The sequence below is a fragment of the Phacochoerus africanus genome, chromosome 9, assembly GCF_016906955.1.
Source record: "Phacochoerus africanus isolate WHEZ1 chromosome 9, ROS_Pafr_v1, whole genome shotgun sequence".
NCBI classification, from domain to species: Eukaryota; Metazoa; Chordata; class Mammalia; order Artiodactyla; family Suidae; genus Phacochoerus; species Phacochoerus africanus.
Window position 1 is genome coordinate 35,917,095 of NC_062552.1, and position 436,945 is coordinate 36,354,039.

General features: G+C 44.6%; 3 protein-coding genes across 3 annotated transcripts; all 3 read right to left on the reverse strand.

Moving 5' to 3' along the window:
• Positions 1–21,975: 21,975 nt before the first annotated feature.
• On the reverse strand, positions 21,976–36,288 carry KCNK17 (potassium two pore domain channel subfamily K member 17). Its single transcript, XM_047797152.1, has 5 exons — positions 35,876–36,288; positions 32,763–32,877; positions 28,406–28,566; positions 27,727–27,901; positions 21,976–22,703 (listed from the first exon to the last, which is right to left on the reverse strand). The coding sequence occupies exons 1-5, from the start codon at positions 36,146–36,148 to the stop codon at positions 22,396–22,398; spliced, it is 1,032 nt and encodes a 343-aa protein (XP_047653108.1). The 5' UTR covers positions 36,149–36,288; the 3' UTR covers positions 21,976–22,395.
• Positions 36,289–37,777: 1,489 nt separating this feature from the next.
• Positions 37,778–44,956, reverse strand: KCNK16 (potassium two pore domain channel subfamily K member 16). The gene is made up of 5 exons (XM_047796146.1): positions 44,701–44,956; positions 41,387–41,501; positions 39,663–39,829; positions 38,797–38,962; positions 37,778–38,480 (listed from the first exon to the last, which is right to left on the reverse strand). The coding sequence occupies exons 1-5, from the start codon at positions 44,911–44,913 to the stop codon at positions 38,257–38,259; spliced, it is 885 nt and encodes a 294-aa protein (XP_047652102.1). The 5' UTR covers positions 44,914–44,956; the 3' UTR covers positions 37,778–38,256.
• Positions 44,957–50,527: 5,571 nt separating this feature from the next.
• Positions 50,528–407,466, reverse strand: KIF6 (kinesin family member 6). Its single transcript, XM_047796598.1, has 22 exons — positions 407,318–407,466; positions 403,184–403,293; positions 397,501–397,575; positions 327,403–327,550; positions 321,846–321,955; positions 303,344–303,473; positions 282,041–282,247; positions 272,466–272,609; positions 271,459–271,545; positions 264,082–264,185; positions 229,200–229,305; positions 227,973–228,111; positions 223,191–223,409; positions 132,770–132,878; positions 122,956–123,011; positions 90,891–90,941; positions 73,199–73,283; positions 71,909–72,044; positions 69,003–69,100; positions 61,859–61,948; positions 60,039–60,145; positions 50,528–51,510 (listed from the first exon to the last, which is right to left on the reverse strand). Exons 1-22 carry the CDS (start codon positions 407,381–407,383, stop codon positions 51,458–51,460), a joined length of 2,430 nt encoding a protein of 809 aa, XP_047652554.1. The 5' UTR covers positions 407,384–407,466; the 3' UTR covers positions 50,528–51,457.
• Between the last annotated feature and the right edge of the window lie 29,479 nt (positions 407,467–436,945).

Genomic DNA, 436,945 nt, shown 5'->3' on the forward strand with positions numbered 1-436,945 from the left:
GAGTTCTGTGAAAACTTTTACCTAAAGGGAATCGGTTTGACGGGGCAGGGAGATGGGAGACGGGCAGGCCAGAGAATGTTAGCACCAGGGGACCGGGGGACAGAGAGGAGGGTGGTCCAGGTGAGGACAGAGGCCGTGGGGACAGGAAAGAGCAGGACCCATGGAGTCTTCTAAAGCAGACTGGGGAGTTCTCACTGTGGCTCCGTGAAAACGAACTTGATTAGTATCCATGAGGACATGGGTTTGATCCCCGGCCTGGCTGAGTGGGTTAAGGATCCAGCATTGCCGTGAGCTGTGGTGTAGGTCGCAGACACGGCGCTGATCTGGTGTGGCTGTGGCTGTGGCAAAGGCCGGCAGCTACAGCTCTGATTTGACCCCTAGCCTGGGAACTTCCATATGCTGCAGGTGCAGCCCTAAAAAAACAAAAACAGTTTAAAAAAGTAAAGCAGACTGATCTTGGGGACCGAGGACAGAGGGGTGAAGGAGAGAGAAGAGCCTGCAAGACGCGCAGATTTCTGGACTGGACACGGACTCAGTTTGGGGAGGGGGAGGCCTGGGGTCATTATGTAAATGTTATACAAATGTTATTCCTGCTTCTTATTATCCAAATGAACCGTTTGCACGTGGGGGAGGGGGAGGCTTGGGTCATTATGTAAAAACATTATGCAAATGTTATTCCCGCTTCTTATTATCCAAATGCACCATTTGCACGAGGCTCCCTGTCAGATAACTGATCAAAGGGGCCAGTCGGGGGCTCAGGCTCCCCTGCCCTGACCTCCCCTCCCTTCCCCTCGCCAGCCTCCTCCTTCCCTCTGAAGGCCTCTCCTGCTTCGTCGTGGTCTGTGAATTTTCCTGCACAGTCCTTTCTCCTCCCTCCCTCGCTCTCAAGGAAGCAGAAAATTTTCCATCCTGGCCCCGAGCCCAGCTGTCAGGGTTGCGTGAGTCCCCCTCACTATCACCTGCTTCTTACTCATTCCTGCAGGGAAATGCCGCACCAGACATGGGCTGGGCCCCGACTCAACTCGGTTTCTCTTTCTCCCACCTGGGGTTTCTGGCTCACCTGTCCGGCCACTCACTGCCCCTCCCCACCCCCAGCCCTTTCCTTCCTCTCTGCTTCTCTCGTCTTTCAGCTGCGGTTTCTTTGACCATCTGGGTGTGTGCACCTCTCATGTGCTGAGCTGTAGGTCTGCTCCGACACAGGCAGGACCTGACTGCCCCCATGAGATTCTAGATACACCCAGGTATTACAGGGAGAGTGGAAGGTACCCAGGGCAGAGCCTGGACGGATTTGCTCGTTGCCCAAAGCCAGGCACCCAGGAGGTGCTCAGTAAATACTTCTTGCGAGAAAGATGTCAGACACAGTGGTGTGCCCTGTAGATCTCCCTTCAAGAAAGAACTTGCTGGGGAGTTCCTATTGTGGCTCAGTGGGTTAAGAACCCAACTAGTATCCACGAGGATGTAGGTTTGATCAATCCCTGGTCTCGTTCAGTGGGGTTAAGGATCCAGCCTTGCTGCAAGCTGCGGTGTAGTTTGCAGATATGGCTCGGATCTGGCATTGCTGTGGCTGTGGTGTAGGAGGGAGCTATAGCTCTGATTTGAACACTAGCCTGGGAAATTCCATATACTGCAGGTGCAGCTCTAAAAAAAAAAAAAAAAAAAGACTTGCTGCTCATGGCAAGGAGTGTGGTGAGCTAATGTTTCCAGCTCTTAGCCTCTTCCTTGTCCCTGGGGCTAGGAGGAGGGTGAGGAGAGCTAGGCACCTAGGACACAAAATGTAAGGAAGGGCTGTGGCTCACAAGGTCATGCAAACAGCCTCTTTCATATTGTGCCTGTGGCACCTCTCTCACTCTCTCTAGTCTTGGCCTTCAGGGCCACCAGTTGCTGAGTACAGCATAAGTCCTGGTCAGCTCTGCCCAGCTGAGTCTGGGCTAGAGTCCCGGAGGTGACTCCTCAGGGTGTGACTCCATGCCTATCTTCATCTCAGCAGTGGCTTCCTGGAGGCCCTGACCTGAGAAGCAGATGCATCCAGATCACAAAGAAAAGCACCCACATTCCCACAAAGACCTCACGCCCAGTCCTGGACCTAGTGCCTGGTGTACAGAGATGCTCAGCCAATCACCAGTGACGGACTGAAGCAGGGGACATCCCCATGTGTCGGAACCCCTGGCGGGAGTCCAGCGACTGAAGAGGCTGATCTTGCTAGATGTCCCCAAACTGGGGTTCCCAAGGCACCTTTGTAGGCAGTAATGGCAGTGACAGAGCTGTTGCCACAGTTGAAAGGGTCTCGTGGAACATAAGCATTTAGGTGAGATAAGGCCAATCAAGTTAAAAACAACAACAAAAAACCCCTTGATCTTTTGCTTTTGGTGGAAACAATATCACGGATGAGCAGTCATTCCCACTGGCACCTGTATATAAGCATGATTTTCACTGGGTGTAATGGGGGCAGAGGAGAACTGGGGAAGGCGAACCGCTTTGCACGTTCGTGCCAGGTATCCTCAGGCAAATCACCCCACATTCTCTGAGCCTCCATTCCCCCATTCCTAAAGTGGGGTCTAGGAATGTCCTGTTATGGGCTGCAAGGACTAGATGAGACCATAATGAGCCCGATAGAGTGTTCAGCCTGGTATAGAGTGGCCGCGCCTCTCATCATCACCTGACGCCCACAGTTTGCCCAGCAGAATCTTTTAAAAGGTGGAGTCCACGAGTGTGCGTGTCATGAGGCGTGCCTGGCGGTAACGGGCCTAACTGCGTTGCTTGGACCAGGTCTGGACAGAGACGGTTCATTCGGAGAAGAGAGGACCCGACTTTGAGGTCACAGCCAACACGGGCTGGGCCAAGCTCCTTGGGAGCCAGGGGTGCGCTGGGCAAGTGAAGTACACGGCGAATCCTCGAGTTTCTAGCCCCAGGTGGAGCTTGGTGAGGAGCGTGGGACAAGGAAAGACCCCTGTATCCACAGGATTAGGGTTCGGTCAATGTCCCAGGGATGTCATGTAAATCAGCCTAAAGGACCGATGTATGCAAACGATGTGGTACCTGCATCCACTAGGAAGATCCACAGACCTGCCTTTGTGTGGGTGTCTTCGGGCTTTTTAAAGAAGACTGTTTCTTTCTCTCCCAGTCGGGGCAGGAGGTTGCATGTAAAGTAAGTCTTTCCACGGTCTGGTGCACTGTGGACCCCACACGCGTACACATGGAATAAAGCCTGGAAGGAAATATGTCCAAAGGTTAACCATCGTTTTTTCATTTAAGATGTGGGATAATGAACAATTTTTTTTTTTCTTTTTAGGGCCGCACCTGTGACATATGGAGATTCCCAAGAGAGGGGTAAAATCGGAGCTACAGCTGCCGGCCTACACCAGAGCCACAGCAACACCAGATCCCAGGCACATCTGCGACCTACACCACAGCTTGTGGCAACACCGGATCCTTAACCTACTGATCGAGGCTAGGGATCAAACCTGTATTCTCATGGATACTTGTCTGGTCCATTACTGCTGAGCCACAATGGGAACTCCAATGAACAATTTTTATTTTTTTAACTTAATTTAATTTAATTTTCTCAGCATTGGTTCTCCATGGCTTGATGATGTAGGTGGATGGAGGGTGGAGTGGAAAAAAAATCAATAAAGTTTTTTTTTTAAATGTAGTATCCTCAGAGTCCATTTAACTTGAGGATGAGGTTCTAGACTCAGCTTTTTTTTGTTTGTTTGTTTTGTTTTTTGTTAATGTAACAAAGAAGAATCCATTGCCAGCTGAGGGTTTCCAGCAAACAGGTGAAAGAAATCCAGCAACGCTCCTGTGTTACCATTCATGAAACAAGATACTAGGAGTTCCCTGGCAGTTTAGTGGCTAGGACCCAGCGTTTTCACTGCTGTGGCAAGGGTTCAATGCCTGGTCTGGGAAATGAGATCCCACATCAAGCCTCTGCCTGCCACAACCAAAAATAAACCAAAAAACCCAAGATATTAATTACAATGGAATTCACTCTGTGGAGAAGTCAGTGTAGAGGACCCAAAGTGCTAGAGTCAGAAGGTCTGGGTTTAAGTCTTGTGTTTGCCTCTAAATCACTGGCTGAGTTTGGGCCCCTCTCTGAGCATCCGTTTCCTCACCTGTGGGAGCAACAGGACCTTGCAAATTAAAAAAAAAATTTTCTCCCTCCATTGTCTCCTTTGATTTTCACATGAATCCTGCGGTGATCTGGGCAGGAAGCCCTATCATGCTGATCTGCCTTTCAAAGCCCAGTTGACCTAGTTCCCTCCCCAGGAAACCTTTCTCCCCACCCCCACCCCAGGTGAATCCTCTGTCCTGGGGGCGGGGCCGCCTCTGCCTCCAGCATTGGTTCCCGGGGTTCCACTCATCCTGCATCAAGGGCAAGGACCCCTCCTTGTCCCTTTGGTTCCCTAGGGCCTGGCACACAGTAGGGGCTGCCTGGCCTTCTCTAGAAACTCAGTAAGGGGGCGGTCCCTTCATCCAGGTCTCTACAGGCAGTACTAGGCGGGAAAGCGCTCAGGGCAGAGCCCTGGGCCCCCTCACTAGAGGCTGTCAGGCTCAGGGCACCATTTCTACAAAGACTGCTGGTTCCAGCACCAAAGAATTTTGAAATTACCTGCCCTGCCTTGGGCATCCTACAAGTGCCCACCCCCTGAAGTAGATGCTTCTCTGGGGTCAAATGCTAGTTCCTGCCCCCTCCCGCCCCCAGCAGGTGAAGGTGGGTACAGGGGAGAGTCTAAATGGGTTTCCAGTATACAGTTTGATGGCAAAGTGAAGGGGTCTCCCCACCAGCCAGTTCTCAGCTCCTGCAGCCACTTTGTCATTTTTCCAGGAAGCCTATTTCCTGCTCTCAGGTGCCAGCTGCCCTTCTCCTGGGGGGTGGTTTGAGAGGTTGGGAGGGCGCTGTAGGAGTGGGGTCACTACCAGTGCAGGGATAAAGGGCAAGGATTTGGAGCCAGGCTGTCCCACCACTTACCAGCTGTGTCACCAGGACAAGTCACTGTGTCTCTTGGGGTCCCAATGTCCTCATCCTGTAAAAGGGAGGTGGGTAATAATAGTACTACCTCACTGAGTTGGTAAGAGACCTAGGGGAAGTTAGAATAGTAAATTTTTTCCTTATTTTTCTTCTTTCAGTTTTATTGAGATACAATTGACACACAGCCGTTAAGTTTAAGGTGTACTGTATAGTGATTTGACTTACATACTTAGCACAGTAAGTTTAGTGAACATCCATCATCTCATGTAGATGCAAAATTAAAGAAATGGAAAAAAGATTTTTCCTTGTGATGAGAATTCTTAAGATTTACTCTCCTAAATCTTAAGGAGATACACATACAACTGTGACAATAACATCATGTGTGTTATACCCCTAGTTCTTGTTTACCTTTTTTTTTAAATAAAAACTCTCCATTTTGCACAACACCTTGGAGTGCCTTTGATTTAATTTAATTTAATTATTTATTTTACAGCTGCACATGGGGCTATGGAAGTTCCTGGGCTGGGCTTGAATCGGAGCCGCAGCTGCTGGTCTACACCACAGCCACAGCAACACTGGATCTGAGCTGAAACTGTGATCTTTGCCGCAGCTTGGGATACTTAACCCACTGAGCGGATGGCACCAGCATCCTCATAGGCACATTGAGTCTTTAACCTGCTGAGCCACAATGGGAACTCTTCTTGTTTATCTTATAGCTGAAAGTTTGTACTTTTTTTGGGGGTGGGGGCACACCTTAACGGCTAAGCCACCAGGGAACTCCTGGAAGTTTGTGCCTTTAGACTGCCCTTATCCAATCCCCCCTCCCCTCACTCCCTGCCTCACTCAGGTAGCCACAAATCTGATCTCTTTTTCTCCGAGTTTGTTTTTGCAGTAGAATTAACCAACAACACTATGTTAGTTCCTATTACACAACGTAGTGATTCAATATTAGAAGAGTAACTTTTATGAACTTCTCCAAACACTGCTGCCATTGCAGGGCGGCGGCGGCGGGGGTGGGGGGGGGCAGTAGGAAGAACTGGGCAGGACCCCTCCAGAGCAGCCTACGTCAGCACTCTCCCAGCCTAGGGTGAGCCCAGGAGCTGCCCTGGCAGGAAAGCCCAGGAGCCCTGCCCTGGCTGCCTGCCGGGCTGGAATGTCCTGGGTGCTTGCATAAAACTTGGGATGGGGACCAGGTGGCTTGATGTTTGCAAAGCACAGCTTTCCCTGGGCCTCGGAAGCTGCAAGCCTTGGCCAGGCTTTCTAGGTGATGAAATGTGCCTCCCCTGGGTGGGGCCGGCCAGCCACTGCCACCGCCACGCTGCCCCACCCCCTGGAATGAGAACAGAACAGTGTGTATCCCTCTGGGTGTCAGCCTGGCCCAGAGCGCAGAGTCCAGGACAAGGCTGGAGAGTCAGGCAAAAGACAGTGCACCCTGATGCAGGGCCCTTTCCCCAGCTAGACCTCCCCTTCAGGAAATTTCTAAGGCCCCTTCAGCTCAGGGATTTGTCTCTCTCCCACCTTCCCAAGCAAAGACAGGGGGCTGGGTGTCCCCTGATCTCTTGATCCAAGAAAATCGTCTGGATTCTAGTATTTTCACCCATTCATTCATTCACTCATTCATTCGTGTTTTCCTAAGAACTGTGCCTATTCTGCTGCAGTTAAAACACCTGTCGAGGGTCTTGTGGGTCTAAGATTAGAAGAAAAGACACCCACTCTTACCTACCCCCAATCAGCCACTGACAGCACGGAGGTTCAGATAGCAGGTGTGGTGGCAGCTCTGAGGGCGCAGACAGGCCTGAAGGAGAGCAGGATGTGGCATCCTGGCGGGAAAGCGAGGGCGTCCCGGCTACGGGGACATGGAGTGTATTGGAAAGGGCAGAAGTCAGAAGCTCCGGGCAGCGGTGGCCCCTCAGACCACCCAGACCTCTCGCACTTCCACTGCTGTGTGATCTAAGGTCCAGTCCAGCCACGGGGGCTCCTGTGTCTGTGGGGGCTCCCTCCCACCCCATTGACCATGTCGCTGGCTTCAGTGGCTGCCAGTGGCTGGTGAGGGCAGCCACTGGTGCGGAGGAGGTGGGCAGCTGTGGGAGTTGAGCCTAGTGCAGCCTCTCTCGTCGCTCTCGCTTCTGGATTTCATTCCCCGTTCACTCGGCTGAGTCACCCTGGGAAGGGCCGTGCAGGACAGCGATTGAACGGGTTGCAGTGCCTGGGATTTCTCAATTCTGTGTACAGGAAAAGAATGCCACAGAAGTACCTGTGGTGAGATGGGTAAGGGCTCCAGTGGGGCCCTGAGATGCCCCATCCTTCCAGGGGCTCCCTGAGGGCAGAGCCAGGGTCGCCCTGCCAGACCCAGGCTTCCTGGGGAGAAGGCTTCCTGGGAGATCCCTTCAGACTGCGGCTTCCAGAGGCCAAGGCTGTGTCTCCCCTCAGACGGGGGTCCCTGAGGGTGGGGCTGTGTCTCCCCTTCCTGTCAGGGGCTTCCTGAGAGGAGTGTTCAGCTCTCAGTTTCCTGTACCAAGCCAGCTGGAGCCACAGGTCACAGAGGGCCTCTTCAGAGGTGTTGTTGGACCCACTGTCAAGAACAGATAGGTGGCCTGCCGCTTCCTCCTGGGGCTCTTCTTACATGAGAGTAAGATGCCCAGACATACAGTCTCTCACTTCTCTCTTGCGTCCCTTCCTCCTCTCCCCGCTCCCCCTCCTGTCAGACCACGTCACCCCTGCTGATCCCACAACACATCCACCCTTGCCCTGCCCTTCGGTCTCCTGTTCTATCCCAGAGCCACTCTGCTGCTCATCGACCAGGAGGCAAAGGTGGCAGGACTGGGCACCGCAAGGAAACCAGAGTCCAGGCACACAGGGCAAGGTCTGGCCACCCCCCTCTTGCCTCTCCTGAGGATACGCGGACCCAAGTCCGGCTGGGCTCCCCTGGCCCTGTCCTCAGTGCAGCCTCGGGCCAGAGAGAACCAGCTTGTGCTGCATCCAGGGGGAGAGAGAACAAGAATGGTTTCTCGGTCACTGGCTGGCTCAGGGCAGGCCAACCTTAGCCGACACTTCCATCATCCGAGACAATGTCGGTCCCCGAAGTGGCATGTTAAGGTGACGCCTGAGGGCCTGGTGGTCCTTCTCCCCACACAGCTTCTGGATGCGGCCAGAGCTCTGTCCTCAGGACCACGGGTATCAGACAAAGTTGATCTTTCTCAAGCTTGTCCACCAAAATGGCACCCAAAGGGGCCAGATCGCTTTTCCCCCAGTGGCTCAAAATAGCCAACTCACTGTCCTGGTAGGATCTTAAGTCTTCTCTCTAAAACCCACACGTGAATTTTGCATTCTAGTCCATTGATTTAATACAAAAATAATACAATTTTCCTCACATTCTTTGAGTCAAATGGGTGTTGCGGGAAGCTGGGTCACACTTACCCTTAGGCTTTGCAGCCCTAGGCCCCGTGGTGCCAGCGGGCGAGCAAGGGGCCCAGGGCCCAGGGGCCCTCAGACATAGCCCCAGTGCAGACTCACCACCCGGCCTCAGCTGTGCAGAAAGGCTCTTCTTCCTGTCCTCCCGAACCCGGGCATTCCGGTGGGAGGTCAGTGGTCTCTCGGCCACCTGAGTCTGGGGGCTGGATGATAAAGGGCCGCCGATAGGCTCCCCCATGTCCAGGGCGTTGTGGCTCTTCCTCCTGTAAAACTACTTGGCTCTGCTCCCAGGCAGAGATCGGAGAGGGCTCTTGCTCAGGGATTAAAGCTTCTCAGGTCCAGAAGCTTCATTTTCCCAGTTTCGAGACGTAACTGACATACAGCCCTGTGTAAGTTTGAGTGAGGCATACAGAATAACGACTTGACTTACCTGTATTGTGAAATGATTAACACCATAGGTGTAGTTACCATCCATCATCTTATATAGATACTTCTCCATCCAAAAACAAGAAAAAAAAAAAAGGTTTTTTTCTCTTGTGATGAAAATTCTTAAGATCCACTCTGTTAATGACTTTCATACAACCGGGTTATTGCTAGTCATCTCCTTGTGCCCATATTCCCAGAACTTCTTCCTCTCTCTCTCTCTCTCTTTTTTTTTTTTTTAAGGGCTGCCCCTGCAGCATATGGAAGATCCCAGGCTAGGGGTTGAATTGGAACTGCAGCTGCCGGCCTACACCACAGCCACAGCAACGTGGATCCTTAACCCACTGAGCGAGGCCAGAGATGGAACCTGCATCCTCACGGATCCTAGTCGGGTTCGTTAACCGCTGAGCCACGAAGGAAACTCCCAGAATTTCTTTCTTATGACTGAAAGTTTGTGACAATCTTCATCCAGTTCTCCCGACCTCTAACCCCTGCCTCTGGAAATCACAAATCTGATCTCTCTTTTTATGAGCTGTTTTGTTTGTGTATTTGTTTTTTAAGATCACACACATCTAACTAAGACTGTACCGGAATTGTCTTTCTACCTAACTTATCTCACCTAGCATGGTGCCCTCTGGTTTTATCTGTTTTCATAAATGGCAGGATCTTTTTACGGCTGAATCATAGTCCATTGTGTATTCCACATTTTCTTTATCCACTCATCCGTTGGACCTTTAAGTTGTTTTCCTGTCTTGGCTGTTGTAAATAATGTTGCTAGGAACATGGGGAGGCATGCATCTTTTTGAGAGTGTTTTTGTTTCCTTCGGATATATTGCCAGGAGTGGAATTGCTGGATCATACGGCTGTTCCATTTTTAATTTTTTTGAGAAACTATCCTGTTTCACATAGTGGTTGTACCAGTTTACCATCCTACCAACAGTGCAGGAGGGTTCCCTTTTCTCTACATTTTCACCCACTTGCTATCTCTTGTCTTTTTGATAATAGCCGTTCTGATGTGTGAGAGGATATCTCATTGCATTTCCCTGATGATTAGTGATACTGAGCATCTGTCATGTATCTGTTGGGCATTTGTACGTCTTCTTTGGAAAAAATTCCTTTGCCCATTTTTAAATTGGATTTTTTTTTTTTTTTGCTAGTTGTACAAGTTCTTTATTTTGGATATTAACTCCTTATCAGACATATGGTTTGCAAATATTTTTCCTATCCCATAGTTTGTATTTTCATTTTGTTGATACTCTCTTCAAAGTAATCTTTGATGCCTATGTCAAAATCTTACTTCATTCTTTTGCTGAAAACCCTATGAAGACTTCTCACTGGATTCCAGATACTGTCCCACCACTTTGGCTGTCTCTCCACCCTCTTCTCTTTCCTGTCTTTTTCAACTGACATTTCTTTTCTCTCTTCCTTCAGAGGCTTTGCACATGCTATTCCTTCTCAGTGTAGAACACTTATTCCCTCAGCCCCAATCCTGGGCCCCACACTCCTCCCCCACCCCATCTGAATCTTTCTCAGGCTGCACATTGCTGCTTCCTCTGCTCAGCATCTCCATGTCCCAGGGCTGGTGAGATGCTATTTTCCTCACAGCTGCTGGATAATATTTGGGAGATCTGAACTGGTGTCCTATTTCCTCAGGGGTGGACCATGGCCAAGCTGAAGGCAGAAAAGTCCCCGGCTTTTTGCCCATACCCCAAGCTCTTAGGGGAACTGCAATAATGAGGACATTGGAGTTCCTGTTGTGGCTCAGCAGGTTAAGAACCCAACATAGTATCCTTGAGGATGCAGGTTCGATCCCTGGCCTTGCTCAGTGGGTTAAGGACTCAGTGTTGCCTCAAGCTGTGGCATAGGTCACAGATGTGGCTTGGATCTGGTGTTGCTGGGGCTATGGTGTAGGCCAGCAGCTGCAGGTCTGATTCGACCCCGACTGGAACTTCCATATACCACAGGTATCGCCCTAAAATGGAAAAAAAAAAAAAGAGAGCATTAAAAAAACGTGAGAAACACATGATTAAAAAAAAGTAACCACTTGGAAAAGATGTTCAACATCACTAGTCATTAAGGACATTCAAGTCAAAACGACAATGAGGTACCGCCTCACACCCGCTGGGATGACTACTTCCAAAACCCCAGAAAAAAAACAGTGCTGATGAGGATGTGGACAAACTGGAATCCTAGTGTCCTGCTAGTGGGAATATAAAATAGTGCAGTCCCCGTGGAAAACAGTATGATGGTCCCTTTAAAAATTACAGATAGAATTACATGTGACCCAACAATTCCACTTCCGGATACGCATCCCGAATAATCGAGAGCAAGGTCTCAAACAGATTTTGTTACACCCGTGTTCATAACAGCATTGCTCACAACAGCTAAAAGGGGGAAGTAACCCAAGCGTCCACTGGCCCATGAGGGGCTACAGGACACAGCACATACATGCAATGCAATATGGTTCGGCCCTAAAAAGGAAGGAAATTCTGCACTATTGCTATAACAGGGATGGAACATGAGGACATTATGCTAAGTGACAGAAAACAAATACTATATGGTTCCACTTATATGGAGTCATCAAATCATGGAGACAGAAGGTAGAATGGAAGTTTCCAGGAGCTGGGCAGAAGAGAATAGCTATTGTTTAATGGATATAAAGTCTCAGATCTACAGATGGCCATGGGGTGGCAGATATGACTCCAGTTAAAGGCCTTCATCTCAGAGTTCCCGTGGTGGCTCAGTGGTTAACGAAATGGACTAGGAACTATGAGGTTGCGGGTTCGATCCCTGGCCTCACTCAGTGGATTAAGGATCCGACGCTGCCATGAGCTGTGGTGTAGGTCGCAGACGCGGCTCGGATCCTGTGTTGCTGTGGCTGTGGTGTAGGCCGGCAGCTACAGTTCAGATTCAGCCCCTATCCTGAGAACTTCCGTATGCCACCGGTGCAGCCCCCAAAAGACAAAAGACCAAAGACAAAAAAAAAAAAAAAAAAGGCTTCCATCTCTACCGGCCCTATTTCTGGAGCAGCTGTTTGCCTCTGGAACACACTCCTCTAGAGCTGGTAGGATTCTCAGGGGTTTACAAGGTCCCAAATGGGCTAAGTCCGGAGTCTGGGCACTGCAGGGGAGAGAACTGGAAACTTTTAGTCCAATCTGCCTGCAAATCTCATGGCCACAGGCCACTGTTGTAAACTGCTGCAACACATTCCTTTCCCTGACTTATCTCGAAGAATCTACACAAATTGATCCACTTCCTCCCCCGAGCTCAGAACAATGGATGTCCAGTTGCTCTACTTTTGGCCTCTGTAGAAGTGACAGGGAGAAGGTCCCTTATCCTCCAGTTCAGAAAAGAAGAAAGGAAAGAAGAAGGAAAAGAAGAAAAGAATAAAAGAAGGAAAAAATAAGGACAGACTATCCTGCTACACCTGAAAGGTGTGGCCAGGTGGGCAGGTGGCGTGCAGGTTCACAGATGCTGAGCTGCTGAGAGGTGCAAATACGATGAGGCTGGAGGAGTTCCCATTGTGGCTCAGCAGGTTAAGAACCCAGCTAGTATCCATGAGGATGCAGGTTCCATCCCTGGCCTCGCTTGGTGGGTTAAGGATCCGGCAATGCCATGAGCTGTGGTGTAAGTCACAGAGGTGGCTCAGATCTGGAGTTGCTGTGGCTGTGGTGTAGGCTGGCAGCTGCAGCTCTGATTCGACCCCTAGCCTGGGAACCTCCAAATGCTGCAGGTGTGGCCCTAAAAAGCAAAAAAAGAAAAGCAAGTTGTCCTCAAGGTCACACACTCTGGAGGTGGGGGACCAGCAGCCTATGTTTGAACAAGCCGTGCAGGGAATACGGACGCCCACTCAAGACTGAGAGGTTTCTGGGTTTCAGGGTACCCCAGGGCAAACCTGAAAATGGAGCCCATGGGCCCTCACCTCTTCTCTCCCCAGGCAAACCCATCCACCAAAAGAGATTTAATCCCACTCAGATCCAAGCTTTAGTTTGCCTGCCAGCCCCAGCCCTGGAAGCTGGCTTCCCTGGTGCAAGGCAGAGTCAGCTTGGGAGGGGGGATACCTCTGTCTTCTCCCCAGGAGGCTCCTAAAAAGGGTGGAGAGAGGGATTGTAGTTTTGGAATGAAGAGGGGAGGTTTACACATCTTGGAACCAAGCCTTTGGGCATCTAATGTCGACTGTTTTTGTTTTTGTTTTTTTTTCCTTTTCTTTTCATGGCTGCACCCGTGGCACATGGAAATTCCTGGAGCTAGAAGTCAAATTGGGGCTGCAGCTGCCAGCCTATGCCACAGCCACAGCAACACAGATCAGAGCCGCATCTGTGACCTACGCCACAGCTTGTGGCAATACCTGATCCTTAACCCACTGAGCAAGGCCAGGGATGGCACCGCATCCTCATGAATACTAGTCAGGTTCTTAACCTGCTGAGACACAACGGGAACTCCTGATGTTTCCCATTGCGTGCTCAAGGTCACATGTTTTTTCTCTCTGTCTCTGTCTCTCTCCTTGGTTACTTTGTCCAAGGTGTCATTGCTTTTCAGCACAGGGAAGGGTCTATGGCACAGGCTTTGGAGACGTTGGGCATTTCTGGTTCCCCGTGGGCAGCATTTCTACCCTGAGCCAGGACATCTTCTAAGCTCTTTCTATGCATGACCTCCTTTAATCCTCACAACACTGCAGGGGAGGCACTGCAGTGAATGCTATGGTGAAGAGAGCGTATGTGCGGACATGTGTAACCGAATCACTTTGTTGTACAGCAGAAATTATTACAACATTGTAAATTATCTCTACTTCAATAAAACTTTAAAAAATGAAAAAAAAATCCTGTGTAGATAGGAGAAACTGGAAGTTCCTGTTGTGGCTCAGTAGGTTAAAAACTCGACTAGAATCCGTGAGGATGTGGGTTTGATCCCTGGCCTCGCTCAGTGGGTTAAGGATCCAGCATTGCTGTGGCTGTGGTGTAGGCCAGCACCTGCAACTCTGATTTGACCCCTAGCCTGGGAACTTCCATATGCCCCGGGTGTGACCCTAAAATAATAATAATAATAAAGATAGGAGAAGCAGAAACACAGAAAAGTTAAGCATGTTGCTTACCATCACACAGCCTGTAAGCAGTGGAGCTGACCTCTGAACACAGAGGCCGTGGCTGTGGTGTTTGTGCTCTTAGCTGCTGAGCTATTTAGCCTCCAAATAACAGTGAAGACATGTACGGAGTTTTTTATATTCCAGGCACTGTTATAAGTGCTTTGCATATTTCAAAAAGTGCAATGCGCTTACCATGGTATCAAAGGAGATATTTCCATCGGACCTGTGGTGTTGGTGGATAACACATTTGTGGTTTGGGTTCTGTTTTGGGACAGGGTGTGTGTGTGTGTGTGCGCGCGCGTATGTGCGTGTCTCATCAGGAAAAGTGGGAAAGTCCAGAGATTGCTGAACAAGCCATGGTGTCATGTTCTAAAATGAACCTGCTCATCACACGTGTGGTTCCCGGGGGAAAAGAAACTAATCCCCACTACCAGTCAAAACAACAATATTTGTGCAGCTCCGGTAATAACCAGTGGAACCACCCGTCCTCCTGGCCTGGGGCAGCGCCTTGGCCTCAGCTCACTCACTCTCAGGGCCCCTGCAGCTTTCTTTCCTCGAAGTGAAGCACCTGTTCTTGGGCTGACAGCAGCCCCTGGCTGGTTTAGGGCTCACCTCCTCTGGGAAGCCTTCCCAGATGGCTCTTTCTGGGAAGGACTGGCTCTAAGGACTGGCGGCTCCCGTGTTCTCTTTCTCTTCCGTTGGCCTGTGTGACGAAACCTCCCTGGTCGCCCCTCCACCTCTGTGATGAGACTTGGTCTGTCGCTTCCTCCTCTGCCAGGTTTGACGCTTCCCTTCTCTTCCTTCCCCTTTGTGATCCCCCTTCCTGTTCCTTTCCTGCCTTCCCACTCCTTCTCTTCTCGTGTCCTCCCCTCCTCTCCGCCGCCCTCCCTTTCTTTGACACTCTTTTCTGCCCTTGACCCTTCCTGCTTCTCTGCCTTAGCTCTTCCACCTGGTCTACTTTCCCTCCATTTCACCTGTCCGCCAGGGGCCAGCTCAGGGCCTCATGCCTTGATCTAGCCTTTCCTGATGCCCACAGGCCTGACTGTATCACCTCCCCCGCTGCCTGCCCACCGCTCTCCAGCATCTAGTCAGCCCCACGAGTTTAAGCGTTTGAACCACTCTTGACTTACTTGGCATCATTTCGACATTTACTGTGCACTCACCATGTGCAAGGCCTGCTCCTCCTTCGCCTGGAAAACTCCTATTCATACTTCAAAGCTCTCCCCAGCACTGTCTCCTTTTGTCTGGGCCCCCTTTCCCACAGTTGGGCAGGGTCGCCCCTGCTCCTATGTCTCCTGCACATCCTAAGGGTGCTTGAGGTCCAGGGGACAATACGGCAGTGCCCTGGAGCTTCCCACGTCCACTTCAGGCTTCTGCACCATGGGGGGTAGGGAGCTGGCACCTCTAGACTTGGGGAGCGGCCCTCAAGCAGTGAGGATGGGCTTGGGAGATTACACACCCCAGCTCCCTTGCCCCTGGGGGGAGGCGCACCTCGGAGGCCCACTCCCCCAGGCTTTGGGAGTTCTGCATGGGGTGGGGCCACCCACAGCAGCCCCCTGCTCGTGAATACTCTTCCTTTTCCTACCTGGTCTTACTCCCTTACAGGTGCTTTTTGAAGGTACTTCCCGAACAAATTACTTGCAGCCAAGTCTTGTCCGGTGAGCCACTTCTATGGGGAACTCAAAGAAGGCGAGTCACATAGCACTTACTCTGTGCCAGATACTTCTCAATTCTGGATGGGCAGGAACTCACTTCGTCTATACAACAGCCTTCCCCGTGAGGCAGACATTGCTCTTATCGTGGCTGTTTCCCTTACGAGGAAATTGAGGCCCAGGGAGGTTAGGCAGAGCGGACAACTATCCCATTTTTCCAGGGACTAAGGGGTTTCCTGGGAGGGTCTCAGGTGTGGGATGTAGGACTTTCTCAGGAGAGTCACAGAATAAGTGGGACCATCTGGTCACCCCAAGGAGAAATGATTCATCTAAGGACACAGGGGTGAGCAGGAAGGTGGGTCCAGAGCCAGGCAGGTGCTCTGGGGTTGGGCTCTGATCCCACACAGGGCTAGGCACACGGCTTTTTAGATGAGTCCGCTTCCCCGCATGTGGTGGGGTCGTGTTTTGCATATTCCCTTTTCTGGAAGTTTTGCACAGAGGAGATGTTCGTTGGCCATTGAGCTGCATGTTGGGGATGATGAAAGACGCGCGAGTGAGGTGCAGCCCCTGACCTCGGGGCACCGGGCCAGTGCGGGAGCCCTGGTTTCTGCTGCCTGTCTCCGTCTGAGGGAGGGACTTCCTGTCCGGGGAGAGGGTCTGTCCCTTCCTCCTCATCTTCTCTGCAGGGCCCAGAACATGGTTTTGGGAGCCTTTTCTCCCTTCCCTCATGCGTCCGGCCCCAGGCAGGCCATGGCAGACACAGGCGATGGAGTCAGCGGACAGTAGGTCTGGGTTTCTACCCGGAGCAAGAGCTGGAGCCTCCGGGGACCAGGGCGGCTGGATTGGTTCCTCCATGGTGTGAATTTGGTGGTTTGGGCCTGCATCCCCCAGCTGCGCTGCTCAGGGAGAAGTGGGCAGATTGATGAGCCGGGTGCTTGGATGGGTCAAGCCTTTGTGGGGCGCAGACAACTCTTTCCAGGAGTTTATGGCAAAGAATGGAAGGAAGGGGCTTTGAACCGTGTGGGCAGGTCTCAGGGACTTGCAACAGTGTGGAGCTGTTTCCTCCCCTAGGACGGAAGGGGCAAAGAAGGACACGCTCATTAGAACCCAGCCAACCTGCAGTGGAGGCCAGCAGCTGCAGCTCAGGTTCGGCCCCAAGCCCCAGAACCTCCCTGTGCTGTAGGTGTGGCCCTAAAGAGAAAAAAAAGAGAGAAAAGAAAAAAGAAGAAAAAAGATAAAAGAGAGGAAAAAAGGAAGAAAAAAAGGAAAAAAGAAAAGAAAAAAAGAACCTAGACATTGTTGCCACCCTGGGAAAGGGGCCACTGGACGACGTGTTTTTAGGCAAGGAACACAGCCACTGACCGAACTGGGACCCGTAGGGAGAGGGGAGCAAATATCCTGACATGTCTCCCCACTTCCTCTGCCCCCACATCCCTTTCTTTCTTGGACCTAATCACGTCAGAAGCCAAAGATCAAAGGTGACACAGACCTTGGGGGTCAGCCCCTGCCCCCCCACCTTGGAAGGTTCTCGGGTTCAGAGAAAGTCAGAGGGTGGATGGGGAGAGGAAACCCAGAGAGATGAACAAGCAGAGAGCAGCAGAAGGCTCCCCCTCCTCCCCGCCCCACCCCAGCAGCAATCTGACCAGGGAGGCCCCAGTTGGTGGGCGGACCGGCGCTGCCCCTCCAAGACTCACACCAACCCTCTCATTTTACAGTCTGGGTCCTGGCTTCCCAGAACTTTGGTGAGTTGATTCCCTCTGTCCCTCCCCATTTCCTCATTTCCTGCCCCTCCCAAGCCCACTGGAGGCCAAAGGGCAGGCAGGTCCAAGAGGTCTTCTTGGCATTAGGAGCTCGTGAACTCCCTGCTGAAAGAGGGAGGAGGGTGAGAGGCTTCGGTCCAAAAAGAAGGGGTGGGGGTGGGGGGGCAAATAGTTCTGAGCCTGATACTGTGCTTGATACAACACGGGTGCTTCCCTCCCCCACATGGTTCAAAACATTCCTGACCTTGGTATCAGGAGTTCCATTTTAAGGATAGGAAGGAGTTCCCACTGTGGCTCAGTGGATTAAGAACACCACATAGTGTCTGCGAGGACACAGGTTCGATCCCTGGCCTTTTTCAGTGGTTTGAAGATCCAGTGCTACTGCAAGCTGCAGCGTAGGTCACAGATGCAGCTCTGATCCCTCGTTGCTGTGGCTGTGGTGTAGGCCAGCAGCTACAGCTTAGATTTGACCCCTAGCCTGGGAACTTCCATATGCCACAGGTGTGACCCTAAAAAAAAAAAAAAAAAAAGATGGGAAGAGAGAGGCTCAGAGAAGTTAAGTGACTTCTCAGATACTGCACAGTGAGTGATAGAGTCAGGATATGGACTCACATCTGCCTGAATCCAGAGAAGAATAAATGAGGTGAAAGTTGGTCTGAAAAGATGTGAAAACGTTGGAAAGTGGGCAAAAGCTGAACAGGATCCCACCCCAAGGCCAGGTAGGGGGCAGGGGGCAGGGGGCTGGGTCAGTGACTAGAGGGGAGCCAGTCTGCACAACTTTGCTTTGACCTTTCTGGAGAAAGTGCTGCTGGGGGGGAGCATCGCTGGTGCCCCTCAAGAGCCATTTCCGCCTCTAGCTGGCCTTTCCTGCCTTCAGGCTGCAGGCTGCCATGGATCCTGCAGGGCCTGGGAGAGATATTTGTGATTGGAGTGGAGGTGGGTGCTGGGAAGCTTGGGCAAAGACCCTGGGGATGGGCTGAGAAGGCCTTGGGGGAGGGAGGGTGGCTGTCCCCTTGGCTCTGAGGGACAATTTTAACTGAGATGAGTTTCGCCCAGCAAAGGGTAAAGGAGAGATAAGGGAGCCCAGGCTGTGTATCGAGTGGAGAAGGGAGAAGGCGGGTCAGTGGGGGCAGAGGCCCAGGGACCAGCACTGTATGTATGTGGGGGTGGGGGTGTGGGGGGGATGGCTGGGGCTGCGAGGCTGGGGACCAGCTGTGTGGGTGGGTGGATCTGTGGGCTGGGAGGTCCTGCAGTGTGTGTGGTTTGGGGAGGGTGGAGGGTGACGGTCAGCAGGGCTGACTTCAGGGCAGTGCTCTCTGGGCCTGGAGCCCAGGGGTGGGGACCGGGTGAGGTAAGGGCCCCAGGGAACTGGGAATGAGGGAGTCTCAGCATAGCTGTTGCCCCGGACTGAGGCATCCTCCAGCTGCCACTGAGTCAAGTCCTTTTCTGGCTGGCCCCTAAAATGAATGGACATCCTTCCCCAACAGGCCATCAGCATTGGATGGGCTATGACAGAAGGGGCAGGAGCTGTGGGAACACTGTGTGTGTGTGTGTGTGTGTGTGTGTGTGTGTGTTGGAGAGAGAGACAGAGAAAGAAAGAGAGACAGAGACAGTCAGAGATGGAGACAGAATGAGAATGAGAAGAGAGATCCCTTGGATCCAAATTCTTTTTTTTTTTTTAATAATAATCCCCTTTATTTATTAAAAAAATTTTATTATAGTTGATTTCTGCTGTACAGCAACGTGACCCAGTCATACACCTGTACACATTTTCTTTCTCATATTATCTTTCAATCATGTTCCATCACAAGTGACTGGATGTAGTTCCCTGTGCTGTTCAGCAGGACCTCACTGTCTGTGGGATCCAAACTCTTATGGCAGCCCCTGGAGTTGACGGGTGGGGCCAGGAACTGCCCTCCCAGAAACATGGTCAATTAGAACAATCCAGACAAAATTTGAAGGAGTAGAAGTAGTAAGACTCAGACTTCCTGAAGCCAGCCTCTTTTACAGGTGAGGAAACTGAGGCACAGAAAGGCGAGTGGCTTGTCAAGATCATGCTGGGCTTAAGGGAAGAGTCTCCCTACCCCTAAGCCACGCCCTCATCCCTCATCATCTACCAGAGGACTGGCAGCTTCTGTCATTATCCCCCCCCCTCCCCCCCGCCAAGGGGACCAGTGTTTACCTTTGGTCTTAACATCCATAGAAAATCTCATTTCCCCCCTTTTAAAGCAGCATTAAAACAACAGCGCCTTTCTCTCAGAGTTGATGGGAGAGGTAAATGACCAAGCACAAGTCAAGAGCTTAGAACAGTGTCTGATGTGTAAATAATAATGATGAGGACAATGATGGTAATTAAAGATGCTACTGTTTTAGGAGTTCCTCTCATGGCTCAGTGGTTAACAAATCAGACTAGGAACCATGAGGTTGCAGGTTCGATCCCCAGACTTGCTCGGTGGGTTAAGGATCCGGCATTGCCATGAGCCGTGGTGTAGGTCGCAGACGCGGCTTGGATCTGGCATTGCTGTGGCTATGGTGTGTGGTGTGGTGAAGCCATAGAGCTGGGTGGCCCGCCCAGGATGGAAGGCAGAGGCAGTGGCTGGCGGGTGTGAGTGGTCGGCCTGTCCCTCCTTCGTGGTCCCCTGGCCCTGAGGTTGCACACTCAGCTCGCACCTCCTGATCTCTGCTAGGAGGTTCCCTGTGTGGGGTCCAGACGCCTCATGCTGGCCAGCAGCATCACGGCTCAGTCCTGCATCACCACTTGCTCAGCCCAGCCTGCCTGGCCAGGCCCCAGCTCGGAGAGGGGTCAGCAGAGGCGCTGCTGGCCACGTGGCTGCTGGCCTGCACAGCGCCGCCTCCCACCTTGGTCACCCGGCCTGCTGTGGACCGCCAGCAGCTGGCACGCACCCCATGCTTCCTCTGGGCTGACGCAGTCTTCTGGAACTTTGCAGTCACTCACTGAATCCCAGGAGATCACCTCTGCTCTTATCTCCATTTTGCAGAAGAGAAACCTGATGCAAAGAAACTTTTGAGTGATCTGCCCAGGATCAAAGAACGGGTGGGTGAGCCAGGCAGGCTGGCTCCAAACTCCGCAGGCTGAACAATCACGGTCTACTGGTCTGAGCGGCCCCTTTCCCTCCTCCAGGCCGTAGGGGCCAAGGTTGTGTGAGTGAACCAAGAATGTGGTTCCTCACCCGCACACTGCGGCCAGCTCCCTGGCATCCGCACTCACACTTCCCCTCCCTCTTGTCCGCGAGGGGAGGACCTCACTGCCCCATCTGCTCTACGATTCTGTCCCAAGGTTGGCTTTTTTCTGTTCTCCTGCCTTTCCCAGATCGAGACCTCTCAAGATGGTTCCCGACACAGCTCCTTAGCAGCCCTCGGGCTACTCTGCAATCCCTGACTCTTCAGCTGTGTTTCTGCCCCCCCTTACCCCTCCCCAGTTCCCGATTTGTGCTAAGTTCCAGTGACTCTTCTCATTGGCGGTGGAGCAGACATCTGTAAGGAACTGGCCAATCAGAAACCTCCTTCTGCCCCGACTCCGCCCCCCGACAGCACCACCGGCCAATAAGTTCCCAAAGGGCTGGCATTCTGAGCCACAGGGTGTGCACGGGTGAGGGGTTTGGTCCGGGAGAGAGGGTCTCTAGAGAGACAGGGCATGAGGAGAAAGGGGCTCAAGGCAAGACAGAGTTGGGCCCACAGAGGCCCTCTGGCCTTTCCCTCCCTCCCAGGTTTGAATTGCAAGGTCCTCCTGGATTCTGCTCAGTGTAAGGGATGACCCTCCCAGACCTCCAGCAATCTCTTCCTCACCTCCACTTCTGGTCTGGGGGCCTTAAGAAGTGGGCACGGGCCCTGCCGTTTTCTTGGTGGTCGTTGCTCCTGGGTCTGGCCTTGGTCCACTCAGCACCAGGCCAGATGGTGCAAGCTGGATGGTGTAACAGCCCTCCTTCTTCCTTGGCCAAGAGACTGCCCCTGATCCAGTTCCAGGAGATCCCTGAGGCTGAGAGGTTCATCTGTAGGGAGGGGCCGCATAGAATCCCCCAGGTCCCCTGCGATGCTACCTGGAGAATAGTGGAGGGGAGCGGAGTTGCAGGGCCCCCTGGGGCCAAGGATCCAGCTGCCCCAGGTGACCCACAGGTGCTGGCTGGTACCGGCAGGGGCTCCTGGCTGTGCTTGGGGACCTGGGTGTTGTGGGGACTGCATGGCTGTGTGCTGACTTGTAGCAACCTGAGTGAGAGACAGAAATGCTTAGGGTGAGATGCCCTGCAAGCAGAAGTGACCTCTGCAAACCCTACCTGGCTTTGCAAACTGTGGTTGAAGCCTTTGAAGGCAGTGGGGCAGGCTGAGGCCAGAGGAGCCCACTGGCCCGACTTGGGCTTTTCTGTGGTATAAGTGAGTGACAGCAAGACGATTTACCAGCCAAAGTGCCTGCGGGCTGTATCAGCCCCATGAGTTAGCAGATCTTCAGTGAGTTTATCTGGAAGATCTCTGGAGGTGTATCAGGCCTGCACTGCAGCCCTCGATCCATTCCCTCTACCAGTCCTGGGTGAACTTACCTCAGGAGGGACTGATTTCTTTCCCTGTGCGCTCCAGGCTCCGTTGCTGCCTTTGTCTCTGGGTGCGTGTATCACACAGAATTAGAATTAGATTAATTTAAAAATGACAAAAAAGCACAATTAATAGTGTTTTAAATAAGACTGATATTTATTTCTCTCTTATAAAAATGAAATTGGGTGATATTCAGTCCAAGTTTGTTATGGCGGCAAAACATCAGCAATCCAGACTTTCCATCTAATTGTGTCACCAGTTTCAAGCATGGTCTCTACCTCATGGTGCAGTATGGCTGCCAGAGCGCCAGCCACCAATCAGCATTGCAGCCAGCTGGAAGATGAAAGTGATAAAGAGGAGCTATCCTCACACATTGAAAGTCACACAGAATACTTCTCTGTGTATCCTGTTGGGTGAAATTTAAACATGTAGCTGCACCTAGCTTCAAGGGAAGACAGATGATGTAGACTTTAGTCTGGGTGGTCAAATGACAAACTTAAAATCAGGGATCTTATTGCTGGGGAAGAAGGTGGAACAAATACTGGAATATAACTAGCTCTCCTTTCCGCAGCCTGAGACCTGTGTAGAGGGTTCTGGATGCTGCATGATGATAGGCCCCTCTGGACAGCAGCCTGGCTGCGTGGAGTGGGGCTCTGTCTCCCCATCAGGGCTCTGCCTCCAGCTTTGGGCCTTGAAGTTCCCCTTGGAGCTGTGGCGGTAGCAGGAATACGATCCTCGTGGGGCCTCCAGCAGGGAGAGCATCAGTTTGATGATCAAGGCCAGCCACGCCATCCCAAAGAGGATCCACAGAGACACTGTGTTCTTGTACCACAGTGGGTAATTCCGTGAGGGGTCCATCCCTGGGGGAGAAGCAAGGTCAGAGGATAGAGAGCTGGGAAATAGGACCAAACCGAAACAGATGCACATGGCTTGATGTGTGTGAGCAGAATGTGGGAAGACCAAACTGGTCCAAGATTGCTGGTCTTGTCACCTCCCTAGGATTTTAGGAAGCCTTCCTGGATTGACTTCTAAGGTTTAGAAGTTGAGTTAAAATTAAAAAAAAAAAAAAAAAGAGTTCTTCCCATGGCACAGTGGGTTAAGAATCTGACTGCAGCAGATTGGGTCAGTTCAGTGCCTGGCTCAGTGCAGTGGGTTAAAAGATCTGGCATTGTCATAGCTCGGATTCAGTCCCTGGCCCAGAAACTTTCATATGCCTCGGGTGCAGCATTAAAAAAAAAAAAAAAAGTTAAAATTCCTCTTTGTCTTTCTGAGGGACTCTGTGCTCTATCTCAGTGGTTCTCAAAGTAGGTTCCCTGGACCAGCAGCATCAGCATCACCTGAGAATTTGTGAGAAATTGGTTTGGGTTCCACTCCACACTGTATCAGAAACTCTGGAGGTGGCCCCAGCAATATGTGTTTTAACAAGCCCTCCAAGAGATTCTAATGCCTGCTCTGTGGCTTGCCGATTTCTGTGTTTTGTTTTCTCATGTCTGATGGAAAGTCAGGAACTTTAGGGAGAACAAGTGGAACTGGTGGAGTCTGTATCCTGCCTCAGTTACGTGACCTTCATCTGCGTGAACATCCTTCACTTGTGAAATGGGGATAGGAATATCTCCCCTTGGCTTTTAGGAAGAAATCCTACATTCTCATCCCATTGCCCTCCATCTAGGTCTGCAGCCTTGATGTGCACACTTCTTCCCCTGGAGGGCTGTGCTTTAGACACTCTGACCTTTTCCCCATTTCTTCCTTTATCAGCCTTCCTGCCCCAGGGCCTTTGCACTCGCTGTCCTCTCAGCTCCGAATGCTCATTTCCTCACCTTTCGGATCTCGGCTCAGATTTCATCCCCCAGAGACTAGACTGGGCCCCTGTGTTACACTCCCTCACAGCCCATGTGCTTTTGCAGGGTTAAGTCCCTTCCTCTCTTTGGGCCTCAGCTTCCTCATCTGTCAAATGGAGACAAGAACGTCCACCTTCCAGGACTGTTGTGACGATCACATGGGTTCATGCCTCTCAAGTGCTCCGAATGGACTGGCATGTGAGACCTGTTGTCAGGGGGTTGTTGTCTCCACCACTGGGTCCCCACACTGTGCCCCAACTCAGGACTGGATAGGTCATGACCAAGGGAGGGGACAGATGGAGGTCGCTGGAGGCTTAGATGAGTTATGTCAAGAACCTGCTCCATAATTTGGTTCTTCCCTCGGTTCTGCGGTCTATCTTCCTCATTGAATCAGAATTATTCAAAGGGCAGAGATCTGGCCTCTTGTTTCCTTGACAATTTCTTCCATCTTAGTTCCCACCCCGCTGTGCCCCCTCTATCCTGATCTGCTGTCCCCAAGGCCACTTCTCTTCCCTGGGCCCCGGCTTGGGGATGAGCCTACAGCCCTGGACCCGACATCACCACCTGGCAGGAGCCAGGATTGGATTAGGCTGATTGGGTTACGGGCCACCATTCCGCTGGCGGTCCCAAATGAGATCAGCCGTGAGCCACTCTCTGCCCCAGCCATCCGTCAGCTCGGCTCACTCCTGGCAATGGAGGGGAGGAGGCATTCTTTTCCCCTCTTATTTCATTTTTTTTTTAAGCCAAAATCATAAGCGACAGGAGACCTGGCAGCTGGCAAGGCGCACAACTAAGCTGCAAATGCAATTCAGGGAAGCAGAGGCTGTGAGATCCACTGTGGGAGGAGCCTGCACCTGGGACCTGGGGGTGGCTTTGGCCTTGGCGTTTGGACCAAGAGGAGCAGCTATGAAGACAACAGCTCTTGTGGCTGCTGACATGGGACAGTGGATGGCCAGAGTCTGGGGGTGGACCTCAGCCTTCCCATCCAAGAAAGAGATCAAAGAAGGCTGAGAGACATGGGGAAGAAGTGAGGGTGGGTTGTCTCCTCTTAGCTGTGGAAGATTCTAGAACATATATGTAGGAGGATCCCTGGTTTGGGAGTCTCTCCTAGATCTGTCCTTGGCTTGCCTGCTCTATGACCTTAATCAACTGCTTTCCCTCCCTGGGTCTGTGGATGAGGCAGTGGAGGGCTGGTTGTGCAGGCTGGGCACTGCACAACCCTGAGGCGTTGTTATTCACATAAGCAAATGAATACGGCACCCATGGATTGGTACAGCTGCAGTCCTTATCTCCCCTTGCATTACATGTGCTATCATGTCACCTGCCAGCTCCTCTGAAAACCTTCAGTGTTTTCCTCCTGTCTTAGGACAGAGTCCAAAAATCCATGACTCAGTCTGCGAGGGCCCTCTCTGTGACCGGCCCTGCCTCCCTCCCCACTCTGAGCTCCCCACTTGCACACTGGACACGGGCTGCCGTGAAACACTCTTCCAACCAGCCCAGCCGTAGCAGCCCCAACCCAGGGCTGTGTGATCTGACAGGTCCTGCAGCAGCTGTCCCTGCCACAAAGCACTGTTCTCTGTGCCCGGTGCAAGGAGAGGGGAGAAGAAGTGGGAACGGGACCCCCAACTATAGCCTCTCAGTGTCCACTGAGCACGAGGGCTCCCAGTTTGGTCCTGGATGGGAAGAGCTGAGAGCAGGGTTCCCTAGAAGCTGCCTGGAGAAGACTCTACAGGGTCACAGGACACTCTGGGAGGATGTCCTGAGGCTCCCAAGCAGGGCAGGGGGTTGGAGGGGCAGCCCTCTCTAGACACAGGCACCCTGGAAGTGGGAGGCCAGGCCTCTGCCACCATCAAGGGCAGGGCAGTGACATCCAGCCAGTCATCTCTGCAGAAGTGAGGAAGGCTGATCAGGATCCCTGCTACCCTGTGAGCCACTCTGTGGCTGGGCCATGGGGGCACGGGCCTCCCAGAGCCCTTTCCACCAGACACTGACTCAGACCCACGAGAACCCGCTAAGTCCAGAGGGACTGGCAGGCAGAACACTCCCACCGAGCGGCCTCAGTGCCTCGTGGCAAGTGACCACATGTGCCCTCACTTGCCTGCATCAGATCACACAACCCTGGGGTGGGGCTGCTACAGCTGCGCTTGTCGGAAGAGTATTCAGGGCAGCCTGTGTCCAGTGTGCAGGTGGGGAGGGAGGCAGGGCTGGTCACAGAGAGGGCCCTCTCAGACTTAGTCATGGGCTTTTAGACTCTGTCCTAAGACAGGAGGAAAACACTGAAGGTTTTCAGAGGAGCTGGCAGGTGACATGATAGCACTTGTAGATTTTTTTTTTTTTTTTTTTTTGTGGCCATGGCATGCAGTGCCTGATGTGGGATCTCAGTTCCCAGGTCAGGGCTTGAACCTGGGCTGCAGCACTGAAAGCACCAAATCCTAACCACTAGACCACCGGGGAACCCCCACCCCTCCCTTTAGCATTTTAATTTTCACAAGTCATAAGAAACAAGGGGGACAAGGACAGAGGCTGTACAAACCCAAGGGTGCCATCCTCACTGTGCTCAGGGGGAATGGCAACCCCTTAGATTTGTGCAGTGCCCATCCTGCACATCCAGCCTTACCCAACAGCCTTGACTGGATTAGGGAAGTGGCAGTGGGAACAGAGAGGACAGATCCCAAACACATTCTCTGAGCTGTGAGGGGGGCAGCTGTGGTCCCTGGGGATGCTGGGTTCAGCTGTCCTCAGACACACCATTCATCTCCAAGGGCAGGAGTGGAAGCATGGCCCACGGGGAGGAAACTGCCCCAAAGATTTCCTTCCGGAGCAACAGCCTCCCTTCCAGGATGGAGGATATCAGGAAGGAGCCCTTGACACTAGAGCCTTGTTCCTGGGCAAGAACACAGGCCAGGAGCACTGAGGGGGTCTCAGCCATCACCCAGGCCAACCCCTCATTTTACAGACAGGAACACTGAGGCCCAGAGAGGGGATATGTGAGGTGGTCTGGAAAGGGTAAGAGTTTGGGGGTCAAACAGATCAGAATCCTACTAGCTGTGCAATTGCAGGCAAGTGGCTTGGCCTCTCTGAGCTTCATCTGTCTGCTCAGTTAAAATGTGGTGGCAGTCATCACACTTGATTGCTTAATGCGCTAGCTGTTGGTTACTTTGGACCTCACTTCAATATTCCAGGCTGGGTTCTGCCCCTGATGGAGAGAAGGGCAGGGCTTCCTCCCAGATTTAGGGCCAGGGATCCGAGGGAGGGCACAGAACCCCTTGAGGCCAGCATGTGGCAGTGCCAGTGGTCACTAATCATTGGGTGACCCTTTGGGGCCCGATGGGAGCGGTTGGGATGAAGCTGAGCTGAGGAGCAGCCACAGAATGTCCCTCTGCTGCCACCTGCTGGGCATCAGCCTCAGCTTTATTTTGCAAGGACAAACGTTTCTGGGGCCCTTGTCTTGCCTGCGTTAGGTGGTGACCACAGATTAAACCTCACCCTGGACCCTCTGGACCACGCAGCCCTTTCTTACTGACAGAGTTTGGGGGCCAACTTTTCCAATGGGGGTTGCGGGGGGGGCTGGGATTTTCTGATTCTCCCAGACTCTTCTGCCTGACTTCCTGGGTGGTGATGTGGGCTATGTGGCCCTCAGCCCAGGGACAGTAAGAATTTGGCATTTTGTGAGGGTGGGGTGAAGTGGGGAGGGGACATCCTCGGGAAAAGAATGGATGGGGGGACAGGGCGCCCTTTTATCTGGTGAGCTCTAAGAACAATAGGTGCCTGTGGAATTCTCGGGTTTGGCAGAATGACCAGAAGTGTGGCTTACAGTCTGAAACGCTGGGTTCAAACTCCAGTTGTCATTTTGCAGCTGGGTGGCCTTAGCCCTATCACACCACAAAGACAGGCTGAATCTGCTGAAGCCCGTGTCCTCTGGACTTTGGGCCCTGGGGGCCCCCCAAGGAAGCTGGCACACAGTAGGTGCCAAGGGGACACAGGCCAGGAGCAGATGAGTGGGGGGTCTCCTGCCGGGGGGCGGGGGGGGGGTTGTTTTTCTCACCAATCACGTAGTCGCCGAAGCCCACGGTGCTGAGGGTGATAAAGGCGAAGTAGAAGCCTTCCAGGTAGCTCCAGCCCTCCACGTGGGCGAAGAGCAGCGGGGGCAGCAGCAGGAAGAGCAGGAGGCCAGACAGGAGGGTGATGGAGCCTGCCAGCCATCGGGCCTTGGCTGGGTCCTATGGGTGCACGTGGGGCCTCTACTCAGGGCTGGGGGTGGGGTGGGGTGGGGTGGGGCCTGGGGAGTAGAGGGCCTGGGGGATGCCCAGCCGGAGGCGGGGTGAGCACTCCCCCCAGTAGGAAGGGGGTGCCCTGGGGCCTCTCCACCTGGCACCTGTGCTCCAGGCTCCGGGCCCAGTCCTTGGCTGCCTTGTGCCTTTCCTACCCATCAGGTCCCACTGTGTCTCCCCCACTGATGCTCCTTTATTACGAAGACCCCCACTCGGGGCAGATCCCAATGCCTCCACACTCCCGCCAATAGCCCCAGTGCCCAGAAGTACTCCCTGCTCCCACTAGTGACCCCTCCCCGGCCCCTTTATCCCACCCCATCCATCCTTTTCTACCAGAGACCCCCTTCTCCCCCCTGCCCCCCATCCAGGCAATGACTGCCTGACCACCATCAGACCACCGCCTCATTCTAGAAGGGACTCATCCTTCGCCCCTGCTCCCCTGGGCCCCCTCACCTTCCAGACGCCCCCCAGCCTGCGGGCACAGCGGTGCACCCCCTGCTGCATGAGATGCCCCAGTCGGTTGAGCACCACGAGGTTGAGCGGGATCCCCACCAGTGCAAAGCTGATGCAGAAGAGGCGGGCGGCCATCGTGCGGGGGCTCAGGTTGCCGTAGCCTGAGGCGAGATGGGGACGATTCAGGAGGTCTTTCCATCTTCAGGGGTCCCGGTTCCCAAGCTGCGCCAGACCAGGCCGCGGGGCTGCATCACCGTCTTCCTTTGGGGGGGGGGGCGGGGCCCTACACGTGCATCCCTCGGTTTCACCTCAGCCACCCCTCGGAAGGGAGAGGAGGCCCTGCACTTCAGACCGGAAGCCCGAAGCTCTAGGAGGCAGCGTGCATGAGCTCACACCCTAAAGTGAGAGAAGCCCGTCTGTCTGTTCCGGCTTCACTCGCTCCCTCCCTGGGTGCTGGGTGCGCGCACAGGGGGGTGGGGGCGGGGCACGCGAGGGCGCGGAGCCTCCAGTGCCACTGCGCCCCTGGGATCCACTGCACCATTTAAGCCCAGGGCCTGCCGTCTCCAGTCACGTGGCTCTGGTGTGGCGGGGGCACCCAAGCGGGGCCATCCCCGCCAGACGCAGGACCCCTCTAACAGGACATGCTGCTCGGGGGCTCCCATTGCCTGGCCCAGCCTTTACAGGAGCCGCGCAGCAGCCTGGGCTCTTCCCGTTCAAGGCCTTTCTTCTCTCCTGTTAAAGGTGCCAGACCTGCCTCGCCGCCTGAGGCTCCCGCCCTCTCTCCGCTCCCTCTTTATCCGTCAAAGGCTTCTCCCAGGCCTCCCCAATACAACTCTTCCACATCTGATTTCTCGAAGGCCGCAGCTGACACACCTGGGCTTCCTCCCAAACCCTTGGGGGGGAGGGGCAGGTGATGGACTCTCAGGTGACCCAGGACCATCAGGTGACCCCGGGGAGGTGGAGGCGGGGGCCTCTGTCATGAAGGTGAGGAAGGGAGAGGCTAGGGGAGAGCGAGGTGTTGCTAAGAGGCTTCGATCAGCCTGGACGGTCCTTCTTCCTTCACTCCACCTCCCCCGCCCTGGTGGTGGTGGTGGTTATGATGTGGGATGATGACACCTACCTCGCAGAGTCTCGAGGGGATGAAAGGAGGCAAGAGAGGTGTGCTGTAGAACTTGCAAGCGTCTAGTATACAGAAGGTACTGAAAAAGTGTTTGTTGAATGAATGAAAGATCAAGCCCCACGGAACCAGCTTTTGGTGCGAGGCCATCAGAGGCCTCTTCTAGAGCCCATCCACCTTCTCCCTTCTGTTGGCATCCAGGAAAGGGCAACTCTCTTGGTAAATCTCCTCACCCCCCCCCCCCCCCCCCCCCCCGCCCCAGCCGTGGCTCCCACATCTCATCGTCTGTCCAGGGCATCTTTTCAGTCAGTTCTAGCCCAGAAGATGGTGGCAGTTAGAGTCAAGGTCTGAAAGGACCCCGTGGAGGCCGTGCCTTTCAAAGGCTGACATGAAATGGGCTTTTCTCCTCAGCCAGCCCTCGGTCAGCAGAATCAGGAGACGTCAGCGAAACCCCTCGCCTGCCGGTTGTATGCTTGGGGCCTCGGCTACTTCTCACTTGTCAACTCTCACGTTCCCAGCCCAGACTTAGGACACACAGAGCGCCTTAGAAGGTCCTCTGGGCCTGGCTCCCCTGCACCTTCTCTGGAGTCAGCCCTCATTTCCAACTTCTAGCCACTCCGTCCCCCTTTTCGCTCTGCAAGCATACCAGTCACGCTCCTACCTCGGGACCTTTGCACTTGCTGTGGAAGGTTCTTTCCTCACTTGACTTATGACTAATGACTCACTTCCTTATTTTGTTTATGTCTGCTTCAATGTTACAGTTAGAGCGACACCTTCAATGGCCACCCCATCAATAACAGCACTCCCCACCACTATTAGACCTCTTACCCAGCTTTATTTTGCTCTAAACACCTCCCACAGCTGAGTATTGTCTACGGATGTGTCAGCCCATCATGAGTTCCCTCACAGTAGGAAGTTAACCCCCCCCCCATGGGCATAGACTTGCCAGCTTTGCCCACTACTACTGCATTTCCAGCATCTGAAATTATCTGGCCCCCACTAGGTCCTTGGTCTTTTCATCAGTCCAGTGGATAGATGGATAGCTGAGTGAATAAACACACAAGTCATGGATGGAGTTCACAGATGATGAATGACTTCCAGGCTCTGGCCTGTCCACCTGCCTGTCAGACCCAGTTTTACTCTAGTGCTTGGAAAGTACCACCCTTCCTGGGCGCTGGTCCCAGGGTAACAGGGGTGCAAGGAGGCCGCCTCTGCAATGTGTGCCTCTCGGAACCCCTTTCCTTCCCTTGTGGAGTTTCCCACATGGACCATTTCCCCTCTCCCTTCCTCTCTCTGCATGTCCTCTGTGTGTGTGTGGCCAGAATCGCAGAGTCCTAAGTTTCCCTCTTGTCCACCCTGGAATGGCCATCTCTTTCCTCCTGTTGTTTAGAATTCCCGCCCGGCCTTGGAGACCTCTGAGGGCAGGTGCTGCTGGAAAAGGCAAGGCTGGCCCCTGGCTGAGTTTCAAATTCCGACCCTACCGCCTACTCGTTATGTGATCCTGGAGACATTGTTCACCGTCTCTGCCTCAGTTTCCCCATCTGTGCCATGAAAAGAAGAAGCCTTATTCTTGGAGATTGGACCATATGGACAGGATGGGCTCTCAAGTGTGAAAGTACTCCTGACTGTGCCTGGTGCAGGAGACCGGGCATGTGGGGGAAGGTGGGGACCCCTTCCTGGGCCCTCCTCACCCTCTGAGCTGGCCCAGACTGAGTGAAGAGAGGGACAGGGACAAAGTCCACGCTAGGAATGGTAGAGCTGAGAAGAGAGAGGCTGCAAAACTCCGAATTTAATGGGCCGAAGTCACGACCCTGGGGTGGAATGTGTTGGAGTTGTGGGGTTCAGAGACAAAAGACCCCCACATATCTGGGAGGCGTGGTCCACAGCCATCAGGTATTAGTGTCTGCTGCTGCCTTGGAGCTCGATAAATGCTGATGGACTGGGTATTTGGGAATTCATTGATGTGCCAGCATTTGTTGAGCATCCACTGTATGCTAGGCTTAGTACTAGGCCCCCGGGGGTGTACAGATAAATAAACACCTCCCGCCCTATCCTTCTGGGGCACAGGGTCAGTGGAGTTGTGGGACGTCCCAAGCATGCTTGCCTCAAGGTGGAGTTCTGCCCAAGACCCCAGGAAGCCTGAGACTTTCCAAAAAGTATCGTCAGATTTAAAGCCAGATGGAGAGTCCTCTGGGTGCCTCTGCCTGGCTCCACTCTGGGGAGGACAGCGGCTGGGGCACTGCTTTCCTGGGGAGAGCATCCTGGCTCCTGCAGGGAGCGGTGGCCACTGGTGGTGTCGGCCTGCCACCTGGTGGTGAATAGCGTGAAATGCAGGCTCTGAGGCCAGGCGCCGGGCAGGGGGATGGGGCCGCGCCACTAGAGTTGCTTCCTGGGTTTCAGAGCTGGAAGGATCTGGGCCACTCTTCCTCCTCTCACAACAGCCCCCAGGCAGCCTCCCAGGGCAAGTTCCACCTCTGTTCTCCTGAGCACGGGGCTAGAGAAACTGGAGGGAGAACTGGCCCAGATATCCCTGTGTGTGAGGGAGGAAGGAGGCAGGGGGAGGATGGTGGTGGGGGCCCCTGAGGGGGGCCTTAGAGAGCTGAGGAGAAGCCTCTGGAGATGGCCTCTACCCAAGGCTGATTTTAAGGGTTGTACCTGTGGCACATGGAAGTTCCCCAGCTAGGGTTCAAATCAGAGCTGCACCTGCTGGCCTGCACCACAGCCACAGTAACATCGGATCCTTAACCCACTGAGCGAGACCAGGGATCGAACCCAAATCCTCATGGACACTAATCTGGTTTGTAACCCGCTGAGCCACAAGGAGAACTCCCAAAGGCTTTTTTTGAACTTCTGCCCTACCTTCCTTCCCAACTTCCCTTACTCCCTCCCCCACCCCCGGCCCCCATCCCAGGCTCCGGACTGAGTGGGCTTGGCTTCGGAGAGCAGGCCACATATAGTGTCCAGAAGTGTCTCTACTACTGCATGAGGACCCTCTGCTTCCTGAAAGGCTGTGTGAGGCAGCCCCACACACACCAGAGCAGCCCCACAAACCTCCTGCAGCCCTGAAGGAATGCAGATCCAGCACATCTGTGGGGAGCCCGAGGTTCGGCTCCCGGGTGGTGCCCATGTTGCCAGGCCTGACCACACTCCCAATAACCCCTCCGAAAGCAGCAGGTCTCCTGTCCCTCAGGGGAGGCCACCCTTCCCAGCCTACCCTCCCCAGCCCCACCCCGCTCTTACCAATGGTGGTGATGGTGGACACGGAGAAGAAGAAGGAACCCACAATCTCCCAGCGCCCCATGCTGGTGGTGTTGCCAAGGACGATGTCCCCATTTTGGTAGGCTTCGACAATGCCCTGGGGGAGAGGCTATGGTGATCACCAGGCTCTGTGGGGCAATGGGGCACCCAAACACATACACCTGCCCTCATGCGCACACACACTCGTAACCACGCTGATCCCAGCCTGTGCGGGACAAGGAAGCTCTTCCCCTCTGACCAAGGACTCCCCAGGGTCAGCGTCTAGTGGGACAGCTCCTTCCCCTGTCTTTACCCTGGAGTCCAGGCCTGCCCAGGATGTCTCACTGGCTGGAAAAACCAGGATGCTTACAGTGTCCAGAAGTGTGTTTACTGCTACAAGTAAAGTGCTTCCCCTGCTCACTCCTATTTTTGCAACAAGGTGCCGGTCAGGCTCTGCACATGGGGTATTAGGGGACCTGAAGATATTCCCAGTGGGACAGTGACACTTAATTGACTCCGATCCAGTGCAACTTTAGGCATGAAGGCAGTGCAGCTGCAGGGTCATGGGCAAGATACCCAACTTCTCTGTGCCTCTGTCTCCTTCTCTGTAAAATGGAAATACTAAGGGCACCCACTTCTTAGGTTATTGAGGGTTTAACGACGTGTGAGGTGTGAAGACTTAGAATAGTACCTGGAACATGGGAAGGGTTAGCAGTTGCCATCAGCATCATGATTACGACTATAATGCTGTAGGAATGGAGAGAAGTACTCGCTCTGACGGGGGTAGGGGCAGAAGGCTTCATGGAGGGGGTGATGTTTTAGTGGTACTTCCAGGAAGTGCAGAGAGGACCATTCCTGGTGGAGGACATTTAGGTAAGTGCGGCCTGAGGAGCAAAAGCTGGGAGGAAGGACTGTGCCTGGGAGGTAGAATAAGGGCGTCTGAAAGGTAGCCATGCTTGGCTCTGCCATGCCAGGGATGGAGGGGCAGGCCTCGCCCAAGGTCTCTGAGAAAAGGGAAGGCAAGCTCAGGTTGGTGGGCTCTGGGGCAGCTGGCAGCATAGAAGATGTTGGCAGACCACACAGGGAGAGAGTCCTGCAGGGATGAGTGATGGAGAGGGCCTGGCCTGCATCCTGGCACAGCATGGTCCTGTAGGCACAGAGAGGAGATATTGAGAACCCAGGCCTCTGGCCCTATTTGGTGTGGGTAGTGAGGGAAGCAGCGAAGCTCACCATAAAGCTGTGTGGACGTGAGGCCAATGACAGAGACTGAGAACAGGTGAACGAGCAGGGCTGGGTGGAGGAGGCTGCATGCTCTAGACCCTGGCAGAATTTGAGGGCTGCCTTGTGAGGGGAGATCTGGGTTGGAGACCTCACATCCTTATTCCTGGGGATGGTTGAAGCCCCAGGGGGTTGAGGAAGGAGGTGAGGTGGAGGCAGAGCAGGAGGGGGTGGAGGGGATGTGTGCAGAGATGAGGGCCCTGTGGGGAACCTTGGGAAACATCCACATACGCAGATCTGCACTGAGACAGCGCTAGTGGTGGTTGACAGTCTCAGCGCCCTGGCCTTGCATTTGTATTGAACCTCTGAGCCTCCATTTTCCCAGCTCTAAAATGGGGGTGATAATAATGGCACCCACCTGTGAGGTAGGTCGCGATGAAATGAGTGAATGCGCTAGGAACAGTGCCTGACACAGTGCTGCACGGAAGCATTTGCCATTATTCCCATTCCCATTGCCATTGCCATGTTCCTGGGGCCCAGGGACTGGTCACTGAAGTTCACCACCTTTTTCAGGGGAGTGTGACACAGCCCTCAGGGCTAGGCGGTCGGGCTGTACTTGCAGAAGTTTAGAGGCGGGGGTGGAGGTATCACTTTCGGTTCTTAGCTGAGACTGTCCTAACCACAGGGCCCGGTTCCAGGGGTTCAATGCTCCACCTCGGCTCCAGTGTCCCATCTCTTCCCACCCAACATTCTGTGCCACCTTCTGGGGACTGGCTTTGGGCTGGTGATTCTGGGACATAGGCCTGGCCCTTGCCAGAGGAGGCATGGGGACTGCAGAACAGGGACGTTGGGCTGGGGCACAGCTGTCTGCGCCCGTGGGCCACATGAGGGCCCTGGAAGCTGATGCTTCTGTCACATCTCCCAGTCTGGTGTCGCCTGCCCAGAGGTGAAGGAGACCTCCATCCCTTGTGAGAACCAGCTGGAAAGAACCCCCCAGCCTGCCCTCCTTCCCATTCCTTCCCCTGGTCCACCCTCCAGCACCAGCAGCCTCCGTCCTCTTGGCCTCTGCATTCTCCCACCAGCTGCCCCCTTCAGCTCTTCCAGGTCAGCTGGGGCAGTGCGTCCAGCCTCCATGCCCTAAGACTCGGAGAAAACCGGGTTCAGCCACAAACGTCCCTGTGTCCGCTGCCCTCTTTCTCTCAGACCTGGGTCTGCGTGCTTCGAGGCCCCAGACCCTGGCACATGCACCTCTGTCCCATTCCACTCAGCCGGTGGGGGATGAGGGGCCCACCGCCTTGCTCATCCTCAGACAACGCCCAGCGCCCTCTGCTGTCCTCGCCCCCAATTCGCAAACTTGCACCTGCGTCTCGTGTGGAAGGGACCAGGGCTGCCCTTTCGCCCTTCGTCCGCGGTCCGACCCCAACGCTGTGCCGTGCGGTTCCAGGTCGACCCCCTCTCGCCACCCACCTCCCAAGCCGGCCAGCGCCCGCTGCCCCTACGCTGCCCGGACCGCGTCGGCCCTGCCAGCTCTGGACCAGGTTAGCGCGCCCTCTGTCGTCCTCATCCCACATTCGGATGCGGTAGCCACGCAACTCTCTGGCCGGGTCATGCCCTTTCGTCCCCTAACCCTTGACTCCCCCGGCCGGCCGTGCTGCGCATTCCGCTCGAGGGAGCCGGGCTCTTTCCTTCGCGGTCCGTCCCAATTCTTTGGTCCCCACATGGCAACGCGCGCCCCCGCTCGTCCCCGTGTCTATCCCCTCCACTTTCTGTTGGAGAACTGCTCCCGGTGTTGCCCTGACCGGAGCCACGCGTGCCCTCTCGCCCCCTGCCCGGGCGTCCTGTGCTCCCCTGCGCCAGCCCCTTCCCCCCGCCCCCCGCGCGCCCAGGCCGCCCCTGACCCGGATCAGCGAGTCCAGCGCCGGGCCATCCAGACACGTGAAGTTCTGCAGCAGTGCCCACTTGTCGCGCCAGAATCTCCTGCTGGAGTCATGGGCCACGGGGCTCTCCAGAAGCCAGAACACGACGGTGCCCAGGGCCAGGTAAGTCAGGTAGGCGAGCAGCAGGAGCAATGTGCCAGGCACTGCACACCCCTGGCCCCTGCCCTCAGGCGCCTCGCGGGCTCTCTGTCTGCACACAGCGGGAGAGGCGGGGAGGCTGGAGCCCAGAGCCATGGACCAGACCTGCGGTGGACAGGAAGGGCTAGGAAGGAGCTCGGCTGGTCCCTTCTCTAGACAATGCCTGTCGGTGCCCAGTTTTCTCAGTAGGGCAGGCAGTGCCAGGGAATGTGACAGCCGTTCCAATCCCAGGGACAAAAAGGGGCCCCAACGGAGGGTATCTGGCTCCGCCTCACATGTGCAGAGTGTCCCGCCCCCAGGCCCATCTAGGGAGAAGGGAAGGGCTGCTGGGTGCCTGCAGGCACTGGAAGAGAAGGGGCCCAGAGGGTCAGAGCTTCCTGTGGGAAGAGTGGGAGGGACTTCTGCAGACCACACTCAGGGGGAAGAGAAAGTAGAAGGCACTCTTTATTGTCCTGGGGCTCCCCAGCCTAAGTCCTTGGACCCTGGGACTATGGCCCAGGACTTGCTGCCTGTCGAGCCCTCCCTGGATCTCTCCCATCACCTTCCTTTCTTTTATGTACCAAAGATGAGGGGCTCCAGCAGATCAGCACTTGCCCATGAACTTGGGAGGCAAGAGGAGCCTTGCCCAGTGGTCCTGTCCATTCTTTGCTTCTGAAGAGGCCTCCTTACTCTCTCCACCCAGAATGGAGGAAGGGTGCAGGGTATGTAACGAGTCCTGGGGGAGTTCCTTGGTGGTCTAGTGGTTAAGGACTTGGCGTTGTCACTTCTGTGGCTCGGGTTATATCCCAGGCCCAGGAACTTCGGCATGCTGTGGGTGAGATGCCCCAAAAAAGAGTCCTGGGGGTCCTCAGCTTCTCAGGCCTCTCCTCCATATCAGAAAATCCTGGGTGTAACCTGAGTCTTTTGCTGCCCTAGATCCTTCCCTGGAGAGTTCCACCTGGAGCCTCCTGGGCTTCACGGCCTTGCCTTAGTCCTGTCCAGTGGTCCCCGATCCCTTATGGGCCTGTCTTGTTGAGAGAGGTAGGGCCCAGGGTCTGCGGTCCTTGGTGAGGCTGGGCCTCAGGATGCACTGCTGTTAAGTCTCTCCTCTCCTTCTGGCCAGAGATGTCACCTGGCAGATGAGAGGCCAGGCTGCAGGGGGCATTCCTAAGGGAGGCTGGGCTTTCACGCAGCTTGTTTCCCGGAAATCTCCTGGGATCACTGGCTGCCCGTTTCCCCAGGGAGTGTTTGGAAAGGCTCTCCAGAGCCCAGAGGGGTGATGAGGTCAAGGGGTGCCCTGAGGAGGTCAAGGGAGGCCATACCTGGGGACACTCAAGAGTGCCTCAGCCTCGTTCACAGGCAGTGCTAGACCTCTTAGGCAAGGGGGCGGGGTTGGGAGCCTCCTGCGGGCAGACATCCTACTTGCTTCAAAATCCCTGCTGGCTGGTCCCCTGGGTGCTCTTCATACCCTGGTCTGACCCCATCATGGGTTTTTGGCTGCTGGGTCCCAGCTGCCTCTCTGCTTGTCTAGCGATTCCACTCGACTAGATGCTCACGGCGGCAGGGACGTTCCCTGCTGTCTTCCTGGAGTCTGGTGCACAGCGGGGGCTGGTAACACACTGTGCATGTATCAAATGAAGCAGAAGTAAAGCTGCCTTTTGCTGTCCTGTGTAAGGTCTCCTGGGAGCAGGAGGTGGGGAGGCAATGGACGCTATTTGGCCACCATGATCCGCATCTGGATTCAGCTTTTCCAGGTCACTTTTTTTTGCTTTTTATTTAGAGCTGTAGGTGCAGCATATGGAAGTTCCCAGGCTAGGGGTCAAATTGGAGCTGCAGCTGCCGGCCTACACCACAGCCACAGCAATGCAAGATCTCAGCCACGTCTGGAAACTACACCACAGCTCAGGGTAACACCAGATCCTTAACCCACTAAGCGAGGCCAGGATACTGGTCAGGTTTGTTACCACCAAGTCAACACAGGAACTCTGAGCTTTTCCAGGTCACTTTTGAGGGAGGGGCCCTGGGACAACATCTTGCTCCACACATATCTGTCTCCCATTCTGCCTCTGCATCTCCTTTCTCGTACTTTCTTGGACACGCTTGTCTCCTTGCTCTGTGCTGGGAAGTGAGTAGGTTGCAAAGAAAGAGCTGTGCCAGGATGTCCAGAGGGCACATGGGATGGGCTGGGGATGCTGGGAGGGGCTCCTGAGGCCACTGGGGGGTCCTCATGCAGAGATGGGAATCTTCTGAGGTCTGGGGAGCCCATCGGTTTTGGGGGCTCCCCCTTCCTTGATGCCAAGGCCTCTGCTGAGCAGCCAGAGCTGGGAGCACCTGTGAAGAAGCAGGGGGCCCAGTGGAAGGACCAGTGCCAGCCACGCCAGGCCCATGAGGATCCAGATGGCCGCCAAGGTCCTGTACACCGAGATGTAATGCTTGCTGGGGTCTGTGCCTGGCAGGGAAGGGGGGTGTGATGAATGTTGGAGGGCTGAGGGCACAGCCACCCCTGCATTCTGTGGGAGCTCCCACCAGCCTCCCCATAGCAAGGATCAGCAGTGGAGGTCCCTGGGGGGGAAGGGCGATGGGTTCCAGACCAGCAGCTTCCCAGGATGCTGTGAGACGTCACAGCCGTCTCACAACGTATTTGTCTCCCTGAATAAGCAGGGGCTCTCTGGTCCTCAACAGTTACCCCTGCTGACATCCCCCCCCAGCCCCCGAATCCCAGTGGCCCCCACCTCGAGGTCTGTGACCACCTCCTTCTCACTCACCGACGACATAGTCTCCGAAGCCGATGGTGCTGAGAGTGATGAAGGCAAAGTAGAAGCCCTCGCCGAAGCTCCAGCCCTCCACGTGGCTGAAGACCATGGGCGGGAAGATGAGAACAAGCATCGTCCCCAGGGCCAGGAACAGGGCCAGGCCCAGGGTCTGCAGTAGCTGGAAAGGGAGGAGTCTCTGAGGCCCCTTGGGAGCGTAAGGGGGAGGGGCTGGGCAGCTGAGGAAGTGGGCTGGGCCAGATCCCGCCCTGCCCACCCTGCCCTGCGGCCCTGGCGGGAAGGTGGGTGTCGCATCTGTGTGTGTGACCTTGCCTGGGCCGGGGAAGCTGTGGTCAGAGGGACTGTGTTGGTGGGTCAAGTTGGAATTTGGAGGCTCTTTCTGGCTTGGGGTCCACACGGACAGTCCCCCTTCCCCCAGGGACTCTGACTGTCATTGAACAGGCTCTGATTGCTCTGTACCTGTGCCCTCCTATTGTGCCCAGTTTCACCAGGGGCCAGATGACAGGTGGGCACTGGAGTTTGCTTTTGACCTCAGGAAGGGCTGCTGGAGTTCTGTGGTGACCACAGAGGTGTAGATCCCCCTTCGAGGAAGCCCCTGACAAGCTGCCTCCAGCTGTCAGCTCCCTTGGGGTGTATTTCAGCGAGGGAACTGCCTGGCCCGAGGGCAAACCTTCCCAGCAGCTGACTGGGGTAGAGGCAGAGTCCAGGGGCGGGCCAGGTCTTTGTCCAGCCGGCACCACAGTCCAGCTTCTCCCTCTGTCCGGTCCTTTTCTTACACGGGGTCAACCCCTCACAGCCACCTGGTCAGACTGTCTCAGCATCAACTTCTGAGGGGAGCTGTGGGGAGGGAGGGGCCCTACCTGGGAGCGTCTGGGCTGGTCCTCCCACCTCTCCAGGGCGGTCAGGTGGGCACGCAGCCCTGTGCCTAGGTGGTTGAGGAAGACCACGTTGAGCGGGATGCCCACCAGGGCATAGAAGACACAGAAGACCTGGCCCGCCTCTGTGCTGGGCGCCAGGTTCCCGTATCCTGCAGAGGGAGGAGGGTAGGCAAACAGGGGGAAGGGAGGGGTTAGAACTGCCTCCCTGACAGACTCCAGCAGAGGTTGATTTTTGCATCAGGAGGAGGAGGAGAGGAGCGGAGGGGAAGCGCCTCTGTTTCCAGACACTCTCTTTTTCTTCCTTTTTCTTTTTAGGGCCGCACCTGCAGCATGTGGAGGCTTCCAGGCTGGGGGTCTAATCGGAGCTGTAGACGCCGGCCTACGCCACAGCCACAGCCATGCCAGGTCCGAGCTGCGTCTGTGACCTACACCACAGCTCAAGGCAATGCTGGATCCTTAACCCACTGAGTGAGGCCAGGATCGAACCTACGTCCTCATGGATACCAGTCAGATTTGTTTCCGCTGAGCCACGATGGGAACTCCATCCAGAACACTCTTCACGACCTTTTCTAGGATGATTGCTATATGTAAGAATCCTGCTTCGAAGGCTCATCTCCCAAAAATTGCCTCCTGGAAGCCCTCCTGATTGCCGCCCTCTTCCTCCTGAGCAGGTGTGATTCCCCACAGTGCCCCGTGTCATTCCTATCTAGTTATCTACTTCACCTTGTGCTCTCGTTTCGAGTGTGCTCATCTCATCCCTCTTTACTAGGTTGGAAGCTCCCTGAGAGTCAAGCTTGGGTCTGGTCGGAGTTCATACTCCCCCGCCCCCACGCCATCTGCTTTGAATGTCACCTGAGCTCAAGGATGGTTTATGGAATTAGACTTGATTGGAAGGAGGGGGAGAGTGGGGTTAGCCGGGGTGGGTCTGGAGGTGGTGTGGAGGTACAGCAGATGTGGTTGGTGCCCAGAACACCCAGGACAGCCCTGCAGCTTGGTGGACAGTTCCTGTCACACAGATGACTTCCCTCCCCAGTCCCTGCCTCTCTCCACCTGAGAGATTCTTCTGGCCAGGAGTGCACTTGGTCTGTTGCCGGGTCCAAGATACTGGAGAATTACCACATCAGGGATCAGCCCTCAACTAGTGGGGGCAGGAGTTGGTAGATAAATACACCTGCTTCCTTACCCCTGGCAGGGCTCTCCTTAGCTGCTGCTGCTTCTTCTTTTTTTTTTTTTCTTGCTTTTTAGGGCCACACCCATGGCATATGAAAGTTCCCAAGCTAGAGGTCCAATCAGAGCTACAGCTGCTGGCCTACACCACAGCCATAGCAACACGGGACTGAGCCGCATCCGCAACCTACACTACAACTTGCAGCAACGCTGGATCCTTAACCCACTGAGTGAGGCCAGGGATCAAACCAGCAACCTCATGGTTCCTAGTCAAATTTGTTTCTGCTGTGCCACAATGGGAACTTCTCTCCTTAGCTTCTTAGAGGGTCCTCAACACTGGTGAACCCAGTCACCCCAACCAGTCCCCCTGCTCATTACTGCAAACTTTATTGCCTTTTCTCTTTTTACTTCTTGTACTTCCTGGAATCGCCTCCTAGATAAACCACATCCTTGTCTCAGCATCTGCTTTGGTGACCATAAGGAAGTCATGGGGTGTCAGCAGGTGCATTGGGCCTCCCTTCTCCACCCTGACCCTTTACCTATGGTGGTGACGACCGTGCCTGCAAAGAAGAAACTGCTGCCGAAGTCCCAGTTGCTGGGGTTGGTGGAGTTGCCTTTGGGGTTCACGCCCTTCACCCAGGCTTCCATGATGACCTGTGGCATGGGGTGGGAGGAAGAGGGAGCTTGGCTGGTGGCCAAGCTCTCTGCCCAGTGCTTTCCTGTCTCACCTCATGATATTCTTACAAAGTCACATTCCCATTTCACAGAAGAGGAAACTCAGGCTCAGAGTGTCTGACCTGCCCAAGGTCACTGGATTCCAAATCCACTGCCTGCTCCACTGGCCGGGGTTGACTGAGGTGCGTGTGGGCTCGAAGTGTGGCTGATGGATGGGAAATGGGCCTAAAGAGGGAGAGGGTGCTTGTGGAGTGGTCCGGGGGGGAGATGCTGCCTACAGCCAAGAGGGCGAGACCACATGGGTGGGCAGGATGATGGGTAGATTTCAGGCTGGATGTTCCTGGAAGGGTTTACTTGGGAACAATGGGGTTTGGGGACCACAGAAAAACCATGCGGCTGCTCTCCCATGGGGTTGATGGTGGGGGACAGAACCCTGTGTTCTCTGAGCTTCAGGTGAGCTGTCAGTCTTGCTCTTTGTTGCCCCCTAGTGAGTCCCACCCCAGGTCTAGCAGAGAAATTCCATCAGAGACCAGGGCAAAGGTCCGGGGTGTGTGTGTGCGTGTGTGTGTGTGTGTGTGTTGTATATGCGTGGTGTGTTGCACACATGTGGTGTATGCATGGGTGCTGTATGTCGCATGTGTGTGCTTCTGCTGAATGTGTGTTTACAGAACCCGACCCACCTCAGGCTCAAGCCTAAGCCCCTCTTTCCCCTGGCACAGCTTAGAGGTGGGCAGGACTCCCTCCCTCATCTGCTCCCCACCCTCCTCCCGTGTTGCTGTGACCTGTTCCAGGGCAGCAGTGCAGCCTTGCCACCTGGTAGAGCCCCAAAGGCAGGAAAGGGAAGCATTGGAGGAGGGGAAGCTCCAGCCCCAGGTCCTGTGGGAAATGTTTCCCCACTGGTTGGGTGAGCAAGCCCTGCGGGGGATGGGGGGGCAGGGGGGTAAAGGTGGAGTGGGGGTGGCCCCAGACATCTGGATGTCTTGACACAGGATGTCTGCTTCTCCTCACTTTGGCAGAACTGGCCTCTTGACATGTGAACTCTGGTTTCCCTCTCATTCCCACACAGCCAGAGAGGCCAGGACCGAACGTTCCAGAACACTCCCGCTCCCCAGAGACCCTCGCCTATGGGAGCAGTGTTCGTTCTAGACCCAGCTGTCCCCCACGCCAGTCTGAGGCTCTCCATCCACTGAGGGGGGCCCGTGCCGTGGGCGAGGGCGCCCAAGGCGGACCTTCCGTTCTTCTCTAGGAATCCGCAGGTCCGCCGCGAGTCCCGGGACCCTGGGCAAGGCCCTGTTTCCTCGCAGAGTCAGTCTTCGGTACGGTGTTTAGTACCGTCTCTAGGTCTTTTTCTTCTTGTGATTTGAACAGTACAGTAAGCGCTCCATATCCGCAGGGTCTACACCCGCGGGTTCACATTCGCGGAGGCGGAGGGCTGCGCTAAGGAGCCTGCGCATGCTTGGAGGCTCTGGGCCCCAATCCCAAGCGGATACGGAGGGAAGAGTGGCATCTGTGTTCTCTGGGAATCTCATCCCGGCATTCTTCTGCCTCTCAGCTAGACGTCCTTTGGCAAGTGAGGGTCCCTCCCTAGAAGGCTCAGGACCCCCGGGGAGGCCCGTGGGTGTTCATCAGTGTTACCGCCCAGGGTCAAGCCTGAGGCCACTGATTAGATCCCAGCTACAAACCATCCCCCTACCCTCTGGCTCCTGGGTTTTGCCTGAAACCCGGGGCTGAGGGAGAATGTGGTTCCAGGGCCTCCAGGGCCTCCAGGAACTCCACCCCCGTCTTGAGAGTCTCCTGAACCTTCCCAGCCTTGAAAAGGGTGCTACAGTCCCAGCGTGGTGCTGCTGGGGGGGAAGGAAGTGAAGCCTGAGCCCGGAAGCCTCCTTTCTTGGGAGAAAGGGCCTGGACAGTCTCTCACAGCTCCGGAAAGTTCTCTGACCAGCCAGCCCACCGGTCATCCCCTAGGCCAGATGTTCTCCATCTTGAGGGAGCATCACGTCCTCTGGAAGGCGTGTTCACACAAGGCGTGTTGGCTCTGCCCCCGGAGTTGCTGATTCAGTTGGGACTGAGGGGGTGGGCCTTTCTAACTGGCTCCCCGGTGGTGCCGACGCTGCTGGTCCAGGGATCACACTTTGAGAACTGCTGCTCTAGGCTGTATCCTTCCCCCTGCACTGATGCTAATTTGTGTGGTGCTGAGCAGATGGCTTGGGTGTTGAGTTCTGCCTCTACCACTAACTGTGCAACTTTGGCCAACATGCTTGACCTCTCTGTTGCCCCAGTTCTCACCTACCAACTGGAGATAGTGGTAGCGGTAGTAGGAATGAGGAGATCCATGTAAAACATTCGGACCCAGACAATGGTCAGAACTGGTCTGACCCCATCATGCTGCTTGAGGCACCTTGTAAATACCCAATAAATGCCAATCATCATTGTGATGATTCTGCACCTGGCTCATTCCTTTATGGCGCATTTTGTCACCCACTCGACCTCCTGGTCTTGAATGCCTTCAACTCCACCCCCCCCCCCCCCCCGCCTTGCAACACTCTGGTTTTGTCTGGTTCCTGGGAGGGAGGGTGCTGGGGTCCCAGAGTTTGTGCAGGGCAGCAGAAGGGGCCCAAGCAGGGCTGAGCTGCTTCGCCATCAGGGAGAGCCGCCCCCTCTCACGGGCACAGTATCAGTGGCAGTCAGCCACCCTGATCACTGCTCACCAAGCCCAGCTCTGCTGCCGGCATGGCAGCTGCTCTTGACCTTTATCCGTGTCTCCCACCCATAGCCCTCAAGTGTGGTCAGCAGCCCGGGAGTTGGGAAGGGGAAGTGCGTGAGTGTGGGGGGAGGAACTGTGTGCAGTGTTGATAACACTGATATACACGGTTCATGTTTATGAAGCAAGGGGCCGCTTGGCGTTAAAGCGCTTTTACTCAGCTGTCAAATGTCTGCAGCACATACAAGATGATTCTCCTCACCTAGAAGAGGACCAACCAAATAGGTTAAGTGACTTGCCCAATGTCACACCATGATCCAGTCATAGACCTGGGGCCAGAATCCAGCACTAGGTCTCATCTAGCTCTTTGTTCCCACCACACTCACTTCCAAACAGGGCCTCAGCCCCAGGGTGATGGCTCTGGACGAGCTCTGAGACCCCCGTTCTGCCCACCATCCACCACCATCTCCCCTTCACCTGCACAAACTGCTCCAGGGCCTGCTGGTCCAGGCAGGTGTAGTTCTCCAGGAAACGCAGCTTCTCAAACTGAAACTGGTCCCTGGACTGAGCCTCCGCCTGCTTCTCCAACAGTTGGAAGATGGTGGCTCCGAGCAGCAGGTAGCAGACGTAGGCCAGCAGCAGGGGCAGCACCCGGCCACCCCAGCAGGGGCAGAGCCCAGCGTGGGGCATGGTGTGCCCAGGACTCTGCCAGGGCCCTGGGGCTGGCTGTGGGAGGAGAGGCGGGAAGCGCCCAGCCTCCTGCTTGCCTCGCCCTCCTCAGCACAGGTGTCTGGAGGCCAGGGAGTCTGTTTGAACAGTGCGGCTCAGCTTGGCTGCACTAAGTGCCGTGAGTGCAAACAGGCCTGTCACCCCCCGCCCAGCCTTTTTTTTTTTTTTTTTCCCATGGAGAGCAGCAATTCTGGGGCAGGGACCCCTCAAAGAGACCTGCTGTGGCTGTTCGTGTCTCACCTTCTGCCTCCAAGTTGGATGGGCTTTTCGGGGCCACATCGGACCCACTTCACTCTGCATGGGCCAGAGTGGGCCCCCTGGGCAGCCCCCAGCCCCTTACCCATGACGGCTTCAAGCCCCAAGCGCAGGAACTGGGAAGAAATCAGAATGGGTGTGAATACACCTTGTAGTCAGTTGCCATGGCTACCAAGCGGCCCGAATAATGGACCCACCTATCGGGGGAACCGGAGGATGAGGGAACTGGGTGACAAATCAGGGCAAAGCAAATAGACAAATGATAATCTGGGTCAGGAACAGCATCAGGGGTGGAGCTCCTAATAAATCGGCTGCATTTGCTTCAGAGCTTTTGCTGATAATTTTCCTTGTTTGAAGCCCTTTAGCAGGAGGATGTGTTGATGAGATGTATGTGTGAATAAAAAGAAGCTAAAAGGACCCCCTGGCCCTGGCTGGGTGCCAATGAGGGTGTTTTCCTCTCTTTCTCTTCTTTGCTGGTGCTTGTGAGTATTTGTACCAGCTTTTTTTGGGATATAATTCACATACTACTTTTCACAAGTAGACAGTTGAATGATTTTTATTTTTAAGTATATTCAGTCTTGCAACCATCCCCACAATCAATTTCAGAACATTTTCATTATCTGAAAGAGAAACCCCACACCCTCTAACTATCACCCCCATTCAACAAGCCTGACCCCTTTGCTTCTGGCAACTTTTAATTTGCTGTCTCTGAATTTCCCTAAACTGGACATTTCATGTGAATGTAGTCATACAGTATGTGGCTTTTTGTGTCCGGCTTCTTCAATTAGCATACCGTTTTTTTTTTCTTTTTTCTTTTTTTCTTTTTACTGCTGCCTGTGTGGCATATGGAAATTCCCAGGCTAGGGGTCAAGCTGGAACTGCAGCTGCCAGCCTGCACCACAGCCACAGCAATGCCAGATCCCAGGCGCATCTGTGACCTGCATCACAGCTCATGGCAATGCTGGATCCTTAACCCACTGAGCCAGGCCAGGGACCAAACCCACATCCTCATGTATACGAGTCAGGTTCTTAACCTGCTGAGCCATAATGGGAACTCCCAGCATACTGTTTTTTAAGGTTCATCCATATAAGTATCAGCCCTTCATTCTTTATGGCTGAATAATACTTCGTTGCATGGAAACACTGACATTTCATTTATCCATTTATCGGTTGATAGACATTTGGGTTCTTTTGACTTTCTGGCCATTGTGAAAAATTCTGCTATGCATATTCACGTACAAGTTTTTTTTTTGTGGGCTGTTTGTTTTCATTTCTCTCGTGTATGCACTTAGACGTGGAGTTGCTGAGTCATGTGGTCAGTCTATGCTGAACTTTTTTGAGGAACCGCTAGACTGTTTTCCAAAAGTGGCCGCACCATCTTACAGTCCCACGAGCAGCGTGTCAGGGTTGTGAGTTCTCTGCTCGCATGTTCTGGTGTTTTCTCTAATGAGCTGCGAGTTGCTGGCCTCAGATCCTTTTTCTCCTCCCTAGCTAACGGAACCCCGCGTTTGTGCTCTGCAGCCCTGGGCAACGGAGCTTGACTGGCCTCACGCATCATGATAATCCCGCTCCCCACTGTCTTGAGAGCAGCCCTGATGGGGGGGATTTGTGTATGAGCAGCAGAGTAAGTGCAGACACATAGAGACAAGCGGGCTCAAACGGGGCTCCGTAGTGCTGGCCTTTTCCTGGTTCCTGGGGAGCCCTGGTGAGGCAGTTGTGCCCCAGGAAGTGGGGAGCTGGGCTTTTGTATTCCCGGCCCAGTCACTGCACGCAGGAGGCAGTGGGCATCTCTGGCTCTGCACACAGGAGGCAAAACGGCTCCAGGAGCCTGTGGACCGTTCCCCAAGGAGCCCCCGGTGCAGCCAGGCCATGGAAAGCACACTCACGAAGAAACAGAAGAGAGGGGCCCAGAAATGGGGAGGGAATCAGCCTGACTGCCCTTTGCCCTCTCTTTCTGAGCTCCATGGAGCTGGGGTGGCTGTGACCCGGTTCTGGCCAGTGGGTCTGGGCAGAGGTGGCTGGGGATTTGTGGGCAAAGATGTTCTGTCCAGGCAGGGTGCTGGCCGTCATCTCGTCGCCGCAGACTCACTCATTTCTGGCTCTAAGCTGGGGTTGTATTTACACCTGTCAGGCCGTGTGATAATCAAATCCCATTTTATTGCCCTGGGGAAGCTCAATATGTGAAGGGTTCTCTCTCTACCGTTTAGAAAGCATGTCCGCTGCTGTCTGCGGGACTCAGGCAGGTCTTAGCAACCTCTCTATCCTGAGTTGTTCTCAGGTGGAAGGAAAGAAAGGGGGGGAGGTGGGGAAGGCAGTGTGGGGGGCATCCGTGATGGGCTGGGGGAGGGGGCCGGGGCAGCCAGCTCCTGAGCAGGGAGGGTGCCGGGTTCACTGGGGGCCAAGCGATCTGCTTTTTGCAGGCCAGGTATGAAGACCCTCCTGTGGGCTTGCCTCCTCCTGCCTCTCCCCGACTGGGGCCGCTCCCCCTCAGCTCTCTTTCCTCCTCTCACACCCGAAGACCGGCGGGGCGTCACCTGGCTGGAGTTTAGGACAGTCTTTCCCAGGAGCTATTCTGGTTTTTAACAGGGGCCTCCTGACACCCTCAGGGCCTCAGAGTCAAAGAATGGTACCCTGATGGTGGACTGGGTGGGCGGTCACCTGAAGCACTCAGAAGCCCCCCTGCACCCCCTTCTTCCCTCACTAGTAATGCTGGTTGAGAGCCTTCTGTGTGCAGGCACCTGCTTTAGATCAGGTTTGGGAGGGAACCTGCTGGGCTGCAGATGCCCATCAGATGCTCCCCTGCTCATCAGACACTCCATCTCCCTGCCCGACACCTCCCCACGTGGGTCCCGCTCCGCCCAGAGCGATGGACGGACGCGGGGCATGATTTATAATCCCTTTCAGGGAATTATTGCTGCTAATGGGCAGAGCCAATGTGTGCTTCCCAAGGCGGGGGGAGGAGGGCAAAATCAATTAATGGAGAGTCTAACCTGGCCAGGCCTGATGGCAGAGTGTGGCCTGACATCCGGCAGTGATAAGGGACCCTCTGAAGCTGAACTAATAAGGAGATTGGACAAAAAAGAAGAAAAACAACCCCCCCGATCAATGTCATGTACGATGCGCAGAGCCTGCAGAGCAAACAGAGCAGCTGGACACGGGCCTCTTTCCATCCGAGTGAGCCTGGAGGGGGGGGGAAGCACCGGCCACCCACCGCCGTCCAACATCGGTATTCACTACGGAGCCGCTTGATAGCACGTGGCCGCACACATGAAAAGGGGCACGTTCTGAACCAGAAGTAAGGGGAGAAGACAAGGCCCACTGGCCCCAGGTATGTCCCCTGCAGGGGACGGGGAGGTGGAGAGCAGGAGCTGTGTGTTCAGATGCTGCTCTGAGCCCCCGGGGACCAGGGCCACACGCTCTATGTGGGTGTCACTGCCCCACAGCGAAAGGTGTAGGACGGCCTCCTAGGTGGGGGCGGGGGTGCGGGTGTATGTGTATGTGTGTGTGTGTGGGGGGGCGCTTTGTCTGCCCTCCTGACCAGACATTCAGATTCAGGGGACATCCAGCCTGACTATGTGACCAGCAGAGGGAGGGAAAGCTGAGGGCTGGTTAAAGGACAGGCCCAGGACAGTCACACACACATCCCACTGACCAATCCAAGTCACAGAGCCAAGTCCAAATTTAAGGGGTTGCAAAGTGTACTTTGTCCCTGTGAGGCTGTGGCAGAGCTTTGGCAAATAATTATTACGTGGGAGGAGGGTGAAGAATTAAGGCTAATTATTCAATCCACCACAGTTTATCTGCTTTCTAAAAATCCCCTTTTTTCAAGATCCGAGAAGGCCACATTCTAAACCTCCCTCCTCTTAACACTTCCTGTCCAGGGAGTGGTGGAGCCAGTTCTGTTCTAGCAGGGCCCGGGCTGGAGTCACCGGCCAGGCTGCTCTCCAGAAGGCATTTTTGGAAAGCTCCACGCATTTCGGCCTGGAGGGAATGCAGGTGCTCTGACCTGCCGTGGCTCCGCTGAGCCCAGGTGGGGGGCTGGCGAGTCTTCTCAGAACATTTCATCCATTTCCCGCACGTGCAGGGGTCAGAGAGCTCCGGGGAGGATGCATGTGTGGAGCAAGTGTCCACGTCAAGGGCTGGCTTCCACTGGGCGGGGACTCTGGAGCCATCTCTGCCTCCCTCTCCTGCATCTCCTCTCCGGCCTTAGTGATGGCTGTAGGGGCTGAGTCCACACACGGCGTGGGACTGCACCACACAACCTTGTCAGTAAGGCCTTTGCATCCAGGAGATAATGTCTCTGCAGGAGAGCTACAGGCCGTGGACTCTGGCCAGTGCCAGAGGGGAGGCACTAAGGTGTGCAGGTACCCTGAGGCCACCTCGGAGGCACTCTGGCCAACTCCACAGGGCTCCTCAGGGGGAGAGGGAGAGAGAGAGAGGGAGAGGGAGTGAATGTGTGTGTGTCTATGTATGTGTGTGCCCTGTGGACTCCTGGGGAGGCTTCTAGAATCAGGCCTCCCCCTGGTCCTGTGGACTTTACTGAGGCCTCACCACATGCCACAGACCTGTGAGGGCCAGAATGCCCAGGGGAGCCTGAGAAGGAGAGCTGTTCTGACTTTGCCCCTCATGAACTGATGGGTGATGAGCTGGACAGACAGGTCCCTGTTGTCACAGAGTTTTAGTCTTGGTGATGGGGGAAGTTGCAGGCCATTAAAAAAATAAGCAAATAAAGAAAGATATGTCAGGAGTTCCTGCTGCGGCTCAGTGGTAAGGAACATGACTAGTATCCATGAAGATGCAAGTTCAATCCCTGGCCTTGCTCAGTGGGTTAAGGATCTGGTGTTACCGTGAGCTGCAGTGTAGGTTGCAGGTGTAGCTCAGACCTGGCGATGCTGTGGCTGTGGCGTAGGCCGGCAGCTGTGCTCCAATTTGACCCCTAGCCTGGGAACTTCTATATGCTGCCAATGCCGGTTGGGCCCTAAAAAGAGGGGGGAAAAATCAGTGATGAGGAAAATACAACAGAACGATGAGCTAGAAAGTGACCAGAGGGTCACTTGGGTACATATGCCACTAACTGGCTGTCTATTAGCAACCAGGTCCACCCCTTGGCTTCACTTTCCTGTGAGATAACCCTGGGTGTGGGTTAAAGGAGCAGTTTGAGCCTGTGTAGCTTTGAAACGTAACAGTCCAGCTTCTCCAGCGGGACCCTTTTCCCCAGACCTGAGAAGGGGGCGGTGGGGGAGCCAGTTTTGCCGTGTCCTCTCTCATGCTCTCTCCAGGGTGATGAGGTCCTGTACTCAGGGGACAGAGATAACAGGAGCAGCAGACAAGCACTTTTATTCAGGTGGCTTCATTTCCAGGGCTATTCCCTGCTCCCACCTTCCCCTCCCCTGCTGCAGCTGGCTGGGAACCTTGCTGCCAGTGCCCTGAGGCAGGTGGCAGTGCCCGGGGCCTCCTGGGGGCTCCCACCTTCCACTGCCTAGAATGCTGAGGCAGCTCTCTGAGTCAAGACCCAGGCAGCTACCTTCCCACTGTGGGACTGGGGAGAAGTGGCCCGAATCTTGTAGAGCTCCAAGGTTGGGGTGAGGGTGAAGCCAAGGCACACACACGGCTCCACTCAGCGCCCTGCTGGGCCCCTGGAAGCTGTCCAATGCTCTCTGGGTGCTGCCAGGACCTTAGACCCTGCAGTGGGGGTGGCTCCTTGAAAATAGAGCTGATTTAGGCACTGCCTATGGGTCATCCGGCCATGAGAGTTGGTGGAGGGTCTGGGCCGGGGGAAGGGGACTGGCCGTCAAGATGCCCTGCACTCCACCACCTTTGTCTTGGGCTCCAAGCTGCTGCCTGACCTGCTCCAGCCATTCCTGGGTTCCAAACCAGGGGCTGGGGCAGGGGGCTGGGCTGGTAAATAGCTAAAAAGACCCGTTATTATTTCCTCCTCGTCCTACCAGCATGAGTTTCCTGACACTCACTGTGATGGCGCTATTTCAAAATCTCAAAGGTTTAAGATCAGCTACATGAAACACCACAAGAGTGAGCTTGTCCCGCCCCCAGCACCCTGGCACTGCCCGGCTGCCTGCAGCTCCGACACCCACAGCAAGGATGGCACGGAAACCCGGCCCCAGCCCCCTTGGCAGCTTCCAGGACACCACCCTCAAAGGAACACGTCCCCTCCACTGGAATCAAAGTCATGAGTTGCTCCCCGTAGCCCACAGATCACTTTGGAAGCCCGGGCGAGGCAGAGGAGGCGCCTTCATCTGTCCTCTGTCCTTGCTGCTGCAATGCTTGGCGGACGATCATTGGAACCTGAAAGGAGACAGGTGTTGTTGGTCAGGCTGTGTGTGGGGCGGGGACCTCTCCCTGTGGATGTCGGGCAGGGCATCTCTCAGGGTCTGACTCCTGGGAGCTGCATTTACTCCCCAAGAGCTGAAGGAAATGCCTCCTTTGCTGTTTTGCAAAAGTTTCAAGTCCCTGAGTCAGGACCTGCACTTATTCTCCAACCCCATGGTTTTCAGTGACACTCTGACTTAATTCTTTCAGAGAGTCTCTCCTTGCTTTTTGCCCCAGATACTCATGATATTCCACGATGGTTCCTCCTGACCATGCAGCCACCTTCCTGGAGCCTCCCATGGTGGCACAGGGAGAAGGGTTCTCTGGACCGAGAAGCAGGACCCCTGAGTTCTAGCCAGGATGGTCCCCAACTCATGATGTGACTTTGGGCAAACCACGGTCGTTCTCTGGGCTTCACTTTCATCATCCAAATCACTGGTGCAAAGGAGGTACCTGGAAAAATCGAGGTAGCTAGCATGGCTCCTGGCTTTTGCTCCGTGGACCAGCAGCACTGCATCCCCTGGGAGCTTGTTAAGAAATGCAGAATCTGGAGTTCCTGTTGTGGCTCAGTGGGTTAAGAACCCAATATAGTGCCCATGAGGATGTGGGCTCAATCTCTGGCCTTGCCCTGTGGGTTAAGGATCCTGTGAGCTGTGGTGTAGATCGCAGGCGTGGCTTGGATCTAGTGTTGCTGTGGCTTTGGGTGTGGGCTGGCCATTGTGACTCTGATTCTACCCCTAGTCTGGCAACTTCCATATGCTGCAGGTGCGGCCATAAAACAAACAAACAACCCCCCCAAACAAACAAACAAAAACAACCCACACGAAGCCCCAAACCAATACAAAACAAAGAAATTTAGAATCTAGAGCCCCACCTAGACTTACTGGGGCAGAAAAGTGTAAGATGAACTGACATGGGGTTAATTTGTTTAACATTTGGCTGAAACTTTAAGCAAATTAGAATTTCTGAAGATTCTTGGGTAAAGAACAGTGTTTAAAAAAAATTGCAGTGGGCAGAGAGATGGAGGGGTGCAGGTGCAGCCACCTGGGACCTGGCCGCTGGGGCCTTTGGGCGTGGTCTGCCCGCTGTTCCTGAGGAAGAAGCCTAATTCTCTGTGACACGTTGAATGTGGGAGGTAATGGCGAGGAAGAGGGTGAAAACAGTTCAAGGCTAGAAGCCCTTGGTCCTTCAGACCTAGTTCTGTGTGCCAGATCCTAGGCTGACCTCACTGTTGAATTAAATGGAGATGGTCCTGGAGTTCCCGCTGTGGTGTAGTGGGTTAAGGATCCGACTGCAGCAGCTTGGTTCGCAGCAGAGGTGCAGGTTCAATTCCCGGCCCGGCATAGTGGATTAAGAATCCGGCATTACTGCAGCTGTGGCATAGGGCAAAACTGAGGCTTGGATTTGGTGCCTGGCCCAGGGACATCCACATGCTGTAGCTGTGGCCATACCAAACCAAACCAAACCAAACCAAAGACCCAATAAACAAAAATGGTTAATTCCCTGGTGGCTCAGTAGGTTAAGGATCTGGCCTTGTCACTGCTGTGGCTTGGTTTTGGGCCCTGGCCCAGGAACTTCCACGTGCCTCTGGCAAGGCCAAAAAAGAAAAGAAAAAGAAAAAAAGAGAGAAAGAAATCACTCACTGATGAGCTAAACATTTGCCATCAGAAATCGTCTGAAATGGATTATTTGAAAAGTAGTGGTGGAGTTCCCATTGTGGCACCACAGAAACAAATCTGACTAGTATCCATGCGGATGCGGGTTTGATCCCAGGCGTCGCTCAGGGGCTTAAGGATCCAGTGTTGCCGTGAGCTGTGGTGTAGGTTGCAGATGCGGCTCAGATCTCGCGTTGCTGTGGCTGTGGTGTAGGCTGGCAGCTGTAACTCCCATTTGACCCCTAGCCTGGGACCTTCCATATGCTGTAGGTATGGCCCTAAAAAGCAAAAAAAAAAAAGGTACTGGTAACTCCTCAAAAAGTTAAAATTGAGCTACAATACAATCCAGTAATCCCACTTCTGGGTCTACACCTAAAATAATTCAAAATAGGATCTTTTTTTTTTTTTTTAAATTTTTTGTCCTTTCGCCTTTTCTAGGGCTGCTCCCTCGGCACATGGAGGTTCCTAGGCTAGGGGTCGAGTCGGAGCTGTAGCCACCAGCCTATGCCAGAGCCACAGCAACGCGAGATCCGAGCTGCATCTGCAATCCACACCACAGCTCACGGCAATGCCGGATCCTTAACCCACTGAGTGAGGCCAGGGATCGAACCCGCAACCTCATGGTTCCTAGTCGGATTCGTTAACCACTGTGCCACGACGGGAACTCCCAAAATAGGATCTTGAAGAGATAGTTGCACACCCATGTTCACTGCAACATGATTCATAAAAGCCAAGATGTGGAGGCAACCAAAATGTACATCAATGGATGAGTGGATAAAGGAAAAATACATATATAATGCATATAAGGACACATATGATGAACTATTCAGCCCTAAAAGAAAGGGCGATGGTCCTTATTTCTAAGCCATTCCTAGCCCAGCCCAGAGCTGTGTCTTCTCACCCCGCCCCCAGTCATCACCGAAGGCAAGCGGGGGCGGAGGCAGTGACAGTCCTGGGTGGGAGCTGGCTCAGCCTCCTTGCTCCTCACCGCTCACCCTGGCCCAGGAGGCTTGTCCAAAGTGCATGGGAAGCATCAGACCCCCAACTTGGTCAGCAGCCACACACCTGGCGGCCCCAGCCCCTGCCCTCGCCAGTCCTCAGGATTGAGAGATGCAGGCAGTGGGTCTCGGCCCACCCCAGAGATTCTGATTTAATCCGTCCTGGGAGTGGCCTGGGTAGGAGGATTCCTAAGGGCCCTGGGGTTCCCCATGTGCAGCAGAGCCGGGAGCCGTGGTCCAGAGGGACCTGAGACACATCACCTTCTCACGCCCTGGTGTGTCTGATGCTCTCCCTTCCTGTCCTCAGCGCGTCGGACTCCACGCCACAGTTCCTCACGGACACAGACCTCAACCCACAGCAGAAGGCGCCGTATCCAGTTCAGTTCTGATTTTATGAACCTTAGTTAAGTGATGGAGCGGTCAGGCTCTATCGGGATCGTGTGACTGTAGATTCGCGGAGTGGAGGCTACGGCTACAGCATTTAAAAAACAATCCCACTGATGAGGAGGGATAAATTAGGAGGGTTGGGATGAGCACTTACACTCTGCTATATAGAAAACAGACTGGTAGCAAGCACCTACTGCACAGCATAGGGAAATCCGCTCAGTACTCAGCAATAGCCTACATAAGAAAAGAATCTGAAAAGAATGGGTACATGGATACATACATATATATATAAACTGCTTCACTTTGCTGCACACCTGAAACTAACACAATATTGTCAGTCAACTCAACTTCGATAAAATTAAAAAAAAGAAAACAAACAAAAATCGCCTTGGAATTCCCATCATGGCTCAGTGGTTAACGAATCCGACTAGGAACCATGAGGTTGCAGGTTCAATTCCTGGCCTTGCTCAGTGGGTTAAGGATCCGGTGTTGCCATGAGCTGTGGTGTAGGTTGCAGATGCGGCTTGGATCCCGCGTTACTGTGGCTCTGGCATAGGCCGGTGGCTACAGCTCCGATTCGACCCCTAGCCTGGGAACCTCCATATGCCATGGGAGCAGCCCTAGAAAAGGCAAAAAGACAAAACGAACAAAAAACCAAAATGCCTCCCAAAACCCAGTCACCCCTCACTGCCTTGGACCAGTCCTTACCGCAGAGGCCAGCATTCCTGCTGACGGCTCCGGGGGCTTGGCAGTTTAAGAGGGATTTGATGGGCGTTATCTCAGGAGAGGCTGACCACCCAGGCAAAGGTGGAATCTGAACTTGACAGATCTGATGGGGAGGCTGGAGGAGGTGACCTGCCTAAGGTCACCCAGGGCGGAGACGGCCCCTGTGTTTGGGTCTCTTCCTTCCCAGATCTGGGTTCTTCAGTTGTACTGGGAGGGATCCTGGAGGGAGCGGGGACGGGAGGTCTTAGAGCAGAGGTGGGGGGTTGGGGGGAGCGGGGGGCTTTGGGGCACCAGGTAGAGCCTCCTCCCGGCACTAGCTAGAGAGGAGGGTGTCGTGGTCCCGGGGGTCACACCAAGGTTCCTGTCCGGATGAAATACTTCCAAACTCAGGGATCGAGGGAATTTTTTGTTTTTTGGTTTTTTTCCTAAAGGGCCCTCTAGAAAGGGGTTAATCTCATTTTCTCAGCTCTTAGATACCCTTGGCAGTTAGAAAGAGCAGATTTGACACTGTGGATGACTAACACACCTTCTGGGGGAGATATACCTGTCCGCGTGTGCCCCTGGCAGGGATTTAAACGTTCCGCAGCTTTTCCATGAATCCTAAATCAAGTGGCTTCAACCTGGCCCTCGGTGAAGTCTAAGAGCTGGCAGGCGAGGCTCATGTTAAATTACCCTTTCGGGCTCCTGCTTGCAGGCTGACAGTCACAAATTCCCCTTAATGAGCACTTCGGAAGAAGCCCAGCCTGACAGCCACTGAATTGAGAGCGGAGGGGCCCAGGGCGGGGGGGAGGGGGGCCCAGGGCAGAGGAGGGGCCAGGGCAGGGGGGAGGGAGTGTTTGCTTTGGCTGGGAAGGTGCCTGGCCCCAGCCTGTGTGTTTGCCTGACAGGGACACCTGGAAAGTGGGCCGTGTATGTGTGTCAGGAGGGGCTGCACCTGCCAGCCCCTTGGCCTCCACCTGGCCAGAGAGGGAACCTTTGTCCCCCTGTCTTCAGCTTCCTCTATGGCCCCATGGTCACTAAGAACCCAGGATTCTCCTTTTTCGCTTAAGAATAAAGACTGAGGGAGTTCCTGTTGTGGCTCAGTGGGTTAAGAACCAGACTAGTATCCACAAGGATTCAGGTTCGGTCCCTGGCCCTACTCAGTGGGTTAAGGATCCAGTGTTACCATGAGCTGTGATGTAGGTCGCAGATGCAGCTCTGATTAGCCTGGGAACTTCCATATGCCACGGGTGTGGCCCTAAAAAGGAAAAAAAAAAAAATCCCAAACACACAAAAAACAAACCAAACCCTCAAAACTAAAAAAACCCCAAACCCCAAAAAACACAACAAACCAAAAAGGATAAACATGAAAGCCTTGAACTCATGTTTGCTTTGATGAATTGCTTCCAGGCTGCTGTCTGTTTGGAAAACAGAGGTCCTGGCTGAAGGGAGGGCAGAGGCCGAGAGACAAGTTCCCGGCAGCGGGTGGCTCTTCCACGCAGTGTGGCCCCGTGGAGAGGGCGCAGGAGGCCTGGGTTATCCTGGCTCTGCCTTTGGGGAGCCATCAACAGGGGGGTCATATACCCTTGGCTCTGGGTACCTGACAGCAGTGTCGAGAGTATCACATGGTATAATAGAAATGAAAACAATGCAGAAATGGTAACATGCCATACATGGCATAACAAGAGCGCCCCGCTTTCTGCCCCAGCTGGGCCTGGACTCAGCAGGAATACGTCAACCAGACCTACACCCTGGGTTTCTGCCTCTTCTCCTCTGGAGGGTTGGATGGTAACATGTCTGTTATGTGTTCAAAAGCTGAGTAAACAGAACTTGAAAATATTGCTTATTTGTAGACTTCTTGACAGATGGGACAAATGGTGGTTGACATTTATGGGTTTGTTGGCTGGGGGGCTGTCTCCTGGCTCCCAAAGCCAGCACGCCCTCCGCTTATGACCTGGGCATTCTCCCCTCTACTTCCGCAAAGAATTTTCTCCCCTGCCAATTTGGTCCTCTTTCCCACGTCATAGACCCCCTCCCCCCTCCCCCCACCCCCACTGGACCATTCCTTTCAGTATATAAACAAGTAAACGAGTCTCCGTGACCCTCACGTGTCCGGTCCAGGAGGATGACAAGTCCAGGCCACCCTCGCCCTGGACCTTCCCGGGAGCATCCCATGGAATAATAGAAACGAACCGTGCTGCCCAGCCCCGCACCTCCCACACCGCACACAACGGCCACATGAGCTTGGAAAATACCAATCAGACCTCATCATGCGATGGTTTAAGTGCTCCACAGGGTTCCCAGCACACTCAGAATGGAAGCCCTGCCCCCGAGCTTGGCTCCCCGGCCATGCTGGCCTTCTCCCCACCCTGCAACAAAGCCAAGCTTCTCTTCCCCTGCCGCCCCCCCCCACCCCGGGGCTGGTCACTTTCTGCTTCTCCCAGAGGGAGTGGAGGCTCACGGCCAGAACTGCACAGGTGTGCCACTCTTACAAGTCAGTCATCAGGCTCAAGCTCTCCCCCTCCAGCCAGAAGCAGACGTCCCGGGGGTCTAGCTATTCCAGAGCACTCGCTGGTACCTCTGACCCCGTGTCTTAGTGGATGTGTTTACTGACTGCTTCTCTCGCTGCAGAATGTCCGGGGTTGAGTCTGCCTTGTTCACTGGTATGGCTCCAGTTTGGGTACACTGCCCGGCACATAGAAGATGCCTAATAAGTACAGTGTCCATTCACTGTGCAGTATTACAGCATCACTCTGAGGCCGATACACACCATTAGAATGTTGTGGAGATAGTTGGGGCCTTGGAGAGGACTGAATCCAAATTCAATTTCTTTCTTTTTTTTTTTAAGGGCTGAACCTATGGCATATGGTAGTTCCCAGGCCAGGAGTCGAATTGGAGCTGCAGCTGCCAGCCTACACCATAGTCACAGCAACACCAGATCTGAGCCACATCTGTGACCTACACCACAGCTTGTGGCAACACCGGATCCTTAACCCAATGAGTGAGGCCAGGGATCAAACCTGCATCCTCACAGAGACAAAGTTAGGTCCTTAACCCGCTGATCCACATGGGAACTCATTTTTTTTTTTCTATTTTAGACAAGGCAACTGAGGACGAGAGAAGGCAAGTTATGTAGCCAAGATGTCATAGCAGGTTGGTGGCAGAGCCAGCCTGTTTCAGTCTCAGAAAATGCCTGACAATGGTGGTGGTGGCTGATCCTAGTGGCAAAGGGAGAACGGTAAGTGGGCAGGCATTGCAGTGAGGGAGAGGATGCTCTGACAAAGGCCATGCTTTACCCGGGGTGCTCTATCCCTGTGCAAACCTCCCACCGTCTAAACTGCAGGCAGTTGGTGGTGAAGCTGAGTGTGGGCCTCTCAGGGCAGGTGGCAGCCATCACAGGTCTGAGTCTGCCGTCTCACCCAGCTGGGGGCCTTGCTGACATGTGGAACCAGGGTTAAGCCTGACAAGGAGCCTTTGGATCACTGGGATGAGGCTGAGGCTTAAGGCAGGGCTGGGAACTTTCATTCAAAAAGATACACGCACCCATATGTTCACTGCAGCACCATTTACAATAGCCAAGACAGGAAAACAACCTAAATGTCCATTGACAGATGAATGGATTAAGAAGAGGTGGTACAGATACACAATGGAATATTACTCAGCCATAAAAAAGAGCAAAATAATGCCATTTGCAGCAACATGGATGTAACTAGAGACTCTCATGCTAAGTGAAGTAAGTCAGAAAGAGAAAGCCAAATACCATATGATATCACTTATATGTGGAATCTAAAATGTGGCACAAATGAACCTACCCACAAAACAGAAACAGACTCACAGACATGGAGAACAGACTTGTGCTTGTTGCCAAGGGGGAGGGGGAGGGAGTGGGATGGACAGGGAGCTTGGGGATGCAAACTATTACATTTAGAATAGATAAGAACAGGGAACTGTATTCAGTCTCTTGGGATAGAACATGATGGGAGATAATGTGAGAAGAGTGTGTATATATACGTATGACTGTTGCTGACAGTAGAAATTGATGGAACATTGTAAATCAACCATAATAAAAAATTTTAAAAATAAAATAAAATAAAAAAATCAGTTGATGGAAAAAAAAAGTAAAGGCAGGGCTGGGTAAGGGGCCCAGCGGCTTGTCCCTGCGAGTCTCTGGGCAGAAGGAAGGCAGAAGAAAAGGCCCGTTCAGGGCGGTTGGGCAGGTGCAGAGAGGAAGAGGGGAGGCCACAGACGAAGGCCAGGAGGGGCCTTCTCTTTCTCTTCCTGGTCCTGCCGCGCCACCTGTTTCTCCTGTAACTGCTACCGTGTCCTCGGGCCTGAGCCTTCAGGTGCTGTTACACCTCATTGGCGAGAGCCTCGCTCCAACAGGAAAGTGAGATTTCGCCCGGGTTCTGCAACTTTCCAAACCATCCCTTGGCCCCTTCCTGCTTGGAGAGGGCTGAGCAGAGGGGAGCCGGCTCTGGGGACAGGCAGCAGAAGGAGCCAATCTGGAATGGGGGCAAGGCCATCTGGGCCGCCACCCCTTTGCCTGACTGGAGGTTTCCCATGCTGCCTCCTGGCGCTTTCTCTGGGGGAAGGTGGGGGCAGGCACACGTGGGTGACTGCAAGGCCAGTCTTGTGGCTTTGGGGATGTGCAGGAGGCTTCCTGCTGCTTCCTTCAGCTGCCTGCTGTTCTGGCATCTACCTCCCCCACCCCGACTCAGGAGTGCGGGCGCAGGGCGGGCGCCTGGGGACGCTCCCTTACCTGTCCTCTGCAGAATGCTCTGTCTGGCCTTGATGAAGGCCAGGATGTCGGAATCCGTCTGGCTGTCCCCTGTGAGAGGGACGGACGACACCGGCCTCTCTGGGATGCTGGAAACAACCACAAGTCACCCTTTACTACGCCTTATGTTTGGCCCCAGCGTGTACCTTTCCAAACCCCTTTGGGAATTTGGTGGTTGGATCTCACCTGAGGCCCTGCCGCCTCCTGGCCCCTCCCTCTCTGCAGCCCCCACAGCCGTCCTTCTACACCCAGCCTGGCCTGTGTCCCCTGGTCCTTTGGCTCAAAGCCTTAGGGGCTCCTCCCCCTTGGAATGAGATTCAGGCTTGTTCCTGGGTGATTGGGGCCCATTTGCTGCGTCCTGGACACCCTGTTACTCTGATGGACACACCAAGTTCCTCCGGCCTCAGGCCCTTGGCCAGCTGCCTCCTCGTCCTGGGCTGCTTGCCCATTAGATGTGGCTAAATGTGCTTCCTCTTGGCACCTTCTCCAACCCCTCACCCTACTGTCCTGTCCCCTGCCCCTAACTTACCCAAACCAAGCCTGTTCTACCTGTGCCTGTCTCCTTCCGCACCTAACTTAGATGTCACATCCTTTCAGATGTGTCCCCACAGTCTGTGCCCCACTGTGGCTAAGCTAGTTGCTCCTGAGACAGAGATAACTCTTCTCTCATCTCTTCTTAAAAACAGAACCATAATATTCAGCTGATTATGTTGCAGCGGCTGAAAAACTACATTTCCCAGTCTTCTTTGCAGCTATGTGTGACCAGGTGATCAGGTTCTGGCCAATGAGATTTGTCAGAAGTGAAATCCCCTTAAAAAGGGAGGGATGGCGAATTCCTGTTGTGGCTCAGCAGATTAAGAACCTGACCAGTATCCCTGAGGATGCGGGTTCGAGTGACCTGAACTGTAGCATAAGTCACACAGATGTGGCTCGGATCTAGCGTTGCTGTGGCTGTGGTGTAGGACGGAAGCTGTAGGTAGCTCCAATTCCACCCCTACCCTGGGAACCTCCATATCCCACAGGTGCAGTCCTAAAAAGACAAAAAAAGGGGGGGATGCATGTCCCCTTTGTCTTCTTCTTTCCCCACACAACTCCTATGCAAAAATCCCCCTAATGAAAATGCAAAGCAAGGTGCTTCCCTGGCTTGGCCATGTCCATCCTCACACCCATCACTCCACACAGCAGGCGTGGTGTCTGCTCTCTTGGAGGTAGCGAGGGTGTAAATCACAAAGGCTGTTCGGCATCACATGCAATTTTTGGCTTTCTAGCAACTCAGCCAGAAGAGCCAAAGCAGGGAGGCCAGGGGCTGCATTGGAGCTGTGCATTCTCCCTGGGCTGGGGAGGGACGGAGGGTGGAATGAGCCCTTGGACGGCCCCAGGGAGAAGAGCAGGGCCCGCAGGCATGCTGGTCAGAGGGCGCAGAGAGCCCGCGCTGGGAAGAGGCCTTATCAGTTTTGCTTGGTCTGGTGCCAAAGGCTCACAGGCCCGAGACCAGGCTTGTCAACTCCGCATCTGTCACCGTCTGGGGTGGGGATTCAGCGTGCGAGGCTGGTGGGCTATGGTGGGACCACCCCTGGGCTGTTTCCTGTTCCTTTAAAGGCCCCAGGGATGTCTATTTACAAGGATTCAGGAAGCAGCCCTGGCTCTGGGGGTGGGCATCCATAAGAGGTTCCCGGGAATTCCTGGGGTACCAGGCAGAGGCCTGCCCTGGGCTCTGTCTGCGAGGCCCCTGCACACGGGGTTCCTGGGTGTGGGATTTCCTCCCACTGCACCCACTGCCTCAGAGGGAGAAGAGCACAGACCTGTCTTCCGGGGGGTTGCTGGGGCCGCTCTGCTCCCAGCTGGGCAGGAGGGGGCTGGGCGAGGGCAGGATCTTCCTGGTGTACACATCACTGCAAAAGAAAAATGGACAAGAGGAAAAGGTGTGGGAGGAGGTTTACAGAAGAGGAAATTCAGGGTTTATGCTTAGCAGCTGTATGGACTGTAGGTTTTGCCTCTGCCCAGATTCCTATGTTGAAGTCTAATCCCCAGTGGGATGGTGTTTGGAGATGGGGCCTTTGGAAGGTGATGCGTTATGATGAGGTCATGAGGGTGGGGCCCCCATAACAGGACTGATGTCTTTATAAGGAGAGGAAGAGAAATCAGCACTGTCCCTCGACCATGTGAGGACACAGCCAGGAGACAGCCACCTGCAGACCAGACACTGAACCTGCTGGGCCTTGATCTGGAACTTCCTGGCCTCCAGAACCGTGAGAAATAGATTCCTGTTGTTTAAGCTGCTTAATCTATGCTTAGTTGATGGTGTTCTGCTGACTCTGACGGAATCCTCTGTTGTGGGTGATTGGGAGTCATTCCAGCTGCTGTAACAGAATGTCACAGATTGGGTGTCCTCCCACCTCCCTGTTCTAGAGGCTGAAGTCTGAGACCAGGGTGTCGGCATGGGCAACACTGCCAAATGCTCCTTGTGTGCTCACATGGTAGAAAGAGAGGTAGCTCGCCCTCTGGCCTCTTCTGTATCATGGCACTAACCCCATTCACAGGGGCCGCACCCCCATGACCTAAAGGCCCACTTCCAAATACTCTCACCCTGGAGGGTAGATTTCAACCTACGAACTTCTGGAGGACACATTCAGTGTAATACCTTCTGCCCCTGATGCCCCACTGCCCCTTCCTCTGCTAGATTCATGTCCTGCTCATGTAGAATACATTCATTCCATGCCACCAGCCCCCAACTGGTGCCAGCATCAACTCTGAAGTCTAAAGTCTAAAATCTCATCTACATCTCATCTAAATAAGATATGGGTGAGACCTGAGGTATGAGCCATCCTAAGGCAAAAATACCTTGCCAGCTGCGAACATGTAAAACCAGGCAAGTTATGTGCTTCCAAAATACATCATAGGATAGACCTTTCTGTTCCAAAAGGGAAAAGTAGGAAAGCAGGATGGAGTGACAGGTCCCAAGTAAGACCAGACCTAGCAGTGCAAAGTCCATGAGACCTTAAGTCTTGAGAAGACAATCCTCTTTGGCTCAATGCTTTGTCCTCGGACCCACGGGGCTGGAGGCCCTGCCGTCTGGACCTATGGGCTGGAGGTCCTGCTAGGGTCCACTGGGCAAGGGCCATGCCCTCATGGTTCTGCCAAGCAGCCCTGCCCCCACAGCTTTGGGTAGAGGCTGTCTGGCCTGTTGAAAGTCTCCCCCACTTTTTTTTAATGTGTTCTTTTTTTATGGAAGGATATTGGCTTATGGTATTATATTACTTTCAGTCGTACAGCATATTCATTGGATAATTTTATGCATTACAACATGATCACCACAAATCCATGACAACATGATAATGTCCCCCCTTTGGAAATGGAAATGGAAAAGGCAGATGTGATCATCCCTGAGCTGTTACTCTTCCCTCGTCTTGAAGAACAGCACACGTTCACAGCCGGCCAGTTCTCTCGTCCTGGCCTGTGAAATCCAAGAAGTCCACCGGCCTGCCTTTGCCCCTTCCCATCTCCCTCCCCTTTGGTTCAGTCTGGCGGTTTTTCTGCTTGGGGACTTGATGAAGTCCGGAAGCAGTGAGAATGCTGATCTTCCAGCATTCTCATCTCAAGAGGTTTTCTCTCTCTCTCTTTCTGTCTTTTTAGAGCCTCACCCACAGCGTATGGAAGTTCAGGCTAGAGGTCCAATTGGAGCTGTAGCTGCCTGCCCACATCACAGCCATAGCAACACAAAATCCAAGCCACATGCTGGATCTGAGCCACGTGTGTGGCCTACACCACAGCTCACGGCAATGCCAGATCCTTAACCCACTGAGCAAGGCCAGGGATTGAACCCGTATCCTCATGGATCCTAGTTGGGCTCTTAACCTGAGCCACAACGGGAACTCCACTACTCCCATTCTTGAGGTCCTCACTCTCAAGACCAAATTACCTCCCAAAGGCCCCACTTTTTACCATCACACTGGGGATTCGATTTCAACATATGAATGTGGGGGACACAAACATTCCATCTATGACATGGTTCGTGCACTAATTTTCATTATTAGAACATCGCATGTACCGGCCATGGAACCTGCACAAAACAATCAGGATCACAACTGTCGTTTTTAGACACTGTCCACCCCCCAGGTCCCGGGAAGGTGCTCTGTCAACATCGTGCCATTTAATCCTCTCAATAGCCTCATCATCCCCTTTATATAGATGAGCAAGCTGAGGCTTAGCGAAGCTAAAGAAATTCTAAAAGTGACCTGGTAAGTGGCAGAATCTGGATCTAGTCACAACTCTGTGAGGCTTCAGAACTCAAGCCTTCTTAATTGGACTTGGCTCGGGAGTTCTGAGGACGCACATGCCAGAGACCCATGGCTTATCCCTGACCCCATGGACTGACCCTGCGTGGCCCTGGCTGGCCAGCTAGCTCTGTGCTCTCTGAGTGAAAAGTCAGTGCCAACAGCTCACGCAGGTGCAATGTGACCCATTTAACTCTCTGCCTGATGTCGGCTTCTTGCCTTGGGTTCCCGATTGAAACAGTGAAGCCCAGCAGTACCCCACTGGAAGCTGAGGTCAGCTGACCAGGATGCCAATGACACTGCTTTGCAATGGCCCTTCCTAGACACAATGACAGAGTAGCAAGAGGCCTAAAAAGGTTCTGGTTCACCTGGCCAGACCCCTCCTTTTACAGATGGGGACTCTTGCTGATTGATAGGGCAGGCTTAGAGACAGGTTCTCTGGCCATGTCACCAACCCCATGCCCTCCCCAGGCCTCACAACCTGCTGTTCCAGCCAAGAGCACAGCTTCCTCCCCAGATCCAGGCTCCATTCTCTCCCATCTCAGCCAGCAGCAGGGCCTCTTACCCTGGGCCTGCCTCCACAGGTTTGGGACTGTAGATGATACAAATAGGAAAGGAAATCAGAGCCTGGGATTCCCATGTCTGTTTCTCAGCATCTCAGCATCTCTTATGGGAGAGAATTGAGCATCTGCGCTGAATGGTAAGGACTGCTGTAGGACCAGAGGCAGCCACAAGGTGGCAGCCTCTGCACACCTTTCTTTGGAGCACAGCAGCCAGTTCCCAGGCTCCCTCTGAAGGGATTCTGGTGCCAGGGAAGGAGAAAGGGCTGTCCCTTCTGCAGGTGCATCGATGATGCCAGGTCAAGGTCAGTGTGCAGCTATAGTAAGTCTTTCAAGATCAAGTCATTGGCACACAAATGGCTCATGAACTCAGTGGTTTCCCAGCTGAGCCTTTTCTAGGAGTCCAGGGAACACTCACAGGTGCCCAGTGTTGCCGTTTGGGGGTGGGTGGAAGGGGGCAGAGCTGGACATGACAGAGCAGAAGGGCATGATCCAGTACCCTCTGCAAAACCCAGCTGTCCAGCCTGTGGCCTCATGCAGGAGGGCTCGCGTGGGCTCACATGATGCCCTGTGAAGGCTTGGGGCTCCGGAGAGGTATGACTCCCCAGCCCTGAAGCTTCCATCCCCGGATGCCTCAGCTCGGCTCTGAGCCCTCAGGGTCACGCCACCACTACCTTCCTCCGCTCTCCTGACCCACCAGTTCCTGACAGTGAATTCATTTCTCATATTGACATTCCTTCTGGAGAGAGTATGCCAGCCATCAGAATTAATTATCTCTTTCTCAACAAGGATTAATAAGCAATATTAATGACAATTAGGCCCCCTGGGTTGCCCATCAGAGTGTTGTGAATTTAGTGTGATTGGCCCACAGGCCCTGAGCATCCCTGGGGAAGTGTGCAATCAGAGTCCTGTCAAAACCCCGGGGGGGGGGGGTGGGAGCAGGGGACCAGCCCCTGTGGCGGGGGGGTGTCCAGCAGGAGCAGCCTCGAGCAGGGACAGCCAGCTGAACACATGCTCTCCTACTCCAGCAGCTCTTCAGTGGTCTCTGGACACTGGCCTGCTCTTTGAAGAAGACTCTCAGAGGGATTTTGATGTGTGTTACAGAGGAGACAAGGGGATCCCAAGGGGTGGGGGGTGGGGCCTCTGATTTCAGGATTTCTCCACCCAGATGGGGGGACCCACAGGAGGAGCTCTGGTTTTCCAGCCAGAGGCAGGCTAAGGAGCCACAGCTTTGCTCTTGGAAAATCCCAGCCTCTTGGGAAAATCGGGGCCTGGACACACTGAGAGAATGGGACCTCCAAGCAGGTGAAGAGTATGAAGAAAACAGGTCTATGTGAAATAGGGCGGAATAAGAGTGGGAAAAAGCCACCTGCTGCTCAACAACGGGATATGCACAGGCCCCTAAGGGACCCACAGGGAGGCTAAAGGAGGAGTGAGGGGGAGGGGCGGCCTGGCTGCCAGTCCTGGTCTCATCCCTTCTTAGCTGGGTGACCCTGGTGAGTTAATTGATCTCGAGGAGCCTCAGTGTTTGTTCACATCTGTAAAATGGGCACAATGCTGGTATATATGTCCCACGTTTGTTCAGCACCGGGCCCTGAGGAACCCTCTATAAAGGACAGGAGATGTAATCACGGGAAGAGGAGAAAGACTTGGGCTTCTCTGCGGACAACTGAAGGTGGTCAGTCACTAACCCTGGCCATTCGAAGGGAAGGTCTGTGACGCCGCGATGGCGGGGGACAGGGTCTCCTCCCCGCCTCCCCCGCGCAGCTCTGTTCAGGGCAGCCGCAGGGGGCCTCCGTCCTAGACCGCGCCCTTTCCCTCTCACCTGCCTTTGCGCCCACAGGGTTTGGTATCTGAGTTACTGTGCGGGAGGGAATTTGGGGGGTGCTGACCGCTCACAGAGAGGCTGTCCTAACAGATATTTTTCAGGACACTTGGTTAGAGATCCCACCAGGGGACGGCTACCACCGCAGATGACAGGGTCTGAACACGTTTCAGGGCCGCCCAAAAGCCCTCTCCCCAAAGACCCCCTACCCCCGTTTCCAGCATCACCAGAGGGGTTGAGGGTGGAGCTCTGGGGGCCGGATTTGGGGAGAAGCTCCCACAGGTAATGTGAGCAGACCTTTGCAATCCAAGGTCCTGAATGTCACCTGGCAGTGGACACACAATGTACACACACACACACACACACGCATACACACACATACTTCACTGTCTTGAAGCAAAAGGAAAATTAGAGATGGAGCTTCCTATTTGCTGGGTAGGCTGTTCCCACCAGCAGGAGCTATGGAAGAGGTCAGAGAAAAATCTGGAGAAATAACCAGAAGCCTCACGATTGGGAGGTGGGCTTGTTCTCTGTGTGGCAGACCCACAGGTGGTTAAGAAGACAGCCAGAGTGACGCCGGGGGAAGCCCTGTCCTCTGGGCTGGCTCAAACATGCTCTGTGGGGTCCTCGAGTTTCAGGGGGTGCTGGTGTGGGGTTTAGGAGGGAGTTTACAGGGGCTGCAAACTCAGGTACCCCAGAGGTAGGCAGCGACTCACGTGAACCCACAGAGAGGGCCGGCGTAGACACTATTGCCAAGCTGCCTGTAGCAGTGCGTCTGCCTACTTAGGCTGCCTTTCTTTTCCTTCCTTCCTTCCTTCTTTTCTTCTTTCTTTCTTTTTAATGGACTATTTTTAAGAAAAGTTTTAAGTTTACAGAAAATTAGGCAGAGCATGTAGCCTCTCTCTCCTGGCTCGTAGTTTCCCTATTACTAACATCCTGCATTAGTGCTGTGCTGTTGTTACACCTGATGAACAAATACCCACGTGTTATTATCAGCCAATGTCCATAGCTTACAAGGGGGGTTCACTGTTTCTGCTATACCATTCTCTGGATTTTGACAAATGCAGACTATTGTCTATCCATCTTTATAGCATCCTACTGCATCGTTTCACTGCCTTACCCCCACCCCGTGTTTCCCCTGTTTATTCTTTCCACTCCTCTCCTATCCCCCAGGCAACTGCTGATCTTTCTACCTGTGTCCACAGTTTTGCCTTTCCCAGAATGTCGTAGTTGGAATCATACAGCATGTAGCCTTTTTGGACTGGCTTCATCACTAAGTGACATGCATTTGAGGCTCCTCCATGTACTTCCACGGCCCAATAGCTCACTCCTTTTTTATCACTGAATAATAGTCCACAGCACGGATGGACCACAGTTTGTTTATTCATTTCACCTTTTGAAGGACATCTTGGTTGCTTCTGGTTTTAGGTGGTTAGGAACACAGCTGCTATTAACAACCAGATGCAGGATTTTGTGTGGAGGTAAGTTTTCAACTCACTTGGGTAATCGCAAGGGAGCCTGATTGCTGACTGGCACGGTAAGCGTGTGCTTAGATTAAAGACACCGCCACACGGTCTCCCCAAGAGGCTGTGCCCTTTTGCATCCCCACAAGCACTGACATTGCTGCTGCTCCGCATCCCCACCCGCATTTGGTGGTGTCGGTTGTATTTTATTTTAGTCACTCTTATAGGTGCATCGTGGTCTCTCACTGCTGCTTTAATTTGCAGTTCTGTGATAACACAGGACACTGGGCATCTTGTCATACACGTATCTGCCATCTGTATACCTTTTTTGCTGAGGTAGCTGCTCAGATCTTTTGCCCATTTTTAAAGTGGGTTGTTTTTTATTGCTGAATTTTTTTCATTTTTCAAAGTTTGATTGAAGTATAGTTGATTTATAATGGGATAATTTCTGTTATGCAACAAAGTGATTCAGTTATACTCTTGTTACTGAATCTTGAGAGTCTTTTTATATTGTGGATATAATTCTTTAATATAGATATGGTTTTCAAATATTTTCTCCTACTCTGTGGCTTATCTTTTCATTCTCTTAACAGTATCTTTCTCTGAGCAGTGTTTTTCATATCAAAACTCAAGTTTATCGCTTTTTGATTTTGTGGGTCTACACTGCCTTCTATTTTAATTTATTTTTGGCTGTGACATGCAGTGGCTTGATATGGGATCTCCGTTTCAATACCAGGGATTGAACCTGGACCGCAGGGGTGCAAGTGCTGAATCCTAACCAATTTTTCTGGGCACCCCCACCTTGTCTCAAGGTTCCCCCTTACCTTTTGTTAGAGAGAAGCTGGGGCCTTTCGCGCTGGGCTTCTGGTGTCTGGGGAAAGGGCTTCAGGTGATTCAGTGAATTCACTGCTGGGGAGGTGACCTGTCGGTCCAAGAAAAAGTTTCACAGCGTTAGCATGAATCTCGTGACACAGGAAAGTGTCCTTGATGTATTTCTTAACGGGAGGCGGGGGGAAAGCTAGCTATACAAGTTGGTACATCCAACACGTGTGGGGAAGAAAGAAATCTAGCTGTGGTCATGTTGCTAAGGATGGCCTCCAAATGTGGTCTTCGAATGGCAGGATAATGGGTAATGTCTGATTTCTTCTTTGTGCTTCTGTGTTTTCTAAGTTCTCCAAATGGAGCCTGTATTACCTTTTGTAGTTAGAAAAAGAAGTTTAAATGTGGGGTCTGACAGTTCCCCAGAAGTCCCTTCTGGCTTTGCTGTCCCTCATCCCAAAGAGATGCTGCAGAGGCGGTGTGAGCGACGTGTTCTGGGAGCGGCAGCCCCGCCACGGCGCTGCAGGCCTTGCTGTCGCCACACTGGTCTCCTGAGCAGGGATGAAACTGCAGCTGATCTGAGTCCTGGCAGAATGCCCTGCAATTCTCCCAGCACAGGAGAGCATGTGGGAACGGGGAGGGGGGGGGCTGCTGCCACGTGCCTCCCTCGGAGGCCAGAGTGGGACAGCGTCTCATCATCCCCTTGTTCTCAAGGGGGTAAGGCTTTCCGCCTCGCCCCGCTCAGGGTACATCTGCAGGCTACAAAACAGCTTGGTGGCAGCATAGAACTGGCTCCTCAGCTCCAGGGCACCCCTTCACGCCTTCTGCTGTCACCTGGTCCCTTCTGTTTCAATGACAGCCTGTGGGGCTGAGGACACGTGGACCGGACACCTCGGCTACTCTGGCTTTCACTGTCTACGAGAGTCATAAACTGTGTGATCCCTTCAGCCTCGACTGGACTCTTCCTGAATCGGGCGGGCTGACCCTCTTCTCTGTCCAGTGGCTGGTGGCCTCCCTCACCCATGACCTCATGGGGCAGGGTTCTTAACTGGAGAACAGACAGGACCTGGGGGCGCTGTGAGCACGACCGGGAACCGACCACACCTTTGCTTCTCCTGACTTCTGTCTGAAATCTAACATTTCTTTCAATGGCTAAACAACAAACCACAGTTGTAGGGGTGGTTACCAGTGACTCCGTCACCAGTAGAAATTACAGCTCTTTCCAGGTCACATTACAAATGTTGCAGAATTTTTTTTTTCTTTTAGGGCCGCACCCACGGCATATGGAGGTTCCCAGGCTAGGGGCTGAATCTGAGCTGCAGCTGCCGGCCTACACCACAGCCACAGCAATGCCAGGTCTCAGCCGCATCTTCGACCTGTACCACAGCTCACGGCAATGCTGGATCCTTAACCCACTGAGTGAGGCCAGGGCTGGAACCCAAATCCTCATGGAAACTAGTTGGGTTCTTAACCTGCTGAGCCGCAATAGGAACTCCTGTATTTCCTTCTTATTGGTTTTGTCATCTGTGTTTTAAATTTTATCCAAATATGCTCCCCATGGCCTGGTCCCAAGCCCGCTTGGTAACTATGGGTTACTGTTTGGTTGTGCCCTTGGAAAAATATCTTCTATGGCTTCCAGTTTCCTTGTCTTTAGAATGAAGTGGTCAGACTGTTACATACCTCTAAGGGTTCTGGCAGCCACCCATGTGACAGGATTATGAGTATGTCATCTTCACTGTACATAGCTGAAGGGTCACGTGAGGGCAGTTGGAACTGGGGGGTTTGTACTAACATTTCTTTCTTCTTTTTTTTTTGTCTTTTGTGTTTTTAGGGCCACACCCACGGCATATGGAGGTTCCCAGGTTAGGGGTCCAATTGGAACTGTTGCCGCTGGCTTATGCCAGAGCCATAGCAACACCAGATCTGAGCCGTGTCTGCGACCTACACCACAGCTCATGGCAACGCTAGATCCTTAACCCACTGATTGAGGCCAGGGATTGAACCCGCAATCTCATGGTTCCTAGTCGGATTCATTTCTGCTGCTCCACGATGGGAACTCCTGTACTAACATTTCTTAACAGGTTATTTTAGCCCTGAGAATGGGGTAGAGAATTTCTAGGAATTTGTCTAGGAAACATGCAATAGTGCATCTTCAAATATGTTTCCAGTGAAACAACCCCTAAACAACCTAAACATTAAGCCATAGGAGACTGAATATCTTAAAACAAATCCACATGCTTTAGCAGCAACAGCACGGGGCTGATGTCAGGGAATAATGACATGGAAGAGCTGACACACCGGACCATGAGGCAAAAACAAAAGCCACCTGAGGACTATATGATTCTACCTTCATAAAAGCACAGGGATGTCTATGTATGAAAATATAAAATCATATATCCCAACATGTTAATATTGGTTACCCTTAAGTGGTGGGATTATGGTGATTTTCCTTTGTGTTTTTCTGTATTTACTAAAATTTCTATCATATATATACTATACCATATATATTATACTATATGTGTATGTACGTGTGTATATATATGTGGCTGTAATAAAGAACAATCAGTGTCGTCACTAGATCACAGGAAGCAAAGGTGGCAAATTCATCGGCTCGGGGAGCTGGTCCTCCGATCCGCCGCCTTTCCACGTGTCAGGCTTTAGCAATGAAACAGCGAGCCTTGACCACTCACGTTCCTCGTTACTACAAGCGGCCCTTGCTTCATGAGACAGGGACTGAGAGCACGTGTGCCTGAGGGTCGAAGCCCCCATTTGTCTGCCTCTACACAACCCCCATCCCCCGCCCCACGTGCCATGGGGGCTGCATGTCTGGCCCCTCCCCGGCCACCCTGATGTTCCCCAGGCCACAGAAGCAGGGTGGCTCTGGGGCAGTGAGGGGCATGGCTGCCTGTACCTGCAGGCTGGTGGCCTCCTCGGCCCACCAGGCTTCAAACTCTTTCTGCAGCTTCACCTTGGCTTTGTCCATGAGTAACTGCAAGTGCTCAATCTCCACCTTCAGGGCCTTCAGGCGTGTGAACATGGTTTTATAGCTGCAGCGGAAGCAGAGAAGAGCCGGGAGAGTCACTGGCAGGGCAGGTGGGCTCTGGATAGGCTGTTGGCTGCAGGGCCTGAGCCTTGAGGCCTCGTGGGGCAGGTTTGGTGTTGGGGACAGGGGCCTTTAGAGTCGTCCACGGAGCCCAGAGCCAGGGGTTCCCATCCAGTGGGCTCAAGGGGCTGTGGGAGAGGAAGAACCCCTCCCCAAGAATGAGAACTACTGTTACTGAGCACCGAAGGGGCAGGCCCTGCTCTGGGCACTTGCTGTATGGAAGCTCATTTAATCCTCTTCATAACTCTGTGGGGAAGATGCTGGTATCATCAACTCCCTTTTACAGATTTGGAGCCTGATGCATGGCGAGGTTAAGGAACTTACTCTACGGTACAGAGCTAATAAACAGAGGAGCCGGGATTGGGACCCAGGCCATCAGAGGCGCTGGGGGCAAGGTGACAGGGTCTGCTCAGGGCACACGCCTAGGCAGCCCAGGGGTGGTGTGTGTTGCAATGACACCATCAGCAGCTGGAGAGTAAGGAAGGTTTCTTGTTTGGTCTCCCCAAAACTTCTCCACGGCGGAGGAGACCGCTGACCTTTATTGAATGCCTCAAATGAATGAAGCTTGTGTCAGTAATGACGACATGTCTGTTTATGCTTGAGGCTCCTCCTCTGCAGGTGCAGTCATAGTTGGGCTCTAAATGGCTGCGGGAGGCTCTGATGTTCTCAGGAGCCTTGCAGATAAGGAGCCCCAAGAGGGAAGTGGGGCGAAGCCGCTGTGAGATGCCCTCCGTGGTGATACCTCTGGCCTCCCCTAGGTGGCAGCAGCAGACAATTCCAGCTGCCCCCTGAGCTGCAGCGTGGGCCCCTGGCTGGGGAGGCTGCAACCAGCTCTCTGCCTGAGTCACTGACCCTGGCTCCGGAGGCGGGCTGGGCCTTCTGCTCCCCATCCCACCCTCACCCTGCCTCAGCTTCCTGCCCTTCACATCTTCCTGCTCACAGGTAGCACCTCCTCCAACTATTTTCAGACCCACTTCCCAGAGGAGCTGCAGGCCTGGGTAGGGGCCTGACCACCCCGCTCTGACCAGGAAGCTCCTGGTTGTCCCAAGGGCCCTCTGGGGCTGGGGTCCAGGTGTGTGCAGAAAAAAGAAAGGCCACCTTCTCTTTTCCTCCTCCAGCTGTGACCGAAGCTTCTCTTCCAGCAGGTCTGGCATTGAGGGCACGGGGATGTTTTCTGAGATACCTGGAGAAGGGAGATGCTGATGACTTAGACGAGGAAGAAAGGGAAAGGGAAAAGTGTAATGCTGGAGTTCCCTTGTGGTGCGGCAGGTTAAGGATCTGTCATTGTCACTGCAGTGGCTCCGGTTGCTGCTGTGGTCTGAGTTTGACTCCTGGCCCAGGAACTTTCATGTGTTGCAGGTGTGGCCAAAACAAAAAACAAAAGAAGTGCAATGTTTAGAGCAGATGATAGAGTTTCTGTGTGTCCCCCATGAAAGGGGACCCTGTGAGTCCTTCTGGGGCCTTTGCATAGAGCCTGCTTCACCCATCTCCTCTGGGTGGCAACCTCCGCTCAGCCATGACTATGCTCCGACCACTGTCCAGCATTTATCACTGGAAGGGAATTCTTCCCTTATGGCTACTAATCCCTTTACCACAGCGTTCACTCTTTTCCTCTCTGAGTCCCCAGGGAGAATGCAAACTGGCATTCCCCTTCCTCTGATACAGAGCCCTTCATAAACCCAGAAGACATCACCAAGCCAGCTCACACCTTCCTTTCCACCAGCCGAGGGGCAGAATTCTCCAGCCTCAAATCACGTCTCCCATTTTTTATTTTTATTTATTTACTTATTTACTCTACTTTTTAGGGCCGTGCCCGTGGCATATGGAGGTTCCCAGGCTAGGGGTTGAATTGGATCTGCAGACGCCAGCCTACGCCACAGCCACAGCCACACAGGATCTGAGCTGTGTCTGCGACCAACACCACAGCTCACAGCGCCAGATCCTTAACCCACTGAGAGAAGCAGGGATCAAACCCAAAACCTTATGGTTCCTAGTCAGATTTCTTTCTGCTGCACCACCTCCATGTCTCCCATTTTTGACTTCCCTCCGAAGCCGTGGTTCCAAGCCCAATGAACCCAGTAGGCATCCAGGGCTGATGACCAGGCTCAGGTGCCCTGCCCGCAAGATGGGACCCTGGCAAGTCCTAGGTGAGGGCTGTGTCCCCAGACAGGCCAGCCACCTCTGCCGGTTGCCAGGCTGCCTGCTCAGGGTGCTAGTGTGCTTGTCTGGGGCCTGTCCTTTCTTAGCCTGGTGGGTGGGGTCTGTTTAATCCTCCTGGGAGGCTCTCTGTGATTGGACTGCATTTCTAGGAAGTCACGCAGCCCTGCCTGTCACCCCTTGGAGGAGAGAGACTCTACTGGGGGACAGGTGCTTTCTGGACATGATCAGACTTAATCCTTCTGGGACTCATAGGAGGTAGTATTGCTCCCATTTTGCAGATAAGGGCATGGAGGTTCAAAGAGGTTAACCTGCCCAAGCCCACATGGCTAACTTCAGGAACCTGGCTCCAAATCCACGTTGGTTTGGTTGCAAGGGCTCTGGATTCAGAAATGCCTGCTAAAATATTTCTGAGGATGGGTATCCGCTTTCGGCCCTAACACGGCCAGGGGTGGGGCTCACTGCTTTATGATGGCTCACTTGAGGTGGGCAGCTCTGTCTCCTCTGCCTGCAGCTGAGACCTGCCCCACTAACTTCTTTTCACCTCTACTTTGGGTCTTTGGAGCAGCACAGTATGTCCTTCTTAATTTGAGGATTCTTTAAATATTTTAACAATAACAGCGAAATACCACATGTACCTGGAGTTCTGATCTCAAGCTACTTTGCCCAATTCCCTCACCTAAGGGCTTGGTAACATGATGACGTGCTAAGTAATCTTGGGTACGGAGCCTAAATCTGGACACCATGCTCCAGATGAGCCCGAGAGGTGCAGGGTAGGGAAAAGTTCTCCTCGCTTTGGAAAGGGAACCCTCCTAAACTGCTGGTGGCAATGTGAGTTGGTGCAGCTACTAAAGAAAACAGGATGGAGGTCCCTCAGAAAACTAAGGATAGAGTTACCCAGCAATCTCACTCCTGCGTATCTATCCAGACAAAACTATAATTCAAAAAATTACATGTACCCCTATGTTCATTGCAATATTATTTATAATAGTCAAGACATGGAAACAACCTAAATGTCCATCAACAGAGGAATGGATACAGAAGATGTGGTACATATACACCATGGAATATTACTCAGCCATAAAAAAGAATGAAATAATGCTGTTTGCAGCAACATGGATGCAATTAGAGATTATCACACTAACCAAAGACAGAAAGAGAAAGACAAATATCACTTCTATGTGGAATCTAAAATACGACATGAATAAACATATCCTACAAAACAGAAACAGACTCATAGATATAGAGAAGAGATTCATGGTTGCCAAGAGAGAGGGGGTTGAGAGAAGGATGGAGTGGAGGGTTGGGCTTAGCAGATGTAAGCACTGGAAGCAGAGGGGATAAAACAACAAGGTCCCTACAGCACAGGGACCTCTATTCAATGTCCTATGATAACCCACCATGGAAAAGAATGTAAAAAGAGAGGAATGTATGTACATATACAACCGAATCACTTTGCTGTACAGCAGAACTCAGCACAACATTGTAAATCAACTGCACGTCAATAAAAAGAGGTCTAGCTCTGAAAAATTTACCTCTGTATTTCTACCACAGGCGAATTACTAGCAACAACCACTTACTGAGTGCTTTCTATATTTCGGGTTCTGCAAAGTTCTACAAGACACCGGGTTAGGTGTTCTCCTTACTTTATTGCTAATTCTCAAAATCACCACCGGGGAAGGCATTACCGTCTCGTTTCAGTCAGATTCTGAGGCTCAGAGAGGTTAGTGATTAACCCAAGGTCACAGAGCTAATCAATGGTAGGGCTGGAATTTGAACATATTTTTTTTTTTTTCTGGTTCCAAAGAGCTAAATGTTTATACTAAGCAGCTTCCTTATCTCTGTTTTTGTTTTCAGCAGCCTTGTCATTGTCATGGCCATGTCGGTTTGTCATTGCCATCCATTAAGCTGGTCGTCAGTTTACACATGGTCCTATTTTTATGAGTGGTTGTCAAAACGCATCCTATTTCAGCATGATTCTCCTTTTGATACTAAATACATTTCCCATTTATTGGGGGTTTTTCCTGCTGAGAGGTAATCTTTAGCTTTTGGTTGCTTTTTGTGTTGTCACCTAATTCATTGATAAATATGCTGAGTGCACCAGGATTCTGTTCTTTATCTTCCAGGCACCTGTTAATCTCTGTCCCTTGTGTCAAGTGTCAGCTGTCACTTATAAACTGACTGAGCACACAGGAGGTGCGGACGCCGCAGACTTCCCAGCCAAGGACGACACCGTCCCTATGCCGGTACATCTTAGTGGCCCCAATGAGCCAGACTCCCTGTCCTCGTCACCCATGGTCCCCCAGGCCGAGGCACCAGAAGCCCCTCGAGGGCAGGGACTGGTCCCTTCGTTCTTTCTATCTCCCCTGTGCTTTGTTCAGACTCCGCATACAGGGTGCATGTGACGCGGCCTGTGTTCACTGGCCCTTTGTCCTCTCGGGAAACGTCAGACCTGATACATGGAAGGAAGTGTCTAATCAAAATGATAACCCTGGGACTTGAACTAGGGTGCCTCCTTTCCTAACGGTTTCAGAAATGGGCAACTGTAGCTCCTAATCTGTTAAAAAAGAAAAGCCGTGAATCTCTTTCTTCCTTTTAAGGCGTTTGGAGCCCATGCCGAGGAAGCCCCTGAGAGATGAGTGAAGACCCTGCTTTGGGGTGGGGGGTGGGGGGTGGAGGGTGGGCCCCCTGCAAGGGAGGCAGCGGGAGGTGGGCGAAGGCAGGGCTGTATCTCAGTCCGCCAAGCGGAGGCGTCTCTCTGAGGCCTCAGGAAGGTGGGATGGCCTGGTCTTTGGTGGAGAAGCTGTGCCGCCCCAGGGTGAGGGCAGAGCCCTTTGTAGTTGGCCTCCCACCATCGCTGGCTGGCTTTCCTGGGGCATCTTGTGGTTCCCCTGGCAGGTCACAGAGCTACCTTGGGAGTGTGCTGCTGTGTGTGGGACAGGCCTGGATCCTATTCACTGTGCTCCATTTATTCCTGCCACGCTGCCCAGCAGTTATGGTCACCTCTATTTTCCAGGCCAGGAGCCCGAGGCTCGACTGGTGGCTTGCTCAGTGCCAGAGAGCCACCAAACAGTAGAGCCAGGCTTTGAACCAGGGCTTGTCATCCATTCACCTAGGTGACAGAGTTTGTGTGTGTGGACTCTGGCCATCACTTCCAGGGACAGTCTGCTGGGGAAGGTGGACCTTAAGCCAAGAGAAAGGTGAGTCTAGGGTATAATGCCAGGGGTGAGGGGGAGGTGGGGAAAGAGAAAGCGGGGTAGAAGTCTGCCGTGTTAGGTGGGTGGCTGGCGGGCCTCTCCGATGAGGGGCCGTTTGAGCAAAGACCTGGAGGAAGGGAGAGACCAAGTGTGGGGACTCAGGAGCAGCAAGTGCCACGGGCCGGAGGAGTGTTTGCTTGTCGTCGGGGGAACAGTGAGGAAGCCAGTGTGCCTGGAGTGGTTGGTAAGGGACAGAGTGGTGGGGGCTGAGGCCGGAGGGGAAACTGAGGCCAGATCATATAGGGCCTGTAAGGACCTTGACCCTGAGAGAGCAGAGAGGCCGGAGGATCTCAAGGGGAGGAATGGTGATCTATTCCTTTGATGGCAAAGCCAAGCAGTTTTGCTGGTTGAGACAAAGCTGCTCCAGACTGAAGAATGGTTTGTGTATGGTGGCGCCAGGGTGGTGGAAGCCTGTTGAAAGGACCAGGAGAGAAAGCTGGGGCAGGGGACCGAGGCAGCCAGAGTGAGGGCACAGCACTCTCCCAAGGCAGCAAACTTTCCGTGTTGCCATGACAACCAAAGGGGCCTGTGGCCCAAGTGATGTTTGTTCTGTGAAAGGCATTGTAACCCCACCAGGAGACAGCCCCCGGCTGCTTTGGCTGCTTCCTGGGGCCTGGCTTATCAGCCCTCTCTCAAGAGAAAGGGGCTGGGAATGAAAAAGGAACCAGACAAAAGCGGCTGGGCAGGAACAGGGGAAGCGGGACTAACTAAAGGGCATCTGGCCTTTGTAGGTCTCTGTGCCCACTGGGACCGGGGCCAGGGACAGAAGCTCCAGTCACCTGACAGGAGGCACGGGGAGCCCTCTTTTCAAGCACAGGATCCTGGCTGGGCTGGGGGCACAGGAGGTCACAGGCCCGAGTGGCCTATGAGGTCGCAGCGTGATTCTTTGCAGGTTGCCAGCTCCGAGACAATATGCAGAAAATAAGAACGGCTTCATTCCAGCAGCTGTAGCTCTGAATGTCACTCAGAGAGGAAGCTCTGAGCAGTCAAATAGCAACTGAAACTTCAAGCAGGCCACGTGAAGTCTCAGGCTGACCCTGCCTCTGACATGGCAAGTGTGTGGGCACCAGCAGCACAAGGACGAGCGGCCAGCCTCCTGAGGGTCCCCTTACACCTAGTGTGATTTCAAGGGTATTGGAGAGATCGCTAAAACTCCTCTCCCCATACCACACACACACACACACACACACACACACACACACACCCCTCTCCTAGAGTCAGTCAGTGTCAGAAACATGCAGAACTGTAGATGTAAACTATTGCATCTGGAGTGGCCAAGCAATGAGGTTCTGCTGTACAGCACAGGGAACTGTATCCAGTCACTTGTGATGGAACATGATGGAAGATACCATGAGAAAAAGAATGTCTGTATACGTATGTCTGGGTCACTTTGCTGTACAAGCAGAAATGGACAGAATAGCATCTATCCAGAGAAAACCACAACTCGCAAAGACACATGTACTCCGATGTTCACTGCAGCACTATTTTCAATAGCCAAGACATGGAAACAACCTAAATATCCATCGACAGAGGAGTGGATCAAGAAGATGTGGTACATATACACAATGGAATATTACTCAGCCATTAAAAGGGACGAAATACCGGCATTTTTAGCAACATGGATGGACCTAGAAATTATCGTGCTAAGTGAAGTCAACCATACATTGAGACACCAACATCAAATACTTTCACTGACATGTGGAATCTGAAAAAAGCACAGACTGAACTTCTTTGCAGAACAGGTGCTGACTCACAGACATTGAAAAACTTACGGTCTCTGGAGGAGACACTTTGGGGGGTGGGGGGATGTGCTTGGGTTATGGGATGGAAATCCTGTGAAACTGAATTGTTATGATCATTATACAACTACAGATGTGATAAATTCATTTGAGCAATAAAAAAAGAGGAAAAAAACAATAATAAAAAATTAGAGAAAATTTAAAAAAAGAAATGTGCAGGACCTCATTTCTTTTGTTTGGCAGCTCTCTACTAGGGCACATGAGCATCACCTGAGGGGCTTGTGAAAGCACAGAGACGCCTGGGCCCTACCCCAGAAGGATGGAGTTAGGACTTGATGGTAGGTTCCTCACTGATTCCGATGCTCGCCCCTTGCTCACGGCTCTGCGCCCAGTACAGGTCCCTCATGAGGGAGGCACTGAGGATGCAGGACCTGTGGGGGTCTAGGTGGGGGGCTACATGGGGCCTGCACTGCCCTTTGCCCCCGCCCACCTTCCAGACCTTTGGAAGCCACTGTGGGGAAAGGGGCTCGGGCTTGCAGCAAGGAGGAGCTGCTCTCTGCAGGGCTGGAGCTGTCTGCACTTGGCCCTTGCAGGTGGTGGATAAAATCTGAGTAAGGATGTCCACCTGGAGTTCCCTGGTGGGTCAGGGGGTTATGGGTCCAATGTCGTCACTGCTGTGGCTCGGGTTCGATCCCTGGATCCCTGGCTGGGGAACTTCTGCATGCTGTAGGCTTGGCCAAAAAAATGATACCCACTGTGTGGTTGCTCCATGGCTCTTATATAATCTGTACACCTCCCACTACGGATGGGGAAACTGAGTTCTGACAGGGGACATAATCTGCCTGGGGTATAACACCACGGGTAAAAAGGGCTGGAGTCAGGGTGCAGTGCTGTCGGACTCCAGAGCTAGTGCCTTCTCCTCTGCTGGGGATTCCACCGTGAAGGAAGCTACAGGGCAGGTGACCCAAGTCGGTATTATTGACGTGTCCGTGTTATTTGAAGGTGATGCTCTTTGCCATGAATGCTTTTCAGATGTGAGGCCCGGGCTGAGAGAAAGCCTCGCTCTCTCCCCTGATGCTGGCCTGTGTGGACCGCCCTTCACTAACCCCCACGCCTGCACCCCGATCCCCCTTGGCATTTGCAGCTCGCCTGCTGGGTGTGTGGGGCTGACGTCATGCCCCTCGCCGAGGTCGGCCCTCAGAACTCCTGGGGCCAGGCTGCGTGTCGCCTCCGCTGTGTGGGTGGGTGTCCTAAGGAAGGCAGCGTGGAAATTTCCAACTGGGCACCAGCAGAGGCCAGTGCCCCGCGTGGGAGTAAAGGCCATGAGTTACGTGGCGCTACCATGGCAGGCGACGTGTCAGAGCCACAGAGCCGTCCCTGTGGGTGGCCTCAGCTCTCTGGCTCAGCAGTCACTTCCTGAAAACCCACTCCGGGCCGCCTGGGGCTCAACGCTCTCACAGAACCCGGATCTCTGAGCCTCACCTTATCTCAGCAAGTCAGAATGTATTCTTCCCGAGGTGGATGATGTCAGAAGCTCAATGACCATGATGGTCGCAGCTCAGAGGCACTGATTCTGGCTTCCTAATTAGACCATTTCCTGTTTAATGGCTCTGATTTATCACTGGCTGGAGTAATCAAATGCTGACAGGCTCTCAGGGCTACCACCCGTCCTGGCGTTGATGTTGTGTAACCATCAGTGCCCATGGCGGGCTTGGACCCAGGAACTGACACATACCCTATGGACGCACGGCCATGGCCACTAACTCCTCCGGCTGCACTCACTGCCACTGTCCTCCCTGCCCGGGGAAGGGGCATTGCCGAGAGCATGGATGGCCACACCTTAGTGCCATCCAAGACCTCCCGTATGTCTGTTGGGAGCAGAACACAGGCCTGGAATCTGCTCAGAGAAGGCCAGCTGGGCCTCTTCCCGCCTGAAGCACCTCCTCTGCCTCCACTGGGGCCTCCCTCCCCCCGCATTTGCTTCTCGCTATTGCATCCCCGGTGTAGGACAACACTCTGCGTGGACTTGCAATCAGTACAAGGGGGACCCCAGGGGCATGCCGCATTCGCTGCAGAGATGCTTCTAGTCTCACTTGCTTCAGCTTGGCAAGCTTGGCCTTGGTCACTGCTGCTCAAGGGCAGCTCCCCCGTTCTGCCCCCCATTGCTCCATAGTCTTTTCTGCTGGATCCCCAGCTCCATCCCTCCTTCCCAGCCAGCACTCTCTGGGTGCAGCCTCCTTCCTGGTGTATGTTCCTAGGCCTGGAATTGCCAGTTTGAGGGGCTGGCCTATCTCCCAGCTATGGACCCATCAGACATTGCCAGAACCATCCCCGGAACACAGCTCTCTGTGCAACAGCTCCCTCACGGTTTCCTGAACAGACATCAGTATTTTTAAGGCACCACTTAGCGCCTTGTGTTGGTTGTTTGGACCGCACAGGACCTGCCGTCTGTATCTGAGCACAGACAGCCCTGGTTTCCTGTTGGTTGGTCTTCCCCAAACTCACCCTTCCTCAGGGAAATGGGAAGGTCCTACCCCGGCTCCACCACGCTCAGAACAGAATAGGTCCTGTGAGACACGGAGACCCTTGCTGGGCTGAGACTGACCAAGCACAAGTGGTACAAGGGAGAGGAGGACAGATGGAGGAGGCGGCCATGATGCGTTTTAGACTAGCAGATGCAGCCAAGATGCTAAAATTTTGTCTTCTATGTTTGATTGCTATGGACTGAATGTGTCTGTTCCCCCTACCTCCCCAAGATCATATGCTGAAATTGAATCCCTAATGTGATGGCATCTGCAGGTGGGGCCTTGAGGGGGGATAATTCAGTCACGACGGTGGAGCCCTCGTGAATGAGATTCGTGCCTTTATAAGAAGAGGCCAGACAGCCAGCTCCATCTTTCCACCCTGAGAAGGCGGCAGCCGGCAGCCTGCAGCCCAGGGGCGGGCCCTTACCAGAACCTGTTCATGCTGGCACCCCCCACCCCCATCTCAGGCTTCCAGCCTTTAGAACGTGAGAAAACAAATTCTGTTGTTGGTCAGCCACCTAGTCTATGGCAATTTGTTAGAAGCAGCCCCAAACTGACTTAGACGTTGGTCAAATGCCCAATTCACTCAAAGTAGCACATACGGTTTCTGCACATTTGCACAAAGAAAAAAATAAAGGCTCAAGCAACTGGTAACAGGATCAAGTGCTCAAAGGAATAGACAGCCCCTTTCTAGGGACTGGCTGTATTTTTGCCAGGAAGAGTGATTTATAGAGCCTGTGCGCAAAGATGGCTAGAGAGACGTGGTGACGATGGGACCAGGGTGACCTCCACCAGTTATGCCAACTGTGGCTAGTAGCCCAGAACTGTGGTAGCTCTGTGGCCAGGGGCTGTGCCCAGGGGCTGTGCCCAGAGTCACAGTGACAACTCCCTGAGCGTATCCTTGTTCCTTGGCTCCATCACATACACACCTCTCTCGGCCCATGGATCAGCCGTAGGGAGCTGGTGTTCTTCTCTTACGGATGAGGAAAGGGAAATGCAGGAAGGTTAATGGGCCAAGGTCACATAGCTGTCAAATGGTAGAGGCCCCACCAAGCAGGGTTCTCCTGACTCTAGAGCGAGCGCTCTTTTTACTAAACCATGGTTGCCACTCAAGTCTGACCCCAGGGCTGATGCCCACGGCCTTCCGTTCTCCAAAATGGCTGAGGGAGTCTGGAACCACCACGGGGTCTGGAGCCTCGGTAACCTGGAACTGGGCAGGGCAACGGGGTGGGGACTCGCTATTAGTCCCAGCTTCCACTTGAGCCTGGTCCTCCTACCACCGAAGCTGACCCTACGTTCACAAGCACTGTGGGTTAGAATGGACTCCTGGGGTCAGACTTCGTCACTGGTCTTACAAAGCCACCTGAGTCCCTCTGGAACCAACTGAGATGCCACCTCAGCCTCTGGGGCAGCTGCTTCTGTTACTTTCTCCCTTCCTTCAAAGGGTCAGCATTTGATCACTCATTTGCGGTAGGATGAAAACATCTCTAACCCTCAGGTGTCTCCTCACCAATGCCATGTGTGTTTTCCGCCTTTTAAGGAATGCTGCAGTCACAAAGGTGGAAAGGCTGAGGAGCCTTCGATTCCTTTGTTCAGTCAAGGGATCCGGAGATGCCAGCTAGGTCTCAGCGACTGTGCTGGGCAGAGGCTATCACACCATTTTCCAGCTGTGGGAACCTGGCCACAGGACCCTTAGCTGGGGAATCTTTAAGGCAAAAAATTTGATCCCTTAGATATCACCGATTCATTCAACAAACATTGATGGAGGACCTCCTGTGTGCCAATCACTGTGCTCAGGGTTGGGGGAGAAGGATAAAAGACTGAAAAACTACCATACAGTGTGGTAAGTTCTATCTAGAGGCACAGGCAGAGTCCGTGTGAGCCCAGGGGAAACTGAGATAGCTCTGGGGAAGGGCAGCTTGGACTGCCTGCCTTCAGAGATGTTGTAAAAGGATGGAGTTCCCATTGTGGTTCAGCAGTAATGAACTTGACTAGTACCATGAGAATGTGGGTTCAATCCTTTGCCTTGCTCCGTGGGTTAAGGATCCAGTGTTGCCATGAGCTGTGGTGTAGGTCACAGACATGGCTTGGATCTGGCACTGCTGTGGCTGTGGTGGAGGCCAGCGGCTATAGTTCCAATTTGACTCCTAGCCTAGAAACTTCCATATGCCATGGGTGCGGCCCTAAAAAAAGACCAAAAAAAAAAAAAAAAAGAAAAAAGAAATGTTATAAAAGGAGCTGCAAGTTCTGGAGGGAGGAAGATGTGTAAAAAGCTGCAGAACATTTTCTTCAGAGGCTTATGTCAAAGAGCAACAGAAGTTGCTTTGATTGAATCAGGTGAAAATCCTGAGGTCCTGCCAGTTGCGCACAGGCTCTCCTCACCCTCACGTCATGGTCCCCAAGGGGTGACCACGAACACTGGGGTCCCCCAGCACGTGTTTTGAGAACTACTGGGCTAGCTAATGCTGCGGGGGGGGGGGGTGTCCCCCTCCAGTTCAAACAGTGGTTGTCCCCCCGACGTCCTGGAATTCCTGGTCGCAGAGGCTGTCTGGGTCATTCTAGGCCGCTCGGTGAGGCCTGCTGAGTAAACTGAGGATGGCCTTTTGCTGTCTTTCGAGTGTGTGGCCGGGTGCAGAATTCCAGAAGGTATTTCAAGACTCAGTCTTAAAGCAGTCTTACACCACGTGGGAGAGGGTGGCCATGGCTGTGGCCTCTCTTTGGAGAACAGCAGGAAGGCCACCAGAGGTCACTGCAGGAATTCTATTTGGGAGACAAGAGCCACCTGGCACCCTCTAAGCTGGAACAATGAGGTGAAATGGGGAGCCTTCAGGCCCAGGGCCTCTGCCCACCCTCCTTAAGGGCCTGATTTTCAGGTCAGGTGGAGCACGTGCCTGTGGTAATCTGAGGGCCCGACATGGCCTTGCCACCATGGCTCTCAGGCGCTGCTTCTGTTCAAGGGATCTTTGCTCCTGGGGTGGTCAGAGGGGTGAGGGAGGGGACGGGGGACGAATATTCAAGAGGCTATTCCTGGGGGAATCTCAGAGGCCATGTGGAACCTGCCAATGTCATGCATGTGGATCTTTTCTTTTTATTTACTAATCATCATTATTATTGCCATCTTCTGGGACAGGGTCTGAAAAACATGCCTACAAGTAGGGGCAAAGGAATGGTTATGGTTTCACAGAAGTTGAGAAAGCAGAGAAATCCAGAGTGGACAGCTTGGTTGGGCACATCTGTGAGCTCCTCAAGGGCAGCGACCCCCCACTTCCAGCCACCAGAGCACATATACCCCCTCAAGGGGGGCCAGGCCAGGTCTGCGGGGCATGTGGTCAGCGTGGGACTCCCGGGCAGCCCCAGATCTCGCTGGGCAGCGTCTGCAGCAGGTTTCCTGTGCTGGCCAGGAGTCCTTGAGGCCCTCTCTGCCTGGGCACCGGAGGGATAGCCCGGCAGGGCAGGGGAAGGCCTGGGTCAGGGCGGGGTCCCCAGCCCGGGGCTGAGCATTTACTGTCAGTCAGTCAGCAAATGCTGAGGACTCCAGTTACTGCTTTGGGGGCTTTCTTTCCCTGAAAGGCCTCTGGGACCAGGACTTTCTTGCTTGAAAATGCTCAGCGGCTCAACTGCCTGGGAGATAAATGTCCAGATTCAAGGCTCTTCACAAACTGGCCCATCTCGCCATTTCAACCTTTTTTCTGGAATACGTCAAATCGGCTCCCCGAGAAAGTCATCCTCTCCCCGCCCCTCCACACCGAAACTACCACACACCACACACCACATGCATACACCCCCCGACACACACCCCACACTCTCCACACAACACATAGCCCACACACACTACACACACACACACGTACATATACATATATATCACCCTCCACATATGCACACACCACACACACTCACACACACAACACATACCACACACACACTACACATACATCCTCTCAATACATATATACACATAGATACAAATACATCTGACATACACACACACACACACACACTGTACACACACACACAACACCCTCCCCACAACACGCGTATACCCCCACACACACTCCACACTCTCCACACAACACATACCACACACACATATATACACACACCCACACACCCCCCCACATACCACACACACACAGCCACGCACACCACACACGTGTACACATACACCCCACACACTCTCCACACACAACACACACCACACACTACACATGCATCCCTCACACATACACACACGAACACAGTATATACACCCCCACATACATACACACACGTTGTACATGCACACACACACCAGAGACACAGTATACACACAGTACATACACACATTCCCCCCACATACATATACCTACATACCTCACGCGTACACACACACACACACACACACACCCATACCCCCTCCCCCTGGACAACAACTGCCCCCACCCCCACCCTCTTCTCCGAGGTTCTGTCTTGTCTGTCCTTTAAGGCTCGGCTCAGGCCCATGGCCTTGGTGACGATCGGCAGAGGCCACTCTCTGGCAAGCTCCGAGGCTCTGATGGCCTGTCCCTCTCACCGGCCACACTTCACGGGTGGCTTGGTAGTGCCATGGGCCTTTGGTAGCATTTTGACTGTGAGCTGAGGGAGAGCCCGGCCCTGATCTAATCCTGCTCCGAAGAGACATCCGAGGGAGGGCACAGCCCGCCTTCGGGGGTGGCTCCCCTGGCTTCAGTCCTGGCCCGTGCGGCCTTCAGAGCACACGGCACCTGGAGCCCAGCACCTCGGCTGCTCACAGAGACACTTGGAGTGAGTTATGCTTGAACATCAGGCCGCTCACTTTTACAGAGGGTCGATACGAAAGCCGTCTTGTCGAACAATGTGGCAGCATCTTTTGTACAAATGGCTGGGGAGGACATGGTTCACTATGTCACTCAGTGTCCTTTACACGAAGTTCCTCATGACAAATTCTTGTTTGTGGTTAGTTCCAGAAGAAATTCTATTTCTGCAGATAAATTAGTCAACATGCTTCCTGTTGTCAGAGAATGAGAACAATGTCGCCTCGGGCGCTCCTCCTCGGGTGTCGCGGCTGGACAAGAGAACATCGGATTGATGGTCCATGTGCTGGTGTCTGCGTGGCCGTGGGGTCCGAGAGCACGTACTCCTTCTACTTCGTTTAAACGGACTTATTTTATGTTCAGATGCAGCATTACACTTCTGCAAGATGTGTGAGTCTGGGAGTGAGTCGTCTGGGGAAGCGCTGACTTGGCCTGTTTACTGCCTTGCCGGCTGCGGGGGTACAGAGATTAATTTGCCGGCACCCAGCTTTCCAGGAGCTCACATTTTAGCCGAGGGAATAAATAATTACACAATAAGGTTGGTGCTTCAACAGAAGTGCGTGAGGCTGGAGGCTAAAGCAGACTAGGAGGAAAGGGGTGGGAGAAGTTTCCTGGAGAAGGTCAAGCTTGACTTGGTTTGGGGCTACAGGGGGGCAGTGAATAGAATAATATATGTGTTTAAACCTGGGATTAGATAAAGAGTTACATCGTTTTATTTATTTATTTATTTATTTATTTATTTATTTATTTATCTTTTTGCCTTTTCTAGGGCCACTCCTGTGGCATATGGAGGTTCCCAGGCTAGGGGTCCAATCGGAGCTGCAGCTACCGGCCTACGCCAAAGCCACAGCAACGTGGGATCTGATCCGCGTCTGCGACCTACACCACAGCTCACGGCAACGCTGGATCCTTAACCCACTGAGCAAGGCCAGGGATCGAACCCACAAGAACCAACTTATGGTTCTTAGTCGGATTTGTTAATCACTGAGCCACGATGGGAACTCCCTATTTATTTATTTTTAATTTATTTTTTGCTGTGCCCATGGCATGTGGAAGTTCCCCGGGCAGGGATTGAACCTGAGCCACGGGAGCAGCAATGCTGGATCCTTAATCCACTGAGCCACAGGGAATGCCCAAGAGTTACCTTTTTAATGTGTATGTCCCCTTGTGCTGGCTATGTCCTCTCTGAGGTCAGACATTGACTCCCTGTTCCTCCGAGGACTCCACGACACTCAGCCCAGGGCTGAGGGCAGTGCAGGGTGGTGGTTACCCCCTGGGCTCTGGAGCTGCATCTGCATTTGCATCCTTAGCTGAGCAAACTCAGGCAGGTTCACGTTAACCCCTTGGGGCCTTAAGTAAAGTGAGGATAATACGCGTCTTTCCTATATTTAGGAGCATTAGGGATTTTAGGAGCATTAAAGAAGGAAATACATGAAAAGAGCTTAGAATCATGGCATACGGTGAAGGACTCCAGAGACATTTGTTGACTCATCTCAGTGGTGTTACTGACACCACTTCACCTCGCAAGGGAGCTAGTACACTTAGACTGGGAAAACACACACAGCCGAGGTCAGCGAAGCACTCTCAACTCAGCGAGCCCCGAATGTAGTATCATCTCCAAAGGATGCTTAATCGAAAAACCATACTGTCTGACTGTCTCCTGAAATAGTGTGTAGACTCTACCCTGATATTCTTAAACCCGTGTTGACTGTTTTCTTCACACCCCCGCCCAGCTCCAGCTGTCGAGCGGAGGGGAGCCACTGGGCTGGATGCTTCTCCTGCCCCACTCGGGCTCCACTGGTTTCTCTGCTCACTGACTTACAAAAGGACCAGGGTTCCTTGGGTAGGCAGTGAATGAACAGAGGGCCATAACATGGATTTTCAGCTGGGAAGGGGGGTGGAAGTCTTCACAGACACACAGGCACGGAACTGGCCTTTCCCTGGGGTGCTTGTCTGTGTGCCCTCGGCGTGATGGGAAACGCTGGATGACCGACTCTTTGGGAAATGAAGCCCCAGTTATAACATTTGCCAATTTCCTTGGTGTAAATACTCCCGCTGTGGCTGATTTCAAGCTACCAGTGTGATCACTGAGCATGGAATTGGGGAGCGAGGCACAGGAGAACGGCATTAGACAGTGTTTCCATGATCCAGACACAGTAGTTATAAACAACCTCATGAGCCACAATAACAGTTAAATGTAGCACATTCTTAGGAGGTGATAAACTTTGAGTATTTGTTACCTTTTAAAATATAATGGCAACCTTTTAAAATATCATGAATTGCGAGCTTATCTAACTTACTTTTGAGCAACAGCTGTGTTTAGCCTTGGCCCCCCAGATTCCTGAAATGGAGACGCTCGCTCCCCTGATGTGGGCCCAGCCGGCTCCAGCGCGTCCCTGGATCTGGTCTCCCTCATCAATCTACAACCTCTTCCACACGGCGCCTCTCACCTCACCGTTAAATCTTTGCTTTACGAGATTACCTTTCTGCAGATTTTCTTGGGAGTATGTCTACTCGCACAAACCGAGACATAGTCTTATGCAAAATACATGAGAAAACCTCTCCTGCTCAGACCTGCTTCTTACTCCTGCCCTTCCCTCCCTCCAAAACCCCAAACCCAACCAACCAACCCCACCTACATGTCCGTGGAAACTTAGGAACATGGAGGCAAAAGAAACAGATAACAGCAAAGGGAACACCTGGCTGGAGGGTGAGGGAAAGCAGAGAGAAGCAGACAAAGAAGCAGACAAAGAAGCAGGACAGAAGAGGGGAAGGAACCACAGAACCTTCCACAGAAGTGGAAGGGCCAAAGCAGACGTAGCCACTGCCTCGTCCCTCCACGGAGGCCCAAACAATGGGGCATCAGGGAGCCAAATACACTGGGGAGCTGTTCTTGGTCTTACAGGAGCCGTGGGTCCTGCCCTTCGGCCCCAGTGCTAGTCTGAGGGCGGGGGTTAAGGCAGGAAACAGCTCTGTAAACAGGTGCTGCACTGAGAACTTTCTTTTAATGAGAAGATGTCCTCTCTGAGAGGGGGTCACCTGGGACACACGGACACTGGTGGGGCCACGTCCCCGTCAGACAAGCTCCCAGGAGGCTGGGCAGCAATGTGGCGTTTGATCTCAAAGGGGCAGCTGGGAGATGGTGGCACATTTCTAGTTGGGATAGTAGCTTTTAGAATAAACAGGAAATGTACACTCTCCTAATTAGCCTTCAGCCAAGGCGCGCTCCGTTTGAAGTTTGCCCACTACTTCCAGTGAAGCTGGGGCCTGCTGTGTCCGACACCCTCTGTACTTCAGAAGAAGGCCCCCCGAGGGGTGAGCAGAGGGAATTGAGGAGGAGCCTATGGTTGAAGACACACAGAGCAGGGCTGGGACCGGGGGTCAGAGAACATGGAGCTTCTTGCCCCGAAAGCAGTGGAAATGGCTCTCCCGGCCCAGAGCAGAGCTGCCCTTGGGATGATTTGAGGGGTATTTTCCACATCATTGTCTTTGTTCAACAGCATCATGAAGACTGGAGAGGAGGCAAGACGGTAGCCCTTATTTTTTTAAATCTTTGTTTAAAATGCTTTTTAGGGCTGTACCTGCGGCATATGGAGGTTCCCAGGCTAGGGGTCGAATTAGAACTATAGCTGCTGGCCTATGCCACAGTCACAGTAATGCCAGATCTGAGCCACATCTGTGACCTAGGCCACAGCTTGTGTCAATGCCAGATCCTTAATCCACTGAGTGAGGCCAGGGATCAAACCCTCATGCTCACAGAGACAATGTTGGGTCCTTAACCCGCTGAGCCACAATGGGAACTCCCTGACAGCAGTTGATAGATCCAGGGCTGGCAGCAGCCCTTAGGGGTGACTCCCCATCCAGGGACCTACACCATGGTACAGTGTCCCAACAGAGGTCATGGGGCCCTTCCCAACCGTGGCCCTATGAGTTAGGGCCGTGGGGAGCCCTAGCTGCCTGCTGGAGCAGGAACTCCGCAGGATCTCAGCTCCCAGGCCCTACAGGCCTCTGGCAAGGGGAGGGCGGGCCTAGCACTTTTGCCTGACCCCTCAGTCCTGGTGCCAAGAGGGAAGCGCTCTGGAGGATGAGGCAGCAGCTGGGAGGGCAGGGTGCCAGGTGCTGAGAGCCAGAAGCCAGCACACAGGTTGGGGAGACCAGTCCCGGGGGAGGGGAGCCAAGGAGACCTGGGAACCTTCCCTCCCTCAAGCTGCCCGAGGATTCTGGATGGCTCATGGCTCAGCTGGCCGTGGACCTGCCTGCATTGCCCTTGCTGGGCCCCTGCAGGGCCCCCCTGCACCCACCTAGAGCTACTTGCTGCACGTGCCGCTGGGTGATCTCTTCCTTCAGGCGACCTGTCAAAGACACAGAGGAAACCAGTCATGAGTCTCCAGTAGGCTGGAGCAGCAGGTGGCAAGCTGAAAAATTTAGGCAGAGCAGGAAAGATGAAGGCCAGCCCAGCTTCTGGGAAGTGGCTTTCCAAGCTGCAGATGTGAGGAGGACCTGAGGCTGGGCCCCGTCCGGTCGCCGCGAGTTCATGGTTCACCTTTGGGTTCAGGGTCTGTGCATTCCATTATCTTAGTCTGTCCCTCATTCCTTTGCTAAGCCTACAGTCTCTTACATAGTTCTGTCTGTCCATGATTAAAGGGAGAGGCAGGATTCGATCTTTTAATAATTGAGAGGGCTGCTTCTAAATCCACTTCTTTCTTTTAAGCTATAAGAAACACTGTCAAATAAAAATGATGGTGGTTTTGGTTGACGATAACCTTAACGTGAACACAACAGCCGATCCTCTGAAACACATGCAATTCCGCGGTGCATTAACAAAGGTATGGTGGGTAGATCGAGGGAGGTGAGCACACTGCTGTACTTTGCAGTGGCCAGACCACAGGTGCTACTTGTTCTGGGAGCTACTTTTCGTAAAGAGCATGAGTCAAATAAAAAACATGTGGAACTGGGAAGGCGAGGGGGCTGAAACCATGGCACGTGGGGAATAGTGACTGGAGACGGTCAGACGGGGGAAGAAATACTTGCAGATGTGGAAACAGTGGCTGTCTTTAAAAATCTGAAGACTTGGGGAGTTCCCATCGTGGCTCAGTGGTTAACGAATCCGACTAGGAACCATGAGGTTGAGGGTTCGGTCCCTGCCCTTGCTCAGTGGGTTAACGATCCGGCGTTGCCCTGAGCTGTGGTGTAGGTTGCAGAGACGCGGTTCGGATCCCGCTTTGCTGTGGCTCTGGCGTAGGCTGGTGGCTACAGCTCCGATTCAACCCCTAGCCTGGGAACCTCCATATGCCGCGGGAGCGGCCCCAAGAAATAGCAACAACAACAACAACAACAAGACAAAAGACAAAAAAAAAAATCTGAACACTGTCACATGGGTGAGAGAACAGACTTAGCTTTTTTTTTTTTTTAATTTTTAACTTATAGTTGATTTATATTGTTCTGTGAATTTCTGCCGTAGAGCAAAGTGACCCAGTCACACATCTATACACGCTCACAGTTTCTTCCATCATGTTCCTTCACAAGTGATTGGGTGTAGTTCCCTTTGCTGTACAGCAGGACCTCATTGTCTATTTATTTATCTACTCACTTGTCTTTTTTTTTTTTTTGTCTTTTTGCCTTTTTTCTAGGGCCGCTCCTGCGGCATATGGAAGTTCCCAAGCTAGGGGTCTAATCGGAGCTGTAGCTGCCCACCTACACCAGAGGCACAGCAATGAGGGATCCGAGCCGCGTCTGCGACCTACACCACAGCTCATGGCAACGCTGGATCCTTAACCCACTGAGCAAGGCCACGGATGGAACCTGAAACCTCATGGTTCCTAGTCGGATTCGTTAACCACTGCGCCATGGCAGGAACTCCCTACTCACTTGTCTTTTTAGGGCCATACCCGCAGCATATGGAAGTTCTCAGGCTAGGGGTCAAATCGGAGCTACAGATACAGGCCTACCCCACAGCAACAGTAATGCTGGATCATTAACCCACTGGTCAGTTATCCAGGGGTCAGGGATTAAACCCACGTCCTCATGGATACTAGTTGGGTTCTTTACCTCTGAGCCACAATGGGAACTCTGCCTATCCATCTAAATGTAACGTTTTGCATTTTTTAACCCCAAACTCCCTGTCCATCCCACTCCCTCCCCCTCCCCCTGTCTGTGAGGTGAGGACAGACAGAGTTGTCCTACTGCTGAGAGTAAAAGTCCAGTCGAATGGAGGTAGACTTGGGGCTCAAGACGAGGCAGAAACACCTCACCACAAGGACCGTCTCACTGAGGATTAAGTTGTCTCAAAATGGACTAAGTCTCCTGGCAGGGTCCCTTCCTGAAAGTACCCAGGCAGGGGCTGGACAGCCATCTGGTGGGTTGTTAGACAGAGGTGGGAGCTGGGACCACACGATCTCCAGGTTTCCTCCGTCTCTGAAGCTCCATGAGCTCGTGTTTGGGGGCTGGATGAAACAGCAGCCCTGGGGTTTGTTTCTGTCTGAGGGCTCCGCACACTTGTTAAAATGTCAGCGCTGTCTGTACTGCACGTCCCATGTGGGAGATGTGATCGGGTCACCGGGGGATCTGAGAAAGCCTGGGAACGCCATTGCTCCCTTGTTTAATGTAGTTCTTTCTTCAGATAAAGCACATTTGATGCCCCCTGGGCTATAGCTGAACTGAATTTTCAATGAAGCAGTCACGGGAGACTGTGTCACTCCCTGAAAGTTCCAGGGCACTCTTGTGCTTGGGAGGGATGGCAGAGGTCATTTGGTTTAATTTCCGACCCAATTTAGGAGTCCTTTCTACAGAATGAAATGGTCATCTCACCTCTGACTTGTACGTACCCAGGCTGTTCCCTTGACTAAACTGTATATAAGGAATTACTGATGGGTGTTGTACCTTGTTCCCCGTCATTTTCCGATTTGGACCTGTCTGTTCTCTGGAACTACATAGAAAAAGGATCCTCTCTTGATGGCAGTGAGGTCCCTTCATACATCTGAGGATGCTCTGGCTTCTCTACTTAGCTGTGTCCTCTGTGGGTTAAACATCACCAGTTCTTCCAGCTCCCTGTCGGAGGCCACTGTCCCCAGGTGTGTCACAGTTCAAGTCTGCCTTGGCTTCCATGTGTCCCCCCTGGAGAGGACTGTGCACAGAGAGGAAGCCTACGTTGGGCAGAAGCAACCATTGCTCCTTAACTCCAAGCTGGGGAGGGTGAGAACTTAGGGAATGTGCTTGGAGGGGGTGGGGAGGTGACACCTGGTCCAGGATGAGTACCGGACGAGCATGGAGCCAACAGGAACGTGACCTGAAACCCGGGCCAGCCACGGCCAGAGATGGGCTCTCTCCCCTTCTCTGAGCCACAGGATGGTCCTGTCTGTGCCAGCAGAGTAAAGAAGCTAGGGGCACAGGGCTGGGGCTGGGCTGAGGCTCCAGACTGCCTCCAGCACTGCTGGCTTGGTTTTTAAAGAAGCACGGCACACACCCCCTTCAGCAAAAGGAGATGGCGCTGTGACGACTGCAGCACACCATTTAGGTACACCTCCTGATTTCCGGGAGGTCATCAAGGGCTTTCTCATGCCCACTGGTGGGAGATCTAATGCTGCCTTGGTGCCTGGCTGGCTTTCTGGTAGCTGGCATAGGTGCCTCTTACATGCCTGGGTACCTCATTACAGCTGAGCCTGGACAGTGACCTGCTCCTTTAGAGCTCACACGGGGCTGCCTCCCTGACCACAAGCCTGCCCGCCAAGGAGCCTCCCTGACAGCTCAGTCTCCCCCACCATGTGCCTCCCCAGCCACACGGCTCCCAGTAGGTGCTCAGCCTAGCAGGTCACGGCGTCCCCTGCTCCTATAGGAACAGCTAGGCTCCCTGTCCCAAACCCTGAGGAAGCTGCTTTGGGAAGACAGGGTTAAGGATGCTCCACAGCCCTAGCCTGGGAAACAGTGCTCTCATAAATAATAGGGGGCTCTTCTACCAGGCCTGAGAGTTCTATAAGGTCCACAAATGCAGACACCTACTGCCAGAACAATGAGCCACCCCTGGGGATGGGAGGTGGTCATTACAATGCTGCCTATTGACAAAGGAAGGTTAAAAATGTGTTTAGTGATGCTCAGTTTTTGCCAGTTGGCTAACATCTCCCACCACATGGCAATTTTTGTGTTTGAGATCTTCCCAAATAAGCTAAAAATAGCCTCATGGCGGATGCCTAATTGCATTTTCCAACAGAGCCATTCTTCATGTGCAGATAACAGTCTCTGTAATCTGCTGGATCTTGCAGCTCCACAGGTTTTGGCGAAAGGAGGAGCTGAGGAGGACGGCAGAATTCACGCAGCATGAGGCTTGCTGTCATGAGCATGGTGATAAATTGGCTGCTTTTGGCCTGGGTTCCTGGACATGTCCCCGTCCTGAGGTATGGAAAAGAGATGAAACGGCAGCAGAGAACTCCCAGCCAGAGGCCGGCGATGGTTGGTGGCCGGGTGACGCCGGGCGGGGGGGGGGGGGGGCACTGCTGGAAGGAGAATGGCGGTACTTAGTAACTTTGTCTCCAGTCATTCACCATAGTGCCTGCTAGAAACGCCTTCCCCCGCTTTCAGATGCATCCATTGACAGAGTGGGGCTGGTGGCAAGTGGTGCGGGGGCACACTGGCTCTGTGACCAGCCCTGGAGAGAAGAGACACGAGACCCTAAAAACAACCATGTGCAGGGTACATGGCAGCAGTGCCCGGGTGTACTTTCTCTGTACCAAGTGGTAGTTCACATGAAAGGTGTTATCATGCAGAAGCAAAAGTCATCCTTCCATTCTATTCCGTTTTCTGGATCAAACAGTGTTCCTTAAGCTTTGCACTTTATTTTGCATGCATTTTAGTTCAAAATCATTCTCCAAGTGAAAGCTGTGGAGTTGGTCTGAGCAGAGCCCTTCACAGACCGAAGCTGCCTGTGCCACCTCCGTGATGTGGAGTCTTACTGAGGACACTTACGTAGCCATCGAGCAAGAGCTACTGATGCTCCTCCACCGTATGTCAGCATTATGTTCTAAGTGCTATGGAACCTACGAAGTAAGGAAGACTCCATCCTAGTTAGCATGGTAGGGGGGATGGCCCGCGTGCTCTTCCTTCTAAAAGCCAAACCCATGGCTGGCCTTGCTCCTCCATCACAGATGGTTTGCTTTCCTGCTGAGCCTAAGTTTGGCTCTTCAGCCCAGCACTTTGGGCAGCCATAACCAGTCACATAGAGCTGGACTTGAGATGAAGCGAACCTCTTTGCCATCTTGGTCATACCGGAAAGTAATGACGAGTATGTAGGTAGAGTTAAGTTGAAAAAAGGGAATTATAATATACCTGTGATTAACATCTGCTTTACTATATCTCAAGACTCTCGGGTGGATCAAGAGGTAACATACCAGCATCTTTGACACATGGCACTGGCTTTAGGCATCAAGGCACTTGCAGACATGTTGGAAGGATACTGTGGTTATAAGACGACAGGGCAAGTGGCTACATGTCAATCAAAGGTGGAGGGAAGGTGAGAGGAGGAAAAGGTAGGTGAGCGGCATTAGGAAAGGTACCATTACTAAAGGTGAGACTTGAGTGGATTCTGAGACAAGCAGAAGGGTTAAGGTGGGGTTGGGAAAGGCATTCTAATCAAAGGGAAAAATTGGGGCAAGAGGGTGGAGAAGGCCGGGCATATACTGGTTTGGGGCAGAGGCTGGAAGGGAGGGCTTGGATGGAAGAGTAGGGCTAGAGGTTTGGGAGACTGTTTATGCTGGAGTCCAGGGTCCTTGGTAATGACCAAGGGCTTTGGACCCGGGTAAAATCTCTTCTATTTGACGGTACCACTATTGGGTCCCAGGATAATCAAATTAAAGGAGACTTCATTAGCAGGGTTGGGGTGTGGGGAGAACAAACGGATTATCTCCTACCTGAGGGGCCTCTTTGAAAGGGAAGGTCTAGTTAATGGTTCTGAATTTGGAGCCTTGATTTCGGCTGTGACGTGGAAGCCTGTTTTCTGCACTCTAAACGGAGGGCTGTGATTACCGAAGTCTGGATTCCCTGAGCTGTTTGTAAGGCTCTTTGTGAAAAGAAAGGGCCCAGCATAAATTAAGTGTGCAGTCCTTAGATGAATTTCCGATAGATGAGTGTGTCAATCACTTGAAAACCTAAAATCAGGCACATTCATCTCCTCCTTGGTAATAAGTATTTCCTCAGGCTTTATCTAAACTTGTGTGTGTAATTTGAGACTCTACAGAGGCAAGAAACACCTCTTCCCACCAAAAAAAGTGAGAATAGCAAGAAGACGCTGCTGTGAGATTACCAGGCATGCTTCTGAGGACTGGAAGTGGGGCAGAGCTGCCAGATGGTAAGTGGGGCTTAAGCCTTCAGCCTCAGGGCTGTGGTCTGGAAGCAGGAAGGAGACTGAAAGTGCCCCGGAGCTGCCGGTGGAGGAGAGACTGCCCAGCACACAGCCTGTGAGTGAAAGGGGACTGAGAAAACCAGGTGCCGCCTGATGTCACCCCGGGCCGTGGCTCACTCCTGCTGCGAGCCCAAGATAGAAGAAAGGCTCAGCTTCTGTGCTTGTTAAGCCCAGCTGCTCACTGACGCTCCGACCCTCTGACTCTCTGACCAGACCAGCTGCATCCCCATTCCCATCCTGCCAGAGAGCAGCTGCTCCCAATTGCCCTTCTCAGCACTGCTTCTGGACCAGGGGCCTGGAGGGTTTGTCAGACAGAGAGGGATGAGCACAAAGGGATGGGGAGAAAGAGAAAGCAATAAAATGCTTTTCATTAAAAATGGACCTGCCCACTCCAACACCCAAATGAATAAATAAATCAATCTAATGCTAAAAAAGAGCGAAAATCAAGAGATGGGACATGAATTTGTTACAGATGAGAGTAATTTTCTGGACAGACAGAAAAAGGCCTTTAATGATGCAGAAGCACAGAAGCCTGAATTAGTCTTACTCTTCAGTTTACTGCATGCCATCCTTGTCAGTCTAGCAAAGCCGTGCGTGTGTGGACGTGTGTGTGTGTGCGTGTGTGTGTGTGTGTGTGTGTGTATGTGTGCACGCGTGCGCATTTCTATCCCCCAGCCTCATTCCGGTTCCCCTCTTCCTCAAATAGGCGGGAATATATGATTTGCTGCATATCCTTTTATTGTACGTGTTCTTACAATTTTCATGGTAAGTTTTCTGTGCAATTTTTAAGCTATGGAAGTAACATTGTGTTACAGATCTCATTCTGTTTCCTACTTATTTCTCACTACTGCGTTTTTGACATCTACCTACTTTGCTAGGTGTACCTCGTTCTCAGTTTATAACTGCTACATACCGCCTACACCAGGGATCCCCACATTTTACATCCCTTTCCTGAGGTGGGAACAACTAGACTGCCCTGCACTCCCGTTCCCATTAGTAGACGTCGCGCTGTGACGATCATCCTTGAACGTGCAGTTTAGTAAGTCTGCGAGAAAAGGCCTTTGCTGGGCCTCGGCAGATCTGTGTGTTTAATTCAAGGCGTGCCCTGTTCATCATGTCTGTGCCAGACTGCTCTCCCAAGACAGCCTTCAAAACAAGTATGTTGAGAATAAGCAAAGAGATTAATGAAGGCCTAAGTTTTCTTTGGAAGGACGAGGAGACCATGCAGCAAACAGGTATAAATGAAATAAAAATAGGTGGATAGGAAAGAATATCTTTTTTTTTTCTTCTTTTTAGGGCCATACCTGTGGCATATGGAGTTCCCAGGCTAGGGGTCAAATTGGAGCTGCAGCCGCCACCATATGCCACAGACACAGCCACAGCCACAGCAACGCCAGATCTGAGCCACATCTGTGACCTACCTACGTGGCCGCTTGCAGCAATGCCAGGTCCTTAACCCGATGAGTGAGGCCAGGGATCAAACCTACCTTCTCATGGGGACAATGTTGGGTTCTTAACTCACTGAGCCACAATGGGAACTCCAGGAAAGAAAATTTGAAATGAAAAATAGAGTCATGGCAATAAAAATATAATAGAAGCAATAATGGATGAAACCCCAGACTGGACATATTTTAAAGGCGATTTATTGAATTGGAAGTTAGGATAGAAAAACTCATCCCAACACAGAAAGCAAAAGAGATAAAAATGGAAAGAGTAGTTAAGAGTCACAGAGAAGAGACTGAGAGCCTTCAGCACTTGTCTGATAAGAGTCCTAGAAGCAGGGAGTGGAGGCCATGGGGAAGAGGTGGCATTCGAAAGGGAACAGTTGAGATTTTCCAGGATTGGAGGACATAAGCCCGTGGGTTGAGAGTGCACTCTGGGCACTGAGTAGGATCAATAAAAACAAACCAACCCCTGGACTATCCACGTGAAACTGTGGAACATTAGGGGGAAAGAGTTGCCGCTCTTACCATTGTCCAGGGGACCTGCAAAGAACAACTCAGACCACAGCCCCCAGCTCAGGGACAACACCAGGTCCAGGAGACAATGGGGGGAAGGGACCATCAACCTGAACTTTACACGCAGCCCAACGATCGCCCCAAGGCAAGGACACAATAAAGTCATGTTCCGTCATAAGAGGGCTTGGAGTTTTTGCCACCCCCAGTCTCTTCTCGCCAGAAGGACTCACTGAGAGGCAGCTGAGCGTGAGAGCCTGGACTCTGGAGCCAGGCTCCCTGGTTTGCAGACCAGCTGGGCCACTTGCCGAGCAATTTCGGGTAAGTTATGAATGCTCGTGTGCCTCAGTCTCCTCATCTGCAAAATGGGGTAGTAATAGTATCTGTGGTGCCGTCTGAGTCAGGTCACACACATAAAGTGTGCTTGGAAGAGAGCCCGGCATATAATAAGAACTACTTATTATAAGTGTAATAAAGTATAAACAACTATTATGATCAGCAAAAAGGAAAACCAATACAGAGAAATATGGAGGGTAAAACAAACAGTGAGCGATGAGCATCAAAAGAGAACAGAGTATTTAAGTAAAAGTATTTAACTAGTTACCATAAAAACCCTGTATGTGTGTCTGTGTGTGCACACGTGCGTGCGTGTGTGTGTGTGTGTGTGTGTGTGTATGAGAGAGAGAGAGAGTGAAAACTTTAGGAGATAAGGTGTGAGGATGCCTAATGGGGAGTTAAAACAAGCTACGGCCTGGATGTGGGTGGAGGAGGACGGATCTGGAACAACTACAGACATTGCTACAGTTACTTTTTAATTCCAGAAGAATAAAAATATGTACTACAGCAGCCAAATCAATAGAGAATCAGAAAAAAAGCCAGGGGAGAGGGCTCCATGGAAGGAATGCCAAAATTTTAACAATTCGACAGAGCAGGAAAGGAGAAGTAAAGGGAGCAAAGAAGACGATGGGGAAAAAATACAAATGATCCCGTGTCGGGTCAAACAATGGCAAGAGCCTTCCACACATGTGCACGCATATAAGTGGGTGCGTGCACGCGCACTTAAACATGATCGTATGCGCATGAGGTGAATGGAAATTCACGAAGCTGTTATGATGGGTTACCTAGGAGTGGAAGTGGGGTGGAGGAAGAATTGGGTAAGGAGGTGAGAGCCAAGCCAGAGGCAAACAAAATCATACATCAGTTGGGTAAGGAGGTGAGAGCCAAGCCAGAGGCAAACAAAATCATACATCAATTGGGGAAGGAGGTGAGAGCCAAGCCAGAGGCAAACAAAATCATACATCAATATTTTTGCATAATTAGAAGAAGACATTAAGATGTGAAGACCCACTGCAATACGGTTCCTGGAGGGAGAAATGAGATGCTATCACAGGAGGCTCAAAATTGCGCTTGGGCAACTGCCATGCACATGAGGACTGAACATACAAACTGAGTTCCAGCGATAGGGCTAGGGGGGTGCTGAACACCTCCGCCTCCTTGTCGGAGCCCTGGTACTGCTCAGGGACCTGTGTGAGGAGGGGTGAGGATGGAGGAAGGGGAGTTGGAGAGAGCCCAGCAGCACCAAGTACCAAGTACCAAGTACCAATACCAAGGCTTCCCTTGGCCTGGGCTGGGGGAGGCCTCTGAGAAACCTTCAGGCCTCCCTCCCTGGGAGCAGAAGAAGACAGTTCTTCCCTGGGTTCCCTAAAGACAAAGGTCCAGTGATGGAGCCCAGAGCCAGAGGCCAGCAGTGGCTCCAATGTTGGGCAAATGTGTTTTAAGGCCTTCTCCTTCCAAAATGACATGTCCCGTCTCCAGAATTCAAGATTCTTCTTCCATTTAATATCATATTTGGTAACACTGTGAAGTCACAGAGCGGGGGGAAGGCAGCTCATTCTTAAAACTATCAATAATTTTCAGAAAAACACGTTGTGACTTGCCTTGCTTCCCCCCAGGGATTTTCTCCAGGGCACCCGTCACCTTGGCGCTCTCACGTAGAGGAGGACGTGCCCCAGAAGTGATGAGCTTTTCAGTTCAGGGTGAAAATGCCAGGCAGCAGTCTGAGCTCCTTTCTTATCACCAGGATGGTACATGGTGGTCACATTTTGGGGACCATCTCATTTATTAAAAAAATGACAAAATTATACCATGTCTGGGAGATCCGTTTTTTTTTTTTTTTTTCCTATGGGACGTTCATTCTAGTTGCCCAAGTAATCACAATAATCATGCAAGATTAGCACCTTCTGTCTGCAGCTCAGGCATTTGGCCATTGTATATACTTAATTAGGCTAAGGAGCTTATTAATATCATCATTCCAGTAGGTGATAATATTCCACGAACATATTCAGAGAATTAAGTAAGTGCATTTGTTAAAAGCTCAAACAAATGTGGCAAGTAGGTAAGCACAAAGAAAATTTTCAGCTCTGCAACCAGCATGAATTGTTAAATACTAAACATCTCAGGGAGCTGAGGGTTCATGATTGTGTTGGCATCCATTCAAAGGATGTTACTTCAGATGCTTGGAAGTTCTTATCTCAGCAAGGGAGGAGCAGAGCCAGCTTTCAAGACCTGCCCTGGAGGGGTAGCTGCAGATCATAATCCTTTCCATCTAAAGACCCGGCTCTGGTTGCCAGGGATACTATTTGGGGAGGGGGTGGGGGGTTGTGCAGCACGACCTCTGACCTCCACCCCTGTAGCACCAGAAGTAGCACAGGACACTCTCAGAGGTTCCTGGGCTCATTCAAGTCTCCGCTGCTCCAGGATTGGGGGGGGGGTACATTCTACCTGTTTCCAGCATCCCTGACTCACACTGGAGGCGAGCTTGCACGGGCCCCTCAGTGACTGAGGACCTAGAGGGCAGGGTTCACTTAAAGGGTAGCAAATAACCCCCAAGCACCAAGATGTTCGATTTGGCAATGCATACAGTTTTTAGATGGATTAAAACTTGAAAGCAGCAAGTTTTATCATTTGATATGAATGGCAGACTCTCTCACTCCAACGTTAAGCTTGGTTCTATTCACTTAATGTTAAATCAGCTAGTGCTTAAAAAAAGTCAGTGACCATAGTACATCCTGTCAACTTCCCAGAAAGCCTGGCGGTAGACTCCATCCTGGCTAAAAGATGAGCACACGCGCACACAGGGGAGGGCCCTGAGTCAGGCCAAATGTGGGCTTAAGGCCAGACGAAGCAGGATGATTGGCTGGAGGAAGCCTCGGAGGACTGCCCCATACAAGAGAGTTAAAGCACGAGTCACTCTCTTCCTCTTTTTCTTTTTTAGCCCTCTTTCTCTCTTGCTTTTTCCCCCTGGTTCTCTCTGTCTCCATCACCTCCAGTGGAACCTGCCTGTGCTTTCTCCACACCTATCCTCTCTCTCTTCTCTCCTAATAAACACTTATTCGCCTCCCTAAAAAAAAAAGTCAGTGGGAGGAAACAGGCCCGCGATAAGGCGCACTGCTGGGCAGACACCATCCGGCCTGTGAAATGACCGCCCTACACAGTCATTCTTGATGTGGGGCTTGTTCTCCATCTGAAGAGGCTGGAGATCAGGGGCAACGTGGCAATGAGTTTGGACATAAAAGATAAAATCAAACGGAAATGGCTCCAGCTTCCAGGTTCAAAAGTCACTTTTTTTAACCTGTTGTATATACCCGTGGCCTCTTTCTCATGCAGCAGGCCAGGCCCTCCATCTCGGCAGTCAGCTACTGAGGGCAGGGGGCAGGGGGCAGGGGGCAGGGATGTACTAGTGCAACGCGGGAGGCTCATTCAGGGCATCCCAAGGGAGCTGAGCTTAATGGAAGGAGCTGCTGGGAAGACTAGGAAGTCGTGGTGCAAGTGGGAAGCCAAACAAGGGCAGTTGGCCTTCCGAGACCACTGACAGCAGGGGAGGCTCACTGTGCTCACTGACAGGAGGGCGACGCACAGTGGCAGGAGGAATGGCAGCCGGAATCACGGGCCTGGAACAGTGGAAAGAACGTGGGCTTTGGGAGCTGGCGGGTTGGGATTACCAATGACTACTTGTGACCTTGGGCCACTCGATGCCTTTGGGCTTCCTCATTAAAATAGGGTGATAACACCACGGTGGTGAGGTTGCTGCAAGAATTAGCCAAAACATACACCAACCTGGAACCCTGTGGGGGCACAAAGTGGGGTAGCAATGCTGGTGGTAAGAGCAATTATGGGGGCGGGCATTGAATTACAAACAATACCGCCTGGAGGACAGCAAACCCACTGCAATTGACTCTGTTCACCTATGATACAACAGCTGCATCTCCCCTGCTCCCTTTCCTGACAGCCGCCTTTAAGGTCTGAATCAACACGTTATCTTGGGTGCAGTGGACTGAACAGAAGGTGCTCGATCCCCCAGCGGGCACAAAGTCCTCGCAAGAGTCCCAGCTCAGGACTTCAAAGCAGAGCCATCCCCCCTAGCACTTACTGGGTTCAATTCCAACGTCTCACAAATGTGGGGCCCCACGTACTAATGTAGGGCCCTGGGAGCTATACTCACCCTCGCTCACTTTCATTGGCAATGGGGTCTTTTCTATTCCTTTACTTCCAGAAGTGGAAGTAAATGACTTTAATAAGCTTGCTTGAAATACTGGTCATAATGGCCCTGTTTTCAGAGTCTGGGATGATTCCTACCCTCATCCTTTTATTTTTTTCCCCAGGAAACAGCACTGGAGCTCTTCATCCTGATGTTTCTGTTGTGGCTAAATGTTAGCAGAGAGGAGAGGCGGAGGAGGAGAGAGGCAGAGATGGACTCCAGTTTCTTTGCAGAGGCTGCTTCTCAGGAAGGAATGCAGTTTCCTCTCTTTGAACCTGAGCTCTGCCTTCATCAAGTTCTAGCACACATGGCTCCATGTCCACACGGATTTCAGTCCCAGTGGCTATAAGCTGGTCATTTGGGGGATAAATGCAATGCAGGAAGTTCAGGCTCTAAACAGGAGGCAAAGCAGATGATGAAACCAGCGTGGAGGCTTGTGCGGTGAAGCTTTGGGAGAGGTGAGGGAAGCTGCAGGAGGAGGTCCTTGCAGCCAGAGAACTACCCTTCCTCATTCACCAGGAGGGGTGAGGAGCGGGGGCGGCGATTGGAACATGGGTAGGTCGGGCTGATGGCCCTGGCTTTGGTGCTGCATCTCAACAGCTCCCAGCGATCACATCAGAGAGGTGGTGAACACTCAGAGATCAGGAAAATAGACCCAGAGAAGGGATGGCCATTGTGCACAAAAATAGAAATAATAATTTACAAGCTTCATGCTGAAATGCTAGGGGGAGAGGGATCTTGACATTTTGTTCCGGTGTATAAGGCATGATGAGTGCAAGACAAATGAACCTATGATGATGACCGAAGATGAGTTAGGTGTCTGATAGGCTCTTTGGTGTACTGGCTTTAGTGTCGTGCTTCGGTGAATATAAAAATACTGGCAGGGTCTTTCATGAGTTTACTTGCAACCTCAATCTTGTTTTTCATAAAAAGGCTCACTCCTTAATTACGACTTCCCATCACAGGATATCAGATCCCTCGTGGTGGGGGAGCGATGGACATCCGTTCTCCGTAAATTAGAAGACAGCAAAGCGTACATTTTCGGGCACAGCAATTGTTGAGAATCATCATTTCAGCAGGAGCTACTTTCCTTTAGCATAGAGGATGCTGGTAGTCAGCTGCTTCAAGAGCCCCACAGGTACCAGGAGAAGAGCAGACCCTCCCATTCTTTGAACTGGGGAAGGTGAAACATTGCAGGAGTAGGAGCAGGGAGAATCTGGATATTATCTTTGAAGCAAATGCACCTCTGTTTGAGGTAATCGAATCATTTCATCGACCATTTGAATCTCTATGTGTAAGGTTATCGCCACCATTCTTGGGGGAGACTCTACAAATGAAATAACCCAGATACAGGTGCTTCGGGGTAACACTCTTTAGCAGATCTAGGTGTCTATACAGCTAGAGAAATTTTCCGCCTAAATCTTCATGTAGATTGTCCTATGCCCAGAAAGTAGTGTTTGGGCTTGGACAGTGGGATGGTTAATTTTCTGGGTTGACTCGGCAAGGGCTTGCTGCCCAGATGTTTGGCCAAACAAGCAGATGTTGCTTTTAGATATGATTAACAGTCACATCAGCTGACTTTGAGTAGAGCAGACTATTCTTCAGAATGTGGGTGAACCTCACCCAATCAGTTGAAGACTTTAAGAGAGAAAAGATGGAGGTTCCCCGAGGAAGAAGGAATCCCACACTGCCCTGAGACTCCAGCTGCAACATCAACACCTCCCTGGGCCTCCAGCCCACAGATAGGTCCTGCAGAATTTGAACTTGCCAGCCTCCATAAGCATACAGGTAAATTCCTTAAAATAAACCAAAATCTCTCCTCTGTCTCTATCTCTCTCTGTTTCTATGTATCTATGTATCTATCTGTGTATCTATGTATCTATGTATCTATCCATCTACACACACACACACACACACACACACACACACACACACACACGTCTTGTTGGTTCTGTTTCCGGGGAGAACTCTGACTAATACAGACTTTGTGGGTGTGTGTTCTTGTTCAAGCGCTTCCTCTATCCAGCACAGACCACAGTGGGATGGAGACACAGGCTTTAATCTTCCCTCATCTTGTACGTGAATGGAGGTGCTTATCCAAGTACTGACTAGTGACTGTAATTACGAGAAAGACACCACTGGTATTTAGTGAGCTGGGCTTGGTCCTGCACCATGAAGAACCGCCCGACTCAACAGGCCAATGGCAACCCCACTGGGAAACACTGCTCTTGAGGAAAGATGTGACAAGGGGCTGGTTGCTGGGTGCAGCCCACCTGGACCAGTAACACGCTTGTGTCATTTAAGCCCGAATAGCTCTGTTTGGGGAAACAAACCGCTGTGGGCCATTTGTCATGGCTCTGATCCAGACATTGGCCTGGAGAGAGTGATTATGCTGAGGGGCAGTTGGGCCTGGAGTCCAAAGCAGGTTGCTCCTGGGAACACCTGGCCCAGGGGCTGTGAAGGCCTCCGTGAGCAAGGTCCAGAGCCCGTGGGCCAAGGGCCTCTGAGAGCCCCACTGCCAGATGTAGCCTGTAGGAAAGGTACTCTCAGGGGGGCATTTCCAACAGCCGCAAGCCTTTGGTAAAGTCTTGTAAAAGTCTGCCTGGCCGAGTGTGGCGCAGTAGCCAGGGGAGCAGGGTCCCTGAGGCTGGAGCTGTGGCTACCAGCACTGCCACTGTCAGAGGGCAGCAGGCCCAGCAAATGGCAGCCCCTGCAGCACAGGGGACGGTGGAGCCAGGGGAGGAGCCCTAGGCACGTCCTCCACGCATTCAGGAGGCAACCTTTGGAGACCCTCACAGGGACAGTCTCGGGACTTGTTTGGAGATGAGTGGATGAATTTCCAGCACCGAAGCCAGCAGGGACTCCAGCCACAGTCATTTGGAAATAAAAAAGGCAATGTGGAGTTGTCTGGCTTTCGCGGGCTGGAGAGGCCGGGGCTGTGTGAGACTCCTGGGGCGGTGGGGCGGGGGGGGACTTTCCTCTGAGACTGTCCCCCATCCAGGAACAGGAGTGGCAGCTTCCACAGGCGGGTGAGAGGCGAGAGGCCATGCAAACTGGAAAAGGTTGGTGTTCTCCCAGACACAGCTTGGATGATTATATTCCTAACGGATGTCAGGCCGAACGCACAAACTGCTGAAGAAATGAGATCTGGGTAGATGTGCTCTTTTTCTCTCTTAAAAATATCAAAAGCTGATGTTTTGCAGACAGCCTTGTGATGGCCACGCTGGTCCAGCCTCGTGGGGTCCAAAACAAACACACCTGATCTAGGTTTGGTCAGCATCAGGAGGCCTGAGAAGCGGCCAAGGAATTAGTGGAGGAATCTGAGGAGCGTTCCTCATCCCCAAAGGCCTCAACTTGAACTAGCTCTTGTTCTGGAGGCACTGGGTATGTGTGTGGCAAGGAGCGGGGGCAGGGCGGAGGGAGGCGCTTAGGAAGCCCGTTCAGGTTCCTCGGAAGGATCTTGGTGCTGACTCCTTCTTCCTGGTGATGGCTATTTGTAATCCTTCTCCTTGCAGTCAAGGGAATCAGGGAAGACTGAATGTGTGTGACACGCAGCTTCTGGTGGACATTTTGCTCTGGGCCTCGGCTGTTGTCTGTTGGTGACAATATGTTCGAGGCAATGGTTTTCTGTAGCACAGAATCGCAGAAATAGGTTTTTTACGGATTACTTGTTGGCAGAACAAAGTCAGTGATCCTTCCTGGGTCGTTATTTTGGCCATGAGGGGGCATTTAGTGGGACTGGTGATTCTTATCCGGATCTTAGGAAATCACCAACTGTGTTAGTACCCTGGATGAATGGCATCAGCTTGCAGTATGTCGTAAACGATGTAAGATCTTGCATGTACAGCAGGAAAAGAACAGCTAAGTATCTGGATCCAAACAGAGCCGTCCTAATTCCTAACAGTGTGACACTACTGGTATTGACAGGGACTTCTGGGAGGCTGTCAATGGGGTCCGAGGCCAGCCTGCGGTTTCTCTCCTCACTTTACTTCTCTCTGATCCGGCCCGCATTCTCCCCCTGCTGGTTTTCTCTGTCTTCTCTTCACCATTTGAGTCATGGTGACCCCAGCCTTCGTGCGGTGTCTTCCAGCAGCAGACCCTAGGACACGTAGCTTATTTAGGAAGTGATCCCTGGGCAAACTGGTAAGAAAGTGGGGAAGCGAGACAGAGAAAGCAGGCGGTAAAGGGGGCAAGTGCAGCTCAGTCCAGCAGGGACCTCTGGGGACCAGTGCAGGACACGTACCTCCGAGGTGTCCCTCCTGGGGGGTGGCTGTCAATTCCCTGGCACTAGCCTGCACTGTGCGCCTCTCTAGGACGGTCAGATAAGGCTCTCAGGAAGACTGGAAGGTGCCAGCAGCCGAGGCGATGTTAGTGTGCACACACGTGGAATGCATGGCGATTACGGGCTAGGGTTGCGATTGGGGTTAGGGTTTGGGTCCTGACAGCATCTGCTGTAGCCTTTATTTCCTGTTCTTCATCCTTCTGGTCTAAAAATGATGACTACTACCTGTAGTTAATACAGTCTCTTACAAACAGAGCCAATTACCTGACCACCAAGCCAGCAAAGAAAGAGGCAGAGGAAATTAAATATGCCAGCCAGTCCAATGCTTGATTCCTTTATAGGCCTGGCTGGTACTGGGGGGCCAGGTTTCTTTTCTGACCTGACACCTCCTAGTTTTCTACTGACCACATTTTAAAAGACAGTGCATTTCCCAGACCCTGGTTTGCATTCTGTAGGTTGGATTGGGCTACTCTCTCTCTTGCTGCCTCCGTTTCCCTCTTTGGATGACACTTTGGAGGTGAAGCTCTGATAGCAGAAGCTGAGCATGCCTTTTGGGTCCTGTATCTCCGAGCTTTGTGGATCTGCCTCTCATCAAATTCACATCACGGAAACTCTGACAGCCTGGACTTGGGCGATGTATGGCGATACTTATCATATTCATATGTCTTTTGTCATTCTGAATGTCATCTTAAGTCATTTTTATTAAACTTGTGAACAAGAAAGGAGAGGCTGTTACTGTTACTGTTGCTAGCTATTAGTGAATCAGAGCCTCTAATGAATGTAATAAGACAAGAAAATAAAATACTAAGTGCAAATACTGGAAAAAAATTTCTTTTGTGATGAATATGATTTAATTTCTAGAAAATGCAAGAAGCTCTAGCAAGAAAAAGCTCAATAAAATTGAAGAGAATTTGGTAAGATGAGTAGGTACAAGAAAAAAAGTATATATTTTCGTCTTTTTAGGGCTGCACCCGCGGCATATGGAGGTTCCCAGGCTGGGGGTCAAATCAGAGCTACAGCTGCCGGCCTATACCACAGCCACAGCAACGCCAGATCTGAGCTGTGTCTGCGACTTACACTACTGCTTACGGCAACACCAGATCCTTAACCCACTGAGTGAGGCCAGGGATCGAACCTGCATTGTCATGGATGCTAGTTGGGTTTGTTAACTGCTGAGCCACGACAGGAACTCTGAAAAACATTTTTTAAATAGATTTTTTTCTATCCCAAGAAGTGGAACAATATACCATTCACAAAAGCAGCAAAAATTATAATACTCTCAGGAAGAAATCCTACTCCTAGGACTCTATTCCAAGGATTGGCAATTGGGGCTGGCAAGCCAATCTGTCCTGCGGTCTGTTTTTGTAAGACTTTGGACTGTGAACTAAGAATGTTTTTTATATTTCTATAGAATTGTAGAAGAAGAAGAAGGGGAAGAAGAAGAAGAAGCAACAGAGACCATTTGAAGCCCACAAAGCCTAATATTTACTATCTGGTCCTTTACAGGAAAAGTTTACATAGAAGAGAAAGCACCAGTATATGTGCATGGTGTTTATTATAGCACATTTTATATGGCAGAAAAATGGAATAAAGCAAATACCTGTCAACTGGAAAATCACAGAAAAATGTCATGATGCAACCACTCTATAGACTGTAATGCAGCTATGAAAAGAAACAAAATATAGCCTCACCAGTTGATTTGGAGGAAATACACACACACACACACACATGAAAATTCATATATATATGAAATTCAGGATGCAGCAAAAAGCACTATACAGAGAAATGCACGTAATATGATTTTTATCTCTCTTTTTTTTGGTAAGACAAGCAACCTAATCCTTCATATAAGTAAATGAATTTAATATAATTGTATCAACAAGGAGAAAGAGTTTAGAAAGGCTAAAGGGGCATGAACATTTTTGTTTGGCAATGCATAGGCTTCAGAGATTTCTGAGTGGGAGGAGAAAGACTGACTGGAGCTGTGGCTTGGGGATAGTAATCTTTAGAATGCAGTCTTTATTACTTATTATCCAGAATTCTAATTTAAAGGTGGCCAATTTCTTATTGGCAGGCTACTGCCAAATCTGCTGTTTTCCTCTCCACCAGACCCTTCTGTTCAATGGCTTTCTCTCTTTTGGAATCAGCGCCCTTGGGTTCTACTCTAGCAGCTGAACAGCTCTCTGACTTTGGCAGCAGTTTGAGTCAACCCTGACTCTGACCTCCTTCCTCTGCAGCTCATCCTCTGCACTCAGCAGTAGAGAACCACTGCCATTACTAGTTCACAGAGGGACAGACTATGGAGTCACTATCGCCCCCTAGTGGCGTTAGGCCAGAGGCCTTCCCAGATCAGTTCTACCCCTGGCCTTCTGGATGTTGGACTCCTTTCTGAAAGGGACATCACCTCCGCGACTGGAATTAAAAAAGGTTTTTTTTTTTCCTAGTTATCTCACTGGGGGTGAGGTGAAGCTAAACCCTTCATGACTCCTCTCAATGACACGGCTTTTCCTTTTTACAAGATACTTCTGCAGGAATACATGGAATACGTTGGTCCACAACCTTCAAACACAGAACTGGCCTTGCTTTGGATTTCAGGTGCAGGCAATAAATAAACTTTATGTTTTTGATGTCCCTTGTCTATTTTGTTTACTTGGCACATTATCCACTTCTGTAGTCATTCCTTAATTATCTGCTTTTGTCTTCCAACAAAAGGGAGTACCCAAAGACCCTAGCATTTGCTAATGAGCCGCTAGGTACTGCAACATTCCAATTATTTATTAGCAGGTTTTCTAGATTTCAGTATCACCTAAACAAGTGTTAATAAGTCGCTTTGCAAAACACAATTAAGTTTTTTCAATGTTCAGGCATCATAAAGATGCCTTCAATAAAGATTAAATTAAGGAAATCAGTCTTTACCTCATTACAAAGCTTCTCCTTTCAGCGGTAAAATCACCAGGCTTGTGGTCTGGTAAAAGTTTTAACTGTCTGTATGCAGGAGGCATGTTTTCATGGGGTCAAAAGACAATGACGTGCAATCACCATGTTCAGTTTTGACCCACATCTGTTTCAGTGAGATCTGTGCTGTATGACTGAGATTATCTTGGACATTTTTGGGGCAATGTTATGATGAGGCAGGGTTGATAACCCCGGCTGTGGACAACTCTAAAATAAGCAGAGCAGACAAATCAGTCTTCTCCAAGGCAATTTTTAAAAATTAGAGAGAAGTAAGTATTCTAGGGTTCTTCCAGAAATCTTAAAAGAAAATTAAAGCAAGTGAGAGACTGGAAGAAAACATCTGTTACATATTCCCATAGAGAAAGACCCAATATCCAGAGGGTACAGCGTGCGTCTACAAATCAAAAAGAGAAATTCAACCAACCAATGGGCAAAGGATATGAGACATGAAAAAGCACTCACTTCCACCAGCTGTCAGTGAAATGTAAATTAAGAAAATAAGGAAATGCCATTTTTTCCCCCTCGCTCCAAATGGCAAAACCCAAAATGACTGATAGTATGCTGTAAAAGTGAGGAAGCAGAGAAATGGGTATTGTCACACACTGATGGGAATAGAAACTAATGCAACCCTTTTGCAAGGGCAACTGGGGAGTACTTAGAAAACTGAGACTGTGAATCTACCGTTATTCTCCCCAATTCTACTTCTAGGCATCTACCTCAAAGAAGCACTCATATTTGTTTGCAAAAAATGCACACATTGTGACAGAGAAAAATTGGAGAAAAAAATGAAATGTCCGTTACAAGGGAGTAGTTAAACAGATCAAGGTTTTCTTATACTTAAAAGCAGCCCCATCAAAAAATAGTGAGCAGTAGACCCATACACACTGTGAAGGGAGAAGAGCAAGGTGCAGGATAACATGTATATTATGGCCTTATTCATACAACAAAACAATGCATCTTGTTTAGACAGTACGTCTCCTATCTATCCATCTATCATCTCTCTCTATACAAATGCATAAAAGGGGATGGAAGGACGTGCATCAAATTGTTTAGAGCAATTACTCTGCTCTGGAGAGGGGATGAAGTTGGTTCCAGGGAAGGGAAATAAAGAGGGGCTCTTGCATTTTCAAGAGTAGTGTTTGAAAGCTCTAGAGCAAAAGGCACCCATGAATCACCAGTGCAATTAAAGACAGACAAAAATAACCTCAAAAGAGGTAGAAAGGTGGTCCTCCCTTAACTAACTGACGTAGCCCTTCTCTACCTCCTGCCAACTTCTCTGCTTCCTTCCTTAATTATCTTTCTGGGAGTAACAATGGGGAAAGTCTTCTTCACTAACTCCTTTTCCTTCTTTTTATCATCACCTTGAACTCAGAGAGGATATGGCCTCCTGGGCACCTATACAGCAGGGGGCTAACACCTCCTTCTTAGCTGGGTTGTGAATTTTCCTGCCACCAAGAGGCATTGACTTTGGAGCCCAACAGAAACCAGGTTGCAATCCCAGCGCACCCCCTTACTGGCTGTGGATTCCTGGGCATGATTATTAGCCCCCCTAGACCTCAGTTTCTTCTTCTATACTAAGGGGATACCAATGGTCCCTCTATCAAAGTCAGCTATTATGAAGGTGGCAGGGACTCAATGTCTTTGACTCTTAGTGGCCCAAAGTCTGTGCCTACACACACCACAGACTGCAGACACCTCTGTTCCCTCCCAGTCCCTTCCGGCAACCTCCACTCTGACCAGGCATGGAGACCAGGCTCTGGGGAGTCCCTGTGGCACTCCCTCTGGTTGCCCTGCCCCTGGGGCTCCTTTCAGATGTGCGCAGGCAGCTGCCTGGGGTCCTGCTGGTACAGTTTTTCCCACATAAACTGCCTGGGCTGGGCTCTACTTCTTGAGATGCCTGATTAGTGATGCAGCCTGGGTGTGCCCGAGACCTACCCTGCTTTTTACAAGTGGCCTAACCTCGGACATCTACCTGCCGAAGAGGAGCGCAGAGTGTGGGGGACGCACGGTGGTTTCTGCGTGGGGTGTCACTGCCGCTTCAGAAGGCCTGTGCTTTAACTAGCTCGCTTGCTGAGGAGCCACCAGTGAAAGTTTTAGGCTTAAGTACTGTGCGGTAGAGAGCGGCTGGTCCAGGGGGTCATGTTACCACATGAAGCCAACACCAAACTGTGGCCATCTCCACCCCGAGCAGACTGGCCACCGTGGGAGGAAATATTTCCACTCTCAGGTGTTCTGCTTTTAGGTTCTAAAAGTGCTTGGTGGTTTTCAGCAGGGGACTCAGTAGTGATTTCAGGCTGGTCGACAGTGGATGCAGCAACTTCCTATTTCTACTCTTTGCTGTTGAGCATCACTGACAAAGCCCTTACCCCCCCACTTCCACTTCAGTTACCATTATTCGCCCTTTTTAATTAGTGCAAGGAAATGAAATATGCTTTTTCTCCTTGGAAATGAAAAGACACGGTGCCAACTCTCTTCCCTGGCGAATGGTACAGTGAGCCCAGCTCGTGCTGCTGTATTCCAAGACAGTCTCGGGAGTTCCCGTTGTGGCACAGCAGAAATGAATCTGACTAGTGTCCATGAGGATGCGGGTTCAATCCCTGGCCTCACTCACTGGGTTAAGGATCTGGCGTTGCCATGAGCTGAGACGTAGGTAACAGGTGTGGCTTGAATCCTGCGTTGCTGTAGCTCTGGTGTAGGCCGGCAGCTGTAGCTACGATTCTACCCCTAGCCTGGGAACTACCATATGCCTTGGGTGAGGCCCTAAAAAGAAAAAAAAAAGTCTCCAATCATTTAGAGATGCTGACAGGGCCCTAGCCCCGAGGGACCGCCCACTCTTGGACATATGCCTGCCTTTCCCATCCATGAACCGTCTGGTTTACATGAAAGTTGGCACTTTTCTGCAGGGTTATTCTGATATCTAGATAACAGGATCTGCTGGCAAGGTTATTTTTGAAATACTTGTACAGAAATTATCATGTCAAGGATGTGCATTACTGCTACAGTGAGATTAGAATGCACCAGCTGCCTTCTGAAAATCTGAAATGACTCTCCGATGAGGAGGAGAAATTTTATTTTAAGGCATTTCATTAAATGAAATAGGTATTGGGAAATTGGTTATTTGAAAAAGATTCAACTTAGAGCCTCGGCTTATACCATATTCCACAATAAATTCCAAATGAGTTGAGTGGGAAAAAACAGAACAATAAAAAAACTATAAGAAAATTTAGGATAGCAGTAAGCAAATACCCACGTATGAACAAACCATCATTATCACTCTTACGATGACACTTTTTAAGTACAAAAGCCATGGAGGAAGTCACAAAAGAGAAGATCAATACATGTGACTAGATACAAATCAATTCCCTATATATTATAATGCATTTGACAAAGACTAGAAGCTACTGGTAAAACTATTGTTGGTAAAACAGAGACAAGGGTGAGGGGCTTCCTGGGAACCTGGAAATGAAGGAACAGATGTCCCCTTACAAGAATAGCACGTTTTTTCACCTCCAAGGACAAAAAGTGTATTTTGCTTTCTTACACTAATTAAAATGAGGGGAGAAATGGTCAAATCTTCACAGCCATGAGACAGACCCGATACGGGATGTCCATCATGCTGCTTGCTCTCCCTTCTGTTTATAAAACACAAATCTCCCCCATCACAGCCCCTTTTGCCTGGGTGGACACTTTCTGAAACACAAGACCGCTCCTCCTCCTTGGCCACAGCTGCCTGGACCAGAGGTGTGTTTCTGACCCCTAGGCAGCCCATTCTTGAGCTGGTGAGTGGCTGCTGTCCTGAAGGCTTGGAAAAGAGAAACTGGGCCAGTCAAGCTCTCTTTCTCATACTGTGAATTGAGAAACAGGCAAATCATTAGCTCATTATCCTGGGAACAGGATGTTGAAGAATGCTTTCCACTGGGGCTGGAGCAGACCAAAGCTGCGAGCAAGTGGGACCCCTGGTCCTGTAGGAGGCTGCAAGAGTAGACATGCACAGAGCTAACAAGAGGCCCCCAGGAAGGCACGGGGAGTGGGCTGGGTTCTGGAGCCGCCCTGGGTCCTGATCCCCCCCTCCCCCACCAGGTCCTAATTCTGGCTCCCCCTGTTCCAGGGGGGAGGGATCTTGGATCTTGTTGCTGCATCTTGGTGGGATTCTTGTCACTACCACATGTGCATCCTAAGCCTGAGCTGGCTCAACTGGGTTTCTAGGTTTTTTTTTTTTTGCTTTTTAGGGCCATACTGTAGCATATGGAGGTTCTAGTTGGGAGCTACAGCTGCCAGCCTATGCCACAGCCATAGCAACGCCAGATCCAAGCCGCATCTGCGACCTACACCACATTTCACGGCAATGCTGGATCCATAACCCTCTGAGCAAGGCCAGGGATCGAACCCACAACCTCAAGGTTGCTAGTCAGAGTCGTTTCTGCTGCACAACAGGAACTCCTCAACTGGGTTTCTAGTTCTGAACATCAAGAGAGCCAAACGAAAACTGATTTTTCCTATGCCCCAAAACAAAGGGACTTGGGGTTCATCTTTGAGAGGCAGGAGGGGGATATGATTACAGTTCAGTGAGTAGAAACCTAACAAATGGTGTTCTATCTTTTCAGGAGAAAAGTCTATTGTGCCCAGAGAGCGGTGGTCAGGCTGGAGACCGACTGTCATTGCTGCGGGGATTTTCGCTCCCGTGGGCAGCGGATGCCTGGTGGGGCGTGGCAGTGAGCCCCTCTCTCAAAACTCTTCTGTTTTGATTCCCTTTGTGCCTATTTCCTAAGCTTCCAGTAACTCATCTGCTTTGTTCCCTGGGAGAAGAGGCCCTGCAGGGAGGCTGTTTAGGACTTCCTGTCTATGAAAGAACATCCTCCACAGTAAATTGAAACCTTGCCCCTCTGGTTTATAGTGAGCTTGACTGGCAGGGGGGCAGACGGCCTGAATCCACCCAGTGCATCCTGGACTTTGTTTCATTCACTGAGGTAAGACCCTCCCCACCCCCCACCCCTGTTAGGACCGTCAGGAGGCAGTCATCTGTCTTTATTTATTTTGCGAATATTCCAACCAAACCATTGCTTCCTTCTTTCTGTGTGACAGTGATTAGTGTTACCCCTTGTCAGTTGATGTACGCTACAGCCCTCCAGCTTGCTCGGGTCATTTTTTGGTTGTTGTCTGATCTCCAAACCATGACAGCCAACAGTCCATCAATTCTATGAAGACATCGGTCATGCTGCTTGTGGGCTTTCGCCCAGACAACGGCATGGCTGGGGATTTCAACCTTCATCTGCTCTGTTCTTTTCCTCTCTAGATACACCGAGTCGGCCCGGAAAGATGCCCGTCTCGCCGGCTTGTCGCGACTCCACAATCTATAGCCATTCGATGACCTTTCCTGACAAAACGTCTTTTTCACATTGTCAACTACAGAGTCAATTGAAAATCAGTCCTTCCTTTTTGAGCCTCTTTAAAGAGGAACTACAGTTTATGGGTCCCGCTGTAGAACGTCAAGCAATACACAGTTGGTTCTCATACAACCACGTTTCCTCAACAGGAATGGCTCACACGCGATTGGTTAGCAGGGGGCCAGTGTCAGTGTCATACAGCAGACCCATCTGTTCTCATTGGGTTTTTTTTTTTTTCCTAGTAAACTCAACTTGAGTTTGGTGACACAGAGGTCGGCAGATACAAAGGGAGCCAGAAGAGCTGAGCCCCGAAGCTTGTGGGGACGCTCAGGATGGTCCACAGGCTCCTCCTCCCCGCCCTCTTCTTCCTGGTCCAGGTGGCCAGTGCTCTTTCTTAGAAGAAAATGCTCCTTTGCTGTCGGGGCCCTTGCCCATCTTTGTACGTGCTGTTCACGTCTCTGTCACTCAGCCCTCAGCCCTCAGCCCGCCCTTATACATTCTTCTATCATGAGAGTCTCATTTGGGAAGAAAGGGTGTTTTACACAGTGTTTCCTTATGCATTAGGATTTAACACATTTTTTTATTTATATTACTACTTTTTATTAGGATTGTAATCAGTTTTGTTAGAGTACTAGTTACAAAATTGCGTGGGTTTGGGGAGGTCTTCCCAATCTTCATGTGCCTACAATCCCTGCTAATTTTTTTTTAGTATATTTAATTTTGCATTTATTCTATTACAGCAGAAGCACTGGTACTTAAAACCAGTTTTTATTTTCAATTCCTCACTCACAGCATTCTTTTTTTCTGGGATAAATATTCTGTTATAGTCTCTCTATGAACTACTATCCATTCCTTTATAGATGTATCTTGTTTCAAGGCACAGATCAATTTCTGAAAGGTCTGTAGTGAATAGGATTGTTGTCTGCCCAGCATTTCTTCCTCTGGAGAAAGAAACCTCTTTGATCCCCTGAAAATCTTGTTCGGCTTATGGGGAGCAGATGGGCTGAAGCCCAAGGAGAGGGCACTGGCTCTAGGACCCGTCAATCAGTGTTTCATTCCCCTGGATGCAGGGGCTGTCTCAGAGATGTGCACGCAGCTTAAGCCAGGCCAGTCATTCCTCCCTCCCTCCAGGGACTTTGGCCAATATCGTTGGAAAACAATCCTGTTTACTGGGATTATGAATTCTATAGACCATGGAAACTTACGGCTCTCAGAGGCGCCTTCCACTCAGCGGGGACAGGCTATTAGAGAACCTAGTCAAGTGGCCCTGAGAGATGGGAGGGGGAGGAGAGGAGAGGGGAGAAGGGAAAGGACAGGAGAGGGAGGGGAGGGGAGAGGAAAGGGGGGGGGGAAGAGGGTGCAATTGAACACAGCTGTATTCCTGGGGTTTCCTGGTTACATGAGACAATAAATTTCCTTTCAAGCTTATAGCCAAACATCCTGGCCAATACAAACTGAATACAAATTAATTGAACTTTTTCATAAGTATAAATAAAAAAAAATAAAACTAAATACTCTTAAGGGGCAAGCGGAGCTTATTATTTAAAATCAATGTGGTGAATCAGTTAATAAACAAAAAGTCTGCTTTGTAACTTTTTTTTTTTTTTTTTAGGGCCATACCCGTGGCACAAGGAGGTTCCCAGGCGAGGGGTCGAATCAGAGCTACAGCTGCTGGCCTATACCACAGGCACAGCAGCACCAGATCCGAGCTGTGTCTGCGACCTACACCACAGCTCATGGCAACACGGGATCCTTAACCTGATGAGCGAGGCCAGGGATCGAACCTGTGTCCTCATGGATGCTGGTCAGATTCACTTTTGCTGAGACACGACAGGAACTCCCTGCCTTGTAACTTTTTCATCCTAACTTTTCTGCTTTTCTCTGAACCATCTCTTCCTGCAGAGAGGTAGTTACCGGGGAAATGTAAGGCACAAGTGGAAATGCTGGGCAGAGTGAAAGGGTCATGTCCGGACCTCTGCATTTCTTACTTTTGAGAACATAGCAGTTTTTCACTTTATGGTGACATATTTTTATTTTGTGGTCCCTGATGATTTCTGTACCTGCCCTTAACTGGGCTTTCTCTAATCCAGTGTATGGGTACTGGCCTTGGCACTCAAGCATAAGTACTTCAGTATACCCATTCCTACTATCCTTCCTATAAGTTTATGCTTTGAACTCTCTCATGCTTTCTGAGCATCAGTAAACCCACTCAGGCGGAATTGTATGGGGCCTGAACATATAACCCCTTCTCCTCTACTTCCTAAGCCACTGAAAATGATAGTTGAAACCCATGTGGGACACTACCTTCTACCAGGGCTGCTGTGAGCCCACAGCGCACCTTTCCGCAAATTAGAAAAAGGTGCACCTCACCTGATGCAGCCCTGGGCCAGCGCACGTGGAAGAGAAAGCGAGGGCAGGCTGGGCGTCAGACCCCACCCACCTCCGCAACTGAGTCCCTTGTGCAAAAGGTGACCCATCATTAGTCACGCGATAAAAACGCTTTTCATCTTCTTGGGCTGTGAATGTATAAGCCAGGGTCTAGTCTGAGCCTTGTGCTGGGAATATCAGGTGAAAGGCAAAGATTCGGGAAAACTGAGTAACAGCTTAGTGAGGTGTTAAATTCAGAAAAAAATTTCAGAGTCAGATAAATCTGAACTTATGGAGCTAGTGTACTATATTTAAACATTTCGAAGGACAGAAATTGATCTGGATTCCAATTCGGCCACTTAGTAGGCCACCTCCTGGAAACTTCATTTTAAAAAAATCTGCAAAATGACGATAATACTGTATTTCTAAATCTAGACTCTGTCGATTTTACGACCCTTTCTCATTACAGAGGTTTTTAAAACGTGGAAAAATGGCCAAGTGGGTGGTCATATGCTTCCTGATTTCAGCAGTATTAAGACTGTAAACACTGTATCTCGGGATCTGTGACATCTGGCAATTCCCCCTTACAGGTGATGGCTCTTCCGTGAGGATTAAGTGAGGTGTCACGCTTGTCAAGCTCTTGCCACCGCACAGTCAGCGCTCGATGAAGCTGCTGTGGGTGTGGTGGTTATTTGGAGCTGGTGACAAAGAAGAACAAACGAAGAGACTTGACTGAGGTTGCCACAGCCTAGCGCGATGATCTGGATGTAGTCTTTCCCTTACGCCAGGATGAGAGACTAGAAGTCATCATTCACTAGAAGGCTGAGCAGTTAAACCTCAGAAGAACACGGAAGTACAGAAAATGCACAAAACTGAAAACCAGTCCCATGAATTCGAGAGCCAGATCTGAGGAATGATTTTCCTCAATTGTAAATGTGCAGAAGAAACAGTTTTTAAAAGGGTATCTGTTCAGATGGTGGGTTGGGGGGGATCCTTCTTTGAATATGGAGTAGGAGACAGAAAACTTCCAGAATGTTCTATTAGCTTTTTCAGCGTTTGGGTTTTTTCTTCATTGCTTGCTAATGACTACTTCTCTTACATTTCTTGTGATTTCTGGAGTGATCTCAGATTGGTTTTCATTGACTGAAAACCCTTCTGGGTGGCATCCTGGACGGGCGTCTCCATGGAGGCCTGTGGAGGATGAAGTCAGAGGCTTTCACCTGCCTCCACAGCAGCTGGTTCCTGGACTGGCCGAGGGTGGGCCGGACGCCAGAGTAGCCATTCATTGTCCTTGTTCCCAAAGACACTGCTGCCGGCGATAGAGCACGGATGGGGAAAAACCGACGCCAGGTTTGAAAAGTGGCCTGGTTTATGCCACTGCTTCTGAAGTAGCCTATTTCTTTCCCCACGGTGTGGGCCTTAATGGCATCTCTCAGAGACAGGATGAAGGGAGGCAGGGTGTATGCGAACGCGTTCGAAATCCAGCCCATACGAGGCAAAGCAGCCTAGATGCTGCTGGGTGGGGACAGGCAACTGCCCTGACAATGGGTCTCCTTCCTGAAACAAAGACTTTACTTTCCAGAAAGATTCTAAATTGGTTATTCTCTTTCTTCTGTCAACTTGTTTCAGCATCAGGACTGATGTAAAGGGTGTACAGAAGAGGACTGCGAGGGAGTCTGCGGCAAGGATTTAATCTCCCTGGTTCAGGCTGGCTTGTTGTAAGACCAGGCAATTACATGGACGTCTTGGTTCACTGATTATGCCACGTAGATATTATAGAGTCGATCCTGAATTAATAGCCTGAGGGATTTTTAAGAAAGACACTCACTTGGCAGCTCTGGGTCACAATGTCAGTGAAACACCAAAAGGCCTGAGAAGCCAGTGGCAACCTGAACTCTAAACATAGGCTCTGGCTGATGTGTGATTCACAAAGACAGCTTTCATTTCCCCTCCGCAGGCCAGTGACACGTGCGCCCTACAGCGTCTCACTCCGGCCCCCCGGGGCCCAGAGGCAGGATGTGGCTTCCTGGGGGAGGGGAGCTGAGTCATCCCACGAGCATCACGGTGCGTCTGTGCCCTGCTCCCACCTCCTGACTCTCAGGTTCACTGAAGGCCTTGTAGGGGAATGAAAATTCCACTTGATTTAATTTCTCCCGAGGAAAAAATGTACTCAGCTACGTCACAAATCTTTGACATTAGGTTGCCTTGGAAATTGTAAATATGTGTATCGATTCTGTCTTGTACTTCCTCAATCTTAACCTTGAGTCTGAGATGCAGGGATGGGGGGCTTCTCCCTGTGGCCAGGCAGGCACTGTGAGGGGCTTGCTGAGTAACAGGCTGAGCCTCTGCCAGCCACTCACCTGGCTGCCTCCCACCTGCCCCCCGCCGGGATCAAGGGCACATTTAAAAGATGAGTGGCCAGGAGATGGGTCTTAGTCTGTTATTTGCTTAGAATGAAGTAAGAGTACCATCGGTTTTATTAGCAGGCACTTTCGTGTTAGCAGTACTTGCTCAAATCTCAACCTTGGTATGAAGCCTACTTATTACCAGAAAAAACAAAGGTCTCCTCGCCTAGGGTTGCTTCTAGTATTTCTGGACCTTCTGGGTGTGAATTACAGACATCCTTTCTGGAGGATCCATCACAGCCTCACACCCCCGGCCCCTGACTCTTGGGGCAGGGCACAGCCTGAGCAGCTGGAGGGCCTCATCTCCAGGGCGTGGCCATCTGGGTCCAACAATGCACGTTGTTGCACCAAAATTACGGTAACTTAGAATTACTTGTGATGACAGCTCACTGCGTTCAGAGTGAAAAACTAAGTATATTAGTTTAGACCACTGCTACCTTCCCTCATTAGTCTATTTCATTAGTGTTGGGACAGTTTTATTTTGGTTTAGAGAGTTAGATATTTTTCTTTTTTTTGGCTTTTTGCCATTTCTTGGGCCGCTCCCTCGGCATATGGAGGTTCCCAGGCTAGGGGTCGAATCGGAGCTGTAGCCGCTGGCCTATGCCAGAGCCACAGCAACGTGGGATCCGAGCCGCATCTGCAACCTACACCACAGCTCACGGCAACGCCGGATCGTTAACCCACTGAGCAAGGGTAGGGATCGAACCCGCAACCTCATGGTTCCTAGTCGGATTCGTTAACCACTGCACCACGAAGGGAACTCCAGATATTTTTCAAGAGCAAAACTTTATATCACTTTTTGGGGGAGGCACAGTTTGTAAAAGGTCTTTCCCTCTTTTCTCCCCAGGGGTGAGAACAGGCCATAATGTCCTTTCAGTCAGATGGTGACCCCCTGAAGCCTGCTCCCTCTTCCCTCCCTACTGGTTTGGATCCCTGACCCCTTTGAGAATCAGATAAACTATGGATATTATCTCTAGAAAAATGCTCCTGACCCCCAGCTTTTGTTGTTTTTCCATGCAGTTTTAGGGGGTTTGAGAATTCAGGCCACGAAAGGAGTTTTACAGAAGACTTGAAGACAGACCAATTATATTGAAATAGTTATCAACATTTTAAAACTTTTTTTTGATATGGAAATACCTATCTGCTTTTATATAAATGCATTAAATAACAAGATCTACTGGTGAGTCTAATAACTACTGTAATTTTGAAGTACTGATGAGCATAAAAGGTATTTTACGATGTCTGCCAACTGGGCTGTGAAATGAAAATACCTGTAATTTCCACTGGTGGCAGGTGCTGCTACTTCCACTGTGGCCTGCTGCTGACATTCATCACTGGAGGGAGTGTTTGTAGTTAGAGGTCAGTGAAAATAAAGGGGCATTTTTTCCTCCATCCAAGATCCTGGCCCTTGGGTCCAGAACCTTGGAGACTCTAGCACAGAGACGAAGCCACAAGGGATCCCTCCCGCACAGCTGCCCTGGCCTGGGGGATGGGTCTGTGTGTGTCTTCCAGCCTGGGGTGAAAGAAACATTTTGCTCTCACTTTGACCAAGATCTGAGGCATCACACCATTCTCAAGTTTGCCTCTTGCCTTAACCTCACCTTTCCAGGGATGCTCACCTACTGGGCAGCCTGCGCCCTGGGAAGGCACACTGACTCACTTTTCTGCTTCTCATCCTCCCAACGGCGTATGGAAATGGAGCTGAATAATGTGCACCTGGGCCCAGAATGTGAAGGATGCGCTCTGGGAGGTGGGAAAGTGTTTCACAGCCCTTGAAAATGTGATGCATCGCTGTCATTGTATGGTTAGGAGCAGTCAGTAAGCTACTGCTGGCAAACACCAGGGGAAAGCAAGACTTTCGCATTGGGATGCTAGAGCTGAGGCCTGCAGGAGGACAAAAAGTTCGAGTTCTGGACAAAAGAAAGTGCTTTTCCTGATGGATGGGAAGGGAGAAGACCAACTTCCAAGGAGAGGCGCAGCCTCTTTGGCAGGGCACTCCTCAAACTCGTTCCCACTACTTGGAGGCACATCATGACCTGGTTTTCACCAGGAACACAGCTTGTGAAAGAAGCTCACAGAATATCAGCGGCTTACCGATTTTACGTCTTGCTTCATTGATACTTTCTCCCAAGGCCTTTGCTTCAGAAAATCTGGAGGAGGGGAGAAGAAATGAGAGTTTAACTTTTCCTGTTCCTCCTAAATTATGTTTTAAAAATAAGATATTTCTGAGAGGTCTCTAAAATATGATAAAACTTGGTTGAAAGATATAAAAGATAGTTTAAATACATGAAATCTATTAAACAGAGAGATGAAATTTGTATTCATTCCTGGTATGGTGACTTTTTAGTCCCCTCTCCAGCGTAGAATTTCATTCTCATGTTCTCTAAGTTACAACTTTCCATTTCTAGTGTTTTATGATACAAGGGAACCAGAAGGGAGCACGGCTGTAAGGCTTCTGCACGGGGCTCTGTTAGTCACAGTACCAAGATCTTATAGTCAAAGAATACTTGGGGAACATTTTGTTTTTTCTGATCCCCCCCTCCCTTTTTTTCTGACTGGCAAACTATGGCTGGACGTGAGACAGATGCGGCCCATCACCAGTTTCTGAAAATAAAGTCATGCTGGGGCCCAGTCACACCCATGGCTTACTGTCTATGGCTGCTGTTGTGCTGCAAAGGCAGAGTCCAGTGGCTGGGACACAGACACCAGAGCCTGGAGAGCTGAAAATATTTACCATCTGGCTTATTTCCAGAACATACCTGCTTACTCCTGTTATATATGATGTTAAACCACATTGTACAAATATAAAAACAAGAAAAAAAAATCCCCTAATTATCCTCTACCCAGAAATAAACTCTTTCTGAGATCCATCCAGTCTTCTTTCCAGCCAGTTTTTACAGTGATCAGCTCATACCATATGGTTTATTCCTTGATTTTTTTTTTCCATTTTGCATTATGAGTCCTTCTCTCTGTTAGAAACTTCTCCATGATCTTAGGTGGCTACCTGTAGTCCACCAGGTGTTGTGCTGATGTTTACCTAATGAGGCCTCTCTGTTTTTCGACAGGTGTTCCTGAGACGCCCCCGAGAGCCCGCCCTTGGGCTGGAGAAGCAGCGTGGTAATGGTCCCTAGGAAAAACTTGCCCCTTACACGCAGTGGGCTCTCAGGCAATGTTAATTGCCCCACTCCTCAAATCTTTCCGGATCCCAGATATCATACTGTCTCATCCGTAAATGCTTTAGCCAGGTAGGATTTTGTTAGAGGCCATGAGGGGAAGAGGGCCCTCCAGGCAGAGGAACAAAGGCCAGAGCACCCCCAGTGGGCCTGGTGGAAAAGAAGCTTGAATTACGTCACTGCTATTTTCCGAAGGCGTCTCTGCTTGGCTGGGGGCTGCAGAGAGAAGTTTCCAGGGGAGGGGACTACATTTTCTCTCAGTGCTGGGTTTACCGGAACGCCATCCCTGGCTCTTCACTGAGGGTGTTCATGCTCATGGCAGGATACGCACGTTCCCTCTTCAGCTAGGGCCTGTCACCTTCTGGAGAGCTCAGCACTCTGAATCGCATCATGCGCAGGTCGCTGAGCTGGCCTCTGTCCACTGGGCGGACGGGATCCGAGGTTTGGTCCGGGCCACTCGATGAGAACTCTCTCCCCACTTTACACCCTCCGAGTCGGGGGCTCTAACTGGGTGGTGGTTGCCGTGTCCATCCCCAGGACCCAGAATTTCATGGGGTTGGATAGTCCTTCACTGCTCAAGAAGGACCCCTCTTCTGGCCTGGAAGCTTTCGATTCCAGGGCATGAGGGAAATACAAGAACGCAGCTACAAAGCTGCTGAAATTCCCGTCAATGCTGGAGGAAACCAGGGTGGAGCTGAAGAGAGAAGTTCCTGCAGGCGATCTGCGCGGCAGCCCTGCTCAGAGAAGCCCCTACAGGCCTGGCAGGGAGCCCCTCCTTGGCGGTGCCCGGATGTGTCTGGAGCTGCTGAGTGCTGTGGTCACCCTCTGCAAAGAGCCGCCCTGCACCAGGGCTGGCAGACACCGCCGGGAGGCCACGTGCAGTTCCAGGCGCTCCTCTGCAGCCCAGCACCGAGCTAAAAAGGGCCTTCCCACTGAAGAGGTGTGGGCTGAGGGCTGTCCCGTCTCGGGAGACCATTTTCCCTTTACTCTGCAGTTGTCACCACTCCAGGCCACCCCACCCACATGTTTTCCTGATTGCCCGTTGTCAAGACAAACTCTTGCCCGAGGAAGCCCAGCCCTGGGGGAGAAGGGGGCGAGTAAAGGGAGCAGGAGAGATGAGAAAGAAGGTGGCCCCCGCCTTCCTGCCTTCTTCTTCCTTGCCCACCCTGCATCTCCACACCTCCCAGCCCCGTCGTCATCCGCTCCACTCTCCCCCACCTTCTTCCTGCCCCAGGCTTGTTCTGGGCTTCTGGAGGGCGAGCCTGCAGACTCCTGAGCTTCCAACATCGTCTAAAAGCACATCTGTTAGGGACTCGGTCCAGGGAGCCAACCCCGTGTTCCCAGTGGTTGAACCCGAGCTGCCATTCCCCATTTCGAGCGAGCTGCCCTCCTGCACAATATCCCAGGCTGCTGCTCCTGTCGAGGAGGCGTGGCCTACGTTGGGGCGGGGGCGGGGGGCGGGGGGCGGGAGTGGGGCTGCACCTGGAGGCGGGCGGGGCCAGGGGGAGGCTCCGAGAGACTCAACCAAGACCACCTGGGCGCCCCCGCGGTCTTCTACGCCCCGTACCAAGTATTTCTACCAGGGAGTCGTGTGCTGTGTGGCTCAACGTGGGGAGCAGCGGTGCCGGGGGCAATGCCAGCCTGGGGCCTGGTAGGCTGCTCTGTCGCCCCACAGAGAAATCTCCTCGTGGGGACAAGGCCTGGGTCTGGAAAGGAGGAGGGATGCGGTGCTCTGGCTGCTCCTTCACAAGCCTGGCTGCCCGGGACATCCAGCCTTCAGGGATCCAACAGCACCCACTGAGCGCCAGGCACCGTGTGGGGCCCTGTCCGAAGAGCGAAACCGATTCTATTCTCTGACTTTCAGGTTACATCCTCCACCTCCCTGTTTTCCCCACCCCCTTAGTTGCTGCTCCTCAGTCTCCTTTTCGGGCCTTTCCTCTGCAGCCTGCTCCTCAGTGGGTGGTAACGGTCAGGGCTGGCTCTTAGATCCTCTCCTCTCGATACCTGTTCTCTGCAGGCATTCCATTCGGTGCCTTCATGGGCCGTCTCTGCGGACAGCTCCCAGATCTCCGGCTCAGCCCCGCTTTATTTCCTGGCCCACTGTCCCACTGTGCATTTGATGCCCTGCAGAAACTAAAATCCACCGCACCCAGAGCAGAAGTGATGAGTCCTCTGCAGCCTCCCCGCCTTCTCCCCGTCCTCCCCTTCCCTGCGCAGCACGGATGCTGACCCGCGTGCGGCTGGCCTGCACACCATCCCCTCAGCTCTCGCCGTCCATCAGCTCTGCGCGCTCCAGGAGTCTCACCCACTCCTCATCCTCAGTGCTTGCCCTGGCGTCGCACGGAGCTTCCCTCCCACTCCCTCTGCCCTCTCTCCCCCAGACCACAGGGATGGCTCGCTTGCCTCCCACCCCCATGCTGCTTGCTCTGGGCTCTTTCCCACGGTTCAGTCTTTCTAGTTTTCTTGTCGAGGGCAATTAACTCAATATCTTGATTATTCATGGAGTGAACAGCCAATATTGCCCCCCGGCAGAAAGGAAGCCTGGGCCTGTGCCTACTATGCCTTTTCCTTCCTCTGTAGATTTGACCCTGACATGGGACCTTGGCTGCCTCTGTTATATTGGGATCAAGATCCACCCGATTCCTTTACACATTATGTATTTATTTATTTATTGTGTGTGAAGGTATTTTTTTTTCTTTTCATTGTTTAAAGTCTTATTGAAGTACAGTTGATAACAATGTTGTGATGTTTTCTGCTGTATCCTTTATACTTTTAGGTATTTATGTATTTATTTATTTTCTGTTTAGGGCTGCACCTGCAGCATACAGAAGTTTCTGGGCTAGGAATTGAAGTGGAGCCACAGCAACGCGGGATCTGAGCCACATCTGTGACCTACACTGCAGCTTGTGGCAATGCTAGATCCCTAACCTCCTGAGCGAGGCCAGGGACTGAACCTGAATCCTCAGGGATACAAGCCAGGTTCTTAACTCACGGAGCCACAGTGGGAACTCCCTCCTTTACACTTTTAAAAACTACCACTATGCCTCTCCTAACTTGTCCCATTTTCCCATCACCGTGGCTGTCCTCTGTCTTTCGTGGAACAGTTCCCTCTCTGGCTCTCAGGAAGCTGGCTGCTGTATTTGCCTACTTCTGGGAAGCCGTTCTCACATAGTTTTCTTGGCGTTAAGGTTTCTCCAAGTCAGTTTCAGATTGTCATTCTCAAGCAAAAAAAAAAAAAGTGTTTTTGAGTACCATTTGTGTGGCCAGCACTGTTTTAAAAATTGTGGGGAGGCTGAGAAGATTCTAATCTAATCTCTGCTCTCAGGTTGATAATTCTAGTTCAGGAGACAAGGTGTGAATACAAAAAAGAAATGGAAAAATAATAAAGGTTAAAACTGAAGTCAAATAGGAACCAGGGAACTCCTATTTGTCATGGATATTACTTCCAGATGGTGCCACAAGATTCCTTGCCGCTCCTGGTCCAGTTTTCATGCTGGCCTTAGATTGTTCTTCTCGTCTCTGTCTGAAGGATCCGACTGAGTGAAGGAGTGCTTTTCTTGGTTTAGTTCACATTATTAACACCCTCCTTGCCAACTGCAGCTAATCTCCCCATTTATTCACTCTTTTGTTATGTAATGGGTCCTGTGACAGGGGACTCAGTTTGTATGAAAGCTCTGCCACAAAAGAAAGTTAGCTGTGCTGTGCCCGGGCACTGGGATTTGCCAAGGCTGGGGTTTCCAGCCTCTCTTCAGGTTATTATATACCACAAGGATGAGTCATGCCTGAAAAATGCAGTGATTCTGAATTGCCCTGCGACTTGAATTGTCTTCTCTCAAAAAATCCGGCTTAAGAATTGGGCTCACCTGCTCTCACTCACTGAAGAGCAAATATCCTAGTAATGTGCCCACGTCTTGTTTCTGTTGTCACAGGCGGGCAGCATGACTTTCCCCAGATGGGTGGGGGGTGGGGCAGAGCTGAGACGTGCTAGAAATTCCCTGTGGGGTGGCAAAGGGTGCGGGCAGGGGCGAGGGGGAAGAAACCCCTTCTATTAAGTCACACGGGTGTGTGACCTGCTGATGATCCCCTCTTGCAACTTTAAGTCAACTCACACTCCCTGGGGGAGGCTGAGGGAATTGGCAGGGATCTGTACGTGGGCTTAGAACCCACTTGCCCCGGGCTAATGAAGCTGAGCTGGACCAGGGCTCAGGGGTGGGGGTAGTTAGTCCTAAGTCCCTCTTCCATGGATTGTCCAGCATGACGGCTCAACACCAGAGCTGTCGGAAGGCAGAGTTACTTGATGCGAGAAGACGGGAATGAGACAGGAGGCCAGGCCCCTGGGTCCTGGTGGCTGAGGGCCTGGGGAGAGTAGGACTTTTGAAGAAGTCTACTGGAAGTAGAGTTAGGAAATAGCCCTTTAATGCCGACCCGTGCAACACGCCTCTGGGGCATGTCTATATTCTTAGGACTGGCCTGTCCTCCCACAGATGGGCCACACGGTGCTCTGGTCACTGCAGGGGATGGGAGCACAGGTGTGGCAAGGTGTGGCATTATGACTGCAGACCGTTTCCTAAAGCGATGGAAGCAGGGAAGTCATGCTTTATTTCGATGTCTGTTCTATGGGCACTGGTGGTAGCTATCTGTTCTCATATAAAAACATTGCTCTTTGTCCTCTGCCATAGGCAGTTGGGAGCATGCAATATCTGATAAATGAAGGCTCTCCATGACTGCAGACAAAGGTCCCAGTCCCAAGAAAGGAACAGGTCCTGGCTTATCTTCCCCAGTACCAAATATTCCTTTAATGAGTGGTAACACTAAACCAGATGTAGACATTTTAAATATGTGGGCTGGTCTCTTGACTTTTCATTCGATTGGAAAAGACTGATTTACTGCTGTGAAAACCTCTTTTCAGAGGAGTGTTTTGTGTGAGTTTCATTAATGCCCTTGCTTCATAGCCGCAAGGAAGATGGGGTCTCCACTAGTGCCAGCCCATCCCGCATGACTGAGACGGATTCCCTAAACCCCAAAGCTCATTTGTCTCGCGGGCTGTCAGAACACTCCTGTTCAGAGTTGAGTGACTCTGTATCAGAAGCCTTCTAAAGACCATAACATCGTCACTTCTGCCGTCGCCCGACTATCCCAGGCTGGAAGGAGACCCAAACTCAAGGGTACAGACCTGATCCAGGAGCCCTGCTCCTTCCAGAACAAGGAAGACCAAGCATCCCGTTCTCCATAAGCCAGTGGTTCCTAAGCCTGTGTGGAAGAGCCACCTGGCGATTGGGCTCAGCTGTGGAGTCTTCAGGCTCCTCCTCAGAGGCTCTGGGGTTCCAGGACTATGGACAAGGCCTCTGTCTGGCCAGTGTTTTTCAAACCTTGTGGCAGGTTGGAATCTTGAAACAAAAGGATGCTCAGGCTCTGCCTAATTCAGTTCTCCTATCGGGGGACTCAGGCCCAGGCTTTGGTAGCTTTCACAGGCTCCACGGGCCATTAGACTATGAAGCCCCGTGGCGAGGCGCTGGCATAAGCTCAGGCGCAGACACAGTGGAAGGGCCTTTGGACGTGATGGCGCGAGGTAGCAGGTGTCCAGCTCCATGTGCTTGTCTCTGGATAAACAAGATGTCCTGCTGCAGCACGTCCACCTGACCCGACTGAGAGTGCACGGCCCACACCACTGAGAAGTGCTGGGAGGTTTGCAGAACCCCTGGACTCAAAGGCTGAATGAATTCTGTGGAGGGGCGTGTTCCATCTTCCTAGAGGCAGGGTCCTCAGCCTTCACTAGATTTACTCTATTTTCTCCCCACTCTTTGTTTTATTCTTTTATTCACTCGTGCTTCGTGTCTTGTTCCTCTTCTGCTGCCCACAGAGGCAGACATTCTTACAGTTAAAGTAGGCTAAAGTATACCTTTTGTTTTCTTTTTCGGCTGCCCCTTGGCATATGCAGTTCCTGGGCCAGGGATCAAATCCGAGCTGCAGTTGTGGCCATGCTGGATCCTTTAACCCACTGTGCCGGGCCAGGGATGGAACCCACATCCTGACACTGCAGAGACACTGCTGATCCTGTTGCACCACAGCAGGATATCCCAAAGACCTTTCTTTTGGGCCGTTTTTGCTTGTTTTGTGTGCATCTGTTTATAATTTACATAAATGGTGTGTTCTTACTTGGTGTTATCCTTGCTGGTATGTGTGCACGAATCCGTCTCCCGCCTGTCATGTCCAACTCCCCAACAGGTCACATGTACGGAGAGGAGAGCTTCTCCTACATTCTACCTGACCACCTCCCCAGGAGTGGACGCCCAGGAGGTTTCCCACCCTCCCTGGGCACAAGCAGAGCTGCTACGAACATTGTATACACCACCCCCCCACACCGGCCCCAAGAACTCAGGAGAGACAGTCGGCCCTTGTATTCATAGACGGAACCCGTGGATTTGGAGGCCAACTGTATTGCCTGTTTGATTTATTTTTCATTTTTTAATATTTTGGCTTTTTAGGGCTACACCCAGGGCATATGGAAGTTCCCAGACTAGGAGTCCAGTTGGAGTTACAGCTGCTGGCCTACACCACAGCCATAGCAACACAGGATCTGAGCTGCATCTGTGACCTATGCCATAGCTCACAGCAACGCCCAGGTCCCCAACCCACTGAGTGAGGTCAGGTATTGAACCCATGTCCTCATGGATGCTAGTTGGGTTTGTTACCCCTGAGCCACAATGGGAACTCCCTGTCCATGTTATACATGGGGCTTGAGCACACATGCACTTTGGTATATGCCGTGGGTCCTGAAACCAAATCCCAGATACTGAGGCACGATGACTATAAACTCAGGTGGGGAACTGAATCTTGGGGGGTGCGGACACCTCTTTGATGGAAGAGGACTGTGCGGAGCTCCAGAAGGGCTGCTCCTGCCCTCACTGGATTCCTGAAGTGATCCGGGATCCACTCCCCCACCACGTGGGAATGCCATTGGCTCACTGCCTGGGCCATGCCCTCAGTGCTGCCTGCTTTTCCTGTCTCTTTTTCCAGCTCTACCATCTTTCCTGCTGCCTGCAGGAGCTAATGAACCTTCACCTCCAGCCTCAATCTCTTATCCTATTTCCACTTCTTTCTCACAGAGCAAACAGAGGTCAGCTTTCATACTCTCCTTCCACTTCTACACGCATCTGCCTCAGCCCATCTTTTTTTTTGTCTTTTTGTTGTTGTTGTTGTTGTTGCTATTTCTTGGGCCGCTCCCGCGGCATATGGAGGTTCCCAGGCTAGGGGTCGAATTGGAGCTGTAGCCACCGGCCTACACCAGAGCCACAGCAATGCGGGATCTGAGCCATGTCTGTAACCTACACCACAGCTCATGGCAACACCGGATCCTTAACCCACAGAGTGAGGCCAGGGATCGAACCCGCGTCCTTCTGGATACTCGTCGGGTTCATTACCGCTGCGCCATAATGGTTTGTTACGCTGCATCCTACAATCTTGACTGACCCTCCCCCATTCTGAAACAGGCTTCCCTTCTCCTCAGGCTACTTCTCTTTTTTCTTTTAAAAGTGCACATGCTTCCGGGCGCAAGCTCCCCTCTGGGCTCTCGGAGGGATGGTCTTTCTCACCTCCCTCGCTGCTCCCTCACGGGCGGCCGCCCCCTTTCCTTTAAAGCTTTCCCTGTGGATCTACCCGCCAGGCCCTGGCACTTCCACGTGTTTTCCTGAGAGGGCTTGTCCTCGTCTCGTGTGGCCGTGAAGCATTTATAAACCTATGATCCTTAAAACCTGGGTCTCCTTTTAATTCAACAAACAGGTTTTGAAAATGTACTGTGTGCTGAGACCCCGAGTGACATGTGACATACAAATTCACGGTCTCGAACTTGCTCTTTGGGTCTCTAGACCCACACATCCAGCAGTCTGTCTGTTGGCTGCAGTTGAAAGAGTGCGGTGAATTCACAGATGAGATGAAACGAATGATGCACCTCTGAGTTTTTTCTAAAGGGTCCAGAGCACGGGCTTGCCTGACAACTTGTCAGCAGATGGTGCTGCCTGCTCTGCTTCCAGCCTGAGGGCACAGCGGGGGCCTCTGGGCCGCAGGATGTGCGTGTGTATTACTTTCCTGGACCAGGAAGTGCAGGACTGCTCGCTAAGCAGCCAGAGGGCAGAGATTCTCAGATTCATCATTTGGTCTATGGACTTTTCCCCCCTTGCCTTTAGAGCAGTGAAACAGCGATAGTGTCGCAGGCTGATGAGAATTAAGAATTAAGAGTAGTTCCAGTTGTGGCCCAGAGGTGACAAACCCAACTAGGATCCATGAGGATGCAGGTTCCATCCCTGGCCTCGCTCAGTGGGTTAAGGATCTGGTGTTGCTGTGAGCTGTGGTGTAGGTCACAGATGCGGCTCAGATCCCACATTGCTGTGGCTGTGGTGTAGGCCGGCAGCTGCAGCTCCGATGTGACCCCTAGCCTGGGAACTTCCATATGCTGCGGGTGTGGCCCTAAAAAGAAAAAAAAGAATTAAGACGTGAGGATTGTACACAGAGTGTGTCAGTAACAGCCCTGCCCTGACGTTGCTGACCCAGCCGTGCTTAGCATACAGAGGAGGAAGAGGTGCCCCAGGCTGGATGTCACGCAATGTGAAACTGCACACACGCTGTGCCCTTCTTGCAGGTGTCAGGCTGGGCAGGTGAGGGAGGACAGAGCAGCAGGTGCGGTGGAGGCTGGCCCAGCTCAGCCTTGGAGAACCAGCTGCTCTCGGAGGCAGCCTTACCTCTGTTTCAGCATCTGTTTGTTGTCTTCGATGGTAACGCTGTCAGCGTGGTCCCTCTTGAAAATTTCAAAAGCCTCCTGGCGTCCCAGGGACATTTCCTCTCTCATTCCTGTTTGGAGACACAGAGAAATGGCTTCAGTCAGTCACAGCATCAGGAGCCCATTAATTTCACTGTCACTCGAGCTAGACCGCAAAGCCAGCCCTGGCTCCAGAGGCCCACAGCAGAGAGGCTCCTGACCAGACAGGCGGCCCTGGGCTCCTCCAGCTGGCTTCGGGCTCCTCCAGCTGGCTGCCCACCCTGAGGAGGACCTGCCCGGGCCGCCAGCTGCACCCTGCAGGCCTGGGCCTGGGCATCCGCGTGACGTGTGGGGGACAGGGTTGGGACGTCTGGTCAGAGGAAATGAAAACCAGGGCACCAAGCCCCGGATTGCCGGGAACATCTGCAAAAGCGCTTTCTGTCATCATTCAGTGCCACATTTCCCCCTGTTTTCCTGTGATGCCCCGTTTGGGTTTTCTGTTCTGTTTCACTCAGAGTTGCCAGGCATTGAGTTGAAAGAAGTGTAATCCTGACTGAAAGAGTTAGAATCTAGAAAATTCTGCTCTTAGTCTCCATATAACGATGCATCCTTGTCTCCCATCTAGTGAGGGGCCCCAGTTCTTGGTTAGGCTCTTAGTCATGGGAGCCACATATGGGCTGTGGTGAAGGTTCCTAGTTCATGGCCTGCATTGCCGGAGCTGCTACAGGCCACCCCTCGCTGCTGGGCCCTGTACAGGGGCCAGGCTCTGAAACCAGAGTCCGAAGGACTAGAGCCCCTGGGAGCAGGTGGCATTCCTGCCCCAGGCCCTCTTCCTTGCAGTCTCCCAGGGTGAGGCTCATGCTGGTGTGGGCCTGGGGCTCCCGTGGTGAGAGCTGAATGCACGGCTGGATTCTGGAGGAATCTATGAGTCCTTTTTATGCCTCTGCCCTTGGTTCCCTTTCTCCTGCTTTTATCCAGTGAACTTTATCTCTGAGGCCCTGGCTCAGTGCTGCCACCTCCATGGAGCTTTCCGTGAGGCCCAGACTAAACAAGCCCTTCCTCCCCTCTGTTTCTAGCAATTCATCCATGACCTGCACCGCCCAGTAGACACTGCCACTTCATGTGGCAACCCCTTCTCGTGAAATGAATGTCTCTTAGGAGGTGGAGATAATAGGTTTTGTGAGTCCCCAGTGTCCTGTTCAAAGCCTGGCCTTTAGAAGGTGCAGCACACATCTTAAATGCATCAGGTCAGGAATGAACCAGGATTGATAAGGAGCCTTGTTCTCATTGCCATAGGAACACGGTCCAGGGCTAGAGGGGTTGCCAGGAGGCCTAGGTTCCATTGCTATGGGCCACACACCACAGCTCTTTTTGGCCGGACAAAGCCCACCGCGTCCCATCACCCAGCCCTGGGCTGAAGAAGTGGACCGGTCCATCTGACACCAATTTAGTGATTACTGTGGATAAAAATAGCGCCATGAAGAATGCCTGAATGGTGAGGCACACAGGGACACTCCACCCTTTTCCAATCAGAAGCAAATGGGCACGCGCCTCAGTTCTGCCTCCACATCTGCCCTGCACACTCTCGAGCCGGGTGGGCCTGGGGACAGGTTTGGGGGATGCTCAAAAAGATGAGCCCTGACATATGAGAGACATTAAGCAGAGGGTACTTATGCCCAGCAGAGCCCGCCAGGAGCCAAAGGGCCTATTCCACAGCTTCCCCCACCCTGGTCTGTACCAGCTCTGACAGCATATGCTTCATTGTCAGGATTTGTCATTTTGATGATTAATCTTATCTTTTTTGTTTTCCTTTTTCAGGGCCATGCCCGCGGCATATGGAAGTTCCCAGGCCAGGGGTCAAATCAGAGCTGCAGCTACCAGCCTACGCCAGAGCCACAGCAACTCGGGATCCAAGCTGTGTCTGCAACCTACACCATAGCTCACGGCAGCACCATGTCCTTAACCCACTGAACGAGGCCAGGGATCAAACTTGCATTGTCATGGATCCTAGTCGGGTTCTTAACCCACTGAGCCATGACAGGAATTCCTGCAGAGAATTTTGAAGGTCTCAGTGAGAAATCTGGGGCCAGTGACATGACATATTATACACAAATCACCCATTTTCAAAGGCTTAAAATCTAGTAAAGTAGTCCTTATGTGATAGTTATACAGGAAGCCCTGAATGCTTTTGGTGATTTAAAAGGCCCCTGGGGCCCTTCAGTGCCATGGGCATATCGTCAGGAATGTAGGATTGGCTTTCCTGCTGCTACAATGGAGAAAGATTCTGGAATTGGCGTTCTTTGATGGTGATGGTCTCAAGTGACTGGACACGAGTGTTATGGCTGCAATCCTGGCAGCTCTTGTCCTAAGCGTCTGCTCAGGGAGGCCAAGGTCAGGGGTTCAGGATGCCTGTAGACTGAAGTCCAGGCCTGGAAGCCTGCTGGGGCTTCATGGCTGCCACACAGAGGCTGAGCTGAGCCTACAGAGAGAGCATGTGGAAAGGGCCCCACAGGCAGCTATGATGTGTGATCCCAGTTCCATCTCCACCCTACTCTTTTTTTTTTTTTGGCTATACCCATGGCATGTGGAAGTTCCCAGGTCAGGCCTGTACCATAGCAGTGACCTGAGCCCCTGCAGTGACAATGCTGGGTCCCTAACCTGCTGAGCCACGAGGAAACTCCAATTACTTTTTTTTCTTTTTTTTTTTAAGGGCCACATTTGCGGAAGTTACCAGGCTAGGGGTCAAATCAGAGCTGCAGTTGCCAGCCTACACAACAGCCACAGCCACGTGGGATTGGAGCCGAGTCTGATACCTGTATATCACAGTTCACTGCAATGCTGGATCCTTACCTCGTAGAGAAAGGCCAGGGATCAAACACGCATCCTCCTCATAGATGCCAGTCGCGTTCTTAATCCCCCGAGACACTGCAGGAACTCCGGCTCTATTTTTTTTTCTTTTTAGGGCCCTCGGTGTGGCATATGGTAGTTCCCAGGCTACAGGTCGAATTGGAGCTGCAGCAACTGGCCTATGCCACAGCCACAGCCATGCAGGCTCCAAGCCAAATCTGACTTACACCGTAGCTCATAGCACCTCTGGATCCTTAACCCACTGAGTGAGGCCAGGGATCGAACCCGCGTCCTCATAGATACTGGTTGGGTTCTTAACTCCCTGAGCCACTGCACGAACTCCTGCTACTTTTTAAAAAATCGCGCCACTCTCGTCCATCCCCATTTGTTGGCTCCCAGTCTAAATCCAGCCCCTTTCGGACTGTGCTAATAAACCAGTCCTCACCCCAACTTGGCGTCAGCCACACAATTAATAAGCAGGTTTTTATTTAGAGAAGAGGTATCTCTACCTCGTTTCCCCGCTCAGGATTTAGAAAGCGGCTCTTTCTAGGACGACGAGCCCTTGTCCCTAAGTGCACATCGTGTGCGCTGAAAAGAGCAGGAGCCGAGGAGCTGGAGGGGCTGAGCACTCAGCCCGCTGATGAGCTTGTCATGGATTTATTGGTGGACAAGTATTTACTGATCTTAGGGTCCGTGCTATGCATGCAACAGTGAGTTGATGACAGCGCTGACCCTTGCCCCTAAGGAGTTCAAAGTTAGGAAAGGAGAAAGCCAAGTGAACAGATAATTACAGAGAAGTTGCTGTTTGCTGTAAGGGGGGCATGTGTCCAGTGCTGGGAAACCGGGGTGCGGGGAACGGGGAGGGCTCTCTCCTCAGGGAGAGTGGGGAGGTTCCTGGAGAAGGGGCACTGACTGGCCAGGTGGCGATGAGGTGGAGGAGGACCCAGGAGGAGGGGCCAGAGGCACGCGGATTAAAAGGGCAACTGCATTAACACGCATGATCCTGCCGCCTGAGAAGAATGACTTTTGTGTGACCAAAAAATGAACCTCTTGCATGCCTAATGCTAAATAAACACTGCTACCAAGCGCTTTTTTGTGTATTATTTCAGTGAAACTTCTCCGCATCCCTGGTGATGATTTCATTTTAGAGAGGAGGAAACTGAGGCTCAGTTAAAGCAATGGTTATAAAGGGGTCAAAACTGCCCAGCTTTCAGAGGAAGGTAGACCTGCTTGCGGAGCAGTTTTTCCAAGGAAAAGCGTGCCTGAGAGAAGAGGCAGGTGGTAGGCCTCCAAGTGACCTCGGAGGACTAGCTTTGCCACGAGACTGTGCTCTCATTAGTGCCTATCTTCTCTAAAACCTTGATTGTTGTTTTTTACAGTATCATAGAAAAAAAGAGAATCATGAGTTTTGTTTACTATTTGCATAGCTTACTTCATATGTTAATACATTCTATTATTATTTCTAGAATTTGTAGGCTCCGCGAGGCAGGGATTTTTGTCAGTTTGGTTTGCTGCCGCATCCCTAGCACTTGGGTAGTACCTGCACACAGGGGGAACGCAATCACATATCCTTTGAATGAATGAATGAGTGGATGCTTTAGGTGCTTAATGTTGCTCCTTTTGGTACAACCCCCTGAGATGCGAGGGGGGAGGAGAAGCTCACATGCTGCTCTCTCCGCCTCCAGCATCACGCTAGTGAGTGGGTCCCTCCACTGTACGGTGTGACTTTAGAAACTCATCACCATCTTCTCCCCACTATGTGCTATGATCAGAGATGAATTCCAACTCAAGGAAGCTTTTGTAAAAATGCAAATACTCTTGAAGGCATCTATTTTAGCGCTGGCAGAGAAAAGCTCTGAAATTTGGTGGCAATTAGCCAACTGGACCCTCAAAGATGAGATATAAGATGGGTCTCAAGCTGGTGCCAGAATCGGGGGCCGGGGGTGGATGGCGGGGGCGGGGGGGATCTGAGCTTGAAAGGGAAGATCAGCTGTGCCTTCCTCCCAATTTTGTTTAGTCTGTCAGACTCAGCACCCCATCAGCTTCCACCCTCAGGGGTTCTGACTTGCCATGCCTGTTTCTAGCTCTTAGTTGTTTCCTTTTAGTGAATCTCAATCATAGGTCCCAGGGTTGAATCCCAGAAAATAAGGATGACTCAGAGAACTCTGCTGGGCTTGCTGAATCACAGGACTGTTTAAAACCTGGAGGAGAGCACATAAAGTATCACGGGGTAGGATAACATTTCAAACAAAACAAAGCAAAAAACAAAAACCAAACCCCCCCCCCCAAACCCTAAACGAGAGGAGTTTGTCAATCTCAGTCCAAAACAGGACATGGCAATTCTGGGTTGTGAGCTGGATGGAAAACAGTTCCAAGTCCTGAGGGGACAACTCTTCCCGATTTGGGTACTTACTCCAGAGCACACAGGAAGAAATACCAGTCAGTGAGGAGCCCTCAAAATTAGCCTTGGAGCTGGGTTTCTGAAAATGATAGGTGTTCGAAGTTCTTAGGTACAGGTCCCTTATGCATTTCTTAATGCTCTCTCTCTCTCTTTTTGCATCCTGATATTTGGTTCCTTATTTTTCCTACAGAATACAAACTGGTACTTTGGAAGCCTTCCCCATCTCCAAACAGGGTCCCATGGAAACCAGATGGAAAGGAAAAACATCGGAAGTGGAGAGTCTGTGCTGCTGCTTTGGGCCTGCTGTCTGATTTCCTTCAGTCTGGGGCTCGTGGGCCGGGGCTCATTTTCCTGGCTGCCCCCAAACAAGCTACTGCTACTTAAGCTATTGCTGAAAAATTGACAGGAGTGAAATGATGGAGAGTTGCATTATTCATGCTGAAAAATGATTTCCCAGTCAGAGCCCAAAATATATTTTCTTTGGGAATGACATTTATTCATGGGGAGACTTGGTTCCCTCTGACGGAAGGAGGAAGGGTGGGGGAAAGGAGGACCCGCTGAGAATGAGGGAAAGTGAAAGGTGGGGTCGATCCCCCTGGGAGGGGGCTCACCGTTTGGGACTAAAAACACTAAAAAATGTGCAGGGGCTCCAGGCCGGGCAGGGACACTGGGGCTGAGGCAGGGAGGAAGCTGGATGTGCGGTGATTACACTGTCTGTTGCTTGCTGGCAGAAGCTTGAGAAACTGAAGGTAAGAGACCAGCTTTGATACAGTGACTGGATGAATGCCTACAACACGGGCCACTTGGAAGGGCATAGAGTCATAAGAAGCGCCAGGTGGGGATACAGTATCTATCTAAGTTTTTTTTTTTTTTTTTCTTTTTCATTTGGTTGTGCCAACAGCATGCAGAGGTTCCTGGGCCAGGGATCAAATCATGCCACAGAAGTGACCTGAGCCACAGCAGTGACAATGCCTGATCCTTAACCCACTGAGCCACCAGGGCACTCCTGGTATAAGTTTTATATGCCCTGAAACGTCTCAGTAAACATCGACGTAGGTGAAATATACAAACATATCCTCACATGAATAACCAGAAGGGAATTTCATCTTTTAGTGGGTGAAGAAGTTAGATTGAATGGACCGACAGGAGGGAAGGGAATGAAGAATTTCAATGAGAAGAAGGGATAATCTATCTACCCAGCTAGGAGGGATAGGAGCACCAAGGGGAAGGCCACAGGGGTCCAGCATGCTTGGAGATGGTGCCTGGAGCAAGGATGTCCCAGGGGCCGTAGAGAGGAAACAATGGCTTCAGCTAGAAGGACAAGCAACAGCTTCTAAGAGGATGGACAGCAAAGGGTCCTTTGATGCTGCCTGAATGAATTCATGAGATGGGGAGATGCTGAAAAGGATGGACCCTCTCCCAGGAAGATTAGAAAGGACATCTGAGGTACTGTCTTTACTGCCCATCCCCCACTGCGGAGAGGATGCTGTCACCTGGGGAGGAGGCGGTTTCTGAAAGTTGCCTGAAAGAGAGGGATGCCACACATGCAGCCCCCGTGTTCCCACTTTCCTTCCTCACACCCGTGGAAGACCTTGTGAACCAATCACAGCATCCTTTGCTGGGGAAACTAACTGCAGCACTAGGGGTTTCAGCATCTTCAGGCAGCCTCTCCCCAGCAATCATTCCTGGCCTAGAAGCTCTGCCTGTAATAGAGGGCTCCCAGATAACTACCCAATTAAATGGCAACTGCTGTTACTTTCATCGTTCCTGTGCTCTTAGGGGAAGACAGCTGTCTACTCCCATTGCCTTAGGAGCTGACAGGAAGGTGACCAGGGGGCAGCATCAATGCCGAGTCACTGAGAGTGACCGCCTGGGAGGAGATGCTAAGGAGCCCTCTGCCTGTGTCTCTCCACTGGCAGGGTGACGGAGGTCACCACAGGAAGCAGTGCCATGTGCCATGGCTCTGTTTACTTTAAGGGCCAGGAGCAGCCGCTCATCTACAATTTGAGGGGTTGCTGGGTGGGTACAGCAGGGTATGGAATCAGAGGATGAGGGGAGAGAGAAGCACTTAGCCACAGCCAAAGTGGCTGCAGATGTGAGGACCAAAGTGGAGATCTTCGGGGTGACTAGGGACACTCGCCCGCCCTACTTCTCCCCTTTGACTGACAACTTTTGGAATGGGGTTGTTGTCCCAGAGGCTTTGGGGGCAAAAGCCCATGTTCAAACCAGATGATACCACCTGGGCGAAAGGCCTCAGATTAGGACTTGCCTTGGCGTTTCCGAAACTGCCACATGAAAGATGTCAAAGGAGAACCTTTAATTAGTCGGCTCTTCAGGCTGGCTTGGATCGGGCTGAGGCGCGGCGGGCTTGGCAGGGGCTCTGGGGAGTGGAGTGAAGGGAAAATCTGAAGTGGAAAGCCACAGAAATCTTAGGAGACCCACCCAATGGTGGCACCGCATCTAAATAAATCAAATGGGTTCCTGACTCCTGGTGCCAGAAATCACACATCCCACTGGGAACCCCACCAGGCCCAGAAGCACAGACCACGCGGGCTGGATGGAATGAAGGGGGCAGCGCTCGAGGCAGGCCGTGTTTCCTTTCTGTCTTGGTAACTGGCTCAGATTCACCCTCCTGACGCAGATGTGAGCCTGAGCAGGTGAAGAAAGGTCCCATTCGCCAACCCAGCGGACAGGCTTGGAGCCTCTGCGCGGATGGCAGCTCCTGGAGCATGCTCACCCATTTCCAGCAGTCACATAAAACCTTCAAACGGTGGTCCCGAAGATCATCTGCAGAAAATCACCCTTTTCCTAAACTGGCATCTCTGGGGTTTTTATTTTGTGAGTGTTCCTTCCGAGGACAAAGTGCCCATGTGGTTGCTTAGAGAAACCTGTGGATAGACGCAGGCACGGAGCTTGGAGAGCAGCCCGGGTCACGCTGGCATTTCTGCGTTTTGGAGTCCACTCAGGGATCCGGAGGCCAGCAACGTTTCCATTAACTGAGACAGCACCCGAAGCTCCTGCTGCCAGGCTACCCTGGACCTCCGCGGTCTTTTCCATCCATGTCAGTCCATGGATGTGGCAGCTCTAAAAGGGCCTTGGTGTCTAATTCCATGCCCAATATTTGGACCAACCCTGGGAATTTGGGTGGAAGGACACATATGTTCTAGTCCTTTGCAGGTTAAAGGGCAGGTGATCACTTGCCAGGTAGAAATGATCTCATAAATACCAGCAAGCCCCTGAGGTCAGACCTGCAGGGTCAGGAGTCACAGGGGGTAAAGAGGAAAAGGGCTGTGTTTGCGGGGTTGTGAGTTGGAGTGTGGCCTGAACACCATGCCTGCCTAGGGCGGCTCAGAGGAGCTGGAGGTCTCTGTGAAGAGGAAATGGGGAAGGCAGCAGCTGGCCAGGGGGAGCTGCTTCACCTGGGAACCTGGGGGTGGGTAAGGACCAGAGGTTAGGGGGAGCTGGCTGCCTCTGGCCTGAGGACTCTGTTAGTTAGCCCCCTGTTAGTTAGGCAGGCCCCATTAAGTAGTCATCTTTCCCTCATCTGTAGGGAGCTTGTGCTCAGAAGGGTCTCCACGAGAAAAGAGTTTACGCACTTAAGACAGTTCTTTTGGAACAAAGCAGGGATAACGCTACAGGGAAGAGAAGTGGGGGGCCAACTCTTCAGCATGTAGACTCTGGCCCAGAATAACCTCCCAACTTGAAGAAAAAGAGGTGAAAAGGATACAGGAGGCCATCATTCCCCCTCTGACCTTTCTGTAGCCTAACTGCTTCTTCCCTGGAAAGGGTTTCACTGTTTAAATGAAACATCTGTTCACTTAGACGTTGAGTCAGTGATGAAGCCGACCATCTGTTAGCAAGTACTGAGTATCTACTCTGTTGCCCACCCTCTGCCATGGCCAGTTACAGATAAATAAAGGGACCACTGTCCTTGGCCTTATGATATAAAGCCTGGGGACACGGGAAGGTCAAACTTACATTGTAAAGCAGGGAGCACTAGTGCACTGATGGTGGGGATGGCTGTGCATCTTCTGAAGCAGAAGAAGGGGCGTGGCCAGACTGCAGAGGGGTTGTCAAGGAACGGTCCTCCTGGGACAGGTGTTAGAGGAGCTGGAGCTGGAGGGGAGGAGGGAGCGATGGCAGAGCTGCAGGGGTGGGGAGGAGCCCGCAGTGAGCAGGGCCTGGAGCAGAGACCAACTGGGAAGGCCTTTGGTTGTGGGGGAACCTGGGCCCAAGTGACCTCTAGGGGCAGACACCACACGTCTAGTTCCCTGCTGGCCCAGGGCATCCCCAGGCAGGCCACTGCCGTCGACAGCTCCCCAGGCAGTTCTCCCTCCCTCAAATGACTGAGGAAGAGTATATGCTTTAGGGTGTAGCCCCTCAGGGCCCCTCTTGTCAGTGGTTGGAAAAAGAAAATGGGATTTGGAGTCAGAAGACCTGGGTTTGAGTGCTCCACTCTCTGGCTGCAGGACCTATAGGGTCTGCCATTTAAGTGGCTCCATCTCAGCACCCTTGTCTAGGGAATGAAGCCAATAGAACTCTCTTCTCTTCACGTAATCGTGGAAGGTTAATAAGAGGGGGTAGCACTTGGTGCATGTCTCCCTTGAAAACTACTGAAGACCTTGGGCAGCAATGCATTTCCATGGCTGTTTTACCTGCCACCCCCACCCCGATCCCTCAGACCATGAGCTCAAACAGGCAAGTGAAATTGCCTCATGTTACAGCCCCAGCTCCAAGCGCAGTGCCTGGAACAGAGTAAATGCTCCAAACAAGGTTTGTTTGTCGGTTTTTTTGTTTGTTTTTGGCTGCACCCATGGCATATAAAAGTTCCTGGGGCCAGGGATCGAATCTGAGCCACAGCTGCAGCAATGCCGGATCCTTAACCCACTGTGCCAGGCCAGGGATTGAACCCTCACTGCCACAGAGAAAATGCCTGATCCTTTAACCTGCTGCAGTGGGAAATCCCAAACAAGGTTTTTTGATTGAAGAAGGATGAGATATCACTTGTTAATTTGTTTTCTTTTTCCTTCCTTCCTTCCTTCCTTTCTTTCTTTCTTTCCTTCTTTCTTTGTTTTTTTGTTTTTTAGGGCTGCACCCATGGCATATGGAGGTTCCCAGTCTAGGAGTCAAATTGGAACTACAGCTGCTAGCTTACACCACAGCTGCAGCAACAAGGGATCCGAGCTGCATCTTCGATCTACACCACAGCTCATGGCAACGCCAGATCCTTAACCCACTGAGCAAGGCCAGGGATCGAACCCTCAACTTCATGGTTCCTAGTCGGATTCATTTCCACTGCACCACGATGGGAACTCCAAGCTTGTTTTTCTGAAAAGCATTATTTGTTAAACTGCACATATATTGCCAATGCAGTTCTCTGTGTATATATTTTGCAATAAAAGTAAAGAGAACTGAAGATGGCAGCTATGAATCATTTATTTAAGTCTGACAGAATGAAGGAATAAATATGGATTACCCTATAAAAAGTTAAAGTGTAAAAATGAGTTATTATTATGATAAGTAATAATGAGTCATCTAAAAACCTACCCACAGCAAGCTGTTAAGAGTGCAAGAACTACTTCATGCAGTAGGAGAATTCTTAGGTGGTTGCAATTTATGGTTTAGCAAAGTAGGGAGAGAGAGTGGTTTAAGTTGTCAGGCTGGCTCCACTCCTGTGTTCTCTGCCTCTGGACCACACCAGCCAGGCTCATGCCACAGCAACAACCTCCCCTCACTGGGAAAATAGATGAAGTAGGACAGGGGCTTCCTCGCCTTCCCTGACCTCATGTCTCCTGGGGGACTCGCCCGTGGTCCAGGCTTTTCCGCTGGTAATAAGGGAACAAGCATTCACCATCCTCCACCTAGACTGAGCCTCCCAAACTCCTCTCCTGGCTTTCTGTACTTTTTTCCTTCTTTCTTTTCCTCTCTTCTTTGGATTATTTCCATTAGCCAAAAAAAAAAAAAAAAGATCATAATTGAAAATCTATATTGAATTGGTTACAGTTGGATGTAGATATATTTGAATTTGTAGGTACAAAATGGAAGGTGAAAATATTCATGGTCAGAGGCCTTGATTTCACTGGTGAGATAGGACAAGGTCATCTCTTTGTGGTGGGATGGCAGAGGGGAGACTCAAGGACATTCAGATACCCAAAGAAGAAAAAAAAATACCATCTTAACAATATCCTCCCTTTAGCCCATGACCCCTCCAGTTTTCTTCCTGTTTCTCGGGTCCCTTTCCGTAGGCAGTGCCTCGACAGGGCTGTCTATACCCACCATCTCCACTCCCTCACCTCCCAGTTTCTCCTCCATCAGTTCAATGGCCTGTTATTCCCTCTACTCCATCAAAACAGTGCTTTCAACAGCCCCAGTGATCTCAGGGTCGCCAAAACCAGTGGTCAGTTTTCTGCTCTTGTTTTAGTGGACCTTCCAGGCAATGGTAGAGCAGTGAAGTCATCAGGCCCCATCCATGTCCCAGGTCCTAGCTCTGCCCAGCAGGCTGTGAATGGCAGGGATGCATATTACCCCCTGGCTAAAGCATCAGAGCACCACCATGCAATCTCCAAGCCCCCTCTTCCCTCATCTGGTGACTAGTGTCAATTCCAAGTGTGGATCTGTGTCAGCCTAAGTCCCCTGTGACTAGACCAGAGCACCAAGTCCTCTGATCCAAGTGGTTCACGCGGTGTTAACAGGAACAGATTTTGCTATGCTAGGCTACTGAGATTCAGTGTTCATTTACTACCAGGGCATGGCCTGGTCTATGCTGACAGATGCACAGCGGCATCTGACACAGCTGGCCCCTCCTCCCTTCGCTGGAAGCCCTGCCTTTCTTGGTATTCGGTGACCTCACTCCCTCCCGATTCTTCTCCTACTTTCCTGGCTTCTTCCTGCCTCCAGATGCTGTGGTATTGTGGGACTCAGCTCTGGGTGCCCTTATCTTTCAACACATCATTTCATTTAGTCTCATGGTTTTAATATGCATGATAAACCCATGGCTCCAAAATGTTTATCTTCAGCTCTGACCACTCCATTGAGGGTCAGATTGGAACCACTTGAAATCTCTACCTGAATCTCTGGTTGAACATGCCCCAGGCAGAACTCTAGGTTTCATACCCCACACCCAACTCTACTCCTGACTGGTTCCACTAATTATTTCCATATCAGTAACCGGCACCATTTGCTCAAACAAAAAATCCTAGGACTCTTCCATGATTCCTCAATTGCCACATTTTGCAATTGCTCCACCAGCACATTTTGTCAGCAATCCTTTAAAAATATGCCTTTCATCTCTTTGCTTCTCCTTGTCTCTCTCTCTCTTTTTTGGCCGCACCCATGGCCTGTGGAAGTTCCCCAGTCAGGGACTGGACCTTCACCACAGCAGCGACCTGAGCCACATCTGTGACAATGCTGGATCCTTAACCTGCTGAGCCACCAGGGAACTCCTCCTTGTCTCTCTTTATCCACCACCTTTGCTCACATAGACTGTCTCCTAATTCCTCTGTCTTGCTCCTCTTACAACATTCCCCGTATAACAACCTGAGTGATTTTCTTTCTTTCTATTTTTATTTTTTATTTTTTTGGTTTTTAGGGCACCCGCGGCATATGGAAGTTCCCAGGCTAGGGTCGAATCTGAGCTGTAGCCACTGGCCTATGCAGCAACTACAACAATGTAGGATCTGAGCTGTGTCTGTGACCTACACCACAGCTCACCGCAAAAACAGATTCCTGACCCACTGAGTGAGGCCAGGGATCGAACCTGCATCCTTATGGATACAAGTTGGATTCGTTTCCACTGAGCCACAACGGAACTCTGCTGAGTGATTTTTCTAAGAACACAATCATGTCACTCCCCCACTTTAAATTTTCTAGGGGCTTCCCATTGTCCTGAGCAGACCCCAGACTTCTCAGCCTGGCCAGCCTCACACCATCAGGCCTCTGCCTGCAGGTCTCCTTCCCCAGGCCCCACTCACATCTCCTTTGCTCACACCTTCCTGGCTCTCAGGCCTTCTTTCAGCTCCTAAAATATGTCTACAGTGTCCCTACCTCTGGGCCTTTATACTTGCCTTTGTTCCTTTTGTCTGGAATATTCTTTACCTGAATCTTTATGACTATCAACTCCTGATTCTGTTCTTAGCTCACAGGTCACCTCCTTTGGTCCCCACCCCACCCCACTGTTTCCTACCCTATTCATCTGTTTCATATCTTTCCTAGAATTCTGTCACCATCTGAAACTACATGGCTTGTATAAAATGAAAACTCCATGTGGTCACATGAGTCTTGTTCCCTGCCCCTTCTCTGGTGCTGGGAAGGAAGGGAGGGAGGGAGGGAAGGAGGGATGGAGGGAGGAAGGGAGGGAGATATGGAGGGGTGGAGGGAGGGAGGGAGGGGAGGAAAAAGAGACAGTCACAGTCCTATGAGAAATAGGTTCCCCAGCAGGTACCAGATTTGCACCCTAACCTTGCCATCCGCATCAAGTCCAAGCTGCCTCCTCTGAAGGCTCCAGGTCCAAGGCCCCTCCTGTCTGCACCCACAATCAGAACACTTGCAACGACTCTTCTTTCCCAGGGACCTGCCTGGGCGGACGCCTGCAGGCCCTTACTCACCTCTCCCCAGAGTAAACTCATTATCTCACTCTTCTGCCATCACTCTCTCACCTAGTTTTTACTTTTGTGGTTGACTGTTCTGTTTTCATTTTTATTTTCTGAACATTAAACCTAGAACTAATTATTCCTAAAGGGAGCCAAACTACACTCCACATGTAAGTGGTGAAGGAGGGCTGTGGGAACAGCTCCCATTCCCTTTTCTGGCAAGACCTTCCATTTCTAAGACAGAGGAAATGAGCATCTCTGGGGATATCTAGCATCATTTCAGAGTGCTGCAGGGTCGTCCAAGTTAATACATGTGCCTGATTTCATACAGCCTCAACAGGGAGACATAATGTGTCATTATGAACTATTTGTATTACACTAGTCAAGAAATTTCCTGAAGGATTTTTCTTTCCTAGGTACATTATCCTATAGGAATTTAGAGAGGAATATGGTTGATGTGGAAGGTGAGTCCTGAAGATTTAAGCTCCCATATCTTTGCCTAATGAGCTGAGAACATGTAAGAGGTATTATTTCACTTTTCCTAATTATCTAGGTATCCTTGCCCATTGCCAAAAATTTAAGAAATAAAGAATCATACAAAGGGGCAGGAAAAAAAATCACTTACAATCCCTCCACTTCTGTTTTTCCTATGCTCTGTTTAACTACTTAGTGAAGATGATAATGTATATACAATTTTGTAGCCTATTATTTCACTTAAAATTATCTCATAATTCTTTTTCCTAAGTCAGTAAATTCTTCATGAATATGACCTTTTATGGATGTATAATATTTCATCATTATAGTCCATTCCCTAGCGTTAAACTTACACATAATTTTATACATGCTCTGTAAATAATGCTGCAGTGAGCATCCTGGAGTATAAACTTTGCTCCACATTTAATCACTTATTTACTTAATTAACATAACAAGTATTTACTGAGTACCTGCTATATAACAAAGGCCTGTTGTCTACCTTCTCCTGAGGGGGAACAGACAAGAAGGGCAAATAAATCCATAGCACTAATTAGCTCCATGAAGACAGATGATGCAATGGAAGGGGGCAGAGAGAGATAAGGGACAGGGAGGCTGTTTCCTTACGGGGGTTAGAGGAGTGGTGTTTGCACAAAGGCATTTGATTTCTGTAGGCATGATTTTTGCAGGCTATAGATTCCTAGAGGAGGTTTCGGAATTAAACTTCTTACTTTCCAGGATGCCGGGTTATTCCCTGACAACAGTTCTCAGCAGTGCCTGGAAGAAATAACAGTTGTAAAAATGCACCCTACTAGGGTCTGATCTTGATGAGTAAGTTACTGATTCCTCTATTCCTTAGTTTTGCTGTGTGAAGTGGAAATAATCATACCTGTATGTGTACTGCATGTGCACGTGCGTGTGCGTGTGTGATGGAGGTGAGAGGGCTGCCTGTGGCTGCAGGGATGGGAAGTTAAGGCTCTTGCATCCCGGAAGAACTTGGTCAGGGAGGACATGCACATCTATGGAAAGGGAGCGATGAGGCTGTTAAATGTGTGCAGGGCACTCCAGCAGCTGAGAGCATAATAGAAGGAGGGTTCTAGAAGGTGTGGAGTGGACACTCACAGTGTCTGCTGCATATCAGGTGGTCAGCGATGTACTCTGAAGGAAAGGAACCCAGCCTCTTGAGAAGAGCTGAATGACATTGGGTAGCTGAGAGGCAAAGGTCTTAAATGACTGGGTGCGGAGCAGTGTTCTGTGGCTAGTGATTTGTCGAGAAGATAATAAAGTAAGCCTCTTCATACGGACGGCCAGTGGGCACACAAAAAAAATGTCAACGTCACTAATTATTACAGAAATGCAAATCAAAATTACAAGGAGGTACCATCTCATATCAATCAGAATGGCCATCATTAATAAATCTACAAATAACAAATGCTGGAGAGGGTGTAGAGAAAAGGGTACCCTCTGCTGCTGGTGGGAATGTAAGTTGGTACAATTGCTATGGAAAACAGTATGGAGGGTCCTCAGAAAACTAAATATAGAGCTACCATTTCCACCAATCCCACTCCTAGACATATATCCAGATGAAACTTTCATTCGAAAAGATACATGCACTCGTAAGTTCATTGCAGCACTATTCACAATAGTCAAGACATGGAAACAACCTAAATGTCCATCAACAGCTGAATGAATTAAGAAGACGTGGTACAGATACACAATGGAATACTACTCAGCCATAAAAAAGAACAAAATAATGCCACTGGCAGCAACATGGATGCAACTAGAGATTCTCATACTAAGTGAAACAAATCAGAAAGAGAAAGACAAATACCATATGATATCACTTATGGGTGGAATCTAAAGTATGGCACAAATGATCCTATTTGCAGAACAGAAACAAACTCACGGACATGGAGAACAGACTTGTGGTTGCCAAGGGGAAGGGCGGGAGGAAGTGGGATGGACGGGGAGTTTGGGATTAGTAGATGCAACCTATTACATTTAGAAAGGATAAGCAATGAAGTCCTTCTGTTCAGCACAGGGAACTCTACCCAGTCTCTTGGGGTAGAACATGGTGGAAGACAGTATGAGAAAGAGAAGGTACATGTGTGTATGACTTGGTCACTGTGCTGTGCGGCAGAAATGGACACAACACTGTCAATCAACTATAATAAAAATTTAAAAAAAGGAAAGCCTCTTCATTCATGAACCTGCAAATAGGTGGTATCCTCAGTTTCCTCACTCACCAAATGGGGCTAGTAACATCTACTTCATAGGCTTGTTTGGGGGGATAAAATGGGATTGAAACATGGAAAGAACACAACACTGTGACTCGCTCATAGAAGGCCTTTTATAAAAGCTTGTTTCTCTGCCTCCATATGTATAATTAGGTGGGGAAGGATCTGGGACAGTAAGAGGTGGGATGATGGAACGAAGCACTCAGGGGGCTCTAAGTCAGCCCCAGCCCCTAGAACGGGATAGTTTATTTGCTTATGTATCAGCATTTGGGTTGTATCCTTTTGAGTTCTCAGATCTGAAGTAATAAAAACATTTTGTTGCACGTCAGATAATTAATATGTGCTAATGCGGACCAAAAAAAAATCCAGGGAAGGAGTTTCAAGGCCTTGGTTGATAGCTGATGGTAAGCAAAATTATCAAAGGCATGTATTTTAGCAGCAGCCTTGCATACTCTCCTCATTTAAAATGATTACCCCAATTAACCTAATTTGGAAAGCAGCTCAAATCACATCCCCTTATTTCCTTTGGGTCTTTCCAGCAGAGTTTCTCCTTAGATGGAGGCTCCTTCAGCTCCATGGGTCCTGCTGTAATCTCTCTGACTTGTCATGCTCTCCTCCACTGTTCTTTTCAGATCCAGGCAGAGGCTCTTTGTAAGATGGGACAGGGTGGACCCGGCTTTGGGTCATGCACATTTGGATGTGGTGGGACACACGCAAGCACACACACACATGCACATGAGACGTGCCCACTAGTACCATTCTCTCCTTTCCCAAACTCCACGGATGTCCGGGGGCTCCTTGCTCTTGGGGCATCCTGGGAAGCCACAGATGGGCTCCACCTACTGCTGGCCTCGTGACTCTTACCATTGTTTATCATCTACTTTCTTTGCCGCATCTCTTCACGTGGGAGCAGCACATGAGCTTCTTCTCTCAGTATTTCCGGTAATAGCTTTTATCCGACCTCTTCCCTCACTGTTTAGTTTTTTTTTCTTTTTTTTAAAATCCTTAAGCCAGAAGCAGAACTGGCTTGTGGAAAACAATGCCAAGGGCATGGGGCCCTGATTGCTGCCATCTGCTACAATGGCAGGAAGAGGAGGGGGAAGGAGAGGGTGCTAAAAGGTAGGTAGCATGAGGAAGAAGAATCTAAACCCTGATTTGCTCCAAAGCTCCTTGGATTGGCATTCAGCTGTGGTGGAAAACGTTCACTGGCAGATGCTCGAGGACCTGGTTAACTGTTTTTAGTTCACATCACTGGGGAGAAACCATCCCCTCTGCCCGAGACCAAGAAGCTGCCTTTCACTTCACTGGGTCCACTAATGAGCTTTGGGTTGCCCTGGGCAGTAATCTGCTCTCTGGATATAAAGAATGCAAAGAAAGCCCCTCTGGCCGGGCTTCCTCTTGTTAGAAACAGCCAGTCTTTGAACTTGTAATTATGAGTCATGAGGCTCCCAGTCTAGTGCGAAAGTGACTCATTTTAAGCAAATTATCAGTGTTTTCCCTGTTACCAAATGCTGTGATCAGCCATTCTGTATATAAAAAAGGGAACCATTTTATTAAAAGAGCAGGATGTGTGGGGGGAGAACGAGCTGCAGTATGCTTTCCAGACGTATGGACCAAAGTCAAGCACAGGCCCAGTGTGAGCCAAGCAACTAAATAAATAGCAAAAATGGCCCAGAAAGCAAACAATCAGGAACATTCATTTCAAAACAGATGAGAAACCAACTCTTTCAGCCAGCAGCATGCAATCCCTACAATGCTAGTATTCCTGGACATTCTCCCCTGCCCCCCTTCCAATTCTCTTGGACCTACTGGAATTGAGGTCAAGGAAGATATTCTTTGGGTGAATTTAACCCACAATGTTGTTAAAGAGTCAATGATGATAGATGCCTCTGAGTTGCCCAAGGCTAGCTTCAAAGACAGAAGGACTGACAGACACGGCGATCACAGTAAATAGATGTGATCCGGTGATGAGTCTGTGGTGGAAGGAGAATCCCAAGGCTTCCATTAGAGAGCTCTCTCCTGAGGATACCTACTATGGCAGTGGTCTTTGGCTGAGGAAACACTTGAAATGAGCATGAGCACTGCCCCTTTGTCAGCTGCAAGAGTAGTAGCCGATGTGAAAAGACAATTTTGTTTCTCTGATGACTTGGGTGTGATTAACACTTCCCAGGACCACAATAAAGGGAAATGGGCCCAGATTGAATTGGGGCATGTGCTTTTTTTCCCCTTGAAAAATGGTTTGAAATTTCTAATTAATCCCTTTAAATGGCTTTTCATTCACCTACACCACTGTAGGAAGATTTCCTAAGCTACATGGGGGGGAAACTTGGCTTGGAGTTAAATTGCCTGACTTACAAAATTTTACATCCTTTCCAAATTACTTTCAATTTACAACTACCTTTCTTATTTTTTGAAAACATTATTTCTCATTCCTTCCACTGAAACCATATACCAAAAGGCTATTTTTGCATGTTCCCAAATCCCTTAAATAAAATTCATTAATCAGTCACTCAATATTTTTGGAATATCCATCTTCTATGCTTTCTGTGAGTCACAGTGATTGATAAAGAACCAGTAAAAGTCATAAAAAGTAAAGGCGGAATATAACAGTCAGCGGTCATCTCCTAATTGGCAATTCCAGTACATATTTCAATATTCATTCCTCTTGGCCTCTCTGCAGTATTTAAGTATTCCTAAATTATGAAAATTAAGGCAATGTTGGTTTTGGAAACTCTTTGATACAAAGACTCAAAAAGCAAAAGAGAAAAGACTGATCTGAGGAAGTTACTCAAAAAACATTACAAACATCCAAAGAGATGGAAAAGATGAACAAGTGATTGAGATGCGAACAACAGAAGAATAAGATCGAATGATGTCTAGTAGGAGTTTCCAAGAAGAGAAGAGAGAGAATTGGGGAGAGTCAGTATTAAAAGAGATAATGGCTCTGTATTTTCCAGAAGTAATAATATATGAGTTTTGATATTCAGGAAGCACAAGTCTGGGCAGGAAAAATAAAAACAAAGTTTATTCCTAAACATACTATTGATACTGAGAGCACCAAAGACAAGAATCTTAAGAGCAGCCAGGGGTTTTAAAAGGCATAATACTTACTGAAGAATGACAATCACATTTACTGCAAACTTCCCCATGATAACAATGGAAACAAAAAGATAATAAGATAGTAGCTTTAAAGTATTGAGAGAAAATGTGTATCAACCTAGAATTCCATACTCAGTTAAACTGTCATTCAAATGCTCACTCTCCTTTTCACCCTTATATATAAAGTCCAAACTTTAGCATCATTTCCATCTTTATCCCAGCTATACAAAATTTTCACCAGTATCCAAACACACTGTATCTTCTCATGACTTTGAGCTTTTGAAGTACTGCCTCTTTGGCTTGTAATACCCTTTTACACATGGCAGACTCCAACATAATTTTCTATTTTACTTCATGAAGAAAATGTTGAATGCAAGAGTTCCTCTCCTGGCTCAGTGGTTAATGAACATAACTAGTATCCATAAGAATGCGGGTTTGATCCCTGGCCTCGCTCAGTGGGTTAGGGATTCAGTGTTGCCATGAGCTGTGGTATAGGTTGCAGACATGGCTCAGATCCCACGTTGTTGTGGCTGTGGCGTGGGTCAGCAGTTGTAGCTCCGATTTGACCCCTAGCCTGGGAACCTCCATATGATGCAGGTGTGGCCCTAAAAGAAAATAGACAAAAAAAAAGACAAAAATAAGAAAACTGTTGAATGCAAAAGAAAGAAGACGTAAGAAGGAACAGTAAAAGCAAGTAAAGTGAAACAAACAAATAAATAAATAAGGAGGATAAATCTAAATAAGTTGTGCCTGTTTATATAACAATATTAATACTATTTACAATTTGGAATAAAGGAAGAATAAAAATAAATCTGTAACATATTAGACAACAATTATGTTTAAGATAGAGAGTGCTCTGAATTAAAATGTTCTAAAGTTCTTTTGTTTAGGAAGGGGTAGAACTATTAACTAGCTTTTGATTTCATAAAATAAAAATTGATTGTTAAATTTGATAATAATAGAAACAGGATATAAAATGTCTAAACCAATATAGAAAAAAATAAAGGAAAAAATTTCAAAAAATTTACTGAAAGTAGGAAAGAAAAAAAGAAGCAGGAGCAAATTATAGTGAATGGAAAAGATAAATTAAATAAAACCATGGTATATAAGATATTAGTAATCACAATAAATTGAAATAGATAAAATTCACTATTATAACAATAAATATTTGTCATAATTGGATTTTAAAAATTCGACTATATGCTATTTATAAGAAGCACATCTAAAATATAATGACCTAGAAAGGTTGGAAGTAATAGGATTGAAAAAAATATTAAAAGCAAATGATAACCAAAAGAAATCTAATGTAGCAAAATTAATATCGGGCAAAATAACTTTTAAGCAAAATGAATTGTTGGGGCTGTGTGTTGATAAAAAGAAACCACAAAGCAGATACAATAATTCATAAGTTGAAAGCACCGATAGCATAGTACCAAGATGGATACAATCAAAATAAACAAATTATTTTAAAAAGTGGCCAAATCCATTACTACATGGAACATTTAAATGTAACTTCTCAATAACTGAAAGATCAACTAGACAGAATGAGTGAAACTGTTGAGGATTTGAAACAATATGGTTAATGAGTTTAATCCAAAGAATACACAAAAATTCTATATCCCCACAGGGGAAAATATACACTCTATTTAAGCATACATGGATGATTGACAAAAACCAAACATGTACTAGGTCCCAAATCAGGTCTCAATAAGTACAAAGATTTAGTTGTAAAACCATGTTTACTGATGATAGTACAAAGAAATCGGTCATTTATAGACCATCCCAAAATTATTTATGGGTAAAAGAAAAACTGAAAAGGAAAGTTTGATGACATTTATAATGATGTCAATGTTTTGATATCAAATCTTGTGGACTGATGCTAAATAAGTCATTAATGGCAAACTTATAGCTTCAGGTCTCTATTAGAAAGTACGGAATACCGGAAGTTAATGAGATAAGTGTACACCTTGAGAAGGTAGAGAAAGAATATCAGAATAAATCCATCATAAGAAGGAAAGATAAAAGAGGAGCATATCTGTTACTATCATTCCCCTGCTTAGAGAAATATCCTGCTTACTCCCCACTCTGCCCTTAAAGAAAGCCCAAATTCTACCTTCGATTCCAAGCAAACTTTACTGCAGCTAAATTTTCACCAGTATTTAAATCCACTATGTCTTTTCATGCTTTTGCAATACTGCCTTGTTGTCCTTTCCCACATGGCAGGCTCCAATTCACTCTTCTAATTTCAGTTCAAGTGCTACCTCTTTTGGGAAACCCTTCAGGGCTCCTCCTGGCAGAATGATTAGCTTCCTTATTGCATTTCTTTACATTCATTTCAATATCAAATGAATTTTTTATAGGAAAGTGAGCACGCATGCATGCATGAATAAAAGTGCTAAACTAGGCAGACAAAGGAGAGTTTTTGGAAGACATTAGCCTTAAGCTAGAATGTGCTTAAAGCTCAGCTAGATCTTGGTTAAGGGCAAACTTAATAGCAACAGCAGTAACTTCAACAAAAATCATAGTTAAGACTTATTGAATGAACTCTGCTCTGTACCAGTTAATAATGAGGAGAGAAGTATTCTTCAAGAGCAGATGACACAGACAATATGAGGGAGGCCAACCTTACTGGCTGGCTAGCTTTTAAGCAGCATCCCTAATCTGCTTCACCTCTGCCTTTCTCTTCACCCACGCAAGCAGTAATAATGCAAATCATATATATATAACTTTAAATTTTCTAGTAGAGACATTAATAATGAGGTAAATTAATTTTAATAATAAACTTTAATCCATTAGATCCAAAATATTATACTTTCAATATGTAATCAATATTTTATAAACTCAAGATACTTACATTTGCTATTTATAATAAACCTTTTGGACTCCTTTGCATATTTTATACTTATGGTACATCTCAGTTCAGACACTGGATTGACACTGGAAACATCATCCATATTTATGTTTCATAAAATTTACAATTTTCCCAAACTTCCTTAAAGGCTTTTCAACAACCAAAACGAGTGCTAAAAAAGTACTGTCCTTTAATATTTGCATCCATAGTGACAAAACTAGCCAATGACATGTTTATGTGTAATACTGGAAACAGTGTACATGTGCACGTGTACTACAACACAATTTTAAAATCTTGTGCCATGCAATGATTAAAATGCATGACTAAGGTGAAATGTAGTCCAACTGAAACAATAAAAGTTTTAGCTAATGGAGATGTGTTTTTAATTGCTTCCATTTTTTATATTTAAATTAAATATAAAATTATTATAAATTAATAATATAGAAATTAAAATGAAATAAATTTAGAAATTCAGAGCCTCAGTTGCACTAATCTCATTTTAGGTACTCAATAATCAAGGAAGGCAGTGGCTATCACACCGGACAGTGCAGCTCTAGAGACTGGAAAAGCCACATATCCATGTTTCCAGCTTTCCTGGCATCTTAGGGTGGCTGTGTAATATATTTTTGAGCAAAGAAAGCATATGATGAAGTTTGGAGTGTTCTTCTGGGAAGTCTTTTGCTTTCCTGATAAAGGGTCCACTCAAGAAGAGAATTTGCTAGCATCATTCCGTCCTCCTCCTTCTTTTGAATGTGAACATCATGTGATACCTGGAGCTATAGCAGACATCTTTTCACCATGAGGCAACTCACACAGGATGAAAAATCAATACACTAGAATGATGAAGCAGTAACTTGAGACCCTGAGGAAAATCACTGAGCTGCTGGACAAGCTCAGAGACTGCCTACCTTTGAACTTCTTGATAAGAAAATAGAGTCCATCCCTATAACTTAGGTCATTAATAGACAAATTATACTTGAAGCTAAAAGCATCCTAATTGATGAGCATGGCATTCTGGGAAAAGAGAAAATGGGCAGCCTGAATAGGGTAGGGGTACATGTTGAAGAGTAGTAACAAGTTGGCAAAGATGAGGCAGAGGCAGATAATAATGGGGGGTCCACAAGATATCTCATCTGAGAAGTCTAGAGTAGTGTAACTGTCTCTGTCTTATGGACTTGTCATGTTCTGTCTTTTCTATAGGAGATATATAGATATAGACATAGATATGGATATGGATATAGCTATAGCTATAGATATAGATACAGATACATTGTTCTTTGTTACTAGATTATAAGGGCTGGGAACTTTCACAGAGAAGGTATTCGGTAAATATTCATTAGCTGAATGATTAGCTATAGAGCTTGAGGGATCAAAACTGTCTCTTCAGCACAGATCAGATGTTTAACATTAAAGAAAACCCAGCAAACTAAAGCCCTCAGTGAGAAACCCTATTAAGGGTTCCTGTATTAACATGTCAAATAGGAAGTCCTTGGCCTAACTTTTCTATCCCATAAACACCTAAAATAAAAAGGACAACATTGAATTGAATTTTGCCTAACCTTCTCCACTTTCAATTTAATTACTAGGTAACACCTTTATCCTTCCTCTGACATTTGGCTTCTATTTTCATCTCTTTGAACCTGTAATGCCTAACCTCATGGTGTCCTTTCTGTCCTTATTCCTCTAAACTAAGCTCCCCTACTTTCTCTCCTTTACCTCATTCTTATATCCCATTCCCAGTGTGAGATCAAGCCTCCAGCTCAGAGATCAAATACCCTGCAAACCTTTATTGGCCAATTCACCTCCAGTCTCATCAACCGCAACCTATGATCCAATCAAATTCCTCTGATATTATAATTTTAAACAACATTTAGTTTTTTTTTCAGACTTTAAAACAATATGTTATTTTTTGTTTGTTTGTTTGCTTTTTAGGGCTGCACTCACGGCATATGGAGGTTCCCAGGCTAGGGGTCCAATCGGAGCTACAGCTGCTGGCCTATGCCACAGCCACAACGCCAGATCTGAGCCGTGTCTGTGACCTACATACACCACAGCTCACGGCAATGCCAGATCCTTAACCCACTGAGCAAGTCCAGGGATCGAACCTGCAGCCTCATGATTCCTAGTCAGATTTGTTTCCTCTGCACCACAACGGGAACTCCCAACAATATATTCTTTGTAGAATATTTGAGATAAACTTTTTTAAAAAAAGAAATAAATAATCTCTAATCTACCAAGAGATAACTATATTTCAGTGTCTCTTCCTTCAGGCATTTTTCTATACATGTTTAGATCAATGTAACATCATTAAAATTGTGTGATAAACAACACTTGCATTCATCCTTTTCATTTCTCATCACATCATGAAACATTTCCTATGTAATCTGAAATTCTTCAAAAACATTAAAAAAATAACTTCATGATATCCTATCAGATGGCCATTTTTTTAACTTACTTAACCATATTTTTATGTCATCATTTCTCTTTTCTGATTTCCAACAGTGACTGCCAATTGTCTTTTGTATTAAATAAAAACTCCAACTCTTGGACCCTGTCAGGGGCTGTCATCCTACATCTGCCTCTCCCCTCCAGCTGGTGTTTCACATTTGAGCCAAATATATCAGCCCACTCCTTCCCCAAAGGCCTGCCTCTCTCCCTCTCAGCCATCATTCATTTCCTTCCTCTTGCATCTCTGTCAAATCATGGCTCCCCTTAAAATTTAGCTCAGGTGTCAGTCTAGGAATCTCCCACTATTCCCTTCTTTATAGTTCACATAACCCAGTTTGTCTAACATACATGTTTATGACCTTGCCAGTTTGTAGCTGATCATCTTTATGTTTCTGCCCTGTGAGTTATGGTCTGATAGGGTGGCAGGGGCCAGCATGATGGGCCGAGAGCAGAGCTAGAGGGTTGGGGGCTGCTTCTTCCTGACTCCTGTTGCACTTTATGAGGTCTGGTCAGCTTTGGAAGGGAGACGAGACCTCAGATTCTCAAGCCTGGGGCTGAGCGCAGGGAGTGGTGCGTGTTGGCCCAGCTTTGATTAACAAGATAGACTATCAGGCATTTGGAGACCATCTGCATTTCCAGGCTAAATGGAAACATATTTATTTTGGCTGCTGAGTATCTGGAGGATGAGGGAACCTCTGTGCATATGGGAGGCTTACCCTCCTTTTGGAAAAAATGATCTCAATTAAATCTAATATCTGCTTTGGATTAGTCAGTGTGTTAAGTATAAACGTGTGGGCTAACTTCAGGGTTCCAGTGAACTGACCCTACTTTTGCACCCAATGCTTCTTTTTCTCACACAGCTATTCTTTTATAAGTGAAAATGGTGAGTATCTAGTTAAAAATTGAGTCTGGAGTACAAACCAGCCACTAGCCTCCTCCTCAGCCTGGTCAGGTCACGGCTTGGCAGCCCTGACATGGCCTGGATGCCAGCAGGCTGAGGTGGCCCCTCAGTACAGCAGGACTTGTGCTAACAAGACCCCGAAGGACCGACTGATCGCCTGACTGCGGGAGACAGCTTTCTGAGTTCAGGGTGGTGACACATCTATGACGGATTAAAGGCCTTTCAAGAACAGCCTTTTCAATTGATCACTTTTACTCACAAACGTTGGGTTACTGAAAGCACAGCTGTCCCAGTTTATGGTGAGAAAGAGAGAGCTGCTTGCCAATCAGGTTTGTGCTTGTTAGCCACTTGAGCCCAGAGTTGGATGGGAGTTAGCAGCTTTAAGATATACCTGTAAATTTTAATTGGTCAGGACTTTGTTCTGTAGCCCACTTTCCCAAACATTTCTGGCATCACCAGATAGCAGTGTATTCCTTTTCTCCAGAACAGGCCACGGACTAACTCTGCTGCTTCCACAGGTGAACTGGAATGCCACCCGGTCAGTACTCACAAGCCTCGAAGGCAGCAGCCCTTCATCACTGGCCGGGAAGGTATCAAGGAGGGCAAGGAGGAAGGGCAGGGGTTACCATAGAGTGTGACAAACACATCTTTGGTAAACCAAGACCTTTGAATGAGTAACTCTGTCTCTTCAAAATTCAAAGCAATGACACTGTCACCAAGAGACAACAGTAGGCAATTGAAAAACTGCTGCCAAATGTGAACCCTTTTGAGTCCTCCTTGACTCCTCCATCCCTTACAGAGGACATTTAATTGGTCACAAAGACCTTTTGATTTCCTCTCCTACAAATCTCTCCTACTCATCTCTTCTTCATCTTCAACACTACTGCCTTCGTTCAAAACCTCATCATCTCATGCCTAAGCAACTGCATCTCTCTGACTCTGTTCTAACTCCCTCCTTAGCTTGTCAGGAGAATCCTTTAACATAAATCTCATAGTTTCTCTCTGAAGCTGAAACATCTGCAGAGGTTCGCTAGTGTTTATATTTACTGCGTCATTTCTAAACCTTATGGATTCAAGAGTTGGGCCTCAACTTCAGCCTTTTCTTCTGCTGCTCCCCACCATACAGTGCATCTTGTATGAGCTCTAATGATGCTCAACCAGTGACGTCCTCTAGACATTTCATACCTACCAGGATTTTGCATATCTCTGTTCTTTTTGAGCAAGCTATTCCATATTTCTCGAATGTTCTTCTCCCTTACCTCTGTATGGTGAATTTATTTCAGAGGCAGCTGGAGTTGCTGCCCTGAAATCCACCTTAGTTCCTCCAGGACAGGATATCATTTCCTCTTCTCTCTGGCCCAGCACCTTCTATATGCCTCCCTCATCCCCCTCACTAAATGGTAAGGACCTCTTCTTTTTTTTTTTTTAATTTAAATAAGCTTTTTATTGAATCCAACATATATAAATAAAGATGATACAAATCATAAGGGTGTACCTCAGTGATTTTTCACAAAGTGAACACAGCCATAAAACCAGTATGAAGATCAAAGAGGACTAGGAATTCCCCTGTGGCACAGTGGGTTAAGGATCAGGCACTGTCACTGCAGTGGCCTGGGTTGCTGCTGTGACACAGGTATGATCCTTCCTTCTTTTCTTCCCTCTTTCTTTCCTTCCTTCCTTCCTCCTTCCCTCCTTCTTTCCTTTTTCCTTCCTACAAACACTGGGTACCATAACTCTTTCACACTTTCTGGAAGAGCATAACAATGGTTCCTCCGTTAAAAATCAAAGATAAGAGAGTTGGTATTTCCAAAATGGTATTGTGAGGAGTTCAGAGGGCCTTCTCATCAGCAAAACAACCATAGCTAGTGAAGAACTTTTTAAAAATTCTGGAAATTATCCTAAGGGGACATAGCAAGTAGAGAAATATTTAGTCAGGAAAATCTACTAATCTATTACCATCTTGGTAACAACAGTAAGAGTTTGTGGCACTTGAGCCAGGACTCATTCCCTTCACACTTCCCACCCCAGGTGATTGCAGCTCTGCTTGGGATGAGTGCAGATTGGAACACAGGGCTCACTCTCCCCTTAGATCCCAGTCTAGAATCATGGTGTCTCTCTAGGAGTGGCAGGCTGCCAACATTTCTTGTGATCACCAACTTGCAGAAGTTTTATTCTAAGAAGGACAAGATGAGAGATCTGGGGCTCCCTACCTTCATCCAACCCTCACTCTGAAACCAGAATCTCTTCCCCAGGTGTAGAAGGTCAAGAGAGCTGGGTCTTTATTGCCTTTGCCCCAGTTTGCTAAAAAAGTGATGGTTCTATGCTAGAAGAGGTAAGGTGAGAAGGCAAAAGGTTACTGCACCTGGCCAGCACTTTAGTGATAAAGCAGGAGTGTCACTTCAAGAGAAGCAGATCACTGTCCCAACTCTCAGATCGAGAGCAATGGTTCAGAGGAAGAAGCATGCAAAACAACAGAGAGTGTTATTGTTCTCCCCGAGGGGGCTACATCAGAACCCCCAGCCCTGTGGATCCTGCTCTGGGAAGATGAGCCCCAGGACGTTTGGCTTTGAAGCCAGCATGGCTTGCTCTTGGGAGAGCCAGAGGGCTATGGGGAACAGAGATTCCATTCTCTCTCTCTTTTTATTTATTTATTTATTTATTTATTTATTTTTAGGGCTGCACCTGTGGCATATGGAAGTTCTTAGGCTAGGGGTCAAATTGGAGCTGTAGCACTAGCGTACCCCACAGACACAACAGAGTGGGATCCAAGCCATGTCTGTGACCTACACCACAGCTCCCAGCAACACTGGATCCTTAACCCACTGAGCGAGGCCAGGGATCTAACCTGTGTCCTTATGGATGCTAGTCAGATTCGTTTCTGCTGAGCCACGACAGGAACTCTGGAGATTCCATTCTTAAAGGGCGCACACAAAATCTCACATGCTCTGAGATCCAGGATAGCAGCAATTAGAAAAGAGCCTGTGTCAGACATAATTTCTGACCTTGAAGAGCCTCTCAGAGAGTGAAGAGGCAACTGGGACTCATTGAGGGGACATAGATGTTGGTGGAAGCCACTTTTGGAGCCCATTCTGCCATGAGGACACTGGTGCTGGCAAGTGCCATTTTGGAGTCCTCCCTCTAACTCAGTAGTGCCAGGGCCTGGTTGGTACCAGCCCTATGAACATTCCCCTGCACCAGGCTAAGCAGCTAGCTGCTTGGGGCACAGCCCCATTCACCAGCAGATCAGCCGCCATGCCCCCCACCCCCCAAGAACCTCAGGTGCCTCCAGGAACTGACTCCACCAACCAAAGTGCTGGCATTGGCTCCAACCCCCTGCCAGCCCCAACAGGACTGCTCTCTAGAAGCCAGCAACCTATGCACCAGGCAAGGCCTGGCAACTAACTGGAAGTGGGGGGAAGGGGCACCCTAACCTATGAGCATGCCCACTGTAGTCAGCCCTTCCACAACAAATGGGCCCATGCAGTCCATATAGAAGGTGCCCCAGAGCATATAGCTCTGATGATCCAAAGGAACTGTAGGACTGGGATGTATAGGATATTTCCTATAAAGGGCTACTTCTCCAAGATTAGAAAATGTTAACAGCCTAACTAATACAGAGAAATAAAAACAGAGAGTTAATGAAATGTGACAACAGAGGATTACGTGTTACATCAAGGAAAAAGATAAAATTCCAGAAGAATTCAGTCAAGCGGAGGTAAGAGTTCAAGGTAGTGATCATAAAGATGCTCAAAGAACTCAGGAGGAAAATGAACAAATGCGGTAAGAAGTTCAACAAAGAGTTAGAAAATATAAAGAAGAGGAGTTCCCGTCATGGCTCAGCGGAAATGAATCTGACTAGTATCCATGAGGACGCAGGTTCGATTGCTGGCCTCACTCAGTGGGTTAAGGATCCAGCGTTGCTGTGAGCTGTGGTGTAGGTTGCAGATGCGGCTTAGATTTGGCATTGCTGTGGCTGTGGCATATGCTGGCAGCTACCGCTATGATTCAACCCTTAGCCTGGGAACCTCCATATGCTGAAGGTGCAGCCCTAGAAAGACAAAAAAAAAAAAAAAAAAAAAAAGAAGAACAAAATGGAGCTGAGCAATACAGTAACTGAAATTAAAAATACACAGAATGAGAACAAAGAATTCTGAAATTTGTATGGAAACATGAAAGACCCTGAATAGCCAAAATGATCTTGAGAAAGAAGACCAAAGCTGGAGGTGTCACATTCCCTGATTTCAAACTACACTAAAAGCTACAGTAATCAAAATAGTATGGTACTGGCACAAAAAATAGACACATAGATCAATGGAAAAGAATAGAGAGCCCAGAAAAGAACACACATTTATATGAGGAATTAATCTGTGACAAATGAGGACAGAATATACAATGTGGGAAAGAACACAGCCTCTTCAATAAATGGTGTTGAGAAAACTGGAAAGCTACATGCAAAAGAATCAAACTTTCTCATCCCACTTACAAAAATAAACTCAAAATGGATTAAAGACAAATATAAGACCTGGAATCACAAAAATTCTAGAATAAAACAGGCAGTAAGTTCTCTGACATTGGTTTTAACAACTTTTTGGGGGGATATGTCTCTGCAGGCAAGGGAAGCAGCAAAAATAAACAAGTGGAACTATATCAAACCAAAAGCTTTTGCATAGTGAAATGATCCACAAAACAAAAAGGCCATCCACTGAATGAGAGAAGATATTTGCAAATGATATACCCAATAAGGGGTTAACATTCAACATATTCAAAAAAAATCATATAACTCAGAATCAAAAACTCCAAAAGAGCCCAATTTAAAACTGGGCAAATGGTCTGAATAGACATTTTTTTTTCAAGAAGACATAAGGACACATGAAAAGAAGCTCAATATCACTAATCATCAGGGAAATGCAAATCAAAACCATATGAGAGATCACCTCACACCTGGTAGAATGGCTACTATCAAAAGGATGACAAATCATGAGTACTGGCAAGGATGTGGAGAGAAGGAAACACTTGTGCACTGTTAGCAGGAACGTAAATTGGTGCAGCTACAATGGAAAATGGCATGGAGGTTCCTCAAAAAAATTAAAAACAGAACTACCATATTATCCAACAATTCTACTCTTGGTATGTATCTAGAGAAAGTGAAAATATTAATTTGAAAAGATACCTGCACCCGAATGGTCACTGCAGTGCTATTTACAATAGCCAAGGCTGGTAGCAACCCAAGTGTCCATGAACTGATGATTGGATAAAGCAGATACACACACACACACACACACACACACACACACACACACACACACACAGAGGAATATCATTTCGCCACAAACAAATGGAATCTTGCCATCTGCAACAAGGGAATGAACCTGGAGGGTATCATGCTAAGTGAAATAAGTCAGAGAAAGACAAATACTGTATGACCTCACTTATATGTGGAATCTAAATAACAAAACAAATGAACAAACATAATCAAGCCGAAAAGGAGTCCTAGAAACAGAAAACAGACAGGTGGTAGCCCAAGGGGAGGGGGATTTGGGGGGATGAGAGAAATAGGTGAGGGAGATTAAGAAGCACAATCTTCCATTTACAAAATAAACAAGTCATGGGTATGAAATGTACAGTGTGGGAAATACAGTCAATAACTGTAACTATGTAATATCTTTGTGTGACAACTAGTGACCAAACTTATCATGGTGATCATTTTGAAAAGTACAGAGGTATTAAATAACTATATTGTACACAAGGAACTAACATAGCATTATAGGTCAAGTATATTTCAAAAACAATGAACTCATAGAAAAGGAGATCAGATTTGTGGTTACCAGAAGTGGGGGGTGGGGGGGAGGCATAATTGATTGAAGGCAGTCGAAAGGTACAAAATTCCAGTTATAAGAGAAATAGGTACTAGGGATGTAATGTGAAACATGACAAACAAAATTAGCACTGTCATATAATATATGTGAAAGTTGTTAAAAGAGTAAATTCTGAGAGTTCTCATCACAAAGAAAAAATTTGTATCTATAGGAGATGACGGATATTCACTGAACCTATTGTACTAATCATTACATGATGTATGTAAGTCAAATCATTATGCTTCATACCTTAAACTTATACAGTGCTGCATGTCAATTATATCTCAATAAACCCAGAAGGAAAAAGTCTACAGGAGAAAACAAGGAGCACCTGTAAAGGAAATTATGTAAGTAATTATAAAAGATAGTATATTCATATTTCCTCTTTTAACTGACTTCAACAACAATTGTATAAAACAACATGTATGTAATTGTATTGTGTGGCTTATACCATATAGAAATTTAATGTAGTTGACAATAACAACACAAAGGAGGTGAGTGGGAGCAAACCTGCATAGGCATAAGGCAATTACCAAATTACACCAGATGGCCACTTGGATCAGAAATGGTGAGTCAGAAATACAACAAACTCTAGAAATATATAATTGCTCTCCTTTCTTCTCTCAGCTTCTTTAAAAGACATATAATTATATAAAGGAATAATTGTAATTGTTGTAATACATAACATAATTATGTAATAATTCATAATGTTGTATTTGTAACATAAAGATGTAAAATGTATATCAATAGTAGCACAAAAAAGGGAAGATAAAAAGTGCATATAGGGTTAACATTTTTATACCTCACTGGAATTAATTAGTATAAATATGAAGTAGATTCTAACAAAATTAAGATGTATACTTAAGCCCAAGCAACTAGTAAGAAAATAACTCAGAAACATAGTTAGAAAAAAATGAAAGGAATTAAAATGCTGCACTACAAGATATTTGCTTAATGCAAAATAAAGAAGTTAGTGAGGAAGGCAAAAACAAAAAAGAAAAAAATAAAATAGATATAAATTCAGCTATGGCAATAATAACATTAAATGTGAGTGGATTAAACAATCCAGTCAAAAAGCAGAGATTTCCAGATGGAATTAAAAAAACAAGACAAGATCTAACTATATGCTGTAGGATACATGCTTTACATTCAAAGAAATGTGCAAACAGCAAACTAAACAGCAAAGCTAAAGAGGCTATACTAATACAAGATGAAATAGACTTTACAAACAAAAACTATTACTAGCAATAAGGAGGGGTATTTTATAATGATAAAAGGGTTAATTCATCAGGAAGACATGACAGTTACACATATACAGCTAATGACAGAGCTAGAAGAATTGAAGAAAGAAATAGGCAATTCAACAATAGTATTTGAAGAAGTCAATACCCCACAATCAATCGTGTTTAGAACATAAGGAGAAGATCAACAGGAAAAGACTTGAACTACACTATCAACCAACTAGACCTAACAAACATCTCTAGAACACTCTTGCCAACGACAGCAAAATACACATTCTTTTCAGGTGCAATGTTTTCCAGGAGAGACTATATTCCAGGCCATAAGACAAGCTTCAATACATTTAAAAGGACTAAAATCATACAAAGTATGTTCTCTGACCACAGAATGGTGGCAGGGAAGGCCAAAGGGGATCACAGAGCAAAGGAAGGGCCAGGAGCTGGGGTATCAAGGCCAAGAAAGGAGCAGTTAAGGAGGAAGAGGAAGGGACTTCATGGTCTGAGGTTCAAAGTTCAGATGTCTCCGAGAAATTTTACACGGGCGAAAGATGGATTCAGTGACAATAGCTTACAGTGTGACAGGTGGCTGAGGTGTACAATGTGGCTGAGCATGGCCCAAACACCCACCTGGAAGCTCCTGCTCATGACATAAGAGGTCACAGACTTCTCTGTAGGAGCATCTGGACTGGTCACAGAAGGACATCCAACGGGGTGTCCCAGTGAGCCTGCCTCTAATCACTTCATACTGGAATCCACCCGATGGCTGTCCTGGAGATAACCCGAGGATGATGTCTGTGACACCCAGGAGTATGACCGGGAGGCCATCCAGGTGATGTAGAAGATGTGCACGTTCACAGGGTGTCAGGTTTAGATAACATATTTGGGGAAGGGAAGAGGAATAATATGTCACTTTTTTCACTTATATGGATAACCATCTACTGACAGATGTTCCTACTACTTACTCCCTGAGAGTGAAATATTTGGAGAGAAGCATTAGCTTCATCCGTGAATACCCTTCCCAGCATGCACATGTGCTTCCCATATTCCTTTATATGCGGCCCTTTTTCACGTGGGGTTCTTTACGATACGATCGCTTTAAGATGATCAGATTTTTCCTTCAGTGGAACACCACCGAGCTGTTCTCCCTTGACCTTTTAATTCATGTTGAATAATGAAACTTAACATTGAGACGTGATCTGATAGTATAATGCCAGAGATGCCAAAGGGAAGGCCTTGAGTGTGCCACAGGTTTGCAATTCTTGGTCCAGCAAGTTTTAAGGATGTAATCTGGAAGTGTTTTCAATGCCGACAGAGGTGTGATACCTCTCTCTTCTGTTTTCATTTCCTTTTATCCTGTTCTTTTTTCTCCCTAGCATCTTTTACAGCCTCCACGCTTCCTCCTTGGAAACGCTCCTTTTTGCTCCTTTCCTTGATGAGGCAGTCTCTCCAGCATGTGGACCCACCTGTGGCCCTGCTGTGTGTAGAAGGGCTGCTTCTGCTGTATTTTTGCTTCCTCCTCCCTGACTCCCTGACCTTTCTTTCCGTTATACCTCTGTGGTTCATACTCAACCTTTTTACTGCCTTCTTGCCTGGCCATGAGATTGAGCACTTCCTTTCTTCCGTGCCAGCTGTGCACATGGATCTAACATACTCTTTATGGGTGAGGACACTAGTCAGATGGCCAGGCCTGGTCACTCCACATGCTGAGTTTTACTTTTCTGTGGTCATTTTATAGGCAGGCCTTCCATTCACAAAGCCACACGTGTTCAGCAAATGTGTACCCGTGATGTCTGCAGGCTATTCGGAGGCCCTCAGGTGTCCTGATCCTGCATGTCACCAGGAGAGGGTGAGAGAGTAGTAAATATCCTTTCCCAGCACATCTGGGGGAGGAGCTCGGGTCAGAAAAGGTCAAAGTAATTTATGTCCTTGTATTCCTCCCAAAGGAAATACTTTAGCTCTAGGAAAGGGTGGTTCTTCCTGCAGACTTGCTGAGCATCTAAATTGCTGGGATACAAGTATGGCTTTTCTGCATAAACATTAACAACATCATAGAGAGTGGAACAAATTGCAAATACAGGGCTTTTTACTTCTTTCATTTTTAAGTGAAGCCATTGATACTGCTGACAATTAAGGCAGCCTGGGTCTAGGAAACCTCGTACGAGTGGCCCTTAGAATCTATGTCTTAGAGAACTACATCCTAATATAAGTGGCATGAAATCTCTCCCTGTACCCTATCTTCCAATCCTCTACTAATGTGCATCTTCTTTACCTTCACAAGAAAATGCCTAGAAATGCCGTCAGTATTCCCTGGCTCCATCTCCTCAACTGCTTTTCACACTTCATTTCACTGTGGTCTGGTATCTATGCTCAGCATTTCATTGACGCTATTCTTCTGAGGTCTCCTACCACTTCCTTGCTGGCACACTCAATAGTTGAAAAGCAGTGGTGAGAGAGGATATCCTTGCCTGTGGTGGAGGTCACAGACATGGCTTGGATCCTGCCTTGCAGCGCCTGTGATGTAGGCCAGCAGCTGCAGCTCCGATTCGACCCCTAGCCTGGGAACTTTAGGGCCTGCTATGGGTGCGGCCCTAAAAAGACAAAAACCAAAAACAAAAACCAACAATAAGAAAGCAAAAAACCCAGTTAAAAAGTAGAGCAAAGGCCTTAATAGATGCCTCACTGAAGAAGATGCTCGACCTCATAGGTCATCAGGGAAATACAAATTAAAACAATAATGAGATACCACCATACACTTACCAAAATGCCAAAATTCACAACACTAACACCAAATGCCAGGGAGGATGTGGAGCGACAGGAATCTCATTCATTGCTTGTGGGAATGCAAAACAATAGAGCCTCTATGCAAGACAGTTTGCCGTGCATCTGATCTTAGGGGGAAGGTGTTAAGTTTCTCACCATTAAACATGATGTTAGCTGAAAGTTTTTGGAGATAGTCTATAGTAAGTTGATAAATTTTCCCTCTATTCCTAGTCTACTGAGAAGTTTTTTTTTTTTTTTAATAGTTATTTCCCCAATACAATTTTTTTCTTCTACCGTACAGCATGGTGACCCAGTTACACATACATGTACACTTGCTATTTGGTTGGGGAGAAGTTTTTTTTTTAATCATGAATGAGAATTGGATTTTAACAAATGCTTTTCCTGCATCTATTGATATGATCATATACTTTTACTTTTTAAACTTATTGATGTGATGGATTACATTAGCTGATTTTTGAATCCTAAACCAATGTGCATACCTGGGATAAATGCCACTTGACTGCAGTATATTCTTCTTCTTCTTTTTTTTTTGTCTTTTTGCCATTTTCTTGAGCCACTCCCACGGCATATGGAGGTTCCCAGGCTAGGGGTCCAATTGGAGCTGTAGCCACCGGCCTACGCAGAGCCACAGCAACGCGGAACCCGAGCCGCGTCTGCGACCTACACCACAGCGCACGGCAATGCTGGATCCTTAACCCACTGAGCAAGGGCAGGGACCGAACCCGCAACCTCATGGTTCCTAGTTGGATTCATTAACCACTGAGCCACGATGGGAACTCCAGTATATTATTTTTAGAGATTGTTGGATTCAATTTGCTAATATTTTTCTGATTTCAGATATTTTGGATATATATCCAGGAGTGAGATTACTTGATTACATAATAGTCCTATTTTTAATTTTTTGAGAACTTTCCATATTGTTTTTAATGGTGGAGGTGCCATTTCACATTCCCACCAACAGTGTATGGAGAGTTCCAATTTCTCACGCCCTTGTCAACATTTGCCATCATTTTTTTTTTTCTTTTTACAGTCACACCTGCAGCATACGGAAGTTCCTGGGTCAGAGGTTGAATCAGAGCTGCAGCTGTGGCCTATGCCACAGCTATAGCAACACCAGATCCCAGTTACAACTGTGATCTCTGTCATAGCTTGCATCAATGCTGGATCTTTAACCTACTGAGGGAGGCCAGGAGTCAGATCCACATCCTCACAAAGACAATTTTGGGTCCTTCACCTGCTGAGCCACAATGAGAACTCCTGACATCTTTTTTTTTTTTTTTTTTAATAATAGCCATCCTAACAGATGTGAGGTGATATTACATTGTGGTTCTGATTTGCATTTCTATGATGATTAGTGATGTTGAATGCCTTTTCATATACCTATTGGCCATCGGTATGTCTTTCTTGGAGAAACATCTATTCAAGTCCTCTGCCATTTTAAAATCAGGTTATTTTTTTTTCTTGCCATTGAGTTGTAGGAGTTCTTTGTATACTTTGGAAATTAATCCCTTGTTATATACATGACTTGCAAGTATTCCCTTCTATTCCATAAGTCACTTTTTCACTCTGTTGATTGTTTGGTATTCTGGGAAGATGTTTGATAAAAGGGAACACTGTCAAACTCATTTTATGAGGTCAGGGACAGCCATTTATCCTGATGCCAAAGACAGACAAAGACACTATAAGAAAAGAAAATTGCAGGCCAATATATCTGGTGAACACAGATGTAAAAAGCCTCATCAAAATTCTAGCAAATCAGGGAGTTCCGTCGTGGCTCAGTGGTTAACGAATCCGACTAGGAACCATGAGGTTGCGGGTTCGGTCCCTGCCCTTGCTCAGTGGGTTGACGATCTGGCGTTGCCGTGAGCTGTGGTGTAGGTCGCAGACGTGGCTCGGATCCTGCGTTGCTGTGGCTCTGGCATAGGCCAGCGGCTACAGCTCTGATTCAACCCCTAGCCTGGGAACCTCCATATGCCGCAGAAGCGGCCCAAAGAAATAGCAAAAAAAAAAAAAAAAAAAAAAAAATTCTAGCAAATCAAATTCAATAGCACATTAAAAAGATCATACTTCCTGATCAAGTAGGATTTATTCCTGGATGCAAGGATGGTTCAGCATATGCAAATAAATAAATGTGATATACCACACCAACAGGATGAAGGACACAAATCATATGATCATTTCTATAGGTAAAGAAAAAGTGTTTAACAAAATTCGATACCATTTTACAATAAAAATGATCAGCAAGTTGGGTATAGAAGAAATGTACCTCAGCATAATAAATGCCATATATGACAAGCTCACAGCTAATATTAAATTCAGTGGTAAAAACTGAATCTTTTCTTTGAAGGTCAGGAAGAAAAGGACACCCACCCTTGCCACTTCTACTCAACTTAGTACTGGAAGTCCTAGCCAGAGTAATTAGCCGATAAGTAGAAATTAAAGAAATCCAAGTCAGTAAGGAAGAAGTAAAATTTTCTCTGTTTTCAGATTACGTGGTGTAGAAAATCCTAAAGACTGCACCAAAAAATCTATTCGAACTAATATACAAATTCAGTAAAGTTTCAGGATAAAAAATATACCTATAAAAATCAGTTGCATTTCTACACACTAAAAAAAAAAAAAACTATCAACAAAGGAAATTTAGAAGTATCATTATAAGTAGCATCAAAAAGAATAAAATACTCAGGAATAAACTTAACAAGGAGATGAGGAATTCCCGTTGTGGCTCAGCAGGTTAAGAACCCAACACTAGTATCCATGAGGATGCCAGTTTGATTCCTGCCCTCGCTCAGTGGGTTAAGGATCTGGGGTTGCCATAAGCTGTGGTGTAGGTCACTGATGCAGCTCAAATCCCCTGTTACTATGGCTGCGACTGGCAGCTGCAGCTCCAATTTGACCCTAGCCTGGGAACTTCCACAGGTGAGGCCCTAAAAAGACAAACAAACAAAGAAAAACAACAAAAAAACTTTAACAAGGAGATGAAATATTTTTACACTGAAAACTACAAACATTTATGAAAGAAAATGAAGACAAATAAATGAAAGACACCATGTGTTCATGGATTAGATTTAATACTGTTAAAATATTATGTTATGCAAAGTTATTTATAGATTCATTGCAATGCCTATCAACATTCCAAAGGTATTTTTTAAATAGAAATAGAAAAAAAAATCCTAAAATTCATGTAAAACCACATACACAGAATACCTAAGGCATCTCGAAAAAAAAGGGGAAAAAAAACCTGGACACATCACATTTCCTGATTTCAAAAGGTTACAATAAAACAGCATGGTACTGGCATAAAGATAGACATATAGACCAATGGAACATAATAGAAAGCCCAGAAACAAACCCATGTATATACAACTGCAAATGATCTTTGACAAGTGTGCAAGAACACATGATGGTGAAAGAATAGTCTTTTCAATAAATGGTATTGGGAAAACTGGATATCCACATGCAGAAAAGGAATCTGGACCTTATCCTACACCACACACCAAAGTCAACTTAAAATGCTTTAAAAACTTATGACTGAAAACTATAAAATCTTAGAAGAAACTAGGAGAAAAGTTTCATGGCATTGATCTTGGCACTGCTTCCTGGATATGACACTAAAAGCATAGACCACAAAAGCAATAACAGACAAATGTTGAGGATTTTTGCACCTATGTTCATGAGAGATTGGGCCTGTAGTTTTCTTTTCTTTTAATGTCTTCATTTGGTTTTGGTATTAGGGTAACTCTGGCCTCATAGGATGAGTTAGGAGGTCTTCCCTCAGCTTCCATCTTCTGAAGGAGATTAGAGAGAATTGGTAAAATTTCTTCCCTAAATGTTTTTTTTTTTTGTCTTTTTTTGCTGTTGTTGTTGTTGTTGTTGCTATTTCTTGGGCCGCTCCCGCGGCATATGGAGGTTCCCAGGCTAGGGGTTGAATCGGAGCTGTAGCCACCGGCCTATGCCAGAGCCACAGCAACGCAGGATCCCAGCCGCGTCTGCAACCTACACCACAGCTCAGGGCAACGCCGGATCGTTAACCCACTGAGCAAGGGCAGGGACCGAACCCGCAACCTCATGGTTCCTAGTCGGATTCGTTAACCACTGCGCCACGACGGGAACTCCTTTTCTTTTCTTTTCTTTTTTTTTTTTTTAGACACTCCTTTTCTAATACATGCATTTAATACTATGCATTTTTTCCTAAACTCTGCATTTACTGTGTCCCACAGAATTTGATATCATGTTTTCACTTTCATTTAGTTCACAGTATTTTAAAATTTCTCTTGAGAGTTCTTCTTCGATCCATGTGTTATTTAGAAGTATCTGTTTAATCTCCAAGTATTTTGGGATTTTCCAGCTGTCTTTCTGTTATTTATTTCTAGTTTAATTCCACTGTGGTCTGAAATCAGATATTCTGTGATTTCTATTCTTTGAAGTTTGTGAAGGTATGCTTTACGGCACAGAATGTATCTATCTATCTTGGTGAACATTCTATGTGAGCTAAAGAAGAATGTGTATCCTGCCATTTTTGGATGAAGTACTTTATAGATTTCTAGTATGTCTAGTTGAATAATGGTGTTATTAAGTTCAACTCTGTCCTTACTCATTTTCTGCCTGTTGGATCTGTCCATTTCTGACAGAGGGGTATCAAAATCTTCAAACATAATAGTGGATTAATCTATTTCTTCTTACAGTTCTATCAATTTTTGCCTCATACAGTTTGATGTTCTGCTGCTTTGTGCATACACATTGAAGACCGTTAATGTCTTCTTGGAGAACTGACCACTTTATCATTTGATGCTCTTCTTTATCCATGATAAATTTCCTTTCCATGAAAGCTGCCCCGTCTGAAATTAATACTCCATCTGAAATTAATCCACTTTTCCTTAGATTAATGTTAGCATGAAATCATATATTTTGCCATGATTTTACTTTTGATTTATGTGACTTTATACCTAGAGTGGGTTTCCTGTAGACAACACATACGTGGGTCTTGTTTTTTGATGCCCTCTGACAATCTCTGTCTTTTAATTTGAGCATTTAGACTGTGACATCTAAAGTGGTTATTGATAAAGTTAGATTAATATCTACCATGATTGTTATTTTTTTCCTGTTTGTTGCCCTAGTTTTTTCCTATGTTTGTCTTTTACTCTTTTTTCAGCCTTACTATTTTACATGATTCCATTCTCTCACCTTTCTTAAGAATGTCAATTGTACTTTTTTCACACTTTTTTTTAGTGGTTACCCTAGAGTCGTAATATACTTTTACAACTAATCTGAATCTACTTTCAAATAACACTATCTTATTGCATTGGTAGTGTGAATAATTTATAACAAAATGATCCTAACTCTTCTTTCCCTTGTATCATTGCTATTTTTTTTTAGTTATACATAAGAATATATACAGTTGGCCTTCCATATCCCCGAGTTCTGCATCTGCAGATATGGATGACTAAGTGTACTACACTATTTGACATAAAAGACTTGAGCATCTGAGGATTTTGGTATCCAGAGGGAGTCCTAGAACCAATCCCCTACGTGGATGAGGGGATACACATGTGCACATGCACATGCACACACGTGTGCATGCACACAGCATACATATATACCTTAGTATATGTATATAATACATGCCTTAATTTAAAATATTTTATTACTAAAAATGCTAACCATCATCTGGGCCTTCAGCAAATAGTAATCATTTTGCTGGTGGAGGATCTTGCCTACAATTTGATGTCTGCTGAGTGACCCAGGTGATGGTTGCTAAAGGCTGGGTTGACTGTAGCAATTTCTTAAAATAAGACAACAATGAAGTTTGCTGCATAGATTGACTGTTCCATTCACAAATGACTTCTCTGTAGCTTGCAATGCTGTTTGATAGCATTTTACCCACAGTAGAACTTCTTTCAAAATTAAAGTCAATCCTCTCCAACCCTGCCACTGGTTTATCAAATAAGTTCATATCACATTCTAAATCCTTTGTTTTCATTTCAACAATTGTCACAGAATTTTCACCAGTAGTAGATTCCATCACAAGAAACCACTCTCTTTGCCATTCATAAGAAGTAGCTCCTCATTTGACAAAGATTTACCCTGAGGTTGCTGCAACTCAAGCACATCTTCTAGTTCTTTTGTTACACGTATCACATTTATTATTACTTCCTCCTGTGAAGTCTTTTAACCCCTTCAGGTCATCCATGAGAATGAGGGTTGCAAGCAATTCCTTTCAGACTTCTGCTAATGTTGATATTTGACCTCCTCCCATGAATTACGAATGTTCTTAGTGGCATCTAGAATTGTGAATCCTTTCCAGAAAGTTTTCAATTTACTTTCCCAGATTCATCAGAGGAATAACTATGGCGGCTACAGTCTTACAAAATGCATTTTATTTTTTATTCTTATGTTTTTCCTCTTTAAATTAAAAATTATTTTTGAAATAAATTTTGGAGTTCCCATTGTGGTGCAGCAGAAACGAATCTGACTAGGAACCATGAGGTTGCAGGTTTGATCCCTGGCCTCACTCAGTGGGTTAAGGATCCAGCATTGCCGTGCGCTGTGGTGTAGGTCGCAGATACAGCTTGGATCTGGTGTTGATGTGGCAGTGGTGTAGGCTGGCAGCAACAGCTCGGATTAGACCCCTAGCCTGGGAAACTCCATATGCCGAGGGTGTGGCCCTAAAAAGACAAAAAGATAAAAAATAAATAAATAAATAAATAAATAAATAAAATTTTATTAAAATATATTGACTTATGTTGTATTAGTATAATAAAGTGAACAGTCGCACAAATAAATTAAATCTATTTTTAGATTTAATATAATATTTTAAAATATCATCTATTATTTTTATTATTTATTATTTTAATTTTTGGATCCTTAAGCCACTGAGTGAGGCCAGGGATGAACCTGTGTCCTCATGGATACTAGTCAGATTCGTTTCTGCTGAGCCATGAGGGGAACTCCTAAAATCTATTTTTTAGAGAATAAGTCTTGAAAGTCAAAATTACTCCTTGATCTATTGGCTACAGAATGGATGTTGTATTAGCAGGCATGAAAACAACATGAATGCCATCGTATATCTTCATCAGATCAGATATCTTTGATTACCAGGTACCTTGATAATGCACTGATATTTTGAAAAGAATCCTTTTTTTTTTTTTTCCCCCCGAGCAGAAGGTTTCAACAGTGGGCTTAAAATAGTCAGTAAACCATGTTGTAAACAGAGGTGCTGTCATCCAGGCTTTGTTGTTCCATTTACAGAGGGCAGGCAGAGTAGATTTGGCATAATTCTTGAGGTTCTAAAACTTTCAGAATGGGAAATGAGCATTGGCTTCAACTTAAAGTCACCAGCCATATTAATCCCTCACAAGAGAATCAGCCTCTCTTCTGAAGCTCTGACGCCAGGCAGTGACTTCTCTCTAGTGATGAAAGTCCTAGATGGTATCTTTTCCCAATATAAGGCTGTTTTGGCTACATGGAAAATCTGTCGCTCAGTGTAGCCACCTTCATTAACTATCTTAGCTAGATCTTTTGGAACTTGCTGCAACACTCCATCAGCACGTGCTGCTTCACCTTGCCATGGAGACAGCATCGTTCCTTATACATCACAAACCAACTCCTGCCAACATCACACTTTTCTTCAGTAGCTTCCTCACTTTGCTCAGCTTCTAGAATTGAAGTTAGGGCCTTGTTCTAGATTAGGCTTTGGCTTGAGGGAATATTGTGGCTGGTGTGATCTACTCTGATCACCAGAAGTTTCTCCATATCAACAATAAGGCTGTTTTGCTTCCTGATTATTCATGTGTCACCGGAGTAGCACTTTTCATTTCCTTCACAACTTGGCTAACTGTCTGGGGTGAGAGGACTAGCTTTTGGTCTGTTTTGGCTTTCGATGTGCCTTCCTTGCTGAGCTTTATCGTTTCTAGCTTTTTATTTAAAGCAAGAGTTATGGGACTCTTCCTTTCATTTGAACACTCAGAGGCCATTGTAGGGTTGTCAATTGGCCTCATTTCAATATTGCTGTGTCTCAGGGAATAGGAAAAGGAGACTCAGAGAGACAGGGGAATGGCTGGTGAAGCAATCAAAACACACATAATGTTGATCAGTTGAGTTCGATGTCTTATACGGGCATGGTTCATGAAGCCCCCAAATAATTACGATGCTAACATCAAAGATCACTGGTTACAGATCACCATTAAGTTTTCTTTTCTTTCTTTTTTTTTTTTGTCTTTTTAAGGCAGCATCTATGGCAAATAGACGTTCCCAGGCTAGGGGTCCAATCAGAGCCATAAGCTGTGGCCTAGGCCACAGCCATCAGTACCATGTCTGTGACCTACACTGCCCACTTGTGGCAACACCAGATCCTTAACCCACTGAGTGAGGTCAGGGATCTAACCCGCATCCTCACGGACACTATGTTGGGTTCTTAACCCTCTGAGTCACAACAGGAATTCCAATAAGTGTTTGCTTACTGTCATGGATTCTTCTCTGATGCTCTTCCTTTCTTTATGTACATGTGAGTTTCTGACCTAGGAAATTTTCCTTTTCTCTAAAGAACTTCTTTTAACATTTCGTGCAAGGCACATTAACTGACAACTAATTCCTTCAATTTTTGTTTATCTGAGAAAGTCTTTGTTTCTCCTTCACTTTTGAAGGATAATTTCACAGGACACAGAATTCTAGGTTGGAGTTTTTTTTCTCGTAACATCTTAAGTAATTCACTCTATTCTTTTCCTGTTTGCAAGGTTTCTGAATAGAAACTGGATGTAATTCTTACCTTTGCTCCTTCTATACATAAAGTGTTTTTCTTCCCTCCTTTGGATTCTTCCGGGATTTTTTTTTTTTTAATCTCTGACTTTTTGCAGTTTGAAAATAATAAGCCTAGGTGTAGTTTTTTTTTCTGGAATTTATCTTACTTCCAGTGTCTTTTGGGCTTCCTAGACCCATGGTTTGGTGTTTGGCATTAATTTGGGGGATTATCACTCATTATTATTTCAAATGTTTCTTCCGTTTCTCTCTCCTTCTAGTAGTCTCATTACATTTATGTTACACTTTTGTAGTTGTGCCGCACTTCCTGGGTATTATATTTTTTTGGTCTTTTTTCTTTTCATTTTTAGAAGTTTCTATTGAGGAAAACCACAAGCTTAGAGATTCTTCAGCCATAACCAGTTTACTAGTGAGCCCATTAAAGGCATTCTTCATTTCTGTTGCAGTCTCTTAAAATCTCCAGCATTTCTTTTTATTTCTTTCTTTACTCATGTCTTTTTTTTTTTTTTTCTTTTTAAAACTGCACCGGTGGCATATGGAAGTTCTCAGGCTAGGGGTTGAATTGGAGCTGCAGCTGCCAGCCTACACCACAGCCACAATTCTGGATCTGAGCTGTGTCTGTGACCTACATCACAGCTCACAGCAATGCCAAGTCCTTAACCCACTGAGCAAGGCCAGGGATTGAAACCCACATTCTCATGGCTCTCATAATCTGCTGAGCCACAATGGGAACTCATCAATTCTTTCTTAGAATGTCCATCTATCTGCTTACATTTCCCCTCTGTTCTTGTATATTATCTCTTTCATCCAATAGAGAGCTTAGGATCCCTAATTAGGATATTAATCAAGGTTGTTTTAAATTTCTGGCTTGATAATTCCATCATTCCAGCCTATATCTGAGTCTAATTTTGATGTTTGCTCTGTCTCTTCAACCTGTTTTTGTCTTTGTCTTTGTGGTGTAATTTTTTCTTGACTGCCAGACATGATGTACTGGGCAAAAGGAACTGGAAGAAAAAGGCCTTTGGTAATGTGGTGGTTCTGTGTGGGGAGGAAGGGGAAGCATTCTACAGTCCTATGACCAGGTCACAGCCTATTAGTGAGCCTGTGCCTCTGAACCATGATGTTCACACATGGTTCTCTGTCACCACCTCTCCCCTACACTCCCTTAGATGGGACAGAATAGCTGTAGTGGGCTGGAGTTGGTTATTTCCCTTCTCCCACATGGAAGGTGAGAGTCAGCTGGAGTTGGCTATTTTCCTCCCCCAGGTCAGGGAGGCTCTGATAAACCCCAGCAGATTAGCTCTGGTTAAGAATTTCTCTGGAGTGCAGATCTTGCTAAGAAGGGCAGAGTGCTGAGGCAGATTTCAAAATGTTCCTTTTCCTTCCTCCCTCGCTAGAAGTAAGAGGAGATTTTCCTCTGAAATTCACATTGAGGATGTGGCAGAGATCTTGGAGGTAAAACTTACTAATGTGTGGCAGCCCCCACCCCTACAACCAGGTCCCCTGCAGTTTTCAACTGTCAAGAGTTGTACATATGGAGCCTCCAGCGGTTTGCCAATTACAGTTCAGGTTTCCCTGCCTCAGCACCTTCTGCTCTAGTAAGTTATGATTCTCTGTGTTTGCCCAACAGTCTCCCCAATTTTAGAAGCAGTGTTTACCTGTAATCTTACTTCTCTTATGGATCTCAGAAGAGTGGTGAATTTTTTAGTTTGTTCAGATTTTTACCTGTTGCTAGGACAAGTGGCAACTTACAACCTTCATATATGGCCGACCGGAAACCCCGATAGTCTCTCTGCAGTCCTTATATTACCAACTAATCCTGATTCCACTCTCTTGGTGACCCAGAGACCACACCGCTGGTTGTCCTCCCGTATCCCTGTCTATTCCTGCTCAGTTTTCATGACAGTCTCCTTCTCTCTTTATATCCTGGCCTTTCTCTCTTTCTTCCTCTGTATCTAGAAACTTGTATGTCCCTGGGTGAAAATGTAGTTAAGAAATTGTGACCCTTAAAATGGCAAATGATAAATCATCCCAAAAGATTATTGGGAGATAAACATAGCTCCATGTTGTAAGCACAATCTGTGGTTGGTCCCAATCGCAGCAGAAAATCAAACAGGAGTTCCTTTTATGGCACAGTGGGTTAAGGACCTGACATTGCTGCAGCTGTGGCATAGGTCGCAGCTGCAGCTCGGTTTCAGTCCTTGGTCTAGGAACTTCCATATGCCATGGGTGCAGAAAAAAGAAAAGGAAAGGAAGAAAGGAAGAAAGGAAGAAAGGAAGAAAGGAAGGAAGAAAGAAAGTAAGAAAGAAAGAAAGAAAGAAAGAAAGAAAGAAAGAAAGAAAGAAAGAAAGAAAGATGAAACAGATTTGTAGGGCTTTTTCATAATTAAAAAAACAAAATTACTACTAATAATAGCAACACACACACACTAATGTGACGCTTTAGTTTTTCTTAAAAAGTAGCTCTGTGGGCTTTCTTGGCCTCATTGAGAAATCAAACACTACAGCTGAGTCCTGGCTAAGGAGGCCAGGCAAGTCACTCTGTCCCTGATAAATCTATCATATTCCTTTTGTTTTGATACAATGCCTCCAGATTCTCCAGTAATAAAAGTGTTGCACATTTTCCAATCACTTACTAAGCAAAAAAATTTCTACTTTCTAGGCATTCATGAAAAAGAAGAAAGAAAATGTATGGTACAAAATCGACTTGTGTAGAAAAGGAAGATTTTGCTAATTTTTCTGCATATGGGACAAAATCTTTTAAGGACACTTAAGTTCACAGTTCCTCCCTCACATTGTCCATTATAACTGATGATCCAGAAAGGCTTGTTCTGTGTTTATTTAGTGGCCTTGAGTCCTCTAGACCCACTGCTGTTTCCCCAGGGACATGAAGTTTAAGAAGCAGGGCCTTGCATATCAGGAAGAGACTAAATGGTGCATAATATCATAGTCTCCCTATACTGACAGACAGTATGCAATTGATTTTTAGAATGATGATTATCAAAAAATGGTTAAAATGAAAGAGAAAAGCTCCTTCCCCCCACCCCCAAATTTCTCCTATCTGAAGAACCTCATTCAGCACCAGTACAGGGTGAGTGACTCCATGTGACGGACAGGTCAAAAGTGGAAGAGAAATCAGGGTTACAACACACGGCACACTTGGTTCTAACTTGACATCTAGATTGATTTTCCCCTCTGCTGAAGAGCTTCACTGATTAATTTGGTAACCTTAGTGTGGTAGGAAAAACTACCATAAAACTAACAGACAGTCAAACATGCTTTGCTTGTGGCTTGCGGTATCCTGATGTACGAACACATAGAAACAAAAGAGAAACGAAGACATCTAAGCTTGAAACTCTAGAACTCCAGCAAATGACAACCTTCACGGCCACAGGAGCTGAGTTCTAGGTGGTTCTGAGGAAAAATGAGGCTGGAAGTAGCCTGAGGAATCCACAGGCTGAGGCCTTATTTTGTCTCTCCTGATTTGTTAGTTAGTTCTATGAAAGCCACTTAATCATACCAGCTCCAGACCACTCTTTAAATGAACCAGAGCCCATGGCAAAAAGCTGTGGGATTCCTTTTTCCCCTGGTCCCTCATCTTTCTGATGGTGAACGAGGTATTTCATGTAAGGGTCTCCCGAGGTAAGTAATTATTCATGCTGAGAATTCCGCATGTAAGCTCGGAACATATACATGTTGCTTTTATGTCTGCTCCGTGAGCTTATCAGATCTGCTTGAGGGAAGAACCTACCTAATTGAAGATTTATAACTCCAATAGCACGAGCATTTATGCAATCACTTATCTACTCACTCATGCAAACATTTATTGGATTTACAAATCTTGACTGAAAACCTACTTTGTAGCTAGGCACATGGGAAAGCTCTGGGAAGGATACAGAAACAATCAAGACAGTCCCTTAAGAAGAAGCTTAAAATCCATCGGGCCCATGAACATGAGAAAAGACGCTCAACTTCACTCATAATAAGAGAAAAGCAAATTAGAGCGGCACAAAGATCTCACCCAACAGACTAGAAAGGCCCCCAGAGTGATAACCCACTGTACTGGCAAGGCTGCGGGGAAGCAGGCAACCCCAGATATCGCTGGCAAGAATGCAAAATAGTACAACTCCCCAAAGAGGAATTCTCAAATCTCTATTAAAATTATAAATGTATGTAGACTTTGAAGCAGTGAGCCCTTTTGTAGAAATTTATTCTATGGATATACATGCACATGTACAAAATGATACAAGGGCAAGTTTCTTTTTCTTATTTTTGCAGTGTCATCTACAACAGCAAGAGATTATTAAAAAAAAACACATCCATCAAATGTCTGGTTCTACATATAATGGAATGCCACACAGCTGACAAGAAGAACAATGTGGAAAAATCTTCAACATCTGTATAAAGTGAGAAAAGCAAGATCCAGAGACGTGTATAGCATGTTACCTTTTTTTTTTTTGTAAAAAAGAAAGAAGATGAGAATGTACATTAATTTTGCTTGAGTTTGCACAAGGCAACTCTGGAATATGCAAGGAGATCATGAAAGTAGCTTAGAATGGCACTGCTGTGGCGGGGAGAGGGGGGAGACATAGCACCTGGTGGGATTGAGACAGATGGGGACAGAGGTGGGGGCAAAAGCCTTCACTGTACACCTTGTTTGGATTTAAGAGCTACATGGCTGTATTACCTCTTCAACAAACGAAAATAGGTGTTTAACAAATATTTTCAGGGAAGACACACGCATGTTCCAATATGCGTATGATGCATGTGGCTGTCCTATTTGCTTATTAAATTTAAAACTTCTTCAGGGGTAAATCACATAAGGGCCTTTTAAACGAACCTCTTAGACAGTTTCTCCAACTTCTCTTATAAACCCTCGCCAGATATGTTTTCCCAAATACCCCTTTAGACAGATTGCTAGCAATGTTTCTATATGGCCTCGGTATCCAATTCAAACATCGCTGTTTGACTTTTAGGTCTCTCTGCACTCACCCCACCCAGCTGATGCAATCCAATGTCCACTGTTGAGATCCCCAGTGAGCATCTCGTGTTCCTAGCTGGGTTCAACACTCTTCTTCAACGTTTCCATCCCTGTGCTGTTGCTGGGGCGATTTCCCGTCTCTGGGGACACCTCCCACTTTGCCCTCCATTTATCCTGAGCCTCACTCTCTTCCAAGGCCCCTCCCTTCCCTAAAGACTGTGCTGGGAGCCCATACTGATCTATCCCATATGTGACCTCCGTGCTACTCACCATCCCTACTCCATGCTTAACTTCGATTCCCTGTGAGTTAGTTAAGTCCTTAGAGATAAGGCCAACAAGATTTGTGTGTGCATGCACACACACACACACACACACACACACACACACACACACACACCAATGGGACCCTTGGGAGGCAGAAATATCAACTGTGCATGTTTACAGCTTTCTAGGTCCTACGAAGAAGAGTCTCTCCAGTCAAAATTGTAAGGACTGGCTAGATCCCAAGGCATCCCCGACTTGCTGTTCTAAGTGGGGTTTTTGGGACCCTGAGCCAAGTTCTCCAGATTCCTGTTAACTATTCCTTATGTAATAGGCACTCTACCTTGAGACCAAACCAAAATGGAAACTTTCCTGGTTGTGTCTGGTGAACTGGCGGGTGGTCCCACGTGGGAGCTTGTTTGCACGTACCCAGCCCCAACCCCCAATTACCAACAGTGAAGGAAGAGGCGAGAAGATGTCATATCTGAACACTATGGAGAAAGAAACTGTAGGTCAAACCCCAGGGCCCATCTCCATGAGGGATGCCAGGAACCACACGGTAAGACTGAGCCTGTGTGAAAGTCACTGCTCCTGCCAGTGTGGCTCTGGGACAGTGAGAAACACAGAGGAGGCAAGGCAGCTTAGACATTTTTTGAATTTTGCTACTTGCAGTAGAAGCAAAGTGGCCTGACAACAGCAGGACAAGTGACTTCTTGAGCCCCAGATGTCAGGGAGGGGACTGCTACGGAATTACAAGAAATTGAACAATGTAGGAGACTAGGGCCAGTCAGAAACCCCTGGGTGGTGACGATGGAAAAGGACAGTGGCAATAACCAGAGACAGGGGATTTCTGCTGGTGTGACCTCACCCATGTCCCCAAGGAGATGACACCTGGAGAAAGTCAGCTCACACCTGACATTCACCATGAGCTCCTCCTGCAGTGTGGGGCCCATGATCTCCCTCATGAGAAGCATGTGGTTTGAGGGACAGAGTTTCTGAGCTGGTGTTAGGAATGGCCAGCAGGTTGCAGCCTGAGCGCTGACACCCCCCCCCCCCCCGCCCCCGCTGCCCCCCTGCCAACAGGAGTGGCTCCCTGGAGTCCTGTAGGGAAGAATTTGGAAGCCCAGCCCAGCTCATGGGGAGGGAGGCACGGCTCAGAGGGGGAGGCACACTTTCAGTGGATTTGTCATCTTTGATCCTATGTTACAGAGGGGAAACCGATCCCTAGAGAAGGGAGTGGCTTCTTCAAGGTTGCCTTACCTAAAGGTAGAGCCAGAACCTATGGCTTCTCCATTGCCTTGTAATGTTTGTTTTTGTTTTGATTTACCTGTGGGATTTTTTTTTTTTTTAAGATAAAGGGAAAAGGAGGGATAATCAAAATGACAAACGATCAAAACCTTTGATTTAGGGAGTTCCTGGCACAGCAGAAACGAATCCGACTAGGAACCAAGAGGTTGCAGGTTTGATCCCTGGCCTTGCTCAGTGGGTTAAGGATCCGGCGTTGCCATGAGCTGTGGTGTAGGTTGCAGACGTGGCTTGGATCCCACGTTGCTGTGGCTCTGGCGTAGGCCGGTGGCTACAGCTCCGATTCGACCCCTAGCCTGGGAACCTCCATATGCCGTGGGTGTGGCCCTAAAAAAAAAAAAGACAAAAACAAAACAAAACAAAACAAAAAAAACAAAAAACAACTTTGATTTAGTTTTACTCTTCCATCCCTTCTCTCTGCCTCCCTCCCCACCCCCAGCTATGATCTCCTCATAAAATAATCAACAGATTTGAGATATTTTTCTGCCTACCCTTCAGAGGCATGGGCTGGGCAAGGGAGAAAGGAAAGGGGACTAAATAGAATAGAGACAGGCTGAAAGCAAAGTAAATAGGAAAATAGTTGGCGAGTGCACAAACTAAGTGAATAACCCAGAATCATTGGTGCCTGCCATCCTTCCCATGTGCCCTCGGATCCTTCCCCCTCTGCAAGTGCTGTTTTCCTGAAGCTTCTTCCTCCATCTCTACCACCTACCACCCCACCCAGCTCCACATCTGATTTCTGCAGCTGGGTTTCTGAGGAAACCGTGATCTTTGAAGATTTCCCACCTGCCACATCACATCATGAGTCATCACGCTGGGGTGTAACTTTGACACGCGGGGTTTTCTCGGCTAGCCTTTTAAAAGGCGGTCTTTCACTCATGATAACAATTTGAAATCCACTGATAGAGAGCAGATTTTAAACTCGTGCACTGAAAGCATCTGAAAGCCATCTAAGTTTTGACCCTAACAGTAAGGGTGAGGGCGCTTAAATGTTTTGCTATTCTTCCAGGCCTTTATCCAGGCTTCAAAGGGAAAACATGAGCACTCTGACTGTAATATTCAGGATATTAGAAAAGGGAAATGGAGAAAAGCCTACCGGCCTTTCAGGAGCCATAAATGAAATGAGACAGCCTCTGATGGAAGGCAAGGTATCTAAGAGTGACATTTCTCAGTGACGAGCTGCTCTATTCATTCCAAAAACATCTATTGAATTCTGACTGAGGCCCAGGAACCAGGGAGAAAAAAATGAATCCGTCATGGTCCATGCTCTGCAGTTCACTGTGTGGGGAGATGCACATGTGTGTAAACAGGTGATTTTTGGCACCAGGTGACAAACAATAATGGAGATGAGGGCGCGGAGCTATGGGAAGACTGGCAAAAGTGACCAAAGGGGACTTACTGTCGTTAACATTTATTTTGTGCTTATTGTACGTGCACCTGTGCATTTTCATCTCCTCTCTGCTGTCATACTGTAGTGGCCACATGTTCAACACACTCCTTTTGTGTCTGGAGTCTATATCCTATAGCAGATGCTTACTAAATCATCTGATCTACAAATATTTATCCAGCAGCTGGTACCTGGTGTAACACAAAAAGCAGAGGAGGCTTACTGTGATGAACACATTCATTCCCGTTTAAGATTATAGTTCAGTGCAAATGAAAGGCATCATATGATCAAGGGTCAGAAAGCAACACACACCAAAGGGCTGGAACGCAGGGCCAGGAGTGATGGTCCCACGCGATGAAGAGGGAGGTGGGGTGGAGGGGGGGAAAGAGTCCCAGGGAAGACCACGCGTGGGTGGGGAGGTAGAAGAGGCAGGAAACCAAGACAGGCCAACATGTTGGCAACCTGGAACTTTCTTGTCCAGGCAACCAAAAGCCTACTGAAGTGACTGACTGATGGGAGTGATGAATTTCAGCCGTCCCAGAGGTGGGGGAATCTGGCAGTTTGACTGGAGTTAAGCAATTGTGACAGCCACCTGGACTGTGAATCCTGGAGCCATTTTTCTCAGCATTAAGCCGCACTCCCTCTGCTAAGGGGGCCTTTATATGTAAAGGCAGCACTAGTCCCTCACTTACAGGCCAAGACGCAGGGCAGTGGAGACACCCATGTGGTCAGCTTGTGACTGCTGCCACCCCTGCCCAGCCTCACCTGCTGCTTCCCCTCCCCAGGAGGCCTATCTCACCACGTCTCCCCTCTGAGCCCCCTTGTCCACCCTCCTCTCTCCACTCCTTTATCAGGCTCCCCCTCCCCAGCATTTCACTGTCACATCCCCGGCCCCACCCCTGGGCTCTACCACTGCAGGAAGGGATCTGCACCATGCCACAGCGGGCACTCCTGGGCCTAGCTTCTACGAAGAATTTCCATTTCTTTCCTTTGGAGCCTTGAACTTCCACTGCCCTGCTGGGAAGGCCAAGAGGAAAGGCCTGGAGGCTACATGGAGAGAGCAGAGCTTTCCTGCTGTCCCCTTTGGGACTCCAGGTATATGGACGAGCCATCCTGGAGCCCCAGCCCTGCCTAGCTGACCACTGCTGGATAACTCCATTCAGTGTCATGTGGAGCTGGTCAGCACTCAGCTGACTCCGCCTGAGGTCCCAAGTCATAAAACCATGAGCTCTAATAAAATGGTTGTTGCTCTATACCACTGAGTTTTGGGGGAGTTTGTTATGCCATTATATTATGTTCACCAGAACGATGTCTTCAAACTTTCTGACTGAGACTCACAGAAAGAATTACATTTTCCAGAAAACACACATTCGCACCACAGAGACTCTGAATTTAAGCTCTGCCTTCAGACTTGGAAAGTCCAAGCAGCCGAGGGTCTCATACAACATCATTTCTGGATTCTGTGAACTTGTGAGTGATCAGTAACAATGTGAGCACATGGGCTGCAGGAACCCAGCCACATCAGCAATAAAACAAGGCAAGTTCAGATTTATTGTTAATAACTAGCCATCCACCCACCTGAAATAAAATCTCGCAAAACAACACTTGTCTTTATTATGTGTAATGCACACTGATAGTCTCTGTTCTAGTTGATTTTTAAAACACTCTTTGTGACCCTGAGTTACTTTCCTGACCCACCAATGAGTCAACACCGCGGTCTGAGGAAGGATGGGCACTGAGGAGCTTGTTGGAGCGCGGGCATCGTCTACAAGAGGCAGCGCTTAAAATCAGCCAGTGCCTGACATTCAGTTTACTCGGCAGACAGAGTGAGGATGGAGGACCCCCCTCCCCGCCCCCGCACTGTCCCAGCTTCGTGACGCTTGTGTTAGGTCTCCCATTGGGGAGTTCCCACTGTAGCACAACGGCATCAGTGGTGTCTCTGTAACACCAGGAAGGAGGTTCAATCCCCAGCATGGCATGGTGGGTTAAAGGATCCTGTGTTGCCACAGCTGCAGCGTGGCTTGGATCTGATCCCCATGGGTGCCCCCTTCTCCTGGAAGCCTTCCTGGACTCTCCCAGGCTGGGTTCGGCTCCCCTCTAGGTATTCTAAGCTGATTGTATTACTACTGCTTGTTTACTAGGTAGTGGACTCGAACTACCTAGTGACTGTGACTCCCCAGAGCGTGGCCCTGCATAGGTACTCGATAAATACCGGTTGAATGAGCAAATATCTGTCTAACCATGTACACACTCCTACTAGAGAAAGCTTGTCCTGACCAGCCATTTCCCAACCAAACATTAGAAGTCCAGCTTGCTTGGCAAACGTAAATAATATTGTAAACTCTTGTTGATTGACATTTTGTGATTTACAGCTCTGTCTTCTGTGGGTTTACTTTGCTTGAGTCAGTCCCCATTAATTTCATAAACTCTGGGAGGAATCACAAGATTAAATTTCTAGAATGGCAGAGCTGACTACCAGACCTTTATGATTTCACTGAAATAATGTTACATTCCAAAGTCTTGACAGAGGCCATTTCACGTCTGACTTAGCCCTACCTTGCTCCCTGACATCAATTATAAATGCAGGGTCAATATCTGAAATCAGAGGCTCTTTAAAATAGAGCTATTTTTCTATATCTTCATCTGAATTAAAGTGATGACAGTCTTAGAAATAGGCTTAAGGTATTTTCTACTTTTTAAAATTTCATACAAAATTCTTGTTTTATAAATTGCCTTTATTTGGATGTCTTTGTGGGATTTATTTATTTTTATCCTTTTTGAGGCTCAATTTTAAAAATTTATTTATTTGTTTATTTTGGCCGCACCTGCAGCATGTGGAAGTTCCTGGGCCAGGGATGGAACCTGCGCCACAGCAGCGACCTGAGTTGCTGAAGTGACAATGCCAGAGCCTTGATTCTCTGAGCTGTAAGAGAACTCCTTTATTTATTTATTTATTATGCTGACTTTTTTTTTTTTTTGGTCTTTTTAGGGCGGCACCTGCAGCATATGGAAGTTCCTAGGCTAGGGATTGAATCGGACTGTAGTCACTGGCCTACATCACAGGCATAGCAATGAGGGATCCTTAAATCACTAAGCAGGGCCAGGGACTGAACCCATGTCCTCATGGATAGCAGTCAGGTTTGTTACCACTGAGCCATGAGGGAACTCCAGGGCTCATTTTTTTTTTTTTTAAAGGAAAGCTATTAGCAATTTCCCAAATTGTTTTTTCTCAAATCATGTGAATTGGTGCACATTACATGTATCTGTTAGTTTAAAAAATCAGGAATGGTCACAGCAATGGACTTGAGACATCTCTCAGCTGGAACTGAGTTCGGCAAGGACCCATGTAATGAATGATGTTAACATAATCTTGGATTATTTATTTCCTACTTGTTGCTGGGTTAGAAAATGAAGGATAACAGCATTTGAGCAAAAATCTCAGGCAGCATATCTGAAGAACAGAAAGGGATAATACCTGTGACAAGAGAAGCAGTAGCTCAGTGCCTTCAAACAGCAGCGTTGTTCTGGGATGGAGTGCTTCCCCCAGGGGCTGGCTTAACAGAGCCAAGAAAAGAGCTGCCAGGGAGAGTCACATGAGAAGAGGATGGGAGGATAAAGGTCTTATCAATGGGCAAACCGAAGCTTACAAATCTACTTGATACAAACCTAGAGGCACTATGACTTTATATTATTAGCAGTTGTTTCAAAAAGAAAAATTAAGGTCTTTTTAGAACAGGGCACAGAGCTGAGGGAATGATCCAAAAAGCAGAGAGCAGAAAACACGTTCAGAAATGAACTGCTGGTGCTACATCTGACCCGTGAAATTTGTGTTCTCCTTATCCTCTGGCCCAATTTCACCCTTGGATATATGTAAAAGTTCTTACTGAATTAAATGGAAGTTAAATGTGCATGCTCAAAGGACAAATTTAGCCTGTAGGATCTTTCCGAAGATATTAATAGAGTAATAGAAGTGAAAATGATTGTTGGGGCATCCAAGTTCTTGTTTCAGAGGAGAAATGCCGGGAGACACGGGAGGCACTGCCTTACTCTCTCCTTTGGAGATGCTCCACCTTTGACATCCCTGATGTCAGTGCATCCTCACGAAAGCTTAACTGTCCCCAGAAGCCTGGTCCCTTCCAAGGAAACCATCCCCTTACCCTGTCCCCCTGCAGCAGGCACTTAGACAACGTGAGAGCAGAATGGATTGTCAAGACATCAGGTAAGGGAAGATATCATACATTTTTATCCCAAAGGAGAAAAAGTTATCACACCTTTATTGATGAGAGATGTGGGAATGCTATGGGGGGTGGGAGGGAAGCACAGGTTTGGGAATCCCAACAAGAGGAGTCTGATGTCTGATACCAATAGATTGCCTGCCTGGGGAAGCAACAATTGACTTTGCTGCACTAAGCTTTGGGTTCTTCATCTGTAAAAGAAAATGGTTGGTTGACAGACTAAATAAGACTATTCTGTGAGTTTGTGAGATATAAAATTATCGATAAAAGTACTCTACCAGAAATTAAAGGCAATGATGAAAGTTATAAAGGGGCAAGAAAGAAAGTTAAAACAACATTTCCTCTCAGAGGATTCTGACAACCCTCAGGAAATACCAGACTAAATCACAAAGATAATAGTAATGACATGAATAATAGCAGTGGTTTATTTAGCAGCTACTACACAACTGTCTGGCTGTGTGCCAGGCTCAACCCTTATTGCCGTCTGCCCACTAGGTGTTGTAGATGGTATTTCCCAAGATGGCTACAATGATATCTTCCATCCCCCACACTCTTCCAAAATTTTGTCCCTTCATCATTGAGAAACAGAGTCTAAATTCCTTCTCCTTGAATCTGGGTGAACTTGGGACTCATTTGTAATGGACAGAATATGGCAGAAGTAATTCTGGATGGCTCCCAGGACTACATCATAAAAGGCAATGCAGCTTCTGGCTTGTTAGCTGGAATACTCGCTCCTGAAGACTTTAATTATTAAATAAGCAATCTGGCTGCTTATATGTTGGGAGTGGCTATATTGTGAGAAACCCCACAGAGAAACCACATGGAAAGGTCCTGAGACAATGTGGAAAGAGATGCCTAGGTAGCTCCCAGTATCTCCAGCATCTGCTCTCCCTACTGTTTAAGCTAAAGCTACCATCTGACTGCAACTGAATGAGAAGCCCTAAACTGGAACTACCCAGTCAAGCCTCCCCAAAGCCCCAATCCAAAGAGACTGTGAGAGATAATGAGATGGTTGCTGTTTTAATCCACCAAGTTTGGAATGACTGTTACTTAGCAATAGCTAACCAGCAGGTCTGGATACTTTTGGTACCTAAAATTGGGGTATTGCTATGAAAAAAACCTGTAACATGTGACATTGGCTTTGGGACCAGGAAGCAGTAGGAAGCCAGAAGAGACTTGAAGAGTCTGTTGTGAAAGCCTAAACAATTTGAAAGAGACTGTTAGCAGAAACCTTAAGAAAGCTTCATGGAAAGTGGTGGAAATATTATTTGAGCTGGAGGGAAGAATATTCTTGCTATGTAGTAGCAGGAAGTTTAGCAATATTGTCACCGGCAATATATGGAAAATAGAAACTCTTATAATTAGAGTCTGCTTCTTGATAGTAAAGGGACAAAATTCTGAAAGAATGTGGAGGATGGGAGGTATCACTGTAGCCGTATTTGGAAAACACCATCTACCACACCTAGTGTGCAGACGTGGGGATAGTGAATGTACGGAGCCTGGCACACAGCCTGATATTTGTATAGTAGCTTCTAAATAAACCATTGCTATCATTACTCATGTCATTTTTATTATCCTTATTATTCAGTGTGGTTTTTTCCTGAGTACCTTATGAATGTAAGGATTTAGCTAGGGAGATTTCCAAGAAGAGTCTTAAGGGTGCTGCCTGGTTTCTTCTAGCTGTCTACAGTAGAATGGGAGAGGAGAGAAATGAATTAAGGAACAAGCTATTCAGTTTTTGAGTAGAGGTTGGAAGAAGTTTAAAGGGTCCAGAAGAGTCTTTTCAGCCAGCAAAAGGTTCTTGAGTTAAGGAGCAGTTTCTTGGAAAAGATGACATCCAGGGTGGGATGGTAAAAATCCTTTGTTAGGACCTCATAAAGATCTAGAGAGGTATCTCTTTGACCCTTTTAGATAGATAAAAGTTCTCCTAAGGATATTAAGGGCATGCCTCACAGGTCCTTACAGTCCAACAATAAGGATTCTAATAATTTCAAGGCCATTGTCCCATAGCAGTCTCACAGGGAGCCCAAGGTAGAAAAGGATTTACCTTGGAGAGATTCATGGGTGAGGGTTTAGTCTAATGGAGGGGATTATACATTGATATGCAGGCAGCCCATAAAGTTTTAAAGGAAAAGGTATCAGTTTAGGCCAAAAGGGACAGAGATGATGCAAAATGTAAAGAAGTCTTTGGATACCCAATCTTTTGAGGGTAGGAAGTCAGCAGAGAAGCTACTCAGTTGCAATGCCCAAGGCACAAGCCAATTCTTATGGGGAAAAAAAAAGGATGATCCAGAGATGGGAACAAAGAGCAGAGCCAAAAGCCATGGAAAACATTTGAAAAACATTAGAACTTCCTGGGAAGTCATACTGGGACTAATGTGAAGGACCTGGAACTATGTGCCTGGTGATTTTGTAATTGCCATGACCCAGAGCCTGCTGTGTGCCTCCCAGTCTTCCTTTTTTGGAATGAGAGTGTCTACTGCAGGTATTGAAGTGTGGCACTAAATTCAATATACCCACTTCATGTTATACATAAGGGGGAAGGTAACCTCTGTCTACTGGCCTTCAGCTGGAGAAGTATGGTACTACAAAGAGGTGTCCTAGGAGACACCCCAGGACCTGATTTACAGCCTAGACCTTGAACTTAACACGTTCTTCAGGCTCTTGATTTTTACAGGAAAAATTATAGCCCAATGCACAGAAACTGTCATGTTTAATGTCTTGATTTCCTTTTCTCCTTGACAACTAAACCATTAACTTAGGTCATACTTCCTGTACGAAGCTGACAGCTTCATGACTGAGAATAAGATCCTTTAGAGCAGGAATGGGGCTTAAATTTGCCTAGCATGCAGCTCAGGGTCTTGCATTTATGAAGCCTACATTAAATGCTTGATGATAATGAAAATGTTGATAAAAACCTCATGCCCTTCCTTTTCCTTTTCCAGGGAGATATGCTGTTCCTTGCTGTAGACTTCCCAGTTATGCCAATCCTGAATGACTCAGATATCTTATATATTCTGGAATTTAGAGCTGGAAGGGATCTTAGAGGTCAAAAAGTTCAACCCCTTCATTTCATAGATGAGGACACTGAGGTTTTATTGGTCAGTGGAATGATTTACCATATAGTGGTTAAGTGACCTGTCCAAGATCAGGTAATTAATGACAGAGCCAAGACAAGACATTTTTCCTATCATTCCATTCCTATGTTCAACAAGACTTTCTGAGAGCGTGCTATGCCCAACGCACAAGTTAGAGTCTTTCCTTCCCTGTTTCCCTTTGATATTCACCAGATGATGTTCACCAGAATCAGGAAGCCAGTCTACTGATGCTCTTTTTAGAAGTTCTAAAAAAGGTTTCATGGGTGGAGATGTTAAAACTATTGCCTTTGGCATGGTATTGTCTGTCATTTGGATTATTTATGCCAGATAGCTTGTGTACCACTTTACCACAGATAGGAAGGAACTAAAAAACAAATCAGTTGTTGTCCAAAAAGAATTTATTTCTTGCTCATATGGCCACCTTCAAATTAAACAAACTCCATTTAATTAAAAAATTTGCAGCAATCTTTCTTACCAGCTACTTTGGCCTATTTCCTGGCCTTTTCCCAAACTGCCTCTCAGTAAGGTGGAGCTCAACCAGGAGTTCCTCCTGGCTTGAAGAACCTTCTTTTGGTCTCTTTCTACATATAGCTTGGTGAGGCCCTGGAATCTTTCATCAAAAGCTTCCCCACTCCTGGCACCAAACCCCTCATTGCGTTAAGTCCCTATATGAAGAATATCATCCATTTTGCAAGAACACTTAAGAACACTTTTGATAGTCTTGGGAAAATCTCACTAAAGAACCCTCTTCTTCTTTAATCCTTTAAGTGGGGAATGTGAATTCTCCCATCCTTACCATTTTCTTTCTTGTTAGTGTTTTTTTTTTTTTAAATTTATTTTATTGAAGTATTACTGACTTGATACATAATGAGTGACTCTGGGTAGTCTCTGGTAATCCTTATACTCAAGAAAATTAAATATTACCTTTCGAGTTTGATATTGCACACTTACTCAACTAAGTCCTGGGAACACTGCTCAGTTTTAGTCACTTGGATGTTTATGTGTTAAGAAACAGATACAGCCTCTTTCTTAAGTTTCTAAAATAAAAGGTTTACAGTGAAATAAATGATAAATTAACAGAAATGAATACTCATTACCTAATAAGAAAATATTGGTTTAAAAGATTAAATAATCACAGGTGTTTTTTGTAGTGCTAGAGAAATGTAGACACTTGAAATAGTATTTTTTTAAAAGAAATATGAACTATATCCTTCAAACAAAAGCATACGTTAAATTTGATAACAAACAAGTCAATGTTTTAGAATTCTAAATTTCCAAAAGAAGGATTAATATTCAGATGTAAAATAATGGGGTATTTTATTCATGGAGAGAAAAAAACATGCTGATATATGCTTGTTCTCAATTTTTGGTCCTTTTTATAGGAAAAAAAATCAAGGTGGATGAATGGTGAGGTTTATACCCAAGGGCAAATAGCTAAAATCTGCAAGGAATCCCTCTTATGACTTCACAGACAAAAAAAAACAAGATTGAGAAACCTATATGAACATGGTAAATCCACAGAAACTTTCTACATAGATGGGGGAACTGAAAGGATCAACTCTACCAGCTTCCAAACCTACTTTTCACATCAGGAGAGCTTCTCAGAGCAAGTGGAGATGGGGACACACAGAGGCCTCAGAACTGCCAAATTTATTTCGAGAAAGGAAATAAAGGTGGAAAAAAACCTGCATCTGCAGCTCCCACACCCCATGTTGGTGGTCGCTCCAAGATGAAGGAGTCACCAGCAACATATTTGACCGATGAGATAACTGCATTCCCAAACAGCCACAACATGGACAAATGACTGTAATTAAAATGGTTTCCAGAGTCCCGGTGCTTTTAAGGCACTTGTAAAGGGACAGCTGAGAGGGCGCGGTCTGGGCTCTGCTCGCCATGCCTCGGTACTGGAGTGAAACTAGGGTGTGGAGAGGGCACATGATGTGGCAGTTTGCAGCAGGAATAGAGAGTCGGGGGGTGCAAACAGGGAAGCGGGAGCCTCCCTGGGTGCAAAGCACTTCAGAGTGGCAGCCTGTTCTCCCAGCCCTGCCAGAGATGGAGAGGGAAGCTCCTGGAGGAAAGGTCGGGGAACTGTCATCTTTGCACTTTGTGTGGCCACCCTGGCTCCTTATACCAATGCTGCCTGCCCGTGCACTCTCTTAAAGGTTTTCTGCATGTAAAACAGCCAGGGCAGTGCGGTGGTCAAACAAGGCTGAAAAATGATGGGTTAAACAAAACAAACAGTTGTACAGGGGGATTTTCTAGATCTTTAGCAAATTAATGCAGAGTGTGATTCTTTAAGTGAAGGGTGGACTATTTAGCATGAATGAGAACCCCTTTATGGATCTTCCCCGGGGCTATGCTTGATGGAAGACTGCCTCCCATGAGGTAGATACTCCACATTTAAAAAAAATGATTTTTATTTTTTCCATTATAGCTGGCTTACAGTGTTCTGTCAGTTTTCTACTGTACAGCAAAGTGACCCAGTCACACATACATATATACACATTCTTTTTCTCACATGATCCTCCATCATGTTCCATCACAAGTGACTAGACATAGCTCCCAGTGCTATACAGCCGGATCTCATTGCTTTTCCATTCCAAAGGCAATAGTTTGCATCTATTAAGCCCATATTCCCAGTCCATCCTCCTCCCTCCCCCTCCCCCTTGGCAACCACAAGTCTGTCCTCCATGTCCCTGAGTTTCTTTTCTGGATACTCTGCATTTTTTGAACTGCACTGACATGGAATAAGTCTTACCCCTTCACTTGGTATCTCGTCATAGCCTTGAGAACAGTATATTTCTCTTTGGTTTTTCTGTACTGTGTTAAACACACTCTTAGACCTCTTCCCCTGGAATGATCACCGTACTTATTATTCATTCCCTTTTAAAGTCTGTCTGCTTCCACACTGTAAGAGCTGGGAAGTCAGGTTCTTTGCTGCACATCCCCACGGGCTCCCTCTTCTGGGATGATCATTAACCACCTTCAAGAATAGGGTGCCCAGAATGGATCCGCCATTTGCCAGGTGATCCAGCCAACTAAGGCAACCTCACTGAGGATGCTGTTACTACTGCTGTGCTTTGGATGCTGACTCCCTCCATCTGCCTAGGACCACATCAGCTTTGTGAGCAGGTGTCGTGCAAAGTTAGCAGCCAACTGAGATCCCTAGTTCTTCTATGCAGGGAACTGCTTCTCCTGAGACCCTTCTTTTGCCATTTTCTTTTTGTTTTGTTTGATAGTTGGTTTGAAATAGATTTATTGAGATATATTCACATAGCATAAAATTCAACTACTTAGAGTATACAATCATATATATATATTATATATGATTATAATATATATAGTATATTATATATTATTATATACGATCATAATATATATAGTATATTCACAAACTTATGCAAAGTTATGCCACAAACAATCTTGGAACATTTCCATTATGCTAAAAAGAAGCCCTATACCCTTCAGTTATTACCTCCCAACCCCCCTCCCCCACGACCTCCGGCCCTAGGCAACCACTAAGCTACTCTCTGTCTCCATAGACTTGCCTGGTTTGGACATGTCATTTAAACAGGATCATATGTGGTCTTTCGTGACTGGCATCTTTCACTGGGCATGTTTTCAAGTTTCATCCGTGTTACAGAATGTGCCAGTACTTCCTTCCTTTTTGAAGCTGAATTGCATGAATATACCACATTTGTTTGGACATTCATCAATTGCTGGACATTTGGGTTGTTTCCAGCTTCTAGTTGTTTGAAGAATACTACTGTGAACATTCCAGGACAAGCTTTTGTGTGAACATGTTTTCAATTTCTTTGGGTATGAACCTGGGAATGGAATTGATGGGTCATAGGGTAACTCTATGTTTAACTTTTTGAGGAACTGCCAGACTGTTTTCCAAGTGACTGTGCCATTTTACATTTCTACCAGCAGTATATGAGAGTTCCGATTCTTCTATATCCTCTCCAACACTTAACTGTTCTAGCTACCACAGTGGGTGAAGTGGTAATCTCATTATGGTTTTGATTTACTTTTCCCCAATGGCTAAAGATGACTATCTTTTCATCTGCCTATTACTCATTTGCATATATCTTCTTTGGACAATTGTCTATTCAAATCTATTGCCTGGGTTTTTTTGTTAGTTTGTTTTTGTCTTTTTATGGCCGCACCTGCAGCATATGGAAGTTCCCAGGCTACGGGTCCAATTGGAGCTGCATCTGCTGGCCTACACCACAGCCACAGCAATGCAGGATCCCAGCTGCTTCTACAACCTATACCACAACTCATACCAGATCCTGAACCCACCAAGTGAGGCCAGGGATTGAACCTGAATCCTCATGGATCCTAACTGGGTTCATTACCATTGAGCCACAATGGGAACTCCTCTATTGCCTGTTTTTTAATTAGGTTATCTATCTTTTTATTGTTGAGTTATTTGTATCATTTATATATTCTGGATACTAGATCCTTATCAGATAAATCAATTACAAATATTTTCTCCCATCTCATAGGTGTCTTTTCATTTTCTTGACGGTATCCTTGAAGTACAAAAGCTTTGAATTCTAGTGAAGTCCAATTTACTGATTTTCTCTTTTGCTGCCTATGTTTTTACTGTGTATCCAGAAAACCACTGCCAAAACCAAGGTTACAGAGATTTATCCCTAAGTTTTCTTCTAAGCATTTTATAATTTTAGCTCTTTTATTCATTTTGAGAAATTTTTGCTTATGATGTGAGATAGGAGTTCGACTTCATTTTTTTTTTATGTGGGTATAGACTTATTAAAAAGACCATTCTTTCCCCATTAAATGGTCTCAGCATCCTTGTTGAAAATCAACTGACCATAGATATATGGGTTTATTTATGGACTCTCAATTGTATTCCATTGGTCTATATTTCTCTCTTTATCCCAATACCATACTGTCTTGATTACTGTTGTTTTGTAGTAAATTCTGAAATTAGGAAAGATAACTTTGTTTTATCTTTGCTATTCTGGGTCCCTTGCATTTCCACATGAATTTTAGGATGAGCCTGTCATTTCCACAAAGAAATGAATTGGGATTCTGATAGACATTGCATTGTCTCTGTAGATCAATTAAGAAAACTTAATATTAAATCTTCTGATCCATGAACATGGGCTACCTTTCCCTTTATTTAAAACTTTAATTTCTTTCAATAATGTTTTGTAGTCCTTAAAGCATAACTCTGACCTTACTTTATTAAATTCATTCATAAGCATTTTATTCTTTCTGATACTATTATAAATGAAATTGTTTTCTTAATTTTATTTTCAGATTGTTCAGAGCAAAATGTACAGAAATACAGTAGGTTTTTACATATTAATCTTGTGCCTGTAACCTGGCTGAGCTCTTTGATTCATTCTAATAGTTTTTTTAGTGGGTTTCTTAGAATTTTCTATAGATAAGATCATGTCATCCATGAAGATAGACAGTTCTAATTCTCCTTTTCCAATCCGAATACCTTTTGTGATGTTGACTTTTTAATACTAAGAGCAAAACTTTACATGTATTTCTATCCCATTTAATTTTAACCCAAAGTTCAGTTCTTTTAATTTGTGTATTTTGTTTGCAATTCATCTTTTTATCTCCAGCAGTTGTCACAGTGTCTGGTGTTTTGCATTCAAGAAATGTTTGTAAAATTAAAAAATTGTAGTATGAATCTGCACTTTTGATAAGCTAGTTTTATTCTGTGTAATTTAATTGATATAGATGTTAAATAACATGGGCAGTGGTGGCAGTGGTGCCCAGAATCTGCCCTGTGGCATAGGCTGGTGGCTACAGCTCCGATTTGACCCCTAGCCTGGGAACTTCCATATACCATGGGTGCGGCCCTAAAAAGACAAAAAAAAAAAAAAAAAAGAAGAAGAAGAAGCAATAGATGTACAACCATTATGAAAAAGAGTTCTTCAAAGGTACTTCGAAAAATTAAAAATAGAACCATATATAATCCAGCAATCCCACTCTTGGGTATATCGCCAAAGGAAATAAAATTAGATAAAGTTAGTATTTTAAGGAGATAACTGTACTCCTGCATTCATTGCAACATTATTCATGATAGCTAAGATATATGTACAAAGGAAGTGTCCATCATGGATGAATGGATAGAGTAAATGTGATTACATAAAACAATGGAATATTAAGGGAAGTCTTATCACTTGCCACAACATTCATGAACTTGGTGGATATTATACTAAGTGATAGAATGCAGGCACAGGAAGACAAATACATCATGATCTCACTCATCTGAGAATCTAAAAAAAATCAAACTCACAGAATCAGAGAGTAGATTGGTGGTTGCCAGGAGCTAGGGAGTGGGGGAGATGTTGGTCAAAGGGTTCAAAATTTCAGTTATGCAGAATGAATAAGTTCTGGAGATCTATTGTACAGCATGGTGACTACAGATAATACTACTATATCACATTCTTGAAATCTGCTAAGAGAGTAGATCTTAAATGTTCTCACCACACACACACACACACACACACACACACACACACACAGTAACTATGTAAGGTGATGGATATGTTCATTTGTTTGACTGTGCTAATCCTTTCACAAGGTATACATATATCAAATATCACATTATATATATACAATTTTTGTCAATTATACTTCAATGAGGCTTGAGGAAAAAAATTTTAAAAACTAAAATAACATGAAAAAAAAAAAAAAAGAAGCTATGGAGACCCCACTGGCACAGACACTGGCACTGACATTGTGGACAAGGACAAGAGGAAGGTGAGGCAGCCTCACCTGGCTTGGGCAGCAGATGGCACCAAAGAGGCTGAGCAGGAGACAGAAGAGCTGCCATGACCTGGGGGGAGAGACTGTGGTCCTGTGCAAACATGAAATGCCCTCCATGGACTCCTACACTTAATGGAGGGGGGGATGCTCTCAGGGGGTGGGGGACCCCAAAATAGGAGCTGGGAGTGAGAGCCAGATGTGAGTGCCTTTGCACCGCAGGCTGCAGGGGTCTGGAAAAACGGAAGCCGGACATGCAGAAGTCTCCCTCACAAATGATTTCTTCAATTTTACCTTCCCCTCAAGATGCCAGTCCATTTTTCTCCTTCCCTTTAATTTTAAACCCCTAAGCTGTCTCCTCTCCTTCTTCAAATCCCACACAACCCACAACCCATAAGGTTTTGGCTTCGCTACCCATCATCTACTGAAGGAGATCTACCTAAAGTCCCTCAGATTTCACTGTCACATCACACTTCATTTGCCTCATGACCACAGAAGGACTGGAAGTCAAAGGGGAGGCAGAGCCTTCTGCATCCAGACTCTGTGCTCCAAGAGCTTAATTGCCTCCTGTAATAATGGTGACACTGATGTATTGCTAACATTTCTTGAGAGGTTAGTTAGCTCAGCCACAACTTTATGCACACACACACACGCCTATATAAACATATTTAAGACTCAAAGTAACCCTCTTAGGGTTCAGAAACTTCCTCTTTCCTTGTAAATGGCAGAATCCAGGCCCCCTACACCATTCTTCTTCCTGCTCACAGTCATTTGAGGGAATCAAGTTGAGAAAAAAGTGAGCCCCCTATTTTTCAAGCCTGAGACGGTTATAGGAGAAGTTAATCCATTTTTAGATGAACATCTTATTTATGGAGAAACTCCCCATTATGCTCAATGGCTAGGGTCAACAGAAGCCACTTAACAATGGTAAATTATTAACATTTTCACACTGAGCCCAGAATGATGAGTGGAAATTTAGTTAAATTATTACATGACTAAAATGAGTCAGAGCCCTGGTGAATACAGGTTTATGCTTCAGGAACTCTATTTTTTTGAGACCTTTCTGAAAAATAGCAAATTTCAGAATTCTTTTTGATGTATAGTGTTAATAAAATTATTTAGAAAATATCATTTTGTACCAGATTTACAAAACCATCACCATGCTAAAATAATTGCCAGGGTCACAGCATCAAGACCTCAAACTGGAGTTGTAACTGCCTTGTCTGCTTCAAAGGGGCAGGCTTCACTGCCGAGGCCACGTGGCCACGTCCAGCTCCTCCAAGGGGAGCAGATGGACTACACTAAAAATGGAAAACTGCTCCTTCTGCATCGACTCCCTTTTGCAATCTCGGGAAGTTCCTCAGTGACAGGAGCCAGGCTGCCAAAATGTCAGCCTCAGGATCCGGTCCAATGTAAACACCAGCATTGCATGGCTAATGCACTGGGCCGGAGTTATGCTGCTACCCGCCACTCCTTACTCAAAGGCCACTGTCCAGATCCAAGAAAAACAGATTTGTCAGCAGGAAAATTGGTGTAGTTGTCAAGTAGAGAAGTCAATGCTGTTCAAGTCCATTGTCATTAGCCAAGCCTGAGGGAGACCTTAAGAATGGCAGGCTTCTGACAGACCCCTCACTTGAGCACACCAGACCTTATTTTTAACCTCCCAATATCAGATGGGTCTGTGTGGAGACAGAGGGATTCTTTGATCTATTGAGCCAGGCAATTCTAGCACAAAGCACCATTCAGGGTTCATAGCTCCTGACCACCAGTCTAAGGTAGGCTGAAAACCAAACCTGTCCTAAATATTAAAACAATGAGAAATTTCAACTACGGAACTGCTTCCATGTGGTCCTGTGCGGCCAGCCCTCCAGACAAAGCCACACTGAAATTGATTTGACAACCTTCTACTCTCTTGTCATTCCCCTTCTCCTCCTGGCCCTGCCCCACGCCAAACTCATGTTTCCTAACCTTTCTTCGTGTTCTCACACACTCCCTCCCACTGTCCTCTTTACCACGTGGCCCACCTCACTGTGCTGTTCCTTTCCTCATTTCTGTAGGTGAACACCTAACGAACAGATTATAAAGGATCAGGGTCTAGAGAGTCAACATGGTTATTTTGAAAATGCATTCTTCTTCTTTTTTTTTTTTTGCCTTTTTGGGGTTGCACTTGCAGCATATGGAAGTTCCCCCGAGGCTAGGGGTCGAATCAGAGCTGTAGCTGCTGGCCTACGCCACAGCCACAGCAACTCGGAATCTGAGCCGTGTCTGTGACCTACACCACAGCTCATGGCAACACCGGATCCTTCACCAACTGAGCAAGGCGAGGGATCGAACTCATGTCCTTATGGATTCTAGTTGAGCTCGTTACTACTGAGCCATGACAGGAACTCCCAAGAAACTTATGCTTGGTTGCTCATATTTAAAGGAAAATTCTATCCTATAGACTAGGAATTCAGGATGTCTTACAGAGAGAAGAATTTTGTGATTCTCAAACTTTAGGGTACATCAGAATCATGTAAAAGACTTGTAAAAAATGTAGTCTGCCCACAGGGAGGCCCACAGTCACCAGCTGCCCACATGGAGGTCAGGATTTGCATTTTGAGAAACACTGTTCTAGACACAAGACCTTCCCTTCTTCCCAGTTCCTGGGCTCTGCATGGTGTACATTTTCAAAAGCCCCTCAGATGATTCTGCTGCAGCTGAGCCACCGACCTCACTTTGAAAACCTAGGGAGAGATGGGGTGATGTGTGGATGTGTGTTCGGGATGGGGCGTTGCCATCTGGGGTGGCTCTAGCCAGGGAAAGGCAGGCTGGGAGGCACGCGGAAAAGGAGGCTGGAAAGTGGGCTCGGGGCCTTGCTGTGCTCCCAGTGTGGTTCTCATGGGTCAGGGATGGGAAGACCATGAGGGTAGCTGGGCAGGTGAGAGAGACCCAGGCAGTCCTGTGGGCAGTGCACCGGGTGGTGGCATGACAGTGACTGGAGAGTCAGAGTGGAGAAAAAGACACCAGCTTTAATAATACAGGTGAGCAAGGATTAAATGAAGAAGAAAGGGCAGTCACCCAAGTTCAGGGGGAGAACTGGCCAGAATGAACACCCACTTTGATGTGGGGAACTGGGGAATGAAGGAATCTGAAATCACATGAAGTTTTCCTACCAGGACAGCTGCTGGTATTATCAATGCGGTAGGAAACCACAGGAGGAGGAGCTAGGGAATTATAACGAAGTGAGACTGGGAGCGCATTTCCCTAAGGCTGTTAATTTAGGCATCCTGGAGGCTTGGGCTCTGGTAATTTTTTTTTTTTTTATCACACCCATGGCTTAAGGAAGTTCCTGGGCCAGGGATGGAACCTGCGCCACAGTGGTGACCAGAGCCATGCAGTGGAAACGCTGGATCCTTAACCTGCTGAGCCTCAAGGGAACTCTGACCAGCCCTATGGTTTGGGGCAACTTAACCTCTCGCCTCCTCATTTCTCTCATCTATAGAATGAGGACAACACTACTTGCCTTAGAAGGTTCTTTGAGGATTAAATGATGATGCGAGCAAGGAGTCAGCACAGAGCCTGGCATGTAAAAGTGCTTGATAAATGCTGTCACTGTCCTCCAAGGGTCATCTCAGGGGACATGGGAGTCTGGAGTGGAAGAGAGAGGCAGAGAGAGGCTATAAACGGGGGAGTGTCCCCAGAGAGGAGGTGGGCGGGCTCTGAGAAGGGCTGAAATCCTTTAGGGAGATGGAGGAGAGGGAGATGAACAAAGGCCTGAGGCTGAGGATCTGTGGATCAACAAGGTCCTGACCTTCCCAATAGGCCTCATCTGGTCATTCTTCCAGGGGCCCTTGGTGGGCTGTTCTTCTCTCTCTCTGGTATTGTGCAACCAGGAAGCTAGTGACATACACACGCACACACATAAATATATATGTATACACATATATAATAAAAATATTATATTTGTAATAATAATAAAAAATATATTTTTCCCTACAAGTCCACATGCTACCACTTGATTCTTCCATGTATTTTTTGCTTTTTAGGGCTGCACCTGTGGTATATGGAGGTTCCCAGGCTAGGGGTCTAATCTGAGCTACAGCTGCCAGCCTACACCACAGCCACAGCAACGTCAGATCTGAGTCACGTCTATGACCTACACTACAGCTCATGGAAACACCAGATCCTTAGGCCACTGAGCAAGGCCAGGGATTGAACCCGCAACCTCACGGTTCCTAGTTGGATTCCTTTCCACTGCGCCATGACGGGAACTCCAATTCTTCCATTTCTTTATAAAACATTTTCTTTCTCGGTGTGCAGGCAGGCGCCATAAAAATCCTGATTTTTTTTTCTTTCTTTTTTAGCCACACCCGAGGCATAGAGAAGTTCCTGGGCCAGGGACTGAATTTGAACCAGAGCTGCGACCTCCATTACAGCTGCAGCAACACCGGATCCTTAAACCACTGTGCTACAGTGGGAACTCTGAAATCCTTATGTTTTTGAGAAGAATATTTTGGTCCCCTTTTGCAGGTGTGAAACAGCATTTTGTCTAACACCTTAGTACCTAGTAGCCTGGACTTAGAGATGATCAGAAACAAATCCCTGGAAGAAAGGTGAGTACTGGGGTTGTAAGAATTCTAGAATAATTTGAAACAGAGTCTTGCAAAGTGTGGGCAATGTCCTAGCAATATAGTTCCCAGGGTCCACCCACAAAGATCCTAACAAGTGACTCCTATGTCCATTAAAGTTTGATAACCACTGGACAAGAAGGATGGGTTCCAGAGGCTACTACCACTAACAAAGCAGCCAGCATAGAGAATCAGGAATAAGGGGATGAGCCTTTCGTCTCTACAGAGAGACTAAACAGGTGGTAATGGTTAGAAACGATATTATTTTTTACACTGTATTCTTTTCCTCTTTTTTTTCTTTTCTCTTATTCTCTCCTCCCTTCCCCTCTCCTCTCTTCTCTCTCTCTCTCTCTCTCTCTCTCTCTCTTGCTTTCTTTCTGCTTTTTTAGGGCATATCTGAAGCAAATGGAAGTTCCCAGGCTAGGGGCCGAATCAGAGCTATAGCTGCCAGCCTATACCACAGCCACAGCTCACTTGAGATCCAAACATCTGTGATCTATACCACAGTTCATGGCAATGCTGGATCTTTGACCCACTGAGCGAGGCCAGGGATCAAACCCATATCCTACAGATATTAGTCGGGTTCGTTACCGCTGAGCCACAATGAGAACTCCCTACACTGCATTTTCTTTTGTCCAGTCTAATATAGGATTTTCTGCATGTTTTAATTGCTATCCTTTGCTCATCTGCTTGTGATGCTGGTGGGCCATAAAGAAGGGGGTGTTTCCAGGTTTTCTGGAAGGTACAGGCTTGCTCTTTCCCAGCCCCGTCGCAATCTTGCCCTTCCTCCCTTTGCGCAGGAACAGGTTATGGGAACGTGTTCCTCCCCAGCTTCTCTGCCTGCTACTTTAGTTTCCTGCTGAGACGTAGGCCCATCCTGGGCTCATTCACCTTGACTGGGACCTGATATCCACTGGGGCCCCTGCAGATCCTCTCAGCCAGTGGACTAGCTTCTCTTTCTTGTACCTCTAACCACAGGGTAGGATATTGTATACATTGACTGATTCTGAAGAGCTACAGGAATGTTTCCGCCCTGTTCTTGTGTTTTTCCTGCCTTCTGGAAGGAAGTCCACTAAAATTTGGTTCTTTGGGCCAGGCACATCTATATGATTTTTGGTTTTGTTTTCCAATTAGTTCCTCAATAACCTAAAGAAGTAGGTACCATCCTCAGTTTTATAGAGATAAGGGAAATGAAGCCAGAGAAGTTAAGCAACTTGCCCAAAGTCACACAGCTCTTGAAGGCATATGAGTGAAGATTCTGTTCAGATCTTCATGACTCCAGAACTCATGTTCTCTCTTCCACAGGGTCGTGGCTGGCCTCCTGCTTGTTCCCATCAGATTTACCATGACGTCTGAGATCCTAGAGCAAGTGATCTGGCTGCTTTTTTGGGGCTCAGTCAACCTGATGCTAGGTGTGTTTCCCTCAATGGCCGAGGCATTTGCATCAGGCTTCCTGCTCTGCCTCCCTACGCAACTCCTGCTTCCCAAGTCCTGTGAGTAGCAGGCACTGGCAGGCTGATTACTCTACACTCTCAGTCCCTGCTCGCCACCATCTGCAACATGTTGAGGCATCATGGCCGTGAAGTTTCAGAGCCCTTCACTTGCACTAGCCCCTGCGAGGGACGGTATGGGGATGTGGTTGTGAGGGGTTGTAAAGCGTTCGAAAGTAAGCTATTTTATTGGCCATCCATCAAGTGGATATTCTCACTCGGATTTCCCTCCGTGACACTTCCCTTCCAGTCTGGAAGTGACCACTGGTGCTTGAGGACCTAAGGTGAACATTCAATCTGGGTTTAGAGTAATATAGGGGTGTGGTTTTTGGTTGCTGCTGTTTATGCTTAAGTTATTGCTAGTGGTCCTGGTACAGGAAGAGCCTCCAGCAACACGTTTTTCCACTCACTGCCATCTCACCTGGCATGGGGGCACGAAAGGGCAGGTTTGATATGAACATGGCCCGTGGCACCCAGCAAGAGATTTTGGTATTGGAATAGAAACAGGGTTTGAATGGGTGAACACAGACATGGGTCTGCGGAGGTGGAAAACTTCCTCCAAATCTGATGGCACACGTGAAAAAGAAACACGATGGAGTGTCCCCGACTTTGACAATTCTAACAATTTACATGACATTAACAATGACAAGGGCCAAAGCTGAATCTTTTCTAAACTATCAATAAGATAAACAAGTTTCAGACAATTATACTTAGAAGAAACATTGAGTAATCTTTCTATTCTCTCTATGGAAAATATTACCGAGTGGTTATATGGAGTGGTGATCAAAGATTACGCAGTGAAAACTGTGGAGAAAAAGTATTATAGAGGTGTGTCAAGAAGTTAATGAATTGAAATACTGCATTTTTCAATATTTGTTGTTGACGCTTGTTTTTTGTGAGCGTTTTAAAATTTTCTTGCGCTGTGATTAAGTTCTTTTATCATTATTTCATCAATATTCAATTTCATATCTACCTTTAAATTAATAATTTTTTATTCTTTTTCTCAGAGATGATTCCCCCAAATTGCATAAGCTTCAGGCCTCATAAAATCTGGATTCTCCCCTAATAGTGGCATTTACAAAAGGGCTGTCTAGCTCTAAGGGTGAAACGTAAAATGTTGGTACGTTTTTTTCCTTTAAAAATGTTGGTTTTTTTTCTTTCCTTTGGGAAGTTAAAAATGCTGCAGTGAGGAGTCAATCCCTGTCCCTCATCTTCCTGGCTCCACCTGCCCATGGGCATCTCCATCCCAGCATCAGCATTTAAGCAGCGGGGATGACCCGAGAGATGGAAAGAGTCAGAAAAACCTCATCCACGTAGGGCACAACGTGAATGAGGGCAGGCATGTTCTCTAAGTACCCATTTATTTCGTACATACATAAACACATAATACATACAATACAACTCCTTAGACTAACCCTGAAATATAAAGAAATGAAATTATTCAAATTTCAATTAAGTTCACCAATATTTCCTTCACCCATATAGAATTCACGTAGAATTACTCACATAGAGGAGTACCCCCAGTGGCACAGCAGGTTAAGGATCTGGCGTTGTCACTGCTGTGGCTCAGGTTGCTGCTGTGGCATGGATCGACCCCAGCCTGGGAACTTCCACATGCCTCAGGCATGGCAAAAAAAGGAAAGAAATATTCACGTAGAAGAAAAAAAGATGTAATGAAACACAGTTAATTATTTTACTTATGGAAACTACTTGGATGAAGTTTTCAAAAATAATCATTCAAACTCAAAGCCTGTTTTTTGTTTTTTTTGTTTTTTTTTCTGGAGATTTCCCCTACTACTTGGTTTAATCATTTTCAGGTTAAATGAATGGATGGACAAATGGAAAATAATACAATACTAATTTGAACTTCAAAACTTGATTAATGAGAGAAAAGTCAGCCTTGTTTTCAGTGATGATTAAAGTGAACAAACCAACGAAAAGCTTAAATAACGTTTTTACATTAAATTGTAATGAAGTTCTATAATAAAATAAATCGCTCTGAATTCTCAACTGGAAAGAGGAAACTATGAAACCTGCTGATTTTTCTTAACTCTATGAAAAAAGCCTCTACCTATAATGCATATTAAATTCACGTGGGTCGCAATGAGGTAAGGACGATATTTCGATTATGTGGATGGGATTTCACTCTCTACTCCAGCCGCTTCTTGTAAGCCTCGTTCTCTTTGTTCAGACAGAAGGGCTGTTCCACATCTTTATCAAACCTGAACGTCTAGAAACAGGAATGCAGGCTCTCAGAGTTCAGGAGGATTTAAAAAGAGAACCAGGGGATGTCATGAATGGGAACCACACTGGAAGATGAAAAGCAGAAGATTTACACCCAAACAGACCCTCCTGCAGTGTGTGATTAGACTCAGATAAAGCTGGCCCATGCTCCCCTCTGTGGCCACAATTGTGCTCCCTTGCTGCTGTGGTCCAGGCGAATCCTCCCCTCTTTCCAGTTTTCTCCCACTGGCCATCTGGGCGCAAGCTCCCTACCCATGATGCTCTTCCCTTCCTCCTCGCCTGGTCACCATTCTGATTTTGATTCTTACCATTAAACCTTGGATGCAGGATCCTAAGTAGGAAAGGAGACTTTTCCTCACCAGATCTCTCAAAATCCTCTCTCACATTGGACTTCTGGTCTGACAGCCCAGAATGCACCTGATAGAAGCATAGCAAAGTGACATAGGAGATGTTGTCACTTCGTCTCTCCCACCACAGAAAGGGAAGGGAAAGCTGCCAGGGGGCCCTCTCCCCGGCCAGCCAACCATAAGCAAGTATCCAGCAGACTGGATTGCTAGGTCGAGAGTTCACGACACTGATTCCATCAGTAAGGGGATGTCTAAATCACCTCTGACACCGCCACATGTATGTAAAATGACTGGAGTGGATCTAGGCGAGAAAATGGATAGGCCTCCAAGACACAATGGAGTGGAAAATGAAGTTTCAGAACCATAGCATTTACTACAATGTAAGTTTCATGAGGGCAACGATCTTTGTTTTGTGCAGAATTCAATTGCCGGCACTTAGAACGGTTCCAGTACAGAGGAAGTATGTAACATTGGCTGGCTATTGAATGCATGAATTTAAGAAGATATACATAAATATATTCATTAAATAATGCTATACATTTCTACGGATTTATTATGTAAAAATATGTTTGTATTAAATAAATATATAAATAATACATATAAACATTTCATTTATATATTTTTAAATTATATGTTACTTATGTATAAATATACTCAAATATACATATGTGTATGTGTATATTTATGTATTTAAAGTAAAAGTAAAGTAAACATATACATGGTTTTAACTAGGGAGGTGGGATTAGGAGATTGGCATGGTTGTCAAAGGAAACAGTGTTATTTGTAAAGTTTTAATTTTTTTTGGCTGTGCCCGTGGCGTGTGGAAGTTTCCAGCCAGGGACTGAACCTGCACCACAGCAGCAGTGATTTGAGCCACAGCAGTGACAACACTGGATCCTTAACCCACTGCACCACCAGGGAATTCCAGGTTTTAATTTTTTAAAAGGAAAATATGCGCAAGTATTCCTTGTAGATTTAAAATTACGAGGTTTGTGGTATCATTCTTGCTAAGCCATGTGGATGTGTGGCCACAGGGGACACAGAATAAGCTTACAAAATCCTCCCACAGGATGCACATAACAAATGCTGGGTCTGTCTTTCCTCCATACACTTTCCCGATTTCTGTATCAGTTACCAGAAGGCCAGCTAACTGGTTCTCCCACCCCTTTCCTGCTTTCCCCTGACCTCTGTGATCCCAGGGGTTAACTCCCAGAGAAAAGATGCTGAACCTGACCTGGAGTGAGCCTGGGGAGGACAGGAAGTTAAGGGCAGCACCCCTCACTCTCCTCGCTCCCTCACTGTGCCCCTTCCTTCTCCCTTTGGCTGGTGCACCTGCTCTCCAGGCCTCTAGAAATCAGGCCTCCATCGCCATGGTACCCCACCACGTGTATCACCTCTGCTTATCTTAGCTAAGGAAGGAGAGGACCGAAAGAAACACACTAAAGTAGGATACTGGATGTTCCCAGCTTGCCCTTTCTAAGGTTGCTATTCATTTGCCTAAATGACACTGAAACTGAGGCAATTTCAAGTTTAGGGGAGAAAGGTATTTGGGGCAGAGCATCCCTAATCCCCACCAGAAGCCTTTACTGTCAGGGATTCAGGAAAGGATGCAAAGGAGGGAGTCACATTGTGAAACCAGCTGCAGTGGCTTTTCACCTTCTTCCCCTTTGGCAGATGGGGGAGGGACAGTGAAGGACAGAGACTGAAGGGCGTTCCTCCCCTGGACACATGAGACACCATCCGCACCACCGCCACCTGCCTGAGCTTAGTGAAAAATGGGGTTTTTAAGCCCCAGGGTCAATCTTCTATCAAACAAAACCATTCCACAAAAATGGAACACTGAATACCAAAGCAATGCGTCTGGGGATGATGAGGTTCTGTGGGTTCTGTTTGTTAACGGCAAGAATTGATGTTTTCACACAGAGTATGTAATGAAAATGGAAGGGGTAATGAGCAAAGAAGTTATGAAATGAATACAGTAACCAATTAAGTTTTTCTGGCTACTTCAAGTTTGGTTTTTTTTTTTTTTTTTTTTGGCTGTGCCTGTGGCATACAGAAGTTCCCATGGAGCCACAGCAGTGGCAATGCCAGATCCTTTAACTGCTAGGCACTGGGGAACTCCAATGCTTTGCTTTTAAAAATAGGCTATCTGTTTTATATCTCAGCTAACATAATCCATTTAACAAACCTTGATAGGTTCCAAGAGCACAACAGACCGGCTAACTCCTGGGGGACAGTATCAAAAAAGCACCCTGGGCCTTGGTGAGAAAAATCACCCAAAACCCCCAGATGAGGCACAACATCGCTTTTCCATTATCTCATACATACCAAATGTTATTCTGATCCTGCTGGTGTTTACAGAATAAAGTGGGTCAAAGGAATTCACTGAGATCATAAAGGGCAAGAGAAATGCTGGAGGAGAGTGACCCAGTAGCTGTTGGACTTAATGGAATGGAAAAAGATGGAAATTTAACCTATGAGTCAGTAAATTAACCATTTAGACAGTTCTGGACTAGTAAGTATGGCAGGACATTTGTTTAATTTAGTACAGACCAAGAGGACTAGAACAGGATGTACTAGAAAAGCCCCAGAGACGATGGTCAGTGTGTACGCATGTGTGCAGTGTGCATGTGTGCAGTGTGTGTCTACGTGTGCTGCATGTTCTGGGTGTGTTGTGTGCATTGCGTGACGGCTGGTGTGCATGCAATGACGGCTGGTGTGCATTGCGTGACGGCTGGTGTGGCTTGACGGGAATGACTTCAAGGCACTCTGTGTTCTCTAAATGATGAGCATCGTGGACTAACAATTAGAAAAAAACTCAATTTTATCCCTCATGTCATATCCATGGACTGTAAAATACGGAGGTTACATATCTCCCTGAGAGCTTTACTGTAATATAGGAGAAGGAGTGAGTCACACGGGGCTTGAAATATGAAGTATTAAACTCTAGTCCTCTAAAAAGAATATGCCAAGCATTACCTTGTGATCACTAATATAAATTTCTACTGAAAGAAAAAGATACCATGCGTACATTCAAAGCCCAGGTGGTGTTCACACCTCGATTAGATCACAGTTTGGTAATAAGTCTTGAAGGGGACAGTGCCTTAAAGGCCACCTATGATCCTCATACCAAAGAAACATCACAGCAAAGAAAAGAGCCAGAGGTAGTATTGTCAGATAAGGTACAGGACTGGCCAGTTAGATTCGAATTGAGATAAACAATGAATAACTTTCAATATAAGTCTGTCCCAAGCATTGAATGGGGCCGACTTACACTGAAAATAAAATTTGTTGTTTACCTACAATTCAAATTTAACTAATTGTCCTCTATTTTACTTTTATTTCCCCAGTGAGAAGGTAGGTCTCTCTCTTTGGTCACTTGTAGAATGCTGCTCAATACAACACAACTTTATGAGGCTTGAGATGTTCAGGAAAAAGATGGCTGGAGGATTCCCAAGGAAGCTCTGTTCCCCAAAATGAAGTCTAAAATCCAAAGCAAACAATTTCAAAGATTCATGGAAACACAGCATTATTTTTCTTTTTTCTTTTTAGGGCTGTGCCTATGGCATATGGAGGTTCCCAAGCTAGAGGTCGAATTGGAGCTGCAGTTGCTGGCCTACACCACAGCCACAGCAACTCGGGATTCGAGCCATGTCCGTGACCTACACCACAGCTCAGGGCAACTCCAGATCCTTCATCCACTGAGGAGGCCAGGAATCGAACCCATGTCCTCATGGATATTAGTCACGTTCGTTACCGCTGAGCTGCAACAGGAACTTCATGGTAGGCCCACATTAATAAATGTAGCGTAATTAGAGGATGAGGAGACAGATCAGCCTGAAATGCAGCAAGAAGGGGTGAAGCAGTATTTCTGAGCAAAGATTTCTGGCTGAGGGAGGTTATGAGGCAGGGCAGCAGGTGACAAGGGGCGTTTTAAACAATGACTGAGGTTCTAATTGAAAGATAAACTTCACAGGTGGAGAAGAGCTTACTGTTTCCAAGGTGGTCTTTTCAGTCTCAGACACTCCACACTCTACATACATATTGATTGTAGCAAATATTAACAATCACAAACATGAAGACGAGCTCAACCTAACTCCAGTAGGATCAGAGTGGTAAATTCTGGCTTGGGCTGCCAGGGCGATTGATAGATGTTTTATAAAGATCATGTCTTATGCTCCAAATAAAGTCAGGGTTTATCTATCATTTTTCCAAAATACATTCCCTACTGAACACACTGACAGAAACCATTTTTGTCTGTGTTGGTATAAATCCCAGAAAATCATTTTTGAAAAAAGAACTGCTGATGGAGTTCTCAAGCTCCAGGCTGGAGGCAATGCTATAGCTCAGGGCAATTATTGTCTCGCATCGCAAGGTAAAGATTATATTATGGCCACAGGGAGTTAAAAAAAAACTGCCAAAGAGGAGCCCTAAGGATTCTCAGCTCTGAGCTTGACCCAAGTCAAACAGACCAGAAGAAAGAGGCTCTTTGACTCAATTCTACTTCTCTTGCTTTCGTGTCTCTGTGTTACCTCCAGAGGGGGCTCTGAGGAGGCCTCTGAACACTGAAGACCGATTTAGGAGCTTACAATTTTGGAAGCACACCAAATTTATAAATATCTGACTTAGGAATGACCAGTATCTACAAAGCCACAAAGCTACTACCACTGATGCAAGAACAGCCACCCAGGTCGGTGTCCCCATCCCTGGGAGAGCTGTGGAGCTGCTGCTGGTACCAAGTAGGACACCATCGAGAGTGGAGCATGTGGGAGAGAACTTTTGACTCTTTTTCCACGCGGCATCCTAACCTCCACAGGGGCCTGCGATTTCACCGAGAGTGGAACATTCTAGAAGCCAGCTGATCTTATCCCCCACCCCCATTCCAACAAATTATCCAGGGAGTGTTTGTTTCAAAGGGAATTCTCAGAAGCATATCACTGAAAAACCAATAAGGCACTGAATCTGCTGCACTTACCAGGCCTGTAGCCTCAAGGGTAATCAATCTTACTATGACCTTTATCCCTGCCATCTTCAGCCACCCCCAAAATGCAGGCCCCTCCAGCCAACTGTCATCTCACACAGGATTCTTTGATTCTTTGCTTCCTTGCTCTATCTCTGTCTCCTCCACACTGGCCTCCCAGAGAACTTGCCTTGCTCTCTGGACCCCACACTCCAGTGCTGATTAAACTTGCTCACATGTTCAGCTTTTTCATGAAACACCCTCTTCAGCTCTCTTTTCACTAAGTCAGACTCTCCCCTCAAGGATACTGCCTGCTCTGGGGCCCTCCCCAGTGGGGGGCATTCCTTCTCCTCACTGTGAATACCAGACGGGCCAGAGATGGTGCCAGCCTGATGCCCTTTCAAAATCACTGTTTTGTTGTTTGTTTTGGTTTTTGTTTGTTTGTTTCTTTTTTAGGGCTGCACCCTGGAAGTTCCCAGGCTAGGGGTTGAATTGGTGCTGCAGCTGAGGCCTACTCTGCGACCTATACTGCAGCTTTCATCAAGGCCAGATCCTTAACCTACTGAGCAAGGCCAGGGATCAAACCCACATCCTCCTGAATACTAGTTGGGTTCTTAACCTGCCAAGCCACAATGGGAAGTCCCCACCTTGGTTTTTTTCTTTTTTCTTTTTGAGATCCTTTGAGATCTGTGCCATTTGGTTCTGCTACCCAGTCTCTGTGGTGCTGTAACTTCAGGCTCCTCAGTATCTATATCTATATCTCCATATCCATATCCATATCCATACCTATATCTATCTGTATCTGTATCTTGAATAGGGAGCAAACCATCCAGCTAATTCAAGCTGAGTCAGGCTCCTGGCTCACGGTTTTCCTTTTCACCCTATTTCCTGCCAATATATGGAATGACTTCAACACCCACCAAGAAACTCGACTTAACAGCTCTTAGCCTCACTTACCCTCCAATGACCTGTGTGACCACTTCCCTGTCACTTCCTCACCTCCTATTCTCCACTCTGGGACGGGGAGCTTTCTGCCCCCACACTCTTTGAAACTGCTTAAGCAAAGGTCATGATCTTTTCCCATCCAACCCCATGGACTCTGTAGTTCTCATTTCACTCGACCACTGTGACATCCTGTGCAGTCACCCACAGCCATCTCCTTGGACCTCAGTCTCCAGCCTGGCTTCTGAGATCTCCCTCTCTCCTGACTGGCCTGCCTTTCACAGCTCTCCCTGCCTGCTTCTTCTGCCTCAGCCTACACCACTGATATTGGAGCTCCTAGGTGTCCTGCTTTTGGTCCCCTGCTACCCATCCCATTGGACAACCCCAACCACTCCAAGTGACACGAGAGGTTCACATCCTCAATTAACTGCTCACCTTGAGCACTAGCTGCGTATGTGCTGACTTAGCCACTTCCATCTCATACTGACTCTCAACATATTCAGAATGTAATACACTCTCCCTCCAAACCTGTCTCTCTTCATGTATTCACTGCCTTGGTAAATGGCACCACATCTACTCAGAAAACTGGGAGAAATCCCAGACTTTTCATCTCAAACCCATTATAACCACAAATCAATTCTCCTTCTTAGGTACAGCTTTTCTCCCTTTTCCATTCCTGCTTTGGCTGGTTTGATTCAGATCCTTTTAATGTCCTACCTCGATGGCTACTATAACATCCCACCCACTTTCCCTCCCGTTTCCAGTTTACTCTGCACGTTGCTATCAGTGATCTTTCATGAATGGAAATCTGGCCATGTTACTCATACTAAAATGCCACGATGGCTCCCCACTGCCAACAACATGAAGTCCTAACTTCGGAAGCAGGACTTTTAAGCGTCTCATGACCTGGCCCCTTTTTAGCTTTATTTCTTACTAAACACCATCCTAGCCACAAAAACCCTGAAATCCATCCAAATCAAATGCTTGTAAAGTCACAAACACACCATGTGTCCCACACCTCCATGTGTTTGCCTGAGAAGTTTCCTAGTTCTTGGTGCTCTGTCCTTCCTTCCCTCCTCTATTCAGTCTGCCAGAGAGAAATGCGATTCCTCTTTGAAGATTTTGTTCGAGTCCCACCTCTTCCATACCGGTTTTCCTAAACCCAAGCCGATCTTCCTCTTTCACGTCCTATGGCACCATACATGCATATTAAGTGCAGGTCCTCTAGAGTGGAAGCAGCACTGTGTCTCTCTCACCTCTTAATCTCCTGCACCCAGCACTGCCTGGGACATGGTTTAAGTTCAACAAACATGTCTTTTATGACTAGGAGCCATTGCTCCTGCAGCGAAGGCCTGTTCTTCATGCCTCCCAGAAGCTCTGTAGCAGAATGTCTTTTACTCTCCACGTCATCTAGAATAGCACAGCGTATTTACATGTTCTAGAGTAAATACATTACTGGAGAAAAAATAATGTTTTATTGCCAAAGTCTGGGTAAGAGTCTGCATGTGTGTGCATATATGTGCGTGTGAGCAAGAGACAGAGAGACACACAAAGAGACAGAGAAGACCCCTGCTCCCTTGCTGGCAGAGTGACAGGGCTGTGTTCTTGGCGACTCAAGCAGAATATGTTTTTTTTTTGGGAAAAGAATGATAAAAACACTAATTAGATTATATAATTCCTTTGTTTTTCAGCTTTGTGGATCATATTGCTATCGAATTACATTATGGACTACAAAGTTACATAACTCAGCTAAATTAAGGACTATAATTGGAATTTTGGATCTCCTTGAAAACTGGCTACTTATGGTGGATACTGTGCCATCCTATTGGGATACCCCTTTGATAATGAAGGACTTATTTCTCCAGCTTCTGGGAGCACCTGAGCAGAAAGCCCCCAGCTGTCGATGCTATTTGGGGATTTTCTCAGCTGAAAAACAAAACAAAACACAAAAACCTGCCTCGTTTACAGCCATGCTTCCTTCCTGGGGCAGGTCGCCATGCAATGACTGGCCACCATAGGGACAGAAAGCCCTGCTCCCTTGTCTCAGCCTGGGACAGCTCTGAAAGTCCCGCTCAGCAACAGGGCCCCTCACCAGGGCAGCCCAGGCCTTCACTGGGATCGCGTCACAGCTCAACGTCTCCCTCCACCAACTCTGCACGTCCTTCCTCAAACTTTCACAAGCAGGGTGGTCCCAAGGGCTCTTCCCAATAAATGCCTGGCTCAGACTTTGCTTCCCAGGGAGTCACACTTACCCTTCCATAGGAAAATGAAACCTGAGCTCGAAACAATCATTTGAGTGCAATGTTTCATAAAATGAAAATTAGCTGTGTTCTGATATCTTCGTAGATGGGGCTCCCGTGTCCAGGACCAGGACGATGACTTTTCTGTTGCATATGAGCACATCACTTTGGGCAGCTTGTTCTCCCACGAATGTCTGGTTAGGACACTGTGCTAGACCCGAGTGCAGTGCCTTCTCCCAGAAATTATTGAAAGGAGGTTAGAGGAACTTCCTCCTACTTGAAGAATTCATTTGCCTCCGCAGGCAATACCCAACCTACTTATGGACATAACTGAGTAGCAACACAGCTTTCCACCCCAAATTTCAGGGCAAGGTGAGGAAAATGGCATTATCCCAGAGTATGATTCATCCTACAACCAGATGGGGCAAGGGGGGTGTTGGTCTGCATTCTACCTGTCTTAACTTGATGATTCTAGAACAATACTCATTCATACTGATGAAAACACACACACACACACACACACACACACACACACACAACATGAAAAGCAAACCTTTTCACCTTTCAGATTCATTCTGTCTGGCTCTATTTTCTCCACCTTCTCCTCCTCACTGTCATTGGCAGACCTCTCTTCTAACCATTTCACTGAGCACTTGGGTAGCAGGGTCATAGTCTTCCTTCATATAGCCAACCCAGCAATTTTCATGTCCATAGGACATAGACATCCATTTTACTGAACTGCTCTCTGACTCTTGGATATCTCTAGTTTTTGACTCCTCCTTGTATTCAGAATCTGTGTTCCCCTTCCTGACCACGCTGTCTCCCTCAGAATCTGGAGTTGTTGGCTGACTGGAGGAAGGTCCAATTATCCAGGCCCTTTTCTTGAGCATTTGCCACACTGAAAGGCATCTCTATCCACCAATTTATCTTCTCCATTGGATTAAGAATGCCTGATGTGCTCATAGATGGTGACTTCTAAGATAGACAGATAGATAAGTCACATGGGTGCTCATGAGTGTCTGCTGAATCCAACTGAATGTCAGAAGCTCTGTTCCATCCAGGGCCATCTTACCTTCCTTTAGAAAACACATAGACTTTTGTTTGTTCACTTGTTAAGTTTGAAGACCTCATTGGGATTGCAAAGAGTTTAAGATAAAACAGACGTTTGGAAATGGATGTCAGCCTTGATTTTGGAGCTAAAGTAAGTGGTCTGTTCTCGCTTGCTCTTTCTCCTGTCATTTATTCATATAATCCACATATCCTTCAAATAGGAAGGATGCAAAGATGCATTCCTTGGAGATAGTACTTGGAATAAACCTTGACTAACTGGCCAGTACTGCTTTCTGCAGAAGTGAGATTGACCACAGAGCCACAGAGAAGGCAATGATCCATTTACCAACTACTTCTTTGATTGTATTTATGCAGAAATGCAAAGATAAGAATGTGGTCAGCTCCAAAGCATATGGATCATGAGAGATTTGAAAAGCAAGAGGTGGGTATTTGTGCCTGAGGTCTACAACAAAGCAGGCTGGAAAGGACCTTAAAAGTCTAATTGCTATTCTTTTCTGCTGGAATAGAGAGAATTCTTTTGTGGGTGAGTTTTGCCTCCACCAAATTCTCTTGGGACCATTTCTCTTCAACTTTGTAGAGGACTGGGTGTATTAAGCCTTTGCAGAAGTAGTTTTTAGTCTAGAGAGCAGTCCTTTGAGCCAGAGTAAAGGAAGCTCAAGGAACTGCCTCAAGGCTTGAAGCAGCATCCCAGGGAAGCACTAGTTCCCCATCCTCCCCTTGTGCCTGCAGCTGCATCCTCAGCACCAGGAGAACTTAGGAAGCTTGGGAGGGGGAGAAGAGACAGAGTTGTCCTTTATGCCATGAAGGACTGTCATAGGCTCTCTACACAAAATCTCTTCAAGTTCCTCGCCTCTTCTCGGTTTCCATCACTCCTACACCAGACTATTATGCTATTTCCCAAACCATTTACTCAAGTTTGCAGGTGGCTCATCTCCAATATACCCTAAAGATTTCTTCCATAAATACTACCCAGAGTGCAACCATCACTGTGTCCCCTCTGCTTTAGTGGTTCCCTTGCGACTAAAGCAGAAAATTCCCTGGCGAGGCATTTACGTGTTTTCATAATATGGCTCTACTTATTCAATAAAGAAATGTAAGAAAATTAAAATTATATGAAAGCACATAAAATTCAAAGGGGAAGTTCCCATCTACCCCTTCTCCCTGAAGCAATCATCCCAACAATTTCCCAATCATTTCCCTACCCTGATTTATTCTGACTTCCTAAACATCTTTGTTAAAAACAAGACGACAGGCCCCAAATGGAGTCACTTACGCTAAATCCCACATCACCAAATGGGGACTTAACTTAATTACAGTTTTGGCTCTCAGAAATGGAATCTTAAAACAGTCAATCAAGAATCTCCTGATCAGCACTGGTGAGGCAATCTGCTTGAGAGATGCCTGCTATGCCCCAGAGGAAAGTGACAGGGCCACAACCAACCTGCTTTTTTGCCAAGATAATGTCCTTGTTCCTGCTCCTGTCTGCCTGCAAGAGTCCTTCATTTTGCACAGCTCCTCAGAGCTCCTTGCTATCTGCTGGACTGAATGCTGCTCGATTAATGAATTGTTGAGTAAAGCAAATAAGATCTTTCAAGCATACCCAGTCAAAAAAAATTTTTTTAAACACTTCTCCAGGCCCCAGCTAAACAAATACCCCTGCCAACTCTACATATTTTCCCCTTGCTTTCCTGTTCTCAAGCCTTTGGTCATATTAATCTTAAAATCTGGAATGTCATACAATGCTCTCCTTCCATCTTCCAATGGCCAAACTCTAACAATCCTTTGAGACCTAATGCCCATGTTACTTGCTCTACAATGTTTTTTTCTGATCTACTTATTAAAACCCTTCCTTTTCTTTTGAGCTCCTATAGCATTTCCTGTAGCTCCTGCATATAACACTTGTTATCAGCCTCTCCCAGAATGTACCCTGGGCCCTTCCATGCATATATGGAGGAATCAACAAATTCACACTGAGTGAGTAAGAGTTCAGAGTCTGGACCCTTCAGGCTGTGGATTTGGCTTTCAGGTCACCTTTAAAATGCCAATGACATCATCTGTGGTGAGTGGGTTCCCTTAGCATCTCAGTTAAAGGATGTGGTGAGGTATGAGGGGCTTCTGGAATACTGACTGCTTCCAGGTGACTATTTGGAATGTGCAGTCAGAGAACTAAAACAGAAAAAACCCCACAACAAAATAACAAGAACAACAAAAAAATACCCCGAACTATAAAACTTCTGCTGTTTTAAAGAGGACAATATGAATGATTCTTTGAAAATTGTAGAGCTGACCAAGCACTTATTATTTCTGTGAAACTGAAAGAGGCATTTAACCTCTAAAATAATAATAAAGAGCCCGGAGCCCCTAACCTCCCTCTGTCCTGGTGGGCTGCTTGTGCAATGACTATGGGTGACTCTTTGGTAAACCATGGTGGGTGTCATTTTCAGCACAAAGTGGGGGTGAAGGGAAGAAGGGGGAAGGTTATTGAGAGGAGGCAGTTGTACCTAAGTCTCAGAGTGGGAAGTGGTCAAATTTACTTGCTTTCTGCATTAAACAGGGATGGTTAATAGAATCTCACGACACTTGCAGAAGGCAGTAATACGTTCCAAACAACACGCTTATTAATTTCTTATATTTGGTTGGCTTACATAAGCCTCTTGTATACAAAATAGTGCATGAAGAAAAGCCTAATCAGCTCCTAGGAGCTTAAACATTGCAATAAACTAACCCATTACCTGTTGTTTGGCAGCACTGATTCATTCACAGCCATTTTCATCCTATCTGTAGTTGCGCCAAAAACTAAAATCAATCCCCCATCAACCCCTCCTCCAAATACTTAGATCATTATCAACCCATTTGTGAGCCTATTCCTATTTAAAGTCATTGCTAGAACTATATGCAATGACAGTTAAAACAACTCAAAAACACTTTCAACTCTAAGGCTTTTCTCCAAAACCCTTTTACCTCATTTGTACTTGGACTTTGCAAACAATTTCCATTATTTTTTCAGTGATTTTCTATTCAAGTGAACTTAATTCAGCCTCCAAACAAAACTAGAGTCTGTCTTGATAGCAGTATCAAGGGGCAAAAACTTACTGAAAAGGTTGACTATAATTCTGAGTAATGAGAGAGGTTATGCATGAGATGTTGTGGAGAAGGAGAATTACGAGAAGGGAGATGGTGTAGGCAAGAAAAAACAGAAATAGGAAAGATCTGGCTTATAGCAAGGACCTGGATGGTGATATCTGAACCCATTTCTGCACAGGCACAAAGGTGTGTGTCTTTGGAAAAGGCCAGTCAAGAGAATTCCTTCCATCGTGAGCATGGGGTTCTAATAGGGAACTGATTGTGACCTGTCATTTCAGACGAGACACCAGTGCTGTGTTCTCTACAGCCAACGATGCCAGCTGTTGTTGGGCAGGGAAGGCATTGCTCCTTTCTCCATGAAGAGCCCCACCAGACACCCAGACACCTGGGACCAGTCCTCATCCTTCCCCCATATCCAATTAGTCCCCAAGCCCTGCTTGCACTGCCTCCTAGAGTGTTTCTGATACTCCACCTTTCTCATCATCCCCATCCTTTGGCCTGGGTACTGGACCACGTTGGCCTCCTAAAGGGTTGTCTAGCCTTTGTGTCCTCTGCCAAGTGGTTCTACACATGTCACTCGACCTGCCTTCCCAGCCCCTCACTCCCCAGATCCCACCATACCCAGCTTTTTCACTTCATAACAAGCTCCTTTCCACCACAAGGGCCTTGAAGGCTGTGCAAGTGATTCCCTCCACTTGCGACATTCCATCCAGCCACACTGCCACCCACATGTCCCTTTGGGATCTTTTTGAACTTAACTTGAGCTAGAGTCTCCCTGGTATGTGGTCCCTCAGTCATACAGAGATATACTTTTTAAAAAATTTTAATTTTTATTGGAGTATGGTTGATTTATAGTGTTGCGTCAATTTCCGCTGTATAGCATAGTGACCCAGTCATTCTTTTTCTCACACTATCTTCCACCATGGTCTATCCCAAGAGATTTGGTATAGTTCCCTATGCTGTACAGGAGGGCCTCATTGCTTTTGTAATTAGATGTTCAAGGCTCTCTTCCCTGCCAGCCTGTAAGTTCTCTGAGGTCAGGGACTGTGTCTGTCTATGCATGTCCTCGTCTGTAATACTGGAGAAAACAAGAACTTATAGAACAAGGATTAGATGAGTTCATTCCAAGTAGCAGACTCTGAATAGTACCTGGTACATATAAGGACTGTGGAAGCGTTAGTCATATGATAATAATTGGCACAGTGTCTAGAACAAAGTGTGTACCAAATACGTATATGCTGAATGAATAAAGGAACTAAAAAAATGATGGTTGAGCTAATGAATTCACCAATCCAGAGGGCCTCTTTTTTTTCCAACCATCTGTTACCCAGAAGAGAGAATAGAAATGAAAAACAATCACAGGAATGATTGCTCTTCCCCACCTATGATCAATGGCAAAAATGGCATTGTTGTGTTCTGGGGTTTTGAACGTATCCCGCTGTGCTACTAAAGAAATATTCTCAGCAAGGAGGTTTGGAATTAAGAGATGAGGGGATACAACATCACAAAATACACCTCCAGGCGTCAATCTTGTCTTTATTAACTAAACGGTGTCCTTCTCCTTTTTTTTTTTGTCTTTTTTTTTGCCATTTCTTGGGCCGCTCCTGCGGCATATGGAGGTTCCCAGGCTAGGGGTCTGATCGGAGCTGTAGCTGCCAGCCTACGCCAGAGCCACAGCAACGCGGGATCCGAGCCGCGTCTGCAACCCACACCACAGCTCATGGCAACGCCAGATCATTAACCCACTGAGCAAGGGCAGGAATCGAACCCGCAACCTCATGGTTCCTAGTCAGATTTGTTAACCACTGCGCCATGACGGGAACTCCAAGGTGTCCTTCTTAATGAGCACCATACTCTTTAATTATTCCCAAGCTAAATCCTTTAGAAAACCATCCATGTCAGCTTGCCCATCCCAATGAATGCTGACACAGAAGATATCAACCTGTGTGGCCCAAAGGGCAGTTCTTTATCCCTTTGTTGGAGTACATTCCATACCTCTGATTCCATTGTCTTCATGAGAAAGGCATCGGTCACAAAACTATACGTCATGGTCTGCTTGTTGAATAGAAAGGGAAACGTACACAAACCACGCCGGGCTTCTCTCATGGTCATGTAGCTGTGGAAGAGGGAGTGCTGACACACCAATTAAGAGCCACACAAGAGGAAGGCCTCCGGGTTAGCCCAGCCCTGCCACATCCTATTATCTGACAAAACTGCTTTTTTATTGTCCTTTAAGGCAGACTGCGATGTATTTTAAGATTATTTTGCTGCAGGTTAGCTCATTTAGATTTAGAAATAAACACAGTCTCATCACACTATTAATGCAACATCTGTCCTCATTCTTGCCCTCCTGTATCAGAGGAAGGCTTTCGTTCCTTTCTCTGTAGTTAACTGTTGCCCCGGACACATCTACTGCAGCCTCTGAACTCTGTGACAGTCCATGCTTTGTGCTTTCAGTTCAGTCATCAATTTTAGAAACTGGCATTTAAGAGACTTGATAGGTATCAAATTAATTCTAAGCAATAAATTTTTACAGGCTTCGTCCTTGCACACTTAAAACTAAAGGATGTTAACACTGAACTAATGCAACATTGTAAGTCAACTCTACTCTAATAAAATTTTAAAAAATAAATAAAGGATGCCACACTGAATTCCATTATGGAGAATTAATTCTTTGAAGGACGGATACACTTTATTGGGGTTTGTTGTTATTCCTGCTGCAGCTGCTTCTACTAAAACTTCAAAACCTTAAGAAACGTCAGTAATATTATAAATGATAAGCTTCACGATGGTGAATATGATAAAGTCGCAATCATGTTCATGTTTGTTCACTTTTCCGATGGATACCCACCCATCTAACATTTGATAGTGTTTCCTATTTACAGTTATCTAGTTTATGTGTAGAAATATAGAACTGACCTGTTTTTCGGTGGAGCCAGCCGGATCTGTACTGAGAAGGGCAGGAGTCCTGGGTGGCCTGAGTGGGGGCTGAGGGTGGCAGGGTTCTCGGACTGTCCGGGTTCCCAGGCGGGAAGGGTGAGCCCCAGGATCGCCTCAGTTCACCCCTGTCCATGCTGGAGAAGTGCAGAGCATCCTGAGCTTTCTTCTTTTCCTTCTTTAACATATTTACCAAAATATCTAAAACTTGACTTAAGGATGCTAGATTACAATTACAATCATGCTAGATTATAATGGTCAACACACTCATTTTCAAGTGGATTAACAGTCCCGATAATATTTGCTACCTGTGCAGCACACGATGACTGAAGGAAGACTTCACCCTCCTGAGGTCACGGGTGCCCTTATGGACAGTACAGGAGGCTACTGGTCTTTCAGCGGGGCGCCATTGCCATCATATGGAAAATTAGCAAATCCAAGGTCTTTCAAATCTGCTGGGGTCAGCCAATTCAGGCTTCACTTTTATGGTTTATAAAGGGTTTATAGAAAGGAAACTGAACACTGAGTGGTGGCAGATGATGGAGCTACATCTCTGTCTGGGACTAAATAAGACTTCAGTGCAGGAAGCCACCCCGGAGGCAGCAGGAGGTCACGGAGGGAGAAGGCCAGACCCTGCCCAGCTGCCAGAGCAGCCAAGTCCATGCTGGTGGCCGGAGCAGCCGCCCCCCCGCCATCTAACACATGCTTATCTAGTGTACATTCAAATGGGGCTTCAAGTCACTTTCTAAAAAAAGTCTCCCATCTTTGGTCCTTCTAATTTCACTGAAAAGAGGTGGATCATTAGTAATGATAGATCATTTTTAAAATGCAACTTTTGGAGTTCCCTGGTGGCCTAGTGGTTAGGATCCAGTGTTGTCACTGCTGTGGCTTGGGTCATTGCAGTTGGCATAGGTTTGATCTCTGGCCCAGGAACCTCTGCATGCTATGGGTGTGGTAAAAACACACGCAAATTTTGTGGGCCATTAAGATCCATCAGGAGCACTGATGATGGTGATAAAATCACTCCATTCTACCTGCTCTTCTACTGTCCTTTTGGAGTCAAGATGCCAAGAACTTTAAGGGGTTCTGCCATCATGAAGAGAAGACTATACTCCCTCTTGAGAGTCTAAGAACTCTACACGTCTACATGCATGTGCAGTCAGATGAATTCAAGACCTTCATCCCCCTCCCCCCAAAGCCCCCGAGATGGCTTCATTAAGACGGGAGCCTGAGGAAACAGGAAACAGGCAGATGACATGGGAGAGAAGTCCGCCACTCAGAAAGGAGAGGGAACACGGAGAACAGGTGCCCTCCCCAGCTTTGACCCCAACTTTTTGGTGATGTCTGGAAGAACAATTAGTTTTTCTCTCACAAGCCTTCATCGTTTGCCTCAAAAAAGCTTGTTCTTCCCACAGGCATTCACAACATAGGTGGCCTCTGGGCTTTGGCTCTGCCCCGCGCCTCCACTCCACTTCGTGTGGAGATGGCTATCAAGCCGGTCTTACACTTTGACTGTCTCCAGCTGCCATGGCAACGTCCTTCCCTCCACTCAGGCAGCGATACTGACTGGAGCTTGTACCATGTGCCAGGCAGTATGGTATTCCAGGCACAGAGACAGAAAGATGAAAAGACAGGTGGGTTTCTTACTCTCATGAAGCAGATGTCCCACTGGAGAAAGATGGACCACACACACACACACACACACACACACACACACACACATGAAAGGCTTTTTAAAAAGTGAGATTTAAGCTGAGATCTGGACGACAAGAAGAAGCAGGCACAGGGAGGGTATCTAAGCAGAGGAAGTGGTGGGTGAGGAAGCCCTAAGGAGAGATGGTCTGGGCAGTGGCTCCCAGACAGGGGTGATTTCACCACACAGGGGCACATGGCCGGGTCGGGAGATGTTTTGGGTTTTCATACTGGAGTGGCAGGCAGCTGCCTTTCCTGGCATCCAGTGGGCCAAGACCAGAGACACTGCTAAACATCCCACTCTGCGCAGGACGGCCCCCGTGTCCCAGGGCTGGCGTTGAGAAGCCGCGTGTTAGCAGGATGACAGACAGGTGGGAGACAGAGGTGGGAGACATGAGGTCAGGGACCGGGCAGGGGCAAGATCACGTGGGGCCCTCGTAAACTGGAGGAAGGATCTTGAATGTTACTCTAAGCATAACGGGAAGGCCCTGGAGGACTGTAACCAGAGGAACACCGGGCTCTGACTCCTACTGCATAAAGCCCACAATGCAGAGCTATCTTCTCTGCTGCTTTCTTTTTTCTCACCTGTCCTTTGTCTCCACCCCCCTTCCCACCCCATTTCACGTGGGCTGCCTCGCATGTCAAGTGCTGCATGACTCTTGACTAAATGACTCAATGACACCCTGTTATGTGTAGGGTGAAGGGGTGTCTGAACTTTATTCAAACTGATACTGTCACTGAAATGATACCCTTTTCTCTTCCTTTCTCAGAAGGACATGCAGTGCTGCTTGCTGTCGTTTTGTTTGCAGTACTATCTTGGGTCAAGCTCAAGCATCATCACTTTCTCTCCTAGTCTATGCCGTATCTCGCTCATTCCCCCTGTCGCTGTCTTGGTTCTACCAAAAAAGACACGAACATAGTCTCTGTTCTGGCTGTGCGATGCTCTAAAATTTTAGGAGCCTTTCTTGGTCGTGAGCCTTTGGTGAGCATCAGCTTGTGATGCGTACACCTGAGATGCCCTTTCTCCTTCTTCTAAGGCTACTCACTGTCTATGGAGTCCTGTCTTCCACTATGCAACCCTCTACAGTGCTTGGAGCACTTGCCATTTGGCATCTGACCCGCTTTGCTCGGCACTGGCAAGAACCAACTTCACTGAGCAGCTGCAGAGATAATGGCTGAAGGGCCAGGACATGAGCCTGGGTTTGAACTCTAAGTTCAGTGCTCTTTTCAACTTGCCTCCTACACACCCCCACTGCAAACGTGAGACTCAGGAGGGGGCCCTGCCGGAGTCATTCACAGTCAGTAAAGAATCTGGCGTGGCCGCGCGTGGACGGCGTACCTGGATTTCCCGGGGGAGGATGATGTATGACTCCCACTCCCTTTTAAAATAAACACATATGAACGGGCCTGGACTGTTCCCTCTCTGTCATATCTCCTTTCACCCTTCCTGTATGCACAGACACGCATAAGCCCAGAAGGGGATTAAGGAGCTGGTAGGAGTATTTGGGGGAGAAGATCCTAAACTAGGATCCAGGCCAGGAAAAGAAGCAGAGCTCAGCCTGGGGCTCGGGCCAGGACTGAGGGCGAGGCTGGGACCATCTCTGGAGATGGACAGCATAGGAGAGAGGAGAAAGAATGCAGGGGTGACAGTGCTGGGGGCAGCGCTCAGAGACAAGGGCTTGTGTGGGTATAATTTGCAGTCGGATCTACTGTTACTGGCCGGATAATAAAGCCCACTCGAATCAGACATTCAGGGTCTGCTAATACTCAACTCAAATGAGAGACTGAAGTTAATCAGGCAGAGTGCCTACCTCGTATTTGGTTTGGTTTTACCTCTTCATTACTGGATTGCCTTCATGTAGGCTATTTTTAATGTGTTTTGCACAATAGCTGAAGCTAAAATGCCTTTTAGAGATTCTTAAGAAATGAACAAAAATATTTGTTCATAAAGAACTGACCAGAATAATCCCTTGTGCATGTTTAAAGCCTGCAAATGTAATGCAAATGCCAAATCTTTTGCAATAAGCTTGAGAGATAAAATAAGAAACGATACTGAAGAAATATCGGGGACACCCATGGGCTCCTTAGAAGTTACCACCTCATCTGTAAGAGAGGCGGTGGTTTTAGCACCCAGCGGACACTGCCTTCTAGAACCCTGAGGAGTCTATCCTCAACCCTCATCCACACTCACTTCCAAATTTGGGAACATTTGCAAGTGGAACTCAAAGCAGCAGATCTGGCTTTTAAATAAAAAGTTACATTTAAATCAATCTCTGCTCTTCATAAGCTAAATACCATTTGTCATTTCTCAGCCATCATTTGCGTTTCACCCACACACCAGCCACAAATTCTGGGCCTTGGTGAGGCTGTGGTCAGCCCAGTGTCTGGTCAGCTAGCTAAAGATAACCAGCTAACTTATGGCTGGGGACTAAAACAGAACTACTCTACTACTGTAGAGTAGCTACAAAATATATTTTCAAAAAATGTAATATTAAGAGATAGTGAGAAAAGCTCGTACTTTTAAATAAACTGAAATATGCACCCCCTACCCCCAGTGATAGTAACTATATCTGGCTAAAAATAAGGTAATTCTTTTTTTCTTTTCTAGCTATTTTTACCTTTCTTTTTTTTCTTTTTATGGCCACACCCATGGTATACGGGAGTACCCAGGTTGAATCAGAGCTGCAGCTGCCATAGCAATACCAGATTTGAGCAGCATCTGTGACCTACACCACAGCAATGCAGGATCCAAGCCGCGTCTGCGACCCACACCACAGCTCATGGCAACACCGGATCCTTAACCCACTGAGTGAGGCCAGGGACTGAACCACAACCTCACGGACGCTATGTCAGGTTCTTAACCTGCTGAGCCACAGTGGGAACTCCTCTAGCTACTCTGTTTTTTATTCGTTGCTACCATGTGTTTGCTGAAGGGATATTTTACTTCTAAATGGAAAGAAGCAACAGGAGCTGGAAGCTGGGTGGGGAACTCGGTGTGGCTGGGGGAAGACACCTAAGTGTCTCCTGGTTCAGGCCAGCAGAAGATGTTTCTAACCATGTCAGAAAGGATATTGATCTCATTGTCCCTCTGCTGTAGAATATCTCGAAGCTTTTTATATTCTTCCTCTTTTAATGGTTCTCGGCAGTCTTGACCTTTGACTTTGGAGGAGGCTCTGCTCATCCCATGGATCTTCTGGTCGTTCAATAGGTTCTGTAAGAGGAAACAAGAGCTTAGCATCCACAGCTCTACGCCAAGTGTCTTTGTTGCTCTGATTCTTTTTGCCTTTGACAATTCCTTGCACAAATCAGGTGTGAGAGTCCTCCTCTGACTCGGTCTCTGCAATGAAGTTGCCTTTGCTTGCATCTATGTCCTCCTCCTCCTCCTCGTGGTCTTCTTTCCGTCCTCACTCCCCTCCCCCTTATCCTAGCTCTCCTTCCCTAAAATGGGACATTTCTGCTCAAACATTATCTCCTCTTGAACTTCTTCCCCTTTCTTCACAAGCCCATACCCCTGATTCACATTTTTTTTAAAAAACACTCGTCGTGTGTTATAATTATTCTGTACATATCTGTTTTCTCTCTGACTTACTCGTTCAACTTTGCCATCCCTGCCCCGGGCCCAGAGCAGACATAACAATTTTTTTTTTTCTTTTAGGGCCAAGCCTGCAGCATACGGAGGTTCCCAGGGTAGGGGTCCAATCGGAGCTGCAGGTGCTGGCCATGGCCACAGCCATAGCCATGCCAGATCCGAGCCACGTCTGCAAACTACACCGCAGCTCATGGCAATGCCCGATCCTTAACCCACTGAGCGAGGCCAGGGATCAAACTTGCATCCTCATGAACCTGCGTCTAGTCAGATTCATTTCCACTGCACCACAATGGGAACTCCTCCCAACAAATGTTTACTCTCTTAATGAAGTGTGCCAAATTGCAAGTCAAATAGAAGTTAATGATATTCCCTCCATGTCATCATGAAAATAAAACTTAATGCCAAAGCTGCTGGGAAACAAAGTGAAGGACATAATTCTTTTGATGGAGCTTGGAAATCAGTGGGTTTAGAACAGAGAACTACTCTGTGCAGAAGGTAGGGATTCCTGGCAAAAGGTTTAGAAGTCCATAGTCTGAGCTTATTCCTTGTCCTCTGAAGAAATTCAGTGATCCTCTCAGCATAGGTTCCAGATCATCTGCTCTGGGCCTGCGAAGCTGGGTCCTAAACCTTTCAAGGTCAACTAGGAAAGCTTTACTGCAGTTTGAACACAGCAGACAACGGCTTCTACTAGTGGAAATGTTTAAATTTACCTTTAAATAATGGAAACAGTGATGAATTTTACGCATATCAGCGCCAACCTCCAATTTACTCTCTGGATCCTGGTCTTCCAAAAAGGATGCTATTAGTTTTTCCAGCCTAAAAATACATAATGTATGAGAATCAACTGTGAGCTTGAGACTTTAGAAATTCTAATGGCATTACTTGGTTGGTTAACATTTGAAGTACAGGGTATTGTTCACATTTTCTTATAGAAAAGATGGTTACCAGAGTTCCCGACGTGGCGCAGTGGTTAACGAATCCGACTAGGAACCATGAGGTTGCGGGTTCGGTCCCCGCCCTTGCTCAGTGGGTTAACGATCCGGCGTTGCCGTGAGCTGTGGTGTAGGTTGCAGACGCGGCTCGGATCCCGTGTTGCTGTGGCTCTGGCGTAGGCCGGTGGCTATAGCTCCGATTCAACCCCTAGCCTGGGAACCTCCATATGCCGCGGGAGCGGCCCAAGAAATAGCAACAACAACAACAACAACAACAAAGACAAAAGACAAAAAAAAAAAAAAAAGAAAGGATGGTTACCTAATTTGACGACAAACATTAAGGGAGAAGAAACATCGACAAGTGAAATCTAGAAACGATGCAATTATTTGATTGATTTCCAACGGATCTTCACAAGCAGCTTTCCACGCAAGTATCATGTGATTTTTACAAAACATGCATTCCAGCCAAGCTGACTTTCTATGCCCTAGCGTCTAGCTGCAACGTTGCTAGAGAATATAATGAAAACTTTTTTTTAAAATTTGTTTCATTCCAAATTCATGCTACTCAACCTGAGCTGGGACCTGAGGTTCCCAACGCTCTTAATCATTCCTGGTTGACATCTATTCTTCACAGTGGCTATTCCAAATCCACCCACAGCCCCCGAGCCTACCAGCACTCTTTCCCTATCCATCAATAATGCAGTTCCTCACTAGACTGAGAAAGTCCAAGTTGCTACGAGGCGGGCTCCTCCGCATGCCTTTTCCTTCACCCCGCAGTGTCTCTGTCTCACCACTCAGGCCGTCTTCCTTCTTTAAGTGTTTTGGATAACATCCTTCCTCCTTTGCACAGCCAACCTCTCCCCCAGGCTCTCCTTGGGCTTCTGCCAGGGGCGCCTGATTAATTACCTCCTTATCACTTCTCCTGACTGACTATCCCCTGTGCTTACAATGATTTTCATGTTTTTATTTAAAAAAACAAAACAAAACAAAAAAACAGAGAAAAGTAGGAAACAAACGGCTCCCTTTGGAGGGAAGCCCCAGCCCTCTATGAAGTCCTGGTTCAGTGTGTGGCCTCATGTGTTGCTTCCGCTGTCCACACAGCATTCTACAGTCAGCACGCCACCTTAGGTCCCCCACGAGTTTAGGAGCCTATCAAGGCAATTCTTGATTCTTTTTCATTCTTATGGTCCCTCTCCCCCACCCTGTATCCAGAGCATCAATAGAGAATCAATGGAGTTTATTCCCTCTATGTTGAGATGGGACTCTTGGTAAGGAAGGCTGTCAGTAGCTATGATGCTAAGTATCAGCACACCGCAGCAGCATGTCTTTCTCATTCTGTCATGAAAATATTTGCACACTCTCAGCATCACTTTTTGGCCATGCCTGTGGCATTCGGAAGAACCAGGGATCAAACCTTCGCCATAGCAGTGACAACATCTGATCCTCAACCTACTGAGCCACCATGGAACTCCCCAGCATCATTATAAACAGTACATGTTTTCTTTCCATTATTACTCTCAGCCCACTCTCATAAGGTGTAATGATTTCCTTCATACAGCAGCTCTGGATTTCATTTTTCTCTCTCCCTACAATCTGTGACACGTAACAGTTGATGCTTACAAGTGTGAGACAATTTATATTGCAATTTTAAAGGAGCTTCTTCAGGTGGAGGGATTCTTATTTGCATTATTTGCTGATTGACATAATGTTTCTTTGTAGAATAGAGCTTCAAAGCATCAGACCCACAGAAGATTAGTTTCTGATACAAAAAGTTTTAATTTTTTTACATGAAATATTATAAAACAGGTGTTTATGAAAAGGATTCCAGACAACACACCTGTGACTAAAGTAAACACTCCTCTCTTCCTCCCCTGACACCATTCTCATCTTCTTTATTCATTCTCAATACTTTGGGGAATTCACTGTTAACAGCAGAAATATGTCATAATTCTTAACGAAGCAGACACCTATATTCTTATGTGAATTTGTAGATTTTGTTTGTTTATACAAAAATGAGAGCACACACTGAACAGAGTTCTGTACTATTATTTTTCTGTCTAAACAATTTATCACAAATAATCTTCCATGCTGGTACCTACATAATAGAGCTATTTCATTTTAATGGCTATGTAATATTATATAGTTTGGGTGTACTGAGCCTCTCATAATGGATATTGAGGCAAGATGGAGTTCCTATTGCAGTTCAGCAGGTTAAGAACCCGACTAGTACACAAGAGGTTTCGGGTTTGATACCTGACCTTGCTCAATGGGTTAAGGATCCACCAGCTGAGGCATAGGTTGCAGATGTGGCTCAGATGTGGCATCACTGTGGTGTAGGCCGGCAACTGCAGCTCTGATTCGAGCCCTAGCCTGGCAACTTCCATATGCCACAGGTGCGGCTGTGCAAGTAAAAAAGTTATTGAGGCAACATACTCATAGTTGCTGCATCGCTCTGCAACCCACAAGGATGCCTGGATTTATAACTGCAGTTAATGAGGTTTCAAAAACAATAATGCCCTCTCCTTGTATTTTCCCTGAGTACTTAACCAAAATTCTGGAATTTTGAGAATTATCTTTAGTTCTAGGATATACCCATTTTCTGGAGTCAAAGCAGTTTTGGTTTTCGGTGTTCATAAAATTTCAAACAGACAGTATTAGGTTAGAAGTAATGATTAATCAATTCATTTGTCTTGCTTTTTCTTTAGGAAAAAAAATTCTGTACAGTTTGATCGTAAATATTCTAGTAAATGTTCCATGAAGGAGGGCCGAAGTGGACTCCTAGTTCATCAGAAAGCATTGTAAGATAACAAGCCTGCCGAGCGGCCAGTGATTGCTCGCAGGTCACTCAGTCTCACTGGACTTTGGATGTTCCATTAAGGCTCTTGTCCTGCACAATAACAGTACAGGATACAAGGAGAACCAGGGATGTGATCCAAAGACATGGTGAAGAACTCCTGCTTAAGTGAAAGAACTGGACCGCTTTACCCCTCTGAGGCTTGGTAAGGCTGGTGTAAAAGGAAGAATGAAGATCAGGCTTTGGACATGCAATTTTTTTCTCAGTGCTTGAGGCGACGGAGCCTCTTTAGATAAGGAAAAAATGCCTGGTCTTTCCTTCATACATTAAATGATTTATTGTTGAATTTATTTTCTTATCAACCAAGGACTTGGCCTAATAATTAAAATGCAGAAAAATGCCTAATTCAGATGTTTCCGATGTGCTCCTCTGGTAGTTAAGGGTGAATGATTGACCCCAAATTCTCTGCATGTTATCTCCCAAAATAGTTCCCAAGTTCATACCTAGTCACTGCTCCCATTGAGGGGTCTCCCAGCTGCCAGAACCCTGCTGGCCAGTGAAGAACTGTTTGCAGAAAAGCCTCTCTTAGGAGGTCAAGTGAATACGATTAACGTCTGTTTTTTAGAAAAAGCCCAGGGAAACAAGAAACTTTATTCTCTACTTTGACTAAGAAGAAAAGGAGAAAGGGACTCCTACTGGGGAGGGAAAAACAAGTGTGTTCCACTCAGCTGTGGTTCACATAGACAGGGAGGATTGGTAGATCATCTATGCGTGTCTGAACACATAACGTGGCTGGTAGGAAACCGGTGGATGTCTGGTGACTACACTTTCTGTCACCAACATGACTGCTAGGGAGGTCCTTCTGACAGCCCGGAGCCCAGTTCAGCAATTCTATTGTGCCATGTACTTTGATACCTGACCACACCAGGTATGAGAATTGACTGCACTTGCTAATATGTGCCTTACCCCCTCGAGACCACTGTGCGCCTCCAGGTTTGCCCCCAGTATTTCTTGGCAAAAAGTAAAGTTTCATCTGCAGCCATATTTTTTTTTTGTGGAAATTTAGGTTTCATAGTGTGAATTAAAAGGCAAAACAAGTTAATTATCCTTAGCAATCGCTGATACTGGGCAAGCACTAAATGCTGGATATTCTTCTGTGCCCTTGGAATACATCATCTCCTTAATCTGCACTGAGATGGGCTTAGTACTATCACTGTCCTCATATCACAGGCGAAGGAATGGAGGTACAGAGAGGCCATGTATCTTGCCCAAGGTCATACAGCTAGCACACAGCAGAACTTAGATTCAAACTCCAGGAGGCTGACTTCAGAACCCATGTTTTAAGCACTATCCTGACCATACTACATCATCAGCCTCTATGGGACCCAAAATTTCTCATCTATAAAATGTGCAAAGTAATAGCATCTCTAAACTCTTTAAGTTCTGTGAAATAAGGTAGGTAATATGAGGAACAAAGAGAGAGTATTTATTCTCTGGTCCATTATTGCCTTGCTATTCAAAGTGTGAATAGCAGGTCAACCTCATAGGCTTCACCTGGGAGCCTTTTAGAACTGTGTCATTGCAGACCCCAGCCAGACCTGCTGAATCTGCATTTAAGCAACATTCCCTGGTGATCTGTGTGTGCACTCATGTTTAAGAAGCATTACAACAAGACAACCTGTTGCTGAATGTTGAGCCAATAATATTTACACATCTTTTCAGCCTTGGAAACCAAATAAAGAAGTAATCTGGGAGTTCCCATTGTGGCTCAGAGATTAACGAATCCGACTAGGAACCATGAGGTTGAGGGTTCGATCCCTGGCCTTCCTCAGTGGGTTAGGGATCTGACGTTGCTGTGGCTGTGGTGTAGGTGGGCAGCTATGGCTCCGATTAGACCCCTAGCCTGAAAACCTCCATGTGTCACGGGTGTGGCCCTAAAAAGACAAAAACAAAAAACCAACAAAATAAGAAGTAACCTGAAACCACATTATGTGAAAGAGTAAACCACATCCCTTGATGGTCAGCTATGTCCTGGCCACTGTGCTAGTGACCTTACATGATTTCTTTTTTAAGTGGGAAAAAAATTTGAAGAGAATATCATCATCTGGTTCTCTTCGTAACTGCCTTTCCCTAGTTATCTTATTATTAATTTTATTGAACATCCATTATGTGTCAGACACTCTCACATGGATTTTGTTATTTATCTCTACCATAAGCCTTAAAATTATTTTTCCTCTTTCATAGATGAGGACAAGAATGCTCACAGAAATTAAGTTACTCGCACCTTTTTACCGAGTTAGGAAACTGAAACACTGGGATGTAAAAACAGAGCTTTTTAAATCGGGAACCCCTACTATTTCCATACATATCACAAAGCTTCTCAATCAACTTGGAGAAGTGTCCCCATTTGCCATAATCCCTAATACACTAAATTTGTATTTTCAATTCAGATTTCAGACTTTTCTTTTTTTGGCTGTATTCACAGCATGTGGAAGTTCCTGGGCCAGGGACCAAATCTGCTCCACAGGAGTAACTTAAGCCATGGCAGTGACAACGTCGGATCCTTAATCCTCCAAGTTACCAGGGAGCTCCCCCTACAGATTTTAAAAACTAAGTAAAGATGCAAATAACAAGGGCAACAAGATCATCAAACAAACTTTGTGTCTTTCATTTCAAAGAAAATGATTTTTAACAAGGTGCAACAATGGGGGTTCTTGAGATCCAAAGGAGGGGGGCATAGGAAAGCCTTGTTTTGACTTTGTTAACACGACAAGCTTCTTTTACGGCGTATGACCCTTTAAAACCCAATGTTGGGAAAGCACAGCATTTATAAAAGGACAGTTCAGGTAAGAAGAATAAATTTACAATTTATGATTAACTACAATCCACAAGGGCATGAAAAACCGAAGGCTGAGATTGTGTCAAGAGGCCTACAACCAAAGGAAACTACACAGACATTTGGGGTGTCAGACATTTTGGGGGGTCATTAGTTTTCACGTTTGGTTTTTTGTTAGATTCTGCTGAAAGAAACTAGTCTCCATTGGCTTAAAGGTGGTTACCTCAAGATTTTATTTTTTTTCTTTTGGAATTCTCTGATCTACAACAAGTTTTATGCACATTTATACACTCCCCAAACCCTAACCAGTAAGTGAAAGACATGGACCCTATGTGCGAGGAACTGAGTTCAATGTCAGCCACTCTGCTGGAATGAGTCTTTTTAAGAACAGGAGGGGACCAGAAAGTTCCTGGTTTGAGTGATACAGAGGAAATTCTTAGGGAGAGTTTACATTCAAGATTTATCTCAGTAATACAAATATCCTTTACCACCCTCAAAACACAGTTACATGGCAACTCAAATGCAGAGTTGCACAACTGCTTGGTGCTTTCAGATGAGACAGGATGTGCTCAGGGTGGTATGGCCATAGGCAATACTTTCAGTGTTTTGAAATAGCAAATGCAAAAAATCCAAATCAAAATCCAGACTGGTTTGCCTCTTTAACAGTGAAAATATAGCCTATTTCTAGAAAAATACATTTGTGGCCATGTACTTCAGTTCATGGAGTTTTAAAAAACTATTTTTAAATAATTTTAAAATAACTTTTAAGACACTAAAACAACTCTTTTAAAATGCAATGATGAAGGGTTTTGAAAAATTATAAAAATTTATTTTGGTTTGTCAATCCAGATTTTCACATATCCAATTTATTAAAAGCATATATATCTTTTATTTTTTTACATGGCTGCACCCTTGGCATATGGAAGTTTCCCAACCAGGGACTGAATCCAAGCTGCAGCTGTGACCTCTGCAGCAGCTGCAGCAATGCCAGATCCTTTAACCCACTGCACTGGGCCGGGGAGCAAACCCGTACCTCTGCACTGATCCGAGCCACTGCAGTCAGGCTCTTAACCCCCCATGCCAGAGTGGGAACTCTAAGGCTTATATGTCTTGATATAGGACCAAACATTTTAACTTCAGTAAATACAGAACAGTTCAGTGGTTTAGAACAAATGTAAATAAATGTATACAAGAGATGAAAATAATATAATCAATCCCTGGATATCAATAACTGCCTCTTTAAATTCTATGTGGATATTTTGAATCCCTTGTTTGCTATAGGCAAATGCTCAGTTATTTGTGTTTAATGCAAACATGAATGCCTATCTCCATAAATCTGTAATAAACAAGGAACTGACTTATAGGAAAGAGAATGGTGGTGTGGTAGAAGGGGGCAGAGGAGATAGGGAGCAGGATAGCTGGCAGCGGGAAAATGTACAAGAAAGTCACGTCCAGGAAGGGAGTAATGACAGGAGAGAGAGGGTAGGAAAGGTTTGGGAACATCACGGCTGAGATCACAACCAAATAAACAGCTGCTATCTCTGCCTGGTGGAATTTCAAGTGATTTCTTTTCTTTTTTTTTTTTTTTTTTTTGCTCTGTGCATTATCACTTTTCCACAGTGCATATGCATTGTCCATAAAATGAAAAATTATAAAACTACTATAATTCTCAAAGCAAAATTTTAAAAAATAAAAATTCTAAAACTTAGTTTTCGACATTTCAAGTGACCTTCCTTGAGGTTGCTGCCATGAGAGAGAGAGAGAGACATTATTTGATATTAGGTCCCTGAAATGAAATCCACAGTTAAGCCCCAGAGCTTTTCCCCTGTTGCTTCCAGACGGATTTGATTTGTTGATATGATCTAATTACTTATTTTATGGTGCTGATTATAGTGGTTGGTGGCTATTCCTGCATTTGTTTATCCATCCTTTGAGCAAGCAATCGGGAACCAGGTGTTAGACATTGCTGTAATTTATTATTTCCATAAGTACACATTTTCACACTGCGGGTTTTCTGTAAGTGGCATACACCATATAAAACTGTAATTAGAACAAACATTTGTTTCAGGACATCTTTAAAAATATACAGCTCCATGTATATGCAAACGTTTCCCTGGGAAAAGGTGATGGGGGGAGTAAGAGAGAAATGCAAGTGTTAACGTTGCGAAAGCATCAAACAGCGGGAAGAATGAAACCGTGTGTGATACTTTCACACTCAAGACTTTCTAATTTAGAATCAAGTGCTCAGACTTCTGATGAAAACTCTGAGGCCAGAAGAATCCAGTGCATCCAGGGAATGGAACTCCCATTCAGGCCTCATCCTTTTTCTGTTATCTGGTTTGGATATTCATGCATTTGGTCTATTAGAACCCAAAGCACTTAAACTTGAGGAGAATAAAATAATCATTAAAGTAACAGAAACAGCCCTAAGACGGAGACAGGTCCTTTTAATCATATTAGATAACTGTGTCTGAAGAACTCAAATGCTTCCATAAACTATCCAAGGATAATTAACACAAGCTGTAGACCATGCTTTTAGTTTTGGTTTTAATATCTTCAAAATGTGGTGTCAGGACCCAAAACACTTTGTACCGAAGTGGAGAAACCTCATCTGTAGTGAATTATATCTCATGAATGATTTCAGAGATCTGATTTCTTATAAAATAAGGGGGAGAGCATTCGCCATTAATGACCCTATGGAATATTTAATCCACAAAGCTTAGGTTATCGCTTCTCGGCCAGCCGTTAGTAGACGCTGGGGAGAGGATGCCTAGATTCCAAGAGATGTGAATTCAGGACCATGTTAGCAGATAATTTTTTTTTTACCATTGCCTGATTACTTGGGCCTCTCCTCTTCAGGTGGTGTGAATGAACCATTTGGTAAAGACCGACCAAGTACAAGATGTTTCTCAATTCTTTATCCACTGAGACATTTTTAGAAAAGAACTATAATGGGGGCTTAAATTGGTCACTGTGCAAGGACAGATTCTAAGAAAATAAGGAACAAAAATCAAGCATGTGCCAACTCCTTCATTCTGACATTTACTCAGTGAGCAGAGTGTGTACTGCCTGCCACGACCCAGGTGCTGGATAATTACAGCTCCGTAAGACACACACAAGTCTATTCCCGGCAAATCCTCCTGGATGTCAATCTTAAAAAATCTTTGAGGCAGTGTTCAAAGGCGAATTTTTTTTAAAGACGAAAACGCACATATCAATTAGTTGGTTTTAAGGCAAAACTCTTTGTGGAAATTATGCAAATGAAAATAAGGACCCTGATCATACAACACAAAAGTGAAACAGGGTTACAAATATTGCATCAGACACATACGAAAAAGATTACTTGTTGTACAGATGCTATTAAATGTAGCGGGATGTTCCGCATTTTTTATTTGCTGAACCTGGCCACCCTAAGCTGGAAGCTGTAGAGCCTGCAGGCACTCCAGCTTTGAGCTGGCCTTTGGGTGTGCTCTGGGGCCCGTGGTCCCTGCCGAGGTGGGGGTGTTCGCTGACAACTGCTGTTGGTTAATAACCCGCTGCCTGGTAGGAAAGACAGAGAGGCCCAGCACCACTGCTCTTTTCCAAGAGGATGAAATGCTCTGCAAACATTGCCCACAGCACCTCTAGGTTTCCCTGCTAATAATAATAATAATACACCACATTTTCAATTGATTTTAAGGCTGAAAATTCAGAGAGCAATAAAACTGTTTAGGGCCCTTTGGGAGCCAGAATTGGTGCAGGCTGATTTTCCCAGGGAAAAAAAAAAATCCAAAGTAGTAGAAACCTTTTCTAAGTCACATCACTTCTCTGGGTCTGTTTACGAATCTATAAAATAAGAAAACCAGACTGCGGCTTTGCTCGTATCGATCTTTCCTGCCTCTGAAACATTCTCATTCGGCTCCATTTTTCTTAATTCACCGGCCTGCTAAAAGTCATCCCCTACCTTCCCACTCAAAAGTAATGTCTGCTCCTCCAATTATCCCATCACTCCTCTCGTGTTAGGTATCACTTTTTACCTTATAGACATTCATGTACGCATCCTGTCTCCCTAACAAGACCAAAGCTCTCTCAAGCCAGAATCTATCCTTCGTTCTTCTTGGTAATCCCCTCCCTGCCAGCCCAGCGCCAAGCACTTGGTTTTGCTCAGTGCCCCTGCTGTGAGCTGAGGAGTCACCTTTTTGTGCGCCTCTAACGAAGGCAGACTTTTTAGGGTCATTCTGCTGAAGTCATTGCCTGAGCATTTTCTGATTCAAGTCAGACCCTGTAAAATGCCTTTGTACAGATCTGAGCGATAGCAAACAGGAGCAGAAATCTCTAAAGCAATGAAAATCCTATAGCATGCACTTCGGACTATTGTGGTGGAAGTCTCTGCATTTTAAAAAAGGCTGATGGCACTTACGGACTGAGTAGATAAGTTGCCTTTACAACAAAAAGATGCATCAGCATTCGAACCACAAAGCATGGCCAGCGTGGGTGCAGAGGGGCAGCTCATGTGAGTCAGAAGACAAGGCAACCTGCTGTAGAGCACAGAGAACTGTATCCAATCTCTTGTGATAGATCATCATGATGGAAGATAATATGAGAAAAAAAAAAGAATGGATAAATATCTATGACTGGGTCACTTTGCTGTACAGCAGAAATTGGCACAACATCAACTATAATAATTTTTTTTTAATTTTAGAGTTTTCTTGTGGGGAGGGAGGGGATATAAGGCAGAACCAGACCTGGGAAAGAAGGGAGACTAAGCCAGAATCAGAAGGAGCCCTGCACTAGAAGAGGATGGACGGCTAAAACTAGACCTCCACAATAAGCTATTACAAACCCACATATTATCTGCACAGAATATTTATGAAAGTGAGTTTAAGTCATAGAGTTTTTTTTTTTTTTTTTTTTTTTTTTTTTAGGAAAAGAACACTGAGAAAGCTAAAACATAAATTTTGAAGTCAAACTTTTAAGAAACAAATACTGTGCAACCTTTGGTTTCCTAACTCATGAAGAAACCTGAGACTCTGGAGCTTCAAAGCCCCACTCAGCCCCGAAAAAGGAGGTGCCTAGCAGATGGGGAGGTGCCTGGGGAGGACAGGGACACGGTGGGGGTCACCCAGGGGGAACCCAGAGGGGGAGGTCGGTCATGAGGCGATCCTGGGCTTTCCCCCAGCCATCCAAGTTGGGTGGCATGTTCAATGGAGAACAGGTTTCTATGAAATCAGCCATTCTGAATCAAACAAAAAAATCTCATGCAGTTCTGCTCTTTGTCTTTGGCTGATAACAATGAAGACTAAGAAATGAAAAGTTAGTCATTTGACCCCAACGGTGGCTAATGAGGATAATTAGGATCTGTCCGTGTGTTTCTCAGTAACCACCTCATAGGTTAGTGGCCCCATGATTGCTGAACTGTGAGGAATTTAATTATTGGCATGAACTCTTGAGTTTTATCAGCTGTGGTCACTTCTACATAAACTGTCTCATATTAAAACAAGCACTGGTTAATATACTTCTAACACATGAAAAATGAGCCAACCGCAGTGGGTGGATATTTACTTTATGGCCCTGGTCTCTGTTTTACTTCAGAGGCCAATTACTTAGGTTGGAAAGGGGGACACATTTCCTACTATAGGAGACATCTAAGTCCTTCCTTGTCTCTTAGCAGACCTTCCAGATCAGACCATTTCTAGACAGCGTAGCTAGAGTGAATCAGCACCACTGAGGAAAACCCAGAATTCCAGATAGATCATCAAACAATGAAAAATACAGCAAAGTCTAGCTAATTCTACAACACTGCTTGCATTTTGCCCTGTGAACGCCTTAGAACCAGGATTCAGGTTTACGTCACCACTGCGGACCTCACCATCTTTGTGGCTCAAGGGTCACAAGAGAGCAGCTCTGGAGACAGGCAAAACAGGATTCAAATTCTGACTCTGATGCTCATCTTGCTAAGCTGAATGTTATATGCCTCAGGAAGTTATTGTGGAATTTTTATTAGACTACATACATAAAAAGTGTAATGCAATGCCTACTGGCCAATGCTCAATAAATGACACTGAAAAAACAGTCAGAATTATTACTATATGCTTGTGGAGTGATTTGATGATAACGTATGGAAAATATTATTGAGAGTACATTTTATTTTTGTATCTTGAAATATTTTTAAGTACTTTTATTTTGTCTGGTCATAGAGTGATGTGTATCTAATGCAAAAGTTGAGGAAAAAAAGAGTAACAAAGATTATTCCAATCCTGGAACCCAGAGATAACACTGAAACTTCAATGTTTATCCTTCCAGATTTGTTTGTAAGCATATGTGGGTATAAGCATATACATATAAATGCATGTTTTGGTTACAAAAGTAACAACATATAGAGTTTGGAATTGTTCTCAGGTAAATGAATGTATCTTGACCCAGCCCCCTATTGGAATAGCTGTTGTGATAAATCTTTATATATCCATCTTTGTACATTTGTCCTTAAGGACAAATTTCTAGAAGTTAAATTGCTGAGCCAAAATCCCTGCCCATTTAAAAGTTTGCACACATACTCCACAGGGGGCTGTCCAGCAAAAGGAATAAGCTAAGAATTGCCCATGGGATTTGTCCCAGGCGTCAGGACCAGTCCGCCCCACCACGCCCACACTGGTCCTGTCTCCTCTTGCAGCCATGTGGGACCCCATCCATGCCCTCACTGACACAGTACCACCTTTTCAGGCCTGGCAAAAAACTGAGTTTCCTTTTAATGTACATTTTTCTGATAATTGGCAGCTTCTTCCTTTCTTGATGATTGCTCTCTTCCACCCAACTCGGAAGACTTATAGCTACCAGACGGGGAACATAAAAGTGGGATGCAGAAAGAGGAGGAAACTTGTAGCTGCAAATTCCAATGAGGGGTTTCCGATTAAGCAGAAGAGTAAATACATGGTAATGTACTCTGCTCAGCACATGCCAATTGACTGACTCGAAGGCAAACTGAGAAAAGAAGCAGTTGAAAAGCACTAAGAGTAGGAGGTGGACTTATGAACAAGAAGGGCAAATCTGATTTCTCCAGTAAATGGAAAAAATTGTGTACCAGGCCCTAGTTACCTTGACCTTAATGGTGACCTGTTTTTGAGGCTGTGGGGAAAGTCAGGAGTGTGCTCAGCCAATGACACACACAGAGGGAAGCACTAGGGAAACTGGGCCGGGGATGGAGTGAGAATGCAGACTCCTCTGAGGAACAAACCCAGGCTTGGGTCATCACTGGGCTCAGCCCCTTCGCGTTAGGTGGCTAGAACCAGGTCAGGCTGTTTGCCAGGCCAAACGGCCTTGGTCTGTCTCAGGGGATGTTTGTCTTCTAAGGATGTGAAGGTCACAATAAAGCAGAGCCTTGGTAAGAACGCCCAGGATGCCAGGCAAGAAGGGCTCTGGTTGCTCAGGAGAGGGTCCCTTGAAGGAGGAAACAGGGAGCCGCCTGCAAGAGGCATCTTATATTTTATCTGGTGACTTTGCAGGGAGTTGGGTGTGTACTGTGAAGTTAAATTTACATGTTATTTAGGAGATAATTCTCCATCGTGTTATGCCACACTAGAATGTTCTGTCGAGCTACTGTTTTTTGATAGGTGTAAAATTAAAAAGGAGGATTTATCCTAATGTTTAGCAGAACACCAAAATAATTATAGTCTCATAGCCCCATAAATGAGACGAACTATCCTTGTTCCATTTTGGGGCATTATTAACTTTATTGGCATTAAGATGTCCAAAATGGGGTTTCCTTAAACAAAAACATTTGAGTTCTCACTGTGGCTCAGTGAGTTAAGAACCTGACACAGTATCTGAGAAGATATGGGTTTGATCCCCGGCCTCGCTCAGTGGGTTAAGGATTCAGCGTCACCATGAGCTGTGGGGTAGGTCGCAGACACACCTCAGATCCCTAGTTGCTGTGGCTGTGGTGAAGACCAGCAGCTACAGCTCTGATTCGACTCCTAGCCTGGGAACTTCCATATGCTGTACGTGTGGCCTTAAAAAGAAAAAAAAAAAAATCTTTGAAATTTCTCACCAGTTCTCAGATCTTTATTTGGATGTCAGGGGGTAGGTTTTCCATGTTTTACAAAGAAGGTAACTGAAAGATAAAAGCCAAGTGTCTATTTCTAGATTCTAGCAATTTGGTAGCAGTTCTAAGAGTCCTCAAGTTTGCTTCAATATAGCATCTGGATAATTCTTGAAGCAGGCCACTTTGGGGCATTTTATTAAAAAACAAAACAAAACGACTTGATCTACAGTTGTTCAGTACTGCCCTTGTGAACTGCCATTGGTCCTGGCCTGAGTGGGAAACTCAAGTCTTCTGAGTGCGAGTCGGGTGCTCTCTCTCTGCAGAGCTAGAAGGTCTGTGCGGGGGCCGACTGCTCTCAGGCTCCCACCAGGTACAACCTCTCCCAGTACCTGACGGTTTTTAATCTCCACATTAGAGGCGTGGAAGACTCGGTTTCACCTGAGGTATAATTTACTGACATGATTTAAATTTATATGCAAATATTAGATATCTCAATGCTTATTTACCACCCCCCCAAAAAAACCCCCCACATAATCTATACAGACAGCTATTTGGGTGATTAATTATCTTTCATTAAATCCTTTACAGGCCTGGTATTTATTACCCATTTCGCACATGATCATTGACTTGTCTTTATCTTTACGTATTTTTTCCAAAGCAGATGTCACACGTATCCTTACATGGTTCTTTCTGGCCAGGCACCCTGCTATCTGCTTCCGCTTCTGCTGCTTTGACAGCTTCTGGCACAGTGCTCTGATGTGCCTAATAATCCTCAGGGGCTGATAATTAAGACCTCGGGATAAATCTGGATCTCCAAATTTCAGTGGCAGCGAGGCCAAGGAATGAGACAGAAGGAGAAATCTTTTTTTTTTTTGTGACTTTTTTGTTTTGTCTTTTTTTTTGTTGTTGTTGTTGCTATTTCTTGGGCCGCTCCCACGGCATATGGAGGTTCCCAGGCCAGGGGTTGAATTGGAGCTGTAGCCACCGGCCTACGCCAGAGCCACAGCAACGCGGGATCCGAGCCGCGTCTGCCGCCTACACCACAGCTCACAGCAACGCCGGATCGTTCACCCACTGAGCAAGGCCAGGGACCGAACCCGCAACCTCATGGTTCCTAGTCGGATTCGTTAACCACTGCGCCACGACGGGAACTCCAGAAGGAGAAATCTTAACACCTCCTCTCCCAAGCCTCTTGGGATGAACTGAGACAAACTGTTCTCTCTGAGCTCTCTAAAGCCCACAGATCTGTAAGTGGATGAGATAAATTAGAAGATGTACCCAAAGGTTAGTTCCTAAAATCATGCAAAGAGTTAGCTTCCTTCCTTCTCCAAACAAGTAAGCAAAACAAAATACTTCTCAGTAACTGCCAAAAACAAAAACAAAAAAACCTCAACTCATCTTGCCAATTTATGAGATTTTAGAATGTTCCCTAACAATTATATCTTTGTGTATTTTTAGTACAACTATTATACAGACATTGAAAGGCTAAATTCAGAAAATGGAAAACGGAAGGTTCTGTTGACATGTCCAGCGTTTGAAAGAAAGAATGGAGAGTTCAAAATAAAAACAAGTGGGCAGTACCTGAAAGGAGAATCGAGACTAAGTACTCATGTTGAACTTCCTTCCACAGAGAGATGCAGAGAATTCCAACCGGCAGGAACCCTGAGGAACAGAGTGGAAGAGGGAATGGGGGCTTGGGTTTCACATCTTAATATTGCATGGAACGTTTCCAGGTCCTTTGCAAAGTCATCTGGGGAAAAAAGGTCCACACCAACATCATTCAAGCAAAAAGTATCCGCCTGGTTCTTGTGGTGTGTTTCTCGTGTGCTCAGATCTGGGCATTACATATATATGTGCTACTTTCCTGTCTATGTCTCCCTGTATTTTTCAGAATTTCTGAAAAATTTTAGAAATTACTCTCATATAGCAGATGAGTGCCTGAGACAGGTAGGGATGATGTATTTCTTATACACATACACATATTTTATCAGGGAAACACCCATATACATATTTACAAAGATTTTGTTTAAATTTATCTTTTAATTTTAAATACAAACGTAAACATTATGCATTGGCTCTGATTATGATTCGGGCTGCTACTTTAAATTTCTGGGTATCTTACAGGTCTCAGCACATTCTTCTCACTTGGGGAGTATGTGAAGTTCTGCTATGGTTAAGGAAGGGGACAGTAAGATGCCAAGCAAACAATTCCAATTTGGAAGCATTTTATGAACATTCCATTCTGGCAATTTATAGTTTCTGTTTTACTTAGCCATTTAGAGATACAGTCTTGTATCAACTGTATTAGAAAAGCACCACTCTGAAGTGACTGGTTAATAATACGCAGTATTATAACCCAAATATACAAAAAATGAAAACCCATACTATAAAATAAAGTTAGAATTCCAGAAGCAGATGTAATTTAGATCTCAGAAACAACTCTGTGTGTTGTGCAATAATTTGCTCTATGCCAAGAGAAAACATTTGTTTTTAATTCTGCTGTGAAATTTAGTGTAAAAGTAGAGTTAAAAAAGAAGGGCATTTTTTTCCTGCTGCTCATTAATTAAGTGAAAACAATTTTATTTTGCCACTTGGAGGTGTAAAATCAGTACGTGACACGAGTTCTTTTTAAAAATAACCTCTAATTTTCTGTAGAAATTTCAGGAAATAGAGCCAGGTAAAAAGAACTAAAACAGAAACAAAACAAAACAAAACAAAAAAAACCCCACTAGTAATTCTAAAAACATTTTCATGGTTTTTCCTTCCAGCAATACTTCTCTCTTTGTGGATGTGTGAGCATGTGTATAGTCTAGAGAGAGACATTAAAACATGGTTGGCTCCTTTGTTTCTAGTAGAGAAGCCTAACAAAACATCCAACGGAAGTGAATAGACGCCTCTGCAGCAATAATAGTTGTATCAGGACACACAGGGAAATAACCATATTATTAATAATAGTCATACTAATTGTGTTTAGTGCATAGCATGGATTGTTTCATCATTCCTCATAACAGCCCTGTGAGTGGGTACCATCACTACTCTCATATAGCAGATGAATAACTGAGACAGGTAGAGGTGATGTAATTTGCCTGAGGTCATAGAGTTAAGATGAGAGGACTGAGGTTGAGGGACCCTTTAAGATAATGAATCTCCTTAGATTAGAAAGAGTAAAGACTAGAATTCAAGTCTCTTGACTCCCAATCTGTTCAAATAAATTTTATCTGCCTTATCTTGGTACCTCTGGACAAAGTTCGGAAAGTAGTTGTGGGTGAAATTCTTAATATTTCAGATAATTCCTCTGTCATTCACCCCAGTAAGATGAAACCTATAAGGCCAAGCACAAAGGATACCAAACCAGTGTGTGTGGACTCAGAATGTGAGAAAGTGCTTTCTGTCCAAGGAGACCGGCCTGAGGACCCCCGTTCATACCAAACACCCAGGCAGCTGTGAGAAGAAGTCCTGGAGATGGAGAATGAATGGCTCATAAAGAAGCCAGAGAGGGAGCCGTGGCCCAGACAGGGTTCACCCATTCATCCAACAAATATTTAGGGAGGGTCTACCATGAGCCAGGAACGTAATGGAAAAAAACACTACAGATAAAGTCCCAGTTGTCACGAAGCTCCCTCATGAAGCAGGGAGAGAGAAAGACAACAGACAATGAAACATTAAACAGGATATTGCTGCTATGAAGAAAAATAACAGCACAAAGGGGATAAAGAGTGACAGGGGAAGGTGTATTTTTGATAACATGGCCTGGGAGGGTCTTTCTGAGATGTGACATTGGAGTAATGAAATGAGGGAGAGGTGTTGCAGGGGAGGGATGGTGAGGAGGGGAAGCTTGGGAGGGAATGAGGCTGCAGAGGCTGCCAAGGGGCCACTGGATCCTGGAAAGAGGTTCTAGACAGTCAGAGGCAGTCAATAGCACAGTCATTGGAACAATTTAATCGATAATGACAAGAAGTTAGGCACAAAATTCCTTAATATTTTTCATTTTTAAATGCTCATCTGGTGTAGGATAGTGGTTAGTCATATTTCAAACAATTTTCAAGAGATTGTTCAGACGCTGGTATAAGTCTTTCTCTCTGTCTGCAACCTCTAACCTATGTCAACCTCTACCCTATCACTACCGCTACCCCATCTCCATCTCATCTCTCTCTCTTATCCTTAGGAACGGGGTTTCCTGAAATCCACCCCTACCTGTCTCCTGCCTGGGAGATACTTTCAGAGGACAATCAGGAGAGCTCATCATGTCACAGAACTTGTATAGCACAAGCCATGATTCTGAAACATATCTTTAATAGCGTTTGACAAATAAGACCACTTGGATGTCAAGCTATACTGCAGAGTTATAGTAGTCAAATCAGTATAGTATTAGCACAAAAACAGACACACAGATCAATAGAAGGGAAGTGAAAGTCATGCATATATGAACAATTAATTTATGATAAAGGAGCAAAGAACATACAGTGGAGAAAGTCTTGTTTTTATAAATGATGTTGGGAAAATTGGATAGCCACATGCAAGAAAATGAAACTAGATCACTATTTCATACCACACACAAAAACTAACTCAAAATGGATTAAAGACTTGAATGTAAGACCTGAAACCATAAAATTCCTATAAGAAAACACAAGCAGTAACCTTATTGATATCTTAGCCATGTGTGGATCTGACTCCAAAGGAAAGGGAAACAAAAGCAAAAATAAACAAATGGGACTACATCAAACTGCACAATGAAGGAAGCCATAATCAAAATGAAAAGGCAACCATGATATTTGCAAATCATATATCCAGTAAGAGGTTAATATCCAAAATATATAAAGAACTTACAAAACTCAACAATAACAACAACAACAACACAACCTGATTAAAAAATGAGCAGAGTTCCCATTATGGAGCAGCAGAAACAAATCCCACTGGTATCCATGAGGATGCTGGTTTGATCCCTGGCCTCTCAGTGGGTTATGGATCTGGCATTGCTGTGAGCTGTGGTATAGGTCACAGACGTGGCTTAGAACCTACGTTGCTGTGGCTGTGGTATAGGCTGGGAGGTGTAGCTCCCATTAGACCCCTAGCCTGGGAACTTCCATATGCCTCGGGTACGGCCCTAAAAGGTGAAAAAAAAAAATGAGCAGAAGATCCGAATAGGTATTTTTCCAATGACGACATATAGCTGGTCAACAGGTACATGAAAAGATGTTCAACATCACTAATTATTAGGGAAATACAAATCAAAACCATAATGGCATATCACCTCACACCTATTATTAAAAAGACAAAGAATAACAAATGTTAGAGAGGGAGTGGAGAAAAGGATACATTGTTGGTGCGACTATAAACTGGGACAGCCACTGTGGAAAACAGTGTGGAGATGTCTTTAAAAAGTGAAGACTAGAATTACCACATGAGCAGCTATTCCACTCCTGGGTATTTATCTGAAGAACATGAAAACACTAGTTGGAAATGATATACACACCTCTGTGTTCATTGCAGCATTATTTACAACAGCCAAGGTATGGAATCAATCTAAGGGTCTATCAATGGATGAATGGATTAAAGAAGAGGTAAAATATTTGCACAATGCAGTACTACTGAGCCATAAAAAGGAATGGAATCCTGACATTTTTGACAACATGAATGGACCTTGAAGGTACTTTTCTAAGTAAAATAAGTCAGAGAAAGAGAAATATCATATGTTCTCACTCATATATGGAATCTTAAAAACAAACAAACAAAATAAAACCAAGGCAACTTCAGAGATCACATTAGTGAGTACCAAGGGAGAAGGATGCTGCAGGGGTGAAATGGGTGAAGGGGTCGACTGTATGTGGATGGATGGTATCTAGACATGCGGTCGTGATGACTTTGTAGTATATACAGATGTTGAACTACAATGCTGTCCACTGAAACATTTTTTTAAAGAGAAAAACTGATATTCTTAACAGTAGCTTGACAAATAAAATCATTGTGGAGGCCAGTGATGATAAACTGAATATAACAGCATTATTGATCCAGAGTTAAGTACTGACAAGAGACTCCTCTAGAAGACTAGTTTGGTATCTAATTCTCACTAGGACTATATCAACTCAAATATTGTAGGGTATCATTTTTTTTTTGCTTGCTTCTTCCCATTTTGAAAATGGTTGGAGGTCACGGGACAAAATTTATCATCATGGCGGGGTCATATCTCAAATTATATGGCATGATCTTGATTTTTATCATTCTGACCCATACTTTTGGGAACAAGTTATCAAATTTTAGGTTCAAGAGAGCCACTATACCTGTAGTTGAAATCTGCTTTATGGTTCTAACCTGGTTCAAACATACTGAGAAATTGAACCCCATTAAACTTTTATTAGACTAGTCTAATAAAAAAAATGATCGGCAGGTTAAACATGGTAGAAATGACTTCTCCTGAAGTCACCTTTAAATGGTTACTTCGAAAAGATGAAGGTGCTGTTGGGTTTTCTGTATGTTACTCCTCTATAAATCTTTCCTCCCTGTTTCTCTGCTCTTTGCAAAACAATCGCCCTCCCCATCTTGGGCTGAGTGCCTATTATAGCATCTCAGCACCATCAATAACACACATGTCTGGTCAGCTGCCGCTCTCTCGCCAATGGCCAGCCTCCTGCGGGACCCTCTGGCTTGTCTCTGAGCTGCCCGGTCCTAACACATGCCTGACATGGTATCAACAGTACTCAATCCATGTTAATTCACTAGAAAGAATGAGTAAAGGGATAAAGTAGCCTTATTTCAAAAATGGGGATTTAAGACTCTTCCTGGAGGTGTATTTATTTGCACTTAAATAGAAATTGGGACGTCAAGGAAGATTTTATTAATGTAGATATGTCCTTTTGAAACAGATTTTGTGTTTGTGGGTTTGATAATAACACAATGTGTTTGGTTTGAAGCCACATTTAAACTATATTTAGTACTAAATTATTTAATTGCACTAAAAGAAATCCCAAGAGATAACAATTTTCCAAGTATGGAGCAAAGCCTCAAGGGTGAACAGTGAAGGCCTGCCTTCTATTCTGCACATGGTTTAAGGGCCTGAGGGTCAACTCCAGCACAGCCCCCAGCTTTACTGACTCTTTCTACCTGGAAGGAGAGGGTTATTTCCCAATTTAAGTAGTCAGTAGAGCAAAGAGGAATCTGGGGGCCCTTAAAGAGCAGGCGTAGAGGCTGTCCTGGCCCGCGCCCTGGGTCATTTTCCACTTGGTAAAATGCACATCAAACAAGGGCATCATTTCCTTAAGGGAACGAACACTTGCCTGCATAGATGAATTTTTGCAGCTCAGTATCTTAAATTGTGAAGCATGTGCTCAGGGGCCAGTCATATATCTCTTCAGTTTTTCCCTTTGTGGATTTAATGTAGCTTATGCCCAATCTTTGTTGTCATAATACTCACCCCATATTCTTTGATTATGTGCCACAAAATGACACAAAGGAAGGTATTGTGTACCTTCATTTAAAGCAGACATGGCTCCTGCCCTCAAAGGCCTTGCAGTGTGGTGGGGACACAGATAACAACCAAAAAATACCGCAAGTACATGATCATAAACAGATAACTAAGCTGAAGTACAGAAAATACGAAAATGCGCACCACGCTCATGATTTAGCTGGGGCTGTGGGGTCAGAGAAGATGCCTTTGAGGAAAAACAAACTGAAGTTTGAAGGATGAGTAGAACAAACAAAACAAGATGTGTGTGTGTGTGTGTGTGTGTGTGTGTGTGTGTGTGTATGCATGTCCCCATGCACATATCACCCCAGTCAGAGGTCAGAGGCAATTGCATGTGCAATGGCCCCTGGGTGGAAGACAGGATGAAATGTTTAAGGAGCTGAAAGGTCAGTGTTGTTGAAGGAAAGGGAGCAAAGGGGAGAGGGATGTGAAATGTGACCACACAGAAAAGGGTCAGACCAGGCAGACACACGCAGGATTTTGGTGCTTTCCCAGGAACAACAGGAAGTCAGAAGTCACTGAGGAGTTTTAAGAAGGAGAGTGAAATATACTTTTAAAGAAGGAACATCCTGCTGCACAGAAAAAGGTTTAGAGGGGCGCAAAAACACTTCTTATGATATCATTTTGGAGGTAGACAAAGGTGACAGAGGTTTGGATGAGGATTGCTACAGCAGAGGTGGTGTGAAGGCGTCCAATTCAAGACAGGTTTTGAGGACAGAGTCAACAAGACTTCCAACTGGGGTGGATTTGGGGGATGAAAAAATGAATAGAATCACAGGTAGCTTCTAAGTTTCTGGCCTAGGCAACTTAGGGCTTATAGCAATATTGACTGATGGGGATATGGAGGCAGAAGGCAGGTCTGGAAAAAGGTGGAGAAGAATTCAGTTGAGTTCAGGGCCAGCTGTTAAGGAGGCAAGGTGACCCATGAGTGGGACATTCAGAGAAGAATAAATATGGACCAGGAAAATAAATTCAAGTCATCAGCATTTGGATGGCAACTAAGGTATGAGTGTTGATGAGACCATCTAGGAAAAAGAATAAAGAAAAGGAGAAGAGGAGGTCCTGGGACAATGCCTTGAGGAACGTGGACATGAAAGGAGGATAATCTGGCCCAAGAAGCTAAGGAGCAGTTGGGAGATGGGAAGAAGACAAGAGACGAGAAAATGGAATTGAGAGGGTGGTTAATCATGCTGAATGCCACTGAGGTGTCAAGGAAGATGAGGGCTGATATAGCCCATTAGCCTTTAAAAAAAAAAGCAGAATGATATTCAATTTCATGCTGACTTTTTAAAAGTTTTATTGAAGTATAGTTAATTTACCAGGCTGTGATAATTTCTGCTGTACAAGAAAGTGACCCAGTCATATACATACACATATCCATTCTCTCTCAGATTCTTTTCCCACATAGATGATTATAGACTACTGGGTAGAGTTCCCTGGGCTACATAGCAGGTCCCTATTGGCCAATCATTCCATAGACCTCAGTGTGCATATGCCAATCCCACACACCCAGTCCCTCCTTCCAACCCTCCAACTGTCCGCTTTGGTAACCATAAGTTTTTCAAAGTCTGTGAGTTTATTCCTATTATGCAAATAAGTTTATTTGTATTCCCCCCCCTTTTTTTTTAAGATTCCACATATGGGTGATATCATACGATGATTGTCTTTCACTGTCCAACTAACTTCACTTAGTATGAGAGTTTCTAGGTCCATCCATGCTGCTGCAAATAGCATTATTTCATTCTTTTTATAGCTGAGTAGTATTTCATTGTGTATACGGGCCACGTCGTCTTTATCTATTCCTCTGCTGATGGACATTTAGAATGCTTCCATGTCTTGACTGTTGTAAATAGTGCTGCAAGGAACACTGGGGTGCATGTAACTTTTCGAATCATGGTTTTCTCTGGACAGATGCCCAGGAGTTATTACCTTGATCTACACTGAGGTCCATTAATAGCCAGGGTGATGGGGCAAAAGCCAGATTGGAGTGTGTCATGGAGTGGGTGGGAGGGAAGGGAATGGAGACCATGAGTGAAGGAACTGAAGGAGCGTCTCTGAGTGGGGGGAGGCTGGGTCAAGGGGGAGCATTTTGGTTTTAAATATGGGAAACTTGAGCCAGTTCAAACACTAATAAGAAGAGTCCAGGAAAAAGAGAGAAATTGCAGATAAAGAAAAAATAGGAGGAGAGCTGAGGCTGCTGAGATGGAGCAAGGGACTGGGATTGGGAGCAGAGTTGGTGAGGTCAGCTCTACCAGCGACACCTTCTCCACTGTGACAGGAAGGAAGGAGCTGGTGGGCATAGGGGTAGGTTTGGGGGCGGAGCCTGAAACCGAGGACATTCCCCTCAACTAGCATATGCTTTAATTAATCGTAAAAATAGGTGTTTGTGTGCTCTGAGGGGCTTGTCCTCAAAGATAAAGTCACCATTATTAAAATAACTATAGCAATATTTTACCTGAAGGACAATTCCTCACTGTACAGTTTTGTTTCATTTTGCTTTGGTTTGTTTAATGACCGATCTTTTAATTATTATTATTATTATTTTTGTCTTTTTGCTATTTCTTGGGCCGCTCCCGCGGCATATGGAGGTTCCCAGGCTAGGGGTCGAATCGGAGCTGTAGCCGCCGGCCTACGCCAGAGCCACAGCAACGCGGGATCCGTGCCGCGTCTGCCGCCTACACCACAGCTCACGGCAACGCCGGATCGTTAACCCACTGAGCAAGGGCAGGGACTGAACCTGCAACCTCATGGTTCCTAGTCGGATTCGTTAACCACTGCGCCACGACGGGAACTCCCGATCTTTTAATTTTTATCATACAGCTTTCTCCAGTTTTTAAAAAGGTTAGCTGAGGTTCATTTCTAGCTAGGGAACATTGCAATCAGCCTAAACACCTCCCTCTTGTTCCTTTGCAGGCAGTTTCCTCCCCTACCAGCAGCCTCGGCAGCCACTAATGTGATCACTACTCCTATACTTTTGCCCTTTATAGGATGTCACAGGGATGGACTCAGTAGTGAGTACCCTTCTGTACCTCGCTTCTGTTACTTAGCACAATGCCAAGTTGTCGATGCATCAATAGGTCACTCCATTTTTATTGCTGAATAGGAGTCGAATGTGTGCCTGCACCACAGTTTGCTGAGCTGCTCGCTGGTTTAGGTTGTTTTCAGCCTGGGAGATGATGAGTAAAGCTGCTGTAAATATTCGTGTGGAAGACTTCATGTGGCATATGTTTTCATTCCTCAGTGGATAAACACCTAGTAATGGGATTGCTGGATTTACGTTAAGTCCTATGTTTTACGTTATCAGAAACTGCTAAACTGTTTTTCCAAAGTGGGTGCACCATGATCCATCCCGACCAGCAATGTACAAGAGTTTCAGTTCCTCATCCTCACCAGCACTTGTTGCTGTTAGTTCTTAAAATCTATTCTAATAATTGTATAGCATTATCTCACTAAGGTTTTCATTTGACTTCCCTGATGACGAATGATGCTGTGCTCCCATGTCCTTATCTGCCATCTGCATGTCTTCTGACATAATGTCTGTTTAAGTATTCTGTTCATATTTACTGCTTGCTTTCTGATTGAGAAAGCAAGGACATTCCCCTCAACTAGCATATGCTTTAATTAATCGTAATTTTTAAAGTATTCTGGATACAGGCACTTTGTCAGACATGTGTTTTGAAAATGTTTTCTCCCACTCTGAGTTTTTAAAGTTTTCTTAATAGTGTCTTTCAAAGAGTAGATGCTTTAAATTTTGATGTCGTCCAACTTATCATTTTTTTTTATGAATTGTGATTTTGATGTCCTATTATATTTCTGCCTAACTCAAGGTCACAAAGGTTTTCTCCTAGCTTTTCTTTTAGAGGTTTCATATTTTAGGTTTTACACTTAGGTCTATGATTCTTTTCAAGTAAGAGTTTGTAATACGGTGTAAGGTATGAGTTACCTTTTTTTTTTTTTTTTAAGTTGTTTTAACTATTCTAGGTCCTTTGCATTTCTGTGAATTTCAAGAGCAGTTTGTCAGTTTCTACATGCACACAAAAGCCTGCTGGAATTTTGACTGGGATTGCATTTAATCTATAGATCAATTTCTGGAGAACTGGTACTTCAGCATTGAATAGAACAGTTTAAAACCATGGTATAACTTTGTATTTAAGTGTTCTTTGGTATTTCTCTTCAATGTTTCATAGCTTTCAGCAAACAAACCTTGCACATATTTTGTTAGATTTATCCCTAAGTATGTTATGTTTTTAATACTACTATAAATAATGCTGCCTTTTAATTTCAATTTCCAATTATTATAGTTGTTTGTTGTTAACATGTAAGAATGCAGTTGTGTTTGTATATTGACCTCATATCCTAAAACCTTACCAATAATCTCATTTATTAATTTTAGTATCTTTTCTGTTTCGCAGAGTCTTTAGGGTTCTCTGTATAATCATGTTGTCCATGAATTAAGATAGTTTCATTATATCCTTTGGGTTCTTTATATGCATTGTTCATATTTCTTGCCTTTGTTGCACTGACTAGATCCCTTTGTGGGATGTTGAATAGAAGTGGAGAGAAAGGACATTCTCTCCTTGTTTCCAGTTTTGTGGAGAAAGAATTATTTCTTTCACTGTTAATTATTATATTAGCTATATGTCCTTTTATAGATACATTTTATCAGGTTGTGGAATTTCTCTTCTATTTCTTTTGTACTGAGAGTTTTGACCATGAGTGGATGTTGAATTTTGTCAAATGCTTGGTCTGTATCTATTGAGATGATCGAATTTTTTTTTCTTTCGTTTCTTGACATGGTGAATTACATTGACTGATTTTTTTTGTCAATTAACAACAATTTTTAATTTAAAAGCAAGAACAGCAGTGATTAAAAAGCACAACTAACTCATAATATTGACTAATTTTTTTTAATGTTAAACCTTCCTCACATTGCTGGGATAATCTCCACCTGGTCATGACTTACGATCTAAAAGATGATTATCTTTTAGATATTTGGTTAGAATTGATTTGCAAATATTTTATTAAATATTTTTATTTATATGGGATATTGGTCTTTCATCTTTTCTAATATCTGATTTTGATATTAATTTAATAATCTGATATTGATATTAGAGGAACACTGGCCTTGTAAAATGAGTTAGAAATTGCGCCTTTCTCTTTTTTCTGGGGAAGTTTGTATAGAATTGTTATTATTTATTCCTTAAATGTTTGGCAGGATTTGTAGTGGTGCTATCTGGGCCTGAAGTTTTCTTTGTTGCAGGGTTTTCACAATGCATTCATTTTCTTACCGAGATAAAGGACTATTCAGGTTCTCTATTTCTCTTGAGTGAGCTTTGGTAGTCTGTGCCTTTTAAAATTTGTCGAATTTATCTAAGTTAGCAATCATATTGTCATAAGTACTTCATAATTTTCCTTGTTATCCTTTTAATGTCTCATCTTTCTACACTGTTTACTATTAATACTCTGGGTCATAAAGGAAGGGAGATTTTTCTCCTCATTGGAAAATAGCCAACAGCTGGGATATTTAATGACTATAAATAGACATAAAGGGAGGGGGTGGGGGTGATGTGTCTAAGCACAAAGATAAATCCAGTTGGCCAGCTGCCTATAGTGAGTTTGAATGGAGGGGGATGTGGTCCTGTGGATCACTTCCTGCTTCAAATCAGATCAGAGAATTTTTGAGCTGACTTTTGGTCTTGACTTCAGTAGTCTATCAACTCAATACCAGCCACTCCAAAATGTAAATCTTCAGCCTCAGCCTTCCCTAAAGTTCCCTAATTCCACCTGTATATTGTGTATTCCTTCATCAGGTTAGGAACCGAACATTTCCTGTTCTCAACCAACTTCTCTTCCTGATTTTTCCATCCACTGATAACCTGTTTCGTGTCTTGAGTCTTCACTAACCTCCCCTCCTTATCACTTTTATATCTGTAGCCATCACTTCTATTGCATCTTCCTCAGCACGACCTCTCACATTTGTCTCTTCCTCTATTTTCACTGTCATTACTTGAGTCTTTTCCATTAATATCACCCCAAACCTGATATAATATCTTCCTGATTTCTCATCTCTGCTAATTCTATTCATTGCTATCAGTAGTAACCCCATAAAATCCTCCTCATGTAAAGTATTTCATGGTCACCCTATAAAAGTGCATTCCTGTTTTATTGTTCTCTTTGACTTTCTGCTCTCTGAAATGCTCTGTATTTCAGTTATTTAAGCAGCGCATTATCTGTCCCCACTAAAGTGTAAGCTCCATGAGAGCAAGGACTTTGCTTTGTTCGCTCCTGTGTCTCTAGTACCCAGGACAGTACCCAGATCAAAGAAAGAACAAAATGAACATTACCGAATGAATGAACTGCAATACCCTCAAACCCCACTGTTTCCTGGTCACCATTAAATAAAACAGTAGCTCTTCTACATGTAGAATCCATAACCCATCATGAGGTGTAATCCTACTCTTCAGTTCTTCCACAAGAATCCCAGGTTTCTGCCCCGCCAGTTTCAACCCAGATCCTCACTAGCAAGTGCTTCCGACATGCAAGTCCCCAGATTGGTCTCTTGCTATTTCCCCTCCTCCCCACACTGTGCTTGTTCCTCCCAGGCATCTTTGTTTAAGTGGTCTCCTTCATCTCAGGATGCTACTTTCTCCCTCTTGATACCCTTTAAGGCTTAGTTAGCTTGCTCAGTGAGTGATATAAGCAATGACTCCCCCCATTTTTGAATTTCTACATAATGATTTAGCTTTTCATTATCATAGATGATGAGCAAATAATGTATTAAACCATGTGTAATAAACAGATATTAGATTTTAAAAACATGGAGCTGAAAGCACCCATAGATAGCATTTAGTCATAAGATAGCACATAAGAGAGCCTTTAAAAAACTAATACGAGTAAAATTAAAAGTATAATTAAGGTTTTATGATCTCAGTGTCCATTTGTTCTTTCCACTAATACATTCTCCTATTTTCTGGCTTCTTTCCTTCCTTCCCTCCTTCCTCCTTCCTTCTCTCTCTCCCTGTTTCTTTTTCTTTCTTTCTCCCCTTTCTTTCTCTTCCTTCCTTCCTCTCTTTTTTGTATAGCCCTACCTACAGCATATAGAATTTTCTGGGCCAGAGGTCGAATTGGAGCTGCAGCTGCAGGCCTAGCCACAGCCATGCCAACTCTAGATCTGAGCTGCATCTGTGACCTACACTGCAGTTTGTGGCAACACCAGATCCTTAACCCACTGAGCAAGGCCAGGGATCACACCCATATCGTCACAGAGACAATGTTGGATCCTTAAGCTGCTGAGCCACGTCAGGAACTCCTACACTCTCTTATTCCCTGTTTTATATATACATATATGTGGATAAATGTGTATATGTGTACATATGTATTATTTCCCCAATAAAACTGAAACTCCTTGGAATTATTTTCTGTATCCTATATTCCTGAATCCTCAAAGACACCTATTAAAATGATTAGCATCTAATAGTTATTCAGTAAATTCATGTTGAAGGATTAACTGATTTGCAAAAATTAACCAAAAAGAAGTCAAAGTAAAACAGATACTGACTGAACTCACTTATATGTGCAAAATAAAAAAGTTGAACTCAGAGAGTTAGACTAGTGGTTGCCAGGGGCTGGAGGGTAGGGAAATTCAGGAGATGTTGGGAAAGGGTATAAACTCTCAGTTATAAGACAAATAAATTCTCAGGCCCTAATGTACAGTATAGTGACTATAGTTTAAAATACTGTATCATATAATGGAAAATTCCTTACAGAGTAGCTCTTAAATGTTCTCACCACACACACAAACAGAAAGCTAACTATGGGAGTTCCCACTGTGATGCAGCAGGTTAAGGACCTGAAATTGTCTCCATGAGCATATGGGTTTGATCCTTGGCCTCTCTCAGTGGGTTAAGGATTCGGTGTTGCTGCAGGCTGCGGCATAGGTTGCAGATGCTCAGATCCAGATAGGCTTGGATCCAGTGCTGCTGTGGCTGTGGTGTAGGCCTGGGACCTTCCATATGCCACAGGTGTGCCTGTTAAAAAAGAAACAAAAGTATCTATGTGAGGTGATGGAGGTCTTAACTAGCCTTGTTGCGGTAACCATTTCACGATATATATGTATATTAAATCATCACATTTTACTCAAAATTACACATAGTTATATGCCGATTATATCTCAATAAAACTGGGGAAAAAAGAAAAGGCAAAGGATCGACATGTTTGGAAATTTACTTTGGGCAAACTTGAGCCCATGAGATCCAATTCAGTTCCACCTCAGAAAGAAAAGGTTGCTACGCAAAAAAACAGACTATTCATTTAGACTTGGGCCAGGAAATAATGCTTCCATCCCTGCCAGAGGCCTACAAGCTTTTTTTTTTTTTTTTTTTTAACCAGAGGAAGAAAGAGGTATGTGTTTAGAGAATCAATCAGAATCCAATCTTCACCCAAGAAGTTCTGTATAAACATTAACTTGGCTAGGCAGCCTTCATCCAGCTGTTTCTTTTCAAACTTACACAGGCAAAAAAAAAAAAAAACCCAAAAAAACGTAAACTAAAAATATCCCAATAACTGGAGGCTGACATCTGAAATCCTCTTCAGTTGAAGCATCCAAGTCAATGCAACAAATATTTACGTTAAGAACTGAAATTCTGGGAAACAGTTCAAAAAACTTGATAGATCTAGGTATTAACAGACATCTCCAAACTGTCCAATGCATACTACATAGAATATATGACCTCCTAAACATCTGCTTTCTGATGTCCTTCACATCCTTCACAGAGTCCCTGGTAGGGACGCCTCATGCCAGGCCATCAGCATAAGCCCAGGAATCAGCAGGACAGAGATGGAAACGAGGCCAGGACGTTCCCACCACTCTGTGCTGCCAAGCTGTGGGACTCTTCCTCTCTCCTGCATCACCATCCCCCTCCCACCCTCGCCTCCCCGTAGTCTGGGCGCAATGGGAGGACCGAAGCTGATTCACACTCCTGAGTAAATGTCTGGGGGTCCCAGAAGACAAAGAAGCACAAGTGATATTAAAAAGCAGAGCCAAAGGAGGGGCAAATTTTAATTGATCTCGTTCGCTTTACGATGATAAAGGACTCTTAAACCAGATGAATTTTAAGTTGCACCAATATTCATTCAATCTGGCTAACTATGGCAAAACATAGGTGTGGCAACAATGTAACAAAAACAGTAACAAAAACCCCCACATTATCTGAATAATCCTCACAGTCACCAGGAACAAGTACCAGAGTTACTGGATTGCTGTGAAACTCTGCTTGGCTTTGGCAGGGTGGATGCAGCTCGCAGCATGTTCTCCCCAGCTGCTGATCAGAAATCATTGATGAGATGCTAGGCTCTACTGTACACTTACCTTGACCGCAGAGAAGCGATTTCACTGTGAATGGTTGATGGTTGCTTATTAGCACAGGAGCTAATATTATGTGATTCCTGAGCTCAAAATTAATCATACTATCTCTGCAGTCTCATGTTTTATTCATATCTGCTCATAATACTTAAATATTGCATCACAATTACTTGCGCCTGTGTCTGCCACTGCCACTAAATTGTGTGCCCGTTGAGAGGTGGATAGAGGTTTTTTTTCATCGTTGCGTTCCTTTCAGGGCCTGGGATAGAGTTTTGTGAATATGAGATGAATAATAAATGTTGAATGAGTCAATGAATGAACCAATTGCCCAGAAAAGTTACTGGCACCCCTACATACTGTCTCTGCAGAATCTGTTCTGATTGACATTTGTCTATTTGTGGTCTATGGAGCTGAGGAAACCAAGCCAAGATCTAACGGTCTGTCAGTATTTCAAATCTGCTGTCACAATTTAATTTCACAATTTAAAGTTACTGGCACCCCTACATACTGTCTCTGCAGAATCTGTTCTGATTGACATTTGTCTATTTGTGGTCTATGGAGCTGAGGAAACCAAGCCAAGATCTAACGGTCTGTCAGTATTTCAAATCTGCTGTCACAATTTAATTTCTCACCATTCTACCCCAAACTCCCGTGAACGGAAAATTTACTTGTTGTCAGTAACTTTTCAACAGAAACATCTGTTAAAGTGATAATCATCAAGCTAATAAAAGATATAACGTAAATATAACGTAAAAGATATTGAATATCATAAAGAAGATATTACAAAACTTGCTTATTATTGTTTCTTACACTTTATAGTATTTTTCTTTTTGTCAAGGTGTAGTCTGTGGTGGTCTTTCTAAGATAGGATGCAGGGTGGTAAGTTTTCTGTCTGAAATTCTGTATGTCTGAAAAATGGCTTTATTTCACCTTCACCTTTGAATATTGGCTAGACATAGGAATCTCCATTCACAGTCCTTTTTTGTTTTGTTTTCTAATGCTTTTTAGCATTAGAAGTTTTTGTTTCCAGAGTTGTTGATAAGTCTTCTCTAAATCAGATTCCGGATTGTTAATAATTTTCTTTCTCTGATAACTTTTGGTATTTTCTGTATTTTGAGGTTCTAAATTTTTTTTGACAATATTATTATACTCATACTATACCTAGCATGGTAACCCTTTCATTCTGAATGAAACGGGTCTTACGTCCTTTTTAAATTTGTTTTTAATTCCAAGAAAAAGGTATTATTTAACTATTGGTCCTCCTGAATTAACTTTATTTCTCCTCCATAAACTCCTCTTTGTTAGATATTGGTACCTCCAGAGCTGTTTTCTATGATTCTTTTCATTAACCTTTGTATCTCTTTACTCTTCTATCTTATGTTCTGGAAGAACTCCTTAGCCCCCATCGACCTGGCTCACTAATTTGCCCCTCTGTTTTCATTCTGCTACTGGACCATCATTAAGTTCTTAACAGCAACAAGGGTATATATTTCATTTTCAAGCTCTCCTCGTGACTCTGTTGTTGCATCCTGGACGGAACAGCACGTTTTACATTGCTCGCTTAGTTCTTTTTTTTTTTTGTCTTTTCTAGGGCCGCTCCCGCGGCATATGGAGGTTCCCAGGCTAGGGGTCGAATCGGAGCTGTAGCCACTAGCCTACGCCAGAGCCACAGCAACGCGGGATCTGAGCCGCGTCTGCAACCTACACCACAGCTCACGGCAACGCCGGATCGTTAACCCACTGAGCAAGGGCAGGGACCGAACCCACAACCTCATGGTTCCTAGTCGGATTTGTTAACCACTGCACCACGACGGGAACTCCGCTCGCTTAGTTCTGAAGCCCTCCAAGCTGTAAATGCTTGTTCTTGTCTTTTTCCGCATTGGCTGTCCTCCTATTTCTGGTCATTCCCAACTGTGAGCTCACATTTCTGAGACTCTCAGCTCTCTCTCCGCTGGGGCAGCCAGTCTCAGGTGAGGGACCGGAGCAGCTGGGGAAGCCTTGCTGCTTTCTGTTTTCAGTGAGAACAGGAGATGGCCAGAGCTGGAGACGGCAGCGGTGTCCAGAGCTCATGCATTCCCTCTCCCTCCTGGGCATTGCCACCTCCCTGGGGCCCTTCCCTATTTCGCCATCCTAAATGCTGACCGAAACACTGGGGGAGGGGGGAGGAGGGAAGAAGGAGTGCACAGGGGTTCACAGCAACAAACTGCTCCCAGCACATGGCTCTGCCACCCCCTCCGTGGCTGTTCCCAGCCCTCTCCTGCTCCAGGGGGCCACCCCGTCTAGACTCGGGGCCTTCATGGTGTGGAGCTGGGACTTGGTCTACCCTTTGCTCTTGCCCATCTCAACCCCATGGTTCAGTCTCCCAGGAATCCCTGGAAGCTTCAAGTCCCTCCCTGGTGGAGTTTGCTTCGAATACTTGGGTGTGGCTAGAGAGTAAGAAACTTCTCTCTGTCAGTTCTATAATCCCCCAGATTTGGAGGGAACCTGCAGCATATGCTTACTCATTATGATACCTTGAACTACCGCATTAAGACTCCTACCCTTAAACTGAGCCATATATCTCTGACTACATAGGAATTAGAGAAAACACGGGTACTTATTGGATATGTTGGTCATTCCTCCTGTTTGCTCCTAGATCCAATCTCCACTTTTCCCTTGCGTGACTCTGCATCACAGGAACCTGCACTCCCTGCCTCTTTCAACAACTGGCTTCTGGGGAAGTCCAGCCAGTGGGAGGCACTGGCGGAGACTGGAAGCGGAGATGGTGGGAGAGGCCAGGGCTCCCTGCCAAGATGATGCCTCTGCAGCACCCACGGTGCTTTGGAGGTCCCAGCCCCTCCTGGGGCAGCACCTGTCACGGTCCAGCTAGTGCTGCCAGCACCCGTCTTGGGCTTTGGTAACATGACCTCCTCCTGAGGTCCCCCCAGGCCTGGGGGTGGGAGGGCTCCTGCTGCTCCATCCCTGGGGTGTGGCAGAACCCTGCATCTCCTGTACAACACACTTCCTAGATGAAATCCCTTTTGTGGAGAGGCCTGGAGTGGTTTTGCTTTCCTGGCTGGACCCTGATTGGAAGATCAGAACTCCGAAGAGACATCTTCAAAACCAATATTGGCTAATTTCTTCGAGGGGAAGGGGGCACCACAGTGAAGGAACTTTAAGCTGAGTTTCTCAGCCTCTACAATAGCCCAAGTTATTTCAAGGAGTGACACGAAGGTCTTTAAAATGTGAATTTTGGCCGTATATTCACCTTCACCGCATATATGCCACAATGCAGTTTTGTCAGGAAAGCCTTGGGGCCTATCAGACTATTAAACACAGGGTTCTAGAATTCGGAAGTGCTGTCTGAGAGGAGGAAGGCTCGGAGTAGAGCAGGAACCTTGCTTCAGGCTTCTCAAGCTTTAGAACCACCTTCAGGGGCAGCCGTGAATGAGTTTAAAGAAAATACTTTATCATGTCTATTATGGTTTGCTCTGTTGAGCGAAGGTTATGGGAAATGACAGTAAACCTTTAGAAAAATCTTGTATAGGTTTATTTCTTATGCAGAAGTGGAGAACACCACTGCCTTCTAAGCCTAGTCTGTTGCTGTCACTCCAAAAGTGCTTAATAAGCAGCGAGGAAACACGAGTGCCCGGCACGGGGGCTCGTGATCAGAGACGGAATGAGCAAATCTAAAGGGTCTGAAAGATGCCGCGCCTACGCGAAGCCCTGAATACCTGCTTTCATTCCCATTCTGAGTGTATGAACTGTAATATATGGGCCATCCAGTCACCAAAGGAGAGAGCTTACTTTGGCATGGGATAAATTGGTGCTTGCAGCAAGATGCTGTTTGATACAAAGGACGTTTCTTGAATTCCTTTCAGATTTGAGAGCCACAGCTTAAGAGCATTTGGTGTCTACGTTTTAAAAGCGCGTGACTCTCCTACAATCCCTTTCCTTCAGCTGGCACGAGGAGGAGATTCCCATCCTCTCTATGCCCCGTTCTTTACTTCCTCAGAGCTGAGGCGGCAAAAACACTGCCAGCCTTCTCCAGCTTTTCATGGAAAGCCGCCACTCTTAACTGGCGCCTACAGGCAATCTCAGACTGTCCCGGGAGACCTTCGTGCTTTGAGGTGAATTCATAACGTTAGGGCCAACAAAGAAGTGCACACAAACTCGCACTGTTAAAGGAAAAGAGAAAAAGTCTGCAGGCTTACTGAAGGAGCTCTGCTTCTGTGAGCACTTCTGTCCTCCGCTCGCCAGTGACAATGGCCAGTTCATCCTTCAGTTCCTGGATTTCCTTCTGCAGGCGCATAATCATCTGCAAAGGACAAGGCGGGAGAGGCAGTATCAACTCCTCATTAACGGGAACTACTCGACAAACACATACGTCTTTTAATGTTTAGGAACAAAAGTGTAGAGAATGATATAAAAGGCACTTTTGTACCCACCACCCAGCTTGGCTAAATCTTTACATTTTGTCTAAATCGTTCTAGGATTTTTTTTTTTTTTTTAACAGATAAAACATTACTGACGTAGGAGTTCCTGTTGTGGTGAAGAGGAAACGAATCCGACTAGGAACCATGAGGTTGCAGATTTGATCCCTGGCCTTGCTCAGGGGGTTAAGGATCCAGTGTTGCCATGAGCTGTAGTGTAGGTCGCAGATGTGGCTTGGATCCCGAGTTGCTGTGGCTGTGGCATAGGCTGGCAGCTACAGCTCTGATTTGACCCCTAGCCTGGGAACCTTCATATGCCACAGATGTGGCCCTAAAAAAGCAAAAAAACCCATTACTGATGTAACTGGAGTCCCTCATTCCTATTCCCCTTCTGTTCTTCCTGGGGTGACTGCAGGCATTTCCCTGCATGTGTTTATATGTTTACTCCATATGAACAGATGTGACTCTAAATAATGTATGATGTCATTTCACATGCCTTAAACTTTACATAAATGTTACCACGCTGCATGTCATTGCAATGTGCTTTCCCCCCTCACGTTATGTTTTTTAGAGTATTTTTGTTGCTTCATGTGGCTCTAGTTCATTAATTTTCATGGATGTGTAGTACTTCAGTAAATATATCACAATTTATGCATTTGTCTCCTGGCGATGGACATTTAGGAATTTTACTTTTGCTGTTATAAACAGTGTTGCTGTGAACATTATAAATCTCTGGGTACATATGGGAGTGTTTCCCTACAGTATGCACTTTTTTTTTGGCTGCACCTGAGGCATGCAGAAGTTCCTGGGCCAGGGATCGAACACGTATCATAGCAGCGACCTGAACCACAGCAGTGACAACACTGGATCCTTAACCACCAGGCCACTGGGGAACTCCTACAGTGTACACTTAGAATTGTGTGGTTATAGAGTGAGTGCATCTTCTTTTTATTATATACTTACTGCTAAATTGCTTTTCAGAGTAGGTTTATAAATTTACACTCTCATCGGCTACATATATAAGCTCCTGTTTCCCCACATTTTTGTTTCTATGTACGTAGTCTTGCCAGACGCTTTAATTTCGCCAATCTGGTAGGAGTAAAACGGTCTCTCACCTAGTTCTAATTCGTATTTTCATGATCATTACTGAGGTTGATCATTTTTGTGTGTGTATACTGGCTGCGTGGGTTTCCACTTCCATGAATTATTTAGTCATGTGCTTGCCTATGTTTCAGTTGAGTTGTTTTTCTTTTCCTTATTGATTTATAGGCTCCTTCACATATTCTGGATGAGAACCCTTTGTTAGTTTTATGCAATGCACATTTTTTTCTCCCAACCTATGTCATGTTTTTCACTTTGTCATGTTCTTTTCGTTAATGAAAGTTGTGAGGGCCACACCCATGGCATACGGAGGTTCCCAGACTAGGGGCTGAATCGGAGCTGCAGCCACCAGCCTACACCACAGTCACAGCAACGCCAGATCTGAGCCTTGTCTGCGACCAACGTCAGAGCTTACAGCAATGCTGGATCCTTAACCCACTGATCAAGGCCAGGGATCCAACCCATGTCCTCATGGATCCTAGCTGGGTTCGTTACCTCTGAGCAACAATGGGAATTCCTTCAATATAATTTCATTACCAACTTCTTTTGTTATGAGTTGTATTTTTGTGTTTTCAGTAACATCTATTTTAGAATTCCATGGTGGTGCAGTGGATTAAGGATCTGGCATTGTTACTGCTGTGGCTCAAGTTGCTGCTGTGGCATGGGTTCAATCCCTGGCCTCAGAACTTCTGTGTGCCAAAAAAAGAAAAAAAAAAAAAAAGAAAACCTATTTTACCAAAAGCCATAGGAATATTTTCCAATACGTTCTTATAAAAGTTTTAAAGCTTTGCTTTTTACCTTTGGTTGACTTTATTTTTGCAGAAAGTGTGAGAAAAGGATCTAATTTTAATTTTTTATGGCTAACCATGCAAGATTTGATATTATAGTACTGTTATATAATATATTTCCACTTGTAAAATGTGTCTTTTTCTGGGCTATTGGTTAAAAACATTTGTATACTTGGCTATATATATGGCAATAGCACACTGTTTTAATTCTATGTTTTAAGACATTTTGGCATTTAGATGGAACAAGCTCCTTTCACCTCGTTCTCTTCCAAAATAGACTTGGCTATTCTTGATTATTTGCTTTTTCAAATAACTTTTAGACCCAGCTTATAAAATTCTATGAAAGGTCCTCCTCAAATTTTAACTGGAAAAAATTTTGACTAAAAGGTTAATTTGATAGGATATTAATGACATTGAGTCACCACATCCCATTGATTCCTCTCAATATAGATTATTTTTTCCTTTTGTCTCTTCTTGGGCCGCACCTGCAGCATATGGAGGTTCCCAGGCTAGGGGTCGAATTGGAGCTGTAGCCACTGGCCTACACCAGAGCCACAGCAAGTCAGGATCCAAGCCACATCTGCGACCTATACCACAGCTCACGGCAACACCGGATCCTTAACCTACTGAGCGAGGCCAGGGATCAAACCCACAACCTCATGGTTCCTAGTCAGATTCGTTAACCACTGAGCCACAACAGGAACTCCTCAAAACAGATTTATAGTTTTCTCTACAAATATCTTACATGTCTTTAATTAGAATTCGTTTCAAGAATTTAAAAGTGTTTGTTTCTATTGTGTGGAATTTTTGTAAAACTGCATTTTCTAATTATTGGCTTTTGATATATAGGAAGGCAATTCATTTTTATGTGTGGATCACACAGCAAATAATTTTCTGAACATCATTTTGGTTATCTGTTTATATGTTATTAAACACTCTTGGATGTTATATATGAACAATCAAATTGTCCCAAAAAGATGTCTGTCTTTTCAAATCCTCATAAATAAATAAATAAATAATTGTTTCTGCCTAGCTAGAACTTCCAAGTACAGTGCTTAAGACATTCTTGTCTCATTCCTTCCACATTCCACCTTGAAAATGTTTGCTGAGGTTTTTGGCTGATGCCCTTAATCGCTCTAAGGATGTTCCCTTATATTCCAATTTTAATGAGTCTTTTCAAAGTACGGATGAATGTTTAATGTTATCAAATACTTTTCCTTTATCTAGTGATGTGATCACATAATTTTTCCCCTTTAAACTGTGAATGTGATGAATCACCCTAATTCTTGAGATTTTATTTTTCAGTATGAACTACTTCAGGCATACAAAAAGGTATAAATACCACCTTGTGCCTACTACTTAGCATAAGTGAACACCAATGGACCAACTACTTAGCTTAAGAAATAAGACATTACAGACTCCTGTGAAGCCCTCGCCCCTGTATAAACTTCCCTAAATGAATTCCCCATTACCATGACCCTAAATGTGGTGTTTACTTTTCCCATGGCTTTTTTATTTCTTTTATTAAACATTAGTACATTCTCTAATGATATATTATCCTTAAATTCTTGAAATAAACCCAGATAAGTCATGATACCACCTATCATATTAGTGATCATATGGTCATAATGCAAAGTTCCTAAAACAAAAACTAGCAGGCGGAATCCAATTTTTATTCTCCTTTCAATATACAGTAAACTTAAAAACATCAGGTCTGGCCTTCTTTCCTTCCTTCCTTCCTCTCACGTTTCCTCTCCCCGCCTCCCTCCCTTTTTCTCTTTTTCTCTCTCGCCTTTTGGTAGCTTTGTTATTATTGAGTCAATTTATATATTACTTGTAGATCTACTCATGTTTTTCAATTCTTCTTGCATTAGTTTATACTATGTTTTTCTAGGAAATTGTCCATTTTGTTTAAATTTATTGCCAAAGTACTTTGTTGTTATTTTAGGACCTCTATTGTACCTGCAATATTAAGTCCTCCTTTCATTTCAAATATTATAGTATTGATTTGTGCCTTCTTTATTCTTTTCTTCATTAATCCTTCCAGAGATTTTTCGTTTTCTTAATGTAATAAAAATCAGCTTCAGATTTTGTTCTCTTCCCTCTGTCTTCTTTCTGTCTTTTGCTTTCAATCATTTTTACACTTTTTAGTTTCTGTCCTTCTGCTTTTTGGATTGACTTTATCATTTATTTTCCAACTTCTTGGCTTGAGGACTACCTGACTAAGGAGGATTGAACTTCAAATCCTTGAGGCAGAGCCTTAGAATTTCAGGTTTTCAAAGATACCACATCTTGTCCTACCTCGAGTCCAGGGGAGGCAGACAAGTCTTCCAGCATCTCCCTGTGCCAGCGCACATCTCTGGCTCACCCCTCCTTGGGTTTTATGATGGGGTGGGGCAGGATGTCTTAGGTTTGTCATCTGCCTTCCAAGGTCCAGAGGGCCTTGACTTCTATACCTTCACCCTCTACTCCAGGACAACAGCAGCCTCAGCTTTGTTTCCAGGACCCGGAGAATTCCCTTACTTCCTTAAACCTCAGATATGTATTTCCAAAGATGCCTGTTAAATTTTATAGATGTGAGTTATAGGTTGACTGCGCCACATCAACAGGACCAGCAGTCCAAAGAACACGATGCTGAGGATGTCAAACGTGTCAGTGCTCCTAGAATTGTACTTAAATGCAGGGATTGAGTGGGTCTCAGCTGTTTGCTTCTTTTCAAAAACATTCATTTTTTTTTCTTTTTGCTTTCTAGGGCCTTATCTGTGGCACATGGAAGTTCCCCGGCTAGGGGTCAAATAGGAGCTGTAGGTGCCGGCCTACCCCACAGTCACAGCAATGTGGGACCCAAGCCACATCTGTGACCTACACCACAGCTCACGACAGGGCTGGATCCCTAACGCACTGAGCGAGGCCAGGGATTAGACCAGCATCCTCATGGACACTAGTCAGATTTGTTGCCGCTGAGCCACGATAAGAACTCCCTCAAAAACATTCTTGGAATCACCAAGCGATGCAGAATAAGGATCCTGAGGTACTGTCTCTCCACTAAATTTATGCTGATGCCATATTTTCCGCTTCTACTAGGGCCTCCAAAGTCAAATCTAACAATCAGATTATCTTCCGTCTTATTGAACAGAAATCCGGAAACCAGGCCAACTTTTCACAATTGTGAGATTATTAAAGTCACGCCTCCGATCAAATTACTGCAGGAACTTTGGAATGAGAGCCATCCTTGGAAGACTTGGACCCATGCCCCATCACCACAGACTGGCCTGTTCACAGCTCTTTTATCAGCTTGTCTCTCTGAGGTACCAATCTTTGGAAAGAAAGCAAATCAAATCCTTGGTGACCCTGATGTCACAGGGCTGGCCCCACATGTGCCATTAAATTTTGAGAGTATGGTACAGGCTATCCCATCCGGTTGTGTTCTGGATGGTTTTGAGGACAACTTTTCAATTGTCACGTGTGCTTCAGAAAAGCTCTGTACAAAATAATGAACAAGAATGTCAGTTTTTAGAAGCAATTATAAAGGAGATCAGGAAATAATACTTCTCAATTACCAGATTATTCTGCACCAGGAAGACCTCAACATTTGTTCAATTATCAGCTATTAGCTTTTGACTCCTGGTTTCTCGACTCTAAATCTCTCACGGACTGACATCAAACACACAATGATATTCGTCCTTCTTCAAATTTCTCAAGTTTCTTCAAAGAAAAGTCTCTTTAGCTTAATTCGAAGGAGAAAATAACCCCTAATGTCTCATATGTTTATTTTCCTTTAATTCCAAAGTTTTGTCTTCAGGCTAATAAGCCCATCCTTGTCTTTCTCATTTTGCATAGTAATGTCACAGGGCTGCTGGCAAGGTAGGGACAGCAGAGGAATTCATCCTAGGAGCTCAGGTCCACTTGACTTGGGCCGTGAACTGTGTCTCCTCTTCCAGTGGGGGCACTGGGTGATGCTGGTCTCTGACTAGGGCCTGAACTGGGAAGGGCAGCTGCCTCACCCACTGGTTTCTCCAGAAGAGAATTCCATCCTTCCATCAGGGAGCTTGGGCTTCCGGAGGCAAGCAGACAGAACAATCACCCTCCTTATTCTTTTGTCCTCCTTTCCCTACCCTTTGAGGAGATGACTTCAGGGTACGAAGGGCAGACACTCAAGAGGAAATCGTGAATGTGGGTAACAGTGAGTCTGAGATTTTCTTTGGTTGGAATTTGAGAAATCTGTAAATGAAGCACTGTTAGTAAGAGGTCACGTCTTTTTTTACAACGCATACCACCAAGCTTACACCAGCTTTTTTTTTTTTTTTCCCCAAAAGTCAAGTGATTTGCAAAGTAATATAGTCTTAATTTTGGAGTTTGACAATTGAAATATTTTATTTAACATTTTCAATGTTGGCATGAGTGAATTCCTTGTTGCATTATACTTGTGGAAGACTAATAAAAGAGAGAAAAGAAAAAAATACTTGCATTTATAATGAGTCATGTAATGTGCAATATTTCTCCTCAAAAAAAAAAAAGCCCTTTGATAAAGAAGACTTCATTGTTATACAACTAGAAGCTTGGCTGTTTTTCCACAGATCAGACCAATTATTAACTTTTTAAAATCTCGAGAATAAGCAAGAGAACAGTTATGCAAAATATTGTTCTATTTAATAACCATTAAAACTTCTTTTTCTCAATAAGCTTTTCTTTTGGCCACACCTACAGCATGTGGAAGTTCCTGGGCCAGGGATCAAACCCATGTCACAGCAGTGGAGCCACAGCAGTAACATCACCGGATCCTTAACCTGTTGAGCCACCAGGGAACTCCTCTTGATAAGCTTTCATAAAAGATGGTCTATTATTATTGCCCTTTAGAAAGTTAAACTGATTTTCTTGAAAGGCTACAGCTTGCCTGAAAATGTAACTGTTTTCTGTGTGTGTCCTCGGAACTCCCTGTGCATCTGACCAATGGCACAATGAGGCGCTGCAGGTAAGAGCACAGGGCCTGGACTCAGACTGCCTGTGTCTGCATCCAGCTCTGCTGCTTCTTAGCACTGCAACTCAGATCAAGTTACTGAACATTCTGTGCCTCGGTTTTGTCATCTGCGAAGGAGAGGGAGAGATAGCATCTACTAAGAAGGTTGTTATGAGAATAAATGAGTTAACACATTTCCAATATTTAGAACATTGCCTGGTTGGGGGAGTGAATGCCCCCATACCCCCAAGCTTTCGCTAATCTTTGGCATATTTTTACTTTTTAAAAAAAACATAGATAAAAGTTGCTTACCAATCTGGGATCTATTTCTTCATTAAGAACAGCTTCATTCTTTATGAGTGCCACTCGCTGTGCAAATCTGCAGGTAGATATAGACTCCTACAAAAGCAAAATAAATCTGTAAAATAACAAGGCATAGAGAGATGAAATTTAAGTTTTGTTCAGAAGAGAAACATGTACACCTACAGAGTGACATGCGTAAAACGATGAAGAGACACGTTTCCAAATTAGGGCCTTTTGCTCTGGAACATTATTTTTCATTCAAATTTTGTTTGGGCTTAATAAAATGACCCATGTCCAAAGTGTGGGAGATCCTGAGGTCCTATATGACAACTGGCATGTGTTTTTCAGCCACTGATCTGTCATTCAGAGCCACATATACACAAACCATAATCACGGTAGGTGCCAAAATCCATAAACATCAAAGTGTACAAAAATAAATATTTTTATGTAGGTCCCAAAGGAAGGCTTTTCAAGGCATCTTTACAACACACTTGGGCTTGGCCTTGTTTGGGGAGGCACCCTTCTGCTTCCTGTTCTCCTCCCTTAGAGAGAGTCTGCACCCCATGCATTCAACGGACATACGTGAAACATCAGGTGGCTCTAGAGCCGCCCAGGAAAGCCATTTGGCGGCCAGCCCCTACCAACGTGCCCTGGGTGTCATACCCAGGGACATGTCCAGAGACACATCCTGAGACGTCTCCAAGGCATGGGAGCGAAATCAGGAGCAAAACAGATCTGGAGAGGCTGATGGGCTTCCCCTCATGTCTCTGGCGGAGGTAAATAACCCACCAGCTGGTTGTCCAGAATCTGTGCCTGAGGTTTTCTTCAGGCCGTCCTGTGCTACACGAAGTCGATTCTTAAATGGGGTGATTACAAGGCTGGCAAATAACCCCACACCGTGACTCTGGAGGGTATCTGCCTCTGAAGGCATACCCTAACCCGGCTGAAAGGATGGGAACCCACCCAGGACCCTCGACTCCATCTCACAGACCAGCAACAAAAACTCAGACACCTACGTCGATATTCCTCTTCTCTACGGAGAGTGTGGCGATCATGGTGGTCATGCAGTTCCCTCCCAGGCTGTCTCTCAGGACGCTCGTCATCATGGAGTTCCTGTACGGAATGTGCGCCCGGTGCTTCTCTGCGAGGGCGATGATAACCTGCGGCCAAGGAGAGACAGAGCATCAGCTTAGCAGAACATGCACATCTGACAGACAACGGAGCTGTGACCGCAGTAAAAATACAGCATGGAGGAGATGCAAACTATTGCCTTTAGAATGGATAAGCAACGAGGTCCTGCTGTACAGCACGGGGAACACTATCCGATCACGTGTGGCAGAACATGAGAAAAGAATGTATATATATGTGTATACACACACACGTGTATAACTGGGTCATTTTGCTGTACAGCAGAAATTGACAGATCCCTGTAAATCAACTATAATTCAAAAACAAAAACTAAAAACACTCAAAAAAATATACAACATGTAGTGACCACCCCCCCAAAACCTGGGCTCAGAATAAATACCTTAACGATGCTCGGTACAATGGTGGTGAAGACGGAATGAAGCACATGTAGCAAAAACCTACCGTGATGAACCCCGTAATCTGAGGGCAGATGATAGAACTTGTACAGAACTGGATACATTATTACTCTGTTCTCAGTCATGGGGAAATTTGTATAAAAACTCAAGAATAAATCATGCCAATTTTTAAAAAATCCTACCAAAATTAATACGTGTGCCTCGTCTTCAAGGTAGAAGAACCAGAACAATAAATGAGAACCATGAGAAACAACAAGGGTTCATGGTGGAGACCCCAGATGCTGGTGTCAGATTGTCCAGGTCCAAATGCTGGCCTTACCAGGGCCTGTCACTCAGCATCTCTGCCTCAGTCTCTTTGTCTATAAAACAGGGGAAAGACAGTATCTACCTGAGCATTTGGGATGATAAGAAGAGTTAAAAGGTGCAGGTTACTTTGAGTGGAATCCAGCCCATAATAAGCGCTGTGTACACGTGTGTTTTCATTGTAAGTGACGAGGGAAGCACGCCTTGTTCAACGAAGGCTCATCTTACTCTCACACTTAGGAGTGTCTTACTTAGGAAGGTGGGAGATGGATGACAAGCCGCTGTGGGCTGTCTCCAAAGGGAGCCACCAGGGGTTCAGAGAAGATGAACCCAGTGTGAGTACTTTGCCAGGATGTCCATCGCATAAGGAATAAATCATAAGGAATAAGGAATAAATCATCCTCAGATGTGACGTGTGACTTCAGGGGTGTCACAAGGCGCTGGTTGCTGAAAATACCGCTGAAGCCAGTCCTAGTCTTTCCTCCTCCCAGGTGTGTAATCATCAGAACTTTTTCTACTTTTGTTTACAAAATAAGATGACAGCATTGTTTTTGAGGGCTGTTTTATACAAAATTATGTAACTGTATCACTGGTCTTACTGTAAATTCATGACCACAGATTTTACTACAAACCAGAAATCCTTTGATATTCTCTCAAAAACCACTTTTCCACTCTCAGAAATGGGCCTTCACACCTTATCCTTTTGCTTCAAACATCTACCCAGCTTCCTCTCCCTGCCTTCAGCCTGAGCTGATGACCACACACCCTTTCTTCTAGGTGTCAGCAGCTTGACCAGAACTATCTCCTGACTTGTTCCTAAACCCCTCACACATTCCAGCCTTCCCACTGTTACTGTCTGTTCCTGTCCGAGTCCAGCCCTCTGTCTCTTCCCTCTTCTCCTCTCACCTACAATTAACCCCTCTCTGTGCATCAATTTCTCTCTCACCTGGATCACTCCCATCCTGCCTGCCCACGACAGTACTGAACAGAGACAGCTCTTGCCAAGGTCATCAGTAACCTCAATGAACCAAAAGCACCAACTGCCATCTCACCTGAGCTCTGGTTCAACTAAGGATTCAACACGGGTCTTCACTGCCTCCTGTAGGAAACACTTTATTCACTTGGTAATCAGGACCCCACACTTTTCTGGTTTTCATCTTTCCTCAAAAACTAGTTAATGAATGCTTCCTTTTCTTCTTCCAAGTGATATCTAATGAGGTTCTCCGGGCTCAGTCCTTGATCCTCTTCTCTTTCTGTCTACGCGCTCTCCCTGTATAATCTCATCTGATCCTCCAGCTTAAATACACCTATATCCTGATGATGCCCCAATTTATATCATCGACCTCAACCTCTCCCCTGAGCTACCATCCCTGCGGCAACTCCACATTTCCACCAGGAAGTCTGTTCTTGACTCTCTTTCCCCTCTACCCTCAACCCGGACTCTTTCTCAGCCTTTACCCATCATTATTAGTGGCACCGCCATCCACCTAGTGGCTCAGCCCCAAATCCTAGGCATCATTCTTGATTCCCCCTCATGCCCAACACCCAATTTCTATTAAGTTTACCTACAAAACACACCCAGAACTAGACTCTTTCCCACCTCTTTTGCTACCATTCCCCTTCAAGACCCCATCTTCCCTTCCTTGGACAACAGCTCAAGGCTTTGGATCAGTCTCCTTCCTTCTCCTTTTGCCTTCCCATGGCCTCCTCTCTTCAGAGCAGCCAGAAGAATCTTTATAAAATCTAAGTTCCATCAAGTCACTGCCCTGCTTACAACTTTCCCAAAGCCCTTAGTATAATGACCCAATGCCTGTGTGATCTGCAATATACAAGGGAGAAAAGACAGTCTCTTCAGTAAGTGGTGCTGGGAAAAACTGGGCAGCTACATGCAAAAGAATGAAATTAGAACACTTGCTAATACCATAAATAAGAATAAACTCAAAATGGATGAAAGACTTAAATGTAAGAACGGAGGCTATGAAACACTTCAAGGAAAACGCAGGCCAAACACTCTCTAACGAAATCCCGTCTATTATATGACCTCATCTCCTGTGGTGCTTTCACAGTGCACACTGGCCTTGTGTTCCCTCGCTGTGACAAGTGTAGTCCCACACTGCAGCCTTTGAACCTGTTTCTCTTAACCTGGGGTGCTATTGCCTGAGATTTTCTTACAGTTTCCTGCTTCTCATCAATCAAATCTTGGCTCAGGTTTTAGGTCCTCACAAGGGCCCTCTCTGAACTCCCTAATCAGAAGAAATACTCCAATATCCAGGCTTTCACTCTATTTTATTTTTCTTCCGGTGCTTATCTCTATTTGAAGCTTATTTATTTACTTGTTATCTGATTGCTCACTTGACTTTCTGCTCCACAAGGCAGAAACAGAGGACTCTGTTTCTTATGTTCATGGCTCTATCATGGCTAAGAACAGTGCCCACTGCCCAGTACATGTGGCAGAAACAAACTTGTCTCTCTCAGCTCTCGTGACAGCCCCCATTCTGGTTCTACTGCCTACAAAATTACATTTCCTAGTCTCTCTTACAACTCACAGTTTGCATGAGACCTAGCTCCGTCAAGCAGACACCCCTGTGTGGGATTTGGAGGTGAATAATGAGAGGTGGTGGCCATAACGAGGAAGACAAGCTTTGTAGGAGAGTAGGGCGGCAAAGGCCTCTGGTTCTTTTGAGGCAGCTACAGGGAAGTTTCTGGAATCTAGGACCCAATGTCCTCGTTGCCAAGTGGAAATAGGAGTTGTGTTCTACGGAGCAGCTCTGTGGTGTGGTTAGAAGTGTCTCTTGGTTGCTCTGCTCCCAGCTGGGCAGCATCCAAGCCCGGTTTTCTAATTTTCCTTGAGATTCTTTGGTTTAATAAACTCTGTGCTGCTTAAATTAGCTAGAGTGAATTTCTCAGTTTGCAACTAAGAAATCTGACTAATACAATGTATGATCAACTCTTATTTTGTTAAATGACTATGAACAAATGAATGAGTAGATTAATTAGTTTTACCCAGCTAAGGTGGTATGAGGGTCATTATCATTGAATGAGATTTGAGAGAATGAAGCATCAATGTAATTGGAAAGGGAGTGAGTAATGTGGTGGCCCTGACTGGCCAGGTGGCAGCATGGGGTGCAGAGCAAAGCCTCAGACCCTGAGAACCAAGAGGACAAATACCTGAAACAGGCAAGGAAGGCCCAAATACCAAAAACCAACAGGGGTTGGTTGGACAGACATGCAGAGAGGGTGGCATATTGTTTATAAGTCATCAATTAAATAGCTAAGAGTTTTCTAAGTACTTTCAAGTTCCTTCATCAAACACATGTTGCTATGTTTTTCCTGCTCTAGGAAACAATATTGACATCTTTTCTATTCAATAGTTTTACTGACAACTTAGATGACATGAAGAACATGCTTATTAAATTTCCTTTTGATATCACTTTAAATGGTATGTTAGTTAACTTGCTCTTGAGTGTAGTAACAGAAAATGTAACCCAAATTGGCATGAACCACAAGGAAATTTATTGGTTTACGTAACAATAATAGGAAATGCTTTAGGTTAGAAATGACCCAAAAGGTCAGGGACTTTTTAGTCAAGGACTTAGTTTTTGCCCAAATCTCTACTCTATCTTCCCTGTGGCAGAACTCTGCCTTTCCTCATGGCCATAGGATGGCTACCAAATGCCCTGATGTTACATTTGTCTTTACTTATACCTGACAAGAGAATGTCCTCTAATCATTAAACATAAGTCCTGAGATTCACTAGGGACCCCCTTGAGTCATGGGCCATCTCTTTACCACTATAGCTAGAGGAGAGGTGGGCCTGAGTCAGCTTAGACCATTCGGGGTCTACTCCTGGTGGGATATACATCTGACTGCATGATGTAGAGGCAATCGCAATGTCCTTTCCAGAACATTCTGAAATTAAATAATGAAAACTAGAAATGGGATGGTGGATTAGAAAATATGGTCTTTAAAAGTGGGGGAGGAGTTCCCGTCGTGGCGCAGCAGAAACGAGGGACCATGAGGCTGTGGGTTCAATCCCTGACTTCCATCAGTGAGTTAAGGATCCAGCGTTGCTGTGAGCTGTGGTGTGGGTCACTGATGCAGCTCGGATCTGGCATTGCTGTGGCTGTGGTGTAGACTGGCAGCTGTAGCTCTGATTAGACCCCTAGCCTGGGAACTTCCAACATGCTGTGGGTGCAGCCCTAGAAGGCAAAAAATAAAAATAAATAAGTAAATAAAGGAAAGTGGGGGAAATGAAGGCAGCAAGTGCTAAAAGGAAGAACCCAGGACTTAGGGTCAGAATCCAGCTGCCCACTTATATGATCTTAGCTCAATCTCTTAAATGGATTAGCCTCAGTTTTCCCATCTGTAAAAGTGGGATTCGAAAGCCTGTCGACCTCATAGAAATGATTTAAAGATCCACAGAGAGAGCTTCTGGGGTAGTTGTTGGTAAAACAGAAAGCATCCGTGTTTGGAGGGGTCTTCAGACCATGTTTTTTATGACCCCTTTGCAGAGTTAATGTTGGAGCAGAATAAACCCATTGTTTACTGGGTTTGGGCCATTTCCTTAGGAGACAGCCCTGAGCAGATGTCCTCCCAGCTCTAAAGGATGCTGGGAAAACCACGATAAGCCCAGACCCCTTGGATAGATACGGATCTTCCAAGTGACCCAGACGTGGCCAGGAGTTGAGGGAGAGACACAAGGAGCTTCTTCTCTGTGGAGCTGCTTCGGGTTCCTAAACCGGGTGGGAACCAAACAATCTGCATGGCACAGGGTAAGGAGGTGTAGACGCCACCTGGATTTTTTTTTTTTTTAAATGTGTACTTCCATTTTTGGACCTCATGTGTAAATACAAGGACCTGTTCCCAAAGTCATTCTTTAAGCAACAAAGAGTGGAACCTCACCTTATACTTAACAGTATCTCTAAGCACCTAGAAACTGTGCTTGAAGCCAGTAATTTTTTTGCTATTTCATGAATTAAAGAAAATTTCTTTTAAAGGGCTCAGAAATCCACGGAAGATTATCCCCTGAAAACTGACCCTAATGTGGGAAGGTTACACCCAACACTGGAATCATCAGCTTTCCCTCCTGAGGGCAGCACCTTTCGTGGAAGCCAAGTGCAAAGTGACACTCAGAAAAAGCACCACTCGCATTGGATAACTGGCTGGGGTGACCCGGCTTCTGGTTTCTGTGGAAGGAGAGAGCAAACACTCTGTGCTCAGTGGTTTCTCATTTGATGTTTGGGCCGTCAGAGACTCAGGGTCAAGCAAGGAGCACTTGGTGAGCTTATGGTTAGAACAAGTATGTGCGGCCCCTTCCTTTTCCTCCATGGACTCAATTTCTAGGGCCCAGATGTACCCTGTTATTGTGGCTTAACATGTTTTCAAGGAGACTCTTTGGAAAAAGTACTGTGTGTATAAGGAAAACTCCAAAACCAACAGGACTCTGGCAAACAGAAATTTACTTACTTATGAGCACAGTAAGGTGCATTCAACTCGGAAAGGCCGTGCCCTGCAAGCAGGTGTAAGGTCTTCCAGTTATGGCCAGAAGGGCAGTTACCTTTCTGCGTGGAATTTCGACAAGTGTGGGCTAAAGCATGTAAGAAAGTTTACCAAACTGTCTTTTCCTAGTCTGTGTCCATCTTAGATGCTGAACCTGAGACAGAGAAGATGCACTTAATCTCTGACACCTCCATGAATTTCTACTGCAGCGTTTATCTTCCCGCGCTGCACGTATTTGTTTATAAGCTTGGCTCTTTCGCTGGACGACATGGCAGCATAGACTACTTCTCAATCGCACATCTATCCCCACTGCCCAGTGCAACTCGTGGCGCCCAGGGGACAGGCCATCATCGTTTGCTGAATGAATGAATGAATGAAGCTAATTAAACTAAACTGTGTTATGCATCCAGTCTCTTAGCCCCATCATAAAGTACTTTATATAGAAAATGTGTTTAGAAAGTCCTTGAATTCTGTTATTTTTATCAACAGCATCTGCCCACTCTCTTTACTATTCTCATCCCTACATTCTCTTTGGGTCCCTCTTGTGTATGTCTGTGTAAAATTCCAGTATTTTTCTACTACACACTGAATTTCTTTCTAGCAGTAGCTCCCAGGTTTACTCAACCCCACATATCCATGTCCACACACTGCAGTTTCCATATTTATGTCCTTCTTTCCTCTCATACTAATCTTCTCCCTCTCCTCCTTCCTGCATTATTTGAGGTCATCACCTCCATGAAGACACATGTGCATTAGTACAAATAGCTCACAGCCACAGGGATGCAGGGGGTGTCTATGAAACAGGTTACATTTGGAGAGCCAAAAGTCAATGGCATGTGACTGTCACTGTGACCCTGGGTGAATCCATTCCCCAGATGGAGCTAAGGGCTGAAAGCCTCCCGGTTCCCACTGTCTGACATGCTCTGACCCCATCCTAGCCGGGCTCACTCCTACTCATTCCTCAGGTCTCTGCTTAACATCAGCCCTTAGAAGACTTTCATTAACCCTCCGCTTCTCAGCCTAAGTGCCATTCCCCTCAACGAGCTCTCTCGCCCCCAGGCTTGCTCTGCACAGCTCCCACTGGGATCACAGCCATGCACTTCATGAGCACTTTTTCATTCCCTACACTGGGCCATGAGGCTTCGGTGTTCTCAGCACTACGCTCTAATGCCTGGCGCAGTCTGCAGCACACGACCGCTCCTTACAAGTATTTGTTAAATAAACGAAGAAAATCAAAGGCCACACAGCCCCCAAGACGGCTCACTGAGGCTGATGTTACAAGAATGTTGAAGGGAAGAAAATGGAGGGAGAGGGGTGGTTTTAAGGATAAGGAACAGCATGCAAAGGCGATGCAGAATGAAGAAAATGAAAGGATTAGGAGCAGAATGGCTTTCTCAAGTGATTACGATTGGTGCAAATTTGGATTCCGCTAACAAATATAAATATAATTTTGCATGAATGGATGGGCATAATGGGAATTAAAAGACGGTGCAACCATCTGAAACAAGTATGTATATTTTGAAATCAAGCACTTTCAATAGAGTCTCTTATGTTTTCATACCAATATTATATAAATGTCCCATTAAGTGAAAAGATCAGTTAACGCAGTAGTATGTAATATTTGAGCAAGAAAGAGCTCAGGAATGCTGACTATTGTCAGAAACACTAAAATGACCTGTACGTCACACAGGCCTAAATCTCTGGATGCTGCATCACTGGGGTTCATTGGGTCAGAGCCTAACCGTGTGTGCGGGTTCACAAAGAGTTCCCTTAGGTTTCTCTCCATCTGCTTTTTTAGACAACTTGACCATGAGAAAGCACTGAACATCAGGACAGTATCATTCTCAAAAAGGTTCACTAGGCAGTTGAAAAAAGTACTTTTTTGTTTTCTCAAATCTTTCAGCCTCCAACGTTCATTAGCAAATCCTTCTGCCTTGCCAATGTCCTCTGTACTTCTCCACTCTGGTTTTTGATCATGTTTCACTCTCTCTTTTTGTTTTTAGAATTTGGAAGGGGTTGCCATATTTAACATGCAACTCACAGCATTTATTCTCACAGAGCTGAAAAGAACTTGAGAAATCATATAATTCCATCCATTCCTTTTACGGAGGAGGTGTTTTTTTTTGTTTGTTTGTTTTTTGTTTTCTGGAAGATTTATTTGGCACAATTCAGATGAGCTTTCTCTGCCTTTGGAGTAAAATTCAGAAATTAAAAATTGGGCATGCACTGGGATGGACTGTAGTAAACCTAGAGTGGGGACAGAGGGGGAAGCTCAGGCAAAGAGAACCCTCATGGGGTCAGCATCATCAACTAGATGAAGCCATTACAAATGGAAGATACTGGTCATCTCCACATTATGTTCTCCTAGCCAATCTGCCAGCCTGAAAAAAATAGGCCACGGAGGCCATTTCTAGCTTATATTCACACTCACTACTAATTTTACAATAAAAACGATACGGCATAGGGGAAAAACAACATGGGCTTTGGAGCCAAGCAATTCTAGGTTCAAATCCTCCTCTCGCCATTAGCTGCACAGTCTTGGAAAGGTCTGGGGGACATCTGAGTTATAAAAACAGTAAGGGGTAATAACTAATACCCACAGCGCAGAGTGTTGTGAGGTTTACATAAAACGGCTGATACGAAATTCTAGCAGCTCCACTAATGTTTACAGCGGCACTACTGACAGTAGCCGAAAGGTGAAAACAAGTTTGGTTCATCCATAGTGAATGGAGACAAGTGATCCTATATATCTATGTCTATACATACACAATGGGATATTATTCATCCCTGACTTTTCCTTTGAAGGAAATCCTGATACATGCTAAAACATGGATGCACCTCGAAATTATGCTAAGTGAAATAAATCAGACACAAAAGGGCACATATTGTAAAACTCCACTTCTTTGAGTACCTAGAATAGGCACATTCATAGAGGCAGAAAGTAGAATAGAGGTTCCCAGGTGCTGGGTGTATAAAGAGATGAGGAGCTATTGTTTAATGGGTACAGAGTTTCTGTTTGGAATTATGAGAAGTTCTGGAAATAGATGGTGGCACATTCTGAATGTACTTAATGCCACTGAATTGTACATTTAAAAATTAGCAAATGGTCACTTTTATATTATATGTATTTTGCCACAATAAAAGAAGAAAAAAAAAAGACAAAAATGCTAATACAATGCCTGATGTAAAATAGGTGGTCCAAAAATGGTAGGTCTAAGTCCATCCATCCCACTCTCCCCGTTTACCTGTTCTAAGTAATGGAGTGATAAGTTGATGTATTTGGCTTCTGTTAGAAGCTGGCCCCCGACTCCAGTCTTTGCAACTCGCTCTGAGCCAGCCAGGTCCACCAAATGCAGTTTGGCATGTCGCACGGTTGCAGATCCTGGTTCCTTGCTTGATAAGTGAATGGTGAAAATACAGTGGGATCGGGTTGAAGCTTGGTTCATAGGAGTCTGTAATAAACAAATTGTAAAACGAAAGTAAATGTGAACAGTGAGAACTGTTGAAGCAAATCAACAGATGTAGATGTATATTCCCAGGGATGAGAAAATTCCCATGAAGTCAATGCTGTCAAATGGAGTAAAAATACTTGTAGCTGAGACCCGTAATGTGAATTATTTTCAGTGTGTTATCTCTTGACTCATAACAGATGGGGATGGGTTCATTCAGAAAGTGAGAAAAGACTTTGAATGAGGTAAAGCTTGGGTCTTCTGAACCAATAAAATAACTTTGAATATTTCATTACATGACTACAATCCAGACCTTAACTTTCGCTAGCTATATCGAAAATTTTCAATGTGAATTTTATGGTAAAAGAAGTGAGAATGGGTGCAATTGTAAACATGATCCACAGACAAGGATACCCAACATCCCTACTACTACCCAACACTGAACTAGGGCTCCCAGTCAATGTAATTAATAGGAAAAAGAAACATGAGGCATACTGATGGGAAAAGAAGAAATTAAAGTGCCAGTATATACAGAAAATACTGTGGTTTACATAAAGAATACAAGAACATCTACAAACAAACCGTTAAAGACTAAACGGTTACTAAAGCTACTAAAAAGGGTAGCTCCCACTGTGGCTCAGCAGGTTAAGAACCTGACTAGTATCCATGAGGACGCGGGTTCGATCCTGGACTCACTCAGTAGGTTAAAGGATCCAGTGTTGCCGTGAGCTCTGGTGTAGGTTGCAGATGTGGCTCAGATGGGGTGTCACTGTTGCTGTGGTGTAGGCCTGTAGCTGCAGCTCTGATTAGACCCCTAGCCTGGGAACTTCCATATGCTGCAGGTGCAGCCCTAAAAATAAGAAAAAAAAAGACTAAAAAGATCAGCAAGGTTGCTGGATCCAAGATCAACATGATAAATCAATAAAGTTCTAATAATCCAGCAACAAATAAGCAGGAAATATAATATCATTCATAATAACAGCAAAGATGGTAAGATAATAAGAGATTCTACCTTTAAAATTGTGTAATTTACAGGTAAAATGATAATACTAAGGAATATAAAATGAAAACCTGAATATATTGTGTGCCAGATGTTAATATATCATTTCATAGATAGGAAAATTCAAAATTAATCTCTACGTTAATCCTTCTGTATTAACCTATATAGTCAACGCAACTGAAATACAAATGCCAATGGTTTTGTTTGCCGAACAAAACAGTTCCCGTCGTGGCGCAGTGGTTAACGAATCCGACTAGGAACCATGAGGTTGCGGTGCGGTCCCTGCCCTTGCTCAGTGGGTTAACGATCCGGCGTTGCCGTGAGCTGTGGTGTAGGTTGCCGACGCGGCTCGGATCCCGTGTTGCTGTGGTTCTGGAGTAGGCCTGTGGCTACAGCTCCGATTAGACCCCTAGCCTGGAAACTTCCATATGCCATGGGAGCGGCCCAAGAAATAGCAAAAAGACAGGGAAAAATAAACCAAAAAAACAAAAACAAAAACAAAAAACCCAAATTGATTCTAAAATTCAGATGGAAGAGCTAATACTGAAAAATAATCAAAAACAATTCTGTGAAAGAATAATAAGGAAAGGGGTCTTGTCCTGCTGTAGATCAAGGAAGACTCATGATGCCAGAGTAATTAAAACAGTGTGGTCCTGGTTTAGGAACAGATGCCTAGATGAAAGAAGCATGCTTTGCTCCTTTAAAAGGGACTCTGTTGCAGGGATAGGTGACATCAGACCCCAGTGGAGAAGGATGAACTTATTAAAAAATAGTGTTGGGATAACGGGCTGTCCATCTTGGAAATGTAAATTCAAATTGCTCCCTCACACTAAGCATACAAATTCCAAAATGTATTAAAGACTTATGTGTAAAATAACATAACTTTAAGGTTAATGAAAGAAAATATGGAAACATATGGTAATCAACTTAAGGTAATAATAGATAATCTATGACAAAACATAAAATACAAAAATAAATGAATTTGAAATATTTGACCAAATAATCAAAAATTTAAAAAATTCTGGGTGGTGATAGCTAACTACCACAAAGTTAGAAGACTGGGAGATGAGCAGTGCCCACTGTGGCTCAGCTGGTTAAGGACCCTACATTGTCTCTGTGAGGATGTGGGGTTGATCTCTGGCTTTGCTCAGTGGGTAAAGGATGCGGTGTTGCTGCAAGCTGCAGTATATGTTGCAGATGCAATTCAGATTCTGCATTGCTTTGGCTGTGGTGTAGGCCGGCAGCTGCAGCACCAATTAGACCCCTAGCCTGGGAGCTTACATATGCCACAGGTGAAGTTCTCAAAAGAAACAAAAACAAAAAAACAAAAAACACTGAGAGATGATACTTACAATAGAGATGGCTGACAAAAGATTAATATTTGAAATAAAGAACTCCCACAAATCGTAAGAAAAAGACAATTCAGAAAAAAAAAATAACCAAAGGACAATCCATATGAACAGGCAATACATTAAGAGGAAATCTGAAAATGGTCAAATGGTTTTGCAAAAAATGCTCAAACTTACAAATAGTCAAATCCAAGAATAAACTGTTTAATTCACCTCTTTCAGATTGGCAAAAATTTTAAAAATGAAGTCGAACAAAACAAGCATTTATAAGAATATAAGGAAGTAGGAACTTTTATAAACTGCTGGTGGGAAGGAAAATCTAGAATCTTTTTTGAGAGAAGTACCTGTGACCCACAAGCCAGCAATAGACTGACTAGCAGGTATATTTCCTTGAAAGAAACCTGGGCCAGGTACATCATGGGAGAGAGACAGAGACATAGAAAGAGATGGAGGTTTATTGCAACACTGCTTGGGCTGGCAAGAAGTTGGTGCAAGATGTACAGCCTAAATGGACATCGGCAATGAGAAAGATGTATAAACTGGGATAATTCAAACTACAGAAAATTTAAAGGGAACAACGTGTGTGTGGACTGACGTAGATTTCTAAAATAGAATGCTGAGAAAATACAGCAGGTTAAAGAATGATATAAACACTATGGCGGAACTTAATTAAAAGGGTGATATTATCTTAAAATATTGGTTCATGGTGCTATAACTCAGGTCATTTAAAGTGTAAAAGATGGGAGTTCCCAGTGTGACTCAGCACATTATGAACCCAATTAGTACCCATGAGGATGCCGGTCTGATCCCTGGCCTCTCTCAGCAGGTTAAGGATCTATGGCATTGCTGTGGCTGTGGTGCAGGCCAGCAGTGGCAGTTCTGATTCAACCCTGAGCCTGGGAACTTCCATACGTCGCAGGTGCAGCCCTGGAAAGAAAAAAAAAAAAAAAGCGTAAAAGATGGACTAGAGGATATAGCAAATTAATGAGAGTGGTTACCCTTGTGAGGGATGGAAGTGAAAGGACAACAAGGAGGATTCAACTTTATCCGAAATACCTCATTTCTTTTATTTAAAAATTATCAGAAGTAAGTAGATATCAGATAGCTAAAAGTATCTAAAAGAAGAATTATCTAAAAATATTCCAGAGAGTTCTCATTGTGGCTCAGGGGTAATAAACCTGACTAGTATCCATGAGGACGCAGGTTTGATCCCTGGCCTCGCTCAGTGGGCTAAGGATCCCACATTGCCATGATGAGCTGTGGTGTAGGTTGCAGACGTGGCTCAGATCCCTCGTGGCTACGGCTGTGGTGTAGGCCAGCAGCTACAGCTCTGGTTAGACCCCTAGCTTGGGAACTTCCATATGCCATGGGTGAGGCCCTAAAAAGAAGAAAAAAATTCCAAAGGAATGCTTATATGAGTAAATGCCTTCAGATCTCCATCTTTGGAAAACGAGATTTAACGAAAGAATTTCCACATGTATTCAGACAGGATAACATACTCAGATGCCATTTCAACCAGAAATTCTTTCTGTAAATATCAGTTCTTGATATACGCCATCATTGATTTACACCAACTAGGAAAATACACAGATGTCAAAATATTGGTCTAGTTTTGGTGATGAAGATGTAGCTAGTGAATTAAAGAGGCTGAAAATTTGACCCATTACTCGTTGCCACAATAACTATACCCAAACCTAGCCAGTGTGTGATTTTGCATGCTAAAGTGGATCAGCAAATAACCGTGCATGTAAAACCGCAAACTCAAATTTAGAACCCAAGTTGAGGTGTTTTGGAAGTGACTGTAAGTTATTTGCAGAACTTAAACATGGGTTTCATTTCACTGTTATATTCACACAACAATAAATCCTGCAGCACTGTAACAAAAGTCAAACGGCAATCGATATAAATGAATAACATAGAGACTATTCCCTACAGCTGTCTTCAGCTTCTAAATTGATGCACTGAAATCACAGTAAACTGAGGGCCATTAGCAAATATTGGAAGAGTGAACCCATTTCAAAGGGTATATCAAAGTGAATTGTATTTCTGGGGTCTGTAATTAAAATGCAGTAATATGTGTAGGAGTCCATGCCTACAATTTTGTAACTTCTCATAAATATTTTCTGCATGAGGTAGTAGTTGGTGTCCTCTTAGCAGAAATTTTCTAAACCTCAGAAAACATTCTTATGTGTAGCTGTTTAAGTGTGATTGGATGTGCCAGTGTCTGCTCCGTGTTTATTTAAGGATGTCTTTATGTCTCATAGGCATGCCCCTGCATTTGTCCTTTTAAAGGTAAAACAGTATTAAAACATTTCTGAGACTGCCTAAGAACAGATGGCACTATTTAGGCAGATTCATTCAAATTTAAGCGCACATTTTAAACAAATGTGCTCTTGGCACTACAGACAGTGCCTTTGGAAAAATTCTAGTGATGATTAATCATCTGCCTGCAGAGCTTTCCCATTTCATCTCAGTCTGTGTGTACAGCTCCGTGTTAGGCAGTATGGAGATGAGAAGGAAAAGAAGGCCTGGACCTTGCCCTCAAGGCATTTATAATCTGGTTCAGAAGCTAATGACAAGACATGTAAACAGAGGGTGGACCCCGAGCAAAAGGCAAATGTGTGGGGAAGAGAGTGACCTGTTCTCAGCACTCAGAATCCTGATCTTTTAGGTAAAATCTAAGAATGCTATTTCATTACCGAGGCTTTCCACTCTCCTACTCCCAGGCTTCTGGAATGGTACTTTCTCTCTAACTGCTTGCTCTGTCCCCTTTTCCTTTATCAGAACTTTTCCTCTCTAGTCCCTGTAACAGGCATGTCCCAAGCCATGGTCATCAGTCATCATATTTCTTCCTCTTGGGGGTTCTTCTATGGCTCTGATTCTCATTGAATTGGTACCATAGCATAGTTAAAAAATTACATACCCATGATGGAAGATAATATAAGAAAAAGAATGTGTGTGTGTGTGCACACACAATGACTGGGTTACTTTGCTATACAACAGAAATTGACACAACACTGTAAATCATCTATATCCTAAAAAATTACACCCCCAAATCTTAGAATCTGGTATCAGATGACCTGGTTTCAAGCCCTGGTTTCTATCACTTACTGCTGTTGAACATTTAAGCAAATTTATATAAAGTAATTTTGGGTTTTCCAGCCTTTAAAATGCCATAATAAGACTTGCTTTGCTGCAAAGAGTTATACTAATCACTGATTGAAAGGTTGAGGTGGTCCATGAACTGTAAAAGGTCTGAACATTTGAATAGGTGTTCATTCTGTTCCGATGCCTCCCACATCATTTCCAGCCACAATTTCTCTGGATCCAGATTAGAATGTCCAAGAGCTGGATTGATAATTGTCACTAAAATGCCTTGCCGGCATTTTGAGCTTAAGTTGCTCCAAACAAGCTCATCACTTTCCCTCACCCCGAGTCCCCACAGATGGATATCCAATCCGTGCTATTCCTGATGCATTTAGCTCCACCCACTGCTCTCCACCTCCAAACATCCTTTACCTCTGGCCTTGGTTACTACATTCTTTCCCTGCTAGTCTCCCCATATTTATTCTTGTCTCCTCCAACCATTCTCCACCCTGGAGACAGAGTAATAATTTAAAAACACCTATCTGATTATATTAATTCCACCAAATCCCTGAATTAAACTAGCATGCTCCCTAAGACTAATATCTCCAGTTCCTTCAACTGTCTAACACAACTGTTTATCACTCATTTTTAAAAATGGCACTTGGACACTCTGAATTGAATATATTCTTTCTCTCTTTTTTTTTCTTTCTTTTCTTTTCTTTTTCTTTCTTTTTTTTTTTTTTTTTTTTTTTTAAGGGCCACATGGGTGGCATATGGAAGTTCCCAGGCTAGGGGCTGAATTGGAGCTACTGCTGCCAGCCTATACCACAGCCACAGCAATGCAGGATAAGAGCCATGTCTGCGACCTACATCACAGCTCATGGTAACACCAGATGCTTAACCCACAAGCAAGGCCAGGGATCAAACCTGCATTCTCATGTAAGCCAGTTGGGTTCATTACCACTGAGCCACAACAGGAACTAACTGAATATAGTCTTTCAAATGAAACCTAATTACAGCAGAGGGAACTGGAATCTCGGCAATCTGAATCTAGTGTTGCCAATAAATGGCACAAAAAGAGTTAAACCACACTTGCTCCAGCCTCTTATCCATGCTATGGAATTTCTTTGGGAATCATACACACTTGTTTATATGATGACTGCATTCGATTAGCTTTTATCCCAACACTACTCTCTGTTGAGATAATTCTGGATTTTGACTTTTTTTTTTTCAATTTTGTGCTATCTACTATATGTTGTAGCTTCTCACCCAAACAGTCTGTAAGACATAAAGTAGGGTGGAACAATAGCATTTCTCTCTACTCCAGTAGCTAACAGTTATGGGTATTTTCTAATTGGTTTCAATCCAAGTACTTTTGTGTACCTTCAGTTTCTCTTTATATCCCCAAGGATATTTTGCGAGTCTTCACTAAATAAGTTGAATTCATTTGACCTATAAAATTTTAATAATCCTATCAGAAAAGTAGATGAAATTAGCTTAAGGTTAATCAATGCTGACCCTTTCCTAATTAGTTATTGACTATCATTTAATAAAACTTTTCCAGATTCTTTTTCAAGACTTGGTATCAAGAATATTAACCTATCATTTTCCAAAAGTTTTCTTTCTTTGGAGAATTGGGATTATATGATTTTCTCATAGAAACTAAAAGTCTAAAACCCAGGCTCACTGAGTCCCTTACAGAGTCATCAAATTGGTAACCTGCAGTCAATAAGAACTGGTTTTCCTCTTTCTCCTTTCCAGCTCAGCAAACGCTTACTTCTCACTGAAGGTCTATCCTAAAGGTTACCTCCTGTACAAAGGCTCTCCACTTCCCACCTAGACTCAGCTCTTTGAAGGCAGGGACTGTGTTTTCTTCATTATTGTAACCCTAGCATAACACTTCACAACAGTTTTCAAAAATGTTCGTTAAATTGTTGACTCATGCTCATTTCTAGTTTTCTGGAATCTCTATGGCATGCTTCATAACTTCTAAAAATCTCCAAATAGTTCAGAGACTATAACTGCAGACTCTTTAAGTCCATGAAATATAATTCAACCCTAAAAATTAGAATTATTTGCAGATGACATGATGCTATACCTAGAGAATCCTAGACTTTAGAGAAAACTGTTAAAGCTCATCAATGAATCTGGCAAAGTCACAGGATACAAAATTAATACACAGAAATCAACTGCATTTCTACATACTAACAATGAAAGATCAGAAAGAGAAATTAGGGAAACAATCCCATTTACCATCATATCAAAAAGAATAAAATACTTAGGAATAAACCTACCCAAAGAGACAAAAGACCTATACTCTGAAAACTATAAGACATTGATGAAAGAAATCAAAGAAGACACAAATAGATAGAAAGATATACCATGCTCTTGGATTGGAAGAGTCAACATTATCAAAATGACTATACTACCCAAGGCAATCTACAGATTCAATGCGCTCCCTATCAAACTACCAAGGACATTTTTCACAGAACTCGAACAAAATATTTTAAAGTTTGTTTGGAAGCACAAAAGACCCAGAATAGCCAAAGACATCCTGAGAAAGAAAAATGGAGCTGGAGGAATCAGGATCCCTGACTTCAGACTACACTACAAAGCTACAGTCATCAAAACCATATGGTACTTGCACAAAGACAGAAATGTAGATCAGTGGAACAGGATAGAAAGCCCAGAATTAAACCCATGCACCTACAATCAACTAACCTATGACAAAGGTTGCAAGAATAGACAATGGAGAAAAGACAGCCTGTTCAATAAGTGGTGCTCAGGAAACTGGACAGTCACATGTAAAAGAATGAAATTAGAACACTTCCTAACATCGTACACAAAAATAAACTCTAAATGGATTAAAGACCTAAATATAAGACCAGATACTATAAAACTCTTAGAGGAAAACAAAGGCCAAACACTCTCTGACATAAACCACAGCAACATCTTCTCAGATCCATCTCCTAGAGTAATGACAATAAAAACAAAAATAAACAAACGGGACTTAATTAAACTTAAAAGTTTTTGCACAGCAAAGGATACCCTAAACAAAACGAAAAGACAACCCACAGAAGGGGAGAAAATCTTCACAAATGAAGTGACTAACAAGGGATTAATCTCCAAAATTTATAAACACCTCCTATAGCTCAATACCAAACAAACAAACAAACAAACAACCCCATCAATAAATGGGCAGAAGATCTAAACATACAATTCTCCAAAGAAGACATTTGGATGCCCCCCCCCAAAAAAAACCCATAAAAAGATGTTTGACATCACTAATTATTAGAGAAATGCAAATCAAAGCCACTATGAGGTACCACCTTACACTGGCCAGAATGGCCATCATCAAAAAGTCTATAAAGGGAGTTCCCGTCGTGGGGCAGTGGTTAACAAATCCGACTAGGAACCATGAGGTTGCGGGTTCGGTCCCTGCCCTTGCTCAGTGGGTGAACGATCCGGCGTTGCCGTGAGCTGTGGTGTAGGTTGCAGATGCGGCTCGGATCCCGCGTTGTTGTGGCTCTGGCGTAGGCCGGTGGCTACAGCTCCGATTCAACCTCTAGCCTGGGAACCTCCATATGCCGCGGGAGTGGCTCAAGAAATAGCAACAACAACAACAACAAAAGACAAAAAAAAAAGTCTATAAAGAGTAAATACTGAAGAGGGTGTGGAGAAAAGGGAACCCTCCTACACTGTTGGTGGGAATGTAAATTGGTGCACCCACTGTGGAAAACGGTATGGAGATTCCTCAGAAAACTAAAAATAGAATTACCATTTGATCTAGCAGTCCCACTCCTGGGCATCTATCCAGAGAAAGCCCTGATTCAAAAAGACACAGGTACTCCAATGTTCATTGCAACACTATATACAATAGCCAAGACATGGAAACAACCTAAATGCCCATAGACAGAGGAGTGGATCAAGAAGACACAGTACATATACATGATGGAATATTACTCAACCATTAAAAGGAAAGAAATAATGGCATTTGCAGCAACATGGGTGTACCTAGAAATTATCGTGCTAAGTGAAGTCAGTCACACAATGAGACACCAACATCAAATGCTATCACTTACATGTGGAATCTAAAAAAAGGATACGATGAACTTCTTGCAGAACAGATACTGACTCATAGACTTTGAAAAACTCATGGTTTCCAAATGAGACAGGTTGGGGGGTGGGGGGATGCACTGAGGATTTGGGATGGAAATGCTATAAAATTTGGTTATGATGATCATTGTACAACAATAAATGTAATAAAAAATCATTGAGTAATAAAAAATAAAAATAAAAATTAGAATCATTTGAAACAGCAAGATTGACTCAATCCCTACACCTATCATGGGCTTCAATTACTCTTTGTACCTGATTTCGGAGCTCTTATTAACCACTACCCTATACATCTTCAACTGCCTTTTCTCTCACCTAAAATGTTCTCTTAATAATCAAGTATTGGTCAATATGTCCTTCCCCTTCTCTGAAAATAAGCCAACTCAAAATTCACTTATATTCATGAATTTCTTTGGACTATTCCTAATTGGCATCAGCTAGTGTGTTCAGAAAGGCCATTTAAACATTGGTGCATACGTAGAAGATAATAATATCCAAACTCTGAGAAAATCCATTGTTCCAAACAAATTTTTAAATGTCCACCATTTAAAAAATTATGACTTGCAATGGACAATTTTCTACAGAGGATAGATAATGAGAGATGATTTTGTAATCCACCAAGGCTTCAGTTGAGTGTTTGGTGGTCAGCCTAATTCGTGCAGTGTAAAGAGTGGTGTGGATTATAAAAGGTATTTCAAAAATGACCCTGTCAGACAATGGTACCTTCAAACTGTCTATCTAAAAAGGGCTTGGAGTAGCAACGTACTGAGCACTGGTACCTGAAGCTGCTTCTGCTGCTTTACATAATATAGCATTAAACTGGAAAAATCCACATGCCTGTATTGAAGGCTAAAACTCCTTCTCCTACAGCCCTTCAGGCCACTCACTGGCACCATCTGGGCTACCACTCTAAGAAGCTATTTCATATGACAAAAAAATCTCAAATTTCATTGAACAAGAATCATTTTCCACAGAGTAGGAGATACTCCTAGGCTGAAAGAGAAATCTGCAAAGAAAGGGTATAGGAGTTCCCACCTTGGTGGTATAAAGTGGGTTAAGAATCCAACTGGAGCGGTTTTGGGTCACTGCAGAGGTGTGGGGTTCAATCCCCAGCCCAGTGCAGTGGATTAAAGGACCAGGTGTTGCCACAGCTGTGGCTCAGATCCAAGTCCTTGCTCAGGATCTTCCTTATGCAATGGATAGGGCCATAAAAATTTATTTTTAAAAGAAAAGAAAGGAACAAGAATTGGGTAATACAGATAAGCATTTTCAAAAGGCTGCCTTTCGGAACCTGCAGCTGAACAACTACTAATCTTCATGCTCTTTGTTTTTTTTTGCAAATATTCTTACTGGTAGATCAACAAAAATTTCCACTTTTTTTTTCATTATTTTCATGATGCTTTGTGCATGTGTGGCCATTTTCAAGATTGAAAATTTTGATTTTGGGGCAAAGTTGATAAGCAAAATATGACTTTTGTGTTTACATAATATACTATTACATTTTTTGTAACAAATTTTCTACTTTGGAGTTAATCACATATCTTTTTAATAACTTCAAAATGATTATAGTTAATAGCCTTTAATTATTCAAATAATTTATTTACATGTTACATATTTACTTATATTTACATATAAGATATCCTAGGATCCTCTGGATACTTGCTTTTTCTTGTTGTATCTTATATCTAGTTCTTATGTACCAAGACCTTTCTTTTTTCTTTTGTTTTTCTTTCTTTCTTCCTCCCTTCCTTTTTAGTGCTCCACCCATGGCATATGGAAGCTCCCAGGCTAGGGGTCAAATCAGACCTGGCCTATGCCACAACCACAGCCACAGCAACATGGGATCCCAGCCACACCTGCGACCTACACCACAGCTCACTGCAACACCAAATCCTTAACCCACTGAGTGAGGCCAGGGATCAAACCTCATGGATACTAGTCAGGTTTGTAACCCTCTGAGCCACAACGGGAACTCCTGAAGACCTTTGTTTTTTCAATCACTCTTCTATCTTGGAGTGAAGTAGCTCAATAAGAATTTCCACTAATTTAGAATAGGTCAGGTGAAGAAAATCTCTCTTAGGTTAAACAGGAGTATGTAATGCATATGCTTGAGATTCTTTAAAGTAAACCAACTAAAACAACAGCAGCAACCACAGAATCCAGAATTTAGCTTTTACTCCCGTTCTCCTTGTTTGATAACACTTTCTAATGAAACATCATAGTTGAACTATTCCTTTGCTCATTTGCTCCTAGTTGAAGACTGAAAATACTAACCTCCATGTGTTCCCCAGATGGATATCTGAGACTTTCAGGTTAAAACTCACTTTAACCAAGGATTTTCTAACCCTCCCCCAACTGGTTAAATCATTCCTTGTCTAATTCCTCCCACGGCAAATGGGTTGGATTAGAAGGCCCATCATGCACTTGACACACTTCAACTCAGCCTGGAAAAATGACACCTGACCAAATCTAGTGGTTTAGCATGTGACCCATAAACACCTGCCTTGATCTTTTCTGAAGCTATTTCAGAACATACCGCTTAGCAGCAAAATATCCCCAATTAGATAACCCTCTGTTGGAATTAATGACCCTGAACTACTCATTTTCCTTTCTGATTTTTCGTTTTCTAAGGTACCTGGCTTTTAGAGAAGTAATCAAACTCATTTTCTGTAGCAACAGGATTTCTAGGTCCAGCATATTATCCAAGTAGCTTTGTAAAAGAGAAAAACAGACGAGGCACACCAGTTTTGCTTAAAATTTGAAAGTAAGCTTTGGAGCAATCTGAAACATATGATAGGAATGTTTTACCAATTGTGATTCACCATTCTGATAAGAATAGCATATTATGTTTCATTATATATACCTTCTAACAAGTCTGGAATCAGCTTGATGGATTTTTGATTTTCATGTCTTCAAAGATCTATTAGACGACTTCAAAATTTTAGGAAAATTGAATGTCAGAATTAGTGATGGTTCTTCTGTTGGATGTCAAAGTTCAGAAGACTGCTTCCCTATGGGTCATTTCTCCAAAATTTGGCAAATTAAAGTAAAAAATATTAAATCTAAGTAGGCTCATATCTGTACATATGGCAAATGGAGAAGACATTTTGCCTATATCTTTAATCAGAGCTATGTTCAACTATCATTCCTGTTTAATATTTTTGAACTGTGTATCATCCTATCAACACCAGGATAAAGATCTGCTCTCCAAACAATGGAAAAACATATAACCCCAAATGTCTGCCCACCTTTTAATTTTATTTGACTGCAAGAAGAATATTTGCTTTACACAGTTGTTTAGTTTTATATCTACTTTTAAATAAATTCAAAGTTTCACACTAGTACTTTTATAATGCTTCTGGATTGCCAAGCTCATAAATTTATCTCTTACTTGGTTAGAAGTAATTTTCAGGCAATTTTAAAATGTATCTCTGGGTTCATTTTCTCCCTGAATTCACACACACTTAAAAATACTTGTGTGATGTTTTTATTTTTTAAGGACAACTTGAAAATTTGGCTGGGTATAAAATTATTGGGACACAATATCCTTGCTTCAGAGTTGTTCCACTGTCTTCTGGCACTGAATATTGCTGTGGAAAAGTTGTTAAAGAACAACCATTTAAACTGTCATTCATAGTTGGCTTGCATTTTTCGTACTGGATGTTCATAAAGCTCTTTATTTAGCTTTGGAAATTAGTAACCTCAATAGATTCTATCTTGGAGTTGAGTTTTATTTGTTTGTTTGTTTTACAAAACATGCCCTTTTCATTTGCAGATTCAAGTATTGAAGAAACTTCTCCCCGCCCCATCCATGTTCTTTTCTGTCGCCCTCACTCTTTTCTCCAGGATGTCTAATTACTCACAACTGGTGTCTCCTTTGTCTCTCTTTATAGATGTCATTTTTCTCTATTTTTTATGTCCTTAGTTATTTTTCACCTCCTCTTCCTTCTCTTCTTCCTTCCCTTCCTTTATTCTTACCTCTTTTTTGCTTCTTGATGGCACTTTCATCAAACCCTCTATAATGGCTTTCTTTTTCTCTTTTACTTCTTTTCCAGGTTCTTCAAGCTTGCCTTTATTGTCTTCTCTTGTCTTATAGACTTTTCTTTGAAAATTTCTATATTTTAAAGCTATTTTTAAAAACTGATATAGATGTAATAAATTCATTGAATAATAAAAAATAAAATAAAAAATAAGAAAATAAAAACTAAGATTGCATTTAGGTAACATATTTATGATTATGAAGTATACTGCCTTGCTTCCTAATGTAAGCAGACCTCAAATGTATATTCCTCCCCACCACCCATATTCCCTATATATGGAAAAATCTTTAGCTATTTTCCTTCTGATAAAATTTTATCTTTTTCCTAGAGAGTGGTGTGGAGGGTGAGTAAAGGAATATTCAAATTCAGTTTGTGTCCTGAGTACGTTTACACCTGTTTTGTTCATGGCCTTAAGAGCACATACTTTCCTCAATATTTTGCACTGAAAGGTTTGGGATGGCAAAATCCTTTAAGTCACATATTCTCTGAATCCAACTCACCAAAGGTCATCTTTTTTTTTTTTTTTTTTTTTGGCAGTGAGCCTAGACCACTGACCATAAAAATGGCCTGGCGCTAAAGTTTCTTCTTTGAACTCACCTTCTAGAATGTACAATGAATATCTAAATAATATCCCCTACCATCCTTGCCTATGTTCTTAGATCTCATCACTCTAACCAAAAGATCATTGGATTTGCATTTAAGAATTGTGACCCTTTCTTTAACGGGAAACTGTATCCTGCCTGAGGTTGGAGAATATATGTGTTGGCTCTCAGCACCCTCCCTCACCATAATTCAAATTTCATAGCATTTGGCAGATTTCCTTATGGTTTGAGGTTATGGCTATTTCCTTATTTCACTGAAGATGGCTTTTCCCACTTCTATTTTTCATTTTATGTTGCTGTTGTTGGTGAATTTCAATAACAGGGAGAAGAGTAAAAATTACCTTCTTCTGCTATGTAATCAGAAGTCAGAATTTTAAAGATTAGAAAAAACTCGGAAGCTAAATTTTTATAGCCAAGAAGCTTGGGTTTCTCTAATTATGTATATAGAATAAGTACATTTTAATGTTCTAATAATGGCTGCACTGTACGACTTCATTTATTTTAATAAAAATTTCTGACTCAAAACTCATGGTTCATGCAATACCACTAATCAGACTAGATGAAAGCAAAATGCAAACTATGCTAAGACACAATTCCTAGTTAAGAAAGACTATATATTTCTCATATATAAAATGTAAAAAAGAGAGAGACATGCCTGGAATATAGAAATGCTCAAGTTTTTTTTTTTTTTCTTTCTCTTTTTAGGGCTGCATGTGTGGCATATGGAAGTTTCCAGGCTAGGGGTCAAAGTAGAGCTGCAGCTGCCAGCCTACACCACAGCCACAGCAACACAGGATCCAAGCCATGTCTGTGACATACACCACAGCTCACAGCAATGCTGGATCCTTAACCAACTGAGTGAGGCCAAGGATCAAACCTGCCTCTTCATGGATACTAGTCAGGTTCATTACCATTGAGTCACAACTTTGAACTCTAAGTGCTCAAAATTTAAGTTTCCATCTTTCTACACCTAGTAACATATATACAGTAGATAAGAGAAGAGGTTAGAATTATCAATACATCATTTGGTAAGGCTTCTTGCTGCCTATTGGAACCTAATGAGAAAAGAATTCTATTCTTATTATAACAAGACTGGGGTCAAATGTGTTTTGCTTCCCCAGGCTCACAAATCTTGCTAATTATATACAACTAAAATATCTTTCCAACGAAAATCTGTGAGGATGTGTTAATTCAGTGTCTCTCTAATGGTCTAGTAGAATATGATTCTGGAACACTAATTGCAACTCAAATCCTCTTGTTTTCCGCACATACTACACAAGGAGATGGAGGCTTAGAGAGCTGTTGACAAACACAGTCACACAGTAAAGCTGCTCTTTTCTTCCTTCCTGAGCCGTCCTCAGGTCCAACAACAGCTGTTCCAGTAACTGCACAAATCTAAACCTCCACTCGCAGCCTGTCTCCCAACTCTCTGCACTTCCACAAGGTCATACATTCACTCGAAAAGTTTGATAGTGTGCAAAGTCTGCGAGCTTACAAATACATCAGCACAGTTTGGATGCATTTAGTATGTTTTTTATTTCAAGCAAAGAATTAGGTAGAAAGAACTCTAATAGCTCCTGGAAACATAATTTATAAATCCAGTAAACGCTGTTGGTAGGCTGGTTATTTAGAAAGTAACCTCTTCCAAAAAGTCTGAAGTACCACAAATTAAATTTTAAAATGTCAAAGTCATCTGTGATGTACTCTGTACTCACCAAGAGGCTCCATGTACCGTATACCCACCCTCAATTCTGGGCCCGAGATCCCAGATCTTTTCTCCTGAAATCACTAGGTCTTCTTCTCCATATCAATTCAACAACAACAACAAAATTTATAAATTAATGACTGACCAACTATGTAGTTGCCAGGAGCTGAGAGAACAGAGCTGAACAGGACTAGAGTCTTACCTTTAAATAGTTGCTAGCTGAGAACTGTAAGGTCTCTCCAAATGTTCTGCTGTAAATAGCATATTATCACTCCTGAATTCATGAAGGTACAGACACCAGGTACCAATCATAGAAGAATTACATCTGAGGTTATGTGGACACCATATTAGCTTTCTAATACAGCCAACTGGGTGGCTTAAACAATAGAAATATACTATCTCACCGTTCTGAAAGCCAGAAGACCCAAATGAAGGTACTGGAGGGGTTGGCTATTCCTTCTGAGTGCTTTGAGGGATGGCTCCGTTCCAGGCCTCTCTCCTTGGCTTGAGGATGACTTTTCAGGTTTACATGGCACACTCCCTCCAAATAGGTCTGTCTCCAGACTTCCCCATTTTAATAAGGACACCAGTCATATTAGATTAAGGCCCACCCTAATGATCCCTCTTTAACTTGACTACTGCTATAAATGCCCTATCTCTCAATAAGATCATAGGCTGAGGTACCAGAGTTTAGGACTTCAGCATATGAATCTGCAGGGCAGGAGAGTACAACCCACAGCAGACACGACTGTGAGGTTTTGGTGGAGAGGATCCCAGACACTATTCTCTTCTCCAAATTGCCTTGTAAAAGAAGGCCGTGTTAGTCTAATTATGCAATTTTGAGCAACATTATGACTCCTTAAAAAGAATATTTAAAAGGTGCTTTTATCAACGGAGATTGCTCCTAGAGGGAGCATCTGATTTCGTTAATTTGGGACAGCTTTGGCCAAGATTCAGGTAAGATCCCCGTGCTCCAGGAACCTCTAATAACATCCGTTCCAACACGATGATGACCATCTCTGAGGCCAAAATGGCGACAGTGGTGTGTGTATGCAACTGGTCATCAAATTTCAACTCAAAACAACAAAATACTTTTTTTTTTTTTTTAGGACTGCACCCTAGGCATACGGAGGTTCCCAGGCTAGGGGTCCAAATGGAGCTGTAGCCACTGACCTACACCACAGCTCATGGCAATGCCAGATCCTTAACCCACTGAGCAAGGCCAGGGATCAAACCTGCATCCTCATGGATACTAGTTGGGTTCATTAACCACTGAGCCACAATAGGAACTCCACAAAACACTTTTTAATAAGAAGAATTATTCATTAGTGAGCTCTTGCCTTTCTAAGCATGGCATCCAAAGCAGAAACCATAAAATAAAAAGATTGACTGTTTTTTTTTAATGTAAACTAAAAGAAAATTTATTAAATGGGGGAGAATATTTTCTAAATACATGACAGAGGTGAAAATTATTATCTTTCACATTCATTCCCTCAATGAGTATTTTCTGAGCTCCCACTATACCTCAGGCTTTGTTTCTGGGTGGGGAGGATGTGAACAAGTCCCAGCCCTCATGGCATCAACAAACCAACCAGACCCACCCTGACACTCCACGAGAAGCACAAGCGGAAGATGGACAAAAACAGAAAGATATAAGAGAATGTGGTCATCAAAAATGCAAATTAAAACTTTTTTTTTTTTTTTTTGCCTACCAAACCATCAGGACTTTCAAATATCGTGGTGTTTGCTAGGGTGCAGAATATGGACCTGCTCACACCTTTTTCTGGGAGTGGGTTTCAACCAGCTTCTTAATGGTAAAACCTAAATTGCCCCCAAACTGTGCCTGAACACATTTAAAATGCTAAAATGCATATTCCTGGGCTCCACTGCAGAGAATCTGAATCCATCCATCAGATATGGCATCCAAGAAACTCTATCTTTTGACAACCACGGGGTACCCTAATATCTATCCTTGGGCCATACTTGGGGACGGAATGCTCTAGACTGCAGGTGGGGCTGAGCAAAGGGTCCGAGCCATGGGACTGCACAGGGGCTGGCAATCAAATGCAGAATGTCTGGTTCAATTAGATTTGATTAATTGAGAGCAACATTTCAAAGATAAGACCAAAAGGTCGTACTTGCTCCTGGTGGGCTTTGCCATTGGCTCACTCACGATTCAGTTTTTACCGTATTTATTCTCCCTGGCACAGCAAGTCAACATTTGCAAAAGCCTACCCCCCAAGGACATAATCAGGTTTTAGTCAACACACTGGTAGGATTACAGAAATTATTTAAGAGTGAGTTCTAAAAATCCAAAGAGGATGAAGCTACGCTTAATAACTTTTCCTTAAAACGCTGGTTCTGGGTGGAGAACATGAAAGGGAAGAGCACTCCACTTCGGTCCCCACTTTCAGACTTTGTTTTGCAAATGTTTTCTGGTTACCATGGCAACTTCTGGATGTTTCTGTGTAAGTGGGAAATTGGGAACCTCATCTTTTTTGAAAAAAAAAAAAAAGATTAGTGTGTTCTTTTTATCCTGGTAAGCTCGTTCTGTGCTGACAAATTACATTCTGACAGCTCGGTTATAATCTAAAACATGCCTCTTTGGAGACTCTGAACAATCAACTATTTCCAGGGATTGACAGTGATTCTTCATTTATATTTTTGTGTATTTTCTTTCAATGAATTCAAGAGAGAAACTGAAGTGCTACACATTTGCTAAAGCTGTTTTTTTTTTTTTTTTGCTAAGCTTTTTAAATAATTTAGAAATGTATCCTTATTTGAAAAATCTGACATATGTCAATTTGATTATTGCACTAGTGAATGTGGCACAAGGAAGGAACATAAGCTTCTGAAACGGTCAGACTTAGAGCTGAACTCTGGCTCTGCCTCCTACTAGTGGTGTGATCTTGAGCAAGCAGTCTAACTCTTTGAGACTTAGTTTCCATCTATAAAATAAGAATCAGAAATAATATATACATATATGAAGTGTCTACAACAATGCCAAGTCTATCGAGCAGGTTCTCGATAAAACATGGGAGCTATTACCAAAGGAAAAAAATAGAAGCAAGCACAGACACATCCAAAACTTATTAGACTTGGTTTAAAAAAAGTCAGGCTTCACACAGGAAAAACAACCAATACATTTTATAGTAATGCACAACCAGAATTATTAGAACTGGACTTCTTTGGGTTTCAACTATTTACACTACTGTTCAATGCTCACGAGGCACTAATAGGAAAGGATGGTTGGAATTTTGTAAGGTGGTTGAACATGACAGATAAGCTTGTACCAAGAAGTTTAAGGTACTCAAAACTTTACAAAACAATAGTCTGAAAAGATGCAGCCAGCTAAAGTTAAGGCATAACTTTGGAATAGCAAATGGCCAAGCTTTTTAGCTGAGAGAGGTCACGGTGAACCGGGGCCAGGAGCCTCTGTAACCGTTCAAGATGAGGAGATGTAATTGTGAGGATGGGGCCGAGACTTCTGTAGGGATGTGTCACCAGAGGAAAGTCAGTAGTGGGGCAGGGATGGGTTTCCCCACGTGTGTTCCAACAGCGTTCATGGATCTAATTCTTTCCTTTTTCATCTTTCTTTGGTGGGCATGACCCATCTCTATTCTGCACCTCTCAGTTTGCTATTTACTAAAGCGTGTGTGGAGGAGGAGGACTTTTCGTGGGGTCTGTTAGATCTTTCATGATTATACCCCCTAATTCTTAATCTGCCTTTTTCCTTACTCTTCAATCATTGTGACAAATGAGAGCATTGCAGATGACTGCTTGGGCAAAAATGTTGAAGCAAAACACAAACGCAAAATATTATAAACAAAAGAAGCTATCCTGCAGTTAAAATGTACAGCTTTCTTTAAATGAAACTAATAATTTAAGCGTCCTTAAATCCATATCACATGTGGCACCTAAGCTCAACATATTTGTTAGTCTATTGAAAAGTACTGATGCAGAGCTAGTAAAACAACAACAAAATGGAGGGCCCAACACAATAATAGGCATCTACACCATGCTTTCACTGTCTGACTTTTGTTTCTGTTTATCTACCTTATATTTAAGGCAGTGCATTCCAAGAGGTGAAAATGAGGCAGAAAAAAAGTCACTGGAGGGAGACCTTCTTGGACGACTTATCATGCCAGCGTACCGTCCTCACCTGTGGTTTGTTATCAGGGACAAGGTAGAGCATGGGACGCAGGCAGCATGGTTTAAAAAGGAAAGTGCCAGTGACGGTAGCAAGCTGTTCGTTTGGGGAACTGTTCCCACATCACCACTACCACTTAACTCCTCTCATGGCAGTATCACTGGAAGAGAATTTTGTGACTCTCCATCTCCACTCAGTAACTGGCTGAGGTTAGGGCCCATGACCAAGCTGGGTCAGTTCTGGCCCCTGATGAAGGTTCCCAGCTAAAATATAGGTACCCATATAGATTTGAATGTCAGATCAACAACAAAGAGTTTTTAGTGTGAGTATATCCCCAATATTGCCCTGAGACATACTTTTATTAGACACCATGGCAGTGTTCCCAGATCTACCAACCATAGCTGCAAACACACAGAGCACTTCCTATGTTCCATGTATTATTCTAAATTCTTTATAAATATTAGTTCAATAAATACATGAAAATACATGGATGGGTAAACATATGCCAAAATATGGATAACTAGAGGTTATTAGGAAGACTGAACAATGTAAATTTTTTTTTTTTTTTAGTGCCTCTCCCATGGCATATAGAAGTTCCAGGCTAGGTGTTGACTCAGAGCTTCAGCTGCCGGCCTATACCACAGCTCATGGCAACGCTGGATCCCTGACCCACTGAGGGAGGCCAGGGATCAAATCTGCATCCTCATGGATACTTGTCAGATTCTTTTCTGCTGTGCCACAAGGGGAACTATGCATTTTTAAGCTTCAAAAATTATGCAAAAATTTCTATAATTAAGACCTTTGATGAGGTGTCATTGGCTAGCTGCAAACCAATCTATAACATTGAAAAATATAACATTAAAAGAAATTGTATTCTAGTCCCTACTCACTAACTAGCCAGAAGACCTTGGGAAAGTTTCCCCACTTCTCTGGATCTAGGTTTCCTTATCCTAATATGAGATTTGGATGAGATTATTATTTCAGATTGCTGCTGTCCCTAAAATTTTATTCATAACATGCAGAAACAGCTTTCGGAGAAAAGCTTATTACCTCTGCAATCATTCTGTTGGTGTCTCCTAGGAAAAGCAGATTCAGAGCTTCTTCCTCTGTGGTTGCCTGATGAAGAGACAGGTTTTTCAGGTGAATATTCTGATCAGGGTCCTCCAACACTGTCACTTTCCTAGGGAAATGGGAAGTCACAACATAAGGCACTTAGAGAATGAAAAGAACTTCAAGTCTTTCTTACAGGCTTCCTTTTAGAAAGCTGTACGTAGAGATGTCTTACATTTATAAAATCAAGTAATACACAAGACAGCAGGCAGTACTGGAGTAGCATCAAATGCACACATTCCCTTGACAGGACTATCAAATAGCTTTGGGGCTGAAAAGTATATTACAAGCTCCTGATTTAAAGCCTCATCTTGGCAATCATCAGGTCACCAAAGCATTTTAAAATGGATATTCTTCATGAATTAAAAATAAAAATAGATAACCTTCTATCTACATCAGGAAACTTGGCCATATATATATATTTTTTTTTCTATCTGATTCAGTTTCTCACCTAGGTAATTTTTCTGCTTCTAATTTTTCCCTTTTGTTCAATTTCATATCACTTTCTTTTCTTTTTGTTTTTCTTTTCTTTTCTTTCTTTTCAGGGCCCCAGGTGCAGCATATGGAAGTTTCCATGCTAGGGGTTGAATCAAAGCCAGCCACAGCAATACCAGATCTGAGCTGAATCTGCAACCTATACCTAAGCTCACAGCAATGCTGGATCCTTAACCCACTGAGTGGGGCCAGGGACTGAACCCACATCTTCATGGATACTAGTGGGGTTCATTTCCGCTGAGCCACAGTGGGAACTCCCATATCACTTTCAATTTACATGAAGTTTCAAACGTGTTAGCTCATCCATTTAAATATGATGAAAAGTGATCATCCCTCTAGGAGTTATTCCCTTGTCTAGTTTTCTTATTAAAAGGAGTTAACAATTCTCAAGAGGTCTTGTAATACAGTTTTAGTTTGTAATTATTATTTTTATGTCTATCAGATGTGTTTCTTGACCTTTTTTTTTCTGTTACTACATGACTTTTCCTTATATTGCATCCTTACAGTGAGAGCTGGAGGTCTGGAATTATATCCATCTATTACAACTGCCTTCATGGGCATCCTGGTGCCAGCACCACTTCCTTCCAGACGAATCCTAACCCCACTGCAGGAGTTAGCTTGTCCATACTCTCCCTGGAGTCTGGTTAGGATTGCCTGAAACTGAACACGATTTGGTTCAACTCTGCATAGCCTTGCCTTGAAGGCCTAAAGCTTCAATAGATAAAGTTACTAAAGGCAAGTTCCCTCTGCCTCGAGTTTTGTCTTCTTGATTTTCTTAAAAATTGTTAAGGAAAAGCAATCTATGATTCACAAGTATTGCAAGTATACCTCCAGTTCCCAAATATTTGGAACTGATGAGAAGAAGTAAAGGTTGGCATCATCTAGCACCATTTCTCCCTTAAAAGTGTAATGAGCAAGTGGACATATGTCACTTGCCTACTGACAAAAACACATTTAGAATACCTTAAAAACGAGCATTTTGCAAAGACCATAATTTTTCAGCCTTCCTTTTTGTGAGGAGGTTATTGGGACTTTTATGTGTAATTTGTGGACCTTTAAAATACTAATTGCAGGGAGTTCTCTTGTGGTACAGTGGGTTAAGGATCTGGCGTTGTCACTGCAGTGGCTTGAGTTGCTGCTGTGGCGTGGGGTTCAGTCCCTGGCCTGGGAAATTCTGCATGCTATGGGTGCAGCCAAAATAAGTAAGTAAGTAAGTAAGTAAGTAAGTAAATAAATAAATAAATAAATAAAAATACTAATTGCAGGGGGAAAAAAGTAGCTCTACCAGCACATCTGTGACCAATATGCCACTAATAATGTTACCCCATTGCCAAGTTTTGGACTTCTTTTTGTCTCCCTCAACAATACCAACTAAGATGGAAAAAGATCTCGTCCCTTAATGAAAACAGGTGCATTTTATTTATTTTTCAACAAGACTTGTAAGTAAGCCTATTAAAAATGCTTAAGAGTTTTTTAAAAAATGCTTGGAAAACATGAAGGCATTTTTAACTGAAATAGATGAATTGTGCTCTATTTTTAGGAAACCCCCTTACTCCTTAAGCTTGATTTTCACCCTGATCCTTCTGAAATGCTTGCGAAGGTTTGGCTAAATTCAATCCCTAGGGACAGAGAATTCTTCCTAAATTCACAGATTCTCGGTCTTAAAGGTGAAAGAAGTAATATTGGAAGGAAGAAAAAAGCATGAAATAAGTGATGAGATGGCACATTAAAAGTGAGAAAATGAAGAGAGTTCTGTCTTTTTCAACATGAGAATAAAAACAAATTTGCCAGCTCTTACTTAGTTGTAAGACCATGTCAGACACAAAACCATCTGGGCAAGTCCGGCAAAGGTACAGGTGGGGGAACAGGAAACAATTCAAAGAGGAGGTGCTCCCATGCACAGGGCACCAAAAGTGTGCCTGGCACCCACATTGTGTCCTTGAATCCAGTTGTTCTCACCCTGGCTGCACCCAGGAACAGCCTGTGGAACTTAAAATACTGTGCCTATGAGATCCTGACATGATGGTTCTGGGGTGCAGACTGGGTGTGAGAATTCGTAAAACCTCCGGTGATTCTAGCGTACAGCCAAGGTTGAGAGCCCCTGACTTCATCTTTAATAATGAGACAAGGCAGACATTCTGGTTTCTTTTCACCTAGGTCCACCCCAAGCCTAAGAGGGAGAGTGACTCATATTATTGGTTGGAGCTGAAGTCACTTTGGACCATATCTACTAATGGGCAAGGTCCCTGTAAGTTTTAAAAAGCTCGTCCTTCCATGGAAAGTTTATTTCTACCTCCTTGACCATGCAGTGGATGGGTAAACTAGGCCACTCATTAACCATAGCAATAATTAAAGCTCAGCTGGGGATTATAGATCTTCCTAAACATACACAGGGTTTATATCACTGTGGAATCAAAAAATCTAAATGATACATCACACAAAACCTTCTTACCATTAATTCACTGAAATAAAAAAATGCAGAAAACAAGCAAATATGGAATTCTAAAAGTGTTCATTTATTAGACAATCTAACTGGGTGACTAATTAAAGATTACAAAGAACAGTTAGAAATAAAAGGTAGAAAGTGTGAAATGTCATCGGAGGCATTTGGCTAAAAGCCACCTTTTTCTTCTAAATTATTCAGAGCCTTTGATCTGCAGTGTGGCTACTTCAGATCTATTACACTTCTACATTAACTTCCAGGTGCTTGTCCAGCTTTGTCACTTTGATCAAAATACAGTCTGCATGTGCTTCCATTTTTTCTGTACAGAACTTTCAGCCCTCTTTTGTAACTCATCAGCACGCATTTCTTTGATTCTTTTCCGACAGTCTTTCCCTCACTATTTCCTGATCTCTTACCCATGGAGGTTTTTAAAAGTAAGTGAAAAGGCAAGTTAGTGTCCAATTTTGTTTGGCTTCTTTCATGGTTCCCTATCTGCTTCAGGCTCATCTGTGGGCACCCTAAAAGAAGCTCCACCTATGGCATCTTTCGGGAACCTTCTGTGGTACAGCTTTCTCTCTCCAATCAGTATCTCCCTTGCCAGTTCTTCTCCTCAGACAGATTCTTTCCTGGTTTCTGCCCAATCCCTTGGACATGAGGCTTTGGACTTTTCCCTTACTGCCTTGCCTGCCCTCCCTGAAAATCCCCTTTGCACTCAGCCATGCAACCAATATGTGAGCCCCACCCATTCTCACGCCTTCCCTCAGAGAAGCACAGCCTGAGCTGGGTATTACTACCTCTCATCTAGTTGGGCTAATCTGGGAGTGAGAATGTTTTAAACTCTGCTGCTGGGGGAATGCTTTTCAAAGTTGGAGGAAATAAGAACCATTAGCAAAAATTTCTCATCGAGTTGCTTCCTTCCCGGGTCCTCCCCCTCCGCCCCACCCCCGCAGCTCTCTCACAAATCAATAGCTATTTCCTGAATCCTTAGTCCACCGCTTGATTCTGACTATAATTTTCATGGACTTGAAAGAGGGCTTTATTAAAGTTTCTTAAATAAACATCCTAATTCCAAGATGGAAACCCCCCAAACTATTTATTCGATTCTTTTTGAAAGAGCTTGCAAATAGTTTTCTCTACCAAATGTTTCTAAAATGTTTAGATTTCAAGTAAAAAGTCACTGATAGCCTTAACTTGGATCCCTAAGTGGAAAAGTTCTGCTAAGTATACTCAGCCTGCTTAATGACGGGGAAGAAGCAAGCTTTGTGTTTTCTCTGTAAACAGAGAATCTTTTCCATTTGGCGAAGGAGTTGGAATTTTTAGGCTTTCTTACTGGAAGACATAGAGAAGAGCGATAGCCAAGCTCTTGTTCTCAATAATGGGAGCCGTCAATGAAAGCACTCCCCACCCCGTCGCCCACCGCCCACCTCCATAACCTTCCAACACCACCAACTTGCTGAACAGCAACTCTCCAGGAGTTCTACTACAACGAAGCTAGTTTCTCTTTTTCATATGATAGGCAAATACTGCTCAGATGATTTCTAGTACTTTTTTTCTATTTGCACATGCCCCACATGATGGCGATGGTGCAGACCCATGTTCAAGACAGTGCCATTCACACCACAAGTTCATAGGTTTAATATGACATGTGCCTGTCAGAGGGCAGTAAAGTATCTTTTAATGAAAACAGAGTTCACCACGATTTTCCAACAGACGGCAGGGGTGCCTTTTGGTCATCACATAAAGGTGCCGTACAGACTAGAGGTAGCCTCGTCTAGTTTACCTTGACTTAGAATGATAGCAGGAGCAGGCCGGCCTCATGCAAATGGGAGGGCGTCCATTCAGCTCTTCTAAATACTGAATAAACTTCACATACTGTACACACAGTCCCAGCATCCACTTCAATAAACAGAATATTCTCTAGGTCAGCATTTTTCAAACTCCTTCCCACCAAAACCCCAATAAATTTTCAGAAGTCCTCTATAGGTAAGATTGGGGTTGGGGGGAGATGTAAATTTTTAGGAGAAGTATGTAAAGGGAAGCCTTCCTTCCTGCATGTAAATAATTTCAAAGGTAGATTTTCTTTAGATTGATTACAAATCTCAATCATATAATTCGGCTGTAAAATATAAATAGCTGAAACATATTACTTAAGAAAGTTTTACAAACCTGCAATAAATTTTTGTGTTGGTCTTAACCTAGACAGAATGGGCCTGAAGTAATGGATACTTTTTCTTCTTGAGAGATATTGAGATATTTTGAAAACTCTTTCTAGCAGCTTGAAGAATGTATCTTTTCTTTCTTGTTTTATCCAACATTACACTTTTTATTGATAATGAAAAATATAACCAGTCACTTTAGATTGAGTTATTTCATTTAGCCTACTAAAAACACCAGGTTCTCTACCAAATTTTTAAGGGAGAAATTATACCAATTATTACAATCTCATTCAGAAGAGAGAAACAGAGAAAATACTTTCTAACTCATTCTGTTAGGCAGCTTTACCCTTATACCAAAACCAGACAAAGACATTATAAAAAAAATAAAACCATACACTAAAATCTCTCATGAACAAGATGCAAAAATCCTCAATAAAGTATTAGCAAATGAGGTCCAACAATGTGTAAAAAGAATTATACACCATGACCAAGTGGGATTATTTCAGGTATACAAGGCTGGTTCATCCTTCAAGCATCAGTCAATATAATCCATCACATCAACAGACTAAAAAAGAAAAATCATGTGATCATATTACTAGATGCTGAAAAAGCATTTGACAAAATCCAGTATCCATTCATAATAAAAACTCTCAGTAAATTTGGAATAGAGGGAATCTTTCTCAACTTGATAAAGACTATCTACTAAAAACCTACAGCTAACATCATATTTAATGGTGAGAAACTCAAAGCTTTTCTAGTGAGATCAGGCACAAGGCAAAGATATCTCCTCTCACCATTCCTTTTCAGCAGTATCCTGGAAGACCTTGTTAATGCAATAACACAAGAAAAGGAAATAAAAAGTATACAGGTTAGGAAAGAAGACATAAAGATGTCTTTGTTCACAGATGACATGATGATCTACGCAAAAAACCTGAAAGAATGACAGAATTCCCGGAACTAATAAGTGGTTATAGCACCACTGAAGGATACAAAGTTAATATACAAAATTCAATGGCTTTCCTATATACCAGCAATGAACAGATGGAATTTGAAATTGAAAACAAAAAATCATTTACCCTGGCACCTAAAAAACCAAAATGCTTAGATTTAAGTCTAACAAAATACGCACAATACCTCTACGAGGAAAACTACGAAACTCTGATAAAAATAAACCAAATAAGTAAATAGTGATATTCCATGTTTATGGACAGGAAGACTCAAAATTGTCCAGACGTTGGTCCTTCCCAACTTGATCTATCAATGTATTTCTAATACAATGAAATCTCAATTAAAATCCCAGCATATTATTTTGTGGATATTGACAAAATGATTATAATGTTTACATGGATAGGCAAAAGACCCGGAAAGGCAAAAACAAATTTGAAGAAGGACAAAGTTGGAAGACCAACACTACCTAACTTCAAGATTTACTATAAAGCTACAGGAATCAACACCATGTAGTATTGGTGAAAGCAAAGATAAACAATAGATCAGTGGAATGGAACAAAGTCCAGAAATAGACTAACATAACTATAGTCAGCTGATCTTTCACAAGGAAGCCAATGCAATACAATGATGCAAAAACAGTGTCTTCAATGAATGATGCTCAGAACAACTGGACATTCACATGCAAAAAAAAGTGAATCTAGACATAGACTTCATAACATTCATAAAAGTTAGCTCAAAATGGATCAAAGACCTAAATGTAAAATGCAAAACTATAAAACTCCTAGAGGATAACATAGGCGAAAACCTAGATGCTTTTTTGGACACAGTATCAAAGATATGGTCTATGAAGGAGATAACTGAAGCCTGACTTCATTAAAATTAAAAACTTCTGCTCTGCAAAAGACAATGTTTAAAGAATTAGAAGATAAGCCACAGACTGGGAGAACACATTTGCAAAAGACACACCTGATAAAGAACTGCTTTTTAGGAGTTCCTGTCGTGGCGCAGTGGTTAACGAATCCGACTAGGAACCATGAGGTTGCGGGTTCGGTCCCTGCCCTTGCTCAGTGGGTTAATGATCCGGCGTTGCCGTGAGCTGTGGTGTAGGTTGCCGACGCGGCTCGGATCCCGCGTTGCTGTGGCTCTGGCGTAGGCCGGTGGCTACAGCTCCGATTCAACCCCTAGCCTGGGAACCTCCATATGCCGTGGGAGCGGCCCAAGAAATAGCAACAACAACAACAACAACAAAAAAGACAAAAAAAGAGGAAAAAAAAAAAGAACTGCTTTTTAAAATATACAAAGAAATCTTAAAGCTAAACAACAAGAAAACAAACAACCCCCAATTAAAAAATAGGCCAAAAACCTTAACAGACATCTCACCAAAGAAGATATACAGATGGCACATAAGCACATGAAAAGATGATCAATGTCGTATGTCATCAGGGAAATACAAATTTAAAAAATAATGAAAAATAATGATACCACTATACACCTATTAGAATGGCCAAAATCTGGACCATGGACCATGTCAAATGATGAGGAAGATGTGGAGCAATAAGAACTCTCATTCATTGCTGGTGGTAGTACAAAAATGGTACAGCCACTTTGTTTTTGTGTTTGTTTGTTTTGGCTTTTTAAGGCCGCACCTGTGGCATATGGAAGTTCCAGGTTAGGAGTCGAATCAGAGCTGTAGCCACCGGCCTAACACCATAACTATAGCAACATGGGATCCGAGCCACATCTGCAACCTAAACCACAGCTCACAGCAACCCGGATCCCTGAGCCACTGAGTGAGGCTAGGGATAGAACCCGAGTCCTCATGGATACTAGTCGGATTTGTTTCCAATGTGCCACAACAGGAGCTCTCGGTACAGTCACTTTGGAAGACAGTTTGATGGTTTCTTACAAAACTAAACTATTTCCATCATACAATCCAACAGTCTTGGTCCTTGGTATTTATCCAAGAGGTTGAAAAAACTTACATTCACACAAAAACCTACACACAGATACTTGAAAGTGACCAAGATGCCATTCAGTAAGTAAAGAGATAAATAAGCTTTGGTACATATAGATAATGGAGTATGATTCAGTGCTAAAAAGAAATGAAGCCACCAAAAAACATGGAGGAGACTTAAATGTATATTACTAAGTGACAGAAGCCAGTCTGAAAGAGCTACATACTGTATGATTCCAACTATGTGGCATTCTGAAAAAGGTAAAACTATGGACACAATAAAAAGATCAGTGATTGCCAGGGGGAGAGTTGGGGGTAGTGGTGACTAGACAGTGTATGGGATTTTTAAGGCAATGGAAACACTCTGTATCATTATGATGGATATATGTCATTATACAGTTGTCCAAACCTATAGAATGTACAACACCAAGAGAGAATTATAGTAAACTCTGGACTTTGGGTAATTATGCTGTGTCAGTGTAAGTTCATTCTTGGTAACAAACGTATCACTTTGGTGAGTGATGTTCATGATGGGAAAGGCTGTGCATGTGTGAGCACAGGGGGTATATGGGAAATCTCTGTACCTTCCTCTCAGTTGTGCTATGAACCCAAAACTAAATACTTTATCAGAAAAAACAATACCCAAACTCAAAACTGCAAAATACCCTTTTTTAAAATTGAAGTATAGTTTATTTACAATAGTACATTAATTTCAGGTATACAACATAATGATTCATTACTTTTATAGATTATGCTTCACTTAAAGTTATTATGCATGCTGCATAGCACAGAGAACGCTGCAATATTCTGTGATAATCTGTGTGGAAAAAGAATCTGAAAGAGAATGGGTATGTGTATGCGTACGTCTGAATGACCTTCTTGTAAAGCAGAAATTATCACAGCCTTGTAAATCAACTATACTTCAATAAAACTTAAAAATAAAAAAAATAAAATTATAAAATATTAGCTATATACCCTGCGCTGTACAGTATATCCTTGTAGCTTATTTATTTTGTACATAGTAGTTTGTATTTCTTAATCCTCAACGATGTAAAATATTCTGAGTGATTGTTGTGAGGAAGTCTTGTTTTTTATCCACATTAACTTTTTTCAATTGGTAAATATCCTCTCCTAAATATTGCCATTTCTTATTTACCTAAGTGATAATATTATTAGACTTGAACTCTGATCTTCTGATTTCCCAAAGAACTTAATCACCACTCTAAGGTAATTCTACTACCACAAGTCTGCCATTTCAGAGGTTCTGGCAACCTGTATATGATTCATCCCCTTTCAGAAAAGAAGCAAACTTAAAGTGAGTCATTTAATGTAACATATCCTACATGATTCAAGGGTGTCCGGTGTCAATGTGGCAACATCTTCATACTTTCAAGAAGCTTCTGCTTCTTACTATGTTTAGGCTTTCATATGCTATGAAAGCAGATATCTCCAAAAGGACCCAGGATAAAGAACTGGATGGAAGCTGTTGGCCACTTCCAACAGAAATGCAAAACCAAAGGGAAAAGTAACCTTGATAGGCAAACTCAGAACCGTACTAGGTACAATAAATGTATGGAAGAACCAATGCTTTTCTCACAGATGGTTATATTTATTAATTTATTGGTTATTGTCATTTAACTATTTTACTAAGGTTTAGCATGTATATGAAACATTCTTTCATTTATATTTTCTATTTTCTCAAAATTAAGTCCAAAAATGAGAAAATTTGATTGCTAATAACTTGATAAGATCACCTTTGCAGAAAGGTGATATTAAACCAAACATATTAAATTAATCAAACTTCTCCTGCCCTAAACTATCACTTTACAACTACTAAGAGACAAACAGCTCCCAAATCTAGTGTATGTAACCATGGCTTATCATATGCTTATTTAGTATCTACAGGCAACCACTATTTGCAAGATTTTCCAGAAATAAACATTTAACATAAAAAAAATCTATGCTTGTGGAGTTCCCTGGTGGCCCAGCAGTTAAAGGACCCAGCATTGTCACTGAGGTGGCTTGGGTCACTGTGTGGTGGAACTTTAATCTCTGGCCAGGGAATTTCTGCATGCCGTGGGTGCAGCCAAAAAAACCCTTGTTATCCTCCCTCTTATACTGATAGCTTTTGCTAATCTCCGACTACATTCAGACATTACATTCCTTTTGGTGCTCCAGGCTCACAAACCATCCATCATTTTCTTGTTTGGCCTAATTCCATATGGTAATTATACAGTCATATGCTAAAATCTATCTTCTTCAGTGATACCAACGTTTTTTTCAAAGAAAATCATTTTCCTTCTATTTTCACTAATACTTGTTTTCTTGTTCAGATTTTATAGTTGCAGTATCACATATTATGTGCTCAAGTTACCACATTTGGGGAAATTATAGGAATAAATATATCTAAAGACAATGGATTTTTAATTTTAGAAAAACACAGCAATTCTTCTGCCAAGTGAATAACTTTATACACCTCTAAGTTTATGCTATTGCATTTTACAAGTTCTGAGTTCATCTATTTTTATTTATTTTCATTTTAACAAAAATTTTACTATTTTCACTAAACACAAAACTACCATATGATCCAGCAATCCCACTCCTGGGCATATATCTGGACAAAACTACAATTCAAAAAGATACATGCACTCCTATGCTCATAGCAGCACTATTCACAATAGCCAAGACATGGGAGCAACCTAAATGTCCATCAACAGATGAATAGATTAAGAAAATGTAGTACATATACACAATGGAACCCTACTCAATCATAAAAAAGAATGAAATAATGCCATTTGTAGCAACGTGGATGGAACTAGAGATTCTCATGCCAAGTGAAGTTAGTCAGAAAGAGAAAGATAAATACTATACAACATCACTTATATGTGGAATCTAAAATACGGCACAAATGAACCTATCTACAAAACAGAAACAGACTCATAGACATAGAGAATAGACTTGTGGTTGCCAAGGGGGAGAGGGACGGAGTGGGATGGATGGGCTGCTTGGGGTTAATAGATGCAGACTATTGCCTTTGGAATGGATTAGCAATGAGATCCTGCTGTGCAGCACTGGGAACTATGGTCGCTTATGATCGAGCATGATAGTGTAAGAAAAAAGAATGTATACATGTATGTGTAACGGCTCACCATTCTGTACAGTAGAAAATTGAGGAGTTCCCGTCGTGGCGCAGTGGTTAACGAATCCGACTAGGAACCATGAGGTTGCGGGTTCGGTCCCTGCCCTTGCTCAGTGGGTGAACGATCCGGCGTTGCCGTGAGCTGTGGTGTAGGTTGCCGACGCGGCTCGGATCCCGCGTTGCTGTGGCTCTGGCGTAGGCCGGTGGCTACAGCTCCGATTCAACCCCTAGCCTGGGAATCTCCATATGCCGTGGGAGCGGCCCAAGAAATAGCAACAACAACAAAAAGACAAAAAAAAAAAAAGAAAAAAGAAAATTGACAGAACACTGTAAACCAGCTCTAATGGAAAAAAATCAAAATCATTATATATAAAATAAAATAAAAAGGTAGTTCCAGTCACACTGTTCCCTCTAATAAAAATCTCCAAGGATGATCTCTCACCTGCCAAATCCTTGCTCTTGTACCTTTTCCAGTCTTAATGATCTCACCTCACTGGGTTCCAGTGGAATAGGTCTATGAACTGTCACAGAACAAGCGCTATGCTTTTCAACTTCCCGACCTCTGTTTCCACGTGAATGTCTCACACCATGGCCCCAGGTGCTGCACCTTCCTTCAAGGACTATTTCACGTGCTGTCTTCTCTGTGAGTATTTTTTTTCCGGATGGCTTGACCTGATGTGATTTCTTTCTCCTCTAAGCCCATGTCATTCTCTGAGCTTCTCTTGTGATTTTCATATTACATCTTATGCTCTTTTGTACTATTTTTATCCACTGAGTTATGAGTTCCAGAAAAACAAAGATTGTCAGGAAACTCAGTGCCTAGCATAGTGTGTGGAACCAAGTCAGATCTCAGGAAATGTTTGCTGAATACCTGAGTGATTCCACATGACTAGACTGTAAGTCAGGAAGGCAAACACTTTTTTGTAATTCTTGAGGCACTTAACAGTGTTTTATCTCCAGTCGGTATTAGAAATGCGGTGAATTAAATATAACATCTGTCAACCTTTTTTCTTTTGATGACAAATTATTAAAAAAAAAAAACAGAGCTGAGATTTCAATACTGAATGCTAGAGTTCACTGGCTTAAAAAAAAAAACATAGTAATAACTATAACTACCTTTGAAACCTTAAATGGAATGTGTGTCCCTATTTAGGAATACTAAAATTACACTAAAGTAAGGGGACTATCTTCCCTATGGTTAAGACCAGCAGTTATACTGTTTTACTTCATGAGACATACTTAGAGTCTAACTATACTCCTTTTATAGCATATGACATAGGAGCTTTCAAAAGTAGAAGTTCTATTTTCATTTAAATTACTAAATGCAGAATATCTTTAACCCATGTACGTGTGTATATGTATATATATATATATATATATATATATATATATATATGTCTACAGATAAAATATAGAGCCACTTTTGTTTTTAAAGTAAAATTATTTTTTGTGATAATTGTAGATTTTCATGCAACTGAAGAAATAATGCAGAAAGATCCCATGTACCTATTACCTGGTTTTCCACAACAGTAACATCTTATAAAACTGTATTAAAATATCACAACAAGGACACTGGCATAGATACAAGCCACTGATCTTATTCCGATGTCTCACTTTTGCTTATGCTTATGTGATTGTGTGTGTTTAGTTCTATGCATTTTGCCAGTGATGTGTATCCACAGCCACAAGGATCCATCACTGGCCTCATATAACCATCCCCACCTCCCTCCCTAACTCCTGTCAACCACTGATCTGCTACTTACCTCTATAATCCTGCCATTCAATGAATATTACATACATGAAATCACACAGCATATAACTTTTTGGGATTGGATTTTTTTCACTTGGCATAATTCCCTGGAGATTTATTCAAGTTGTTAAAGTGTATCAATAGTTAATTCCTTTCTGCTATTGTTTTTGTTAACCAAAGGTCCATGGTGTACAATACGGTCCACTCTTTGTGTTATAGATTCTATGGGTTTTGACAAATGCATGAAGTTATGTACCCACCATTATAGTATCATATATAATAGCTTCACTGCCCCTCAAATCCTCCATGCTTCACCTACCCATCCCTCTACCCCATCCGTCCTCAACCACTGGCAACCACTGATCTTTATAGTGTATCTATTAGTCCTGCCTTTTGCAAAATGTCATACAGTCAAAATCATAGAGTGTGTAGACTTTTCATGCTGGCTTTTACACTTAGCAATATGCGTTTAAGGTTCCTCCATGTGGTTTACTAGTTCATTTCTTTTTACAGACAAGCAATATTCCACCACATGGATATACCACAGTTTGTTTTCTATTTGACTATTAAGGGGTATCTTGGTTGCTTCTAGTTTTTGGCAATTACGAGTTAGGCTGCTGTATCCATTTGTGGGTAGGTTTTCGTGCTGCCATAAACTTTCAACTCATTTGGTTAATCACACACCTAAGAGTGTGACTGCTAGATCATACGATAAGATCATGCTTAGTTTTGTAAGAAATTGGAAATTGTCTTCCAAAGTGGCTGTACGATTGGGAAGTGTGGGAGGGGGAGGAATGGATTAGGCATTTGAGAATGGCAAATGCACGCTTTTGTACGTGGAATGGATGATCAACAGGGACCTGCTGTATAGCACAGGGAAATCTACTTAACTTTGTGTGATAATCTATTTGGGAATGGATATGTGTATATGTATGACTGAATCACTTTGCTGTACAGCAGAAATTAACCCAATATTGTAGATCAACTATGCTTCAATAAAATTAATTTAAAAAAACCCCAGTTGGTTGTACTACATTGCATTCCCACCAGTGATGAGTGAGAGTTACATTCTTTTCAGCATTTGGTATTGCCAGTATTAAAATGTTTAGCTATTTTAACAGATGGGTAGTGGTATCCTGTTGTTTTAACTAGCAGTTCTTCCATGACAGACGATGTTGAGCACCATTTCATGTGCTTATTTACTATCAATATGTCTTCCGTGGTGAGGTGTCTGGATCTTTTTCTCATTTTTTTGAGTTGTTTTCTTTTCTTTCTTTCTTTCTTTCTTTCTTTCTTTCTTTCTTTCTTTCTTTCTTTCTTTCTTTCTTTCTTTCTTTCTTTCTTTTTTCTTCTTTCTTTCTTCCTTCCTTCCTTCCTTCCTTTCTTTCTTTCTTTCTTTCTTTCTTTCCTTCTTTTCTTTTTTTGTCTTTTGTCTTTTTAGGGCCACACCCTCAGCATATGGAGGTTCCCAGGCTAGGGGTCAAATCCGAGGTGCAGCCACAAGCCTACACCACAGCCACAGCAACGCTGGATCTTTAACTCACTGAGCGAGGCCCGGATTGAACCTGCATCCTCACGAACCTGTGTCAGATTCATTTCCACTGAGCCACGACGGGAACTCTGAATTGTTTGTTTTATTATTGCTGAGTTTTAAGAGTTATTTGAATATTTGAATACAAGTCCTTTACCAGATGTGTAAATATTTGCTCTGAGTCTCTGGCTTGTCTTTTCATTTTCTTGACAATGTCTTTCAGAGAGCAGAAGTTTTTCTTGTTTTTTTGTCTTTTGTCTTTTTAGGGCTGCACCCACAGCATATGGAGGTTCCCAGGCTAGGGGTCTAATCGGAGCTGTAACTGCCAGCCTACACCACAGCCACAGCAACGCCAGATCTGAGCCACATGTGTGACCCACACCACAGCTCACGGCAATGCCGGATCCTTAACCCACTGAGTGAGGCCAGGGATCGAACCGGCAACCTCACAGTTCGTAGTTGGACCCATTTCCACTGCGCCGCGATGGGAACTCCCAGAGAGCAGAAGTTTTAATTTTAATGAATTCAATTTATCTATTTTTTCTTTGACAGATGATGCTTTTGGTGTCACATCTAAAAACTCACTGCCAAATGATTATAGCAATGACTGCAACAAGCGATTGACTTTCGTTTGGTGTCCTGACCGCAAATATATACAAAGTCCACAGGTAATCTACAGGCAAATGCTTCTGCAAGAGCAGAGAAGTGGAACTCATCAGAATGTAAAAGGAAAAGAAACAGAAAAGATACAGCACATGTGAGAAGAGCATCCACTGGGTGATTTGAGGGAATTCGAGTTGCTTATTGGTAAGGAATCTGTTACTGATGGCTATTAGCGTGTGACATCAAAATGACCTTGAATTCAATTTTATATGGTTAAGCCAAGTATAAGAATGTGGAAGGGATCAAATGTATATATTGTCATTGTCCCTCAAATGGATGACTACAGGAGAAAACCAAGGTCATCAGGCATCTTGCCTACTACTGCTGGATGGTATTCAGAGTGTTTGGGACATTCTAGCTCACAACAATAAAGCCAGTCAACCTGACAGATAGGAGTTCAGAGTTAGAACTTGTCCCAGTTCAAGAGTATGTGAAACCAGATTAACAGTACACACACTTAATCCAATCCAGGTACAGCAGAAGTCGCATTCCATTGTAAAGAATTTTATAATCTTAGTAAAAGGAAAATCCTCTAAAATCCCCAGAACATTAGCACACTCAATACCAGGCAAATCCCATTACTCCCACACCAAAAGACTATGCAGCTCTTAAATTCTTTCAGAATTTTATACTACTGAATATATTTGAAGAAAACAGGCTGGGATATGGCACTCTCCTTTCTTAATGAAAAACTTACTTTTATTTTAATGAGATTTGTTGTCATGTAATTATAGCGCAAAATGTAAGATACGAAAATCTTTTAGACCACTTTTGTATACATGTGTGCATGTGTACGTGTGTGTGTGTGTGTGTGTGTGTGTGTGTGTGTGGCAGTTCACTGAAAACCTCTGCATTGTAACTGAGGCCACTTCTGAACTTGAGTCAGTGAATTTGTTCTCCAACTAGTGGACAAAGCTACTAAAGAAGGGGCAGTAGTTTAAGACCATCTATAGAGACAATCTGAGCAGCACTGAGAACCACTACTAAGTGCTGGGAGGTGCAGAGACACAGAGTGAATTAAGGCACTGTCATTGCTCCAAGAGGCTTAAGGCTCTTTCCTAGCAGGACGGACAGTTAAGTATCTAAATCATTTGTCCTTTTGTGAAGAGGAGAAGAGCCACCAAGTAAATCCTATCCTATGAGGTCACTAAGCTTTGAAATCTAGACATTGGAGGTTGGATGGTTGAATTTGGGTTTGATCCCTGGCCTTGCTCAGTTAAGGGTCTGGCGTTGCCATAAGCTGTGGTGTAGGTCGCAGATGCGGCTCAGATCTGGTGTTGCTGTGGCTGTGATGTAGGCTGGCAGCTGCAGCTCTGAATTGACCCCTAGCCTGGGAACGTCCATATGCCATGGGTGAGAGCCTAAAAAGAAAAAAAAAATGTAATTCTATGCCCACGTTTTATAGACAAAGAGGTACCCAGAAAAGTGAAAAGTTAATCTAAGGTTGCAGGGTTGGGGATAGAACCCAAATTTCCTGACTTCCTCTATATTACACCACCTTTCTCAGAGCTCCAAGGACTTTTCTCATTCACAGCTAGGCTGCACCCGATTACATCAATTAGACTCAGACTCGCAGGGCTCATGCTGTTTTCCCTTTACATTCTCATCTTCAAATGTCTCCTTCATAGTTTCAATTTAACAGATTTTTTTTTTTAATTTTAAGAATTTATTTTGGCCCGGGTGCTAGAGAGACTACCAGCTCAGGTAAGGCATGCGTCCTACCCCTGAGGAGTTGGTTATAAATGTAAACATCTAGTGCTGGTTCTCACATATGTGAAACTCATCACTACCACCCACTCAAGTTTTCTAATGGAAATCAATGATGCCTTAATTCTCTAGGTCCTATGGTAAAATCTTGAAGCTATTTTTGCTATTCTGGCATGAAAGTGAGAGTGTCTGTTTTTTAATCCTTGTTCTACTGTTAACTGATTAATTCTGAAACCCTGGGCAAGTCCTACCTCCCTGAGCTTCCTCTCCTCAAGCAATAAAGTGAGTAGTGAACCAACCTACTGTGATTCACCTTCTTTGCAAAACCAATCAAGTCCAAGGGGCTAGGCATAATCAATTAATTTTCTTTTTCTTTTTTTTCTCCCTTTTAAAGACGCACTTGAGGCATATAGAAGTCCCCAGGCTATGGGTCAAATCAGAGCTGCAGCTGCCAGCCTACACCACAGCCACAGCATCTCAGCGTCTAGGCACATCCTCCCCCTACACCACAGCTCACGACAACGCCAGATCCTTAACCCACTGGATGAGGCCAGGGATCAAACCTGCATCCTCATGGATACTAGTCAGGTTCTTAACCCACTGAGCCACAATGGAAACTCCTGTCTTCTTCTTTTCTTTTTTTCTTTTCTCTTCTTTCCCCTTCCTTCCTTCCCTCTCTCCCTCCTCGTTCTTTCTTTCACATATCTCTCAGATTTCTCTCTCTTTTCCGTGTTCATCATAGCCAACCCCTTCATTTCTGGATTATTACTAAGCGAGCTTCCAACTCTTCGGTGTAAATGTGACTTTTTAAAATCAGTTTTAAGCAAGAGTTAGTCAGATGTATATAGGTCAGACTGGAGGCTAGAAAACTAATTAAGAAGCCTGTTAGAATAAAGATCAACCTCATACAAAAATGGCATTCAAATCCCTCAAAAGCTGGCTTCAGCTGGCTTAATATAAATCTTTAAATTGTTTTAGAATATTTGAAAAGAAAAATATTAAAATGCATTTTCTTGGCTCTACCAACATTCTGAAGATGTCTGGACAAAATCATATGAATTGTTACCAATAAATATATGTCTAATTTAGGCAAATACTCAAATGAGCAGCAAGTAATGCTGTGGACATGCCTGCAGAGTAACTTGCTCCATTAAGAAATAAGCTCTGAAAACTCTATGTATTCATGAAACAATCAGCACCAATCTGACCAAACTCATGTCAGTAGAGGAGCATTTAGGGAAAACTTAAAGTTTTATTTTCTCTCCTTCAGATTCTTTTATCACTGCCTGAAACCTAACTGGAATACTTTGTTCAGAGAAAGGCCACAGTTAGAGGAGTTAAAGGCGAGCGTGAAGTGGTACTGCCATAGCCCACCGATCCACTCAGCACCCACTCTCCAGAACATTAGCTGCAGTCTCTCCTTCCAACTCCAAAAGTGACTGTCTCAAGAAATGAGTTTCCAGCAGTTTTAGCCCCCATCACTACTGCCTATTTGTCATAACTGAATAAAAAAATCCACTATATTCTGAAAATATTCTGTTATCCAGTATTTGTTAATTGTGATTGAGACCAGAGACATAAAGAGTTTCAAAGAAAACAATTGAAGGGAACATCTGAAAGTAATTTTCCCCCATTCTTTGTTGTTCGGCTACTCACGGCAAATCTTCCAAACTGGAGGCTTCATGTCTTGGATCCAATAGATCATAACCACATTCATTGTAGATTTCCAAATAGGAAATGTGCGTTGTATATATTTTGCTGCTGTCCTGATTGGAAAGAAGAAAGACATCATTAAATGGCTATAAATCACGATGCAGCTTAGAGAAAAATGAACACATCACTAGTTTCCTTAGCGTTTCTCTCCTTTACTCTCTCGCTTTGTATGGTTTACATTTTCAGTTCGTGACACTTTTAAGTTGCCAGTTACCATATGCATGAAGCTTTCTTTCTTTCTTTCTTTCTTTTTTTTTTAATGGCCAACACCCATGATTACAAGCAACTTCAGTCTGTTATTTTTTATTGGTTCCACGTTATACATAAAAAGTCAATATACACTTAAAATGAGCCAATTTGGTTGCAGAACTGTATGACACGCCATTTTTACTTTCCAGACCAAAAAGAAAACAAACAAAAAAAGAACACAGAATTGCTACTTCGGTTTAAAAACTTGAGTATCAAAAGAGTTTCCATCTTTAATCATAATTCCCTTTTAACTTTCCTAAAATTCGAATTTCCAATGACAAATAGATAACAGACAACAAATAGATATGGAAAGTGAATTCCAGGGGACAGAAATAGTTCGGATCAATCAGGCAATATAGCAAGAGTGGACGCTAAATTTCCCTACTTATACCTTACCTGTTGGGTTAATTTTCCTTGCCCAAGTAGCAAAGTAGAGATATTCAGCCATTGGTTAGAGAGAGGTATTTTCTGCGGATCACTACTGAAATGCCATGATACAGGCAACAGTGTAAGTAGGGTAAAAGTCAAGGTGACTGGTCCCAGTCTTGGTTCTGCCAACAAACAGAAAGGACCCATTCTGTCTGAGACAGAATAAAATGGAATTTTTTTCAGGTCTCCAGAAAATTCCAAGCTCAGTTTTAATACAAACGATCAATGATAGCACTTCTTCTTGTTTCCCCTCAAAATACGAATGCTTCCATTTCTGCCAGCATTATAGTCCTGCTTCTAATAGGAGGAGAATATATTTGTGTCTTCTGGCAAGAGGGCTGGCAGATCGTCAGAGTGGATATTCACAGAAAGGATTCTTACCCATATCCAGGACAATCCATTTGACAGATGTTATTCAAAGAAGCAGAAGAGCAAGACACAGAAATGGGAGAGAGCAGTGGCCTGCAAATCCAAAGCCAGAATCCTAGTGCTCCTAGCTCTGAACCCCTACCATGCCAGGCACATCTCCACACCCATTAGAGTGAAGAACTTGGATAATGACTCCCCAGGTGTTCTTCAGGTTAAAGTTAAAATGATTCTCTGGCTCAAACAATCCAGATAAAGATACTGCCATTTTATACAAATGAAATAATACATGAACCATTAAGGCAGTTCCCAGCCAGCACAGGCTATAGTAAAACACTCAAGCTCTAGCTGGACTTCCATGTCCTGGTGTTCTGTGAAGGTAACATCATAGACTGACTTTCTACTGAGCAAATTTCTCCCAACCAGACACTGGAAAACCTGACACATGGTCCATCGATTATATCAGTATCCTCATTAGTAAAGGCATTGTATCGATGTGATTTGGGGAGGTATTGCTTGGATTAGGGCAGGAACCAGAGACTGCATGTACTAGACAGACTCTGAGGGGCCTGTGGTCTAATCCAGTCTTGCCTAAAATATTACTTAACATACTTGTGGGAAAAAGTGTTCCGTGATCAACATACATACTGTCCATCTCTGAAATATTCTCAGAGCAAGCTAAAGCCCATGGGGATCACTCAGCAGCATCCCGAGACCCTGTTTCAAGCAACGTTATTTCTAAAACTTATCTGAACATATCTGACACATCCCATAGATTATGGTTTGAGGTTTTAGCTACATTTATGAGCTCATCTTAGCATCAGGCAAATCTGGGTTTGACCACTAGATGTGCCTTTATAACTGAGTAATCTTGCACCCTTAACCTCAGCTGTTTAATCATGAAGTCAGGGATAATAACCGTCATTTTGAAGAACTGCTATGACAGAGAAATAATGTTCTGTATTTTATTTTATTTTGTCTTTTTTGTCTTTTTGTCTTTTTTTTAGGGCCACACCTGCGGCATATGGAGGTTCCCAGGCTAGAATCGGAGCTGCAGCCACCGGCCTACACCACAGCTCACAGCAACACCGGATCCTTAACCCACTGAACGAGGCCAGGGATCGAACCCGCAACCTTATGGTTCCCAGTCGGATTTGTTTCCGCTGCACCACAACAGGAACTCCAAGGTTCTGTATTTTAAATCCAACCAAAAATATGACCTACTAATAGACACCAATAAATAAATCACTGCAGTTGCTGATGTTATTGTTATTACTGTATTATTATGATTTCTAAAAGCCTGCACATAGAGAATTCAGTTTGTGAATATAAAAGGAAAGGAGAAGAAAGGCAAAAAGAACAGCCAACTTGTATGTTCATCTGCAGTAAAGAAAAACCCTCTTCTTTCAAAAACAAGAAGAAATAATAAAAAGTCAGGAAAATAGCAAGTTCCATTGCCCTGAGATGATAGGGATAATGCCTTTGGCTCCTCCGGCTTCTGCATTTGCTGGGCTTTTATTGGAATACACACTTAAAATTCACTGAACTATATGGCAGCTACCTTTCCTTATTACTCCCTTTTTCCTGTTTTGGATTGCCAGACTGTAATGTAACACACATGTTTCCTGCAGACAGCCTTTTCTCCTGCCCCCAAACAAGTATGCACCTCACAATACTCAAAAATAATGAGCAGCAATTTCTAAAAAGAATCAATTTTCTTCTTAAAAAAAGCTTTGCAAAATGTGCTCCTATCACACACACAGGCATTTTAGGATCTGGTGTGCACTCATTCTTAGCTAATCTTGGAATAAATACTTTGCATAAGTCAAATGTTTCCTTTGAGGATTCTGGAGAGCACCACGTGGCCTCTAAAGCAGTCCACTGGGGGTGTCTGAGTACCTGTCTGCATTTTTCAGCTCGACAAGGACGACATGCTTCACGAAAAACTGCAAAGCTGCCTCTGACTTGTTTCACCACAGTTCCGTCAGGATACAATGAATGTGCCGTGTGCCCCATCCTGTGAACCCGTTCGTTTACAAGGAGCTGTCCTGGCTATAAATTGGTCCGGTGGACTTTCCCCAGTCCAGGAAGTTATTTAGCATCATCAGAATGAAATGGGGTTTAGAGTCATGTCAATGGCAGACAGATAGAAGACAATGAACCCAACAGATGGTAGGTACTTGGGAGATATTTAGACTTTTAGAGCTGCATTTTGGTAACTAGAGATGAAATTTAAAAAGACACAAATATATTTTCTATTAGGAAAGAATGTGTTTATTCAGTTTAACTTAATCAGGGGAACTGACTTCATTTATTCCGAGTTTCAAAGGGTCCTTTGAAATTGGGTAGGAATCACTTGGCCAAATGCGTATACTTTGTGTGTGTATGTGTGCCACATGCATATTTATGTGTGTGTGTGTGTGTGTGTGTGTGTGTGTGTGTGTATGCCACATGCGTATATATGTGTGTGTATCTGTGTGTGTGTATATATGCTATATATATATATGTATGTGTGTGCGGCTGTGGTAATTAATGACTATCATGTTTTGAGCATCTACTATGTGCCAGGAATTGGACAATATCTTTAAATACGGTATATTCAACTCTCACAGCTACTCCACAGGCCTGAGACATTAAGGAACTGCCCAAGGCCACATGCTGTCCATAATGCGCTTTCTCAGAACTAGGTTGGCCACACCAACGTCAACGATCTTTCCAAGACAACGTCCTCACTCCCACGTTAGGCCTCAGCAACAAAAACTATGAGAAATTATACCCCCAGTTTGTGAAATCTGGGAACAAAACAAAGCAGCTAATGTCAGGAATAAAGGAGTAAACAAAAAGAAAGGATTTAGGTCCAACATATACACTACACTCAACCCTTTCTCCTCCGACTTTTCTGGCATGCAGAACTAGCATGTTTGCGCTAGTGAGAGATGGGCTGAACTAATGGGTAATTGCTACTTTATGGTGAAAATTAGAATTATGCAGATCTCAGCAGTTTCTTCTCATCTTTGCAACTCAAAATGCAAGTAGCATACAGTCAAGAAATTTTGGAAGGACTGTTACACTGACCTAGTTAGGACATCTGTTATAGAATTAATACAACCAAAGAATTGTTGGAACTAGTAGGGACGCTGGAAATCCTCTAGTATAATTCAGTGCCTACTTTCACAGAGGGGAGAACTGAAACCCAGAGAAGCTAAGTGACTCATTACATAGAATTTGTTTGTTTGTTTGTTCGTTTAGTCTTTTTAGGGCTGCACCCACCACATATGGAAGATCCCAGGCTAGGGGTTGAATCAGAGCTGCAGCTGCCAGCTTACACTACAGCCACAGAAACATCAGTTCCAAGCTGCGCCTGCAACCTACACCACAGCTCATGTCAACATTGGACCTTTAACCCATTGAGCGAGGCCAGGGATCGAACCCATGTCCTCGTGGATACTAATTGGGTTTGTTAACATTGAGGCACGGTGGAAAGTTGTTTAAATACAGCCAACAAAATAAAGGCAGTCAGATACAGAGGCAGGATATGTAGTGGTAAAAAAGCACTGAGTTTGGCTTCACACAGCCCTGAGATGGAACCTCCAAATCAACTACTTATCAGGACCCGGAGAAAGATATTTAACTCAAGACTCAGTTTTCCCAACTATAAAATGGGGATAGAGAAACCTACCTTGTTAGTTGTATTAAATGTTGATAAAGCAACAGACATTTGGAGCCACACAATAAATGATTCATATAATATAGACATGAAATTTCTCTTAATAATTTCTTTTTTCTTTTTTTAAGGCCACATCCATGACATATGGAGGTTCCAGACTAGGGGTCCAATTGGAGCTGCAGCCGAGCCACAGCAATGCCAGATCCAAGCCGCATCTGCGACCCACACCACAGCTCATGGCAACACTAGATCCTAACCCACTGAACGAGGCCAGGGATTGAATCTGAAACCTCATGGTTTCTAGTCGGATTCCTTTCCACTGAACCACGACGGGAACTCCATTAACAATAATATTAATTGCAATAGAATTTTCACTGTGGTAAATTCCTATGGGCTTCCATAAAAAGTGTGAAAAGGGTATAACCACATTATCCTATCCAGTAGCTAAAATAAAGGTCCATTTTGGCAAAAGGACATTCTTCAATTTCTTAATGAGAAATATAAGATATCCATTGGTAAAATGTGTTATTTGTTCTCTTAACCTCCATGGGTTTTATCAGCAGGAAGTAATTCCCTTTGAGCCTTGCTGAAGCAGCATCCCTTTAATGAGAAGCACCTTCTGGATTTCCACCTCTTCAGCAAAATCCCAAACTTCCCTTAAAGGTAAAGGCCAGCATATTACACACTATTTCCTCATTTAGGTACAATATAACAAAATGTCACATTTTCCACTGACAATTACATTTCTGCTGAATATATCAAACAAAAAATGAACTTAAAGCTTCATACCTTTTGTAATTGCTCAAAAATGTACGACAGCGTCCTTGGGATAATGCCTCTGTCACTATAGCGCTCTGCCCCACCGGTGATGGTGAAGGTCTTACCGCTGCCTGTCTGTCCATAGGCAAAGATGGTACCATTGTAACCTGCCAGGACGCTGCATAAAGAAATGGCACACTTTTAATCTCAAAATGGCTTACTATGATTGTAGTAAATGGCTAGGATTCTAACAGCAACTTGACTCAACACTACTGAAAGGACATTTATAGAAATATTTATATACATGGCTATCTGCCAGAAATTACTTTTTCATCTAGGAGTCTCAGCACATCAATACATTAAGAAAGGACCTGTAACTCAAATGGGATCCAGTCATCTTAAATTTTTTCTCTTTTTTAATTTGAATAAAATAGTTATTTTAGAATACATCTGACTCTTGAACAACAAGGTTTGGACTGTGTGGGTCCACACGTAAGTGGATTTTTTTCACTAAATACGTACTACAGTATTACATAATCCTCAGCTGGTTGAACCCACAGACGAGGTGGGATGACTGTAAAATACCTGGATTTTCAACTGTGAGAAGGGTTGGTACCCCAACCTCCACATTGCCTTGGGAGTGCAGTGTGGAGGGATATTCTTTTTATACCCAATTTTGGTGAGACTTTTTATCATGAAAGTATGTTGAATTCTGTTAAAATGCTTTTTCTGCACCTATTGAGATGATCATATGGTTTCTATCTTCTATTAATGTAGTGTGTCACATTTAGTGGTTTGCATATGTTGAATCATCCCTGCATTCCAGGGATAATTCTATTTGAACACAGTGTGTGATACTTATATTTTTTCTTTTTATGGCCACCGAAAGCTCCCAGGCTAGGGGTCTAATTGGGGCTGCAGCTGCCGGCTTATGCTACAGCCATAGCAACATCGGATCCAAACCTCATCTGTGACCTATACTACAGCTTGCAGCAATGCTGGATCCTTAACCCAGTGAGCAAGGCCAGGGATTGAACCTGCATCCTCATAGAGACAATATCAGGTCCTTAACTTGCTGAGCCACAAAAGGAACTCCTATTATATGATCCTATTAATGTGTTGTTGAATCAGTTTGCTAGTTTTTTTTTTTTTTTTTGGTCTTTTTGCTATTTCTTTGGGCCGCTTCCGCGGCACATGGAGGTTCCCAGGCTAGGGGTCTAATCGGAGCTGTAGCCGCTGGCCTACGCCAGAGCCACAGCAACGCGGGATCCGAGCCACATCTGCAACCTACACCACAGCTCACGGCAACGCCGGATCGTTAACCCACTGAGCAAGGGCAGGGACCGCACCCGCAACCTCATGGTTCCTAGTCGGATTCGTTAACCACTGCGCCACAACGGGAACTCCAGTTTGCTAGTATTTTGTTGAGAATTCTTGCATCTGTAGTCACTGGGGATACTAGTGTATAGTTTTTTTGTGGTGTCCTTAATCTGGCTTTGGTATCCGTGTAATGCTGGCCTTGTAAAATGAATTTGGAAATGTTTCCTCCTCTCCAATTTTTAAAGAAGAGTTTGAGAAGGATTGGTGTTAATTTTTAAATATTTGGTAGACTTCACCAGTGAAACCATCTGGTCCCAGGATTTTCTCTGTCGAAAGGTTTTGGATTACTGATTCAATTTCCTTATTGTTATTGGTCTGTTTAAAGTTTCTATTTTTTCATGATTCAACCTTGCTACATTGTATATTTCTAGAAAGTTCCTCTACATTATCCAGTTTGTTGACATATAAAAGTTCGTAACAGTCTCTTATGATCCTTTGTATTTCTGTGGTGTCAGCTGTTTTGCCTCGGCTTTCATTTCTGATTTTATTTGAGAATTCTTTTATTCTAGGCTAGCTAAAGGCTTGTCAATTTTTTTAAATCTTTTCAAAAACCAGCTTGTGATTTCATTGATGTTTTTCTATTGTTCTTCTGGTCTCTATATTGTTTTTTCTGCTCTGATCTCTGTTATTTCTCTCCTTCTTCAAACTTTGGGCTTAATTTATTCTTCTTTTTTCTAGTTCCTTGAGTTTCAAAGTTAGGTTATTTGTAATCTTTATTTTTAAAATATAGATATTTTTAGTCATAAACTACTCTCTTAGAACTACTTTTGCTGCATCTCACTAACTTTTAGTATGTTGTATTCCCATTTATGCTCATTATTTTTTAATTTCTCTTTTGATTTCTTCTTTAACTTACTGGTTATTCAGGAGTGTGTTGCTTAATTTCCACACATCTGTGAATTTTCCAGTTTTCCTTTTGTTACTGATTTCAAGTTTCAGGCCATTGTGGTTAGAAAAGATATTTGGTAATTAATTTTCTGAGATAAGACTAAGGTTTGTTTTGTCACCTAATATATGACCTATATTAGAGAATGTTCTGTGTGTGCATAAGAAGAATGTGTATTCTGCTGCTGTTAGCAGAAATGTTCTATGTAGGTCTGGTAGGTCCATTTGATCTAAGATATAGTTCACAACCAATGTTTTCCTATTGATTTCCCATCTGATTATTGATTGTTGAAAAAGAGCTATTGGATTCCACTGCTATTATTGTATTGTCTAATTATATTTTCACATCTCTACTTCCTTAATATATTAGGTGCTCTGATGTTGGATGCATATATATTTATAATTATTATATACTCATGATGAATTGACTCCTTCATAATTATGACAATTTTTGTCTCATTAAAATTTTTGATATAAAGCTATTTTGTCCAATATAAGTAGAATATTCTCGCTTTCCGCAGGTTTCATTTGTGTGAAATATATTTTTCCATCCCTTCATTTGAGGTCTATGTATGTTCTTAAAGCTGAAGTGAGTCTCTTATAGGCAATATATAGTTGGGTCTTGTTTTTTATTTTGTTTAATTAATTAATTTATTTTTGTCTTTTTGCCTTTTCTAGGACTGCTCCCGTGGCATATGGAGATTCCCAGGCTAGGGGTCTAATCGGAGCCGTAGCCACCGGCCTATGTCAGAGCCACAGCAACACGGGATCCGAGCCGCGTCTACAACCTACACCACAGCTCACGGCAACACCAGATCCCCAACCCACTGAGCAAGGCCAGGGATCGAATCCGGAACCTCATGGTTTCTAGTCGGATTCGTTAACCACTGTGCCACAATGGGAACTCCTGGGTCTTGTTTTTTAATCCGTTCAGCCACTCTATCTTTTTGATTGGAGAATTTAATCCATTAACATTTAAAGTAATTACTGACAGGTACAGATTTACTAATGTCATCTTATTCATTGCTTTTTGGCTGTTTTGTATTTCCTATGTTCCTTTCTCCCTCTTCTCCTATCTTTCCTTGTAAATTGATGATTTTCCACATGGTATGCTTAGATTCACTTTTCTTTATCTTTTATGTATCTCCTGTAGGCTTTTGCTTTGTGGTTACTATGAGGATTACATAAAATATCTTCAAGATTTAGCAGTTTATTTTAAGCTGCTAACAGCTTAAATTTGATCACATATAAAAATTCTGCCCATTTACTCCTTGTTTCATATGTTATGTTTTTTGATGTCATACCTTTTTTTGTATTGTGTATTCATTAACAAGATATTATAGCTATAGTTATTTTAAATATTTTTGTCCTTTAAACTACTAGAGTTAAGCAATTAACACATCACTGTATTACAGTATTTGACTATATGCTTTGAATTTGACTATATACTTACTTTTACCAGTATGTTTTATATTTGCATATGTTTCCATGTCACTAATTAGTATCTTATCACTTCAACTTGAAGAACTCCTTTCATCATTTCTTGTAAGCAGGCCTAGTGGTGATGAACTCCCTCAGCTTTTGTTTATTTAGAAATGTCTTTATTTCTCCCTCATTTCTGAAAAATAACTTTGCCAGTAAAGTATTCTTGGTTGGTAGGTTTTTTTGTTTTTTTTTTTTCTTTCAACGCTTTTATACATCATCCCTCTCTCTCCTCAGCTGCAAAGTTTCTGCTAAGAAATCTGCTGATAGATTCATGGCATTTCCCTTACTGTGAGGAATTTTTTTTCTTAGTTCGTTAAAATTTTTATCTTTGTCTTTGATTTTTAGATAGTTTTATTTTAATGCATCTTGGATAAGATCATTTTGGCCTGAAATTTTGTGGTGACCTATAAGCTCCATAAACATGGATATCCAAATCCCTCCCCCAATTTGAGAATTCTTAGCCATTATTTCTTTAAACAAGCTTCTACCAATTTATCTGCTCTCTTCTCCTTCTGGGACTTTAATAATGAATAGATTGTTCCTTTTAATGGTATCCCATAATTCATGTAGGTTTTCTTCACTGTTTTTCATTCTTCTTTATTTTTTATCTCCTCTAACTCAATGATTTCTAATGACTTGTTTCTAGTTAATGAATTCTTGCTTCTGCTTGGTTGAGTCTGCTATTGAAGCTTTCTAATGAAACTTCAATCCAGTCATTGTATTCTTTGATCCTAGGATTTTTCTTTATTCTTTAAATGTTTTTTATTTTTTTGTTGAACTTCTCATTTTGTTCATGCATTATTTTCCCAATTTCATTTAGTTGTCTATCTTTGTTTTCTTGTAGTTAACTGAATTTCTTTAAGAGGATTATTCTGAATGTTTTATCAGAAAGCTTTTAGGTCTCTATTTCTTTAGGGCCAGTCATTGGAGCTTTATTAGTTTCCTTTGGTGATGGTGATGTCATGCCTGTGTGGGTGAACTTGGATCCTGGGTCCACAGAAGCTGACCAGACACTGCAGATCACTGATGTTGATCTGGCAGCTGATTCCATAGGAGCCCATCAAGAGTTGGATGTACTTGGAGCCTTATTTCACAGGAGATGTCCTGGAGGCTGGGTTTATAGGATCTTGCCTGCTATGGGCAGCCTAGAGACTTAGGCCAGGGGAGCTGGATTATTACAGAATATTTATGTTCAACAGAATTTGTCACCAACAAGATAGCAATATCCCATTATCAATGCCATTTAGATATATATTTCTGAGCCATAAGTGCTCTAAATAAATGAAGACTATGACTTTAAGTAACAAATATTAAATATTTTTTGATTTTTGATAGAAAATGTTCTAAAATAGATTAGGCATTCCTGTCTTGAAAAGAAAAAGGTACAGAGAACATATTAATTAGCATTTTCATTTTGACCTTGCTAAAACCTATGACAAGTGAGTACTATAGAGTGATACACTGAAATGCGTTGATTGCTATATTTACTTTTTTAACTTAAATATTCTTTCTTTCTACCAGTTGTCCTAGTATACTATCCTTTAATATATGCTCTCTCTCTCCTTTCATCTGCAGTGGGATAGAAAACCAAATGGCAAAGCTTCATAGAATTCCATATAGATTTTTTTAATGTAGGCTCTACTTATATATACTCCATGGCTATTTATTTATTACACCATTACAATAAAAAACTAAATAACAAAATAAAAACAGATAAAAATATATCTATAGTTTCTCTCTGTAGAGGATCCTCATCCCAACTCAATCTGCCCCCTCTCCATTGGGCACTGGGAAATTTCACATGCTTCTAGTCTCAACTGTCCTAAAGGAAAATACTAATTAAAAATAAAGAAAAAGATGATGGGGTCAGGACCTTTCAAACCTTACATCTCCATAAGAATAATGAGAGCAGTAGCAAATATAGTCAAAATCAACTTTTTAGAACCCTAGAAGTTATGCCAAGGCTCAAAACAGACCAGGAGTGCTTTCTCAAGAAAAACGGCTGAAGCTCAGGAAGAACAGTGAGCTTTTTGGTGTTTTAATTTAATTGTTCCCACTCCTCCTTCCCAACTCTATGGTAGCCTTGAAAAACAACAGCCTTGCAACTATAGTAAGTGTGACTGTGCAGACTAGCATCCAGGAGACTAGCAACAATTGAAATGCAGTACAGGCTTGGAGCTCCCCAAAAAGTCCAAAGAAATGTATTTCTCTGAGATGTCTGGAAGCTCCTGGGAAAAGTCCCAATTACAGCACTTGTCTTTGTTTGACATGACTCATAATTCAATCAATACAGATAGCCCTCTCCCCATGATGTCTAATGAAAAAAAAAATCAGAAGTATTTTACATCACAGTTGCCCTAGGCTGCAATGATAGGATGAACAAAAGCTTATAATAAAAACTCATGAAATGATATGTCTATAACGAGCTTTGAAAAGTTAGGACATATTGCTGGGACTCTAGAAGGCCACACACACATGCAGGGCTATGTTTGTGCCCAGGGAAGACCCAAGAATGTCCTTATATCTCACCTCTGGCTGCCCTTGAAGCTCCGCACAAGCCTAAAGGGAAAGCTAAGGCAGAGTTGTAAACTTCTAGAACATTGAAGGGGTGCCCCAACACATACACAGAACCCTTCAAAAAAGACCTAAAGACTGACTGGTTGAAGGCATTCAAGGACATCTCTTCTAATCATTTACTGATGACTAAGCAATGAGCAGGGATTTCAGAGGCTGCATACAACAAAGAATACAGACGTTACAAATTAGCCCAGAAAATTCACTAAACAAACAAACCAGTTAGAGCAACAATAACAAACAATAATAACAAACCCTAGGGAGGGTGGCAATCTGATTTCCAGAGCTGTCATTTTATATTACTTAAAATGCCCAGTTTTCCAACCAAAAAAAAATTGAGACACACAAAGAAACAAAGTATTTCCCATACACAAGAAATAAAATGTTTACTAAAAACAGTCCTTGAGGAAACACAGACTATGGCTTACTACCTAGATAAATAATTTAGTTATTATAAATATGTTCAGAGAAAAAAGTAAAGCATGTTTAAAAAAATTAAAGAAAGTATGAGAAAAGGAGGAGTTCCCGTCGTGGTGCAGTGGTTAACAAATCCGACTAGGAACCATGAGGTTGCGGGTTCAGTCCCTGCCCTTGCTCAGTGGGTTATGATCCGGCGTTGCCATGAGCTGTGGTGTAGGTTGCAGACATGGCTCAGATCCTGCATTGCTGTGGCTCTGGCGTAGTCCAGTGGCTACAGCTCTGATTAAACCCCTAGCCTGGGAACCTCCATATGCCACAGGAGCGGCCCAAGAAATAGCAAAAAGACAAAAAAAAAAGAAAGTATGAGAATGATATCTCATATAAAAAAGAATATTAATAAAAAAGAAAAAAATTAAGGAACCAAACAGAAATTCTGCAGTTGAAAATTAAGATAACCAATTTTTTTTTAAAAAAAATCCACTACAACAGCACATTTGATTTGATATAAGAAAGAATCAGTAAACTTCAGGATAAATCCATTGAGATTATCCTGTCTGAGGAACAGCAATTTAAAAGAATGAAGAAAAATAATCAGAAACTTAAGAGATCAAAATTATGGGAGTCTCAGATGGAGAGGGGAGAAACATTTGAATGGAAAAGATTAAGCAAAGAATCTCAATATATTACAAGTAGGACAAACTCAAAGAAATCCAAACCTAGACACATCAAAATCAAGCTGTCTAAAGACAAAGCAATTCTTAAAAGTGGCAAAAGAAAAGTGAATGATTACCTACAAGGAATCCTCAGTAAGGGTAACAACGGATTTTTCAATATGAATGATGGAAGCCAGAAGGCAATGGAACAAGATATTCAAAATGTCAAAAGGCTAGTTTGGACATCCTTGAGAAACTGACAAGCTTCTCTTAAAATTTATATTTCAGTTTTGTTTTCAGATTGGTCATTGCTACTGTGTAGAAATACAAGGGATTTTTTGCTATATAGAAAAAGAATCTGAAAAAGAATGGATATGTGTGTAGATATAACTAAACCACTTTGCTGTACAGCAGAAATTAGCATAATATTGTAAATCAAGTATACTCAAGAAATTTTTTTAAATGAAAAAGAAATAAATACAAGTGTTTTTTGGTATATAGATCCTGTATCCTGCAACCTTGCTGAACTTACTTATTACTTATATTCATTTTATAGAGATTCCTTGGGATTTTCTATATACACTATCATTTCATCTAAAGATATACATTTATTTCTTCATTTCAAATCTAGATATATTTTATTTCATTTTTTACTTAGATGCACTGGCTAGTTTGTTAGTCACAAATTCTCTCAGTTTTTTGTGTATCTGGGAATGCCTTAATTTCACCTTTATTTTTGAAGAATGAGTTTTGAAGCTATAGAATTCTCTATTTGCATAGCTGTTTTTTGTTTTATTTTTATTTTATTTTATTGATCTCTCAGTATTCTTTTTTTAAATTGAAGTACAGTTGAGTTACAATGTTGTATTAGTTTCTAATGTATGGGAAAGTGATTCAGATACTTTCTCATTATAGGTTATTACAAGATATTGGATATAGTTCCCTGTGCTATACAGTATGACCCTGATGTTTTTCTCTTTTATATATAGTCACTTGTACTTGCTAATCCCAAACTCCTCATTTATCCCTCTCCCCCTTTCCCCTTTGGTAACCATAAGTTTCTCTTCTATATCTGTGAATTCATTTCTGTTTTGTAAATAAGTTCATTTGTGTTATTTTTAAAAATCCCACAATTGTCTTTCTAATATAATACTTGACTTTATCTGTCTGACTTATTTTACTTAATATGACAATCTCTAGGTCCATCCATGTTGCTGTAAGTGGTTACTTAATTACTTTTTATGGCTAAGTCACATTACATTGTGTGTACACACACACACACACACACACACACACACACACCCCATCTTCTTTATCCATTCATCTGTCTATGGACATTTAAGTTGCTTCCATGTCTTGGCTATTGTCAATAGTGCTGCTATGAACACTGGGGTGCATGTATCTTTTCAAATTAGAGTTTCCATCTGTTTTGGATATATGCCCAGGAGTAAGATTGCTGGATCATATAGTAACTATATTTTTAGTTTCTTAAGGAACCTCCATATTGTTTTCCATGGTGATTGCACCAATTTACAGCCTCATCAGTAGTCGTATTTTTTAAAGACAGAAAGAGAAAATAGTAATTAATAAACATAATGAAAAGCAAATGATGAATTTCAGCAACAAATAATGGGATACACATTTTTGGTAAGAAATATTTCTGAACTTCCTAAAACCAATACGGCAGGCTACTGATGAATTCACCCTAGCTAGAGAGAGTCCTGATTTATGTAAATGTATCAATGCCTTGTAAACCAAAGTTCAATGATCAGATGAAAGTTCCCTTGTAGAAATCCTCTTCTTCTTTTTGAAAAATGCATTTTCCCTAGAAATTTAAATTACGAAGCTAGTATTTTTTGTCATTTCTTATCTTCCAATATTTGCATGAATAAAACAAAAATAAAGCTTCTCCCTTCTTGCAGATTATGAAGTGGAGTATTATTCCACACACATCACATTTACATACTAGAAAAAAATACAATCCATTTTAGTTTAGTTTTTCACTTTTATTACTCTTTGTTTAACTAGATCCCAACTAGAAGAAAGCTGTCTAGAAGTGTCTGCATAAAGTGAGACTTCACTTTGTTTAACTAGATGAGGAGGCGTAAAGAATCTCCTTATACAGCATCTAAATCAAAGTAACCAGTAACACACTACTACTGAAATAATAATTTAGTTCACTGAAGAAAACAAATGATATTAGAGTCCCTCAAATTTAGAGAGATAAGCAGAGTTGAAAACAACACCAACAAAGTAATAGGATCATGGATTTTGTAATTGGTTTTCATTAGAGGTTTTCTAACTACTTTTTGTTCAATAGAAGAATCCCTTCAAAGGTGTTTCTGAAAAATAGATACCTGAACTAGGCTTAAACAGCTTCAGGAGCAGGATGGAAACAGAATCTGGGTGGGGAATGCCTTGATTTTTGAGGAGAGAGGGGCAGATGATTAAACAATCATGAAGTTGAGCCTTAGAAAAATTAATAATCCCAGAAAAATACATATTTCATTATTTAAAAGACTTTTTTTTTGGTCTTTTGTCTTTTCAGGGCCGCACCTGCAGCATATGGAGGTTCCCAGGCTAGGGGCTGAATCAAAGCTGTAGCTGCCAGCCTACACCACAGCCCCAGCAACATAGGATCCAAGCAGTGTCTGAGATCTACACCACAGCTCACAGCAACACCAAATCCTTGACCCACTGAGCAAAGCCACGGATCGAACCCACGTCCACATGGATACCAGTTGGGTTCGTTAACCACTGAGCCACAGCGGGTACTCCCCAAAAAAACCTTTTTATCAGAACAAATCAAATTAGTTCACCAGAAAACACCAACAAACCTGTTAGTACTAGGAGCAGATTTTTTTTTAGCAAATAGAAATTATATGTCAATAAGACTATTCTGGACCAGAATTATCAAAATTAACACCCATTGTGTGTGTGTGTACAGCATATATATATATATATATCATATATATATAGTTAGGCTATTACTTCCTCTTGATTCTTCACATAGTTCTAAGAGGGTGAGTAGCTAAATTCACCATATACATATATATATATATATAAATTTTTTTTTTGGCTTTTTGGGCCGCATCTACAGTTTCTAGAAGTTCAAGTGGAGCTGCAGCTGCCAGCCATAGCAACACCACATCTGAGCCACGTCTGCAACCTACACCACAATTCATGGCAATGCTGGATCCTTAACCCACTGAACGAGGCCAGGGATTTAACCCGCATCTTCATGGATATTAGTCGGGTTTGTTACTGCTGAGCCATGATGGGAACTCCTGAAATTCACTAATTTTTATTTGTTTTTGAGTCAGGACAATTCATTTCTGTCCACTGCAGTCTTTCTCCCTGAAAAAAGTTCTGTAGAAGTGTCCCCAAGCAGCACTTTGATGCAGCCCATTGCCTTTTATAGAGAAGATGACAACCAACTCAATTATTTCACTTTCAGAATATTTCTGCATGCATAATTCAGCAGCTTGAATCTTTTTTTTTTTTTTGTCTTTTTGCTATTTCTTGGGCCGCTCCTGCGGCATATGGAGGTTCCCAGGCTAGGGGTCTAATCGGAGCTGTAGCCGCCGGCCTATGCCAGAGCCACAGCAATGCAGGATCCGAGCCGCGTCTGCGACCTACACCACAGCTCATGGCAACGCCGGATCCTTACCCCACTGAGCAAGGCCAGGGATCGAACCCGCAACCTCATGGTTCCTAGTCGGATTCGTTAACCACTGCGCCAAGACGGAAACTCCAGCAGCTTGAATCTTTAAGAGGAATTTGAACCCAAGAGAGCAGCAACTCACAATTAACTCAACTCAGTCTTGCCATAAATAAAAATAGTCTTCCCATTGGTTAAGCCAAATGAACATGTAACTTGTCAACTTTCCAGCAAATTTTGGTCATGAGGCATTCCCAGAGAAGGAGGGATGGTAAAAAGGGAGGGGTTGTGTACCCTTTGGGGAAACTTGAGAAGGCAGTAGATTTGGAGAGCTAAATTTTTCTGTCCAGCAAGCTTTCTTAGTCCCTCTTTTTTGGGTAATAACCCCCCAGCCACCCCCATTCCACTCTTCAGGCTCATGAGGAACAGCCAGGTGTGTGGGGCACATGACTCAGGCCTGGCTCATCACATCAGCACATTCCATTATGGTCCCCCCAGGCCCCAACCCCTGCCCTGTCTGTAACAGCTACTCTCCCAAGAGGGTGATGATATGCCTCAAGCAGAGCAAATAAGAGTCCCTCCCATATAAATTTTGAGAGGACCAAAGCTTTCTTTTTGCTGGGGGTCCTTGAACCATGGCTGCTAGAGGCCATGTCTCCAGCCCTTCTGCATAGGGAGGAAGGGCCAAGCACAGTCCAACAGTTGGGGCAGGAACCCTGGCCTCATCAAGTACCTAGGTCAAGTAGCAAAAACCCTGATTTTTTGCAGCACCCCTCTTCAATACCCTGAGATAACCCAGTTATGTGAGCAAGGAAATCCTCTTTTCTTTGGGTTGGCATTCTATCATATGCAACCAAAAGAGCCCCAAAAATTTCTAGAATGATCTGAAAAACATATTTTGTACCTTGGTTTAGACCAAAGGTCTCAAACTGGTAGTAAATCTCGCCTCCAGGCATATTTATTTACACTTATCTAAATGTGAGTGCCTTTATTTTTTTCATTCTTAAAAATTTTTTTGAAGTATAATTGATTTGCAATGCTGTGCTCATTTCTGCTATACAGCAAAGTGATTCAGTTATACATATGCACATATCCTTTCCCATACAGGTTATCAGAGAATACTGAGTAGAGGTCTATGTGCTATACAGCAGGTCCCTGTTGACCATCCATTCCATATACAATAGTGTACACATGCTAATCACTCCTAATCCCTCCCTCCCTCCCACCTTTCCCCTTTGGTAACCATAAGTCTGTTTTCAAAGTCTGTGAGTCTGTTTCTATAAATAAATTCATTTGTATCATTTTTAAAGATTCTACCATATGATCCCGCAATCCCACTCCTGGATATATATCCAGAGAAAACCATGATTTGAAAAGATACATGCACCCCAGTGTTCACTGCAGCACTATTTACAACAGCCAAGACATGGAGGCAACCTAAACATCCACTGACAGATGAATGGATAAAGAAGGTGTGGTACATATATACAATGGAGTATTACTCAGCCATAAAAAAGAACCAAATAATGCCATTTGTAGCAATGTGGATATGGACCTAGAGATTATCATACTAAGTTAAATAAGTCAGGCAGAGAAATACAAATATCATATGCTATCGCATATTATATGTGTAATCTAAATGATGCAAGAGAATGCCTTTATGTGGGACATGTGTTCTCCAGTTTGCCACAGTCCCCAAATTCCCTGTTGTCTTAGACTCAGATGTTTCCCAAATGTATGATACAAACCGAGACCTGAAGGCAGGGCTGCATCACTGCACAGCAGTGGAGTGCCTTCCACAGCATGGTCCCTGTGAATGCTGCACCCCCCCCAGAGCTGCATGGTGCTGTCATCCCTGTTGACTGCACTGAATCATGCCCTTTTGAGTTAGGTAACAAGGAAGTAAAAGGCATGTAAGCTTAATTGCCCTGGTTTAGAGAGCAGCCTCTCAAAAGCATATTCTGGCAAGATTATTCTAAGGTCTTGAGAGATCCACTTGTATGATGTATTGAGCTAGCTGTGAATCCCATTAGAGAAATAGAATGGGTTAAATGGCTAACCTCGGTTGACCTAAATCAAATCATAAGTTATTTTTTGAAAAGGAATATCCAAGGCAAGGATATCTAGATTAAAAACAATTAACCTATACAACCAAAATGTGTTTTTGTCAGAAAAATAAAACTGCAAATGTAGAGTAAGTGGTAATTGATACACTTGGGGTCATCATTTAAAGCTTTTTATGAGTGCCTGTGGTTATTGGACTCGAGTCACAAATAAGAAACTCACAGGCCAAATTTAGTCAAAAGAGCATTTTGTTTGTCCAGCACTATGTTTTTTTTTTTTTTAACCTAATTTAATCTGAATGCCCTCAGTCCCCAGGACCTGTGAGCCCCAGTTCAGGCACAGATACCACAACTCCCCATTGTCCTCACTGGCTTATTTCACATTAGCTGCCTGCCCTCTATGGAATTTTGAGCTTTGCAACTCCTGGTAAAAAGTAACTCAGATAAATGCTAAGAGAGCAACATGGTGATTTTTTTGTAAAGTAAAGTAAACTAAACTAAACTTAAATATAAGAATGATATGAGGATAGAAAATTCTTTTGGATTTTGAAATGTCATAGGCAAACCCTCTCACACCATTAACCACTTGAGAAACAGACGAGATCTCTCTCCCACCATCGCTCACATTTCCTAGGTTTTAAAATGTGAAGGAAAAAAAGAAGTTGGGTGCTTTCTTCTCAAACAGTCACTTTGGCACAATTAGGGCTCCCACTCTTGGATGTGCCACAAAAATAGGATCAGCAATTGTCAGTTTCAAATGATCTGCAAATTCTTCTCCTTGGATACAAGGGCTAAGAAAGAGGACCATTTGAGGTTCTTTTCAGCTCAATGATTCTCAGGGATTTGTTCCCAATCTTGTCCCAACTCCTTCAAACCAAACTTTGCAAGAGGCAAACATATCACTGGGTGTATAATCCAAACAGTCTCCCTTGAAAGGATCCTTGAGATCTTAAGCACACTAAATGGCTTCACATCCATAAGTTCCTGGAGCAAATCCAGGCCAAAGTGTTCTCTAAATGAGGTTGTTTATTATTTCCCAAGTTTCTGAAGAAACCATTTTGTCTCAGTATTAATAATAAGCAGCTTAAATCTGGAAACATAACAGAAATGCATGAAACTTCAATAGAAGAAAATGACCCCTCCTGAACACAATCCAGTTCTGAAATATGTCTTAGTTTGAAGTCCAGTATACTGTATTACAAAGTGAATGCTACATTATTTTTATCTTATTTACATTAAGAAAAATGCATTTACTGGGGCATTTCTGACAGATATTTTTTTCTATGACCCTTGAGAATAAACACTAAGATTCATTAAATACATAATCATTTTCAGATGACCATCCAAAGAGGCAACTAAGATGAAGGAACAAAAGTTGTACACTATACTGTGGAAAAATCCACTGTCCACAGAAATCTATTTGGGCAGAATCTTGTGGAAAATCAGAGCTTTTACTTTGTATATATTTTGAAGGGATACAAAAGAAAACAGAAAACTCTTTTCCTAAAAGTGTAACACCAAGTCTCTGTCAGTGAATTGATCAATCACACTTTTTTTTTTTCTTTTTAGGGCCGTACCTGCAGCATATGGAGGTTCCTGGGCTAGAGGTCCAATCAGAGCTACAGCCTACACCACAGCCATAGCCACATCAGGTCCAAGCTATGTCTGAGACCTACAAGACAGCTCACGGCAACACCGTATCCTTAACCCACTGAGGGAGGCCAGGGATGGAACTTGCAACCTCACGGTTCCTTGGCAGATTCGTTTTCACTGTACCACGACGGAACTCCAATCACATTTTTTAAAGTGTCTATTATATCTTATTAGAAGCCTGGCACCATGTGCTATATGAATCTATAGGGAGAAAAACCTTATAGTGCAAAAATAATTAGCAAGATAAGTATCTTTAAAAACACAACCATATGCCTATATTATGCCCATATAATCTTCTAATTTACACATTCTTCTATAACCAAAAATCCCAAATGGCATATGTATAAATGTGTCTATAGAGAAATGGAAGATTTATAAAAAGTCCTCTACAAGGATTTCTCATTAGAAAGACAAAGTGAGAAAACTGTATTTTCCTGAGGACCCCATTCTTTTCCTCTCAAGACTGAACATAGCTTTTTGAGCTCACCAGCTGTCTGAGTAGGTAGCAACAGAAATGCAGGAATGTAGGCTGAGAGGTGGAAAGACAGGCATAGAGAAGAAGGGACAAAGGGACCTACATTGTGGGGATGAGTTATCTAACCAATTCTGAAGGAGCGTGGAGGGCAGGAAAATGAGAACTGTCCAGTGGCGGGGAAGGAGAGCAGGTCGTTGCTCTCAGTGTGGAGGATGCTGAGAGAAGCAGCAATGAAAAAAGGATGTTAAAGATGTTGGCAACACATTAAAAATGCACTGTCATACCCCTTGTGTTTGCTTGAAAATAACCTGACTTTTGTGTATCTATCTGCAAAATGACACTGTATACAGACTGGGCCACATGGAACTCTAGGGTACAGCTGAGTTATAAGCCTTATTCTAAATAAGATCTTCTAACTTATTTAGAATAAGCTTGAGACTGAAAGTTTAGAGAAGAATGCTTGTTGGCTGAGAAGTCATCCTCTGAGGGGTCTTCTAGGAGCCACTTGGGAAGAAGCGTTCACCAAATTTTGTGAGAAACGTATCCTGTTATTAGCTTACGGATAATATGTTGAAAAACCATCTTATCAAGTGCTTTTAATGACACAGTCTTAATAAACTAAGAACATCTCTAGTTTTAGAGCAATCAATAAAAATTTACGTATCTAAATTTTTCTGCAGCACTTCAAATTTAGTTTGATTAAAAACAGAACATACTGGAGTTCCCGTTGTGGCTCAGTGGTTAACGAATCCGACTAGGAACCATGAGGTTGTGGGTTCGATCCCTGGCCTTGCTCAGTGGGGTAAGGATCCGGCGTTGCTGTGAGCTATGGTGTACATCACAGACGTGGCTTGGATCCCACGTGGCTGTGGCTGTGGTGTAGGCTGGCGGCAACAGCTCCGATTAGACCCCTACCCTGGGAACCTCCATATGCTACAGGTGCAGCCCTAGAAAAGGCAAAAAGACAAAAAAAAAAAAAAGAAAGGAACACAGTATTTTTCCTCTCAAACATATTCCACCTCCTTCATTCTCTAGAGAATTTCTCCCAAAACTTCTATTATCTCCACTTTAGGATGAAAAAATTGAGCTTTAGAGACGTTAACTAGATCAAGGTCACACTTAGTAAGTGATAAGACCAAAATTAAGGTCTATCTAATTTCAAATATAATATTCCTTCTACTACCTAATTAAGTTGTAAAATGAATCTGACCATCTTTTTTTTTAAAACTTAATAATCCAGTATGTTCATTAGAATCTTATCTAGTTAAATATTCATCTCAAAGTTGCTTTACTCAGAAGTTCATAGGGAAAAAATAATATAATAAAAGTCTTGGAGATTAAGTTTACTGGATTTATTTATTTTTTAATGTGAGAGCTAATTACAATAAACAGATTAAGATGTATACAATGAAACTACCCATTCTAAAACTTTTCGCTTGTGTTCATCTTAAAACCGCACTTTTGTGGCTCACACTGCATGTAGGAGGCATCTTATAGGTATGACTGTATTGCAGAGCTATAATTCTTTCATCTTGAGTGCCTTGATTTTCATTAATTATAGAGTAAAATCCTGCAAAGCACTGTTTTCTAATACATCACTAATTAGGATGGCGAAAGCTATGACAGAAAAATAATAACAATATAAAATCTGTGTCGGAGTTCCCATTGTGGCTCAGTGGTTAACGAATCCAACTAGGAACCATGAGGTTGCAGGTTCAATCCCTGGCCTTGCTCAGCAGGTTAAGGATCCGGCGTTGCTGTGAGCTGTGGTGTAGGTCATAGACGTGGCTTGGATCCTGAGTTGCTGTGGCTGTGGTGTAGGCTGGCGGCTACAGCTCCGATCAGACCCCTAGCTTGGGAACCTCCATATGCCGCGGGTGCAGCCCCAGTAAAAACAAACAAACAAACAAAAAGGCAAATAAAATGTGTCACCAATTGATAAAGAAGGAAAAGACAGAGCCTTTAACATCAGCATGTTAGTAATGGTATTCATAGCATAGGAACAGAAATAAATGGCAAATCTCTTTAGGGTTTTCCTCCTGAAAAAAGGAAGGTATACCAAAAGGAGGGTGCACCAGGGACTTGGGGGACAGCCTCTAGGAAACTCAGAAGCTTAAGAGCAGAAGGAGAAAGGACTCAGATATTTTCCTCAATTTCCTTTGATGCCTGATATCTAAAAACTCTCCCAATTCCCTATGTGGAAGCAAGAATCACAAGGGATTGTAACTTGTAATGAGTGCCTAAATAGATTTTATATAAAACGTAAGGCTGGTTGGCAAGAAGGCTCCTAAAATCTAGAGAAGGAAGGGCAGAACCACTTCTCTCCAACTTCATAGTCAGCTGACTGGCAAAGAGGAACAACAGAGGCCTTTGTGAGGCTGCAAAAATAGAAATTTCAGAGAATGTCGGGGCGGGCGGGGGGGGGGGGGGAGGTTTACAGACCTCCCTGCGGAGAAAGCTGGGTACGAGGACCTCTGGGTGCACAGGAAACAGAAACACTCCGAGTACAAAGTGGGATATGCTATAATTAAACAAACCATTTGAAAGCAATTTTCTAGGTTCTTTCAAACAAGAGGAACTGGTTCATTGATGTGGCCCACTATTATGTCCCTGTTCCTCTCAGGGCAGGACTGAGGGATTTGCAGGAGCACAGGCAATGGCTGGAACTGCTAGTCTTTATGAAGGTGACAACGGGAAAGAGCCCAATAGTGATGAGGTGTTAACAACATTCATTGTGCTTTCAGTGAGCGGGTGGAGAAGCCAGCCAGTCACACTGACTGATATCCACAGTGAGGATGACAGGATACCCTGTGACTTTAAAATGATGACAGAGGTCATTACACAGGAAATTCTTCAGCTCCTCTCTCCCCTCCCAACTTCCACCCCCACATATATAAATTTATCTCCATCAGCCTCATCCCTTCCTCCTCCTCTCTGATCCTAGAGGGCTGGCCCTCCTCCCAGTCAAAGCTACTCTCTTCCAACTAAATTCTGGATTGTCATCTCTCCTACCTCCCTGGGGACTTTTCTCCATCAAATAACTTCTGTGTTCCTCCTGCCTGCTTCCTTTCTATTGACTACTTCCTCCTTAGAAAATAAGTAGGCTCAGGTTTCTCCCATCATTGAAAATATTTTATTTATTTTTTGATTGTTCAAGTAATGCATAAATCCACGGATATAAGCTTATTAAAAACTTAAACTACATGTAAAATTACATCCCCCTTGAACACAATTGCCCTTGACCAACCTTGAATTTTCACCATAGTTAATCCCTGTTATCCCTTTTGCAGGCATACATCCAGACTTTTTTACTTATAGAATTGTTTTATACATCTTTATAAATAATTGGTTTCATACTCTCTGCATTGCTGGGCGACTTATTTTGTTCACTTAATAATATGTCTCATCCCATTAGTAGATCCATCACATTCTGTTATGCTCTAAATCTGTGTAGCATGTCACAATATAAATGTACATCTTTATTTTTTTGGCCACATTCGTGGCATATGGAGTTCCCAGGCCAGGGATTGAATCTGAGCCACAGCTGCAACCTGTGCCATAGCTGTGGCAATGCCGGGTCCCTACCCCACTGTACAGGGCCGGGGATCAAACCCACACCTCGGCAGCAGCCACCCAAGCCTCTGCAGGGACAATGATAGATCCTTAACCCACTGCACCACAGCAGGAACTCCCAAATACATCCCTTATTTAACCAGTTCTCTACTGATGAACAGTTGGATTTTTTCCCCAGTTTATTGCTATTGCAAATTATGCTAGAAGGGATAACCACCTTTACTATTCCTCTACAAATGTTGCAAAGTGAAACCTCTGGAAGCCGGATCAGGTATAGTCTTGATAGACACCGACAATGACATCCTCTAAAGCGGCCGTGCTGACGTGTGTTCACATCTGCACTGGAAGAGTTCCTGTCTTCTCATTCTCTCACTTACTCTTAGAGCACCAAATTTTAATTTTGTCAATTTAGTGGGTGGAAGAAGTTTCTCCTATTTCTAATTTTCATTTATCTGACTGCAGTGTGATTAAACATTTTCATTTTCATATTCATATTAAGCACACTTTCATATGTTTATTGACTAATTACATTTCCTCTTCAGGGAACTGCCTGTTCATGTCCTTTGACTAATTTGTAATGGATTGTTTTTCTCTTTCTTATTCATTGGGAGGAGTTATTTCCACATTACAGATACAAATCCTGGTATACGTTGCATACTTTCTCTCAGATAGGAGATTATCTTTTTTCTTTTCTTTTCCTTTTCATTTTATTAAAGGTTGCACCTGCAGCATAAGGAAGTTCTCAGGTTAGGGGTCAAATTGGAACTGCAGCTACTGGTCTACACCACAGCCATGGCAACACCAGATCCCAAGCTGCATCTGCAACCTACACCTGAAGCTTGCAGCAACACCGGGTCTTTAACCTACTGAGTGAGGCCAGGGATGGAAGCTGCATCCTCATGGATACTAGTCGGGTTCTTAACCCACTGAGCCATGACGGGAACTCTAGCTTATCTTTTAATACTGTTTATGATAGCTTTTGTCATACAGTTTTAAAAAATTTTGATCAAGTCAAATTTGTTTCTTGCATTTTATGTCAGTAAGAGGGGCTTCTGTCCTCCAATATCATAAATATGTTTTCTCCATTTCCCTCTATTTATTGATTTTTTACAATTATTTAATTCATCTTATGCTTACTTTTCTGCTAATGGCATGAGTTAGAATCTACCACCACTGCCTTTGTTCAGTTGTTAGCTAATTTCCCCAGCACCATTTATTAAATGAGTCATAGTTCCTCAACTCATTTAAAATACTACCTTTTTCATAAATTTTCATATATACATGTAACTGCTTTTGAAATACCCATCTATCCTATCAATTTATTTGTTCATTCCTAGGCTAGCACCACACTATTTTAATTATCATAGATTTATAATATGGTTTGATATCTAGTAGGGCAGATACTACTTTGTTCTTCTGCAAAATTGTCTTGACTAACTCTTGCATTTTCTTTTCCTTATGAATTTTAAAATCAGCTTCATCAAGTTCCAATTGCTTCTAATTTATTTAACCACAGAATTCATTTTTCAAAGATCATTGTTCAAGAGAACACACTTCAGTGATATATTGGCTTAGGTTGTATCTGGCCCAAAGATTTATTTTGTTTGGTCAGTCCAGTGTTGACCCGTTATGTTTTTAAAAACGTTTGACACCCATCTGAGAGCCAAAAGCAAATAACGAATGCGCAAAAGGGTGTGTGTATGTGTGCGGTGGGGCGTCTTCACTTTCCCAAAGGGCAACAAACTGACTGGAGCCAAGTGGTGACTGCTCCCTGTATTTACCTAGTGCCTAAGTCAAGTTCTCCAGTTTCTGAACTTGGCCCATTTCGCTTACTTGTGCTATTGGCCTGGACCCTAGACTGCCTTTGCCTGAGAACGCTGCATGACAACAGTACGTCCTAAATAGCCTGGGGTCCCTCCAATTCATCTTGTCTCCACAAGGCCACCAGAATGTTTTTTCTATAACACCTATAACCGAGTCTCCTCTCTGATTTAAAGTATTTGGTAGTTTCTGATTGCTTTTAGGATAAGACCCAGTTTTCTTCTGTAGGCCATCTGAGGCTTTTCACAACCCGGCATACTTTCCATGCATCACTCCCCATTACCTTCACATTATCTCCTCTCTAGCCTCGTGGCCTGTCTACCGTTTCCAATAGGTTTCCTATACATTCATCCATACTCAAATTTAAATTGTTTGTGTAGAAGGTCAAATCACCCCACCATCCATAAACCTCACCCTCCAACCCTCTGCTCCAATCAAATTTCTTCTTTCCTCATATGTATTTGCTGGTATAACACCCGCATCTCCAGATCTCAGACTCAATGCCATTTCTCTCTGCTCTTCATGGTTCTTTCTGACTACCTCTCCATGGTCACCCTCACCTTACCACCATTGCAAGAAAGCACTGAGGCTCTTTTCTTTATCTGTGTCCCTTTCCCACTCATTACACTTCACTTTCAGTGAATCAGTTAAGTACCTGATTTCCTTCTCTATTTGACCCATAAGATGGTGTTCTCCTTGTGGGCAGAAATGCTATCTTAATCAATCCGGTATCTCCTAGGGCAGGGTAACTAGAAGTCTCTAGGTCTTCAACCAAACCCCTGGGCTGAAGGAAGAGAAGTAAGAGAGAAGAAGGATGGAAGGAAGGGAGGAGCATTAGATGAATCAGTCACTGTCTCTATTCTTCGGGAACTTAGAGCCATGTAGAATTCTGTTCATTATGTCAAACAGTAGCATAGACAGCATGACCAAACAACTAAATCTCCAAGGAAAGATTGGAATTAACTCTGCCCTGCATTTTAACAAGTAGAGTGGACAGAATTACATAATTAGTTCTCTGACAAACTTTTAAGAGTTGTGTAATACCACAAACAAATTCTCTCTTAATTTAAAGTTTTTAAGATTATTTGGTCTTAACACCAATATATTTTCACCTCTAAAAGAATAAAGAAATTTGATGGTAGTAAGTGATCAAGTATACAAATACTTGCTTTCCACATAGGTGTTTAGCAGTCTGTAAAGTGAAGACAACCTGTACCCAAACAAGACTTGAAGGATGCTCTTTGGCACATGCGAACATTCTTCTCACAAATCAAGACCAATCAGCTATGCCAGCTTTGTCAAAAACCAAAAAAGCCATCTCCATAAAATGCCTAAGCCCTATAATTTACATTTATAGGACATTTTTAGTTGTATTACTACTTGTTTTAGTTCCATTTTGGCATTTTTACCATCTGTCTAGCCGACTTGTGCACGTACATATAAAACACAAAATTCCATTAATACAGCATTAAGGTTTCAAGTTTAAACATAGAGGAGACTGGGAAGTTATGGCCTTCGTAGCAACTTAACTAACCCTCCATATACTCTATGTACGTGCTAAGTTTAGATACTAAAAGGTTAGGTTGAGCTGGAATGCAAAAAGAACACATACATAAACAGTCCAAATGTTCATCTTGGTTAGCATGTCTATTTTTATTTTCAAAGAACTACACACTAATCTGATCTATTTTCCATATGCATAATGGATACACACAGAGGGAAGCTGGAACAGAGCCTATGTCATTTCAATATTTAGGTGGTTTAAACTTGAATATTCACACTGCATTAAAAAATCTCTACATTGCATTTTTAAAAAACTGCTATGCATTTTCAGCATATTCTTAGCTCAAAAAACTAAAAAAAAAGATATGGAAAATAACTATTTCTAAAATAAGAGAGGTACACGATTTATTAGGTATCTTGAAAATTCTGTAATGGTTGAAAGAGCAAAATAATTATACCTAACCATCTTACAACTTCTTTTCAATTCTACTTACTATTTTATTTTCTCCCTAAACTCTTCTGGTACAGAAATTTTAGAAAGAATTCTGTCAGCTTGGAAATAAGCACCCACCTCTCTTGAAGTACATAATTTGTTTCACAAATGAGGAAAAAAAAAACACCTTATTTTGTTCTACTACTACTACTTAAGTTCAGAGTTATACATTACATAAGTTCCCTATGAGCTGAGGCTAAGCACACATGTGTCCACCCAAGGGGAAAAGTTTAGAGTGAATGAAAACAAAACTCAGTAATGAATGTCTTCATGCAAAAGGCAGTCAGCCAAGCTGGAGCATGGAAGTCCAAAATGGTGTGTGGCTCTTATTTGAATATGCAAAAAAGAACTACTGAGTCATTTAAGTACCAGGGTTTCCTTTCGGGTTATAGTGAATCACAGGCACTTGGGGTTAGAAGGACTGGTCTGGTGTGTGATTCTGCTCTTGGGTAGGTCCACCTCAACTATCCCAGAGAAGAAACTGAACTATATTTGGAGCCTGCCAAGAGAACCCACGATTTCTCCTAATAACTCATTCTAGTATTAAATGGCTCTGTCATGAAACCTTCCCAATACATCTAGTAAATCCTTTGTGCTGAAATTGAAACCGGAAAACTGGCCCCATTGTGACTCTAACATGTGGTCCCCTAACCAGGAGGTTATGCTGTACCATAAAGGCTCATACAATAGGACCAATATTCTATATGTTTTACAGCAATTTCCAGGCAGTTACTTGAGAATATCTGGGCCAAGAAAGTGTTGCATACAGAAAATATATGTCCTATTTTGTTTCAGTATTTGAAACAGCATCTCATTAATCTAGGTTTCTTTCCTTCAATGTGGCCACAAGTCTAAGGCCAGCAAAGAAGCAGATTACAGAGAAAGACCAGTGCCCTGGTCAGTCAGCAGTCAAACTGGCTTTTTCACCATATTTATGGTTGATCAAGTGAGGACTGATCAGCTCAATTATGCAATGATATGAGTCAGTAAAGTTGTCTTTTGTACAATTTACTTGGCCTCAAAGAAATGGCTTCAATTTAACCATGCTGAAAACTGGCCAGCCTAGCCATATCACATTCAGCCACAGATTCATGTAAGTAGAAAAAATGTTTCATCAAAATCGCCAATCAAAAAATTTGTTGAAAGCCTATTATTTATCCCGTCGCTCATCCATTTCTTCAAGCATTCCTTCCAACAAAGAGTTATGATTCCCCTTCTTCTGCAGCACTGTTTTAGGTACAATATAATATAAATGGGGAAAATCCACGTGTTATCCCTGCATATATGGAGCATACAACCTAGTCTACACCTGGGGGGAGTCCTGACCACAGGGTCTTGCTTAATCACTTGGGGAAGAGGGTATCATCACATTGGCTCAGGAGACTGTGTGAGAAGCCACCTAGGAGTGTAGAAGAGGCCTAGGTGTGTTGCCAAGCCCTCCTCGGAGGCTCTGAGGTGCAGGCTGCTAAGTTCAGATAAATAAGATGTTCACACAACTTTGTCAATGAAGTTTTTGCTTCAAAGGCCAAAATCTTACGCTTTTTCCCCTCTAGGCCATCTAAAACAGACTTTATAGAGCCAAATTTCATTGAGCTGAGGAGCCCCGATATTCAGTTTTTTCTCTTTAGTGACAGCAGTGTCGTTAGTCTAAAACCTGCTCAACACTGGGCCCTTCCTAAAAGAAATTCACAGTAGCTTCAAAATGCTAACTGTTACTGTGAGATAATAACACTAAGTAGACCAATATGATCCAGAGGCTTCCATGTTCTTTCCAAATAAAGAGAAAGTTAAAATACAATTATTCTGATCAACAAAGCCATTACGAATGATTCCATGATTACACCAAGTTTTCTAAGGCCAGTGATGGCATCCTCTTCACACCCTGTAAATCCCACGACAGCACCTTGCAGTGCTTCCCACAAAAAGCTGATGCTGGCGTATCTGTTTACTGCACTGCTGCTCTCTCAGGGAGCACGGCAAGTCCAAATTGGTCTTACTTTCACTGCAATAATTACTCTACGAAATCAATCACCCCCCACAAAGGCTGATGTATGTGGGAAACTGCAGGCAGCAACTACCATTTATGGTCTGAAAAGACACAACAAACGCTGATATTTCAAAAGCTGTTCTTACTCCACAAGGATGTACTGATAGAAGATTTAATAATAATAATAGTTTTAAATGGGGGTGGTCTCAGTTTTCTATCAAGAGTCCCTTCTACCATCTTCATAAAGCCTTTTGGATTCTATTGCCATGCTAATCCCCTTGATTTGTATTTCTTTTTATTTTTTAAGTTATCTGATTACAGACGTTGTACATATTTCTCATCAAAAGACACAGTGCAAATTAGAGTAGAAATTCAAAATCCTGCCTACCCTTATCCCACAAAGATAACCCAGGTTAACACATGCTATTTATGTCTCTAGGTTTTTGTCTATGCCTGTGTATCAAGAGCGTCTTCTTTCTTTCTTTTTCTTTTTTTCTTGGCTAAGTCCAACCTTGATCTCATTTTCTTCCTAGAGCCTGATTTTCTTCCACTCTTAGAATGTGAAGCATCCCATCTTACCTCCAGTAGTAGAACTGGGAGGAAATGACAATCAAAGGCATGAGGTGTGGGCAAGAACAGAAGAGAAGGGTCCAAGAGGCAACAAGGTTTTGGGACTCTTGGCAGATACAAACTATTGTATTTATAATAGAGAAGCAATGAGGTCCTACTGTACAGCACAGGAAACTAAATCCAATCTCCTGGGACAGACCATGATGGAAGACAGAATGAGAAAAAGAATGTATATATATGTATGACTCGGTCACTATGCTGTACGGCAGAAATTAGCGCAGCAGTGTTAACTATACTTTAATAAAATTTAAAAAAAAAACCACTGAAAAAAAAAGAGTAACCTAAGAGAACCAAACAAACTCCCTTCCCACAAAGAAGCTGATGAAGAGTTAAAAAGATCAGACTGATATCCTCTGACATCCCTCAGTCCCTCACCACCCAGCAACCAGGAGCCAGCTTTGAAAAACACAAATCAGGCCAATCTCTGAGCAATAATTCAGCATAGAGTTATTTTGATTTTCAACCCAGTTACTTCAGCCAACCAAATACAGTACGATGACTTGCCTTAATTGTGCTGGTGACTCTGCCACCCTAGGAAAGTTTAAATAAATGAGAATTGAGATAACAAAGTAAATCAAACCCATACTCTTAATACCTTTTATGGAATATGTTTAAGAGCAATTTTCATATCACTGGGCTATTCTAGGTATGTTTATTTAAAGAGTTTGAATACTTAAAAGATTATGATTTCAATTTGAAACATGTAATTGATTTCAGACTTCTGATATTAAATCAGAAAGTGTAAGAACATTTGATCTAATTTTGGAAACAGTGTGGAAATGTTTAAGAGAGGTTGATTTACTACATATATATGTTTGATTATTATTTTTTGAGTTGCTTATGTTCTTAGAATGATCTCCTTGTTAGGTTTGTAAGTCTGCCTTACCAGGCTGTTGAGGTACTTGAAAAATCAGGAATATTAAATGAGTAAATGAGGCTTAAGATGTTTAATGCAACTGAATTACCTAAATTGAAATCAGTACTAATTGTTCAGAGAACTTTCAATTCTTAATCTTGAATTAACCAAATATTAGTGAAATAATAAATGCAATTGTTTGTGTTGTTGCATAAAAATGATTTGAAAATAGAATCATAAGATTTGTGGGTTGAAGTAAGTTTCTGAATGCACAGTGTTAATACATTAAAATTAAAACCAAATCAGTTGTAAGAAGTCCTTTTAAAAATTCCCCTTGGACAAAAAAATACTCACACTGAAAATAAGCGCCCACAAAGGAGGAAACTTCTCTGCCATATTTACCCTGATGGCCTCAGAGCTTAAAACAATGTACACAGCAAGTGGTCAAAAATCACTGTCAAATGAAGACATGCATGTTGGGCTTTGAACTGGGAATCCATTTGGAAGAGTTCCTCCAACTGTAACCGCGTACCATTCTAAAGGTCAAATTCATGTGACCAGTCACAGCATCACTAATGGAAAAACCTGTGTTCTAGAGTATTTGCAGATTTAAGGAAATTCAAATTTTGGAGCACAATTGCCAAGGAACCCTGCAGATAACAAGAACCGTAAGCAAGGGAGCATGAGGGTTGGTTCCTTGGCTGGCGACTGTAGATGGATTATAAGAAGAAAGAAGTAGAGAGCTGGTGGTCCTTTGCAGAGTCAGAAATAAAACTAGCCAGCCTCAGGGCTCCTTCAGGAAGATGTCCAAAAGGAGACAGCACAGGTGAAGCCAAAGCAGCAGCACAGCCGGCTGCAATGTGCTGGGTCTGCAGCAAAGGTCTCAAGGAGCACCATGGGGCACCTCTCAATTTAACAAGAGAAACCTCAGGAAAAACGTCTGCTGAAGAGAGGAGCTTATGAAATATAAATATTGCACAAATCAAGCTTCAGGGAATTTTGGAGGGAGCGAGGCCAAGGCAGCCTGCGTAGACGGTCACTTCGAAGACCTGAGCTGGGAGGGGGAGTAATTAGAGAAGTAGAAGCAGAAACACAGAGCCAAGTCTGCGTCTTATTTTTTAAGCTGTGAGATTTGGCTTTTCTTAAAGGCGTAGACTGAGGAAAATATCGGCAGCTAAAGAGAGGCTGGGGGAGGGGTGAGCAAGGAATCACGTCAGATGAGAAAGTGTAGAAACCTAAATCAATTCAGCAAACTCCACTGGACACCCAAGCAGACGAATGAGCCAACAAAAACGCTGCAGGAGTTACTCCTAGTACCTGATGTGCCAGGGCCCACGCCATGAGCCAGGAGAGAGTGGCGACCAGGACACACAGGTTCCCTGTCCTCGCAGGACTTAACACTCGAGGGAAGTGGTTAGGATCAGAACTAATACCATTTTAAAAAGTAAAATAAATGCTGTGTATAATTTCATGCGGTGATAACTGCCATGAAGAAAATTTAAAAATAAAGCAGGGGAAAGAGACAGAGAATGAAAGGATTGTTGGGATGCGGAAGAGCAGATCAGGGAGTTCAAGCTCGGCCTTTTAAGGGTGGAGGACGAAGAGATGGGACATCGGGTGTCCTGAGAATCACTGTCCCAGGAATTATCACTCAGCCAGAGATGATGGCATGACAATTACCTCTAATTTCCCCACATGATGGCAGCCTTGATTCTGAGACTGAAGACTATTAAGCTTCCTTTCCCCTCCCAAACATCTTACTGATAGATGACTGCCTGTGGACGAAGCTGTCATTATAGGTCCTCTCAACGAATTTCTGGGTAAATCAGGGTCCTCTGGCCCCAGAACACATGGTTTTTTTCATGACCGTTGACTTTACATAAAAGTATGTGAAACATGTTTGGAAGTGACTTAAATATGGAAAGAGGGAACATGAGCTGGCTGTGAGCAACATTCAATTACCAGCACAGAGGAACTAGAGGGGAAAAAAATTAGCTAAAACTTTGTTTTTCTCTTCTCTAGCCCAAGTTAAAGTTGTGAGCAGAGCAAGTTAGAGAGACCTTCTTGCAAGCCTTTCAAAACCTGAATAAATCCTTTGTCCCCTATGTGATTTATTTTAGGCTTAGAAAATTAGAAAAGCTAAGTATTCAAGTATATCTTAAATGACAAAGGGCAATTTCTTTTACGTTCTCTTTTCAAAAGAAGAGTGATCATAGGATGAGTTCAAACACTGACTCATCTGACACTAAGTACACAATTGTGACAAACTAAAAACTACTTAGAACTTTTGTCTTAGTATCCAAGGAGCCCTCAGAAGTCGCTCTCTACTGAACATGTCCCCACAAGATGCACAGGCTCAGTACGTGCCAGGATCCCTGGCACAAGGTCATTCAGCCTTTGCTTGATTACTTCCTATGATGAGAAGCTCATTATGTCACATAATGGCCATTTCACTTTTGGCCAAGTTTCATCACTCCTCAGGCCCCCAGAACTCCAGGGAACCTCATGGTAACTTAATTGCTTTTATTCTGCTCATAAGGTCCTCCAAATTAAATTAATTATTCTGTAACTCTCTCAAATGAGAAACACAGATGTAATTCAAACCTTCTTCTGTTATAATTTTAAGTAATATATTTAACGTTAATTTCAATGTAGTGAACATATTACTTTGGCCTCTTTTGGGTAATGAAAGGTGAAATCTACTAAGTATGAAATTTACATGGAAAAAACACCTAAAACTATAAAGATCACTGAAACATTTATTCCTAAGATTAAATATTGAGCACTTTGTCTATACCATAAAAATCCTTATTTTGGGTAATGGCTAGAACGTAACTTGAATTTTTATGTTTCAAAGTTATTTATTTTTACTTAATACCTGTATATTTGATTCATGAAATAAAGGATAAAATATATTCTTTTAAAGCATTCGTCTAGAAGTTATGAGAAGTTGAAAAACAAAAAGACACACGAAGGGGAAATAAATGAGAAAATCTAACAAAACAAACAAAGCTAAATATTTCAAAGGTCACTTTTTAATTACTTTACAAAGCATCCATTATGTAAGCAAAGCTCTATTCCACAAGGAACCCTATCCCTCTACCACCACTCGCATTCTTAGAGGAAATGGCTAAAATCATTCGAAGGGGTTCCTTTCTTTCTGAATACTAATGTCAAATCACCTTCCATGAGCATTATGCAAGACACAGAGGCTCTCCACAGAAGCTGAAAACTGACCTGCATAATTCATCTGCGTGCCACGTCCTTGAGGTGGTGAATCATTTCCTTTGCTTTAAAATATTTTCCACATCTCACACAGGTCCATTCTCAGTTCATTTTCCTTTGAAAATGTTACTGTTCATTCATAGCCAGCTCCTTTCAAAACTTTAATTATCACAATAAACTCTCAGGTTTTTCTCTGTAGCTTGACTGATCTCTGTCACGCGAGGTGCTTAGGCTTTGTACATCAAATGAGAGGTTAAGAGGTACGGTCCCCAGAACTGGAGTAGCTCTTTCCAGGGGTGTGCTGCCCCTATGGTGATGCATGTGGAGCCCTCCGTCATAGCCAGCAGCCAGGCCAGGGCAGAGGTGGCAGGTGCTGCAGGCCAGGCTCCTGGTACCCAGCACGCTTAGACACATGGACATGTTGCCAGTGATGGCGAATTACATGTCCGCTTCTCTTCCTTTTAAAACCCCCTTTGAGAAGCCCAAGCAGGAGAGAGTAAAAGCAGAAGGCCCACTCTCTCAGAAATCACCGAGAAAGGGCCTTTAATGGGAAAGTTACCGCAGGCCTCTGCTCAGATGGGTGAGAACGTCCCCACTCCACAGCGACACGGAGAAGTCCTCAGAGCGGTGCTTCCCTCTCTCTGTGACAGTGTGCTGCTCCCTGTTTCTCTGTATCACAATCTGTCATTGTCAGCTCAGCTGCCATAACAAAATACCACAGACTGGGTGCCTTAAACAACAGAAACTTATTTCTCACAGTTCTGGAAAGTCCAAGATCCAGGTCCAGCAGGATGAGAGCTCTCTTCCCGGCTTCCAGCTCTCTGCCTTCCCCTGTGTCCTCAAACGGCTGAGAGAAGATCTCTCTTTTCTTCTTCTTCTAAGGAGAAGAAGGGCCCGACTCCTACCATCTCATTTAACCCTAATTACCTCTTAAAGATCCCATCACCAGACTCAGCCACATTGGGTGTTTGAGCTACAACACATGAATTGGAGGGGGGGTGGGGCGTGCATGGTTCAGTCCAGAGCAAGCAGAAAAGAAATTGTTAAAATGGAAGTAGTTCATAAAATCTCCAGGAAATTTAAGAGTATCAGACTCAGAAAACAGGTAACAGCAAAAGGAGGCTGGACAGCCAGAAACATTAGCAAACTAGGCCCAAACTAGGCCCATAACCATTCCGATGAGGAACCCATTGCTTCTGCTGGATGCCACAGCCGAGGCTGTCAGCCTCTGCTGCCTGGAAAGCCAACTGTCAAGGCCACTGCCACCACCATCAGCCCACGTACTCACTTTCTCTGCTTCTGTTAGTCCTAACTCAACATCCCAGACATCTGATTAAGAATCCTGCGTCACAAGACAGCACCCTAGTGCAAGGGATGCTGGGAAAGCAAGACTGGGGATTTTTTAAGATTTTGTAATGCAAGGCAGACCCTACCTCCCACCCATACTCATACCCTACATAGTTCTCTAAACATAGAAACAAGGTTCAAATGCTAGGCAGATACTCCTCCAAATGAGAAACACCCACACAATGATCATCTCCTATTACAGGTGGTAAGTTACCAGTTGGCATGTACACATGTAACCAAGACAAAAGTCTCATTGAACAACACTCTTATCATAGCCAGGAACTCTAATGTTGTCTCTTTCTTTTATTTTATATCATTAAAACTTCTGATCACTAAAAATAAATTGATTTTATAACCTATTAGGCCTGAACTGCAATATGAAAAACACAGGACTATGATTAAAGTTGGGAGATATGAAAGACATTTAGGAAGTTATCCAGTTCTCAGGCAGGAGAGAGGAGGGTGTGGGTCAGGGTACTAAATGTGGGAATAAAATACCGGGAGCGGATATGAAATACTTTGAAGAAGAAATATTGACAGGGCTTCTTGATTAACAAATAAAGAGTAATCAAATCCAAAATTTCTAGTCCAGATAAGAACTTATTTATTAACTAAATTAAATTCTTTCACTGAAAACGTGGTCACAATATTAATTTACCTGACAAATTTTCAAAGACCAAAAAAATGAGGTGACGTCTTAGACCAAGTAGGAAACTCTGGGTGAGAAAGTCAACACATGGCGCTGGACCAAAAAAAGATGAATCTGATGTCGGACCTCTATATTGTACTCCCTTTCCGGGAAAGAGGAAGTTTAGAGAAGAAAGAATTTTGAGAAAAAAATTTAACCAAGAGGGAAAAGAGTTAAACTAGGAATAAAAAAACAAAGAATATCTGAAAGTAATTTAACATTAAGTCCAATATTTTTGGTACTCTTTATTGATGTAAAATGCTCTCAAATTTAGGATTACAACAAACCAAAATGATTCTATTCAAAAAAGATTACAGAGAGACACAGAAGTTAACCTTGTGAAACTTTTCCTACAAATCGATAGTATAAACTTGACTGATAATGCCTATGACATAGCCTAAAAGAGGAAAAGGGATGGATGCCATAAACTACAGATCAGTCAGATAGAAGCTGATCCTGAGCAAAAGACAGAAAGAGATTATCGTGTGCTAAGCCTCTTTGCTTACTTGAGTTTCTCCTCTAGCAGACTATGAGTGTCATGAAGGGAGGAGCTATGGCTTATTCTTCTTTATATCTTTGGTACACACCACTTTGCAATATTGGCAGAAATGAATTGGACTGCCTTGAGCAAGTTCATTAAGTCTTGTGAGCCAAATACTAAAATGTAAGCTGAATGAATAGTAGAGCTGGACACACTTCTAAGTAATGTCAGAGTTCCAATCAATGTCCACCGACAGAGAGATCTTTAGTGGCATGTCCCTGGGCTGTGTGCATAAACTGCTCTGGTTTAACATGTTTACCAAATGCTTATGGAAAATCAAGATGGTTTGTAAAACCAAAATACAAATGACTGGGGTCTGGGAGGTGAAACTAACATAGTAGATAGCTGAGTCATGATTTAAAAAAAAAAATCTGGAATGAGGGATCAAACTTAATGACAACAACAATAAAAATGTAACGGAGATCAATAAAAAGTCCTGCAGCTCAGTAATAACAACAAACAAGCCAACTGCATAAGTACAGGATCAGGAAATGTACAATGACTATGACTTTCAATTCTCCCCCTCAGGCTGACCGCAAAGCTTGAAATCAATCCTTCTAAAATCTACTTAGAAAGTCTGGATAAAATATAATGTATACTTTTTTAAGTGCCCAGCTGAATTTGCCCTACAAATGTAAGGAAAATACCTAGGGACCAAAACCAAAGGAGTAAATGAAAAACAATGTAATGAATGTATGAGCTAGGGCAACCTAGGGGTACAGGGCTAGGAAAAGAAGGCTGATATCAGTAACCAGGGTTTAGGCCAATAAGAACTGGGTATTTGGAAACCTGGGGCCATCAGTAAAGCGATGTGTAGGTCGCAGACGCAGCTCAGATCTGATGTTGCTGTGGCCGTGGTGTAGGCCGGCAGCTGTTGCTCTGATTAGACCCCTAGCCTGGGAACCTCCATATGCTGTGGGTGCAGCCCTAAAAAGCAAAAAAAAAAAAAAAAAAGGTGATGAACAATAAAAAAAAAATTTCATGTGCACCAATCAGCATAGGAAATGGCAAGGAAAAGTCTGTTTCTGCCTGAACTATGGGAAGGAAAAGAAGTCTTCTTTCTACCTGTATTTGTAACCACTGACCTACTCATGTGCATAACTGAGGTAAAAATGTGCACTACCCAATGGCTCTGCAAATCTCAATTGCTAAAATTAATATAAAAGGTGGCTTCAAGCTGATGACAGCCCTGGGGCAGCTGTGAGGAGCAAAAATAAATCTAGTTAGAGAAATATGCTCTTAATGTTATAGAATTGGATTCTGACAGACCAAGCTCCACTGAAGATGAGCTCACGATCCAAAATAACAAAACCCACAAGGTTGCAAACTACAGAAAATAGTCAGTGGGGGTAACAGCAGGTTCAGACCCATGAGAGCTTTAGATATAAAGATGCTTCAATAAATGTATTAACGTAACAAAATATGATAAAATAGCAAGACACTATGAAAAACACAGACAATTAGAAGAAAAATGAACACACAGAACTTTTAAAAATGAGGATATAATCATGGAAAATTTAAAAACTCAATGTAAGTGTTAAACAGATTAGACATGAGGAAAGACTTCATGAACTAGGAAGATTATCTAAGGAAATGACCCAAAATGCAACAAAGAGCAATACAAAGACAGAAAATACATATTTTTAACCTAAAAGTAGAGTGAATGCAAAGGAAAATGAATGTTGAATATGAGTTACTAAAGTAGACACTAAAGAGAGTAGAGGAGAGAAACTAGTCAAAGAAAGAATAGTTAAGAATTTTCCAGAATTGATGACAGACGTGAATCCTCAGATTTAGGAAGTCCTAAGTAGGAAATATAAAAATATCCACATGGAAACACATCATTTTGAAGCCACAGAACACAAACAAAGTAAAACTCTTAAAAACAATGCATGAAAAGACATTGCCTGAAAGAAAAAAAAAAAAAGAAACAATTAGACTAAAGCAGACATCTCAAAAGCAAAAGTTAAAAGGTGATGGAATGATGCCTTCAAAGTACCAAGGAAACCTATCAACCAAGAATTCCAAACTCAGCTAATATAGGAATCAAATGAAATAAAGGCTGACAGAATTAAGCACTAAGAGACCCTCTCTGAAGGAGCTACCAAAGGATGTACTTCGGGAACAAGGAAATTAAAACCAGAAGGAAGAGAAAAAAAGGCCACTCTGAGCAAAGAAACTGGGAAAATATGAGTAAAATCTAAATATCCACTGGTTTCTTTTATAAAGTAACAACAATGATGATTAATTTGAGTCATATAAAGACAAGGTGAACTTAAAACATTTAACAATAAGATAAAATGAAAGAAATATGACTACACTTAATCATATAGATCAGAAGATTAGCAATATTAATTTCAGACTGCATGAAGTTAAGGAGGATTATAAGTTTTTAATGATAACCACTAAAAGAAAGACAATATAAAATTTCCAGATAAGAAGTAAATAAATAGGAAAAAGTTTGCCAGCAAGACAGAAGATAGGATAAGAGGAGGAAAACAAAACAGGCACAGAAAAGGGAGAAATAGAATGTGAAACATGAAAGAAACAGTTGCAAATATCAGAAATCACTAAACTGACAAAAACTTGAATAAAAAAGTAAAACTCATTCATACATCATTTATAAAGAGACACAGCTAAGACCATAAGAACATGGAAAGTCTGAAATCAAAAAGGTGGAAAAATTTGTCAACAACATTTCAGTAAAAATAATAAAAAATTAAAAGATGGAAATTGCATTTTTATATATCCTACTTGGGATGGACATTTACACATTATGTTGTGATTAGGTCAATGTATTTGATTACTGCATACTGGCTTAGACCCTTTGGTGCTTTATGTAATATTCTGTGGGCTTTAGATATGGGTTTTTTTTTTTTAATAGATTTTAAGATACAAAGAATTGTTAGACATTAAATCAGTCATTGCATAGGATTAAGGGAAAGATTCTCAGGAAGATGAAGATATTCTAAATGAATGACATAACCTCCATGTATACAGGTATGTAAGAAATAAATGAACAGAATTATAAGAATTATAATTCTTCTATTATACATATAGAAGTTTTTACATACCTCCAAGGGTTCCTGATCAAAAAGAAAAAAAATTCTACAGATATAGCAAACTTCAACCACAAAGTCAACAAGCTTGAACCAAAGGACAAACACAGAATCCTGCATAGAAGTTAATTAGCTATTCTAAGACTTTAAACAATCTGAAATCTTGGAATCATGCATCAGGTGGAGAGTCTGGTCAAATGACCTCTAAGTTCCTAACTAACTCTGGGATTGTTTAGTCTAGTTTCAATAAATATTTCACTCAAAGATTTAAAATCCAGGCTTTTTTTCTTTCCTTTTTTTTCCCCCTTTTCTTCAAAACTGGGTAAAGCTCTAGGATGACTTATAGCTTGAGGTATAAACCTCAACATTCCCACTGTGTTCCCCTTTGAGTTTGGGGTGGGGTGGGGATCACCAAGCTAAACCCAAAGAAAACTTCATGGGTGTAGTCCAAAGGGAACCGAATCAAACGAACCAACAATTTTGCACAAATTCCCGAGAGCCAAAACCACTGAATTTCACTCGGCAGCAAAGTTCTATATTAGACCCCCCTCATCAACTGGAGCCGATTTTTCCTAAACCTCAGACATGTCAGGGCCCTGTTCAGTTTGAAGGATGAGCAAAAGGCTAGCTTTCAAAAGAATTAACTTAAAACTATTCAAGTTTCTATAACATTTTGGAGTCTTTACAATGGAGTAAAATTAGATGAAATAAATCACACAAGGCCCCGGTACCCTGTGCCAGGCAGCAATATTTCCTACCAGATATTCACCATGGGGAAAAGAGAAAGAATTTGTGTACTGATGTTCAACAAACAAATGACAGCAGCATTCTGGAAGGAAAAATAAATAAGAGAGCACATGTTGAAATAATATCATGGGCTAAATTTACAACTAACATATTTAGAGACCAGACTTGGTCCAAACATCAGCCTGTATATGCAATTACAGTTCTACTGTTATAAAAACAGATAAAGACAAAAGGGAGCCATCATTTTATTGGTTCATAGAGTAACTACTTGTGTGGAAAACAGTGCTGTGTGTACTCATGTATGAATTCACATTTGCAAATTTATATCTCAGTGTCCCTTTTTAGAGAGTCCAATTAATTTGCTTAGCTTCTATCCTTTTTAAGGGAAGCATTAGGGAGGTATTATCTTCACTGATGCTGATCTTACCTCCGAGATGGGGAGGATGGGAAGGGCAATGGTGGGCAGGGGGCAAGGAGAATGGAGGAAAAAATTAACAGAGGAGTCATCTGTCTTATGAGCTTCCACTCCTTTGGCTTTTTCTTAAATTCCCTTAGACCTTTGTACATGTCACCGCATCTCCCTAGAATGCCCATGCTTCTGAATTTGAAATCAGTCTTTTTTTTTGTCTTTTTGCCATTTCTTGGGCCGCTCTTGCGGCATATGGAGGTTCCCAGGCTAGGGGTCGAATTGGAGCTGTAGCCACCGGCCTACACCAGAGCCACAGCAACATGGGATCCGAGCTGCATCTGCAACCTACACCACAGCTCACGGCAACACCGGATCCCCAACCCACTGAGCAAGGCCAGGGATCGAACCCGCAACCTCATGGTTCCTAGTCAGATTCGTTAACCACCGAGCCACGATGGGAACTCCGAGATCAGTCTTATAGTCAGTGCATAGATAACACATGGTGGGGTTTCTTTTCCTACCTGAGAGCTGCCAGTAATGTTAACAGTATATCAATCAAGTTGGGCATCTCGAATAAAGCAAATACAGGAGTTCCTGTTGTGACTTAGTGGTAATGAACCTGACTAGGATCCATGAGGATGCGGGTTCAATCCCTGGCCTTGCTCATTGGGTGAAGGATCTGGCATTGCCATGAGCTATGGTGTAGGTCACAGATTCCGCTCAGATCCGGACTTGGTGTGGTGGTGGTGTAGGCCAGCGTCTTCGGCTCTGATTCGACCCCTAGCCTGGGAACTTCCATATGCCGTGGTGCAGCCCTAAAAAGTCAAATAAAGCAAATACAGTTAGTTCCGTTTTTTTGGTTTTTGTTTTTCTTTTTAGGAATACTAGTTGGGTTCATAACCTGCTGAACCACAATGGGAACTCCCAAACACAGTTTTAATTCCCCAAGCGAACTATGAGTTCCTTGAGCGCAGGCATGGCATCTTAGTATTTTCCAGGACCACGTATCTACCCCAGCAATTTTGGCGAGTGCACACTGAATGGTTTTGATTGGCCTTCAGACGACTTCTGATAAGACAAATAACTGGGGGGAAAAAATAAATAAGACAGCATCAACACAAAACCCACTGAAGCACATATAAAACTGTAAAAAGGAAATGGGTCAGGCTTTTTTAGTGGGCAGATTGTGCCTCCTAGTAGAAGAAGGCAAGATGGGCTTATCAATGAAGATCTTAATCTTAAGAACTAGAAGTGGGAGGATGGTATGTAACAGACTGGGGATGAGCTAAACACCGCCCTCCCACTTTGACAGCCTGAAAAAGACTAGAACTAACTGCCCATTAAGCAAGCAGGTTTTGGAGTTCCCGTTGGGCTTGGTGGATTAAGAATCCAACATAGTGTATGTGGGGATGCAAGTTCAATCCCCAGCCTCACTCAGTGGGTTAAGTATCTAGTGTTGCTGCAAGATGCAGTGTAGGTCGCAGATTCTGATCGACCCCTAGCCCAGGAACTTCCGTATGCTGCAGGTGCAGCCATGAAAAAGAAAAAGCAAGCAGCTTTGTTTACAGGGCAGGATAAGAAGTAGTGGATGGTATAAGCAATAGATTAAGGTAACTACAGAAATAGACACGACCATTCCATAAACAAGTACTTAAAACCCTTTTTCCCCCAGGCACTGTTTTATTAGGTAAAATGGGGAGGGCAAGGAGCAGTATAGGTGGGGAACACAAAAATGAATAAAATACAGACCTTATCCTTAGTATGTTCATTGTACATGATACAGACAGACAGATATGTACAATTACAGCATGATAAGAACCATGAATCAAGTATCATGGGTACAGGGAGAGGGTTTAAACATTTCCATCTGAAAGGACCAGGAAATTTCTTGATAAATGACTTTTAAAAATAACTCAGGATTTTTTTTTTTTTTGTCTTTTTAGGGCTGCACCTGCAGCATACGGAGGTTCCCAGGCTAGGGATCTAATAAAAGCTGCTGCTGCCGGCCTACACCAGAGCCACACCAATGCCAGATCAGAGCCCCATCTTCGACCTACACCACAGCTCACGGTAACACTGGATCCTTAACTGAGGGAGGCCAGGGATCGAATCTGCAACCTCATGGTTTCTGGTCGGATATGTTTCTGCTGCGCCATGATGGGTACTCCAAAAAAAAAAAAAAACTCAGGATGTTTTTATATAATATAACATTTATACGGCTCATAACATTTGAGCCATTAAAACAAAATTTGATGACCTGATTTGAACACAGTTACCATTACAATGAAAGAAAGATCTTTATAGCAAAACTGCTTCTACATTTCAGAATAATATATAGTTAAAAATAAAAACAAGCACATCGCTTGTTTACAACAAACTGACAGAACCAAATACTTCATGGGAGCTGCGTTCTGTTTTGTCTTCTTTCATTTTCTGGCCCTTGGTCATGTATATCTTCAGGTATAAAAAAGTGCCTGATGATGTATTTTTTCATGCCATGGAAAATGGGAAGTGGACAACTCTCATCTTTAAAAAAAATAACTTTACAATCTTTTCTTGTCACCAAATAGTGCTTGTCTTTTCATTTTTCTCTCTTCCTCAGCTACCCCTTCTTCCTCCAATCCTCAAATCATTCAGCAAAAAGCAAATAAAAAACCCCAAGTCAACACCATTCCACAAGGAATACCAGGGAGGCAGGAGCTTTGCGACACCTCCCTCCCCTCCCATGTCAGAGTCCAAGTTTCTCCCTCCCGATTCTGCAGGGAAATGGAGAATCTGCTCTTTCACCCCCGGTTTCTGTAGACTGGAAATGCAGTTTCCAGCTTTGTGACAAATGCCACTGGAACCAAGTTGCCACATGCCCCATGGAATTCACTCTAATGGGATTTTCAACTCTGCTGGCACTCAGTTCAATGAATTCAAGGAAAAGTACATCTTAGGGAATGGTGAGGGAGTTCAGAAGCAGAGAGTGGACAGTTAGGAAAATTCACTGCTTTTTCCTTTCAGAGGGAAAACTGTATGTTTGTGGAGGGGAGATGACGTAGTTCGGTCAATGCTCTCATTCCACTGAGAGGCAGGAACACGTAGTAGAAACCAGGCACCCGCGGGCGTGCTGGGAATGCAGCAAAGGACCCTGTTCTCACGGAGCTTGCATTCTTGCTGGCGGGGGGGGACAAGCAACAGATAAAAATGAAAATGTGAGTGCCATGAAGGGAATGTGAACAGGGCGGTGTGTTAGAAAGGAACTAGTACGTTACTTCAGATGGGGACGTCAGAGAAGGCCCCTCTGAGGAGGTAACATTTCGGCCGAGATCTGAGTGGAGGAAGAGCATGTGGGGATGAGATAACAGCCCACAGGCAAGAATAACCTCTCCTATTGGAGGAACAGGATGAAGGCCACTGAGACTGGGGCCAGGGGAAGGGAGAGGTAAGTCTGAGGGGCCAGGAGAGGCCAATCATGGAACGTTTTGTCAGCGATGTAAGGGAAGCTGGGCTTTATTCAAAGTTCAACTAAGAGCCCTTGTAGTACTGTCACCAGGTGAATGGTTAGATCTCATCTACATAGTTCAAGGCTCATTTTGGCTCCCGAGCAGTAAATGGACCATGAACAGAAAAGACAGCCACAGAATGGAGGGCTGCTGCAGCACCGATACCCATGGCAGTAGTCAAGCTGGAGGTGAGTGGATCCCTTTGGGAGATACTCTAGGGTTCCGTTGATAGGGTTTGCTGATGAGAGAGGTGGAAAAGACCAATCAAGAATGACTGGAGCCATTTATGGAGAGGAGGGCAACTGAATTTGGGAAGTTATGGATGAGGACCAAGAATTCCTAAAAATATGCTATACTTTAGATGACCATTAGATACCCAAGCAGAGATGTCAAGAACATGATTAGATATAGAAGTCTGGAGTTTTTGGAGGGATAAGAGCAGGAGATAGAGACATGAGAGTCAATGACACAGAGATTACACGTAAAGCCAAGCAACTGAACAAGATCACAGAGGCATCAGGAAGAGAAGATGAAGTCCAAGGTTGAAGCCACCAGTGTTATGGGCTCACAGAACTGCGAAGTGGGTAAGGGAACAGGACAATGTGTGAGTCCATCTGGATCCTCTGGGAGGGGGACACCAAGATGGGATTAGACATGAGGAGGTGGGGAGGGAGATGGAGAGGGAGAGAGAGAAAGGAGGAGGGATCAGGAGGAGGTGAAGAGAGTTTCAGACCTTTTGTGGGTCCGACATGTATGAAAGAGGAGGAAGATGGAAGGATTGCACAGGAAACGTTTCAGACCACAGTTCAGTTCTAAGAAAGACTTGGCCTGGCCCAATGAGGACCTCCTGATCCCACGTAACTACCAGAAGAATCTCGTGTGGTGAAAGGCTGCCCCAGTTCCAGCACCCCTTCATGCTCGGTTATTGACTGGGAACACTCCGAGGAAGCCTGGGCTTGGTTTCCACTGCGCTGGATCTAAGGGTGTGACGGCTGAAGGCTGTCATTCAGCTATCACCCTGCAGCACATCCTCAAGGAGGGACAGCTGAATGGGATGCCGCCACAGTGTGAGTTGTGAAGACCAACAGAGAGGGTTTCAAAGAGGAAGAAGAGGAGGGGGAGGGATAAATGAGGAGTCTGAGATTCACAAATACACACTACCATATATAAAATAAATAAGCAACAAGGACCTGCTGTATAGCATGGGGAACTCTACTCAATATTCTGTGATAACCTATGTGGAAAAATAATCTGAAAGAGAATGGATACATGTACAGGCATAACTGACTCATTTTTCTGTACACCTGAAACTAAGACAACATTGTTAATCAACTATCCTCCAATCAAATTTTTTAAAAAGTTAACCCTGTCAAATGCTTCTGAAACACCAAGTAACACAAGAATGTGGCCACTGTTTCTGACATCACGGAGGTCACTGATGACCTCAACAAGACCAGTCTCAGGAGGGCAGAGAGACAGAAGCCCAACTGGAGAGGGTGGAGGAATGAAGACAAAGTGAAGAAGTGTAGACAAGAAGACAGACAACTCTTTTCAGGCAGTTTTGCTAGGAAAAGGGAGTAGAGAAACGGAAGATAACTGAAAGGGATATGGGTAAATGCATTGTTTTAAGATAGGCAATACAAGAATGTTCTGATGTGAATAATCCCATAGGTTTGAAAAATCAATGATGTTGCAGAAAGAAGAAAATTGCAAGTGCAATATAGCTGAGCGAAGAAAAGAAGGCCTCAGGAAACAAGTGGAGGACTGCCCTTTGGAGGGCCAGGGGAGTTCTAGCTACTGAAACAGGAAGGGAGCCAGAGAGTTAGGGAGAGAGGCAGGCTGGCATATTTGGTGGTGGGAGAATGAGGGAGTGCTTGTCTGATTGGCTCTATTTATTCAATGAAGCAGGAAGCAGCTGAGCAGAAGGGAAGGGAAAGGAATATGGGAAGTTTGAAAGGGAGTAAATTGGGAAATAGTCATCTCTAAGGGTAGGAAAACAAACCCAGCAGGAAAGCGTATTGGGATTGTAAGGCTACACTATGTCTCTATTTGAAGCGTGCGGGCACGAGTTTATAGTTAAGACCCGTCAACACGATTCATGCTTTTCTCTAGCAATATTCAGAGGCCCAAGTGTAGGCATGGAGTAGGTGGGGTTTTGCTGAGTATACAACTGGGAAAAAGGTAGAAGAATTCACAGTGTTTCTTGGCTACAGATCCAACCCCACCTGATGGTAGTTACGGTGACTGAACAGCTATCATTCCTTCAGCTTTCCAAACCCCTAGAAAAGCTTCTCCTCTCTCCCTCTGGGCACTCTCTGTGCTAACTCTTCCTCTATTGCTAACGAACTCACAGATATCAAAGACTATAATGAACAGAATGCAAAATTCTGCTGCATACGTTTATTTTCGTTTCAACAGGATCTAATGATTATTTTAAAAAATTGTGTTCTTTTATGATGAGCATTGGATTTTTGAAATATCACTGAATTTTAAATATTATGACTTATTTGGGTGGCAGATGAAAGGGCCTTTTGAAAAAATCAACAAAATAGCTCAACATGGCATCTTCTTCTTAAGTCTTTGCCAGGACAATAGAGCCAGTCATATTTGGTAAGGTGTTCAGCTTAATAGATCTGTCTAGATTGCAAATGTACATAAGAAGGTAATTTCTTAAAGAGAAGATACCACCATATTCACCTTTTTTTGGGGAGGGGGAAATCTTCCCAAAGTAGGTGCAACTAGAATCTCCCCCATTTTTTGGATCAGATCTTTGAAAATGCACTTTTATACTCTCCTCATGCAAAAGCATTTGACCAAAAAGACACTAGTATTTACACCAGTCATGTGGTGAAACTGAAACCTTTTCATCAGCAGTTTTCTATGAGTCTTAAAACTCCTGTTTATTGCAGAATAAATCAATTCTTAATAAATACAACACTAAAGTATGTCGTTTGAGAAAATATAAATGATTGCTTGCACTCACAGCTTTGAATTTTCTGGTCGACTTCCCTAACTTGGCAGTTTAAGCCCATGGAAGTATATCGTATGGGGTTCCAGGCAACAAGAACCGAGAACTGCCAAGAAATCCTGGCCTTGTCCCATGACCCAACCGCCCACGTTAGGAAAAATGACTGGGAAGCACATTTGTCAAGAACAGGACCTTCGCTACAGAACCACCACCCAAAACCCAAACTATAAACAGCCGCTCGTTCAAATGTACTATTTTTAACAACAACACCTGAATCATAAATGTATGTTTTTCTTCTTTGAACTCCTAAAAGCCAACTGCAGTTTTAAAGTTTGTGTATACCTGAGACCACACCAAAAAAAAAAAATTATAAGCTATCATTCTACGAAGTTTTAATGATCCAAAGATCCCAGAGGAACTATGAGAGGGCTGTTTCTTTATTTTCAGTCTTTTAGCATGAAGAAATGAAGCTATACTTTAGGGAGCTGCTGTGTTGGAAAAAATGTTAACTGCCAAATAAGTCATCCAGAAGCAGCACACTGTGGCAACCGAGGGCACCTAGAGTCCAGAATCAACATCCTGCAGCTGCAGTCAAGAGCAGCGCCACAACACAAGGCCAGGAGGGTGGAAAGCACAACCGGTTCCACTGCAGAAGGTGGAGGACAACGAACAATGAAGAATGGGGGGGCAGAAGTCACCCCTCACACAACACACAAAGCAGACGACAAAACGATGACTGCATCAGTTCTGGGATCCAGCTGACAGGACCAAAATTATGCAAAAACTGGGTCATGGTGAGAAAGGAAGACCGACGCCTCATGTCAGGCTCTTAAGAAAAGAAAGAAGCTAAATTTGAGCCTTTGATGAGTTCGTATTTTAAAGAGAATGCTTCGTTGTTGGCAAAGAATTTTTTTTCTTCAAACAGGGCTGAGGGTAATAAGGAAAATTTGAACTTTTTATTCCTTAACATCAAAGAATATCATTCTTTGAATCTTTCCTGGGTAACAGAAAAAAAAAAATCACTCTCTTTTGAAGTATTCAGATGAAAGCTCCAGGTGAGGAGAGAGCACTGGTGATAATTTGGTTGATCAACCTTATCTGCCATCAATGTGATTAATGTTAATATATTTTGTTATTGTGAATATTCCCCAAATATCAATGAAATTCTCTATCAGACTGTCATACCTGGATAAGACTATGTGGCCTGGAGCCAGGCTTGAGTCCTGGCTCCATCACATTCTAGCCCGGTGACCTCTGCAGATTACTGAGTGTTTCTATGCTTCACTTTCCTTTCCTCTAGAACCAGGATACTCTTTATACTCACTTCATAGTATAGTTGAAGGGATTCAATTGGTTAGTTACTCCTTGTAAAGCACCATATCCATGAGGATCCCAACAGGAAACAGATGCCACACGCTACTCATCGAGGGCCTTTATTCACTGTGGGACATACAGAGGAGCCACAGGGGACAGTGCTGAGACCTGGGGCTGGTAGTAGTGGATTTGATATCATACCTAGGGATGGAAGTGCAAGGGGAAAGAGAGGTTACTGCCATCCAGAAGGAGAGAACAAGCTGCCTTGAGCAGTAACCGACCTTTGGTCTGAAGAAAATAGCCAACCCAAGGTGACCCTGCAGGGAGAGAGCTGAAGAGGGTGTGTGTGTGGTGGGGACGGGGGGGGGGGGCGACATCACTGTCTCTTCCCCCTCTGATCTCCTGCTGGGGCTCGCCATTTGCTGATACCACCCAAGAGCCAGAGGGCAGGAACCAGGTTGATGAACCCACCAGGCCCAACATCCAGGACAGAGACCAGGTGGATAAGGGAAGACGGGATGTCTGGAGGGCAAAGGAGGAGATCTAGCTCAAGCACTTCCATGTACAGAGACCACTGATGATTTGAAGCATCTTAACTTCTACTGATACACATTAGCTGTAATTAATGACATCATACCAATCAGTACCAATTGTGAAGACCGGTTCAGCTAGACTGCAGTTCAGTATGAATAGACCCCTATTTGCATTTTGATTGATATAGACCAGGGACCAGGAACTCTTTATTTATTCAATGTACTATGACACAGGAGAAAAAAATGAGAAAAGAGTATCACAGGAGCTAGCTGTAGCCTCCCTCACACTGCACAACGAGAAGCTGCTACAGTATCTCGTAACCAAGCCAGACTCATAAAGAGAAGGGTGGAAAGGGGCTTGTCTGGGATGGATCTCCTCAGCCTTGTGCTTCTACAAGAGAACAAATGGAGAGTCATGACAGAGGGGTGGGAGGGAGAGTGGGGACCATATGCAATCTGGATTTTATTTATTGTGAGTAAAGACTATCTCATTCTGAATTAGTAGAAAATGCTTGGAAATAGTAGAAAATGCTTGGAAAGAGCAATCTGAAACCTACTTTCTTATTTTATCACCTAGAAATGTACTGTGAAGGGTAGGAAAGTTTTGAAATTATAAAAAGGTTCAGCAATGTAGATCAACTATACTTCAAAGGTTTTATTGAAGTATATTTGATATACATTGTTGAACCAGCAATCCCACTCTTGGGCATATATCTGGACAAAACTCTATTTAAAAAAAGACACATGCACCCACATGTTCATTGCAGTACTATTCACAATAGCCAAGACATGGAATCAACCCAAATGTCCACTGATAGATAATTGGATCAGGAAGATGTGTTATATATACACAATGGAATACTACTCAGCCATAAAAAAGAATGACATAATGCCATTTGCAGCAACGTGGATGGAACCAGACACTCTCATACTAAGTGAAGTAAGTCAGAACGAGAAAGACAAATACCATATGATATCATTTATATCTGGAATCTAATATATGACACAAAGGAAACTTTCCACAGAAAAGAAAATCATGGACTTGGAGAATAGACTTGTGGTTGCCAAGGGGGAAGGGGAGGGACTGGAAGGGACTGGGAGCTTGTGGTAAAAAGATGCAGAATGTTGCCTTCAGGATGGATCAGCAATGGGATCCTGCTCTGTAGCACTGGGAACTCCATCTAGTCACTTATGATGGAACACGCAATGTAAGAAAAAAGAATGTATAAATGTATGTGTAACTGGGTCACCATGTTGTACAATAGAAAATATATATATAAATAAATGATAAAAAAAATAAAATAAAATAAAAAAGGGTTGATTTTTAAGTGCAAAATGTAAGAATTCAACATCAGGTCATGAAATACTATTGTCACATAATTTAATAATAATGTACATTTCCATATATATTTGTTCACAAAGCCAAACATAATGCAAGGCATCATGTCAAATTTTGTTAGTAAATCACATATAGTATTAAATTTTTATGGAAATAAACTTTATGGTGTAACATTTACTAAAACAGTGATATAAACTTAGATAATTGTTCCTTTTAATCTATATGCCAAATGATTACATAATTTAAAACATCTTTAAGGGGATTTTTTTTTTTCCCCACTGTACAGCAAGGGGGTCAGGTTATCCTTACATGTATACATTACAATTACATTTTTCCCCCAGCCTTTCTTCTGTTGCAACATGAGTATCTAGACAAAGTTCTCAATGCTATTCAGCAGGATCTCCTTGTAAATCTATTCTAAGTTGTGTCTGATAAGCCCAAGCTCCCGATCCCTCCCACTCCCTCCCTCTCCCATCAGGCAGCCACAAGTCTCTTCTCCAAGTCCATGATTTTCTTTTCTAAGGAGATGTTCATTTGTGCTGGATATTAGATTCAAGTTATAAGTGATATCATATGGTATTTGTCTTTATCTTTCTGGCTCATTTCACTCAGTATGAGATTCTCTAGCTCCATCCATGTTGCTGCAAATGGCATTATGTCATTCTTTTTTATGGCTGAGTAGTATTCCATTGTGTATATATAACACATCTTCCGAATCCAATCACCTGTTGATGGACATTTGGGTTGTTTCCATGTCCTGGCTACTGTGAATAGTGCTGCAATGAACATGCGGGTGCACGTGTCTCTTTTAAGTAGAGTTTTGTCTGGATAGATGCCCAAGAGTGGGATTGCGGGGTCATATGGAAGTTCTCTGTATAGATTTCTAAGGTATCTCCAAACTGTTCTCCATAGTGGCTGTACCAGTTTACATTCCCACCAACAGTGGAGGAGGGTTCCCTTTTCTCCACACCCGCTCCAGCACTTGTTATTTGTGGATTTATTAATGATGGCCATTCTGACTGGTGTGAGGTGATATCTCATGGTAGTTTTGATTTGCATTTCTCTTATAACCAGCGATGTTGAGCATTTTTTCATGTGCTTGTTGGCCATCTGTATATCTTCTTTGGAGAAATGTCTATTCAGGTCTTTTGCCCATTTTTCCGTTGATTGATTGGCTTTTTTGCTGTTGGGTTGTATAAGTTGTTTATATATTCTAGAGATTAAGCCCTTGTCGGTTGCATCATTTGAAACTATTTTCTCCCATTCTGTAAGTTGTCTTTTTGTTTTCTTTTGGGTTTCCTTTGCTGTGCAAAAGCTTTTCAGTTTGATGAGGTCCCATGGGTTTATTTTTGCTCTAATTTCGATTGCTTTGGGAGACTGACCTGAGAAAATATTCATGATGTTGATGTCAGAGAGTGTTTTGCCTATGTTTTCTTCTAGGAGTTTGATGGTGTCCTGTCGTATATTTAAGTCTTTCAGCCATTTGGAGTTTATTTGTGTGCATGGTGTGCGGGTGTGTTCTAGTTTCATTGCTTTGCATGCAGCTGTCCAGGTTTCCCAGCAATACTTGCTGAATAGACTTTCTTTTTCCCATTTGATGTTCTTGCCTCCCTTGTCAAAGATTAATTGACCATAGGTGTCAGGGTTTATTTCCGGATTCTCTATTCTGTTCCATTGGTCTGTCTGTCTGTTTTGATACCAGTACCACACTGTTTTGATGACTGTGGCTTTGTAGTATTTCTTGAAGTCTGGGAGAGTTATGCCTCCTGCTTGGTTTTTGTTTCTCAGGATTGCTTTGGCGATTCTGGGTCTTTTGTTGTTCCATATAAATGTTTGGATTGTTTGTTCTACTTCTGTGAAAAATGTCCTGGGTAATTTGATAGGGATTGCATTGAATCTGTAGATTGCTTTGGGTAGTATGGCCATTTTTACAATATTGATTTTCCCAATCCAGGAACATGGAATATCTTTCCATTTCTTTACATCTTCTTTGATTAAAGTTTTATAGTTCTCGGCATATAGGTCCTTTACCTCCTTAGTCAGGTGTATTCCGAGGTATTTGATTTTGTGAGGTGCAATTCTAAAAGGTATCATATTTTTGTATTCCTTTTCTAATATTTCATTGCTGGTATACAGAAATGCAACTGACTTCTGAATGTTAATCTTATATCCTGCTACTTTGCTGAATTTATTAATCAGTTCCAGTAGTTTTGGGGTTGAGTCCTTAGGGTTTTCTATGTATAATATCATGTCATCTGCATACAGTGACAGTTTTCTCTCTTCTCTTCCTATATGGATGCCTTTTATTTCTTTTTTTTGTCTAATTGCTGTGGCTAGAACTTCCAAAACTATGTTGAAGAGCAGTGGTGAGAGTGGGCATCCCTGTCTTGTTCCAGATTTGAGTGAGAAGGCTTTCAGTTTTTCCCCATTGAGTATTATATTTAAGGGGATTTTCAATGTTATATTATGATGAAAGAGCAAGTGAATCTGAAAGGGTGATAAACACTAGCATAAGGTAATGATGTAACTAAAGAAATAGGCAGAGGCCAATTCTGGTAAATCTTGTATGTGAAGCCTGCAATAAGGGGCTTAAACGTCATTCTGTAGACAATCGTAAGTCATGGAAGATCTTCAGCTGGGAAAAAATAAAATGGTGCAATAGTTTAGAATGATAAACCAGGACTGCAAAATGACCTGGGATATTGAGAGACTAGAGCAGGGGCACAGCTGGGAAAGCAGGAGGGCAGGGACTACTTGTGAGCAAGGACCTGAATTGAGGGCAGGGTAGCAGAGAATGGACGGAGAGGGGCAGACAAAAAATGGTGAGGAGGAGAAAAAGAAGAGGAGGGAGGCAGGGAGAAACAGAGTGAAGGAAGAATGGACAGGACTGGTTACTGAGTAAATGCAGAGGACAAAGGTAAAGGAGGTCTCAAAATAACCTCAAAGTTTCAAACATAAATACTGCCCTATCCTAACAGCTGAGAGATTAGGAAGAGGGGCGGCTGCACCCATAGCATGTACTGCATTAAGCTGATAAAGCAACAGAGGGAGGAAGTGGCCAGAGGTGGGGGAAAATACAGGGAAGGAAGAAATCCACTAATGGAGATGTGAACTTCAACGAAAAAAATATACAGACAACAACACAACAAGGGCTGGAAGCAGGGATGCCAAATGAAATACAGGATGCCTAATTCAATTTGAACTTCAGATAAAGTTAAACAGCTAAACTTCAGATAAACGAATCATTTTTTAGTCACAAGTATGACCCAGGCAACATTTAGGACATATTTATCCTAAAAGCTTATTCGCTGTTTATCAGAAATTCTAATTTAACTGGGTGTCCTGCACTTTCACTTGCTACATCTGGCAACCCTCGCTGGAAGTGAATTAGGAGATGAACTTCTGAAAGTTGCAGGCTGAACCTGAGACAAAGCCCTAAATGGTAAATTTAGTAAAAAGAAACTCAAAGCTAAAGAAAACGAATCTTTCTTTGCTCAGATTCTGTTAAATCACCTAATTTCTCCAAAGTAAGTGCTGCCATTCTTTTCACAACATGATGGCCGCATGGAGACAGAGTGGACTTTGGATTAGTATAAGGTCACTGTAATCATAGGTCATTCAGAATCATGTTCAAAAAGAATCTTATTGAGGAAGTTTCACATTGGCTTTTCGGTCTGTACTTCTAATCTTAGAGAGGTTGAAAAGATCAAGTAAATGGCCAAACGGTTTTTCCATATACTGCAGTTGTGATCTATGACTCATCACGGTGAGGCCTTAAACACATTTGAGCATGTTTACCGTTCAAATAAAATATGTTCTGTGTCTAGCAAAGAATGATGGTTTTATCTATGAGATATTTCTGAGCCTCTATTCATTACTTATTGTGTCAAACAATCTCTAAGGGGAAATATTTTTAACCTACCTACATTTTAAATACATTTATTGGAGGCTACTTAATATACAACCCTATTTTACTCTTACTGTCCCTTAAAGATTTGCAATACGTGAGGTGAAACAGAAGAGGTGTACTCAATATTTTATGAGAAAAGAACGTGCTATACTTAAATATATATATATGCCTCACTTTTTGAAGTGATACAACAATGCACCAGCTGGTTAGGAAAGAAATGAAGCAGCCTCTCAGCATATCAAAAGGATAACTACCATAAACTCTTAAACAGAAATTCACTCGAGGAAGAATGGCGATGGTAATGAAATGGCATGTGAGAAAACATTGGTAACGTATGGTTTAAGCAAAGAGTAGCACTTCCTGGATCAACACATACACATGCCCGGGAAAAGTCAGTACATAGCAGGACTCTGAAGATTAACCAGGAGCCTCTTTATGTCTGAAGCCTTTGAGAGAAGGAAGGGAGCTCCGAAAAGCACCAGATCAGCACAAATCCAGAGACATTCAGACTTTCCTGGGAGTTCCCGTTGTGGCTCAGCGGTAACTAACCCCGCTAGGATCCATGAGGATGCAGGTTCCATCCCTGGCCTCGATCAGTGGGTTAAAGATCCACCGTTGCCGGGAGTTGTGGTGTAGGTCACAGACACAGCTCCGATCTGGCATTGCTGTGGCTGTGGCTGTGGCTGGCAGCTGTAGCTCTGATGCAATCCCTAGCCTCGGAACTTCCATGTGCCATGGATTTGGCCCTAAAAACAAAACAAAACAAACAAAAAAAAACCAACAAAAAAAAACCCTTTCTTAACTTTGGTCACATGGCCTTCCGACTCTATGACCAGTGCTTGGTGTATGTTTCAGGAGATAAGAGTATGAGGCAGAAACTCTGAGCTGTCTCCCAGTATCCCTGCTCCCCCTTCTTCCTGAGTAACCAAACCCCAGATTTTAGCTGGGCACGTGGCCACCCAACTAAAAGATTTGAATTTCTCTGCCTCACTTACTGCTTGGTGTGGTCATGTGACTCAGATCAGTCTAATGAAACCCAAGTTGGAATGTTGCGTGGGAATGCCAATGATTCTCTTTTAAAAGGAGCAGCTGCAATCTTCTGTTCCTTCTCTCCCCTCTATGCTGCCTGGAAGGTGTGTCTCTGGGCTGGAGTGCAAGCAGCCATCTTGAACCACAAGGTGATGTGACAAGGATGGCGGCCGTGAAGCTGCCCATGCAGTCTTGGAAAGCCTACATCCACGTTTCTTTTATGTGAGATAATGAATGCTCATATCTTGATTCCACTACATAAGTTTTTCTGTTACTCACAGAAAATCATACAACTACGTACATACTACATACTACAATGCACGTAGGTGTATGTACACTATCCCAAAGTGTTCATAGCCTAACACATGCTAGCAATCTAATGCATGTTAGTTCTTCTTTATCTAGTACAATAGAACTACAATCCACCAAAAATATACAGACATCTGGTAACCTCCCATTATCAGAACGATGAGCTAAGTGTCAGATACCACAGAAGGACACAGCCAAAATATGAACAAGCTCTGTTTTTTTTTCTTCATTTTCTAATCACCCTTGAAAGCTCTCAGGCCTTCAATATCTCTTAGGGATCCTCAAATTCCCTTGGCTTTCTTTAATTTGCCTAAGGCAGAGGTTTATCTGTCCAGCTTGTTTCCTCACCCCTCTTCTGGCATCACTAACATCCTGTCCTGCAGCAGAACTACCCCTCATCTCCATCAACAATGTTAGGGAAATCGAGGAAAGAAAGCACCCCATCCTCTAGTGACAGTCCTTAGTTTGGGAATGGGCTCTGGAATCCTCACATGGACACTCTGCTGATGTTTGTAGGAAAGATAAATGTCCTGTTTTGAAGGTCATGGTTCTGCAAACCTCTAAACTTGGAGCTGCCAGCCACGTGGAGGACACTGAGACTAAAGTCCACACATTTCTAGACTTCCTAGTAGTATAAGCCAATAAATTTCTTTTTCATTGATTTGAGGTGGATTTTTATCTCTTGTCACTGAGAAAGTTAATATTAGATGGGTTGTTCTTTCCATGGTTCAATGATATATTAAGGATAAAACAGATTGGGAAACTACAGAAACAAATTTTCAGTATCTGCATTGGTATCTTCTTAGCACTACAATATTTTGATTCATATTACTTATGTAATATTAGTCTTATAATATCATTCATATCACATGGAAACTGGGAAATCTTTAGAGCTATGCCTCCACCTACCATAGATATGAAACTACTGCCACAATTTTCATCTTTCTAATTATATTTAAAGAAGCTAATCATGTTTTTACATCATATCCCATATTCAGAAAATAGTTTCGGTTTGCTACTTTAGTGTTTCATTATTCTGGTGGCTTCCTTGGAAATCCAAATTTTATTGACCTGATATAAACACCAGAAATATACAGATAGCACAGCAACTTTTGGTAACAATTTCTCCCATCGGAGAAGAATTCCATTTCTTTAAAGTAGCAGACAGCACAAGTCTGTTATTTTAAAAATGGATACTTGCTAGTGTAACAGTAATCCTGATTTTGACTCAGTGAGAAGAAATATTTGCATTCTCATTAAAAAAAGAACCAAAATTAAGTCACAAAAAATATTGATTTTCAAAGGTCTTTGTGCTTAAGAGTGAACACAAGTTAGTGAATATACATTTGAATTTCTACAGAGCTATGGATAAAGTGTATTTTACCTATGAATAAGAATAATTCCTAGTTCCTAACAGTTGGCTATGTACCTAAATTAAGAAAACAGAGACACTGCTAAGAGAAAACACTTTGTATTTCTTTTATCATTTAGATTGAGGCAAAACAGGGTCTCATAAGAGATAAATATTCTTAACCAGCAAATAAAAGAATTCATCCACTGGGGCTTTCTTTTTATCCCAATTATTTAAGCTTTTATAACAAAGTTTTTTAGTGTTCTGAAAGCCTTTTACAGCTAGAATTACATAATTAAACGCAATTTAATTAACATGCATTCAGTGTATGGCTTGATAATAGGAATTTTTATTAATTAAAATAGATGGAAATACAAAAACATTAGCTGTAAACAATTTGAGGAATCAAGAATCTAATTTTCCTTCTGCACAACAAAGAAAAATACACTGTAGTTATGTGAATAATTTTGGTTTGCACAGCAGTTGCATGTTTATCTAATAATTTCAGACTTCATTCATTTCACAAATATTCACTGGGTTATCAACTATGGGTCTGCTTGGGTATCATCAGTGAACAGAACAGAAAAAGGTCTCTGTCCTTGTGAAGCTGACATTCTAGCAGAGGAGGCAGATAATGTACAACAAACTTAGCACATAGGTACCAACTATCTAAGTCAAGTGCTATGGGGGGAAAAAAAGAATGTATGCCAATGTAAGGAGATCAGTGCGGGGGGCGGTGCTTTTTAGGGCTGCACCTGCAGCATATGGAGGTTCCCAGGCTAGAGGTCAAATCGGAGCTCCTCCTGTAACGCAGGATCCAAGCAGAGTCTGTGACCTACATCACAGCTCATGGCAATGCTGTGGGCAATGCTGTATCCTTAACCCACTGAGCAAGGCCAGGGATGGAACCTGCATCCTTATGGATGCTGGTCAGATTCGTTAACTGCTGCGTCACGATGGGAACTCCAAGAAGGCGATATTTAGGCAGAGACTTTAAAGAGGTGACAGTGGAGTTTCCGTCATGGCTCAGTGGTTAACGAATCCGACTAGGAACCATGAGGTTGCAGGTTCGATCCCTGGCCTTGCTAAGAGGGTGAAGTATCCGGCATTGCCATGAGCTGTGGTGCAGGTTGCAGACACGCCTCGGATCCCAGGTTGCCTTGGCTCTGGCGGAGGCTGGCAGCTACAGCTCCAATTTGACCCCTGGCCTGGGAACCTCCATATGCCACGGGAGCGGCCCTAGAAAAGCCAAAAAAAAAGGTGACAGTGTTAGCTATGTGGGTATCTAGGGGAAGAATATTCTAGACAGAGAAAAGAGCCAAGGCAAATGCTCTAGTACTGAAGATTTCTGGAGTTTTGAAACCTGATGCTTAGTGAGCAAAAGGGAGAAAATGAGAAGAAAATTTAAAGCCATAAGGCAAGGGCCCCGTTGTTTATGAGGAGGAAGCAGATCATGGTGGCCTTTTTGGTAGGGCTAAGTACAATATTTGTAAAGCCAAATACGTAATGAAAATGCAGGGCCCCTCTTCAAAAAGGAAAAAGCGTTCTCAAAGATATTAATATATAAAGCTTTTTCCCTTAAAAATATTTTAGTACTTATAACGACTACTATAATTAGATGAACAATAATATTAAATGAGTAATGATAAACTTCCAAATTGCAAAGAAACAGTATGTTGGAGTCATAATTTTATAAACACAAATAATAATACTTTATTAATAAATCATGATTGATCATAAAATTTTCCGGACTTGTTTTTCTACATATTCATTCATTAGATCAAAATTTATATTTTTGCAATTTTGTTTTCAATTGATATAACTGAAACCTCTTAGCAAATGCAAGACCACAGATAATTTTTCTTTCAAAAGTTTTCCTTCTTGTGATAACTTTCAAGATGTACTCTCTTAGTAACTTTCAAATACAATACAGTATTAATAACTAGAGTCACTGTGGTGGGCAGAGGTGGTCAAAAGATACAAACTTCCAGTTATGAAATAAGTCATGGGGATGTAATGCACAAATACTTTTTTATTTTGAGAAAGCTCCTTCTGCCAGTGCAATCGGTACTGAAGTTGTATTCACACAGACTGTGACGACATTGAGATAAACTTCGTATAAATTACTTCACATAAAATTTAGTATTTCTAAGGTGATGAATCTTAGAAAATAATTTCTCTGAAAAGATTTAACTCTTCAAACAAATAAGTTTCATAGTAGTTTGAATTTAATTTTAAATGCAAATATATACAATGCATTTTAATGTTTCCTCTGACATCTCCTGTAACTTGTGGAGGCTGAACAAGAGAACTGAGAGTGGCTTTACAATTTGTACCTAACTCAAAACACCTGTTAATGCATTCAAGCACTGCATCTGTATGATTACAAGGGAAATTTTCATTTTAAAATTGTCTTCTTCATTAATTGGTTCATCTGAAGCTGATTTGTTTTTCTACATATTCATTTATTACATATTCTTTGCTGTTGAGTATGATCTTTACATTTAATTTCTATTTCCAGATATTTTCTTTATAATGTTGCAGTAGTGTTCAAAACTGAAAATTCTCACTTCTCTGAAGAACTCTAACAGCTCTCTGATATGCTTTCTTGCAATGTCTGCATGTCTGCTTTTATTTTGTAATGACTTCCTAATAAAACTTGCAGCCTGAGCACCAGCAGTTCCTGTCCCAGTGCTCAGGTTGCAGAGTTAAATATCAGACGTTGCCAGGAGCAGCTCTGAGGACACAAGGAACAATCCAGCACATGGCCGTCCAGGTGCTGCTCCCCTGGAAAGCCCTCACCATCTCCTGTGGCCACTTCTGCTGATGCTATGGCGGTCACTCCCACTTATTTAGGTCCAAGTCCCAGCACACCTGCCTCCTCCCGCAGCGCCCAGACTGTTCCCAGGTGTGCAGGTGGCCAAATGCAATGGCCTGGGTGCCGCCAGCCACCTGGCCCTGCATGTGTGCAAACTGCTACTGGCCCCCAACCACATGTGTAGCTGCTGCTCCAGCATTGCCCCTCTTCATGAATACACTCCTTTGTCCCATTATGAAATGCAAGTTCAAAGAGAAAATTATTAAGAATTTCAAGATGGCAACGGCAGAGGATTAAACCAATTAGGGGACCCTTTTCAGTGAAGAGCCCTGAGCCACAGCATAGCCCACGTTCAAGAAGCCAGAGCTGCCTCCAGGCCTTTTGGAAGAGCTGGGCTTTTTCTCTGAATGAAATACGAAGGCTACTGAAGGGACTGGGGCCAAAAAAAGACTTACAGTCACCAGTGAAGAATACAGGTTTTGCATTTCACGCCAGAGAAACTAGACTCAATAAACTCCTGGTAGTCAAGCATTAAACTTGATTTGCACAACTCTCATTTTGCTTTTGGACATCAAATATACTCAAAAGTAATTTTTAAAAAACATCATGTTGTATGATCTAAATATGTATACTATGTATCTAGTCAATCATACCTCAACAAAACTGGGGGAAAAGTAATTCCTACATCTTTATTCAGCCAAACATTAGGTATAAACAAAGCAGATCAAGTCTACTTCTAAAACGTGATCCTAATTTAATTAAACGCATTTGGTTGCAATGAACAAAAAACCAAGAAAAGGAAAGTCACTGTGAGAATGTGAGGGGATGTGGAAGCAGATTGCCACCAAGCCTCTAGATCCCCTAGACCTTCCCCTTGTAAACCTTGGTCTAGGTCCCGCCTCCACTGACTCATAACTGTTATCTCCTTGTATCCCCAGTGATCCCTCCACACTCCCATCCTCCACCTGTTCAGCTTCTGCTCCTGCTGCCAGCAGTCTGCTTTATCCAGAGTTTCCCAGCTCATCCTTCCAAGGGTGATGCTTAGGTGGCCCCAGCTCATTTCTACTTGGGTAACACTGTTAGCCCCAGATCCACCTCCTAAGCCACAGGCAGCCTCTACACTGTTGCCCTTGACTGCCCTTCTTCTGACCCCATCAGCCATGGCTGCTGGGGACAATGTCACAGGGTCGCAACCACCTCCACTGGAAATTATGGGTGGGAGACTTTTCCCTCCTCAGAATCTGGGAGGATGACAGGCATGGAAACCCCTGCTCAAAATGTCTTCTGATGCACAGTTTGGTATCTTTCATTTCAGTGTATCACTGTGCCTGGAATTCTATCAGTCTTAGTCTAAATCTGGTAAATAATTTTTCCCCATGTGCTATCAATAAGCCTTAAAAGGCTTTCTTTTAGTTCTCTTTCTCTCTCTCTCTCTCTCTCTCTATATATATATATATATATATATATATACACACACATATATATACACATATATATATACTTTTAATTTTATTGGAAGATAGTTGACATACAGTGCTATAATAATCTCAGGTGCACAGCAAAGCGCACCAGCTACACATGTACACACATTCATTCTTTTTTCCTGTATGGGTTACCACAAACTACCAAGCAGATTTCCTGTGCCACAGAGCAGGCCCCATTAACCATCCATGCCACACAGTAGCGCACATACACTATGCCCATCCTGTCCTCCCAATTCCTCCCACACCCCCCACCGACAGTTTCGCCCGTGATAACCACAAGCTGGGTCCCAGAACCTGTGAGTCTGCCTCCATCCTATAAACAGGTTCCCCTGTATCACCTAGTAGACCCAAACATGGAAGTGACATCACATGACGTTTGTCTCTCTCTGTCCGACTCACTTCACCTAGCATGGTCATCTCTAGGTCCATCCATGCCACGCATGGCATCATTCTGTTCCTTTCCTTGGCTGAGCAACACTCCACTGTATACATGCAGTCTTCTCTCTTTATAACAAAAATTCCTCTAAGCTAGGACTTATTTGTGATGCCTAATATACAGATCGCCCTCAATAAGCGTCAGCTGAATGAGTGATGAGGCTAGCTTAACTTATCTAATCTACTTGTTTTCCTCCAAGAACACCTACACTGAATGAAGACATTTAATGGGCAAGAAGAAGAAATGTCACTGGGATTAACATGAAAATTTGACAGAGCCAGGGAGGAGGATGAGGTGGTTAAAAAAACCACAGAGATGGTAGATGTCTGGAGCACACCAGGAGCAACTTTCACGGGGAGGTGGGAGGTAACAGGCAGCGTGTCTCTCAGAGCTTCCCCCAAGCCCAAAATTCAGCAAGACAAAAAAAAAAAAAAAATCTCAATTTTCCTATTTATAAGGACCAGGAGGAAAGAGTTCACACTTCCCAATGCTGTTGGAAGGTCAAATAGGATGAAGACCGAGAGATGTCCACTGACTCAGGGACAGGAACGTCACTGGTGAACTCAGGCAGGGCAATCTCTGAAATGGAAGGAAATACATAAACGCAGCTGTGTGCAAGGATCAAAGGACATGAAAACAAGGTCTGTTCTAGTCTGAGCTCCACAATCTAATTGCCGTGTGACCCTGCAGAAGTCGATTAAACGCTCCGAGTCCTGGTTTTCTTGCCTAAAATGGGAATAACACCTATCTACCCACAGGGTTATGGTAAAAATTAAGTGAGATAATACATGTGAAAGTGCTATAAGATTGGCAAATCTGTCTATAAAATGAAATGCATTTACTGTTATAACAATAAGTAAATTTGATCATGTTATTTAGCCAGAAATACACTAAAAATCTGACCAAAACCACATGGCCAAAAATAGGAAAGGCTAAATTCACTGAGAATAACAGAAATTCAGCTGGAAGAGCTCTGCTCCAAGTAAAGCAACTTCCAAATGAAGAAGCTATTTAGATCTGCAAGTGATAAAGCATGAGATAAATTTACTGCTCTATTTTCCCCAACAATTTAAACAACATATTTTAACTACGGTTGTGCTTTTTTTTGCCACAGTCGATTATAAATTCAAATAACTATCGTAAAAGTCTTGCCAATTGTCATCAATCACTACACATTTGTGTAGGAAGGATTTTCCAGAAAACTTTGCATTCTGTTTGCTTTCTTTGTATGTCATTCTTTGGGAAGATACGAAGGTGAATAGTCATAACTAGAAAAGTCTTTGGATCGTCTGTAAATCCATCCTCCAATCCTGAAATCAAGATCTGTGGCAAAACTGTAAACACGTGCCTCAGGAGAAACCAAATCTAGAAACAGTAAAGGGGGGAAAAAATCCATAAAGGAAAAAAATTCATAACTTGGTAAGATCCTGAATTGGAACGAAAAATCTTTTTCTATAAAAATGTTGATGAGGAGCCAAAAATGAATGAAAGCTAATAGTTGTTGAGCACATATTATGTACTGGGGCATATAGTTTTCATGCCTGGTTCATTTGATCATCACGGTTAACAAAGTCGTTATGACTGTACCACTTCCGCCATTTACATGTTAAAAGCTGAGACACAGAGCAATAGGTAACTTGCCCAAAGCCACACAGTTATTAAGTACTAAAGTTGAGAGCTAAACCAAGCTTGTATGGCTCCAAAGCCCATGGTCTTAATCAATGTGTTATACAGTCCACCAAGATACTTCTTTAGGGAGAATTATTAAATTCCTGGAAAGTAATCATAGCGAATTAACCACCTAATTTAATCCAAATAGTTTCTGATGTCTCTGCTACTTTTTAATCTTCCTAAAAGTGTTAACAACAGAGTATTAAACCAAGACGGGGGAGTTCTGGTTGTGGCTCAGCAATAATGAACCCGATTAATATCCACGAGGATGCAGGTTTGATCCCTGGCCTCACTCCGTGGGTTAAGGATCCAGTGTTACAGTGAGCTGTGGTGTGGGTCGCAGGCACGGCTCGGGTCCTACACTGCTGTGGCTGTGGTGTAGGCCAGCAGCTGAAGCTCCTATTTGACCTCCAGCCTGGGAATTTCATTATGCCACAGGTGTCTAAAAAGACAAAAAAAAAAAAAAAAGAAAGAAAAAAAAGCCCAAACAACAACAACAGAAAAACAAGATTGGTCTCCTTCTGAACATGGGGCCCTGTGTTACCACATGGCTTTCAATGCCTAGGAAGCCTGCCCTAGCATTAGGGGAAGGTGCTTGGATTTAATTTATAAATGAGTGGTATGTAAAGTATAAACAAACACTAATTTCAGAATTGTAAAGTTGTATAGAGAACATCTCAGACCTCTGGGAAAGATATTAAAACACTACGAGTACCAGCTGTCCCTACACCCACCCCCACCCCTCCCAACCTGTATTAAGTTCTGTGCCAAGATCAGTGACTCTCAAACTTTCGTTCTAGTTTAGAGTATCGGCATCACTTAGAGGGCTTGCTAAACCCCAGAGTGCTCAGATTCAGTAGGTCTGGGTGAGGCCCGAGAATGTGCATTTCTCACAAGTTCCTGGGTGAGAGTGATGCGGCTGGTCCAGGGACCACACTTTGAGAACCATCGGACTAGATAAAAAAGCAGAAGCAGCTTTCTGTTGTTTTACCTTCGATTCACTGAAAAGGCCTCGGTCCAAAAAATAGCTCAGGAGGGAACCAAAGGTAAAACTCCTTTTTTGAGAAATAGAACTCATTGCTCTGCATTCAGCAAGAAAGGGAAGGCTTCAGCTCCCAAAGCAGAACCCTCTACTGTCACTCAGCACATGGTCATGGAGTAGCCCGGACACATCCTCCCCACTGCTCTAGGAGCGGGGGTCCAGCAGCGAACAAGGACAGAGCCCTCGCCTTTACAGGTTTACATCTGAGTGGGCAGAGGCAGGCAATAAACAGATTTAACAAGTAAATACCACATGTGGTATGTTAGTTGGAGGGACCTGCTATAAAGAAAAATAGAGCACAGTACAAAGCGTCCTTTCTCACCCAGCGGTCAGGGAAGGTCTCGCGGAGAAGACATTTGAGCAGAGACCTGGAGGCCAGGAAGGGACAAGCCAGGGGCAAACCTGGGCGAGGAGGGTTCTGGGCAGAGGGAAAAACACAGCAAGTGCAGAGGTCTGAGGGGAACACACTTGACATGTGGGAGGAACAGCAATACTGGGTTTTAAATTACCGTCAACAAGTGACGATCTCCACCCGCCTGGAGGATTAGCGGGCAAAGTGGTGCTGGGCAGGCCAACGGCAGAGGGCGGGCAGGAAATGAGGGGGGCTCTCGTCCACACTCCTGAGTAGGCAGGTACCTTCTCGGCTCCACTCTGGTGCCCCACTGTTTTAAGACCCCACAAACACCTAAAATCTCACATACAAGGTAGATACAAATGATAGCGGCTTTCGGGCTTTCTTTTGGATTTTGTTTCAATCTGCTTCTCTGTCAGGCAATTGCTGGGGAGCGCAGCCCAGAAGCATTCAGGTACAAAGAACAGAAATGGGGGTGCCCTGCGGAAGTCAGCAGCGTTTCCATCCCCCATCTACTCGAGACCCGCTGCTGCATTTCACACCAATGGCGTCTCAAGGCCCACACACCTGCCCCGCCTAAGGTGCTCCTCTAATTCTCCAACAAGCCAGGCTGGAAGTAGCCAAGGTGTTAACAGCCTGGAGGCAGCCCTCCAACCTGTGATGGACAATGGACAATGGGCCCTGGACGCTGGACAGGAGGTCAACTTCTTAGCCCCTGGATGGGACCACTCTGAGGCCTGCCCCTCGCAGTCCCCTAGAGAATGCCGAGGGGACTGAGCCCCAGTGGATCACGATGGTAACTGCCCTTGAATGTACCCACAAACGGCTTCCTTTCCCTCCCTGCCTCATGTTTCCCAGCCCTATTGTGCTTCCCGGGCTCACCTCCCAAGTAAACGACTTTCACTCAAATCCCAGCCTCGGGGGATCTGCTTGAGGGGGGTGGGGTGGCAGCCTCAGGCAAGAATCTTCTAGCAAGGGAGTCACATGGCTGCATGAGGGCATCTCTGACACACAGGCCAGAGGCTTTTAATTTTACCGCTGACCCAGCGATTTTCGTCACATGTATATGTTCTGTCGGAGAACTCAGAGTCCCCACAATCAAATTGCTCCATACAAGTCTCACGCCATTTTTTTCAGAAGTATTTTATCAAATGAATGACAAATAGTTTTAACTTGTAGTTATCATTGCAGAAATGGTGGTATCCTGCCATATCTGGACTGGTCATTCTTAAGAAGAGACATTCAGATTTAGCTTATGTGTTTACCTGCAATAATAAAAGCCATATTTTAAAAGTGCATCCTTAGGACAATCTGTGCTTGTCTGGTGGACTGCGGCTGCTTCCCCTACGTTCACTAGCTGTGGGTGGAGTGGCATTATCATCCCTTTCCTTGTTAAGACCTTGCTGGAGCACCTCAAGGTCATGACTTTATATAATTCCACAGTCTTAAGTGGATGTGTTCCGGTGTTTAAACACAAAGCCGTGTCTTCAGTTGAAAGTGTAAGTTAAAAGAGGGCTAAAATGCTAAGAATACTAGTAAAATCACAAAAGCCATAAACGTAATGTTAGAAGGAAATTCAGTGTAGCAGGAAGAGGAGCTGAGTACAGGGACGTGTCTATAAACAGGCATCTGGTGAGGTGAAATTGTGGCCTGAAGTTGAACAGATCTGTGGGAGCCAACAGGTTTTTGCACAATTTGGTGGTTGACTAGTGTTTTCTCTTTGAAAGCCAATGATGAGACAAGTAAAATGTTTACTGGCAGGCACGTTTGGGTGAATGTCTAATGAAATTTGCTTGATGGCGTCCCACTGGGGAGAAGTTCTAGTCTAATCCTTCAGATTACTGCATTCACTGAATTGAAGAACATCACAAATGACACTAAAATTTTTGTATCTAGGAATATTAATGTTTTATTTGGGAACAATTAAACATTTATAGGAAGTTGCAGAAAGTATGAAGTGTCAGTTTCACCCAACGGTTATTTCCTGTGTGATTACAGCATGTTATCAAGATGAGGAAACTGACATCGGTACAACACACACATAGAGTTCTGTGCCATTATCACGTGGGTAACCATGACCACAGTCAAGATACAGAACTATTCCATCACCACAAGAGGTCGACTAACATACCAGTTTGAATGAACAATAGAAAACTTACTTCCTTTTAAATCCCCTTACGCCCTCCCCTATTTATAGCTGTCATCAGGCAATGCTTTGCTTGTTGATTCATCAAACATAATTTTTCAAACTCAAGAGAAGAAGAAAAGTTTACTTTACTAATTCTTTTGTTCTTTCTTTTTCCTTCTTCTGTTCTAATGTTCCAAGATTCATTCTTTCTCCATTTCCCTTCTTTTTAAGAACTTCTTTTATCCCTTCTTTTAGGGTAGGTAGATACGTTGGCATCTAATTCTCTTAGTTTCCCCCTTTTTCCTGAAGTTTAATCGTGCTGGGGATAGGATTCTGGGCCGACAATTCTTTTCTTTCGGCACTTGAGAATATTCTGCTACTTTAGATTCTATGACCTCTGATGAAAAATACACCATAATTTAAAGTATGTTTTCCCTGTAGATAAGGTGTCATTTCTTTCTCATTGTTTTCAGCTTTTTTTCTTTGTCTTTAGTTCTCTGAAGTTACAGTAAGATTTGTTTATGAGTGGATTTCTTTGAATTTATCCTGTTTGGAGCTTTCTTGGACTCATAAAGTTTTAGATTTATGCCTTTTGCCAAATTTGGGGAATTTTCAGTCATTATTTCCTTGAATCATTCTCAACCATACTCTTTTTCTCCCGTCCCTCAGGACTCGGGTGACAGGAATGTTGGGTCTTTTGCTGTAGTTCTCACAGGTCCCTGAGGGCCTATTAATTTTTTTTTCAGTCTATTTTCTTTCTGTTGTCCATATTGGGTAATTTCTATTTCTATTGTTACATTTTGAAATTAATTGATTCTTTCATCTAAACTCTCCATTCTGTGTTGAGCCCATCCACTAAATTTTCAATTTCACCTATTGTGCCCTGCAGTCTCAAATTCCCATTTGGTTCTTCTTTATAGCTTCTTCTTTTTTTTTTTTTTTTTTTTTTGCCAAGACTTTACATCTTTTTATTTGGTTCAAACATGTTCATAACTGCGCACTGAAGCATTTTTATGACGGTTGCTTTAAAATCTTTGTCAGATCATTTGAAGACCTGTGTTATCTACGAATTAGCACCTGTTGAATCTATCTCCTTATGGAAGTTGATATTCTCCTAGTTCTTGATATTTCTTATTTAATGCATAATTTTAAACTATATCCTGGATAGTTTGGGCATCAGTTGTCAGATTCTAGATCATATCTAAAGCTTCTGTTTTAGCAGGCCTCTTCCGACAGTATGCTGCTGGTGTTACCTCACTCCTGCCGGGTATGGGGAAGGATTGCTGTTCTCCCCTCTGCCTCTCTTGACACTTGTGGAAGGACCTCATTCCTGTGGACGGAGGGGAAACCTCGGGCTCCTCCTAGGCCTCAACTGACAACTCCCTGGACAGGAGAGGGAGGGGCACCTTGCGAAGCTCAGTGACACCACAGCAGGGTGGGGAGGCCTTGTTACTGCTGGGTGGTGGTTAACTCTGGGACGCCCATGAGACTTCCACTGACAACCTGGGGAAGGGGAGAGGGAAGCTGTCACCTCCACGTGGGGATGAAAGTCCTCCCTCTCCTCCTCAGTTACCACCCTGACAGCAGAAGAACGGGCTGCCTTGTCACAGCCAGGCCTTTGTTGTCTGGGTGAAGGGGGCCATGTTTCCATGGTATTTGGCTGGAGTAAGGCAATCAGCACCTACAAGTTTCTATCTCATGGGGCTGCCCCTTTCCTTGTCCTCTAGCCATAGAGAGCAGAACTTTTGGGGTACCTTTGAGTCTGTTGGTGTTTCTGGGTCACCGGTTTCTCCAGCATCCAGTCTGGGATGTATGAGCAAAAAAACAAACCAAAACCAAAAAAATGCAGGGAACTCACTGCTGTGTCATTCCTTTAGGTCCCAAGGTCCCCTACCTTCTTCTCTCCACCTTTCAGGGACTTATTCTGTTTCTTTTGTATATACAGAGTTTTTAGTTATACTTAGTGAAAGAAATAGAGATAACTGTGTCTACTGCATCTTTCTCTGCAGCCAGACATCACTGGGCATAAAGTGGTAAAAAGAATAAAGATTTCTAACTTTTCAACCCTTAGACTGAACAAGGCCTTTAAGCACACAAAGTACATTCATATGAATTGTTTCTTTTCATCCTCAAAACAACCTTGTAAACTCGGTATTATTAGCATCTCCTCTCTCAGATGGGAGAACTGGTTCAGAAGTGACAGGTCTGGCCCAGAGTTACACAGTGAGTTCGTCACAGGGCTGAGGCCAGAATTAGATTATTCTACTTGATGCCAATTTCCCTTGAGCCAGACAAGGCAGAAGCATGAGGACATAGAGGTGAATAACCTGAGTAATTGACCAACACATCTGGGGGGAGGGTGGCTGCACCCGCGGCATGAGAAGTTCCCAGACCAGGGATCAAACCCTAGTCACAGCAGTGACAGTGCCAGGTCCTTAGCCCTCTGAGCCACCAGGGAACTACAGGATTTATTTTATTTTATTTTTTTATTTTTTATTTTTTGTCTTTTTGTCTTTTCTAGGGCCACTCCCGCAGCATACGGACATTCCCAGGCTAGGAGTCTAATCGGAGCTGTAGCTGCCAGCCTACGCCATAGCCACAGCAATGCCAGATCTGAGCTGCGTCTGCAACCTACACCACAGCTCACGGCAATGCCGGATCCCCAACCCACCGAATAAGGCCAGGGATCAAACCTGCAACCTCATGGTTCCTAGTCAGATTTGTTAATCACTGAGCCACGACAGGAACTCCTACAGGATTTATTTTAAGTCCTCTCCTAATGGCCCTCCTTCTCCTCCATCCAGGTCTTGTCTTGAGGTTGCAGGATCTGTTCTCTGCTTGCATAGCAAGACTGGACAAACCATGGGACCCATAGCATCATCCAGCAAAGCCTGTTTCCTACAGCACAGGTGAGAGCCCTGCTGGGCTTGGCCCTTGTCCTACTGGGGTCTGGGACTGCCCCTCCTGTCAGACAAATCCCTCTACCAAGCCCTGGCCTCCCACCCAGCCAGAGTACCGGTGGACAGATAAGCTCTGACATCCTTCCCCAAGTCCTAGGGGCTTTCTTCTCCTTCAGCCTCTTCTTAGCATAAACTGAAAGGCTGCACTTGATATGGTTCATCATTCATGAAATCCAAGGTTGAAAAGCAATGGTTCACAATAGCTTTTCAGAAACCAACCTGGCTGGCCCTACTGCAGTGCCAAGGCTGAAGCTGTCTGGTGGTGCCACCCACAGAGATCTATGTCTTTGTCATAGCCAGGCCTCCTGGAAGTGTGCACCCTATTCATTTTGGTCAAACCATGTTCTTTTCTAACGCTGTTTCCAAATTTTTTTCCAAAAGCACTCACTGGACCTAAAATAAACTTCCTGCACCCCCAGCTTTCAGGTCAAACATAAGATTGGCTGGAAAACTGGGATTCTGCAGATTTACAAGAGCATGTGATTAAAATCTTCAAAAAGTCTAGATTTCAAAGTTTTCTCCCTCAATCTTTGAGTAAAATTCCTACTCCAGAATGAAGCGATATGTTTAGCTTGTGGCTTGAGGTAGCCCCTGACAGAGCACCACATCCTTCCAAGGTCAATGCATTCCAGTCTGAGAGGCACAGCATTGCATAAAGCATCAAATAAAGCTACAGACTCTTTTATATGGTGCAATACCATACCCGATACACATCTGTGGACCTACTAAGTTTTATCTTGACAAGAAATTATTCCATAATCAATGAGCAAGATAAATACTATAGAAGGCAGCTTTTATCTGTTACCAAACAACATAGGATATATTTCATAAAAATCAAAGTCCAGGAGAGGCAGAATGTACTTCCTGGTGGAAATGTGCTAAATAATAAATAACCACAAAGATTCTTTTCATTAATGTCCAATGATAACATTTAAATCTTTATACATTCTCACCACCTGTCCCATAATTCTGTAGTCATGGAGTTATATCATTGATTTGAATAAAGTAGGATGAGTCTAAATTACTAAAATTCCTGAATTACAGAATTTTGGAAAGAAATAGGATGAATCGTATTTAGCTTTAATTGTACACAGTAAGCAAAATTAAGCTATGATGGGCTAACCCAGTAGAGTAGCTTGAAAGACGAGCTGGAAATATGTTGGGATGGGTTCCTAAAGACTCATCCTCACCAGAAACAGCAGGCATTTCTGTTTAACATCTAAAGTGGCACCGTTTCCATTGACTGGCCTGCCAAAGTATATAATTCTTAAAAAAATATGTTTCAATGTATGGGGATAAATATTACTTCAAATGTTGTGTGTGAGACTTTATTGAGATTTCGTATTTTACCATTTCAAAGTCACACAATTCAAGTTTACATAAAGCATGAACATACTATATATGACATATTTAAAGGCAATGAAAATAGTGATTCCCCTAGGCTCTTAACTCAGCATTAATTTGCTTAATAACCCTCTCCTTTGCAGATGAATCAGAGGGAAATGAGTCTGCCTCCATCTGTCTATCCACTGTTGAAGAACACTTTCCTGCAGAGTAGGAGCCTGGATTAGTGACAGTGACCAGAGCCCATGGGGGGGGGGGGGGAAGCAACACCCAAGACGGAAGAATGTTCTCACACCCAGAAGATAGGCTGAGGGCACACCGCTCCACAGCCCACACCTGTGCCCTCCCCGCAGATGGTAAGGGAGCTACAGTGAATGTAAACAGCATTCTCAAAAAGATAATGGCCCTCCTCAAATGACAGAGGTGAGCACACCTTTAAGAATCCCCAACTATCTGAGGAAATTCTGTACCAGAAAAGAAAGGCATCAAACTCAACAGTAGAAGAACATTCACATAAAGAAAAGTATACATATATTTTTTAAAAAGGCGTGGAGTTCCTATCATAGCTCAGCAGTAATGAATCCAACTAGTATCCACGAGGATGCAAGTTTGATCCCTGGCCTCACTCAGTGGGTTAAGAATCCTGCATTGCCCTGAGCTATGGTGTAGGCTACAGATGTGGCTTAGATCTGGCATTGTTGTGGCTGTGGTGGAGGCCAGCAGCTGCCACTCTGATTCAACCCCTAGCCTGGGAATTTCCATATGCTATGGGTGCAGCCCTAAAAAGACAAAAAAAAAAAAAAAGCCAGTGTTTCCAAAAATGACAATAATTTTCTTCAGAAGGAAAAGGGAGGCTATCATATGAATAAACAAGAATAGACTTCTTTCATTTCCTACAAATGAAAATTAAATTTTTAAAAATTAAAAATATAAGACGTAAGTGATAGAGAATACCCATGGCTGAAAAACAAATTACCACCCTGGAAGATGGAGCTAACGACTTCTTTCAGAACTCAGAACCGAAGACAAAGAGGTGGGAACCATGAACGGATAGTTAGAATATTTGAAGGACAGAACTGGTAGCTCTGGATCTATTAGTTCCAGAAGCAAAGAATAAATAAGTTGGAGGAAAGGAAATTAATTTCTTAATTACCAAAGAAATTAGCAACATGATGACCCTTGAGCTTGCATGTAAGGGTTCTCAGACTGAAGTGGCTGAGAGACCAGAATGCACAAATACATAAAAAAAAAAATACCCTACCTAGGCTATCAATAGACTCACTGATATAAAATATCAGAAGAAAAGTATTAAAGAGGACAAAGAGGAATGTTTCCTATTGAGGAAGGAAAGGATTCCCCTGCGGCCAACTTGAGCATCTCGGATCAAAATGCTGTTGCCTGTCATTTCGGAAATCTTGTCATCATCAGATTGGGTATCTCTATCACGTCAGTGAACAAAACAAAGAACTCCCCAGCCTTCATGGAGTTTTTCGTTCTAGTAGAAAGTAGACACACACACACAAACCAGTAAGTACACTATATAGCATGTCAGATGGTGATAGGTGCTAAAACAAGTAAAATAAAATAGGGGAGGGTGACAGAGAATGCAGTTTCAAATCAGGTACTAATAACGGAAGGCACTGCAGAGAAGAGGAGACATGAAGAGACTTCCAAAGAGCTGAGGAAGCAACTATGCAGATTTCTGAAGGGAGAGAATTCCAGGCAGAGGGCACAGCAAGAGCTGAGGGCGAAGTGGGCTCAGGATGGGTGAGGTGGTGGGTAATGGCAGGAAAAAACAACATCCATGAAACTAAGGTTTCTCTCGCTGACTGACTTGAGCAAGTCTCAAGTCAAAACACATGAGATGAGCTACATAAAAAACAGCATAACCCAAAACATTACCAAAAAAAGGAGAGAATTTGAGAAATGTGTGACATCCAATCTAAGAGATCTGAATTTAGTCTAAAGAGATGCTATTGGAAGGAGTTCCCGACATAGTTCAGTGGTTAACGAATCTGACTAGGAACCATGAGGTTGTGGGTTCGATCCCTGGCCTTGCTCAGTGGATTAAGGATCTGGCATTGCCGTGAGCTGTGGTGCAGGTTGCAGACTCGGCTCGGATCCCATGTTGCTGTGGCTCTGGTGTAGGCCGGTGGCTACAGCTCCGATTAGACCCCTAGCCTGGGAACCTCCATATGCCATGGGAGCGGCTCTAGAAAAGGCAAAAAGACAAAAAAAAAAAGCTATTGGATTGTGACTACAACTAAAATAGCTTCAGCCTACTCAATTATATTTTACCCATTGTGATGGAAGATTGGATAAAAAGAGAATGGCCTGTTTAGCAGATTTAGGGAACTAATGGACAGCGTGGTAACTGTAGCCAATAGAGCTTATAATAACATGTACCATATATCTGAATAGGACTAAGAGAGCAGATCTTAAACGTTCTTACCATAAAAAAGAAACAGTAACTATATGACAAGCCAGAGGTGGTAGCTCATACTATGGTGATAATCAATTATAGTTACAATGCAACTCATAAGTGTATCAAATCAATACATACCATCTTAAACTTATACAATGCCATGTACCAATTATATCTCAATAAAACTGTTTTGAAAAAAAGAGAGAAGGGCATGGTTTGAGCAGGATTTTTGAGACAGGCGTTTGAAAGAGATGATATGCGTCAGTGTATTTTCAGCAATGTTGTGGTTGAAGGTGTACTGATCAGTGGACTTGGAGAACAGGTTGATTCAGCAGATAAATTTTCCATTTTAGTCATAAAGATAGATATATCTGGGGAAAATCAGGTTATTAAAATCATCCAAAGGAATTCAGGATGCGAAAACAACCTTATTAGTAGTAGTTTCCCATATGGACTCCCTACAAAAGGAGTGTGTGCTTAGCTAAGGGCTTGAGAGTCCAGTGCCGAGGGACTTTGCTGATATACAGGAATTAAACAGAACTCTGCTTTATTTAAATTTATGTATTCTCATGTGAGTCTGGTTCTAGTAGTCAGCAGCCTGGGACGACCTGGGTATACAGAAACAAGAGGGGCCTAAGCTAAGAAACAGAGTTATTACACTGAGGCAGGGGTCCCCCATACCCAGCCCTGCCTCCATCTAACCACATGGCTGAAACACCGTACTAGAGAAACAGCACTAGACTTAATAGCTAGACAACCAAATAAGACTCTGCCACCACCAGCCACCAACCCCGAGATAGGAGATTTAATCTCTCCAGTCCTCAGAGATTTACCTATCTTTCGGAATGGGAGTAATAAAAGCTATTCTGTCTACCTCACTGGTTTGTTTTGAGGCTCAGAATCTAAATCCAAAACAAACAAGCTGTAAGCATAGAAGGTGCTAATGCCTACCATTATCACATGCCCTACAGCCTGGGTATATGACTGATATACTGAAGTACGTTAACACAATTATCTGAGAATTGAAGGCAAGATGAAAACCATTGACTCATGGAACAACAACAACAACAAAAAAATGTATATATATAGGAAACCCTACCTCTCAGCAACTGGTTTGGCAATGTTTTCAAAAATGGTCTCTTGCTTTGCATCCTGATCAAAAATCCTTTGAAATCTGCAAATGTGAAAACAGTAATTATTTAAAAGCTGAGCCTTCAAACACTACTGGATGAACACATTTTCTCCCTAGAAGCTTTGAAAATTACCCCATATTTACATCACTGGGCTTACCTAACCTAACACAATGTTTGCCCTGTAGCCCAAACACACTGTGCTCTTGTACCCCCGTATACAAATGGTGGTAAACAGTATTGCTTTGACAAGATCTGCACAATAAATCCCTCTGAAAAACTGCAGCAGCTTTGAACCAAATAATAAACTGTGTGTTTTTTAGCTCTCAAGAGGGACAGTGTCTGCAACTGGCATCAAATTCAAATCTAGAGAAGTGCATGAGATGGAAATCCAAGAACGGGATGTAAACAGCCAAAGAACTTCTGATGTCTGACCTGTAAGAAAAGTACGCAGCTGTGAAATGTGTGATTCTTGAATGTGGTTATAAAGTTTTGCTCTGAAGTTGGTTTTCCATTAATTAGATATTGCATCCTAGCATCAGCTACTTAATTTTAGGACAGTCTATTCCATTCTGTTGATCATGAGTCAAAAGTCAAACAGAAAATTGAGGTAGGCCTGTCTTGCAAAGGAAATCCTGATCAGACTGGCAGGGCTGGGGGCCTGGGGAGCTGGAATGTCCATTCAGCCTCCTTGCAATGGCACAGGTGGAATGCCTGGGAGAGACTCACAGCCTGTCCTTGCACAGGGTATTAACTTGCTACCAGCGAGAATGGTCCCCATTAAAGCATCATGAAGAAAGAGACCAGAAGCAAGATTAACAGGGAGGAGGAGAAGGTGAGAGAGAGAGAACACAGGCATATAGGACAAAACATTAACAGTCGGTGAGTCTCCCACAAAGGGTAGAGGACAACATCTGATTGCACAATTCCTCTACCTCTTCTACACATTTAAAAATTTTCAAAATAAAAATTGGGAGGGGTGGACTTTAAAGCAAAACCTTTGAAACACACATGTCCGGAGCAGCTTTCAAAGTGGCTCGGGAAACTTTGGTGTATGTGTCTGCCCCCACCAATCCACTGGGCACATCTTCAATAAAGTAGAGACTATGTGAAATGCAGGGTATTTTTTTTTACTACTGAGGAGGTCAGAAGGATGTCTGTAGCTGGGCTGGAAACATAAAATGGAATGAAATTCATGGTCTTTGATCAACATTCATCTCAAAAGATTCCTATGGGATATCAGCCACCCTTTTGAAGAAGCAAATAGTGAAACTACACAAAGAGAGATCGTAAGGCACTCGGGGTACTCATTAAGAAGGCAAGACTGTATTTTAGCAATATTTACTGAGTATGCCCAGAACATGAGTCAGAATTCTACAGGTGCATGAGGGCTTCAGATACGAAGATTGAAATGACGAGGCCACTCAAGTGCTCTTCACTGTGATGTCTGCGCATAGACCCAGCTGTGCCTCTGGATGATGATGTCAAGGCTATTTTGCTTCTTTTACCCAGTTGATGATCACTGAGCAAATGAATCAGTCATTCCTAACCCACTTCTTGAAGAAAGAGGCATGACATCTACCACCATGTCAACCAAAGATGGAAGGACTTTCAATAAATCACAAAATGTGCATGAAACATCAAATATTATTACCCCAAACATTTTATTTTATATAATGTAGTTGCAGAGGAATCTGAAAAGTCATTACGATCAGCAATCTTCCGAAAACCACTGAAGAGCAAAATAGAATGATGATAGAGTTTAAGTTCAATCCAATCCTTTACAGAGGAAGATACTGAGACCCAGAGAGATACAGCAATTTACTCATGGCCCTGGAGCAAATTTATAATGTGCCTTGAAACATAACTTAGGTTTCCTGATTCCTAGCAGGTTCTTTCATTGATTAGGAGGTTGTGGAGACTTTTTCTAAACTTCATTTCAAATTCGGTACATGCTGATCTCTTCCCATTCTGAACCTGTTCCTCCTGGTCTTGCTCATCCCAGTAAATGACAACTCCATTCTTTTACAAGTTCAACTCCAAACCCTAGAGTATATCCTTGACTTCTCTCTTTCCATTACTATCTACATCCAACCCATCAGCAAACTGGGTCAGCTCTGACCTTCAAAATACATCCAGGGAGTTCCCTTCATGGCTCAGTGGTTAACAAACCCAGCTAGGATCTATGAGGATGTGGGTTCGATCCCTAGCCTCACTTAGTGCGTTTAGGATCCAGCACTGCTGTGGCTGTGGTGTAGGCCGGCAGCTATAGCTCTGATTAGACCCCTAGCCTGGGAACCTCCATATGCCACAGGTGTGGTGGCCCTAAAATAGCGGGAAAAAAAAAACCCACATTAAGAACCCAACTATTTCTCAACACTTCCACTTGCAGCTACTCAAGCTGCCCTAATTTCCTGCCTGGTCTCCCCTGCCCCTTACAGTTTATTCTGCACATGTTAGCAAGAACAACTCTGCTAAAACATAAGGAGATTACTCCATTCCCCTGCTCACGACCCTCCACTGCCTTCCCTTGGCACTTTGGGAAAAGCTCCATATGATCTGACCACCCTGCTGCCCCCTCCAGCCATACAGACACCTCACTCTTCTTCAAACTTGTGGGTACTCTCCCATCCCAGAAACTTCGCTCTTACTACATCCTCGGCCTGGAATTCCCATCCCTCAGATATCTGAAAGTCTGGCTTCTTTACCCCTCAAGTTTTTGCTAAGATGTCCACCTTTCTGAAGACCCTGTGAAATGCTGCAGCCACCCCTCCCCTTGCTTCCCCTATTCCCATCACGCCTTCTTCGCTTGCCTTGCCTTGTTCTTCTCCACAGAATTCCACACTTTCTGACACAGACACATTGCCCACCCACCTCCCCCCGCTAAAACATAAGCAGCACCCTGGTGCAGAAGCTCGGCGGTGTATTCCCCGCTATAGCCCTAGCCACTGAAACACTCACAGTGGATGGTTAATGAAGATTTACGGATCGCAGGAATGTTCTTAGGAGAAAACTGTCTTTAAAACGCTTAAACGTTTCTCTCTGAACATATGGAAGAGTGAAATATTTGGTAATTTCTTCATTTAAAATACTAAAACAATATTTTTAATTCAGAGATGTGGAAAGAACAATTAAGAGACTTAAAAATAACCAAACAGCACTTGTTCAATAAGCATATGTTTAAATACACCCTACTTACACCCACATGATATACAGAATACTCTGCAAAGGGCCAACAGAGACATGGCCAATGAATAAGCATTAGCAATCAAGCAGAATCATGTTGAGGAGTTTCCACCTTGACTCAGCAGACGAATCTGACCAGCATCCATGAGGATGTAGGTTTGATCCTTGGCCTCACTCAGTGGGTTAAAGATCCGGCGTTGCCATGAGCTGTGGTGTACACTGCAGACACGGCTCAGATCCTGTGTTTCTATGGCTGTGGTGTAGGCCAGCAGCTACAGCTCTGATTTGACCCCTAGCCTCGGAATCTCCATATGCCACAGGTGCAGCCCTAAAAGGCAAAAAACAAAAAAAAACCAACTAAATATAATAATAATAATTTAAAAAAAAAACAAAATCATGTTGAATAAACTGTTTTAGCAAAGTGTAGCTTTGTGGAGACTGGTCTAGAATAGCCAGTTATTAAGTCATAGCTCCTAAGGAATGTCGCATGCTTCCACCAGTGACAGAAGGCCCTGTTCAAAAAAGCAAGTCATGTATTTGCTGCTTAAAGGACAGAATGAAAGGCAATGAGGAGCCAAAAAGACAAGGTGAGGACCACCTCACTCTGCAACCATGTGCTACCTTCCTGCTCATGCTCATTGTAAAAGGAGACCCAAGAAGAAGATGGGGTGGAGGTGGGGGGAAAGAGATACAAGACTAAGGGCAGAGTTGTCAAGACCAAAGAATCTTTATGAGACAAAATAATAAGAATAATAATGAGGAGTAGGTGGAGCGGGAGGAGAAATAAAAAGTAGAGAAAGAGCGAGAGAGAGAAACACACAAAAAATACCTGAGATGGTTTTATCCAAAGCGCAAGGACAGAAATAGTCTCAAAACCAGGCCTATGTAGGAGTTCCCATTGTGGCTCAGCAGGTTAAGAACCCAGCATTGTCTCTGTGAGGGTGCAGGTTCGATCCCTGGCCTCTCTCAGTGGGTTAAGGATCCAGCATTGCTGCAAGCTATAGCATAGATCAGAGCTGCAGCTCCGATTTGACCCTTAGCCTGGGAGCTTTCACATGCAGCAGATGTAGCCATATAAATAAATAAATAAACAAATAAATAAATAAATCCAATGTAAAACAGCCTAGAGAGAAATGTAAGAGAGGAATTAGGGTTCTCTCAGCAGGATCCAGAAACCCAACACCTAAATTTGGTCCAGAGATTAAATATGGGTTTAACTTGAGCTCAAATTTCTCTAGAAATCAAAAGTAGGGATTAAAGGAAATGATATCATCTGAAACTGGAGAATAAAGACAGTATGAAACAGCCATATTCAAGGCCTGGCTACTACAAGAGGATTCAGACCAAAGGCACTGACGACAATCTGGGGATTGCTGTTTGGGTATTTCCACCTGAACCATGCGCACAGTTCAGCACTGTGCATGAGAATATAATGCAATCCATCAATAAGAGTATATAAGTAAAGACAAATTTTCTAGTAGCCACAGTTTTTGAAAAAGTAAAATGAAACAGGTGAAATTAATTTTAATAATATAGTTTAACCCAGTATATCCAAAATTTGATCATTGCAGCATATAATCAATATGGAAAAATTCTTGAGATATTTTATATATATATATATATATATATATATATATATATATACACACACATACATATATTTCTTCATATGAAGCCTTCAAAAATCCTTGATGTGTCTTATACATCTCAGTTCAGACCAGCTGCATTTCAAGTGCTTCAGAGCTACATGTAGCTAGTGGCTGGTACGTTGCACAGTACAGGTATAGAGGGTACATATGTACATGTTATGAAGAAAGCTCACCTATACAGCACACAGATTGTTCCTTAAGTTGTCTTCAATAAAGGCTAGTCATGCATCATGCATTGAACTGCCTGTAAGTACTAGACTACAGTGAGCCAAGTAGGAAAAAGGTAACACTTGATACACAGATGCAGGAAAGAAAGGCTGGGGAGTTCCCATCATGGTGCAGCGGAAATGAATCCAACTAGGAACGATGAAGTTGTGGGTTCAATCCCTGGCCTCGTTTAGAGGATCAAGGATCCGGCATTGCCATGAGCTGTGGTGTAGGCTGCAGACACAGCTCAGATCTGGCATTGCTGCGGCTGTGGCATAGGCCGGCAGCTGTAGCTCCAATTAGACCCCTAGCCCGGGAATCTCCATATGCTGGGGGCCAGGGGGTGGCCCTAAAAAGACAAAAAGACAAAAAAAAAAAAAAGAAAGGCTGGGATCTTGGGATATCCTGCTGGATACAGAAATAGACCCTCTTTTTCACTCTGGGCCCAGCAGAGAAAAGACATCTTGAATTCTACCTATAGATAAGATAGAGAACTGTACTACATTCTCCCCCCCAAGAAATGGGGCCAATGATTTCACAGTGGATATTAATGTAGTATAAAAGTTAGTTTGATAGAAAAACAGAAATGAATAAAGAGGAAAAAACTTACTTGAATCTGTAGCTTTCTCGCTTATTATTCACAAATCCATCTGCCAAATCACGAGGTAAGATAATTTCCAAGCTAGAGGCCAACTTTTCATCTTCATCTATGGAATAAATCTGCAAATATGAAGACAACAAACGAAGATAAAATGGTAAAACTATGGATCAAACTATGACCATGTTATTATGATATGCATTGTAATGGTATTAAAAATCTACTTTTAAGATAAAAAGGCATAACAGTATAATTTGGATAATTTTCCTCTTTAAACTCTGCACACTCAAACAGATATATGGAACTGAACAAAAGGTAAAACCTAAATCAATGTCTGATCAAACTTCAGATCCTCTTTGAATGATCTAATATTCAAATTTGAGCATTTATCTCTGCTGTGGAGAAACTAAGAGCCCTGAAAACAATGTACTGTCTTAGTATTGCTTTAGAATTGTGCATCAGAAATGAACATTTTACAACAGCCAATAAGAACTTCTGAGCATGTACAAAATGCTAGACACAGAGATGAAAGGACTGGGTCTGAGGCTTCTCAGAGAGCTCACAAGAATGCCCTAATTCAAGTTATGTTCAAAGAAGCCCAAGTTTCCGTGAGACATATTCCAGCACTTGATAAAAGACATGTGGTTTCAAAAGACACATGTAATTCGTGCTTTTGATGTCATTGTCAAGGATCTCCTCCCAGCCCAGCCACTAATTAGAAAATGACCTGGGAGGAATCACTTAACCTCCTTAAGCTGATATGGAAATGAAGTGTCTTGACCAACCCCCTTGACAACTGTAATAATCTGATTCTTGTCTTGGTTATCTACTCATTTATTGGCCAGGAAAAGCAAGAGTCAAGCCTATAAAAGAGGTCATGTGGAATAAAGAAACGTCTAAGATTTGATGTCCAAAGACCTGGGTCCAGCACTGATCTCAATTTACCAGCTGTGTTGACCAGCTACCACTTTCAGAATCTCGGCACCTTACACATAAAATGAAGAAAACAGAATTGCCTCCATTACATGATTGCTGTGGGGAATCAAATGATGTCATGCAAATGGAAGCATTCTGTAATGCACCATAAAAAATGTTAGTCATTAGATTTAGAGGTTTTTTAAAAAGACTTCTTGTCTTTCACCAAGAAATAAAATTCTTTCTAACAGGCAATACTTCCTGTTTAAGACCCATTTAGATGCTTGATTATGGGGGAAGAGGCATATGCTTAAATAAGTAAAAGCCTACCTAAATCTCCAGAAAGTCTGAATAATTTTCCTAAGCAGATTTTTATTGAGCCTTCTCATTTAAAATGTGAAGAATTCATGTAGAAAAGTCATGCTGTAGAATAAAATTATTTGTAGAAAGTAATGGCATCAGGTCCCAGGCTTTCTGGCTAGGTTTTCTCAAGAGACATTTAAAAATTATATCCTATAGGGTACTACATTATTTTTTTAAAAAGGTTAATGGCTAGACAGGTAAGTGAAAGCGGTGTGTAAGACATAAAACATATAGGAGTGAGGGGTGCCATACATTTTTTAAAAAATATGTAACACTCAGTACTCAGATGACAAAAAGGACTATAAACTAGAGTAGAATACTAACCGTCAGCCCCTCTCATTAAGTCATTCTTTGAGGAATTAAGAAAAGTCCCTAAACAGGAGGTCCCGTTGTGGCTTAGTGGCCTCCAACTAGTATCAGACTAGTAATGAACCCGACTAGTATCCATGAGGATTCAGGTTCGATCTCTGTCCTAGCTTGGTGGGTTAAGGATCTGGCATTGCTTCAAGCTCTGCTGTGGCTGTGGTGTAGTCCTGCAGCTGCAGCTCCGATTCAACCCCTAGCCTGGGAACTTCCATATGTCACAAACTTGGCCCTAAAAAGAAAAAAAAAAAAAAGTCCCTGAACAGAAAGCTTTTTAATAGACTGGCTTTCTACCATTAATCCTAAAAATTTCTGAGATAGAGTAGTTTTTTTTTTTTTTAAAGAATAGAAGATAATTAGGTTAAATGCAAGGATGAATATGAAAATACTTTTAAATATACAAAGCACTAAACACATGAGGAGCACTGCCGTTTGTTAAAATTGTCACAGAGGCTTGTCTCATGTATCTTTTAATTTATTAATTTATAAATTATTATAACTTAATGTATAGTGCCTTAAGGAATAAGATTACGAAGTAATGGAGCCACAAAATGAAGAGGGGGAAAAAAAAAACCATCAAATCATTCTTGGTTTCATGCTACAAGGGGCATTTCTCATCAGAGAAACAACCATATAATCTTTGGGGGGCAAAAGGCTGGGGTCCTAGAAGTGGGATTTCTAAGGAAGAGCAGACATACACTAACTCAAAATTCATTCATCTGCATTCTCTCATTTTTGTATATGTGCCATAATGTTGCATCTCTGAAAGAATCTGGCATTATTAAAATACAGCAGGACACCTAAAAATATTTCCTGGAGTAGCAAACAAGGCACTCCACAGAAACTCACCAAAGACATGCAAAAAGTGACACACAAAATATCCAAAAGCTGCATTTTAAGAGGAAGTTCGATATTAAATCCAACATTATCAACCCACCACCGTCCCCAGACCACCCCCATCCCCATCCTGTCACATCACCACATTAAACACCTGGCACCTGTTTTTGACTGCTGAGACGATGCAGACAAGTTCAGTATTTTTAGCTAAGAATGGAGGGGGGTATTTTTAATATGTGATACACTTTTAAAAACCTTCTTTTAAGTGAATGTAAGATGAAGAAAAATGGGATGATAACTATGGTTCCTTTACTATACTCTTTAGTCCCTCAAAAAAAAAAAAATTTAAAAGCCAGTATTTCTTTGGAAAAGATTTTCATGCATCCTTTCCTAAATGCATTTCGCGAGTGCAAATATGGAAGATAGCGAGGCTCACAAGACACTATATTCTCCTTGTTTTAAATACATAAATTACATGAGACAAATGCTAAGGTTTGACGTGCTATGTCGTTACATATATACATACACACTGTGCAGATATAGGATAGAAGTAAAATATTATTAGTAATATTTCCATTCCAGAGACTCAGGAATATGACTCAGGCTGCCCTTGCCTATATCCTCATTTTGTGAAGTAAAAATTTCTTGAGGAGCCAAGAATTTTGGAATAAAAAATAAATAAAAATAAAAATTCCTTAATTAAAATCAGACTTCTGTCACACACTAGGTAGGTGGCTTGGCCAAGTTATTTAACCTGAGACTGTTTCTCCATTTATAAAATGAGGAAAAATGACATCAACCTTGCAGGGTTCGCATGAGAATCAGGGATAAATGTAGACAAAGTATTTAAGTGGTAAGAATGATCATACTCCTTTGGCAGAAAAGAAAACAATGTTTTGAAACACTTGAGAAGCAAAGTGTCTCTGCTCAGAATAAGGGTCATATCTTAACCTTCTTTGTACCCTTCTGAGTTTGCGCCAGAGAGGAAGCACCAAGTAAATCCTCAGATAATGTTTTGTGAATAAAGAGTATATGTGTTTTCTCTGTGTCTGGATGCATAAATATCTATCGATATCTGCAGTAAGTGTATGCCAATGTTCACGTTTCTGCTCAAAATGATGATGGAGTTAGTCAACAAATTCTAAGGGCCCAATGGGTGCAAAGCCACTGAGTATACTTTGTGAATTTATATTTGTAGCCATTATCTGCATCATCTCAGACGTGTATAGACACGCACTTCTTGCTTGCACGTTTTGCAACATAAGTTTGAGTGTGCACAGCTGCAGGACTGTTTCGCAGAAAGATGCAATAATGGTACAGAGTGGAGGCGCAGTCCATGTCAGCTTACACGCAGGCGTACACTTAGGTGCATGTGTCTGCCCCTGCGTGAACCCGCGTCCCGGGGAGTCTGTGCAGGCTCTGAGCAGGGATGTGGGTCTGCGCCCACAAGGTTGTGCTGGGGGGGCGGGGGGTGGACTGGGGGGGGGGGGTCTGTCTCTCGGCACCCCTGACAGCCGAGGCTTTGGCGTCAAGTGTGCTAGATTCCAGGCCGCTTACCGCGCAGGGCTCCGAACCCCTCCCCCCGGCCCAGGCCCCTCGCGTGCCGCCCCTCCCCCCTGCCTGGAAGGCAGTGCCGCGCCTGGGCGCCGGTGCTGCTTCGACCCGTACCCCTTGTGGCTGCTTCCGGACAGTGGGCTTCACCCTGGCGAAAATTTGGATCGTCTGCTTCACCATGTCCTCCCCGGCTCTTGCACTGACCCTTGACCTCTCTCAAGCCCTGTCTCTGAAAACTTATGACTCCGGTCACCTCAGGCGAGCCTTAGCAACAGTAACTAGGGACACTACCCAAGGAGCACCGCGCCAACCAGGACCGCCTCCTCTTCCTAATTGGTTGCTGAAGGGGTGGGAAGGCCCAAAGGGAGGGATCGAGGGGGCGGGGTGGGGCGGGGCGGGGCCGAGCGGAGAGAGCTGAGCCTGCGCATGATCAGGTCTGGACACCTGGCTTAGTGCCAGAATGTGCCTAGAGAGTGGTTAACGGGGTGATAACCGCCATGCCTTGCCGGTTCTTTAATCCATTCCTTCTCTCTGCCAACACCTCTTTTTAGCACTGAAGTTATTCTGGTTTTTATTATTCATTCATTGAAGAAATGGCACTCCATCTGTGACAGTAATATACTGGGTGGAGATTCTGAACTGATACAACTTCCTATGCCCACTTGGAGATTAGTGTCTGATGAAGGAGAGATTTGTACTAGAAAATTACAGGTTATGTCAGGGTAAGCATAGAATTCTGTGGAAGGGCATCTTATCTAGTTCTGTTCTGGAAGAGACCAAACTGGAGGAAGGGAGACTATTTCCCATGCAGTGGACGTGTCATGAAATGATGGGCTCTTTTGTGCCCCGTTGGTGGGAATGTAAATTGGTACGTTACTCTGGAAGACGGTGTGGAGGTTCCTTTAAAAGTAGAACTGCCATGTGATCCAGCAATTCCACTCCTGAGTATTGATCCAAAAGAATTGAAATCTGAGAGATATTTGTGCTCCCATATACACTGCAGTGTTACCCATACTATGGAACCAACCTCAGTGTCCACTAATGGGTAAGTGGATAAAGAAAATGTGCTATATACAATGGAATATTATTTTATATATTCTATGTTTTATTTATTTTTATAATATTCATATATATTGATATATTATTCTGCCAAAAAGGAAGGAAATCCTGCCATTTGCAACAACATGGATGAAACATGGATGGACTGGAGGGCAATATGCTTAGAGAAATATGTTAGAAAAGACAAATGCTATGTGATCTCACTTATGCTGTGGAATCTAAAAAAGTCAAATTCACAGAAACAGAGAGTAGGATGGTGATTTCCAGGGCTGCGGGTTGAGGGAAATGGGGAGATATTAGCCAAAGGGTAAAAACTTCCAGTTATAAGTTCTGGGACCTAACATACATCATGGTAACTCTAGTTAACCACACTGTGTTATGTATTTGCTCAGAGAGTGAATTGTATATGTTCTTATGAGGAAAAAAAGGTAATTCTGTGACGTGATAGAGCTGTTAACTAGCCTTAGTGTAATAACTGCTTCACAATATATGCATGTATCAAATTAGCATATTGTATACCTTAAGCTGATATGTCAATTATATCTCAGTAAAGCTGGAAAATAAATCAGTAAATAAGTAAATAATAAAAAGAAAAGATAGGCTCTTCAATAGACAGGGTTAGCACAAGAAAAGATGTCCCATCACCTGGACCATGCATGTTAAAAATGGCAGTGAGATATCACTACACACCTATCAGAATGGCTAAAATTAAAAATAGCGACAAACCAGATGCTGACAAAGGTAAAGAGAAACCGAATCACTCATTCATCACTGGTAGGAATGTCTAATGTAAAATATGTCGTGGAGAATCATACAGCCTCTCTAGAAAGCAGTTGGATAGTTTCTTAGAAAACTATGAAGATGCAACTACTATAAGATCCAGTAGTTATGCTCATAGGCATTTATCCCAGAGCAACAAAAACCTGTGCTCACACAAAAACCTGGATTTCCTATTGTGCTCAGCAGTAACAAAAGTAACAAACCCAGCTAATATCCACAAGAACATGGATTCCATCCCTGGCCTCGCTCAGTAGGTTATGGATCCAGTGTTGCTGTGAGCTCTGGTGTAGGTTGCAGACGAGGCTCAGATCCCACATTGCTATGGCTGTGGCATAGGCTTGAAGCTGTAGCTCCGATTGGACCCCTAGCCTGGGAACGTCCATGTGCTGCAGGTGTGGCCCTAAATAGCAAAAACAAAACTAAAATAAAAAATCCAAAAACCTATATATGAGGGTTCGTAGCAGCTTTATTCATAATAGCTCAAAACTGGAAACAACCCAGATGTCCTTCAACCACTGAATGGTCAAACTGTGGAATACTATTTGGCAATAAAAATGAGGAAACTACTGATACATAAAACAACTTGGGCAGATTTCCAGAGAATTAGGCTGAATGAAAGAAGACAGACTCAGAAGCGAAATACTGTATGATTCCATTTATGTAACATTCTTGAAATGACAAAATTATAGAGATGGAGAGCAGATTAGTGGTTGCCAGGGGTTAGGGAGGCAGGGAGGGGGTGAGGTGGCTATGGCTATAAAAGGATCCTGGTGATGGACTGTCCTATATCTTGACTGTGATAGTGGTCACAGAAATCTATGCATGTGATAAAACCACATAGAAGAAAACACACATACACACATATACACTACACATCTAAAACTAGTGAAGGCTTAATGAGATTGAATAAGATGGATGGACGGCATCAATGTTCGTTCCCTGGTTGTGATATTATACTATAGTTATGCAAGATATTACCAGTGGGAGAAACTGGGGGAAGAGGATGCAAGATGGCTCTAAGTTATTTCTTAGAATTGCATGTGAATCTACAATTATCTCAAAATGAAAAGGTTTTAAAAAGAAACTCTTAGAGAATGAAATTCTTAGAATGAACTCTTAGAGTTTCTCTAAAAAGAAATTCTTAGAGAATGAATATTTTTGCAAAACACATACCTGATGAAGGACTTGAGTCCAGCATACTTAAAAACTCTTAAACATTAATCATAAATAAGAAAACGAACTACCCAATTTATTTTTTTAAGAGGGGTGTCAAAGATTTCAAAGGACACTTTCCACTAGGAAGGTGAGTACATGAAAAGACATTCCACATAATTCTTCATTAAGGAAATGAGAATTAAAACCATAATCAGATACTATTACACACCTCTCAGAATGGCTAAAAATAAGAAAATAAATAGGCATTCCCAAGAGCTGGCACGGATTCGGAGCATCTGGAACTCTCAAGCATGGCAGGAGAGAATGCAAGATGGGGCCTGTCATTTTGCAAAACTGTTTTCTACTCTCTTATATGTAAAACTGTATACGTACTGATCATGTGACCCCACAGTCCTACTCCTAGGTATTTACCTAAATGAATTGAAAACGGATGTTCACATAGAAAGGTAAACAGGAATGATTATTGTGGTTTTATTCACAGTTTCCCAAAGCTGCAGACAAAGCAAATGTTCTTCAACTGGTGAAGGGATAAACAAACTGGTCCATCCACACAATAAAAAGGAGTAGACTGCTGACGCTGGTAACAGCACAGTTGAATAGCAAATGTATTATGCGGAGTAGAAGATGCCAGACTCAAAGTCACACACTTTAAAATTCCATTTTTATGACATTCGGGAAAAAAAGCGAAACTGTAGGGCTAGAACCACTGGCCAGATCAGTGGTTGCCAAGGGCTGGGGGTAGGGAAAGAGGTTGACTACAAATAAGCATGGGAGAGTTTGGGGGGGTGGAGGTGATGGAATGGTTTCATATCTTGATTTTAGTTGTAGTTACATGACTATGTACATTTGTCAAGATTCATGGAACTGTCAATACACTTCAAAGGTAAATTATATGTAAATTATACTGTTATACGAAAAGCAAAAAAAAAAAAACCAGAGAATGGGGAATGAACAGGTGTGGCAATAGCAGGGAGAGAGAAGAGGGGAGAACCAGCTATTTATGAAATAAATTTTAAGGGCTGGTGCTGGGTGGTAAGAAAGAAGTGACTCAAGAATGGGCAGTTGGGATATTTCCGTGTGTTGGCCTTTTCGAATCATGCTGCAGTGAACATGGGATGGCAGGTACCTCTTCAACAGACTGGTCTCATTTCCTTCAGGTGTATACGCAGAAGTGGGACAGCCTGTGTCTATCTACAAATGAATGGATAAAGATGTCAAGTGTATGCGTATACACTATGGAATATTATTCAGCCATAAAAAGAAGGAAATAGCAATTTGTGATGACATAGATGAAGGTAAGTGAAATAAGCCAGATAGGGTGGGAAAAATACTGTAGACTATCACTTTAATGTGGAATTTTTTAAAAAGTCAAACTTATAGAAGCCCAGAGTAGCATGGTAGTTACCAGGGACTAGGGGATTGGGGAAATGGGGAGATGCTGGGGAAAGTCTCAGGTATAAGATGAGGAAGTTCTCAGGACCTAATTACAGCATGGTGACCATAGTTAATAACACTTTATTACACACTTGGAATTTGTTAAGAGAACAGATCTTAAGTGGTCACCCCACAATTTTTTTTAAAGTAACTATGTGAGGTGATGGATGTGTTAATTAACTTGATTTGGTAAATATTCCACATGCCAAATTTCAAGCGCCCGTTGAGACTTCAATCCTTAGTTGGGTAAAGTTTAGGAGAAAGCTGTGGCTGAAAATACAGACTGGGGAGTCATCATAGGGTTTTTTGCAGAAAATAGTAATTAAGTCCTTTACAAGGATGGAGGCTGCAGTCATGATGCTGATGGTCAGAGGTGTAAGCAAGGCTGCAGAGGAGACTGGAGGAGCAGCTGGAGTGAGGGAGAAAGGGGACTGTTGTAGCTTGGAAGCCAAGGGAAGAGAACACTTAGAAAAAGGAAGTGTCCAACAGTGTTGGATATTAAAGAGAAGGCACTGAGGAGTTCCCTGGTGGCTCAGGGGGTTAAGGGTCTGGTGCTGTTACTGCTGTGGCACAGGTTCTATCCCTGGCCAGGGAACTAACACATGCCACAGGTATAGAAAAAAAAATGCACTGAAAAGGTCCATGCAGTTTAGCAACTAGGAGGTCATTGGTAACCTAGACAGTGGCTTCAGTGGAGTGATGGGATCAAGGAGTAAATGGGAGACTAGGAAGTGGAGGCAACCAGCCAAGAGGTTATTTTTTCAGGAGTTTGCTGGTGAAGGGTTTCAAAGGAGCAAAACACAGGATGAGAGCTCAGGGAACTCAGGGTAAGGAAGGATCTTTTGTTCATATCTAAGGGGATGAAGCCAATAAGGGAAGAGAAATTGACAGGTTAAAGGTGCAATAACGAGGGAAGATAATGTATGTTTTCCCTGATGAATAATTGACAACCTACCAAGAGGGTGAGTGCAAGAGGCAAGGGAGCCAAGGATGTTCAAAAAAGACCTTTTTTTTTCCTTTATTTAGGGCCGTACCTGCAGCAAATGGAGGTCCCCAGACTAGGGGTTGAATCAGAGCTACAGCTGCCGGCCTACACCACAGCTACAGCAATGCAAGATCCGAGCCACATCTGCGACCTACACCACGGCTCAGACAATGCTGGATCCTTAACCCACTGAGCAAGTGCCAGGGATCAAACTCGCAACATCATTATTCCTCGTCGGATTCGTTTCCCTTGCATCACGACAGGAACTCCTAAAAAAGACCATTTTAATCATCAAATCATGGTGTCTAGGTTGCTTAGAGATAGATGCTGGTGACCTTTGATTGGAGGAGTGTTGTAAGGAGGGATAGCTATGCGGTAAGCAAATAGGAAATTTACACTCGTCTTGAGCTCCGAGCCACATGATCAATACAGTGATGGGGAAGAAGTATGGGTTCAAATCCTGCTTGTATCGTACCTAAGGGTGTGACATTGGGCATATTAGGTTTTTAAGTCTCAGTGGTCTCATCCAATAAGTGAGGGTGGATGATAACAACAGCTGCGCCACGGAGCTGGGAAGATTATGAATGGACCTGTGTGTAAAAACTGCCCAGTGAGTAGAGAATGCGAGGTGCCCAAAGGGTTCTGACCTCGGGACTGGCGTCCTTTGAGTGTAAAGACCTCCTAAGGAGTGGAAACTATGACATATATAAGTGGAGAAGACATACCAGGGATTACAAACTCAAACATCTCTGGGGGCCAGACTGGTGGCGTAAAACCTTGTCGAACAGACAAGTCTATGTGTGACAATAGGCCGTGGTCCTGTGAACTGGAGACTGTGTTGTCCCCAACTAAAAATATTCACGTTCAGAAGAGTTAAAGCACAAGGCTGCCTAAATAAAGCGCGGCTGTGAACTCCCGGCTTACATGCTCTGTTTCTGGTATAGTCACCCAGGCTCAGTGACCCTGACAGGTTTACCGAAATCTCAAACAGATGGCTCTAATGGGTATTAAATAAGTTTTGAGATTAAATCTCCAAATTTTCCCACAACCGACTTGGTATTCCGTATTATTATTATTTGCACCTTATCCACTTGCTAAAAGGGGGGAATTAAGCTGCCTTCAAATGGTTTAAAAGGCTCTTGAGCTCTGCAGCTGCCAAAATAACATATAATTGCACCAGGCAAATTAGCCGGGGTTTATAAGGCTCAAAGCTGAAAGAAATTAAGCTGTGCCTGAAGTGAATTAGTCTCTAAGCAAGCTCATTGGGTTTTGTTTATCTGTTTTTTAAGAAAAATTGAAACTGTGATCCAGTACTTGTTTTCAACCAGCTCTTTAGCTGTTGATGCTACAACTATTCCTTTTCTTTAAATCTGAAGAAAGATCTGTTAGAATTTAACAGGCTGGTAATTTTGATATTATAGAATATGTACATAAAATGGCCTAATTGCAGTGAACGTCCCCTTCCTCTATTTTATTCCTTGGCTTTGGGGAATTTATGACTGTTCAAAAGCCTTTCACTGCCCTAACATCTCCTTTTATTGTCAGATGAGCAAGCTGTTCAAACAGGTATAGCGGGGTCCCCAGAAGAGGACAGAAGACACTTGCTTGGGGTCTTCTGCGCATTCACTCCAGGGAGCAAGATAAAGAGCCAGAATTTTGCTGCTTACTAGTAAGTAGCATTGTTATCAGAATAAAAGTCAACTGCTGTAAACTACCCCTCTACTCTCTTGAAAGCTGCTCTTATCCATAATAAGAACTTAAGAATAGGTTTGGAGAAAATGGATAGAACACCATGTATGATTCCTTCTTTTTTTTTTTTTTTTCTCAAGGCCACACCTGCAGTATATGGAGGTTCCCAGGCGAGGGGTTAAATCAGAATGGCAGCTGTAGACCTATGCCACAGCCACAATGGATCAGAGCTGCATCTGTGACCTATGCCGCTGCTTGTGACAACACCAGATCTTTAAGCCCTGAGCAAGGCCAGGGATCGAATCTGCATCTTCATGGGCACTATGTCGGGTTCTTAACCCATTTAGCCACAACGGGAACTTTGTGATTCCTTCTTGATTCCTGAGTGTCCCAGATTGAGGATTCCCTGGAAAAGAATGGAGAGCTGGGGAAGAAAGAACATATTTTCTGGGGAGGATGCCTTCCTTAGAAATCCTCTTGTCAGCTGAGCTGCTGTTCATCAGTCTTACGAAGAGTCCGTATCAGAGGGATCTCCTTATACTTGGTAGAATAAAAAAGCCACTCATTCCATTGTTTCTGAGTCAAGAGAGAGAATACACAGAGCATCATCCTGGCGCTCATTAAATGCTAAATAATAACAACATGCTGTTAAATGGCAGAACAAGGGTACCACAAAATCTGTAATATATAATTTCAGCAAAGCATTTTCTTTGGAGAATATGTTCAGCTAATTTAGAGCATAATTTCATTAGTGTAACCGTCTTTGCATACGCAGCAGAGTGGAATTCATAAAACTTTACCACTGCTTGGGTTTACAGGATCACAGTGGGAATCACTGGGTTTGGTAAACGTGCATGACTTCCCTTTCCCTCTGATGGTGGATGCAGATTTTCGACATTATCCTGGGAACTCTCTGGGCTTTATCCCTGTCTGGCTGAGAGGCAGAGGCCCTTTTCCCCCTGCTTTGTCTGATCCTCTTCCTGCAGCTCTCCTGGGGCGCCCCCCTCAACAGCGACATCAAAGTCGCCTATGACTGGAAGCTGGTGGCCAGCCATATGGAATTACAGCCCAGGCTCTCCCCGGATTACAGAGTGTAGCATATGAACCAAATGACAGTGCCATGATACAAAGGAAAGGCTGGTTTAGGGATGGAAAATATGACCATTTGTGTATTTATACACAGGCTCCTCATAAACAACCTGAATGTTTCACCAACATCCCAATGAAGCAAGGGATGGGCTGAGTTAAAAATAGCTCCAGAATGCTTCTCTTCTAAGTAAATTACCCACACGGTTCCTATCTCCTCTGGGTGTTAAATGTTTTCCTGCATGTTTCAGAATTTAAGAAATGCTTACCTACAAATAGCGTAACTTAAGACATAAAAGAAAATGGCTCACCTAGCAGACTTCTTTTATCTAATGTGTTATTATTGCCACAAAGCCCAATGACATCTCACCCATCCTGAATCTGGCGATTTAGCCATTGAATCTGCTTAGATCTCTACTTCATGGGTTCGCTTCTCCACCCCTCCAGACTGGCTTTCATCTCCCACAGGCCACAGGACCTGTTTGAACTTTGCACCTTCCCAAGTGATACCTTTTTGTCTGTACATCCTGCAATAATGTCATGATGGACCCGGTTGCCCAGGCTTGACCTCAGTGTTGCTCCTTGCTGCTTCCTCCCTCTGAGATAGTCATATCTGGATAGTTTCCAAGTCCTGAGGACTCTGCCTCCAAAATATCTTTTGTCTCTTTCAACTCCATGCTTGCTGTTTACTGCCTTACTGTGGCTCTTGGTCTCTTTGCCAGAATTAGCAAAGATCTCCCAGCTGCTTTTCTTGCCTCTAATCTTGTTCCTCCTTTATTTCACGGTCTACACCTGCGACCAGATTATCTGTATACCATGCAAATCAGTTCATGTCACTCCCTGTTTGAAAACCACCAATCCTTCCCATTACAAATAGAATTGAGTCCAAAGAGCCTTCATAACCTGGTCCCAAACTCTCTCTACATCAATTTCACAGCTCTTATCATGTCCCCTACCCCTCAACTCCAGCCACTGGTTTCTTGCAGGTCCCAAACACACATGCTTTTGCAAGTCGCCATCCCTTTGCTGTCCCTACTGTTTCCAATGCCCTTCCCACTTTATTAGAAATTCCTCCATGAGATACCACCTCACACCAGTCAGAATGGCCATCATTAATAAGTCCACAAATAACAAGTGCTGGAGGGGGTGTAGAGAAAAGGGAACCCTCCTGCACTGTTGATGAGAGTGTAAACTGGTACAGCCACTATGGAGAACAGTTTGGAGATACCTTAGAAATCTATACATAGAACTTCCACATGACCCCGCAATCCCACTCTTGGGCATATATCCGGACAAAACTCTACTTAAAAGAGACACGTGCACCCGCATGTTCATTGCAGTACTATTCACAATAGCCAGGACATGGAAACAACCCAAATGTCCATCAACAGAGGATTGGATTAGGAAGATGTGGTATATATACACAGTGGACTACTACTCAGCTATAAAAAAAGACATAATGCCATTTGCAGCAACATGGATGGAACTAGAGAATCTCATACTGAGTGAAATGAGCCAGAAAGACAAAGACAAATACCATATGATATCACTTATAACTGGAATCTAATATCGAGCACAAATGAACATCTCCTTAAAAAAGAAAATCATGGACTTGGAAAATAGACTTGTGGCTGGCAGGATGGGAGAGGGAGGAAGTGGGAGGGATCGGGAGCTTGGGCTTATCAGACACAACTTAGAATAGATTTACAAGGAGATCCTGCTGGGTAGCATTGAGAACTATGTCTAGATACTCATATTGCAGCAGAACAAAGGGTGGGGGGAGAAAATGTATACGTGTAAGGATAACTTGATCCCCTTGCTGTACAGTGGGAAAAAAATAAATTAATTAATAAAAACATGAAAAAAAAGAAAAAAAAAGAAATTCCTATTCTTTAGGAATACTCAACCCATCTTTCAAGACATCACCTGTTCCCTACACACCATCTCCCCCCATCTCCCCTCAGCAAAGTTAGTGACCCCTTTCTGTGCAGCTAACTCTTATATACCCCTTTGTAGTAGCACTTATTGTTCTGCCAACATCGCCTGTACGTATCTGTCCTCCCTTCATGCCAGGGATTATTTAAAACTTTAACTGTTTCCTGTTTCTGCCTCTGTATTCCCAGTAGCTAATAAGGCTTTAGGTACATCCCAGAGATTTCTCTATGCCTGATGAATGAATGCATGCATGCATAACTCATTGCAAAGAATCAGTAAAATATAACCCCTACCATTTAAATTTTTATCTGAGGTTCATATTTCCATGGTGAAAATCACTTTCCCCTCCTCTCTCACCCAGGGGAACTGAGATGACCTACAGATGGAGTAGACTCTGAACAGGAGAAAGAGAAGCAAACACAGCATCACTGTTTGCATTTCTGAACTCTCTTTCTTCAGGAACAAAAAGATGGTTACAAATTTCCCAGGGTGATAAAGAGAGCACATTAACATTTGTGTCAGTGGAAGGTAACAGAAACAGTGTAGTGATAAGCATAGAAGCAAAGTAGCACCATTGTTAAGTTAGTGAGTTTCATCCAGGATGTCTGGAAAGCATTTAATGAATCTAGGAATAAACTTGTTTTTAATTTTAAAAGAATGCAGTACTTACAAACGACCAATTACATGTCGATTCACCTTCTTTTGTTTCACATGAAAAACGGTTTGTTTGAAAGTTTAACAAAGGCAGTCTTTGGCATTTCAGGAAGCTGCTTTTCCTCCTCTTCCATGAGTTTTATTCCCCCAAACACCAAAGGAATGTTTCCTAAATTACACAGCCTATGGCTTTTTTTCTCCCTCCTCTTTTCCCAGCCCAGGTAAAATATCACATTCTCTTTAAAGCCTTTCCTGGTCCTCTCAGATGACATACAGCTCCCTAGCTATGCGTGCCTGTAGCATCCTGAACACACCTCCTGTATCCTTACATCATGTTGTCATTATTACTTGCAACAAAAACTACTTATAGTGATTGAGATTCAGCATTCTGTTGTATGCATCGATAGTCTGTTCCTTTGACTTGCTGAGTCGTAGTCCATAGGTTAGATGTGCTGCAGTTTGTTTAATCATTTGCCCAGGGTAGGGCTAAGTCTTCAATTCGCAAGGGTTAATGCCTAGTAGTAGGATTATTGACTCATACAGTTACTGTATGCTTAAATTTATAATAACCCCTAAGAAGTGTTTTCTGGAGTTCCTGTCATGGCTCAGCAGAAATGAATCTATTATCCATGAGGACACAGGTTTGATCCTTGGCCTCGCTCAGTGGCTTAAGGATCTGGTGTTACCATGAACTTTGGTGTAGGTCACAGATGCAGCTCGGATCTGGTGTTGCTATGGCTGTGGCTGTGGCTGGCAGCTACAGCTCTGATTGGACCCCTAGCCTGGGAACCTCCAGATGCCGCAGGTGTGGCCCTAAAAAGACCAAAAAAAAAAAAAAAAGTATGTTCCAAAGTGACTATACCATTTTGTCTTCCTACCAGCAATCCTTGAGAATTCTAATTTGTCTTTATCCTCATCAACATTTGGTATTGACACTCTTAAAATACTGTCTAGGCATTTAGTAAGTACTGGTATCTCATGCAGTTATAATGTTCATTCTCCTAGTGACAAATGATGATGAACCTCCCTTGATAGGCTTAGTTGGCATATACATATTTTTGATGAAGTGTAAATCTTTGGGCCACTTTTTAATTGAGTTTATTTACTTTTTGTTGAGTCTATACATGTATTTATATATATTATATTTGCTTTATGCCTATTTTCTCCAAGTCTGTAGCTTGTCTTTTCATAGTGTCTGAACAATGCATAGAGCAAGAGTTTTGAAAATGTTAATGAAGTCTGATTTATCAGTTTTTTCTTTTATGCTCATACTTTTGGTTAGATCCAAGAACTCTGTCCGATTCATGGCAATGAAGATTTTTAAATTTCTTTTCTAAAAGTGTTATAGCTTGACATCAGCAGTCTTACATGTAGGCTCATAATGCATCTTCTGATACATTTTAAATTAATTTTTGTATAAGGTGGGAGGTACATTGAATTGAATTGAATGTCTTTGAAGACATTTTACCTTTGCCTTAGAACATCCTGCTTCCAGTTCAACCACTGCAAGACTTAAAGTGCCCCGTTTTCTTATGTCATGATTATAACTCTAGTGAGAATCTTTGAGGCTGGGCAAATTTGAACTGAAGTCAGACTTAATTTTAATCAGAAAAGCTGACAGCCATGAGTGTTAATAAAGAATACATAGTGCAGCTATAAACGATCTAGTTCTTGCTTTGACAAGTATTGGTGGGTACATACAGTATGTGTGTTTGTATGTATGCATCCCTTCGTTCACACACACACACACACACACACACACACATACATCTATATACTCTTAACTATTTCTGAGTTATTGCTTCTCCCTAGAGCTTTAAGCCATAATTTTACTTGTTCAGAAATTCCAGCTACCCTTTTCCCAGAGGCAGAAGATTTTGGTTAGTGGCTTTAAAGTTTGTCACAAACTGTCACATTCCTCAGTTTATAAAATGGCCTTGACTTGGGTAGACCAAAGATGGATTTTCCATTACATCATTTAGAAATGGATAGGCCTTTCCATAAACACACTTAGACATTTTATCCCAACTTTTACATTTTTTTTTCTATTTCATTTTCGTGCTTTAACGGCCCTTTTGCTGGCAACCAGCACATCCCTTTTGGCACTGCTGGCAATGTCAAAATGCTTCAGTGCATTTGCCTTGCCCTGAATCAGCCAGAATGGCAGTATGGCTGCTTTGCCAAGTCCACTGAGCTTGAAGCCTGAGGCATCCCCACCACCACTTTACACCGTGAGACCTTCGCACAGAGCTGAGAGCCTCTTCCATATCTTGAATTTAGGATTAATGCCTTTCTCGTTGTCAGTTCTTCAGTGTTTATGGGCTCACTTAATAAAACACTGTTGGGCCTTAGCCTAAAATACTATCTTTGAATTAAAGACAAAAAAGCAGTTATCTAGGCTACCCTTTATTAAACAAAAACAAAAACACAGAACACTGTAAAGATTGGATTATTTGTTTCAACTCTTCATTCCCCTGCAGTAACATTATGCATCTACACCCTTCCCCTTACAGCTTGGCTCTGTACCCCCAAGGACAATGCAACAGTGGGAGGAGTTTGCTTCCCCTCAAAATCCACTTAGTTGGCAACTGGCTTGGCCAACGGAATGTAATGGAAGTGACCTGAAGAGAGGCTTCGTGTATGCTTACATGGTTTGGCTGGCCCTCTTTCACCCCTGTGGTCATCAAGAAGAGGTTGGCCCCGCTAGTTTCTATCCCTTCCATTTGGGCCCAGAATGAACTACCAGGACCTGACCCAAACCTGATCTGCACCCTTAAGTTAAATTCTCCAAACTGCAACCTGAAGCAGAGCTGCCCTGGCCAATTCACAGAGCAGTGAGTAAAAAAACCAAAATGCATACTGCTTTTAAGCCATTGGGGTTTGTTACTTGGCATTCATTATTCCAACAAGAGCTGCATGATAGACTTATCTATTCCTCAGCCATGTTTCTCACAGACAGTCAAGTCCACAGGAAGCCCAGAACAAATTGCTATTTGCTGGGAGAAATAACCAAGTGACTATCACAGCCATGAATCAGATAGGTGACCATCTTCTGATGGCTTTTTTTCCAGTCCAGCCCATTCTTCAAGAATCTGCTCTGAGCAGATTTTCTGAGTATCCCTTGAGTAGGATCAGTCTGTGTAGAATCACAGAATGTGAAACCTGTCATTTCTTACTTGTCCTCTTAAGTGCTGGATCCCAACAACTGAAGCCTCTATCAAGTTGTCGTGATTTGTGTATGAGTGAAGCACAGGTTCCAAGCCATAGGAGCCAAATTTCTTACCAATGGCTTAAAGAACCATTAAAATTCAGCCTTTACCTCAAATGTTGATTGCTAGCAGTTAATGTTCTCTGCAATGGTAGCAAGTATCAGCAGGAAATGGAGAGACTGTCCTTTGCTACACCAATGTCCCTAAATGAACACATTTTCTTAAATTCCCTGTTCCACGACTATAGGTGTATTTTGCAGTTACATTACTGAGGTTGGCCAGACCTCACCATATTTCCTTACACCTAGATGTTTAGCTAGATAATTTTAATTGGAGTCTTTTATTACAGTGTGCTCTTTTAGAATCTAAAGACGTAGATGGATACTTCCTTTCCAAGCCTGTCTCAGGATAAGATGCCATCGTTTTACCAGCAGAAAATTCTGAGGCCCCCTTGAACCTCAGATTTGTATCTTTATAGCCTGATCAAAGAATCTTCCTACTTTTAATGCATCCCAAGTTTTTTAAAGTAATCACCAAGTACATAAAAGTCATACTGAACTTTATAAAACCTGTGTTGGCTCAGTTTATTTTCTCAAAGCTCACCTCCCCTTCTCTGCCTTGACTTCTTCTGCTGCTCATCCTGCCATTCCTTTCTTCCATGAGTCAGATTGTTTCTCTTCTGACTAGCCAAACACAGGCAGATTGAGCAAGGCTTAACTTCATGAGAGATGTTTAGCCTGTAGGAGCAAACATAAAATGGGGACATTATGGCAGTATTTTGTGTATGTGTGTATTTTGAGGGCTGCACCCAAAGCATAGGGAAGTTTCCAGGATAGTGTTGAATCAGAGCTGCAGCTACTGGCCTACTCCAGAGCCACAGCAACGTGGGATCCAAGCCACGCCTGCAACCTACACCACAGCTCCTTAACCCACTGGATGAGGCCAGGGATCAAACCCTCATTGTCATGGATACTAGTCCGGTTCGTTAACCACTGATCCATGATGGGAACTTCTATGGCAGCATTTTAATATTCAGTGATGTAAGAGGGCCTAGGCTTGTCTGTGTTACCATGGAAAGAACAGAGCTAGGCAAATGAGAACAAGTCGTAGAAAAGAAATTGGGCTCAATTAAAAATCCTTCAAACAATTGGTAATGTCGAGTCAGGGAATAAAAAGAAGCGAACTCCTTGTCAGTGAACATGTTTAAGCTCCTCAGGTGTCAGAGACGGAATTCCTACGTTTCTGAGGAGCTTCCAACTCTGAAATGCTACGATTTGATCTCTTTGATTCTCTAAAATTTATGAGTATGAGTGCTTGTGGTGTGGGATAACAGGGGCCAGAATATTTTATGATTCTGTGATTAAATGGAAAAGCCAAGCAGAATTTGTCGTCTTGAATCCAGTATGTCCTTCTGAATAGTCCTGGCTTCTGTGGCATCCAAATTAAAACATCTTACATAGTAAAATAGGAAACATTCTATTTCTTTGTATTCTGCTGGTTAGTTTTTTATTACACCCACAGCCTGATCTCCGTGGTCTAGAAACGTAAGTATGGATATATGTTTATGGTTGAGATAATGTTAATTTACTACCTCCCATGGTCGTCCTGAAAGGAGCTTATTATTCTGCTTTGTGTTTTCTAACCACAACAACTTTCAGCTTAAGTTTCTTTTAATCTAGTTATATTAACACATAGCATGTACTAAGAGAAATTCTTTCTATGTAGACATAATAAATCAGGAATACAATCCAAAGGAACTAAAATGATATATACAGTGAAACGTCTTTCTTCTTCCCTCCTTAAAAAAAAAAAAAAAAAAAAGTGAGATGAAAAAACAATACTTAGGACTTGACCAGATGATTTAGTTTGAGATGTGGGATTATTTGCTCCCTATGGACAACCTTTAGAAAGTCCTTCACTGTGATCAGTCAGTTAGTGGTGAACTAAGTATTTGAAAGAAAGTGTTACTCCTGAAGGATATTTTTCCTGGTGAGAAATCCTAGGTGAGCAGTAGTTTTTTTTTTTTTTTTTCTCCCAGCACATCTAAGACTGACTTCAGGCTTCCATAGACGCTATTGAGAAGTCAGCTGTCAGTCTAGCTGCAGCTCATTTGAAGGGTTCCCCCCTATCCCTGGCTGTTTTTACAGTTTTCTTTTTGTCTTTGGTTTTCTTTAATGCATCTCAGTGTGAATCTCCTTAACTTTCTTGTTTTTGATTTATGATGCTCCTTGAAATGGTTTTGTTCAGTTCTGGAAAATTCTTACCCCTCAATCTTCAGATATTGCTTCTTAACACTTTTTGCTTTATCTTATCACTTTTTTTTTGCTTCTTATCTTGCTTTTTCTTCCTGAGTCCCATTAAACATCTTAGAATTCCTTACTATAAACTCTATGTCCCTTATCTTCACTTTTGTATTTTCTAGGGTTTTCATTTGTTTCTCCATGCTTCATCCTTAATATTTTTGACCCATCTCCCAATTCTCTTCAAGTGCTATTAAACCTCTCCATTGAAGTCTTATTTTGGTTATTATACTTTTCAATTCTACAGCTTTTCATATGTATATATATTTATACACACACATATATAATTTTTTTTCTTTTTACGGCCACACTTGTGGCATATGGAAGTTTCTAGGCTAGGGATCGAATCAGAGCTGCAGCTGCCAGCCTGTGCCACAGCAATGCAGGATCCAAGCTGTATCTGCAAACCATGCTGCAGCTTGTGGAAATGCTGGGTCCTTAACCCACTGAGTGAGGCCAGGGAATTATACCTGTATCCTCTCAGACACTATGTTGGGTTCTCAACCCTTCGAGCCAAAATTTGGCTCGAAGGGTTGAGAACCCAACATAGTGTGTGTATGTGTGTGTATATATATATATATATATAATTTTATATTTTGGCTGTGCCCACAACATGTGGAAATTCCCAGACCAGGGATCAAGCCCACACCACAGGAGTGACCCTAACTACACCAGTGACAACATGAGATCCTTAACCCACTGAGGCACCAGGGAACTCCTCAAGAGTAAATATTTAAATTATTTAAAAATCACTTAGTTCAAGAGGAAGAATTTTATATAGTCATCCTCTGTAGTTTTTTTTTTTTTTTTAACCCACAGGTAAATTTGGATTTACATCTGATTTACACAAACTCTATTAAATTATATTCACAGTATTCCTATACTGCTTACAAATCTTAAAAGGACTCATACCACCATAAAAGGAAAACCTTATGATGTCAAAAATCAGGCAGGTGACTTCTGCATCACCTTGCCAATTGCCAGGATAAGTAATAGGCATACAAAGAGATTCTTATGTAGTTATTACAATAATCATGTCTTGCTTCAGAATTGTCTTTGTTGTTGCTGTTCTTAAAGGTATTGCTACGAGGATACAGGGGCCAAAAAATTAGGCATGAGGTTAAGGAGCTCACATGTTCCCCAGGAATTGAGTGGGCATGAGAAGTAGTCCAGCAAGAGGTCCCAGTTCTTCCTGGTCCTTTCTCCTGCTGTCTTTGTCACACATTTACTGAGGTTCCCATAAACCCACAGAGCCATCTGCCCTGGATGGGACTGTGTGTCTTGTGCCTGTCTGGCTTTGATGCCTCTGAAGTCTGTAATTATCATCATTTTCTTTAAGAAAAACCTCCAAGATATACAAACAGCTCATACAGGTCAATATCAAAATAAATCCCAAACAACTCAATCAAAAAATGGGCAGATCTTGGAGTTCCCATCATGGTGCAGTGGTTAACGAATCCGACTAGGAACCATGAGGTTGCGGGTTCGATCCCTGCCCTTGCTCAGTGGGTTAACGATCCGGCGTTGCCGTGAGCTGTGGTGTAGATTGCAGACGTGGCTTGGATCCCGTGTTGCTGTGGCTCTGGCGTAGGCCGGTGGCTACAGCTCCGATTCGACCCCTAGCCTGGGAACCTCCATATGCCACAGGAGCAGCCCAAGAAATAGCAAAAAGACAAAAAAAAAAAAAAAAGGGCAGATCTAAACAGACATCTCTCCCAAGAAGACCTACAGATGGTCAAAAGGCTCATGAAAAGAAGCTCAACATCACTAATTATTAGAGAAATGCAAATCAAAACTACAATGAGGTATTACTTCACACTGGGCCATCATCAAAAAGCCTACAAATAGTAAATGCTGGAGAGGGTGTGGAGAAAAAGGAACCCTCCTACACTGTTGGTGGGAATGTAAATTGGTACAATCGCTATGGAAAACATATGGAAGTGCCTCATAAAACTGAAGATAGGAGTTCCTGCTGTGGCACAGTGGGTTAAGGATCTGGTATAGGTTGCATCTATGCCTTGGATTTGATCCTTGGCCTGGGAACTTCCATATGCCATGGGTGTGACCGAAAAAAAAAAAAAAAGAAAAACCCAAACAACAACGCCCCCTAAAAATAGAACTACCGTAGTATCTCGAAATCTCACTCTTGGGCATATATCCAGAGAAAACCAGTGCTAATTATGACATGTCAACTTTAGACTATGAGGAAGCTCAAATTGGTCTCTGAGGACTGTGCCCCTGGAAAGGTCCTCATGGTGCATCACTGAGACTCCCAGCTTATAATGGTCATCATCAATACCAGACGTGAATGAAGGAGCTGTCAGATGATTACGTGATTTCTATCCCCAGCCTCAAGTCTCCCATCCATCTGAGGCCCCAGACATTGTGAAGCCAAGACAAGCCTTGCTCACACTACCATTTCTGAATTCCTGACCTACAGAATCCATGAGCAAAATGCATGGTCATTTTCTGCCACTAAATATCAGGGTGACTTGTTACATATCCATAGTGCCTCGAACGCTTTCCTTCTTTTTCTTTCCATCTTCTCCTGGTCCTCTAAGGTCAGTACAGAATGGAGCCAGGGATGTCAAATAAAAGGTATACTGGCAGCAGTATACATGTTGATAGTTGATACCCGGCAGGTGCTCATAACTTTGTTACCCCCGATCTGTCTCTAATAAGAATGATGGTCACAGTGATAATAAGAACAATAGCAGTGACAACAGAAAGAGTTCAACTTTAATGAGCAATTCACTACATGACAGACACCGTGCTACACATACCATAACCATTAACTCTTTGGGGGCTCCTAGCAAGCTATGTGGGAAGGACTGTTCATTGCTGCATTCCTCAGATGAGACAAGCAAGGCACAGAGATGTTAAGGAACCTGGTCAGGGTTACACAGCTAGCAAAGGTCAGAACAGAAAATCAAACTCAATCAGGCTGGCTTTAGTACCTATATTCTTAACCACTCTACCAGTATTTCTCAAACCTCCTAAGGGTTACTTGGGCACATATCCAAAATACTCTTTCCAGGGCCTTTCTCTGGAAAGTCTAGCCTAGGAGGTTTGGGTTGGGACTCAGAGCCCTGTAATTTTTAAGAGCCCCATAAGATTCCTACGATGCTGAAGTCACATCCCCTTGCTGTCTCTCATTACCAACAAAGCCCTTCTGATGGCACATTTGAACACTGGAAAGAAGCATCACTTTCGCAGGAAAGAGGGAATTTATTTCTTTTTCCAATACACATGGCTCAAAAGAAGGTGTTGGGGGCTATAGATGGGTCAAGGGCTGAATTTTCTTTGGCGGTCCTGCTCTTCTTAGTCATATAAGGCTTCCTCACGCATGATCATTGCCTTTCTTCTGCTGCCTCAGAGGTCTGAGCAAAAGGAAGAAGCTGGGATAAGGCAGAAGAAGCCCTTGTTCTCTCCATAGTCATGATATTGGAAGGAGAAGACACAGATCGCCGACAACTGAACCGTCAGCAAGACTCTAGTGGGGGCTGGTCCAGTAAGGAGGATAATGTTAAAAAAATCATATCTTGACTAGAAGGAAAAGCAGATTTAGAATTTAGCTTTGGGGAGTTCCTGTCGTGGCGCAGTGGAGGCGAATCCGGCTAGGAACCATGAGGTTGTGGGTTCAATCCCTGGCCTCACCCAGTGGGTTAAAGATCTGGTATTGCTGTGGGCTGTGGTGTGGGTCTCGGACGCGGCGGCTTGGATCTGGCAGTGCTCTGGCTGTGGTGTAGGCAGGCAGCAACAGCTCCGATTGGACCCCTAGCCTGGGAACTTCCATATGCCACAGGAGCAGCCCTAAAAAAAAAAAAAAAAAAAAAAGGACTTAGCTTTGGATATATTAACTTTGAGCCAACTGCTCAACATTCAAGTGAAGGTTTCCAGTAAAGAGTCGGAATAAGTGAGATCAAGAAAGGGAAAGGAATCAGAAAGGGATTTGAGAATCATCTGCTAATGGAAGCTCCAAGAGGGGCTGAAATCAGCTCCGGAGAATGTTCAAGCAAGGTACCTTAGCTCAAGCAAAATACATTGTCAACAAATTATGAGCAGCATAAGGACAATCGGCTTCCCTAGAGAGTATGTCACTATTTGTGTGGTGAGAGAAGGGAATTTCCCTACATTGCATATATTTCTCCCGTAGTTCAAGATCAAGATCTTGGAAATTCTGCTTCTAAATGTCAGGTTTATTATGGGGAGGTCATTTCATCCAGCCTGTGTTGTCAAATATGTATCTTATGCCACATAAATGAAAGCTGAACTATGACTAAATGAATAAGATCTGAGGACCTAACCTATGCACGACCATGGGCTGAACACTCTTAGGATTGCAAGGGAAAATTTAAGTCTCAGAAGCTGATATCAAGAAGTTTACAATCTGGTCCCATAGCTTCTGTACCTTTTCAGCACATGGATTCTGGGGTGGGCAGAGAACAGTGGAAAAGGATTAGAGAATCCACTGCCCTACTAGGATAAGGCAAAGTCCACAGGCTATGTTGGGCTATTTTTTTTTTTTTTTTGGTCTTTTTGCCTTTTCTAGGGCTGCTCACTCGGCATGGGGAGGTTCCCAGGCTAGGGGTCTAATCAGAGCTGTAGCTGCCAGCCTACGCCAGAACCACAGCAACGTGGGATCTGAGCTGTGTCTGCAACCTACACCACGGCTCACAGCAATGCCGGATCTTTAACCCGCTGAGCAAGGGCAGGGATCGAACCTGCAACCTCATGCTTCTTAGTCAGATTCGTTAACCACTGAGCCACGATGGGAACTCCAGGGATATTTGTTTTTATAATAATCCTTGACTGGAAATAAATTCAAGGACATTGCTCAGGACGAAAGGGCTTCTGTTTATAGTTTCAAAAAGTGAGTTCTTGTGGGTTTCTTTTTTTTAAGCTCCCATTGGTCATTTTATTTGAAGTGAGCTTTATCCTGATTTTCCAAGGAACATGGTAAGCATTATTTTCAGGAGCCATTAGTATATTGTGTAATTCTTTCCAATCAATGATGGGTGTGTTCCAGACTAAGGAGAAATGAAGCAGGTCCTTTGACCTTTTGTAAACAACCTCCCCACGTGGAAATCCAAATGCAGGAGCTTGAGCCAGGTATAAGTGATTTGAGAGAGAGAAGGGCAGCCCTATAAATTCTAGGACCAGAGGGAAGGAGCTTATTGGCTGAGACTGGAGAATCAGATAATGAGGCCTTGGAAAGTCATTGAGGAGAAGAAAAAGAAGCAGCCATTGAGAAGAAGGAATGTGGAGAGACAAACCTATTCAGATGATATTGGGCAGTGGGTGGGGTCGTCCTGGAGCGTGTTAAGGAGACTGCCGTGTGAACAACTGCAGCCATGCTCCAAATGACCCAATATGGCTAAAGGAGAGAGGACTGGCATGGGCCATGGGTCCCGCCATCAGACAAGGGAAGGAACCCACATAGTGTGCTGGGTCCATGTTGACTAGGAGTAGGCTTGAAATAAAATGTCATTCTTCATGTTTTCTCCCCAAAGGATGGCAAGCTCCTTCTGTCCTTCAACAGAGGGTCAGCCCAGAGCTCCAGGATGACCTAGGGGAAGGAGGATGGCACCTCCTTTCCCTAGGTGCCAGCATCCACAGCTTACACTCTAGCAGGATGTAGACTGCAGACCGCACAAACTTGATACATCTCCAAAGGCACACTTGCAAAACTCTCTGGCATTTGGATACCATTAAAAAACAGCAAAATGCATAAGCATCCTTTGGAAATTACTTTTGCCTTTTGCATGCAAAATGAGTTTTCCCAATGTCCAAGTTTTTTGTCTCAAGAGTAATATATCATGACTATGGAGAGAACAAGGGCTTCTTCTGCCTTATCCCAGCTTCTTCCTTTTGCTCAGACCTCTGAGGCAGCAGAAGAAAGGCAATGATCATGCATGAGGAAGCCTTATATGACTAAGAAGAGCAGGACCGCCAAAGAAAATTCAGCCCTTGACCCATCTATAGCCCCCAACACCTTCTTTTGAGCCATGTGTATTGGAAAAAGAAATAAATTCCCTCTTTCCTGCGAAAGTGATGCTTCTTTCCAGTGTTCAAATGTGCCATCAGAAGGGCTTTGTTGGTAATGAGAGACAGCAAGGGGATGTGACTTCAGCATCGTAGGAATCTTATGGGGCTCTTAAAAATTACAGGGCTCTGAGTCCCAACCCAAACCTCCTAGGCTAGACTTTCCAGAGAAAGGCCCTGGAAAGAGTATTTTGGATATGTGCCCAAGTAACCCTTAGGAGGTTTGAGAAATACTGGTAGAGTGGTTAAGAATATAGGTACTAAAGCCAGCCTGATTGAGTTTGATTTTCTGTTCTGACCTTTGCTAGCTGTGTAACCCTGACCAGGTTCCTTAACATCTCTGTGCCTTGCTTGTCTCATCTGAGGAATGCAGCAATGAACAGTCCTTCCCACATAGCTTGCTAGGAGCCCCCAAAGAGTTAATGGTTATGGTATGTGTAGCACGGTGTCTGTCATGTAGTGAATTGCTCATTAAAGTTGAACTCTTTCTGTTGTCACTGCTATTGTTCTTATTATCACTGTGACCATCATTCTTATTAGAGACAGATCGGGGGTAACAAAGTTATGAGCACCTGCCGGGTATTATTCGAGGGTCTACTATGGAGAGAGTGTGTTTTGGAGGGTAGGGTTAGGATGTAGATGAGAGTATGACCTCATCTCCTCCTAGCTAGATGAGTTTCTCCTTACTCAGCCACGTTCTCTTATCTAATCTCCATCACCCAGGGTGTTCATTAGGCCAGGATAAGGCGTGGGCTCTGTAGTTGGTGCAGAGATGGATGAGCTAACGGCCTTTGATCTGGGCTTCTGAGAGGCTCTGAGATGTACAGGAAAGAGTCTCTGAGTCATCAGATCAGAGTTCAAATCCCTGGGTATCTCATTAGAGCAGTGAATGACCTCTAGCAAATTATTTAAGCTCTCTGAGCTTTTGTTTCCTTTACTCCAAAGTGTTCTCTACCTCTCCGGGCTCTTGGGAGGGCTTAACTGAGTTGATGTATGTAAACTCCCTGGCGCAGGGTTCGAGCTGAAGACCTGGGCATCCCATCTTGTTTCATTAGTACTGTTCTAGTTCATGGAGATAACCTACCCACAGAGCCTGGATGAGCCCAGCTGTATCCCTGTGAGAGCAGAGTTGCAAGACCCCAAAGGCTCTCCAAACTGCCAGACTTATAACTCAGAGAGCCCGTCTTCACTTTGGATGCCTCTGTGGTGCATGGGAATTTTCACTCCTTGCACTTATCCTGTCTTGTCATTTACTCTCACAGTCCCAGCGTGGCAGTTCCAGGGCCTTTTAAAAATATGGATAGAGGCGTTCCTGCTGTGACACAGTGGGTTAAGAATCTGACTGCAGCAGCTCAGGTTGCTGTGGAGGTGCAAGTTTGATTCCCAGCCTGGCGCACTGGGTTAAAGGAGCCGGTGTTGCCGCAGAGGTGGTGGCCGTTGCAGCTGCATCTCAGATTCAATCCTTAACCATTAAAAAAAAAAAGAAAGAAAAATTTTAAAAATAAAATACTGATGGAAATACATTTCAGTGCAACAAACCCAAACCCAGTTCTTTTCCCAAACTTTGGCTTTGGTTTCATCAACATGATTTCGAATTCTTGCCCTCTGCCTCAATGTTGAGTATACATGACCTCTATAAACGTGTCTTCACAGTGTTGTCCAAGTTTCCAACATGAACTTTGAAACAGGACAGTAAGTAATATCACCAGAGCAGCGTCTTTGGTAAAACAATCACAGGCTCATGCGTTTTGGACTTTGATGTGTCCAAATTTCAGAGGCATGTATAAACTAGTTGGTATAAATTATAAATATTTTTAATTAGAACATTGCTTAAAGTAGTTACCAAAATTGTGCCTAATTTAGAATTGTTCTTTTCATCCTGGTTTGCGAAGGATTTGCTGTGGGTGGGGTAAGGTTATGAAACAGAGATTGCAAATCAGAATTCACTTCTTACAGATTTCCAAGCTTAAAGAGAAAGTTTATCCCCCCAAAGTGGGTTAGAAAGGACTTGAAAGCTTTCTGAAATGATGCAGAGATAGTATTCATCAAATGTGATGGTGAACTCCTGCAAGTTAATAAAACGTGGAAATAGAGACGTAACAAAAACTTTGGGGCACTGAGAATGAAAATGCTGGGATATTCTAAAAATTTGCTAGTAAGCAACTCGTGTTCAAAGGTGAAATAAATCATAGGCATTTATATGATTGATATATTTAAACATGAGTCTATGCTTTGGGGAAAGATGATTTCTGAGGAACGGAATAAAATTCTAGATGTGGTTGCCAAGACATCCTTTGAAGAAAAATTGCATCTGCTAGATAAAACTGGGATGGAGTCACCCAAGAGTGAAGTTCCTGTTCCTAGGAAGCCAAGCCACAGCTGATCCTTGTGTCCTTTGTACAAAAAGAAGACAGACATTATTATGCCTGGGGTGACAGGAAGAAACTCCTTTCTTTGACAAAGTGCAGCAAATAAGTGGTTAGGGTTAGGGTTAGGGTTTCTAAAACTACCAGAAGAGTTTTAGAAACACCAGTGGCTGAGGGCTGGTGCCACAGCTGCAGTGGCAGTAGACAAGGCCTCTCCTCCTTCCTGGGTGCCACAGCTGCAGTGGCAGTAGACAAGGCCTCTCCTCCTTCCTGGGTGCCACAGCTGCAGTGGCAGTAGACAAGGCCTCTCCTCCTTCCTGGGTGTTTAATATGTTTAAGAGAGTCCTGCCCAAATTAAGATTTTTTTTTTTTTTTGTCTTTTCCAAGGAGCACCCGCGGCATATGGAGGTTCCCTGGCTAGGGAGTCTAATCAGAGCTGCAGCCACCAGCCTATGCCTCAGCCACACTGGATCCGAGCCGTGTCTATGACCTACACCACAGCTCATGGCAATGCTGGATCCTTAACCTGCTGAGCAAGGCCAGGGATCGAACCCACAACCTCATGTTTCCTAGTTGGGTTTGTTAACCACTGAGCCATGATGGGACCTCCCAAATTAAGAAATTTAAAGTACAGCCCAATGCTACCTAGCAGAGAAGTTTTTCATTTGTTGGTTGGTTTTTTTTATGGCCGTACCTGTGACATATGGAAGTTCACAGGATAGCAGTTGAATCAGAGCTGAAGTTACAGGCCTATGCCATAGCCATGGCAACACCAGATCCGAGACACATTTGCAAACCACTGCTTGCAGCAACGGTGGACCTTTAACCCACTGAGTGAGGCCAGGGTTTGACCCCACATCCTCATGGAGACAATGTTGGGTTATGGACCCACTAGCCACAATAGGAGCTCCAAGAGAGGTTTTTAACCATAGCCCTTGGCTTGTGTTTTAGTCATTTATTCTTTTTCTTTTTGGTCTTTTTAGGGCCATACCAGAAGCATATGGAAGTTCTCAGGCTAGGGGTTGAATCGGAGCTGCAGATGCCAGCCACAGCCACAGCAACGCTAGATTTGTGCCATGTCTGTGACCTATGCCGCAGCTTGCATTAACATCAGATCCTTACCCCACTGAGCAAGGCCAGGAATTTAACCCGCATCCTCATGGGTACTTGTCAGGTTTTTAACCCGCTGAGCCACAATGGACAATGGGAACTCCCACCATAGATATTTTTTAAAGTTAGATATCTATGCAAAAACAAGGTCTTTTGCATCATCTTTGTATCACTGATGACTCTAAGATTATGGCTTTAGGTAAAGAGCAGGGAGATGAATGGCTCAGAAAAGATGGGGCCAGAAATGCACAATCAATTGCTTGACCTTGTCATGGTTACAGTTGGCTCCCCCATTGCTGCTTTAGAGCCTTCACGTGAAGCAGCAGCTGAGAATAAACAAGTACTTCCCTAGGAAGCGCTTGTAGACGTGGTCATCCTACAGACCTTTGGAGGTGGGAGCGCTACTGGCTTTGGTGGATAGGAACCAGGGATGCTGAACATTCAAACACCCTACACACTTGGGGAGAATTGTTCCAGCCAAAATGGCAGTAGCACGCAGTCAAGAAACACAAGGTAGACAGACATTTGGGGTGAGGTAGAGTATTTGGGTAAATACGTAATTTGGAAGATGCAAGGATTGCATGGTCCCACAATAGGCTGTTATCTTCTCCTAAGACCAGAGTCAGCTGTGATGCTAAACTGTAGGAAGCATCATGTCTACACAAAGTACAATCTTTAGAGCACATACCCCACCCGCCACCAAAAAAAAAAAAAAAGACCACCTTTGGAAAAATGCATTTCCACTTATCTCAACCATTCTGAAATGTTAGAGAATCAAGAAAGGTGTAATTTTTTTTAATAGCAATAAAACTGCACCATAACCCTTGGAAAACTTCTTTGCAGGGATTGGCTTATCTCCGTTTGTGGAAATTACAGCATCCTGTTTTTGTCGTCTGCTTTAAAATCAAATATGTTTTGTTTTGCTGGGAAGAGATGTTCCTGCTAACTATGTATAGAATCCTATTTCATGCTTCCCTAATCCTACTGATCCCCACCCGCCCCACACACACATGCCAATCAAGCACATTTTCCAGTGCCTGTCAGATCCAGTCTTTGATGGCAGTGGAGCCTGACTTACATAAAACCTTACATGGGTCTAGTGTGCTGGTTTTCCTCCTGAATTCCTGTTGTTTTGCAGAAACATACAGCCCTTCTCTTGCAGTGATAGATTTAAGAACACTTGAATTTGAGAGTATTAAAGACCCTACCTTTGTCAGTCTTTTTCTTCTATTCTGCCTTCTTTGTTTCATTTTATGCTCTTATTCTTTGCTGTGACTAATACAGAGATTTTCTCAGAGGGAGGAAAGAATTCCATGGACTCCTAGGTCCATCCCAAGGTCTGCAAATGACCTAGGAGTTTGCTGCTGTGTGGTGAGCAGTTAAGTATGTCTTACCCCCTCCAAAGCTCAGAAAGTTTCCAATTTTAAAAGCTTTTTAACTACCTCTAATTTGTCAATGGGTCATACAAATTGGGCACAAACAGCAGTGATTTAATTGGGTACACTGACATCTGCTTCTACAGCCACGTCCTTTCCAAAGTTGTGCACAAGTATTTTGGTCGAGTCCATGCTGACCAGGAAGAAAGTCATTGAGAGAGGCAAAGTCTAATAGATGTCGTGTATATTTTTATTACCCAGATGTGAATTACCTGTGGCAAATTTGCCCTGCCTGTTTTATTTCTCCTTCTACCTAGCACTTATGCGGACTCCTTGTCTCTGTGGTTGGTTGATGTGCGCTCTGAGAATGCAGAATCATTTTAGAGCATTCTCTTTGATGGCTTGGAAGGCATCTGTGACCACGCAGAGCCCCAGGGTCATGGTTATGAACAACAATTATTGTACTGGAGATTTACAGATGTGCTGGTTACTAGAGGGTTGTGGTTAATAGAATGTTAAACAACAAAGAGTTTATTGTATAATGGAGCGGGGCGGCGGGGGGCGGGGGGAGGAGGAGGGAAGCTCCCCAACAGCAAAATACATAATCTCAGAAAGTCAGGGGATCTGGAGGAAAACACACAAAGTTAAGTTTTCTCTTTGTTCCCGAAGGTTAGGTTCTCGTCTCATTGCAGAAAGAATTCAGAAATGAGACAGAAATTGAGAATGAAAAGCGAGGGTGTATTTAAATGAGAGGCGGGCAGAGAGGCAAGCAGCTGCCCTGTGATTTTTTGGCACACTGGTTATATGGGGCATCCAATTGTAGGTGTGGGATATTCACTAGGAAGGTGGGGCTTGTGGGTTGTATTCCTTAATTTTCAGCCCAGCTTCACCTTCCCAGAGGGAGGAGGGATTTTTGTCCTTATTTGATTTTATTGGAAGTGTCATGGTGTCGGTGTGTGAGGGGTACTTCTTATCTGCATAGTTAATTTTATTATAATTTTATTATAATGAGGGCATAATGAGCAACAGGTTACATTCGGACACTGGCAATTAAGGCCCTCTTCCATCTTCCTTCGTCTGCCCCCAGGGCACTTATCACCCCAAAAGGTGTGTTTTCCTATCAGTCTGGAGGTTCCAGCTTTTCTTTGTCCACCCATGAAGGCTGCTGTTTGCATGATGTGTGGTTTCCTGACATCTGGACCCGTGCCCCCTTCTCTGCTCATGCCTAACTATCTACCTGCTGTTAACACCTTTATTTAAAAAAAAAAATGGTTCCCCAAAATTAATTGGTCCAGGTTTTAGAAACTTTCGCTGTGGGAAATATGTTGCTTCAAAGGAGAAAGAGAGCAAATGCAGACACAACAAGCAGTGTCCCCATATGTAAACTCTTTTGTGCAACGTGGTTAAGCATTTGGTGACACTGATGAACACTAGTCACTAGGGAACCGTTTAGTGGCTTTTTACTTCATTGCTCTGCTTCTGGCCCCGTGGACCTCCTGTTGCACATGGAGCATCAGGCCTGATCTTCCTGTGGCAAATTCAGATGCAGTTCAGGCACTGCCATGACCCTTTACCCTGACTGCATTAACCTCACACTGCCTTTTAATACCATCCCTTGTCTTGGACGCTGGTAACTAGATACATAAATTGGGTCTTGCTAAGAAGTTCACGCAAAGCTAAGAAAACTCCGTGGTGAAAATGCTAATGATATTGAAACCGAGCAGGGCCCTGTGGGGCTCCTGGGCACAAAAGCCTTTCTGTGCCCCCCTTTTCTTATTCTTAGGAAATGGGCTTCACTCAGCTTCCATGACCTTCCCTGAGTTCCTAGGGACAGGTTCAGACAGTGGCTGATCAGGGAAGGAAGGGGATGCAAAGACAAGGGAGGAAAAGCCAAGGAACTTTCTGGTTTTCCTCCCAAATTCACCTTCACCTCGTGTTGCAGAAACATACTCTGCAGGCTTTCTCTTGAAGTGGTAGATACAGCCTTGGGGTAGGATCCTGGTTCCCTCTCAAGGAATACATATAATAACACAGGCTTCTTTTAGAAATGAATACTTTAAAATTGAACAGTTTAGAGTCCTTCCTCCTACTTCTCCTTGGCTTAACTGCACCCTAAACACAATCACCCATAAGCTAAAGATTAGGCACCCTGAGCACAGTTGCCTGTGGGTTAAAGATGATTAGAACATGATGTTTTTCAGGAACTTTCCTAGTTTGTTCTAATCTCTGATCAATATACCCTTTTCAAAAGTATTGTTATTCTAGGCAACAACCCAGAAGGCCACTGTCATGATCATACTGAGATCTGCTGACCCAGCTTTGACGATGAAGATTCCCCCGAAGAAAGAAGAGAGCATGTTTGTCCCAATTCCGATTCCTCTCTGAAAACCTGTTTTTCTCCTTTTTGCTATAAAACTCCTGGCAGTTCTTTACAATGGGAGGCACAGTCTTGAAGGCATTAGACTGGTGTGCCCCCTCACTTTGCCTTGCAAAGCAATAAAACATTTTTTTTTCTCCTTTGCCCAAAATTCTGTGTTT

Coding starts and splice junctions, on each gene's coding strand:
- KIF6 (XM_047796598.1), bottom strand. CDS start 407,383: ATGGTGAAGCAGACGATCCAAATTTTCGCCAGGGTGAAGCCCACTGTC. Junction 123,012..132,769: donor AAACAGATGCTGAAACAGAG/GTAAGGCTGCCT, acceptor CCCCTCCTCCAG/ATTTTCTGAAGCAAAGGCCT. Junction 73,284..90,890: donor CGTGCAGCAAGTAGCTCTAG/GTGGGTGCAGGG, acceptor TCCCTTCTCCAG/GTATCTCAGAAAACATCCCC.
- KCNK17 (XM_047797152.1), bottom strand. CDS start 36,148: ATGGCTCTGGGCTCCAGCCTCCCCGCCTCTCCCGCTGTGTGCAGACAG. Junction 32,878..35,875: donor CGCTGGACTCGCTGATCCGG/GTCAGGGGCGGC, acceptor CCTCTCCCCCAG/GGCATTGTCGAAGCCTACCA. Junction 28,567..32,762: donor GTCCACCATCACCACCATTG/GTAAGAGCGGGG, acceptor ATCTCGCCTCAG/GCTACGGCAACCTGAGCCCC.
- KCNK16 (XM_047796146.1), bottom strand. CDS start 44,913: ATGCCCCACGCTGGGCTCTGCCCCTGCTGGGGTGGCCGGGTGCTGCCC. Junction 39,830..41,386: donor CACGGTCGTCACCACCATAG/GTAAAGGGTCAG, acceptor CTCCCTCTGCAG/GATACGGGAACCTGGCGCCC. Junction 38,481..38,796: donor CTTCGGAGACTATGTCGTCG/GTGAGTGAGAAG, acceptor CTTCCCTGCCAG/GCACAGACCCCAGCAAGCAT.